The sequence below is a fragment of the Podarcis cretensis genome (genome assembly GCF_951804945.1).
Source record: "Podarcis cretensis genome assembly, chromosome: 8".
Classification (NCBI taxonomy): Eukaryota; Metazoa; Chordata; class Lepidosauria; order Squamata; family Lacertidae; genus Podarcis; species Podarcis cretensis.
This window is the reverse complement of record NC_137177.1, coordinates 39,095,047-39,671,762: the sequence shown is the minus strand read 5'-3', so window position 1 is coordinate 39,671,762 and position 576,716 is coordinate 39,095,047. Positions and strand designations below refer to the sequence as shown.

Genomic DNA, 576,716 nt, shown 5'->3' with positions numbered 1-576,716 from the left:
ACAAGAAACTGAGGTTCATTACAGCTAATGCATGTTGTGGTAAACCAGAAAAAGAATATATTTCACAATTGAACAACACACTATGGCAATGCATTCACCTTCTTAATCAAAAAGATCAAGAATCTGACTGACACCACCAGCCTTTACCTTGTGAGAGCTGTGTTTTTAATGACCTTGCATCAGTTGTAAAAGTGGAACCAACTGCGCTGCTTTGGGACAAGTTAGCATTGGCTGAAGTTTCAGTTCCAAAAGATGTCAGTGAACTTCCTGCATGAAGTCAGAAAATAGATGTCAAGTCCCTGTGGTGCAAGGCTACACTTGCAGAACTGTCAATGAACTTCAATGTACCAAAATGTGCAGCTACCCTGTTTTGCCTCAAGCAGCTCTAACCATTATACAAGGATTCTGAGAGTTCTCCATTAGTGACCCGTAGCCACTACTACCAAGTACTCCTCAGGAAAAGCTGCATGGTTCTAAAAATGTTGAGTCTTTGTAAGGCTAAGGGGGCTAACCATTTAAATTGCCACTCTTAGACTAAAGCCAACTGACCCAAATGTTAACTAACTCATGTGACAAATAAAAGATGAAAAATTTTATTAAAGCAGCTAAGAAATATCAAAACCATTTCTCAAAAGCTACAAACAATTATGTGATCATGTCTGTGCTAATTTTCTGAATAAAGAAAAGTGTTTTATTAACAGCAGAAATCTGTAGAGATGTCAAAGTATATGCAGAGTAAGTGGTTGTGTATAAGTACAAATACACCACACGCAGCTGAACCACATGTGAAACATATGGTAACTATTTCAGCTCAGGTGACAAGAAGGCTGCTGTTGGTGAAAGAGACTTGGAATAGATCTCCAAATTCAGTTGTGGCCAAAATTTGAGAAGCATGAACTGAAATTACAGTTTACTCGTTGCCATATCCAAAACTGCATTTATAATCGGCAAAAAGTTCTCAACGGAAGTACAATATTAAATAAATTACACACAAATTATATTCACAAATTAGCTATGGCAGTCTGTCTCATGATATTTTTACTGTTTTTAAACAATCCATTTATCTTGCTATTAGGCCCTTGTTTTATTCTTCTCCTTTATGTTATTACTGCGATCAGTCAGCAAAGTGAGCCAGTGTACCTATTCACATATTCCCTAAGGATAACATCAAGCTAATAAGATTGTTAAACTTGGGCTGCTCCTCTCCCTCAAAGCTATTTGAAAGTAATCTTTGATCTATTTATTCTAATGTGGTATCTCTTTAAACATATACACTGCACATAAAGTTGTTTCAAGAAAGATTAGAGGAGACCATCATCAGCAATATGCTATGATTAACTATAAAATTGTAACTTCCTGAAGCTATAGCCCAGATATCCTCTCCCATAGTCATGGAGCACACTTTAAACTCTTACTAGGTTCACACCACAGCTTAGCAACTTCTGAACAAAACCACTTTACAAACTGGAACCTGATGCGGAGATGTCCAGTGACATGCCTGGTGAAATTCTTGTTTCCCACCCACAGGACAATGCTTACTAGACAAAACTAGTAGAGAGAAAGCATAATGTTCACAATACTCAGATGTTTACAATTTACTGGATTTGGCCAGAGTCCAATATTTATAAATGTGGAAAAGTGAACCTGACAGTGTAGTTTACGTATACAGGGGTTATGTTCACAGGGACAGTGCATATACCGGTACGTGAAATTGTATACAGTGGGTAACACCATCTAAAAAGCTTGTAAACGCCTCTCTGCTAAAAATGCTCCCTCCAAACCTCCCTCTCAAATGCCAACTCCCCACAAGCCTCAAAGGTCAGTGCAAAGGCTACTGGGATTACTAGCCATTTCCCCGCTCTTCTTGTGGCATTTTTGTCATTCTTTTTGCACTGTTTTTGCTCTTTTCATACTCTTTTGCAGTTTAAATCAATATACCGTATTTAATTATTTCCCAGCACCACACATATATGCCATTGCGCACAAGTCAAACATACATAAGTGGGGAGACACCTATACTACTATTTTCACACTGGGCATCTAGGAAATTTCAGACCATCCAAGAATGAAGCAGATATGCTCTTGCCTCCCACCATCTTTCCACCAAAGATGCTTTAAACACAGTAAACCAAGAATCTCAGCACACAGTCCCCCATCCAATTTGAAACTATACTAGATCCTGCTTAGCTTTTCAAATGTGCTAGCAGTTTAGTATGGTTTAAGGACTGCAGTTTTTGCTCCTGAGCATCAGCTGCCACTGGGTTGAACTACATCAATGTCCCAATGCTGCTCCTACAGGTAACCCCTTTTATCTTCATTGTAAACAAGATTCCAAGTACCCCAAAGAACTGCCATCAATTCTGACAGTCTTATAAAGCAGATCTGCCAAAATGAAAACATTTACCAAAATGGGTTTAACATGGACTACTGTGTGCCTACTTGGCCACAAATGTGTCCTGCATAAGAAGAAAGAAAATAGCAGCAGCCAAAGAACACACTGTCCACATTAGTGAAGCTTGCAAAGAAGAAATTATTGAGGGGTAGGTAGGAGGGTGGTCTGGGGAATTTGGCTTTCTTGGGTGAACATGCTTTCATTAGATCAACTCAGTAAATGTGAATTTTACCCTATGGGGTGGGAACAGTATATACTTGAAAATATTTTAACATTTATATGCTTGCCAAGAAAAGAAGTTTAAAATGCAAACATACCAACACCAACAGCGCCAAATTGCTGGCCCACTAATGGACTTGGACTAAACTGGCTGTAGGCTGGCATTCTGCCAAAAGGACCGTAGGAACCCACAGATTGGAATGAAGAAGTAGAAGACGATCCTAGAGAGGACTAAAGAAAACCACATTCATGGAAGACTATCAAAGCAGAAAAAAACAATTATCATGCTGCATTAAGTTAGCAATAAAATCAGAGTACAAGACCCTTTCTTGAACTGGGTTGCATTAGGAAGTGAGAAATACAACACATTCCAACTGATGTAAGAAAATGAATTTATTTACCAAATGTGTGCTTATTTTCCAGATAACATAGCCATTTAAATACTCAGAATGGCATGGATCATCCAAAATGCAATAACTAGTTCTTCTGGTCCCTTCACTGCGAGAAGTGAAGTTACAGGGAACCAGGCAGAGGGCCTTCTCAGTAGTGGCACCCTCCCTGTGGAATACCCTCCCATCAGATGTCAAGGAAATAAACAATTACCTGACTTTTAGAAGACATCTGAAGGCAACCCTGTTTAGGAAAGTTTTTGATTGATTTTTTTATTATGTTTTTAGTTATGTTGTAAGCCGCCCAGAGTGGCTGGGGAAACCCAGCCAGATAGGTAGGGTATAAATAATAATAATAATAATACCTCTGTAGTGTATGTTTGATGCAATGGCAAAAATCAAAGACAGACTGCTGCTTATTATTAATAAGTAATATTTATACCCCACCCATCTGGCTGGTGTTTTTATTGAAAACATGATTGGAGCCTATCCTATTAGAAATATGGGCTAAAATTTCTAGGTAGTGTAAATGATTGTGCTGTACAACAGTTGGTCATGGAAACAATCAGAAAGGTAGCAAACTCTAGACTTAAGTGGCACCCGGGACATTTTGCAAAATGAAACTGTTATTGAACTGACTGCTATAAAATTCAACAGGTGAACAATTGCCAAGAAATTCAAACACAGTCGCATCTGACTTTAAAAGAGGAAACTTCCCCAAAATGAGGGGGCTGGTAAAAAGGAAGTAGAAAGGGAAAATGAAGAGGCTTAATAGAAGCTGAGATAAAATGTATACTGCAGACCAGGGAAGATACAACCAGGGCCAAAAGGATGGCAGCGTGGTTAACAGAGTCAAGGAACCTATTGGAGACAAGAAAGCTTCCTTCAGAAAATGAAGGGTCTTGTTCAAATTTGGAGAACAACAAAAATAATACAAAGGCTGGCAAAAGAGAAGAGAAAAAAACTTGAGGAGCCAGTCTCTTTAAAAACTTATAGGCAATGACAATGTTTTGTGTGCGTCCAATTGTTGTGTGGCCACTGATGCACAGCTCCTTTAGTACCCAGAAGAGGGCTGAACAGGGATGGGCCAGAATGGGCTTATGCGCACTCCACTGATGCACACGGGGGCTAGGAACAGAACCCCCATGCAAAATGGTTGTCATCTGTACAATCACCAACAACACATCATTTACATACATTAGAAGAGACCAGCTGGGAGGCAGCTGGACATCTGGATAACAAGCAAGTCAAATATGTGCTCGAGCTTGGCAGAGAAGCTCAACAAATTCTTTGCATCTGTATTCATAGCAGAAGATGTAGGCCAATCCCTGTGCCTGAACAAAACTTTCTCAAAAAGGGAGTCTAAGGAACTGAGGAAAACAGTGGTGACAAGAGATAAAATTATAGGGCTTGAAAAATTAAAACTGAGAAACTACCAGATCAGGATAGGATCTTCCCAAGAGCTACAAGTTTCATATTTTGGATAGAAGATCATCAGTTTCAATCTTGAGTTCTTTATTATCTTGAGGACTGGAAAGTGAGCAATGTAACAAATTTTAAAAGGGCATTCAGAAGGGATATATGAAACTATAGACTGGTTAGCATGTCTGTTCTAGGAAAGCATTATAAAAGATAGAATTACCAAGAATATCAAAGAACAGGTCTTGCTCAAGAACCAGCATGGCTTCTGCAAGAGTAGGTTCTGTCTCATTAACCTATTAAAGATTTCATTCAGGGAATCAACAAGCATGTAGAGGTGATCCAGTTAATGTTTTGTATTTAGACTTTCAAAAAGCTTTTGATTAAGTCCTTCACCAAAGTCTCCTGAGTAATCTTAGCAATCATAAAATTGGAGGAGAGGTCCTCTTATGGATGAGTAACTAGCAAGAATAAATGGACAGTTCTGTCAATGGACGGATGTAGAAAGTAGAATCCCCCAAGGACTGGTATTGGGATCTGTGCATTTTAACCTGTCCCTAAATGATCTGGAGTAGGCGTAAGCAGTGGCATATCTAAGTTTGCAGATGGTACCAAATTGGGGCTTAAAACAAAAAGGGACGGGGAATTGCTTCAAAAGGATCTCTCCAAATGGGGTGAATAGGTAGTAAAATGACAAATGCAATTCAATGTAAGCAGTGTAGAGTGATGCATATTGGGGCAAAAAACAAAAAACAACAACCCCAATTTCCCCCTAATTTAACATATATTCTAATGGGGGTTGAACCATCAGCAACTGTCCAGGAATGAGTCCTTGGAGTTATAGTGGATAGTGATGAAGATGTTGACCCAGTGTGCAGCTGTGATAAAGGTGAATATGCTAGGGATCATTAGGAAAGGAATTGAAAATAGAACTGTCAAGATCATAATGATGCTATACAAATCTATTTTGAGATTGCACTTGGAATACTGCAAATGGTTCTAGTTGCCATACCTCAAAAAGGGTAGTATAGAGCTGGAAAAGCTTCAGAAAAGGGCAATCAAAATGATTAAGAGGCCAGAGCAACTTTTCTGAGGAAAGATTGCAACATTTGGGTCTTTTGAGCACAGAAAAAAAGGTAAGAGGGGACATGACAGAAATGTGTAAGATCACGCATAATTTGGACATAGTATGATTGTGCAAGTTATGGAGAAAGTATGAGAAGCTTTTATCCCTCTTTCATAATACTAGAACCTGGAACCAGTCAATGAAACTGAAGGCTGGAAGTTTCAGGAGAGACAAAAGAAAGTACTTGTTCACATAGGGGCTAGTTAAACAATGGAATTCACTCCCACAAGAAATAGTGACAGCCATCAATTTGGATGGCTTTAAGAGAGGATTAGAGAAATTCATAGTGAATAAGGCAATCAATGGCTGCTAGAGATGCCAGCGATGGAGGTAATAAGCTACTAAATGCCAGCTGCTGGGAATGACAATTGGGAGAGTGCTGTTGCGCTCAGGTGCTGTTTGCAGGCCTCTCAGTGGGAAATCTGTTGGCCACTGTGAGAAAAAGATGCTGGACTAGATGGGCCTTTGTTGGATCCAGCACGGCTCTTCTTATGTTAATATACATTTTGTCATTAATAACTTTGTGAAAAATCTCTTAACACATATAAATAACTTTTTTCCCCTAAACAATATAAGATGATCCAGATCATACAGTTTCAGGTATATACACACCAAAACTGATCAGAGTGTATAACTAGACATAGCTAAAGCTACAACTGCTACATGGTGACTATACCTGAACGATAGCTGGATCCTGGGGCAGAGAACACTGTGGTTTGGGTGGTTCACAAACGGTTAAATCCTTGATATCACTGCCACGGAATATGATGTATTCAAATACTTCGTCACGAGGTGGTATAGGCCGATCAGTTGGTCTATCTTCTGTACCAAAAGAACGAACTGCAGGAAAAAACAAACAAATTTTATCATGTATCATCCAATACTTTCTCATAATATTTATACATAGACAAGTAAAAAGTTTGCATCAGTTTGGTCTAATGCATCATGTAACAAAGTGCAGCTGAATATTCATTAGGTTCACTACACTGATACTTTCAAAAGAGCACTTCCCCCCAAGTCAGCTGAATTCATTCAGATCAAGTCTATTTGCATTAAAAGGTCAGCAAGTCATTTTTCTTGATTTACTTCATACAAGCTTACACAAAAGCAGGCAATCTGTAAATTCCCTGGGTGATCGTCTGAAGGCACTGTTTTGCATGGTAGCCTAAATAATGCAGAATGGGCAGCGGCTTGCCCAGAAAAGGAGGGGGCAGAGAAAGGGGCATCTGGCGAAGTTAGTTACTAATGTTACTATGGCAAGGTGTGTTGAGGGGAAACAGAGCCTGAATTAGGGAGGAGTCATAGTTCAGTTGTAGGCACACACACACACAAGCAAAGGTCATCTTGGCCCATAAGAAAAATGGAAAGCTTTGCAGGTTTAATTTCAATGAGTTCTATGCTGAGGTAGGTCTCGATGGAATAATGCATAAAGGACGGAGGCATACATAAGGTTAAGCATAATGAGGTGAAAAGGATCATAATGAACAAGGGACAATCTTAAGAATTTCTAGTTTATGTGCCTTGTAAGCAGTATTGAAGTGCAGAAGCAAGAAAATAGACAAGGAAAATAGAAAGAAAACACTTTGTTCACAAATGAGATGAAAATGTATGAGGCTCAGTTTGATTTGATTGATATGAAGATAAAAAAAGGCACTTCTATGCATTTTTACCTTTTGGCTAAGATTATGTGCAGTGTCTAAGAAAAATGTTAAGGTTTATTGGATACTGTATAACAATCTTAACAAAAGTAGCCCACATTTCTCATTTCTGCCAAATACTTCTTTGAATACACAGGTAACTTACAAGTAATGTGGATGGAACTTGTGCATATTCAGCTTTACATGCTTGGCATTTTTTTTAAATTAAAAAGACAACAGTCTTCTGTGAAAAAAGACTTTGTTAATCCCACCCACCACTGAATCCAGTGTGTTTTGACTCTATGCAATTTTGGCTTTACATCAGGCTCCCTCAACTTCGGCCCTCCAGATATTTTGAGAGTAAAATTCCCAGCATCTCTGACCACTGGTCCTGCTAGCTAGGGATCATGGGAGTTGTAAGCCTTGGTTTCCTTATTTTTGTCAAACTATGTGAAACCTATGGTGTTTGCATTTAAATAGCTGGCACCAAGGGACTGCCCCCCCCCCCCCGCTTCTCTCCTGAAAGATGTCTGCACATTCTTAGTTGAAAACAATATGCATAAAATTATACAGTCTTCTTAGGGCAGGGCGCTAACCTGTGGCCCTCCAGATGTTGCATTCAGATTCTCATCAGCCTCAGCCAGCAGGGTTAGTGGTCAGGAATGATGTGAGTTGTAGAAATATCTGGGTGCACATGTGCATCACCTTGTATTGCAGTAAAAATAGTCAACAAGCATGCTCCAAGCAAGTTTATGGAAAGTAAGCAGAACAAGGTGGAACCAAAGTGGTAAGAGTTTTGAGGTGGCATAATGGGCAGTAAGACTTCAGCATGGCAGTGTAATATAAATGACACTTTTTAAAAATGCTCCCTGATGTACTGTTATTGAGGCAGTTTTAAATATATAAGGGAGAAGCAAAGGGAGTTTTAGCACACATTATTCTTTTCACTGGGATGATTTCACTTGGATGAAAGTATATTCCCTGAGGTGTACTCCTGTAGCAGAACTTAACAAACTCAGTTTACCGCCTCATCCAGCTGTATGTGTAACCGAGGTATGTGCCTCAGCAACTTCTGTGGGACTTACTCCCAAAGTGTGCCTTGCAATGCAGCTGCTTTTGCCTCATTTGTTTTATTTAGGGCAGCCTTCCACAACCTGCTACCCTCTCATTGTTTTGGACTACAGCTCCTGTCAGCCCCAGCCAGTGCAGCTGTGATGAGCCGTACTACCAAAACATCTGGAGATTATACTTGACATCCAGCTTAGAGTGGGTGCTGCAATAACATCCAGCAACCCTAACCCTCCTAGGGGCTCTTCAACTGAACCTCGCACAACATATCTCTTTATTAAGATAATTCTACAGGCATCTTTGCTTGAATCCTGGTTTGCTTGCCCCCCAACTCTACCCCGCCCTTGTAGAAGTGGTGTGCCTTTACATTTCAACTTACATTCTCAAGACAAACCACCCATCTCTTGTGCGGGAAACCAGTAACCCTCCCTCCCCTGGGTAGTCGATTGAAGCTCGAACAACGAATCTCCAAAGGGAATCTTTATTTAATTCCGTGTTTGCTTGCCTCCAGCTCCGCCTCCACCCCCGCCTACCTTGCAGGCTTGGCGTGCCTTTTGTATTTCAACTGGGGTCCCCGAAACCGACCACCAACTTCCACTGGGGAGAAGTGGGGGCTGAGGCCTGTCCGTGCCCCGCCCCCAACCAACCGCCAAGCAGGCCGAGACCCCCCGCCCGGGCCACCTTCTCCTTTCCGGGCCGCCTTACCCTTCGCGAGAGCCACCGTGGAGTTCTCGGTGTCGATGGTGTAGAGGATGCCCTCATATCGGATCTCGGCCTTGGAGATCAGGCTGATCTTGCTGCCGATATACGGCGTCCCCCCGCTCATGGCGGCGGCTGAAGCAGAGGCCCGGCTCGAGGCTTCCTTACGCCCCCCCTCTAGCACCCCAGTCGGGTCCGGCTTCGGACGGAGCCTCCGCCGCCTCGCAGCCGCCGCCGCTCCCTCCTTTTCCCTCACGCCACAGGCCAGGCCGCCTCCCTCTCGCTCTTCCCCTCGCTTGGGCCCGGAAGGCCACTCAGCGCCCTGCCACACAGGCCTCCACTGCTACAGCTGCCCCGACGCTCCCAACATGGCCGCCGCCCGCTCCGTCAAAGCGCCCGACTCGCCTTTCCTCCTCCTCCACCACCAGCTCAGCCGCGAAATGCATGTTGGGAACAAGACGCCAAATCTCGCGATGAAAGCGAAAGCGCGCGAGGCGGTCGGGAGGCTAGAAATGACGCGGGCGGGAGCGAAGGAAGCCTGACTAGGCCGCGCCACAGCAGGACAAGGAGGCTCTGGACAGGGGGCGGGGGCTTCTCCGCGGTTAACTGAATGGAACAGGGACACTCCTTTGCAGAGGCTCCGCGCTATATTGGAACCTTTCATAGCAGGCCTGTAGGCCTCTCTGAGGATTCTGGACTACAACTCCTATAATCCCAGAGTACGGCTGGGGCGGAGGGGGCTGCTGGGAGTTGGAGTCCAACGCTTAACGATCGCCGATTGGCCTCCGCCCGCCGGGCTGTCATCCCATGAATTCCATCATGCTCAAGTTCCTTCAGAGAGGGGTGACTACAATATCGCACATCGCGGGTGGGGGAACATCTGTGACCCTCCACATGTAAACTGACCGAACCCAAAGGGTGCTCATCAGTGGTTCCTCTTCATCCTGGAGAAGAGTGACTAGTGGGGTGCCACATGGTTCTGTCTTGGGTCCCTTCTTATTCAACATCTTTATCAACGACTTGGATGATGGACTCAAGGGCATCCTGATCAAATTTGCAGATGACACCAAACTGGGAGGGCTGGCTAACACCCCAGAGGACAGGATCACACTTCAAAACGACCTTGACAGATTAGAGAACTGGGCCAAAACAAACAAGATGAATTTTAACAGGGAGAAATGTAAAGTATTGCACATGGGCAAAAAAAATGAGGGGCACAAATACAAGATGGGTGACACCTGGCTTGAGAGCAGTACATGTGAAAAGGATCTAGGAGTCTTGGTTGACCACAAACTTGACATGAGCCAACAGTGTGACGCGGCAGCTAAAAAGGCCAATGCAATTCTGGGCTGCATCAATAGGAGTATAGCATCTAGATCAAGGGAAGTAATAGTGCCACTGTATTCTGCTCTGGTCAGACCTCACCTGGAGTACTGTGTCCAGTTCTGGGCACCACAGTTCAAGGAGGACACTGACAAACTGGAACGTGTCCAGAGGAGGGCAACCAAAATGGTCAAAGAAGAAGAAGAAGAAGAGTTTGGATTTGATATCCCGCCTTTCACTCCCCTTCAGGAGTCTCAAAGCGGCTAACATTCTCCTTTCCCTTCCTCCCCCACAACAAACACTCTGTGAGGTAAGTGGGGCTGAGAGACTTCAGAGAAGTGTGACTGGCCCAAGGTCACCCAGCAGCTGCATGTGGAGGAGCGGAGACTCAAACCCGGTTCCCCAGATTACAAGACTACCGCTCTTAACCACTACACCACACTGGCTCTCTCAAAGGCCTGGAAACGATGCCTTATGAGGAACGGCTAAGGGAGCTGGGCATGTTTAGCCTGGAGAAGAGGAGGTTAAGGGGTGATATGATAGCCATGTTGAAATATATAAAAGGATGTCACATAGAAGAGGGAGAAAGGTTGTTTTCTGCTGCTCCAGAGAAGCAGACACGGAGCAATGGTTCCAAACTACAAGAAAGAAGATTCCACCTAAACATTAGGAAGAACTTCCTGACAGTAAGAGCTGTTTGACAGTGGAATTTGCTGCCAAGGAGTGTGGTGGAGTCTCCTTCTTTGGAGGTCTTTAAGCAGAGGCTTGACAGCCATATGTCAGGAGTGCTCTGATGGTGTTTCCTGCTTGGCAGGGGGTTGGACTTGATGGCCCTTGTGGTCTCTTCCAACTCTATGATTCTATGATTCTATGTTTAGCAGCTCCCATCAGCCCCTGCAGCCAGCATAGTGAATGGTCAGGGATGATGGGAGCTCAGTCCAGCAACGCCATTAGTGCCATAGTTTCCCCTGCCTTATAGAAACGGAAGAAGAGGCTGCTGCATTAAGACAATGGTCCAACCAGTCCAGCATCTTGTCACAGTGCCTGAATGAAAAGCCTGGAAGGAAGATCCAAGTGCAGCAACACCCTCCCTTCCAGCAACTGGTTTTCAGAAGCATTGCTGCCTCACAGCCACCAAGGGTAGTAGCTTGAACATAAGAAGAGCCTGCTGTATCAGGCCAAAGAAGGCCTATCTAGTCCAGCATCCTGTTCTCACAGTGGCCAACCAGCTCTCCACAATCAGGACCTGAGTAGAAGAGCAGCACTCTTCCCTCCTGCAGTTTCCAGCAATGGGTGTTCAGAACTTTCACTGCCTCTAACCGTGTAAGCAGAGCAGACCCATCATGCCATATAGACAATACTTGTGAAAGTAAATCTGCCTCTTGTTTGCAACAAATATTTCTTTGTGGGGTGGGGAATGGTTAATATCTCACATTTGATGAAACCCACATGATTCTGCATCTTTAGTGTATTTAGAGCTCACAGCACTGCTGGAGAGTAACAGCTGGGGAAGAAGGTTTTTGCCTTTGAGCTCTGTGGGCTTCCTGTAGCATCTTGTTGTCCAACTGCTATGGGGAATAGAATGTTGAACTAGATGGATGCTCATTCTGGCTCTGCTTATGTGCACTTGTAATTATATTAACTCAGGAGTAAGCCCTAAGGTTGCTTGTACTTGGGGACAAGTAAACATGCTCAGGACAGGGCTCTTAAAAATTCCCCTTCAGCAAATTTTGCACTGAGCTATTGAAATACCGTATATTTCACTCTATAAGACGCACCAGACCACAAGACGCACCAATTTTTGGAGGAGGAAAACAAGAAAAAAATATTCTGAATCCCAGAAGCCAGAAGAGCAAGAGGGATCGCTGCGCAGTGAAAGCAGCAACCCCTCTTGCTGTTCTGGCTTCTGGGATAGCTGCGCAGCCTGCATTCGCTCCATAAGACGCACACACATTTCCCCTTACTTTTTAGGAGGGGAAAAGTGAGTCTTTTAGAGCAAAAAATACGGTAAGTGGAATCAACCTCTATAACTTCTTAAAATTTATCTGGATGGCCCCTGAAACCATGCAAAGACCTGTTAATATTTCTGCAGCAGGGTCACTGACTCTAGTATCCAAGAGCTGCCCAATTAGCATAAAATAAGAGTCTCATTAGTCTTCTCACTGTTTATACTGATTGGAACCAATCAGAGTAAAAGGAGGGGGAAATTGTATTCCCGCAAGTTAAGCATTTAGGAACACTGAAAACAAGATGCTTCATTTTAAAAGGTGTGCAAGTTCTGTTGCATGCAATGGAACTTCAAGGAAAACACAACTTAAATCCCTCTGAAATAAGATATTGCAGCACTCCAAATCATTTGTGTATAGAATTTGTGTATGTGCATAGAAAATATTAGATCTAGTTGAATGGCAACACATGGCGATCTGCATTGATAGTGGCAGTGCATTCCTAACTATTATTATTGTATAATTATAAGATTATTGTAGAAGTGGATGCGGGTGTGGCTTTCATAAAGGGATCCTGCACTTTGTTACCATGCTATTGCCCATAGGTTCTTGCTTTTAGTTCCTACTTAACAGTGAGTGCAGTCCTATCCTTAAGTTATGCTGGTTGAATTTCTGCTAGATGTCAGTGGAACACCATTAAAGAAGAAGAGGAGGAGTTTGGATTTGATATCCCGCTTTATCACTACCCTAAGTAGTGTCTCAAAGCAGCTAACATTCTCTTTTCCCTTCCTCCCCCACAACAAGCACTCTGTGAGGTGAGTGAGGCTGAGAGACTTCAAAGAAGTGTGACTAGCCCAAGGTCACCCAGCAGCTGCATGTGGAGGAGCGGAGTCGCAAACCCGGTTCACCAGATTAGGAGACTACCTCTCTTAACCACTACACCACATTGGCACCAGGGGCAAAACCAGTGGGGGATACAGTGAAGAAAGAGCTGATCTGTATTCACAGATGAGTACTTCCCTTCTCCCACTAATAGTGTATCATAAAGAGGTGGTGTAAAGTGACACAGTTCCAGTTATCAGAGAGCCCCCAAACTACGACCCCACTGCTCTGCTGGCTGTGGCTGATGGAATTTGTAGTTTAAAACATTTGAAGGACACCATGGCAAAGCTGCTTCACGTGTTGTAAATGTTTAAGAATTTTTAAAGTTTTTGTTTGTAAAAAAAACCTAGAAGAAACATCTTAAATTTGGCTTGTATAACAAAACTTTCATTGTCTGATATCTGTCAAGTGTTGCATGTGGCAAAAAATGATTAATAAATTTAATAATAGACATAAAAATGCTACATATGTCTTGCTGTATTTTTTATGAAAGTGCAGTGAATAGAAAATTCAGTCAAGCAACCTATCAATTTTCTTTGCTGAAATTTGCTCCCCCACCCCTAAACCTTTCAGTTGTTTGAGGTCAGATGAAACTGAAAACAGTTCAGTGCCTTTAAAGAAAGGGTTAAAGAAAGGACTTAGCATTAGAACAAGTCTGTGAAAGTTAATGCAAAAAGTGAGCTTTTGAAAGGAAACAATAAAGCAATAAAACGGGAATGAGATGAGTTTATCTCTCCCACAGGCAGGGAGGAGAGGAAGGAGCCGAAAGCCTTTTGTGTGTGTCATAGGATCAAAGAAGGTAAAAGATGTAGGAAAGCCATTGAAAAAGTGTGAAAATGTATGCGTTATAAGTACAAGTAACCGGCACAGCATTTTCCTTGCTTATTCTGTAAGGTCAGTCTGCGTAGCATTGGAATTCGTAATAACCACTCTTTTGTTTGAACACCGAACCTGGATCATTAATTGGCCTCCCAGGTTGCCCGCAGGAAAGGATTTTTCCTTATCACTGTCACCATATACCACAAAACAGCCTCAACTAGGCATATGTATTTCTTTCTATTTTGAAAGAGCAAGCCTATGCTCTGTAGTATGACAGAGGCTACTGCTTTTCAGTACTCAGTAAGGAAAGCATGCAAAATATCTGGAGCTGAGTGATAATACTGTTGTAGAAGATGTTCGATATTTACTGAGGCCCTTTACAGTCTATGTGGGCTGAGTTGCTTGGATGAGTCATGCAGTATATTACATTAACAAAAGAGATGGTACTCACAATCCAAATTTGATGGTGTGCGTGTGTGTGTGATAGAAAGGTAAAGGCAATGTATAACCTTTTGCCTAAAAATAATGAAAAGTTTAGAGTATAACGAAATATAAATTTCAGATCAAGTTAGTCATACTTATTTTTTAATTGTGCGCTTAGGTTTTATTTATTTATTTATTATTATTGACATAACTATAGAAACAAAAACCTTTTCCATCTCCTATTTCCTTAACATGCATTCCATAACTCAAAAAAACCCAATTCCATCTTTTGGCAAAATCAGCACTATCTGGCCTTCCTTACCTTCTTCTGACTAGCTCCATCAACTTGTCTGTTACAGCCAATTCCATACATGTCATCAGCCATTCATTCCCATTCTGTCGGGCCTGTTGGCACTTCTATTTTCTTGCCCATTCAAGAGGGTGAATCCAAAGAAAGACTTCAGATGATGTTCACACGATGGCCATAAGGTCCTGGTACATTTCGGTTGGCAGAGGCAGTGAGTCAGGTATTGCAATCCCGTGTCATATAGGGTTTTATAGCTTAAAAACAACACTTTGAATTGGGCCCAGAAACAGCCAGTGCATGCATATGGGATTATATTGCAAGACATCATAATTAAGTGACTAGCATAAATAAGGAGGACGTTAGATAGCTCAGGAGTTGGTTGAGTTCACCAAGCTCTTCAATCATTAGCAGTTATTAAGATGCCCTCCCATTTGGCATTATTAATGGCCCATTACCTTCCCTTTGTCTTTCTTAATGGCTCTTCTCCCAGGTGATTACCAGGCTGTCATTGCTATTCCAGCAATTGAATCTGCTGGATCCAGGAATTAGAAGGGGCACAGGTATTAGGCATTCAGCTTAACCACTCATAACAGTATTCATGACTTACATCAGGGGTCGGCAACCTAAAGCCCATGGGCCTGTAGCCCACAAGGCTTGTCTAACCGGCCCATGGCGACCCCTGCCCCCCCCTGTTGCCCCTCACTGCCCGCTCTTACCGGCGCGGCATGGGGACCGACTTCCAGGTTGATGGTGCCAGTGCGCATGCGCATGGGCACTCCTCTGACCTGGATGTGTGCCAGAAATAGTGTGTGCGCACGTGTGCGGGGTGAAGTGCCCTTGCGAATGCGCACATGCTATTTCTGCGCACTTCTGGGTCGGAGGAGTGCCGGAAATAGTGTGTGCGCATATGCACGGGCGCCCCTCCGACCCGGAAGAGCGCGCGTACGCACACGCTCCAGCCCATCTGACGGACGGAGCGTCGACTGGCCCATCCTGGGATAAGGTTGCTGACCTCTGACTTGCATCATGTTGAATGAATCAAACCAAGGACTTGAAAACGGGAAGACATTCATACAACTATATAACAAATCATACTAAATCATATGATACACTATCCAGCATTTTAGCACTGCTGGTTTATTGAAATAGCTGCCATTTCTAACACTGCATTTAAAATATAAGAAAGCCCATTTATAGGAAAGCACCCTCAGAGTCATTTGCCTCCTAAGCAAAAATAACTGCCCCCAACAGACTTAAAGTGCAATATTATCATCTTCAAATAGGGTTTTACTACAGGGTAAGTGTACCAGGTAGAATTATAGCCTTATCGTGACTTTTTTATTTTAAAAAAGTTATATCAATTATAAAGTCCAACTGAAATCTACTGGATTTGCCCACATATGTTTGACACCAGGTTGGCATTAAAAATAATTTAAATTATTGCATTAAAAAAAAAAGTTTCACAGGAATTTCTACCACTTTCATTTGGCAATTTTTAGCTTTTTCCATAAGTACTGAAGAATGCAACAGTGGAATTTGCTCAGATTAAATTTTTCATATGCAGGTAGGTGCTGCCATCTAGTTTTTAGTGTGAACTCTGCTTCTTTCATGTGAGATCAGCATCTCCAAGAGAATGTACAGCAGCCTTTATTTCAGAAGACCTTTTCTTTCCTGAATTGTGTGAAACACCTAGATCAGTCCAAAAGTCAGAAGAAGAAGAAGAAGAAGAAGAAGAAGAGGAGTTTGGACTTGATATCCCACCTTTCACTCCCCTTAAGGAGTCTCAAAGCAGCTAACAATCTCCTTTCCCTTCCTCCCCCACAACAAACACTGTGTGAGGTGAGTGAGGCCGAGAGACTTCAAAGAAGTGTGACTAGCCCAAGGTCACCCAGCAGCTGCATGTGGAGTAGCGGGGAAGCAAACCCGGTTCACCAGATTACGAGTCCACTGCTCTTAACCACTACACCATGCTGGCTAACAGCACAACCTTCACCATATATTTCTTATAAGTAGATCCTCTTAAGTTCATATGGGACACAGGTGGCGCTGTGGTCTAAACCACTGAGCCTTGGGCTTGCTGATCAAAAGGTTGGCAGTTTGAATCCCCGTGATGGGGTGAGCTCCCGTTGCTTGGTCCCAGCCAACCTGGCAGGTCGAAAGCACCCCCAAAAAGTTCAAGTAGATTAATAGGTACTGCTCTGGCAGGAAGGTAAATGGCATTTATGTGCGCTGCTCTGGTCTCGGTGTTCCGTTGCGCCAGAAACGGCTTAGTTATGCTGGCCACATGACCTGGAAAAACTGTCTGCGGAGCGGACAAACACCAGCTCCCTCAGCCTGTAAAGCAAGATGAGCGCCACAACCCCAGAGTCATTCGCGACTGGACTTAACTGTCATGGGTCCCTTTACCTTATTAAGTTCAACAGGGCTTACACCCAAGTAAGTTCAGCTATATATTTACTGGGTAGTAAGGCCTACTAAAAAGGTAAAAAAGTAAGGCCTACTGACCTCAGTGGGACTTACTTTCAAGTATGTTTGTATAGGATTGCATTGTTAGCCCTCTTATGGAAAAACTGGGGGGCTGTTGCTGCTATTTATTTATATATATATAGCACCAGGAATCTACATAAACAAAAATGACAGATCCCTGCCTAGAGGGCTGTGCAACCTAAATGTCAAAAACATGAGCGGCATCTGAGGGAGTGGAGAGGCAAATAAATTTCCAGTGCTTGGAAACCTCTTTTTTAAAATGAGCTAGATCCTGATCATTCTTTTACCAAACAAATTAGTTCAGTTGAAGTTCGTCAAAATGAATGTTTTAGTTCAGTTCAAACTCATCAAAATTATCTCTTTTGTTCAAAGAAAATTCAACACCAGCAAAAACCTTTCAGCATGCAAAATGTTACAAGCTGCTTTGGTGATGTATGGGGCCCTAAAGTAAATCAGGGGTCTTACACAAGTAATAAGATATCTGACAGACAGAATGTCAACAGGTAAAGCTTTTCCTATAATTGTATTTCCATACTAGAAAGTGCATACCCTGTTTAATCTGTGCCAGTCACACAGCTGTTAAAGGCACGTGACATCATTTTCTTAGTTCTTGTATCTTACTTCTCACTGTAAGTTGCTCCTGTTGGAACAGAGCAAATCTCTTTGGCAGGGAAGATACAGGAAATACCTCATGTAACTTCTTTCTAATTGCTTAGCAACAATGTTTAAATGTTTTAATAACATAAGGAGAACCTGCTGGATCAGACCAATGGCCCTTCTAATCCAGCATCCTGTTCTCACAGTGCCCAGTGCTCACAGCAAGCAGGATTCAAGCACAATAGCAATCTCCCCTCTTGTGGTTCCCAGCACCTGGTATTCAGGAGCATTGCTGCCTCCAACTGTTGAGGCAGAGCATAGTCATCATGGCTAGTAGCTACTTAGTCACTTAAGTGATCCCAGCCATAGCAGCAGATAGGTCTTAGAACATTGCCTCCACAATTTGCTTTCTAACTTTCTTTGTCAGACTGACGTCATTATTTTAATGAAGGGAATGAATATAAAGAGCTAAGAATCGGACAAAATATACCAAAATGAACTTAATTCACCTTTAGTTCACCTATCAATTATGGGACTACTTTTAGGCATAGTTCAGAGATTTTAGAACTAGTTCAATTGAACTAGTTCCTCCCAAGCACTGGATGAATCTGTGGAAATGTGAGTTTTGTGTCAATTGGGGAAGTAAGTCTTCCCCTATTGTAGCAGCATGCATGAGTACATGTCCCATTAAAACATAGTTTAATGAGGTTCCCTACCCCTGCATTAAACTATAGTTAACATGAACAGTGGTTTAATGTGAAATAGTATGTGTTTTCCTCTTCCTCACTTGTGCCACACTGCTGGGAAACAAGCCAATATCTGGCTTGTTGTGTCATTTGAACTTGAGTTCATAGCTTGTTCCTCCCAAATCATGAGTGGTAAGCCAATCTCAGCAAACACTCATGTTTTGTTTGGAGTAAAACAAATTATAAGCCAAGGTTCAGAGGACGCAAGAAACTAGACTATGGTACGTTTCCTGGCAGTGCAGCAGTAGCACCAAGTGGGGGAACAACAAAGTGTGCATGATTTCAGTTGCATGAACCAGCACACTGTTCATTCACATGAAACCATTCTTCATTTTATCACTCACTCTCAACGGTAGTAGGAAATTATGCAAGTCTATTCTCAGGGGTCCTGTAAGCTTTTACCACTTAGCCCTAAAGTTTCCCATTTTGTTTTGATTCTAATTTACTTGGCCTCTCTCAGGCCTCATGTCAGGACAAGGAGATGGTTGGGGGAGGACTCAGTCTCAGTCTCATGCCTTTGCTTTAGTGTTGATATAGACAGATCCCATTCATTTGTAAGAAATTGATCTTTTAATGTGGCAGCACTGTGTAGAACCAAATGGTGACACCACCCCAGAAGATTTGTGAACACCATCTTGGTAGTTGATATAACCCTGGGACAAATTGGTGCAAGGTGTAAAATGAGATCATATATGCTTATCTACTAGCTTTGAAGCCTTGGCTGCTGGCTTAGCTTGTTGGGAGGGGGAGGCTTCTAGCCATGCATTCTGCCTGCCTATCAGCTACTCCCTTATCTGAGAGATGGATGGGAGTTCGGGATGGGCCCCTAAGCCAGGTGTGATTAATTGGACTATTGCTGCTAGCTCACGTAGCTTGTTTTCTGTATAAAGTAAAGGTAAAGGTACCCCTGCCCGTACGGGTCAGTCGTGTCCGAATCTAGGGTTGTGCGCCCATCTCACTTAAGAGGCCAGGGGGCCAGCGCTGTCCGGAGACACTTCCGGGTCACGTGGCCATCGTGACGAAGCTGCTCTGGTGAGCCAGCACCAGTGCAGCACACGGAAACGCCGTTTACCTTCCCGCTATAAAGCGGTACCTATTTATCTACTTGCACTTAAGGGTGCTTTCGAACTGCTAGGTGGGCAGGAGCTGGGACCGAAAGATGGGAGCTCACCCCGCCGTGGGGATTCGAACTGCCGACCATGCGATCGGCAAGCCCTAGGCACTGAGGTTTTACCCACAGCGCCACCCGCGTCCCCGTTTTCTGTATAAGTAATGCATAAACTGTTAGTCCATCATGGACAAAGTCGTGGTGCTTGCTGCTTCAATGTCTGTCCTGGGTTGCAGCGGCAAGGAATTCTGTATCACACATTGTAAGTCTCTTTGTACAAGGTGTGACCGGAAAGTTTGGTGAATGGTCACAGAAATTGGACAGCGAGAAATATTCGAACATACAATCGGCATCGGAAACCCACGAAATGCTCACCATTGTGTACAGAGATGAAGCTGTATCTCGAAAGACGGTGTATGAGTGGTTCAAGCGTTTCCGTGAAGAGCGGCAAACAATTGAAGATGACTCTCAGTCTGGCAGACCATTGATGAGCAGAATGGTGGCAAATGTTGACAGAATTTGTGAGTTATTGATGTAGGATTGGCGTTTGACCGTCCGAATGATGGCAGAAGAATTGCATATTCTGTGTGAAATCGTTACCGAGGTTACTGAGTTGTCCTACCCTCCATATTCTCCTTATCTGGCCCCACCTGTTTTCTTTCTTTTTCCAAAACTGAAATCTGCACTGAAAGGGCGCAGATTTTCCAACATTTCATACATCCAAGCTGCTGTGACGAGGGAACTGAAAGCAGTCCAAAAAGAGGACTTTTCCAGACGTTTCCAGCAGTTCTACGAACGTTGTCAACAGTGCATTGTCTCAGAGGGGGCGTACTTTGAAGGCCTGTAAGGCATATATGTTCGAATATTACTCGCTGTCCGATTTCTGTGACCCTTTACCAAACTTTCCAGTCACACCTTGTATATCCTTATAATAAAGCACTAGAACTGATCACTCATGCGTTTTGTGCATCTCTTTTTGGAATCCCTGCAACTGGCTCCCATTGAGGCATCAGTCAATCCTTTGCCCAGGTCTGTATTTGGACCCGTAGGGCAGAACAAGCACCCACACTTTGGAACTCCCTCTCTATTGACACGAGGTTGGTACCTTCATTGTATGCCTTTTGGCACCTGCTAAAAACATGATTGTTCAAGCAAGCCTATCCAGACATGTAGAATGCTGACTTGTTTTAATCTTATTGTTTTATTTTATTCTTTAAATGTTTTAAATACAGTGGTACCTCAGGCTAAGTACTTAATTCGTTCCGGAGGTCCGTTCTTAATCTGAAACTGTTCTTAACCTGAAGCACCACTTTAGGTAATGTGGCCTCCTGCTGTTGCCGTGCCGCCAGAGCACGATTTCTGTTCTCATCCTGAAACAAAGTTCTTAACCCGAGGTAATATTTCTGGGTTAGCAGAGTCTGTAACCTGAAGCATATGTAACCTGAAGCGTATGTAACCCAATGTACCACTGTAATTGTTTTAAACTATTTTTACTGATAAGTTCATTGTTTTATTCCTTTTGCAAACCACTCTGAGAGTTTATTTTACAATCAAGAGGTATATAGATTTTAATATATAAACAAAACTGACACTGCAGTTTATCATGCAAAGAACTGCTGCAAAACACCCACAACCCTGTCATTTTTTGGTTATATAAGTCAAAACACATGGAACTAACACACACGTGTGTATTTTTAGTCGTAGGTTTCCTTAATAAAACCTTCATTATTTCACTGAATTTTGAGACTGAATGGAAGGGAAATGTGTAGGAGTGTTTATTTGATCATAAGGCAGGCAAGGCAAGGCTGTGTTTTCTTGATCGTGAAGATGATAGCCTTTAGGCTCCCCCTGTATTGAAGGCATCCTAACCCAGGGGCTTTTAATGTTTTTGGTGTGCCTTTTTTTGAACATGAAAGCCTGCAAAACAGAAAACAGCCAAAAAAAGGAGGGGGAGGGAGAAAGAAAGAGCAAGAACAAGAGAAGGTTTTGTTCAGATGTCAGGTACAAGTTTTTATTCCTCGTTACTATGAAGAAAATATTGATATCTGGCTGAAGGTGCTACTGTAGAGATCGGTGAAGGATCCTGGGGGTGTTGATTGCATCCCTGGGCTCATCTTCTTGAGAGGGCTTTAATACATGGTCAAGTCTTTGAAGAAATATTTTGTGTGGGTTTATACCAGTCAAGGCAGAAGAAACTCCGGGCAAGTCAGTCTGATGAAAATATTGGTGCTTTTTTTTCTTCTTCTGTGAGGTATGGAGCTCATTAAGGAAGCCGTTTGCCTTGCGCTTCGCATTATCCAGCTTGCTTTGACCTCACACAGTGCTGGTATAATTGAACATAAGGCAGGAAATCTCCAGCTTTATATGTGCCTGTTTATTTATTTTGAAGTATTTAGAAATCACTTAATATTTCTAAAATCTTTCAGCAGTGTATGATATAAAAACAAAATATCATTAGAACAAATAATAAACATAGCAGCATAAAAGCAGGCAAGTTCCACTTAGCAAACACAATGCGTTCCCTGGAAACTGTTCATTAGGTGAGCATTCACATAATGAGTCAATGATTTCCATTTATTCCAATAGGGAAATTTCTAGTACGTTCCCAACCGTGGAATTTTGCCCCCCCCCCAAATGCTCTATGACATTGTTGCTACACCCCTACCTTTTCTGCACATGTGTTCTTCTATTCCTCCATGATTTCCCCACAAAAACAGCAGGAAAGAACTGTATGCTGCTATATCACCCCATAATTTGTCAGTTTACTCCCTTGATTTTCCAGGGCAAAGGAGCTATTGATGGACTTTTCTGGAATCAACATGGAAATGAGTGTTAATCAGGCACTATAATGCATTTGTTTCTGGAACCCCAAATATAATGCAGAAATTAATAGGAAAACATCAGAGAAATGGAATAAACTGCAGTGTGAATGGAACCTAAGTGAGTAAACTCAAGTTTCATGATGGAAGTGGGGGGGGGGGGGTATTCTCCCAAAGCTGACAAATGCAGCCCAGGTACATTTAAAGCAACAAGAGCAATGTATTCTGCAGATCAAGTCCATTAGGAATATTGCAGACAGATGTTGGTAACTCAGCTTGAAAGTAGGACTTTGATATGAGCTCGAAAGCAACAGGTTTTGCCACTGCTATTAAAAACATTTTATATCTCAATGCCTTTTAATAAGGCCAATTGTATGAGCATTCTCAATAAGACTGTAAGTCCTGAAAAAGATGTCTGCATTTATACCATCCAGTTATGTATTAAAATGTGCATCCCTGAGGGAGCTGCAGAGATAAAGGTCACTGATTCTTGAGTTCTGAAAGACAGACACGACACATCTCCAAATTAGTATTTGATGGAAGGCTGGCATTGCTGTAAATGAACTGAATAATTCTGAACCTGCTAACCTCCTGCAATATCGCTCCCCACAAGAGCATTATAAACCATACACTTAAAAAAACCTACACAGCTTCATTGTGCGGCCGACATCGGTGGCTGGTCAGAGACAACTGAAATGCAGTTCTGGTAGGACAAGAAACAGAGTCAACTGCAAGTCCACACCTGGAACTGATAAAGCAGTCTGATTAGGATGAGAAGCACTAAAAAGAGCATAAAGCAAGGCCAGGAATTAGGAATTGTGACTGGGCAAACACACAGATACAGCAGGGAGAACCAGGGCCAGAGGCAAGGGTAAGCAGCAGCAGCAGAAGAGTTTGGATTTGATATCCCGCTTTATCCCTATTCGAAGTTGTCTCAAAGCAGCTAACATTCTCCTTTCCCTTCCTCCCCCACATCAAACACTCTGTGAGGTGAGTGGGGCTGAGAGACTTCAGAGAAGTGTGACTAGCCCAAGGTCACCCAGCAGCTGCATGTGGAGGAGCGGAGAAGCGAACCCGGTTCACCAGATTACGAGTCTACCGCTCTTAACCACTACACCAAGGCTAGGAGCTAGGTTGCCTGTCAACGGAGCAGGAATCAGAGAACAAGGAGCACAGTGAGAAGGAACCAGTGGACTTCAGGCGAAGCATAGACCCAGGCCTGACCCGGAAGTATTCATAGCAAGGTCTGGTTGAGGGCTGCCTGGAGGGTGGAGCCATTCTGGAGCCCAGAAGAGCAACACTTAGTCTCCTTCCAGTCTGCAAGCCTTGGGTGGCACAGTGGGTCAGTGCATCTGGCTGTCAACCAGAAAGTTGGGGGTTTGAGCCCACCCAGGGATGGCCCTGGGCAGGATTGGTTGGAACAGATGACCCTTGGAATCCCTTTCAGTGCTACCATTTTAAGATTCTGTTCTAATTGATTCCATCTATGGGGAGCATTAAACAGAACCTAGGATGTTTCTAGCCAATTGAGACGCAGAAGTTGGAACACACTTGACATCGCTGTGCCCCCAGCTTGTTTGGAAAGGAAATGTAGGGACTCAATGGTACCATGGGGGGGGGGGAGCGGTCTCTGTGGATGCTGTCATGATAGACCCTTTTGTGGGGCAGGAGCGCAGGAGAGGCGATAAAAGAAATTGCTGGGTACAATCTTCAGCACATTCCCCAAAACTATTCTACTTGGTTGTTTAAAAGGTGAAGTAGTTGACTGTCTTGCATTGCTGACCAATTTGTTAACTTGAGTGACACAAACCACACCAGCTCACAGGATATCAGGAGAAACTCCACCAATTCCAAGCTTGCATCGAAGGTGTCTTCTTAATCCTGCTCATGTGCTGCAGTAGGGCTGAGGATCTACAACAGGGCTCAGCAACCTTTTTCAGCCGTGGGCTGGTCCACCGTCCCTCAGACCATGTGGTGGTACGGACTACATTTTGAAAATAATAATAATGAACAAATTCCTATGCCCCACAAATAACCCAGAGATGCATTTTAAATAAAACGACACATTCTACTCATGTAAAAACATGCTGATTCCTGGACTGTCTGTGGGCTGGGTTGAGAAAGCGATTGGGCCGCATCCGGCCCCTGGGCCTTAGGTTGCCTACCCCTGATCTACAACATACAATTTCATTGATAAATTGAGCTTATTACAAATCACTGGAGTAACAAATTCCATGACAATGACAATTATTTAATATTAACTTTATATATCCTATTTTTCTTGATCAAGGCTGTGGTCATACACATGCTTACCTGGGTATAAATGCCATTGAACTCTGTGAGGCTTACTTTTGAGTGGTCATACATAGGATTGCACCGTTAGTTCCTTTAAAAATGTGTTACTTTTTCATTATTTTACTAATGAAAAGCCTTAGTCAAAAACACAAGGAGGCATGTGGGTGCAAGTGTGAATAAACCTCCAGGACAGAATTATAATAATCAAAAAGCAAAATGGAATTTTAGGGAATTTCAGTTTACATGGCATTTAAGGGGGAGGGAGGTTCAAAAAGCTATTATGCAAGCTTCTTATTACTTAGCTCCTGTTATTTGGCCAGGAGGTTCTCATGTCCTTGGTTGCAGAAATAAATTATAATCCTTTGCTTAAACCATCTCAAAAAATGGCTGCAAGTACGTCTGTCTCAAAGGGCCGAACAGTAGAAAATCAACCTATGACAACCTCCTCCGGCACTCTAAGCCAAGTGAGGTCAGAATGAGATATTTTGCTCACTGAAAATAGAGGTCAGACACAAATTTCTATCTTCACCTGTCTGCCCGGGTTCATGGTGCCACCTGAAGCAGGTCACTTCATAGGACAACATAGTAAAGCCATCCCTGGACCTGGCCTCCAGAGGAAGCTGTTCCTCTTTGAAGCTGAAATAACTAATTTCCTTTGAAATTGCCAGCCTGTGCCTTTTTAAATTGATAAAACCAGTTTAACCTTGAGAGAGAGGGTGAAGAACACACACAAAGTAGATGTGCTGGAGTGTGTGTGTAGAAGAGTGGTTGCCAAAAGCTGCTGGGCATTAAATTTTGATGTTTTTGAAGAAGTGTCAACATATTTAATGCCCCATTCAGGCCTCTCTGCAACTTGCCCTTTTGAACATGATCAAGCAGCAAATTCTTAATCTAAGGAATATCTTACATGGATTCTGGCTGCAGCAAGAAGTTCTTTGACCTAGAAGTGGAAGACACTATGGGACTTAAACCTCTCATTGCGGTACAAGAATATGTAGACTGTGGCTGCTGCATGGAAAATAACTCACAAATTATGCATGGAAATGCAGAGCCATTTCTATGTCATTTGGTGGGATTCCATTCCTTACGTGTCAAATTCAGATATACAAAACTGTCCTCCCCCACTAAATCATGAGATTTGACTTTCAAGATGTGTTTAGCTGCTTTTATTTTTCAGCATTATCTGCTCTCTGTTTATTTGGAAAATACAAACTCTGGTCTGCTCTTCTGTTTTGTAATCTTGATTTTTTTTTTTTTTAAATGTTGCTTTGTACCTTTGACTTTACATTAATAAGTTTTTTGTTTTAGTTTTTTTTTTAAGTTGATTTTCTGTGACCAGTGTCACAGACTCTTCTCTGGGCTTCAGGCTGACCAAATTTGGAGAAGAGTTATATGATGCTCACAACTTGACCGGCAAAGGAGAATTCCAGCTGGCTTTGCCTCAGGCTGGCCTGTGTTTGGGGGGCAGGGAGACGAGCTGAGTGCCATGTCCTCTTAGCCTGAAGCTCACTGAGCAGAAGGCCAGCTGGCTTTTACAGCCTTTGCTTTTTCAAAGGAGAATTGCTACTGCCACTTTAGACTTTTTAGATATCTATTAGTGATATTTTCATTTAAGAGCGTTTCTGCCATAGTTGTTCTCCATTTTGACAACTTTATTTAAGGGTGACCTTCGGGGATCAGGAAGCACTTGCACCCGTCCTTTCTCTAATTTCAGTATTTCCAGATAACTTTGATTCATAATCTGCCTTGTTCAGGCCAAGGTTTAGATTTGCATTTTCACACATAGAGGCTCTGGCAGCCAGCAACTCACAACCTCTGCTGCTTTTTAGCTTCCCCATATCCTGCCTCTAGGAAAACCCCTATCACAGCTCAGTACTCAGAATGGAATCTGGTGGCAGTAGTAGCAAATCCACTTGCTAGGACAGAGCCACTCATGATAGATAGACACATTTAATTAATTACAGTCACAGACCAATAAAATTTGACACACACAGGAACATTATCCCATATATATTGTTAGGAGAATCTGCATTCACAGACTATATGAAGTATGTGTCAAGAACGTTTGTGCAGGAAAAAACTCAGCCCTATACCCCTTTGATAGAAAGTAGACATCAAATCCTTTCAGCTGAATTGGGTTTCCAGCTCTGATAATGCAGGCATGTTTTCCCTCTGAGAATGTGATTTGATTTCTACATATGAGTAAAGCTAAGGCGAGGGAATGCCTCTCTATAAACCTAGGTAACTTAAAGGCCTATGGGTAACTCTACATTTGTGGGTTCCTCAGTGGCCACTGTTGTTCTGACCAGATAAAAACTGTATTAAAAGATCACAGCTGGAGTGGTTAATTGAAGATAGTCCACTACAGGAGCGTTATGGACACAGCAACGGCTGCTAGGACCTTGGGCAGAGCACTGTGGAAGGTGAAGGCCAGAACACAGAAGGATGAGCTGTTGCTTCAGCAAGATGTAGAGGGCTTCTGATCTGATACCGCTATTATTCTTGCTCCTTTAGAGTAGTGAGCTGTGCCATGGCTGAGTTCTGTGGCTGTTGACCCCTCCAGCATGGGAGTGATTGAGACTGCACTGGAAGTATGCCTTGTAAGGCTCCATTTGCACTATACATTCAAAGCAGTATCGTACCACTTTAAACAGTCATGGCTTCTTCCCCCCAAGAATCCTGGGAGGTGTAGTTTGTTAAGGGTGCTGAGAGTTGTTTGGAGACCACTGTTCCCCTTAGAGAGCTATAATTTACAGAGTGGTTTAATGATCAATCCCCTCCTCCCAGGAACTCTGGAGATTGTTTTGAGTTTTGTTTTGTGCGTACTCATGACATTTGTCAGAATTCATTGGTATCCTGTAGTTTTGTGAGCAATGATCCTGTTTTTATTGAATGAATGAATGAATGAATGAATTTATATGCCGCCCTACACCCGGAGGTCTCAGGGCGGTTCACAGAAAAAAAATCACAATATATAAAATCAAAATAAGAACAATAACCCAATAACACCCCCTCCAAAAGAGCCACATTTTGAAAGGGTATAGGATGTCCATCAGGTCAACCAAAGGCCTGGTTAAAAAGGAACGTTTTTGCCTGGTGCCTAAAGCAACCTTGCTGCATTTCAACCTATTAATGTCATAGTCCACCTCAGATGGAGGCTGAAAAGGAAGTGCAGCTTAGTAGGCAGCTCTGCCTTCTCAGAGGGAAGTCTCTTAATTTAAAAGGGGCAAGCCTGCTTTAGTCATCATCAGCCAAGTGAGGGAGACTGTGGTTGTTTTCGGACTTCTGAGCTGGAATCAGAAGAAGGCAAGTGGTTTTTGTGTGAGAGCTTTTGAGTCACTAGATACACCAGGGGTGAGCCCTGGCATTGATTCCCATTCTTACTCCAGATTCTTGGCCTTGTTTTCACAACAATGACCTCCAGGTCATGACAATGAGACATGGATGTGTTCTCCCCTTTGTTTCAAATTCCTTTGAAGATAAAAGTACAAATGGTTCTGAGCATATTCTGCGTTTTCTTAAACTTTCAGAATGATTTCAACAATGCAGAGGTGCAACACAGGAAATAACAGAGGCCTTCACCGAAGAACTAACTTATGAAGGAACATTAAGGGAATTAAATGCATACACAGATTGGCCAAACAAAGGCTGAACAGGGAACATGAAAAATGGCAAATAGTTTAAGGGGATTCAACATCAAAGAAAGGAGATGAATTATTTAGAGTGGTCCAAGAGAGTATGTGTAGGAATACTAAAATAAAATTAAGCAAAGGAAAATTGAGGCATATGTAGTTATGTGTGGAACGGCCTCCCAAAGGAAGTGGAGAAAGCTGGCACTATTCCTTGAAACAATTAAAGCAAAATGGATGGTTAGAATGGAGTTTTACCTTGCAGTCACAGACGCTTTGGAAAACTACATATCCGTGGTTTTCAACCAGTGTGCCGTGGCACCCTGGGGTGCCTTGAATGATGGTCAGGGGTGCTGCAGGCAGCACTGGCCTCTGTCCCTCTCTCCTTCCCTCCCTCCTCTGATGCCCTCTTGCGTCTCTGCCTCCCCAAGGCTTTCATAGCTGTTTATTGCAGCAGCCCTAGCTATAAGCTCCACAGGCGGATAGTGCCTCTGGGAGGCACCTCTCTTTGGGGTGGGAGGGGGGGCAGCTCAGAGACCAGGGAGCTACCCAGAAGACTCTCAAGGAGAGTGGAGAGGAGAGGAGGCTGAGAAAACACTCCACAAGGGAGGGTGTTCAACAGTGGCGTAGCGTGGGTTGTCAGCACCCGGGGCAAGGCAAGTAATTTGCGCCCCCTAACCCGTGGATTTGCGCCCCCTAACCCTAACCCCCAGATGTTGCGCCCGGTGCGGCCGGCCCCCCCTGCACCCCCCACGCTATGCCACTGGTGTTCAAAAAAGGGTGAGACAACTTTGCAGACAAGGGGTGCATAACAGGGCTGCTGAGCCCCACAGGGGTACTGTAGAAAGAATGTAGTTGGTTAAGGAGGCCATGGACTAAAAAAGGTTGAGAATGCCTTATATAGCACCCACTCAGTGGTTTGCCATATCCCTTCCCTTAAATAGCAATGTTAATTTCCTGTGCAGCATTGGGGAGGCTGCTTCTTTATGCTGGGCACCAGATGACAATGTTAATATTTATTATGAAATCTAAACCTACAAGGGAAAGAACACAGTGAGTTAATGTTGCCAGATTACATGATGACTGAAGTTTGATATGACATTTATCTTCAGGAGTGAGTAGACTGATAAATCACAAGTGGCATAACCACTAGTGAGTTAGCAAGTGTTTACTCATGAGTGAAGATAAATGTCATATCAGACCAGTGCCATCCTGCATCGTAGGCATGCCCAGCATAAGTGGGTTGTTCATTGTTTCCGATATGTTTCCTCCCTTAATTACAAGAGCCTATAAAGATAACAAACAGCAGGCATATTTTCAGAGCCATTTCCATGCTTCCCATTTCATGCACATCCCTCCATTGGCCATACTGTTTTTCTCTGAAACACGTGGCATGCTTTCTTAACTCAGGATGCTTGTGCATGCTTGTGGGAGTAGTGCAATAGGGGTGAGAGAGATTCTCTGATTTACACTCACAGTCAGCCCTGTGATTTAGAGCTCTGATTTATGCCCTGATTTATGCTCACAGTCAGCCCTATCAAAATGTTCTGCTGCTGCAGCAAAGGCAGAAGCCCACTTTAGATGTATCAAATCGTCCTGGTTTTGCATTGCAGAAGTTTAGGGAGGGACAAAGTTATCAATATCCATTCTGTCACATATTCACTTTAAACAGAGCTGTTTCTGTTCTCCTGCAGCTTGGTTTCCATCAAATGCAACATTACTCTTCTCACTGTCCACTATGAGCACAATTTTTACATATGTTTCAACATAATTATTGTTGTGTTTGCTATATGATTTCGCACTGCCTTTGAAGTGTTTTGTGTTCATTCGCAGCTTGTGTGTGTATGTTTTGCCATTTTCTTTTAAATGAAGTACGTAGCTAATGGACCATCTAGGGAATATTTTCAGTGGAAGAAGTGGAAGTAGGCTAACTTTAACACTGATATTCTTCTTTGCAGTGAAAAAAGAGCAGACTATACTTGATGTTTCAGTGATGAATTTTCTCTCTTTCATTTAAAAAAAAATAATATTTATTACCTTTTCCAACAGTTTAAACACTACAAAGAATAAAAACCATACAACACAACACAACACAACACAATACAATACAATACAAAAAAACCTATACATTACACTAACAAAACACTAACATTAAACTAACAAAACGAAACAAACACAATTTAAAACACATCAAGTAGTTTCAATATCTTTCATTCCCTTATTTCCGTGACCTCCTCACACCTCCCTTTTTGTATTCCACTTCTATTAATTCTTTCAGCAATTCCTTTCCATCTTCCTCTATTTTTAATCCTATAATTATCTTAACACATTCTAACCTTATTTTCCCTTTAATACTCTATTAATCTATTTGTCCTTAATTCCTTATAACATTTCTGCTAAAGCCATATAACTTCATTCCAACATTTTTCTAACATTCATTAATTTTACAGTATTTCCGTAAATAGTCTTTAAACTTTTTCCAGTCTTCTTCCACCGACTCTTCTCCCTGGTCTCGGATTCTGCCAGTCATTTCCGCCAATTCCATGTAGTCCATCAACTTCATTTGCCATTCTTCCCGGGTGGGTAGATCTTGTGTCTTCCAATATTTTGCGATGAGTATTCTTGCTGCTGTTGTTGCATACATAAAAAATGTTCTATCCTTCTTTGACACCAGTTGGCCGACCATGCCCAGGAGAAAGGCCTCTGGTTTCTTCAGGAAGGTAGAATTTTCTCTCTTTCATGCACGCACAGACACACACACACACACACACACACACACCAGCAGCATTATTGCCTACAACTATGGATCCATAACCATTGAAAGCCTTGTCCTTCATGAATTTGTTAAACACCCTTTTAAAGCTATCCCTGTTGGTTACCATCACTGCCTCCCGTGAGAGCAAGTACTATAGTTTATGCACTGTGTGAATAACACAACAGGTGGTTAGTGGGAAAGACCTTTCTGAACAAATAAGTACAGTGGTACCTCTGGTTGCAAATGGGATCCGTTCCGGAGGCCCGTTCACAACATGAAAGGAATGCAACCTGCAGCGGTGCATATGCACTCGCGGGTTGGGATTTGCCGCTTTAGCGCATGTGCATGACGTTATTTTGTGCGTCTGCGCATGAGCAAGCTGCGAAACCCAGAAGTAACCTGAAAAAACATAACATGAAGCAAACGTAAAATGAGGTATGACTGTATTTGCTTGCCAGCAAAGGGAAAGCAGAGAGGGGGCCAGCCTGGTCTTGCATGGAAAGGAGTTCCATAATCTGGGAGCAGCCACTGAGAAGGCTCCCTCTCTCAAACATACCTGTGAATGTGTGTGTGTAGGGGGGACTGACAGAAAGGCCTCCACAATCTTTCTTAAAGCCTGGGCAGACTCAAATAGGGAGATACTGTCCTGTTTAGAGCAAGCACTCGCTTTGGAGCTATCCAAGGTTCTGGCAACTCTAGACTGATGTAACCTGACTGAGGCTGTGTACACACTTAACGTTTAAAGCACATTTGAAGCACATCCTTTCCCTCAAAGAATTCTGGGCACTGTAGTTTGTGAAGGGTTGCTGGGAATTGTAACTCAGGGAGGGATAAACTACAGTTCCCAGAATTCTTTGAGGGAAAGAATATGTTTCGAATGTGTTTTGTACACAGCCTGATTGACTAAGCCACCCTCAGGTATCAATTGGCCCCCAAAGGTTGTCTGTTGCGTCCCATTGAAACCTCACTATAATGAAGCTCAAAAAACACTTTCGTACTTAAAAACAATTTCAAATCCAGTACAGATACAGACTGCTTTGTAATGCATGAAGTGTTTTAGGGCAACGCTGGATTGGACAGACCTCATGTTTGTGTGACCTACTTTCGTTTTCTACTAGAACCCTGAGATCTTTCAAATGGAACCTGGTGCAAAAGGCATCTCCTGAGCCCAGGAATTAGGTTTTTATTATCAGAAATGCAAGGAGCTCACACACCGTATTCTTCTGGTTAACACAAGCTTTTTTCATTTCAATTGTATAATTTTGAACCAAGGTCGTAGAGAGACGGTCATTCTGCTGTTGCTATTGCTCAACAATTGGGAGTCAAAAAAAGTTTTGCTACTGCAAATCACAGAGAGATCTTCTGGTAGATCCAGATATACCTTCTGCTCACCCCTGAATTAGTGTGTGAGTTCTGCCTCTGGAAACATTTGCTGGAGCTTGTAACTGTTCTCACCTACATGCTCTGAATGCTTTCAAGCCTCACTTTTCCATTCCTTCCCTTTAGTTCTTGCACATTTATTAAGCCCTTATATGGAACGTTGTGTGTCTGCTAAGGATAAATCCAGACGCGGGGAATATTGGATTAGTTTTCCTGATAATGCTAGCACCTCTGTCTTCTAATGTTCCTTTCACATTGCAATACCAGTAGTGTTATGGAACTGTGTGTTGTTGTTTTTTACTAGCATTTCACACTAAATTTCATGCACACCAGTGGGTGTGGTGAGACAGTACTGTGAACATCATTGGACAATGTTGCTGCTCTCCCACCCTTTCTGCACATTCCTACATCTGCTCCTTCATGATTTCCCCATGAAAATCACAGGAAAGAACTGTATGCCAGTATAACCACCCCAAATTTTGCCACTTTCCTCCTGCAATTTTTTTTGGGGGGGGGCTGCAAACAGATTTTTTTTGGAATCAAGTAACATAGAAAAGAACTCTCAACGTGTGCTATATTCCCTTAGTTTTCTGGAGGTGGCTTTTATGTCATGTGAAAACACAAATACAATGCAGAAATTAACAGTTAGGGAAACATCAGGGAAATGGAATAAACTGCTGTATGAATGCAAGCTTATGCAGGTACAAGTTAGTCCATTTTCTATGCTCACTCAATCCAATCCCATTTTAATTTTCAGTCAGCACTGCCACATCAATACAACAACAATGTTGACAGAAATTGACCTATGCAAACTGCAACACACTGATGACAGAGTTGGTGACACTGCCCTCTACCAACGACAATGTGCCCAGGAAATCTGTCTATCAAAAACCCAGGGAGAAGCCACTTGACATTGTGCTGCACCTTCCTTTCCCCACTTCACTGTTGCCCTCCTTCCTGCCATTATTTGCACACCAGATGTTCCATGTAGGTTGTGCCCTGTGTATTTTTATTTTAGGTTTTCTCCTTTGATGTATTTTTCTTCTTTGTCTCATGCAGCTTCTACTGATTTGATATTTATCTTCAGTGGCATTTTTAGTAGGTAAAAACATTAGTGAGATTTAATAATAACAAAAATATAAAGCAACAAGTGTATAAAAAAGTGGACAAGACCAACAGGTACTTTGCACTGTGATCCTTCTGTATCTATCATGTGTAGAGAGATCCTTCATGTTCTATTTTAAGATTTTCTTTCTTTTTCCTGGTGTGAGATCCTGCTTCTTTCCCTTCCGACAGATCTCTGAGAATGACTCAGTTTATCCCTCCTGTTCTGACTATCATGCTTAAGGCTGCACATTGCGGATGCTCTTTTTTTTCCAGCCAAGAAGCAATAGGTAGTGTTCCTTTCAGATACTTTTCGACTTGCACATCTTTGATGTGCTATCAAGGGTATGTTTATTGTAATTTTAGATGTTGAATGCTGCAGTCAGCCAACAAGACTCTGTGCAGCAACCCACAACAACATATGAAACAGATAAAATGCTTATTTTTGAGTACATTAGCCTATCCAGCATTCTGAGTTCAGACTTGGGCAAACAGACCAGGACAAGGAGAAGTAGGGTGAGGTCTACAAGAGGGACGGAGAACATGTGGCCCTCCATATGTTGTTGGCCTACAACGTCCATCAACCCTTCCCATTGACTGTGTCGCTGGGGCTGGTGGGAGTCGGAGTCTGGCAACATCCAGAGGGCCATAGGCTCCCTTATTCTTGGCCTAGGATGAGGCAAGGCAAATAGCTTAGGATCTGATGGCACCCTGGACAATCTCTGTGCAGGACACCACCTGGAGACTCCATAAGAGAAGAGCTTAAATCCTGTTTCAGCAGCAGTCATGCTTAGAGTGAGGTGAAGCTCTGTCTCACTAGCTTGTTTTTCCTTCATTTAAAGGATCTTAGCCTGCTTTATTCATTGGCTCTGATGGAATAGAGGAGTGTGGTTTCACTGAGCTTTGAGTTGGGACACTCTCGGTCAGGGGAGGACGGATTGCTCTCCTCGTGTCTGAGAGATACTGGTACATACACAATGGGGTGCACTTGAAGATGAACTGTTAAAGTGCTATTGAAGTAAAAGGTGGTTTCAGGTTTGGTACTGGAGGCTGTGATGTGTGGAAATGCCTTAGACATTACTTATAAATCATGGGTTTTGCATATTGACAAAGCAATAACGTCTAAAGGCAAAGGTTCCCCCAGGTTTTCCGTCAAACCCTGTTCATAATGTTCCAGGGTTCATTCATGGCGTTCCTTGTTTTGTAACTAATCTCTTTGAAAGTAAAGATAGTTTTATCAGCCAGCAAGAAGCAGCGCATTTGCAAAACAGATGTTTAAATGAAAATCATTGGCACAGGTACACTGGGAGGGTACTTGCATTTGGGGCAAAAGACTATGCAGTGAAAATTGTGAAAGTCTATACACTTGAAATATAGTATGTAGTAATTAAATTAGATTTAAGAGCATTTTAGTAATGGAGAAGCATGTTCTGCTATAGTATAGGTGACCCTGGGGGAACGTTTAAAAAGCAAGGAGTAATGCACACAGGCACATGCATTTCAGTGAATGTGTGACATTTGTCATTCACATGTTCCAGCATCTATTTTGGGAATGCCTGAAGACTGATACATACTCCCCACACCCATCCCTTTCAGATACACACAACTGAAGGTTGATCACATTTAATGTGACCCATACCTTTAACTGATGCATCTCATCCATTTTTTGTCAATCTTCAAAATTGTCTGGGCTTGTCAGAACAGCATTTTAGATTCTTTTAAAAAAATATTTATTTATTACATACATGTAAAGAAAAATACATTTAAATGAATTATAAAATTAACATTACAAGAATATATATGAAAAAGGTAAAGAAAAAGCTTACAAAAATACAAAAATACAAAGTGGAAAAAGGAATTAAAGAGAACAAAGAAATACCAACAAAAAAGAAAAAGGAAAGAAAAGGAAAGAAAAAAGTAGACTTCCTTCAACCACAATACAGTTTATATGATCTAATACAGTGGTACCTCAGGTTACATACGCTTCAGGTTACAGACTCCGCTAACCCAGAAATAGTGCTTCAGGTTAAGAACTTTGCTTCAGGATGGGAACAGAAATCGTGCTCTGGCGGCGTGGTGGCAGCAGGAGGCCCCATTAGTTAAAGTGGTGCTTCAGGTTAAGAACAGTTTCAGGTTAAGTATGGACCTCTGGAACGAATTAAGTACTTAACCTGAGGTACCACTGTACCTTAAGTTGTCTGTAATCATTTTGAACTTTATGGCAAGACAATTTGATTACCTGTGGAATTTTTAGTCTAGACTAAGCCAGCCTTAAGTTTGGAAACCAGCTTTCTTCATATAGTTTGTAAAGACACTCATTCTCTCCGGATTTTTTCACTTGGTTGGTTTCTTACCATTTCTGTTAATTTTGCCAGTTCAAGGTATTCACTTAATTTTAATAACAATTCTTCTTTTATTGGAATTGTGTTGCTTTTCCAATATTTTTGATTCTTAGGCATTCATAGAACTTTTATAGTAAAAATAATAATTTAAGATGTATTTATTTACACAGGTGACTGTTTTCAGCCATTCATTCCCCTTATGCAAAGACTGTCGCCATTACGATAGTCTACAACCTGCAAAGTCCACCTGTACAAATGCTATGTGTGGAAGCCTTGTGGAAATGGCCTGCATCAAAGCAATGATGCTTCGTGTCCTGTGCCCACAATGCACAATGTTTTCAGTAGCAAATCTCTCCCTCCCTTCCTCCTTCCCTCTCTCTTTTGACACAATACATTAAACACAGGCTTCTTTTTAAGCTTCGACCAGAACTGTTAACAATAATAATCATTTGCTTCTGTTTACTATTTAGAGTCAGTTAAATTTAGTTCCTGTACAGAAGGGTTTTTTCCCCTCCTTTTTTGATGTAAATTGTCTGAGACAGCTCATAATAACCTGGCTTGGTGTTTTTCAAGCACCAACCATCCAAGGCAGCAAAAGCCCAGGGGCCTCTGGTGTGCAGGTCTTTGCAAATCGGAAAAACAAGCCATATGACCCTGGAGGTGGTTCTTTCAGGTAAAAAAGAAAAGCAGGAAAGGAGAAAAAGAAAAACCTCGCTGTTCTTTCATTTTGAGATGCAACACCAGAGGGCAGTGTTTTTACAGGAATTGTGAAGTGCACATTTAAGCTTTAAACTGTTTAATCTCCCCCTTTAAAACCATACATTCAGATTCCCCCCCCTCATAATTTCAGGAAATACGAATGATTTTCTCAGAATTAGTTTTAACACACATGGAATCTAGATCCTGTCCTCCTCCCACCTGTCTTTCCTAGACCAGAATAGGAGATGGAACTTTGCTTGAGAAGAGATTTGACTAGTTGGGGCAGCAGGACAGGTTGTCTCCACAGAGAAAGCTGAAGATGCCAAACTGAAGAAAGTTCTGGAAAGTCTGAAAGTAAATGTGCTGGGGGGGGGGCGACTGCAAGGGTGCCGTAGCCTGTTACTACCATCTATCTGTGTTGTTGTTGTTGTCGTCACCACACCACCTTTCACCCAGGGTGGTGGTAACAATTTAAAAATGCAATACTAAAAACAGTTTAAAGCAAATCACAGTTACTGTCTGTGTGGCTAGAGCTCTTGATGTATGAAAAGTACATAGGTTGTAGATTTGGGTTTGTTACTACAATTTAAAATCCTTGCTCCATAGACATTCAAGATGACATAAGTGTATCCCTCCAAACCCTGGTATTGATCCACTGCTGCTCTGCTGAATGTTGAAGTATTTTAGTTAGCTAAGTTGGCAAGGTGTCCTGCAGTCCTGCTGATCTGACAGTTCTGAAAAAACTGAAGGGATCGGGACATTCTTAGCCTGCTGAAATCCAAGAATTTTTGTTCAGCTTCGGTTGGCGAATGGAGAGTGGAGTTCTTGTATCCTTCCTTTTGAATCCTTTTGGCATGTCAAACCTCAACTTGAGGCATCTAATCATAAGCCTGCATTTTTATTAAAGCTTATATGTTTAATCAGGGCCTGTATCTTAAAAGACCAGTCTTAGAAGACCAGTTGCCTAAAAACCTTGACAAGATATTTTTACTCCTAGACAAGGGGCCCCCCTGATTTATAGCAGAAAACAATTCTCAAAGTCGTAAAAAGGGAATTACAGGCTGACAGCCAAGGTTACACTGACCCTACAAATTAAGGGTGGATAAATAGTAAAATGAGCCATATCTTCTTCCTAAGGTTAAAGAAGGTCAAGAGCAGTGAAAAAGCATCTAGCTGGCAGAAACAGAACATTTTCTGGGAAGACTTTTCAAAAGCTGTTTGTTTCTTAAACTAAGATCCTTTTAAGATTTCTTTTCCTTTTAAAAGGTTGTTTATGTATTAAATATATTAGCTTAAATATAATTATGCAAAGGATTTAAGAAATGCTAGATTCTTATTTCATATAGTTGTAAGAGTTGTAACTATCCTGAAATTAAGTCAGGCACCAGCCCCCCCTTGCCAGACAGAAGACGCCAATCGAGCGCTCTTGATATATGGTTGTCAGGCCTTTTGTTTAGAAACCTTCAAATGAAGGAGATCTCTCAATGTTGATGTGAACTCAATCCTTGACATGCATAAGATAAAAATTCAAGATTAATTATCTGTTTTGGAAGGCAATAGGGCAAGGAGGGCAAGAGGTGAGCTGGTAATTAAGATTCCTTGTTGAGACACATGTAAGATATATTACTACTTATTTGTCATTTATAGATAGAAGAATATATAGCTTTTTGATTTCCATAAAAGGGCAAGAAGGAAATGGGTGTATCTTTTGTGATTGGTTCTAGCAAACAGCCAATAGGAATTTCAACCAGGCTGATTGGACAGAGGCAGCCACAGGAGGAGCAAGGGGGCTGGATTAAGGAAATATAAGTGCTGGCCAGAATGGCAAGAGGCCAGGCCAGAGCTTGGTAACCATATACCACTGTGCCTCATATTTATTTGTCTGACAAATAAATTACTATTTTAATTTCTCTATTGCTGCGTTGAATATTTCATTCCAGCTAAGCGTTAACCACAAGCAGGGTGCTACATTTTATGGTGCCTCTGTGACTCGGATAAGTGGTCTGCTGGAACGCAGCCCCTTCGCCCTACTGGGCAGGGTACAAGAGAGAGGACCTCTAAACTGCTTACCCAGCGCGCACTGGGAAATTTTTCCAGGGGAACGCAGAAGACTCGTCTGTCTGATACCCTGCTCACTGGCGGCGACGGACCGGGGGGAACCAGCCAAGGGTAAGTGCACAAAGGGGTTTTGGCCCTCCAATTAATTGGGAGGAAGAGAAGTCTTGATCAAACTTCTGCGTCTCAGTAAAGGGGAACTGAGTACGCTAGGTGGCTGGGTACATCAGATGGTGATCTGGTGTAGGGAAAGGTTGGGAGGTAGAGTGTGGTGAAGTATCCAGCGCATTGTATGTGTGAGAAAGTACAGAGCAATTTGTAGCTGACCTGAGTGTGGAGTGAGTAGTACTTCGGTTCCCAGTGAGGCGACTCCATCTGGGCAAGGAATCTCACAAAGCGCTTGTGTGTGTGACTGAGTGGATACTTCACAGGGCCATACAATGGGAGTTGGGGGTTCAAAGGGGGGAAATACACCTCTTGAATGTATGTTAAATAATTTTAAGAAAGCCTTCTCAGGGGCATATGGAGTCAAAATGACGCCAGAGCGCTTGAGAACGTTATGTGAATTAGAATGGCCGAAATACAATACTGGATGGCCATCTCAGGGAACCTTTGATATAAATTTAGTAAGCAAACTTTGGTCTGATATCACCAAAGAAACTGGAGGGTGCCCAGAACAATTTTCATATATAGATTCTTGGCTGAGCACATTAAATAAAAATCCTCCATGGATAAGGGAATGCAAAGTCAAACGATGCAAATTATTGGCTGTAAAAGCCGAAGCTAGGAAAGGAATCTTGCCAAATAAACTCAAACCCATTTTTGAGGGACCAGAGGAAGAGGTGCTTCCACCTCCACCCTATGCTCCACATCGAAGGGAGCCTAATCCAAACACTCCACCAGTTGTAACCCCAAGGCAAGAAACTGGAATGAATAATGGGGGTGGAGTCACAGAGCTTGATTCCTTGATAGATTATGATAAATATCTTCAGGAGGCATTGGAGTCCTATAATAAAGCCCAAGCAGAAGTGGTTATTCCACCTGTGACTCCTAATAGACCTCCATCTACAGTCTCCTTTAGTGGAACAACTGATTGCCTACCCCAAACCCCTGTACATCCAAGTCCTAGAGAAATATTACAGAAGTTACAGGGAGACCTTGATCGGTCAGCAAGCAATACAGCCAGGCGTATAAAGCTGCTAAAAGAACGCCTTGGGACAAATACTATCCCCTATGATTTGAGGCCCCTAGAGCAAAGTGAAGAAAAAGGTCACGTAGTAGCCCCTCTTAGAAGAGTATTTGATGCACTTGAGGAGCCTGTGCTGGTCAACGGGCAACCCGGACCACGGCCACCTCGAACTTCGACCCTGCAATATATTCCATTCACGACTACGGATCTGATGAATTGGAAAACACACACCCCATCTTTCGCAGAAAAACCTCAGGCTATGATGGACTTGGTGACTTCAATAGTAAATACTCATAGTCCTACTTGGACAGATTGTCGCCAGCTCCTAAATACTCTTTTCACCACTGAGGAAAGGAGAGACATAATTGAAAAGGCACAGATATATTTGCGTGAGCAGGCCAGAGTAGGAAATATTTTTAATATTGATCGTCATCTTCAGGACAACTTTCCCTTGGAAGATCCTAATTGGGATCCAAACAATGCAATTCACCTGGCCAGACTTACCACCTACCGCCAGACACTTGTGCAAGGTATCCGCAGGGCATGCCAGAAGCCCACTAATATGTCTAAAGTCTCAGAAGTAGAACAGAAACCAAATGAGAGTCCGGGAGACTTTTTAGAGAGGCTGCAGGAAGCCTATCGTATATGGACTCCTTTTGACCCTGAAGCCCCTGAAAACAGCAGAATGATTACTGCTACATTTGTGGCCCAGTGCGCTTCTGACATTCGTAAGAAAATTCAGAAATCAGAAGGATGGGAAGGGATGCTGATGAGCCAAATTATGGCCATTGCACGCCGAGTTTATCGGAATAGGGATGAGGCTGAGAAACAAGAGAAGAAGAAGTGGCAGAAGGAAAAGATGGTAATGCTAGCCACAGCAGTGAAGCAAGATTACCGCCCCTTAAATGGAGGGAGAGGACGGGGAAAGAATCCACCACTGGGAAGGAATCAATGTGCAAATTGCAAGAAGGAGGGTCACTGGAAGCGGGAGTGTCCTGAACCCTTGAGGTTGGAAGAAGTACGCCCAGGTCCAGGCCCAGGCCCAGGCTCCGGCCCAAGAAACCAGGGACGGGGACGGGGAATGATCCGAGATGGAAGATATCAGAGACCTGGACAAGGACGGAGTAGAGACAATTTCATTGGACTGGCAGAAGAGGATTTTACCCAAGACTAGGAACGACCGGACTCCATAAAGTTAGGCTTCCAGGAGCCCACGGTCACGATTCAATTAGGGAGCCATTTAATAGACTTTATGATTGATACTGGGGCTGAATACTCAGTACTCCCAGAACTATTGCAGAAAAAGGCATCCAAGAGTGTAGTCATTAAAAGTGCCACTGGACAGTCAGCTAAGAGATCTTTCCTCCAACCTTTGGAATGCCAGATTGGGGGACATCGTTTAACCCATCAGTTTTTGTATATACCTGAGTGTCCAATACCTCTCTTAGGCAGAGATATGCTGTCCAAATTGCAGGCCCAAATCACCTTCACTCCTCGAGGTCCAGAAATGAAACTGCCATCAAAAGCAGCAGGAATAATTACCCTCTCAGTACCTAAGGAACAATCATGGCGCCTAATGTCAGCCTTGCAAGTCCAACCCACATTAGATACAGAATTAAACAAGCTCCTCCGAACTCTACAGGTGCCACCAGGAGTATGGGCCGAAAATAGCCCACCAGGAATGGCTAAGAATATAGCTCCAATTGTAGTAACCCTAAAACCTATGGCTACCCCTGTATCTGTAAAGCAATATCCCTTACCCCGGCGAGCAGCAGAGGGCATCCAGAAACATTTGGATCGCCTATTAAAATATGGTCTGCTTAAGCCCTGCCAATCAGAATGGAACACACCCCTTTTGCCTGTTCGAAAACCTGGGACAGATGAATACAGGCCAGTACAGGACTTGAGGCTCGTAAACCAGGCTATCGAGACCTTGCACCCAAATGTACCAAACCCATATACCTTGCTGAGTTTGATCCCACCAGAAGCAACATTTTTTACTGTATTGGACTTGAAAGATGCATTCTTCTGTTGCCGGCTGGCACCACAGAGCCAACCTATATTTGCCTTCCAGTGGGAAGACCCTTTGACAGGAACAAAAGGCCAGCTAACCTGGACAAGATTGCCCCAGGGATTCAAAAATTCCCCAACTTTATTTGGCACTGCCTTGGCGAAGGATCTAACAAGTTACCCCTCAATACCGGGAGAAAAGGTGGTTCTGCAATATGTGGATGATCTTATACTAGCGGCAAAGGATTTTGATACCTGTAAAGAAGGGACAGAGGAACTGCTCCACTTGCTCTGGGAAGCTGGCTACCGAGTTTCCCAGAAAAAGGCACAGTTATGTTTAGAAAAGGTCAAATATTTGGGCTTTGACATCTCACACCAACAACGAGCATTGAGACCAGAGAGGAAAGAAGCTATTTGCCTTATCAAGGAACCTACCACAAGAAAACAACTTAGAGGATTCCTGGGAACAGCAGGGTTTTGTAGACTATGGATACCTGATTTCAGCAGTCTGGCCAAGCCCTTACATGAAAGCACTCGAGGTGCAGAAAAGGACCCATTTGTATGGGGACCTGAGCAGAAACAAGCCTTTTTAGTTATCAAACAACGACTTATGGAGGCCCCAGCCCTTGGATTGCCTAATTCGGAAAAACCCTTTCAGCTGTATGTACATGAACAGAATGGGATTGCAGCGGCAGTCCTGACCCAGAGATTAGGAAGTTGGAACCGTCCAGTAGCTTATTTGTCTAAACAATTGGACTCAGTAGCAAAAGGATGGCCTCCATGCCTAAGGGCAGTAGCGGCCACTGCAAGCCTTGTCAAAGAAGCTGATAAATTTACCTTTGGCCAGACGATGTATGTGAATGTACCTCATGCTGTTCTGACACTCATGGAATATAAGGGTAGTTATTGGCTGACGAACCCAAGAATGGCTAGATACCAAGGCCTATTGTGTGAAAATCCCAGAATTCATCTACGAGTAGTGAATATGCTCAATCCAGCGACTTTGCTGCCCCTACCAGAGGTAGATGATGAAGAATCACATGATTGTCTCCAAATAATGGATGAAGTTTATTCCAGTAGACCCGATCTGAAAGATGAGCCATTGAAAAATCCAGATGTTGTATATTATACTGATGGTAGCAGTTACCTGCATGAAGGTGCCAGACGAGCAGGATATGCTGTGGTCACTAATGAGGAAGTTGTGGAAGCTGAAGCTTTGCCTGCTGGCACCTCAGCACAAAAAGCTGAACTTATAGGTTTAACTAGAGCTCTGCAATTGGCAGCTGGATGTAAGGCAAACATCTATACTGATTCTAAATATGCCTTCTTAACCCTGCATGCACATGGAGCTCTATGGAAAGAAAGAGGTCTAATCGGAGCCCACGGGAAGGCCTTGAAATATGGACCTGAAGTAGAAATCCTGTTGGAAGCAGTATGGGCTCCAGAACAGATTGCTGTAATGCACTGCAAAGGTCATGGACGAGGAAGGGATCCAATAACCAGAGGAAATCATGCTGCTGATAAAGCAGCCCGAGAGGCAGCCCAAAAGCCTGTGGGAGGATTTATAGCAGCCCTTATACCAGAGGTAGTTCCAGAAGAAGTTAAACCTCACTATACCCCAGAAGAGAGGAAGTGGGCTGAACAGGAAGGAGCGGTTGTGAAGGACGGTTGGATGATCCTGCCGGATAATAGGATTTATGTACCTCATCATCTAGCAGGCACAATTGTAAGAAATTATCATGAATCTACTCACCTTGGCGGTACTGCAACCAGAGAGAGTCTCAGTCGGAAGTTGTATATTATTAATCTATCACAATTAGCAACTTGCATTTCACAGAAATGTGTTCTTTGTGCTAAAAACAATCCCAGGCAGGGACCGGTACAACCTCCTGGAATTCAGCATGTGGGATACGTCCCCATGGAAAGCCTAATTGTGGACTTCACAGAGTTGGTCCCTTCTAAGGGATTCAAGTATCTCCTTGTGTTTGTAGATACTTTTACCGGATGGGTTGAAGCTTTTCCCACCCGAACTGAAAAGGCACGAGAGGTAACTAAGAGACTCCTCACTGAATTGATCCCGAGGTTTGGATTACCTAGATGCATTGGAAGTGATAATGGGCCAGCATTCATTGATCAAGTAGTACAAGAAGTATGTCGAGTCCTACAAGTGAAATGGAGACTGCATGCAGCATATAGGCCTCAGAGTTCAGGGAAAACTGAAAGAATGAATCGGACTCTGAAAACCCAATTGGCAAAATTAACCCAGGAAACGGGATTGGGATGGGTAGATGTGTTACCCATAACACTGTTTCGTGTTCGGTGTGCACCCACAAAAAGACTTAAGTTGTCACCTTTTGAGCTCCTGTATGGGAGGCCACCCTCCTTTGTTCAGGATATTCCAGCTGACCTTAAACAAATAGGAGACCATGTGACACAGGAACAAGTGCAATCTCTCTCCCGTGTTTTTGTTTCTCTTAACAGGTGGGCCCTCGAGCGCACGCCGTGCAGCATTGCCGAGCCGATTCATCAGTTCCAGGCTGGCGATAGCGTATGGGTGAAAGAGTGGAAACGCGATCCACTTGCACCTAAGTGGCGTGGACCTTACACCGTCTTGCTCTCTACTCCAACAGCGGTGAAGGTAGCTGAGGTGACCCCCTGGATTCATCACTCTCGTTTGAAGAAGTCTGAAGGCAGTTGGACGTGCAAAGGTGACCCCTCTAATCCTTTAAAACTGACTCTCTCCAAAAACCCCTGTATCTAGCCCTACCGGGAACGGGCTAGGTCACGGGCAACATTTAGACGACCGGCCTGCTGCAGTCACAACCTGGAAGCTGGCTGACCTGCGCACGCCTGAAGCTTGAGGAGCGTCTGAACCAGTGACTGTGAATGGAAAGATTCTCTTATACAATTGATTGACTGCCCCCTTGTGGAACAATTATAAGGGATATTACTCATTGGGGATCCTCGGGATATATGTTTTGGTCTTGGTGGTTCCCCATTTTTGTCACTGGGGGAATTATATTGGGGCTAATATTTATTTGCTGTCACAATAAGGTAATTTTTTGTGGAAGGAATGCATATGCTAGACATCAACATGATTTTATTATTAATCCTGATCCCTTGGGAAGGAGAAGGGTCCTTGAATCTGACCAAATTTGCTAAATATGGATTCCGCCATGACCACAATATGTGGGTAGGCTTAGCTGAGATGGTAGCCAATGTTGCAAATAGGACTAATTGCCTTGTTTGCTCTCTTGGGCCAGATGATTCAGAGGGAGGTATGCCCTTATTACCGATACCATTAAATGCCATTGGTATGGTAAGCGAAATGCCACACCAAACAGAAGTACAGAATTTCCCCGGATGGAACTCAACTAAACCAATACGAGTTATACCTGTGCAAGGGGAATTCTGTGTGCATAAATCATCAGATTCAGCTGATCCTACCATGATAGGCTCTTCTCATTGCCACTATACTTGGGATTATATTAAGAATAGTCAAACCTGGGCAAACGGTACTACGTATCGAACTCGGAATACCTTGCCCTGTGCACCTCCTTTTATTCATGCATGGAAAATGGTATGGAACATAACTGTGACAGAAGAAGGCAATCTAACATACTGCACTGTGAACTCTCTACCCCTTTTGATATTTCGCCTTCTGCACTCCACGTACCAAAAACCTCAGACCCGATGGTTGTGGTGGATATGTGGAGAATGGGCATACAAGAAACTCCCTTCCAAATGGAGTGGGACTTGTTTCTTGGGATGGGTATTACCACCAATGTGGATTATGCCCACTAGTTCGGCCAAGCGTACACGAAGAAACGCTGACATTTCTCATATAGCAGGAGGAAGTACCCAAAGTTGGAGCGGTACTGATGATTGGCCACCAGAGCGCATTATAGCCTATTATGATCCTGCCTCCTGGAATCCTGGTGAGCTCATACAAGGGGCACGGGATCCTATTTATAATCTAAACAGAATAATTCGATTGCAAGCAGTAGTGGAACTTGTAACCAATGCAACGGCCCAGAGTTTGAGACTTATTGCACAACAGTTGGATGAAAGTAGAGCCGCCATTTTGCAGCTGAAAATGGGAATGGATTATGTACTTGCCAGGCAGGGAGGCCTATGTGGAGTCTTGAACTTGACAGGGAATGCCTGTTGCTTCAACATTTCTGATAATGGTGAGGCAATCCGTGTGTTGGCCACAAAGATGGAGAATATAGCACATGTCCCAGTACAAACATGGGAAGGATGGGATATGGGATGGCTCACCAATTGGTTACCTAATGTTGCGGGACTCAAAGGGATACTATTGTCTTGCTTGTTTTTCTTGACAGTAGTAATAATGGTTTTATGTATGGTGCCATGTATCATTTCATGTTTTAGAAGTACAATTAGCAAGATGATTTCAAATGAAACTCTACCTCATATCATGGCCCTATACAGAGCTTTACCTCAGGAATATGATGAAGGTCAAGCTATCAAGGACACTTGGGATGAAGGTCCTTGAGCTTGAAAGGGGGGAATGAGGCATCTAATCATAAGCCTGCATTTTTATTAAAGCTTATATGTTTAATCAGGGCCTGTATCTTAAAAGACCAGTCTTAGAAGACCAGTTGCCTAAAAACCTTGACAAGATATTTTTACTCCTAGACAAGGGGCCCCCCTGATTTATAGCAGAAAACAATTCTCAAAGTCGTAAAAAGGGAATTACAGGCTGACAGCCAAGGTTACACTGACCCTACAAATTAAGGGTGGATAAATAGTAAAATGAGCCATATCTTCTTCCTAAGGTTAAAGAAGGTCAAGAGCAGTGAAAAAGCATCTAGCTGGCAGAAACAGAACATTTTCTGGGAAGACTTTTCAAAAGCTGTTTGTTTCTTAAACTAAGATCCTTTTAAGATTTCTTTTCCTTTTAAAAGGTTGTTTATGTATTAAATATATTAGCTTAAATATAATTATGCAAAGGATTTAAGAAATGCTAGATTCTTATTTCATATAGTTGTAAGAGTTGTAACTATCCTGAAATTAAGTCAGGCACCAGCCCCCCCTTGCCAGACAGAAGACGCCAATCGAGCGCTCTTGATATATGGTTGTCAGGCCTTTTGTTTAGAAACCTTCAAATGAAGGAGATCTCTCAATGTTGATGTGAACTCAATCCTTGACATGCATAAGATAAAAATTCAAGATTAATTATCTGTTTTGGAAGGCAATAGGGCAAGGAGGGCAAGAGGTGAGCTGGTAATTAAGATTCCTTGTTGAGACACATGTAAGATATATTACTACTTATTTGTCATTTATAGATAGAAGAATATATAGCTTTTTGATTTCCATAAAAGGGCAAGAAGGAAATGGGTGTATCTTTTGTGATTGGTTCTAGCAAACAGCCAATAGGAATTTCAACCAGGCTGATTGGACAGAGGCAGCCACAGGAGGAGCAAGGGGGCTGGATTAAGGAAATATAAGTGCTGGCCAGAATGGCAAGAGGCCAGGCCAGAGCTTGGTAACCATATACCACTGTGCCTCATATTTATTTGTCTGACAAATAAATTACTATTTTAATTTCTCTATTGCTGCGTTGAATATTTCATTCCAGCTAAGCGTTAACCACAAGCAGGGTGCTACAAACTCACTGCAAATTAATGAACTTGGTAGAGCCTTTTGCATGTTGGATTAGAGCAGAAATGGGGAACCCTCCGTTCTGGGGCCAGAATGTGGCCTTTGAAATGCTCCCTGGTAATGCTCTCTATGCAGGCCACACCCATTTCTCCCAAGCCCTGCTTTTTACTGGCCTGCTCTGTGCTCTCCTGGGGTGTTTTCTCATGGTTGGGATAATGCCTTTGTCTGGCCGGCTGGAGGCTAGAGTGGTGAGTGTGTGTGTGGAAACATCTGACTTCTGCATGGGTGGAGAGTAGCCTGCTTTACAAAGGCTAGAATCACTTTTGTTGCACCTGGCCCCGCCCAGCAGTGGCACAAGGACCCTGGAAAGCTACCTGTGTCATGAATTCCATGGGGATGTCATAGAGGTCAGATTTTGAGGAGCAATGGGAGTTAGAACAGGATGGGGAGATGAAATCAAGACCCCAAGAAGTACCTGAATCCAGTGAGGGGGGCCAGAAGTCTAGGGAGTAGAGAGCTGTATCCAAGGGCTGACATAAAAGCATTCTGGATCCTTTATGCCCCTGGAGACACACAGTTTCTGTGTTGTTTTTTCCACAACAGTCAAAGTTCATTATACAACAGTCAAAGTTCTTATACCAGCACCAGAGCTGGGATAGCTCAGTCGGTAGAGCATGAGAATCTTAATCTCAGGGTTGTGGGTTCGAGCCCCATGTTGGGTCCAGGGGGCTGGACTGCATGACTCTCATGGTCCCTTCCAACTCTACAGTTCTATGAATCTACAACACACTGCCCAATGTATACAGTGGAACCTCTACTTATGGATGTTATCAGTTCTGGAGGTCCGTCTGTAAGTCGATCCGGGTCGCTGGTAGAAATGCCGTTGTGCGCAGGCGCATTCGATGGCAGCCACTTCTGCGCATGCACGAATCACGGCAAACCCAGTATTTACGTCTGGGTTTGCTGCGGTTGCAACCTGGATGAGGCCCAAGTCGAGGCGGTCGTAAGTAGAGGTTCTACTGCATTTTTCAAGGCTTTCTATTGCTGGGCTATTGTAATTCCAGCTGCAGCTAACATCTATGTCCAAAGTTCATTAGAGTGACAAGCTTTCATGTTGTCCATACCCATAGTCAGTAGTGACAGCTGTGGGAGGCCAGAAGTGTCTATATCTCTTCTGTACCTGCTGCATCATATAACCTGTGCCTTGCCTTTATACTGATCTGATTTACGCATTGAAATATTTGGTAGATGCCAAGCCAGGAGTTCCAGTTCTCTGTCTGGAACTGAGGGCCATGACAACCTGTGACAGAATGTGGACTTGGAGATGAGAATGGTTCCCAGCCCTGGATGGAAGAGGATGTGCACCATTGGCTCTGCCTTGGCTCTGAGGCAGGTCCACCTCGCAATAAGAATGGCAGCTTCATTGAGCATTAATCTAAGCCCATTTGGCATCTATTTTCCAAGGCCCTGGCCTCCAACGGAGTCTTTAAAAAGTCTGTCGGGTTCACTTGTACTGCCCTAATAATTTTGTGTTCAGGGAACAACACAGGCATTTCTTCTTCATTAGCTTTCAGTTTTTAATATATTTCTCCACCCCCCAAGAAAGCATTTTGCTTCTCCTAGATGTTTTAAATGTAGCCAAAATTGATTCTTGCATTTGCTTAGCTTATATGTAGGATATATTATGCCAGTAGAAATTATTAATTTTCCTGTGGGGAGAAGCAAACGCTCAAGGCACTGATTGACAAATCAATAAATCTTTAGTGAGTTTGGTAAATAAGCTGTCAAGCGTGTATGTCGTTTCCACCCTCCCACCCCCCTAGAGAACAGATTTGAGCGAGCAAATGTGGTTCCCCTCCTTCCATTGTTTTTACTCCTTCAAAACACTAAGAAGCGATTCTGCAGCATTTGAATAAGTCCATAAAATTGCAGGGAATTATTAAACAGCAATAGAGATCAAGCTTTGCCTTGATAATCCTAACAAAGGATTCAGTGTTTTGCCAATTTGCATTTCAACCCCTAACCCCTCCTGAGGACAAATGGATGTCTGAGGATGGCGCCCCCAGGGCAGAGTGCTGGAAATCTGTATTAAGCCTCTGAATGCTGACTAGTTTCCCTCAACATTCCCAGCGTGTGTGAAGAATGTGTTTGTGCCCAGAAGGCAAACTGGCATCGAAAGCCGAGCAAGGATTTTGAAAAATAGTAGTGTTGTGTATAAATTTATTTTGCCTGTAGTGGTTTTATTATGGCATATTTTCTTCATTACTTCATAGCGTACTTTTTCTTTGAAAGTAGTTCAGGGTTTTTCTTAGCCACTTGGGCAAAGGGGTCTGCTGGTCAGAAAGGGAGGGTGAAGGTTGCTGTGCCCGATGGGTGGCCTGAGCCTGTCCATGCTTACTCGGGAGTAAACTCCATCCAAGAAGACAGACTCTTTGATCAAGAACTCTCGTCATGTTTTTTTGAGTTGCATTTCCCTAACATAAAAGATTTTTTAGTCTCTAACAAGATCTTCTTGAGAAATGATGCAGAAACATCTACTGGTCCAGAACATGACTCAGAAACATCTACTGGTCTGAAATGCAGTGGCCAGATAACTGGCTGAGGTTGTCTTGAGGATCCTTGCTTTAAACCTGCTGCATTGGACGCCAGTTCATTTCCAGGCCCACACTCCCATTTAAAGCCCTAAACAACTTAGATTGCAAATATCTGAGATACTGTCTTCCCTACAGACCAAAGGAACATGTTCATGGTGAGTTCCGGCACCTCTTTTTCTAGAAAAATAACACTAGTTTTAACCGTTTTTAATTCTGAATTTTAAGTTGTAACCTGCCCTAGGACTTGTTGGTGATGGCAGATTTAAAATTTAATATTACTATTGCCTAGGACTTGCCGATCAGAAGGTTGGCAGTTCAAATCCCTGCAATGGGGTGAGCTCCTGTTGCTCGGTCCCTGCTCCTGCCAACCTAGCAGTTCAAAGGCATGTCAAAGTGCAAGTAGATAAATAGGTACTGCTCTGGCGGGAAGGTAAACAGCGTTTCTGTGTGCTGCTCTGGTTCGCGAGAAGCGGTTTAGTCATGCTGGCCACATGACCCGGAAGCTGTACGCCAGCTCCCTCGGCCAGTAAAGCGAGATGAGCGCCGCAAGCCCAGAGTCGATCACGACTGGACCTAATGGCCAGGGGTCCCTTTACCTTTACCTTTACTAATAATAATTGTATGAGCCTCACTGTCCTTCTGGGATCGAAGTCTCAGGGACAGCCATGGGAAGTGACACTGAGAAGCTGACATCTACATGATCATCTAGTCTGAAGGATCTTCTGCATCACCGACTAATAGTCAAGAAGGGAGAGTCCTGTCGTTGGCCAGAGAATGTATTCTCAAGAAGACACAAGTGGGATCCCGGGTGTAAACATACGAAAAAGAGCAGCCACAAGGGACCAAGGATATGCATACCCTCCACCATGTCCAGGCCAAAAACTGGGATGCATGTCTTCCGGGTCATGCTGCTGTGTGATTTACATGACCAGCACAAGAGTCCACGTGTTTTTGTACTCCGTGATTTTGTGCAATCTCTTGCATTTTTGGACACCATGCTGTTGCATGAGGGCATGGCCCCCTAAAACGGCATGTCCTGATTTAATTGGGACACTTGAGGGGTATGGGACTGCTGTAGTCCCTCCTTGACACAGCTGCTAAGGAGAGATCATTATGAGGACGGATTTGGCATCCAGACGGCTAATATGTAGAGAGGTCATTAACTGATTGAGGAATCTGGAATAAGGCAGCGGCTTTATGGAGCTAGCCAGGTCAAAGATTGCTGTGGAATTCAGTAGGCCCAAGAGTTTTTGCCACCCACTTTCCATACGTCCAGGTCCAGAATCCTGCTGGATGGGCAGGTAAACTATGCTTCAACACTGGCGGTGTCCTGTGTCACAGCTAAGCACCACAGGCTTAGTGGTATACAGGCCAGGCCTGGTGTGTAACTGAAACTACCTTCTTTGGTTGTACCTAGGTTAGCAGGTACCCACTCAAATGAATTGCTTTTCACAAATAAATGCAACTACTGAAGTTCTCCTGACCCCTGTTGTGTCCTAGTAACAAGGCAGACACATTGCAAGATGCCCTCACAAAGTGAGTACCCTTCCCAAAGCCACAGGATCCTGCACCTGGGGACCGCAATACCAAATACCTGTGAAGACTACTTCTCTCAACTGAAGCAAATGAGAAAACATTAATGAGGTAGTAAGGAGATGGGTTGCAAGCCATCTCTGTTGATTTTTCATTGGCTGAACTTGACGATGAGCAAACAGCATGGGTTACGCAGTGGCAGCAACAGGGTTTCCGCCAGTCCCAGCAACACGGGGGCGGGGGGGGGCTGATTTTAAGAGCAAATGGAGCATGCAGGAGAGGGGAGCTAAACCCTCATTCTGCAAGCTACCTCCTTGAGGTCTTCTTGTTTTATGAGTTTGGGGGAAGGTGAGTCTAGATGATACCCAGGACCCTTTTCAATCTTTTGACCCTGTGTAATGTGGGGTAGAATCTAAAGGAGGAAACCAGCCAAACCAGTGCTTTTTTTACAGGTAATGCACTTAGCTGACCAGTTAAGTGCTGCCATTAAGATTAGAAAGAGGTTGCCCTGTTGCTGGAGAGAAAAATAGACGGGCCCTTTCTCACCTGGCTGGATGCCATGTCATCCTAGGATGGAGGGGGGGGGCGTAGTTCATGCCATATTGTGTGAGAGTTTGGCTGTTGCTGGAAGCTGGAGATACAGAAGCATGTATTGAGCTTTATTAACTAAACCTTACTCCTGCCTCTGTGCTGGACTTGAGGCTCCCCTGGACACTTAATGGAGAAGCAAGATCTGTTGCGGTATTAAGGCTGTGACCCCTTTCATCCTATAAGTGTAAATGAAACACTATTCCCTAAGGACGCCACCCTCTCCACTGACCTTCATTCCAAGGAAGATGAACCCTGGGAAAGCACAGGCAGCCCTGGAGATTCTTGCTGCTGGCACTTAACAGTATTTTGATGGTCTATATGTTGCATTTTTAGCTGAGATGCTGAATGACCTCCTTAGGTGAATGGAGATACCCAGATTTAGGCAACAGGTTTGCCAGCGTTGTGGCGAGCTTCACCCTAGGTTGAAATGCTGCGATGATGATATATCAGCATGTGGTGAAGCACTGGAATGGCGTCTACCACTGGGTGGCATCTGTGTTCCATCCAATACCTGCTGGAAAGCAACTAGCAGGAGTGGACTCTGATGGGAATCGGTTGAGAGGAAACGTTTTGTGGTGTCTCGTTCAGCTTCTTACCTCAAGCTCAGTGTCGCATTGAGATATTTTGGAGCTGGAAGTGGAGGCCAGATACCCCACCCTTTCAAAAGCCTTGCTGCAGCATTCAGGCATGGACTCTGATGCCTGCCTTCATCTTCCATGATGTTGCCTGAAGGAGGTCATTCCACCCTAACATAGACCGCGACCAACCTCTTTCTTTCACTACCCTGTTTCAAAGAAATGTACCAATTTGGTTCTCTTGCTGCATTCAGACAACACTTGAATTCTGTTTCCCCAATGTTTCCTTACCTGATAATTTCCACTTTTTATGCAATCTTCTGCATGACAAAAAGGGCCCTGGAAATCCAGTGGAATCTAATGCAGTTTAGCACTCATTTCTATATGGATTGCCTCCAAGGGGAAAAAAGTGTTTGCAACCCTCTTAATTTGGGAAATCATGGGAGGTTTGTGCTGTAATTTTCCCGTTGTTTTCATGGATTACACCATGTGATGAAATTCAGGGCAGTCTTCCGGAAGGCAGATCTTCCTGCCATTTTCCTGGGTGAATTATGGGGGAACAGAAGTTCACTTGCACATAAAGGATGGCGACATGTCTGATGAGGTCTGCTGTTGTGTCACACCACGCCCCTTGCTATGAATGAAATTTAGTGCAACATGGCGCCATATTGTTAAAAAAAGCAACAGTTCCATAGCGCAACAGGTACTGAAGTGGGAAAAGAACATTAGGAAATGGGAAATAAGTACTTGCATTATCTTCACGAAAACTAGCGCGATATTCCTCACATCTCTCTACTAAGAAGATTTCTGGAAAGATCTCCTGAAAACTTTGTATTCTGCTTAAGGTTGTATGTCTTTTTATATCACCGAGAGAGTTTCCAGTTTCCTCCCTGATCTCAATGTAGATCAGGGGAGATTTTTTTTTTGCTGGCTGCTGGGGAAGGAAAAAAAAAAAGTATATTTCTATGTAATTGCAACATTATCTTCTATTTTGTACTGAATTTTATTGGCCCATGACTATAATAAACAATTCAATTCACGTTTTAAAAAATGTTTTTATTGTTATTTTGATTTTTTATGAGTCGTCCTTGGAACTTGCAGAAGTGCAAGGTACAAGCTGTGAAGGGGGATGAAGAAATAATTGTATTTTAATATAGTTTACACCCCCCCACCCTGTATTCTTCTACCCTGGCGAATGGAACAGCAGCAGGGGGCAGGATCTGGCCACCCTTAAAATTCCCCACAATGCCCTTGATTGTGCATCAATCTGAACGGGTGCTTAGAGCCAGCTGTTCAGAGCACCTGCTGTCACAGTAAGGTGAAGCCATTCAGACCCCTTGACAGAGGCCCATCCCCCCCCCTCAGTCCTGGGATGTGCTGAGGATTCTGGTGGAGCTGAGATTCTCCTAAGGGCAGAACAAGATCTCCTCCCGGATGAAATGTGGGAGGTATTGGGGCAGTATTGGTTCCATCAGCATTTGGGCCATTTACTTTCTAAATTCTTAAAAGAAAAGAAAAAAAGATTAAGGTCTTCTTTTCAACTATTTATTGTAAATCAGAGACCCGAAGTTTCTAGTCGACACAGTCACTTAAAAAACAATTCTGCTTCATGAACAGAAATGGTTGCGGCATATTTTTCAGGAACTGCAAAGCAACCATCTGATTTCTTCAGAACATTTTCTTAGCCCATATTTGGCATCTGGAGCCTGATTAAGGAAAAAGGCTCAAGTTAACGACCCTCCTCCTCCATAAAATGCACTTCCCCTTACACATCTTGGCAGAAGATGGGAGAAGGCTGCATGTTTTTCTTTCGATGTATCAAATGAATTGAAAACAAAAAGGCTGGGTTATATTCTATCTTTAAAGCTATTCATATTTAATAATTGCTCTAGTTTTAGAGAACCACTTTAATGTTTTAGTCAAAGGTTTGCAATACGTTCAGTATTAGGAAGATGTTATTCGCTCCTCTCTCAGAAGCCGTCCCTTTCAAGTTTTCTATAATATTAGTCCCCCCCCCCCTTTAGAGCTATGTAGAGAAACTCAGTCGTGTTCCCCAAAGGCTCTTTCAGAGATTTTTTGCCTCCTTTCACCAGACCCAGAATATAAACTCCTAAAGTGAGAGCAGATGCTCCTTTCTCCTTGGCAGTCACCACCAGCCAAATGCCTCAAAGTTACCGTGATAGATGCTGCTTCGTAAAATATTGTACATTCTTATCTCTACAGTAAACTTGGCAGAACTACACTCCAAAGCTTGTTTTGGGTGTAAGCAATATGGTTATTGATCTTGCCACATCTGGAAAAAACAGCATTCTCACCCATTTCCAACATAATTTTGCTTCCTGTCCTTTTGACTACTGACAGTTTTATCACCCCCCCACCCCAGTGGGGAGAGTAGGAACTTTACTATTTCAAAATCTATCTCTTGATTGAGACTGAGTCTTTGCTCATATTTTCATTGCAACCTGGGCAGGAGAGTAAAGATCACTTGCTGGACACCACGGCCAATCAGACATTCTTTCCATTTCCATCTTCAAAGGGATCTGGTGCTAGAGCAGATTCTTCCAGTTTTCCTTGTAATTTTGACTTATGGTACTTCATGTGCCCATTCTGCGCTCAGGAACCAACATGTTTGTGTTTTAGGATCTATATTATGCAGCTACATAGAAGAGGACCTTTGCTGTCATGGCTTTCCAAATCTAGAATGACCTCCGCAGACAGGTGTGACTGGTGCCAACATTATAATTTTTTGGACACTGGGTAAAAACATTTTTATTTGTGCATTTTAAATGGTCATGTTTAATCTGCATTATAGGTTTTTTTTTTTAAAGTATTTTTTGCTGCTTCTCATTTTTGCTCATTCATTGCAAATGTTGATGTATTACTGACACATTTCTATCTGGTATGAATAGTTTTCTCCATGCCCACTGACATTCATACAGACATACGATTCATTCTGACATTGGCCACATTCATACAATACATTTAAAACAGTATGATATCACTTTAAATAATCATGGCTTCCCCCAAGGAATTCTGGGAGCTATACTTTATTGAGGGTGTTTTTAGGATACCCCTATTCTCCTTCCAGAGCTACAATTCCCAGAGTTCTCTGGGAAGAAGAATTGCTTGTTAAAGCATTCTAACTGTAGCTCGGGGTAGGGGGGATAAGGGAACCATTTACCTAGGGACCAAAGTTTAGTCACCCTCAAAACATATCCTGACCAGCTTATTTCCTTCCCATCCTTGACTTCCGCTGTTGTCTGCAAGAGTTGATTCTTGCCCATACAAGCACCCTTTTAAAATGTTCTGACTTTGTTTGGGCGTGTGCCAGTTCCAGGCATCCAAACCAACAAAATGTCCTGAGCTCTCTCTCTGATTCTCAAATTGCATTAAATGCATCCCGGGAACCAGAGTGTGTAACGCTACAGTTGAAAAGTTGTGTGTGTCCAAGCAGAATGTTTTCAGTGAGAACGAGGAATGCTTTGGCAGGCTTGTTAGTTCCGACTGGCCCAGTTCCACCAAGTGTTCCAGGAGGGTTTTGGGACCTTCTGTCTAATTTTCTTTGAACAGTTGCTATTAGTTTAATAAATAATAAATTGAAGCATCCTGCCGCCACAGTTTTACTTGCCTGTTTATCAACAGTAGCATATGTGTTTGTGTAAGTTGCCATTTCTTACGCAGTGTTGGCCAAGAAGCGAACACTGAGAATGTAAAAGTGTATATTATTATTATTATTATTATTATTATTATTATTATTATTATTATTAGAATTAGAATTTATATACTGCCCTATACCTGGAGGTCTCCTTTACACGCTGGGCTGATCTTCAGTCCTCCCCTTCTTTGCAGTGCTCCTATCTCATCTCTTTGTCTCCCTGTTCCCTGAGAGAGGGAAATGCAGCAACTGTGAACCAACCCCATTAAGTAAGGGGGTGTGTGTCTCATTCACAGCAGCTATGTCTCCCTCTCCCAAGGGAGACAGATGCAGGGATGAGAGAGGGAGCTGACAGGTTTGAGCACCTTCTCCACCAGCCACCTCTCTCAAGGCTGTGCCTCCCTCTTTCTGAAGGGGAGCGGGCAGCAGCAACGGACAGTGGGCAGTGATGGATGGAGATCTGCCACCCCCCCAACTCTCCAGAGTCTGCTACCCAAGGAGGCATGACCAGATTTAGGTTTGATGAGGCCCTAAACTACTGAAGGCAATGGGGGCCTTTATATGTCCAGCTGTCCTTTGTCAACAACAAATTGTCACTGTTTTTTGTGTTGAATATATGCTATATGGTAATTTATGGACCTAATAGGTATCTAAAGCCATTTGCACATGTTGCCATGCAACCAGTCCATGCAGAATGTAGGCACCCTATATATAGAAATGAGCAAACCAGTGATATTTTAGGGAGCAGCTTAGCAGGCGAGGCCCATTACTTACATCATAGGAGCCTACACAACACAAAACACTGTTGCTGTATGTAGGTTTTATTTTATGTTTTTTTTTATCTTCTATTTTGGAAATGTACATCCAGTTTTTTCCCTTTAATTTTTTGGGGGACCCCCAAGAGAGTGGGGCCCTAAGCTATAGCTTGTTTAGCTTATACGTAAATCCGGCGCTGCAAGGAGGCCTCTTCACCTCGCCTCATGGGCGGGTGATTACTACTATTACTCTTTGATGATACTCTTTGGCAGTACATTTGAGATGCATATTTTTGGGACCCACCCTATTTTTGTGATTGTAAGTTGTTTAAAATTGCTCTTAATGTTGTATTTTAAATTGTGGCAGCCCGCCCTGGGATCTTAAGAGTGAAGGGAAGTTCATAAATTGAATTATTATTAATAAATAATACCTTCTCAACTGCCCTCATGGGCTGATGTGCAATAATCACAAGTTTACTTATAGGGGTTCTGCTTTCTTTTTGCTGAATTTCTCTAGCTGTTACATGCTCCATGTTCAAGCATATTCTGGCTCCTGTCATGGCACTTGATTAGGAAGGGGCTGGGGAGAAATAATGTCTAGTCTCTCTCTCTCTCTCTCTTCTCACTTGTCTGTGGTGTGATGGGTTGCCTGCCCTTCACTTGGCAGGAACTCCAAAGGTTATGTCACCACCTTCCTAAGGATGGGGAAGGAATTCAGCTCAATTTGCATTTTTATGTGAACCTGATCCGTACCGGTAGTTCCCGAAACAAGGCATGAACCAAAATGCAGCTATTCTTCAAAATGCCACACTTCTCTGGATTTTGTGACGCAGTTCTCCTGGCGGAAAAAAATGTGTATATTATAAGTTGCAGAAACATGCATTCAATTAGGCAAAAATAAAAATCATAAGCCTTCTACACACCTTCCCGTTAGGTACTGGTTCCTTTGCAGGCAGCAGCAGACATCTGAGATCAAGTGTGGCATAGTGGCCAGAGTGTTGAACTAGGACCTGGGAGACCAGGGTTCAAATCCATGCTTCGCCACAAAGCTCCCTTTGAGCCAGTCACTTTCTCTCAGCCCAACCAACCTCATTGCTAACAGCAGCAAAACTGTGTATTGCACAAAAGTGGACAAATAAAGATCCCATTACCATAACTGATTGGTTAAGGAAAACCTGGCAAACTGTCTTAATGACATAGCTGTCAACCTTCCTTTTTTTGTGGGAAATTCCCTTATTCCAGCGCCATTTCCCGCTGCTTCGCGCTGCTATCCCGGATTGTTAGATATCCCATATACTGTCCCAGGGACAGGTGAGGCTGCTGATCTCTTATTTTCGAGGCTGCTGATCCCTTATTTTCAAATCTGAAAGTTGACAACTATGCTTAATGATAAAACTTACATATGAGAGTAACACAATACATGTACGGTAAAATAAAAAAAAAAATTATTGAGAGGTGAGCTTTGCTTTTACATTTTTTGAGTGACAACGTACAGTAAATGATGACATTTCCCCTTTTAATCTATAGAGGTTTTGTTTGTTTGTTATGTTGTCCTCCCCCTTTCACATGTCCCTTTCTCTCTCTCTCTCCCTCCCCCACCCCCTGCCATTTTATTTCATTCAATGTAGAATGGTTTGGGCTACAAATTGCAATAATATAACATTAATAAAATTATTTTTAAATAGGAAGTTTGGGCGGTGGTGGCCCGAGAGAAAGCCTTCTCTGTGGCAGCCCCTAAGCACGTCCAGCACCTTCCCTCTTCAGCTTTCAGTGAGTGCTGAAAACACACTTCTTACCTTGCCCTTTGCCCCCTGAGATGTTTGTTTTCAGGACCCACCCTATTCCTGTGACCATAATTTCTTTTTAACTGTTTTGAATTTTTGAACTTTGAATAGTTGTAATCTGCCCTGGGAACTGCTGCTGAAGGATGGCTAATAAATTTAAATAGAATAGTAACAACAACAGCAACAACAGTAATAATCATCTTCTTAAGTAAACCACTGCAGCAGAGAAAACAGGAAAACAGTGATAGCAGGATATAATCTTAAGGGATCATAGCTTAACGTTGCTGTTAAAATAATCTGAAATGCGCAACACACTGAATTTTCTGTGATGATCAGTACAGTGGCTTGGGGAACTGTGAGAGTGATGTGCTATTGTGAAGTAACAGGAGATACATTTAACCAGACAGTGTGGCTCAGAAATCCGAGAAGAGCTGTGGTAAGGAATGGCTCTCAGGAACGTGATCTGTTCCCTGTGCTAAGCTGTAGCATCAGCCTAACAAGGTACCTCTATCATGTAGAGCTCAAAATTGGCATTTTTGGAACACCCCTACTCCCCTTCCAATATCAATAATTTCTGTTCAGGAGAGGAAAAGTTCCTTTGCTAGGGGACGATTGTTGTGAGCCTCACATTGTGCTCAAAATATGCCTTATTTAAAGAAGAATAATAATAATCAAGAGACTTTCCTTTGTGTTCTTGCCTAAAGAAAGAAATCCCTGCAGTGCCCCCTGCTGGTGACTGGCAGCTCACTCTTTCAGCCATGTCAGTGATTGACTGAACCAAACACATTGCTGACATAAAGCCAAGGGTGATACTGAGGTCTGCCAGTTCATTTTAAATCACATCATTAAAATAACAGAAGTATATATCAATTTAAAACTACTGTTCACTGATTCCTCTTTATTTTTTAGACATGTGATGCTTTTGCCGCTGCTGAGCCCAGTTGAGGAAATATAGGCACTCCAGAAAAAAGAAATATTTGTTTTTAAACCTCCCATATATTTATTAGCCTGCCACCTCCAGCTCAGATCAAAATTTGCCGTTTTCATGGCATGTTGAAGGGAATGTGGGGCTTTCTAAAAGCCTCTTAGTGGCTGAAATTGTGTGCCTGTGTGTGGAGTGTGAGCCTATTGTCAGTGGGTAACACAGAAAGAGATACAGCATTTCTTTATCTACACACTTGAATAATGCAGAACAGAGGGTGTTCTGCTGGGTTTAATTCAGATAGGCAGGAACCTATTACAGTAACACATATGCCATATTCGTGTAGGTGCATGTTTTCTGTTAAATGTCCATATTTTAAGAAGCGCCTATCCACCGCATTTGATAAAGGGAGGCAATTACCTAATTGTCACAAACATATTATAATTGCTGACCATTTTTGCCCATGAGACACGGACTGCCTAGGGGGTCTCCCTAGCTCAATTAGGACCACACAGTCATTTGCACCCCAGATAGTTCTACTCAGTCGGAGTAAGCTGGAGAGTTCTGGCACCTCTCAGGGGGTGGCATCACAGACCACTGCTCCCCCAGCCTGCTTCTTGCCTTTACAGTGGTGCCTCGCAAGACGAAAAGAATCCGTTCCGCGATTCTCTTCGTCTAGCAGTTTTTTCGTCTTGCGAAGCACCCCTATTAGCGGATTAGCGCTATTAGTGGCTTAGCGGCTATTAGCAGCTTAGCGGCTAAGCGGCTAAGCAGCTATTAGCGGCTTAGAAAAAGGGAGAAAAAAGCGAAAAAAAAATCACAAGACTCGCAAGATGTTTTCATCTTGCGAAGCAAGCCCATAGGGAAAGTCGTCTTGCGAAGCGCCTCGAAAAACGGAAAACCCTTTCGTCTAGCGGGTTTTTCGTCTTGCGAGGCATTCGTCTTGCGGGGCACCACTGTATGTACTTCTGAGAAGCCCAAAATGAATATTTCAAGTCAAAACAGAAGTTGGCTAGTGTGTGTGAATCTACACTTTTTAAAAGATCTATGTCTCTACCTAGCTTGTAGCTGTTCCTAGTCACGATTGGTCAAGCTATGGGGCCAATTCATATTTCATTTTCTCCAATCCATCTCCTGTGTAGTGGCAGTAGACTTTAAGCTTTCTAGGCCATGCCTCACTGTGTGCGTTTGCAAGTTGCCTTAGCCATCCGTCTGAATCTAAGAGAACAAAGAAGGTGGGACACATTTATTTCACCTGCACCAGAACCAGCGGCAACCCCCAAACTAGTTAGGGAAGCAGCTTGCAGTAGTTTTCAGCAGCTCCTCAGGTGGTGAAAGTGGCTGCTGTCAAACCGGCATCTGTTCAGGGCTGCCCCGAGTCCCCCGGTGGCTTACTATAAATTCATGGTGAGTTCCAGCACCTACTTTTCTCGGAAAAAACACACTGGTTCTACTAATATTGAAAAAATCATTGTCGCTCATTTACATTTTTATTAATTTTCCAACACAATTATACAATTTTCTCCATGTTTTAACAAATTAATCTTTTTTGACTTCCTTCCGCTTCTCTGGTAATCATCCATATTTACTCTTCAATACGCATTCCCTTCATTGTATTGCCATTTGTCTTCCCTCCCCTTTCTATTTCTTTTTAGCAATACATCTCAAACTTTTACAGTGCTTCTTGAAACCCCACTAGCATTGTTTGCACATCACATACATTTTTCAGATAATCTACAAACTTTCCCCAATCTTCGATGAACTTTTGGTTTCGAACGTATCTTATTTTCCCAGTCAATTTGTCCAGTTCCGCATAGTCCGTTAATTTCGATCTCCATTCTTGTATCGTCGGTACTTCCTCTTGTTTCCATTTCTGGGCCAGTAAGATTCTTGCTGCTGTAACTGCATATTGGAAGAGTTTACAGTCCTTTCTTCTTATTTCATTTCCTGTAATTCCTAAGAGAAAAGCTTCTGGTTTCTTAACAAATGTGTTTTTTAACATCTTTTTCAATTCATTATATATCGCTTCCCAGAAACTCCTCACTTTCTTACATTCCCACCACATATGGTAAAACGTTCCCTCTTTTTCTTTACATTTCCAACACTTATTACATGTTTTATACATTTTTGCAAGTTTTACCGGTGTAATGTACCATCTATAAAATGTTTTCATAACGTTTTCCTTCAACGCCGTGCATGCAGTAAATTTTAATTTTTATTTCCACAATTTTCCCCAATCTTCAAATTGTGAAAAAATCATTGTCATGTGGCCTTATCCAGAGAACACAGGAGGATTTCAAGGGAGCAGGCAGAATCAGGAAGGCAGAAGACACTTTAGAGGTGGCCAAGAGATGCAGATACAAGCACAATTGTTGGGAGCCTTTGGCTCTCCAGTTGTTGCTGAACTACAACTTCCATCAGCCCTAGCTAGCATGGCCAGTGGCTAGGAATGATGGGTGTTGAGGTTCAGCAATGTCCGAAGGGCCAAAAGCTCCCAACACCTGATGTAGTAGAACTGAGTTGGGAGGAAAGAGCGTGGTGGGCTGGGGGCAAATGTTCTCCATCCAGTATGTGATTCTCTGGCCTTGCTTTTTGGAGCAATACGTGTCCAGTGGAGGATGAGAGTGTTCTGCAGAGCCTTTCTGAAGCCACCTCAGCTTTCTTCTGGGGTTGGTGGTGAATTCCTTACTCCCCAAGGGTCTCTCCACACCCTAGGGAGCTTGTTCTCTTGGAGCATTCCTGATTTAGAGAAGAAGGTGTGGTATTGGGAAATACCATGCAAGCCCTTTCCACTTTGGGTTATTTAACATCTTATGATGTGACCTCCCACAAAAGTTGGGGCCGGTCCTACCATTAGGCAGAGTGAGATAACCACATCAGGCAGCAACCTGTTGGCTGTTAGTCCTGAGTCCCAAGTTATTCCTCTCTGTTCCCACACAGCCTTCTCAGTCGTGCTGCCTCAGGTACAATGGAGGATGCTTATTTCGTCACCAGTAGCTGAGGCAAGATTCAGCTGCCAGCTCAGTTGCCTTCTGTCCCCAGGACGGGGAGGAGGTATCATCTTCTCTTTCTCCTCAGGCAGCAAAATGGCTTGGGGTGGCCCTGACAAAGTTGGCTTTCATTAACTTCACCTGGATATTTATTCTTCCTCATTGTCCCTATCTGGGCCCTTTTCATAAAAGAGAAGCTTCATGGAAATGCTTAACATTCTGTGTAGCTTCTCCTGGCAGATATTTCTGGAGGAAGCTGTTTATATTTTATGATCTTGCCTGCTTTGTTTTTGGCGAACACCTCAATAACTACAGATGTTCAAACAAAGGTGGTTGTCTTTATTTTCCACTTGACCCAAAGTGGATTAAGAACAGGGGCAGGACATTTGCCGTGATCTATCCATCTGTACCTCAACCATCTGTGTGAGCAGGCTCTTCCAGTGTTTTGCCATGGTGTTTTGTTCAATTTGGATGGCGTTGCTTGTTTTGATAATTGTATTGGTTTTATCTGTTTTCAGATTTTTGTAGCCTGCCTCGGGAACCCATGGTGAAGGACTGAGCAAGAAAACTTATAAACAAATAAATAAATTAGGAAAGGAAAATCAAATGTCAAATGCTATAATGCCATTAAGTAAATCTTGGAGGTGGCCACATTTGAAAGACTGGATAAAGTCTTTATTGCTGCATCTCAAGCTAGGAAATAGGTAGAACAGAACTTGCTAGTTTACTATTTTTCTCTGTACTCATCCGTATCTATCTATCTATCTGTCTATCTGTTGATCCAGTCAGCCAGCCATCTTGTCCATGGTAGATAAATATATTCGCTGCTATATTTGTAGAAAAAGAGGTGCTGGAATCAGTGCTTTTTCTGGGAGTACTCATAGGTACCGTATTTTTCGCTCTATAAGACACACCAGACCATAAGACGCACCTAGTTTTTGGAGGAGGGAAACAAGAAAAAAAAAATCTGAATCTCAGAAGGCAGAACAACAAGAGGGATTGCTGTGCAGCGAAAGCAGTGATCCCTCTTGCTGTTCTGGCTTCTGGGATAGCTGTGCAGCCTGCATTCGCTCCATAAGACGCACACACACTTCCCCTTACTTTTTAGGAGGGAAAAAGTGAGTCTTATAGAACAAAAAATACGGTACTCAGTACTGGCATCTTTTGTTCTAGAAGAAAAGCACTGGTGAAAAATGTGGCACTTACTTCATCGTGAGTATCAACATCTTTTTTCTAGAAGAAAAGCACCAGCTGGAACTCACCGTGAACACCTCCCTTGTTCTCTTATAATGGCAATGGCACCCACCTGAGAGGTGCCAGAACTGAGTTCTGGTGAGTTCTGTCTGCCTCCATTTCAAATGTCAGGTGTGGGTCCCTTTATTTTTTGTATAAAGGCTGGCTAGTTGGTCTGGTTAGCAGGCTGGCAGGTGATGATTCCATTTCTGACCCTCCTATGGGGCTCTCAGTGCTCCCACACAGGGTTTGTCCATAGTGGTCTCTCATGCAGAGGATGGATCAAGGCCCTCCCTACATTGTTGGCAGTTGTACACCAGTTGCTTCCAGGCATTTGCTCTTCTTGGCACATTTCCCTTTGACACCTTACCTTTCAGGAATGAAATGAGCTCTTTAGATGGAAGAGCTCCTACCTCATTTTAAGAGGGGATCCCTCCAGGGCAGGCTTAAGGAAATTTGTGGAGAAGGAGGCTTGCAAAGCAAGTTGCCGCCTGTGCTCTGCTTGTTGTGCAGCTGCTGGGAGGACCTGGGACTTTTTGGAGCACTAATATACCCTCGTATATGAGGGCGGGAAAACATCAGAGCTGACCAAGCTTGTACGCTCGGGGTCCTCTCTGTTGTGTACTGAATTGAGGCCTACTTCAAGTGACCAGTTCCAGACACAGCTGTCAACTTTCAGATTTGAAAATAAGGGATCAGCAGCCTTGAAAATAAGGGATCAGAAGCCTTGAAAATAAGGGATCAGCAGCCTCTCCTGTCCCAGGGACAGTCTACGGGATATCTAACAATCCGGGATAGCAGCGGGAAGCAGTGGGAAATGGCGCTGCAATAAGGGAATTTCCCACAAAAAAGGGAAGGTTGACAGCTATGGTTCCAGAGCCATAGTGGTTGGTCCTGGCAAAAGCAACAAATACTTTTATGGCTTCTTACTATTGAAGATCCTTTCTGGCAAAATCTTTCATGGGCCAAGGTTACTTCATCAGGTGCATAAAGCGATCACCAAAATGGGTAGGTATATCAACTGAAGGGAGAGAGGAGAGTTTTGGTGCTTTGAGAGCTGCAACAATCTGAGACCTAAGCAGTGCAAGATTGATTTGGTGCAGGATAAGGGCTCAGGGTGAAGAGCATCTGCCTTGCATGTAGAAGGTCCCAGCTTCAGTTCCCTGTCATCTCCAGGTAGGACTGGGAATGTCCCTTTTCTGAAACCGGGGAAAGACACTGCCAATCAGTATGTTGACAGTTTAAGGCTAGGTGGATTAATGATCCGACTTCTGGCTCAGTTGCAATATACATTTAAAATACCCTAGCACCAATTTAAGCAATCAAGGCTTCCTCCCAAAAATCCTGGGAAATGTATTTGTTAAGAGTGCTGAGAGTTGTTAGGAGACCTTACATTCCCAGAGTGTCTTAACAGTCAGTCCCAAGGGAACTCTAGGAATTGTAATTCTGGGAGGGGAACAGGGGTCTCCTAACAACTCTCAGCCCCTCCAACATATTACACTTTCCAGATTTCTTGGGAGGGCAGGAAGCCACGACCATTTAAAGCTGAATGATACAGCTTTAAATGCATAGTGTGGGTGGTGCTTTAGTTTAGGGCAGCTTCCTAAGTCCCAGGCAAGTGCAATCAGTACAGAATACAACCAAATGAACCCAAAAAGGACAACAAGTCACCAGGCATGTTACTGCTGATTATGTAATGGCACACCTGAGCTTGGCCACAGTGTCCTTTCCCACAGGTGCCTCAGATTTGGGAACAGTTTGTACCTTCAGATAAACAGTCATGCTTATGAGTATCTGCACAGATCTACAGAATGCTAACACTTATGGTCCCAAGAGATTCTTCTCTGCTAAGACACATTGTTGACATCTTCGTCTTCAGGAGCCATGTAAAATAGCCCCTTGGCAAACCCCAAGGATTTCCACTCCACCATTAAGCAGTAGCTTTAGATTTCAAAGACCAGAATACAACTATGCCAGCATCCTGCTACCCTCCATGTGTACAAAAATATAACCCAGGCAGTACCTGATCACAAATGGAGATTACAAGGAAACAGAAGCCCCCAGCCAGAAAGAAAAGTGCAGGTAAAAAAATAACAATCACCAGACATTCCTGGTGTGCATACAACTCACTCATCAGTAATAGCTTCCACTTCACTCATTGGCTAAAAACAATGAAAGGTGGGAGAAGCCAAGCCAGCTTATCTCACAGAAGCTGCTTAGAAGTTTAAGACTTGCCTGCACATTTTGCTTTATAACTTTTTAAAATAAGAGTCCAATTAACATGTGTATTTTTTTTAGATGAAAGTTAAGAGCCTGGGCCCCTGCTGGCTTGGGACCTACTACATATGTGCTCTCTGTACCCCCCTTGGTAGCCCTGAGTTCTGTGGGGCAGTGCCCTACTTGCTTTAATAGACCAGCCTCTGCTGCCTACAACTCTTAGCTCAAACCTCTCTAGGACCTCATAAAAGATATACAGCCCATCTTTCTTCTTAACAGTTCTTGGGTATAAGTGCAGTCTTTGCTTATTGACAGCCTCTCACCCACAACAACTTCCCCTAATATAATCCATGTCCATATGCTATTTTCACCAATGTATTTATATGCACACATTTCCCTTGTATTTGCATCTTTGTGCTCATTTTTGGCTGGATATTTTTGCACTGCAAAGTTCAGAGACATGTGAATTTTGAAGGATGGCTATGTTTTGGTTCGTCTTTTGTTGCAGACATTGCCTTTAAATGCAAACTGAACTGAATTTCTTCCCCCATTCCCAGCTCTGAAAGCCCACGGAAGCTGTATATTTGTTAGTCTTGGAGGTGGCACAAAATTCTTCCTTGCTTTTGCTGCTGGTGCTGCTGCTGTTCAGCTAGAGACAGATTTCTGTTAAGACTCTATCACCTCCTGTGCTATGTTAACCAGGAGCGATCGCTTCCTACAAAAACACAGGCTCATGTTCCCAATAACACAGTTATGTTAATCATCCTATTAATAGTGTTGCCGTAGTATAGAGGCAACTCTGTCCTGCTGTTGTAGCATTCAGGGTGAGAAACTTTGTGTTTCTAGAATTAAAGCTTGGCTTTTAAGCAGAGGAAGAAAATGCAAAGTTTGGCTATGCTTTATAGCTACAATTCTACAGCAACATTCCTCCTTGAATTTTACATGACTGATCCTCTTACACTAAAACAGAGCATAATGCCATCATTTAGAGCAGGATAGTACAATGAGGGCTGAATTTGGCCATCAAGGCCTTTTGGCAACATTTGATGCCCCCCCTGATAATATCCTGCCCCAGTGGGCAGCCAAGATGCCACATTATGCACTAGCCACGGCTTACATACCAACATCAAGCACAGACCCACAAACAGTCTGGAGGTTACCAGTGCATAGGGTTGCCACATTTCAAATCCGGATGGAAAAGTTGTTGAGGTTTTTTTTGAAAATTTGCAAAAAAGAAGAAATTTTTGAGCTATTTTTAAAAGGAAAATTGCCAAATATAACACTGCCGACATGGGCCATGCCATATTTAGGGCCATGCAGGCAGTTCCCCTGTACAGGGTGCCGAGCCAAGGGGGCACAACATATTTATATTGATACTTACAGAAAAGGTTAATAAAAAGCAATTGCACCAAAAGAGAATATTATGAAAATAAAAATAATATATTTTTTTCTAGGGCGGCGGCAGGGGTGCCGCCAAATTTTGTCCTCGCTGAGGGACCATATTACCAAAGTCCACCCCTGGGAATAAAAATGGATCCAGGAGTAATCGCAGATTATGAGCCTGCTCTTTCAGTGGGAGGGTGATCCTATACGAAGCAGGCAATTCCAGACACTGGCATTACCTACCCACAGTGCCTCCATTTTGCCAGTCAGTTTGTTTGTTCTCATCCAGCCTGCTTCTGAGTTCAAGGCCTGCAGGGACTCTCTTGAATTGTATTTTAAAGACAAATGCAGCTGTGCATCACCAGTGCATTGATGACACCTTGTCCTCAATCTCCTCATAACCCCTCCCAACAGCTTCATATATTTGTGCTCACAAAATAATAGTGCCCTTTCCTAAGGGGAGCCACTCACCTATCTCTTCATCTATTAAATCAATCGAATCTATTGAATGTTCATCTCACTCTTCAGTAAACAAACCGAACAAACAGCAACTTCCAGAGCAGCTTACATATCTGCCCAAGCAAGACAATCCTTGCCTCCAGGTTCACAATCTGAAAAGACATGACACAAAAGGAAAATGGATCTGAAGGGAGAAGGATGAAAATTTCTGTTTCATCTGTGTCTATTTATAACCTGTTGTTCTTTTCCAGATGTTGAATCCGAGTATATTTGACTAGTGTATTCTTGGACATATAAGCAAAGGGAAGTTAGGACTATGAAAGGTCAAAAGTCACACTGGGAGAGGTTAGCGGAACTTGGGAGAAGAACAAAAGGCATCCTTGCTTGCTTGCAGATAAGGAAAGATGAATCTGTCAGCTTCACTTTCTCTTGCTTTCTTATTTTTCCAGTCTTAAATTCGGCTCTCACATTTCTGCAATTTTATTTAAAGTCCTCTTTGAAAAAAAGTCCTCTTTTTCAATATTTTACTGCATGTTTTCCCTAACATTAAAATTCCCCATATATAATGAACTTTGGTATGTTAGAGACTCATAGAATCATTGAATTGTAGTCTTGGAAGGGACACCAAGGGTCATCTAGTCCAACCCCTGCAATGCAGGAATCTCAGCTAAAGCATCCGTGACGGATGACCATCCAACCTCTGCTTTAAAACCTCCAAGAATGGAGAGTCCACAACCTCAGCAATTTATGCATCTTTGTAGGCGTTTTGTCCCAACAGATGCTTTTCTGTGCACATTCTTTGGTTGGAAAACTGCGTCGGAAAATTTGGAAAAGTGCAAGTTCAATATTTTAGGTCAGGGTGGGGTCAGATCTTTATTGCCTGCCTCTCCTGTGGGCAAATGTTAGCAGGTGATCGGGGCCTCCTGCCTTGTTAATCAGCTAATGTGATGATAATGTCAGGTGACCCATAGGTGAGTGGTCCCGCTTCACCAGTGCGCTTCTCACAGGGAAGGTGTTGGCAAGGGAGCACCGGCAAGAGTGAGCTCTCTGTTCACCAGTGCTGCTGTCCAGTGACATTAGCTGGTGGATAATTGAGTGTGGTTTGGGGGGAATGGCTTTGCGGGCAAAGTGGCCCCTGGGACAGAGGTTCCACACCTCTGTTTTAGGTAAATGAAGAAATGCACAGCCGTTCCTGTAGACTGGCTTCCATTTGCTTCTAGAATAAGCGTTTAACCTTCCTGTTGTTGAAGCCTAAATCTACCAAAACTGCTTTTAGAAAGGGGCCAGCCATCAGTGAACACATGATCTTCTAGTCATTTAATTATTTCTCCTCAATCCTAATATTTTAATCTGTGTGTGCGGCCCCTATGCGCTTTCCATTCCTTTTGGCGCACTCCTTGGTCATGTGGCTGTGACTTTGAACCGGGGCTTTGACCTTCAGCTATATTGCTTTCAATTTACACTTTTTATTAACAAAGCCATGCAAAAGCAAAAGTGTTTCATGTTGCCAATTTAACTTATTTAATTAAAAGTGAAGACTGTAAACCGTTTCAGCCGTGGGTGCCGTTCTAATGCCATCAATTGGGGGAAACAGCCTTAAAATTAAAAGTGTAGGGAACCATGGTGACTCTCAAAGGTATGTCACCTACAGTGGCATCTGTACTTCATTTAGTAAGAAAGATGGGTTTCTGAATCACCCGGTATAATACTTTTAAAAAATGAATAGCATGACCATGATTGAAGCAATACTGAAAGCAAGAGCAAAGGGAGGAGGGCTAACCTGGGCAACAGATGCCCCAACCTGGTGCCCTCCAGATGTGTTGGACTACAACTTCCACCAGCCCAATAGTCATTCTGGACTACACATCTGGAGGGCACCAGGTTGGGGAAGGCTGAAATAAACTATAGCTCAGGTGTGCCCCTCCAAGCAGCAATAAGGCTCTAACATTGAGGAGACACTGAAGAACAACTAATAAAGTAGAATAATGTTTGGACAGTCCAGAATAAATCTAGCACTATTATTGCATCAAGAACATGTTGCCCAACACATCAGCAATAAATAAATAAATACCTATCTGGAAAGGCCCAAGGAGGTGAGATTCTGTTTTTCAAATTGCAGGGGGAAATTAATGTTGGAAGATTCTGGAAAGATAAAGTTATTCTTCACGCAGCACATAGTTAACCTAGGAAATTCATTCCCACAGGAGGCAGTGGTGGCCACCAACCTAGATGGCTTTAAAAGAGGATGAGACAAATTCATGGAGGATAAAGCTATCAAGGGGTGCTAGCCATGATGGCTAAGCTCTGCCTCCATGGTTGAATACCAGTTGCTGGAAGCCACAAGAAGGGAGAGTGGTTTTGCATTTGGGTCCTCCTTGTGGGCTTCCCAGAAGAGCTATTTGGTTGGCCACTGTGGGAACAGGATGCTGGACCAGATGGCAGAGGCGGATTTAGGGCAGCGCGACTGGTTCCACCACACTAGGCACAGAACCTAGGGGGCACCGTAGGGCACCCAAACTATGTTGTAGTGAACTGAGCAGAAAAGAAGGTAAGAGGCAGGTGCTGCTGCCGCCGCATTTGGCTTTCCACAGGATGCCACTGAAATTTGAAAGACCATCCTCTGCCCCTGTAGACGGGACAGTAGCCTGATCCAGCAGGCTTTTCCTTAGGTTCACGTTGGTTCTTACATATTTGCAATATCTACCTACTGAGAAAGTCACCCCACCGAAGAAGCAATACAGCAAGCTTTGGTGGTATGTGCCAAATAATTTGTGTTATTATGAGTTACTCACAGCTCCCTGAGGATATGTCTGCTGCAGACTTGGAGCCTGGGCTTCCCCCACCCCCCAGAACACAGCTTTCATTTCTTTCTTTTGTCAGCTTTGAACAAACATTCTTAACAGGAGCGCAGGGGAAGAAAACAGAAAATGAGATCCTGAAAATAAAATAGATTTATTTATTATAAAAAGGGGGACACACACACGCACACACATTTTATTTTGCCTGCCTTTCACAAGCCTTGTTCAAGAACCCCGCATGTTTTCTGCTGACAACCAACGCAACAGAAATATTTGCCTGGTAAACATCTTTTTTTTTTTTTTTTTTTTTTAGGGACGCGTGTGGCGCTGTGGGTAAAACCTCAGTGCCTAGGACCTGCCGATCGTATGGTCAGCGGCTCGAATCCCCGCGGCGGGGGGAGCTCCCATCTTTGGTCCCAGCTCCTGCCCACCTAGCAGTTCGAAAGCACCCCTAAGTGCAAGTAGATAAAAAGGTCCGTTTTATAGCAGGAAGGTAAACGGCGTTTCCATGTGCTGCGCTGGTGCTGGCTCGCCAGAGCAGCTTCATCACGCTGGCCACGTGACCCGGAAGTGTCTCCGGACAGCGCTGGCCCCCGGCCTCTTAAGTGAGATGGGCGCACAACCCTAGAGTCGGACACGACTGGCCCGCATGGGCAGGGGTACCTTTTTTAAACATTTTTTTAAAAAGAAGATCCTGGCGAACCATTGGTTTCTCAGCTCTGCTCAGCGGCAAAAAAGCTGTTTCTCTAACTATGAAAAGGCATGGAACTCTCTTGCATTTTAGCATATGCTACAATAGGAAACAGGAATATGTAAGGCAGAAATAGCCAAGCTGTGGGCTTGCAGTGCATGCTTGTGGGATACAGGTCGTATGCCATGAGAAATGGAGGGCAGGATCTTGTGAGCTGGAACCTCAGTGGGTTTTGTAAGCTCTCACAGGGAATATTAGCAAAATCTGGATGGCAGACCTCCCCTCCCCAGGCCAGAAGAAGGCACAGCTCATTATTTCAGACTGGCTGGCCAACTGTCCTGTTCAACTCCAGAAGCGGAATGATGCTTTACAGACTCCATAAATGAGTGCTATAGGCCACTTTACAGGCTTGAAAAGCAGCACTTGGGTTTATCATCTCTGTGAGAATTTGGCACCGTAACTGGTGTCCTCCAGATATTTTGGACCACAGCTCCTAGCATTCCTAGCAGCCCAAAACGTCTAGAAGGCACCAGCATAATGTTAAAAAACACATATGCTAAAAAACAATTGTCCGGTTACATGATTGCAGTGAATTTGCTTGCTTGCTTCTTTGCAAGACACGCAATATTGGGAGTAGGAGGAAATATGATCATTAAATATCCAGAATGCAATCGGGTCTTGAAACGTTAACGTTAGTAATAACCCAAGTGTTCTCTCTTTAAGTCTCTCATAGATTTTATTTACAGCTGAATATTTAACAGTGTCTTGGGTGAGGCCTGTAGGCTAAAGATTGCACTTCTATGAATTTAACCACCCCATCTTTGACACCCTTTATCCTGTTCACTTCTCGTTGATATTTTTTTTTTAACTTGCTGCAACAGATGAGGGGTTCTTTAACCATCTGTTAAACTTTTTCCCCTTCTCTCTCTCTCTCTCTCTCTCTCTCTCTCTCTCTCTCTCTTAATGCAGAGTTGCTTTAGGCAAGAAGACCCAGAGCAAGCTAGACTGAAACAAAAAGCAAGGAGGTAAGCAGCGCTAGAGATCATTACACTTGACATTTCAAGGCTCGAACATATTAATTTTTTATGCCTTGCTACTTGTATATCGTTAATAAAAATCTGACTAAAAACTTTTTAGGATGTATTTGTTGCTTTGCCTTTGATCTTAATGTTTGCAAACTAATACATTAATACATGTGAAGCCTAAGGAGATTTTATGAGAGCATATTTCCATACATTATGTTTTCATTTCCATTTTAGGTAGCTTTCTTTTTCGCTTTTGTTGGGTTGTTGACGGCAGCAATGCTTAGTTTGGGTAGGAGAGGGGCCCCCTTTGTCTTTGTCTTGTAAAATGCAACATCCAAGTGATATGCTGCCACTTTTAAAAAGCTAAACGTTGTTCAGCAGCGGGTGTCTCTAATTATTAAAGTTATATAGGTTTTTCTTTTAATATTCTAAGTAGGTTTTTTTTTACCAGCTTTGTTGTGCAAAGATAATCAATAAAACAACATCTGAATTGTTACTGATACAGTACGATACCTTATTTCAGTTTGATGGGGAGCACTGTGGGCTCCTGCTATGCTAAGGGCGTTTGTTAGGGTGAAAAAAAGAGTAAAATGTCTGTTGGATCAAACTGTAATCCCTCCTTCTTAGGACTTGCTCAGACAGCAGCTTCCAGCGGCAGATTTAGCACTAAGTGGGGAAGGAAGGATGCCTACTGCAGGGAAAACGGTAAGTTCATTACCTGGTGGTATCAGGTTTGGATGAGGCCATTAGGGAAGGGCAAATCTGTCAATTTTGGTTCATCTCAGTGTGCCCTTTTCCCACTCTTCAATTCATTTCTCTACCTTTCCATACCAGTTTGCGATCCACATTCCAAAAAAAGTGCTCATGAAAATTCAGCAGCATTTTAGTGTGAATCTCTCCTAATATACACACCTCTCCGTGCAATTTTGCCAAATATACACGCTTTTTGCTAAGCAACTTCCTATTTGGTCATGCGTTTTCGTACGCTATTTTCACCGATATATGCAGCTTCATACGTATTTCCCATACCACTTGGCTAGAGAACTCCACGGCAAAATTTGGCGAGCGAATTTCAAAGGACTGCTGCTTTTGGGTTGGCATATTATTTCAGAAAGTGTGACCCGAGTAGAATAGCAGCACTCTCCCCTCCTGTGGTTTGCAGCAGCTGCCACTCAGAAGCACTGCTGCGTCCAGCCATGGAGGCAGAGCATAGCTTAGTTGACAGACCATAGTGAAGGACTGTAGCTCAGTGGTAGAGCATCTGTTTTGCACCCAGAAGGTCCCTGCTTCAATCTCCAGGCATAGGGCTGGGAGAGACCTCCTGCCTGAAACCTTGGAAAGCCACTGCAAGTCACTGCAGACAGAATATTTTCTATGATTTAGAGGTCTTGCATTCCTCTTTTCCAGACTTAGTCTTAATTTGGTCATCTTTGCTTGAAAGACTTGGAAGGACTGCTGCTCCCCCATCACAATAAATAAATCCAGGAAGAGCCTGGAATGTGCAGTGGTTCGTAGAGTGGCAGCACTGAGGGCTCGTGTCATTGAACACCCCGACATCTGGTTCAATAAGGAGGCCCTCTACCGTGAGGATGGCGTGCATCTTTCCAATGAGGGAAACGATGTTTGGCTGAACGACGTATTTGCGGGGATTAGGGATTGGTTGCAGGTTTGAGGGTATTGGCGGTGAGCTTCGCTCGAGTGGCGGTTAGGCATTGGTAGGGGTATTGTTATGTAGATGTGTTGGGGGGGAGGAGCGCCATCACCTCCCCCAAATATTGAAGGGTAGTCCTTTAAAGGATTCCGGGGGGGCGTGGCCTTGTCCGAAGCTTATGGAGGCCAGGGCCTAAAGCGCCCCCCCAAGTGGTGACCCCAGGGGAGTACCTAGTTGAGGTGCATCAGCAGGGCTCCCCCTGCTGGTGTTAACCCTTCCCGGTCTTCAAGCAATCAGGCTGAAGCCGGTTAGCGGGATAGGACCAATGCCTAAGCCAATACCGCTCTTACCTGTAACCAATAAAGTTGTGGCCAATTCTAGCCCATTAACGCTATTCAATGGTGTCATGTGTCTTTATTTACACTGGGGGGAGGCAGGAACTCGCCACGCAACTTGGAAAGCCACTGCAAGTCACTGCAGACAGTACTGATCTAAATGGACTAATGCTTTGACTCTGTATAAGGTAGCTTCTTTAAAGGAGACTAGGCAAATTCATGGAGAATGAGGCTATCAGGAGCTAGTAGTCACAATGGCTGTGTATTATGCATCAAAACTCTGAATACCAGTTGCTGGATATCAGAAGTGGGAGGATGCTATTGTGCTCAGTTTGGTTGGCTATAGGCCTTTGGTTTTATACTGCTCTTGGGCTCTTCTTTTGTTTCCAAACAGCAGAACTTCCGATGACGCAGAGCTCACATGTTAGTGACTCACCAGTGTCATACCAAGTGTTGGAGAGCTGGCCTATCTGCTGAATTATGTTGACACTTCATATGTGAAGTTTACATATAATGGAAAATGATGTTGCCAAATTTTTATTACATGGCATTCAGCTTATAATGCACTGCTATATTATGTATAAAGCACCCCCCCTCTTTCTCCCCTCCCCCCACAATTCTTCTCTGACTTGTTATGTAAAATGAGATTTTATGCATGCATGGTCAGCATTCAGCAGAAAAATGCCCAGAGCCAACTATTTTGCAGGCGTATACACCAAAGTTCTTTTATGTTAAGTGTAACTCTTGAGCCAGAACTGTAGGCCGGTGCAAATGCCTGGGGGATATTTTATTTCTTCTACTCCACTGGAGCTGAAACCTCTACCTAGGTAAACCTGGGACCCCAATTTGGATGCCTGGGTAGCTTTTCTCCTCACCGACCCACCGACCCACCTGAGAAATGGCCAAATAAGAATATTTATTCCAATAAACAAACAAAAATACCAATGCAGTTGAGAAACTCAAAGCATCCCACTTTCTCCCAAAATCTGTAAATGCAGTTGCAAGGCTATATCCATGTTGACTCACAGGTAGGTCAAGGATGCAGCCTTCTTGGCCTGGTGTGCCAAGGCGCAAAAATTGAGCCACAGTTGCAGATCCAGCAAGTGACAGGAAACAGGCTCATGTGAATCATTTGATGTTCACAGCTTTCACCAGCAAAAAAGCATAAAGGAAACCTACCTTCTAAGGTTTCTCAAAAAACCCGAACCTAGAATTGATGCTTTTGAATTATGGTGCTGGAGGAGACTCTTGAGAGTCCCATGGACTGCAAGAAGATCAAACCTCTCCATTCTGAAGGAAATCAGCCCTGAGTGCTCACTGGAAGGACAGATCGTGAAGCTGAGGCTCCAATACTTTGGCCACCTCATGAGAAGAGAAGAGTCCCTGGAAAAGACCCTGATGTTGGGAAAGATGGAGGGCACAAAGAGAAGGGGACGACAGAGGACGAGATGGTTGGACAGTGTTCTCGAAGCTACTAATATGAGTTTAACCATTTACAAAATGATGCCTGGCATGGAGTGTGCGGATAGAGAGGAGTTTTGCTCCCTCTCTCTTAACACTGGAACTTGAGGACATTCAGTGAAGATGAATGCTGGAAGATCCAGGAGAGATAAAAAGGAAGTACTACTTCACAGAGGGCGTAGTTGAACTGTGGAAGTCTCTGGTGCAGGAGGCATGTGAGGGTTGGTGTTTCAGCTATCTAAAGAAAATGATTAAAGGACATCTCATGTGCTTAAGGGTTTCTTCTTATTCACAATATTGCATGGTTCTTCGGATGGATATATTGTTTAGATACATGCTCTGTTTTTGGATTTATCTATATCAGTTATGGTATTAAAGAGTTTTCGTATATGGTATTTAGTTTTTTGGATATACATACTCTTGTCTCTTTCTGTCCTTTTTAACCATAAGGTTCAACTCAATTTTCATGTTTTTTTTTTTAACATCTTCATGATTGTTTTTGTTAACATCTTCATGATTTTGAATTTTTCTTTGGGCTGATTTTTAAGTTCATAAAGTGTTTTGCTCTTGATTTTTTTGTTTGGTTTTATGTTGTTGCCTCATTAGGAATTATTTTTCCTACTTTAGGTTTGTTTCAGAATAATGGCAGACCACCCATCAATAAGTGTTATGGATCCCCGTTTTTTTCATGCCACAAATCAAGCCCTCAAATTTCCTCAGTTTGCTGTTTTCGAGCCAGTTTTGTGATGTTGGTAGATGCCCCAAGATCAAGAAAGAAAAAAACGCTGCTCATTTGGGTTTAATGCTGTTCATACGTTGCTTAAATTTCCAGATGGTAATAATCCATTGGCATTATCCTTTCAACTAGTGTGAGGTAGATGGTCTACCCTGCATGTTCCAGGCTTAATTGACTTCAAATCAAACTTTCCAGCTTGTGGGAAAGATGAAAAGTCATCTACAAAAGAATTAAGGAAATGACTGCTCCTTAAATTGGCTCATTAACTAGGGCATTAGAATCACAAAGTTGAAAGTAAAAGAATGGAGGATGGAAGGAGGGATGAGGGTTGAGGTTGATCTCATGCAGATTTTTTAATTTTTTTTTTAAGCCTCATAGCTTGAGATGGTCCCAGACTTCATAGACTACTTTGCCTTTGGTTAATTAGGGTCATGGCACTGGAGAGGACTCTGCTATGAAGGAACGAGTGGTGGAATTGGACCACTGTGCAGTGGGAGAGTCCCTGGGTCTGACTTGCAGGCTTCTCACAGGACTCTGGTTGGCCAATATGAGAGAAGGATGCTGCATTTGGATGGGGTACTGGCCTGATCCAGCAGGCTCTTGTTATGCTTGTATGTTCTTACCAGTATTGTTGACTGGCCAGTAATAAATTATCCTTTACCCTAAGAAAATGTGACTGTGAGTCTCTTAAGCCAAATGCCATGGAAGCTGCTAAGTTGAGGTGTGTGCCCCATCCCCCTAGTGTTCCATCCTATGTTTATTTTCTCTCTCTACCCTGCTGTGAGTTAGATTACTATTGTTTCTAGCGTTATCCATTTCTATTTCAGGTTTTATTTCCCCCCGAATGTCAGGCTGAGGATTCTGGTTGGATTGAAGGGCCAGATGTTTGAATGAATAAATAAATCAACAGAGCAAAAAGCTTTGAACTTGGCCTTCCAGAAGGCTAACCATTATGATACAGTGCCTCTCTTGACTGGTTGACTACAGGGTCTTGAGTTGGGGAGTTCTCCTGCAGATGCTTTTGCTGCCAGTTGCAGCTTTTCACCTGTTTTTGGAGGGGCGAAGTCAGAGAAGCCTCACCCGATCTTCCTTTGCGGTGGATTGGAAGTTGTGTAGCTGTAGAACTTGGCATGAACCCACAGCTGGCTGGAGACAGCAGCGTGTCATTCTGCATTAAGGATGTTGCATCACTGCAGGAGCGCAGAGCAGACACCAGGAAAGCAATCCAGTTGGGGTGGCTGCCCAAGCCGAGATGCGTTGAGATAAAAGCATATATCGCAACATATTCACAACACTGCACATCTAATTTATGCATGTGCACACTTGCTTTGTAGACACAGGAACCCTGTCATGTTTATTATCCTTAACAGTCCAGGTAAGCTTTGAACAAAAAAATGATTTCTAAAAAAATGCACAAAGACCACAGAACTATCTTTTTGTATGAGGGTTGTTTGGCAGTGTCGGGAAGGGTAGAATCATACAATTGTGGAGTTGGAAGGCACCCAAAGGCTCATCTAGTCCAAATGTAGAATTCACAGCTAAAGAATCCCCGACAAATGGCCATCTAACATCTGTTTAAAAACCTCCAATGAAGGAGAGTCCATTCCACTGTCAAACAGCTCTTATCCTCAGAAAGTTCTTCTTCATGCTTAATTGGACTCTTATTTCTCATCGCTTGAATCCATTGGTTTGGGTCCTCCGTTCTGGAGCAGCAGAAAGCAAGTTTCCATGTGACAGCCCTTTAGATAGTTGCAGTTTTTGAAATTCCTTGGGCACCAGGCACGTTTTGCTACTGGTGTGGGTCCAATTGTGACTACACAGAGATTTCTGGGTGCCAGGCTGTTTTTGTATGTTATTTTCACTAACATCTTCATTTCCCCGCACGCTTTCCCCTAAAATGTGCATTGCCGTAAACAGTGTTTTCTATCACAGAATCAGGAAAAGTGTGAATTTTGAAGGATGGCTGTGTTTCAGTTCACATATTGTTTTGGAAAATGTGCATTTGATAGATGCGGCTTCGGAGGAGACCTGAATTGACTTTCTCCTCCATCCCTACCTGAATTAGTATAGTCCAGGAACAGTTTGCTGGGGGGTGCGAGTTGACTCTGAAGTTAAGTCCTTGTCACTTAATTGCTGCAAGGGCAGAATGCTGTTCCCCCACTCTCCATTGGCTTATGACCATTTTGTAGTTCATTCTATTACAACGGGATCAGAGTTGCATCTTGCTTTGAATGTCACAGTGCAAACCAAGCATCTGTCAGGCTTCAGGGAATGCAATCCCTCCTCATCACGGCAGGCTGCCAGTAATAGATAGACAAGAAGTTCGTACCACTGGCGGAGGAAGAGGAGTGTGGGGGGAGCATACCGCCCCTGGCAGCGCTATCCTGGCAGGGTTCCATTGTGGCTGCCCCCCCTGCGCTGGGTGCCCTGCCCCCAGGATGTGTGCCCCACCCCTCCAGGGGGTGTGCCCCACCCCAGGACACGCCCCAGCCCTGCCTGCTCTCCGATCCCCTGGGGCTGGAGCATGAAGCTCTGCCACTGGTTCTTTCCAAGGTATTTATTCAATGTTCACAGAGAGAGACTTAGGAACATTGCCTCTCGGGTTAATGGCATTGCTCCAAGTAATCTCCCCCTCCCTTTACAGTTGTCAACAGCACTAACCCGGTGGCTGCCTAAGGCCAATTGCCTCTTCGTTTTCTGTTCTCCTACTTTCACTGCTCGCTGGGTTCTGGGAAAAGGGGGGGGGAGGTCTGGAATGTTCTCTAATGATAACGTGTCAGCCAGTTGCTCTGGCTCTGCTCCCCCCTCTCCTATTCTCCCATTATCTCCCAGCTTTGTCCCTCTTCTGTCTTAGAACCGTGACCTTCTGCAAACCACTGTTGTAAATCTATACCATCTCCCTCTTCTCTGGAAGTTTCCTGGCAGGGGAGGGTCTCCACCATTCCTCCTCCGATTTCCAGTCCCTGACAGCATCTCATGAGGAACTGAGATCACCGTGAGAGGCTTCGCCCCATAATTGTCCACTGCTGGAACATCAACAATAGATTTATAGAAATCACAACCAACACCATCAGTTAAGATTGATTTGTTTCAGTTAGCTGTGGCTATTTATTTATTTAAAAAAAACCTGTATAGTGGAGTTAAAATATTTTTGGCAGGAAGATGTATCAAATTTGATTATCCATATTTTTGCTCTGAATAAATTTATTTGTGAATAAATAAGTTGTATCAATTAACAGGATAACATCTGGAACAATAAAAGTGAAAATGAGTATCTGAAGTGCCATTATTGCACTTGTTTTCCTATTACTTAACATTAAAAAATTAATTCTTACTACAAAATATTAAAATTAGCATTTTTCAGTGTCGCAATGTTTGGGTCATATGGAGTGTTCTTTGTTTTAGCTTTACAATTCATGTTATCTGGACAAACAATGGGCAGGAATGGCATGGGGCGGACCTTGCAAATGTAACAAGTGGTGGCTTGCTGTTACGTGGGAGAAACAGGCTGAGAAATTTGTCTACCCTGCGTGTCTCCTCAAATACACATTTCCATAGACTGGCCTTTAAAGCTAAATACATTTACAGGTAGTTGATCAACCAATTGCAACATAACATTACTTAGTTATCCAATTATTTCCTTTAATTGCACTGATGCTGGTAGAGCAAGTTGTTTCTTAATTCTGTCTTGTTCTCTGATGCTTCCCCCCTCAATAAATAAATAAATGCTGTTGAGGGCTGAGACAGACACATATACAGCACAGTTGCATTTTTCACATGGGGTTGCAGGTCTTGCCCACCAAGCAATCCAGAGAACTTCAAGGCTCTTTTATCACTGGTTGTATCTGAGACTGAGGCTCGCTCTGGCTCATCCTTGCAGTGGCTGAGCATCATGGGTGAACTGTGTCACTACTGGAAAGTCATGTCGGTGCCTGTGATTAACGCATCTTACTACCTTGCAAGGTTGTCTATGGGTTTAACCATTTGGTAGATGGGCACACCCGACTTTTTTATTTTTTATTAACAGAATGCCCCCTTTGGGCATCTGATCCGATGCTACAACCTCAAGCATTGCAGCCTGTTCGTCTGGTACTTTGCATTTAGATTAAGGATGAAAACATTTGTATAGACTGTCATTGCAGGTGCCAGTTGTTTCTGTCAAAGTGATGAACAGTCAGTCTCCATCGGTTTAACTTTTTGAAAGCCCAAATACAGGAGCATAAATGGCTCCAATTATCTGGATATCTGATTATCCAGACAGTTTGGATGTCCCCCAAGTCAAATGGCTCAATGAACACACACGGGGCACCCTAAGTACTGTAAATATTTTGAACATTTTTATTTATTTAAGCTTTGCTATTAATTTGTTAATTAGGACTATAGGGCTTCCAAGAAATTCCTATCCCATGGGGTTGGGGGTTGGTGATAAATATGAGACTTGTTGCAAAAGCACTGTGTAGAATAACAGACAAGCAAGTTATACAATTAAAAACAATGCTCACACCTGCTATCATGATTTCTATAAGTTTGGATATCAATAAAAATAGTTCCCCCCAGGATTTTAATAATGGCCTTCTTAACCTACCTGTGACAATGTGCTCTATTTTGGGTTACATCAAAGGCAGCAACTGAGGCAGAAATGTAGGACTTGCCGACCAGAAGGTCGGCGGTTCAAATCCCCGTGACGGGGTGAGCTCCCGTTGCTCCGTCCCTGCTCCTGCCAACATAGCAGTTTGAAAGCACCTCAAAGGGCAAGTAGATAAATAGGTAAGGTAAACGGGAAGGTAAACGGCATTACCATGCGCTGCTCTGGTTCGCCAGAAGCAGCTTAGTCATGCTGGCCACATGACCTGGAAGCTGTACACCGGCTCCCTAGGCCAATAAAGTGAGATGAGCGCTGCAACCCCAGAGTCAGTCACAACTGGACCTAATGGTCAGGGGTCCCTTTACCTTTACCTAAAGCCTTGGGATCTCTGAGCACATTATTATTTTGGTACCAAAATATCACAAACATGTGCTACATTAACTCAGAGCAGGGCTTTCAGTGTGGCTGCCCCTATTCTGTGGAAGGGGTATTGCTTGTGGAGAATCATGAGGGCCTGATAGAGAAGGTTTGAGGGCCACTTTCAACCCCCCCCCCCGGCCTGAGGTCCCTGACTTTTGCTTAAAGGCAAGGACAGGGGTTGTGGCCGGTGGCCCTTTAACACCGTGCCTGTATTTTCCACATCTTTGGGCTAAAATCCAGAACAAACCCTGAATGTGACCCAGGGTGCTGTGTGTTTTCTTGCCTTTTCCTACCCTTGAGAAAAAGGGTCAAGAACTGAGTTGGGGACTGACAGCCCGTGACCCTTCATTCTCTCCCCAGCCCCCTCTGCCGCACAAGAAAGGGAGGAAAACAGCCCCATAGGTTGGCTGGGGAGCAGAGGGGCTTTTATTCTGGCACTGAGCTGGCTTGATGGCAAGCCCTGTCTGCCAGAAATCTCCGCTCCAGGCTGCACACAGCTGCCAGCTTTCATCTGCCCCCAGTTCCTCCAGGCGCTCTGAGTCATGTGACGTCACCCGGGGCGGTTGGGACACACCTCACTCATCTTGTGTTCCTCTGCCCACTCAGTGTGGAGGAGGGGGGGCATGTTCCCCGCTCAGCCCTACTCTCAGAAAAACCTCAAGCCTTTTCTCCATCACAAATAAAAGAGCGAGATCCAGAACTTCAGCCTTCCCTGTTGACATTTGTTTCTCTTGCTCCCTGAGGAGTTCCTCATGCAGACCGTATAAGAGGCTGGCAGCTTATTGTGTGACTAAGGATGGAAGGATCTGTGTATTTCAGTTCTCTCCATTTCTCATTTTTCCAATCTTTAAATTCAGTTCTCTACATTTCTGAAGCAATTTGAATTTATTTTTTTTTAAATCCTCATTTTTTAAAATCCAAGCAAAACGTAATGCATTTCTGCATGTTATTTTCAGTAACATCTTCATTTTTATGCACAGTTACCGCTAAAATGTGCACAGCTGTCAACTTTCAGATTTGAAAAGAAGGGATCAGCAGCCTCACCTATCCTGGGGACAGTATCTATCAATCCGGGATAGCAGCGGGAAGCAGCGGGAAACGGCGCTGGAATAAGGGAATTTCCCACAAAAAAAGGGAAGGTTGACAGCTATGAAAATGTGCATTTCTGTCAACATTGTTTAGTTGGCGAATTGCATCAGAGTTTGGATAAATGTGAATTTAGGAAGGTGCAGGGAAGAGTTGGAGGAGGGGCGTGGCCTGGGGATTCTCTAGTTGTGATTCCTGCATTGCAAAGGCTTGGACTAGATGACCCTTGGTGTTCCTTCCCACTCTACAATTCTATGATTCTGTTATCTGACCAGCTTCTCCATGGGATTTGTGGCACATATACCAAGAGGTGGCTGCCCTGTGTCTTCTTGAAGACCTCCAGTGTGGGAGCCCTCTGGACCTGCTAATTGGTTCTATGGTCAAACCATTCTTACCATCAGGAAACTTCTCCGAATGTTCAGCTGGAATCTACGCACTCAGCCCCATGATTTATGCCCTGTAGTGATGGTGCTGTTCTCTCAGCAACAGTCCCGCCCCCCATCTTTGTGACAGCACCTTTAGGTATTTGAAGAGTCCTGTCATGTCTCTCTCCCATCCCACTGAGCGAGAGGAGCACAAGAACATGAATCTGAGCAGGAGCACTTCCTGGGGGGCTGTTCTCCATCTTTTCTTTCTGACATGCCATCAGAGGCTTTGCATTTTAAGGTTCCCCACCCTCTGCCCCCGGGATGGCTAAAGGCTGTATACGCATGTCAAATCACATGAAAATCTATTGACTCCCCCAAAAGGTAAGATTAAGAAATATTCATCCTGAAAAAAAAAAAAAAGCGCTCATAATATCTGGCAAAATGTGTCAGACAAGTCAAGTAGGCTTTAGGGAGGTGTCAGAGATACAAAATGGGAAATTGCACTGAACATAAATCTGAAATCAGGTGCTAATTGTATTCAGGGAGACAGTCAGGATAGAAAATGTTCTGTTAATAAGAAATATGTATAAAATGAAGGTGAGATTGATAGGGCCATTGCAAATTGTATTACATATCATTTAGCTTTAACATTTATTAAATTTCTAACATATGTCTTACTTTATAGCCTGAATTGAAGCCTGAATAAAAGGAAGCCCAAACCCCAAACCTAACATTTTGAACTATGATTGATGCAGAAATAATTCCTTATGTTTTCGGAGAATTATGGTTTTTTTAAATTAAATAAATGCTATTTTATTGTTTTGAAATAACTTGGATCATTTTGGAAGTTGGATTTAATTTCATATATATGTGTGTGTGTTTCCAGTGAAAATTAATGTCGGGATCACTTTTCAATCAATTGCTCTTCATGGGGAACTCTGAGGAATGGAGCTCTGGGAGGGGAATAGCAGCCTAATGACTTTCAGCACCTTAAACAAACTACAGCTCCCAGAATTCTTTGTGGGAAGCAGTAGCTGAGTACCACAGCATTTTAAATGTATGATGTGAATGTGACCAGTGTTGCAGATGTTGTTACAGTAGGGATGTCTTTGACATCTCAGCACCAACACAAAAATTTAAGATGGGGCTGCTGTAAGATGCAAATATATTTGAAGTCTGCAAAGTTTAGATAAAAACTGCTACAAATATAATATGGGCTGGGCACATGTTTAAAGGTTTTCTTCATGACCATGAGGACTAGAAACTGATGAACATCGTGTGGTTCACAATGCAGACAGCCTGGATCCAGACTTCTTGAACTGCCTGTTCATGCTGACTCAAGTGACATTCTGCTAAAGTGTGATTCTGCCTCTTGTAGAATCAAGAATTTTATCATTTTACTTCCATCTAGTAGAATTTCTTTTGAATAACTGAGGGCATGCTTCTTCAACCTTGAGTGCCATTATATATTTCACATGTTTCAGAAACTAGCTATAGGCAGGAAGATGACTTTTGGATTTCTGTCAGGTACTTTGCTACACAATTGATCTTAAGTGACCATTTAATGACTGCCTGTACCATAAAATGGTTACTTAAACATTTCACTTCAGGTTCTGTCTCATCATCCTTGTCCTTTTTAAAGGTGCAATGCACAATATAGTTGCAAGATGGAACATGACAAAAATAAATAATTTACACCGAAACTGGTGAGTTCTTCCACAAGGGCAGACCTCATGGTATGGGGAAAGAGGAAATCACATTCCCTCTCCTGGTGGTTGTTTTTCTTTCTGGGAGGTGGGGAAATCAGTTTGAAAACTGGGGACACAAAGGAGGTACCTCTGGGTTAGAAACCTGCCAAAATTCAGACAAATAGATCCAGGGGCTTTCATGCTATATGATTTCACCTTCATTAAAAAACAACAACTGGTGAAGTCACATTTTTTTTCTCTCACCCACCCCGTTCTGGAAGGACTCCTCCCAAAAGTGAGAAAGAGCTACGATATGGAAGTGTTTGTTTGGAGAAAGAATGATTGGGAAAGAAGCAGATCCATCTAATAGTCTACACTGTCTGCTCATGGCCAGAAAACTCAGAGGAAAATGATGACCCACATGTTGACTTTAGCATCCCACCCACAAATGACTGTGTTGGGAGTGCTCTGGGGAAATCATTCACTGTGATTACAACTGTCCATCCCTCTATCCTCTCCACCTTCTCCCCTTCTGGGCATTTCCCCAGTCAGCTATGCTTTGTTTCCTTTCTCAGAAAAAATAATAATGAGGGAGATGGTCATGCATTTAACTTCATGGAAAAGCGGAGACTTTTATGAAAGATGGGCACTCCTGGATTGTCTTCAGAATGCCTTGATCTGACTCGGAAATGTGAAACCATGAAAGGTTAACCATATACCTGAACTGCAAAGAGAGCATTGTGAAAAGAAGTAAGTCCCACCATGCTCAAGGAGATTTACTCCCAGGTAGGCATGGACAGGCTTGTTGTGTTAAATGTTTATCCATTGTTGGACATGGTTCTGGAATGCACATTTCAAATCTCACAATAAAGCACTCTTTTCTACAGTGGGATTTAGTTTGAACATTGACGTAGTGTGGGCAGTTTAAATGGGTGTTAATTTGTCATCTGTGTTGGAGGCCTTTTTTGTCAGAGGTGCTGAGACAACAATACAGAGAGAGAGAGAGGAGAGAGAGAGAGAGAGAGAGAGAGAGAGAGAGAGAGAGAGAAGGTCTCTACCCCTTGAAACTGTCAGTCATCTTATCTGATGTTTTTCTCCCCGGACATTTTCCCTGTTACGGCTGCCTGTCATCTGAGAGGGACTCTGTTGCCAGTGTGTCAGCACCATGCTTTGAGAAGCCAAGTCCCTCCTGAGATGGCCGTCGAAATAATAAGAGGTTCTGACAGGTGGTTTGCAGAACGCTGCCTTGGTGCATATGGCAGATCACTGCTCACTTGCTGGCCGATTATCTCCTCTGCTGTGGTGATGTTAACGGAGGCATGGCAAAATGGCGAGGGCTGGGTCTGCCGAAAAGGGTCAGATCTTCATAAAGAGGGATTGGAGGGGAAAGTTATTGAAACCATACCATGAAGGAAGCAAGAAGCTGTATGACAGCTCCCTCGGACAATAAAGCAAGATGAGCGCCGCAACCCCAGAGTTGTCCGCGACTGGACCTAATGGTCAGGGGTCCTTTTACCTTTACCTTTTTAGTGTAGTGATGGGGAACATTATCCAACCTGATTCTCATCTGGGCAAACTTTCAGGATGCCAGAGGCAAAAATGGGCAGAGGAACAAATGTGAATGTTAACTTTTGCAGGCTGGTTGCGTGTCGAGTTCCCGCCTCCCACCAGTAGGAATAGACACATGACACCGTTATTTTAGGTTAATGGGCTACAACTTTATTGGTTACAGGTGATGAGCAGTATTGGCTTAGGCATTGGTCCTATCTGACTATCCGGCTTCAGCCTGTTTGCTTGAAGACCGGGAAGGGTTAACATCAGCAGGGGGAGCCCTGCTGATGCACATCAACTAGGGACTCCCCCAGGGTCACCACTCGGGGCTGTGCTTTAGGCCTTGACCTCCATAGGCTTCGGACAAGGCCACGCCCCCCGGAATCCTTTACTGGACTACCCTTCAATATCTGGGGGAGGTGATGGCGCTCCTCCCCCCATCTACATAACAATACTCATACCAATGCCTAACCACCAAGGTAGGCAAAAAACCTATGAAGTAGGCAAAAAACCAAATGGCTGGTGCCAGTTTGCCAAGTGGAAAAAAATCCTACCAGGCCCCTTAACGGCGACCAACTGAGGTCCATAGCAAGGTCAGAAGGGGAACCTTGAAGGGAGGGTGGGTGGGAAAACCAGAGCAGCTGAGCGGCCAAAGAGGGAGATCCCTGGCCGCGCTTGCCTTAAATGAGGCACACCACACCCCCTGAGCCAGCCGATTGGCTGGCCAGGGGATGACGTGGCCCGAGGATTCCCTAGATTGCACGGGGGCTGGGAGCCAGCCCCCGCACGCATGTTGGGGGCGTGAAGCCCGCAACACCACCTCCTCCCGAGGTCAGAAGTGGCTTTACTGCACTCACAACCAGCGGTGTCATGGCCCAGAGTCATGGGGTGTTGAAGTCCCCTTGCTATTTCTGCCTCAGAGTCTGTGCCTCTAGCATCCTAGAGCTACCCGATCAGCATGAAAGGGGAGCTTCTTAGCCACTGTATGTTCTGAAGTGAAGCATTTAGGGACACTGAAAACAAAAGGGCAAAAAGCAGAGTCTAAATGCAGCCAAGGAACTCAGAGCGCAAGCAAATGAGCAGGCTGCCAACAGCCTCTTCTTGCTTCCTTCCAGAGGATCTTCTGGGAAGTTTGAGCAAACGCAAGAGGAGGCCCCCAAAGTGGCCTTAGGTGAGCCTCATTCCAGATGCAGACACAGCCAGCTTGATTTCCCTGCTTCTGGGCCAGTTGCCAGCTGCAATGTTTCTCTCTCTCCTTCACTCCCATCTTCCACCACATGAGCACATTGCTGGTTTGTTTTCTTTTGCTCATGCGTGTTTTGGATGCAAGTGGATGTTACTGGAGAGGCAGGTCCCTGAAAGAGGTCTCAGCCTAAGCTGAATCAGGCCTATCCTGTTCTCATGGTGGCCGACCAGATGCCTGTAGGAAGCCATTAAGCAGGCAGTGGTGGGCTTTGGGGTCAGGAATTTCAGCAGTGCCCTGTGCGATGCCAAAATTTGGTGCCTCTTGCCTTCTATTGCACACCATAGTTGCAATGGCGCCCCCGAGGTTCCACCCCCAATATGACCAAACTGGTTGTGCTCCCCTAAATCTGCCTCTGAAGCAGGAACCGAGCACAAGGGCACTCTCCCCGCCTGTGCATTGCTGCCTCCCACTGCTAAGCAGAGCTTAGCCATCATGGCTAGTAGCCATTGAAAGCCTCCTCCTCTATGAATCTGTGCAATCCTCTTTTAAAGCCATCTAGGCTGGTGGCCATCACTGCCTCCTGTGGGAGGGAGTTCCACAGGTTAACTATGCGTTGCATGAAGAAGGGCATTCCTTTTATTTGTGCTGAATCTTCCAACATACAGCTTCATTGGATGTCCGCTAGTTCTGGTGTTATGGGGGAGGGATATTTTTCAATAATATGTCAATTATATTTTCCAGTTTTCTAATTATATTTTCTGTGGATTCTGCCTCTTTAAGATTGGGCGTCCCCCCTTTGCTGCTGGGCTGCACCTGCTGCCCTTGTGGGGATTCAACACTCCCTGCCCTACTTTCCATCAACATGCCAGTGCAAAGTGGGCCTGAGTTGAGCATAAAGGCTATGACTTCCCAGTGAAAAACTATTATTGCCCAGTTCCTTCAAGACTGGAAGGGTTTGGTTTATTGTTATTCCCAATTCTGTTCTATTCTTATGGACTGCTTGAGTTTCTAAGCGTCAAACCTCATTTGCATAAATGACAAAAGTGTAGCAATTCACTAAAAATCATTGGCTTTATTAAGTAATTTTAATCAAATAGTTATAGAGAAAGCCACAGAAGCTCATTTCTGAGAGCCTCCTAAACAGATGGGAAATGTGGCAAGCGCCGTTTTTAGTGCCACACGCTCCTTAGCAGTCTGGATGATGGTTTGATCAAGTCACGGTGGCAGGAGAAAAACAATTTTAATTTATTGCATTGAGTACGTTTGCTTTTGGAGGACCCGGCAAGACATGGCAAAAGTGTTCTCCAACAGTAGAGCAGAGACAATGCAAAAATTCACACACACACACACAGAGCCTCCTCTGCCCCTTTGCACCACAAACAAGGAGCTGGGTGAGTGTTGCCTCGGAGTGGGGTCCCATTTTGCAAAATGCCCACTGCTTCCCTGGAATGCAAAGCTAGCCTGAGTTTTAAATAATCTACATAATTTCTAGTTCAGATTCAACTATACGAAACAGGCTATCACTCATTTCTTTTATACATCAAGGGCAGAAAAAGGGGGGGCAGACAAGATACGGTGGTGGTGGGGAAATCACCCTCAGTATCGGGACAAAATATTTCAAGTAATTTTTCATAGACAGACAAGCAGCAAATTAGGGAGGCTTGTTAAGTACAATATAGTAGTCATCCTTCTATTGATCACATATAATTTACATCTTACAAAGATGTGAATTCTTGCATTCTCACTCCACAAGGAAAATCTCAATGATTTATTCATTTCAAATAAAAAATAGAAGGTAGATGAGAAGAATTACTTCACAGGCTGCAGCTTTCTCAGGGCACTGGTGCGAGGCTCTTTTTTCGCACTGCCCGAAGGGGCTTTGTGTGTGCGAGTCCCTCTAATTAACAAGGTGAATCATGCAGCAGCTCTCTAATTAGTGAACATGACAAGCCAGTGGAAACAAGCACCCAGACCTGGCGGACAGACACGGTCAACAAAGGCACAGCCCCCGTGTCACGGACAAAAAAATACAACAGAAAATTGTACATTTCATGTAAATACGCTACAGAAAAGTCAGAGAATCTAGGTAGAATCTAATTTTCTTTTTTCATGTTTTTAGGCTTATGCCTCATTTATTTTCAGACATAAATAATGACACAATAAATCAAGGCTCCCAACTGCCACACACTCACATCTCCCAGTAAAAGGAAAAGAAGCTCTCCTGTTCGAAACAAGCATCTGCTTAAGAGACTGTGTGTTTTCTGGCTCCTTTCTCTGTTTTTAAAGTGCAACAGATCTAGTGTACTGACATCTCAAAGCAACCTTGGTTTGCAAGCTCTTCCTGAAACTAAAGAGCATAGGCGTGCAAGCTGAGAACACTGATTTGGTCGGTGCCTGTTTGCGTCATTTCCAAGAAGGACCGGGCTTTCCTGAGGTGCATGACCCTGTGAAAACTTTTTGAAATTGCTCCTCCTGTAGACAGCTTGACCATCCATATCAGACAATCATAACACCAGAGAATTGTAGAGTTGGAAGGGACCCAAGGGGTCATCTAGTCCAACCCCTGCAATGCAGGAATCACAAACACACCATCACAATCCTCCCAGAAAAGGGTTGCAGGATTAAGGAACCATACCTCAGTCCATGTGGCAGGATGTGGAAATTTGTCTAATCAAATTGTCTAATCCAGTGGGAGTGAGTTCCATAGTTTAACAATGAGCTATGTGAATAAGCACTTTCTTTTAGTCTTTGTTTAGTCACAGTCTTACAATGGAGCATATGAGGAGATTGGAGGTGAAGACTGCAGTGCTAAACCCACTTACCTGAGAATAAGACCCTCTGAGGTCCATAGGGCATACTTCAGAGTTGACACAGAATCACAGAATCATAGAGTTGGAAGGCACCTTGAGAATCTTCTAGCTCCCTGCAATGGAGAGATGAATATGCAGCTGTCCCATATGGGGATCAAACCTGCAACCTTGGTGTTTTCAGCACCATGCTCTAACAAACTGAGCTATCCAGGCCAAGTTCACACTCTTAACAGCACAGGCCTATGTATATCTACTCGGATGTAAGGCCCAGTGAACTCAATGGGGCCTACTCCCAGGTATTTGTGTTGTGTCTCAACATCTAGGTGACACCTTTCATTCTCCTTGAGTGCTTTTGCCTCTCCTTGAATTCTGATCATGGCTTTTACAGTGGTACCTCGGGTTAAGTACTTAATTTGTTCCAGAGGTCCGTTCTTAACCTGAAACTGTTCTTAACCTGAAGCACCACTTTAGCTAATGGGGCCTCCTGCTATCGCCGATTTCTGTTCTCATTCTGAAGCAAAGTTCTTAACCTGAGGTACTATTTCTGGGTTAGCGGAGTCTGTAACCTGAAGCGTATGTAACCTGAAGCGTATGTAACCCGAGGTATCACTGTACTTTTCTGGATGGACGATCAATCCAGTGGTGAGTGACTGTGCAAATGTAATATTGACATTTGTTGTCCTGCCCACTTTTGCTTCTGGCCTCGCCCACAACTGGCACGTGCCCCCCCCCAAGGTCGCCCAGAAGGGAATGCCACCGAAAAAGATGTCCTCCCCCTGGCCTATAGGATTGCTGCCTTAATTGCACCAGGCTCTCCAAGGCTCAGTAGAGATTTCAGGTTGTGCCTACAATCACTGGGACAAAGAAGCAAATTATGGCTGATCTCTTAGTTGTGAAAATGTAAAACTCAGCCATTGCCTGGACCTGTCTCCAGCCCCAAGCAAGACACAGAGGTCCCTTGGGAGCCAGAGAGCAGAAATAAAAAAGAAAGTCCCAGCAGGAAGCAAAGGGGTAGAAGAGAAAGTGTAATATCCCACGCATTTGGGACATCTCAGGTCCTTCATCAGGGAGTTTCAAATACAGACGCTTTGCCTCTTGTTATACACTTCATTTGCCTGGGGCTCCCTGCCTTTTCTGCCGTTTTTATGTCAACATAGCTAATATTTCAGAAGCCAAGTTGTTGGAGCATGTGGGACCCGCCTACACCATTTTAAAACAAAGAAATTTGCTCAGATGCATATGCACATTCCGTAGATTAATTCATTGATTAATCCACTAAAACTACCTTAAAGAGCTGATGAACAAATATTTCTTTAACTGGGTGAACTGTGCTACCTACTCAAAAGTGTGGGAAGCACTTCAGATATGAAATACGTGAGCCCTCTCTTTCGGAAAAGGTGTTTGATGTCAACTTGGAAGCCAAGTGGGCACTGACTCCCCCCTCCATCTCTGAGGTCACAGAGATGGCAGTGCCAGCATGAACAAACTGCTCAGGTTTGATCTAAGCATTAAAGATTTGGGCAGAAACCCAAGATCTTCTGCATGCAAAGTAGTTGCTTTGCTGTTGAGCGTCTGGCTCAGACAAGCAATTTAAAAGGTTATTTGGGATTATCAAGCAATTTGGGAATTATTTAGAGATAGATAGTGAGCTCTCTGAAATTTGCAATGCAACTACTGCCTTGCCGTGCTTCGAAGAAAATGGTTGAGGAGCAGTTCATCTGAAGGACAACATGCACTCATATCTATCTCCCCAAGCCTTGTCATCAGATTCTGAAGCCCTGCTTTCTGGTCCTGCAGGAAGAGTTGTTAAGTGGGTAAGTATCAGGGACAGGGCCCTTTCTGCACTGGCCCCATCACTTTTGAAATCTCCCCCCTTGGAGATATGTCTGGCTCCTGCTCTGTTGGTTTTCAGGAGAACCCTAATTGTGTTTTTATTCTGGCCAGCTTTTGAATGATCCTGGGTCTGTTTTATTCTGTGGATAGGCTGATTTTAGCTGCTGTTGTTAGACTTCGATCCTAACCACCAATCACTTCTCTTGGAAGGGGTTAGGATTAGGCCAGAGGGGTTGCTCTGCTGTGAGATTGTTGGTGATTGTGGTGGTGATTCTGCATCTGTGGAGCCCACCATTTCTCCTGCAGTTGGTAAATAAGCTATTGATGGTGATGGTCCCATCACAGAGCCCCCCCCGCCAGAGCATTATGGGGGTGGGGCAGAACTGTACTACCCATGGATCCACTAGGTCCTCAGCTGATTGTGCTCCTGGAGATCTGTGCTTTCCCATTCCCTTTTAGGTTAAAGATATCTCCAGAGTTGGGAGTTGTAGTTTATTTATTTATTTATAAAATTATTTCTACACTACTAAATCACACAAAGCAAAGTAGTTTACAGCATTAAAAAGATAAAAAACCATACAATCAAAGCATTAAAAAAATTAAAAACAATTTAAATGCAAAAAAGTAAAAAACAAGCATCAATAAACCATTGTGGGAGATGTGCTCTTAATTGTCTGCATAGGCCTGGCAGAATAGTCCTTTGGCTTTGTTGACTTAGGTCATGCAACACAGCTGTAAAATGCTGCTGCTGCCACAACAACAAGAACAACAACCAACAACAGCTCTGAACTCACATCACTACCAATTAAAAGCAGGATTGACAGTGATTCAAACATGCTAACACTGCTGGAAATCAGACAGAACCTCACTTGATAAATTTACCTAACTCAGTCATTGAAACTTTGCAGCCCAGCTATTAATCTTTCTCTTTCAAAATTTGTCAAAGGTAAACGATGACAAAATTGAGACCTTGGGTGTGGCTTTAGGAAAGCAGCCATCAATAAAACATAGGTGAGACAAACTTGTTAAAGTTGCCGAACACAGCCAGTCTGGGGATTCTCAGAACCTAATCTGCTAAACTGCTTCGTTCCCCAAGTCCCAGGTTTTGAAGGGAGAGCCTCCCAAATAGCCTAATAAAGCCTTTGACCTCCTTGTGATGGTGTCATACAGCTGTGCCCTTCCAAGCAAGAGAACAGAAGGTCTGCACCAGGCAAAGCCTTGTTGATCTCACATTTTAAGTACAGAAAAGAGGAGGAGGCAGAGCAGAGCTCTTTGGGAGCAGACGCTTTTGCTGGGAAGCGAGTCTGCCCTAGTGGAGGCTTCCAAACAATATTCAGATGCTCATTACTTTGTGAAACAACCCCCTGGGGGCTGAAATGTTCCCAGCCCAGTCTCTGCCTGAAGGTGGTTTTAAAAATGGGGAAAGCACAAGCGCGCCAAGCAATCATCATGTTTTGAAAGCTAGAGGTGTGTGTGTGTCTGGGGCTGTGTCTTTGGCTGCGGTGCCGGAGGTGCGGGTGGAGGAACGACCTCCATGGGCCTGATATTTCCAGAACTGCCGTCATCATTTTTTAAAGTTTGAAAACTTCCTATTTGTCATAGAAACAACCTTCGCAAGGCGCCATTGTTATAGCCGTGTTTGGGTGAGAGGGCGGCTCTTGCCTTGGCTGAGGGCTGCCTCTGACATTATCGTCTTTATTTACAGGAGTGCTCCCGCGAGGCACTCCCAGGACTCAGAGGAGGTGGTGGGAAAAGCAGCCTGCAGCATCCCAGAAGGAGCCACAGAGGCCCAGGGCTGGCTTGTGGGGCAGAATGGGAAGTCCTTCCCACACAGGAATCTTTGCAGAGGCCAAGACTTTGCAGGAGGGCTGCTGTGAGTGGGAACTGGGACTACGGCCACATTCTTTGCTAACCTGGCACCCTCCAGATGTTTAGGACTACAGCTCCCATCATCCCCAGCCAGCACGCTAAAGCATCTGGAGGGCATGCAGTTAGCATAGGCTGTCTTAGTCCATCAGTTGTAAGGGGAGAAAAGCATTCGATTTTTGATCTCAGCAAACTGAGATTTGGACCCAGTGGCCTCTAATAATTATACACCGAGCATGTTCTTTGCCAAGCTGTCAAACCATTTATGATTAGGATGCCTTATTGTGCAGAAGTGTGAGCAGCCGCTCTGGGAAACAGACCGCTGGCGTGTGGATGGGCAGATTCTGTGTGCATGTCTTTACATGATGCAATCATTTGTTTTGCATGATAATGAGGAGCGAGAGGAAGCGACTGAGAAGAAGCACAATGGGATTGTCTCTGTAATTGCTTGGAGACACAAACTTAAAAGTAAAAGAGAAAGAGAGAAAAGATTCCTCAGCATCATAGCTTCCCCGTCTCAAAGAGATTTTTTGGGGGGGTGACTAATGACAAAAGCGTACGAGAAAAGGTCCATTCACACCCAAATAAAACGAGAACCGTGGCTAAGAAAACCAATTTAAGATTACGAAATGATAGAAATTCCTTCACCCCTTCCTATTTCCTCAGCCACACACCCCACCACCCCAAAAAAAGAAAAGGGGGGGAAATGGTAGACCTTCTTAAAATGGGGGGGGGGGGGGCAGAGACAGATGTTCTAAGCATGTTTTTGTTTCCAGTCAAGAGTTTGGATACAGAAGTGATAGTGAATGTCTATCTTACATTTAGGCATCTTAAACCTTTTCAGACCCATGACCCACTTTTAACTCAAACATGCCTTTAGTGATCCACCAATTGGGAACCACTGCTCTAGATCATGAAAGAAAACACAAGAGAGAGAGAGAGAGAGAGAGAGAGAGAGAGAGAGAGAGAGAGATTGTTAGAGACTGTTCTTGTCAAAGCAGCTTGTGCCATAGCTACGTTGAATGTATGCAGAAGTGCAATTCTATGAGATAAAAATAAAACAAAACAAAAAGTGATATATTGTAATTAGATTGTGTATGTGCGAGAGGGAAGAGATATGTTCTAGAATTACTGCTAAATTGAGAACCTCTGTCATTTCCCATATTAAACCTTCGTAGATCTCAATGCACTTTCGTTCTTTTCTCTCTGGGGATTTGCTTTCCCAATCACTGAAGAGGAAAACCATCCGCATGCCATAGAGATTTCAGCAGCTGTCATGCTTCTGATTGTTGGGGTTGGAGGAAGATTTTATTTGTGTTTCTTATGGAGCCTTCAGATGCACAATGTCACAGAGCATGCAAGTTTTGCCCGGGGACAGAGTCTCACCTGGTATAGCCCAAGATTTAACCTACTAGGGACTGGGAAACATGATTATTCTCTTACAGTCTGCCATGCATTAGTCATGATGCAAAGTTTTAATTGAAATCAATTGAACTCAAGTTCACAGAAAAATCCTGAATTGTACAACGGATTCAACAGGACTTGGGAGTAAAAAAAAGATCTGCACAATCTGATTGATTCCAGTATGACTTCCTTCTGCTGAATTCTGCCATCTGTATGCTACATAAAGTCTGTGCATATTAAATGGGGGAAGTCAAGGCTAAAGCATCGTTGCTTGTGTTTTACTGGGGTTGCAATTTTTAAAGCAACTTGGGGGGGATTAATCAATTTTTTAAATGTGTTATTTATTATTTAGTTATCAAATTCATATCCCACTCTTCCTCCTAAAGGAAGCCCGTCAGCAAATAACAAGTAAACAAATAATAAAAAACTTACTTAAAACAATTGTCGTACAGGTGCAGGCTGTATCTTTAAAAAACTGACCCATTCATTATTTTATTTTTAAAATACAACTACATATAAAAACTGCAGATGGCAGTGACACCATTTTAAAAGGGGCATTTCCCTCTTTTGTAGAGGAGGAAATATCTATTACTGTATTATTCTTATCATCATCATCATCATCATTATTATTACTATTACATATTTCATTCAGGGAATACCAAAGTGGTTCACATCAATCAAAACTGCAATAATACAATAATAATATCATTCCACAATACACGTGTATGTAAAAATGAAGTGTGTTTCTTATTTCACAACGAATATATTAATCCATATTTTTAAAAAATTATATATGCCAAAATTCCCTCTTCAGCACAGCCCTTTAAAAAGAGGCTGGCTCTGCTCTCTGCATAAGAGAGGAAGAGGCAATTGGAGATGTGCTGTCATGTCAGAATATCTGGGAATGATTGTTTTTTGAAGTGGATTCCATGTTGTGGTTTGGGATTAAAGATGAATCCCAAGCATGAAAAGGAAGAAGCCAGCTGCCCTTAACCAATCACTGTTTTCTTCCAGGGAGCTCAAGGAGACGGTTCTCCCTTGCCCTAATTAATCCTCACAACAATCCTGTGAGGTAGGCTGGGCTGGGAGATGGTGAACTGGCCCTAAATCACTCAGTCCAGCTTTTAAACTTTTTAAAAAATAAAATAAAATAAAAGCACAATGTTGCAATAATAAATTTGTATTAAAATTACTACTGCCATGGGGCCGATTTGCATGAGAACGGTTTGTTTATTTATAAATTCTAAAAGTCTATATACCACCTTTCAATAAAATATTATCCAGGCACCTTACAGCATGCACTTAAAAACAGCTTCCCCTGAACAGGTGTGATCCTGATGTTTTTGACTACAACTCCCATCAGCCCCAGCCCTCTTCTCTGGAAAGGCCTCGCTGCTGGCTGGGGAAGTCTATTTTCAGTGTCATCTGTAAGGTGCCTGCATAAATTTGATTGAAAGGTAGGCTATCACCATTTAAAATAAAGAAATTCGGTACCCATTTTTTTTAAGTGATGGGCAGAGCTGTGAAAGTGATGCTGAGTGGAAGGCAGTGCTTAGATAAGTTAAAAACAAACAAACAAGATCTTTTTTATTAAAGATTTCTTGGTTTACAAAAGTATGTGAAATGTCTCTTCTTTCAAATTACATTTTCTACATACACTATCAGTTTCATTTGTTGAGACGTTAGTGTTACATTAGGAAGAAAAGGGGGAAACATTATTTCTGTATGGCTAGAAAACTGGTCAGAGAGCAAACTCAGAGCTGGCCTATCTATGAGGCAAGGTGAGGTGACTGGCACAGCAGATCCCAATGTCAATCTTTCTCTCCCCCCCCCCATTCCTGATGTAGATCTTCCCTGACTCCTTTTTCCCTGGTGGGGAGGAGGGAGCCCCATTTTGGGGGTCTTCCTCAGGTGCCAAAACGTCTTGGGCCAGCCCTGTGCAAACTGTGGTGTGGTAGGGATGGAGGGGTGCTTTGGGATGAGGGTACAGAAATGCACAATCTATTTCCTGATTTTATTGGGAGCGGTGATTCACGTTTTCATATTTAATGTGCAGTTGTTCAAAGACTAGGAACCTAGTGAGAGTTTGCTTCACTTTTTCGCTGACTCTGAAACAGGAGCTCAGGGGAGGGGCAGGATCACATTCCTGTAGCCAAGCTGATAGTCAAGTCAGTCTATCGCTCTGGCTGATATAGTAGCTCTTGTTTTAATAGTTAAAACCTGCTAATTACAGAACATCATTACTCAGATAATTTATTCTATCTGTTGTGTGTTGTTAACAGGTACTACATTTATTTAAGGGGGTTCTTTCAATTAGTTACCTCTTTTGGTTCAGTAAATGACTCCTAATAGGTGTATTCCATTCACAGGTCAACCTATTAATTCTGGCTGTGAAAACATATTCAAAAGTGAATTTAGCTGGTGCTTGCTTTACAAACTTATGTTGCATCTGTGCAAGAAGCGCTGCAAGGAGCAGTCCTCACAGAGGCAAAGAACAATGTCAACAAGGCCACAGTTCAAGGGGATGTGGAATAGGAGTTAAAGGGAGGGGAGGAATGGGGATAAACTAGAGTATATCCAGGCTGGCCCAGGTGCACAAGCAAACTTAAGAATGTAAGAGCCTGCTGGATCAGGCCAATGGCCCTTCTGGGGCTGGGTTGAAGCCATGTTGCAGCTAGAGGCAACCCCTCCAACACTGCCCCACACCTCCTGTCCTCTGCCACCTGCCACCTCCGGGCACACACTGCCACTTGCTGCCTCTCGCTCCTTGATCCTGGTGGCAGTGTGGTCATGGATATCATCGGTACACTCCTCTACTCAACCCTGGGCTGCCCTGAAGAGGATGAGCAGGAGGAAGATGGGGGCCCAGAGGTAAGTAAAGGAGCGTACTGCCACCGCCCTCCATGAGTGCACTGCTGCAGCCGCCAAAGTAGAGAAGCACAAGACGGCAAATACCCAGTGGTGGTGAGTGCCCCACAGTGGCAGGTGCTGGGTGCTGGTTGCTCTTGTGAAATGGGGAGGCACGATGCTATGGGGAGTGGTGCTGTTAGCTGTGAGGCGGCAGGGTGTGCAGCTCCCCAACTCACTGCTTTGGGTGGTGGCTTCTCCAATTCCTCTTCTCAGGGTGCCATGCTGAGGTAACTTGCTTCAGACCGCTTCATGGAATAGCCAGCTGTGCTGTCATCTCATGTGTGTTATCTAGCAATTGGAGGGGCAACCCCAATCTTCTCCTGCTCCTTTCCACCAGTCATTTTTTTCCTCCAGGTGGGGCTGTAAAACTGGAAGTCACCCCGCTGACCATCAGTGGTCTATGTAAAGAAAAGAAGTAGAGGCTGAGGATGTCTCCCCCCACTCCTCTTGCCCACCCATGCTGTGTTTTGTAAGAGCTGGGCATGGCCCAAGTTGGGTGAATCGTGCCAGAACCACTTCCACTGTCAATGTTTTCACTTTTCATACTGTGTTTCTGACCCTCACCTCCCAGGAAATTAAAACTCTTCCTCTATGCACACTGTCTTCCCTACTCTTCTGAGATGGTTCCAAGGCACTTGGCCCTGGCTTAGCTGTTCAGCTGACTTGGGATAATTGTGATAACCTTCTGAGGCTGGTGACTGTGGCAAATTAGCAGAAAAGATGATTCATCTTTTTTATATGCCGTTTTTATCTCCAACCTTTTCTCATCTCTATGTTAGAGGATGGCAATAATTTCTTCTCGCAGGTGTTGGACAGTGCCAGGGATTCACACATCTATTTACAGCTGCCTGGAAGCCTCATAATTACAATACAGCTGAAATGTCCATTTTCCTTCCCTGCCTACAAATAGGGATCAATCGAATTTTAAATGACTGCTTACGGGCTAGCTTCCGATCATGACCTTTGTAAATGATTACAGCTCACCACTGTTGCTATCTTCCTCGAAAGGGTAAGCGGGCAGGTCTGTCTAACTGGCATTTAATCTGGAAAAGAGCCAAAGATATTTGAGCTAAAAATCTAATATGAGTTGGCAAAGGGAAGGGCATGAGCAGACCTTTGCACTGCCTGAGAGCTCAGAGTGGCCAGCCCCCAGGAACCTGCAGAGCCACACGCCACAATTCCCATGTGGCTGAGAGTTGACAAAACAGAAGCAGATGTCATGACCCTGTGGCCAGGCTCCCCTTCTCCAGATGATGGAGCCAGAGATTCCAAGGTGTGGGGAGAGAAGAAATTACTGGCCCCGGCTACACGTACTGAACCTTGGGCTCTGGCACAAGAGGAGTCCGTTGTGTGCCTGCCTCTCCAGTCTGCAGAGGTTGAATTGATCTCCAGTTCAGAAGCTCTAATGGAACCCACAGCCTCCTCCACCCTATTGGAGCCAATGGCTGCTAAAGAAGGTGGGGCCCCTTTAAAGAGGCTCCTCCCACAGAAGGAGGAGCCAGCTCCTATTTAAGGCTCAGTTTGAGGGTGGTTGCTTCTGAAGCAACATCCAAGCTCTGTTCTTATGAACCATTGTAGCTGTCCATGAAAGCTACGTCACACTTCCATGGTGCTGAAGCCAGTGCTCAAAGCAGAACAGCAGCTGCTTTTCTTTTACTGCCCTCCAAAATCTTAAAGGTAAAGGGACCCCTGACCATTAGGTCCAGTCGTGGCCGACTCTGGGGTTGCGGCGCTCATCTCGCTTTATTGGCCAAGGGAGCCGGCGTACAGCTTCCGGGTCATGTGGCCAGCATGACTAAGCTGCTTCTGGCAAACCAGAGCAGCGCACGGAAACGCCGTTTACCTTCCCGCTGGAGCGGTACCTATTTATCTACTTGCACTTTGACATGCCTTTGAACTGCTATGTTGGCAGGAACAGGGACCGAGCAACAGGAGCTCACCCCGTCGCGGGGATTCAAACTGCCAACCTTCTGATCGGCAAGTCCTAGGCTCGGTAGTTTCACCCACAGCGCCACCCACGTCCCCCTCCAAAATCTTGCATAGGGCCTGATACCACAAAACTACCTAATTTTCTTTTCTTCCTCCCCCCACTGCCCCCAGGATAGCTGCAAGTAGGATAGTTGTGAGTGGGGAACCTTGAAACACAATGAGCCGTTTCCCCCCTAATAAGGTGTACTAAACTATATGGCCAGGGCATGGGAATCTTGCTGGAATTTACCTCGTGGGACATCTGTATTTTCTGTCAGTGTTCCTGAGAGAAGTGTTTGGAGGGAAAGAGGAGCAAATTTTAAAACAGTTTTTAAGACGACCGCATTTAGTAATTACTGGTATCCAAAATTTGCCGCAGGACATGGTCTGAAGTTGCATGGGGCTACTATCTCTCTAAAGCTAAGTAGATCTCGGTCTGGTTAGGGTCTGGGAGCCACACCTTAGAAGCAGCAAATACCTGTATAAATAAAAGTAATTAAACAAATTTCCGCTGTAGCCTCTGTGTATACCAGGGACTCGGGCTACTACTCTTTAATTCCTTAAAACATTCCTAGTAGCCAGGTGTGATTTATGGGCTGCAGTTTGGCCATCTTTTCTACAGATGTATTACCCATATTGTGTTTTTGCTATTTTATTCCCTGAGGCTTCTTGGGTTGCTTTTATATATATATTTAGCATAATATAAACATTCTTCATGCTGAAATTAGTAAGAGAAGCCATGTGAAACAGCAGCAGAACTAGCTTACATTTCCCCTACTCCCAAATCTGGTGTTCACCCTGGTTTCAGAACAGGGATGACTTGGGTAGTCTAGGTGGATCAGCTTGACCTGAAGATGGTCGCTCCCTGCCTCCTGCCTGAAATACGATACATGTGGGATGTTGTATTCAGAGTTTACCTTTTTAGGTGTACATATAAACCACCTTTATGCATGCCTAAACCGCCCCCCAACCCAGCATGCGTTTACCCTCCTCTCCATTGTCCCTTTGTTAAACCTACTTGTGGCACATCAGCCGCTCAGACCTGCTAAAAGAGGTGAACAGCCTTTGAAGTCTTTTGCAGGATTTTAAGTGCAAGAAACCCAGGCTTGGTGTTAATGAGATGGGCTGATGCCTCGGTCTTTGCTCTGCAACGCTGGCACTTTAGGCAGATTGAATCGGATGCACTGACTACAAATTCCGAGGACAGGGTGAAGATTTAGCCCGTCCCTTTGCCAAAGTTCATTCTTCATATTTGAAAAGTTAGACTTTTCTTGATCTGTCATAGACATCAGCTGTTGTTTTTTTTGGTTTATTCCCTGTTTTTCCTTCCAGTATTTACTTGTGTACATGTAAGTGTTTTTTAAGATGCTTACATTAGCGGCATGTTTTGCAGATGATGTATAACAGTAGGGTTGAGGTGAGAATCTTTAGTGCAAAGATCTATTGCTTCTGGGAAGGCAGAAAATACTCTGTATTCACGGGGGGTTATGGTAATTGATCCCACCGCCAGCCTACAGTACAGCTTGGGCTTCTTTCTTCACATAATTTGTTTTGCTTTGCTTGGAACTGCGCATTAGGCATTAATATGGAATACAGTCCTTTTCATATTACAATGGGGTATTTTCTAATAATAAAGGCAAAAGGGGCAGTTTATCACACCTTTGTTGAGAGAGAAGGTAACCTGCCCAGGGGTACATTGGATTGTTATCTAGCATGGGGGGGGGGGGAAGCAGAGTGCTACCCCAAACATTTCTTCATCTTCCATGCTAAGCAAATTCACTGTGATATATTTTGGAAAGTTTGCTCTGAAAGTTCTACTTTTCTGGGTGAGACGCTAAGGAGGAGTTTGCTTCCACACCCCTTTTCCAGCTTTTGAGAAATATCAAAGGGAACATTCAGAGGGAATTTGGGGCAGAAAATTGGATTGACTGCATTCATATCCCACCTTTTTCTGCAAGGAACTCACATGATTCTCCCCCCTCCTCATTTAATCTCCACAACAATCCAGTAAGGTAGGTTAGGCTGAGAGGCAGTGATCAGCCGAAGGTCACCCAGTGATCTTCATGGTCAAGTGGATATTTGAACCCTGTTCTTTCCCAGGTCCTAGTCCAACATTCTTAACCACTACGTCATGGTGTGCTTATTCCTCACCCTGCCTGAACACCTTAAAGCCAGGGGTGAATGCAGGGAGAAATTCTATTCAGTTCACATTTATAGACATGTCTGTCTATCACCTTTGCACTTTCTGAAATAATATGGGAACCAAAACATAGCCATCTATCAAAATTCACACTTATCTAAATTTTGCAAGCAGTTCTCCAACCATCCAACGTTCGCAGAAATGCATAGATTAGGGGAAGGTGTGCATAAAAAGCGGTGTATTAATGAAAAAAGCATACAAAAAAAGCATATTAGGATAAATTACAAACGTGTTTATTGGGAGAGATTTGCACTAAACGCTGAACAATTTTCACAAGGATTAAAAAAACCAAGAAAATGCAAATCTCGGCAGAAATGTGGAGGACTTAAGATTGAAAAAAAAGGGGGGAGAAACTGAGAGAACTGAAATGGATAGATCCTTCCATCCCTACCTGCAGCCTTTCACAAGGTTCTTGATTGTGCACCATTTCCTTCATTTCTTGCCTTGCCAACTTTTCCAAGAGCTGAAACCCCTCCAATCGTGGATGACTCTGGGGTTGCGGTGCTCAGCTCGCTTTATTGGATGAGGGAGCCGGCGTTTGTCCACAGACAGTTTTTTCGGGTCATGTGGCCAGCTTCTGGTGAACCAGAGCAGTGCACGGAAAAGCCGTTTGCTTTCCCGCCAGAGCGGTACCTCTGGTACCTCTACTTGCACTTTGACGTGCTTTCGAACTGCTAGGTTGGCAGGAGCAGGGACCGAGCAACGGCAGCTCACCCCGTTGCGGGGATTCGACCCGCCAACCTTCTGATCGGCAAGCCCTAGGCTCTGTGGTTTAACCCACAGCGAAACTAAACACTGGAAGATTTTAGACAGACAAAAGAAGACACCTCTGCACCCAGCTCATAATTAAACTATGGAACCCACTCTCACAGGAGCCAGAGATGGCCACCAACTTGGATTGCTTTAAAACAGGATTGGTCATTTTCATGGAGGACAATATAACCAATGGCTGCTAGGCACAATGCCTATGCCCTGCCTCCCCTGTCAGAGGCAGCATTGCTTCTGAATATCAGCTGCTGGAAAACACAGGAAGGGAGAGTGCTGTTTTGCTGGAGTCCTGCTATTGGGCTTCCCACAGGCATCTGGTTGGCCACTGTGAGAACAAGATGCTGGGCTCGATGGGCCTTGGCCTGATCCAGCAGGCTCTTCTTATGCTCTTATGAATCTGGTGCATATACCAGTCCAGCTCCACAGGCAATGACTCGGTGAGGCTGATGAGAAACCCAGCATATGTAAGACAGTATCTGAGAGGATAACAGTTGGCTTAACTCTCCGGCAGCCCAGAGAAGGCCTTGCTTCTGGTACTTGCCGGCACAGATGGCTTTTGAATGCTGAGCTCCAATCTGCAGCTCCGGGGCTAGTTCATTGAATTGCCATCCGCGGAAGACGAGCGCTGCAGATATAAAGACAATGAACTCCTCACATAAAGGGAGTGCAGCAGCTTTTCAAACCGAATCCCTTAACCCAGACTTCAATCCCCCCTTTTGTGCCTGCAAAATAAAAGCTGCAGCAAGGCATGGCCTTGATATCCTGCCTCTCGTCAGGGCTCAGAGAAGCCGCTTGCATCCTCCTCTTAGGGAGTGGGATTCCTTTAGATGGAACAGGGCAAAAAAATTCATTCTGCCCTCAGAACTGGGAGCCTCTCTGCAAGTCAAGGAGCGATTCAAGCAGTCGGTTCTGCATGCGGAAGGTCCTGCCTGAAACCCTGGAGAGCTGCTGCCCATCAGAATTGGTAGAACTGCAATGCATCTGCTGAAAGGATACCATTTCCCTGCAATCAGCCTGGATAGCTTAGTTAGAGCATGGCCACTGGTCCCATCACCTCCTGGCAAATAGAAGAAATGGAGACAGTGAGAGATTTTACTTTCTTGGGCTCCATGATCACTGCAGATGGTGACAACAGTCACAAAATTAAAAGACGCCTGCTTCTTGGGAGAAAAGCAATGACAAACCTAGACAGCGTCTTAAAAAGCAGAGACATCACCTTGCCAACAAAGGTCCGTATAGCTAAAGTTATGGTTTTCCCAGTAGTGATGTATGGAAGTGAGAGCTGGACCATAAAGAAGGCTGATCGCCGAAGAATTGATGCTTTTGAATTATGATGCTGGAGGAGACTCTTGAGAGTCCCATGGACTGCAAGAAGATCAAACCTATCCATTCTGAAGGAAATCAGCCCTGAATGCTCACTGGAAGGACAGATCGTGAAGCTGAGGCTCCAATACTTTGGCCACCTCATGAGAAGAGAAGACTCCCTGGAAAAGACCCTGATGTTGGGAAAGATGGAGGGCACAAAGAGTAGGGGATGACAGAGGATGAGATGGTTGGACAGTGTTCTTGAAGCTACCAGCATGAGTTTGGCCTAACTGCGGGAGGCAGTGGAAGACAGGAGTGCCTGGCGTGCTCTGGTCCATGGGGTCACGAAGAGTCGGACATGACTAAACCACTAAACAATAACAAGCTTAGTTAGAGCATGGTGCTGATAATGTCAAGGTTGTAGGTTCAGTCCTTGTATGGGACTACTGCATATTCCTGTTTTCTAGGAGGTTGGATTAGATGATCCTCAGGGTCCCTTCCAACTCTCCAATTCTATGATTTGATGAATTTGCTCTCTGATATATTGAAGAGGAAACTTTTAAACTGTGTTGAGGATCTCATCCCCACCTACTGAAATAGTGTCCCTCTGGGTGTCTAATTGCAGAGCAAGATTATGGATGCTTTGTAAAGGTTAAACCGTCCCTCTTGTGACCACTTTTGTATCCAAGGCTGCTTTTAATTAAAGAAAAAGAAAAAGAACAGCAAGCACCAGAGGAAACCACATGTCCCATCTAATTTGGCCCACAGAACATTCAGAGAAGATGCTGACCATCAGTTACCTCTCATCTATCCATCCCCAACATTCCACCATCCTTTGGAATCCCGGCAACAACATGCATGATTGCAGTGACATACTCCTTGCCAGAAATGATCAACGTTGTGGTGTGACTCCCCTCTGAGGAAAGGTTGCAGTGTTTGGGACTTTTTGGTTTAGAGAAAAGTTGACTAAGAAGTGATGTGATAGAAGTTTATGAAATGATGCCTCGTGTGGAAAAAGTGGGTGGAGAAATTTTTTTCTCCCTCTTTCATAACCACAATAACTTGTGGGCCTCCAATGAAGCTGAATGTTTGAAGATTCAGGACAGATGAAAAGAAGTGCTTTGGGGTGAAGGGTGGGTAATAAATAAATAAGTAAATAAACTGGAGTGGGGGCAGCAGAGGGTGTAAAGCTGGTGCAGGATTCTGCTGATAGGACTCATTAGTTGAATCCTGCCTGATGCTTTTGGTTTATTTTGCATTTTATCTCATTACTTTGGTAATCTTGGGTTGTGAAGTGTTTTATAATTTTTGCGAAATACGAGCAAGCCAGGGCTGAACTGATAATACCCTTGCTGGTACCTTTCCAGGGAAAATCAGAGGCTCACTATGTCAGGTTCCTATTGGAAGACCGGACAAATGCTTGAACATTAGCAGTGGTGAAGTTTTTATCGGTGGTTGCAAGAACCAATGATCCCTATCTTTAAATCTGAACAAAATGTTGGTTTAACCTGGAGGTAGGCTGTCTGAATTGTGTATTACTTTGTAATGATCTGTTGGGTCTCTGGACCATAATAAAGATTGATTGATTGATTGATTGAAATTTTGCAAAATAAATCAGCAACTGTTTTGCCTCATAATCTGCATTTTTCCTCTCCTCCGAGGTTGTGCCTTGCTTCATATTTATGCGAGGCTCCATGGGACTTTACGTAGGGTTGCCATATTTCAAAAAGTGAATATCCGGAGGGGTGCAAAGTTGCTAAGCTTTTTAGTTTTGCCCAAAGTTGTTGAACTTTTTCTGCAAAATCTCAAAAAAAGAGAGAAGAGTCCGGATTTTCCCGGATATTTCAGTGATTTCTGCCTGAACACTTTCTGACATCCAATACCTGACTATGTCGGGAAAATTCCAGACGTATGGCAATCCTTTATGGAGTTTACTTCCGAGTAAGTAAGGAGCAGTTTTTGTGTAGTGCTCCTCTGACTAGGAGCAATGGTCAGTTTACTGTGCTGGAAACTGTCCAGGGGGATTCTTTAGTTGTGATTTTTGCATTGCAGAGGTTGGGCTAGCATACCCTTTGTGTCCCCTCCAACTCTACAATCCCATGACTCTAGCCTAATGCCAGCCCCTGCCTCCTTTCCTTCCCCTTTGAAGCAGCAGGTCTGCCTCTTGTCTTTCTGCTTCTGTGCTGCAGAGCGCAAAGCATTCTGACAGGGGTTCAGTGATCTTAATCATTTCCTTTTATTGGCCAAGGCCATGTGGGCTCCTTCTTCTGGTGGAGACGGCGGCAAGAGGAGCTGATCCCATCTGACTGCACAGCAGAGTTGACCTACAACCCAGAAGCAGGGCACGGGTGGAGAGGATTTCTTTCTCTGCTTCTTCCAGCATTTCTTTCTTAAGGCATCGCCATGAATGGATACAGATCAAATGTGCTTGCATGAGGTTAGAAACAGCGTTTTAGAGTCGATCTCCTATGCCAGAAGTTGTTATACTTCGGGAGGGAATAAGATTTCTCCCTGTGATTTCTCTCAATTGGCAAACGTTTTAAAATGCCGTTTCTTCATGGTGGATCCACAGTCTGGTCCATTCCCCCCAGGGTGTGTGTGTGTGTGTGTGTGTGTGTGTGTGTGTGTGTGTGTGTTGGGAAGGTGGTGGACATCTGGGATAAAACTACCTCTTGCCTCCAGGCAGAGGCAAGTTGCTAGGATACCAAAGGAAGGGCTACCCAATCTCTCAGCCTGGCTCTGTCCAGCTACTTGGCATAGGGGTTTTGTTGGAATTTGCAGCTGAAGCTTAGCAAAGAGCAAACACTTTTATTAAACAACAACAACAACAACAACAACAACAACAACAACAACAACAACAACATCCATGTTTTAGTTTCAGGGGACAGGAAGAAGAAAAATTATCCACAGGAAAGAAGTAGCAGGTCCCGCAAATCCCTGAAAGTGCCATTCCTCTTCTATCACCCTGTGACATAAACCAATCCATCTAGTTCAGTATTGCTTACACTGACTGGCAGCCTCTCTTCAGGGTGCCAGGCATTCTTAGCTGAAGATGCCAGGGAAGGAACCTGGGACTTTCTGAAGGCAAAGCTCTGCCCCAGTATAACCAGAGCAAGCTACTGAACACAGAGTCAGACCCTGGTGCCATCTGACACAGTATTGTCTGCACTGACTGGCAGCAGGTGAGGGGGGCTTTCCCAGTCCCTCCTGAAGATGTCAGGGATCAATTCTGGCACCTTCTACATGCATAGGAGATGCTCTATCCCAGAGCTACAATCTTATCCTCAAGGGCGGTAGGTCAGGCCAAGAAGTTATGAGCTTCGCAAGATCAGCCAAGGTCAGCTGATCAAGGGAGCAGAGCAATTCCCCTGTGCAGAAAGGGTACAGCATAAAGGACCTTCCAGTTTAGAGAAAAACCCCAAAAGAGGTGAAATGACAGAAGTTTATGAAATTATGCATGGCTACTACATGGAGAGTTCTTAAGCTTCCTGGAGAAGATCCTCTGTGTGGTCACTTTCCCTTCCTCCTCTGGGCAGGAATTCTGTAACAAAGGAGAATTCTGCAACAAAGCATATAATCTTTTATACTTCTTCCTGCTGCTGAGGAGATTGTCTCTCCACCATGCTTCCAAGCTAATCAGGTGAGTGTCTTGGGGCTCCAGATACACACAACAAATTCAGTACTTTCGTATTTTGTACCTGAGAGGTTTTCTTACCTGTATTGTATTTGCTGCCTGCATTGAAATGCAGATAAACCTTTGTTGTTGTTGTTTATCTTACAAAAACATGTGGTTCATTCTCTGCAATTGAGGTGAAGAGGGGCAGGTCAGGAGAGCACAAATAAATGGGATAAAGAGGTGTAATTGCCTTATTCCTAAGCTTTAGTAAGCTGCAAAACATAGAAGTGTTTTACCCTGCTAAAAAGGCTTCACAGCCCTCTTACTTTTCATATTTCTCTTACACACATGGGATAGGAGGTGTATTTTAATCCACAGATTTAATCCTCACTCCATCTCTTAAACAGGAGGAAGTGATGGCCACAAGCATGGATGACTTAAAAGGGACTGGAGAAATTCATGGATAAAGTTATCAATGCCTATTAGCCACAATGGCTATCCTCTGCCTCCATGCCCAGAGACATTAATGCTTTTGAGCACCCGTTGTTGGAAATTGCAGGAAGGGAGAGAGCTCATGTGCTTGGGTCCTGCTTGTGGGTTTTCCACAGGCATCTAGTTGGCCACTGTGAGATCAGGATGTTGGACTAGATCAGGGGTCAGCAAACTTTTTTCACAGGAGGCCGTTCCACTGTCCCTCAGACCTTGTGGAGGGCTGGACACTCTCTCTCTCTCTCAATTCCTATGCACACTGCACATAGCCACCCCCAGCCCCTGCAGCCTTCTCAGTTTGCCGCCTGCCTCTTTCGCTGGTGGTGGTGGCACAAAATGGGCTTACTCCCCGCCTAGAGAAAGAAGGCACTGCACTTACCTTCCCAGGGGCTGCTGCTGCCACCACCACCGCCACCACTGCTGCTGCTGCTTCTTGTGAAGTGGGTAGGCAGAGTGAGCTCGTCCACTCCACTCTCGGGCCCACAGGAGCACCAGGGTGGCGGCAGCGGTGGCGGCAGAGGGAGGAAGAGGCCAAGTGGTGGCGGCTCTGCCAATCAAATGCCATGCCTGATTTACCTCAGCATGGTGCGGGCATGTCTGCCAATCAAACGTCGCTGAGGTAAACCAGGTGCTACGTTTGATTGGCAGAGCTGCCGTCGCTCGGCCTCTTCCTTCCGTCACCATTGCCGGGAGACTCGGAATCGCGGTGGGTTCCGGCTTCGCGGTGTGGGTCCGATTTAGGACCCAGGTGGGACTGATCTGGTCCGGGGACCGTAGTTTGCCGACCCCTGGACTAGATTGACCATTGGTCTGATCCAGCAGGTTCTTCTTGTGTCCTTGTGTGTAAGGATTTGAAGCTGGTTTTCACTAGCTAAGGTCATAGCTGCCTCAGTCGGGAACAAGTGTTCAAGAAACACTAGATAAAAACAACAACTAGGCATTGTTGGCCAGGGCTCTGTTGTGCAAAGAGAACATCCATGTGGAAAGTGAGCAGAATGAAATAACTTTAACTGATTAATCATCTGCTGTGCAATCAAGTCATTGATCAATCAATCAATCAATCAATCAATCAATCAATCAATCAATCATTTTGAAATGGCTCTGCATCTTACAAAACAAGAAGAAAACCCTAAATAAAGTTGCCTGGTTTGAAATATGGATGTATGCAAAAGGTAACTTGCAATTTAATAAATACAAGTTGGAAATAGCCGTTTATAATTCCTCCTTCTTTATTTCTTGCTACAGTAATTCAGATGGATTAAAATCTCAGAAAATAAACGGGTACTTTTAATTTGTACCCACACACTAATTAAAACATTCCCTCACCATTTAACATCAGCTTCATCAGTTAATCAACTATCACTTTAGTTGATTAACTTATTTAATCTAATTGCAGCTGCTTTCTTGGTCCCATGTAAGGGGGAAAGCTAGACAGTTTAAGAAGTGAAATGTATAGTATTGCTCTTTCTGTGGTGAGGAATTGCAGATTGGGCAAAGTAACTTGGTGTTTATTTACTCATTCATTCAGAGCATACAGTTAGAGAAGCTTACAAATAAATAAAAGATTACATAGTCCTTGCCCTCAGGCTTGCAATCTAAAAAGACCTGACATGAAAGGAAAAGGGGATGGGAAGGGAAGAAGAAAAGAAGCAAACTCAGACATGAAATTTGCCAAGACACGAGGTTCTCTCTACCACTACCCTGGCTCGCTTACATAACAATCTGAGCATCCTGCTAGCATCAGGAAGTGTATCAATATGAGCTTGGAGGATCAGTCTGCATGATACCCTGGGTTCCTTCCAAAGCTGCGATCCTGTGTATATGGGCTAGAATCTATAAGAGGAAATCGGCCAGTCCAGTTCCTTGTTAATGTCTTTGGCTGGCCGGTTAAGCCCTGTGATTCACAAGCCTAAAGAGGTTGCCATAGAGACACATGGGTGAGCCTTTTCTCACCTCAGCTGGCTTGATGCCACATTATCCCAGGAGACAGAACAATAGGTCAAGAGGGACTGTGTATGTGAGCAGTGTGTGTGTGTGTGTGTGTGTGTGTGTGTGTGTGAGAGAGAGAGAGAGAGAGAGAGAGAGTGTTTGGCTGATGCTGGATGCTGGTGAGTCAAAATAAACATTTGCTCTGTGCTGCACTTTGGGCCTCTCCTGGAAATCTAATGGGCAAGCAAGATCTGTTGGAAGGTTAATATAGAGACTCTGCTGGACTCCAAGTCTTGCAGTCAAAGAGGATGCTCCCAGATTGCATGGGACAAAACTGGGCAGTGGTTTAAGGAGAAGACCTGAGAGGCAGGGTGACTGCAGAGGATGCTTATTTAGGAGAACTGGCATTGCAGGGTCAGCCAAGCAATGGAGACCTGTGAGGGGGAGCCCAGCCTGTAAAGGAGACCTCCGGGTATAGGGCGGTATATAAATTCAATTAATAATAATAATAATAATAATAATAATAATAATAATAAGGTGAAAAGGGAAGGGAGCCTGACAGAGTGAGTTGCTTTGGCCAGAGAAGTGAGTCCCCCCCAGGCATCCACCAGCCTCTCTAATCAGTGCCACTAGCTCCGAGGGGAGGAAAACTCCGGCTGGTGCTCTCATGTAGCATTAAAAAGGACAAGCAGTCTGTCAGGGGAAGAGAGGCCTTGGTGGGGGGATTGCCCCCCTCCCCCTGATCAAAAAGACAGCGGCATTGCAGCCTGCTTTATGTGGAGTAGTGATGTCAGCCAAGGAGGATTTCTTCTTAGGCTATGGGGCTAATCCACAGTGTCACTTCCCTATGTAGGAAAGGATGGGCTTTTCTTCTTCCTGACAGCGAGGAAGGGAGATAGGCTTCTTTATTCATTTATGCTCTTTTCCAATGAAAATGAAAAAAATAAATAAGTGCTGCAAATGAGCTGCTTGGAGCCATTAGGAAGCCTCTCTTTGAGGAGTTGGCCTGAATATCTCTGGAAACTCAACTTGCTGGAGCCAGGGTGCCCAAAGAGGCGGCTGCCATTTTCTGGTGATGGCAGCAGAGCTGTGGGAGTTGAAGAATCTCCTTGTCCTCCCTCCGCCCTTCACCCTAAAAAAGAAAAAAATATAATATGCTACTCACTGTTTACACCAGGCTTCCTCAACCTCGGCCCCCCAGATGTCTTTGGCCTACAACTCCCATGATCCCTAGCTAGCAGGACCAGTGGTCAGGGATGATGGGAATTGTAGTCTCAAAACATCTGGAGGGCTGAGGTTGAGGAAGCCTGGTTTACACCATTCTAGAGCAAAAAAAAACCCCATGAAAACAATACAAGAAAATCGTATTTCACTTTGGAACTCCTTGCCTGTTGAAGTCCAGCAGGTACCTTCACTTTACCCTTCCTGGTGCCTGCTGAAACATTCTTGTTAAGACAAGGCTACCCAGATGCATAGAAAGTTGAGGTAATTTTAATTTGTTTTAGTATTAACGTTTCTGCGTTTTTAAAAGTATAGCTGTAAATCTTTCTTGTTTTCTTATTTTATCTTTTGGTATACTGCTTTGAGGTTTTCTTTCTACAATCAGGCATTGTATAAATTTTATGAAATAAATAAATGAAATAAATAAGTGTAAATTCAATTCAGTGTAAAAACAGACAGTGTACTAGCAATATAACCGCATCAACCAAGCCAGGGGCACCATCTTAGTCAAATCCTTGGTGGTTAATTGTCATCAATGGTGGTGCTGCTCACACCTGAAGGAAGAGGGCATTCCAAAGTTGATGTGCTTGTTACTATTGAGAACACCCTCTCACGAGTCACCACATGCTGTACCTGAGAGAACTGCGTCACCATGAGAAGAGCATCCCCCAGTGCCTCCAGGGACTGGGCAGGTCTATAAGGGAGCAAGTGGACTTCCAGATATCTGGCTCCCAAGCTTTATATGTCGAAAAGCATGCTCTAATACTTCACATGTATACGAGACTTGCCTTCCCATGCTGTGACCAAGTTCCAAAGCAGGAACTATTGGGGTGGCCTGGGAGGTACCTGGGAGCTGACTTTCCCAAGATTGCTTCTTAACCCAGAAGCCTGGAGAACGTGACAGCACAGCAGCAACCCCCCTGGCTATCAGCTAAGACGAAATACCAAATGACATACATACCATACATACAGAGAGGTAATTGCCTTCTGGACCCAGAAGTTTTTTTTTTTAAATTATTTTTATTCAATTTCCAATACAAAATTTAAACATACATTTTCAATATTATCACAGATACGTAATTTTGACTTCCTTCAGCTCATTTGCGAATCTTCCGTTTTCTAATCTTCTATCCGCAATTCTAAATTTAACATTGCCTTTTATTTTAAATAAACCTATTCCCTTATTCTCTTTTTTACAGTGTTTCCAATATTCTGGACCTAGAAGATTGACCTGGGAACTGAGATGAGGCTGTGGGCACTTGGGACATCTTCAAGGCAGTGGAGTGAAAACTTTCCCCAGAAGGAAATGGACACACTTGAGCCCTTCTGCTGATCATAGGTGCCTGCGAAAGGATTAATTGTAGTATTGTGGGTCTGAGGGTGGATCTGATTACACAGATGGATGAACTTGTCAATTATTATTTTCCTCAGTTTTTCGTTTTTCTACTCTGAAATTCTCGACCCATTTCTGCATCAGTTTGGGTTTTGCTCCCCTGCACATATTTGCAGACAATGTTTCCTTAACATATTGCATTTTTAGTATGTTAGTTTCACAAACATATGCATTTGTGTTTGTTAATCTCCCCCAACACATGTTTTCTGGCATGCATTTCTTGGTTGGAGAACTGCATTGCAATATTCAGGGAACTGCAAATTTCAAAGGGTATCTTTTGGTTGGCGTACTAGTTTGCCTAAAAATGTGAACTGAAGTTCTTGTCTCACATCCCAAAGGTCTGAATGAGAAGAGGATCTTTTCTAACCCGGTGACTCTTGACTGTAAATTATCTAGATGCAGTAAGAGTGTGGGAACTGCACTGACAATTAAGTGCCCAGGCATGCCCTGTGTTAGCTTGTGGTTATTATTTCAGTTTGTACCCTTGTGATTGGAGGAGAGAGGTGTATGTGTGTTTGTGCAGAGAGGAAGACTCATCCTTTTGTCCCTCGCCTGGCCAGGGGGAGGGGACAAGCTAACCCTGTAATTCTGAGATGAACAAAGAAATACAGTAGGCTTAGTTGATTCCTGGAAGTATCTGACGGTGCTGGTGGCCTCCTAAAATGTAATGGGGAAAGAAGTAACTACAGTGGTACCTTGGGTTACATACGCTTCAGGTTACAGACTCTGCTAACCCAGAAATAGTACCTCGGGTTAAGAACTTTGCTTCAGGATGAGAACAGAAATCGTGCTCCGGTGGCGCGGCAGCAGCAGGAGGCCCCATTAGCTAAAGTGGTGCTTCAGGTTAAGAACAGTTTCAGGTTAAGAACAGACCTCCAGAACGAATTAAGTACTTAACCCGAGGTACCACTGGACTGGAGTGTTAATGCCATGATCTGATCCTTACTATGTATTTATGCATAAATAAAACCTTTTTTTATAGAAGCACCATCAGTTTCCAGTGAGCTCTATTCCAAGGAAACGGCACCACTAAAACTTCTCACTGCCCAGAAGTGGAATGCATGTGTGTAACAGAATACACTTGTGATTTATCTGAAAATGGAGACAATGAATGAGCAAAACCTTTACCCTGTGTTATCATGGCATAGGACAAGGCTGGGGGGGGGGCATCCCAGCATCCTTTGCAATGCTATAAGGCAGCCTCCTGCAATATGGTACCTTCCAGAAGTTTTGGACCACAACTCCCATCAGCCCCACCCTGCACAATTATATGGTGCTGGGACTGATACGAGTTGTGGTTCAGGTTGGGGGAGATTGCTATAATACAGTTTCTCTCAGATTGCATGGAGATTCTTGACCAAGGGTGATCACCTGGAACATTAGATGGGTGGGCTGGGAGACCCCTCAGATGTGCGGGGCTAATGCTGACTTTGGGTGGGGGAGAAAGTATTTGGGGAGGTCTTGTGGGGGATCTGGGTTGAAGTGTGGGAGCCTCTGCTGCACCAGGGAAAGCAAAAACAAAAAACCCAGCAGCTGGAAGATAATTGTTCTTGACATTATTGTATTTATTATGTAATCTTTAGTCTATTGTGTATTATATTTTATATTGCATTCAGTATTTTATATTGCATTTCTGTTTTGTATTGTAAGCCATTTTGTGCCTTATTGTGATATAAAAGCAGGGTATAAACATCTAATCTAACATTCTCGTCCTTCAATCCAGCTAATTAACATGTATGTTACAGTGAACGTCTGAAATTTAGTGCATGCTGGCAGCCCCAGATGAAGTCTGAAAACTCAAGAGTGTGAAAAATCTCTCTTTCTTTTGGATGTGTGTGTGGAATTCATCTGCGAATGGGATTGCTATTCTTCAGGCATGAAAGCTAACATTCATCAAAGCTTGGAAGTTCACTGTAATGTAATTTGGTGGCACTCTTCCTTTGTTTGAAAGTAGGTTGTATATTTAGTAGGAGCCACTCAGATCAGGATTGTAACTTTATATTCCTTGTGATGTTATAATAAAGGCAATCCTTTAGTGTGGCAGGACTTATCCTCTGGAACTCCCTACCCATTGATATTAGGCAAGTGCCTTCATTGTACTGTTTTTGATGCCTGCTTAAACCTTTTTTTTTGTTTAGTCATGCCTACCTTGACATGTAATTTTATTATGTACATTTGCTTTTAAAGTGATTGATTTTTTTGTCTATATTTTGATACTTTTATTACGTCTGCAGTTTTAGAATTTTGTATTTATCACTACTTTTAATGCATATTTTATATTGTTTTATGTAAACCACTTAGAATTCTTATTATTATTAAGTGGTCTATAAATCTTGCTAAAGTACAAGATCTGCCAAGCAACAGTTACTTCTCTATGGGATGGTTCAATTAAGTAAGCCGAGCATGGTTGTGACCATCTTGAGAATTGTAGTGTTTATCATTTTTTAATAATATGCTGTAAATGCTTTTAAGTGGTGTTATGACTGTAGTATTGTGTTTTCTTGTTGTAGCCTCCTTGTTGTTTTTCTATGGAAATACAGTTCATAGATATTTAAATAAATCTATCAACCTACCAATATTATTTTCCTCTTGGGAAAAAAATGCCTTCCAGTGGGCCATTGTTTCCAGGATGAAGGTACCCTTCTTGGAATGAACATCACCTTAAACAGACCAGTCAAACCGCCTCAGATAAATTCTCCTAAACACCTTTGAGTCTACTTGCAAGGAAAGCTTCCATCACATAAAGAACTTGTTCAGAACTGACACTGCGCTAGAGATGGCAGATCAAACAAAATGGTTTTACCTACCCCACTCTTTCAGCGTGAATTGTTCCCCTAAATCTTGATAATGGAACACTTCTGGCTGGCTGTAGCCCATCATCTTGACATTTGGAATACAGATATATGAGAAGCATGTCATGTTAACAGAACACTACAACAGGCATACTTTGTCTCAGTTGATGGGAGAATCGCATCATAGAGAATAATTCATACTGACAGTAAGAACTTGCAGATGGGAAATCTAAAATGGATAAGTCATTATAGAAATTTATCGGACTGGGTGAGTGGTCAGAGCAGAGTAGACTGGCCACCCCACTTAAACAAAACCGTGTGTGTTCGTGTTCTGAAAGGTATTTCTTTCTCAGCATACATCCCAAGTCGTGGTGCAGTTTTGATTTGGCTAAATGTTGAGTTTCTACCAGAACGAAAGAATGGAAGGGAAAAAAAACCTAGTTCAGATTTTTTAATTAAAATGTAAATGTGACATTTCCCAATATGTTCTGATTTCTTCATCTTGTCACTGAAACTACATTTCAGGAACTTCAAACCTTTGTGTCCCCATATTGGGCACATTTTACACTGTGTGAAAGTATATAAACTACAGAAGAAGAGAGTCCCCAGATTTAGCAGTCCACCCGTTTTCATTCAAACCAGCATCATTCAATTACTTCAAAGGGTTCCACATGTTTCTCTTATGGCAATGTGATGTTTCTGGGCTAGCTAACTTTTCTATATCAGCAGTACATGTGAAAAAGGATCTAGGTGTCTTAGTAGACCACAAGCTTAACATCACAGTCAAAAGAGTAATGCATCAGGGGGGGAATGCTATCCTAGGCCACATTAATAGAAGTTTAATGTTCAGATCTAGGGAAGTAATAAATCTGCTCTAATCTGCTTTGGCCAGACCCCACCTGAAGTCCTGTGTCCAGTTCTTGGCACCAAAATTTAAGAAGGATATTGTCAAACTGGATCATGTGCAGAGGAGGGTTACCAAGATGATACTGGGTCTGGAAACCAAACATTATGAGGAACAGTTGAAGGGGTTGAGTATGTTTGGCCTGGAGAAGAGAAGACTGATAGGTGACAGGATAGCTATCTTCAGATATCTGAAAGGCTGTCACATGGAAGATGGAGCAAACTTGTTTTCTCCTGCTCCAGAGGATAGGACTGAACCAATGGAATCAAATTCCAAGAAAGGAGATTCTGACTAAAAAAATTATGAGGACCTTTATGATGGGAAGAGCTGGTTGACAGTGGAATGGACTACCTCAGAAGGTGGTGTACTCTCCTTCATATGAGGTTTTTAAACAGAGGCTGGGCAGCCACCTGTCAGCGATTCTAGTGCAATGCAGGAATCACAGCTAAAGGTGCGATTGAAGGTTATCTAGCTAGACAACCCTGAGTTTATGGTTTGTTGTTGTTTAGTCGTTTAGTCGTGTCCAACTCTTCGTGACCCCATGGACCAGAGCACGCCAGGCACTCCTGTCTTCCACTGCCTCCTGCAGTTTGGTCAGACTCATGTTTGTAGCTTCGAGAACACTGTCCAACCATCTCATCCTCTGTCGTCCCCTTCTCCTTGTGCCCTCCCATCTTTCCCAACATCAGGGTCTTTTCCAGGGAGTCTTCTCTTCTCATGAGGTGGCCAAAGTATTGGAGCCTCAGCTTCAGGATCTGTCCTTCCAGTGAGCACTCAGGGCTGATTTCCTTAAGAATGGAGAGGTTTGATCTTCTTGAGTTTATGGTTAGCCACATTTTTATCCAGTTGGGCAACACCACAATAAATGAATAGTCAGAGCCAAAAGCATTTAGATGGAAATCCCAGACAGCAATACATTTTTGTCACATGCAGGGTGACCTTGATCCCCAAACAATCTCCCTGGCATGGCAAAAATCAGTTGTCACCCATGATGCATTAGTGAAAAGTATCCACTCTGCAAAATTATTCCACCTCAATCTCATCATGTCTTTGCCACTTCAAAAATAAGCATAATAATCTTTAGTTGTCCTAATCAGCTGCAGTTTTGTTCATTTATGCTAAATAATTGAAAAGCCATTTCTAAGAGGATAGATGATGCGTGATTCTTGGGGTTGATTTTCTGGGAAGTGACTGCCCAGGTACTTTAGAAGGTTACCACATCTGATTGAAGTCTCTTCCCCTTTATATAAGCAGCATAATTAATGAGGTTGTAATGAATTCAGGTGCTGCTGGTTTGTTACCTCGAGAGAGAGAGAAAAGTTATAAGAACAGTTTGAAATCTGAATTGGAAGGGGAGAAAAGGTCATGATTAGTATTGATTGTGAAGTACTGTATTTTAAATTAATGTGCCTCATGTAATAGTTGGCTGCCTTTGCTAATTTTTAGACAGAGCTGGCTCCATGCTGTCCAGCTGTGCATTGCACATCCAGGATAAAAGTTTCACAATTAGCTTGAAATCATAATCTTTGAACTGAAAAAATGTCCTAATCATGGCAGTGGGGAGAAAATATGCAGGAAATGTTTTTATTGAGAATTTGGTTTGGACGAAAAGCTGCACAGCATTCTTCATATGGTGGCAAACAGGACCATGAAACAGATACAGACAACATATGTAGTATTTCATTCCCGCCTTTACATTGAAAATATATTTTCAGAGCTTATGCTTATGTTCTATGGATGCTGACTTTTCTTCCAGCAGCTCTTGTGCTTTCGATACCTGAGTTACAGGCAGAATGTCCAAAGGTAAATTGTTTCCCACTATCATGTCTTGATGCCATGAAAAGATTCAACTACTCAGTTTCAATGCACCATGTTTTCAAAGTGCAAGAACCTGAAAGATGCTGGCAAACCAAGACTCTGGACCCTGTTCCTCTCTGTTTGTTGACTAATAAAGTGGCCTGAATTTGCATTCAAAGAATCATAGAGTTGGGAAAGACACCTAGTGATCCAGCCCTCTGCAATGCAGGAATCTCAACTAAAGCATCCATGACAGATGGCCATCCACCCTCTGTTTAAAAACCTCCAAAACAGTGTGAAATCATATGAGGTCTATCTAGCTATACTGTATGTCATGCTCAGAGAAGCCCCCTTGAAATTAATGGAGTTAAGCTAGACTGTGTGGCTCTGATTCACTTCATTATTGGGATTGAAATCTGATATTTTAAGTCCAAAGCACTGTTTTGCCCCTATTGATTATAACAGGGAATCTAAAAATGGCAAACTCCTTTCCCCATATTCATTTACAGTGTGGTTGAAAATTGCTCATGCCCTGCTCTCAGAGCCAAAACTCAGGGGAGAGCGACAACCCGTGGGTTTACTTCAACATTGCCCCCCCCCAATAACTGCAATTGGAATGTACTGGGAAATGAAGTCACTATGATTAAAAACTAGACCAGCTCATCAAAATGAAAGGTCACTCCTTCCATCCCTTCCAAGTGCTATCAAGCACCGGGTTTAATTTCTCAGGGAAAAAAGGGGTGGTGGGAAATTCTAAGAGGTGACATGATAGAGAAGTTTATGAAATAATGCACGGGGTAGAGAAAGTGGATAATAGTATCTCTCTCTCTCTCTCTCTCTCTCTGTCTCTCTCTCTCTCTCTCTCTCATAACATTAAATCTTGAGGACATCCAATGAAGCTGAATGTTGGAAGATTCAAGACAGATAAAAGAAAGTGCACAGTGGAACTCTCTCCCACAGGAGGCATCGAGGGCCACTAACTTGTATGGCTTTAAAAGAGGACTGGACAAATTTATGGAGGATAAGGCTATCAGTAGCTAATAGCCCTCCACAATTGGAGGCAGAAATGCTTCTGAATACCAATTGCTAGAAATTTCAGGAGGGGAGAGTGCCCGTCTTCAGGTCCTGCTTGTGTGTTTCCCACAGACATCTGGTTGGCCACTGTGAGAAGGATGCTGGGCCAGATGGTTCATGGCCTCATCCAGCAGGTTTATCTTATGTTCTTATGGATGTGCCTTTAACTTTATGGTAAAACTGAGGTAACAGAGCTACAAAAGTTGCTCACCCCCGGAGCTGCCTCGACTCACCCTGTAAACAGCACAATCCAGCTTGGTAACATGAAGCACAACTGCAATCACCCTGATTTTCCTCATGATTTAGGATACACACAGAGCAGATGCCCACCCCTAGCAATGGCCTTACCCAACAAGTGATTTTTCTGTCCATTTTCTCATTCATGAAGCCATGCCTGTTGATACGAACAGCACTCAACAAAAATACAAAGGGACCATTGAAGCAAGAGGCCAGCACTTTTATTTTTGCTTTCAAAGCCTTCTCTTCTTTTTTCAACTACAGGGAAATAGGTTTATACACAGCATCTATAGGAATAAGGGGTTACTTTTAGGTTGAACTATGAACCCCTCCAGATGTCCTCTTTAATTTCACATTTGTGGTGATTTGCGCTTGTGATGCTTCTGGTGCTGATCCTGCATCAAATACTGTTTCCGCCTGCAAAAGTCTTGCGGCTTTTACACTGCTTCATTTCCAATCAGTGCAGATCCTACAACTTCCTGCTGAAATGCCACAATTCTTTATACCACAAATGTTCTGCTTTATTTTTGTCCCACCTTTGTTGCACTACAGCCCCTCCAAATAGTAGGACAGTGGTACCTTGGTTCTTGAACGGCTTGGCTCCTGAACAAATCGGCTCCCGAATGCCGCAAACCTCGAAGTAAGTGTTCCGGTTTGTGAACGTTTTTCGGAAGCCGAACATCCAATGTGGCTTCCACTTGACTGCAGAAAGCTCCTGCGGCCAATCAGAATGGTTTTTGAACGGTTTTGGGAGTTGAAAAGACTCCCGGAACAGATTAAGTTCGAGAACCAAGGTACCACTGTAATGAGATAGCACTGGGGAACCTTGCAAAACCAAACTAAAGCATAATAAATCTATCATGAAAGCACTATTACTGTGTCACGCACTTGTTGTTGTTGTTGTTTAGTCGTTTAGTTGTGTCCCACTCTTCGTGACCCCATGGACCAGAGCATGCCAGGCACTCCTGTCACGCACACATTCCCTGAAATAAAAGACCAGTATGGGGTGTCCTGTTTTGTTGTTGTACAAGAGCTGTGGATGTGGAACCCCACAGGGGGCTGGATTAGATGACTTCTGGGGTCCCTTCCAACTCTACATTTCTATGATTCTATGTCCCTCTGCCATTGTGACTATTACTTTCCCCAGGACAGCTTTAATAAAGACCACTGATATAGCTAACCAGACACCATGTGACTTTTCTGAAACTTAGTGATGAACCATGATGTGGATGTGTTTTGGACAAATCGAACTCTCAAAAGTGAGACATTATGGAATGCAAAGCTCACGTGGATGATATCAAGCACTCTTGCACGTTTAGAAACTGTTGTAGATACAACCCAAATCCAGGGAAAGGTAATTTATGATGTAGCTCTCAACCCACACCACCAGCTGCCTCATATAGCGTATTTGACCCTTGTTCAGCTCACGGTTCTCAACTGAGGTTAGTGATCTACCTCATCCTTGTATATTGCTAGTGATTTAGCTTCCGCTAAAACTATACTGTAACCTGGAAGTGGGGAACCTTTTTCAGCCTTAGTTAACATTCCCCTCATAGCTCACCTTCTGGGGCAGTAGGCCACTGGTAAAGGTAAAGGTAAAGGTAAAGGTAAAGGGACCCCTGACCATTAGGTCCAGTCGTGGCCGACTCTGGGGTTGAGGCACTCATCTCGCTTTATTGGCCGAGGGAGCTGGCGTACAACTTCCGGGTCATGTGGCCAGCATGACTAAGCTGCTTCTGGTGAACTAGAGCAGCACACAGAAACGCCGTTTACCTTCCCGCCAGAGTGGTACCTATTTATCTACTTGCACTTTGATGTGCTTTTGAACTGCTAGGTTGGCAGGAGCAGGGACCGAGCAACGGGAGCGCACCCCGTTGCAGGGATTCGAACCTTCTGATTGGCAAGCCCTAGGCTCTGTGGTTTAACCCACAGCACCACCCGTGTCTCTAGGCCACTGGTAGGTGGGGCCAAAGCATAAGAAATAAGAAGAGTCTGCTGGATCAGGCCAGTGGCCCATCTAGTCCAGCATCCTGTTCTCACAATGGGGAAAAAGGAGGAGGACCTGAGCACAAGAGAACTCTCCCTCCTGTGGTTTCCAGCAACTGGTATTCAGAAGCATCACTGCCTCCCGTGGGAGCAAGTTCTGAAATTTAACTATGCATGAAGATGGACTTTCTTTTATCTGTTTTGAATCTTCTAACACTCAGCTTCATTGGATATCCTCAAGTTTTAATGTTACTATAGAGGCTTTGAATAGCTACTAGTCACAGTGGCTATGATCTGCCTCCACAGCTGGAGGCAGGAAAGCTTTTGAATGACACCACAAAGCCCTACCCCCTGTTCCTAGGTCCTTTGTGCTCACATTTTACTCCAGAGCTGTTGAAATATTTGTGAGTATCCCATGGCATCACTGCAGCTCAGCCAACTGCCAGAGGGCCTCATCTAAATAAATTGAAACTGGCAGCAGCTTTGACCTACAGGCTTCTGTGACATCACAGCATCTCAAGCAATGCCAGGGAGGCCTTGGAGATAGGCAGGAAATACCTAGCCTGCCCCATATCCTCTACTTTGTTCTTTGCTGTTGGGGACATAATATTTTGGGGGAAATTGGCAAAAAGTCATTTTCCACCATGGTTTATTTGGTAAAATTTAAAGCCTTGTTCACATTCCTACCCTTGAGGTTTGTGCCATAGAGCTGCCTTTGCCCTGGGAGTGAAGTAAAGATATTGTGGGGTGTGGAGAGGGAGGAGGATGTTGACTTAAAAGTATGGAAACCAAAATTCTGTGAAAAATGCTTGCTTTAGTTTTCTTTTTCCTCACCTTTCTGTAACAGACATCTTTTCTGACTGTGTGGCAGAGATACCATCTCTGGATTGAAACCTATTTACCGGTATTATTTTAATGAAAAGCAAGTTTGCCTGTGGTGAATGCATGCAGGCTTATGATACAATACCCTAAGGTGGAAGGGCAGGAACAATTACATTAATTCGTTTCACGTAGAACTTTAGAAAAACTAAACATTAAGGCACCTCCTGCCATTGCATGGCCCTGTTCCAGTAGCATACCCTCTGGTGAAAATTGGGACACCCTATTCAACAACAACAACAACAACAACAACAACAACAGTTTTATTATTTATACCCTGCCTATCTGACTTGTATATAAAACATAAAAACACATATAAAAACATAATAAAACATTAAACATTAAAATTATTCCCTATACAGGGCTGCCTTCAAATGTCTTCTAAAGATTGTATAGTTACTTATCTCCTTGGCTCAGGGGGTGGGGGGTCTCATAATTCCATACCCCCCAAGATTTCTCCAATAAAAATACAGTGGTACCTCGGGTTACATACGCTTCAGGTTACATACGCTTCAGGTTACATACGCTTCAGGTTACAGACTCTGCTAACCCAGAAATAGTGCTTCAGATTAAGAACTTTGCTTCAGAATGAGAACAGAAATTGTGCTCCGGCGGCGTGGCAGCAGCGGCAGGCCCCATTAGCTAAAGTGGTGCTTCAGGTTAAGAACAGTTTCAGGTTAAGAACAGACCTCCGGAACGAATTAAGTACTTAACCTGAGGTACCACTGTAGGGACATCCAAAGGAAAAGTGGGGCATTCTGGGATCAAAAACCAGGATTGCTTCTGTAAATCCGGGACTGTCCCTGGAAAACAGGGACACTTGGAGGGTCTGTTATATGCACACCTAAAAAGGTAGCCTAGCTTTAAATAAAGACAAATATTCAGACCTGCACCCATTTTCATTTTTACAATGAAATGATTTATAGTATTGTTATTGATGCTTAACTTCCCTTTTGTTCTTGCATGAAAGCACTTCGTGATGAGAGGACCGCATTTGCAAGCTGAACAATATGAACCTTTACTGCTGTTCTGGAAGTGGTCAGGTCCCTTCCTCGTCGAAGGATCCATTTCCTGCCTTCTAACTAACTGGGGAGCTGCAAATTTCAAAAAGTGTCTTTGTTTCCTTTGGGTTTTTAAGATGAACTCTCAGATGCTGGCACTGGGCTGCCTATTGGCTACCTTGCTTTTGGCAGGGTGAGCCGTTTTTTTGCCCCTGAATCGCTACTGCCCCTGCCCCCCCCCCAACGCTAAAAAAGCATTCCTCTCAGATCTCAAGAGCCCAAAAAGCATTCAGTGGCTACCTGTCCTTTTAAACAGGCGTTTATCTTAAGAAGGAGATGCCTTAAGAAGGTCATTACTCCAGTCTAATTTCAAAGTGGTACCAAAATGAAGGGTTGCCTTTGTGTGGGATTAATTTAAAAACCTCAGGATTTGATGTCAGTGGGAAAGAAGCAGCGTGGGATTCATAATGCTGCCTTCTCCCGCTCCTGGCCAGCGCCTGCAGCTAATTTCTTAGGAGATGAAAACTCTGACAAGCCCTTCAGTTAAGCTGAGAGCAGGCAGCCGTCCAGCAACACCCACAGGCCTTACAGGCATCCTGTGACCCCCTTAGAAAAGTCACATTCACTTTGCTCTTGAGAAAGGAAAAATAGCGCTACGGGCATTTTGTTTTAAATCATGTGAAATAAGGAAATGTGAGGATGTGAAAATGAAGTGAAAAAACTTGGAATTCATTTCCTCCCTTTGCCAGAGACTCAAAAGCAAAAAAAAGAAAAGGAAAGGAAAGAAAGCTTCATTTTGAAAGTGTGTGTAAAAACTGGATAGATTCACCAGTAGGCAGTGACTACAAAATGCTTAAGGTAAAATATGTAAATATGTAAAATAATCTCTTGAAAGCCATCTCCTTTTGCGCCTGAAAGAGTTTTTTTGGGTGCTTCTTTTCTTTCTTTCTTTTTGTTTCGTTAAAGCATCCTTATTTCTGAGCAGCTTTAATAGAAAAAGTTACTCTTTAGCAAAACAAAACAACAACAAAAGGCAGGCGACATTCAGAGGAAGAAAGGGAGGTTTGGAAACGAATCTTCACGCAGATAAAGGGGAAGAAAAAGGGGAGATTTGCAACTTCCTTGTTCTTCAGCTGCCCTTTTAGTAATAATATGAATTATAATAATGTAACATGCAAATTACAGAATTCAATTTTTTGAAAGGGTTAGTTTCACCACGAAGCAGTGCAGGAGGACAGTGCCAAGGCAGCCAGTTCTCTTGTTTCATTCTGGAGCCGAGTTTCCTTTTTTTACTACTATTACGCCTTTCAACTCAGACATGCTTTTTATCTCTTTTGGCAAAGCAGATCCAACCCAATTTCCTTTTTCCTATGACAGAGGTCTATACAAAGGCACACTCTGATTTCAGCGTATCAGTTGGCTAAGCACCGCTAATCCTCTTCCAAACGCCTAACCTTTAATATAAGTGTTCTACCTTGGGAACCTATTGGGGATGTTCAAATAAAAAATGTCTGGATATCTCGTCTTTAGAATCTTAAAGCTTCTCCAAATCATCAACACTTAGACTGAATTACCATAATTATAGTTTAAAGAAAACATGTCTCGTTTATGCTTTTCTTTCTTTCTTTCTTTCTTTCTTTCTTTCTTTCTTTCTTTCTTTCTTTCTTTCTTTCTTTCTTTCCATGTGATGTGTCTAATAATAATAATAATAATAATAATAATAATAATAATTCAGTACCAAAATAGCCTAACGTCAGGGACAAAAAGAGTGAGGTGAAGGAAAAGGTAAAATAAAGAAACAAAAGGCAACCAAAAATGTGACTGCCAAACTTTCTGTGTACATTGAGTTTGCAGACTTAATAAATGGTTCACAGGCATCTGAAAAGCACACAGAGTATTGGGCAGGCCTCACTGGGGAGAGCATTGCATGGTGCCACCATCATTGGAAGATACTGCCTGATTTCTAGTTGTCAAGGGCCAACTGAAGCAGGATATCTGATGCTGAATGGAAAGCACAAGGGGTATCTGTGGCATTGGTGTGATGACAACCTTTATCCCCACCCCCGCAACCTACATTTAAAGCAGCATTGTACCACTTTAAGCAGTCATGAGTTCACTCAAAGAACCCTGGGAGCTGTAGTTTGTTGAAGGCGTTGAGAACTGTTAAGAGACCCCCCTCTTTCCCTCAAAGACCTACAATTCACAGAGTTGTCTATCAATCCCTCTTCCCAGAGAATTCTGAGAGGGGTTTCCTAACAATTCCCAGGATCCTTGGGGGCAGCCACAGAGATAAGGAAAGCAGAGTTATTCCATTGTCAGGAGAAGTCACTTCCTGGTTCGCATGGAGAAGCCGTTTTCAGTGGAGCCCAGCAATGGAAGTGTGCAGCTGTATTGAGGCAGCACTGGGTATTGAAATTTTGTGCCCCTAACAATTTCATGCCCGGGGCAACCACCCCTGCTACACCACTGTCTGCTTTGCACCCTAAATATTTTCACCTCAATGAGAGGTGTCCTTGAAATCTAATAAGGCCTCTTTCTTGTTTGGATGGAGGATAGAGAAGGGCAGGGTGTGTGTGTGCAGAATCTACCCTACTGTACAAAGAAAATTTCATATTAATTTGCTCCACCCACTTTTCCCACTGGACCCACCCACCACCAGCATGTGGCTGCCCAGAAGGGTATGTGGCTATCAGGTTGAAAATGTTTCCCACCCAATTTAGATGCTTAAATTAAAGCAGTTTACGAACTGTGGAAGATAAGTGCAACAAGGCACAAGATGGAGAGTGCATGAGATTTGAGAATCCTCAAATAACAAGACAATTCCTTCACTTGCTTTGAAAAAACAAATGGGTAATTTCTGTAGAGACAGGAGGTATACTTGGTGGTGCTTGTTTTTATTTATTTCTTACAGGTGAGTATTGCCTATTCAACCAAGGTCTCTGAGCTGTTTGGTGTTTTTTTTTAAAGTCAAAAGATAATTGCTTTTGTTGGAAAGGTACATGGAGAGCCCTTAACCCTAGCACCAGCTTAAGCAAAATGTGAAATAAAATGGCCACTGGGGCGGGGAAGGAAGTCAATGAGTGTTGTGGGAACAGGGAAGATGAATTGTGCCCCTCCCTCATTGCCAGTGGGATATCACAGGCTCCCTCTAGCTGGGTGTGTGGGGCAGAGTCGCACATGTCCATTCCACAGAATGCTTGCAATAGTGATGTATGGGGCTCCATTCATTGTTGGGATAAGAGCTGCCCTTTCTTAGTATCAACATATATTGATTGGTGTGCCGGGAAAATGTGATTCCTCCAGCGGAAGCATTGCCTTCAGGGAAGATGATTAGGACAAATGAGTAGCAACTGAGCAAAAATGCAATTGGAAACCCAACGCACACACACTCTGCAATCATCTGGAAATGTCTTGGTGCCCAAATCATGAGAGGAAGATACCTGCTTGTTAAAGTAGCTGTAGCCACAGCAATATATAGATTGCTCAATAGTTTCTCTGTTGCTGCCTTTTGGTCTCGTAAAGAATAATAATACTGTATTCAGTGTGAAAGAAACCTCAGTTTTTGGCTTCCTGTTAGCTTCCATCTATTTTTTTTAAGGGAGGAAGGTTTTTAGGCTGCAATCCTACCCACATTTACCTGGGGAGTAAGTCCCACCGAAGGTAACAGGGCTTACTTCTCATGAGACATGTATAGGATTGCAGGGTTGTTCTATTTCCCTGTTTCTTGCTGTTCTGTAAAATGCACTTCGAAATCTTAGCCTGTGTCCAGAGGTGATGAAAAACAGCTGCCCCCCCACATGAGTTTCACTCCCTTTGTTCCTGCTCTAACCTTAAGATTATAGAGGAAAGCCGTAAGTATAGTTAAGAGCCTCACTGCAGCATTTCACCTAATAAAAAAGATACATCAAAATATACGTTGATGATGTAAAAACAAGCTATTTAAACCATATTATTTTCCCCCACTTTGGAGTGCTGGGGAAATGAGATAGCTTGCTGGTGTTTTCCTTTCAGAAGTTAGAAGCAAATCTCTCTCGTTTTTGTGATCATTTCTCTTCTTTTAATACATTTCCCCTAGTTGAGGAGTATGGATCAGAAACTCACAAGGAAAACTGATGCCCTTTCCTGCAGCTAAATTAACCGGAATCACGTGGAAAACAATCTGAGCCTTGTATGAAAAGGGGAGCCATTAAAACTAGCCCAGAGCGATGGACTGCACCCAATATCACTAGAACAGCACACACTGCAGATGTGGAGGGTGGCTCTCAGGCATACTGAGCTGTGTTGTATAGCTACAATTAAAATCAACTCCTCTGCCAAAAAATAAAAGGGAGGAGGGTAGAAGGAGAACATCAAAGACAGATTGAAATGTGTAGTTAGTAATAAGAGTGGTCTCCTCTTGAACCAAGCCCTGCAGCCATCCATGGCCCCCTTGTTAATGAGAAATTTTGACCTCTGGTTTGTAAGTTAAACTTGTAATCCCAGCTAATGAAGTAAATCAATCCCAACTTCAGACTGTTGTTCCCATTTTTCTTTGCTCACTGGTGTCTGGGAGTTTAGCATCCAGGTCTGCAAACATGATATGGAATTTTTAAAAAGAGAAAATAGTTTATAGCCTCAGATTCGGCAGACTTAACGGTGGCTTTTGGCTGAGAAATAAATCAGATTTAACATGCACTTGCAAAACACACACACATCATAACAGGTGGATGTTCTTAACTGCCTGTAAATATAATCTTATTGATTTCTTTATATTTCTGTCTTACCACTTCCTCAGGGATGCCTTGCACAGCCATATATGAACACAGGAATTCCAGTTTTAATTGGGAAACAATTTGGCTGCTCCAAAGTCTGTTTCAGATATTCATTTATACTTTACCCTGAAAATTTAAACTATTTGTTTTTACTCAGAAGAACATCATATTAATTCCACACACCCCAATTCAAGCATGCTTAGGATTGGAGCCTTAGTTAACAATGAGCCTTGTTCAGAAGCAATGGAGGAAACTTCCCATTTTGGCTTCTCTGCTTCTCATTTTTCCAGTCTGAAATCCAGTCCTCCACATTTCTGGCACTTCAAAACTCGTAATGACTGATCCCAATGGCTTCCTGTAGATGTTGAATAGCACATCCGCTCCCCTTCCCTGGGGTGGTGGGGAGGTGTTGCGGACCAGCATCCAGGACCTCCAGTGACCTGACTTGGGGCAGAGGGATGCCACCCACGTCATGGGGATTCCTGACCACGTCACGCCTCCAGCTGTCTGATAGACATGGCCAGGTGCATGGCCACAGGCCGGTTAAACTGCAGCGCGGCCAGGGGCCAACCTCCCAATATTACTTTCTGAACATGAACCTGGAAGTAAGAATGGAATCATTCTGCAGAGCTGACCCAGAAGGACACCATGGTATCAAAAGCCACTAAGAGATTGAACAGTGTTGCACTCCCTCTTTCTGCCTCTCTCTCTAAAGATCATCCATCAGGGCACCCCAGGTGTATTTGGTCCAAATGTAGGCCTGGAGCCAGACTGGAATGGATCTAGATAATCAGTTTCATCCAGGAATATCTGCAACAGCTCCACCACTACCCTCACAAACACTTCCCCAGAAAGGTGAGTCCAGGGCTGCCTTTCCCCCCCAAAAGTGCCCACACCATCACCGCCTTTAAGGTGTCAGGCACCACCTGCTCACAGAAAGGCACATTCCCTCACCCTGAACCCACCTGGTCACCCTGAATCCCCTCTGGCTCAATTTCACCAACCATGATGGGCAGAAATCAAGAAGGCAAGTAGTCAGGCACATCCACACAAGCACCTTGTCCATGTCAACAGGCTAGATAAATGGAAAGTGATCCCACAAAAAATCAGCAGAAAGGTAACACTGGATACCTCATTTGGGACTATAGCCATAATGGTAGCATCAAAATTGCTGTGGAGTTGAGTGACTTTATTTTCAAAATGATGAGCTAGATGGTCACAGCATCCTTCTGTTACCTCCAGGGAGAGAACAGGTTGCAGACAACCCAAAAAGCTCTGCCAGATTATTCCTTGAGGATGCAATAGAAGCAGCAAACTAAGACTTCTTCACTGCCTTTATTGCCACATGGAAGGTGCAGTTATGCAGTACTTGGTCATTCTCAGAGTGAAATCTACACCGCCGGCTCTGTCACCCAGCCTTTGCAAGAGGAAGCCAGTCTTCACCCATGCAGGTATCCCTTGCTCTGAATTGAAATGCCCAAGAGTTTCAATTTTGATTTTTTAAAAATGGATTTGTAACTGTAACCTTCAGCAGATGACTTATTTTTACCCTGAGTCTCATTACGACATGGCTGCCTTCTCAGGCACAAGCTGACATATTTTTTTTGATACATGGGTGGCTGTAAGTAAGCAGTAAGTTTAAATCTTTCCTCTTGTCTCAGGCGGGAATCACCCCACACAAGCAATGACATCTCAAGCTTAAGATAGAAGCATTGTTGTAATGAGATCCAAGGTCAATATAAGTTATCAGTTTGGAAAAACAGCAGTTGCTTGAGACCTAGTGAGCAAGAGCACCTACTGTTCAACACCAATAAGTAAGTTGCTATCAGGAAAATCGTTTCAAGGACCAAATCATGAAGGCATTCCTGAACGTCAGCATCCCTACATATCATGCAGAGATGATATATATTATTGAAAAAGGAATATTATTATTTTATTATTTATTAAATTTGTAAACCACCCTATACCCATAGATCTCAGGGCAGTTCACAACACAGAACTACAATATAAAAAACCCACAAAATACATAATAAATAAAACCAAAACCAACTCAATTATTCCCCCCTTCCACAACACATTTTTAAAGTTCATTAGATATCAATCAGCCAAAGGAATGCTTTCTCAAGGCACCTAAAGGTGTATAATGAAGGCACCAGCCAAACCTCCCTGAGGAGTTGTTGTTGTTTAGTCGTTTAGTCGTGTCCGACTCTTCGTGACCCCATGGACCAGAGAACGCCAGGCACTCCTGTCCTCCACTGCCGCCCGCAGCTTGGTCAGACTCATGCTGGTAACCTCGAAAACACTATCCAACCATCTCGTCCTCTGTCGCCCCCTTCTCCTTGTGCCCTCCATCTTTCCCAACATCAGGGTCTTCTCCAGGGAGTCTTCTCTTCTCATGATGTGGCCAAAGTACTGGAGCCTCAGCTTCACAATCTGTCCTTCCAGTGAGCACTCAGGGCTGATTTCCTTCAGAATGGAGAGGTTTGATCTTCTTGCAGTCCATGGGACTCTCAAGAGTCTCCTCCAGCACCATAATTTAAAAGCATCAATTCTTCGGCAATCAGCCTTCTTTATGGTCCAGCTCTCACTTCCATACATCACTACTGGGAAAACCATAGCTTTAACTATACGGACCTTTGTTGGCAAGGTGATGTCTCTACTTCTCAAGATGCTGTCTAGGCCTGTCATTGCCCTTCTCCCAAGAAGCAGGCGTCTTTTAATTTCGTGGCTGCTGTCACCATCTGCAGTGATCATGGAGCCCAAGAAAGTAAAATCTCTCACTGCCTCCATTTCTTCCCCTTCTATTTGCCAGGAGGTGATGGGACCAGCATTCTACAAATGGGGACCTGCTGCAGAAAAGACCCATTTTTGTTTTGCCACCCTCTGGACCTGTTGTGGAAGAGGCACATGAAGAAGGGCCTCAGAAGGTGATCTCAGAAGGGAGAGCCAGTGTGGTGTAGTGGTTAAGAGCGGTAGTCTCGTAATCTGGGGAACCAGGTTCGCGTCTCCACTCCTCCACATGCAGCTGCTGGGTGACCTTGGGCCAGTCACAATTCTTTGAAGTCTCTCAGCCCCACTCACCTCACAGAGTGTTTGTTGTGGGGGAGGAAGGGAAAGGAGAATGTTAGCCGCTTTGAGACTCCTTAAAGGGAGTGAAAGGCAGGATATCAAATCCAAACTCTTCTTCTTCTTCTTCTTCTTCTCAGGGTCTAGGTAGGTATGGAGAGAGGCGGTGTTTAGCCAGGAGAAGAGGAGACGGAGAGGTGATATGAGAGCTATCTTTACTTATCTGAAGGGCTGTAGCATGGGAGACTACAAGCAGAAAGCTTGTTTTCTGCTGCTCCAAAGGGTAGGACCAGAGCCAATGGATTCAAATGACAAGAAAGAATACTCCAAATAAATTTTAGGAAGAATTTTCTAGTGGTAAGAGCTGTTGAACAGTGGGATGGACTCTTCTTCAGTGGAGGTTTTTAAACAGAAGTTGGATTGCCACCTGTCAGGGATTATTTAGGTGTGATTCTGGCATTGTAGGGGGTTGGACTAGATGACTCATGGGGTACCCTTCCAACTCTACAATTCTATGATTAATGGTTCATTGCAAATGTACCCATGATTTCCTGAATATGATTCAGTGATCAGGAGTGCCTTGCTGACTTATGTGTACCTTCTCTCTTTAGTGTGAGAATTCCTCCTTTCTTTTTTGGAGCTAAGTATAGTTGATGGTGCTTCTGCTAACTACATCTAGCATCAAACCATAGTTTTCAACCATATTTAGAAGCCTCCAGCTTGTCTGGCCTTCCTGATTTTCTAAGCACACATAAGGAGAAAGGGCAGTGTTGCATCCGCTTCAAGCCAATGTCTGTGCAGATGTAACAACTGAGCATGGTTAAGCTGGTAAAGCGAATTTGTATGGCAGAGAGGAGAGGTTGTGGGAGAGGAAGGCCTGATCTGCTAACCATGGCCAAGGAATACTAACCATGGTTATATCTGCCTCAATCCATGATTCAGAATATCTTAATTCCTGGAAATCTGTTTTCCCCCCAAGCGTTAACTGTGTCTTATCTAATCAACATTGTTTGTTTTTCTTCATCAAGCAACGTTTCGTCTTGGACTATAAATGTGATGTTTATACTCACTGACATGTACATGGACCTGGATGCATACATGTATATGTGTGATAGTATATGTTGTAATAGTTTGTGGTCTTTCCCCCCTGCCTCTCTTTTCAGGGGCCTAAAAATATTATGGATGGCTTGGTCCTCTCTTAGAAGCTAATTGCAGCACAATATAAACGAGAGTTTACCATAACCTACTTTTCTGCACTCGATTTGAAAGCAGCTCGGTTAATTTTGACAACAAGTGGAAAAGCACAGCAGTGGCTCTATTCACAAATGATATACCTTGGTATATGGGGGATCCTGTTGAGAAGAACTTCACAAATAATCATGGTTTATTAGCTGCACAGTCTTTCCCCCTTTGTTTCTATTCATTTAATTTAAAGTGAAGCAACTCAGCATGCAAAACTAAAATTAGCTGCAAAGGGGGGGAAAAGGTGGAAGTGAATAAACAGGAAAATCCATTAGAGTCGATGGGTTATTGGATCCCTTGCCATTCCCTCAGATGGCGGCCTATTAAAAGTGGTAATGCTTACCTCAGGCGTAGCCTCGAGGGCTAAAATAAGGCCAAGGCACGCATATTTCACATGCATCAGACAGAAGAATTAAATAGACCAATGTTCCCTAAAAGACTGAAGTACATCTCTTTCTGACGTTCATCTTGGGCAAAAATTCATTGATCTCAGTATGTCCCTTGGCAATTATAAAATATTAAACCCAAGTCACACTTTTCTAGTTGGCTTAATTTCCCCCCCTCTATTCGGAGCTTTCTATTTGATCAATCTTAACAAGTTAAGAATAACATCTAATAATAAAATGAAATAAAAAACCTACATTTTTTTAAAAAAGTTTGTGCATTTGACAATCCTTTTTAGGTTTTATGATTTGCAATGCTGTTTTATTGCATTAAAAGAGATCTATGCCCAGCTTTTTTTTGGGGGGGGGAGTGTGTTGAAATCTGTTTCTGTATCTATTTTAATGATCAGAGCATTTTCATTTTTCTTACACCTTATTACAGGAAGTAGAAATTATATTTTACAGTGAATATTTTCTATTTTACTCACAGATTTTTTAATTACTAGGAAGCCCATCTTGCAACTGCTGCCTTTCCTGATATATTTTTTCCTCTTCATTGGACAAGGCTGTATGACAGGAACACGTTAAATGATTACATTCTAATTCTTTTGAAGGTGATTAAAAAAACCCCTTATTTTTTGGCTTCTATAAAATGATTTGGCTGGTGATAGCTTTATGAAGTATTTAAAAGTGATCCAGTTTGTTTGGGAAAAAACCCTTTGAACCCAGAAAAGGAAATAATTATGTCCAAACCTTAGGTTACCTCAATTTTGAATGCCAACTTATTCTATTATCAGAGAAGAGACCAAAAAGACTGATTTAATGATAGCAGGAACCATGACCGAGTGTATGGAGGGAAGCAGTTCTGAAAAGCACGAGCAGAGGATCAAAACTTAGGGTGGCAGCCATCTTGACATCGGTTGTTGACAGTCAGTGTAGACAGTACTAGATGGACCAATGGTTTGATTTGGTGTAAGGCAGCTTTCTGTGTTTCTATGTTCTTATCATTTTGCAAGGTTTCACAGAGAATGGTATCCAAAGACAGTCTTCATGTATCTAGAAACTCACTCATGAACATATGAAGCCACCTTAATCCATGTTTAAGCATTCAAAGAATGGATGGCTGCTTAAAGGAGTCATGGCCAACTCTGTGCCCTCCATTTGTTTGTTGTTGGGCTACAACTCCCATCGACCTTTGGCCATACTGGCTGGGGCTTGTTATGTAGTGAAGTTTCACCCTGGGCCAGCAGGGGGATACTGTAGATAGTTTTCACTCAGGTCTGTAGATAGTTTTCACTCAGGTCCACGTCAGTTATTTTAGGCGGGAAACTCTGGGTTGTTGTTGCTACAATGTTGACAGCCGGCTGCCTATAAAAGCAGGCCGGCTGAGCTGTTTGCTAGTCAGTTCTATTCCAGCTTACAAAATAAAGAGCTGCTTTGGAGAAATCGCTGTGTCGTCTGCTATGTCAACCCACAACTTAACAGGGCTGGTGGGAGTTGGAGCCCCACAACATCTGGAGGCAGCCATGTTAGCTACCTGGCATAAAATAAATAGGGCCAGAGGGCCCTGTCTCCTGAATTTGCTTAGCAACACCACTGTGATCATTAAGAAGAACTTTCTGGTGATAAGAGCTGTTCAACAGGGGAACAGATAACCTTGGAAGGTGGTGGACTCCCCTTCCTTGGAGATCTTTCAACAGAGATTGGATGGCTCTCTGTCAGGGGTTCTTTCAGCTGTGATTCCTGCATTACAGGGGGTTGGACTAGATTACTGTTGGGATCCCTCCCAACGTTACAATTCTAGGATTCAATGCTTTCTTCCTGATTGTAGGAAGACTTGAAGTGACTTCTGTCAAGCGTGCCTTACAACTACGGGGCCAAATGTCCCGTATCGCAGATCTCTCTTTGAAGCCACCCTCTGTTTGCAGGACTGTCTGGTCCAAGTCTAGTTTAAAGAACCCCAAGGAGGCAGGACCTACAGGGGTGGCCTGAAAGCTGCCTTTCAGCAAGGAGCACAAGGAGAGCAGACTGAACAGGAACACAGCAAGTTACCAGGCCACAACCTCCCGCACTGCAGGGGTGGGGTGGGGCAGGAAAAGATTAAATTATTTATACAGATACATTATTTCTAAGGGTGTGTACACACCATGCATTTAAAGCAGATGTGAACCCCTCCCCCAAGAAAGAACATTGGGAACTGTAGTTTAATAAGGGTGCTGGGAACTATAGCTCCATGTTTGGTGAACTGCAGTTCTTTTTTTGCAGGTGTTTGCTTAAAATGCATGTTGTGTACATCACCTAGACATATAAATCAGGATATGCGTTATGAAAATCTGTGCCCTCTTTGCCCTAATTTTTTTTTTTGCAAGGTGTTTGTGTGTGTGATGCCTAGATGGCTTCACTAGCTTAGAGACCCTTCAGATCTTCCTGCTCAGTAAGGGAAGACCAGAAGGTGGAGCGGCTAAGACTACTGGGATGATTCCGGGGTGGGGCCAGCACATGTACCTCTAGTCCCCTGCCTCACTTGCTGCTCTTGTGCATTCTTTGAGCAGGGTTTCTTTATATGGAGCTCCAACCATTGGTCTGCCTAGACCGTGTGCTCTCTAAAAATCTGGGAGTGACTCTCTAGCTGGTCCCAGGCAGAAGGCCTCTTTCTGTCCACTGTGTAAGGTCCTTTAAGTGAAGGTGCGCCTGCTGTTTAGCGGGCATGTTCCCTGCCACAGAGACCACCTGGGACCACCTGCACAGCAAGCATGTGCTCTCCCACTGAGCAACTGTCCCTCCTGTTGAGTGCAGGAGTACTTTTGACCTTTTGTCTTTGAACAACTGATTGCTCTGCTGCTCTGCAAACTGCCTTTAGGAACCCTTCAGTTTCAAAAGTGGTTTGCAATGCACCTTGGGAGACCACAGAATCCAAAAATGCAAGTCCAAATCTTTCTTGGACATGAAGAATGAATGGTGTGGTCCTCTGCATATTAGCAAACTTTCAGAATAGAAAAATTGAATTATTAAGGGATGCTGATGGCAGTGTACAAATATATTTGTTTTATGTTGTAATGCCATTTTGTTTCTGTTAGTAATTTTTTAAAATATATATATATAGAGAGAGAGAGAGCTGTTCACTGCTATCTAATTAAATGTAAACTAATTTGTAGACTGGAGGTTTTCAAAACAGCGAAGGCTCCAGTTCTTTTATTTTACACTCTTGGCATTCAAGAAGTTGCATTCAATATGATGCAGGTGATGTGTAGGAGTTGGATTAATTTTCAAAGGAAAAATTGAAACAAGCAAATTGAACCAAAGTAAATGATTTTCTCTGTTCAGTTAGCAAAGGTGATGATTAGCTGGTAAAGTTCAGCTTGGAAAAACTGAAGTGCTGATGGAAGAATTTGCCTGTGAGCAGAGCCCCATCCTGTGATATGGCTTTCTAAGCTGTTGACCCTTTAGCCACCCGCTCCATGAGCAGAATGATGGGCAGGAGGTCACTGGGCTTCCATTCACGTGTGCTCATACATACGTCTCTTCTGGATCCACATTAATCCATGAATTTTTAAAAAAGAAATCTGCAAGGAAACCCATATTTAAAACATGCATTTTGACTTATTTCCCTCTCAAATATGAATTCGTACTCTAGACTCCTGTAGTAGATGGACCAATGGTCTTTTTACTTATCATTTTGCAAAGTTTCACAGAGGATGGTGTCACAGTGGGCAGGTCTGGTCTGTGATATTTTGTGCTCAAGCCAGAGGACAAGATGGTGCCCTCCTCCCCACTCCGTATGCAGAAGATGACTGGACTGGTGGTTGAACGTGACCTCAGCACTGGTGGTAGGATAGGGTCCTCCACTGCAGCAGGAGAGTTTAGGGTCCCAGGTCAGGCTGAGTGGTGAGCACAGCTCCATCCTCCCAACAGGAGCTATAATATTATGATTCTATAATATGAATAGCTTCCCAGAAGTGTTTGGTATGCCACCATGGAGTGAGAGTCAGGATACTGGGCTAGATAGGCCTTTGGTTTGATCCAGCAAGGTTGCTCCTATATTCATAACTGATAATTGTCCTGTGACAACAGGCAATCATGATATTCCACCCACCCACCACCACTCCAAGTATCATTAGGTTTGCCAGTTAGGAAAGTGTTCCTGGCCACAAAATATTACGTCTTGAGTTCTGGGAGAAGGCAATGATATTGCAACAGAAGCATCACTTTGAGGAAGGATTCTGCCTTGCTAGCTGCCTGTCCCAACAATCCCAGAACAATCCTGATGTTCTGCACTACAACTCCCATCAGCTCCAGCATTATACAAACCATGTTTCCTGGGGCTGTTGGTAATTGTAGTCCAAAATATCAGCAGGCCGAGGAAGACTGATTTGTGGCAAGCAGCAAATGATTAACAGCTGCATGTCTATTGGACAGAACCTTGCTTTCGTTTGTTTTGGCAAAGCCCTATGGCACATGTGCCCATTGAACCGTCTTTTAAAAAATCTCCACGTCTGGTTTCCTGGGGTGCCATACTTTTAATAGCATCTGGACCTGCAGAAAATAACCGGGTTTCTTAAATGCCATCTTGATTTAAGGAGATTTCACGTTGCTAATAGATATGTTATGGTATTCACATGATAATTGCAGTTATCACATAATAATTTGAAATTGCTCTCATTGGTCCTAATGGCTCACTGCCTCTCATGACCTAAGGCACTTACCTAATCTTGAGAGCCATTCTAGAACTAGAGGAGCGTATTACGGCCTGGGTGTTTTCTATTAGGTGATTGCTATTGAAGGCACGAATTGGCTTTTTGTCATTTCGCCTTCTAAGCCATTCCCAAAACAAGCTATGTATTTACGATTTGTTACATTTCTATCCCATTTTCCTTCCTTGATGAAACTCCAGGCAGTATAGAGTGGGAATGGAGGCAAGGGGCCCCAGGTGATCTCCTGTTTTGGCACTGACCAGACGCAGACCTGCTTAGCTTCAGTAAACCTCTATTGCATGGCCTTCAGACCTGCAGCTTGGGAGGTTGCAGGTATTGTCAAGTAGGGTAAATGATGGTTGGGTGAAATCACAAAAAGAGTGTTGCTGCAGGCTTTCCTTCATTGGAATGAGCCCATGACCTCTTTTCATTACCCTGTCATTCATTATAGGCGACATGATAGAAGTTTATAAAATGATGCATGGCATGGAGAAAGTGGAGAGAGTGTTTCCCCCCCTCCTGATAACATTAAAACTCACGGACATTCAATAAAGCTGAATGTTGGATGATTCAGGACAGTCAAAAAGAAAGTCCTTCTTCATGCAGCGCATCATTAAACTATGAAACTCGCTACCACAGGAGGCAGTGATCAGTGGTGGGCTTTCGGCTCTCAGATTTCAGCGGTGCCCTGCGCAATGCTAAAATTTGGTAGCCTCCCCACCTCTCTCACTCCGTTCTACAGCATTATTGTGGTGCCCCCTGCAGCAAGGCACCCAGTTGCAACAGGTGCACCATCCTAAAACTGCCTTTGCAGTGATGGCCACCAACCTGGATAGTTATAATGGAAGATGAGAGAAATTCATAGAGGAGAAGGAAGGCTATTGATGGCTGATAGCCATGATTGCTGTGCCCTGCCTCCACAGTTGGAGGCAGAAATGTTTCTGAATACCAGTTGCTGGGAACCACAGGAGGGGAGAGGGCTCTTATGCTAGAATCCTGCGTGTGGACTCCTCATTGGGGCATCTGGTTGGCCACTGTGAGAACAGGATGCTGGACTAGATGGGCCATGGGCCTGATCCAGCAGAGCTCATCTTATGTTCTAATATTTCAATCCCAATTCCACCCCCATTCTTTGCCTTAAAGAATTTTGATGGTAGACATACTACTTCTGCTGCAGAACCCATTTGGGTTATACAGACTTGCAGCATACACACAAGTTTGGCTATGTGTTGGCATTGTTTTCTCTTATTTGTCATCTGCCTGCGTACTGGACTATGCATTTGCTTATAAAATAAATGGAATGGAATTATCCTAAAACTCCATCCATCACATTTAGGAATTCTTAGCTGGTTACCAGTGCTCCTTAATGAAATGTACATTTTTTGTTATTAAATCAGAACTTTAAAATTGTTTAAATGTTTTCACAGGTTGAACGTACCATGTATGTGATGTTCTTGTCAAAAACTCACAGCTTTGCAACCTATTTTGCGGTACAGAATGTGTAACTTCATTTGTTAAAATGGCTGAATGCAAAGAGCATCTTAACTACTCACTTAATATATTTTTTTTAAGGTTTTGGGTGGCTGGTTACCATAGTACTGACCCCACAGTCACCTCTCTCTTGTACCTGGGCATTTTTGATCTGTAGTCTTAGCATCCAGAATTGTTCCTTCCTTTGGAGTTTCAGCAGCTAAATAAGTTGCAGGCCCTTCAGCTATTCTCATAAAAATTTGCTTCCAGACAACATGGTCTGTTTATTGTGTAATAATCGAAATGGCACTAAATTGCAATGATTGTTGAACACTTAGGAATTGCATTAACCACTTAGCCGCTAAACTCATTTCTCTGTTTTTTCCTCAGTTCTTCTCATTCAGAAGTGCTGGGTTTTATTTCTGTCTTGCTTTGACACCAAGAAACATTGTGGCCTGTCACACACATCTTTTAGTCTGTTGGCTGTGACCTTGACTTAGAATTTTCCAGAGGTTTTAAAGAACTGTGAAACTGATACAGTATCTGAACACCCACACCCGCACAGCCACACACCTCTGCAGTTGCAGTGGCGTAGTGTGGGGTGTCAGGCAAGTAATTTGCGCCCCCTAACCCGTGGATTTGCGCCCCCTAACCCTAACCCCCAGATGTTGCGCCCGGTGCGGCCGGCCCCCCCTGCACCCCCACGCTACGCCACTGTGCAGTTGGGGAGAGAAAGTGAGGATACTGTATCTGTTCTTAGGGCTGGTTTGGGGACATTTTGCTGCTTCAAGCAACTGAGAGGGTGCCCTTTCATGTTGCAGAATGTGTTTTCAACTGCATGCCCAGCATTCCAACATAGCACTGGATCCTAAAATGGATTGGACACTTCTTCACTGATGAGCCTAGTGCTATGGTCACTGCCAAAGAGACTGCCTGTATTTCTTGTGCACTTTGACCAGCCTTCAGGCTCACCCACAATTTCATTTAATGTGGATAGGGATCTCCCTGTACCGCCATTAATTCTCCATTGCCCATACGACGTTCTCCTCCAAATCCCTGCATTCTCACACTTTCCCCTCCCTCAGTCTGGATTTCCTCGTACCAGGGATATTCTAACAATAAGAGAGTATGAGGCAACCCAGACTGATGAAGGGGAAAATGTGGAATGGCAGTGATTTGGAGGAAGAATGTAATGTGGACAACAGAAAATTAATAGAGGTACAGGAAGCTCCCTATCTACATTAAACAACAGTGTGGATGAGTCCCTAGATAAGCCCTCTTCGCTATCTTCTTTGAAAGGGGAACAATAAAGGAGAAGTAAGCCAATGGCGGACCTCAGGGTCTCAAATTTCAGTGGCGCACTGAGTGACACCAAAATTTGGTGCCCCCTGCCTCTCACCTTCCATTCTACATCATAGTTGCAGCACCCCCTGCGGTGCCCCCGAGACTCCATGCCCATTGCGGCTGAACCAGTTGCACTCCCAAAATCCGTCTCTGAATAAGCTGTTCCCCTTCCTGCATTCTCTACATTTCTAGCATCTCTTGCTGTGGGTTGTCTACTTCTCCCTGCATTTAAGCAATTAGGGGATGTTATTTTGAAACTGGACTATGTGAAAAATTTAATCATAGTTCTATAAAAAGTGCTTTACACATCTCATCTCATTTCATCTCATACATCCTTACAACAACCCTGCAGATGGCGGAGAGGGAGGTAGAGAGGTTTGCCAGTTCATAGCTCAGTCTCCTAAAACCCTATCATTCAATGAAAGAACTAGACAAAATATTTCCCTCTAGAAATCTGTTGCTTTCCCCCTTCCTCATCTGCCTGGTGATAATGCTTCTACAGTGGAACCTTGGGTTGCGAACGTGATCTGTGCGAGAGGCATGTTCGCAACCCGCACCATTCGCAACCCACAGTGCCGCGTCTGCGCACGTGCAGGTCGCAATTCAGTGCTTCTGCATGTGCGCAAAGTGCAACTTAGTGATTCTGCACATGCGCGAGCACCGAAACCCAGAAGTAAGCTGTTCCAGTACTTCCGGATTTGGAGCGGTGCGCAACCCGAAATTGCGTAACCTGCATCTGTAACCCAAGGTACTACTGTACAGTGGTACCTCGGGTTAAGTACTTAATTCGTTCCGGAGGTCCGTTCTTAACCTGAAACTGTTCTTAACCTGAAGCACCACTTTAGCTAATGGGGCCTCCTGCTGCCACTGTGCTGCTGGAGCCCGATTTCTGTTCTTATCCTGAAGCAAAGTTCTTAACCTGAAGCACTATTTCTGGGTTAGCGGAGTGGGTAACCTGAAGCGTATGTAACCCGAGGTACCACTGTACTTAATTACACTCCCCCCAATTTCTACTTAGATTTTTTTAAAAAACCTACAACCTGGTCACTTCCAAGATGTATGGAAACTTTGTTAGTAAAGTCAAAATATTGGAAGGGCATTTCCCTGAGAGGTGCATCCTCTGTGTTGATTTGTATCTCTGAGATAGGAATGGGAAGAGCGAGAGAGAGAATGAGGGAGGGCTGCCTTTCTCTCCATGTTAAACCATGTTGAAATCCTACAAAACCAACAAGGCAGCTGGCATGATGATGATGCGATGCAGGTAAGGAAGAGTTAACCGGGAGCAGAGCGGGGGGGATGGCTGGGGGGCAGGAGTGCTTCAGAACAGAGCAGTGTTCGTGCGAAGGCAAGTCATTTCCCGAAACACTGCAGACACATGGCCTCCGGCTGTCTAAAACCTTTGGAGACCAAAATGGCTCGCAGGAGTTAGAAGTAATAAGGTGTTTTTCCCTGCTTTCCCCTTCACTGAAATTCTGTGAGGTTGCTATAGATTACCAAAGGAACAATGTGGCTGCTTTTTTCCCTTCCTGCGTGTGAGCACGCCTGTGTTTTATATGGGTATTAAGATCTATTACAATCTGACATTTTTAAGATTGGTGATCCTGTAGTTTGGTGTTAAATTGAAGTTGTTTGTTTTTGAATCTAATTCTTTCATTTTTCAAAGGTGGTGGGGAGGCAGCTATGCTGCACTGAGAGCTTACTGAGCTATGCCAGGATTTAGTGATTTGATTCGAATTCTCTCTCTCTCTCTCTCTCTCTCTCTCTCTCTCTCTCTCTCTCTCTCTCACACACACACACACACACACACACACACACTGAGACACAATTATTCTTTTAAAAAATATCCCCAAATCATTCAAATTATCTGTGGCACAATATATCTGTGTTTCTTCCCCCCCCTCTCTCTCTGTGTGTGTGTTTCAGGTAGGTATTGGAGAGATCTTCTGCAGATCCTTGCCTTAATGCATTCCTTACATGATACCGTTTGGACAATGGTCTGCCCAGCATTTCTTATGCCTAATATAGCCTGTTCATGATTATGATAACTCTATATGTCTGCAGCAGCTAAATTAACACCACATCAAGTAAATTACTGCAGCTCTGCTCTTAGGGCCAGGAGGAATTCTTAAGGACATCTGTTAGCTCTTTCTCAAACGCCCGAGCCTCAGTCTTGGGTTCCATACGTTTCTGTTGTTAATTACTACTTGAAGTATATGAAATAGCCGTGGAGATGTCCTCAGGAAGGCAAATCTGGTTTTGTCTAAATCTTCTGCCTGTCCTCGGTTCCCTTTCCAAACCTCTCAGTCTGTTATTCTTAAATGGAAATCATTTTTATATACTTTGGTAAGTTGGTGCAATACAATTGTGCCTGATTTTAAATAGATAGAAGTAGCAGCCTCCATGATTGCCTGTGCAGGCAAATCATTGTAAGGATGTTCTGTTTGTTGTTATTGTTGTTGTTTAATGGGAAAGAATTGTATGTGCATCTTAACATTTTGGGGGATAAGTGGAGAATTGTTGATAACCATATTTCTGCAGCATCTAAATCAGCCTTTGCCAACCTGGTTCCATCCACATGTTTTGAACCAGAAGCTCCATCAGTCCCCGCCAGAACAGCCATACTTGCTTGTTGTCTTGCTGGCAGGTGAAGGCTGCTTTATTCTGACAGGCCTTTGGGAACTGAATGTGTGTTTTTTGTGTTTTTTTTAAGGAAAGAGTTTTTAATAGTACTGTGCTGTTTTTACTATCAGTATTTTCAATAGATTTTTTTTACATTGTTTTACTTCTATTAAAGTTTGTGTTTTAACTATTATCTTTCATATGTTTTTAGCTTTTTGTATTTTATCTATGTCATTTTAATCTGTATAAGCTGCCTTGAGCAGAATAATAATAATAATAATAATAATAATAATAATAATAATAATAATGTCTACCAGTCAGTCACAGCATTAGATGGAGCCAGTCTCCATCACCTGCTCTACCACATGAACCATACAATGGGGTAACCTAGGTCAAACCCGTAGTTATTACAGATCTGGGATTCTAACACCAGCACTTAAAAGGAGAGCGACATTAACAACTTGTCACAGACAACTAATTAACAATTGCCCTTTACATGTGAAGAAGATCTGAGGCAGAGAGAAATGATTAAACCTGCCATTGCTCCTTTTCTCCCCCTTTCAGATTCTGTCTGATTTTTATTTTATTCTATTTTATTGGAAAGACTGAATCACAATCTTTACTGTGCAGCTAATTCCTCTTTATGATTTGAAACATCCGGCCGAGGCCTTCTTGAAACATCCAACACAGAAAGCTGACTTAGCTACCCAATGGACATTGTACAGTCAACGTTTACTAGCAGACATTTACTCTTCAGGGTTACAATCGGGGCATTCCTAGACCTACCAGGAGATGCTGCCAGGGACTTAACCCAGGACCTTCCACACACAAAGCAGATGCTCAGCCACTTCCCCAAACAAACAAGGTTTAGCTTTGCAGACTGTTTGGTGCCTCTGTTGTTGGCAACAGACATTTTTCAGGGCTTGCCACACTTAGCTTTCCTCTGCTCTTTCCAGGCATGGTCCAAGTTTTAAACTTCCATGTTGGAGCATCCTCCCTGCCTCCCCCCTTGCTTTGGAGCTTTTCCTGCAAAAACCTGCTCTTTAAAGCTCAATTGGAACAAGCAGCAATCCGTGGAACACCTGAAACGCCATTCATTGTGCTTTACTTTTAAACAGCGAGTTTTTGCGTGGATAGTGCTGGGGCACAGAAAGAACACTTGGACATGGGGCTTCTAAGCACAGACCTGCGCCTAGAAAGAGTGGGGCAAAGGGTAAGTGTGGATAAGCCTCAGCGATCACTGAGGAAGTCTCGTATTTAGTACTCACCAATAGGGATGGGAGTGTGTGTGTGTGGGGGGGGGGCAGATTCAGTTCAGTTCACATTTTATTGTGAACTTTGCACTTCTGGAACCAATACATGAACTGAAATGCAGGAAGCCTTCAAAACCTGCAATTCTCCAACCTAAAAAATGTGCACAAAATGTATATATTAGGGTGGTCGGTCGGGGGGGAAAGGTGCATACCTTGTTAGTGGTGTGTTTTGTATTGTTAGTGAAAATAACACACACAAATACGCTGTATTAGGGGGAATTGCTTACAAAGATGTGTGCATTAGGTAAAGTACCTAGGAACAGTCTGCTGGATGAGGCCAAAGGGGGCCCATCCAGTTCAGCACCATGTTCTCACAGTGGTGGACTAGATGCCTCAACTGTTAGAATTCCTGATCTTTGATTGTGATCATGGGATTTTTGTCTTTCACATGACAGTATGTATTTTGACTCCACAGAGTGGGAAGTGACAGAGACAGGATGTTTGTGTTACTGTGTAGTGAAGTGGGACTATTGTCCTTTGTTCTTTTCTCTTTGCTGTCTGATGCTAGAGGGAGAGGGAGCCATGTTGCAGTACTCTGAGTGTGTTTATATGTAAATGAAGTAGATTAGCCAAAATGCTGAGTTGCTGAGGTCTGTCACTCACATGATGCGCAAACTCTGCAGATCCCTAAGTGTGCTGATGTCTGTTGGCATCGGTCGCTGTGATGTTCGGGCAGAAGAAAGCTTATGAAGCTCCCGAACAATTGACCAGGAGGGAGGGAACATGCCAGTCGGGCATGTGTCACTGCCAGGGTCCTACTCAAGTGTAGGCTGAACTCCTGACACCAATGAGGAGTCCACAAGCAGGAGTCTAGCATAAGAGCCCTCTCCCCTCCTGTGGTTTCCAGCAACTGGTACTCAGAAGCAGAAGGTTGTCTTATCCCCCAGGAATGTGTGCAGCCCTCTTTTAAAACCTTCCAACTTGGTGGCCCTCACTGCCTCCTGTGGGAGTGAGTTCCACAGGTTAATGATGCTCTGTATAAACAAGGGCTTTCTTTTATCTGTCCTGAATCTTCCAACGTTCAGCTTCATTGGATGTCCATGAGTTCCAGTGTTATGAGAGAGGAAGAAAAACTTTGCACACTAAAATACTGGGGATTTTTTTTTAAAAAAATTGAACCTTTTAAAAAGGAAGACAATAAACTGCTGCAGAATTGTGGTGAACTGAACATAAGTTTGGCAAAATGAAAAATTGGGATGGGCAGATTTCTCCATCCCTGTTTGGCAGTCGGATGGCCTCCATTTAGAGCCGGCTTTGGCAAGCGTCCTTCTGCACAAACGGTCCTGCCAGCCCCCCAGCGCCTTGGCAAGATGACAAACAATGAAGCCACTGCCACAGGAGATGTGGGGAGCTCGAGGAGGGCATTATTCTTAATGATTAACGGTGACATTTTCTCCCTCTGTCTGCAGTGACCATGTCTGGCATGGATTTTTCATACTTGAGAAACTCAGATGCTCTGGGCTGCTGTGTTGTGTGAGAATTGTTGTCGTCTGCTGAAGTGTTGGGCGGGGAGGCAGAGCTGGACAGTGGGAGCATAGTAAGTTGCCTTATAACCAAGTTAGACAATTGGGTCCATCTACCTTAGTCTTGCCTACACTGGCTGGCAGCAGCTTTCTGGGGTTTCAATAAGGGTTCTCTGCTCACCTGACCTGGAGATGCCATTGGGAATTGCACCTGGGATCTTCTGGATGCAATGCAGATGTTCTACCACTCAGCTATGGCCTTTCCCTTGAAGGGCACCAGCAAGCTCATGGTCAGCCATGGCGATTTTTCTGACTGGAGATGTAGAGTCAAGTGACTACCCATGTATGGGCTGGGACACCAAGGGAGAATCAATCTGAGAAACTATTGAGTGGATACTCTCTTCTTATATTAGGGACAGGTGTCTGTTTCCTTTGAGGCAGTCTGGCTGGCCCAGAGCAACCTTCTGTTCTCGGATCAAAGACCCTTCTTCATCATACTACAGCATAGCCTTAGCCAACCTGGTCATGCAGGTTGGGAGCCAAAGGGAGCTGTGGTCCAAAACATCTGGAGGGCACCAGGTTGGTGAAGTCTGCTAGATCAGTGCCCATGTCAGCGGTGATGTGGCTGTCAAGAGCAAAGATAAAGATTTTTCAAAACTAAAGTGATGAAAACCTTATAGATTTGAATTGGACCCAAGAATCCTTGCCCAAGAGACATCAAAACCAGAATGGAAGATACCACCTACACACCACCCACAATACTCCACACAATACTTTTCTATCAAGTGGATAGAAAATTTTACTTCAGGAGAGAAAGCCTTAATGTGTCAATATTTGATTTTGCCAACCATGGCCCAAATAGAAATCCTGGAAATGCTAGACTTATTGAGAAGCTATTTAACAGGACTTAAGGTAAAGGTAAAAGGTAAAGGACCTCTGGACAGTTAAGACCATTCAAAGGTGACTATGGTGTTATGGCGCTCATCTCGCTTTCAGGCCGAGGGAGCTGGCGTTTGTCCACAGACAGTTTTTCGGGTCATGTGGCCAGCAGGACTAAACTGCTACTGGCGCACGGAGGACCATGATGAGTGCTAGAGTGCATGGAAACGCTGTTTACCTTCCTGCCGCAGTGGTACCTATTTATCTACTTGCAGTGGTGTGCTTTTGAACTGCTAGGATGGCAGGAGCTGGGACAGAGAAACGGGAGCTCACCCGTTTGAGAAGCTGTTTAACAGAACTTAATTTGTGCAGTGCTGAAGAAGCAATGGGCTTAAAATTAAAATTAAAGGAATTTAAGTTACAAGTGATAAAGGAGATAAAAAATGGAAAAGGGAAAACAAGTCCCAGGAAAGTCAAACCCAGAGATGAGATGGATGATGGTACAGTGAATGGCCAGATCATTCCCCAAAATGACCCAGCACAGCAAAGGGTTACAGCAGAGATAAATCTGTTATCAAAAAATAATGTATGAAGTAAAAAATAGGAAAACTTACTCCCTCCTGTGACAAAAACAATTCTGAAGATGACAAATCCTGGGATCTGGACAGAAATGAGATACCTAGATGAGGAGGAATTTGGATCAACACAAAAGGAAATTACTCTGATGGCCAATTTAGAAAGGAGAGGCCCAGTGTTTACAAATGTGAATATGATATATCCAATGACTGAAACCATTGGATATCCAGATACTACCTCGAGTAATGAAACAACAAAAAATAATGACATTGAGCTGCAACAAAAATGTGCAAACCTTAAAAATGCATTGCCCTGGGACTGACATGGATTAAATTGTTGCAAAACTAAAGCTAAATTAAAACGCCTGAAAGTTTGTCATGATTACATCCTTCCTGCTGCTAAACAGCTAAGAATTGAAGACTTTTACCCACCACAGACTTCTATTTCCAACCGCTTTGCGATTCCAGCCGAAAGGGCAAAGATGACCCTTCAGAAACTACTAACTGGGGTAAGGTGAGTGCTATAGAATTTGCCCAAAAGGATGATGCTCCCTGGGCAGGTCAACCAGATGACCCAGGCCTGGGTATAAACATGCCATTGGAAAATGAGACCCTGGAAGAAAATCTCCAAGAACCTTCACAGACCCTTTCTGAGCAGGAACAGCAGAGAATTATAGCAAAACATGACCTGTTAAAGGAAAGCCTACCCACGAGTAAAGAAAAATCTCCAAATCCTCTAAAGCCATCTATGATTCGACCAATCTGTGACTCAAATATTAAACGGAACATCTCAGCAGTGCCCTTCAAACTGAGAACAACATCTTTCTCAGATCTAAAGATAATACACTTAACTTAATACCCTCAATAATTGAGGGAAATCAAACTGGTGAAAGCAATGGTGCCAAGTTTTTATTCCTTGAAAACCAAGAATCCCGGCAACTGAACAAGAAATTTCAAACCCCACTGATAGACCTGAATTCAGAGGATATGGAACTTACCCCAGCCCTCCCTGGTGCCCCTCAGATAAAAGACTATGTCCCTTTGGATGGTCATAGACCTTTGGATCAAACTGTAGAACCTGATTGGCAATAAGCAGGTGCCCATACTGGGATTTTTTTGCCTCATCTCCTGGAACATTGCTGGTTGAGGGGCAGAAAGCCAGTGACCCAGACCTCATAGGATATCTTAAAAGCTTTTATTGTATATTACTTCAAGAAACCTGACTGCGTGTTCAGACCCAGAAACCTCCCCCCTAAATAACACATGGCTCAAATTTTTGGTTTTGGTTTTTGGCAGAATTTAGACCACAACTTTATTGATTACAGAAAGTGACTGGTTGCATAGGCTCTGGTTTGACTAGCTCCCTGCCATGCAGATAGCGCTGACCCAGGGTTCCAGTATATGTCAGCCAAGGGTGAACACCTGGATAAGCGGAAAGCTGGGAACGGGCTAACTCCGCCACCCAAATGTCCCTCTGGACTTAGGCATGGGCACAAGCCCCTCTCAGGGGTTGACCAAACCATCGAGTCCCTGGATTCCTTTAACAGAATACTCTTCACATAGGGATGGCGACAGCGTTCTCCCATCCCTATCACCTGAACCAGAGCCTATCCGCAAGCTTACAAGTTGTGACGATTTGCTACGTGGCAGGTGAAACCCAAATGGCAACAGCCAATCAGCCAAGTTGCTGCCGTGCTCCTGTCCCAACGACAGATGACACACGACGGCATAGCAAGGTCAAGCGCAAAGCCCTAAAAGTAGGGAGAGGTGGGCAGGTGTTCCAAATGCATGTGCTGAAAGAGGAAGCTCTGGGCCACGTGCATGGGCATAAATAGGTCCCTCGAACCATTTGGATTGCATCCCATTGGCCAGATTGCACCCAGCTTCAAGGGACCTACCAATCGGGTGTTGTGGCTGCCCAAACATACCCACCCACAACACAGGGTGTCAGTTGTCCAGGTCTCACTGCAATACATGCCCTCTTTAAGGGAGGACCCGAGTTAGTGACTGAGGTAACCATTTTTGGGTTTTCTTCATATAACTTACCTGCTCATAGACAATTCTCCAAAGGCACCACAAAGCTGGCCTATTGATCTTAATCAGATCTGCTCTGCCATTTGAAGCAACTCCTCTTGGCACTTATCCTCTATTAGCCCAGGCTTACCTTTTAACTATGAATAACCAACAAGTAATTTTGGTAAATGTCTACTTCCCTCCCTCAGAAGACAAGTCTGTAATCCAGTATTTGTTGAGGGATGATACTCCCGAAACTACCAAGATTGTTTCGGGGTACTTAGCCGAGATCTTTAAAGCTAAATTTAAAGTTGCCTGATTTATTCAATGGTGGCTATCTAGTCTTTTATATATTGTATGTGTTTGGATTATCAATGTACTAGTATTTGGATGACTTTGTATGATTTTATGATTTTATTGTTTTCACTTATGCCAATAAAGGCTAGCAGTAGTAGTAGTAGAATGATGAAGCTCCAGTAATTAGATGCTTTGTTTTGTTTGTGAATCAGGATTCAGCTCCGGGGTGCCAATCTAGAAGAGCCTGTAGAACTGCACCATGAGTAATTTTAATCGAGGGTGAGGAATGTTTACATGGTGGGGCGAACTTGCAGAAAATGAAAAACTGAAGTTTCCTTTACCTATACAGTGAGGTATGCATCAGATCTGTTATTCATTAAGCTTGTCATCACGTTAAATATTGGAATAAGGATTTTCATGTCTGTTCCCCCCTCCAAATTAATATCTACTTCTTGCCTCTGAACTTTTGGACACCTCCTCTTTCGTAGAAGCCCATTGGAATGAAGAGAACTTGCTGGTGCTCTGAGTGCATGGGTTGTTTATTTTGGTACTTCTGGAAACCAACATCTTCCTCTTCAGCTCATGCATACCTAGAGGATGCAGGTTGGTGCAGCAGAGAACCACCCTCAAGCAACAAGGGGAATAGGTTGGGGGTGAGTTCAAAGAGCAATGCCACTTCTTCCTCCTTTAAGAACATAAGATGAACTTGCTGGATCAGGACCATCTCGTCCAACATCCTTTTCTCACAGTGGCTGACCAGATGCCTGTGACAGTGGAAGTAGAACATAGTCATCTTGACTAGCAGCCATAGATAACCTTGTTCTCCATGGGTTTGTCTAATCCTCTTTTAAAACCATCTAGGTTGGTGGCATCACTGCCTCCTGTGGGAGCGAGTTCCATAGTTTAACTATGCACAGTGTGAAGAAGGACTTTATTTTATCTGTTCTGAATCTTCCAGTGTTCAGCTTCACTGGATCTCCATGGGTTCTGAGTGTGAGGAAAGCTCTTTTCTCTCCACTTTCTCCAAGCCATGCATAATTTTATAAACTTCTATCATTTTGTCTTTAACTTGCCAATTCCCAAATTCCCAAACACTGCAGCCTTTCCATCCTGTTGATCGTTTTGTTTGCCCTTTTCTGAACCTTTTCCAACTACAATATCCTTTAACTCCTCCCCCTCCTCTTCCTCTTCTTCTTCTTCACATGCAGGTAAGTAGACACAAAGCAAGCAATTAATAGTGTGTATGGTTGAAATAAGTCACAGCTTGCTTGTACCAGAGGCTGGGGGAGCCAGAGGCAATGGGATATGCGTGATATTTCCTACGGTTCATTCACCATCCTACTGCTGCAGATTGTCATTCCTGATTGTGCCTTTCAAAGGGTGCAGCATAAATGTTCTTCCAGAACTGGAAAAACAAAAACAGTTCACAATCCAAAGCTGTGTAAACACTGCCCTGATCAAGTGCTTTTCCATAGAACCAAATAATTTATTTGGCGTGTGGAGATGGGGAAGAGTGTGGAGGGGAATTGGTGTGTGTGTGTGTGTGTGTGTGTGTGTGTTGTTTTTTGTTTTAAGTTGGGACATATTAAGCACACACACAATAGATTGTGTCCTCCCCTCCATCATGACCCCAAACAGATGACGAGTGCTAGCACTGAGATTGCAATAGGCACTCCTGGCTCTTTCATCTTAGAGAAATGTGGATATAGCACCTGTTGGATTACCCGGGCTCAAGAGCTGATGAAATGGAAATACTTCCCACAAGCTCAACCTTTGCAACACATTCATTCATTAGTTACATTTATATCCCACCTTTCCTCCCCAAAACGCAACACAGTTCTCCTCCACCACCCCATTTTATCCTCACAACAACCCTGTGAGGTAGGTTAGGCTGAGAAGCAATGGCTGGCCCCCTAGGTCACCAAGCAAGCTTCATGGATGAACAGGGATTTGGACACTGGTTTCTCAGTTCATCTGCCTGGCACTCTAACCACGACACCACACTGGCTCCTGTAGGAGTATAGGAAACTACCTTCTACTAAGTCAGACCACTAGCCCATCTAATTTGGTATTGTCTACACTGACTGCTCTCTTCCAACCATGTTTTTAAGCTGGGACCCTTATCCCACTCTGCATCTGTATTGGAATTGTTTTCAAGATGTTTTTATTGTTTTGTCACTTCTTCCGTGCCACCCTTGCCGCCTGTGGAAGGGTAGGATATACATTTGATCAATGAACAAATAACACTGCTGAGCTTTGACCCATCCTCAGACTTCCTGTCCTCCTGAAGATTCGGATTACGCCTGTCCTGGCTGTGCTGGGTGGGTCTGATGAGAGTTTCAGTCCAAAAGATATGGAGGATTTCAGGTGGGGAAAGGCTTCATCATATAAGCTTGGCAACCTGCACTATAGGCATTTACTTGTACAAGTCACAGACTTCCATATGCCATTTGCATCTTAAACAAAATCACTTGAGAACAGACTCTATTTTGGGCTCCATTTCCGAGTGTTCTTATCTACACACTTTATGTCGGTGCCTCAAGATAACACTGAATAACATATTTAAACAATTCGTGTGTGAAAAACTAGAATTGTAGTTCATGAGCTGATGTCTTCACACACTGGTGAAAATTTAACTCTTCTCCTTCAGACGCCATAAGTGCAGAATTTTTGTGAAAAGGGTATAAAGATAGCCATAGAAAGCAACAGAGTTGTCTGTCTCTTGTCTAGACCAGCCTTGGATTTAACTACTTGCCTGGTTGCCAAAGGTGCCCAGTAATTCCAGGGAGACGAGTGACGGCTGCGAGATGAGGGGGTTCCTCTCATGCAATGCATTTTTAATATTTTGTTTCACCTAATGTGTGTGTGTGTGTGTGTGTGTGTGTGTGTGAATTCCACACATATAATGCAATTTTGGGTTGGAAAACTGCATCACAAAATTTAGAAAAGTGCAGATTTCAAACGATAGCTACCTCTTGGTGCAAATATTGATTCTTCTAATCCAACTTGGGTAGGTTTGTATGAAAACAAGAACAGCACCAATTTATCCCCTTTCCTTGTGTAAGGGAGTGTCTTTGACTGCTGGTCATTCCTGCTGGTGTTTAGTAACTATATTCTGCAGCAGTGTGCAGAAAGAAAGAGTCTGGTAAAACTGCTGGTTGGAGGGATAACGTCAGGTTTATTAGTTATGGCAAACAAAGCCAGTCTAAGCCTAGGTTTTACATGTGGCCAAGATGAGGCTGAGAAGTTAACACTAGCATATACTGCCTGGACTGGGAGAAGAAGCAGGAAGGAAGTAAAGCCTGGAAGGAAGTGATTTATTTTACCAACAAGTTCTTACTAAAAGAGAAGGAATCAGGAGGAAGAACTGGTTGGTTGTCTTTCTGGAACAGGTAGCTTATTGCAAGCATTGCTGTTTTCCCTCCCTTAGGATAGAAATGAGGTGCGCAGTGCATAGGTTGGCTCGCTGGCTGACATTCATCACCTCACTGGTTAAAACCACAGTGGGCTTCTTTCCTGATGTACTGCCCTTTTAACGGAAACTGCCCACCTCTAATTCTGAAGCCAATCTCATAGAAGGTGGCAGACTCTGGAAGATTGAATTTCCTGCTCCATAGGATACATGCTCACTGCTCCAGAGCTTCTCCCTCATGCAGAAGATAGTTTGGTGGCTTCCCTTTGGCTCAGATCTGGGTGCTCTTCTTTCTGGAGCTGGTGGAGCTATCATCCAGAGAAGGCTTAACCCCCACTGAAGGATGAAATCCCTTCAAAGTTTTGCCCATAGCCCCCTAGAACAAGGGTAACCCCACACTCCAGAAGAACCCCACATGCTGGTGTTCCATGGAAGAGGCAGCACTCCTTGCTGAATGTTGCCATGCTTTGGCAGTGATTTTTTTAAAAATAAAAAAAGATGGATGGTTTACCATCCCAATAATTTCAGTTCTTTCCTCCTCTTTGCTTTTTAAGAGCTGGTTTTGCCCATCTGCCACCAGCTGTAAGTTCCTGCCAAGGAAGGCTGGCTGTTAGACCTAGGCTGGATGAGGGAGAGCCTTATGGCTCCAGTGTGTTTCTGAGTGAACCCTTTTAAATCATGAGATGAGCATAGAAATCTGGAAATTTGAAAGCCCAGAGTAGTCCGTCTTCTTTCCTTTTGCCTGCAGGCTTTGGAGCTGTGATGCTCTTCATTTGTCTTGCTTTCAGAGAAACCTCCATGAGCGAGAGAGACAGCGACTAGAAGCAGCCCTTTCATTAGCAGCTCAATGTCTCCTCCGAAGGTTCCTTTCAAAGGCAGTCAAAGGGCTCTGCAAAAGCTGCCCCCAAGAGCCTCCCGGGGCTGCAGATATCAGGATATACAGTATCAGTTGCTGTGGTGGATGAAGTGCCAATGGTACCCTTGGAAATCTGCTCACCAAACTCTTTAATCAAGCATAAAATCAGTTAGTTTGCAGGAGATGGCCTGTGGACCTTTGGACATGAGCTGAGCCTGCTAGATCAGGTCCATCTAGTCCAGCATCCTGTTCACACTGTGGTCAACCAGTTGCTTGTGGAAAACCCTCAGGCAGGACTTGAGTGCAAGAGCAGCCTCTCCCTCCTGCGATTCCCAACAACTGGTCTTCTCTGGCAGTGGAGACACAGCATAGCCATCATGGCTAGTTGATAGCTTACTTCTCCATGCATTTACCCAGTCCTCTTTTTAAAGACATCTGAGTTGGTGGCCATCGCTTTTTCCTGTGGGAGCAAGTTCCATAGGTTAACTAACTAGGACTTTTTTGATCCGCCCTGAATCTTCCAACATTCAGCTTCATTAAAGGTAAAGGTAAAGGGACCCCTGACCATTAGGTCCAGTCGTGACCGACTTTGGGGTTGCGGCGCTCATCTCGCTTTATTGGCCGAGGGAGCCGGCGTACAGCTTCCAGGTCATGTGGCCAGCATGACAAAGCCGCTTCTGGCAAACCAGAGCAGCACACGGAAACGCCGTTTATCTTCCCGCTGGAGCGGTACCTATTTATCTACTTGCACTTTGACGTGCTTTCGAACTGCTAGGTTGGCAAGAGCAGGGACCAAGCAATGGGAGCTCACCCCGTTGCAGGGATTTGAACCGCCAACCTTCTGATCAGCAAGTCCTAGGCTCTGTGGTTTAACCCACAGCGCCCCCCGCGCCCCTTAGCTTCAGCTTCACTGAGTGCCCACAATTCCACAGGGAAATATTCAAGGTGGAACAACCCAATGAGAGTCATAGTGGTGGGGAACACTGGACTCATTCACTGCAATCCAACATAGAGGTAAATGGGCTTTAGCTCACGGAAACCCAGTGGACTTTTTCACACACTTAACTCTGTTGGATTATGCCCATGGGTGGCTGGGGAGATAAGCATCACTGTGCAGCGTGCCTGAACAAGATTGAAGTGGGCAAGAAAATAGCGTTGAAAAAGAGAAAAGTGTAGATTGATTAGCACAATCCAGTAAGATTATATGTAATTTTTTTTGGCATGATCAGCACTCCAAAATGAGTAGAGCCTCATTAATACTTGAAGAGTTTGAAGCTGTCTGCCAGGTGAAATATGAACGCAACAATGTGAGATTTATATTGTGCAGATGTATGAATGGAGGTTTGCAAAGGGCAAATCTTGGAGCACAAGCACACTTGAAATTGAGCCAGTGAATGGAGACATAAAGAAATCAATTTAAATTTAAGCCTACCTTTCTGTTTAGCCTTTTTAACACTGTAAGTTTGGTCTGGGCGGTGGGAAACCAGCAGATTTTCATTTCTTTTGTTAATTGCGTGTTTTATCATGTATTATTTGTTGTAACCTCCCTTGGGGGTCTTGTGACAATGGGTGGGATATAAGTTTTAGAAGCAAGCAAGCAAGCAAGCAAACAGGTGCAGATCTGAAAATAACTCCAATGTCTAGTTTCAAGATCTGATTGAGAATGTTGAAAACTTTCTTCAGGGAACGATCCAGGGAAATTCAGTGTTGTACAGTTTCCAGTGGGCATAACAGCAACTAGGGATGGAAAGATCTGTCTGTTTTGGTTCTTACAGATTCACATTTTTTCCAACCTGAAATTCTGTTCTCCACACTTCTGCGACAATTTTCATCTTTTTTTAAAAAAATCATCATAAAAATTCTTCAGCATTTTATTGGAAATTATTCCTAATAAACATGTTTTTGTCTGCAGTTTTGAATAATCTACACATTTTTGCAAGCAATTTCTCCCAATATAATGCATTTTTGTAAGTTATTTTCACTTACATATTCTTTCTTATGCACACTTTCCACTAAAATATGCCTTTTTGTAAAAAATAATTTGGTTGAAGAACTGCATCACAAAATTTGGAAGTGCAAATTTCGTGGGTTGTTTGTGTTTGAATTTTCATATTGTTCCGGAAAATGGAAATCCATTAGTTTTGGGAGGGTGGGAGTCAAAAATTCCCATTTTGCCTTAGGTGGTGAAACAGGATGCCCCCCACCCGGTGTGGATTTGATAGATTTGATTTTAAATGTGAATTTCCACTTTTTAAAGGAAGCCTTCTTATCTCTCATAGCTTCTTACTGCTCACCAAGCATGCTGGCATACACTTGGCCCAAGTGGTCCCTTTCTCAGTTGAGCTTCATACCTACCTACCAACCTACACCTAAGTATTTTAAAGTGACTTGACCCTCTTAATCCAGAAAAGGGGGCTGTCCCTAGTTAATACAGTTCTGAGAATGATGTTCCTTTCCTGTTAATGGGGTTAGAAGGTCTTTGTGGAAAGGGAGAAGGAACACCTCCAGTTGTCTTCATGTTCGCTCTAGAATAACAACTCATCTGGAAGGATATAGCTCTTTGTCTAGGCAGCACACTTCTGCTAAAACACACACAACAATTAAATGGTATCAAATTAACTGTTGTTCTGAAAGTGAGACCTAAGTATTTCAAAGTTATATTTTCAAGGGCATGATTTCTTGAATCAGATGGGTGGGGTATTATTATTATTATTATTATTATTATTATTATTAGTTTCTGCCCTTGGTAGCCAGAATTGTAGTCATCCAATGGATGCTACACCCTGAGAAAGCAGAGATCAAATGGCTCAGCAGTGATGAGAGAACTGCAGAAATATGGAACAAGAGTGTTGCATTCTTCAGCTAAAGTGCCTTGCATTTTAGTCCCTTACTCCTTATGGAGCAAGTGACAAATAAATCAGAAAAAAATAATACATGTCATTGGAGAGCAATTCAAAATAATTTGATACATCTAAACCTTGATGTTATTTCATCTCTTAAATGATTTAAGTAGTAAAATAAATATTTAACAAATGATTTCCCACAAGGGTGGAGAACCTATGGTGATTCAGATGACACTGGAGCCAGGTTGTCAGTGTCAGTGTTTTGCAGGAGGGATTCAATGGCAAACTGGAATTTAGATTTGCACAATTAAAATGGATTAAAGCACATGTATCCCTTAGTGCAACAAATCTTCATGTTCGGGGGGGAGAAACACATAGTTTTTGTGGTTAGAAAGTGATGACGATGAGTACTGGAAAGTGTGGGATTAATAAATGATTAACATGAAGATGCAGAAACACTGCACAAGCAGATTGGGATGAATGCATATTGCCATATAACTACCCTGCAAATGAATGCTTTGCAAAAATGTGTAATTTAGGCAAAATTGCATACAAAAATGTGCATATTAGTAGAAATTTGCACTAAAATGCTGATGAATTTTCAAGAGCACTTTTTAAAAAATGTGGAAATGTGGAGAACTAAACTTAATAATAGAAAAATGAGAAACAAAAATTGTCAGATTCTCCCATTTTTAGAGAAAATCTGTAATTTTATTTCTTTTTCTTCTTTTGCAAATAATTTTTATTGAGATTTTCCACCAAACTTTAACATATTCTGAAAATTCAGATTACATTTTCAGATTACATTTTCAATTTAGCCCCCCCCCCCCAACTTCCCACAACTTCCCTTTCTGGTTTAGAGTATATAATTTCTGTTCTGCATATAATTTTGCATACCTTCTATGCTAAAGTAAGTTTGTTTCCTAATATAGTCTTAACCTCTTAGTCCCTATTTGTGTTTACTGTTTGTATTTGTTCATTGTAAGTGTATTACTCAAATCCTGCAAGTGAGTTCATTTCAATGCATTGTTTCTGTATATATATCTTAAAAGGTTCTCAATCCTTTAAAAAGTCATTATTGTCTTTATCTTTAAGTCTGTCAGTTAACTTCGCCATTTCTGCGTATTCCATTAACTTTTCTTGCCATTGTTATTTCGTTGGTATTTCGTCGCTTTTCCATCTTTGAGCTAGTAGCATTCTGGCCACTGTTGTTGCGTACATAGATTCTTGTCTTTTGGTAAATTTTGACATACAATACCTAATAAGAAAGCTTCGGGAGTTTTGACAAAGGTTATCTTAGAAAATCTGTATTTATTTATTTTTTAAATTGCATAGCAAGCTGCAAAAATTCCTAAATGCAGCAATTTCACTTTGACAATTTGTTTTTTAATTCCTCCTGCCTTTTAATGTACTTTTCAATATTCTGTAACTATTACATTTTGTTTCTGGTTGGTGGACTGTAAGTGAAATGAGATCTGGATTTGGATTTGGACTTGCCCCTGCCTCAAAGAAATTCAAGATTTTCTTGCTAGTGTTCCTTTAGAGTTCAGCTCATCAGCTGGTTTTCGCTTTTGTTTCTGGGCCCTGCAGGCGATTTTGGCAATGATTTTTTAAGACACAATAGAGCACATCCTTCCAGGTGAAGGTTCATTGGGCTGAAGTTGCTTTGTGAAACACATTGCCTCTGTTGTAGTCAGACTTCGCATCTGTCTTTCACATGCAAGCAACACTCTGGAATACGCTCTCTCGCTGCATCAACTCCAGCGGAGCTGCATCATGTGATACGAACAGAAAAGTGTTCCAGAACAAATTTAATGAGGGATTTCTCTCTTTCTTTGCGTGCATTTGTGGCTCCAGTATGCCCAGCCTTCTCCACATTTCATAACATTAAAAATGACTGCAGCACATCTGTGAAATGTTGCAACGGTGTTGGTATTTAAGGCACTTGTAAATACTCGTGCAAATCAGTTCCCCCCCATGATCATTTGACTGCAGGGCGATGGGTGTGTTCCTATGCCTAGAGGAAGCAAGGTGGATTTGCATCCAAGAGGGTGTAGTAAGAGAGCGTGTGCCAAAATAGAGTCTTTAGGAGCAGTTGCTCACAGTAGAGGAGTCAATGCAACAGGAAAGGACAGGCTTGCACACTGAACCAGTTTTGTACATAAGTACTGCTAATCGAGATTTGCATTTTTTTCCATTCAAAAGAGAATGTTACAAAAATATCACCTGGAATCATCTCCGTTGTCTGTAGAATCTGCTAATTAACATACCATACCCTGCGTTCTTCCGATTGTTATTTCTTTTATGAGCTGAGAGTTTTGCAATCTGGGCACTACCTCTCTGAAGTTACTGGGGTTGCAATCCTAGGCACACTTGTCTGGGAGTTTCCCTAGGAATTACTTCTTGAGTAGACACGCCTCAAACACACTGTCAAAGTGCTTTCAGTCATAATTAACTTCCATTTCTAGTCTGCCTTTTAAAAAAAGGTTGGGAATAAGTAAAAAATGAAATAATAATAATAATAATAATAATAATAATAATAATAATAATAAAATTAAGTTCAAGCAATACCCTAAATCCCATAAACAACGTAGCTTAAAACTGATCTTACACTGCTGCAAATGCATCCCGAAAGAGAAGTGTTTCCATCTTTGGTTTGGACCCATTAAATTTCTTCCCGGTATTTGCTCCCAGGCTTTGGAACTCCCTCCCTAGAGAAGTTAGAGTGGCTCCCTCCTTGCTGTCCTCCTGCTGGCCTTCTTATTCCTACAAGCTTTGGGAACTGACTGCTTTTAATTAAAGGGCTGGTGCCATGCTGTTTATATTGCAATTACCTGCATGTTTTTTAATAGATCTCATATAGATAGATAGATATAGTTTTAATTCTATAAATTCTATAAATTTAATTCTATGTTTTTTTGATGGTTGTTTCCCACCCCACCCCCATGTTTTTAGCCGTTCCTATTTTATCTGCAAGCTGCCTTGAGTCCCTGTCAGAGAAAAAGGTGGGGTATAAATAAATGTGTAGTAATAATCATGCATGCCCCACAACCATCATCCCTGATCTAAGGTGGATTGCCTGGGAGGAGCTCATCCCTTAAGTGAACAGAACCTCAAGCTGCTTATGCTTTTAAAAGCCAAAAACTAGCATCTCAAACTGAGACCGCAAACAGGTGGGCAAGGAGTGCCAGTCCTGCAACATGGGCTCATGGGAGCCATGAGCTCCTGACCACTGGCCTCAGATAATAATTGGGCTTCTGCGTGCTGCCCTCTTTGAAAGTTTGTATCCAATTAAGTCATACTCAGAGCAGACCCACTGAAATCGAAGGAGCTGGCTGTGAGCATGGCTTTGATTCATCCTGAAGTTTCCACACCGTTGTCAAGGATAGCCTCACATGAAGAGCTCCCTGGGCCTACTGCAGTGAGCAGGCAGATTCAGTGAGGCAAGGCAACCCATGGAAGGTGCCTTGCCCCACAACCCTCCCCCAAGCCTGGAGCCAAGATTGCGTCTTATTCTGATTGATAAAAGTCCTAGGCCTTATCTGAATTGTCCTAAAAAGTCACACTAATCTGACAATGTAGAAGACATTCATGGAACTTCTGAATCACAAACTAGAGGCTCATCCATACTTCTGCTTGTCCTCTGCCTAGAAAACATGGGTCCCACTTGTCCCATCCTTTCTAGGCACAGGTCTGAGTGGTTTTCCATTTGCCCCACCACTTTCCCTGGCAACCCCCCCCCCGCTCTTCATTGCTGAATTGGAGCAAACGTCACTCCGCAGAAAACCCTACTGATCTTTGCTCCAATTCAGCAGATTTTTCCTGGAGAAAAGCATCAGGAGAAGCGGAAGTGTGGACGAGCCCTGAATGTGCAAATGAGGTCTTCAGTACGCAGTTGAATCTGCTACTAGCCACAATGGTTATGCTTTGCTTCGTTCCATAAGGTAAAGGTACCCCTGCCCATATGGGCCAGTCGTGTCCGACTCTAGGGTTGGTTGTGCGCCCCTCTCACTTAAGAGGCCGGGGGCCAGCACTGTCCAGAGACACTTCCGGGTCATGTGGCCAGCGTGACGAAGCTGCTCTGGCGTGTCAGCACCAGCGCAGCATACGGAAACGCCGTTTACCTTCCCACTATAAAGCGTTACCTATTTATCTACTTGCACTTAGGGGTGCTTTCGAACTGCTAGGTGGGCAGGAGCTGGGATTGAAAGACGGGAGCTCACCCCGCCACAGGGATTCGAAATGCCGACCATGCGATTGGCAAGTCCTAGGCACTGAGGTTTTACCCACAGCGCCACCCGCGTCCCTGCTTCGTTCCATAGTCAGAGGCAATAAATGGTTCTTTTTTTAAAAAAAAAAATTAAAATTAAACTTTCAATAAAGATTCTACTGAAAAAGACAGTATCTGCTTGTTTCTTTCTGAGCAAAAATAAGGAATGCTTCACGAATTTGCGTGTCATCCTTGTGCATGGGCCATGCTAATCATCTCTGTATCGTTCCAATTTTAGTATATATGCTGCCGAAGCGAGCACACAATAAATGCTTCTGAATCCCAGTTGCTGGACACCACAGTGCCCAGGTCCTGCTTGGCTACTGTGGAAACAGGATGTGGAAACATTGGCCTGACCCAACAGGCTCTTCTTACATTCCCCCACCTGCCGTCCTATTGTCTTTTTCGTCTGTGGATCTGCAGATTGGAGGCCCCTTGAACTTGTGTGAGCTTTCATCTGTCTTCCCTGTACCTTTGCATCTTTGATGGGTCCAGACAAGCAATCCCACTGGCCTGCCCTCCTTCCACCTGGGCGTATGGGAAGATGAAGTGATAATGCTCTCTGTAACTTTCTGCCATCTACCTTTCCCCTCATGGCCTCCATATGTCAGGAATACTTACCTTCTCTCCGTCTCCCTCCCTCCCTCTCTCGCTCACCCCTCCTGCCAATACTACATTCTGTATGCGGCTAGGCAGGGCTGAACTTCAACCGCTACATGACAAGCAAGATCCAGGGAGGTATCTCTGCATCTTGGCTGCACGCTTCTTGCTTTTGGGCTCTTGCTGGAAGTGGTAAATCTGCCATGAGAATGGGCCATGCAGCTTGGAAAGAAACAAGCCAGTCTGTTTTATCATTATTGCCTTGTCTCTCTGGGTCACAGAGAAGCAATAGCCTCAGTTCAAGATTGTGTTCAAAGGATAGATGTCAAGACTGACTTTCTTTCTGGTAAAGGAAGGATGGATAAAATATTAACTGCAGCCTCCTGTTTGCCCTCGCCTTTTGTTTTTCCTGAAAGAAGAATCTTGCAGCATATTTCCACAGTTCTCTAATTTATTATTTTTTAAACCATAGATTTTTCTCCCTTTCTTCTCAGAGGTGGAAAGTGAAAGTAATGCACATTCATTTAACCATATGAAAAGAGCCCAGCCGTTCTGGAATAATCAAAATACTTTGCAACCATGGAACAGTTAGAAGTAATTTGGTTTCCTAAAAGGAGAAAGACACATTTTGACCATTGTTAAGGCTAAATTTCAGGTTAAGTTTTTTTACCTTGCCAGTCAAAATGTGACACTTATTCCATTCATCTAACACATTCTCAGAGCCAAACTCTTGGCTTCAGCAGAGATGCAGGGCACCATACCCATGCCCATGAAATTTTGATCAAGTCTTTATCATTTCTATCAGTCACAGAGCAAGTCTACTTTCACCAAAAATGTTCTGCTCCCCAGCTTGCCGATTTTGAGAGGTTTCCTTTTCCTTTCTTTTCCTTTCCTTGGAGTATGCAGTCAGCTGGGAAGTTTTTTGGTGGAGACCCCACTGAAATGAAGGGGAAATTGTGAGAAAATTGTGTCATAGTGGCCGAGATGGTGGCCACTCAGGATCAAGTCCTGTCTCTCAAGATTCCACTGAGGTTTTAAAGAAAGGGTGGGATATATTCTCCACATCTGATTCCATCAAACACTCAGCACAGCAGCAGGGCATGAAATAATGGAACGTAAACAGTTTACAGTCATTTGCTTTCAAATATATATTTTTGCTCTTATTACTAAGCCTCAGCGCCTAGGGCTTGCCGATCGAAAGGTCGGCGGTTCGAATCCCTGCGGCGGGGTGCGCTCCCGCTGCTCGGTCCCAGCGCCTGCCAACCTAGAAGTTCGAAAGCACCTCCGGGTGCAAGTAGATAAATAGGGACCGCTTACCAGCGGGAAGGTAAACGGCGTTTCCATGTGCGGCTCTGGCTCTGGCCAGAGCAGCGATGTCACGCTGGCCACGTGACCCGGAAGTGTCTCCGGACAGCGCTGGCCCCTGGCCTCTTAAGTGAGATGGGCGCACAACCCCAGATAATAATAATAATAATAATAATAATAATTTATTATTTGTACCCCGCCCATCTGGCTGGGTTTCCCCAGCCACTCTGGGCGGCTTCCAACAAGGATGAAAAATACACTAAAATGTCACATATTAAAAACTTCCCTGAACAGGGCTGCCTTCAGATGTCTTCTGAATGTCAGGTAGTTGTTTATTGCTTTGACATCTGATGGGAGGGCATTCCACAGGGTGGGCGCCACTACCGAGAAGGCCCTCTGCCTGGTTCCCTGTAACTTGACCTCTCGCAGTGAGGGAACCGCCAGAAGGCCCTCGGAGCTGGACCTCAGTGTCCGGGCAGAACGATGGGGGAGGAGACGCTCCTTCAGGTATACTGGACCGAGGCCATTTAGGGCTTTAAAGGTCAGCACCAACACTTTGAATTGTGCTCGGAAACGTACTGGGAGCCAATGTAGGTCTTTCAAGACCGGTGTTATATGGTCTCGGCGGCCGCTCCCAGTCACCAGTCTAGCTGCCGCATTCTGGATTAGTTGTAGTTTCCGGGTCACCTTCAAAGGTAGCCCCACGTAGAGCACATTGCAGTAGTCCAAGCGGGAGATAACCAGAGCATGTACCACTCTGGCGAGACAGTCTGCAGGCAGATAGGGTCTCAGCCTACGTACCAGATGGAGCTGGTAAACAGCTGCCCTGGATACAGATTTGACCTGTGCCTCCATGGACAGCTGTGAGTCCAAAATGACTCCCAGGCTGCGCACCTGGTCCTTCAGGGGCACAGTTACCCCATTCAGGACCAGGGAATCCTCCACACCTGCCCGCCTCCTGTCCCCCAAAAACAGTACTTCTGTCTTGTCAGGATTCAACCTCAATCTGTTAGCCGCCATCCATCCTCCAACCGCTTCCAGACACTCACACAGGACCTTCACCGCCTTCACTGGTTCTGATTTAAAAGAGAGGTAGAGCTGGGTATCATCTGCATACTGATGAACACCCAGCCCAAACCTCCTGATGATCTCTCCCAGTGGCTGCATGTAAATGTTGAAAAGCATGGGGGAGAGGACAGAACCCTGAGGCACCCCACAAGTGAGAGCCCAGGGGTCTGAACACTCATCCCCCACCACCACTTTCTGAACACGGCCCAGGAGGAAGGAGCGGAACCACTGTATAACAGTGCCCCCAGCTCCCAGCCCCTCAAGACGGTCCAGAAGGATGTTATGGTCGATGGTATCAAACGCCGCTGAGAGATCCAGCAGAACTAGGAAACAGCTCTCACCTTTGTCCCTAACCCGCCGGAGATCATCAACCAGTGCGACCAAGGCAGTTTCAGTCCCATGATGAGGCCTGAATCCCGACTGGAAGGGATCCAAATGGTCCGCTTCTTCCAGGCGTGCCTGGAGTTGTTCGGCCACCGCTCGCTCAATCACCTTGCCCAAGAATGGAAGGAACACAAATAAAACAATACAAACAAAAAACAATAAAAATTACAAAAACATAAAATCAAACAAATTCCCAGGCCCAATAAACATCCACCCCACCCCCACCCCCCACATACAAAAAATTCAAAATAAAATTTTTAAAACATTTTAAAAGCACTCTGCACCCCTCCAGCAGTAACAGCAACTGTCCTAGTGAGGCCCGTCAGGCCCCGCCCCAGGCCAGATGGTGAGTGGCAGAAAGGAGCAGGGCCCTCAGACACTCACACACAGGAGAGTCCTCCTGGGCAGCAGAGCGCAGCAGTCCTTATGAGGCTTCAGGCCCCGCCCCAGGCCAGATGGTGAGTGGCAGAAAGGAGCAGGGCCCTCAGACACTCACACACAGGAGAGTCCTCCTGGGCAGCAGAGCGCAGCAGTCCTTATGAGGCTTCAGGCCCCGCCCCAGGCCAGATGGTGAGTGGCAGAAAGGAGCAGGGCCCTCAGACACTCACACACAGGAGAGTCCTCCTGGGCAGCAGAGCGCAGCAGTCCTTATGAGGCTTCAGGCCCCGCCCCAGGCCAGATGGTGAGTGGCAGAAAGGAGCAGGGCCCTCAGACACTCACACACAGGAGAGTCCTCCTGGGCAGCAGAGCGCAGCAGTCCTTATGAGGCTTCAGGCCCCGCCCCAGGCCAGATGGTGAGTGGCAGAAAGGAGCAGGGCCCTCAGACACTCACACACAGGAGAGTCCTCCTGGGCAGCAGAGCGCAGCAGTCCTTATGAGGCTTCAGGCCCCGCCCCAGGCCAGATGGTGAGTGGCAGAAAGGAGCAGGGCCCTCAGACACTCACACACAGGAGAGTCCTCCTGGGCAGCAGAGCGCAGCAGTCCCTGTGAGGCTTCAGGCCCCGCCCCAGGCCAGATGGTGAGTGGCAGAAAGGAGCAGGGCCCTCAGACACTCACACACAGGAGAGTCCTCCTGGGCAGCAGAGCGCAGCAGTCCTTATGAGGCTTCAGGCCCCGCCCCAGGCCAGATGGTGAGTGGCAGAAAGGAGCAGGGCCCTCAGACACTCACACACAGGAGAGTCCTCCTGGGCAGCAGAGCGCAGCAGTCCTTATGAGGCTTCAGGCCCCGCCCCAGGCCAGATGGTGAGTGGCAGAAAGGAGCAGGGCCCTCAGACACTCACACACAGGAGAGTCCTCCTGGGCAGCAGAGCGCAGCAGTCCTTATGAGGCTTCAGGCCCCGCCCCAGGCCAGATGGTGAGTGGCAGAAAGGAGCAGGGCCCTCAGACACTCACACACAGGAGAGTCCTCCTGGGCAGCAGAGCGCAGCAGTCCTTATGAGGCTTCAGGCCCCGCCCCAGGCCAGATGGTGAGTGGCAGAAAGGAGCAGGGCCCTCAGACACTCACACGCAGGAGAGTCCTCCTGGGCAGCAGAGCGCAGCAGTCCCTGTGAGGCTTCAGGCCCCGCCCCAGGCCAGATGGTGAGTGGCAGAAAGGAGCAGGGCCCTCAGACACTCACACACAGGAGAGTCCTCCTGGGCAGCAGAGCGCAGCAGTCCTTATGAGGCTTCAGGCCCCGCCCCAGGCCAGATGGTGAGTGGCAAGAAGGAGCAGGGCCCTCAGACACTCACACGCAGGAGAGTCCTCAAGACTGGCCCGTACGGGTAGGGGTACCTTTACCTTTACCTTATATATTTTTGCTCTTATTACTTGCTATGGTAACAGAAAAAAACAGTGACATGCATATAATAAAAAATGGATACACATGCATGTATGTATTTTCACAAACCATTGCTTTAGCTTGCTTTTCTTGACAGTTTTAAAACTAGGTTTGTTTTTTTCTGGATCGTTAAAATTATATTAGTTCATTTCAATTCATTTATTTCATATATAAACTGCTTCCCATAAAATGTCACAAAGCAATTTAACAATTAAAAAAACCCACTGACGATAAAAACATACATAGGAACAGTACATACAGTGGTACCTCGGGTTACAAACAACTCGGATTACAAACACTTCGGGTTACAGACTCCACTAACCTGGAAGTAGTACCTCAGGTTAAGAACTTTGCCCCAGGATGAGAACTGAAATCACTCACTGGCGGCACAGCGGCAGCGGGAGGCCCCATTAGCTAAAGTGATACCTCAGGTTAAGAACGGGTTCAGGTTAAGAACGGACCTCCGAAACGAATTAAGTTTGTAACCAGAGGTACCACTGTATATGGACTTGGATTCACAATTCTCCACTTAAAAGGCATGCTAGAAACAGAAGATCTTCTCTTCAACAGGCAGAAATATAATCGAAACAGAGCATGTATGATATGTAAGAAGAGGACATTCCAGTGGGCACTCGATGCCTCCATGCTTGTGATGATGCCTGTGATAGCTCTGCTCTACCTCTATGGTCAGAGGCAACAATGCTTCTGAATACTAGCTGCTGGAAACCACAGAGTTCGGTTTGTGGGTTTCCCCAAAGATGCAACTAGTTGTCCACTGTGGGAGTAGGATGCTAGACAAGATGGCCTGATGCAGTAGGTTCTTCTTATGTCCAGGTTCCTGTATTGTACAGAATGGACCTTCTGATGAGATGGTATCTGCAGGAAGCCCTCTCTAGCAGCACACAGTGATCAGTTGGGTATATAAGGGGTGTGTGATGATCGATTAGGTAATCTGGTCCCAAGCTGTGTGGGGCTTTGCATGCCAATACCAGCATCTTGAGCATATCCTGGTATCTAACTGCCAGCCTGTTTGATTCTTTCAGTAGCAGTGCAACATGATCGCAAGATTCTGCCCCAGTGAGCAGTTGAGCTGCCACATTTTGTACTAGCTGCACCTTCCAGGCCAGCCTCAGGCCAGCGCTGCGTAGAGCAATTGCTTACAATATAGAAGATTGCAAGGAATTCATTCCAGGGGCAAATACATTGTTCAAAAGAAGTTGGCTGGTGTTTCCCTTTTCTTTTTTTAATGCTATCATACTCCAGTCCTGGGCTTCCCAGAAGAGGCACCACTGTGAGAGTTGGATGCTGGACTAGATGGGACATTGGCCTGATCCAAAAGGGCTCTTCGTATGTTCTTAAACCTTTGAGAATTAAAAGAAGACTACACAGAGCCTCAAGCACCTGAAAGACTTTAAAAAGTCTATTCGTTTTCATGGACAACAACCTGCTCCATCCAATCTATAAATTAACTCACTATACTTTTAGGCTGTCCTTCATCCTATTGGGTCCCAGATTGGTGTGCAAGTAATACAATGCAAAATATCAATGTAACACTACATTAAAAACCGGATAAAAATATGCAACTATGCATTAAAATAGTTTTGCTCTCTTTCAGGCTGCCTGGCCAGACAGGACCCCGTTCTGTGTGCAGATCCTTGAGCCAATAATTATCCTGATTCATGAAGATCCAAGAATGGAGCAACCTGCTTTCTTCTGGATTTGGAGGCAAAATGAAAAAGAGGGAGCCATTTCCTCACCACCAATAGAGTTGAAAGCAAGTTGCTTATGGGATGTCCACTTCTTGCTCTTGGCCGCTGTGGGAAATAGGTTCTGCAGGTTTTTGTACCATCCCCAGAACCCTGCGAAACCTGTTCAATGAGCTGTGATAAAGGAGAGAAATGGGTGTGATAAAAGGAACTTTATAATGGATTTCATATACATTTATGCATATAGAACTAAAGGGAGCTAATGATATAGGTGGGGTTTTTTGTTTTCAAATATGACAACTGTATTGAATGGATAGATGGAGGAGGAATTCGATTCAGGTCTCATTTGAAGCCATATCTAATAAATTTCCACTTTCCAAAGGAAGATGAGAACTGGAACGCAAACTTCCTTCGAAACTTGACCTATCTAAATTTTGCAATGCAGTTCTCCAGCCGTATAATGCCTACAAAAAGGCATGTAGTAAGGAAAGTGTACATAAAAATGACTATAATGGCACAAATAATGCACAGAAATGCATTGCATTAGGGGAAATTGCTTGCAAAAATGTGTACATAATTCAAAACTGCACACAAAAATGTGTTTATTAGTAGAAATTTGCACTAAGGTGCTGATGAATTTTTATGAGGATCATTTTCTAAAAAACAAATTCAAGATTGCTGCAAAATGTGGAGAACTGAATTTAAGATTGGGAAACTAAGAGAACACAAACTGTATATCCTTCCACCCCTAATTATATATTGAATGCTTGTTCATGTATGTTTTGTTACAAAAAATAAAGTAAAATAAATGAGTGTTCAGACCACACAAAATCTCCTCAAACCACTTCCAATGCTGCCAGTTGCACTGATTTTAATGTAGCTGGGTGTTACCCTGACCCTGAGACAGTCTGAGAGGGTGGTGGGGTAGTGGTTAGAGCGTTGGGACAAGATCCTGGGAGATCAGGGATCAAATCCCCATGTAGCCATGAAGCAAACCGGGTGGCTTTGGGCCAGTCACCATATCTCAGCCTAACCTACCTTGCAGCGTTGTTGGAGAGGTGTTTCCCACCTTGGTCTCTGTGGTGGAAAAGTGGGATATAAATGCAATAATAAAATAATACCAGGATAAAAAGCAAAATTCCTTTCTGTAAAGGGCCAACCCGACGCACAGAAGCATTGTTTAGCTTCAGAGGATAATGTTGGAGCAGTGCTGGGCGATTCCTCCCATGCCTGATTCATATTCTCTCTCTCTCTCTCCCCTCTTTTCTGTCCATCTACCAGCTGTGGATTGTTGTGTGGCCTCCAGCTAGATTGCTTTAATCTGGCACCGCATTAGGCCTTTGTCTCCAAAGCCCTGAGGGTGAAGTCAGGCTTTCTTCTGGACTCATAAACCCATCCAGCCAAGCTATTACGACAACCGCAATCAAAACCTCTTCATTTATGTACAGCACCTTCTCTCCCTCCCCATCCCCCCTGCCCCCACTAGCCTATAAAATCAGGATGTGGATTGTGCTCTAATCCTTTCCGGGGGGCGGGGCAGGGGCTCTCTGCTGCACTAACCCAGCAGCAGCAGTTTTCAGTGCTTCATGCAAACCGTGATTTTTCTCTGCTGTGACAAGCTCGACAGTGAGGCAGTGCTGCTTAGTGGTTATAGCGTTAGGCCAGGGACTCAGGAGAGGCCCACCTGACACATGCTGATGTACTTTTGGGTGCCAGGCAAAGATCTTAGGTTACAGATTCCATCCCTGACATCTCCATGTCTGAAACCCTGGAGAGGCACTGGCCAGTCAGTGTCAAGAGGGACATCAGAAGCTGACTGGTGGTGGATCTCTGGGCTTATGGATGGGGGGGCCATCCCAGCTCTCCTTGGAGATGCCGGAGGCTCAACCTGGGACCATCTGCACGCACAGCAGATGCTCCACAAACTGACCTCTGGCCCTTCCTCAAAGTCTCCAGGCATCACTCAGTTAGGTGGACCAGTGGTCTGATCTGGGAGCTTCATCTGCTCACTTCTGGCTTTCCCCTCACATGAGTCGTTTTAAATGTTTCATTTTATCCAGCTACTGTATTGGCCCAAATATCATCTGCTCCCAAATATAAGCCGCACCTTTAAAATTGGAAGGGGGGGGGGGAAACCTGAATATAAGCCGCTCCCTTCCTCGCTGCTCCTGGCTGCATACCGTAAGGTCGTGAATATAAGCCACACTTTAACTTTTCACGATTGGAATTTGGGGGGAAAGTGTGGCTTATATTCGGGCCAATGCAGTATTTCATTCTTGTGTGGTTTTATTCTGGTATGTATGTATGTATGTATGTATGTATGTATGTATGTATGTATGTATTTCCTGCCTTTCAACCTAAGGTTCTAGGGCACATTACATTAGAATGCATCTTTCAAAACAGTTTAAAAAGTTACAATTGTAAATAAAAAAAAAATGCATTAAAAAACCCCACTGAAATAAATTATATCCAAGAGCTGCATATAAATTAAAGTATCTATTTATCGCTAGCCAATTTGACACTTAGCCGGAATGAAGTCTATTTTCATAGCTGATATGATTTCTGATAAGCATCCTCTCCTTGACTCTTCTTTTTCTTCCAGAGAGTCAAGGGAGGTCCCCCAACAGGGGACTTCCACTGGGGACTTCTGCAGGCGCAGCTTGGTGCTCATATGCCGAATGAAATCCTAAGCGCATGAAATGTGTGCTTCCGCGTCCCAGCTGAATTACCTTGAGTCATGACCAATTGTTCTCCAAAGCTACTCAGCCTTTTGCACATTTGGAGCAGCTGGTTAGTCAAATGAATAGGATTTTTAAAAATAGTATTATTCCCTGGTGCTGTGTCTTCTGAAAGCAGCAACACAATTGGGATCTATGGAGAACAAGGCAACAGAAGGAAGGAGGGGTTTCAGAAGCTCTCTAATGCTCAAACTGAGAAGGAGGAGTGGACATGGGTGCCCCTCTTCATAATGTTCCCGCACATTGGACATGCACAGTCAATGTGTGCACCCCTGACAGTTTGAGCTCTGGTGTTCTTTTTTGAATGCCTGAAGAAGGCTGGAATCTTCCAAGCTGCAGTATTGAGATCTGCTTTTAAAAGCAGAAAGCCAGGGCACACCTGATTAACCTAAAGTGTGCCTGGATGGCTCATGCAGATTAATTTGTGGGAATGCTCCCCATAGCCAGTAATCTAGGGTGGACCCTCCATTAAAATCCAGGGCTAGCAGCTCAGAAAATGCTGGGGCAAACAACCACCGGGAGGGATGGCTATGTTGGTGAGAGATACAACTATGCAGGTAGCCAAAACCTGTCATTAATCACAGATTTCAGTTTCCCAAGAATCTCAACCTTCTTCTTCTTCTTCTTCTTCTTCTTCTTCTTCTTCTTCTTCTTCTTCTTCTTCTTCTTCTTCTTCTTCTTCTTCTTCTGGTCCTGCAGATATAAGCTTGAAAACATGTGTTTTTTATCGGGTGAAATCACAGGAGGCACAGGGATTTCCAGCAACTGGAAGCTACAGAAATCAGCATTTGTTGTGTGCAGAATTTCTATTATTCATTAACTAACTGTTGACAGTGGAGCCCCTCTGAAGGCCAGTAGAGCTCCACTCACCTTTCCTTCCAAACTGCAGCCATCGTTTCTCAACTGGACACAATGCAACTGGTTTTTCACCTCCTCAGGTGAGAAGAAGAGGGGCGAGGCTGTGTTGCCCCAAAACTGGATGAGGCTTGCTGGGATGCGGTCAATGAGGGTTGTACAGCCATACCCTCCAACCATCTCTATTTTCGGGGGACATTCCCAGAATTACAGAAGCCACCCGGACTTCTGATTTGATCCTGCAATGTCCTGGGGATACGCTTGCAGTGGTGCTGTGCTCTCGCACGCGTCAGCTGACTTGTATGACAGTGTGGCATCAAAAGATGTGCATACTGCTTTTCATCAGGGGAATGTTGGAGGGCATGTATGAAGCCAGCCCAGCCCACAAAGCCCCATCTTGTGCAGAGCTTTGGCTGGTAACCTACTGAGGGCACCACCAACCCAGCCCCTTGCTGGCTGGCTAAGAATGACCAGAATCTTGGGGGACTATGACTGAAAGATAAATGATTGGGGGGGGGAGAGAACATTTCAGGGGCCTATGGCACAGGGTTGGTAGTTCTGCAGAACCTCAAATAATTCCTCACTCCCTGCAGACACTCTCATGTGCTGAAATCCGCAGGGGTAGTTCCTCTGCCCTCATAGGCATGGTGGGTGGTCTCCTGGGAAAGGGCCTTCTCTGTGGTGGCTCCTAAGCTGTGGAACTCCCTCCCCGCAGAGCTGCGACCAACACCTTCATGGTACAGCTTCTGAAGGATGCTGAAGCTGCACTTCTTTACCCTGGCTTTTGACACTTGAGGTGTATGTTTTTAGGATGCACCTCTTTTTGATGGTTGTAAATTGCTTTTAACATTGTGTTTTAATGCTGTAGCGTGCTCTGGGACCTTAGGGTTAAGAATAAATAATGAATAAATTAAAAACAATATTGAATAATGAATAAATTAAAAACAATATTAAAGAGCATAGAAAGAGCCCTGCTGGATAATACTAATGGTTCACAGGGCCTTTTTGATTGCGGTTCCCAGGTTGTGGGATGCCCTCCATAGCGAAGTGCACCAGCCCCCATCATTATTAATTTTCAGGAGGGCTGTGGAGAAAGTAGGTTTTTTTTTGTTACAGCTTGAAACAAACAGATGACAAGCAACAAAAAAGGGAAAAATAGAAGAAATGTCTATTTGCCCAAATGACGCTTCCTATGACCAGGAAATACAAAATTCTCCTTTAAATATATTGATTGTTTGTACATACAAACTCCTTCTGTTTATTAGTTTTAAGTTGTTTTGATGTTTTTTTCCTTTACATTACTGGAAATGCCTCCATTTGGACTAAACTTAAAACGCCTTGTCTGTACATGTTTGGCAAAGAAATAAAACAGTTTACTGAAAGAACACACTGGAGTGACAAATAATTCATCGGAAGTGACTCGCTTCACATTGTCGTGTAGTCATAAGCAATGATCAAAAACATTTCGTGTTAAAATATTAACAGAATACCCACAAAGATGTATTAATAACTCGGAGCTCTGAATGTTCTGCCATTGCTCTTGCCAAACATGCCGTAAAGCTGTCAACAAACATGGATGCTGTTTACGCAGCCAATTAACTCCCGCCGTTTCTGGCTTAAAGCAGATTTCCCCACGATGCCCAGCAAAATGTTTCCTTTTCCTTTATCTTAAGAGGAGGGGAATGGGGAAGAGTGATGCTCTTGCCCAAGAGGGCTATGCAGGGGGAACATGGTCAGGCTGGGTGGGGGGTTGGTGGCAGCTGGACCACTGAGAAAAGTCCCACTGCCCACCTGGTTCTTTTCTTCACCACTGCAACCTACTTGCTTGTTCACCGCCTCTTGCTCTGGCTCAGATAAGGCTTGGCGCTGGGAGGGAGGAGTGGAGGCCACACCCTGCCCTGTTCACTAGCTCTCTGCCCAGCCAGCAAGCTGGTAGTAGCAATGAGCAAGAGGAGGGGCAGCAACGGAGAATGATCATGGCAGTGAGGAGACAGACCTTGTTGAGGGAAGGGCATCCGTGGAGGGTGTCTTCCCCAAAGACACCGCCCCCCCCGAGACAGGAGCTGGCTATGATTCTGTGCATATGGAGAAAGCAGTGTCCAACATCCGTCACACCATTGCAAGGGACCGTTCCTCTTCAACAATACAGCACATCACTGGTACGCCACCCAAAGTGCTCATTCGAGGTGCTCATTCTGTTGCAACAGCTTGAAGAACAGGACCTAGGGAAGCGGGGGTGGGGTGGGGGGGGTGGAATACCTGTTTTTTGGACCTCGTGCTCAGCAAAAAAAGGCATCTAATCTGCATGGTTGAAGTCGGATTCAATTACTCTTTGTTTGCCTTCAAACTCAGATGCCTCTGCTCTCTGAGCACCAGTTGGGCTAGAGATGCAAAGTTCTCTTTGTTTTGTAGGGCACAGTCTGCTGCGGTGTAACAATGGAGAGGAAGAAAAGGACGGGGGCAGCTGCCACTGATATTGCTGTTCTAAAATGCACATTATTATTTTTTTTAAAAAAAATCACATGCAACTGAAACAAACTTCAATTCGGCAACCTGAAATCTCTAAGTGAAAAAAGACGTCCCAACGTTAAGTTTTCTTTTCCAGGGAGGGCCTCCGTCTCCCAGCCCAGTGATTGCTTCCACATGGCGTCCCCCCCTTTTAAACTGCTGTTTTGCAAGTAAGTGCCATGATGTCATGGCTCAAACTTTTCCATCGGCTGGAACCATTTATGGTGCCACCTTCCCCAAACTGAACAAGTAACTGAAGCTGATTCATGGAAATACTTTTTTTAAAAAAAACACCCCCCAAAAACCCTGAGGACATCAAAATGAAATAAAGTAGGGCTGCAAATATTTTGAAAGGGCCTTCTGAGAAAAGTATGAAGGCTTGGGGCCACGTCACACATGACATTTTACCTAAATGGTGAGAAAGGGGAGGTATCGCATGACGATGTTGGATGCGCATCTCATGTTGGGAGCTGTAATTGGGAGCAGATTCTCAGCGCTTGTACACCCAGAAAAACAGATCTTCACACATGGTCATACATATCTTCCCTGTTGCATCTATAAGCAAATACAGAGCTAAGATTCTGCAAGATTCTGATTGATTCCAATGGATCCTGTGACTGTTTGGAAGATCATATGGAGCTGGCCTAAGTGACAAAATAAAGTATGGGCTTGTTGGCTAAACTCGGGCAGGTTATTATTTTCCAGCCTTAGTTCTGCTTCTGACTCAGCTGACAGGATCCATCTCACTTTCTCTCTCTCTCCCCCCCCCCCGGTAGTCATACTTCCATGCTTCATCTTTTTTTTTTACTGCTGCCTCAACATTTTCACAGGAGTTTGTGCCCAGGACTTGAACGGAATATAGTGCAACAGTTCTGACTCCCCACCACCACCACCGCTGTACAAATTGCATACTAGTCTTGACAGAAAGTCACCTGTAGATGCAAAGAAAGTTCCTCAACAAAAACCCTCACGTATTCAGTAAGGATTATTCAGACAAATTTCTGTTGGCCTAAAGCTTTTTGTGGACCAGAGTCCGCTTTATTAGATGCATGGGGTATTACCTTGAGTCTGAAGTGGACTCTGATCCACTACGCCACTGTGGTGTAGTGGTTAGAATGCTGGGCTAGCATCTGGGAGTCCAGGGTTCAAATCCTGTCTGGCACAAGACCACTGGGTGACTTGGTCTTACCTCACAGGGCTGTTGTGATAAAAATTGGGAGGGGGAAGTTCCTTATTGGAAAAGTGGGACACAAATGTAATAACTAAAAGCAACAACAGCTCATACCATCTTTAAGATGCCACAAGACTCTCTGTTGTTGTTTTGCTGCAAGGGCAACTTCTCTGGAAGTTTTGAGTACATACCCTTTTGTTAACCCCCCCCCCAGATGTCCCATATTTCTGTGTTGAGGGACATAAATCATGTAGCTTCTACAACTTTTTAGTTTCCCAAACAGGATACATTCTTCAGAAATGTATTTGAAGGAAAAAAACCCTCAAATTGAGGAACCTGCCATTAAAAAATGAACAAATGTAATTTTCTGGGGAAAGGGTTACCGACAGTTGAAGCTTTCCTCAGTTTTGTACGAAGACATGAGGGGATGATCCCCCAGATTCTCTTACTCAAGGATCACTGGAAATGAACAGGGAATGTGCAACAGCAGTTACTCTTCTCGTTTCCAGGGAGGGAAACTTTCAGCAGATGGTACTGAGGTAAAAGAAGCTGAATTCCTGGTTTGCTGACAAATGTGTAAAAGTAAAATAAGATTTCTGCATATTTGATCTTTGACTTTATAGGAATGTCTGTGACATAATAAACAGCAAAGAAATTGTTTATAAACTCACAGAATGATCTTCAGTTTTGCAAAAATCTTGAGGTAAGGGCAGGGGAAGTTATACAATATTAAGTGTATACAGTACTATACAATTCAACAGGCATCTTACATACAAAAATGATGGCCTTAGGACGTAGTCTTTTTTTTATTCAGAGTGCCATAAAAGTAGAAAAGATGTTAATTAAATGCATTTTACAGTGGCAGGTTTCTCTGCAGGTGCAGCAATTGTTCTGCATAGGTAACGTAGACCAATAATAGCTTTTGGGGAGATTTGGGAAAAAGAGATGACTGGATCTGGAGACTCAACTTTAGCTGCATCAATAAGACTTGGTGTTCAGAATACCCACCTACAGTTGTCAACTGACCTACCCCACTCCCACCCCCAGGTTTGTTCTGTTCTTGTGTCTTTTAACAACAACTGGATCCACAGAAGTTAACAGGTGAGACTTTTCACAGGATGGAGATAGAGACATTGATATAACTACTGCTCTTAAAAGTGCAGCTGGCAACCCAATGTTGTACAAAGAACTGGCACCTCCTTGCTGCAGTTCTGTAGAAGCATCCCTGAAATCAACAGAAGGGTGTTATCTAAGAGCTCAACTGAGCTCTGGAGCAATGCCTGTTTATTCCAGTGAGTCCTGAGTAGGTTCCTGGTAGCTTGTTACAACATATCCTTCAACTTCCAAGAACAGAATCATAACAATCAGGGGTGTATCAAATATTAATACTCTTCAGAGTTCAGTGGTACCTCTGGTTACAAACGCTTCTAGTTACGAACGCTTCAGGTTACGATAAGGTTACCAGATTTTTTTCAATTAATCCGGGGACACTTTTCAACTTCAATGGATTTTGTATGGGGACTGATTTGTAAATCCGGGGACTGTCCCTGGGAAAGGGGGACGTCTGGTAACCTTACGTTACGAACTCCACTAACCCGGAAGTAGCTGCTCCTGGTTGTGAACTTTGCCCCAGGACGCGAGCAGAAATTGCGCAGCAGAGGCGCGCGGGCAGCGGAAGGCCCCATTAGCAAAAGCACGCTTCAGAATAAGAATGGTTTCAGCTTAAGAACGGACCTCCGGAACGAATTAAGTTCATAACCAGAGGTACCACTGTAGACTCATTGAAAGTGATTGACATGACTAACTTAGGCTCATCAGTGAGTAGAATTTGGTTGGCTACAGCCCTGTCTACTGCATCAGAACACTTTTTTCTGTGCATATTACAGAAAAGAAGTAATTTGATATTTGTGACTAATCAGTACTTTTGTATTTTCTTCTTAATGGAATCAGCCTATCATAGGCAGGGTACCTTTGTGCTACAAGCTGCGAAAGGTTAAACGGCTGCTTCCTCTCAGCAGGTAATCCTGGGATCTGTAGTTCTGGGAAGGGAAGAGGTTAGGGGGCCTTGAGCAGGCAATTCTCAGTCCCCAATTCACTCTATGGCCACATTCACAGCATAGATTTAAAGCACTGTGATGCCACTTTAAACAATCATGAATTCCGAGAGTTATAATTTGGTAAGGGTGGCTAAGAGTTGTTAGCAAACCCCTATTCCCCTCAGGTTACAGTCCCCAGAGTGGCTTAAACATCCATCCATCCATCTTCACAGGGAACTCCCAGAATTGTAGCTCTGAGACGGGAATAGGGGTCTCCCTGCAACTCTCAGCACCCTTAACAAACCAAAGCTCCCATAATCATTTGGGGGAAGCCGTGATGGTCTAAAGTAGTATCATACTGCTTTGAACATGTGGTTCAAATGTGGCCTATGAGCAATGTCACTTGCTGTTCAATCCTAAGGCGTACGGATGAGATGCCAAGGTGGTTCCACCACCTTATCCAATGCTCTGCCAGGTTCAAGCAGAAAAATGCTTCACATTGCTATCTTCATCTTTCACCCTTCCTCCCATAAGTCAAGAGTGTGACTAAATATCTCTATAACCTTGTGGGACTGGGAGGGCTTTGGACCCAGCCACCCTCCTGTTGTCCTGCTGACACTGGAGCTCCTATAATGTTTCAATGGGTGTTGCAATTCCAATTACTTTTTAAAGTTAATCTGCCAGTGCACCACCAATCCTGCCATTATAGAGCCCTGTGCAATCAGGATATGATCGATCACAGCTGTGGGATCCGCCTGCTGTCTTTTAAACTAAGCCTATGCATGATATACAGTCCTCATGAGCCATAATCAGTGAGTGGAAGTCAGGGGTGGGGCCAATGGGTGTGATTCTGCTATCCTCACCCACATGTTGATTGCACATTCATTTGTCATGCTTCTGTCATCAGATCTGCAATGCTGAAATGCAATTTCTGCTGAGTGATGGAAAGCTAACATCTTCTGAACCTGGAGTCCCAAACGACATTAGTTTTTAAAACATTTATTATAATGCAGGAACAGAAAAGCTGTGCTCCCATGCCAACTGTTTTTGGACTCCAACTGCATGAGCCCCAGCCAGTACCACCAACATCAGGGATGCTGGGAGTTGAAGTCCAACGACATTTGGAGGTTACTAGGTTCCCCATCCTTTGGGTAACAACTCCCATCAACATTGCTGGATGGCTGGCATCTGAAGGGGGCCAGATTGGTGAAGACTGCTGCAATGCATCACACAGAGAAATGAGCTCATGAGACAATGGTCTGATTCAATCAGGCAGAAAAGGTGTTCTGTTTGTGTCTGATATATTCTTAAAGCAACAATAACATTGGGTTTTAAGTGAGGAAAGAAAGGTCGTAGCAGCTGCATGGCCCATTTCCACTTTCTGGATGACCCCCAAACTTAAAATCTGAGATGAATGAAAGAACGCCACAACCTTAACTCAGGTTCCATGGCAGTGCCTGTTTAATGCTGAACAATCTTATTTAGGAACTTGCTTTGAGTCTCCATTTCCGGTTTGTTTTTTGCAAATGTTTTGCTGCAATTCAATCTCATCAGTTGTGGGCAGACAAGGCAGCAAACGTCAAACCACTGCATTTATCTCAAAGGTGGGTTGTGCGGGACTGAAAATAATTTGCAAAGAGTTCATTCAGCACCAGAAGAATACAAATTGGTCCCTGTTTGGGGTGGCTTCTGTACACAGACAACTGGAAGCGTCGTAGAAAAATAAGCCATTTGATACAATGCGCAAAGGCAACCACAGAAGGGTAACGGGGGTGGACAAATGGCAATGCAAAAGCCTGTCAGACAGGATAGGACATGGGATTCATCGGGGGCAGGGGGGCGGGGAAGACACTTGGCACGATACCGTCTCCCTTTGGGCAGCTCCCATGTCCTTGATCCCACCAAGGGAGGAGGAGGAGAAGGTCCCCCAGAAAGTCAGATGGTGCATTCCTTCAATGGGCATATTCAAATTGCGTTAAATTGGTCCTTCTGCCAAAGTCCAATCAAAGGCCAGTTCTTCACTGAAGCTTTGTCTCCATTCCGCACGCTTTCCTGCCGAGAGGACAATCCCACAAAACTTCACGACGCTGGGCATGCCGCCCAGCTGTTGACTAATAAAACAAATGAAATTATTATTATCATTATCATTATTATTATTTTGTATGCTGTCTTTTTGCTTCCAGATAGAGAGTTCATGGCTGGCAATGGTGACAGGTAGTTTCAGAGAGATACCACTCGGGCAACGTCGCCCAGGTTAATACTGTCTTGCAAATCCTTAGTGTTTCCACACAAGACTATTAAAAACACTTCTACGTTCACAAAGGAAGGGGGGAAGGGGGGTGTCTTTAGTCCAGGGGCTCTTGCTTTATCCTGATTGTGGTGTTGGGCTGCAGTCTTCTGTCCTCACGACATAGTACATATTCGCTGAACTGAGAGGAATCCACGCCTCCTCCGCAGGACGCCGCCACGTTGAAGCCCTTCTGGAACAACCGTTCAAGCACCTGAGGGGGAAAGCACCAGTTAATATTGGAGAAGGCTCCGTATCAAATGTGCTCATGATTCTGAAAGGACCAAGAGAATCCCACTGAACTGAACTGAAAGTACGAGTCCTATATCCACCCGTGGGAGCCAGGACACGCAATGAGGTTAATGGGTGACAGTGCAAAGCTAACGCACAGTTATTTCTTTGCTAAAGTCTCTGTGCAGCCCCACATAGAGGACTCAGCATGTGTCAACTAGGGGTGCATTTCAGGCATGGGGAACACTGCATTCGTTTTCCTGATTAATATGCTAGTGCTTCGGTCCTGTGGTCCTTTCACACCGCAGTACTTGGTGTGTTTTGAAATTGTGAATTGTGTTATGATTATTATTTTTTTACCGATACACCAGCAGGTTGAGCTGAATTTCATTCACATCAGTGGGCGTGTGTGTGGGGGCACAACAGCAAACCACATTGGATAATGTTGCTGCTCCCCCAACTCTTTCCACACAGCCGTGCGCTTCTCTTCCCCCATTAAAGCAGCAGGGAGGAAAACTGTATGCCGCTATACGGCCCTAAATTTCATCACTTTACTCCCATGATATTCTGGGTTAAAGGGCCTCCAAGCATATAATTTTTTTAAAGGAATCAAGTAACATGGAAACGAGTGCTAAGCTTGTATTGCTGTGTGAAAGTGCAAATATAATTCAGAAATTAACGGTTAGGGAAACGGTGAGGAAATGGTATAAACTGCCATGTGAATGCAGCCTTAGACTCTGAAAACAGAAAATGGCCAGCCAGCCCAAGGCAAACAGCTGCGATGGCTGAGGCTGATGGGAATTGTAGCCTAAAAGATCCAGGGGGCACCAGGTTGGCAAAGCCTGCTTTAGAGAGCTAGTGACAGTCACAACCAATATTAAATAAGATGGACCAGCAGTCTGACTCAGGGTAAGGATCAAAGCAGAGATGACATAAGGGTGATATAACGAACACTCTTTTTCTTTCCCCAAAAACAGCAGCCTTGGGTGGGGGATTAGATCAGGGGTGCAGCATGTCCAAAAAGGGGGTTTCTTGCTGCACTGTGGCCCTGATCAAAATTGCCCTGGGTGCTCCCTCTAGACGAGATGGGGCAGTTCACACATTGAAGAGAAGAAGCCTGTGGCTAATAGCAGTTTTGGGGAAGGGGTGAGTTAAGTTGGATGCAACACTCTGCGCAGCTGCTTTTTGAAAGCTCCATGTCTGGAGCTTCCACATCACATCTAATTTCACCCTTAGGAAAGCCCCACATTATACAGTAAAGTTGTCACTGGAGTAAAATGTTAGACGAAGGCGATTTGTAGCTCAACTTTCCCCCTGTGGCTAAAGGTTTGTATTATTACCTAACTTTGAAGAAATTACCTGAATTTCTTCCAAATGCTGTCACTGGCTACAGACTCACAATCTAAGAGACTTGACATAAAAGGAAATAGGAATGGGGTGGGAGGAGGAAAGCAGCCTTGGAGCTCCACTGGCTAATGAGTGGGGCCAGGTTGATCTCCCCATGGCCTTCTACGCACGTTTCCTTGTCCAGCCAGACGACAACCCTGTGAAACAGGGCAACTTTAGGAGGAAAGTGATGCTCAGGAATGGAGTCTGACTTATAAATTGCTATCCATTTTGTCCACAGCTGAAGACACACTTGAGTTCATGCCTTCTGTATCCAGCCCTACTCACTGGCTTTCCTTTTTCAAAGCCATCTCAGCTTCCTGCAGATGGACGCTATCTGGATTATTTCATTTGTGCGTGTTGCCCTGCAAAGTATTTTGGTCTCGTGGTCCAGAGGTGGTGAAAAGGGCCCCTGAGAGCCAGCTAGACTCTGCATGATACATTTCTGGTCTTTTCAGGATCTCCCAGCATATTATGCAGCGATAATTCTATAACTTATTCCTAAATGACTGCAGCGTGATTAAAGTCTTGCTTACAGCAAACCTCTGCAGAAAAACCCAAATATTAATCAAACAAACAAGCACTCTGCAGGGCAGTTCAGTACATTATGGAGTAAAATACTGGCTGGTAGTGATATTGATGCTACCTCTTAAGGAAAAGCAACGTTGGGGCTTCAGTCATCATAAAATGAGGCCATAACTTATCATTAATATGCTGTGCTAGATGGGGGGAGAAAAAGCAGCAGGCTGTTATGAGCATCTTCTTTACTGGTGTAACCATTCTGGCCGCTAAGGGATTTTCCTACCAAACAGGTTGGGTTATTCAGGGTGTATGTGTGCTGTTAATGTGCCTGTGTTTATATTCCTGCCTGTGCCCGTCAGCCACCTAAAGTCCTCACCGCTAATCTCAACTGGGCAGCCAGTCAGAATGGCTGCTCAGCACTCCACCTCTGGGATGCCACCTGGTTTGTGATATCAACCTGAGCTTTGAAGGGGTTCAAGGACACCTCCATGGCCCAGCAGAACTGCAAGCTCCTACTTGCCTCCAAACCGGGTGTTTCCCCCCTGCATCCATGAGAAGAGCCTGCTGGATCAGGCCAAAGGCCCATCTAGTTCAGGATCCTGTTCTCACAGTGGCCAACCAGGTGCCCCATTGGGAATCCCACAAACAGAACCCCAGCACAAGAGCCCTCTCCCCTCTTGTGGTCCCCAGTGACTGGTATTCAAAAACATTTCTGCCTCTGACCATGGAGGCAGTAGATATCAATCGTGGCTAGTAGATATCAATAGCCCTCTCCTCCATGGATTCATCTAACCCTCTTTTGGTGGCCATTGCTCCCTCCAGTGGGTCCCATCGTTAAACTATGCACTGAATGAAGAAATATAATACGAAGCGCAAATGTCACTGTTTCAAAGGACAGCCAAGCAAGATGAACATTCTCTGACAGTAAAATGGTACAACAGGCTTATAAACAAATGCTTGGTTCAACAACTTAAGAACAAAGGAGGCAATTCAGTTACTCCAGAATACAAAATTCATAAGCAACGTAGCGACACATGACAAGGGGATTATCAAATAATACAAGCTGTCGTTGTGTCAAAAGCGATACACCTCATTCCATGCCCCCCCAACTAATATACTAAAGCAGTATGTATACTGCTTAGTATATTTAGCCAATATACTAAAGCAGGAAGGCTGGGAACCTTATTGCAGTTGAGGGCTGGGCAATGAAAAGTGACTGCTTGCAAGTTTCCAACAGGCATCTGCTGACCGCTGAGGGAACAGGGTGCTGGATTAGATTGGCCATTGGCCTGATCCAGCAGGACTCTTCTTAAATTCATAGGTTCAGTGCTCTCCCCAGAATCCTAGACCTACCGAATCTCCTTACAGAGCACAGATTATATGGTCTGCTTGAGGTGATTATAAATATTTCGGTGAACTCCTCCATCCTTTCCTTTCTCCCTCCTGCTTTCAATTCCAAAGTCTCCGTTTCACTTTCTTTTGGTAGGCAACAGACAGGCCTCCTTTCCGCCAGCCACCTGGACTTCCCAAGTCATGCAAGGCAAAGCTGAGCTTTGATCTCTTCTCATGGCTTCTCTTGAACCCTGCGAGTATTGACTGGCCCTGGGACAGGCGCACTGTCTTGGTGTTCGAGGAGGCAAACATCAGCCTCGTTCCCCTGACTTCTGCCCTGATCTTGTATCACTTCGCAATGCAAGAACGTGAAAGGACCCGAGGGAGAACGAGCAAAAGGCCTAGAAAGAAAAAATACCCTTTTTTGGGTAAAGATAAAAAAAAAAATGAAAGGAGGGGTGGGGGGAAGAGATAACAGTGCACCTGCTTAAAGCACCTGGAATGACCATCACACAGTTTTGGAGAAAATTAGACGTGGCCCACCTTACTACTTGGCACATGCTGGAAAAACTAATGAATAAGCTGAGAGTCCTTAGATGTGAAAGAAGGAAGAATGATTCCGTAACTGTTTGGTCTGATTTTATTTCATTTGTAAGCAACCCCAACCCCACCGCGGCCTAGGAATGAATCTGGCTGATTCAGCAACTCAGGGCATTCGAATACTTTAATTCATGTTTTGTGACCACAGACAGACGGATATGCTTCTGAATACGAGCTGCTGCAAACCACAGGAGTGGACAGTGCTCTTCTGATTGGGTCCTGCTTGTGGGTTTCCCAGAAGAAGCATCTGGTTGGACAATGTGAGAACAGGATGCTCAACTGCAGGGGCCTCTTCTTATGTGCCCTTCCCTTGCCACACTTTTAGGCTGCAAGCAACCCAGAGCACGCTTCCCCTCGACGCATGTTTCACTGAAATCAATGGGAGCAATTTCCAAGTTCACAGTGTTCAGAACTGAGACGTCTCCCGTTGTTTCTCTGGGGCTAAACATCTCCAATTCTGCCAGTCTTCCCTCCCGGAAACTGCCTTCAAGACAGATCCCTTTAGAATCATTCTCATAGCTCTCTTCTCCCAATTTGTTCAAAGCCTTCTTGAAGTGTGCTGCTACCCAGAAGGAAACACTCTAAAAGAGATCATCTCTGTGGCGAGCCGAGCATGATTTCCCAAGTTTTGGAAACAGAACATCTCTTGTCATAAACTGGGGGAGGCCTTGGCCTTTTCAACCACAGTGTTATATGGCTGAATTTGCTATCTGTTGTAACGATGCTTATGGTCATTATGTTTTTGCAAGGAAAAATGGCATTTCTGGTATCTGTGATTTTAAAAGAAAACCTACAATGGGAGGGATGCATGTTGCACCAAAAAAGAAAAAGGGTCCTTTCCAGCCATTAACATTAGCAATGTTCAGGACAATAAGTTATGAATTAGCAACAAAAATGTGAAGCCCTGACCCCATAATTCTTAAGAGCCAGTGTAGTATAGTGGTTAGAATCTCAGACTAGGACCTGGGGTTCAAATTCCTACTCAGTCACTGGATGATTTTGGACCAGTCACTGCCTCTCAGCATAGCTCACCTCACAGTGTTGTTGTGTAGATTAAATGAGGAGAGCAAGAATTGTGTACGTCACCTTGCGCTCCTTGGAGAAAGAGGTGGAATATAAAACCCTACAGGTTAAGTCTTTTCTAGCATGGAAATACAATTTCTCTGGTTTTGTGTTATGCCATGTCCCCTACGGCAGCCATTTTGTGACTGGCGCCTACAGCACTCTTTCAAAATGTCCCCCTGGTCTAAAACCTGGACCGACCTTTGCTGTGGTAAGTTTACCTCATCAACCTTGTCACAAAACTTGTTGGTTTTATTCATTTACTTAAAAGCACTTCTATTTTCTGTTATAAAAAAGATGTAAAAATAGGAATTCACAAATAACAAGGTTGAATCTCATTGGCCAGGGAAAGTCTGTGCCAAGAGATATGTCTTCACATGATGTGGGACACAACTGATGGACGCTGCCTCCATCAGAAGGAAGGGCATCCTACAGGGAAGGGCAAATGGCAGAAAATGCCTGCTTTCTAGTTCACTGCCCTGCAATGTTCTGTAAGGCGTGCCTGCCACTTTGCCACTGAAAATAGTCTTTGAAATGCATCACGGGATAATGTAACATATATCCTGAATTATTTTTCAGCTAAAATGGACAGCAAGCTCGCAAGCACCCGCTTCTGCGACACCACTATTTGCAACACCTGATGTTTGCAGCAGACAAAATTTGCAGGTGTCGTCGAGAAAGAGTCTATACATAGCAGAGGGTGTTGTGAGTCTTCATTAAACAGAACAGAACGAACTCCATCCTCTGTTCTCGTTCAAGAGCCATGCATTTTAAAAAGGTTGTACAGGGCTTAACGATTCCATTTTCTGAGAAAGCATTTGTGACTAGGATGTGGGGCGAGTCCTCTCTCTCCAGTTAGGAATTCAAGCCTGTCTGGTTACTGCCCGCCCCCCCCCCCCATTAAAAAACGTAAAATGGAGTTCAGAATTAAAGAAGTATCCAGATGCAGAATGTGGACCTTCAGAATTCTAAGCCAGCCTTTGCCAACACCTGGCACCTTCCAGAAGTTTTCGACAGCAACTTCTGTCAGCCAAATTGCAACCCGAAACATCTGGAGGGCACTGTGTGGGCAAAGGCTGTCCTGAACCTCGAGGACAGATTGCTGTCACAGTTTCAAATCCCCTGCCTAACCATCAAAATAGGAGTGAATATCAGCAAGCCAGAGATTAACACTGAAGACTCTGTCGCTGTGGAGGGCTGGGATGTTTGTTAACCTGAAATGAATTTTAAGCCATTTAGATTTAGATGGGGCAGGGAACAACCCCGGGGTATAAAACAACAAGCTCTGCCCTACAACTTGTTGAAGAGAGACCTCACTATCATGGTCTAGCCCAAGAGGTTGCCAACCTTTTGGGGCATGTGGGTACAGCTGTAAGCTGGTGAAGCTGTTGTGGGAACCATCCCCACCCACCTATTATATTGCTGCAATAAAGCACTTCTTTCTGTGGGGGGATGGGGCTCTATGGGTGCCAGTGAAGGCTTCTGTGGGTGCCATCTTGGCATTTTCTGCTCTTGCATAAAGGATAACAGACTGGGGAAATAATTTGCCTTGTTTGGGTTGACAAAACCACAATGTTTTTTATTTTATTTTATTTTATTTTTTAAAGGCCATAAGCCAGCTTTTTGAACTGCATACTGCTCTTCACCTGGGCCAGGTATTTAGAGCAATAAAATTCCAACCACCCAAAGTGCCACAGTGACATGTTTTGCAACTGACTTCTCTTGGTTTCTCGCTGTAGCCTGAAGCCCATTTGCTCTGCCCAAAACATCCTCTGCCAATGGAGGCCTTTCCACGCTCACTCGCCCTTGCCCGTGTGCCCTGCCAAACATCCTGAGACAGGCAGCTGGATGCTCAACGCTCCCAATGAAAATGCCCTTATTGCTCTGGTCCTCGCTAATGAGTGTCAAACCATCAAGGCTGCTCATTGCCAAGGTCCGCTGTAGGGTAGCCCTCCCATGGGCAAGCTCCCTATTTGGGACGGGTGGGCGGGTGGGGGTGGGCGAGAAAGCCACTCAGAGGGGTTTGCCGAATCACAAACTTACATTTCCCGCATCCTACCTATCCGTCTTTCCTTGTTTCATATGTTAATTTTAAAATCTTAAATAAAAAATAAAAAGAAAGGAAAGGGGGGAAAAATAACTAACTCAATCAAACCCCCATAAAAACCTTTGAGTATAAAGTGGAACACATTTTGTTTAAAATACTCTGGGCAATTTTTATAGAACATCCTCTTGGAGGGGAAAAAAAGTGCAGAGATCATTTTTTTAAGTCCATCCCGGAGGCTCTATCATTTAATTATGAGTGGGACATAAATTATGCATTTACACATTGTTGCGTTTTCTATAAAGTGGCATGGAGAAGCGGCTCCCCCTCCTTCCTTTCCCCTCTTCTTCTTCTTTTTTTGTAGTTTTGGTACACTCTTTTTTCTTCCTAGGGGCACTTTGGAGGGAAGAAAGGACTGCGGGGTATGAGCTGATGAAAAAAAATTAGCATTTGTCAGCCTAACGCCATTATGAGATCAGCATGGTGCTAACACACACAAAAATCTAAATCTCTCTTTCTCTCCCCCACCAACAACTTAGACTTAAGGGAAAAGGGAAAGGGAGAGAGAGGAAAAACGCCCATGATCTCACCAGGCAAAAAATGCCTCCTCCTTCCAGTGACACAGAGGCAATTGGGCAGAAGGGACTCATCTGCTTAGTACTGAACGCAAAAAGAAAATGGTAGAACGGATGAGGCCCATTACCTGCACCGAATTCAACCGACAGTATCCGTTCAAAGGAAACCTAATGACGTGGGTGGGGTCTTGGTTCCAGCCTGCGTTGACCGAGTTGCACATGACGTCCCCTGTCTCTGGGAAGATCTCCTCGATCAATGCCTTCTCTCCACTCAGTGCAATCCTTTCCCCGAGATCCGGAGTCACCCTTACAACCAAGCAGTCACAGGGCTGGAAGTGCTTCCTTTGTTCCTTCTCCTGTTTCCATCGCTCCAGCTCCTTGATCATCGGCTGCAGCTGGTAGTACTTGGCCTCTTCGTATAAAAGATTAAAATCCTTTTAAAAAAGGAGAGAAAGAGAGCTTATGTATCTCAGCACTTATGGATTTCATATATCTAAATCCAAATCTATATCTATACAGTCGTACCTTGGAAGTCAAACTGAATCCGTTCCAGAAGTCAGTTCGACTTCCAAAACGTTCGAAAACCAAATTGCGGCTTCTGATTGGCTGCAGGAAGCTCCTGCAGCCAATCAGAAGCTGCGGAAGCCCCGTCAGACGTTCGGCTTCCAAAAGAATGTTCGCAAACTGGAACACTCACTTCTGGGTTTCTCCGTTTGGGAGCCAAAACGTCAGAGTACCAGGGTGTTCAGGATCCAAGGTATGGCTGTATCCATATCTATACACATGAGTAGGCAAACTAAGTCACGGGGGTCAGATCCGGCCCAATCGCCTTCTAAATCCGGCCCACAGATGGTCCAGGAATCAGTGTGTTTTTACATGAGTAGAATGTGTCATTTTATTTAAAATGCATCTCTGGGTTATTTGCGGGGCATAGGAATTTGTTCATTCCCCACCCCTCAAAAAATATAGTCCGGCCTCCCACAAGGTCTGAGGGGCAGTGGACCTGCCCCCTGCTGAAAAAGTTTGCTGACCCCGTCAACACACATAATCTGTCCATGAAGAGGAAATTATGCATGTAATCTCCAATGGGCTTTGGGGAATGTGCATATCTCAACTGAATTTTGTACATTCTCTGGTCAATGTGCATAGTCTCCAAAAAAATGCCTTCCCTCCATCTCTAGTTCAGAACTGTGCAATCTGCATCCTGCAGGCTGCTTCTGTCCACTTCCTGATCTTACGGGGATCACAATACCCTCTTCACAGATCAGCCAAGCAGCGAGAAGAAGGGGCGGTTTTTCCAGAAAACGTTATTTTCTGGCAGTCCAGCCTTTTCCCACCACTCTCAGTTGTTCCTCAGTCAGCTGAGCAGCACAAGGGGGACTGCAGGGAGAAGAAAAATGTGACCCGTCCCATCCTACAAACCTGACAGAAATGGCCCCCCTCCACCATGCTGCTAGTAAACTGAGGTAAAAGCTCAATCACAGCATGGAATCCATCATTGTGGGGATTTTAGTGGAAGGAAAAGTTCACCAGGAAGGGTTACCCACACAGGAAAAAGTGAAGGGAAATGCATCGTTTCCACCAGGGAGGAAATTGCCACTGCCTCCTTCTTGTGCTCCAAGGGAAGTACCTGGGCCTTGAGGTGGAGGAGAGGACTGAGGTAAGCACAGCCCTGCTTGAAACAGCCTGTCTGAGGGCTATCCTTGCCCCATGCCTTTCTGTAACCATTTGAGCTGGATGGTGCCCCTGCCTGAATGCACACCACAGCTCTGAAAACCATGGAAATGGGAGGACCTTAAGGGACTACTGTACCCGTAGCAGAAATAACAGTGCTTAATAAAGACTATTCCAATGAAACACACTGGATGTCTGAAGCCAACGAGCTGGCTGCTCAGTTCACGTCAACATGTGGAATTCAGGATCTAGACTCCAAACCCAGTCACCCTAAGCCCCCTTAGTTCCCCCTTGCCTGCCTGCATCTTTCCTGGCAACAACACACAGCTCCCTAATAGTCTCCTGTTCAATTTGCACCTTGGCTTCTCCTTTCAAAAACTCTAAGTTTCCACAATCTCTTGTGTCCTCAGGCCCCTTCCTAAATTGCCCCACTCTACTGAGCCACCCTTTCTCTTGACCAACTTCCCCAGCACTCCTCTCTCCTCCCCTCAACAACATACAAACCCCTCTCTTGACCATAAGTACTGTACTTCCTTGCCTCTGAGAGCCATCCTTTCGATTCCTTGGGTCCCAGGGGGACCTCTTTTCAGTTCTGTGCATAGTAAAATATTTCAATCCCAACCAAACTGGTAACTCTCCTTTCCTCACAGAAGATGGACAACAATCATTCCCTGAACAACTGATGATTTCACGCCACAGTCTTCATTGCTACAAGCACAATTCAATACAGTTTCTCTCAAGATCTTTTTACAATCCCCCTAAGGGAAGATGTTACTATGACCTTAACGTTGGGGGCTGAGGCTGGGGGAAAGGGAAGCTGCTGAAAGGAGGTTCATCGTAGAGGTGTGATTTGAAACTTCCTGGTTCTTAGCTGTGTGTGTTTTGGTTACTATGCTAAATGAACTCTCATGGAAAAAGAACACTCATCCACCCATGGAAATCTGGCAAGCAAGCTGACTGCAAAAACAAAACAAAACAAAAAAAAAACCTATCCTTTGGAATTCCCCACTACAGGACAGTGTTCAGGCAAAGCATTTCACAATGTTCCTCAAATACTTGGCAGCCAGCCCTACGGCACGACAAGAACTTGAATGGAGCTTGACTTAACCACACCCACAGAGTACAGGAAGTCTCATCTTAATATCTACAATGATAAGAGTCAGTTGCAAAGCCAAAGATCTCACTGGGGCTCACTGGGCCTTCTTTTAACCCCTCCAGAAGTTTTGGACTGCAACTCTTATCATTAGTCCAATGCAGCATCCAAATTCCTTTTGAGTGGGTTGAGAGAAGCCTGCTTTAAGTTAGCAGAAGCCTGTCTTAAAACTTGGCTTTTCCTTCATTCTCTGGGGGGAAGAAAAATATGCAAATTATTTCTGGTGGCTTTTCTTTTTGCATCAGATATATTACATATTCTGGGATCCTGTTAAGACCCTGCCAGTCTTAAGGTCCTGGTAGAAAATGAGAAGGAAGGAAGGTTCTGCACTTAGGCAGGAAGAACCAGCTGCACAAATACAAGATGGGAGACACCTGGCGTACAGGTGAAAGGATCTAGGGGTCTTGGTGGATCACGAGCTTAGCATGAGTCAACAGTGTGATGCAGAAGCAAAAAATGCTAATGCTATTCTAGGCTACATCAACAGAAGTATGGTGTCCAGATCAAGGGAATCCATAGTACCACTCTATTCTGCCTTGGTCAGACCATACATGGAATACTGTGTCCTGTTCTGAGTTATCACAATTTAATAAGGATATTGACAAGCTGGAAAATCAGAGGATGGCAACCAAGATGATCAAGGGTCTGGAAACCAAGCCTAATGAGGACTGGTTGAAGGAGCTGGGTATGTTTTGTCTGGAAAAGAGGAGACTGAGAAGAGATATGACAGCCATGGAAGAGGGAGCAAGCTTGTTTTCTCCTGCTCTGGAGGGCAGGACTCGAACCAATGAAAAGAAAGGGGATGCCAACTAAACATCAGGAAGAACTTTCTGATAGTAAGAGATTTTGACAGTGGAACAGTCTCCCTCAGGAGGCTGTGGACTCTCCTTCACTAGAGGTTTTAAAGCAGAGGTTGACTGGCCATCTGTCATGGAAGCTTTAGCTGAGATTCCGGCATTGCAGGGGGCTGGACCTTGGGGTCCCGGCCCAACTCTACAATTCTATGACTTTCTCATTTTGATCTTTTTCAGCATTCCTTTTGAGAACATATAGATGCTTTCCTTGAAGGTGGTGTTTGTTGGTTGAATAGTCTGCCAATTCATGCCCACCCCCACAAACCCCTTCAGTATACCTTCAAAAGTTTTCACCTGCTGATTGCACAAAAGAGTTGCATCCTCTCCCAGTAATGCAAAGTTTTCAAAGCTGCTCCCAATTTGTTTCTGGCCCCTTTTCAAAGAACTTGCTTTGACCCACAGAGACCTTGGTTCCTGAAGGATTCCCTTTCTCCATATGTACCTAGCTGTAGCTAGGTCCTTTGAGCAGACCCTTCTTCAAATGCCCCATTAGTCTGAGGTTTGAAGGATGGTGAGGTGGGACAGAGGGCCTGGAACTTTACACCCTCCCTTGAGGAGCCCCACATTCCCTAGTGACGGGCCCATTGAGGACCAGTTGCCTAATGTCACACCCACTGTTCAGAAAAGGAGCCGGATGCCTGATTATCACACCAGTGACTTTTAATTTTGTCCTTTCACCCAAGAGAAGGGCCTTTTGTCCATGTTGAAAGGGCAGCTCCCAAAACAGCCTTGAAAGGCAGGTGTGAAATTTTGTTCCCAGCCTTGCTGCACCCGGGAGTTTGCTAACACCCCTGCTAATCTGATGCTGCTCATCTGATACAGGCATGATTTCACTCCCACTTTGTTCTGATGACTTAGGGCAGAAAATGACAGACTCCAGCCTGGAAAAGTGCTGACATGGAAAGAAATGGCAAGGAAACCTGAAGTACCTTCTTTGCAGCTCTCTGCAAGGGGCAAATGGCAACCCACAGACTCCTTCGACTAACAGAGTCCAGCTGGCTGAGATGTGTTCAGTGGCTGCTAACATTAACAATTCTCTGGTTCAGGAGTCTGCATACGAGGCATACATTCACAGAAGCCTCTGCTTGGCTGTAGTAGCTCTATCAGCTGCTACAGGCATCTGGAGCCCCTCCATTCCAGCCTTCTCAGCAGTGCCAATGGTGCTCCCCTGAATATGGCTCTTGGCCGAGAGATGTTCTTGCTTTACACCTTCCTGTGTTTAGCACGAAGGTCTGTGCAGGGTTTCTTAGTTCAACTAAGGAACTCTGCAAAGATATTCCTTCACACTCAACAGGCACAAATATAAAGGCACCTGGAGACCTTGGCTGCCACCTCCCCCTGCCCCAAATTTAAGCCCTCTCATGTACAGATGAAAACTTGAATGGATCTTGTGTAAGAAACAGATGCCCAGGCTTGCTCCATCAGTTACATTAAAAATGACTGAATCTTGAATACAAGAGGGTGGCCAGGCAGATTTGGCCACTGTAATATGCAGACAGTCACCAGCCCTTAGCATGGGCTATGGGACTCCTGTGGCTCTAGGTTGCTCTTGGGATTGGGCTACCTGCCCAGAGACATCCCTATTCAGGAGGCTAAGAAATACAGCTGCTTTGAGCAATAGATAATGGGGGCTACTAAGGGTGGTCCAATTGGGCTGGATGCACCAGTATGTTCTCTGAAATGAATGGAAGCCCCACAAGAGTATGGCAGCCCCATATTCATTTGTCTTGGGACTCCTAGGATGTCCATGTGTGAGGGCAAATGTACCTGAAGGCATCATGCAATCTCTACAGGGAAGCTGTTGTTCTGTGGGCATTTGTAGGTCCGGGACAGACCTTCTTCTTCAGAGTAGACATTATCAATTGGGGTGGGGGATCAGCCTGGATGAAACCCTGGGTCCCTTCCAAACCTGCAATCCTGTATCTCTGAGGCTAGAATGTATAAGAGGGAACCTGTTGGACTGGTCAAACCCGTCTATTTCTTCATGCAGTGAATAGCTAAACTATGGAACACATTTCCCCCAGGAGGCAGCGATGGCCACCAACCTAGATGGCATTAAAAGAGGATTAGACAAATTCATGGAGAAGGCTATCAGTGGCTACACCCCATGATGGCTATGCTCTGCCTCCATGGTTGGAGGCAGCAATGCTTCTGAATACCAGTTGCTGGAAACCACAGGAAAGGAGAGTGCTCTTGTGCTCCGGTCCTAATTGTAGGTTTCCCACAGTCATCTAATTGGTCACTGTGAGAACAGGATGCTAGACTAGATGGGCCGTTGGCCTGATCCAGCAGGCTCTTCTTATGTCAAGCTAAGTACCCAACTTCTGCATCTTAAGTGAGTTCTGTTGTCAGAGAAATAAAGGGTTGGGCCTTCCCCACCCGGCTGGCCTGTAGAAGAACAATAGCTAGATAAGTTGTTGTGTGTGAGAGTAGAAAGCTGGATGCTGGAGGCACAGAGACATGTCCTGCTCTGTGGTAGGCCTAAGCTGAGCTTTGAGGCTTCTCTGGAAATCAAATGGAGAAGCAAGATCTGTTGGGGCTTCAATGATGTCAGCCTCTCCATCCAATGCATAGGTTATATATATATGTGGAAATAAAACCATGCATCCTAAAGAAACCACAGTCTCCACTGACCTTCGTTCCAAGGAAACCAACCCCTGGGGAAAGTGCTTGGAACTCCTGGAGCCTCTTACAACTTGGTGGTTGGGATGGCACTTAACAATACTCTTTCTGCACAGGCAGGCAGGTACTTGTGCCTGGGTCTCAGAACATATAGAGTGACTGACACATGTTAGGTGAATTGCAGGGGGTGGGGGACAGAGGAAGCCTGTAGAGCCAAGCCTGCATCCCATACCTTCTGCTTGCTACATGAAACAACTTTGCACTCCTCTGACTCAATGGAGCGACAGCAGTGAGCGACAGGAAGGACCCCTGAGCCAGTAATTGCTGCTGTATTTACAATTCACAAGCCCATGAAAACTGTATTAGATATTAGGAAAAGGTGCTCTCAAGGGGTGGGGGGAGACTGTCAAAGGTAGAGCACTTTCAAGTCTCATCTTATTAGCAACTGGAACTGTAGTTAATATTCACTGTAAACACACCAGTCAGATGCGATAATAGAGACTCGCTAGCTAGGAACACATATGCAGCTGCCTCCGTAGCTCAGCCTGAAAGCAACACTTAAAAATTGCAATCCTCAGAGGCAGAAATTCTCAAAGTATATATTTGGAAGCGGTCCCGCCGAAATCTGAGGATCGACAGCTTCCTGTGTGGTTTGCACCGTTCTGCCTCCCAGCCAGCACAAAAATACTTCTGCAGCCCTCTGGTCTCAGCGTTTTTTAATTCTTTCCTGAACTTCTAAGTACAGGCAGATTTCTAAAATATAGCCAGTGTGGTGTAGTGGTTAGAGTGCCAGACTAGGATCTTGGAGACCAGGGTTCAAATCCCCATTCGGCTATGAAGGTCACAGGGTGACCTTGGGGGGCAGTCACCACTTCTCAGCCTAAACTACCTGACAGGATCGTGGTGAGGATTAATTGAGGTGTGGGCTTGATGAAGCATGTAAGCCACCTTGGACTCCTTGGAGGAAAAGGTGGGATATGAATGCAACAAGCAAACAAACAAACTCATATGGATCATCGGAGCCATGGGGAACCAGCACATAACTGTGCAGCTTGGCTCCCTGCCTGAGGCAACCCAATTCTGTGTTGGAGACAGGTGACTTCCAAAGCAATGAAAAATAGCCGAGTTTTTTCTTATGGGGAGGGGGGACTTATCTGACTTTGGAAGTCCCACACTCACCTTCCTCTCCCTCCCTTTCAGCAACCTTAGCTCCTCCGATTCCCCACAAAGCCCCTCCTCTGTAAAAGCCCCTTACCCATCTGGGCTGGTGGTGGGAGCAGCAGTAGCAGCTCTCAGGTCACTCTGCAGTTAAGAGGCAAGGAGGAAGGTCTCTCATTCTCCCCCTTCCCCAGTGTTCTTGGGAAAGCTGTCCAGGGTGCTGGAGGGGAAGTATCATTGGCCTGACTAGCTGGATATAAACTTTCCACCACTTCTAAGGTATAACCGCATGTTCTCTTTTTGTATTGTTTCACTCTCTAATGTTTCAGAAACTACTGGCTGCCAATTAGCTACTGGGCTGGATTCAAAGTGCTGGCATAGACTGGTACCTTGATGCCTCAACAATTGCCTCACTCCTTATATATCCAATGCATAACTGCTTTCTGCATGATCCTACTGCAGATACCACTGCAGATACCATCTCTCTAGGACAGTGGTTCTCAAAGGGTGCTGTATGTCACATTGGTGGGGCAGGAAGAATCAAGGACAATCAAGGAAACATTTAAACATTTCAGTGTAGCATAGCGTAACATAAGATAGTATAGTATCAAAAGAAAAAAAAATTATTTGCAGAATATGGATAGGTACGTTTTCAAAATGAGAGCAAGAACATCAAGTAATACTGAGGACAATCCTAGTTGTGATCCAGAATTGCCGTTCAATAGAGTGCTGGAGAAGACTCGTTTAATTCAACACCAGTAGCAGGTCCAAGCAAACCTCCCCCCCCCCAAAAAAAAAGTTGGTCGACAATATGTGGAGAGCTATCTGAGTCTCAGTTTCACATGAAAATGTCCCTCAGCCTATGTGTTTGATCTGTGGTGAGAAGCTTTCCAATTCCAATATGGCTCCAAACAATATGAAAATACACTTGTTGTTAAAACATGGAAATCTAGCAAATATTTCATCAATAGTTTGAAAGGCCTTTGGAACAGCAGAAATGCCAACGACCATATTATTATTATTATTATTTAAAAATGAGTAAAAGTCTCAGATAAGATGTAAATTGTATCTTACCAAGTGGCTGACTTGATTGCTCAACAGACAAAACTACATAACAGTAATAGCTGAAAAACTGATTAAGCCTGCCTGCAGCTTGATTGTGGAAAAAATTGTTTGGTGATGATGCTGAATGACAAGTTATGGAAATTCCTTTTGTCTGACGAGACAATTTGCAGAAGAAAAGTTGATATGTCAGCTAATATTGAGAAGTGTGTTTCCAAAAGTATGAGGAATTCTGAATTTGCCATTCAAGTTTATGAATCTACTGGCACAATTGGAAAAGCACAATTGGAAAAGCACAATTGCTTGCCTCTGTTAGATTCATTCACAATGATGAAATAATTACACAGTTCCTGCTTTGCAATGAGCTAGCAAAACATACAAGAGGACAATATATTTTCCAACCCTTGTCTGAGTATTTGGGGGAAAGAAAAAAAAGATTTCATGGGATTCTTGTACTGGAATTTGTACGGATGGAGCACTGTGTGTGACAGGGAATGTGAGAGGCTTGGTGGCACTTGTCAAACAGAAAAATCCAGATGTAGTATCAATTCACTGGTTTTTTTTTAACACAGAGAGGCATTAATCACCAAGACCTTTCTAGCTGATTTGAAGTTGGTTCTAGATCAGGCTATGCACCTTCTGAATTCCATCAAGGTAAAACCACTAAAAATAGGTAGTATGTGGCCAAATTCTGGTGCTTCTTCTTAATTGTTGTTAGATCCTGATAAATAAGCTAAAAATGAGGAAATAAAATTGGCTTAAAAAAACTGATCCTGCTTGGGGCTTCGACAATCCATTTCCCTTTCTGGTATCTATGACAACTAGTGGGCCTGTTTCTTAAGCTGTTGCATCTGCAGCCTAGCATCCGACAAGCACCTTAAAGAACAGAAAGGGCACCCTCTGCCAGAGCATGCAAGTTCCTGTTGCTCCAACAACATCAGACCCAAGGAAACCGAACATAAGTCTTGGCAAAGCAGTCCCTTTAAGAATAACACCAGCAACATCTGGGTCATGTGCAGACAAACCCCCACAGTTTCCTAACTATTTGGAACTGTATTCCTAACACAGTTTGGAAACCCTGTTCTAATCTGGTTTACAGCTAACTACGGCTAACCTAAACATTGGTGCATACCGAAGTAAACCACAGTTAGTTCCCAAAACTGAAAGGGATGGAAAGGGGAGGAGACCACAGACCCAGGCAGGCAGCGTTTTTCCAGCCTCAGCATAGTGGGGGAAAGTACACCAGAGAATACAAACTCACTCTGAAATAAATGGCTTAATAAGAGAACAAACTGATTACAGGTTTCTGGCCTGTCTTACCTTAAAGTCTTCTGGGAGCAGCAGTTTCGACGTTCTTAAGAAGCTTAAGATGTATCTGAAAATTTCACCATCTCGATCAATGAAATAATGTTGTTTTAAACTGTCCAACACAATAGGTTCCGTGCCATTAAACAGACGGCTTATTCTGGGTGGGGGAGAAAAAGGAAAAGGGGTGGGCACAAAATGGGAGTAGAAGGTCACACGATCTTGCGAGAATCACAGAATCTTAAGACAGTAGTTTAGCAGATCTGTTGCTGAATCTCAGAAGGCTCTTTTATGGTCACCTGGCCCACCCTTTGCCATCAGGGTTCCTTTCAGATATTTTGGATGCTGGACCTGATGAGAAATATAGTCCAAAATGCCTGAGGGGCACTAGGCTGGCCAAGGGTGGCTTAGTCCAACCTCAAACTCCAAGACAGGAGCTGACAGAAATAGAGTTCACAATGCACAGTAAACTGTGTATAGTACATTCCCCCATTTAACCAACACTATCTTTATTATGGTGAGTTCATTATTAGCGTAACCCCAAAGATTAACCCAAATTTCCCACAAGGGGAATGCCGCCCACCACCCACAAAATTATGATTATTATTTTTAGTAATAGTATGCTCTGGCGGGAAGGTAAGCATGCTCTGGTTTCGCCAGAAGTGGCTTAGTCATGCTGGCCACATGACCTGGAAGCTGTCTGTGGACAAATGCCGGCTCCTTCGGCCAGTAAAGCGAGATGAGCGCCACAACCCCAGAGTCGTCCATGACTGGACTTAATGGTCAGGGGTCCCTTAGCTTTACCTAGTAGTGGTAGTAAGATCACAGGGCAATTCACGATATAAAAATACAAATTAAAACCACAAAATATTATATATATAAAAAACCAAGACCCCCCCCTTTCGCAGACACATTTAAAACACTACAGAATATTAATCAGCCAAATGCCTGGTTGAAGAGAAATGTTTTTGCCTGGCACCTAAAGATATGTAATGAAGGTTCCAGGAGAGCCTTTCTGGGGAAAGCATTCCACAAATCGGGAGCCATTGCAGAAAAGGCCTGCCACTCTCCAGACCTCTCGTGAGAGAGGCACCCAAAGAAGAGCCTCAGCTGATGATCACAGTGTGTGGGTCAATTCATATGGAGAGAGGCAGTCCTTGAGGTATTGAGGTCCTGAGCTGTTTAAGGCTTTATAGGTAAAAACCAGCACTTTGAATTAGCTAACTGGCAGCCGGTACAGTTGGGTCAGGATCAGCACAATATGCTCAAACTGTCATGTCCCGGTGAACAACTTGGCTGCCGAATTCTGCACCACAGTCATGACCCAGGCAGCCCCAAAGTATTCACTTTTGCAAAAGCACACCCTCAAAGAATCTGGCATCCTCTCCTGTCAGTCGCGCTGTTGCAAAGCGTGCTTTGAATCCTAAAAAGAGCCCTTTTCTCAGACTACACTGCCTTCCGTGCAGAAGGAATCCCTCTAGCTCCTTCTCTTTCCCCTCCTAATTTGTTTGCATCTCTCAGGAACCACAAAGGTCCCACCAGAATCGCTAGAGTTTGGGTGTGATTTTTCCACTCGGGTAGTTTGGGGACAGGCAGCTGCCTGCCTCCCTGCATGGCCCAGATCGGAAAAGGCTCTTTTTGATGTTGCGCTGGTCTCCCACTTCATGTATAATTTTCTTTCCACTATCGCTCCTAAATCTGGTGTTTCCAGTTCCTTCTAATTTAGTAATCATCTGCAGATTTCATTAGTGTGCCATCTACTCTCTTCTGGATTAATTACAGAGATAGCTGAAGTTGCTGGAGCTCACACAATTCCCTGCTGAACGCCAACGGAAGGTCCCACCCTTCTCTGGAACCCACCCTTTGTGGCTGGTCACTCCCTTGTTTACGGATCCACCACCCCAGAACTGAGGCAGGTGACACATACATGGAATCGTTTGGCATTTGAATTAATTAGGTACTTGTCCAATATGTATTTGTAAATCCCAGTGCACAGTCTGTTTCTCTCCTGCTCCCCTTCCCTCTCCTCACCACTAAGCCACAGCTATTATGAAACGGTATCAAATAAAGCAACTCAGTTTAGGAATACAGGTAGTGAATATTTTGTTCCTAATTGATGTGTGACCGCAAATGCATAGGTACTTTTGGACCTGGAAGAGGGCAGAACGGGGCAGGCTTATGTGCATGGTAGCCAGGGGCGGAGCCCGCACAGAAAATGTTTGCTGCCTGTATAGAATGTCAGGCACATTCACATGCTACACGGAACACAGGTACGAGTTCGCCCAGCTCAGAATTGTGGTTCTCCAGAGTCCCAGATGAGATTCTCTCCAAACCCTACCTGAAGATGTCAGGGATTGAACCTGGAAGGTTCTGCATACAAAGCGGTTGCTCTGCCACTGAGCTACAGCCCTTCCACAGCTCGTGGCAATTTCACTTCTTACACAAGCCGGTGTCAGCAATTGCTATGGCACCCTGGAATGTGCGCAGCTCCACACTTGGCAAGGCGGCCTTCCGTCACAACAGCTTGTGAGGATGGCTTGCCCGTGACTTGCACTCACAACCCCAGGAACGTTGGAGTTCCCAGCATGCGCAAGCACGTTTCAAGACAAGGATTATGTCACCAGTGCTTGATGTGCTGCCTGTGGAGAATGTTTCTGGAGCCATCCTTATTTTCTCAAGATGGTTTGCTTTCTGTCTGATTCTCAGCTCAGGGGAAGCCCTTAGGCCATAGGTCTATTGCTCTGCTGGCTTGGGATGACATTGTCAAAACCAAACCAAACCAAACCAAACCAAACCAAACCAAACAGCATTGTTTTTTAGGTAAAGAACTTAACCAACAAATGATCTTCACATTCAGAAATATCCGAGAAGTACCTATTTTTTGCAATATAAGACTTTTTCCCTCCTAAAAAGTAAGGGGAAATGTGTGTGTGTCTTATGGAGCGAATGCAGGCTGCACAGCTATCCCAGAAGCCAGAACAGCAAGAGGGATTGCTGCTTTCACTGCGCAACAATCCCTCTTGCTGTTCTGGCTTCTGAGATTCAGAATATTTTTTTTCTTGTTTTCCTCCTCCAAAAACTAGGTGCGTCGTGTGGTCTGGTGCGTCTTATAGAGTGAAAAATACGGTACTCTGCATCCCCAAAGACTCTTCTCTGTTGTTTTAGCAACCTGAAGACAGAACTCCAGCCTCCTCTTAGATCAGTGGTTCTCAAAGGGTGTGGGCAAGAGAGGATGGCAAGCGTGGAGGGAAGATTCAAAGACAATCAAAGAAACATTTAAACATTTCAGTGTAGAACCTCATACCTTGCACTGAATTTATATACATACGTAAAGGTATGTATGTCAGAGGCTCGTTTATAATTATATTTTGAGTGTGATTCATGTCCATTGTTTTCTCCTTTCTATGTTATAAATCAAGCAACTACTATGAGTTGTTGCTTTTTGTTTTCCAATGTATTTCTTACCAATAAAAAAAAAGTGTGGTGCAAGTAACTCTTTATTTTGAAAGTGTAGCCCAGAGAAAAAAGTTTGAGAACTACTGCCTTAGATCTTGGGAGTCAGGAAAGGGTTAACTGCATCTGGGCGCTCTGTGCATGACTGGAACTGGAATTCCACGGACTCTTTCTTCCTTTTGGTTAAAACTGGAATCAATTAGTGGGGTATACACTGATAAGACCTGTGCTCAATCTTGTACTGAATTAATTGAGCAATGCTGTAGCTTTCAAGAACATTTACAGTAGTGATGAAAGTAGATTAGATGTTTGCTGGGACTCCCATAAAGTTACGACTTTAATTATGAATGTGGGCGAGCTGTTTTGCTGGTGTTCTGTGCCTGCCTTTTCCTGCCTCCTTTTGCCATGCATCTCCAGATGTTTCCTTCCTCCTGATTTTTCTTCAAGGCAACCTACCGACTGACTGCACACAGCCTGAAATGGGGCAAGGCCAGTGTTGTTGTTTTTTCTGGGAAAAAAGGTGGGGGAAACTCACCATCAAGTTTGCTTGTTTATTGCGGGCCCATATTTATATCTGTTCTAGCTTCCCAGACAAAATAATAATTATAATTATAATTATTTAATTAAAAAGGGTAAAGGAACTCAGTTCTGTCGAACTCCTGCCCCCCAAAAAACCATGGCCAAAGACACTCAGAAAGTGACAATATTTACCTTCTGCAAGGACTAATGGCTGAAAGCTTTCCAGTCAATTCATTATTGGGTGGACAGGAAACTTATTTTTTTACTTAGTTATTTTCTTACGTTTTCTTACACTTTCCTACCTTTCTTCCAGTATGGACCCCAGGGGGTTCTCAGGCAGTCTCCCACCCAGGCACTGACCACATCCAGACCTGCTTAGCTAGAACTGAGTAAAACAAAAGTATTCTGTCTACTTATTTCTAAATTATTATTATTTTTAGTCCTGCCTTTTAGGGCCGAACTCTCACCCAGCGACTTTCAAAATAAATTAGGATTAAGAACATTGCAATCAAAATAATCTCAAAACACAGAAGAACCAGAAGAAAAAAAAATCAAGCCAAAGCTTGGCAGTGGAACAAGAAAGTTAGGGTTGATCGAAACACAACCTAAGTAGAAATGAAGCCCACCGCAAAGATGGAAGGGGAACTCTAACGATACAGCACCACCACTGAGAATGCCCTGCCCCAGATCCCTGCTTACTCAGTATTCAAGCCACGGATGCCCAGAAATTCCATGCAGGTGAGCTCAATCATCCTCACTTCAACCCCCATATCTGTGATCAGTTATTTCCAAAAACCTTTAACGATCCTCAGTTACAAGTTAGTAGGCATAGATAGTCCTTTCCTCCATGAATTTGCTCCATCCTCTTAAGTCCATTCAAGCTGGTGTCTATTAATGCCTCCTGTGGGAGTGAGTTCCATAGTTTAACTGTGCACTGAGTGAAAAAAAAAGAGAACTTTTCCTGTCCTGAATCTTCCAATATTCAGCTTCAGTACATGCCTTCTGCAAGGGGGGGTCTATATCCACTTTCTCCATGCCATGTCTAATTTTACAAACTTCTTACTTGCCTTCTCTCTAAAGCAAAAAGTCCCCAAACAGAAACATTTCCTCATGGGGCAGTTGCCCCCACCCACTTGATCATGTTGGTTGCCCTTTTTTCAACCTTTTCCAGTCCTGCAGTATCTGCTTGGAGGTGAGGTGATCAGAAGCTAAATCCCAAAAACTCACCCACCCTGCGTCCCCCAAGAACATCTATATGAACACCATTACAATAAGAATCTAGGAAAAACCATGGGGAGTGTTAGGCAGTGAGTCACATTGTGTGAGAGTAAAGAGTTACTGCAAACACACAAGGGCACCTGTTTTTGTCACCTGCAACGTACTAGAGCTGATGCACTTCCCACAAACCCTTCCCCATCATCAGCAAACACAGCAGCCTTGTTTGTGCCTGCATTGCACTGTTCCAGGTGAGAGGGAGGATTCCTGCACCAAGAAAAGGAGGTGCCACAGATTCTTCTGGTCTAGCCTTCTCTTTGAAATGCTGTGTGTTCCCTGTGTGGAGATATGGTTCACTCCTTTGCTATGAAAGGGCACTGTGTCCCGTGAGCTCCCACCTGACAGCACAGGGAATGCACGGGGAATGTTTTCCAAATTGACGGATGACACAAACTGCCCAGGGTATCCAATACCATTGAAAGAGAGCTTCTCCAGTTTCCAGTTTCCATGTTGGCGCAAAACTGGAAAACGGAAATTATACCCAGCATAAGTGACTGGAAGGTTAAAATGGTAAATTATGCTGAACTTGCTAGATTAACAGACAGAATACGAGATCAAGATGAACAGAAATTTCAAAAAAACTGGAGTAAATATTGGAAATATATTGGAAACGAACTGTAGAAAGCACTGGCGGTTTTTGGATTAACACTTACAGAGAAAAACTAATATTTAAGATTAAAAAGAAAATACGTGATCGTGGAATTTATTTGATACTTACCAAAAGGGTGGAAGGGAGTCCAGGGCTCTTAAATAGAGCCCAAATATAGAGAAATTTATGTTGGTGTTTTTGTTTTTGTTTGTGTTTTGTATAAACGGGGAAAGAATATAATGTATTATGTAAATTATTTAGAATCAATATGTTTATTAATAAGTGTATTTTGTTTTTGTCTTGATGTGTGTAATTGTATATCTTGAATAAAAATGTATTAAAAAAAGAAAGAAAAAAAGAAAGAGAGCTTCTCCACCCACTTGAGGCCCGCCTATCATAAATGTTGAGGAAGAGGCAGTTTCAAAATGGCAGCGTTGGGCACAATCAGCTGTCACTGACTGACACCATTTTCATTTGGTATCCTATCCACCTTTGGAAATTGTTAAATCATACTTTCCCCTTCCCAGCTCCACATGTCTGTCCAAAGTATTTTTCCCCATTGCCTGTAATTTCTTCTCCCCTTCTCCTTTTCACACTCAACAGACAACCTATTCCCTTATGAAAGAAACTTATTAAGCTTCTTTCATCCCTCCTTCTTTTACATTCACTTCTTTCTCCTACAACAGCATTCTTCTTTTATCCCCTTCCTTCTTCCTCTTCCCAATTTGTTTATTATATATTTAAATATCAGCTTATTATTACTATATAGTATTGTTTTTGTTGGGCGTTTAGTCATGTCCGACTCCTCGTGACCCCATGGACCAGAGCACGCCAGGCACTCCTGTCTTCCCCTGCCTCCCACAGTTTGGTCAAACTCAACTACATAGTATTAGTAATTATTAAATAATATCCTTCTGGCTCACTTTTTATTTTTTCCCAATACATCCTCCAGCCCTTTCTCCTGAGGAAGACCTTCTTTCCCTTCTCACCCCCTCCCTCCCGAAATATTTATGTCTCTCCTGGCCACCTTTGCTCAGCATACAAGGTGATGCCTTTCCTGGAACTGGTCCCATCTGGTGCAGCTAAAGGGCAGGCAAGTGAAGAGCAGGCCTTGGGCAGGCAGGAGCACTGAGGCCCGATTGAAGGTGGCCCAAAGCCCAATTGTGGGTCCTGGCTGCTATAAATTATTATTAATATTATTTATTAATTTATACCCTGCCCATCTGGCTGGGTTTCCCCACCCAGCCACTCCCAACTAAAGGCAGAATTGGACAAATATATGGAGAAGGTTATCAATGGCTTTCAGCAACAATGGTTATGCTCTGCTTCCATGGCTGGAAGCAGCAATGCTTCTGAATACCAGTTACTGGAAATGGCAGGAGGGCCCTTGTGCTTGAAACCTCGAGGTTTCCCCTGGGCATCTAGGCGGACACGGCAAGAACAGGATGCTGGACTAGATAGCCCTTTTGCCTGATCCAGCAGTCTTGTCTTGCTCTGCAGGGCAGGACTGCCAGTAGAAAGAAATTTGAGAGAAGCGAATTTTGGTGAAACGTCAATGCTATGGTAAGAGCTGTTTAGGAGTGGAACAGATTTGCCTTCAGTGGTAGCCAGCATCCTATTGAAGGTATTCTGACAAGCACTGGTGAGAGATGCTGTGGTTGTATCTTGCATTGCAGATTCTGCAGTCACCCCTGGAACCCCTTATTTCTTCCTGTCCTCCTGAATATCTGAAGACAAAAGAGAGCCACGGTTGAACTTTTACCACTAATCATGGGTTTTTATAACGAAATAAATTGGCAGGATCCATCAGGGACTTCTCTTCTTTCTCATATTGCCTCAGTTGCCAATCAGGTTTGTGCTTCTCCATAGACAGGTCATCCAAAAAAAATGTGACCAATAATTACAGCCGAAGTTGAGTTAACGAACATATGGGGAAATGTTGTACATTCCTATTCAGTAGATTGGCTGGGCACGCTCCTTTTGGTGTTTAAATAGACACCTTTGGCCAAATTCCATCCAGGATATAAAATGGCAAACATAATAAGCAACCATTATGAAAAGTGGAAGCAGTTTGCAAATGACTAGAACAGAGGACAAAGTATTCCCTTTCTTAATATGCACTTCTTGAGTGGGATGATTGAAGAGGCAAAGTATTTTGGATACAAAATTGCAAGTTATTTGATGGGTTTAAATTCTGCCACAAACAATGGACTTTATTATTTATGGCAAACATTTTGTCTATGTAAACTAGGTTGCAGATTGTTGGAATATACGATAACGCTTGCAACTGCAAAGTAGCCAGCAGAATATAGATGTAAAATCAAATCCAGACAGCCTCAGCTGCCAAAAAAGCAACTTACTGTAGCTATAGAGTGTAAGATTTAGGAAAACCACATGTGGCCGTGTGGAATTGTATGCCTTCAATACTATGGAGATAGTAGGAAAAGGGAATCTTTACATGACTGTTTGATCTGAAAGGGTTGGATGATACAGCCCCTGTTCTCTAACTAGCGATGGGTAAAACACACACAATAAACCCTATTTCCTGAAGCTCAATTTACCTGATCATGGCTATATAAGGTCAAGAACAGAGTAGAACAGAACAACTGGTGAAGAACAGAGTAGAATCCAATATCGCTTTTGATGTTAAAATCCAAAGTCTTAAGCCCTTACAGTTGTGAAGGTGTTAATTTAAAATGTGGGGTCAATGCCTGCTTGGAACCTCTGGCGCCAGAGATGGGCCTGAAAAAGATTTCTAGTGACTGGGGGCAAGAATTCATGGCCTAGCCCCCAGGTCCCTGCCGGACTAACAAATTTGGGATAAATTAAGTAGACAATAACTGCAGAGCAATTATGCCAAACTGAGAGAGATTGCACACATGTCTTCAGCTTGACTTGCCAGTGTGCAAAGGTTTTAATTTTATGTTGCTTATTTTGGGAATTTATATCCCACTCATTACAATGTGATCTCAGCAGTTATGTGAATGGCCATATTAACAGCACCACGCAACGAAAGTGAGAGAGGTGAAGTTTTATTACTTGATAAGTGTCTCTGGAAGCTGATTTGCATTTGGGGCAGGCCTTACTCAGAAGTAATGCAAACTCTTCTTATGTTCAAGCAGTTAGCTGGTGACTGTTTTAAGGGTGCCGAGCAATGAATCAGTGTGTGCTAAGACAGGTATATCCCCGCCCCCGAATCTGATATAGCCCTGAGGCAGTATCACCTCTAAAGTCATGCTATATAGAGGGTGGAAAAATATTTTGTGCTGGCTGTGCAGCTGCACCACTTCGACATTTATGGCTACCAATGGCTACTAGCCGCCACAGTCGAACGCAGGGGATGCTTCCGAATATCAGCTGCTGGAAATTGCAGGAGGAGACAGTGCTCTTGTGAAACATGGATGCTGGATGAGATCGCCCATTGGCCTGATCCAGCAGGCTTTTCTTAGGTTCTTTTATCTACACCAGAATTATAACAAGAAAATCCCTTAAGGACATCACAATTTTACTTGCCAGAAAAAGCGGAGGACAAATATTATCTTTGCATTCCTAAACTCCAGCAGCACCTCGGGGGGGGGGGTTGGGTGCCTGGAAATGTTTCAGCTGTCTCTGATGTGTCAGGAAAAGGCAACCCTAAACCCCCATTCCTTTCTGGTCCTCCCCTCGTGCCCCCACCCCAATAGCCTGCTCACACTGCTCACTTTTCCTAGCAGCTTCTCAGTTTGTTGGAATGGCAGCAGTGTTTAAGTCGGCATCTGGAGAAGAAAGCACCGAGAACATTAATTTTGACAATTAATATTTAACTGTTCCGTAATATTTGTGCTATTTATAATTTATCTGTTTACACTCATTAAAAATGGATGCTGTAGACAGTTCCCTTGCCCCGTGTCAAATTGTTTCGTAATTGTGCATTTATGGAAAATATGCCCTGAAAGGTGTCCTTTTGGATTCTTATTTGTCTGGGCGCCCCGAGCGCAGGGCTCTCGCATGGCTCTGTCGCTCTACTTTCCCCCTGCTCCGCGGTGCTTTTCTCCACACTCCGGCTGTTTGATCCCAGACACAACAGGAAGGGCAAAGCGAAGTTGACAAGATCTCTGAGGCCTTCTCGGCACTTGATATGGAGTCTGTCAATTGTGCTTTGCTCTTTGGCTCAGACGTGGAGCTCAAGCAGCAGAGGTAGGAAATCAGGACATCGCCAAGCTGGAAAGAAGATTCAGTGGGAGGAAAAGCGCACCCCTCCTTAAGCCAGGGAAAAGAAACACAGGGGTTTTTTTCCATTGTCGTCTGAGAGCCACACAAGGCTGGCCCAACAGCTATATCATGCTTGTTGTTGTTGTTGTTGTTGTTACATTTCTATCCCATCTTTCCTCCAAGAAGCTGAAAATGGAGGCATATGTGGTCCCCCCACCTCCATTTTTCACAACAACTTTGTGAGGTAGCTTAGGATGAGAGATGGTGACTGGTCCAAGGCCACCCAGGGAGGTTCACAGCCAAGTGGAGATTTCAACTCTGGCTTCCAAGGTCCAAGCCTGAGACTCTAACCTTCTATATGCCACACTGCCTCTCACACCAGCAAGGGGTGGACCAAATATTGTAGGACTGTGGAAACAAATGCTCCTCCACTCGACCCGATCATCTCATTCTGTCCTTTGTGGCTGGTCACAAATTTCACAGCCGCAAAAGACTGCTTGAGCGATGTAGCATTATTTCCTCTTATCTTCCAGCGCTGTGCTGAGAGATTCCACAGCAGAGTGTGTGAGGAGAGGGAGAAAAATAGTGTGTTCAAAGCAATGCAGGAATGAGTTTCCTTGTTCCCTTCCCAACAAATAAAGAGCTTCACGGCCTTTGAAAGCTCTCCTCAAAGGCTTGACGGAAGAGGGGAAACACCACAGCCTGTGAATGAACCTGCAAAGTCAGGTCAGCAGCACAGTATTGTTGGAGAGATGTGCCCCGAGAACTAGAATAATAATAATAATAATAATAATAATAATAATAATAATAATAATTTATTATTTATACCCCACCCATCTGGCTGGGTTTCCCCAGCCACTCTGGGTGGCTTCCAACAAAACACTAAAATACAATAACCTATTAAACATTAAAAGCTTCCCTAAACTCTTGAAGGGATTTTGAAGTGGCAAAACAGCCCAGAGTCCTCATCTGGGAAAAAGGCGGGATATAAATAAATAAAGAATAATAATTTGATGCCTAAGATGTGTATTTTTGCAACCCAGTAATTGTAATTGTGTTATAATGGATGCAACCCATTTTGGGACCTTAGTTGGGCAAATGATGATGATGACAATAATAATAATGACAACGACAACAACAACACCAGGCTGTATGAGAAATGGTTTGGGCCTCAGCTCTCTGCCTCCAAAAACGGTTAACCCAACTTTCATAAGGTGGTGGAACTGGAATGACAGAAGCAGCGGTTCTGCCCCTGGCCTTCTTCTCTCAAATCCCCAAGTCTCTCATTCATATCTCTGAAACCTTGAGTTGCTCAGTAAAAAACAAACAAACAAACAAACAACCCAACCCAAACCTGGTGCTGATCAAGGGTAGGCGAATTGCCTCAAGGAAACCAGCAAGGAAGCAGCAGCAGTTTTATCAGTTATCGAGACTTTCCCAACAACGCCTGCTCCCAGCTATGCCGAAGAAATTGCCACAGGGCTTTCCTGGGGCCAAGAAAGGTGCTCCAAACTGCTTGCATGAAACATTCTTTTCTGAATCTTACCGCAGCCTGCAAATCGTTAAGTATGAGGCATGTCTAACCAACAAAATAAATGAAGGGGGTGCACGATTCCATCAGATTTAAGGACCAGTGACTGTGTGAATGATGAGTCTGCTTGCACCCAAAAGCAATCCAGACGCAGCTGCCTGCTCTTAGGAATGTAGGAAGCTGCCTTATAGTGACTCAGACTATATGTCCATCTAGCTCAGTACTGTCTACACCAGGGGTCAGCAACCTTTTTCAGCCGTGGGCCAGTCCACCGTCCCTCAGACCATGTGGTGGGCCAGACTATATTTGGGGGGGGGGATGAACAAATTCCTATGCCCCAGAAATAACCAAGAGATGCATTTTAAATAAAAACACACATTCTACTCAACACCAGGCAGGCCCCACAAATAACCCAGAGATGCATTTTAAATAAAAGGACACATTCTACTCATGTAAGAACACACTGATTCCTGGACCGTCCGCAGGCCGGATTGAGAAGGCAATTGGGCCGCATCCGGCCCACGGGCCTTAGGTTGCCTACTCATGGTCTACACAGACTGGCAGAGGTTCTCCTGGGTTTCAGACAGGGGTCTCTTCCAGCCCTATCAGGAGATGCCATTGGGGATTGAACCTGGGACTTTCTGCATGCAGTGCAGGTGCTCTACCACTGAGCTGCAGCCCTTCCCCAAATAGTTATTCAGATTTGCAGGGCTGTAGCCACCTAAATTATATTCACAGCAGAGCCATTGAAATGAATGGACCTGAGTTAGGTCACACTGGCACCATACGTTGAAAAAGCCTTACAAGTTCCTTGGGAAAAGGACTGATTGTTAAACTGTTCTTGAGAACTGTAGTTCTGTGGGGAGTAGGGGTCTCAAAAGCAACTCTCAGCACCCTTAATGAACTACAGAATGTGGGATGCAATCCACTGGGAGCAGTCAAATACAACATTTCTTGTTTTCCTAGAGTGGACATGCAAGGGGATGTTTGGTCCAGCCAGTCAAAACTTCCTGTTCTTCCTGGCCTGGAGCATCCTTCCTTGCATGTGACTAGTGGGTGGGCGTGACCTTTCCAGACCTGTAAAAGGACAAGGCATGCTGCCACTCTCCCTCTTTTCCATCTTCTTTTTGTCCTGCGAACTTCCTGGAATGAACTGCTGGCTGCCAGCCAAGCAGTCCCTCAGGTCATCTCCCTTATGGGGTAAACCTGTTTTTATACATTTGTAACTTTAAGCCTTAAGCCTGCCCTCAGGGCTTCACACTGTGCTCTGCCTGGTCATGAGTAAACTTTCTTTTTATTGCTTATGAATAAGACTATGGTGTCTTAATTCTTTTAGGAGGGATTCAAGGGGTCTTACCAGGAAAATATTAGAATACATTTCAATCTGGACAAGCCAGACTGAATTACGTATTGTCTTAAGAAACTCACACGGGTTTGCAACTAGTTTTCTGCTGTGCACGGGAAGGGGAATGTAAACTCTGCTAAGTAAAGGAACTTGCTAGCGCAAGTTAGGAAGGATATTAATAAACAGTATATCCTCTCCTGCCACCCTGAACATTCCCACACAGAATTATTGGGGGCTGTGGGGGAGAGGTGAAACTCTGGTATCATAGAACTTTAAGCATATGCTATGGATGTGGCATAGTCCTATCCATCAATTTCTATGAGTCTATTTTGCGCGTAACTATTGCCAGGTGTAACCTAAACATTTTAAAGTGATGTATCTCGCCTTCCTCTTTGGCAAAGGGCTCAGGTATGGATTGTGTACCTGCTACGTGCTCCCCACCTCCCCAGACATCGGAGCCACAAAAAGTGGCCCCTGATCACTTATTCTCTTGAAAGCCAGGAAGCGCAAGTGGAGTTTTCCCCACCCTAGATATCTCTGGCCATATGCAGGGCACTAGAGTTATTTAGACTGATTGCTATATTGTGATTTTATGCTTAGATTTTTGTGTGGGTTTTTTTGTATTCCAAACCCTGCTCATCTGCACTGAGGTCTGCTGAAGAGGAGTGGAATACAAATTGCTTACATAAATAAAAGGACCCCTTGATAAAATTAAGGGCAGATGTCAAACAAACATGAATATGTGAGTGTGCCATGTGTGCTTCGGCTGAAATTATCAGGCAGTAATAGCGTGGGGTTTGCCTACTTTCAAACCATGACCTTATTTCCTGATTTGTGACCTTTAATTGTAGTGATCCAATTAATGGTAGGATATAAAGTGCTCTGGATTCTTTCACTCCTGTGTGTCACCGTGCAAGGTTAAGGCTTCTCTGGTTGCCCCCCGCCCCCCAAGGGCAGGAATGGTTTCAATTTGCATTTCCTTGCTTTAGGAACTTTAAAATTACCCCAACCTTATGCACAAACTCTGCACTTAATGGGGCTTTCTCCCACTGAATAAATTACGCCTCGCTTTCACCCTGACAGTCGAAAACTCCCTTTCCTTGCACATATACCTAAGAGAAAGTCCTCATCCGCCCCACACATTTAAACCAGTATCGTTCCACTTTGAACAGCGATGGCTTCCCCCAACATCTGGTGGGCACCATGTCGGCTGCCCTTGCATAAAGGGGTTGCTTACTTCCTTTTCGCACATATCTAGAGGCAGAAGGGGACTGGGAAGGTGAAAATTCTCTTACCCAAGACCTTGGAACGCGTGGAGTCAGATATGACAGCGTGGGCTGATGCAGAGGAGCAGAGACTGCGTTCTAAGAGCCACTGCAATCCTGACTGGTCCCACAAGATAATAGGCTTTCTCCATCTCTAATTTCTGTAATAACACTGTGTTCCTACCTTTTGACTTTGATGCTGGAGTGCCACAGGAGCATGTTACTTCTTCAGCGCTTTTGATGGATATTACATCCACTAACTATTAAGCACCTGGAGGAATGACTGGATCTATTTCTACTGCCGAGATTTAATACTTTTATATTTTTCAGTGCAGATGAGAATTTTTTATTATTATTTTTTTTTGCCAAAGATGGGAGCTGGCTGTACGCAATCAAGACATATTTCTAAAAGTCAAGGTACCAAAGAGAGGCTGCACTGAGAAATCTCTTTTAAAGTTCCCCATGCATATGTGTGTGTGTGTGTGTCAAACTTCCAGGAACAACGGATGAGGGGATGAAAGAGAATTGAGAAGTATACGCAGTGCGCTCCTGAATTTGAATAATGAATCCAATTAGGGTTTTTTCCATGACTGATACAAATGCTGATCCAACTCAAATCAAGTGGGAAATTTGGACAAAAACGTTTGCCAGCTATCAAACAGGGCAGGCCTCTACTATTAAAGTACTTTTGGATGGCAGAGGTGGGGCTTGGCTTGGGGTGAGCAGGCCCTGCAATGAAAGAACTTACAAGGCAGAGTGCACCAGCCCTGCTGGAAGACACCGCGGCTGCATTCACACAACCGTTTATTCCATTTCCCCAATGTTTCCCTAACTGTTCACTTCCATATCACAGCCGAGCTCTCGCACGATGCAAAAGCCACTTCTGGAAAATTAACGGAATACAGTGCTTGTTTCGTGCTCATTCCCATGATATTTGATTCCAGAAAGAAAGAAAAAATACCTGTTTGCAGCTCCCTTTACCCAGAAAATCGCAGGAGTTAAAGTGACAGAATTTGGGGCAGTATATCAGAGAGGCAGTTCTGTCCTGCTGTTTTCATGGGGGAAATCATGCAGCAGGCCTGTACGGAAGGGGTGGGAGAATAGTGATGCAGTTCAGTGATGCTCATTGTTGTGTCACATCACAGCCACTGGTGTGGATGAAATTTAGCATGACATGCTGGTATAGCATTCAAAAAGCCACAGTTCCATAACACAACAGGTACGGCAGTGTGAAAAGGACATTAGAAAATGGGACAGAAGCACTAGCATTATAACCGGGAAAACTAACACAAGATTCCCCACATCTGTATGCCCCCCTTGTTGCATCCTGGTGAGTCTTCTTCTTACAAGCTCCAGCTGCACAGTACAGGCAGTGGTTGGCTTGTGGGTAGGTGGGTGGAGAATCCCTGCTGTGAAATGCCATTCTGAGGTTGCCACTTTGGGGTCGCCATTAGAGTGAGGCACTACCCTGAGCCCATTTTCACAGCCCTTGCCCTAGCTCCCACCAAGATGACGGAAGCACTGACTTGAGAAAAAGGGAGAGATCTCGATAGACGCAGAGAAGACATCTCGGCTCAGCAATGGGCAATGGGTCACAGCAGCCGCTATGCTCGGCCTCGACAACAGGCAGAGGTGAGGCTAGCTGGACAAGCAGCAGCGATCTAAATTTAAGATCAGGTCAATGAGTTGAGAATGGCACAGAAGCAATGAAGCTGTTCCAATGGGTTGGCACACCCACCTGCCAAGCTTTGAAAGCCAAGCCAAGCTGTGCTTACTCACAAGACTCTTAGGGCTTGTGAGATTGCGCATGCACAGGTGCTCATTGCATCAGGGGGGATGTGCCTGTTCACAGCAATGGGAGTACAGCTGGGTCCTGGGTGACCAGGGTGTGCCCCTCCCTTCTGACTCTCCATCCCTAGTGGTGGACTGATGCCTCCCACTGCCCCTTGGATTCTATTAGTGCTCTCCTCTCTCCAGGACAGAAGAGGGGAGATGGGAGTCCTGCTTCCCCAGCAGGGGTAGCCACATCCTGAGAGGGGACAGTATCCACCTCCTCCAGCCTTTGTACCCCACTCTCAGCCCCTCCCATGTCATCTTCCAGTTACCCCTCCATACCCGTCACTGCGTGGCACTCCACTCCTGAGCCAGGAGACACCTTGAGACTCATGACAACCCCCAGCTTGGTTCGATGTGTGTCGCTTGGTGGGAGAGTGTGGAAGGAAAGTTGCTGGCTGCTGCATAGTAAAAGCCAGGGTGTGTGTGTCTGCACTACCCCAGGTGGAAGATGGGGTGAGGTCCTTGGATACTGAATATGAGGAGTCTCGGAACCAAACCACTTGATACTGGTGCAGCATGTGGAACAGAGTGGAGCATCCTATGCTAGGCTTCCTTTTTCATATTCTATTTAGCTTCAGTTATTTAGTTACATTGGCTTCTTTGTATTTAAGCTATTCAGTTAGCTTAGCTTATCTGTATTGTTTTAAACAACACTATGGATTATTATTTTTGGTACTTATCTATAGTTTTTCCTAATGTGCTTTGAATTGTTATACTGATTGTTCATTTGATAAACTGTGAGATACTCTGGCCACATTTTTGGGTGGGTGGGGAGGTGGCATTCTAATAAACTGAAACACTGATGGCATTGCTGTGCCTCTTAAGAACATATTTATGTTTCCAGGGCCTTCGAGAGTGCTTAATTTTAGTGGGCTGTTGTGACCTTAATTCTGCTATGGGTCAACAGCTACGTTTTTAAAAAACCTTTATTGAATTTTAAATTGCTTATGCTTTTAGAGTTACTGAACACAATCCTTAAAACTTGACATGCAAAGAGGTTGAGAAATGTTTTGATAAATAAATAGCAGAAAAATATCCCACAATTCTAGCAGCACGGAGACAGTGGACAACAGATGGGAACCATCAAACATACTAATCATTTGTAATAGGCCACTTTTGAGAGGCCATTCCTTTGAGGGAAAGGAGACAGATGTATGCATGCGTCATAAAGAGAGCTTGATTTATCTAATAAGAAGGGTCAGGACTCAGGCCCCAAACCTGGGGAAGACACAGCCTTTGGGGCTCTCTCATCAACCCTCAGCATCACACAGCCGTGCAGGCAGGGGCTGATGGGAGATGCAGTCCAAAACATCTGGAGGGCATCAGGATGGGAAGGCTGGCATAGGCTCTGGCTACTCAATGGCAACAGAAACATCACATGTTCATGCTCAGAACACCTTTTATCAATACAGTTTCATGTGGGATTGCCTTTCTCCATATATGCCCGCTTAACCACTTCTATCTGCAAAACGGACACTTAGCAGATTTATTGAAGCATCTAATATGGCAAAGTTCAAGTACTAGAGAATAGGCTTTGCTCTGAGTTCAATCCAGGTAGGGCTACAAAAGAAACCCCCTGGCTGAGAGCTGCAGAAAGCTGTGTTTCCTTAAACAATGCAGGTTTGGATAAGAGTACCTGGGCTAGTGTAACTCAGCAGGGCAGTTTCATATGTTCAAGAAAGAAACCCACATGCCAAAACAGAATGTTTAAGAAATTCCAACGGAAGCTGATCCAATTCATTATTCTTCAGATTTTCACACTCCTCTGAATTTTGCAATACAGTTCTTTGTTCATAAAAGCACTGAACTGTGTAGTTTTAGAATAAAATACATTCAAAAACATATGCATGGAGCTAAAATGTGTATTTTAATATACATCATCATGCGGGTTCCTTTGAAGATTAATGCGGGACTTATGGATGAGCAGGTGCAAAACCGAGCACAGATCACAAACAAACTGATCCACCTATCCCTACTCAAAACACATGTACTGCAGATGGTAACAAAACTACAAGGAGGGGATCTGGAATGTGAGAGACAGAGAGGATGATGATTGGGTAGCAGGTCAGAAGGGGGCAAAACAGGACTGGGGAACCTCAGGCCCTCTAGGCCTCTGTATCTGGATTCTCCCCAGAACACACCGCTCACTGGGCCTGCACCACACGCTTCCTGAATTTAGAGAAAAGGTGAACAAGAGGTGAAATGATAGAAGTTTATAAAATGATGCATGGCAAACTACGGAAATTATTCTCTCTGGAGATAGCCACCAACTTGGAGGACTTGGGAGGAGGATAGGCCAAATTTATGGAGGAGGTTATCAACAGCTACTAGCTATGCTCTGCCTTCACGGTTGGAGATGGCAATGCTTCTGAACACCACTTGATGGAAACCACAGGTGGGGAGAGTTCTCTTGGGCTCTGCTCCTACTTGTGGGTTTCCCACAGGCGTCTGGCCACTGTGATAACAAGATGTTGGACTAGGTGGGCCACTGACCTGATCCAGCAGGCTCTCCTTATGTTCATAAATAAAATGAGTCATCCCTTCTGTGGCCAGGGATTGCCAACTGTTGCCATTTTGGGGGAATGCTCAGTATCCCAGGCTTGTTCCCTCCATCCCAAAAGGTTGATGCCACCTATGCATGTTCCCTTGCCATCACAGCTCCGTCTGGGCCCATTTTTTCACCCCACACAGTGGTACGGAAGCTGCCTTTAGATGAGCTCTGCCCAAGAAGCAGAAACTGCACGTAGACATGGGGGCCCTGTGCACAAGTATGCCTGTTTCCATGAGGATTTACTCAGTCCTATTTGAATATCACATAAGCAGGTAAAAGATTAAAAAATATATAATCACATCTATAAAACATCCTGTTTCATAAGACTATTGTGGCTGCTGCTGCAGCAGAGGGTCCCTGCGCTCTTTTATGTTTCAAGTAACACAAATTTGGGATGTAGAAACTGGTGTCTGAGCGAAAGCTCTTCCCATTAAAACAAATCCCTCAACCAACATCTTCGTGTTCCTTGGCTCCCCTAAGGGCCTAGCTCTGCAGGGGGAAGAGCTCCTCTCTCTTCCCAGTATGAAGAGACTTGAAGGCACTCAGCACCTGGAAGGATCAGCCCACACTATTCATCCGTTTGAAAATCGTAACTCAAACAGTTCCCCTTCTTGCTTCGATCCCATTGCTATTTCATTGCTCTCTCTTCAGATTTCCCCTCTTTTGAAGCAGTAGCACAGAAGTTCCACATTGCACCCCTAAAACATTCTACTTTCCTCTATGTCTCCATGGCACTCTTGTCATTGGACAACGGCTCCCATTATTCCCAGCCAGATGCTCTGTCACCAAGTTATGACTGCCCCTTCCCTCTCAAGCAACCAGGGTTGAAAAGAAAGCGAAGGTTCTTTTTGGCTGGGCGGAGGGAGGAGATTGTATGTGAGCAAGACTGTGTATATAGGTATCATCTGAATGTGTATGTATATGAACTGTATGTCCACACGAACATGGCTTGAGAGTATAGCCATGTTCACTTCTTCTTGCACATGCCCACCTTATATATGTGGCCCCCAGGGTAGAAAAGGCTCTTTCATTCCTGGGCTAAAGCATTTCGGTAGCAATGGCTGTCAAGTTCAATTGTTTTAAAGGGAGATTAGGCAAATTCAAGCTTTCAAGGGCTACTGGGCAGAAAGGCTACCTCAAATAACGGGGGAAGATGGTTGCACTCATACGCTGCCTCTCTGTGCAATTCCCAGCCCCAGTCTGCATCGCACATTGAAAGCAGTATCACACCACGTTAAACAGGCATTTATTTATTAAAATGTACATACCACCTGAAAAACTCAAAGCAGATTCCAAAAAAGATAAAACAATAAAATCATCGCTAATAAATTTACATGGCTTCCTTCAAGGAATCTTGTAGTTTGCGAAGGGTACTGAGACTCATTAGGGGACACCTATTCCCCTCACAGAGTTACAATTGCCTAGGAAGAGATACTTGCTTTTATACAACTTTGGGAAATGCAGCTCTGTATGAAGAATGGGTGAACAGGGATCACCTCACAATTCTCAGCACCCTTAATGAACTACAGCTCCCAGGATTCTTTGGGGGAAGCCATGACTGTTTAAAGCGGTGTCATGCTGCTTTAAATGTATAGTGTAGCTGGGGCCCCCAGAGGCATCTGGCCTGCTCTGCCTGAAAGCAGAGGGCTGGAACAGGCAGACCCATGGTCTGGACCGGCATGGGTTTATTTGCATCATCTCACATCAAGCACCCAGATGCTCATGTCCCACAAACGCTGCAAGAATCTGCACCGCTTTCTGTTTCACAGTCCACACCCACACTTTGCACTCGGAAGGGCTCTGTGCATTATTAAAAACCCAACTTGTGGAGGAGACAGTCTTGCTGCAAAACACATTCAAAGCCCAACTATCAAGAAGTAACGCTGCGTCTCTTGCATTTTTACAGTGACCTCGGGACATGATTTCCAGCAAAGTGCACCTTATCTTTCTCTCTCTTTATACCTCCTCCAGGAGACTGCCAGATGCAAGGATTAAAACAAAAAAATCAATAAGGGAGAAGCCCTTTCCTTTTGAGCAGAAACTGAATGTTGTAAGCGAACACACCGACAAAACACTTTCAGCTGGCTTTGCCTGCTATACAAAACCCCCCGATCTGCTTCCACCAGAAGCATCAGTTCCAGATTGTTTTGGGGGTGGGGAGGGAAGCAGGGCTCTTGGGCAAGCACCACCCTGCATTCCTTGCCACTTCCACCACTGCCCATTTACTGCCCCCTTCACTATGCACCCAATTCCCAGCACTGCACAGGAGGACACGTCCAAGGGCGGGAGCAAGATTATCCTTCCTCTGATTCTCAACATTGCTCACACCCTTGGAGAGGAGAACAGGCAGCAGTGGCAAGAGGGGTGGAAAGGGGCTTTGGTGGAAACCTTTTGAGAAGCGAGACACAACCTATCTGCATAGCCCCACCCCCTCATCTGCATAACAGGACCAAGGTTCCATAGCTTGGTCACCTGGCTTAGAGTGTGACGGACTGTTAGGGATTTGGCTTTTATCACTGAGACAAGGACAGAGCCTGTATAGGTAGGTTGGCTACATCAAACAACATTCTGCCATGTCAAAGCCTGAATACAGTCATACCTTGGAAGTTGAACGGAATCCGTTCCGGAAGTCCGTTCAACTTCCATAACGTTTGATGCTTCTGCAGCCAAGCAGAAGTTGCAGAAGCCCCACTGGACGTTTGGCTTCCAAAAGAACGTTCGAAAATCAGAACACTCACTTTTGGTATATCAAAAATTACTGATATGGTTATACTATCAGAAATACAAAGACAGGTAAATATGAAATTATTGTTTATATTTGGACAATTTTTCAGCTGTTCTTTATTGGAAGGAGAAAAACAATCATTTCCTTAATACCAATTTAAACAATTTATTTAACTAAAACAATAACGTTATAGCATATGTATCCATGTTTGTTAACTGATGTGGTTAAACGACTTTTAAAAAACCAAAAACTTACCAACTGAGTTTTAGCACACATGAAAAAAATTAAACAAATCCTTATTTCCTGATGAATAGCCTTTGGACTATAATGTAACTTAAATAGAAAACTACTATCTTTAGAAAGATTTTTCCTCCAAAAGCATTTTATTTTAAAAATCCGATTTAAATTAAAAAAATCTGATTTATCAGATTTAAATAATAAAAAAATCTGATTTTTAAAATTTATTTTTAAAACATTGATTTTTATCCACCCTGCACAGCGTAGATGTTTTCTGGCGGTTACCTGAAGACACAAATCATCAAGCATGGGGCCATACATGGAAGGACAATCCCCCAACAACTTATACATATATATTTATTTCGGTAACTTGGTGTACATCACCCCATTGACTTTGCCACACATTCACTTGATCACAAGCTAAAGCCCCTTTAGCGCTTCCATGCTCAATAAGGGATGGTGGGAAACTAAGCAAGCAGGGCTAGTGAGTGCCAATTGTGGCTCCTGTTCAGGTGAGATGCTGGAACACAGTGGGGATGTGGAGTGGCATTGAGTAATCGGGACAGATTGGGGATCATACTGGTTCACTACCCAGCAGCCCTGGGTAATCCCACTGCCCATTTTGAGACCCACTGTTCTTAAAGTTGTGCTTGTTGAAAGCTGCCTTGGCTTGGCATGAAGGGCAGGTGAGGAATTTGATGATGGTGGTGAGCATTGACTGGGATGCCTAGATGGACATGGGAGACAACAGGGCAGGCAGAAGCAGATGCACATGCACCACTCAAAGGCCTCAGCCTGGGGGTAGTGGTGTTGGCACAGCAAAAGCTGCCCTCTGAAATCCAGGAGGAGCTGCAGAGGCAAAGAAAAGTTGATCCCATTGACAGTGGCTACCTCCTGCTGCCTACAAGGCTCAGGAGGCCCAGAAGGGCAGCAAACAGGCATGGACATGGCCGTAGTGCAGACTGCTAGAAACTTCCAGCCACAGGCACCAGCCTCCTGGGCCAGGATGACGACGCATCAGGAATGAAGGACCAGTTGACTAAGCAGCATCAGCCCCTCTCTTCCTGCAAGCCCTTGCCCATCTGCCAGAAAAAGGGAGAGGAAAGCGTCCCCCATCCCCAGTGTTCAAGTCCTGCTGAATACAATGGAATTTCCTTCTGAGTTAATTGACTGCAATTGAAGCTAGCCATTTTCGTGGGCTTATGTACAGCAGCTGTCACAACCTGGTGCCCTCTGGCTGTGTGGAGGGCACCAGGTTGGGGAAGTCTGATTTGCAAGGCTGCCTTAGAAATCACAATCCCAGACCTAAAATTAACAGATCTGCAGTCTAGAAAACCAGTTCCACAACGAAACGCACGAGTCTGACAGTGCGACCTTATTGCCAAAATAATATAAATCTGAAACTGAGCCACGTTACCTTTCTCTGACCTTTGAACAGCAGAAACTCAAAATCCAATGCACTGTGATGTGCCTGTGTGTTTGCTCCCCCCCCCCCACCAACTGGGTTTAAACAAATGGTGTGTGTGAAATCACATGTTTGTTATGATGGCTAAGCTGGTCTCTCCTTACTTCTCCAGAGGCCCTCATTCCACTGATTTCCTTGTGTTGCAGCACGGAGCAAGGGCGGCCATCTTTGGCCCTGGGGGCAGGAATTGCTCCATTCAGCACAGCCTGCCTTTGCAGCACTCAAATTGTCCTAATCTCATGCTTTTAACTCTGCACTTAACAGGGTGGGTTTTTTGTCATTTAATTTGTCTTCATATTTCTGGAGTTCTCAGATACTAATTGCACAGGTATATACGTTACCTAAGTATTTCCAGGTGATGCTACTAAGCAACTGAAATGGAATGTGTGTTTGTTTTAATTTAAAAAATTGAGGTTTTCTGTATTTCCCCTTCTACCCTTTTGCCTAACTGCCTGCCCACCCCTTCCATGTTTTGTTCCTATTGTCCTCTAGGAAACTCTTTACATCGCTGACCTTTACATGAGAACTCCCTAAAGGCTTTCTCCCTCAACTTGAATTGGATCGAGTCCTCCGCAGCCCCTTCTCTATTGAAACAGAACATGGCTTCCTCAAGAAAAGCACATTGTAAGAAACGGGAGTTGTGCGTGCATGTGTGAGAGATGCATCACGATTTAAAAATGAAAAATAAAGCCTTTCAACTTAAACTTGTTACACCGCACTGCAATCAAGACTTGGAAAGCTGGCTGCCGTGGCTGCTGAGGTTTCCAAGTCCCTCCCGTCCCATTTGCAGGCTACAGATTGGTTTAAAAAACATTAGGAATATGTGATAATAAAACAGCAACACAAACACAGAGCATGTCTGCAATTATTTAGCAACTGCCACCAGTGAATTTATCCACCTAGATAAATTATCTCATGTGTGAGAGTGTGTTCGTAATATGCGCTGAGTTGTTTGTGGGGTTTGGGTTTTTTATTTTAAAATGTCGCCTTTGATGCTGCTAGAGCCTTCACAGGTTTTTTCTCTCTCAGAGCAATCACAGTCTGTCATGTAAATCTCCACCCAGGTGTCAATGTGTAATATGGCCTCTTTTGTGTTAGGAAGGGTGAAAACATGAATGAGAAACCCAGAGGAGACGGCTCCGAGACACCAACGCTCTGATGTGTTGCCTTGTAAAACACAGCATTAGCCTGGCAACTCTAGAACGACACTCTTGGGAGAGTTGATCTCAGAGAGAGGCCAGAACTAGCTCTTGGAACCTCTTTGTGCACACCACTGAAATGAATGGTGCCTGGATAATGAATGTGAACAAGTTTAGCAAGGGGGGAATGAATGGGCACCCTCTTGCGAACATAGGAAGTTGCCTTAAAAGGAGTCTGATGCTTGGCCCTCCCAGCTCAGCGTTGTTTACACAGGTGGGCAGCAGCTCTCCGGTGGTACAGAAAAAGAAGCCTTCCCAGCCATACCTAGAGATGCTGCCAGAGGCTGGACCTGAGACATTCTGAATGCAAAGCAGGTGCTCTACCACTAAGCCCTTCCCCAAGTAACTCGCCGCTCATTTCCATGGGGTTTGCTTAGATGTGGGCTCCTGGTGGCCTGGATGATGCCTCAAGCGGAATGGAGTTCATTCATTTTAACTAGATCCTTGTGGAAAGCATGGTGAAACCCCCCCCCCCCCGATGTGATACTGCTTTTTAAATCAAAGGTCTTCAAACCATAGTATGGGGTGGCAGGGGGACTCTGGGGTTCCTCAGAAAGCTGGATTCTACAGTTGCAGAAGGTTTGCAGAATGTTGACGCACCTTCAGTTCAGACTGGGGAACATGATACCTTGTGTAAACCAAATGTGTGTTCTAGAATAGAGGTAGCTGGATTTAGAGAAAGACAACATGGCTCCAGGGGTACAGTTGGCCAGGTTGGGGTGTGTGTGTGTTTCTGCAGCAGGCTCCCTGTCTCCAGCATCCTAGGGCCACCAATCAGCATGAAAGGGGAACTTTTTAGCCACGAAGAACTGTTCTCACCCTTTGTGCTGATTGGAGGCACTCAAGGTGAAAGGAGATGCGTCAGCTGCTGAGGATGGTCTACTAGGGTCACACCAAGGAGGAATTGCTCTTTATGCTCCAACACGGAGCATTTAGGAACACTAAAAACACAAGGGCTTCAGATTCAAGAAAATGGTGTGCAAATTCTGTAAAGTACAATGGGACTTCAAGGAAAACACAACTGAAGTCACTCCAAAGTTAGATATTGGAGGACTCCAAATCATTTGCTTATGTACGTGCAAGGAAAATGGTAGATCTAGCTGAGTGACCACACATGGGAGATCTACACTGATCATTGCAATGCACCCCAAATTATTATTATTGTGTAATCTTAGAAGGTTGTCTCATCATGTCTGCAGAGATCTTTGTAACACAGAGTTGGTCTGCCAATGGGTCTGGTGCCTGAAGCCAGTTCCCCATAGAGCACATCCTTGGGGACCCTGCCATCTTCCATTCTGTAGACATGGCCAAGCCAGTGTCTCCATTGTCTCCCAAGACAGATAAGACAACAATGAGAAGGTTGTATAATCTTAGAAGCGGGTGTGGTTAGGAGGGTGTGTGGCTGTGACTATCACAAAGGGACTCTGCATTGCTGAATCTTACACTACACGGCTACATGATGCCTCGTCCACATTCCATCTGCAGAAGCCAAGTGGACTGGGAGTTAACTCTTACTTCAACTGCTGGTGATAGGACAGCTTTTTGCACTACATCTGAGGACATCAGGATAACACAGGGGCAGAACAAAGGCAGTCTGCACATAACAGCACATACAGCTCTGACCCCTTCAAAGGGAAACAGCCATGGGTGGGACCAGCTCAGGAAGAATGCCTGGGCAGGGGGGGCTACCGCTTCTGTCCCCTTCATACCCTGAGGCAGTAACCTCAATCTGCCTAGTGGCAGGACCCATCCTTACCCTAGAAACCTCTGCACCATCCATGGTCCTACAGCAGACCCATTTACCTGGCTGACAGGTAAATGGAGAAATGTTTCCCAAAGGTAGAAACTTTGATAGCCACCACTTTAAATGAGAAAAGCAGAAATGTTGAAATTTCAGCTCTGGTGCTTTATGTTACAATTATTATTATTTCTGTAGCACATAATAATAATAATAATAATTATTATTATTATAAAAGAACACAAAGACACCAAAAAAATGTAACAGAGGAAAAAGTAATACAGAGTTGTAGCATAAAGGAATAACCAATGTTGCAAATTACAATCTTTACATGGCACTTTTGAGAGTTCAAGGTGGTTCATGCCCTTTATCTAGGTAAAACTTTAAAACAGTCTTGTAAGGCAGATCCGTATTATTATCTCCACCTTGGAGATGGGGGTAGATTTAGCTATGGCTCAACTAAGATCACCTTGGGAATTTCACATTAAACCACAGCTGAAAACAAACTATTAGTTGATCGTGAATGAGCAGTGCGCTGGTACAGGCTGCTCAAAAGTTTCCACAGTGCTGCTCCCCTGCTGCCGCTGCCATACCACAGACAAAACAAACCTTATTCTGCTGTCCAAATCCAGGCTTGTGCTTTGCTTGGATGAAACAATGAACGGCAAGCTTAGAACGAACTTTGTGGTTTATTTGGAGTGACACAAACCACAAGCCTGGATGACACAACATGCCAGACTGTGGCTTGTTTCATCCACCGCACAGCAGCAACTGGGGAGACGTGCTGTGGGAGCTTCTGAGCAGCGCATATCAGTATGCTCCCCCTTCACATTAAATCATAGCTTGTTTTAAACCATGGTTTAACGTGATGTGTGAAATAGGCCAGAATGTTGACTGATGGATAAGATCGTAGGGAGGAGCCTGCCAGAATAGGCCAGTGGCCCATCTAGTCCAGCATCCTGTTCTCACAGTGGCCAACCAGATCACTGAGTGAAGCCCACAAGCAGGATGTGAGCACAATAGTACTTCCCCTTCCTGTACTTTCCAGCAACAGGTTTTCAGAAGCATTTACTGCCTCAGGCTATGGAGACAGAGCACAGCTATCGTGGCTAGTAGCTGTTGATAGCCTCCTCCTCCACTAAATTGGTGGCCAGCACTGCCTCCTGTGGGAGGCAGTTCCGTAGTTTTAACTCTTCATTGAATGAAGTAGTACTTTCTTTCATCTGCCCTGAATCTTCCACCATTCTTAGTTTCTGGTGTTCTGACACACACATGTGGCTGAATCGGAAAAGGCGATGGCTTTGACCAGAGATTTAAACTTGTGGGCCCCCAGTTGTCCTTCATGCTGAGCAGTGGCTAGATGGAGTCTAACAACAACTGGATGAGCAGTGGTCCCTTACAATGGTAAGCTTGGCATTCTTGACATGAAAAGTAGCTTCACTTGCTATTAATGCAATGGAACTAGCTTCTTTAAAAATCTGGTCAAACCAGCCAAACTGTGCTTTGATTGTGACACAATTAATTCATTCCTGGCGAAGTATGATAAGCCAACCTGGCAAAGATGGTACGTTATGGGGAACAGACTGAGGGATGGACCTGTTCATTCACATCCAAAATGTGTTTTGAATATTCCAGAGCCATCAATTATGGGTTACCAGGCAGTACACCCTCTTCCTCTAGAGTAGCTCACTCTCAAGTTTGAGGAAACTAGCAAAAACCTGTTTGGGAACATGATTTTATTTAATTAATTTATATACCTCCCTTCATGTGAAGATCTCAGAGCAGTTCATAACTGGAGACTGCTGTTTTTGCTCTTTACTGCCTATTTATTAATTGCTCTGTTTTACTGAATTGTGGTTCTATTTCCATATATTTTCAGAAATTTGACTCCTCCTCCCCTTCACCTCCAAATCCCAGAAGATTTGGATAATTTTCAGGGTATGATGGACTAAATATGTGAGGTTGGTTAGGGGAATTTCATCCTGATATGCCAAGTGGTAGTGCCTTTATGCTGTATGATCTAATAACAGGTAACAACTGGAAGATCTGATTAACAGAAATCAGGTAAAATGGAGAAAGGCCCTCAGCACTCTAAATATTATATTTCCAGCAAACATCTGACAATAACATTGAGATTTGCAACAATAATAACATTGAGATTATGGACTAACTAACATCTCTGAAGGCATTATGAATGGATCAATAAAGTATAAGGGGCCAATTGCCTGTGCTTTATAAATCATTATGAGAGGCAGAAGACACAGAAAACAGAACTAAGCAGATGCAAGAGGGAAGTCCGATTTCTTGCTGCAATCTTGCATGCACACTCCTGGAAATAAGCTGCACTGTGCAGAGTGGGAGTTACTTTTAAGTAAACATGCATAGGGTCACCCTGGGGCTGGGCAACCATTACAAGATAGGTGCCCATCACAGTAAACCATTAGTGCCCATCACAGTAAACTGTGGTCAATGGGATACACCAAACACAGAGATCCTTTCCAAGAGCAACAAACAATTTGCTCAGATAAATCATGACTGGCAAGCCAAGCATAAACCTTGGCTTAATGTTGTGGTTTGGCCGAAGGAAAACAAAGCACAACCCCTGGTTCTGATGTAATGCTAAGCCAGGAGTCATAGTCTGTCGCTCTGATGGTAAACTACTAACCATTGTTTACCGTGACGTAAAAATGCTGTCTTTGTACGAAAGGTAATACATGTAAGATTTAATGTTGTTAACAGTTATTGTTCTTTAAAACTCCTGTTATTTATTATTATTACTACCTTAGCTCACCGTTTGCTTTCAGGCTGATGAATTCTTTAAAAATAGAATTTCATGAGTTTGCCATTTAGAGGGATTAGGGAATGACTGGGTTGTATCTACAGCCAGGCCTACTCAGGGTAGATCCATTGAAAGCAACGGACATGAATAACATCGGTTCTGTAATTCCAGCAGGTCTACCCTGAGTAGAACATAGCTGCATACAGCCCTACATTATAATTTATTATACATTGCCTTTGTTGTGCACAATGCCTGACAGAGTACACAAGTCAGGTCCCAACTCCAAGGGGTCTACAATCTAAAATTTGACACAAGGGAAACCATAGAGAAAGGAGAGAGAGGTGGAGATAGAGGTAATGAAGGGAAAGACGGGCAATTATTTCAGTTACACACCTTTCAAGACCAGGAGCAAGCCATCTCTTTTAAGGGTTTTGATAAATCCAAAACCCCAAGATTTACTTGGGACTTTACTGGAAAGATAATTTCCTGTCCTATGCAAGTTTACTTGTAAGTAAGACCCAAGGAGCTCAGTAAGAGTTATTCCTGGATGAGTATATATAAGGACTGCAGCTACAGGCAATGCATCTGTCCCCAGTGGGGAAAATAAAAATCCCACTCAACTCAGCAGGGCTTAATTACAAGTAGTTCAGGCTGGATATTTTTAACTGTCAAGGCACTCTAACTGAAATTTAGGTTATAATGGAGATGGCGAGCAATGTAGGTGGGGATGCGGGAGGAAAGTTAAGTGCCCTGGACCTGGATCAAGACCTGCATATATTCCAGTTTTACTTCCCAAAGGGGTTTTTCCTTATTGCCCAATTAAGTGCATGTGCGTAAGAACTTAAAAAGTTAGGAGAATCCCTCCCACCTTATTTCTTCAAACAGACGCCTTCACCAACCACATAGGAACCTTAAGCATTGTTACCTTTCTTTCAGTCTGCAAAAGCTGGTGACAGAATCATTGAATCGCAGAGTGAGAAGGGACCTCCTGGGTCATCTAGTCCAACCCCCTGCAACGCAGGAATCACACCTGAAGATTCCCCGACAGACGGCCACCCAACCTCTGCTTAAAAACCTCCGATGAAGGAGAGTCCACTGCCTTCTGAAGGAGTCCGATCCATTGTTGAACAGCTCTGACAGCCAGAAAGTTCTTCCTACACTTTAGTAAAAAAATCTCCTTTCTTGTCATTTAAACCCACTGTAGGTCTCAATAAAAATGAGTTGGCTTCCATCTTGGTCATGAAAGGTGTTGCTAAGAAGCTTAGTATCAGTGACATTGTAAATATCCTCTAACAACTACATATTTATCTAGGAAGGTGAACCAAGCCAAGGTTTAGGGGATGCAGGCAAGACCATTCTTTAGAATGAGTGTGGGGAGCCACTGGTCCTCTTGCTGTTACTGAACTACAATGCCCATCAACCTCAGCAAGAACAGCCAAGGATGATGGGAGTTGTAGTCCAACAACATCTGGAGGTCCAAAGGTTCCCCCACATCTGCTTCTGCGTTATTAACAGGAGTGACTCTCTGGAAAGTTAAACTAATGAAACAGAGAACATTTGAATCGGCGAATAAATGTGGGAAACTGTTAGCATGGCAGTTGAAGAAGAGACAAAAAATGAACACAGTTATAAATTTAGAGATTGAAGGAAGAAACATACAGAACCCTTTGGACATTAGAAAGTGTTTCCAGAGATACTTCAAACAATTGTACACTCAAGGGCCGCAAGATGAGGCTGAGATAGAACAATTTTTGACAAAGAATGGACTACCAAAACTGTCACAAGACAACAGATCAATCCTGAATTGTAAAATAACACGACAAGAGATTGAACAAGCCATTCAGAATATGCAATTGGGCAAATCTCCAGGGCCTGATGGGCTTACCTCCAAGTACTATAAGACATTGAAAGACTATCTGATACAACCGCTGATGGAGGTAGGCAATGAAATTTTGGAAGGGAAGAAGGCGCCGGAATCGTGGAAAGAGGCTTTTATCACATTGATACCTAAGTCAGAAACTGAAAAGACACAACTTAAGAACTACCGTCCCATTTCCCTTCTAAATGTGGATTATAAAATTTTTGCAGACATTTTAGCAAGCAGATTTTAAAAAGTCCTAAATGAAGTAATTCACAAAGATCAGGCAGGCTTTCTCCCAGGCAGACATTTGTTTGCTAATACAAGGAACATTATTGACATTTTGGAACTTCTGCAAACAAATATTAATACAAAAGCTGTGTTAATTTTCATAGATGCGGAGAAGGCCTTTGACAATATCTCCTGGAAATTCATGAAGAAAAATTTGGAAGGGATGGGAGTGAGACGGGGATTTGAAAATGGGATAGATGCAATCTATTCAGAACAGAAGGCTAAACTGATAGTTAACAATGTGGTGACAGAAGAATTTAAGATTGAAAAAGGAACACGTCAAGGCTGCCCTATCTCCCCTTTGTTATTTATTTCTGTCCTGGAGGTGCTCTTGAATATGATTAGAGGAGACCGGTTGGTTGAAGGAATATGGGTCGGAGAGAAACAGTACAAACTTAAAGCTTTTGCAGATGACTTGGTCTTGACATTACAGGAGCCAGAATCTAGTACGAAAAGAGTATTACAATTAATTCAAGAATTTGGCCGGGTGGCGGGATTTAAATTAAATAAGCAAAAAACTAAGGTATTAGAAAAAAATTTGAGAGTTATAGAGTCAGAAAGGTTTCAGAAAGAGACAGAGTTAAATGTGGTTAAAAAAGTAAAATACCTAGGGGTAAATATAACAGCAAAAAATCTGAGTCTATTTAAGGACAATTATGAGAAATGTTGGTCAGAAATTAAGAGAGATCTAGAAAGTTGGACAAGATTGAAACTTTCCTTGTTAGGCCGTATCGCTGCTATAAAGATGAATGTATTGCCAAAAATGCTGTTCTTGTTCCAAACTTTGCAAATTGTGGACAAAACAGAGTGCTTTCAGAAGTGGCAGAGAGATATTTCTAAATTTGTCTGGCAGGGCAAAAAGCCCAGAATTAAGTTTAAGATATTAACTGATGCGAAAGAAAGAGTGGGCTTTGCCCTGCCAGACTTAAGGCTGTACTATGAAGCCGCAGCTTTCTGCTGGCTAAAAGACTGGCTGCTTCTTGAAGACACTGATGTATTAGATTTGGAAGGTTTTAATAATGCTTTTGGTTGGCATGCATATTTATGGTATGACAAGGTTAAGATTAACAAGACTTTTAAGAACCATATTGTCAGAAAAGCAGTGTTTAATGTCTGGACAAAATATAAAGATTTATTGGAAAACAAAACTCCAAGGTGGCTTTCACCATTGGAAGCTAAGGCCCGGAAAAGACTCAATATGGAGGCCAATTGGCCGAAGTATTGGGAAATATTAGAAAAAGACGGAGATAATTGGAAATTGCAGAGTCAGGAGAAAATGAAAGACAAAGTGCGAGATTGGCTACACTACGCTCAGATTAAAGAAGTTTTTAAACTTGACAAAAAGCTAGGATTCCAGGTGGAAAAATCAAAGTTAGAAACGGAACTGTTAGAGCCTAAGACTAAGGTACTTTCAAAAATGTATAACTTGCTGTTGAAGTGGAATACACAAGATGAAACGGTTAAATCGGCTATGATAAAGTGGGCACAAGACATTGGATATAATATTATGTTTGAGGACTGGGAGAGGTTGTGGACTACTGGGCTGAAGTTTACTGCATGTACTGTTTTGAAAGAAAATGTTATGAAAATGATCTATAGATGGTATATGACCCCAGTCAAACTCGCAAAAATATATCACATGTCTGATAACAAATGTTGTAAATGTAAAGAAAATGAAGGAACATTCTTTCACCTCTGGTGGACTTGCCCTAGAGTGAAGGCTTTCTGGGAAATGATATATAATGAGTTGAAAAAGGTATTTAAGTATACCTTCCCTAAGAAACCAGAGGCCTTCCTTTTGGGTATTGTCGGCCAGAACGTGTTAAAGAAGGACCGAACATTTTTTATGTACGCAACAACAGCAGCAAGGATACTTGTCGCGAGGCATTGGAAAACTCAAGATCTACCCACACTGGAAGAATGGCAGATGCAACTGATAGACTATATGGAACAGGCTGAGATGACTGGCAGAATCCGAGACCTGGGAGAAGAGACGGTGGAAGAAAATTGGAAGAAATTCAAGATTTATCTACAAAAATATTGTAAATTGTATGAATGTTAAGAAGGATGCGAGAGTATAAATAACTGGGCACCATTAAGCTAGATGAAGTGAAATATGAAGATAAGCTAAATTTAAGAAAGGACAAAAAAGTTTGGAAGTTCTAGGTTATATTTAAATCTTTCATGATTTGAACAAAGGATAGTTAAAAATCAGAGATATAACTTTGGAAAATTAGATAACAAGAATAGAAATAAGGGGATAAATTTGCTGGAAAAAAATTTATAACAGGAACGCAGGAGCGGGAGATGTGAGGGAGTCCAAAGAAGTGAAGAGAATTATGTTAAGAGATGTTATATTGTATTGTTTATTGGCACTGTAATTTTAAACAAAATTGTTAATAAAAATTATTTAAAAAAAAAAACAAAAAACAGGAGTGACTCTCGTCTGTTGTGCCAAGAGGTATGAGAAAACCTCAGGATAAGCTGAGGTCTCCCTCCCTCCCTGGTTCCTGATACAAAGCCAGCCAAAGTGTGTATCTGCTAACTGGCTGTCATAGAGCTCTGGCGGAGAACAGAAGAAGAGCCTGCTGGGTCAGGTAAATGCCCCATCTATTCCAGCATCCTGTTCTCACAGTGGCCAACCTGTGAGGAATGTGAAAGGATTCAAGCTCAAGAAACCTCTCCCCGTCCTGTGGTTTCCAACAACAGGTATTCAGGAGCATTGTTGCTTCCTAAGAGAAGATGCTTGCCTGAAGACCCTATTTGCATACCACACACCTTTGTGATCACCACCCATAAGAAGCCTGAAGTCCTGCAAGTCCTTTCCCTCTCCACCCCTGTTCTAGGAAAACCCCTTCGCTCGTATTTCCGAACTCTGGAGGACCAAACCCCAAACTTAAAACCATGCTGAACCCTTCTAGACCGCAAGCAGTTTGTTTGTTTGTTTACAGTGGTACCTCAGGTTAAGAACTTAATTTGTTCTGGGGGTCTGTTCTTAACCTGAAACTGTTCTTAACCTGAAGCACCACTTTAGCTAATAGGGCCTTCTGCTGCTGCCACTGCGCGATTTCTGTTCTCATCCTGAAGCAAAGTTCTTAACCAGAGGTACTATTTCTGGGTTAGCGGAGTCTGTAACCTGAAGCGTCTGTAACCCGAGGTACCACTGTACTGCATTTATGTGTCACCTTTCCCCCTCCAAAGTGTGCAGGGTAGTGTATGTTATTCTCCTCCTCCTCATTTAATCCCCACAGCAACCCTGTGAGCTAGTTCAAGCTGAGAGACAGTGACTGGCCCAAGGTCAGCCCAGCGAGCTTCATAGCTGAGTGGGGATTTGAACCTTGGTCTCCCTAGTCCCACACTCTAACCACTACACCATACTGGCTTTGCTCCACGTCCCTGAACCCCTAATTCTCCTTTGCCCCCATCAGTGCTTATCAATTTTATACTTAATCAGTTAAGGCTCAAGGGGACCCAGTAAAGAATAGCTTCCCCTCAGCTCCCTGTCACAGAGGAGATTCCTTTGCCTTAAAGTCCAAGTTGGTTTTCACCTTTAGATGATCAGGGCGAGAAGTCAAGAGAATCCTGGTGTATTTCGGCTACCTAATTCTAAGGGAGACTGCTAAGTGGTTCCTCTTGTTACCCTTGCATCTGGGAAGTATATCAATGCCTCTAAGAGCCACTGAAAGAGGATACAAACATATGCTCCCCTCTGGAATAGGCAAAATCTCTGGCTCTTCCTCTCTCACCAGCTCCTAACCCATTCTTTACCTCTTGGTCTACCTCACTAATGAGATTTCCCACGCTACACTGGTTAGATGGTACTTTGCACCTAGAACGTTTTCACTTCTCCAATTTGCTGGCTTTTATGTCCACTGTACATTTCCCCTCCTCTTCCTTATTTGGCTAAAGAGTCACTGCCCTCTCCTTTTGAATTATCCTCAAATCGCTGCTCCTTCCCCATTTTTTCTCTCTCACCTTTTGCTTATTAACTTCAAGCACCCTTGCTTCTGGAGTTTTAACGACAGAGCTGCCAATTGGGTTCAATGTTCTGTATGCGTTACTATTTTTATTGCATTGGTTGTTATGATCATCATTAAGAATATCTTTTCGTTGCATTACTCCAAAACAACTCTAAGCAACGTACAATCACAACAGAAATATTAAAAGCAATAAATATTAAAAGCCTAAAAAAATCCAAACGAACACATCTATACAAACAAAAGGCAGGTCTAGAAGATCCTGTCCCACCAAAAAAGACCACATTCACATACAGTGGTGCCTCGCAAGACGAAATTAATTCGTTCCGCAGGTTTTTTCGTCTTGCGATTTTTTTGTCTTGCGAAGCACGGACTTTGGAAAAGCTTCAAAAATCACCAAAGTCTTCAAAAACCTCAAAAAAGGCTACCACACCGCGTGCTATGAGTTGCTCCTCGAAGTGAATGCACGGTTTTAAGAAAAAGGAAACAAACTTGCAAGACAAAGGAAACAAACTTGCAAGACGTTTTCGTCTTGCGAAGCAAGCCCATAGGGAAATCCGTCTTGCGAAGCAACTCAAAAAACGAAAAACTCTTTCGTTTTGCAAGTTTTTCGTCTTACGAGGCATTCGTCTTGCGAGGTACCACTGTAAAAGCCCCTTCACTTAAGGGCCAAAACAAATGCCCAGGTAAACAGGGAAGTTTTTGCCTGGTGCCTAAACTAGACAAAGAGGGCACCAGGAGAGCATCCTTGGGGGAAACATTCTACAAGAGGGGAGTCACCACTGAGAAGGTGCTTTATACCAGGGGTGGGGAACCTGTGGCCCTCCCAACGTTGTTGGATTCTAACTCTCATACGTTCCAGCCATCGTGGTCAATGGTCAGGGATGGTGGGGCTTGGAAATCCAGCAAGATCTGGATTGCTGGAGGGATCTCATTTTCTCCTCACAGCAACCCTGCAAGGTAGGCTAGGGTGAGAGAGTGTGGCTTGCTCAAGGATGGATTTGAATGCAGAGCTTGTTGGGACAAGCCCACATCCAACCCGACACAAGCATAAGAAGTCTGACCTGCCTTGAAGGTTTGTTTCCTGAGATAACGTTATCTCACAAATATCCTAAGAAGTTATTATTATTTATTTCATAAAAATTTATACACTGCTTAATGGAGGGGGTGGTGGTTAACCATCAAAGCAGCAGCTTACAAAAAGAAAAGATAAAACAATAAAATAATCAATAGGAAAAAACTAACAGCAGTAATTAAAAACTTTCAAGAAGTTAAGATTACAACAGACTAAAAAAGACTGGCGCTTGCATCAACTTTCTCAACACCTCTGTAGGCTTCTCTAAATGAAAAAGCTTTTAGCAGGTCATGACAAGAGTACATTAAAGCACTTGCTTGATGTTACTAGACAGGGAGTTCCAAAGTTTTTACAAATGCAGAATGGGTATTTTGTGGCACCTATATCAGTTCCAGTACAACTGCTTGAAGAGGTTAATTGGGAACATATGGGGTAAGGGGTAAGGTGCTACAGTTAGTGCAAACATCAAATTACATTGTCAGTAAGTCTGCCAGTTAGCCATCATGTGAAGACAGGAAGGGAGTATCAGTGCCCTGTGATTCCTCCTAAACCTCTCTCCCTCTACTCAAAAACTCGGCCCAGTTCCCACTTTGGAACCAAGAAAAAAAAGGGGGGAGAGCCTCTAGGGAAGAATCAGTGGAAGGGTTAAGCTCCCCCTGACTGCCACCACCAATTTGGCCCTGTAAATGCCCTTCCTGCTGCTACCCATGAATGTTAAGATACAGGGTCCTGCTAGGGCATGTCATTTTAGGGGATGAAATTTTATTTTTGCAAATTTCTTCAGTGAGGAGTCTGGCTATTCAAATCTGCTATTATTTTTGTGATTGGACAACATTTAGCTTGGTAAATCTATGTTTGATTGAAAAGCATATTAACTGCTCTTGGAAAACCAAAGCATTTTCATGATACCTTTTGAAAATTTCAGGTAATGCTAAATTATAATATAATATAATATAATATAATATAAAATATATAATATATAATATAATACTGCAAGTTCTTGGCTATCATTTTTAATGATTTCTATGCAATTTTACACACATTTTACTTATCAAGCAAAGCTAAATTAAAATTAATGTAATCAAAATATCTTTTGAATTCCCAAGTCATATTACAACGTTTTAGAACCCCTCATTTTTGGAATTTGAAAGTTGAAAAATTCAGCATGCCCTAGGTCCCGCTCCCTACTGCCATTTGTCTGACTGTGATATTCAGACAAACAGATCATCCTGTTTGACTGGTCCTCCCCCAGAGGTTTGTACTGTAAACTTTTTAGTTGTGATTCTTTCATTGCAAGGAGTTGGACTAGATGATCCTTGGGATTCCCTTCCAACTCTTCAGTTCTATGATTCACCACACCTAAATTAAACTTAGGAATTAATTTTCCTCAAGTCTCATTTTTCCATGTTTCATACTCGTTTCTCTTCAACAATTCCAGTGTGGATAATACTTTAAATATTTCCAGTTGTTATTTTCCCTCCTTTCTCCCCACTCCCGCTTTTTCCTTTAATCATGAAACAGATGTTTGGGGCTGCAGCACTTTCTATGAACTTCTGCGTACATAATATCAGCGGCTTCCAAACCTTCTGCCTTCAAGCAATTCTTCCAACATTGGCTTTGCAGCTAATGGACATGGACTGCATTCTGCCGGAGATTATGGGAATCCCGGAGGCTGTCTTACACTAAATCAGACCATGGGCCCATTAGGCTCAGGACTGACCACACTGACAAGCAACCACCTTCCAAGAAAATGCCTTCTTCAGCTCTACAGGGAGATGATGGAGGCTGAACCTTGGACCTTCTGTACAACCAAGCATAAGAACACAAGAACATTCCTGCTGATCAGGCCTGGCCCATCTACTCTAGTCCAGCATCCTCTTCCTATAGTGGCCAACCAGATGCCTGAGGGAAACCCACAAAAAGGACCCGAGAACAAGATCCCTTTCTCCACCTGCGGTTTCAGAGCTGCTGGTATTCAGAGGCACTGATGTCTCCAACTGCAGAGGTAGAGCATAACCATCATGGCCAGTAGCCACTGGTGGCTCCGTCTTCCATGCATTTGTCTAATCCTGTTTAAAGCCATCCAAGATGGTGGCCACTGCCACTGCCTCCCGAGGGAGCCAGTTCCATAGTTTGCGCAGTGTGAAGTAGTACTTTCTTTTCTCTGTCCTTTATCTTCCAACATTCACCTTCGTTGGATGTCCACAAGTCCTTGTGTTATGAGGGAGATGAACTTTTCTCTATCCACTTTCTCAGTGCCATACACAATTTCATAACCGTCTACCAGGTCGCCTCTTCCTCACCTTTTCTCTAAACTAAAAAGTCCCAAATGCTGCAACCTATCTTTATAAGGGAGTCATTCCATCACCTTTATTTTATTTTTTTCATTCATTCACCTTCATCATTTGGGTTGCCCTTTGAACCTTTTTCAAGTCTGCAATATCCCTTTTTTAGGTGAGGCATGTGCTTCCATGGAGCTACTGAAGTGTTCCAGAGCACATGTAGAGTTCAGGCAGGACACAGTTGGCCCTTACTAGCACCATGAATTAAAAGCATGTCCTGCAATACACCCCACATCCCCACTACCCTCAGTATGACTTGGTAGGAGACCAACCATAGTCGACATGGGCCAAGCTCCCTTCTATCTTCCTGGTCTCCTCATGGCTGGGAATGATGGGAGTTGTGGTCCAAGGCATCTGGAGGGTGTCAGGTTGACAAAGGCTGCCCTATGAGGCCCCAATGAAATGCACTATACATTTCAAACAGTGTCCTATCACTTTAAAGAGCAATGGCTTCCCCCCAAAGGATCCTGGGAGCCGTAGTTTGTTAAGGTGGCTGAGAGTTGTTGGGAGGCCACCTATTCCTTCTCTCAGAGCTAAAATCCCCAGAGTTCCCTGGGAAGAGGGCCTGATTGTTAAGCCATTTTGGGAACTGTAGCTCTGTGGGGGGTATAGGGGTCTCCTAACAACTCTCAGCACCCTTAACAAACTGTAGCTCCCAGAATTCTCTGGGGGAAGCCGTGACAGTTTAAAGTGATATCACAGCACTTTGAGTGTATTATGTGAATGTGGCCACTTATATCAGGAGTGGCCAACCTTTACTGACCCAAGGACCACAACGAGGACTGGCCAACCGTGAGGGCTGTATGCCTCCTTCGCACAGATGTGCATACACACATTCAGACGAACACACAATATTCAGACCCCAGCACTCTTTTGCTAATTAGCAAAGAAGCAGAATGGAGTTCAGGGATGGAAGGAAGTCCTTGCTTTACCTTTCCTCCCTCTTCTGAGGCTCCACCATCTTGGGAAACAGAAAGGAGCCCTTCTTCCTAAGACCTTCCTACAATAGCAGCACCCCAGAGGGAGAAAAAGGCCCCCTTGAAAGGTAAAAAGAGGCAACTGATTTAGAGACATGAGGTGTTTTGGACACCCAAGAAAGACCAACAACAGCTAGCAAAGGATGAGGAAGAGGAGCAAGCTGAACACAGATCAACAACAAAAATAAAATTCTTTTCTTTGCAAAAAAGGCAAATGTGGGAGGCACGTTTGTAGAGGGCAGATATGACCTGTGGGTCTGCTACCCCCACACAGAAGAGTTTTTGAAGAACCCAGTTTGAAAGCCTCACAACCCAAATCTCTCACTTGCATTGTTATATTAAGCATATTTATGCACTGGGCTGATGCTGTCGCAATAAACTTCAAATCAGCACCTTCAAATAAACAACCCCTTAGAAATCAGACAGCAGGGCAGCGTAATTAATCATCTTCATAGTTTAAATGATAAATATTTCAGGCCATGATTCTTTCCTACAGGTCATTAAAGTATTCCACTCCATCTACCCCGGAACGAAATCACAGCCATAGTGCAGGATATCTCTACTTTGGGTTTAGAGGTTTGCCAGAATCAATGCAAAAAACTCAAATTCAAAAAGAAATTGCACAAAAAAATTGAGCTTTCAGCAAACACTTTATCCTTCTGAGAAGAAATCATATTTCCATATTGTAGAAGTAAAGGTCATGTATCATACATGTATTATCTCACAGCCAAACTTTAGCTGCTTAGGCAGAGACGGGGTACCTGTGCCCCTTCAAATGTTGTTGGGACTCCAGTTCCCATCAGCCCCAGCCAGCATGGCCAATAGCCACAGATGATGGGAGTTGTAGCCCAGCAAGACCTGCACTGAGGGGCTCCAATACATTACGCACCAAAACAAACCCAGGTTTGCTACCAAGTGTACTCTTGACAGTGACAGGGAAGCTGCAGACAATCCTGGCCCTCGGAGCAGTGAACCTATGTGATCTACGTGAGCAATCATGTGCCTGTCTCACCCATACGCTGCATGTTTAGGTGCACACTTATAATGTGTGAAGCAGAATCTCTGACAGCCGAGGCAAACATGGAGTCAGATCAACAGACCCAGGAAGACATTCACTGGAAAGTTCTTGCACAATGAACCTACAAAAAGCAATTAAGGATTTTCTCAACAGCACAGAAAGCATGCACTGGGCTTGTGTAGGAATCTTTCTAACAGATTTATCCCTCTGTCTGCAGACCTGGTACTAATTCTGAGACCTGAAGGGTCTTCTTTTAATGAGAGCTTTGAAAGTTTTGCATATGTAGCTTCCTCTTTTTTCAACTGTGAGTCTCTGAATCATTATAAAGTATGAACCAAGCCTCTGTTAATTGCCATTACATCACACATTTGGACCAGTGAATTGCAACCCACCCCCATCTATCTGATGCCGACATATTCTGATGCAAATAAAAATCAAATCCCATCCATCATTCAGTTTTTTGGGGGGGATCCCTAAAACTTAATCCAAACACCTTCCCAGGACAGCCTCCTCCCCAGAAACTCAGCATCTTGACAACAAGCTTTACAAGATAGGTGGGTCTTTAACATCTAACTGCTAGAATGGTACACTACTCAGATATGTGCAGCAACAAACTTATGCGCAGCTACAAAGATGTTTGCCCTGAAAGGCACCAGCAAACACTACAATTCTGCACGTTTGCTTATTAATTACTTTCGGACTTGTGTGTCTGTAAGAAAGTGCTTACAGGAAAAGATTGCACCTAAATGGGACTTATTTCCAAATAAACTGGAAGAACCAAGAAATGACAATGCAGCGGAGAACCGTCAACAAATTACTGTCTCTCAAGTCAACCTTGAGCACATTAATTCACATATGAATACAATTTCTTTCAGCTGCACTTCCTTTTTCTGTTTCTGAGCTCAGGATTACTGCAGATGAAACAGACTTGCAAATTAAGCTCCATCGAAACAATTTCAAAACAAAAGTGACTGGAGAACAAGTGAGCAAATTCCCACCAGTGACAAATTCACTGAAAAGGCACAACCGGAAAACTCTTTGCGAACTCTCTTTGGGGCTGCCAAGAGTGTGCACACACCTGGGTTAAAATCACCTTTCAACGGGCACATTTATCTAGCTACAAAGCAGCGGTACTGGCGAGGGCGGACAGCAATCGCAACAGGTGCTTCAAACACAACGTTGCAAGACGGAAGGCGGGGAATGTATCCGAGGGTTCAATCTGGAAACAGCACAAGCATTTCACAGTCTCCGATTCTACTCGTCTTACGGCTGAATTCCCGCTATCAAAGAGCGTTAAGTTCCATGCGTTGGACGCTGCCAGGAAAAGTGTTGACCTTACCTGGAATCTGGGTACTTTGTCAAGGTGGCCAGGCTACTGGTGTACATGTGTCCTCCTACATCAATGTGCACGGGGGCGTTGGATTTGGTGAGCTGAGCTGGGAGAGGGATTCCTTGGGCAGCCAATGGAGAAACCGGAGACCGTGTTAAAGACAGCCGGGACATCGCTCTGCCTTCCTCCTAGAAGCCCCCGACAAAAAAGAGAAGAAGAAAAATCCTCTTAAGCACAGCTGTCCTTTACCTTGATTCCAATGAGATCACAGATCTAATAAGATCATTTTTGCATCTGCCTGATCACATATTCAGCTAACAAATTATTGCCACCTTCGTAATTAAGTGTATTTGCATCATACTCTTCAAAGGACCAGCGGGCAAAGAGAAAAGATGCTTATTAGCAATAAGAAATCAAGCGGGGGGGGGGGGGATCTTTTTCAAGGTGTCAGCCTCAAGGGGCATAAAACAAACTGCAAAATTCTAATTAAAGGTCGCGGGCTTATGTGTTAGATGTGAAATATCCCCTGACAAACGAATAACCAATTTGTGAATTGGGATTCAGGGGTTTTTGCAAGTTTGTCTCAGTAACGAGACACCTCTAAATTAGTGACTTCCTCAGTACCTAAGGCATTTCATTTAGACATGTAGTAAAATTCGCATCAAACATAGAACATTTTTTTAAAAAAAACAACTACCTACACAACACAACTACTAATACCTATTTTTTATCTAGAGGAAAAGCCTTCTAGCTGAAGAGAAGGCTAGAACAAAAAACGTCATTTAAAAAGTGACCACTGTTACCTTCTGTATACCATTTCCAAATATCTTGCGTTCTCAGCTGAAGTCATATATTACAGACCTATCTAGGCATACAGACAACAATCCTGTTTATAGTCAGTTCTTTCTTTCTTTCTTTTAAAAAAGAAGTTTAAACTCAAAAGACTTTCTTTCCATAAATGTATTCACTAAAATTCAGATTTCCAAGAAAATGTCAAGAAACTTTGATTGCCCTCAGCCTTCGAGAGAATAACAATCAGATTTTAAACTTTGACAGACAGTAGGTACTTCAGTTTGCTTTAATGCTTAGAAACTATTCCGACACGTAAGTGGTATATAAATTAATAAATAATAATCTGGATAAAACAATACTGTCGCACATACCGGCAACCAACACAAAATCTTGCAAGACATTCCAAGTGGCACAGCCTATAAACTTCATTTCTAAACACACCCACCCACCCACTCATTACAGCAAAATATGCCAAATATTACAGCTATGAAACATTTCAGAGAATAATTTAATTGACTTGGTATTTTTATTTGCAGTCACAACACAGAGCATCTATAGTCTGCTAACATCCGACAGGCACACCCTATGCAATATTTCACAGTGAATTTCCATGTCTTACAGACTCCTTTGACCGTACTTCTCAGAATCCAAAGTCTCCCTTTTTAACATCATCACAACAATACGATTAGCTTGGACAAAATCACCCCAACAGGCAGAAAACATTTGCTTTTCCGAATTGCATAGAAACTGGCTGAAAAGTAATTTTGGGACATCGGTACAAAGAATATAAACTCCACATTTAATTGACTGTTTTGCCACTCTGCCACCAGAAATACATCACCCCATTACGGATCCACATCCTTTTCTGTCTTGACACGCAGAAGTGCAGAACGGACATCTAACTTGAGTGCTACCCCAAAGATTAGTGCTGTCCCAGAAACTTCAGCCAGTTGGCAGGAAATTATCATTAGCATTTTGACAATAGCACCACCTTCAAGGAGAGGGGCTGAATTCCTTAAAAGAGCAAATGACTCTTGGTTCTTGCCCTGAGCCATCTTAAGCAAATATTTCACATCATCAATGGAACTACTTGCTTTCAACAAATAATTTAAGAGTGTCAGCCCCATTGTCTTCTGCCATTTCTTCCTGCTTGTAGATGCCCCATCTCCCCAGATGCCTACAAATTATCCCAACACCAAAGAACACAATAAGCTCTTATACGTACTAGATTCCTGGGTTTAAATTTTTGGGGGTCTCCAGCTAGAAGCTTGATGTCACCGCTGCCTGTCTTTGTTCTGACCCCAGCTAGCCTATTATCCCCTAATAATAGTGTTACAGGAGCTGCCTAGGAAGTCCCTATAACTAAAGGCAGCAATTTCCCTCGTGAATAATCACCGTTCTGCCTTCTTCCTCCTTCAGAATGAAATCTTAGCAACAGAGAAAGCCCTTCAATTCTTACTTTGCAATGGTTTTATCTTGCAATAGAGACTTCTGGCAAGAAATGACAGCCGCTAGATAAAGGCAGAAGGCGCAGGCTGTTCCGATTTGCAGAAGCAGGATTCCCATTGAATTTACAGAAACAAGAGTGTAGTCCAAGTGTTCTAGCTAACCTACAACAGCAACATCTCTGTCTGAGGGTCCCTCATACAAAATATGTCTCTTTGGAATCAAGTTCCACTCTATGAGGAATAACCCTGGTGAGAGTGATTAGGACTGCAGGCTCACAGCTCCATAACAAGCATTTTTACTCAGAAGTAAGTCCATCTGTTTCCAATGGGGCTCACTTTCCAGCAATTTTGCATAGGGCTACAACATTAATTTCTCATCCTGGATGTCAACTGTGCAATCTAGCAATTTATACTATTCCCTTGCATGGCTTTTTGTGCACTGTTGCTGTCTCTCACTTGTTAGATGCAGAAAAAAAATTATTCAAGTCTGCAGTCCACAAAATTGAGCAGATGCTAATCTAAATCTAATGGGGACCCAGATCTGAATTCAGAGTGGACTAGAAAGATGGGTACGCAGATTACAAAAACACCACCCAAGTGTTTGTTTGTTTTTGTCACAGAAGATGGATATTATGAGGTGAACTGTAAACGTGCAACTGACTCTTTTGCTCTCATTCACTTAAGATGACATTTTTCTCAAGCACTGTATCTACACCATCAAAAAGTATTCAGAGAAAAGGTAAATATTTTTGTATTTGTATCTAAAGAATGCACTGAAAGAATCAAACTGTCTTTTGGTTTACTGCTTCTGAAATGAACTTTTGACATATTCTGAGGCAGTCTCAAGTGAAAGTTTTTACAGAGTAATTAAGAATTGTGTGTGTGTGTGTGTGTGTAAACTAAGCACACTGTATTAGTTCAAATTATCCCTGTGTGGTTTGTCTACACAGGAAGAGGATCGCTGGGAGTTTGCTGAAGGCAGAGACACTGATTCACTGGGAAATTCTCCTGTGCCAGCCCTGCTCGAAATAAATGGGCAGTCTTGCAATGCTCTCATTCAAAAGAAATATCATTGGATGATGCCAACAACCAACAGACCTGATACCCAAACTGCCTCCATGTTGGTGTGCAGAGTAGCTTTCTAGCATCTCTCACCAGGATCTTCCAAAAGGCAGCTTATTTCTTCCCGCCTTCCTGTGCTAACTGCCTAAGTGCTGCTTGTAAAAACTATTTGCCCGTGGAAAGTGAAATAACCACCATCCTATGCTCATTTACACACAAAATGATTTTGTGTCCCATTGAGCTCACAGTTGTTCCGCTCTCTAGGGGTGATTAAACTAGCTAGGCTGCTACAGCTTGCAATGATTTCACCGAATAGCTTCCCCATGAAGTTGCTTCTTTGCTAAGCTGTTATTTTAACCATAAAAGGTAAACAGAAGGCAGTTGTAAGAGCTCCATTCAACTCCATGCCCAGGGCTATCACCCTGGGGCAGAGAATGCTGAAAGACTGCAGAAATTTCCAGGGTGTTGCCTCTGTCTTCATTCTCTCTCACACACACACAAGCCTACAGGAATATTATTCATTTAATATACACTCTAGATGCTACAATTTGAAATCCTCCTAAAAAAAAAAAAAAAGACTTCAAAAGTGCAAAATAAGTTTGGGATGGATAAAACTTTCCCTTTTTTGTACATACACACCCTGGGGGGCCATAGTAACCAATACTGCTGATGATGGGGTGGGTTGTGTTTTTTTGGAGGGGAAGGGGAGAAATATATATATCTGTATACCTGAAAGCAACTGCAGAAACTAAAAGGCAAAGCAGGCAAAGGCCAAGGGAGGGAAGGTGAGAGGTTGCAAACAATAGGAAACTACATCAAATGGTATGCAGGGATTAAAAACAAAACAAAAAAGGGGGAAAGCAGGCCAAGAAAGGAGCTCCAAAAGAGGGACAAAGTTTAAATCAAGGCACACAGACACTTAAAAGCCTACAGATGGGAAGCCAGACTAATTAAGGATGTAAAAACGCTTTTGTTTCTAAAGTTTATTGTTGCCAGGATAAAAAAAATTAATTGAAACTAATGCTGTTATTCACTCATGCAGTTTAATTCCTTCATGCCCATTTAAGAGATGAAATGAAAACTGCGGGTTTTTAAGAGATGCCTTGAAACAGTGCAATATACCCCCCCCGCCCTTCTCTAGGATGCAAAAGGGACATCTTCCTTTCAGCCAGCCAGCCGCTTATCAAAAGCTTCAAGTGCATCCAAACTACTCTGTGGCTAAGGACTTGAGTCCAGCAGGGAAGTCTGCAGGAGTCCCCCTGGAATGAATCAAGGGAGCTTGTGCAGGAGACCTTCCTGGGCTGCACCTCCTGCCTTTTATCAGGTCCAACCTAAAACCTGCTCCCTGGAACATCCCTTCATTGGGCTCTCTTGATCAAAGGCAGGTCTAGGGCAGCACCTGGATATAAGCATTTTTAACAGCACCTTTTCTGCCCCCCCAAAGTCCTTGTCCTCAAGAGCCTTTGGAGAATATTAGTGCTCCCCTCCCTTTTGCAAAAGCCTTTTAACCTTTCCATAGAAAATGTGCCCGTGGGTTAAGACATAGAAGGCCTGGACACCTTTGTCTGTGCAAATGATGCTCAGCTCTCCACAGTTGGGAGCCTTTAAAAACCCAGGGATGCAGGGGGTGGAACAACTGCACAACCAGGGAGTTGACAGCTGAGGTGTAATCTGGTCATTAGGAGTGTGGCAGGGTGCAAGTTCATGGCCTCCTGTCAATATCTGCCTAGTTTTTTTTATGGGAGTGGATGGAGAGTTCAGCCAGAGCTATTGCTAGGAAGTGGCTTCCTTTAAAAATTTCCCAGCTCACTTAAGCACAGAACGTGGTCGGAAAGGTGCTTTCTGTCCCTCCATCCTATGTGTGCACACAAACAAACACAACACACAAGGCTGCACTTTCCTCTGCGGGAAGAAGTTGCACGGGTCCCAGCTGAAACTTCCCTCTGTATTGAAAGTGCAGTCTTCTGTAGGCTCATGTGGAGGGCCATCCCATTATGTTGAATGGGCCCCAGGTTAAGTTCTGTATCAGAGAGCAGCCTGGGGGTCTTTAAGACTAAATCTCTGCACAAACTCAAGCAGGCATCCCCATCTACTCGCCAGCGTGCAAGTGGCCCAACACATCCAAACACCCCGCGCCGGTCTCCTTTTTGAGTGCTGGTCATCCTCTAAACAGCATTCAGGGAGGCTCGCTCCAAACTTTTGGCTTTGCCAAAGAAAAGCTCCTAGCAGTAGCGGGAAGCAAACAAACAAAAATCAAAGAATAAAATTAAATTAAAAGAGCAACATGGCGCCTTTTCTTCTTCTTTCACAGAAGCAGCAAAGCAGGCAGATGGAAGAGGGAGAGTAGTGTCCCCCCCTCTAGAAAGGGGAGCTCCAGCCCTAGAGCAGGGCTTGGGGAGCCCCGCGCGCGGCGTGTACCGACAGCGCAAACCGACGATCGCCGGCAGTCCTGGGCCAAGCCGGCTCGCCTCGCCGCCCTCTCCTAATCGCTGGCGCCAGACTTTCATTCGCAGCCCGCCTGCCTGCCTGCCTGGGGCTTTGGCTCCCCCTCTCACCCGTTCCCTCCAAGCGCTTTTCCTTCATCATCCTCACCATTTCTTTGGCCTTTTGTGCAGAACCAGCCCTCGGGGAAGGGGGCTTCCTAAAGAAGGGACGCCCCCCCCCCATTTCCCCCAGCCGAGGAGAAAACGGAAAGCACTAGGAGCGCCAATGTTGCCCCCCGCCCCGCACGGCACTCACCCCCAAAGCAGCCGGCAGCCCTTTCTGGCGCCCCTCATCGTCACCCCAACCACCGATTCCCCCCCCTTCCAAAGCCGCGGCGGCTGTCAAGGCGCGCTCGCTCGTGCATGTACCATTCAAACGCCGCGGGGGCCCCAGCGAGCGCCGCGCGCTTCCCTCCACGCCAGCCGCAGCTCCCTTGGCCCGGATCCTTTCCACCTCCCCCTCCCCCCTTCCACCCCTCTCCCCGCTTCTCCAGCTTGATGCTAGGAGGGCAGCAGCGAGAGGCGAGCAGCCTCGGGCGAGGGGGCTCCAGCCAAGCTGGCCATCATCGCTGCTGCCTCCTGCCTTTTTTGTCTTTTTTTTTTTTTAACGGGCGAAAAAAAATAATAAAAGGCAAAGCTACACACATACGCGCGGCCGCGCGGAACAAGCGCGCGCACGGAGCCATGCGTGCACACGCGTGCACACACACACACGGTGCAAAGGAAGGGTTTGGCTGGAAGTGTCACTGTAGCTTTAAAAAAGGCAGCTGCACACACAAGACCCAAGATCCGAGTTGAGTTGCAAGAACCACTTGGGGAGGGGGGATCCCTTGCTTTGGAAGGCGCGCACGGTGCAAACCAAAGGAGGAAGCAGAAAGAGGGAGAGAGAGAGGCAAGCAGGAGGAGCCCGCTCGCTCGCCCGCCTTCCCCGGCCAGCCCGGGTCGCCCGCCTTACCTTGAGCGCAGGCGGCGAAGAAGAAACGCCGACGAGCTGGGCCAAGCCCCCCGTCCTCCGCGCCGCGCGCCGCTCGCTTGGCGAGGCGGAGGGAGCTCGGGGCGCCTTTGTAGGTTCCTCTGGCTGAGCTGCCTCCGACCCTGCTGCCGCCGCCGCGATGCAATATTATTGTAGATCTATTTGCCCAGGCTTCTGCTTCTTCTCCGCTCTCTCTCTTTTCTTCTTTTCTGTTTGTTTTGCCTCGTTTGCGCGGGGAGGGGAGGAAAGCGGGGTGGCGGAGGAGGAGGGGGGGATCGGGGAGAGATGAGCCTTAAAACAGAGGAGCCGAGGCTGCTCGGGAGAAGAAAGGCAATAATCTCCTCTCTAAATAACGCGGGGAGAGGAGGGGGGAAAGGGAGGGAAAAAAGAAGGGGGAGAGAGCGAGAAAGGAAACCGCGAAAGGGAGACGGCGGCAGCAGCGGCTTCTCGCTCTGGGCTCTGAAAAAACGCCTCCGGCTCCGCCGCCACGTTAGGCTGCAATTAGCTCAGCCCTTTTCGCTCTCCTCTCGCCTGGGCTAGTTTCGCAGGAAAAGCCGATCTTGGCCCTAACCTTCTGCAAAATCTGCCCTCCCCACCGCCGGATTTGTTGTTGTTATTTATTTTTCTAAATTAACTCTTTCTGTGTCTTGCTTTAATTTTTAAAAAGAAAAAAAAATCCTGTTGCAAATCTGCCTCCTCCCCGTCGCACCGACTTCCCCCTGCAAAATCGCTCCCCCCCCCTTTCTCCTCGCGAGCACCAAGCTTTGGGTCCTGTGTCGAAATCTCGCCTCTTTTTTTGCTAACGGTCCTGCCTCTTCGTCTTTCTTGGCTGGGGGTGGGGTGGGGGGGAGGATAACGGTTTGGCGCCGCCGGAGTCCTCAGGGCCACGTCCCTTCCAGAGAGACTTAAGTGCAAAAGAAGGAAAAGGTGGGGGTGGGGGCGCGAAAGGGAGGGAGCGCGCGCGAGGGGGAGCGCAAAGCTGATTTTAATCACTGTCATTTGGTCTGATGTAATATTTCCCGGGGCATTTCCCAACTAGGCATAAATTTGCAGCTCCCAAATAAGTCAGGCAGGGCACGTTTTGCACATCGTTGGAGTCCTCCCTCGTTACAACAAGGGGAGCACCCGGGCCGCTGCTGCACTTGTTGATAAACTGGAGCAAGTTTTGGAGACGGGTTCACCCCCCTTCTTTTAATTACAAGACGAGCTCAGCGATCGAGGGACTCAAACGGAGAGCCAAGCAGAATAAGCCTTCCCTCCCCTTTTCGATGACTCCTCTCTGCTCTTCTTTGGGGACCCGATTTTGTTTTATTCTCTCCTCCCCGCCCCCCCCCACCCCCGCCCGCGCCTCGGCTTGCAAACGCTCCCCCAATGCCCCGCAGGCCACTGGAAGCGAATGACGTCCGCGGCCAGGCATTGTGCGGCGGGAGAAAAGCGCCCTGGCAGGCCGCCTCGGGCCAAATGCGCCATTTCCATTGATGGCGCACGGCGAGAGATGGAGATGTCTGCCGCCACCGCCGCCACCGAGGCTTTGCCCAGGCAGGCGAGCAGCTCCAGGGGCGCTCCTGCTTCCTCCGGCCCGGCCGCAGCAGCCTGGCCGGGCCTCCTCCCTCTGCCCCCCCTCCCCGCCTGCTGGAAGCTTTCTCTCCCCGCCTCCTCCCTGCGCCTCCAGCCTTCGCCATAAACTTTGAACAAAAGCAGGTCGGATTGCGGGCCAAGCATTTGTGCAGCGCGCTCCCTCCGGGGGAAACCGCCTCCAGCCCTCGGCGCCCCAATGAGGAGCGCGCTTGCCTCCCCTTGGCTGGCTGGCTGGCAGGAGCAACTTTCTGCCTGCCTGCCTTGCTTTCTTCCTAACATTCATGGCCTCCCAAACTCCTCAATGTGCTCCCGAGGAAGGAAAGAATGGACTCTCCATCGGCTTCGACGTGCGCGGGATTGCACTCAAGCCAGGCAAAAAGACTAATCTTACCCCGGGCTTCTCCCCCCTTCCAAATTATTGGATAGGCATTTCTTGATAGAGGAGGTTGGCCTGGGAAGTTCCTATTTGACAGTCTGTACGTTGTCAATTTCACAGATATGAGCGCCATCCCTCCAGCCTTTCTTGCCAGTGATCAGTTGCAACTGCAGACGTTTATTTCCTCTCCTGGAAGGAACAAATAGGATCCCTGTCGGCCAATCATCCAAACTAAAACGCACATCATTCCCCACTGCCCCGCCCCCCTCCAGAAGTTCCCATTAACCACTTTTCCATGCGCACACATTCCAATTAGACCAAGCCAAACTGATGGGAGACGTGCGTCCCCACCCTCCGTTGCCCTCTCAAATTACAATGGTTAACTGCAAGTCTCCATTATTAGAACAATTTCTCCAGAATATCCTTCTTTTTAGTTTTACTGTAAAATCTGCACTAAGGACATTAAAATGTGTGTCAGTGTTATAGAATACAGCAGTTCAAGAAATTGACAGACATAACTAGGAGACCTCAATTATTCACTTATAGTAATTAAAATATGGGGGCAGAGAACTTTAAGAAAAATATCCATTTGTTTGTGTGTGTGTGTGTGTGTGTTATTCATTCTGACATTCATTCATTCATCTGACCCTGGCTTCCCCAACCTGATGTTTTCCATACTGAGGCTGATGGGAATTGTGGTCCAAAACATCTGGAGGACAAAGCTTGGAAACAGTTCTGGTCTATTGGAGCACATTGTATCGCCTCCACCTTTAAGTATGTTAAGTCTCCCCTGTGTTCCTCTGCAATTCCAGGGAGTTCTGTAGCAGGTCTTACCTGGGATGCTGATCCAGAGGAAACTATTCTTTCTCTTGAGATTTTGTATTACTGACTGCCACCACCTTCCCCAGTCTTACTTTCCAAATCTTTTTTTGAGTACAGTAGTACCTCTGGTTACGAACGCTTCAGGTTACGAGCTCCGCTAACCCAGAAGTAGCCGCTCCCAGTTGTGAACTTTGCCCCAGGATGCGAATGGAAATCATGCACTGGAGGTGCACGCACAGTGGGAGGCCCCATTAGTGAAAGTGTGCCTCAGGATAAGGTTTCAGCTTAAGAACCGAGTTCCGGAACGAATTAAGTTCGTAACCAGAGGTACCACCGTACAGTAAGCTCTCGACTTACACGGGGTTTATATTCTAGGGATCATGCCTAAAGCCAAACTTGTGTATCGTCAGGTTCAATGGTGCGCGGATTGCCAAAAGTAATTTTTTCTGGAACTCTGCCCCCTTTCCACCCCCTTTTTATTTTTTTGGCAGGCACATAAAGCTGAATATGCACAAGTTAAATGCATGAAATTTCAACCTTACTGCATGTTCAGAGTCTAAGGTTCTTGTATTAATTTACAAAGCCTCAAACAACTTGGGTCCTGGGTACCTCAGAGATCGCCTGATCCCTTTTATCCCTGCTCAGTCACAGAGATCATCTGCTGGAGGGTCTGAGTTGGCAAGGCTGACTTGACAACAATGAGAAACTGAGCCTTTAGTGTCATCAGCCCAGTCCTGTGGAACACCCTGCCACTAGAGATTTGGCAGGCACCTTCTGTGCCAACTTTTAAATGCCTGCTGGGCCTATTCTGCCAGGCCTATGCAGGCAATTAAGAACACATTCTTCTACAATGGTTAATTGATGTCTGCTTTTAATTTTTTATGGTTTTATTGTATGGTTTAATGTTTTTATCGCTGTAAACCTTTAAATTTTTTATTACATGGCGGTATACAAATACTTTTATAAATAAATTTTAAGAAATATGTCTGTTGGATTTAAACTAAGTTTAAACTTTAGCTCCTACTAGCCACAAGGAGGAGCAACTGCAGAAAAATACGCAATTTCTCCCCCCGCCATCATTGCTATTGTTCTGAAATGGCTAACACCTTTCCTGTTTCTAACTTTTCCATCAAAAGTCAAGGCCACATAATTTTGGTCTACCCACTCTTGGTTTTCCTGATGCTTCTCCTCACTACCAAGGGATACAAAGGAAAAGACGCAAAGCCTCTTTAAAACTGAGGGTTCAGGGTTTTTGTGTTTTTTTGGTTTTTTAAAAAAAGTTATCTTCTGTAACAAGGATAAACAGAAAGTTTTTTTTCCTAAGGGGAATTTATTTATTTATTTATTTCCCAAGTACAAACTACAGGAGAAGAGGGAAATTTTCTCATTAAAGTTACATCCCTGCAGTTAGTTCAATTACTTGATATATGCAGAAGATGTTGTAAATTTAAAGATTTAAATAGCTTACAAAGATGCCGGAGGCTCCATCAGTTAATTTCCTTAATTTATGGATTTTTTTTTTAGTTCAGCTTCTGAAATGGGGGGGAAGAAGAAAAGAAAAGAAAAAAAGAACTAGGTCAGTGGAGAGATTTGCATCCAGCTCAAGATTTCCCAGTTTGGTTCTGCTTTGTCCATCCCAGCCAGCTCTGGGAGACAGCCAGTGGTCATCAGCTGCCCACTGACCTTATGAAGAGGACCAGTGGCCTCGCCCTCCAGATGGTTGGACTACAACTCCCATCATCCCTGAACACCGACCATGCTGGCTGGGGCTGATGGGAGTTGAAGTCCAACAACATCTGGCAGGCCAAAGGTTCCCCATTCCTGCCCTAGAGGCATGACTTAAAAAAAAAAACCGCAGCACTCGAAGGCAGGATCCGATCTGAAACATGAACTGCATTCTGAACAGCATCATGCTTGCCAGCAGATTCTTGGTGCAATTAGACAAGGCTGCTGATTTGGCCTTTCCGGGTCTTTTCTAAGTTTCAGATGGCAAAGCTCAGTGGTAGAGGAACACCTGCTTTGGATGGTCCCAGGCTTGATCCCCAGGATGGGGATGGGGATGTTCCTTCTATGAAATCCTGGAAAGCCTCTGCTAATCATTGGAGACCAGCCTTGGCCACCCCTGGCACCCTCCAGATGTTTTGGACTACAACTCCCATCAGCCCCTGCCCCAAACTAGCAATAAAACAGTATTTTAACCCTCTGGGCGAGTTGATCTCACTTAGAATCAAGTGAACATAAACAGCTTTTGGACACAGGAGCAGTTGGTTTTGAAAAATATGTGTTATGCAAAATTGCTTAGGTATTTGCAACAAACCAGATGCACAATAAAGGAGTGGGGGTTTTTTTGAAAAAGAAAAAGAAAGAAAGTTGCTCAGAGAAAATGGTAGTTTGCCAGCTCTGCTTGAATCAAGTCCTAGGTCCATTCTCTGATGGCATCTGCAGGCAGGGCTGGGAATGACCTCTGCCTCAAGCCCTGCAGAGCTGCTGGCGGCCAGTGTGGACAGCACTGGGCTAGATGGACCATGGTCTGGCTCAGTACAAGGCAGCTTCCTATGATCTGATGATGCATATTTTCCTGCAATACAAGCCTATATATTATTCTGTGATTTTCCTTTCTTCTGAGTCTGTCTGGGTCTTTCTGTGGCTGGGTTTCAGTACGTGTGAATACATACATATGAATTAAGACTTAAAAGACGCAATACAAACTAAATGAGACCAGGAAGCAGCGTTGCAATGTGATTCAGTATTGCTGTTTTCTGTCGGTAACATTTTCTTTTCCCACTAGATGAAGTTTCTAAGATTTGCAAGGTACATGTCAAGGACGGGTATATAAATGGATTTATATTTATTCACAACTCGAAGACTAATTGCTTCTCTTTGCCTGAAGGCCAAGAGATTGGTTTTAATATGACACTTCAAAAGTATTCATAGAACTACAGAGATACTAAAGTGTCATTGTTTTAAGAAAGAAATCGCACTGTGGTACTTGTGACCCTGAAAAATAAAATCTTTCTCAAAGTGCTGTAGGTCCCCCCCTCCCCCTCTACCAGAGTTTAATTTAAAGCCCAACTATTTAAAAACTGTACAAAGGAAAAATATTAAATATTATGTCGCAACCATGAAAAAAGAAACCATTTTAAAAGGAAGCGTTACTTCCGAGCAGAACTGTTATGTCCTTTAGAAAATACATGCAAATTCACAATGACTTGAAACTTGTGATCTTAGCAGCAGAATATCACCATGAAAGATGTTATCATAGGAACATCTTTCAGTGTAAATGTTTTTCTCCCCTTCCAAAGTTTTTTGCACTTGTATGAGGCTGTGGAATTGCTGTAAATAAGTTATTTCAGTGTAATGTAAGGTATGACTTTAAGCACAGGATGAGGCCAGTATAGGTATATGTAATAGTTAGTTGCACTCTGATCTTAAATGTTTGCATGGTTTTTATATTGTGTATACATGTTTCTAAACCACTTTGCTTTTTATTTTATTTTATGAATAGCACAGTACAAATATTTTTATAAATAAAGTCTCTTTCCAGGAGCAGCCACTCAGATGCCCATTAAATTATGTAAGGGAAAGCAGTGATGAGAGCTTTCCTCTGCCATTTGTCCCTAGTACCTGGGAGCCAGAGGCCTAAGGCCTCTAACAGTAGAGAATCTCTCTAGAGGGCATGGCTAATGACCTTTGACAGATCTCCCTTTCTGCAAATGTGCCTCACTGCTTCCTCAAAGCCACCTGAACTGCATGTGGGAAACCTGCAGCCTCAGATGTTGTTAGGCTGCATCTCACTTCATCCCTGACCATTGAGCCATGCTGATGGGAGTTGGAGTCCAACAACATACAGAGGGCTGCAGCTTAGGCACCCCTGATCTAAGCTAATGGCCTTCATCACATCTTGTGCCATGAATTCTTGTGTGAAGTACCACTAATCTGTTTTATTGGCCGATCCCAAAACTATAGTGTTATTATCCTGTCTGCTCCATACTATGACCCAAAATTTCACAGACTTCTATTCTGCCCTCGTAGTTCTCATTCTAAAAAAAAAATGAACTAGAAAGCCCCATATCCTTTAGACTTTCCTTGTGCGCAGTAGACCTAATATGCACCTTCTGGACTAATACACTGATCAAAACACAATTATCCTTTGGATTTTGCCCTTCTCTGAATTTTCAGTTTCCTCTGAGTTCTCAGCTCAAAAACGCAGCAAATGGGGAAATAAATAAATAAGCAAGCATACACTAATTCATATGGATATTAATGCATATGAACATCCATATGGCTTTTTAAAAATAAAGCTGAACTTAATATGGACATGGGTTGGAATGGAGTTATGAATGGCCTCATGTAAGTCTGCATGGACCAGAAACAGACTGATCATTCATCCCTTCTAGTAAAAAAAAGGTGCTCTAAACCCTGACCATTTTGATTGCTTTTTTTCTTCCTGCATTTTTTGTCTGCCTCCGTGCCATCTTTTTTTTTTGAGATGGAGTAACCACAACTCTACACGGATGGGGCCCTTGGCAACTCTTGCCATGCTGCACCCCTTTCCAGGCTATGCCCCCTTAAGGGCCCTGCTCCACGCCCTCCTCACATGCTTTTCCTTGGCTGGAAAGTGTCCTTGAACTGTGATGACGATGCCTCTTCTTTGGGTGGATGAAGGTTGGAGGGAGGTGGTTAAATGTAGAAACCTCTGCATAGCTGGAATGTAACCTACTGTACAAAAGGTACTACACCTGTTGCCCTGTCCACTTCTGCATCTGGTCCCCACCAGAGGCTCAGCTTCTGCCTCTCTTTTCATCCTCACATGGATCTGCTCCAGCCCTCCAGTCCCATGGAAGAGGGAGCAAACTTGACTTCTGTTGCTCCAGTGGGTAGGACCTGGACCATGAATTCAAATAACAAAGAAGGAGATTCTGGCTAAATATTAGGAATAACTTTCGGATGGTAAGAGCTGTTTGACAATGGAACGACCCGCCTCAGAAAGTGGTTGAACTCTCATTCCTTGGAGGTTTTTGAACAGAGGTCAGATGACCATCCTTCAGGGATTATTGAGCTGTGATTCCTGCAATGCAGCAGGTTGGACTAGATGACTCTTCCAACTCTGCAATTCTGTTATTCTACTGGGCATTGTACTTTAGTGGCCGTGATCTTGGCTGCTCCTGGCCTTGTACTGACTTGAAACTGCTCCATATTCTTTGATCTGCAATTGTTAATGCAGCCCCAAAGTTTCTATTCCTATGAGTGACTTTTAATGGGAGCCTCGCCTGAGTCCTGTGTTAATCAAATGAAGAGTTGCGATAATTAAAAACATATGTGATTATAGACAAATATACTTGCACAACATACACACATCTTCACAATCAAATAAGTGCAAACATGGAGGGTGTGATCTAGTCATTGCTCTGCTGTAGACACTTGTGTCCTCCAGGGATTCTCACAAATCGACATGGTTTCCTTCGAAGCCTGAGTCTGCAGCTGGATTGCTGACTTAGCCAAATTATGTGTAAAATCCCATGTAGGCAGACGCTGGTTCCCTGCTGGATTCACATCTGAAGTGAGTTGTATGCTTTGCTTCTTCTTGCAAAGATCTGAAAGAAGACATAGCAGAAGGACCAAAAAAAGGAAAACGAATCCCTCTGTGTTACTTGTTAAGAACTTCTGCAAAAGTGGGTTCCCTTTCCACTTTGAATGCTTAGAATTGGCCGTTCCTGCTGAGGATTTGGGACTAGTGTAGCTTTTCCCAGACTTGATCCACCCAGATGTCTTGGACTATAACTCCTATCAATCTGCCCCAGCAGACAAAAGAAATTTGTAGATGGGTTGCTGGCAGAGGATGCTCTGAATATTACAGAACAGGCAGCTAGGAGTGGGGTTTGCTTGTTTTAAACATTTCTCAGCTGCAAAATATTTTATCAGTAGCAAAATAAGATCTACCAGTAGACCTTTTTTAAAAAATGAGTATAGATTAGAAGGAATAAAGCACATTGTAAAAAATGGAGAACAGTACAACCAATTTAAGTAACAAAAAGACTTACAGAACCAAAATGGAGGTGATGAAAATATTAACGTGCCTAATAAGATTCTTCACAAGTTTTCAAAGGATATATTCATGAAAATAGTCGAGATATTGGGGAAACCAGTGAGAAGGGGCTTTTCTTTGGTGGCTCCCTGCTTGTGGAATGCTCTCCTCCAGGGAGGCTCACCTGGTGCCTTTGTTACATATCTTTAGGCGCCAGGCAAAAACGTTGTTCTTCTCCCAGGCCTTTTGCTAATTAAACAATCCATGGCCTTTTAAACTGAAGGGGGCGGGTATCTTTTTTTGTTACTATGTGATATACCGGTATACAGTATTTGTGTTTTATATTGTAAACTGCCCTGTTGTCCTCAAAGGAAAGGCAGTATAGAAATTTACTACTAATAAGAAAATAAAAGTATGTATGTTGCAGGCTACATCAACGCTACAAAATGTGGCATCATGCTTTAGAGAACCAACCCCTGACAACATCTGCCACACTTCAGAACAGCCAAAGGCACCTCTGCGATGGATAGCAAACATCTAAACATCGCAAAGAAGCCAATGCAGCTAGAAGAGGGCATGCAGTGTCCAAACTGAGTGCACACTCATAAACTTCAGGCCAGTGTTTTTGTGTCTGTAGGCATCAGGGTTCAGCTGTGCCCACACGAAAACCAGTTAGTCATGTTTTTATCCTGTATTTTACTCTGTGAACTGCCCTGAGATCTTATGCTGAAGGGTGGTATATATGGTAAATCTAATAAATAAAAATAAATAAACAATACAACAGTTAACAATTAGTTGCCCATTTATTCAAATTTCAACTAAAGCTATTTCGTTTAATTAATTCAGCAGAATGAATGAACTTGATCCAGTGCTGCCAGATTTTCAAAGTCTGATAGTCATTTACACCTTCACTGCCCCCTGCCTCCCACTCACCTCTTAGCACGACCCCTAGGTAATCCCATCCAGTCCCTAGGGGGCAGCATCGCCCACTTTGGGAGCCACCGCTCTAGAGCAAAACAAGGCTTGTAAGCATCAGACTCTGTTCATGCTGTCGTTTAATAAATATTTCCAAAAATGCACACGATTTTTATTTTTTGCACACAAGACATGTAAGTATCTATTGTTTGTTAATATGTATGCATCTGAGAGCAAACTCTTCGTTTTCTCTTGCCTGCATGTATTTGTAAATATGCACATGGATTTCTTACCTGGCTCCATGTACCTGGTTTTATTTAGCGTTCTTTGGGAGCCAAGCACAGGGAGAGAAAAAAACATAAAGGTCATCATGTCTTGCAGACGAGTAGTCTGCCTCCCCCGGCCCCCCCCCCCTTGCCTGCTTTCCTAGCTTTCTTTCCAGCCCTTTATATACATATATATTTACTCTCATGTCACTGTCTGGGCATTCTTGTCAATCAAAGCCATCTACCTGGAAGGTTATTCAAACAAGAAACCATTTTTATATTCTGCATTAACTCGGTAATCAATGCTTGAAATGTGGAGCTCAGTAATAGTCTATAAACAGAGCAGGTAAATTTAGCTTGAAATAAAAATGATTTGGTGCTACTGGGTGCAATACAGCCCGCTTATTAAACAAAGTTTATGGTAACAATTACCCGTTAATGTTTATGTCCATTTTAGCAACATTATACTAGTTCCCTTCTCTGTGGTGGAGGCAAAACTTAATATGCGGTGAACTATTACTCAGTTTAACATTCTGCTCCTTCGACTTCCTGTTGGATACGAATGGAAATTGATTTTCTGACACAAAGAGCTTCCTTTATGTATAAGGCACGTTTAAAATGAGCAAGTATCGCATTAGAATGTTGTCTGTTTTCCATCAATAATGCCTTATTTTCTTTGCAGTTGTGCCAAGACAGTCATCTCGCGGTGTTGTTGTATGTTCCTTGCTGACAGACGCTTGGAGCTGCCCAGGGGTGAACAGGCTGGAGTCAGGGTTCCTTTGTTGATAAGACCCACCCTGTTCCCGTGATTATGATCTGCTTTAATTTTAAATTGTTGCAACGCGCCCTGGGACCTGCTGGTGAAAAGTGGGGCATACCCTCCAACATTTCTCCAATGTAAATAGGGACACCCTATTCCATAATAACCACAATAATAATTTTATTATTTATAGCCCACCCATCCGACTGGGTTGCCCCAGCCACTCTGGGTGGCTTCCAACATATATAAAAACATAATAAAACATTAATCATTAAAAAAAAATCCCTATACAGGGCTGCCTTCAGATGTCTTCTAAAGCTGTTACGGTTACTTATCTCCATGTTTCGGGGGTTGCATAACTCCATACCCTCCAACATTTCTCCGATGAAAATAGGGTTGCCCTAAGGAAAAGCCGGACATTCCGGGGTTAAATCAGAAACTGGGATGGCTTCTGTAAATCTGGGACTGTCCCTGAAAAATAGGGACACTTGGAGGGTCTGGGGTTGTAATTATGAATGAATGAACGAATGAATGAATGAACGAACGATCGAACGAACAAACGAATGAATGAATGAACGAATTGATGAATGGAGGTTCCATTTTCCTTCTTACTGGACACCAGGAAATGGCAATATTAATAAACCAGTAAGAGAACATTTCAGTCTTCCCAGACACTTTACCACTGATCTGAAGGAAGCTTTGCTTAGAATTTAAAATGGAAGCGCCAGTGTGAAACATTAGAATTGCAATTCATCAAGAAATTCAACTCAATTCACTTGAGTCTGAATTGAAACTACATTGTCTATACTCAATGGCAGTTGCTAGGGATGAGAGGATATGCCAATTTTGGTTTCTCTCCGTTTATCATTTTTGAATCATAAGTTTGGTTCTCCACAATTCCACATTGGTTTGCGATTAATTTATTTTTTAAAAAAGTTCACATGAAAATGCAACAGAATTTCAGTGCTAACTTCTCTTAATATATACACATTTGAAAAGCAATTCCTTTAATATAAAAAAATAAAAAAATTCCTTCCAGTAGCACCTTAAAGACCAACTAAGTTAGTTCTAGGTATGAGCTTTCGTGTGCATGCACACTTCTTCAGATACACTCTGGGTGTATCTGAAGAAGTGTGCATGCACACGAAAGCTCATACCTAGAACTAACTTAGTTGGTCTTTAAGGTGCTACTGGAAGGAATTTTTTTATTTTGTTTTGACTATGGCAGACCAACACGGCTACCTATCTATAACCTTTAATATAAGGCATTTTTGTCTGTTAGTCTCACTAATGTAAGCATTCGTATGCACATTCTACCTCAGTGGATACATTTTTGTATATGTTACTTGGCTGAAGAACGGCATTGCAAAATTCAGAAATGTGCCCATTTTTAAGGATGCTTGTGTTTCAGTTTGCATGTTGTTTCAGTATGTGCTATAGGTGAGAATGTGCACTCACTTATAAATGTGAACTGAATAAAATTTCTTCCCCTATCCCTAGCTGTGACTGACCAGGATTTTGGGCAAGGGACATTCGCAGTCCTACCTGGAGTTGCCAAAGATTGAACCTGGGACTGTCTGTATGCAAAGCTGGGGCTCTACCATTGAGTTGTGTCCCTCCCCTCCCCCAACCTTATGGGCCAAATCAGGCCCTTGAAGGTGGAGGCAGAAGCGTAGCGGTCTGGTCTACAGGGGACCAAGGTCCTATAACTATTTCTGTAGCAGGGTCCCCGTCTTCAGTGTCCTAGAGCCAACCAAGGCAGCATTAAAAGTCACCAAGAAGAAGTCTTCCCACCCTTTGCACTGATAAGAGCCAATCAGAGTGAGTGGAGGTGAATCAGTCACGGAGGATTGGCTCTTAGGGTCACCCTTGAAAAGGGACTCAGGAAGAACAACAACGAGGAATGGTTTTGTATGCGCCAAAGCTAAGCATATGGGAACACTCGGGAGACAAGGTGCTTCGGTTTCGAAAGAATGGCATGCAAATTCTGTTATCTGTAATGGAGCTTCTTCTGGAGTGACAATTTAAGTCACTCCAGAAGAAGATATTACAGCACTCTGAATCATCTGCCCAGGTACAGAAAATAGTCGATCTCGCTGGAAGGCAACAGATTGACGTCTGCACTGATCATTGCAGCATGTCCCCAATTATTAATACAGTACAGCATAATCTTGGAAGGAGTGTGTGGTTGTGAGGAGGTGTAGTTGTGACTATCATGAATGGGCCACTTCTGAATGGGCCACTGAACCACTGGATGTGGGTGACTGGGACTGAGACCTCATTTGAGCTGAGAGGACCTCACCCATTGTCTCTCATCCAAAAGAAGCCAGTGCTGAAATGGCCTACTGTCCCAATGAAACAACCATTTATTCCATGTATTTGAGAGAGAACCCTGGTATTTCAAGAATAGCAAAAATGGGTCCATTCCCTTGTGGGCCAGCCTGGACTGAAATCAAGCCCCGAGTCCACCTTTTGAGGCCACAACAAAGCCTTAGTGGGTGGCTCTCCTAACTCAGAATCTTGGCTTTTGCGGACAGGAGCAGTGTGGAGAGTCAGAATCCAGGGGTCGCTTGTAGGTCAAGCTGCTTTGCTTAGATTAAATTACCTGCTCAGGGAGGAATACTTTAGCAGTTATACCTGATGGTGGCAGTAATTGTGCCCGAGATGGCACTACGATGGTTCGGCTCCGGCTGAGAACGAGGGTCTCCTGCTGTTTCGCCCCTTGCCACTATCTTCCTTCTGATCAAGGCACCAGCCTCCGGGGGATAGGAAGGAAGGAATCTTTCTTTTTTGTTATTTTTAATTGATAAGTGCAGTTGTTCCGCAGCAGAATGGGTCATCTGCCTGTGACCTCTCATTAAAATATACAGCAAAAGCTCTATTGTTGGGTTTCATTAATTAGAAATCACTCGAGGAAGGAAAGGAGGGGACAACACAACCCCCCTCCATTATAGCTAGCGATGTCTATACCAGAAAAGCAAGTGTGCTTGACAATTTCATCATTCAGAAACTGTCAGGGTGGCAGCTTACTCATTGCCCCCCAAGAATGCATGGAACATGCATATGCCAATTTATCTACAGAGTTAGTTGCAAATTTGGAAATCATCGCTATAATTTAAATAAAAAGCTGATCTTTGTGGAGAAAACTGAGCCCAGGTGACCTGTTTGCCTGTTCAGTCTGCCACCCAGAACCTCATCTGCTCTATATATTGAAAGCGGTATCACACCTCTCAAAGAATTATGAGAGCTGTGTTTCTGTTAAGGGTGCTGAGAGTTGTTCAGAGGTTCCTAGTCCCTTCACAGATCTACCTTTCCTTGGGATTGGCCATTAAACCGCCTGGGGAGCCATAGCTCTGTGAGTGGGGATTTGAACCATGCTCCAATCCAACACTCTAAGCACGGCACCACATTCACACGACATGTGCTTGGGTTTTGGTGACCCATTCTGGAGGAATCCAATCCCTCCCAAACACAACATCACTGATACAACTGGCCCATCCATCTCAGGCTGGTGACACACACACTGCTTGGACCATACAATAAGTGGTACTTGGCCCCCAGACACCAGGTGAAAGCATATCAACTTCCTGAATCTTCAGGCTGTTCACCTGGCAACCAGAGCCTTCTGAAGAGAGCTTTGGTCAGTCATCGTCTCGCAGCCTAAGCCAGATGTATGCCAAGCTTGAGCTCCTTGCAAGAAAGAGAAATGTGATCATGAAAGCCATAACCCAAGTCCAGCATTCTGCTGTCACATTAGCTACTCAAATGCCTTTGGGTAGCCCACAAACAGGGCATGAATGGAATAGCCCTCTTCCACTTGTGGTCCCCCACAACTGGTGTTCAGAGACCTCTGATATCGGAGACTATATATACTCATCATACAATTGTACAGTTGGAAGGAACCCCAAGGGCCATCTAGTCTAACCTTCTGAAATGCAGAAATTACAGCCTAGTAACCATTGATTGCCTCCTCATCTACAAATTTGTTTAATTCCCTTTTAAAGCAGTCCAATGTGGGAGCCATCACTGTATATCGTGGGAGCGAATTCCATATTTTGACTAAGTGCCATATGAAGAAACATTTTCCCCTTTGTCTGTCCTGAATCTCCCAACATTCAGCTAATCTGGAGTCTTATTATTTTCCTGTATATCAGTTTTGCGCTGCTCTTCAAAAATAGCCCCTTCCTCAACACGCGTTCAAGGGGTTATTTATAAGCGCTCTCCATTGCTTAGAATGAGAGGGGCTTTTACTGAGTGACAATGACTTGCTAGCTATGTAGAATGCGTTGCTCATTAAAACATTTTTTTTTATAAAATTAATTTTAGAAACTCTCCATTTTGTAATTAATAGAAAGCTCTCTTTTCCTTCTCCTCTGATCTCCACGGAAGCAGGGAAACAGTGAAGAGACCTCAGGACCCAAATGAAGCCTGTAAAAAAGGCTGAAAACATCCAGCGACCTCAACGCCACAGCAGCCAGCTCTGGGTTTTCACGCTGCATTGCAAAGTGCACTGAACCTCTTTCAACTGTTGAATTTCTCGGGAGGGCTGCTCGAGCTGTACTGACACTTGGCTTCCCAGAAATAGATGCTCTGTCCTCAGCCACCACAATTGTGAATTGTGAAGTTGTTTGCATTTCTCCCTCCCTCTCCATCTGTTTAAGATGCTTTAACACATGTAACTGATAAAAGAGCAAGCTGGCTATGGCTCCAGAGGACCAGGGCTCATGGAACCATAGAACTGTAGATTTAGAAGGGACCTGAAGATCATCCAGCTCAACCCTCTGGAATGCAGGAATATACAATTATCCCCAGTGCTTTTTTTCTTAAAAAAATGTTTTTTTGGGGGTACTCTCATTTTGACTCAAGAAAATCACCATTTTATAGTTCAAATTGGGAAAAATAAATACAGTAAATGGAGAAAAGTACAAAGATTCACAAAATGTTTTTTGGGGGATATGCGTACCCCTGTGTCCCCAGAAAAAGCACTGGCTAGCCCACACTCTAACCAAAGCTATTCTTGAAAGAAAGAAAGAAAGAAAGAAAGAAAGAAAGAAAGAAAGAAAGAAAGAAAGATTTAATGAAAGACATTTAGTGTTCAAAATGCAACATATGGACTTTTCTCTTTTTCCGCCACTCCTTTTATGCTGTTTCTGCACCCTGGCCACCCACATGGGATTTGGTCAATGGCCACATGCAACAACAACTTCTTCTTCTTCTTCTTCTTCTTCTTCTTCTTCTTCTTCTTCTTCTTCTTCTTCTTCTTCTTCTTCATACCCCAGCCACTCTGGGCGGCTCCCAACAGAATACTAAAAACACAATAAAACATCAGACATTAAAAACTTTCATAAACAGGGATGCCTTCAGATGTCTTCTAAAAGCCAGATAGTTATTTATTTCTTTGACATCTGATGGGAGGGCGTTCCACAGGGTGGGTGCCACTACCGAGAAGGGCCTCTGCCTGGTTCCCTGTAACCTCACTTCTCACACTGAGGGAACTCATCTGCTCACTGCTTGCTCATCCCTTGCTGCCAGAAAACCCGGCTTGGAATGGAACAATTTGGAGCTACCTTTAAGCTCTCAAAGGTTCCTTGAAGAGCCACATCCTGATATGCCCCACACTTTTTTTTGTCACTGAGAACTACTGTGGTGTAGTGCTTAGAGTGATGGACTATGCACTCGGAGACCAGGGTTCAAATCCTCACTTGGCCATGAAGTTGACTGGGAGACCTTGGGCTAGTCACTGCTTCTCAGCCTAACCTACCTCACAGGGTTGTTGTGAAGATGAGGAGAACCATGTATGCCCTTGAGCTCTTTGGAGTAAAATGTGGGGTGTAAATGTGATGAAATAAATGGTTAATTTATCAACATACCTCAATTCCCACAAGTAAAACTGTGCTCAAAGCGATGCACACGAAGTCTGCGAAATTACAATAATGCAGTAGCAATACATAGTAAGTCATATAATATCACGGCAAAATAAACTAAAATAAAAAGATGATCAGCAACGAACAGTATGTTTAACATGCATAAACATTTATGTCATATATATTAAGCAATTCTCATCAGGCTGGAGGGTGGGGCAAGGCAAATAGGGAAAATCTCCTCCTTGGTGGCAAACACATCATATTTAGAGAGATGGAACTTGCAGATATATCAAAGCTTTCAATATTTGTGTGTGAGAGGGGAAGGGGGAGAGTAATGTTTTGAAGCAGACAGTGAGAAAATTGCCTTGTTGAGGTCAGAACCACCAGAGCCTCTGGCAAGCTGGCCTTGGATGGCAAGTGACAAAGTAGAGAGACAGGGAAAACTCTTAATTGTAGCAAACAGCCAGATCTTGCTCTGTACATGATAAAGCAATTTGTCCATTGTAGGACTCACTATTGCTACAGAAGGACACTAATTCTGCAGAAAAAGACAATCTCCATGTAAAATACTAACATATTTAACATATTTTAAAATTGAATCTCTCTCTCTCTTTCTCTCTCTCTCTCCCTCTCTCTGTGTGTGTATCAGTGTGTCTGTTTTAGATGAATCTGATGGCATTTCACACACTTTGGTGACCTGCAGCTTGCAAGGACTGGAGGATGGAGGCAGAGGAAAGCATCAGTATCAAGCCACTTTGAGAAAAAGGTCTGCCTTTCTCCTGCTCCTTGGCTACCTTCCTTAGACTGTCAGTTTGAAAAAAGCTCATCTTTTCTTTTTCTTGTGTTTTTTTTTTTAAATATAATGTTCAGTCTTCACTCAAGAGACATGACAGGGACCAGTCGCTGTTCATTTGAAATGATTTTCATCTCCTGCATCCTGGAACGGACAGGGAAGCAGGTCTCAGAGGCAACTTCCGCGTACCAGTCTGCTGTGCGTGTTTATCTGTGACAGACTTGAATCTTCAGGATGGTATTCTATCAAGTGACATTCCCAGTCATGGTGATGTGTGTCTAAAAATAGGTCATTGTCAGATAACTGGGAAGGGAAGCATGTGAAGTTAGAAACCAGGAAATGAGGAGGGAACCAGCAGAGTCTTATTCATGCTTGCCTTAAGGTCATCCTTAAGGGCCCCAAGCCGATGCAGCTTTACCTGGGAGTTAGGCTGATTGGACCACATCTCCGAGTAAAGATTATTATGATTACTTTATGACTCACCCCCTCACCCTAAAGTCCCGGGGAAGGTTGCAGCATTAAAGCTGCAGACAGTGCAGAATGCTGCAGCACAATTGCTGGCAGAAGTGGGGCCTTGGCAGCATATAATGCCCCTGCTCAGAGATCTGTGCTGGTTGCCAGTTTGCTGCTGGGTCAAGTTCAAGGTGTTACTATTAGTATATAAAGTCTTGGGACCCACGAGATCACCTTACTCCACATGCGCTCACTTGACCACTTTGATTGGCAGATTTGGCACTTTTACAGGGGCCACATAATACCTGCACAGCATTTGTAAGAACTTGATTATTTGGTGTGGCAGCACCAACACTTTGGAACTCCCTGCCTATTGATATCAGGCAGGAGCCTACACTGTATCCTTTTTTGGCTCCTGCTGAAGATGCTCTTGTTCAGACAAGCCTACCCAGATGTTCAGAAAGCTGATCCGAGTTTTAGTTTGTTTGTCTATTGCGGTGCTTTAACTTTTTGTATGTTTTAAATTATTGTTGCAAATTGTTCTTAGTGACAATTCTATTGCTTTACCCATTTTGTAAACTGCTATGAGGTTTCTCATACAATCAAGTGGCTGTGGCAGGAAGGTAAATGGTGTTTCCGTGCGCTCTGGTTTCTGTCATGGTGTTCCATTATGTCAGAAGTGCTGGCCACATGACCTGGAAAGCTGTCTGTGGACAAACGCCAGCTCCCTTGGCTTGAAAGCAAGATGAGCGCCACAACCCCAGTGTCGCCTTTGACTAGGCTTAAGTGTCCAGGGGTCCTTTACCTTTTAAAGGTAAAGGTAAAGGTAAAGGGACCCCTGACCGTTAGGTCCAGTCGCAGACGACTCTTGGGTTGCAGTGCTCATCTTGCTTTACTGGTTGAGGGAGTCAGTGTACAGCTTCTGGGTCATGTGGCCAGCATGCCCAAGCCACTTCTGGCGTACCAGAGCAGCACACGGAAACGCCGTTTACCTTCCCGCCGGAGCGGTACCTATTTATCTACTTGCACTTTTGACGTGCTTTCGAACTGCTAGGTTGGCAGGAGCAGGGACCGAGCAACGGGAGCTCACCCCGTCGCGGAGATTCGAACCGCCGACCTTCTGATTGGCAAGCCCTAGGCTCAGTGGTTTAACCCACCTTACATTTTATTAAATAACCAACAAAATGAAACAACTTTACAAACCATTGAAAACAACTTACAGTGATAAAAAGACACGCCTCTAGTGTTAAAAGCCAGGTGTATAAAGAGTTGCATCTTCAGAATCATCCGGAAGATGTATATTGAAGGTGCCAGATGCACTTCTGTGGGAAGTGAGTTCCACAGCTTAGGGGCCACCACAGAGAATGCTCTGCATAAGATCACATTTTGCCTAGAGCCGGTCCTAAAAAGGACTACAGTCATACCTTGGGTTAAAGTAGCTTCAGGTTGAGCGTAGATGCTCAAAATGACATCATGCGCATGCGCAGAAGTGGTGAATCACAACCCGTGCATGTGCAGATGCGCAGACGTGGGTTGCATTCTGCTCAGGATGTGAACAGGGCTCCAGAACGGATCTCGTTCACATCCAGAGGTACCACTGTACTGGAGATTAAGCCTCATTGAACAAAGGGGGAGGGAATCAGTGCTCATTGATGGACATCCCATTCCATCCAAAGCAATGAGACTTCACATCAGCCTTCACAAAAATACTGATGGGAGGAGATTTCCATGTCATACTGTGCACAGTTCTCTCCTAGTAGGCCTATTGTGGTTTACAGGATGCTGGGCTAAAGAGGCCTTTGGTCCAATCCAGCAAGATTCCTAATATTCTTAAGGAAGCTGTGACTAAGGGTTGTCTTCAAGACAGATAAGGAAAAGTATTTCTACATGCAGCACATAGTTCAAGCCATGGAACTGACTCCCACAGAGAACAGTGATGGCTACCAACTTGGCTGCCTTTAAAAGAGGACTGGACAAGTACACAGAGGATAAAGCTATTGATGGCTGCTACCTGCAGTGTCTATGCCCTGTCTCCAAGGTCAGACGCACTAATGCCGCCCAACGCCAGTTGCTGGAGACCACAGGAGGGCAGAGAACTTTGTGCTCAGGCCTTGTTTGCAGATTTCCCCCTGAGGCATCTGGTTGTCCACTGTCAGCACAGGATGCTAGATGGACCATTTCCCTGATCCAGCAGGTTCTTCTTCTGTTCTTATGCAATTAATCCCTACACAGAGTAAACCCACTGAGATTAATACAAGTCACTGCCATTCACCTCAGTGGGTCTCCTCTGAGTAGGACTAGCGCTGAATGCCACCCTAATTCATCGCACAAATAAACTTTTCTGGATGGGTCGCTATGGTTTTAACTGCATCCCCTCTCATCTCATCCTCGTTTTACTGCCCAGAAACAGGTCAGGAGCAAATAAAATACCCCACATATGGAAAGGGGCTTCAGCTCAAGAAAACAAACTCTTCCCCCTCTCTTGGCTTCATTTGAGGTATCAGAACAAAATATCCTCTTTCATAAAATACCACATTAGTTCCTTTCTTTGTTACCTTGGATGAAGTTACAAAATCCCTCCTGCTTAACATTCTGCATTTGTGATTCTGCTGCCCTGCTGGACAGTTTCTCTGGCAGTAATGAAAACATTGATTGGGCAGATTCCAGGGATGGCCTTTTAAGAAGTTTCACCACTCATTTTCTCTCTCTCCAGATCATTGTTCAGCACAATCCTTTTTTCTTCAGCTGGAAAACCTTCCCCTTCATGAATTGGTGTTTGGGGTGCTATGTGAGGCTGGAACACAATGACGGCTGATTTCAAGTACTTGCCAGCGCAAAGAGATATCAGGTTGAGTCAGAAGGATTGTCCCCTTCCTTCTAAGAATGGGATATGCAGGCAAAAGCAAATGATCGAGGTTGAAAGAAAGACAAAAAAGAAAAGTGTGACATCTGGTGGAGAGAGAGTATCAGTGGAGGACATCTTCAAGACCATTTTCTTGCAAACTTGGATGACTTTTCAAATTGGCACACGATCATCTGGCTCATTTGCATTTGTTTTCATACCTTTGAAAATAAAGAATGCGATTAGGTTGCCCTTTAAACCTTTTGCCTTCCCAGCCTGTAATATGGTTTGTATTCATAGCAGATGTCGTGCTGCTTTTCAGTGCACCTTCGCAATGTTTCCCAAACTTCTGATAAGCTGACTCTTCTTATTTTCTGGGTTAAAACGGGAGGCACGTTTGCGTCTTTCGATTCCAAAAGGTTTGTTAGTTTGAGAGTGCGAAATAAGCACCCCACTTCACCACCTGTGAAGCCCATTTGCTGCCTTACAACAGCAGCAGTTTAAAGTCAGCTCCAACATCAAGTATCCAAGTTGGTGTTTAGAAGCTTGGAGCGCAGTCTTTCCTCATTTACAGAACTGAAGGCAGCCTTCAGATCAAGAAAGGCAGCACAGAAGCACAGAACATTTGACGACAAAATGATGTGAAATAAAGCAATTATTTGTGATGCAGAAGCCCACACCAAATCCAGCTTGTTCTTTTTATTGCTTTCAAGTCTTCTACTCTGTGTAGTAGGAATTCAGCACAATTTGGGATTATGTTACCCTTTGAGTAAAGGGGGAATCATTACAAGGATGGTTTCCATTTCCCGTCTTGTAAATAGGAATGGTGGCACTTCCATCCCCATCCTGTAGAATTAAAAAAGTTAATCCCTGGAATCCACTAAGTGAGGCTGCCTTTCTAAGTGTTAAGCCAGAATTCTGACTTCATTAAGTGCCTTATCACAGCTTCGTGATCTCATTTTGTGAGACAGCTGGCCAGAAATACAAGGCAACCAAATCTGAACTAATTTCCAAAAAGTGGAGTTGAAAAATTGGAGGGTGTTTTCTTTTTAAATGGTGAACTCAAGCTCTGGGCCAGGCATAGGCAAACTCGGGCCTCCAGATGTTTTGAGACTACAATTCCCGCCATCCCTGACCACTGGTCCTGTTAGCTAGAGATCATGGGAGTTGTAGGCCAAAAACATCTCGAGGCCCAAGTTTGCCTATGCCTGTCTGGGCTCTTGATGTGTCTGATACGTAACTGGTTTTGTCTTATTTTATTTACCACTTCCCCTCCCATTTAGAACAGATAGTTTCCATTGCAGTGAGGAGAGCAGTGTTTCACATTGGGTCTCTCTGTTGGCCTTTGGAGAGGAAAATATGCTTCCCAGGAACTGGAGGATTGCAGGATTTGAAAGTTTTTGCGCTGCTATTTATTTGTTCTGTTATTGTATTTCAATATTGTATTCTATTCTTTCATTTCTTGCAAGCCACCAGAGAACATGTTATGTGGCATGTTACAGATGATTGTGATAGTAACAACAACAACCACCACCTGCATGTTCAATTTCACTCCAACTTATTTCTGAATTAATTGTTCCTTAGTCTTCCTTAGCTTCTTGTATTTCTGCTTCCCCTCTATGAGGGTCTTTACTCCATCACCCAAATTAGTAAGATTGAATCCCGTGGCAGTTGTTTCAGAAAGGACTTTTCCATCCTTGGTCCATTTTGGTTCTTTATCAATAATCTTTTATAGATCTATAGTGGATTACAAGGATGAGTTCAGCATTACAGTGGTACCTCAGGTTAAGTACTTAATTCATTCTGGAGGTCCGTTCTTAACCTGAAACTGTTCTTAACCTGAAGCACCACTTTAGCTAATGGGACCTCCTGCTGCCGCCGTGCCGCTGGAGCACGATTTCTGTCCTCATCCTGAAGCAAAGTTCTTAACCCGAGGTACTATTTCTGGGTTAGCAGAGTGTGTAACCTGAAGCATATGTAACCTGAAGCATATGTAACTCGAGATACCACTGTATTTATAATCTGCTGGAATGTGCCAATAAAATTGACTGAAGTTGACATCAGTTGCTTAGATTATAAAGGCCGATTTGAAGAGACAACATATCTTCAGCATCAAATGGAAGTTTAACACTGTTTTTTTGACCTTCTTGACCCAGCTTGCTCAGGGAGAGAGGGGATGTCTTCACCCAGTGCCCATTACCTGATTGGTTTCCCCATGTAAAATTCCAGTTAACTGAAGTGTTATCTGGGCATGTGCGATGACTGCCTGAACTGTACACACCTCAGATTAACTGCACCTTGTATTTTCAAATCGGATAGAAGCTGGTTTGAGGGAAAGCTCATGGAACCGGAGCATTTCTCAAGAAGCTACAGAGTAACAACAATAAGCCTCCATTCTCTACCTAATCTTAATGCCTAAGCCATTCCTACAAGAGCTAGGAGTAGGTATGTTTACTTCTTTATTTCAGTGACTGGATGCCTTTAAGTGACAATCAAGAAATGGACGTAAGTTAACCAGCCTCCATGCCAGCTCCTTAGCAATATCAGGAAGGGAAGCCTTGTTCTCCCTGACTGGAGATATTGAATCTAAAAATGAAAAAGAATTCATCCTCTACATGAAAATTCAGGGAGGTACTTTTAACCTGACCATTTTTCTTCTATTGCTCATCCACTTCTTACAAGCACTGACAATGTATCTGCTGCCATCTTGTGGATATTAGTGGCAAAGAAAAGTCCAACATTTTATTAAGACTGGCTAGACATGGTTTCAACGGAAGTTAATTTTCTGACGTGTTCAGATTTGCAGAGATCTAGTGGATCGGCTGTGGTAGTGGCAGGAATGTAAGCATGCAGTGTAGGGCTGCACTAAATATTCACCCAGAGTTCTTCACTGGCTGCCCATTTGATACTGGGCTTAGTATTTAAAGCCCTTAACAATTTGGGACTAGTTTACCTACAAGATCACTTTACCTCATACACACCAACTTGACTACTTCAATCAATGTAATTAGCACAGCTATCAGTGCCATTGAACACGACATTTTAGTGTATCAGCAGCTACACTTTGCATCTACACTTTGGAACTCCCTACCTATTGATGTCAGGCATGAGTCTTCACTGTACTCTTTTGGTGCTGGCTAAAAACATTCTTGTTTCAACAAGCCAGTCCAGATGTTTAGAATGTTGGTGTAGGTTTTAACCTGTTTTTAGTCTACAGTTATTTTAACATTTCGAAAGTTTTGAACTACTGTTGTTAATTTTTTTGTATTGATAATTTTTTTGTAGATATTTGTAAACTGCTTTGAGGGATTTTCTTTACAACTGAGCAGTGCCTAAATCTTACGAAATAAGGAAATAATTTCTGGAAGCAATTAACACACAAGTTCATGCTGAATGCCCACTCCATTTTGCTAAATTTCCAGAAGCGGCTTTTACGTTGCGTGAAATGTGATACGGAAACTAACAGTTAGGGAAATGTTGGGGAAACAGAATAAACTGCTGTGTGAATGCAGCCTAAGTGTGATCATCATCATTTTCTCACAAGCTCCTCCCAGGCCAAGATCTGGAGCCTCTTGGTCACACTGGCTCCTCATAGGCCTTATAGCAGTGGTTCTCAAACATGGGTCCTTAGCTGTTGTTGGACTACAACTCCCATCATCCCTGACCACTGGTTCCTGCTAGCTGGGGAGAATGGGAGTTGTAGTCCAACAACAGCTGGGTTGGAACACCAGCTGGGCCTGGGGCTTGAAAGCTGAGCACAGCCTACGCCAGCCTTGCCTGACAAACAGCACCCTATTTCTGTCAAGCAAAGAAGGAAGCAAAAGAAAACGTTCACCATAACCAAACACCCAGCGAGGCCTGTGTATGTCTGGTGGGCTGTGGTTATCTTGATTCCTGAACAGCTGTGGCGGCACAAGCAGTGAGCATCACGACCTGTATCTTTATCAGGAGGCCCACATCTCCCCTTCGAGACCCATTAATAGTTAAGTCGTTGAAGCAAAATGTTTCTTCAGGGATTCTGGGGAATAGTACCCAGGCCAGCTCATGAACCAATGGCCTTGTCAGAACAGGTGGCGCAATAAAATGTAACATTTCGAGTGTTTTGTGTAGTGTTTTATGAATGAAACTGTGCCACTGGATGCCACTATTGCTTCATGTTTAACACTAGAATATCTTAATACTCCTTCCTTCCTTAGAAATCTGCTTCCTTTTTTGATCCCTAATATCATAGTAAGGGATTTATTTGGTGTTTGGTAGGAGAGACTGCCTGCCAACCTAGCAGTTCGAAAGCACCTCCGGGTGCAAGTAGATAAATAGGGACCGCTTACCAGCGGGAAGGTAAACGGCATTTCCGTGTGCGGCTCTGGCTCTGGCCAGAGCAGCGATGTCACGCTGGCCACGTGACCCGGAAGTGTCTCCGGACAGCGCTGGCCCCTGGCCTCTTAAGTGAGATGGGCGCACAACCCCAGAGTCTGTCAAGACTGGCCCGTACGGGCAGGGGTACCTTTACCTTTACCTTTAGGAGAGACTATCCAGTCAGTTGTGGTGGAAGTGTGTATCGGATGACCTAAAACAATCTTCAGGTGGTTTATTTGCAAGCAACATTTCCCCAAGAGGGAAAATTCTGGCTTCGGAGCAAATCAAGCGCTTCTCTCTTCCAGGAACTGTGAAAGAGCAGTTGACGGAGAGATTTCTCTGCCTTCCCCTTGGAGCTGAGGTGGCTTGGGGGAAGCTTGGGCAAAGGGAAAAAGGAGGAAGAAAAGATAGGGCTGATATCATTGGTGGGGGTGAAATGAAAAGGAGGAAGAGGAGGGGTGGGGTATGGCAAGTGGAGCGAGCAGGGGGCACCCCATAGCTAGGCAAAATTGCATGCAAGTATGTGTGAGCCCTAAGCTGTTGTTCGATTCCCCTTTGACTTGCTGTTTGAATGTTTTAATTTCTGTTTTATTTGAGTTGTCAGCTTCATGGTCTTCATATTGATGTGTGCATTTGATTAATTGTTGTGTGCCGCCATGGGAACCCCCAGGTTGAAGGGCAGGATGTAAATAAAACGAATGTCTGAATAAATAAATAATACGAGTAGCTGAGATTCCTGCAAAGCAGGGGGTTGAGCTAGATGACCCTTGGGACCCCTTCCAGCTCTACAATCCTATGATTCTGTGATGCTACAAATCGGCATGAAAATTGCATGTGAATTTTTGTGAGGTTTTTTTTTGAAAGTTCACAACTGATGTGACAATGTGGTGAACCAAATATAAAGTGGGAAAATGGAGATAAACCAAAACAGATTCACCCATCCCTAGAGAGGCAGTGCTGCATAGTGGTTAGAGTGTTGGACTAGGACCTGGGAGACCAGGGTTCAAATTGCTGCCCAGCCACGTAGCCCACAAGGTGACTTTGAGTCAGTCACTGCCTCTCAGCCTAACATACCACACAGGGTCGTTGTGCAGATTCACTGAGTAGGGGGAGAACCACCTTGAGATCCTTGGAGAAAAAGATGGGATATAAATGCAAGAAATAACAACAACTTACAGAGTGTCTTCTCCCCTGTCCACAGTCACCAGCATTTTTGATCTCTGAAATGGTCACATCATATTGCATGTTCCTATTACCCAACTCGCCCCCTGTTGTTTTAATCTGGGGGATCTATGGCTGCTGCTGTCAGAAACACAGAGCAATCCAGGTGCTATTTCAGGTGTTGACAGGGAGATGAAGAGACCGAAGGACAATAACAACCACACAGACGCACAAAAAGCTCTGCCTGGGAAGCTGCTGGAGAGCTGCGAGAGGCCCCTCAGACACAGCACGGACTCAGCCAGAAGGCTCTGGCACTGCCATGGAAACAGGGAGAAGACAAGAGCAGCATTTCCCTCAGGCAAGGAAGTCTAGTGGAGGATGTAGGAGGAAAAGCTTCAGCTGCTGCCACAGCCCTCCAACTCCTGGGGAAGGAATGGAGGGTTGGAATCGAGGCTCCCCGCTCTCCAGTCACTTCTCTCACCTGCTTCTCCCAGTTTCTGAGGCAAACCTAGGAAGAAGTCAAACCCAGTCTTGTGAGACCTTAAGGACTAACAGATTTATTGTGGCATAGATTTTGGTCTATTAGTCTTTCCATAAATTATCACAGAGAGCAAGAAGAGATGCACTTTGAAACCCAGGACAAGCAAAAGTCCTTTCTCCACAGAGGAACCATTTTGGATAATAATTCCACAGAACAGGCAGCTTTGCTGTGGTACAATTTACCTGAGTTGGCTTTCTCTGTGGCAGGAGGACCTTTCCTGCTCCTTGCCCTGGGCTCCAAAATTATCCTCAAATGTAGGTACAGGTAGTGAACACCAAATGACCCACCTGCAGAGGTGTTGTGGCAAATTCAGAAGTGCATAGCCCCTTCATGATAGTCACAGCCCTGCCCTCTTCTAAGATTATACAGCGTTCTAAAATTATGCAATCATCTTAGAATTATACAACAGCAACAACGGATACATTTCAATGATCAATACAGATCTCCATGTGTTGCCTTTCAGCTAGCTCTACTGTTTCCTACATAAGCATTTATTATTATTATTATTATTGTTTATTTGTTTATTAATTAATTAAATTTGTATACCACCCTTCGTCCGAAGATCTCAGGGTGGTTCACAGTGTAAAAATACAGAATAATACCACAAAATACATAATAAAAGCAAGAACAAAACATGGGCCGATGATTTGCGGTGCTCCGATATATTCTTTTTGAACGACTTAAGCTGTGTTTTCCACAAAGTTCCATGGCATGTAGCAGAACCTGCTCCCTGTTCTCTTGAAAGCAAAGTACCCAAATGCTTAGCACTCTACCCACTTTCTCCGTGCCATCCAGGGCCGGCCCACCCATGAGGCTTGGGGAGGCAGGTTGGAGACAGCAGGTTGGAGTGCACCTGGCTCCTGGAGGAACACTCCTCTTGGCAACTCTTGCACTTGTTGCCCACCTCCTCCATCTCCCGCTGCCACCTGCTCCTTTCTGGCCTCCTTCATTTCTTCCCTGTTGCCTTCAGCACACTGGGGCTTCCCCCTGCTGCCTTCAGTAGATTCAGGTGTTGGCGAGGACAGAGGAGGAGTAAGCTGGGTGGTGGCAGGGCAGTGAGAGGCAGAGAAGGAGGCAGCAGCAGCAGCAGCATGTGTGTGTGTGTGTGTGTGTGAGAGAGAGAGAGAGAGAGAGAGAGAGAAAGATTTTGTTTTGCCTTAAGCAGCAAAATGTCTTGAGCCAGCTATGACGCCATGCATGGTTTTATACTCTTCTCTCATGTCGCCTCTTCCTCCCTTTTCCCTCTAAATTAAAATGTCACAAACACTGCCACTTTTCCTCACGGGGATTCTCTCTATCCCCTTGATTGTTTGGGTGGCCCTTTTCTGAACCTTTCCCCAATTTTACAATATCCTTTTCGAAGTGACAATAACTGGACACAGTACAGTCACACCTTGTATTTCAAATCCCTTGGCTCCCGAACAAATCGGCTCCTGAATGTTTGAAACCCGAAAGTGAGTGTTCTGATTTTCGAATGATTTTTGGAAGCCGAACGTCCAGTGTGGCTTCCATGGCTTCCGATTGGCTGCAGGAGCTTCTTGCAGCCAATCACAAGCCACGCTTTGATTTCCAAAAGTTTTGGAAGTCGAACGGACTTCTGGAATGGATTCTGTTCGACTTCCAAGGTACAACTGTATTCCAAATCACACTCCTTCTCACTCTCGGTGACTCACACACCAGAGTGAGAGGTGAGTGAACAATAAGCCGGCTGCAAATGGGGAGGCAGCCCAGGGAGCTCTTGTCAGTGAAGCCCCTGCTGGAGGGTCATCTTCTGGCAAAGATCCAACCCTGGTCTGCCTTGCCAACAGCGCCACAAAGTGGAACATTCCTTTGGCTATGTTGTCCCCCCATCCTCTAGGGTGGCCTCATCCATCTTAACCTTACATTAAACACAACATTATTTTGATTGTATACATTGCCATCTAACTTTGGGATGTTTAAAATTTTATTTTTAACATCTAATTTTTTTTTTTAACGTGCTATTTGTACATTGAAAACAGTTAAACGTTCTCCCCCTCCCATTATATTCATTACTTCTATTTTTTCCGCTGTTTCCCTTTAACTTTTTTTCATTCATAACTGGAAAAACTTCTGTTTACACTTTTGCCCCATCTCTGTAAGTGCATATTTAGAACATGTGTATAATTGCTTTGGAGCGGGCTCAACTCCACTTAGAAGTTTTTGTAAACTATTCTTATCTCTAAAAAGGGATTAAAAATGCACCAGTTCAAAACGCTTTAGGAAAGATTTTATTAAAGCTGAGCAAAGTAGGGGGCATTTCGCGAAAATCTTCAGTAGAATAATAATAGAAAAAGGGCTCCCCTGTTGTTACTTTTTCTCAGGGATCTTTGCGAAAGAGCTGGACACAAACAATTCTTCTGGGATCCTTTATTGGCTTGGATCATTTATGTGACCTTTGTGGACAGCATTGTCCTCAATATACCCAAGCTCATTTTGCTTCTTTTGGTATCTGGAAACAGTCAAATATTATTCCGACTGCACAGAAGCATAACATTATGGCATCCCGTATATGATCCCTGATTAGCTGGGATCACTTCTGGAGGAATGAACCAGGTGGGGGAAAATTGGCTATGAACATGGGAGAACAGCCATAAAAAAGGTAGAAATTAGGGGCCTGGGGGAGTTTCACCTCAGCACCATGAAATCACTAATTTCAAGCAGAAACTTGCACTGAATTTCTTTTGGCTACTCCCTAGTTTTCATGCGTTCAATGCAAGAGATCAAACTCAATTACAAATGGCTGCATCTTTGCAGTAGTCTATTAATAAAACCCACACATAAAGATTCCACTTCCTGTGGCATTTTAATCAATCAACACTGACACTCCTGCGTATCAATAATGGAGAAAAAGGCACAAGCTGAAAGCTGCGTCAACCTCTACATGTATCAGTCTTTGCTAACTTGGTGACCTCCAGATGATTTGGACTACAACTCCCATGAGCCTCAGCCCGGCATGTCTGATGGGAGCATGGGCATGCTGGCTGCGGCTGGTGTAAGTTGGAGTCCAAAACATTTGGAGGTAATCAGGTTAGCAAAGGCTGGTCAGAAAGAAGACAGGAAATTGGGAAAGAAAAGAGGGGCTAAGTGCTTACTTGCTGGACGGCTGAATCAATGTGCATTTATCAGCAAGAGGTCATATAGAACCTCAGGCTAGGTGGAAAAATTGAGCTGGGGGGTGGGGATTCTCTGAGCATCACTAGATTTGGGTCAGCAGACCTTAAAAGAATTCCTTGGTAAAAACTTGTCAGTCCCAGTGGGTATGTTGGGATATTGAATGGTGGCAGAAAACAAATTCCATCACCACTGATTTAAGAAGGATATTGACAAGCTGGAATGTGTGCAGTAGAGGATGACCAGGATGATAAAGGTTCTGGAAACAAAGACTTATGCAGAACAGTTGAGGGATTTGGGTATGTTTAGCCTGGAGAAGAGAAGACTGAGAAATGATGTGATGGCCTCGGTCCAGTATATCTGAAGGAGTGTCTCCACCCCCATTGTTCTACCCGGACACTGAGGTCCAGCACCGAGGGCCTTCTGGCGGTTCCCTCACTGCGAGAAGCCAAGTTACAGGGAACCAGGCAGAGGGCCTTCCCAGTAGTGGCGCCCTCCCTGTGGAATGCCCTCCCACCAGATGTCAAAGAGAACAACAGCTACCAGACTTTTAGAAGACATCTGAAGGCAGCCCTGTTTAGGGAAGCTTTTAATGTTTGATGTATTACAGTATTTTAATATTTTTTTGGAAGCTGCCTAGAGTGGCTGGAGAAGCCCAGCCATATGGGCAGGGTATAAGTAAGAAATTAAATTTTTTTAAAAAATTTAAAAAGCTTGTTTTCTGCTGCTCCAGAGAGGAGAACCCAGACCAATTGGTTCAAATGATAAGAAAGGAGATTCTGACTAAACATTAGGAAGAACTGCCTGACAGTAAGAGCTGTTCAACAGTGGAGCAGAAGGTGGTGGACTCTCCTTCCTAGGAGATTTTTGAACAGAGATTGGATGGCCATCTGTCAGTTGGTTTTGAGCTGCGATTCCTGCATTGCAGTGGTTTGGACTAGATTAACCCTTGGGACCTTTTCAAACTCTACAGTTCTATGATTTTAAGAAGCGAGGCATGATCTTCCCATTTTCAATTCATTTCATCTGAAGAGAACTCCTGGCTCATCATTGAAAGGAGTTCCCAAGACACTGCAATTAGGAGAGAGAGAACATCTAATAGGGAGGCTCAGAATGAACGTTATCCTTTCCTTCGCTGCAGTGCAAAATCAGAGATGAAAAGGAACATATAGAAACATGCCGCAGAGCCCTAAATTCATTTTGTGACCTGTTTCTCCCCACCCCAAACGATTCTGCGAGGGACAGTAGTAGCACGATCCCTGCATTCTTGGCATCACACTCAGAACACTATTAAAAAGTCAGGCCCTCCAATCTGAAAGCACTGCCTGTCTCCAGCCACTTCATTATTAGCATTCATATTCTACAGGAATGTGCTGCTGGCAAGAGGTGAAAGGCATCTGGGGTGAAAAGAAATTAGTTTCATTATGCAGTAATTACAGGAAAAATTGTGATCGCTGACTTTAGTCGCCCTCTCCAGTTACTGCAGCGCTGCTGGTTAAAAAGATCTTGATCTATGCCGTTTGGCTAATGATCAACAGTTTTAGGAACGACATCTCCTGGCAGCGAGATCTTTGCATTATTCTCTCCTCCAGTTGCTGGGTCTTTCAAACTGTTGAGGACTAACACACCAAGGGCTTAGCCACACTTACCTGTCCTCCATGCTTTCCAGGCACATTCCATGCCTCAAAGCTCCATGTTAAAGAGTGAGTTTTGTGTGTGGAAAGCTCTGCAGCAAAAAGGGAAAAAAAGAGTGTTTGGATACAAAGCCTTAATGCAGTGGTTGGCAAAGTTTCTGTGGCTTGGGCCGGTTCACGGTCCTGCGGACTCCACAGTGGGCCAGAGTACGTGTGCACGAATGCATGTGCAAATGCTATTTCCAGCACTCCTTCTGGCGCAGAGGAGGCATGCGCAGCTTCTCATTGGCTGCAGGAGCTTCCTGCAGCCAATGGGAAGCCGGCCAGCATCGCCGAAGGCGGTCCCTGCTCTGCTCCACAACGGTTTTGCACAGGAGCTGGCCAAGGGGGCAGCGGGGGTCCCCGAGGAGGTCCATGAGCCGGTTAAACGACCCCCATGGGCTGCTTGTGGCCCATGGGCCTTAGGTTGCCAATCACTGAGGAGCTGTGCCTCAGTAAGTCCTGGGTGTACATTATTCTTCACTGTGGAATATATCATGCCAGAAACAACTTAATGCTCATTTTAGTTTCCCTTGCATTCATGATAAATTGACCATCTCAGAACAAGAACAAGGACAGGAAGCAGGGACCCAAATGTATTTTCACAGAGATAAAAAGGTGCTGTTGGAAAGGTATATTTTGAGATGAAAGGGCTGTTAAGGCAGCTTTCCAGAAAGCAAGGCCAGGCGCCAGTGGCAATAGAAATGATGAAAGCTCAGGGATTTTGATCAGGAAGTTCTCTTGACCATGTCAGTGGAGAATTTCTGTGCTGAACTGACAAGCAGATTTGCTCTGTGCAGCAGCCAGCTCAGTCTTCAGCAACCCTCTGGTACTTGGCAAAGGCTGAGGCAGATCCTTCCTTGCTCACCTTTGGAAACTTTTGCAACCAAGGGGATACACAAAATGGTGGCAGAACCTGGCTGTCCTGGCAACGGCAGCCCCATTTGAAAGATCGGGGGAAGGAATGGTTTGTGTGAAACCCTCTTGTTTTTCTGCATGTACAAAATGGGAGTCAATAGGTTGCACCCTAGATTCCTCCCCCCTCTAGTGCGCTAATATTAAATTTATACAGGGCTAGAGATGGTGGTGAAATTTGATTCAGTTCTCATTTAAAAGTCGATATATCCAATTCTCACTTTCCAAAACAACGTGGGAACCGAGACACAACAATCGATTGAAATTTGCACTTATCGAAATTTTTCGATACGGTGTTTACACAATGTTTTGTGTAATGTTTACACAATCTTTACACAAATGCATATATTAGGGAGAAGCGTGCATAAAATGAATATATTAAGGAAAGTAATAGAATAGATTACTTGCAGAAACAAAACTGCATACAAAAATGCTTTTATTTGGGGAAATTTGCACAAAAATGCTGATGAATTTTCATGAGGGTTTTTTTTTAATGAGCAAATGTGTAGAATGGAATTTAAGTTGGGGAAAATGGGAAACTGAGATATCTGAAATTGCCAGATCCTTCATCCCTATCTACTCCATGGAGGAGTATTCAAACATCCCGGCCTTTCTGCTGCTCCAACCTGGAGCGGGCACAGCAAAAAGAGTAAGAGAAATCTCTTTCCACAAGTGTCAGCAATCAGCATAATATATTTAGTTTAAATTCATGCAATCCTAACTGAATCTCCTAAAGTAGGTAAAAAAAATATGGATAAAAACATATAATCACATGCATAAAACATCCTGTTTTATAAGACTATTGTGGCTACTGCTACAGTAGAGGGTCCCTGGGCTCTTTTATGTTTCAAGTAACACAACTTTGGGATGTAGAAATCAGCGTCTGCATGAAAGCTCTTCCCATTAAAACAAATCCTCCACACTGTATGTCTTCATGTTTCTTTGCTCCCCTGAGGGCCCAGCTCTGCAGGTTGCAGAGCTTCTCTCTCTTCCCAACATGAAGAGACTTGCAGGTACTCAGCACCTGGAAGGATCAGCCCATGACTCAAATCTCTACTCAAACACAACTTCTTTTCTTCAGTCCTGTTGCTGTTTTATTAGAGAACTTCTTTTCATAACAACAACAAACGTCTTCTAAAGGGGTTCATTTCTCTTTCTCTGGGTTGTTTGAGGAGCATTAAGAGAGCTCTGCTGGATTTTCAGCCTCGGTTGGGACTCAAACCGCTCCTGTAAATGGGCTTCAAAAAGAATTTGCTGTATTGACAGTTGCAGCAAACCCTTCTGAATTTTGATCGATGGGCAGCTCTGCCCACCTGTCAAAGTTAGCATGTGTGGGGGGGTGGAAATAAGAAGCCAGGTCCCAGTTCCCAGCTCCTGCTGCAAAGTGATGGTGAGAGATGTGCATTTTTGAGGCCATCACCCAGAAGGGCCCCTCACAACACTCTTCCCCCCAAATGTGAAAACATCAGAAACACCTGAAGGTCCTCTTCTACTGATCTTAATTCTTGGGCTGGTCTATAAGGAAGGAGATGCTCTTTCATATATTTGGAGCCCAGATTTTTTAAGGGCTTTCAATATCAACGTGAGCACTTTGAATTAGGACTGGAAGCTAATAGGCAACCAGTGCAGTTTCTTCAGTCCAGATGTCATATGCATTCTTGCATCCATCCCTGTCAAAATCTTGGCTACTGCATTCCGTAACAACAAAAGCTTCCAAACAGTTTCCAAGGGAAGCCCCACATAGAGGGCACTGCAGTAGTCTAAGATACAGGACAAAGCTCCACATTTTGGAAATCCCCCCCCCCCCAGGTGTCAATTCTGTCTTTGAAATCTCGGTAATGGATGTATAGCAGCTATAACATGGGATACAGGAGTAAAGTCATCTTTGTCCAAGAGGGTCTAGAATTGGTCTGGGACCTGGAAACAGGAACTCCTAAAAATGCATTATATTAGGGAAATGCCTTGCCAAAAATGTGTTTATTAGGCAAATTTGCATTAAACTGGTTTATTGGAAGATAGGCGCACTAAAATGTTTGTTTCTTAACTTGCAAACCGCTGCATAGATGTGGCAAACTGAACAGAAGATTGGAAAAATGAGAAACTGAGAGTAACCAAAATTGACAGATCCAGCCATCTGTAGTCATCTCGTGCTTTTGATTTAACCAGGGTGTTAGGTGGGTGTGCAACCCAGATGTGCTAAGAGGCTTTCGCCAAATCTCTTCCGGCTTTATAAGACAAAAGTGACACCTTGAACTGTGCTCTGAGGCTTGTAAGGGGGCAATAAACTGTTTGCAACCATTAAAAATAAAGGACCCTGATGGGCAGGAAGTGGAATCTAAATTTATTTGCTACTTTAAAGGCAACATTTGATATTCCCTGAGACTACATAGATTAAACTAAAGATTTATGTTAATGCCAAGGATTAAAAGAATTTTAATAGTGTGCATAAAGATGTAAATGTGCTGTGTTTCATTTTCTTGCAGATGAATGTGCCATAAGGGAGCTGTAGATGGAAGAGAATGTATTCATATCCTGCAAATTGTAACATCTGGCTTAATTTTGCACTCATGTGTTCATTAAATATTAGTTGCCTTCCATTCGTGCATCCTTGAAATCACGCTTTAATATGGAAAGATTTCCCTTCACCCTCTGTACTCCCAGAAGGCAACTGAAAACAGCTCCATAAAGCAATTTTTTACTAACCATATTTTTGTAAAATCCTATTTCTCTGTCTTCTCAAGAAGGAGTATCACAAAACCATCCATATTTCCCCCTTCTCATTCTGTATCTGTGTGATGCAAACAAACACCTACACTCTTGTTGGAACCTCCCCCCCCCCCATAATAGATAAAATTATAATGGGATGGAGACAATTAAGGGGTGTATATATAACCAAGTGCAAGCAGGGGTGGGATTATTTGAAAATGTCTGTATCAAGCTTATCCACAGATATTTTTTCTAATTTTGTCTTGCTCCTTCATGTCAAGGAAAAGCAAACAAATTGTTTTACTGGTTCCATTAAAGATATGAACAATGATCACTGGTTTAAAAACTGAGCCTGGATAGCTCATTTGGTTAGGCTGCGGTGCTGATAATACCAAGGTTGCAGGTTTGCTCCCCATATGGGACAGCTGCATATTCCTGCATTGCAGAGGGTTGGACTAGATGATCCTCAGGGTCCCTTCCAACTCTACAATTCTATGATTCTATATGCATTATTATACATATAATATGATATGTATATACACATTTCCTATAGCAACCAGCACATAAACATACTACTATATAAATATACTTATGTATGGATACTTATCAAATTATGCTGCAGATAATATAGCACCACCTGGAATGTGACTCTTCCATATGTATATAATTTTCTGTATAATTTTGCATATAATTAGCCAGAGGTTTTTTTTATATATAAAAAGTGCACTGCACAACCCAACAATGCACTAGTGGCTTGGATATAGGTGAGTGCTTGAGGCAAGAGGTGGTTTGGGGGACAAATCTTGATCGGATCAGAACCTCTAAATTCTGTGTGTAAACCCATTTAAATCTGATTCGTCTTCCTTCCCTAATTGTTAGCTATGTTCTATCGTTCTTTCTTTTTTTATGCTGCGATTGTTCCATAGCTCTGCCTAGCATCTGCCATCAAGCTTTGTAGACTGAAGAATAAGTTGAAGGTGACATTTTTTCTTTATATTTATTAATTCCAAAATCATTTTTTAAAAACCCAACAACATGGATAGGTGTATTACTGCAAGGTTGATGATTCTTGAAAAACATAAGGGCACGTTGTGCTTCCAGAGTGTAGCAACGATTGTCCTGAATGTGGGAGTAAATTTAGGGTGGTTCTACATTAGAAACCTGTCTTGGTGTTATAACAGGTTAACTTCCCTGACTTCTGCCACAAAGAATCCTGGGAATTGTAGTCTGGGGTCCCTGCTGTCAACAGTCCCTATTTCCCACCCTCTCTGAACACATTTCCCAGGTTCCCCTGTGTGACCAGTGTAGGTACCTGTGGTGTAGATATGTCCTTAGCTTATTTGCCAATGGGTACAGTTTATTTGGAACTTATTTTACACAGACTTGCATAAGAGGAACCACAACAGTAGCTCCCAGTGCCTCTGCCACTGTCAATACAGATCTTCAAAAGGCTTTGAGTAGTTAAACATCAGATAATCCATGTAATAGAAATCGTAGCTACGTTGCCTTTGAGAAGGGGAGAGCTGTTTGAAATATTGCTGTGTAATTTGGGTGGTTGTTCTCTCTTCATCAGAATGCCTGTCTTTAAACCTAGGAAAAGTCAAATTTTGTGGCGCATTTATTAAATGCAAAAAGAAGTTAGCATCTTCCTCCATGGTTTCAAATTTACCAATAAAATCATAGTCTATCAAGCATGGGCTACAGAGCCTGTTGACATGGTCCCAGTGAATATCCATGCCCACAGGCCGGTGGACATCAAGAAGATATTGAATGAACTCTTTAAAGGTTACCCCAGAACCTGTCCTCAGTGCCTCCTTCGTGGCATTGACGCGGTACCTAGAAATGATGGGTCTGCCAAAAACCGGGTGGTAGTAATTGTTGGGATGCTCAAACTTGTCTCGAAACGCCGAGACCAATTTTTCAAAAGGTTCACGGACAAAGAGCATCTTCGTGTAAGTGTTCAGCCTGTGGTTGATCCCTTTGCGATCAAACCCATCCAACCTTTTCAGATAATTCCCATAATGCACCGTGTTGTGTTGTATGACCTTGGTCGAGGAGGCCAGCCCATTAAGGACCATGAGTACCCTTTTCCAGTTGGAGCAACCGGCCTTGGGAACCTCGCAGTATAAAATTCGGTACTTATCTTCAACGAAGATCCTGGAAACGTGATAAGGTGTGATGATCCTTTTGTTGTTGCTCTTGTATTTCGAGCAAGTCTCTCTCATGATCTGCTTTCGCTCTCCTTGGGTCTTGTAGAGGCTTTTCCACTTGACGTCGTTCCTGTCCTCTGATTTCAAAATGGGCAGGTTGTGGAAGGAGCTGTTCACGGCTATCAGAATGGGGCTCTTTTTGATCACAAACCTCCTTCTCCGTTTGTGAGTCCGGGCAGAATTAGCTCCTGCGCTTTTTTGGGAATGGTCTTTAATCACCACCAGGATGTTCTGCTTTCTGCTTGTGCCTTCTTCCAGGGCAGCTCCATTGGGCACAGGGTGTAGCGAAGCCTTCTGGTTCGCGATTGGGAATTTGTCAGCAGCATACAGAGGCATTTTCCCATCCTGATTGTTGCTGGATGTGCAGTCCTAATGGAAGAAAAGGCCCAAGAAATTACTAAATGAGAGAGCATTCATCACCACGGACAGCTTGCAGTGTTTAATGGCTCATGCTATTTGTACCGTTTTAGCTCAGCTTAACTATGGAAGGAAATGCATTGTCTTGCACGCAGCTTTGGCGCTGCAGTAATTATTTTTCACCTTTCTGCTTTTGAATGTATTCTTCTTAACTTGAGCATCACTTCTAGGGGCAAACCAGAAAGACCCAGCTAGGAAACAGCTTTGGGTTTTTAAATTTTTTTTGTTTCTTACTATGTTAGATTCTCCTCCTGGTTTTATACTATAAACTGCCCTGTGATCTTCAGATGAAGGCAGTATAGAAATTCAATAAGTAAGTGTATGTGTGACCGCAAAAGGTTTTCCTCTAGAGGTTACCACTTGCTCACAATTGTATCCCAAGGTATGCTTTGACACTGATTCAGTGCTGAAGTGGAAATACCATACTTTTCCATGTATATGATGCCCCCATGTATAAGGGGACTAAATTTAAAGAAAATGAGGGGAGATGGCCCAAAGTTATTGTTGAGCTTTTTTTAGGGGGAATTGCACACGCGCCATCACCCCAGCAGGGCCATTGTTGAGGGTTGGCAAAGTGGGCAGCCGCTCCCCCCACGCCACTGCGGGTGGGAAGCTCCCTAGAGCGTGGGCCTCCCACAGCTTCCTCCCTATAGCACTATCCATGTATAGGACGACCCCAGTTTTTTGACATGATTTTTGTGTAAAAAACCCTCATCTAATACATGGAAAAATACGGTAAATACTAGCAGTGTAGAACCACTTTGTATTGGGGCTGAATGATGAGGCGAATGGGGTAATTTCATTCCTATCTATGTCAAACAGCAATGTCAATGAAGCACTCTGAGTCAGATGAGCACCCCGCCTCCAAGCCTCCAACTCTGTTTTTCTATACTTTCTACTGTTTTGTACACTAGATTTCTATGTTTTTCTGTGTCTCTGTGTTTCTCTACTCTAGGTCCATGGGCTTTGTGAGAAGTGAGGCTGTCTAAATGCTCCTGGTGGACCATCAAGGAGCTCTTGGTAATTTGTAAATTTTTACTTTGTTCCAGCTGAGTAGCCGCAGATTTTTTAAATACAAAAAATCAACTGAAAAGCTTCCTTTAACTTGTAGATAAAAAACAACAACACCCACTGCTCTGCTTGCAAAAAAACCCCCCAAGCTCATTCCTTCAGAGCACTTCAGCACCCCACAGGCAGCATTCAGGACAGCCTCACCTTGAAGATGCAGGCTGGAGGACATCCCCTCCCAAACAGAAGCAAGTACTAGGAAAGCTAAGCTGGATGATATGGTGCTCCTCCTATTTATTTCTAATTATAAGGTGAATTTGGGGTTTCCTGCTTGGATGAAGCAGCTTCAGCAAGACTAGAGAAACCTCACCATGATTTGGTGGCTCTTACCCAGGCATAGGCAAAGTCAGCCCTCCAGATGTTTTGGGACTAGCTAACAGGGATGATGGGAGTTGTAGTCCCAAATCATCTGGAGGGCCAAGTTTGCCTATGCCTGCTCTTACCAGATGTGCCTGCTGCCATCCATTCTGTTCAATAAGGAGGGCTGCACTCAACTCAGTGGAAAGTGACTTTGTGCATGGAGAATATACCTCTCGTGTAACAAAATGGGAAGCCTTTGCATATGCGGAGCTCTAGAGCATGACTCAGATATTCAAAGTTGCCCAGATACCTTCACTGTGGGATGAGGGTGAAAGCGGGACCACTAGGCTGAGCTATTGCCTTCTGAAATCCTAGACATGCCTACTAAGACCAGCCGAATTCTATTGGGCTTACTCTCCTCAGCAATTTTGGAAGGAAGATTGAATAGCATCGCATATGAGAACCGTGCTTGTTCATGTGCACAGTGAAGAGTTAGAAACTGCTACTAATCGTCGAGTTGGAAGGGATCCCAAAGGACACCTAGGGCAACCCCCTGCAACGGAGGAACCACAATTAAATAATCCAAGGCAAATGGTTTACAGTTTTAACAGTTGGTTGAGCAGGGGAGTGTAAATGGATGGAGGACCGCTGCCCTCCTGCCCACCTTGCCAACAAGACCCAGCAGGGCTCTGAAAACAGGCTCAGCTCCTCTTGGTGGTTCTCCTTCCCCTTCAGGGTTGCAATTGCGGTGTGGTTTTCTTGTATTTTTGAAAGACTCTTTCCCCTTCAGTTGTATGGACTCAGTTGTTTTATGGAACTTGAAGGTCTGTGGGTATTTAATAAACGTGGACAACACAGCAGTAATGGGGCTATGTGTGTGTACAGCAGCTGTCAGGTCGATGGCAGTCATAGTCAAAACATCTGGAGGTTGGCAAGGGTTGGGGCATAGGATTGCAGGCTTACATGTGCAGTCTGGTCCCTCTCCTGTGCCTTGTTTCATTTGATTTTTCTTGAATCGCTCACTCTGCCAGGGCTCCCATGCATTTCCAGTTTATTGCTCTAGAAAGATGTGAGCCATCTGTGCAGACGGGCTTTTAACCAAATTGACACCTACTGACACCATAAGCTGGTCATTATGCAGAGTTCAGGAGCATTCAGGTTTGCAATATATCATGACTCTGCTTATAAACCCACCGCTAGCATGTCATGATCAGCAGATATCTGCGACTGAATTTCTCCCTGTGCCGGTAAAATCTGCGCAACGCTCCCATAAATGTCAAAGGGGTTTTTACAGGACAGCTCATGCCGTTGCAAATAACCAAGAGCCACTAGATGGAGCAATTTCACCAAGGTTTTTCATGCCGGCAATTCTAAAAGACTTAAAAGTGGGTTTTTATTAGTTCAGTTTGATACATAATGTGTATATGCAAAATGTTCCCAGGCAAAGTGCATCAGATTTATCCATCCTAACAAGCTACCAACAAAGCTGCATTTCACTGGCCTAACAAATCGAGAGAATTTAATAAGAACATCTGTATTCTGGGGAATTGTGACGCCTCCTGCCTTCTTCAATCTCTCTTCCTCCAATCATTCTGTCGTCTCTAAGGCCATCGCGCACATCTCCCACCACTCTGCAATTCAGATACGATTCAGATTATGCAGCGTCCCTAAAAACCTTTCAAAAGAGGCAACTTACTTTTTTGGGTTGCTGTGATCCCATGTTATATCTCAGACCTAAACAAAGAAAGAAAAGTATTATTACAAGCAGGAACCTGCAACAAAATGCAGCAGTGTTTTCTCGTGCCTAAACAGAGTGTGTCTGGTCAGGATTCCAGCTTGCCATTCCCTTAGAGCAGGCGTATCCCTCTTTTCCTCCTGCAGCCCCACTTTTGATTTTATTTTTCAGCTGACAGTCAACATTCTGTGGTTTCTGAGCATGCTCAGTCTTGTATTAGGCTACCCCCCTTTTAAAAATATAATTTATAAAATATATATTTTGCACTTCCACAAACAGTGTGGGTTCCCTGAACACACTGGTACCTTCCTCTTGTTTCTCAGTCGTCTCATTTTGCCTTCGATGAGAATTCACTATTAGAGGGCATGATACACTCTGGAAGTGCCCACCCCATAACAGACCTATAGGGTGGGTAACTGACAAGTGAAAAAGGAAACCGGAGGTCCCAGCAATAACAAACACATCTAATTACAAAGAGACCCTAAGAAATGCACAACTTCTTTTTGCTGTGTCAATGAGGTGTATCAATCCCCCCTTCAAATTAAATTAAATTTTGAATTGTTGCTATTATTACTTTATAAATTTCACACACACACACACGCACACACATACCCCGCCCATCTGGCTGGGCTTCCCCAGCCACTGGGTGGCTTCCAACAAAAGATTAAAAATATATTAAAAAATTAGTCATTTAAAAACTTCCCTAAATAGGCTGTGTGGACAGCATAACACAGCACTGAATGAAAACTCATTCACAATTATGTCTATTATCTATTCATATATCTATGTTTACAGATTGCTCCCTCATATAAAAGATCAAGGCAGTGTGCAAGAAAGTACGCAAGGGCAATGAAATAATAAAATATCATAAAAACAATACAAATTAATCAAACGACATGCTGAAAAGCACAAAAGAGGTTTCTAAGACACATCTAAAAATGAGCTTCAAGCGTGTCTGCTGAATCTCTGCTGGAAGAGTATTCCACAGCATGGGATCAGTGACCAGTCGTTTAGTGGCCATTTCAGCCCTGCAGAGTCCCTTCAGGACAGTCACTGCCACGCCCCCTCACAGCCACAGCCCCTTTTAAGAGTATGCAATAATAATGATAATTAGGGATGCACTGAAACAATCAGTGCAGATCTCTATGTGCTGCCTTTCAGCTAGATCTACCATTTCCTGTGCATGTACGTGGGGAAAGGTGCTCCAATATTTTCCTTTGGAGTGGCTTAAGTGATGTTTTCCTTGAAGCTGCGTTGTAAGTAATACAACTTGTGTGCGCTATTCTTGAAATGGAAGCCTCTTTTTGTTTCCAGTGTTCCTAAATGCTTAGCTTTTTAAAGTTTTTATCCAAATGCGATTTTGGTTTTAAACACAGTGTAAGGGAGTATATTGTATTTAATTATGGGGTATCAGAGTTTTTAGGGGGTTAACCAGGCTGGGATAGCTGGGATAGCAGGCTTGTTGGTTTTTGAATGTATGATGTAGATTTTTTCAATTTCGTTGTTCTGTATGGGACAATGACAAAAAAGATTATCGTATCGTATACAGAACAATTCCTCAGCGCCTTCTCCAGAGTGACCCTAGGAGCCAATCCTCAGTGGCCAACTCATCTCCTTTCACTCTGATTGGCTCCAATCAGTACAAAGGGTGAAAGACTTCTCAGTGGATTCTGCAGATCCAGGCCCCTCCACCTTCCCCCCCTCTGTTGCATCCATATTGCTGCCAGCCAGTGGCGGAGCTTCATGCTCCAGCATTGGGGTGGGGTGGGGTGGGGGTGGAGTGGGGCTGGTGTGCGTCCTGGGGGCGGGGCATGCCACCTGCAGGGGCATGGTGCCCCGCGTGGGTGAGGGTGCAGCCACAATGGCACCCAACCGGGATCTCGCTGCCAGGGGCGGTGCACTCCCTCCGCACTCCTCTTCTTCCACCAGTGCTGCCAGCCCCCCCCACTACTCTTAGCCCTGGGAGGAAAGCTCTTATTAGCACCAAAGGGAACCCTTTTTGGTGGGGGGACGACGACTAAAGGCACTGGGGGAGCCTCTTTCCTGCCCTGCATGGCGTGCTGCACCAACTCCAGAGGCTTCCAAATGCAAGAAAGCCCCTTGTTTTGCAAGCATATTTCTCACCCAGCCTCTTGTCATTTTGCAGCTCTTTGCAAACAGCATTTCCATCCTACCTGCACCTAATTATCCCAGAGTCTGGATCATCATCCAGGGCCATTCAAAGATGCAAACTCCCCTGTATATAAATGGGATAATATTGTGCCAACAAATGTCTATCACGCAGTGGCAGCATCACACCAGGCAACGCTCCTCTCCTTCTTCGGCTTCGCTGCCTGCTAGTCTATTACAATGCAGGCATTGAGCGTGCTAACAAAGCCAAGATCCCTTATTTGCTGCTTGGAAGTGAATGCAGGAAGAGATAGAGAGAGATGGAGAGAATGTGTGACTTAAATTGCTTGAGGATTATGCAATCTGGCTGGCTTCTTTATGCATCTCTCTGGTAAGGATACGGCCACTTGTCACTGTCAGCGCTGCCTGAGCAAGCTTCAGTTTAATTAATGGGGCTTTGCAATCTCTAGACTTTTGACAAGGAGAACCGCGGGTCAACGCGCTGTTGCACAACAGCATGATAGCCTATTGATGGAAGAGCTAGGCTGCAGCTCAGTCCTATCAGACGTTTTTTAATTGGAGGCACTTTTCTTTGGTCTTGCTGCTGTGGGTGTGAAACCCGACCAGTGGCAGATCACACCCTCCAAAGCCACATGAATCTGGATGACCCTTGGATGTGGCTACAAATCGGGAGCTGCACCCAGTGTTGCATTCCATGGGATAGATACCCTCAGATGGTACCACGCTTTTTATGATCTTATTTCCACTTCTTGCACCCCTCCACAACCACAGAGCCTGGAATTAAGCATCGCAACACATTTGCGGCTCCCACGCAAAGCAGCCGGTCTGCCTTGTGCGCTGGGTGTCAGGTGATGCCGCCATGCTGAGAGCCCCCCTGGGAGGGAGGGACAAATCTGTCAATCTTCGTTTCTCTTGGTTTCTAATTTTTTGACTCTTTAAGTTCAGTCTGCCATGTTTCTGCATGAGTGGGGGGGGGGAGTCCTCACAAAAACCCAGCAGCATTTTAGTGTGCAGAAGTTTCTAGGAGTCAGAAACTCTGGCTATCTACTGAAAAAGCACCCGCAGATATACTGCTACTACTAGTAGTAATAATTTATTAGTTATACCCTGCTCATCTGACTGGGTTTCCCCAGCCACTCTGGGAGGCTCCAAAACGGAATATTAAAAGCACGATAAAACATCAAACATTAAAAACTTCCCTAAACGGGGCTGCCTTCAGATCACTGGCGGAGGAAGACGAGTGTGGGGGGAGTGCACCACCCCTGGTAGCGCAATCCTGGTATGGTACCATCGTGGCTCCCCCCCCACCCATGCTGGGTGCCATGTCCCTGCAGGCGGCGTGCCCCGCCCCCAGGATGAGTGCCCCACCTCTGGGATGTGCACCAGCCCTGCCCCCGCCTGCTCTCCGTCCCCTGGTGCCACAGCATGAAGCTCCACCACTGCTTCAGATGTCTTCTAAAAGTCAGGTAGTTGTTTATTTCCTTGACATCTGGTGAGAGGGCTTTCCACAGGGCAGGCACCACTATAAAGAAGACCATCTGCCTGGTTCCCTGTAACTTCACTTCTCGCAGTGAGGGAGCCGTCAGAAGGCCCTCAGCGCTGGACCTCAGCGTCCGGGCAGAACGATGGGGGTGGAGATGCTCCTTCAGGGATACTGGGCCAAGGCTGTTTAGGGCTTTAAAGGCCAGCACCAACACTTTGCATTGTGCTCGGAAACGTACTGGGAGCCAGTGTAGTAGATGGTGCTCTACTTTTTGGCCACTCAGGTTTCTTGACAGCTTTTTTCAATAACAGCCTTGTTTGCCTGAAGACAGCCACCCATTCTGGAGTGGATGGCATTCTGAGGCATTTGTTTCCTTTACCATGGATGCCTTCAATGTGTTTATTCATTTGTTCCATTTCTAAAGTGCCATCCATAAGTCAGGTTCCTGGGGTACCTTATAATATTCCCATTTCAGCAATAATGATGCATATTAATAAAACAACCATTTAAATAATTGATACAAACATGGAATTTAAACAACCACCTTGTCAGAGCAAATGGGTAAGTTCCTTTGCAGCAGGTCTTTCCAGTTTTCATCAAAGATCTGGGCCAAAAAGTACATATTTCGGGTGGTGATGGAACCCCCCAGCAATGAAGCCATCACCCATACTTCCAAGGGGAAGGAATTCCATTAATGGCATGCTGCTTCAGGAAGGCTAAACCCATTGGTGGGACAATGAGATGGGCTTCCATTAGATGTCTCAGGAGATGCTTCCATCCCCAAGTCCCACAGTGGAGTCAGATTTATTTTCATCTTATTTTTATCTACCACACTCTCAAAGCATATTTTTTCCTCCAAAGAATCCCATTAATTTGTCCCTTACAGAGTACTGTTCCCTGAACCATTAGCAAACTACAGTTCCCATCATTATTGGGGGGGGGGGAGTGATGTGCTCTAAATGTGCTTTAAATTTAGGCTGTGTATGCGGCCACCCTCACAAAAGAAAGGCTTAACAGAATTAAATTAAAACAAGGTGACATCAATAGAAGTTAACTTAAACTCAAATAGATTGCATTTCCCCCCTAGTTCTGAATTTCTCTAGCATATCACAGCATGCCCCTTCGAAAAAAGAAAGGCTGGCTTCTTTTAACAAACAGTCCCGCAGCAGGAAGGAAACTGTACTTTGTTGCTTAAAGGGGGGAAAAAAAGCATTGTGGTTTTGTTTTCTGTTTTTTTAAAATAACAATACCCTGAAGCTTTAAAACGTTGGAGGCCAGCATGATGCCACTGCCCCATTCCAGGTTTGAGGAATGTTTGAAGACTGTGGAAAGGTGAGAATGGTTTGGATAAGGTTGTAGTTATCATGTGCTTCCTGTGCACTGGTTGGAGGAGGGAGCAGAGAACCCCCAACAGAGGCAGCTTTTGGGAAGTGCTACCAGTTCTGCTGTACACTGTACAGTTCTGCTGTACGCCGGCTCCCTTGGCCAATAAAGCGAGATGAGCGCCGTAGCCCCAGAGTCGGTCACAACTGGACCTAATGGTCAGGGGTCCCTTTACCCTTTACCTTTACCAGTTCTGCTGCACTGGGAGCCAACACCAGAGGGGGCTGCAGAGCTCTGCAACAATAACTTAGTGAATTGAGTAAAAAGGAAGGTGAGAGGTGGTGGTGGGACCGAATTTTGTCCACACACAGGTTACTTCAAAGACCAAAGTTTGCCACTGTTCCCAGAATCCCCCTGCGCCAGTGATGATCCTGACCAGCTGCTTCTGAATGCGGGTTGCTGGAAGACACAGGAGTGAAGAGGGCTCTTGTGCTTGAATCCTGCTTGCAGGTTTCTCACAAGCATCTGGTTGGCCACCCAGAGAACAGGATGCTGGACTAGATGGGCCATTGGCCTGATCCAGCAAACTCTTCTTATGCTCTTATCAGTTTCTACTGGAGAGCTAGTTGTGTGTCACTGCCTGGTATATCTCCCCCGGTTCTGCTCATCTTTGGTCTGAGGGAACAGTCATGCCAGAACCTTGTCCTTTCCATGCAACCAGGTACTGACTCAACAGCCTTTGGACCTGAACATGCTGGAAAGCAGGTTTGATTAATGACCAACTCTAACTTGGTTTGTGTTTGACCTGTCAGTTTAGTCCTTGGCAAGCAAGCCCTCCACTCTACTGATAAGAGAAACAGCAGTCACGACCACCAGCATGCTGCCCACTTTTGATGCATCAGAGGAAATTAATGGACTGAAGCAAGGAAGGTTAATAGATCCAGAAGGGCCCTGCACAGAGCTTTCATCAGAGGAAAGGGAAAAAAGTGCTTTCTGCATCTCCTCCACCCTTCAGTGTCATTTCAAGTGGCCAGTGTCAATTCCATGGATAGGCTGTTTCACAATGTGTCTTTAAAATAATGATTAAAATGCCTCAGGAGAAACCGATGGAAGCCAGCTTCCACTGAACACGAGAACACCAGAAGAGCCTTCTGGATCAGGCCAGTGGTCCATCTAGTCCAGATGCCATAAAGTGAAGCCTGCAAACAGAACTGGAGGACAAGGACACTCTCCCCTCCTGTGGCTTCCCGAAAGTGGTTCAGCTGCATTACTGCTTCCAGCCATGGCCCATCAATTTAAAGGGGTCTACTCTGAGTAAGTATTCTCTTTCCAGCAGCCACCAACTTCCTACGGCTTGGTGGGTGTCACAAAACAGGTCTATAGTTTGGGTCCTTTGCATGTCGCAATTGAACCCCTTTATTTTAAGATTCTTTGATGGGATTTTCCCATCGCCCCCTAAGACATTAATGGTCACTGAGCCTGTGCATACATTACATTAACAGTGCAAGATGATCACAGATGAGGAAGCCTTTTATTTCCCTGTGCAGAAGCAGCAGCAGTGTTGAGGAAGTCCTGAAACACGTTTGCTGGCCCCAAAGAACTTCTTGTCCAGCAGATGTAATCTGCGGCTGTTTTCCTTTCAGAGCAAGTTATTAATGTTTGCTGTTTACTCAAGGCTTTTACAGCTTCCTTTTTTTGGTAATTCTCACAGAGGCTTTCCTTTTTATTGCATTCTTCCTGTGAGAAACACTGGGGAGGATCTTTTTTATTTCTTTAATAGAGTTTACTTAACATTTGAATTGAATCTAGGGGCATTTTCTGCTGATGGAAAGTGGAGAGGGCAGGAATAATAATATTTAGGCTACAGTCCAAAGCATCCTTCTTGGGACCAAGCTCAATTGAGTGGATGGGACTAACCTCCCAGGAAATATTTTGTTAAGTTGCAACAGTGAGCACAGTGCAATAAGTCAAACCTTTTCAAACCCAAATCTGGTTTCTTTTTTCTGAAACAGGGTACTCATTTCTTCTTCTTTACTTATTCAGAAGTAACACTGAACCACAATTACTGTATTTTTCCATCTATAAGATGTCCCCATGTATAAGACGCCCCCTATTTTTGAGGACTCAGATTTAAGGAAATGGGGGAGATGTATCCGTGTATAAGACACCCCCTAATTTTTGACATTATTTTTTAGGGGAAAAAACCTATGTCTTATACATGGAAAAATATGGTAAGTGCTTTGTGAATTAGCCTTCAGTTTATTCACCTCCAGCTTCCATTTCATGATTTGATGTCCTTCCAATTTAGTGACAAACCACCATCTGCTACTGCAGCCAAACTGTGCAAGTTATGATTTCTACAAACCATAGTTTACCCACAAAGCAAGATTAGGTGTTGTCTGCAGGCTTGGTTTGCAGACAGATTATGACTTGTGTAAAGCTTAGTTTTGTAGTGATGGAGGAAATGGGAGCATTTGCAGGGATGATGGAGGCAAAGAGCTGGTGGGAGGGTACCAGGGATAGCTAAACTAGGACCATCCAACTTTTGCTTAACTACAATTCACATCAGCCCCATCAACCCGTTTAAAATTGGTTACTGACTTTTCTTCTCAAGGGTATCCCAGAGTGCTCTCACTGAGAAGATATACTTCTGTTGTAGACTGACCAACAATGTCTCTTTGGATCATCTTAAGATCATCTTGGTGTGTGCTGAGAGAAGCAGTGGTCCCAAGTTGCTTAGGGCCTTAGATTTCAACAGCAAAGCTCTGAAGAAGGCTCCATATCTGACAGGCAACCAGTGCAGTTCTTTCAACAGTAATGTGTGAGAAACTGGGCACCCCCTGGGCTTCTAGCGGTTGCATATGAACTAGCTGCAGCTTCTAAACCAGGTGCAAGAAGTAGCCCCTCATATAGTGCATTGCAACCATCTAAATGTAAGGTTACGAATGCATGGTCCACTGTGGTGAGACTAACTGGTTGCAGCTGGTGAACAAACTAAAGCTGGCAATGGGTGCTCCACTGATGTTGTTCTTAGCATTTCTTGGGGGGGGGGGAAATCAGTTAAATTTCCCTTGCACTTAATTACACCCAATCATGCCATTAGGCATTCGACTCTGATTAGTAATCAGCATTATAATACTATTAACATAATTTATTTAATATTGTGTTTAAATGTTGTAACCCACCCTGGGACCCTAGGGTGAAGGGCGAGTAATTAATAATAATAGCAACAACAATCCTATTCATGGTGTGATCCTTGATTGGCTGGGCTCACCAATGTTAACACCAAATTACCAAATTAACAGGGGAAAGAAAAGTTTCAGTCCCATCAAAATTGCTATTTTCTGCCTGAAAACAGAGCGTATTTCATACACGACACAAGTTAAAGATGGACTACTCAAAACATACATGGGCAAGTTTAATTAAAAGACTATGACAAGCTTCCTGGCAGATACCACAGCTTGTTTGTTTTTATTGCTTACATTTTTAGGCATCCTAATGAGAGAGTGACATTTCCTAGACTTAATTGATATTTACTAAGAATTCTGCAATGAGAGCTGAAAAGCCAGTCTGAGGCTCTTCTGTCCCCCAGTCCCACCATGGCCCTATCTCTGGGAATATCACTAATTAGCATCATTAGCGTTCAAGCTCTGTCAGCACTTACCGTACTTGGGGTTTGTACTTAACACATTTCAGTTATTCTCCACTGTCACATTTGATATTTGCAGAAAGACAGCCTTCTGAGAAAGCATGACTCTAACAAGGCACCAGCCTTCCTTCGGGTTATTACTATTTTTATTACACAACCGTCGGTCTTAACTGGAACCTGTGCAGAGCCTAGACTGGCTTGTGGAGACACAGCTTGGAAGGGTGGGGAAGGAAATCCTCCCCTTTGGTCCTTCTTGGTACAGGCAGGCATAATGGGTGGAGTCATGAGCCTGGCTTCTTGCCAGGAAAGGAGGTGCACAGAGAAGCGAGTGTAAAAGCTACGTCTGCCACCACCTTTTGGTTCTGGGCATCCAATACCCCCTACTTTCCGTGGTCCAGCAGATACTCCTCAGCATGGCCTTCTGAGACCAGTTCTCCAAGAAGGATCGGAGCCACCATAACACTATGCTTTCCAGTCCCAAACCAGACAAAAGGATACAAGAAAAAGATCCAAAGGGTTGATGCTGTCAAAGTTGTTGAGAGCCCCAGGAGAACCAACAGGGTCAGACTCCCCACCTGTATCCATTCCCCAGCAAAACGCATCCACCAAACAGACCAAGGCTCTTTTTGTTTCAGACCTGGGTCTGCAGCAAGATTGGAAAGATTTAGTTATGTCTTTATGTTACTTATTAGGGGAGCTCTGCCCCACTGCTTACTGGCCCATTGGCAGTGTCCTGTCCTCATGGAGAGTGCTGAAAACCTCTCACGGGCCTCAGATGCTTGTGGTCTAGTTAGCTTGAAGGCAATGTGCTTTAGGCTTTCCAGCAGGGTTTGGAGATATAGGGAGCAATGATGGCATAAAGTCCTCCCTTTGCCCACCGGCGTACGAGCACACCATCCCAGGCACCATTTGGGGGAAAGGGTGCCATCACGGCCACTCCCCCGGGACGTACACCGCATGCTGCACAATCCAGGACATGTGTCATGCCCCTGTAGGTGATGCACCATGCCCCCGCACCACTTGCCACGCCCCTGCGGGCGACACACCACGCCCCTGCACCACTCACCATTCCCCCCTGGATGATATGCCACGCCCACGCCTGTTCTCTGCTCCGGGGGCTGCAGTATGTTACTCCACCACTGCCTTTGCCCTCCGGCAAGACTTCTTGGCTGCTGCAGGCTTTCCTTCTGTCTGCTGGTTCCTTGTAGTAGCAGACAAGCAGACAAGGAAGGGTTAATACTCTGTTCCTCCACCCCCTCTACAAACCACTCTCTCCTGAAGCTGCTCTGCACCAGTACTTTGGTTTATAGAAATGTGAGGTGCTGTCTTACACCAGGTCAGACAATTTTTTTTTTTTGCACATCTAGTGTAGCATCGCCTACTCTGACTGGCAGCACCTGCTCTCCGGCCCCTAAGCCTTTTGCAGGTGTTTGCTTGCATAGCTGAGTTGGCTGGTATTCTGTCACGGAGAAAGCAGGGCGAGCGAGATGAGCCGGGTGGTGAGAGCCTCCCCTGAACGCCAAAGCTAGCTGGAATGCAAACTAGTCAGATGTCATTATTTTCCCAAACATCTGCTGGGGCCAAGAGGCACATCACCAGGCAGGCCTCCATCACCAAGGTGGCAGCTCCGAGGCCTCTTCCGGGAGGCATCCTCATCCTCCTGGCTGCCTTCCCCCTGCATTGGTGCCTCTGCTCTGCAAATGTCAGTCCCAAGCTCTGGACCGACAAGTACCAAGCAGGTACTTGCCTCCAAGGCCCACTGCCATCTAGTTCACCTGCTGCAAGCAATCCATTTCAGGGGGATGCAACTGCCCATCAAAGTAGAGCCCAGACAGATGCAGAGATAAAAAAGGAGGCTCGGCCAGAGCTGTGAGATGAAGAGAGGCAGAATCCAGCCCTAGCTTCCTCAGCCAAGTGTGAAACATGCATCCTTTTTTGCCATTGCAAAGGAGAATACTGGGGGGAATTCAAAGCTATCAGCCTTTGGTGTGTGATAGATTTTCCCCATTAAGACTCCTTCGGCTATGTAATCACAAGAATATTTTACATGCCTGAGCCCATCTGTTTGTGAATAAGTCCAGCTGAAAGCACCTGCCCCTTGCTTAAGCACCCGTGGGACTGTCACTCGCTAGGAAGAGAGAAATGGACCAGCTTTCCCCAACTTGGTGCCCTCCAGCGGTTTTGGACTATGACTCCTCATCAGCACCAGCCAGCATAGCATTTTCTCTAGAGCGACTGAATTTATACACCATGGTTTAGACCAGGGGTCAGCAAACTTTTCAGCAGGGGGCCGGTCCACTGTCCCTCAGACCTTGTGGGGGGGGGCAGACTATATTTTGGAAAAAAATAATGAATGAATTCCTGTGCCCCACAAATAACTCAGAGATGCATTTTAAATAAAAGGACACATTCTACTCATGTAAAAACACGCTGATTCCCGGACTGTCCGCGGGGCAGATTTAGAAGGCGATTGGGCTGGATACGGCCCCCAGGCCTTAGTTGCCTACCCATGGCTTACACAGTCACTCTCAGATTCTCCTTCTTTGAGGAAGGAGCTGTGAATTTGGAGGTCCTGGCCAGTTCAAAGGTTCCCTCTCTGACATGAAAACACTATGAAGTCCCCACCTCCCACATATGCAATATGGGAAAATGATAGGACCCATTTGAGAGAGAAAGAAAACTGTGTCCCTCTCTCCACTACTTATCACCAAGTGATTATTGATGGGAAAAATCTTGCCTATTCCTGCTCTGAGATACTCTATAAGTGGCAAGCACACACACTTCCCCCAGTTACAACTTCACATCTGATTAAATAGGTTGCTGCGGATGAAAGCCTATGCCCATTTCACAGCCAAAAGCCTGTAAATTTTAGTCTTCAGGTGCCTGTGAAGGCTCCCCGCCCCTCCACATTATAGAAAAGTAACATGGCTTTCACATTTTATTATGTTGGTCGCTGTATGGTAATTATGGTAATGACTGTTTGTACTGCTCCTACCTGCAGAAGCTCTGTTCTTGCATGCTACTCCCAAATGCCATTTGCACTGCTACACTATATTACCAGTCAGACATTCTTCCTAGGCAGAGATATTTCTTTAAAAGATGAAGCACTCCATTAGTTGAGTGTATATTTTACACAAGGCAATTCAATATTGCTACTTTTTAAAAATACCTCCTCATGGTATGCAATGGAATATTGATTAAACCTTAAGGCTGATTGTGGCAATGTGGTGCTCATGAGGCAACCACTTTTCAGTACCTACCTAATAATGTATGATTGCAAACCTGGAGCCCAGCACCGAGGAAGAGAGACGTTGGTGTATCACAGCTCTGCTGCCCAGGTGCCTGTGGCAGGACGTGGCAAGCATTTTTTGTTTTGTTTTAAAATACAAGTTTCCAAACCTCATTATAACCTTGTTTGAAATATGAATTTGCTCAGCTTGTAATGCCCTGGTGTAGTATGAATCAAGCAGTATTTTCTTTCAGAACACTCGTCTACTGCCTGGAATTTAAAACAACATCCTGCGCATACGTACAGAGTGTTTTTAAATGCAACTCTACTTCTTGAGCAAGTTCTGGACACCGACTGCTGCTCAGTCAGAGCTCAGACTCTCTGAAGACTTACAAAATCTTCTGGAGGGAGGAGTTGTGTCTGAGCTATTTCTGAGAGACAATTAGTGCCTGGGATTTATTTAAAAATAGATGGTACAGGTCAGCCAGGATGAGTTAGAACGCAGGGTGGGGCTCTCTCCCCTTCAAGTATTCTCCAACGATCTACCTCCCTTTCAAGGGTTCTCCAGGGATGCCTCACTCCTCCTAATGGTAAGGCCAGCCATGGCTGGAGAGTGAGGTTTGGTGGCTTGGAGGGCAAATTGGGTATTCTTCTAAGGCTCAGATTTTAATCCAAGTCAGAGAAGAATATGGGACTTGTAAAGCTCTCATTCTCCTTTTAGGTACGCATCACAAGCCCCCTAAGCTTGCAGCTGAGAAGTCAATCAACACCTATCTGTATCAGCTTTTCAACAATATCACTTTGCATCTCTGTCAAGCTTTGCAGGAGGGAATCCCTCATGCAGAATGCTTGGCATCAGCAAGGCAGTGCTGGCTGTAGTTGATGGGAGCTGATGGTTGGCAGAGACTGTGCTAAGGTTTCTGGGTTTAATATTGTCAAATAGAGATTTGCTGAGTCTGTTCTCTCTTTGCCAGGAACAAGATGCCTGTATCTTGTGTACCTAAGGAGCTGTGTCTGGTTATCAATCTAAGATGTGTTTTCAGTAGCCACCCAATCCTTGGTGACTGTATTCTGTTCCAACTGTTTTCAATTTTCAGTTGTTGTAACCCAACTTGAGACCTGCTGGTAATAAATTTAATAATATGAATATGAATAATAATAATAGGAAAAAACCTGGATATCCTCCTTCTATCAACCCTCAGCTTTTCCTTGATTAGGGTTACTTGCAATGTTGAGTACAAGCCAATAATCTCTTGCAGGGTGTGCTCACCATTTTCACTGGTTTGCAACGGTTGACTTAGCAGCCAGCTCAGAATTGATTGCTTTCAGGGAGAGTGTGAATGTTCCGGTTTTAAGAAATAAGTAGAACTCTATCTTTGGCCCAAGTTGCAGAGTAAAATGGGTTGCTACCCTACTTTATGCTTTCTGATATACAGTAAAGGATACACACAGGTTAATTTTGATGTTGTTAGAGGGGTCAGAATTAGACAGCGAGTCGAATTGTGATAGACTAACCTTCATGTTCTGTTCCCAACACATTTAATCTATAATGTTCCTTTATTTACAGTGCATCAATTAGGTTTATTGATAAATATTTTCTCTTGCATTTGCCAGTCAATACAGTCCACATCTTTGCGATGTACTTCCCCCGTCATTCTTTTTCTCTTTGACCCAACACAAGTTGTGGTCTTGTTACTTTGTGGTCAATATCACATTGAAATCAAATGTACCATGTTGCCTTGGCTTCAGCTGCTCTGGAATGCCTAACATACAGTGACAAGGAGAACACAAGAACATAAGATGACCCTACTGGATCTGGCCACTGGCCCATCTAGTCCAGCATCCAGTCTGGCCAACCGGATGCCTACAAGGAAGCTTAAGACAGCATTGCTGCCTCTGACCTTGGAGGCTGAGCATAGTCATCATGGCTAGTAGCCACTGATAGCTACCATTCCTTCATGAATTTGTCCAGTTTTCTTTTAATGCCCCCCAAGTTGGTGGAGGCATGGGTTGGTTGCTCTGGAAGCAAATAAACCATATCAAAGCAAGAAAGGCAGAGCCTCAGGTAGCAGGACCCACAGGATCCACAAAGATGTCAATCTTTCTTCTCCTCTTGTTCCTGATGTAGATCTTCACGCACCCCTTCTTCCCTGTTGGGGAGGGGGGACACCATTTTGTGGTTCACCTCAGGTGCCAAAATGTCTACAGAAAGGGGTGAGTGAGGACTGTACAGGATTGGATCTGAGCATGATGCTTGAGCAAGCAATGACAACAGGAATAGGTGGTGCAGGACTAGTCCCACCCCACAGAAGAAAGCATCTAAGTCCAAGCTGACTACACTTACAAGCTTCCCCATGACCAGGAACCAGCTTTGCTATCTGATTCTAAGCATGTTCAGCGGAATGCTTTTAATGGGGCACTTCAGAGCATCCTCTGCAAGGGAGGAAGGAGGGAGCCGAGAGGATCATGCTGGTGCATGTGGGGATAAATGCGATGTTTCGGCAGCTACTGAAGAAGGTTGCTTAAGCAGGATTTCCCTGAAGTGTGACCCAGCCACTTACTGAATATCAATTGTACAACTGTTGATGTGAAAGATAAAAGACAGGACAGATAAAAGAAAGTCATTCTTCACTTAGTGCATAATTAAACTAGGGAACTCGCTCCCACAGGAGGCAGTGATGGATACCAGTATGGATGGCTTTAAAGAGGATTGGGTAGAATCATGGAATATAGGGAGATCAACAGGTACTAGCATCAACAACTATGCTCTGCTTCTATAGTAAGGCAGCAATGCTTCTGAATAACAGTTGCTGGAAGCCACAGGAGGAGAGAGGGCCCTTTAGGCTAGGGTCTGCTTGCAGGTTTCCCATGGAGGCATTTGGTTGGCCACTGTCAGAACAGGATGCTGGACTCGACGGGCCCCCTTTGGGCTGATCCAGTGGGCTCTCCTAATGTTCTTACGTTAGAAGTAGTTTTATAGTTTTTAGCATTTGTAGAGATGGGTGTTGCTATTTTAGAACTTCCAATTTTGATGTTTTTTCCTCATTTGTTTTAAACAATTAATCTTTATTATATTTATGATTATAATATTTTTGTATACTGCTTCCATGGCTTCAGGATGTAAAATAAATAAATGAGTGTTGGGGGCAGGATTTGACTCGGGGCGGAGAAGGTGTGGGGAATGTCTGGCCCTCCAGATGTTGTTGTTATTATTACAGTGGTACCTTGGTTCTCGAACTTAATCTGTTCCAGGAGTCCATTCAACTCCTGAAATGGTTCGAAAACCAAGGTGCAGCTTCTGATTGGCTGCAGGAGCTTCCTGCACTCTAGCGGAAGTTGCGTTGGACGTTCGGCTTCCGAAAAATGTTCGCAAACCAGAACACTTACTTCCAGGTTTGCAGTGTTTGGGAGCCGATTTGTTTGACAACTAAGCCATTCGAGAACCAAGGTACCACTGTATATTTATTCATATCCCACTTTTACCCTAGACAGGGACTCAAGGAAACTTATAGGTAAAGACAAAGAAAACAAACTTAATTAAATGCAATTAAATGCTAATGGTCTATCTATATCTATTTGTCTATCTATCTATCATCTATCTATCTATCTATCTATCTATCTATCTATCTATCTATCTATCTATCATCTATCTATCATCTATCTATCATCTATCTAATCTAATCTATCATCATCTATGATAATCACAATGAAAACATGCTTGCTGCAGGGGCTGATGGGAGTTGTAGTTCAGCAACATCTCTGGAGGGCCAAAGCTTCCCCACTCCTGGAGTAATGCGTAATACCTGGGTAGAACAGTTTCTGTAAAGCACTTCGAGTTTTTTTAAAAAATGTAATCAAGCAGTATATAAAGCTTGTGAAATACATAAATAAATAAAATTTCAGGAAATGCAAGGGAGATGTACACTGCTCACACAATGTATAAAATGGTATTGAAATGGGTATGCAAAAAGTGAATAAGTGTATTGCTCTGAATGTTAAGAGCTGTGAAACTCAGGAATCAGCTATAGAGCTGCAAATAAAATGTTTTAAGTGTGTTATAAGTGCAATATACAATGCGACACTAGATGGTAAGCCTTATGGAAAATTCAATGTATTTTAAAAAACACTTTTAAAAAAGCATTTTCAGAACGTTTTTTGTATGTGTGTACATTTCACCTCATAGTCCTTCAGAAGAATATCTTGAAACCCCTTGTGTAAATCATTTGTATAAATAATGTAAATAATTTAATTGCTGTCTTGTTTTAACGGGATTGTTTCACTACATATTTTAATTATGGATGTTTATATTTTAGCATTCTAAGGGGATTGCTGTAATGTGTATTTTAATTACGGATGTTTGCATATCAATGTTTGTTTCTTTGGTTTTATACCAAAGCCTAGCTACTCTCCCTCTCTCTCTCTCTCTCTCTCTCTCTCTCTCTCTCTCTCTCTCTCTCTCCCAAATTCATAAAAATAACATCAAAGCAGTTTAATCAAAGCAGTTTTCCGATGCAAAAACGGCCAAGAAGGACGTCCCCACGTCCGGCACATCTATTTATAGCTTCTGACTCCTCCTCCAAATTAGTAACAATCAAATTCCCCCAGCAACCCAATTAACCCTTAAAGCCAGGGTTGCTGACAATTTGCCTAGTCATGGGAGGTCGGCCTGTTCTCCAACCGCAACACGTGCTCTCTGCTAGGGAGAACACGCTTTACCATGATGTGATTCTACCTGGAATGCTATTATTTATGGATGGAGAACTTCCTGTTCTACGGGGAACATTGAAACTTTCTCTCTGCCACCTAAAGTTTTTACAGTGGTACCTCCAGTTACGAACTTAATTCGTTCCAGAGGTCCATTCTTAACCTGAAACCGTTCTTACCTGAGATGTGCTTTCACTTCCTGCTGCCACCGCACCACCAGCGCATGACTTCCACTCACATCCTGAGGCAAAGTTCGCTACCAGGAGACCTACTTCCGGGTTGGCAGAGCTTGTTACCGAAGCGTTCGTAAGAAGGATGGTACGTAACCCAAGGTTCCACTGTATTATGAGATGAGTTACTTGTCTACACTGAATGAATCTGAACCTGTCTAGACTAGGCCTAATAAAGTTTTTATATGATTGTGTTGCTACATACAGGGCTATATTGATTGAAGTAGATCTTTCTAAGAACACAAGAAGATCCTGTTAGATCAGGCCAACATTCTGTCCTCACAGTAGCCAACCACAGGCCTGTGAGAAAACCAAGAGCAGGACTCAAGCACAACAGCACTCTCACCTCCTTTGGTTTCCAGCAACTGGTCGCCAGAGACATACTGCCTTCCACAGTGCAGAATGTCATAGCTTTCATCATAGCTAGTAGCCACTGACAGCCTCCATGAATTTGTCCAGTCCCCTTTCAAAGCCATCCAAGTTGGTGGCCATCATTGCCTCCAGTGGAATCCAGTTCCATAGTTTAACTATGCACTGCTTGAAGACAGACTTTCTTTTATCTGTCCTGAATTTTGGGGGAGTTGGGGCACATGTGCAGTCGTGTTCATTGCCAGTGCTATTTAAATTGCTAGAAGAATAACTTGATTGTTGTTGGAAAGTACCATTCTAAACATGTGATACAGAGATAGTAAAACTGTGACCAACCTCTTTGTTAATCCATTTGCTAGTTCTCCTTGCATCTGAGTTATGGCAAATTCAAATACAGAAATTTACTAGCAAAAAGATGTCAAATTTCCCTCATTTCCTCTATAGTAATAAGACGGTAATAACCACCCAGTTGACAGCAATGTGTTGGGCAAATGCCACATGGGTGAGCCTTGTAATGACTGTCAGGAACTTCAGACATGATTGCCAAGCTCTGCGAACTAAAAACCAGAAATCACCTAGGGAAAACCAGCCAGTTGCTTTTTTGAATGCTTGTTTATATATGTCAGTATTCCTAGAAAGCTCCTGGAGAATGCCTTAAATAGGAGGTCCCCACATACATCAAGATGTACAGGATTTGCATACAAGGAATAAATAATTTGTCCCCTCCCCACCTATTTAAATTTAAATTGTTTGATCACAGGAAATGAGAAAGTGATTGTACAAAGCATGAATTTTCTTTGCAATTCTCCTCCTTCTTGCTCCTTCCTGCTCCTTCTTAACTGAAATCAAATGGGCATCTTTGTTTTCCAAAACCAGCTTAGCTGTTAGCTTGGACTGATAGTTTATGACTTCTTCAGCTATATCTATGAAACAGGCATGTTCCTTCTTTCCCCAACTGTGGTCTTGGGGAAAAGACTCCAAATCCAACTGTGGTCTTGGGGAAAAGACTCCAAATCTTCTCTCTGCTTGGTAGAATACTTGGTTTTGGTGCCAGTTTTTAGAACTTTTCTTGTTTAATGTTGCAGAGCAGCTTTCAAATCCAGCATAAAGTAAGTTTTCATAGACATAGAACTAGAATCAAAATGGAAAGAATTCTGCTTTCTGGGTAACATGAGGATGAGTGTTCCAAATGGAATATATTCCCCTCCCCATAAAATTCAGTTATGAGGTATTTGTCATCTTTGCAGATTGATAAACTGCTTCACAGGGAAAGTTACCAAAGTGATGTACAATAAGATAAGAGAAGAAAAAAGATAAAATAGAAAAGATTTCAAATTTAGCAAACTAAAAGCAAGAAGAAGAAGAAGAAGAAGAAGAAGAAGAAGAAGAAGAAGAAGAGTAGTAGTAGTAGTAGTAGTAGTTTGGATTTGATATCCCACTTTGTCACTTCCCTAAGGAGTCTCAAAGCGGCTAAAAATCTCCTTTCCCTTCCTCCCCCACAACAAACACTCTGTGAGGTGAGTGGGGCTGAGAGACTTCAGAGAAGTGTGACTAGCCCAAGGTCACCCAGCAGCTGCATGTGGAGGAGCGGGGATGCGAACCCGGTTCACCAGATTACGAGTCCACCACTCTTAACCACTACACCACACTGGCTCTATAAAACTATTGTTTGCAGCAAAACAAAAATAATAATCTTGTAGCATCATAAAGACTAGCAAATTTATTATGGCATGTTTGCAAAGACCACAGGCAGCTTCACCAAATGAAGGAAGTGTCAACTGGAAAGTGTGGCATGGAGAAACTCTGAATGAGACGTTGCTTTAGCAGTGAAGCAGCTCAGACTGGGAACTGATATAGATGCTGGAGGTCCATCCCTTGCCACCTGCTTCTATTTCTTACTCGTTACTCAGGCAATTCACAACTTAATGCACATTTAACTTGTGCACATTCAGCTTTATGAATTTGGCAAATTAAAAAATAAAATAAAAGTGGGCAAACAGGGGATGGGCATCAAGGAAAAACCCACACATTTGGCAATCTCACCCGCCACTGAACCCAATGTGTTTTGACCATACATGATTTTGGCCTTATGCACTATCCCGAAACCCTAACCCCTGTGTAAATTGAGAGTTGCCTGTAATTTATTTCTATGCTGCCTTTTGCCCACAAAAGGCTCATGAGATAGTTTGAAGTCTGGACAGGGCTGAACCCTGACAGTACTGCTTTTATGAGTTTGGCCAGCTTGAACACTTATATATCTAGCTTGATGTCTCTTATTGACTGAATGGGTAATTCACCTGGAGAGTGAGTCTGAGCACAATGCTCTTGAAAGCCTCCAGAGACACAGAAATGCCTATGAATTTCCACTTGAAAAATGAGGAACTGTCACAAACCAAAATCAAGAGATTTGGCTATCCCTAGTTTCTGGGCTGTCTTCAAAAGCAGCTCCATGTCCAATGCATTGCTGTCATGCATCATTCCAGGCTCTACATATTCCTTAGTTGTCACAAATCTATTTAACCTTGTTATCCTGGATATTCCCAAATATAAAGAAATGTCTGCTTTGTTGATTGATTGATGGTTCAGTTGAGGGGTTACAGGAGGGGGTAAATCCCACTGAGGCAGATCCTCAAAAGTGCCACAACTTAGTATAAGAAGAATTGTTCCCTAGACAACAGGCCCAGCCCTGGAAGCTGACCTAAGAGTTATGCAAAGAGTTCCTAGTTCTGTCTAAGTTGGCGAAGCAGGGGACTATGTTTGGTCAATGATCTCAACAGAGATGTCTCCTCTCTTGTGGTAGGACAAAGAAGGGAGGAGCTAGAAATGAGGTCAGCAGTCCTGAGCAGTCTAACTTCAGAAGGAAGGTCAGCACTGGTTAGGTCTAGGAAGCTTGGAGGTTCCACTTGCTATCCACCTTTCGCCCATGCAAACCCACCAGCCTTAATACAAGCTGAGCTGCATCCCAACACTTCCAACAGAAAAGGCAGCTCAGCAGCAGTGCTGTCCATAGGAAAAAACGACAACTGCCCCTCACCCCCCAGGCGGGATGAATTGCATTGAGTTTTGATCTGCGGTTACAGTCAACTTTTGGTAATGTGCTCAAATTACTTTAACGGCCTGCATCTGAAGGCGCCAAGTGGGTTTATGCTTTCACTTGTAGCCCATTATTTCTTTATTGATTTTTGCAGATCTACAGCTCTTTAAAATGTCATTAGGTGGATATAAAAAGGAAAATGCTGACGACAGCTCAGCTTACCCGTACAGCCAACTATGAGCTTTTAAAATATATAAATAAAATAAAATTTTTGTATCGCAAGTAGAGGGGGCTCGTCATTCTGCTGCTTTCAGCAATCCCCACAAACCATACCAATTCCTCCAAGTTTAGAAGGCCTCCCTGGCCACAGACATACCTAGTGTTTCAGGTACGTTATCTAAGCAATCTTCACAACAGTGCTGTAAGGAAGACCACTATTGTTCTCTCTCTGCCTCAAGAGAGCTCTTACAGGACACAGGCTTGTTGGACTTACAGCAGAGGGGACCTGGGTTCAAATCCCTGCTTAGTCAGTAAGTCGACTGCGTGGCCTTGGCCAGCCATAGTCTTTCTGACTGACTTATATTGTTGTCGTGAGGGTAAAGTAGTGGAGGGAGTCTATGAGCGAAAGGCTGAGCTCCTTGATGGAATTGCAGGGTAAAAATGTAATGATGCTCAATTTAAAAAATAATAGTTCAGATGGCCTAGGCTCAGGCTGAGAGATAGGAGAATAGGAGATTGGCTAAAGCTTCCTCATCAGCACATGGCTCCTAGAGATGAATTTGGTTTGCACTAAAACGCAAGCTTACCTAATTCGCACTTCCCAAAACCATACCTAAACCACAATTCAGTTATCGTTCAAAGTTCTATGGCTTTCACAAACTAGTTTTGCAATGAAAAAAATGTGTACAGAGGTGTGTCTACTAGGGGAAAGTGCCCAGTATTGTGGAATACTCTATTATACCCCACAAGTATCCTGGGGACAAATGGGATATCCTGTTTCCTCACATGAGAGCACCACAGCTATTTTGGGTGCTGTGATCTTGCACAGTTTTGTTCCGAGATCTCACCCTGAAAAAGTGCTCCTCTTCAAAAAAAGTGTATTGTGCAGTGCCATGCCAGTGTGGCCCTGAGAGAAAGCACAACTTTTGGGCTCTGTGATCTTGCGCTGGTCACATGACTCGTGCAGGAGCATGGGCAGGAAGACGTGTGTTCTGATTTTGGGACTCAATATGTTAGAAGGTATGCTCTGTCAATAGAGATTCAGCAGGCACCTTCTATTCCAACATTTAAATTCCTGCTGAAAACATTTATATTCTGTCAGGCTTATGCAGGCAGTTGAGAAGACCTTTCCATGATAGTTAGTCAATCTCTTATTTTAACTATTTAATATGGTTTTTATAGTATGGTTTCATGTACTATTGTTGTAATCCACGGTGATATTTTTAATGGATAGCGGTGTGGAAATATTTTTAAACTAACTAACTAACTAACTAACTAACTAACTAACTAACTAACTACAGTGGTACCTCGGTTTTTGAATGTAATCCATTCTGGAAGACTGTTCGAGTTCTGAAACATTTGAAAACCGAAAACTCAATAGCCGACAGCTAGGCCTCAGGGTCTTGCATTCAGGTGGAGCTGTGTGGCATGTTCAACTTCTGAGGCATGTTTGAAAACTGAAGCATTTACTTCTGCGTTTATGGCGTTCGAAAACCGAAATGTTTGTCAACAGAGATGTTTGAAAACTGAGGTACTATTGTAACTAATTGTAACCAACTAAAATTTTATACCTCATCCTTCCTCCCAAAGGACCCCAGGGTGGCAAACATATCAATAACAACATAATGAAAAACATTCCAAAAACAGAATACTAAGAATATGTTAAGAATACGTTAAAACTTCTCTCTCTTCCAGTAATTTCAGGGTTGCCAAGAACAGTATCATCCAGGCATCAAATGACTAGGTAGGCAGGAATGTTTTTCAGATTCCTCCTGAAAGTCAATAATGAGTGAGACAGATGCATCTCACAGGTAGGTCTGGGGTAGAAATTGGATTCAGTTCACATTTATAGGTGAGCTTGCCTAATTACCACAGTCTGAAACAACATGCAAACAGAAGCACAGCCATCCTTTAAAACGTGCACGTCTCCAAACTTAGAAATAGTTCTCCAGCCAAGTAATGTGGACAAAAATGCACATTACTGTAACACACAAAATGCAGTATATTAGCAGAACTTGCTGGAACATGTATGTACATTTGGCAACATGGCAACTACAGCCATACCTCATGTTACGTCCACTTCATGTTACATTCTTTCAGGTTACGTCCCGTGGTGACCCAGAAGTACCGGAAAGGGTTACATCCGGGTTTTGCCATTCGCGCATGCATAGAAGTGCAAAATAACTTCATGCACATGTGCAGAAGTGGCGAACCACTACCAGCGTGTGCGCAGATGCGCTGTTGGAGGTTGCGTTCTTTTCATGTTGCGAACGGGCCTCTGGAATGGATCCCGTTCGCAGCCAGAGGTACCACTGTATTAGGAAAAAAAGTGCTCTAAAAGACTATCATTATTTATTTATTTATTTATTTATTTATTAGTATTCTATAAAATTTATATTCTGCTCTTTTATATATATATAAAAACAAATCTCAAAACAGTTTACAAATAGAATAAAACAATTAGATATCTCAGTAAAAAAAGTTAAATTAGCTATTTTAAACACTGGACAAATACTTAAAATCAATCATAAACCAAAAAGAGATTAAAACACATATCTGGGTAAGCTTGCCTAAACAGAAACATTTTTAGCAGGCGCAGAAAAGAGTACAGTGAAAGTGCCTGCGTGGTGTCAATAAGCAGGGAGTTCCAAAGTATAGATGTTGCCACAGAAAAAGGTTGATTTCTTACAAGTGTGACATGAGAATTATGTGGCACCTACAACAGTGCCAGTTCTGCAAACCGAACCCTGGGGACATTTTTTGAATAAACAAATTGCAAACTGATGAGAAACTGAAATTGGCAGATCCGTTCATCCCTCCTTGTGTCTGAGATGAGATTTGAATGAGGCTCTTCCTGGCCTCCCATGATGCTCCACAAGCCAAGCGCAGGCCACCCACGGACACCAGATCAGCCCCTCCCCAAGCATTCAACTGTGGGTATGCAGATGGACACTCATAACAAGGACAAGTGGTGATGTAACTGGCTGTAGCAAAAAGCCTGCTCCTTTTCCTCACAGCCGTGAATGTTTATTTCCCCCAAGCGATCTCAATTTGATATCACTTTCCAATGCTGCAGACAAATCCTTAACCTTTTGGAAGTACTCTTTTATAATCCCACATCGCCGGCGAGTCTAGGCAATGACAAATTGCATTGTTAGACACAGTGATTTCCTCTCCCTCTGATCTGGCCACCTCAGGTTGCCAGCTCGCTCTCTGCCTACGTAGGGGCAGGAGGCCTGATATTCACCACAGTTTGCTCTTGACAAATGCCATTATACTGTCCTCTAAAAAAGGGACAGTCATTGGTCTGTGGCAAGGAAAGAGCCATTCGGATCAGCAGCACCAGAAGCTTAGCTGTTGAAAGTGATGGGGCAGAGGGGGTCTTGGGGTAATCTCAGAAGCATTAAAGCCACCTTTGCCAACTTGGTGCCTTTCAGATGCTTTGGACTACAACTCCCATCAGCCCCAGCAAACAGGTGTACAGCAAATCCGGGACTGTCCCTGAAAAATAGGGACACTTTGAGGGTCTGCTGCATCCATTTTGATGGATAAACGTGTTCATTTGGTCTAAAGCTGTGTTCATATTGTTCCTTCTTGACTGAACCCTGAGGGAAATTAGAGGGGATTACAAGAGCAGCCATGAAACTGTCACAAGACTATCACCAGCTTAAGAGCTGATGAGGCAAACTGAGGGAGGAAGAGGGGTCTATGCACAAGCTATTAGCCTGAAAAGCTGCCAACAAGCTTTTTGCTAATTGAGGTGCCCATGTTCAAAGATGGCACAGACCTCAGAACACCGGATGCCTGAGGATGTACAACAGGGAAGGGCCTGTTGCCCTCAGTAAGGTAACTGCCATCATTCCCTACTTGTGAGCTTCCCAGATGCATCAAGCTGGCCATTGTGAAAAGCAGGATGCTGGACTAGATGTTCCTTTGGCCATATCCATGCAGGGCCACACCAAACCATTTCCCCATCTGAGGCAAAGGACAAGATGACACACCCACCCCATATATATTTTTGAAATGGAAAAATAAGGAAGTTTTTTTTTAAATAAAAAATGCTACATTACAATACAGTACTACCTCGGGTTAAGTACTTAAATCGTTCCAGAGGTCCGTTCTTAACCTGAAACTGTTCTTAACCTGAAGCACCACTTTAGCTAATGGGGCCTCCTGCTGCTGCCGCACCGCCGAAGCACGATTTCTGTTCCCATCCTGAAGCAAAGTTCTTAACGTGAAGCACTATTTCTGAGTTAGCGGAGTCTGTAACCTGAAGCGTATGTACCCTGAGGTACCACTGTAAACAAATCCAAAAAAGATGGCTTCCTCCATTCCGTGTACAGAAGCTGATTGAGATGACAATTGAATCTTACTTCAGTACTAGAAAATTGTATCACAAGCAGACTGAGGGAGGGCAGACTGTGCAACACTTCTCTTCCAACAGAGGGGAATGGTCAGGAACTCAGCAGGAGGAGGAGTCAGGGGGCAGCTGTCATTACCCCACCCCAAGCTTCTTCCACCTGAGGCGCTTGTCGCAATATGCCTAAAGCTAAGACTGGCCCTGACTCCAGTAGGGCTCTTGCTCCCACAGGAGGCACTGATGGCCCCCAATCTGGCGCAGGAACCAACCCCCATGGCAGGTTGCCAGGAATGGATAAGACAAGGAAAAGTCCTTACCATCTGCTTTTCCAATATTTACAGAGAGAGGCTTGGGAATGCAGCCCCATGGAATAATGGCGTTGTTCTGAGTAAATCTCCACCCCCTTCTCTTCCACTTCTTCATTTGTCAACAGCACCACCACACCTATGGCTGCTGCTTAGGGCCATCTTTCTCCAAGCCCTTTGCTCTCCTACTTTTAAGGCTCGCTGGGTTCTGGGAGATGGTGGGTCTGGAATGCTTTCTAGTGATAACTTGTCAGCCAGCTGTTCCGGCTCTGTCTCCTCCTCCCTCTCTCCCATTATTTCCCAATGTTTCCTCTCATCTTCCTCTGAGCTGTGACCTCCCTCAACCCCCTGTTTTATTCTGAAGTGTCTTCTTCTTCTCTGGAAGGGTCAGGCTGGGGAGGCAGTTTCCACCATTCCTCTTCTGCCCAGTTCCTGACATCTGGAGGCCATCAGTACGTTTTTGAATACCAGTTGCTGGAAACCACCAGAGGGGAGAGTGCTGTGGTGCTTGGATCCTGCTTGTGAGTTTCCCACAGGCCCCTGGATATCTATGGTGAGAACAGGACGTTAGATCAGGTGAGCTTCCTTTTGTGTTCTGTTTAAGGTCTTCTGAAGTGTGGTGCAGAAGGACAACTTCAGCCGTTTGGGGTGAAACCTTCTGCAAAATGCTCCTTATCTACCGTATTTTTTGCTCTATAAGACTCACTTTTTCCCTCCTAAAAAGTAAGGGGAAATATGTGTGCGTCTTATGGAGCGAATGCAGGCTGTGCAGCTATCCCAGAAGCCAGAACAGCAAGAGGGACCACTGCTTTCACTGTGCAGCGATCCCTCTTGCTGTTCTGGCTTCTGAGATTCAGAATATTTTTTTTCTTGTTTTCCTCCTCCAAAAACTAGGTGCGTCTTGTGGTCTGGTGCATCATATAGAGCGAAAAATACGGTATTTTGATTTAGGGATATCCCTGTGGCTAAAAACAATGCCAAAGCTGTCATCCATGAAGAAAAACAACTCTTTGAGGTCTAAGAAAGAGGTATGTTTACTATTCTTATTTTAATAACTTAGAATCTATCCATTAAAAAAAAAAAGCAAACCCATTTATTCACATATCACAATGACTTGCGGCAGAGACTGTCTGCTATTTGTTAATTTATTTAGATTAGATGCCGGAATGAAAACCAAACAAACTGTCATCTTCAGACACACTCGGGCAATTAGAATGTTGCATGCATGATAGTTTTATAATTCAAATCAGAGAAACTTACTGAAGTCATAAATTAAGAAGCTCATTACATTCTCAATTGCGTTAATAGGAAAATTCAACTTACTGGTTTTTTAGTGAAGAATTTAATAATAAATCACTGAAAATGTGTCTTTGTCCCGTCCCCCCCATCGTCGTTTATTCTTAATGCTAAGATTGTTATGACATATTTGCTACCTCTCTTTGTCATTTAAAAGAAAAGGAAAAAAGAAAGGAAACATTCAAACTACAATTAAAGGCAGAAATTTGAGTGTTGCTAAGGAGGAGCTGAATAATCAGCCTTTTTCACATAGTCTGGAGATTTGCTTCCCACGCAACTGGGATATTGGGGAAAATAAGGACGTAAGAACAGCTTGCTGAACCAGGCCAATGACCCATCTTGTCCAGCATCTCGCAATGGCCACCCAGATGCCACAGGGAAACTCTCAAGCATGATTTGAGTATGAATGCTCTCTCCTAAAGTTGCTGACAGGGCTGGTACTCAGAGATAGACTATCTCTGACAGTGGAGGCAGATCATTTGTTGTTGTTTAGTCATTTAGTCGTTTAGTCGTGTCTGACTCTTCGTGACCCCCTGGACCAGAGCACGCCAGGCACTTCTGTCTTCCACTGCCTCCCGCAGTTTGGTCAAACTCATGCTGGTAGCTTCACGAACACTGTCCAACCATCTCATCCTCTGTCGTCCCCTTCTCCTTGTGCCCTCCATCTTTCCCAACATCAGGGTCTTTTCCAGGAAGTCTTCTCTTCTCATGAGGTGGCCAAAATATTGGAACCTCAGCTTCAGGATCTGTCCTTCCAGTGAGCACTCAGGGCTGATTTCCTTAAGAATGGATAGGTTTGATCTTCTTGCAGTCCATGGGACTCTCAAGAGTCTCCTCCAGCACCATAGTTCAAAACCATCAATTCTTCGGCGATCAGCCTTCTTTATAGTCCAGCTTTCACTTCCAGGTTGATGGTCATTGGTGCCTCCTGGAGGAGCGAGTTCTATAATTTAAGTATGCTCTGCTTGAATAAGTACTTCATTTTGCAAGTCCCACAGAAAACACATTTAACAATCATTTTTGTCCAAAGTTCAAAGTTTGGATTTGGCAGACCTGGAATACAAGAAGATGGAGTGGTTTTCACCAAGTCCCCCACTGAAGCTTCAAAACACCCACAATGCACTGCAACCATTTTATAGTTTGGAGACATGTGCATACCCTTCTGGCATCTTCTGTCTCACTCAGTCCTATTTCTTGCCCAACCCTTTGTGTTTTTTTGATGGATTTCACTTGCTAAAGTATTCTGAAGCCAAAGTCATAGGAATCCTGTCCTGCTGGCCACTGAAATGGTCTCCTGTAGGCTTTATTGACCCCACTTTCTCTTACAGCTGAGCAGATCAATTGTATCCCCCACGTGCTGCTGAACTCAGGCTGTAAATTGCAGACGACTCCCCAAGATGAGGCTCCATTTTTAAAGTAAACTGATGCTTAAATTACGGAACAAATAATTCTTAACCTTCTGCAGGAGGAAGATATTAAACAGAGGAGGTTGCGAGCCTTACAGCAGCAAGAGTTTAGCTTTAATTCAATTTGCCTCATTTCTTTGTGGTCTTTCTTAGACCTGTGAAACATGAATTCTAGTAATTAGGTACAAGTATAGGCCCTTAACACAAAGAAGTGGCTCCAAAAGTCTGTCAATTCACAATTTACCACAGCTCAGTGCTTTTTTCTTCTTCTAAAAAAATGTTTAGGGATACTCTCATTTTGACTCAAGAAAATCACCATTTTATAGTTCAAATCGGGAAAAATAAATACAGTAAATGGACAAAAGTATAAAGATTCACAAAACATTTAGGGGTATGCATACCCTTGCATTCCCTCAGAAAAAAAGCACTGCCACAGCCCCTATTCTCACTTGGTTTTCAGTGCAAAATTTCAAATTCAATATTGATATCTGTTGAAATAATAACAGTGGAAAATTCCTAATTGGCCAAGCCTGCTTTGCAATTCGGAACTCCAAAATCTAGCAAGAGATCTGTATGCGGAGAATTTTGGAATGTTCTCTACAAATTGGTGGCATTTGGTTGCGAAGTGGTTTGGGGGAGTTGCTGTAATATGCAGATACCATGAACCTGGGGCTCACATTTGCATTAAGAACAGCTTTTAATTGGGTGCAGCTAGAAGATGGACAGTTATTGCAGATGGATACTCCAGTCTACAGGCAAGGTGCCATTTTAGAAAATGACAGCTTTAATCCCACAACCCAGGGCTACATCTCATTGCAATACAAAGTGCTCCGGATATCGTTTCCGTGCTGTCGTAAAATAATTGCTTCCAGACAAGCGGCTCCCCATCTACCTCAGTCCCCATTTCCTAAACTTCCTGTTTATTGTTTGGGGTGACTTTACATCTCATTATTATGTGCTGCAGGTGTGCTCGGGATGATTAAAGCCCAGAAGCTGGCTTTTCGCCCAGCCTAGGATTTAAGTGGTACTTGCTTAATAGCACACGCTATTTCTGAGACTATAATAGCATCAACTCTCAAAGCATCTTCCTTCCCAAAGAAAATAAGCTGGATGTTGGTGAAAGTTCTCCAAGGAAAATGAGAGCTGCTTATTGCTGCCTTGCAGGGAAATTAGATCCTAGCTGAGTTCTAGGATTTCCCTTTTGGAAAACAATCACACCTCCTCTTGCCCATAACCCACGCAAATCAGACAACGAGGGGTGATTGTTTTTGCTGTAAAGGATTAATGTAGTTGGATTTCTTTCTTTCTTTTTTTAAAAGTTATATTGAATTCTTCAGTATACAGTGAACACAATCTGTTCTAAAATGTAGCTCCCCCCCCCCCTTTTTAAAAAGCTAATCAAGCACGGCAAATTTAGTTAGGATGCATATGGAGTTGCAGAATGATCAAATTGCAATTATCTTTTCTTAATATGCCAGCAATATTTAGCAATGATCCAAGGGTTAGGGTGGGGGAGTGGGCTGGGGTCTTAAAATAAATACTGTTAGTGTCCCAGTGATGTTCAAAGAATTGTAGAGTTGGAAGGGAACCAAAGGGTCATGTAGTCCAGCTGCTGAAATGCAGGAATCCCAGCTAAAGAATTCTTGACAGATGGCCAGCCAATCTCTGGCCAATCACAGTGCCCAATCAGTTTTCTCTGATAGCCCACAAGCAGGACATGGGGGCAACCACCTCCATCTCCAGGTAATGGTATATTTAGTGGCACCCTGCCCCAAAACTTGGTAATGCAAATAATAATAATAATAATAATAATAATAATAATAATAATAATTTATACCCTGCCCATCTGGCTGGGTTTCCCCAGTCACTCTGGGCGGCTCCCAGCAGAATATTATTAATAATAAAAAAGCGATAAAACGTCAAACATTAAAAACTTCCCTAAACAGGGCTGCCTTCAGATGTCTTCTAAACGTCAGGTAGTTGTTTATTTCTTTAACATCTGATGGGAGGGCGTTCCACAGTGCAGGCGCCACTACCGAGAAGGCTCTCTGCCTGGTTCCCTGTAGCTTCACTTCTCGCAGTGAGGGAACCGCCAAAGGATACAATGGATCAGTCTCTGTTTTGTACTTACAGCTATCTCTCTCCAGAATTTCTCAGTGAATCAGGTCCAGACCAAGTTTGTCCCCAGGTGTCATTGAAATAAATGTGGTTAATCATGACTAAATAAGTTTCACTGATTCTAGTAGGAGCCGTATAGTTAAAGCTATGGTTTTCCCAGTAGTGATGTATGGAAGTGAGAGCTGGACCATAAAGAAGGCTGATTGCCAAAGAATTGATGCTTTTGAATTATGGTGTTGGAGGAGACTCTTGAGAGTCCCATGGACTGCCAGAAGATCAAACCTCTCCATTCTTAAGGAATTCAGCCCTAAGTGCTCACTGGAAGGACAGATCCTGAAGCTGAGACTCCAATACTTTGGCCACCTCATGAGAAGAGAAGACTCCCTGGAAAAGACCCTGATGTTGGGAAAGATGGAGGGCACAAGGAGAAGGGGATGACAGAGGACGAGATGGTTGGACTGTGTTCGTGAAGCTACCAGCATGAGTTTAACCAAACTGCGGGAGGCAGTGGAAGACAGAAGTGCCTGGCGTGCTCTGGTCCATGGGATCACGAAGAGTTGGACACGACTAAACGACTAAACAACAACAACAAAGTAGGAGCCATGTGTAACTCTCCTAGCCTGGATCCAACCTACTGTCTTCATGTGACCATTGGATAAGCTTCAAGTCTGCCTTGATAGAATTGCAGATCTGTCATTATGAACTGACTGATATGAACTGAATTCTTAATGGTGTATGATACCACATATATAACAGCTTTGAGGAATTTTCTCCAGAACTGGTTTCAATAGAATAATGAAACACATCAATACAGATATGCAACCACCATACATTAGAGGTTCATGCCTAGAATTATTCTCCCATTTGATGTCTACAGAAGATCAATACCCTGCAACTCCGTCAATATCCTGTAAATTTTTGATAATAATCCTTTTTGTGAAAGGACAGCCACGAATAATCTTTCAAAGTCAGTTAGTAAGTAAAACTTATTGCTGTGACTTGCTGTTATAAGCAAACAGTGTATTAACCTGGGGGGTGGGCCTTGAAAGAGGATATATATATACTGTGTGTATGTGTGTGAGAGAGAAAGAGAGCTTTTTAGATGTTGTATTTAGGACCAGCCAATGTCCAGATCCTTCTCCCCCAAATATTCACCACACATATTTAAAGAAAAGCAGGATAGAAGCAAAGTTGGTGTGCTAAGTGAGCAGTTGGACATAAATGGAGAAAATGGGCTTCCAACAGCAAAGGTCAAAATGTTTGTCTGAATTTTGTGCTTGTTTCCTGTACATATTCTGGAAATACTCGGCGTGATTGATTTGTTATTTCTGTTCTTGTGGATGTGAAAAGAGAGGGCAAAACAAAACCAAAGAAACAACAAAAAACAACAGTTGAAGCGCACACACAAACACACTTCATTTTCAAGTAATGGATGGCTACAATGGCTATCGCGGATGTCTGAAAGAAAACAAAAAAATCCCAAAGCACCCCAGTCCCCAAATATATAGAGGTGAAAAGCATACAAATCAGGATTCAGGGTGGGCCTCCAAAGGTTTGATAGCCAGGTCGGGTCTGGGATAGTTTGAAGAACGGGCTGGTTCTGCTTAAAAGTCAGGAAATGCATGCATTGATGAAAATAAACCTTTGGCCCGTATTAAAGTGTCCTTTCTCTGTTCAAACAGCTGTAACATTTTAAGATCCTTGAAAAGCCACCTTCTCTGTTCTAAACAATCCCTGGCCCAGAAGGCGATGTCATAACAGTTCTTGGGGGGGGGCAGGAGGCTCTTCCTCACTGTAACCGTTCCATCAGTCTGCGGCAGAGGAGAGAAGGAAATGGATACAGGGCCAATAAATCACTGGAACTGAGAGACCAGCCATTTGGGAAGTCTCCTGTCCTTGAACTTTTCCAGTTTAGATGAGCATAAGAAGAACTTGTAACTAAATAGGAATGGGCAAAACTGTCGATTTTAATTTCTCTTGACTTCTCATTTTTCCAGTATTCGGTTCTCCACATTTGCACACCAGTTTATGATTTTTCATTTTTTAAAGTCCTCATGAAAATTAATCAGCAATTTAGTATGAATGTCTTTATATATCTATCATCTGCGGAGGGCCTTCTGGCGGTTCCCTCGCTGCGAGAAGTGAGGTTACAGGGAATCAGGCAGAGGGCCTTCTCGGTAGTGGCACCCGCCCTGTGGAACGCCCTCCCATCAGATGTCAAAGAGAAAAACAACCACCAGACTTTTAGAAGACATCTGAAGGCAGCCCTGTTTAGGGAAGCTTTTAATGGTTAATAGACTATTGTATTTTAATATTCTGTTGGAAGCCACCCAGAGTGGCTGGGGAAAGCCAGCCAGATGGGCGGGATATAAATAAATTATTATTATTATTATTATTATTATTATTATTATTATTATTATTATTAATCTATCATCCATCTATGCAATTTTTGCCCAACTGATACTTTTTGTAAAGCTTACTTCCCCTAATATAATGCATTTTTGCATGCTATTTTTGCTAACATATGCATTTTAATGCACAGTTTCCTTTGTATGTTCATTCATGTACACGTTAGTTGGCTGGATAACTGCATTGCAAAATGTGGAGATGTGCACATTTTTAAGGGTGGCTGTGTTTCAGTTTGCACATTGCTTTTGAAAGTGAGTGAATGCAAACAGATTTGAATTTCTTTCCCATCCATATTTTTAACTAAGCACTTGAACTTGAGTTTGCTTTCCCCCTCCTCCTTCCAAATATGATTTGCTTTATTACCCTTACGGAAGAAAATGCAGCTTCAACTCACGTGATTCCGCTGCCATTTATCCACACAGAGCTTGCTAACAAATAGCAACATGGACAACTGCCAGGCATTGTGGCTGAGGGATGCTTTGACACTTTCTCTGCAAATTTGTCACTTTTTAAAAAAATGTGACAGAGCCATCCCCGTCAATGAAAGAGTTGGATGTTCACAGCATGGATTCCTCATTACATGATTTCTGCATGGAGGCAGCAACGTAATCACAGGCAAGGAAGCGGCTTTCTATGCATTGCACACTGTGCAAGTCGTCAGAGAGCCCGGAATATATGGATCAATTACTGACGTTTGTGGGTACCATTAGGCTGTCTCAGAGTGTGCCATAAAAGACTTCCACCATGAAAAAAAAAATTAAGGCAATTTCCCCCAGAAGCCCCATACACATTTTGCTTTCTTCCCCCCTAGTGACTCAAGTATCTGACTTTTGAAAGGCCTGTGACAGTTTCATAAATGGCAAAAAGCCCCCTAGAATGTCATGACCTTCTTTTTAATTTCAAACTACGGCACAAGCCTCTGCTGCCTGCAATTAACAGGGAAAGGAAAACGGCACCTCAGAGATGGCACTTCAGTACTTGAATGCTGCTTCCATGCTCCCAATAGCAGGTGGGAAGAGAGAGAGAGAGAGATGGTTTGGTGCACCAAAGAGAGTAAGAATTTTCCCCAGACTCTTTTCCTGAGGAAAGGTGGATGCTTTAAACAACTTGCATGGAAAGTGTTCTTTCATTGAACCCCCTTTTTCCCATTTGATGATTTTGGTGTGGTGCATCTGCCTCATTCTGTCTAATGGTAGGACCAGCACTGTCCATTTCTATGGCAGCACCCTGTTAAAGATTTCACCCCACTGGTCCCGCATAATATCACTGTATTTCTGCACCAGGCTTTGCTCTCTATCCTGTTAAGTCTTAAGCTGTTATATTGGGTTAGTTTATCTGCCTCATTTTATATACAATGATTTAACCTTTCTAATGATGTATTTTGCTTCTTGAAGTTACAATTATTTGCAATTGTTCCAAAGAGATATTTTGAATTACAATGTTTATATTGTTGCTCATTTGACATATTGAGAGTCTCTTTGGGTACAATTCTGTGGAAAAGCAGCAAACGAATGATGAAGTGGAAGCACTCAGAAACTTGGGAGGAAGTAATCATGTTCTCCTGGGTTTCAAGATACAGAGGCAAGGGAAATCAGGTCTACTTTCTGGTGGGGCCGGGTTGCGGTCTGGCACCCTAGCAACTCCCCTCAGCGTTGGGGCGGGACAGTGTCCCGCGTCACGCTGGGAGAGACCCTGTTCACATCAGGATGCCAGGTAGCCAATCAGCTCGCCTGGGGTGTGTGGCCAGGGACAATTTAAGCCTCAGCACGACTCTGAGACTTCCTCTTTTAGCCTCATGCCACGGATCTCCTGCCCTCCCTCCCTTTTTTCCAGGTTGCATCATTGGCCTTGCTATGGACTTTGGTTGGTCGCCATTGAGGGGCCTGGTAGGACTTTTTCCACTTGGCAAATTGGCATCAGCCACTTGGTTTTTGCCTACCTCATAGCAATTGTCACAACTTTGTAAGGTTTGGCAGTTAGGCATTGGAATAGTGATGTGTGGGGGAGGGGAGGGGAGGCCATCACCTGCCCCTCCATACTTAAGGATATTCCGCTAAAGGAATCCAGGGGTATGGATCTTGTCTGAAGCCTGGGGAGGGGCTAGGGCCATGCCACGACCCCATCGGGAACCCAGGGGATGTTCGAGTCAATCCACATCGGTGGGGCTCCCTCTACTGGAGGTTTACCCTTACCAGTCTTCCTGAAAGGTGGGCAGGAGTCAGATATACATTGATGCCAATGCCTAAGCCAATACCGCTGACATTCTGTAACCAATAAAGTTGTGGCCTAAATTCTGCCCATTAACATTTAACCTAAATTTATGTGTCCTTGTGCCTTTCTTCTCCTGGGGGTGGCTTGGGGGCATTGACATGCAAAACTGAGTGTAGTTGGACATGAACTCTGGACTTTAAGAAGGCTAATTTCGAAAAGCTGAAGGAGCTACTGGATGTGATCCCATGGTCAGAAATACTCAGTGAGAAGGGAGTCCAAGAAGGATGGGAGTTTATAAAAGGAGAAATATTGAAGGCCCAAACACAGACAATACCAACAAGAAAGAAAAGTGGGAGGCATCTGAGGAAATGGGCGTAGCATCATAAAGAGGTTACAGATAAACTGAGAGTTAAGGGCATGTATAAGAAATTTAAGAAAGGGGAAATCACAAAGGAAGAATATACACGAGTAGCCAACAGTTGCGGGGGGGGGGGGGGGGAAGGTAGGCTGGCTAAAGCTCAGAAGGAGCTCAGGCTTGCAAGAGAGGTCAAAAATAATAAAAAGGTTTATTCGACTATATCCAAAGTAAGAGAAAGAGCAAGCAAGTGGTAGCTCCCCTGTATGGGGAACAATTAGAAATGCTATTGGGTGACAGGAATAAGGTGGAACTACTCAACACCTACTTTGCTTCTGTCTTCACCCAAAAGGAAAGAAGAAGAGTTTGGATTTGATATCTCGCTTTATCACTACCCAAAGGAGTCTCAAAGCGGCTAACATTCTCCTTTCCCTTCCTCCCCCACAACAAACACTCTGTGAGGTGAGTGGGGCTGAGAGACTTCAGAGACGTGTGACTGGCCCAAGGTCACCCAGCAGCTGCATGTGCAGGAGCGGAGACGCGAACCCGGTTCCCCAGATTACAAGACTACCACTCTTAACTGCTACACCACACTTGCTCTCTAGTGATGCCCAACCTAGTGATAACAGAATAAATGATTTAAGGAGGGAGCTGCAGCCCAAGATAGGAAAAGAGGTAGTAAGGGAACACCTAGCTACTTTAAATGGATTCAAATCTCCAGGGCCTGATGAGCTGCATCCGAGGGTACGAAAGGAGCTTGTGGATGTAATTTCAGAGCCTTTGCCTATTATCTTTGAGAATTCTTGGAGAACAGGTGAGGTCCCTACAGACCGGAGGTGGGCAAATGTTGTCCCCATCTTCCAAAAAGGGGAAAAGGAAGACCCAGGTAATTACCAACCAGTGAGCTTGACATCGATACCAGGGAAGGTCCTAGAACAGATAATTCAACTGTTGGTCTGTGAGCATTTAGCAAATGATGCTGTGATTACTAAAACCCAGTATAGGTTTCTCAAAAATAAGTCATGTCAGACCAATCTGATTTCTTCTTCTTCATGGAATTACAAACTTGGTGGATCAGGGAAATGTGGACATAGCGTATCTTGATTTCAGTAAGGCTTTTGACAAAGTCCCCCATGATATTCTTGCGAGGAAGCTGGTAAAATGTGGGTTGAATGAGGTTACTGTTAGGTGGATTTGGAAAAACTTTCTGACAGTAAGAACTGTTCAACAGTGGAGCTACAAGAGGTGGTGGATTCTCCTTCCTTGGAGGTTTTTAAACAGAGGTTGGATGGCCGTCTGTCATGGATGCTTTAGCTGAGGTTCCTGCACTGCAGGGGGTGGACTGGATGACCCTTGGTGTCCCTTCCAACTCTAAGATTCTGTGATTCTATGAATGGGTCTCTCTGCTCCTCCATTCTGCACAGTGTATAGAATTTGTCCAAAAATACTAGCCTGAAATCCAGTGGTTGCTTACGTGCCTCGTGTCTAAGTCACAGCCCGGTTATTGATCTCCCCTCTTATGAGAAATTCAAGCTGTAGCTTTTGGCTCTTGCTGTCAGCTGCCCTGGAGAATGCAACATGATACTTATTTGAAAATGGAAATAATGAATCCAAAAAGAAACTGAACTGACTTTGTTCTTTTCCCAGCTGTACCCTGTGGAGGTGTCTAGAGAAGGAAGTATTAAAGTTACTAAAAATAATTTCAGCGCCGGGGTTGGTATTATCCTCTGGGACCACTGTAGTTTGCAGAGCTACACTGAGGCTTAACCAGGAAGGCCTGGTTTTTGCCTTCCATTTCCACAGAGCCAGACAAGCTAGCATTGAGGAAATAACCAGAATGAACATGACATACATCCTTTTAGGAAATATATTTGCTCCTGAAAGATGGCAATGATAACCATGACTTCATTTCAGAACTCAGTTTGGAGTGTGGATAAGGATGGACAAATCTGCCAAGTTTAGTTGTTCTCTGCTTGTCATCTTTCCAATGTAACGTTCAGTTTTCCCTATTTCCGCATCAGTTTGTGATTTACTCATTCATTTTTTTAAAAAAGAAATTTGCATGACAATTTGCACCTGCATTTCCCCAGGTAGCCACCCACCTGAGCTGAGCTGGAATAGGTAATCCAGAGAAATGCCTAAACCAGGCATAGGCAAACGCCGGCTCCCCAGACTACAATTCCCATCATCCCTAGCTAACAGAAACAGTGGTCAGGGATTATGGGAATTGTAGTCCCAAACATCTGGAGCGCTGGAGTTTGCCTATGCCTGGCCTAAATCATGGGGGTGGGGGGGCACAGGAATCCTTCTGGCTGAATGGGTGGAGTAAAACACCAAACATTGAGAAGAAAAGTGCCTGTATATTTTGTTTAGACTCAGAGGGTATTTGAGGCCCTTTCTTTCAACGTCTTTATATATATATATATATCTCCAAGCTACAGGAAGTCTCCATGCTTTTTACTTTTGGGAGAGAAAACGTAAGAGGTAACATGATAGAAGTTTATAAAATTATGTGTGGCATGGAGACAGTAGGTAGATAATTTTTTTTTTCTCCTTCCCATAATACGAAAACCTGTAAACATCCAATGAAGACTGAATATTGGAAGATTCAGGACAAATAAAATATTCAGGACAGATAAAATTCAGGACAGTTATTTTTCCATTTGCATTTCTGACAAAATGCCCTCCCCCCACTTTTAAAGGGACAATGTCACTGGTATAACCCACCTAGGTCAGGTTTCCCCATTCCGTTTCTGGGTCATGAGTCAATCTAGTCATGTGTAGCTTTCTGAGCTATGATCATCCTCCATGTCTCCAATCCACTGCAGATTCCTTCCCTAGATGCTTCTTTCTTTCAAAATATCACCCCCTTCTTTTTCCCAGCAATATGCCTGACTGATGCCCTTGATTTAAGGCTCGTGTCACAGAGCAAAGAGGCATGCTTTCATGTGTCATTAATTCCTTATCACCTTTGCATTTATCTCCACTTTGGATATTGCTCCTTCTTTGGTTCTGCTTGAACAAAAGATTCCTGGGACTTCTTTTGATTTGCAATATGGCATCAAGGGGGTTTCAGTTTGGAAATCTTCCTCTTCCAGACTGGGGGCAAATGGTGGTGGGGCTGCCATAATCACTCAACTTTGCTGCATATTCAGATAAAATAACTGGCATTCTTCACCCTGAACACAACACAAGCGATACCTTTGCCTTTAATTAGTGGAGGACATGGTTTATGCAGAGAATGGCAATTTATAATAATAATAATAATAATAATAATAATAATAATAATAATAATAATAATAATTTATTATTTGTAGCCCGCCCATCTGGCTGGGTTTCCCCAGCCACTCTGGGCGGCTTCCAACAAGGATGAAAAATACACTAAAATGTCACATATTAAAAACTTCCCTGAACAGGGCTGCCTTCAGATGTCTTCTGAATGTCAGGTAGTTGTTTATTGCTTTGACATCTGATGGGAGGGCATTCCACAGGGTGGGCGCCACTACCGAGAAGGCCCTCTGCCTGGTTCCCTGTAACTTGACCTCTCGCAGTGAGGGAACCGCCAGAAGGCCCTCGGAGCTGGACCTCAGTGTCCGGGCAGAACGATGGGGGAGGAGACGCTCCTTCAGGTATACTGGACCGAGGCCATTTAGGGCTTTAAAGGTCAGCACCAACACTTTGAATTGTGCTCGGAAACGTACTGGGAGCCAATGTAGGTCTTTCAAGACCGGTGTTATATGGTCTCGGCGGCCGCTCCCAGTCACCAGTCTAGCTGCCGCATTCTGGATTAGTTGTAGTTTCCGGGTCACCTTCAAAGGTAGCCCCACGTAGAGCGCATTGCAGTAGTCCAAGTGGGAGATAACCAGAGCATGTACCACTCTGGCGAGACAGTCTGCAGGCAGATAGGGTCTCAGCCTACGTACCAGATGGAGCTGGTAAACAGCTGCCCTGGATACAGATTTGACCTGTACTTCCATGGACAGCTGTGAGTCCAAAATGACTCCCAGGCTGCGCACCTGGTCCTTCAGGGGCACAGTTACCCCATTCAGGACCAGGGAATCCTCCACACCTGCCCGCCTCCTGTCCCCCAAAAACAGTACTTCTGTCTTGTCAGGATTCAACCTCAATCTGTTAGCCGCCATCCATCCTCCAACCGCTTCCAGACACTCACACAGGACCTTCACCGCCTTCACTGCTTCTGATTTAAAAGAGAGGTAGAGCTGGGTATCATCTGCATACTGATGAACACCCAGCCCAAACCTCCTGATGATCTCTCCCAGTGGCTGCATGTAAATGTTGAAAAGCATGGGGGAGAGGACAGAACCCTGAGGCACCCCACAAGTGAGAGCCCAGGGGTCTGAACACTCATCCCCCACCACCACTTTCTGAACACGGCCCAGGAGGAAGGAGCGGAACCACTGTATAACAGTGCCCCCAGCTCCCAGCCCCTCAAGACGGTCCAGAAGGATGTTATGGTCGATGGTATCAAACGCCGCTGAGAGATCCAGCAGAACTAGGAAACAGCTCTCACCTTTGTCCCTAGCCTGCCGGAGATCATCAACCAGTGCGACCAAGGCAGTTTCAGTCCCATGATGAGGCCTGAATCCCGACTGGAAGGGATCCAAATTTGATCATTTGTTGTTCAGCAACACATTACAAATGAGAGACGAAAGAGTGACATCTGTCTACCCTCAATACCCCCACCATGAAAAGATCAAAGGCACAACAAAAGCTTGTATTCACCCCAAATTATCAAAACGAATCTTTGCGTGTGGCAAAATGACACAATCAAGTGGTTCAAGTGGCGAGCTTTTTTGCAGAGAAGGTCCTGTTGCTCTGCCATGACCTCCCTGCCAATCTGGATACAATAAAGGAACTGGAGGCCCCTCGACTGTCCTTGGGTCCAGTATTGGACCACTTTGACTGGATATCCCCAGCCGATGTGGACAGACTCCTCCAAGCTGGAAAGCCCACCACCCGTCCTCTTGACCCGTCTTGGCTGATTAGAGCATGTCCAGTTCGGCTTCCGCACTGGTCATGGGACTGAGACGGCCCTGGTTGCCCTAACAGATGATCTCCGCAGGCAGCTGGATCGAGGCAGGTCGGGACTGCTGATTCTTCTAGACCTGTCAGCAGCCTTCAACATGGTCGATCATGAACTCCTGGACCACCGCCTTGCCGACGTGGGGATCCAGGGCACAGTCCTTCAATGGCTGAGCTCGTTTCTCTCTGGTCGGGGACAGAGGGTGGCACTTGGGGGGGAATTGTCATTGCGTCATTCCTTGGTGTGTGGAGTGCCACAGGGTGCGATACTCTCCCCGATGCTTTTCAACATCTTTATGCCCACCCTCGCCCAGCTTGTCCGGAGTTTTGGGCTGGGCTGCCATCAGTATTTGATTTTCGTTGTTGTGTATACTGTGTATATACGGACAATGACAATAAATTTATCTATCTATCTATCTATCTATCTATCTATCTATCACACCCAACTCTATCTGTTGATGGATGGCCATCCTGACTCAACCCCAGACACACTGATCAGATGCTTGGAAGCTGTGGCTGGATGGTTATGTGGGAGCCGGTTGAAGTTAAATCCTTCGAAGACAGAGGTCCTTTGGCTGGGTCGGGACAATATGGGATTGGGGGGGCAACTCCCATCTCTTGCGGGGGTGCAGTTAGTGCCAGCGCCGTCCGTTAAGAGTTTGGGTGTAATCTTTGACACCTCCCTTTCCATGGAGGCGCAGATTGCAGCTATAACAAAGGCAGCATTTTTTCATTTCCGCCAAGCTAAGCAGTTGGCTCCTTACCTCTCTCGCCCTGACCTAGCCACTGTGATCCACGCGACGGTCACCTCCAGACTGGATTATTGTAACTCGCTCTATGTGGGGCTGGCCTTGAGACTGACCCAGAAACTCCAGCTGGTGCAGAATGCCGCGGCGAGACTCCTTACAGGATCCTCGCTGCGAAATAACATTCACCCGGTGCTATACCAGTTGCACTGGCTCCCGGTGGGGTACAGGATCAGGTTTAAGGTGCTGGTTTTAATCTTTAAAGCCCTATACGGCCCAGCACCCTCGTACCTAAGGGACCGCCTCTCCTGGTATGCCCCACAGAGAAACTTATGGTCTTCAAACAAAAACATCTTGAAGGTCCCAGGCCACAGAGAGGTTAGGCTCGCCTCAACTAGAGCCAGGGCTTTTTCAGCTGTGGCTCCGATCTGGTGGAACGCTCTGTCACAAGAGACTAGGGCCCTGCGGGACTTGACATCTTTCCGCAGGGCCTGCAAGACAGAGCTGTTCCACCAGGCCTTTTGCCAGGGCACAGCCTGACTCCCTCCTTTGGCAATCTTCACAGAACTCTAGCCCAATGGTTGCCATCAATTTGATTTGAATTAGTTTTATAATGAAATGATTTTAGAATGTTGTATTATTTTATTGTTGTTAGCCGCCCTGAGTTCGGCTTCGGCTGGGGAGGGCGGGATATAAATAATTTATGATTATTATTCTCAAACTTTCTAGTTGCAGAGATCCCTTTCCACATTGATGTATCTGCTACAGAACCCCTGCGGCTTGCAGGGCATGCTGGGAAAAGTTCTATAATGTACATGCTCTGTTCATAGAAGCATCACAGTTATGCCTATTTAGCCTCAGCTGCTTTCTGAGCGGGTTCTGTATGCATTATGAGGAATGATCAGTAATGAAGACCAGCTGTATTTCAACAGTATGTCCACCATTACTGATATTTTCATTGCAGAGCTCTCAAAGAACCCAGTGGTTCCTGGAACAGAATTTAAAGCCCATTGCTCTAATACAGAAAATGCCCCCACCAAATATGTATCCTGGGTTGCCACAATTACACCAGTCACCTACTTGAGGACGTTTAAAGTGGTGGTGCTGATGAAGGGGTAGAGCTGCACCCTACATCCCTATGCAATATCTCAGGTGATTCAGATGCAAACTCATGTCATACACAAGGAGAGGGTGGGGTGTGTGGGTCAGCAGAGCTCCCCCATCTCCTCTCAGAAGGCACTTGCAGAAGAGACCGAAATAAGGTTCTGCAGGAGCTATCGGGTGATAATGGCTGGCAGTTACTGCAGGCTTGCCTTGGATCTGAACCACTGACCTGATAGATTAAAGGCCTCAAATTCCATTACAAGCTCCTGCTCCAGCAGGAGGATGAAGGGATCCTATCACCTTTGGAATTACTGACTGCAAAGAGCCGGTTCCGCTCCTCACACTTCTACTTAGGTTCAGTGATCAAGTTCACGATGGAAATGAACGAGTCAAGCTGAAAGGGGCGACTCGGCTGTTCCTAAATGTTTACTGCAGAGAAATGCCGCAAGAGTGCCGCTCATTCCAATTAAGCTTAAACAGCTTGGCTCAAGGTAAGGAATGGCTAGTGGCACACAGCCTAGGGCTATTTCCCAAACCCAGCTCAGCCGTATAAGAAGAATTTCATCCATATCCAATACAGCAGCGGGGCAGGGGGACGACGATGAGCTTTTTCAGTATTCCCTATTGCACAGCTTCCCAGGGGTGACATGCCAGTGGTGGGAGGGGCCACAGGGGTGGCTACAGGGTGCTACAGTCAAGAAACTTCTACATAGAGACCTTTCAAATACAGGGCCATTTCTTGTAAGTTATTGGCTCTTCAGTCCAGAAGACAATGCTAGATTTGGATTTGGGATGGGCAAACCCATCTTATTTCAGTTTCTCATTTTCCCGGTCTTAAATCCTGTACTCCACATTTCCACTTCAGTTTGACTAAAAAAAAAAAAAAAATCTCTTGGAGATTAATATACACGTTTGCATGCATTTTCCCCTAATATACAGCATTTACAAACCCATTTTCCACAACATAATGCATTTTTATAGCTTTTTTTTTAAAAAACCAACATATGCACATATTCCTCAAATACTTGCATTTTTGTACACACTACTTGGCTGGAGAACCTATGCTGCAAAATTCAGAGAAGTATGGCTCTGTTTCAGTTTGTGTATGCTTTCAGAAAGTGCGAATTAGGTAAGTTCCCATTTAAATGAAAGTTGAATCAAATTTATTCCCCATTCTTAATTTGGACCCAAATATCCATACTGCATGATTTTCCTCCTTCCTTCTCTACACCTCTGCCATGTTCAAACTAGCCAGCAGAATTTCGTTTAAGAATAAATGAACAAATGTTACGCCAAGCAGTGAGAGGTCTTATTGGAGAGAACATTATATCTTCAAAGACAGAGCTCATATGTAGGTGCAGAACAATTGGTCTTTAGGTTGAGTTTAAATAGCTGAAAACTTACATCCTCAAGCAGGGATAAAATGGAAAGCAGCATTTATAGATGCATGGACCTTTTGGGGAGTCTGAATCACTTCTTGAGTACATAGAAAAAAGTCTGATCAAAATAATTTGCACACATACACACCAGCACATTTTAACCTCTATACTGCTTAAGAGCTGCCTTGGGAGTGTAGCCTGACAACATTCATTTTAGGTTGCCTGCTTTTATGTGAAATTGAGATGAGGACAAAGAATACTATTAGAAACTAATTTTTCCTAACTCTCTCATGTGGCCAGGTTTCTGCCTGCACACAAGAAAGTGTATTTCAGTCAATAAAAAATTGGTGTGAAAGTGAAAATCATCATCTGAGGAACTCAGTAGATAGTGGGATGGTGAGCATGGACAGACTAATGCATTTTATTTTTTTAGATGGCTGTGCTTAGCATCAATGTCTGTTTGTCACTGTTTAATGAAATCAGTGCACAAGATCACACACCTGTAGTGGTGTCAGCTGAATGAGCAAAACCTCCTCGAGTTGAACTCGGAGCCAAACATATGCCACACAGCACATACCGGTAGTTAAACAGGAGACAGTGATGGGCACAAATTTGCAGCAGGGCTAGTGAGGGGTGTGATCTTGGTGTATGTGGCAAAAGGAGAGTCCTGTGGGCTGGATAGAGGTGTCTGGAGGGTCACATTTGGGCAAAGGTGAAAGTAGCAAGTGGTAGGGAGGGATTCAGAAGTTCACCTCTAGCTCAGAACAAAAACCGAACCAATTTTGGGGCTTGGATAACTCATTTTGGTGGACTTTAATGACCCCCTGCAGTTATTTTTGCACCTGGCGCTGGCATTTCCAGTGTCAGCTGAACAGGTGAGACCCACACAATCTGCTGCTGTGGTTGCAAGAAATATCCTACAGGGTAGGATCACACCCCAGAAAGCAGGCTGGGTTATGTTAATTTTTATTTTTATTTTTAAAAAGAAATCTAGCCTTTTCCTCATCTTTAACTGCTCTGAATATATTAAGGGGTAAAACATTCACATTACACGCGTGACTCCATCGTACCACGCTAATTGCTGGGGTATTGCCACTGAAATTGATGGAAAATGGCAGGAGCCCCAGTGAGTGATCTGAATATAAAATGAATCTTCCGGAACATTGGCCCTTAAAGTGTAGCTGAGCAATAAACAAATACATCCACCAGAATCCTTTAGATGCAGGAGATAAATATAAACCTTATTTAATAGTTTCACAGGCGTTCCTAATGGCTGCTGCTGCAGCGGTAATGACTCAGAAAAATGGACAACGTTCGCATACTTCCATGCCCTCCCTGCATAACTCTTCTATGGTAACACTGAAAGGCAAACTGGGATAAAAGCTTTTAAAAGTCCATTGAGAGCAAAAAGGAGTCATTGTTAACATGATTAAAAACATGAATATTGTCTGGAAAGTATGATTAGGCAAGAAGGGACCCATCCATTTGAGCTCTCAGACAGGGAAAGGTTTTCATAAGAGCGAAGTGTGGTTTGAGAGAAGTTACACTTCTGACAGAAGACTGACATATTTCTTTTGTCCAACAATTACTTCTGAAATAATGTAAAAACCTACAACACCTGCTTAGTGCCATGGCTCTGGGATGAAGCTCCCCACCTTCAGGGGATAAGGCTGGGGATTCAGAATGAAAGGGGGAATATGTTTCAGATGTACATAACCAGTGAGACAATTGAAAAAGCCAAAGATGATGACCATCTTTGCTGCAAGTCCATCAATACCTACCTACATACTCTTCGTGTGGAATATTGTTTAGCAATTTTTGTTGTGGTCAAGATTTAATTCTGGATATATTAATTTAGCTGTTATTGATATTACTTTTTTGTATCCCTGTTTTTAAACCTCCTTATGACTTATATAAAGGGACGCATGTGGCGCTGTGGGTTAAACCACAGAGCCTAGGGCTTGCCAATCAGAAGGTTGGCAGTTCAAATTCCTGTGACAGGGTGAGCTCCCGTTGCTCGGTCCCTGCTCCTGCCAACCTAGCAGTTCGAAAGCACATCAAAGTGCAAGTAGATAAATAGGTACTGCTCTGGAGGGAAGGTAAACAGCGTTTCCGTGCGCTCCTCTGGTTCACCAGGAGTGGCTTAGTCATGCTGGCCACATGACCTGGAAGCTGTACGCCGGCTCCCTCAGCCAATAAAGTGAGATGAGTGCCGCAACCCCAGAGTCGGCTGGACCTAATGGTCAGGGGTCCATTTACCTTATGACTTATATGGGGATTGTTTAATTTTGTTGTGTACATTCCGATATGTTTTTATTGATTGGCTATGACTACTTTTGTCATATTTTTGTGATTACGTAAATCCATTTATGTAGTAAGCTACCTTGAGAATGGCTTTAACTATGGAAAAGTGGCATGATGAGGAGCATTTGCGAAAGAACCCTAACCCTTGCGTCAGTGCCTCTCCAGATCAAGGATGCAGTTCTGCCCTTCTCTATCTGACAGCATTGCAGCTCAGAAGCCCTAGTGGGACCACAGTCTCTTCTGCTCTGCGGGACTCAATAACTGCTAAAGCAGACTGGACTCCTTTAAATGAAGAGACTCCTGTCACCGAAGGCAGAGCTAGTAACTGAGATAGATCTGCAGCTCCCATTTAAGGCTCATTTGGAGGACGACTGGTGCTGAAGCAACATCAGGGATTTGCTTTCTATGGAGTCTCTCCAGCCTGAGCACTGCATGGAGCTGTCCATGGTACAAATGAAGTCTTGCTTCTGTACTGCTGAGACCATTGCTAAAAAGGGAACAATTTGCATCAGTGAGAGTGGGAGTGTTATTATTATTTAATTATTATTTATCGGATTCATGTGTCACCTCTGCAGGAAACTGTAGGCGACATACAAAAAAGTATAGAATCACAAATACCATAAATTTAAATGCACCACCGGATCTCAAAGCAGCCCAACCCCTCTGTTATAAACACAATACATAGTAGAAGATTGTTCCTGGCACAAAAAGAAAAATAGCAATCCCGATAGTACAGTGTAGGGGTTAGAATGCTGGACAAGGATTCGGGAGACCAAGGTTCAAATCCCTACTCAGCTATTATGCCCACTCAGTGACCTTGTACCTCTCAACCCCTAATCAATGGCACAGGGCCATTGTGAGGATAAAATGGGGGAGAACTATGTATGCCATCCTGGACATGCCTGGAGGTAAAGTGGAATATAAATGCACAAATAAATAAATAAACACAACCAGCTAAGGTAAAGGTAAAGGTACCCCTGCCCGTACGGGCCAGTCGTGTCCGACTCTAGGGTTGTGCGCCCTTCTCACTTAAGAGGCCGGGGGCCAGCGCTGTCCAGAGACACTTCCGGGTCACGTGGCCAGCATGACGAAGCTGCTCTGGCGAGCCAACACCAGCGCAGCACACAGAAACGCCGTTTACCTTCCCGCCAGTAAGCGGTCCCTATTTATCTACTTGCACCTGGGGGTGCTTTCGAACTGCTAGGTTGGCAGGCGCTGGGACCGAGCAATGGGAGCGCACCCCGCCGCGGGGATTCGAACCACCGACCTTTCGATCGGCAAGTCCTAGGCACTGAGGCTTTTACCCACAGCGCCACCCGCATCCCTAACCAGCTAAGAGGATTATGTTAATTCTAAAATCTTAAAAACTGTGATGAATAGTCTAGTCAGATGACTATATACAAACCATGAATTGTAATATTGTGAGGGGGCTGGAGCAGGACTCTCCTCAGAAGTCTCAGCACCCAAAAAGAGCTACAGTTCCCATGATTCTTTGGGGGAAGCTATGACAGTTCAAAGTGGTATGATACTGCTTTGAATGTATAGTGCGGATGAGCTCTGTATACATAGGATGAATTTGGGTGCCATCACTCCAGTTTTCAGTGTTTGTTGCCTTTTGCGGTGGTGGTGAGCACAATTTTACTTTAACAACAATCTCACAACTGCCTGTGGTGACTGTGGTCTTGGAAGAAGTAGGGGCTTCATAAAATCATAGAGCTATAGAGTTGGAAGTGTCTGCAAGGGTAATGTAGTCCAATCCCTGCAATGCAGGAATCCCAGTTAAAGAATTCCTGACAGATGGCCATCCAACCTCTGTTAAAAAAACTTCCAGTGAAGGAAAGTCTGCCCACTTCTGAGGTAGTCCGTTCCACTGTTGAACAGATCTTCCCACCAGAAAGTTCTTCCTAATGTTAGTTGAAATCTCCCTTCTTTTGATTTGAATCCATTGGTCCCACTCTCTGGAACAGGAGAAAAGAAGCTTACTCCTTCCTGCATATGGCAGCCCTTCAGATATTTGAAGATGGCTATCATATCACCTTTCAGTCTTCTTTTATCCAGGCTAAATATCCCAAACTATCTCAACAATTCCTCCTAAGGCTTGGCCTCTAGAAACTTCATGAAAAACTACCTTATTTGCATTTCCCTACACAATACAGAAACTGGAATACAGTAATTCTTTGGAATTTACATTTCTCCTAATTTTGTGACGCAGTTCTCTAACCATTAAAAAGGGTGCAAAATGCATATATGTGGAAATATATAAAATGCCTTATATTAGGAGAAATTGCTTTGCAAAAAAGTGCATATCTGTCAAAACTACATAAAAATTTACATTAGGAGATATGTGAATTGAAATGCTGCTGAATATTCATGAGGAATTAAAAACAGAATGATTTTAAACTGATGTGGACATGTGGAGAACTCAACTTCAGATCTGAAAAATGAGGAACTGAGAAAATTCAAAATGGTCAGATTCATCCATTCATGTCTGGAAGAGACTTCAGAGAAAGGGAAAAGTCAGTTGTTTCGTAGGGGAAAGATCAAGAGAGTGGGGTGTCTGTGGTCTGGATACAGTCCACCTTGTGGAATGGAGAGTTGATGCAACGGCTGCTGGTTCCTTAACAGGGCTGCACAAGATCTGCCCAGGTTTCTGTGAGCACGTTGAGTCAGGCACATGCTTGACACATTGCTGCAGTGTGCGGAAAACAACACTCTTGCCATTAAAAGCCAGATGGGTGGGAGGAAAAACAAAACCCACATGAAAGAAAGCAGCCAAAACAAACAGGTGATGGGGGCTGATTAATGCTGAAAGGGGAATGGTGGGATAATGGCGCTCAGCTAATTTGGAGCCTCTCAAAATAAGTCCATTTTTCTCTATCATGTGTGCATCTTCTTCCATTTGCAATACAATTTGTTATATTTTTTCATGGCTGTCTTGCTTATTATCCATGGTGCTTGCTTTGAAAGCAAAGAAATGTTTGGGTGAAATAATTCAACGCTCAGGATTTGTGCCATGTTGCTTAAATACATTGCGCTGCTGTTTCTGAGAATGTGGGAGGGATGACAGAGGATGGCTATCAAACCATCAAACATGGAGAAAACCAGCCCAACAGAAATAAATATCTAGTCCAGTTTATCTCCCTGCTTGGATGTGAGGAGTTTGGATATCAAAGTGAACAGCTTTTTCATGGGAAGGAGTATTGGGCCAGGACCAGGGAGGTCCAGTCAATATCTCTTAGCCTAGCCTACCTCACAGAGTTGCTGAGAAGAGGGAGGAACTATTTACATAGCTTTAAGCTTTCGGGTGGAAGGGAGGAGCAACAATGGAGCAACAATGGAGTAAATAACTAAGAAACACTTCTAAATTGCCTGCCAAGTTACTGAGGGTTACACCTCATACAGGGAGATAGGAAAAGCAAAAGCACTAACAGGACACCAGCCAAGAAAACCGGGCAAAAGAGAAATACCTTTCCCCACCCAAATGTAACAGCCAATCAGCCTCTTTTCATGTGACCCCTCCCCCCACCCCAAAAATGCATCACAGAATCTACTTACAGTTAAACCCCCTTTTCTGGCTGCTTCAAACCAGAGCGTGGCTTAGACTTAATCTATTAGGAGATATAATAGACAAATCTCCAAACGCTAAAGACATCACTTCCAAACATCATTACAGATAACTTTATTATTATTCATGGCTTTGTAAATATGCCCATTAAAAGGCAGCCGGGGAATTTTGATTTGAAGTAAATACTGTAATTATTTTTTTTGAAATTCTTACAGGTTTGTCCAATGAGCTGTCCACAATCTCCGGTTTTTCTTCCTAAGAATCAGCCTGTGTGGTGGGCTGTGTGGTGGGCTGTGTGGTTTCTGTGATCACGGAAAGGCACAGGAGCAGGACCAGTGCAAAGAGGTGGCAACCCTGGTGACCTCTTTGATGTCTGAAAGATGCAAGCCAGGGTGGGGGGCCTTTTTCAGTTCAATTCTCCAATGGGCAACTTTCTCGGGGCCACAGGACTCTGGTGGGTGATGCAACAGGTGTGACTTTTTTCTAAATAAGTATGTTTTTAAAAATATGCATGTATTCATTTAACAACATTTTTATATTGGTTGGTTGTAAGTAGAGCCTCTAAGGGAGTGATCTTGTGGCCTGATCTACCAGAATGAGCATCTTGGGGGGCAGTGGATCTCCAGCTCAGCTGGCTGATTCCTGGCTCAGCTGAAGACGTGCCAATGTAACTTGCTTGTCCAGAGTAAGCCCCTAAAGAAGGGGAATTCAGGGGATGTGGTGGGACTGGGGGGGGGAGGTTTGAGGGAACTTAGGCTGGATCCTAAGCACATTTAGATCAGTCACGTGACCCAGCAACCCAACACAGGACACTGTTTTAAAGGCTTGTTTCCCCTCTGCCAGTCAGAGCAGCAGCAGCCATCACCTCGCTACCGTATCAGGCTTATTGTAATTTTTATCCAACCTTTTCCTCTAAGGAAAACATGCTGTTTCCCCTCCTCATTTAATTCCCACAACCACTCTGCAAGGTAGGTTAGATTGGGAAGCAGTGACTGGCCCAAGGCCACCCAGTGAGCTTCAAGGCTAAGTGGAGATTTGAGCCCTTGTCTCCCAGGTCTCAGCCCAACACTCTCTAGTCTAAACACTACACCCTGCTGGCTCTGGTTTGCATCTAGGGTAACTTTACACTGGCTTAATTCACAGTGGCGTGCTTTATGCCAGCTTCTTGTGCATTGAATTGCTCCCTAAGTGGTTTACCAAAAATAAAATAAAATAAAATTATATTGCAATGTAATCACGTACTCATATATGTTCTTTCTTTACAAAAAGTCTTTAATGCCTTTGTTTTCTTTATAAGCTGCTTTTACATTTCTACAATATTGTACTTTTAGTTTCCTCAAAGTATAGCCATCTTTCATGCCGCTAGTATAACATGTTTAGCTGTAAGCTGTTAAATTAGCTCATGAGTATTGTTTTCCACAATGTTGTATGAATTGATTTTTTGGGGGTATTTACTTATTGACGTTACGGTTGTTTCTAATGTTCCTAACATGCTTTTCTTTTCCAACTGTTATTGTTCATCTACTATGTTGCAAGTTGTTTTGGGCACAATCTTGTGGGAAAGTGGGCTATGAATAAACAGATGATGATGACGACGAGGATGAATGTAATATGAATCAATTGGTGTGAGCTAGGAATGAATCTTAAAAATAAAAAAGAGCACCCAGCTTTCGAAAAAGAAGCAACACCAGCTTCCTCTCAAAGCCTGGTATTCCCAACAATGCAAAACAAAACTGGCTGGAGGTACAGGTTCAGAACTCCCAGGAACTGTGCTTAGCCAGGCTGCTGCAAGACTGGAACACAACTGGTGGCAAGAGACCAGTAGTATAGTGGCAAATTAAGCAGGATCCCCTCCTGATCATCACAGACGCACCCCTCATAGCCATACCCATTCACCTTATAATTACACAATAAAAATAATCAGGAGTACATTGCAGTGATCAGTGCAAACCTCCACATGTCGCCTTTCAGTTGATCTTATATTTTCTGTGCACAAACACAGGCAAATGGTGTGCTCAAATATCTTCTTTCAGAGTTGGGTTGTGGTTGTGCTTTCCTTGAAATTCAACTGTATGTCAAGAACTTGCACACTGTTCTCTTGAAAGTGAAGCACCTTGAGCTTCCAGTGTTCCCACATGCTTTCTCCAGAGTGACCCTAGGAGCCAATCCTCACTGGCTGACTCACTCTGATTGGCACCAATTAGACCAAAGAGTGAGATGACTTTTTTCTTATTGGCTAAAAAAAGCTCCCATTTCATGTTAATTGGGTGGTTCTAGGACACTGGAGAAATAGCAATGGGTCTTGGATTTCCCCCCCACCGGATGCTGGAACACTACACCTCTGTATAGAACTAATATCACTCTGTGAACAAGATAACAAAGCATGTGAATGAGAAACACATGAGCAAGTCATCCCATGATGGCTAGGGTGTGTGTGGTGGGGGGAGTGTATGAGCCTAGGCAACATCTCTTGGGCAAGATGTGTGTGTGTATGGGGGGCTATGTATCCACTGGAAGCTGCATGACACATTTGATGCCATGGCCTCACTCTTCCTTCTCCTAGGCTGGCAGTCAAAGCACCTCTTTCTGGCAGGGATGGGCAATTTTAGTTTCTCTCAGTTTCTCATTTTCCCCACCTGAAATTCACTTCCTCACATTTCTGCAGCCATTTGTGTGAATCTATTTTAATAAACAGTTATGTATGAAGTGTTGACTACTGTACACATATTTGCAAGCAATTTCCCCTATTATAACACATTTTTTGGTGTTATTTTCACTAATAGATGCATTTTCACTCATACTTCCCCTAATATATGCATTTTTGTACACATCTGGTGATTGGATTATAAAATTCAGAGACAAATTTTGAAGGATGGCTGGGTTCATGTATTTGCTCAAGAAGTGCAAATTAGTTCATTTCTCATTAAAACATAAACAAAATAAAATTTCTTCCCCATCCCTAATCCCTGGTACCCTTGCCTAATCTCTGAAGATAAAGGACACAGCATAGGCCTCCACCTTGGAGAGGACAGACTTTTTGAACACCATTTAAAGCTCTCATTTGTGGAGGTTTTGGTTGCCACCATGGCTTTATGCCGTTAGCTGCTGGGTGATAGGCAGAAACCCAACAGGTTTAACTATCAGCACTCCACCTGCTGATCTCCCTCCCCCCTCAACCCGCTGTTTGCCAATCAACAAATTTTCATTGTAGCCTGCTGTGAAGTTGCAGGCAAGAAATGTTTAAAATAAATGTATATCACACTGACTGAGCTGTTCTGCCCAGAGAGGGAGGGAGTGGAAATCCAAAGCGATGTGCATATTTTGCTTTGCCTTCCACCGTGAAATTTTCAGCTCAAATCCTGAAAATTAGGAATTGCTTAGTAAATATTGTGTCAGCCTGGTTTCATGGAGAGCCATCTTTGCAGAGCTGTGTGTGTCTCTGTTTGTATGTCTGTGCCGCAACAGAGGGACACTGTGATATGAATGACTCCCATTTCCTTTGAAGCACACCCAGTCCCGCAGCTGTCAGAACAATATGAAATGAATCTCGAAAGGAACACAGAGAAGGCGTCACAAACTCTCTTTTCTGTAAAATGTGACACTTTCCCTTCCAGGAGACTCCCTTCCAGCATGTTCAGTTCTCAGTCACTCATCTCACATTAAACAAGGGAAGCTTTTCCTGGAAGGAGAGTCTCACCCACTTAATTGCTGTGTGCCAGGCTGCCATTATAGCCACAGGAGCAGAGACAGAATTTTTTTTTTTTTTTGAGGGGGATTTATTTCAGCCCCCAACATGCAGAATCTGCTTTACTGGATCTGGAGCCAGCTGTGTTGGAGACTTTTTAGTTCAGAGAAAAGGTAACATGATACAAGTTTATAAAATTACGTGTGTCAGGAAGAAAGTGGACATTAAAAGTTTTTCTCCCTCTCTCATGACACTAGAACGCATGGACATCCAATGAAGCTGAATGTTGGAAGATTCAGGACAAATAAAAGAAAGGTCTTATTCATGCAGCGCATAATAATAATAATAGTAATAATAATAATAATAATAATAATAATAATAATAATAATAATAATTTTATTATTTATACCCTGCCCATCTGGCTGGGTTTCCCCAGCCACTCTGGGCGGCTTCCAACAAAGTATTAAAATAAAGTGGTCTGTTAAATATTAAATGCTTCCCTAAACAGGGCTGCCTTCAGATGTCTTCTAAAAGTCTGGTAGTTGTTCTTCTCTTTGATCTAATGGGAGGGTGTTCCACAGGGCGGGTGCCACTACCAAGAAGGCCCTCTGCCTGTTTCCCTGTAACTTGGCTTCTCGCAGTGAGGGAACTGCCAGGAGGCCCTTGGCATTGGACCTCAGTGTCCAGGCAGAACGATGGAGGTGGAGAAGCTCCTTCAGGTATACTGGACTGAGGCTGTTTAGGGCTTTAAAGATCAGCACTAACACTTTGAATTAAACAACAGAACTCACTTCCACAGGAGGAAGTGATGGTCATCAACCTAGATGCTTTAAAAAAAGGTTAAACAAATTTGTGGAGGAGAGAGCTATTGATGGCTATTTTCTACCATCACTGTTGGAGGCAGTAATGCTTCTGAATATCAGCTGCTGGAAACCACAGGAGTGGGGAGTGTGCTTGTTGTGCTCAAATCTTGTTTATGGGTTTCCCACAGGCATTTGGCAGGCCACTATGAGAACAGGATACTAGACTAGATGATCCATTGGCCTGATGCAGCAGACTCTGCTCATGTTCATGGGCCTGGGCCCCTGCTCATGCCTTCATCTGACCACTGAACAGTTGCACGTCAGGAGAGTTGCATTGCTACAGCAGCCATGGCCTGGCTGTGGAGCATTATTGCAGTCAAACCAACAATTCATGTTTTGCTAGATAGGCACATGATGGGACTGAGGCTCACAGACTTTTCCTGTAAAATTTGCTAGAGAGCTGTGTGAGAGCACTTCCTTTGTCTGCCTCAGCATGAAGCTGTAACACTACAAACTTCATTCCTGCCTGGGCACTGCTCTCTCTTTAGCTTCCCTCCAAGCTGACCACATGTGCATGTGTGAGCTCTGCAGCTCAGACACCATTTTGAACTTAGATTTTGTACTTTAGTAACTTAGATAGTTTTAACCTACCTTCATTTTGCCACTGTAAGTAAATACTACTTTTAATTCTTCACAATTCCCTCTCATGGATGGATTATGGGCACATTCTCCATGAGGCCTGCTGAATGTGAATGTGCTAAGGGGCCAGCTGCTCAGTTTACACTGCATAATTCTATAACGTTGTTGTTTAGTCGTTTAGTCATGCCCGACTCTTCGTGACCCCATGGTCACGTCAGGCACTCCTGTCTTCCACTGCCTCCTGCAGTTTGGTCAAACTCATGCTGGTAGCTTTGAGAACACTGTCCAACCATCATGTCCTCTGTCGTCCCCTTCTCCTTGTGCCCTCCATCTTTCCCAACATCAGGGTGTTTTCCAGGAAGTCTTCTCTTCTCATGAGTTGGCCAAAGTATTGGAGCCTCAGCTTCACGATCTGTCCTTCCAGTGAGCACTCAGGGCTGATTTCCTTCAGAATGGATAGGTTTGATCTTCTCGCTATCCATGGGACTCTCAAGAGTCTACTCCAGCACCATAATTCAAAAGCACCAATTCTTCAGCGATCAGCCTTCTTTATGGTCCAGCTCTCACTTTCATACATCACTACTGAGAAAACCATAGCTTTAACTCTATGGACCTTTGTTGGCAAGGTGATGTCTCTATAACATTAATCCCAGCCTATCATTGTTCTGTGGACTGCTTTGTCTTTTGGGTGTGCTGCTCCTGGAGCTCTCTGATTTTACCAGGGTTCAGTCCTGATGGTTGTAATTCCACCTTATTCAACATGCTCTTTGTGCACACAAGAGTAAACTGTGCTCCTAAAGAGCTCTGCTGCATGAATACTTAATGTTCTGTTTTATTTTCTGGAAAAGATACATCTAGCCACTTCTGTAGTTGGACAGTCAGCAGTTTGAAATGCATCTCTGCACACTGAATTTTTAGATAACTGTTTCAAGTGTGCAGCTTGGTTCTACTACGGGGCAAAACAATATTGCATGCACTTTTCTTGTGTCCATTCCACCTGCTTAGACAGTGAACAGAATCTTACTCTGAGTGTGGGAGAAGCTTGAATGAAACAAGGCCTGAGGCAGGGAAGACAGCTAGAAAGAACTTCCAATGCCTTGTCTCTCTTGGTTTGGTGGAAAATTGAAAGAGTCTATGTTGAAAATATTTGGGTTGCAACCAGATAGTCAAATGGCTGTTGCAAACTTGCAGGCACATCCTAGCCTGCAAATCCACTACCAGGCAGAATGTTGCAACACAGCTCCTTCATACACAGCTCGTAAGAGGCTGCAAATTCCTTACTCTACAGCAGGGGTGTCAAATCCAGGGTTAGTGGGTCAGATCCACCCCACCAATTCACTTCAGGTGAGTCACCAGCCCCCATACAAAATTTCAGCCCAATCCTGCAATGGGGATGTGGTGTGTGTACTGCGGATATGCACATGTAGGTTTTTGTGTGGTGTGTATGTGTGAGTGTGATATGGTGTATAAGCTGCTGAGTCTTTATAAGTCATCAGGAGGAGTCTGGAAGCTTGAAGTCTCTCAACAGCCCCACCCTTGCTCACCTGCAGCCCATGCAACCCGGTTACCTTTTGGGTTACTCATGACATGAGCAAGTAGTTAGTCTAGAAGCTGCTTCTCCACGTATATGAATGGAAAGGTAGGGTATGCACTTAGCCGACCAACAGATAAATAATATATTGCAACATGTCAAGCTCTGCATCAAGTCAAAATATCCAGCTGCTTTTGGATTTGACAGAGATGGCCAGCTGTCAGCCTGCAGGCTGGATCTGCCCCCGGGGGGAGTTGTTCTGGCTGCTGGCAATCCAAGCAAATTTTATTCAAGGTGGGAGCACAGAGTTTATGGATGGTTTTGCTTCTACAGAAAAGAATATTATTTTCAAAGCTGTAAGACAGTGAGATGTCCCACACATTTATTTTATTTTATTTTATTTTATTTTATTTTATTTTATTTTATTTTATTTTATTTTATTTTATTTTATTTTATTTTATTTTATTTTATTTTATTTTATTTTATTTTATTTTATTTTATTTTATTTTATTTTTTTAGTGGTCTCTTGAAAAGCCAAAGGGCCCATGTCCCATGACTGTGATGCTGACCAAAGAGCCAGAAAGTGATTAGTTAGTCCTTTTATTTAGGAATGGACAAATCTATCTCTACAGTTCCCCAGTCTTGAATTCAGTTCTGCATATTTCCACAGTCGTTTGCAAAGATTTTTAGTGTAAATTTCTCCTAATGTACCCATTTTTGTATGCATTGGGTACTAAAACACACATCTTTACAAGCAATTTCCCAAAATATAAAGCATTTTAAATGATATTCCCAATGAATGTATTCTAATGTACCTTTAAAGAGATATTTTGACATCAAATTGCATTGAAAAATTCAGATAAATGCACATTTCCATAGATATTTGTGCTTCACTTGGTGTGTTGGGTCTAGAAGTGCAAATTATATTGCTTCTCGTTAAAATGCAAACAGGATTAATTTCTCCTGCAGCCCTACTCCCAGGTTACTGTCCAGTGCAGCTTTTGCCAACCTGGAGAGTTCAAGATGTTTTAGACCACAACTCTCATCATCCCTGATCACTGGTCCAAAATCTGGTGGGGAGCAGCTAGAAGAAGACTGGTCTGGGGAACAGTGTGGGCATTGAGGATGCAGAAGGCGAGTCTTTGGACATGAAACTCGTGCAGACAAACCTATGTGCCTTCAAATGTGGCACACAGAGGAATTAGATGCAGCTGAGCTGTGCCTCTAATGCTGACCTGCTTGTTGCCTTCACTCCATTCTGAATGGTTCATCATCCTCAGCTGTTCTCTCTCAAGTGCCTAATAGACAAAGTAGAAACCATAACAAGGGGGGAGGTCAGAATAGTTGGGTGACAAGTCAATTCAGCGACAACCGAAGGCAGGAAAATCTATAAGGTGCTTCGGGTCATAAATATAGGCTCTGAAGGCAGACTTCTCTTTGAAGTGTGATGCCAAGGAGTATAATCTCCTTAAACATGTTGCCTTTGAAACACAGAATGAGCCTTCACATCCATTTTCCCTTCCTGTAATATGAACTGAGCCATCAATGAAATGGCATTTCCCACCAAATCCTTTCTCTTTCCAGGCTACAAAAGCTATGACTATTGACTTCTTCTCTCAAGGAATTAAAAGCCACAAGTCCATGGCACAAATTTGCATAAAACATACATATGCTAATTTAAATGAATAGAGGTTATCTGGGGTGGAGGAGGTAATTTTTATATAATTGTGCAGTGTTCCCAGTTGCCCTGGAAGGAATGTGATTCTTTTTGTAAAAAAAAGAAAGAACAGCATTAAAAAACAACAACAGAGGGAACAGTGCAAACTGCTCAGGGTCCCATAACAATGCCTGTGACTTTAAGGCAGGGTTTTTTTTTTAGCCTGAGGGCCACAATCACTCCTAGGCAACCTTATGAGGGCCACATGCCAGTGGTAGTAAGAGAGGAAGCCAAAAGTGAGCAGAATGTAGATTTTTACCTTTGTAAAAAGGTAAAGGTAAAGGACCCCTGACAGTTAAATCCAGTCACAGACGACTCTGGGGTTGTGGCATTCATCTCACTTTACGCCAGAGCGGTACCTATTTATCTAGTTGCACTTTTTTTTTGGCGTGCTTTCAAACTGCTAGGTTGGCAGGAGCTGGGACCGAGCAATGGTAGCTCACCCTCCTAGTCAACCTTATGAGGGCCACAAGCCAGTGGTAGGAAGAGAGGAAGCCAAAAGTGAGCAGAATGTAGATTTTTACCTTTGTAAAGGTAAAGGTAAAGGGACCCCTGACCATTAGGTCCAGTTGTAGAGTTGGTCTGGAAGAGGGTAACTCACACTTCTTTGAGTCATATGCAAATTTATGTCATTTGCAAATCAAATCATACTCAACTTGAGGTGGAAGTTAATGTGGTTATTGAACATTGTGGAGATCTTCTCTACTGGAGGGTCATTGTCTTGGAACAAGGCTTGCTGAACTAGTTAAGAAATTCCTGAAATAGTTCCCATAATTTCTGGGTGAATTCAGTTCATTTTGGGGTAGATTTCTAGTTCCCTTTTGTGTTCATAAGCAGTAGGAGGCCTGGACACTTAGCTTTTCTTTTTCAAAAGTAAGTAAATTGAATCTCTGTAAAGAAAGTTAGAAGACAAAATGTGGACTCAACATTATAAAAAGCTTACTAGGCAGGTACAGAGCCGCTGGGTCACTTACCATATTTTTCGCTCTATAACACGCACCAGACCATAACACGCACGTAGTTTTTAGAGGAGGAAAACAAGAAAAAAAATATTCTAAACGAAATAGTGGATATATGATTTTTGTGGTTCATGCTGTGGCCACAGACATGTGATCTGACAGTGAGTTTGGAGTAGCCCAATGCAAAAATCCTGAGGATCCATGTGGATCATGCTTTGTAACCACGGAGGAGGGAAGGAAGGGGAACCATGGATCCTCTGCTCACGACTGCAGCAGATCCCCCCTGCCACCCGCAGGCATTCACTCCATAACACGCACAGACATTTCCCCTTACTTTCTAGGAGGAAAAAAGTGAGTGTTATGGTGCAAAAAATACGGTAATTACTGTTGCTAAACTATCAGAAGGAAGGAATGTGAAGATGCTTACTTTCTTCTAGCAGGAGCAGCTTGCAGTGAGAAGTACAGGCTGCCCATTCAGAAGCAGTATGAAGGGGCCCTGTGCACATACCAATGTGGACACATAGAGGGCCAGATTCAACTCACTAGTCCCATCAACAGAAGCCTGAGCGAGGACTTCTGCCAGGGCATTGGGGCTCCCCCCCCTGCTCCCCCTACCCCTCAAAATTGTCTCTGTCAGGAGTGCCATTGTCAGGAGTTGGGCTAGTAAGCATGACCAAATGGTCCTGTCATGGATGCTTTCACTATGTAAGGGCATCAACCCACCCCTCATATTGCATGTCTTTCCATGATACCCTTTAGTTACAACCCCTTATCCAACACTCATATTGCCTGTTGTTTTATGTAAACCTCTATACATTTACTTCCAGCATGGAAAATAGAAACGGAAAATTTCCTGCCCTCCATGCCCATACTACAAAACCTCAAAAATCAAGATTAGCATGGGGAGACATTTACACAAAGCAAGCACATTTGTGCTGATTTATTTAATTTATTCTGAGAGCAAAAAAGTCACCCTGTTGATGAAATATGTTGGGCTTGGAGAATTTTCTGCACTTTAAAACAAAAAGAGAAATAATTAAGATGTGACTCTTGCATTGGATCCTACTGCAAACAATAAATCTTCACCACACTATAATCTTTGCTATAATGGTCTATTTAAGAGCAATGTTGTACTTCAACAGCAATAAAAAACGAGTTGCAAATTGTTTTAATTTTGCCTGCTTTAAAGAACTAAACAATGTTCACAAATATAGGGAAAGGCACCATGTCCATGTAAATGTGGCTTTGTTTGCATAATATGACATTAACGGAATATTTCCTCGTAGAATATTAAAGTGCTGAAATCCTGCAGCCAGAGAATTGGCTGCTTAATTTATACCAATGCAAATTTTTCAGATGCTCAGCCCCAAGAACAGCTCCTTGATTCTGGTTGCCACCTTATAATTAGCAGCAGGACTGCAGGGTACTTTGAGGGCTCAAGGCATAGGCCCATGACACAAATTTGCATAAAATGGTGCAGGCTGATCTAAATGTGCACCTATATTGGATAGCTTTAAATGTACACCTCTGAGAAATTAAGGTGGGTGATGCCCTGCATTGTGCAGTGAGTGTGCCAGGCAGCTCTATGTGCACAGTAAAAAAGCAACATTTTTTCATGCTCACCAAGGGGACAGGGACAGGAGAACCAGGGTCTCCTGCAGACTCAGCACTCCCCCAGCCCAGCCCAGCCCAGTCCCAACACCTCTGGCTGTCAGATAACAATTCTGCAATGACAGAGGCAACCAGCTCTGGCGGAATAGGCATGTCTGTCTATATCCAGGATAAAAGTCAATCAGGAGTTTGTAGGATTGCATAACATTCACTCTCATACATATCCCCTCACCCCGCCCACAATTGCTATGCTAACTTGCTAGGCTGTAAATCCAAGGTGGCTTACTTCCAAATAGCCATGCTTAAGTTTGCCTTGGAAATAAATAATAATAATTTTATTATTTATACCCCACCCATCTGACTGGGTTTCCCCAGCCGCTCTGGGTGGCTCCCAACAGAACATTCAAAACACAATAAAATATCAGACATAAAAACTTCCCTAAATAGTTGTTTATTTCCTTGACATCTGATGGGAGGGCGTTTCACAGGGTGGGTGCTACCACTGAGAAGGCCCTCTGCCTGGTTCCCTGTAACCTCACTTCTCGCAGTGAGGGAACCACCAGAAGGCCCTCAGAGGTGGACCTCAGTGCAGGGGTGGAGGAAGGGGGTACGGTGGGTGCGGGCCACCCCGGGTGTCACCACTGAGGGGGGTGACAAAATGCCGGGCGGCACTCACCACGGGGCCTGCAGCGCGCCTGAGCCATGCATCTCTCCTGGGAGAGACGCGGTGGCTTGGGAGCGCTGCCCAAACAGTCTGCCTGCTGCCTCCTCCACCAGCTGTAGGGCAGCTGAGTGGGAGGCGGCAGGCAGACTCCAGAGGCCCCTATGGGAAGCTTGCCCCTATGTCTGGGCAGAATGATGGGGGTGGAGATGCTCCTTCAGGTATATTGGGCCGAGGCCATTTAGGGCTTTAAAGGTCAGCACCAACACTTTGAATTGTGCTCGGAAACGTACTGGGAGCCAATGAGGGTATTTCAGGCCCGGGTGTTATATGGTCCCAGCGGCCACTCCCAGTCTAGCTGCTGCATTCTGGATTAGTTGTAGTTTCCAGGTCACCTTCAAAGGTAGCCCCACATAGAGTGTATTGCAGTAATCCAAGTGGGAGATAACTAAAGCATGCACCACTCTGGTGAGACAGTCTGCGGGCAGGTAGGGTCTCAGCCTGCGTACCAGATGGAGCTGGTAGACACCTGCCCTGAACACAGAATTGACCTGCACCTCCATGGACAGCTGTGAATCCAAAATGACTCCCACGCTGCGCACCTGCTCCTTCAGGGGCACAGTTGCCCCATTCAGGACCAGGGAGTCCTCCACACCCACCTGCCGCCTATACCCCCAAAACCATACTTCTGTCTTGTCAGGATTCAACCTCAATTTGTTAGTTGCCACCCATGCACTTTGAGGCTGGCATCCTTGTCTGGGAGTCAGTCCCTAGGAGCACTGTGGGTCTTGCTTACAAGTCAACCTGCCCAAGAAAGCCTGGCTGAAAGTATGCTTGTGTGTGATCCTTGTGACTGGATCATTGTCCTTTTGTGGCCTGCGTGGCCAATTCTAAGGCAGTTGTTTGGCACTAGGAAGTGACCATTATTCACTTTCGGACCCTTTCTTAGCTTCCTCCTCCTCCTCCTCCTCCTCCTCCTTTACCCCTTACATGTCCAAGTCAAGCTGGGTCTAAGGGCCGATGGGAGCAGCTTCAGGTTGCGTGCGTATGAACTCCCTGGCTTCACTAAGCCAGTATCTAGAAGCATTGCTTCCTCCAGCTGTGGAAGCAGAGCGCAGCCATCATGGCTCATAGGGATCAGCAGCCCTCTCCTCCAGGAATTTGTTTAATCCTATTTTAAAGCCACCACTGACACCTGTGAGAGCGAGTACCATACTTTAACAGCCCTGCCACATATCTCTTTTCACTGCCTTCTTCCTTCCTTCACTTCAAGCCTTCTCCTTCATTGCCTAACCTGCACCCTCCTTTCAGCCCCTGGAACTCTGGGCTTACCATTCTTTTCCTTACCACACAGCACCCTTTTTCAGCCTGCCCCACCAACCTCTCCTAGGAGGAACTTGGAGTTTTTGCCAAAACACATCTTTCAGTCTCTGCCAAACACAACTCTTCACACACACACACAAGACTCTTAATCAGCCTCCCTCAACCTGAAGCCCTCCAGATATTGTTTGATCCCAACGCCCAGCCAGCGTGACCAGTGGTCAGGGATGATGGGAGCTGCATACCAACAATATCCAATTCCTACCCTGGCTTTAGAATCTAGTAGAACCCCCTTCATTCCATGTTATCTGGCATAAACATCTCACTTTGGCATCTCTGTGTTGCTTCCCTCTCCTGTACCAGAGTCTTCATTCCAGAGACAAATCTAGTTGACTGGCAGAACAAACTCTATGTTCCAACACGTGGCCAGCTATCACCAGTTGTCTTTATTCTCCGGGCCAAATTCAGAGGCAGGCAGGTGATGGACTGACATCTAGAATAGTTGCATCAGGCACTTGACCTAGCTGGTAATTTTCAATTCCATCCCAGCCTTGTTGAGTCTTCCCTTTTTATGTACGGATTCTGTTAAAATATATCCTTGGCAACTGTCCCCATTTCTCATGGTATGAAAAGGAAGCTGTTACAGTTTCCCAACCTCACTTTGTGCAATTTTGAAATGAAAAGGTATTTTTCCCTGTCAAACTTCAAAAAGTCATCTCCCCCGCCTCTCCAGCTGCACCCCCCAGCCAAAAAAACAAAACAAAATAAATCATCAAGTTGGGATTAAACAAGGCCAAGAAGTGAAGCATTTGTTTGTTTTATGAAGTCTGGGGAATTTTGATAATGAGTGCTTTAAAATATACGGTACGGAAGCCTTTCTAATTCAAGACAGATAAGAAATAATGGTTACATATTTCAACTTCAAAGACAAAAGTAACCTTTTATCACCTAATTTAACAGTCTCCCTTAGTAAAAATGTGTTCCAGGAATGGGGAATGTTTGTTAAATAATAAAACCCACTGCCTATGAATAGCCGCTTTTTTTTAATTGCCATAATCAAAGTCCAAACACATTTCCATGCCAGCTTTAAATAGATCTGCCTAATGACAGCTCTTTCCTTAATGAGTATCAGAACAAAGGGAACGTATACATTTCTTTTTGTTTGACTTCCATCTGACAAAATATCTGGATTTACTTAATAGGAAGATGTGAGAAAATGGTACATCTGAGTGGCAAGGTTTGAAGTGGAGAATACTTTATGGTTAGAAAACAATTTATTTGGGGGTAGAATTAAGATAATAAGACATGGAGAGGAACTTCTTGATGCCAGAATGAGCAACGTTGAGCAGTTCCTGCAGTTAATACAGTGCAATCACATCTTATGCACAGAAGGTAAGGAGGCTCCCACAGTGGCAATTCAAGTATACACACATTTTTGCATATATACACAACCCCCAAAATGTAACCTCTGTGCTGTGACTGTCCCATATTTAAGACAGAAGCCTAAACTCCATGCCTTCACCTCTTAAGGCCGGGGTGGGGGAGCTGGCCAGGCAGAGGTCCCCATTTGGCCCACAAGTCCATTTTCCCCAAAGCATGACCATCCGCCTCATACCTGGCACCAGGTGATGTCAGGTATGGTGTAGATACCAGCGTGGCTACAAAGGAACAATGGGGAGCCTGAAGTGAGCTCCTGTTTGTTCCTTTGTTGGAGAAAAGTGTGCTCCCACTGCCCACTACAAAGAGGTTATTAGCAGTGAAACCATTGCTAAAATGGATGCTTCCCCCTCCACTTTAGTAGTTTAAATTCAAACCACCAGGGCAATACGGGCTCCTCAGCTGATGGGCTGATGTAACTACATAACGTGCCTCTGTTAAAGGAGGTATCTGGAGAAGGGCCTCTATAGAAGATCTTAAGACACCAGCAGGTTAGAATATAATGAGGTTCACTCTCACAGGTTCCAAGCTGCATTTTCATGCAAATGTCTCCTAATATACATTTTTGTATGCCACGTTCCCTAATATAACACATATTTTTGTATGTTACTTTCACTAATGCATGTGTTTTTACGCAAGCTTCCCCCTAGCATATGCATTTTTTTTGTAAACATTACTTGGCTGGAGAATTCCTTTGCAAAACCTGGAGAAATGTGAAGTTCAATGGATGGCTGTGTTTGAAAGTTTCACATTTATTTAGTCATTTAAAAAGTATTTATAGACCACTATTTCATAAAGAATATGAAGGCAGTGTACAATAAAAATACAAAAATATGGTAAAAACCATATTAAAAGGTTAAAAAAATAGACATCAATTAACCACAGTGGAAAGATGTATTCTTAATTGCCTGCCGAGACCTGGCAGAATAGAATAGTTTCCAGCAGGCATTTAAAAGTTAAAACAGAAGGTGCCTGCTGAATCTATGTTGGTAGAATATCCCACGAGACTGGGCTGATGACTAAAAGCTCAATTTCGGGAGATGTGAGGAAGATGTGAGGAAGTCCAGAAGTGATAAGAAAATATGTGATATGCAATGTTATGTTCATTTTTTTTTTACTGTAAATGAAAAATTCTTAATAAATATTTTTTTTTAAAAAATAAAAGCTCAATTTCTTGTTGTATTTTAATATTTTGATGGAAGCCTCCCAGAGTGGCTGGGGAAACCCAGCCAGATGGGCAGGATATAAATAATAAATTATTATTATTGTTGTTCTCAAGTGAGCCTTGCCAGCTCAGGGAACAACCAACGATGCCCTGCAGATGATGACTGAGGTGGGATAAAGGGATTCAGGCAATGCCTGTAATACTCTAGACCTAAGTTATTTCTGGACTTTGTAAATTAATACAAAGACCTTGAACCTGCCTAAGCAGTAAGTGGGCAGCTATTGCAGAAGGTTTAACGATGGTGTCACACGCTCTTGGCCAGATGTCCCCATCACTAACCTGGTTGTCTCATCCTGTACCAACCAGAGCTTCTGAACCAGACCCAAGGGCAGCCCGACATAGAGCGCATTACAGTAACCCAGCCTTTAAATGTGAACTGAATTGAATTTCTCCCTCATCCTTAGCCGCAAGCCTCCCTGTATATCATTTGCGCTACTATTTCCAGGCTGAACACAGTTCCCCTTGTGAGAGAAGATCAAGGCAAAACAGGATAGTTCTGCCTTCTCTCTGCCACCTGTTAATACTTCACCATCTTCCCTGAGGAGTGGCTACAGCCCTTTCTTGCTCTTCCTCTTGCTGAGATCATAGCCAAAGAAGCCCCTTTTGTGGCTTTTAACATCTCACACAGCTCATTCAGGCCTCTATACTGCATTACCTTCCATCATTACAGGTTCAGCCATCTCCATTGTGCTGCTCTTGGTTCTATGCCCTTCCTCCCATTTCAGCTCATCAGAGAACTCCCTGCACAACCACACCAGCTTGTTCAAGTGTGTCCCATTTTCCCTTCTGAATGGGATATTTTCTGTTTGTGCCATGGGTATTTCAAAACCTGCCTTTCCACTCAAACTCTTTTTGGCTTCAAAACTTCCTATCCATGTTTTTCCTCCCTGAGTTTTTGAAATAAATAAGTTTGGTGTGTGTGTCTGACTACACTCGGTTTTCACGTCTCTTGCTACAACAAATTTGCTTCCCCTCAAGGGTTCCCTCCACTTTCAACTTTACCAAAGAGTTCTTCTCTGTTGGTCAGGGTTAAGTTCAGGGTAACAGACCTTTCTGGAAGGACAGATCGTGAAGCTGAGGCTCCAATACTTTGGCCACCTAATGAGAAGAGAAGACTCCCTGGAAAAGACCCTGATGTTGGGAAAGATGGAGGGCACAAGGAGAAGGGGAGGACAAAGGACGAGATGGTTGGACAGTGTTCTCAAAGCTACCAGCATGAGTTTGACCAAACTGCGGGAGGCAGTGGATGTTGCTCATAAACAAAAAAATTACAAAAATAAAATAAAATTCAAGCCTTGGTTTAAATCAGGTGTATCTTTCCATGTGCAGAAACCTCTGACTTTTGCTTGGCTGAAATGTAACCTCCCATACAAAGGTAAGAATCACATTTGTTATTCTGCCCACTTTTGCCTCTGGCCCCGCCCACCACTGGCATGCAACCCAAGAAGGTTTTCCATAAGGCAGCATGGTCCTTAGAGCGAAAAAGATTCCCCACTCCTGGTTTAAATGGGCAGACCAAACTTCAGTGTGTTCTCCAGAGGGAACTCTTTTGCATGCACCAGAACTCCTGCACTTGAGCACAATTTCCTGACTGGGGCAAATGTTTCTGGAATGAACAATAAAGTATTTCAGCTTAATTTGGTACTATGGAATGACACGAAAGCGTACATGTCTATATCCTTTTCAGCTCTCTGCCAACTTCTATTTAAGTTGTTTTAAAATGTGCTAGGAACAATGCGTTTTCAGAATTCCGCACGAGTCCTCTGCCTGGCCTTACAAATCCAGCCGATAACGGTCTCTGAATAATTAACAATTTCATCATATACTTTTAGATATTAAAAATGTGAAACATGATCATAGTTTCAGACTGCAGGATATTAATACCAAGGTTTTATTGAAAAGGTGATGTGTAATAGTTGTTAAATATAGACCTCTTTCATCAGATGAGAATGTCCCTTCCCCCACATATTAAAATGATACCCTTGGCACGAAATTCCTTTCTCCATCATTAAAATCTACTTTAATTACAAAATGAAAGGGATAGTTTTCTATTTTGTCACCCGGCTTAGCCATTGACAAGAAAATAGCAGAGCGATTCCAGTAATTTAAGTCCTGCTGTGTTCAGTGGAACACATTACCAAATCACAGTGTACAGAATTGCAGCCTAAGAGTGGAATTATGTGCTTGATCTGGGAGCTGCAGTTAATGCAGAATGCTGCAGCATGATTGCTGACAGGAGTGAGACCCTGCTAGCATATAACACCTGTGCTCAGAGATCAGCAATGGTTGCTGTTTTGCTACCGGGCCATGCTCAGGAAGTTACTATTAGCAAATAAAACCCTTAACAAGTTGGGACCAGTTCACCTACAATATTGTCTTACCCCAAATATGCCCATGTGGCCACTTCAAACTGTGGGACTGGCCCTGTTACAGGTGCCACACAATACCTGTTCCACATTTGTAAGAACTTGATCTTTTAGTGTGGTGGCATCTACACTTTGGAACTCCCTGCCTATTGATATCAGGCAGGCAGCTTCATTGTAGCCTTTTTGGCACCAGCTAAATATAAAAAAAGTTTACATAAGATGGTCCAGATGTTGAGAAAGTTGGTGTTAATCTGTTTTAGTTTATTGCTATTTTAACTTTTTGAGTCTTAAATTATTGTTGTTAATTCCCCCCCCTTTTTTTTCTTTTTGGTAAACTGCTTTCAGGGTTTGTTTGTTTTAACAGTCAAGTGGTGTATAAATTTTGTGGGGGGGGGGGAAACAAAACAAGTAATTGAATGCATGATATCTTATCAAGTGTATGCGTTACAAATTCATGTTTACTAAGATAAGGTAAATGAGAGGATGGAGTGGGGTGCATGCAGGGGAGAATTAGAGGTGGAAGGGGCCTTGGCATGTGAGAATCAGGCCAACCCTAACACTGGGCATTGTGAGGTAGCCACCTCAGAGGGCTAATCCTAGGAAACAGATGAGCTGTGTGTGCCACATTGTGCCACCTTGGAGGACACAGTTTCAGTGCCATGGTTGAGGAAGCAATATCCCTGGTACCCACGCTAGTTGCAGGAAGAAAGGGATCAAGCTCCCCCTTTGATAATAGCTACTTCCATCCAGTCACACAATTTGATGAGTCTCTATGTAGTTGCTAATTTATTAACACTTTATTTATTAATATTTATTAACACTTGGGCAGTCCCAGCTCTGTATAATTAATTAATTGATCTGATGCTGATTTGAATGAGCTTGATAGACAAACCATCACACTGATGGCAATGTTCAGAATGCACTTCAGTGGAAAGGCAAAAATATTTATTTATGGAAAATCTTAAGTCTCTCTTCTACAATCTGAAGGCGCAGCCCCACCAAAAGCCTACTGCAACCAAAGATTTATAATTTGGCATAAAATTTGGACTGTTTGATTATATTATAATTTGGAAAGTTTTTAATGTGGCTTTTATTGGATTGTTAAAATGGGAAATTTATTAAATATTATTAAAAACAAAACAAAAACAAAAGCCTACTGTAAATGTCAGGGACGCGGGTGGCGCTGTGGGTTAAACCACAGAGCCTAGGACTTGCCCATCAGAAGGTCGTCGGTTTGAATCCCCGCGACGTGGTGAGCTCCCGTTGCTCAGTCCCTGCTCCTGCCAACCTAGCAGTTCGAAAGCATGTCAAAGTGCAAGTAGATAAATAGGTACCACTCCGGCGGGAAGGTAAACCGTGTTTCCGTGCACTGCTCTGGTTCTCCAGAAGCGGCTTAGTCATGCTGGTCACATGACCTGGAAGCTGTACACCAGCTCCCTCGGCCAATAAAGCAAGATGAGCGCCGCAACCCCAGAGTCGTCCACGACTGGACCTAATGGTCAGGGGTCCCTTTACCTTTACCTTTACTGCAAATGTCAGGGATGAAAACCACTCCAGGACATATGAGCACCCCTGCTGGCCAAACAGCGGTCAAGGCTGATCAAAGCATCTCATCTAATCCTCAGTGGTGAATCTTTCCAGCAAGAGAAAGGAACAAAACGTGGAAATCTAAAGCCATTAGCGGGAAATACTTAGAAAGCCTTAGGAGAGGAAATGTAGCTGTAAGAAGCCTCACCACTGAAGGGGCTAAAAGCAGGAAATTTGAAGACAGAGGAGTGTGAGTGGGGTGAACCTGCACGACAGGTTTTTAATGGAACACCAGAGCCCTAACAAATTTTGCTGGTGGTGCCATGAATGTTTAATGGGATTTTTTTTGTTTGTTTAAATGCAAATGCAAATTTCAAATCAACACTCTCCATATAAACCACCCTTCTGTACCTTTATGCCCAAAAGACCCTCTTCCATCATAAGGCTGGAAGGTGATGTGGTTGAGAGAGATTGGCATATAAAAGACCTGCAGGTTGGTACACGGGAGAGATTTGTTTAGGAATACTGCAAGTCAGATTCTGAGTGATTTAAAACAACCCTGCAGTATTCCCCAGGGGGTTGACACTCCTGTTGCACATTGGGAATACGAGAGGTGAGGAGAAGGAAAGTCACAGCAGCCCTGAAATGTGGGCTTCTGTTAATATTGCAAGTCAGATGTCAGGCTACAAGCAGTGGCGAAGTTGATGCTCCAGCACTAGGGGCGGAGAGCAGGCGGGGGTGTGGTGCGTCACCTGTGGGGGCGTGGTGTGTGTCCTGGGGGCATGGTGCTTGGCACGGCGGGGGTGTGGGGGTGTGCACAGCACGTGTCCGGAGGGGGCAGCTGCGATGGTACCCCCCTCCTCGATGGTGCTGGGGGCGGTACACTCCCCTTGTCCCCCCGTTCCTCCGCCAGTGGCTGCAAGTGGTTTGGATGCTTTGTCAAAAATCCTCCATTCCTCTCAGTTTGCAGAAAAGGTCAGTCTTAAATTCCTCCCCATGGGCCAAATCAAGCAATCAATTGCACACAGAAGTCTGACTGCATTGACATGCAGATTGGTTGAACTTTTAAATGTAAACTTTTTAAAAATGTAAACCCTAACCCCCCCCCCCCCAAAAAAAGCAGGCCTCAGACCACCTTGTGATAATAAAAGTAGTCTTTTTCTCTCTGTATGCATTTGTTGGGTTTTAAAATGGCAGATAACTACAGAACTGTAATGGAATGGACCCAGGAATTTGTACATGCTGAAGTGAGACAGACAGGACACAGAGTGACCAATCCATTCTTCCTTCCTACAAGGAGGTGAAGGATTTTTGGAGTGACATTTTCAGTTTTAATGAGCCAAATGCTTGGGAATCCAGGACGCTTCCATTTTCACCTACACAAGACCTGTTGGAAATTATGACCTATTAATTTCAATGAGACTCCTGCAGGAGACCATCTTGAGGGATTCGGCCCGTGAATGTCTCACAATAATACAAAAAGGAAACGTTTTGCACCTCTGTGCACATATATATGCATATGCCACACATCCCTCCCCAATTTCTATTGGGCCCACCTGTTGTGAAGGGGGGAAAACAACAAACAGCCCTGCAATGTGTAACTGGATACATTATTAAAAGCACAAATTGAAATTTCCATGACATTCCTTTTCTCGCTCTCGGTTCCTCCCTCCTTCACCCACACGGCGCTAGATAATAATCTAGTTCCATAATGAAATTCATGCAGTTGGAACAACAAAGGAGCTACTAAAAGAAAAGAGAAGGTTGTCAGATGGCAAAGATTTGCATACTAATGAAGATTATGATGTTGTTAATATTCGTGGTAGGGGAGGAGAGGCAATTCGCAGTGCCAAATGACAGATCCTGATCCAACAAGGGAAAACAAGTTGGGGACGATCTACTTTTACATGGCAGCTGGATTTTCCTGCTCCTGGGGAGATGAGTCAATCCACCGTTTTGCAATCTATACTCTGTTTCAAGATTTGGGTGGGGTTGTATGGAGGTTAATAACTGGATACAACTCAGCATGACACTGGATGTTTATAGGGGAGAACAAGTAGGAAAGCAACAAACACTAGGTCATATTTTTGGCTCAGTGGACTTTCACTGGGTGTGTACAGTGGTACCTTGGGTTACATACGCTTCAGGTTACATACGCTTCAGGTTACAGACTCCGCTAACCCAGAAATAGTACCTCGGGTTAAGAACTTTGCTTCAGAATGAGAACAGAAATTGTGTGGCGGCGGCAGTGCAGCAGCAGCAGCAGCAGTGGGAGGCCCCATTAGCTAAAGTGGTGCTTCAGGTTAAGAACAGTTTCAGGTTAAGAACGGACCTCCAGGACGAATTAAATACGTAACCAGAGGTAACACTGTATGTCAAACTCTGACCCACAAGTGAGCTGTGGAGCTGGGAAAGTTCTGAAAATGGCCATGAAAAATGGTCCAGGGTTCGGAGGAGCTTGCATATGAAGAACAACATCTGGGGCTTTTTAGTTTAGAAGAAAAAAGGGAAGTGAGGATCAGTTAGAACTTGTGGACATTGAATGAAGCTGAATGTTGGAAAATTCAGGACAGATAAAATAAAGTACTTCTTATTGCAATACATAATTAAACTATAGAACTGGCTCCCACAGGAGGCAGTGATGGCCACCAAACTAGATGGCTTTAAAAGAGGATTATGTGAATTCATGGAGGAGAGGGATATCAGTGGCTACTGGCCTCCACAGTTGGCGCTAGCACAGTTGGAGGCAACAATGCTTCTGAATACCTGAGGTGCTAGAAACCTGCTTGCAGGTTCCCCACAGGCATCTGGTTGGCCACTATGAGAACAGGATGCTGGACTAGATGGCCCTCCTTTGGCCTGATCCAGCAGGTCTTATGTTCTTATCTGTTGTTGTTTAGTCGTTTAGTCGTGTCCGACTCTTCGTGACCCCATGGACCAGAGCACGCCAGGCACTCCTGTCTTCCACATGTTCTTATCTAGGTACATACAATTACACTTTCAGACACCTCTTCAGATACAGTCAGCAAATTTGGCATGATGGTTCTTGTCTATGTTTGGATACAATTATATTGGACACCGTTTTGAATTAAGATGATGGACTAAACCATTCCAGACCACACTGCTTTGGATACCTCTGAAGACATCACCACCAAATTTGGCATGACAGTTGTGGAGATTGAGGAGCAGGCTTTGGTCTATGTGTGGATCCAATCAGATGCCATTTTGAATCAAGATGGGAGACTGAAACTTTCCTAAGTGCACTGCTTTCGACAATTTTTAAGTTATCACAACTTTCATGCCCCTTCAGGAGAAATCCTACTGAGAGAAGGACCAGATACTCTTCAAAGCAAATGCTACAGAGGAGCATATTGTCTGTGAGCAGAGAGAAAGAGCAGAGGGAGCTGGGGCCTTCAGGTGTAATGGTACCTCAACCATCTCCACTAGACACAGAGGGCTCTGCCAGCCTTGAAGGTGCGGGCTGAGCCACCATCAAGTTTGGGAGAGTGCGAGCTCTGAAAGGTGAAGACTGGATGCCAGAGTGCCCATTGGGAATAAGGGCTACTCAGGAGTAAGCTGCTCCTCATGAGTGGACCAAACTCCCCAGGCAATCCAGGGGGTCTACAGCAGTGCTCTAGTGGGGTTCTGAAGGCATGGGGTTAAAAGTCTCCAGTTCCTGTCATAGAGATGGTTCCTGAGAACGAGGAGGAAATTCTGGATGCCATTTTGAATCAAGATGGCAGACTGAACCTTTCAAAACTGCAATGATTTTAACCGAATTTGGTATACTTGTGTATTATATGTTACTCAACATTATTAGAATGAAAATACATATGAACAATTCATTAATAAATGAGGGGAAAATCCATTCATGTATCACAGTATATTTTGGTTTCTTGGAACTTCCAGCAGTGCTGGAAGTACTTGCTGCTACTTAAGTTACACAAAAGCTTAGACTGAGATGGTTATCTCCTCGCTTGACATAACACAATAGCATTCCCATAGCAATATGTACAAGAATTGAATCCAGAGGGGCCCCCATGCATTGGATGATTGCAAAAGGTCACTTTAACAAAGAAAAAGCAAAGTTAAGTGCATCACACATCATTGCTATAGTCCTCTAGATGTGGGGGCGATGGGATATCTTTCCCACTGCCCAAGAGGCAAAAAGAGCTATGAACTTTCTTTGACTACATTATTGATGCATTTATTTTGAAGCTCTAAGTACATAAAGAAGTTAATCCATTGCATCAGAAGCCCCAAGAGGGCTGATGCATCCGAGTAGACTCTGAAGAAACCAAATGCCTATTAAGAGCTTGCCTAAAATGCAGAATTTTCATATATATTCTTACACATGTTGTTATGGTAATGCTTTTGTGTTGTTTCTTTTCTTTTCTTTAAAATATTTACCCACCCTTTACCATAAGGTCCTAGGGCAAGTCACAATAATGGATATTCAATAGTAAAACAGTTACAGCCATTAAACTGTGTGAAAATTATGAAAGGTGGTCCCATATATGAAACAATTAACAACAATTCGCTATATAACAACAATTCCACATAGGAAAACACTTCAGGAACAGATGTTGACTGGGTGAAATATCACCACTTAAAAGGCTTGTTGGAAGAGAATGGTCTTCAATAGAGAAATCAGCAAAGTTTGGCTCCAGGAATTAAGGATAATGAAGGTCAGCAGTTAAAGTTTGTAGCAAAGGGGTGTGTGATGCACAAAAATGTTTTAACCTGTGTAACTGCGGACTGCTAATAAAGCAAAACAACTGCTAGACAAGCTGATTGAGTCCTTGCGTCTGTACTCTGAATAGTGACACCAGGGACCTAGAAGGTGCAGGGCTTGTCAGTCCAACCCCTGCACAGTCTCATCAGGGCTGACCTTAAGGCAATTGGAGCAATTTGACCAAATTGGGATTTTATTTATATCTAAAATTTTGCAGACTTTGGCTGTGAACTGGGGCCCTACCAAAAAATAAACTAAAATAAATTCAAGTTGCACCCCACTGCTTCAAATTGGGCCCCACTGGCTAGCCCTGAGTCTCATAGTTGCTGGGCCTGAGTTGCCCTGCCCTCGCATGAAGTATTGGGTTTGCAAATTTGGGAGAGGGGAGACTGCCCGCTGGGCAGTGGGCTGGCTGGTGAGACCCCCTAGATTTAGAGGCCCTGGGCTTCAGCCTATTTAGCCTATACATAAATCCGGCACTGGATCAAGGCGGTGGCCACCCCTCTGCCACCGCCATTGCTGCAGCATCAATGTCCCGAATGTGTACTGTAGTATTTATTTATTTAGCCACGCCCCCCGGCAGACCAGATTGGTCGACCCAAGGAGTGATGCAGCTGGGGACTCCCTAATGTCACGGGGGCTCACCACGCCCCCCCTTGCAGAAGGGAGAGCTTGTGACTAGCCCGCAAAAAGGAAATGGCTTTGGTGGGCAGGTGCTCGGGTGCAGCAGGAGATTGCTTTTTCAAAATTGCCTGGGGGCCCCTAGGCCGGACTTTGAACATGCCTGGCATAGAGGAAGTCGACAGAGAAAAGTTTTGCTCCCTTTCTCATAACACATAACATGTTGGGATATTTCCGTTCCACCATAAGAAAAAGGGAACAGGCTGTTGTGTGTCACATGCCTGTTTGCTTCCTGCTCACTGGGAGTTTCCGTTTTGTATATAGCTTTTGTTCCATTTGTTTTCCTTGACACGGATGCAAGCAGTCATGTTTTTCCTTTGTTCTGATCAATGTTGAATAAAGCTGTAAATATGCTCTCCTGGCTGAATCTTCCGTTGTGGAAACTCTGCAGAAAGGGTGTGCACGAGTATTGGAATGTGTCTGAGGCTCGTGTTGCTATTTGACTGATGCTGTTCTATGGGAGATCATCCGGAGACGACATGGAGGCCTGCCTGATGGCCTCTGTCTCCCTGGCAGTATCCCAACAGAGTCGACAGAGAAAAGTTTTGCTCCCTTTCTCATAACACACAACATGGACATCCATTGAAGCTGAACTTTGGAAGTTTCAGGGCAGATAAAAGAAATAACATCCCCACACAGTGAATGGTTAAACTACGGAACTCACTGCCACAGGAGGCAGGGGTGGCCACCATCCTGGTTAGCTATAATGGAAGATTAGAGAAATTCATGGAGGGGAAGGCTATCATTGGCTACCAGCCATAATGGCTATACTTTATCTCCATGCTCAGGGGCTGTGTGCTTCTGAACACCAGCCGCTTGAAACTACAGGAGAAAGAACCATGTTCAGATCCCTACTCTGCTTTGAAACTCATTGGGTGACCTCAGGCCAGTCACAGCAGCGGTATTAACATACAGGATAGAGATGGACGGATGGAAGAGGAAGTGGAATTGCACCTCTGGACTCCCCTCTGTGCATTCAGAGACTGAGCACCTAAGCTCTCTCTCTCTGCAGTCTGGAAGCCTACAAAAGGGACTGTATCACATTGAGCCTATGTGGGGAAATGTGTAGAAATGGCAGTCAGCCACCCTACTGCCTGCACAATTCTTATACCTCTCAGGGTTGTACTGACTGAATGGGCGGATGCAGGGGGGAGGAAGAGGAACTTTATAAGCCCCCCCTGCACTCTGTGAGGGAAGGGTAGGATAAAAACGCAAAAGCTAGCTAACTAATTGGCACTATGGTATCATTTGCAGAATAATAACAACATTAATGCTAACATTTTTCTAAATTGAGAATGCAGTGGAAATGTATTTGTGGCTTTTGTCATGTTGGGAGAAGACTTTTTCTTGCATATTGTTTTCCTGATGAATTAGAGCCTGGCACATGAAAGCTGCCTTCTTTTTTCTTTTGCCTTTGCAGTAGCACTTACTTCTAATTTATCTCTTTTTCCTGCTTCTCCAGAAAACTGCAATTATTGTATGCCCCAGAAAGGGGAGGTGGACTTAAAAGCTCTCTGCTCAGTGAAGCAACAGAATTGTGTTTTCCTCCTCTGTCACCTTCACCCCATCTTACCAGACCTCCCCACTCCACATTCCAACTTTCAAAAGCAAAGCAATCCAGCTGCATCCTAACTGCTAGTCTCCGTTCAGCTAATGCATCATAGATGTCACCTCTGTCACCTGCCAAAATCACCTGATACCTGGAGTCAAATCCCAGGCCTGGGGTAGATGCACATCTGTCTTCAAGGCAGCCGCACAGGTTTCCATTGGGGCTGACTGGGGCTCTTGACATCAGAATTAATGAAAAGTCGATGGAGCACTTAAGCCCCCCCCCCAACCTGTGAGCAGGAGGGGCAGGAATGCTCTCGAAGTCGACAGGGCAGCAAGCACCACACTACAAAATGAGTACAGAAAACCATTTTTTTCTGTCTTTGAAAGAATCATCTCCTCCTATGGGAAAAAAATAAGATAAACCGTTTGGGACTGGAAGCTCTTGCAGGTTGCTCTCTTCATTGAAGAAAAGTCAACTGCCAGCAGTTTCCAGGCATCTGGAATTGGTCTTGGGCAGCTACCAATTTGCTCAAAGTTCACAGCCTCACCATCACCTTGAGTGATGCTCAAATGATGTGACAAGTGTGCTCTCTTCTGTGGCAGAGCAGCTGTGTGTCTGTGTGTATGGAGAGAGAGGGGCAGATTAAAGGTGTCCTGACTGTGCAAGCCACTCAAACCAGCACTTCAGGTGGGATTATTTTTAGCAGGTATTTTGTTACTGAGCTGCACTTTGCAAATGATGCAAAACAACAACAACAACAACACACAAAAAAACATTGACTTTGATGTGCTTAAAACAAAACGAAACAAAAAGACCCTTGGAGAGAAGGCTGAAACAGCCCTTTCTAGATGTAGCCCCTCCATGTGTAAATGGGAAATGCTCTGATAAAAAGGGGCACCGCAATGAGGTCTGGAAAGGGTGGTTTCCCAGAGTGGTTTAACTGCCTGTTCCTCTTCACAGATAACTCTGGGAATCATCGCCCAATGAGGGGAGTAGGAGTCTCCTAAGATCTCTCAGTGCCCTATAACAATCTACACCTCCCAGGATTCTTTGGGGAAATGTTCATAGTGTCATGATACTGCTTTAAATGCACTATGCAGATCCGGGGGGGGGGGGCACAGTTTCGCACAGAATGGAAAGTGCAGGATTTCCACAGGGCAGGAAAGCATCTGTGTTTAGATATGGGAAATTCAAGACTAGAAAACAGAAGAGAACAAGGCTTGGATTCATGGTTCATAAGGAACAACTGCTAAGCCACTGTGTCTTTGCCCAAAGGGCACAAGGGGCATTTCAGATATTCATAGCTTGGGGGCAAAAAGGTTTCAGCAGGAAGGTGGGTGAGATTTAGGGGGATACTCTGGTATAAATCAAAGAATCATTTTTCAAGAAGCACTGTTCGGCAACTAGATATTTTTAGCAGAAAATGTGACATGTATACTGAGTGCTATGCATGGAATGTGGAATAGATGTAGTGTGTTGTTGTTTTCTTTCTTTTTGACTTTTCATTGCAATATGCTTGTGTCTTCTTCCATGTCAGTTCCCCCCACCCCACCCCTTTGACATTACAGCAAATGCACCATAATGAATACAGAACTTTGAAGCACATTTTGAAAACACCTCTCATCAGTGGAATTTCAACTGTGTTACCTAGGCTGACAGATTAATTGTTTTAGCAAGAGATTACCTGGCAGACTTCATTAACCAGTCTCAGAGAAGAACACCCGCAGTCTCTAAGGCTTGCTCTCTCCAGTTACAAACCTAGAGCAGCCTTCTCTAACCTGGTGCCCTCCAGCTGAGTCAGACTACAATTCCCATCAGCCCAGAGAAGCTCAGCTGTGCTGGCTGGGGCTGGTGGGAGTTGTAGTTCCAAACAACTGAAGGACACCAAGTTAGGGAAGTCTGTTCTTCCAGTGTTTTAAATCGTGCCATATCTGGATTTTTCTGCAGTTCAGAAACAGGGTTCATTTATCCAGTCTGAACTAACAGAAAGACTATTTGTGTTTCTTTATTCTGATTTAGGTTTTCTTAAAAATATATGTTTGGGAAGGTACATTGTCTGGAAACCTGAAGATGTGCTGCCAGTCCTTGCCAACATTACTGAGCTAGGAGAACCAGTGGTCTGACTCAGTATGGCAGGTTCCTAAGTTGTTTTGGAAATTGAAAGCTTTCAGGAAATACTTCCAGACACTCAATATTCTCATACCTAAGTATATGAATAATTTTAATTAAACTAAAGGTTGTTAATTGCATCTGAGTTTACAAGTATATAACCACGTTCAGGTGGGACACAGGTGGCGCTGTGGGTTAAACCACAGAGCCTAGGACTTGCCGATCAGAAGGTCAGCGGTTCGAATCCCCACGCTGGGGTGAGCTCCCATTGCTTGGTCCCTGCTCCTCCCAACCTAGCAGTTCGAAAGCACATCAAAGTGCAAGTAGATAAATAGGTACCGCTCCGGTGGGAAGGTAAACGGCATTTCCGTGCGCTGCTCTGGTTCACCAGAAGCGGCTTAGTCATGCTGGCCACATGACCCAGAAGCTGTTTGTGGACAAACGCTGGCTCCCTCGGCCTATAAAGTGAGATGAGCGCCGCAACCCCAGAGTTGGTCACGACTGGACCTGATGGTCAGGGGTCCCTTTACCTAACCACGTTCAGAGCTAACAAGGAGTGTTGACACGTTAGAGTCAATGGGTGATACTCAGCTAATGCCACACTCACACCATACATTAAAGCACTATGATACCACTTTAAACAGTCATGGCTTCTCCCAAGACTCATGGGAAGTGTAGATTGTTACAGGTGCTAAGAGATGTTCAGAGGCCCTTTCTCCTCACAGAGTTACAATTCCCAGAGCTTCTTGTGAAGAGGGATTGATTGTTAAAGCACTCTGAGAACGGTCACTCTAGGAGGGCAATAGGATGGAGGACAATAGGCAAAGTGTGTGTTCTGGCTGATGCTGGAAGATGAAGATACAGAGGCATGTTTTGCTCTGTGCTGGACCCAAAGCCAAGTCTGGAGCTTCAGTGATCAAGCTGGGATATAAGGCTTCAGGTGGTCTCTGAAATATAATGGATCTAAGTTGTGCGGAGCTTTGTAAATTAACACAAGGACCTCAAACCTGGCTCAGTGGTAGGTGGGCACCCAGTGCAGATATTTTAACAACTGTGTCCGCATTCGCAACCTGGTCGCTACATAGAATCATAGAATCATAGAATCATAGAGTTGGAAGAGACCACAAGGGCCATCGAGTCCAACCCCCTGCCAAGCAGGAAACACCATCAGAGCACTCCTGACATATGGTTGTCAAGCCTCTGCTTAAAGACCTCTAAAGAAGGAGACTCCACCACACTCCTTGGCAGCAAATTCCACTGTCGAACAGCTCTTACTGTCAGGAAGTTCTTCCTAATGTTTAGGTGGAATCTTCTTTCTTGTAGTTTGGAACCATTGCTCCGTGTCCGCTTCTCTGGAGCAGCAGAAAACAACCTTTCTCCCTCCTCTATGTGACATCGTTTTATATATTTGAACATGGCTATCATATCACCCCTTAGCCTCCTCTTCTCCAGGCTAAACATGCCCAGCTCCCTTAGCCGTTCTTCATAAGGCATCGTTTCCAGGCCTTTGACCATTTTGGTTGCCCTCCTCTGGACACGTTCCAGTTTGTCAGTGTCCTTCTTGAACTGTGGTGCCCAGAACTGGACACAGTACTCCAGGTGAGGTCTGACCAGAGCAGAATACAGTGGCACTATTACTTCCCTTGATCTAGATGCTATACTCCTATTGATGCAGCCCAGAATTGCATTGGCTTTTTTAGCTGCCGCGTCACACTGTTGGCTCATGTCAAGTTTGTGGTCAACCAAGACTCCTAGATCCTTTTCACATGTACTGCTCTCAAGCCAGGTGTCACCCATCTTGTATTTGTGCCTCTCATTTTTTTTGCCCAAGTGCAATACTTTACATTTCTCCCTATTAAAATTCATCTTGTTTGTTTTGGCCCAGTTCTCTAATCTGTCAAGGTCGTTTTGAAGTGTGATCCTGTCCTCTGGGGTGTTAACCACCCCTCCCAGTTTGGTGTCATCTGCAAATTTGATCAGGATGCCCTTGAGTCCATCATCCAAGTCGTTGATAAAGATGTTGAATAAGACCGGGCCCAAGACAGAACCCTGTGGCACCCCACTAGTCACTCTTTTCCAGGATGAAGAGGAACCATTGATGCACCAGCTGAAGTTTCCGAACCAGGCCCAATGGCATCCCCACACATAGCATATTGCAGTAATCCAGTCGTGAGGTTACTAATGCATGGGCTACAGCGATCAAGCTGATGAGGTTGGAATAATGGGTGGCACTGGAATATAAAACCCACCACATAAAGCCAGGGATGATGGAGTCCAGCTTCCCAAAAAGAATTCCATTGCATTATCCATCCTAGCAAGGTGTGCAGCAAAAGCACCCCTGGTTCAAGTTAGAGGTGCATGTTATTTTTTATCCTGACATTCATGTCCTGCTTTTCTTTCACCATGGACCCAAGACAGCATGCATGTGGTTCATATGAGATTCTAGCTAAACCTTAGGAAGAACTTTCTGATGGTAAGAGCTGTTCAGCAGTGGAATGGACTACATTGGAAGGTGGTGTGGACTGTCTTTCATCAGAGGTTTTTAAACAGAGGTTAGATGACCATCAGTCAGGGATTCTTTAGCTGCATTGCAGGTGGGGTTGGATTAGATGACTTTTGGAGATCCCTTCCAAGTCTACAATTCTATGACTCAGCTTCAGGAAGGACTCATGGGCACCTTCAGATCATATCATGTTCTAAATGTTTTTAATGACCCCAAAAGTGTGTCAGCCCTCAAGCTATCTAGCCAGCAATATTCCTTATCCACTGCTCAGGCTACTCCAAGCTTGGCCTGGTCCCTCATCCCCTCATAGAGATAAGAGTAACTGAACCACGGCCAAGATACCAGCACAGTCAAACAAACTTAACATCGGTTTGAAACAGAGAGACCATGACACATGCTAATAGCGAGAGCAACGAAAATAAATTGGTATGAGCTTCCAGCAATAACACATTTTAAAAATTCATTAAGCATTACTCAAAAGAACTTTTCTTTTTTTAAAAGAGAAGCAGCTCCAGATACTGTGGAGAAATATTCAGATGCAAAACCCATTTGGCATTAAATACACTATTTTGACCTTTAGCTTTTGAATGGCAAGAAGCGGGAGCATATCCATGGTAATGCTGCTGGAGCCTCTTCAGCTTAACTCTCTCTCGTTCTCTCTCTCTCTCTCTGTGTGTGTGTGAAGACTGAGGACACCATCTCAGGTCATCAGGCCTTGTCTATTACCTTTGTGGTTTGGATCTTCCAAGCAAAGGCTTTGAGCGGCCTCTCTCCAGTGCAACAAAGAAGGCACAGAAGATGAGATGGAGATGCCTTCAACACATCTTTGAGCACTGATCCATGTTCAAAGGCCAGCTCTCTCCTTTTCCCATCCTCCACCTGCAGCTAAAACTGGGACTGCAACAGACATTTTTTACTTTCATTTACTGGTTAGAAGCTAATTACCGAGGGAGAGACGGGGAGGTGTGAAATTCCTGCTTTGCAAATATTCATTTGCTGCTCTTGTTTTCTCTGGATGATGTTTCAGCAACAGTTTCTTTTCTATGTTGCTGCTCTTTCCTGGGTTTGCCCCATTAATGATCCGACTCAAGGAGGGATCACATATTGACTGAGATGATGTCACAACCCTACATAACCAATCAGGCTTGGCTGTGTGATAAGACAAGAAGCCAATTAAGGGTGAGGACATCAGAGGGCAATTTGATGCATCAAGTGAACATTTCTACTAGAAATGCCAAGAAATCACGGGAAGAGTCATTGGGATGGGATGAGCTTTATTAAAAGTGAATAATAATTCTCATCTGTCACATGAATGGAAACTTGTTAAAGTTGATTTTAACTAGAATTGAGCCAAAAACCATATGTTTAGCACCATTTCAACTGAAAATCAATTTCATTTTATGATGTGCCCTCAGAGTCTGGCTTTTAAAGTTCCAGGGAACGCAGCAGAGGAAGAAATTTTGCTCCCTGAAACAAAGGACAAGATGATGCCCTCCCCATTCCATGTGTGGTAGCCAATCAGACTAGCAGCTGAATACTACTTGGTGATATCCTCTGCCATCACTGAGGGTAGCAGGCTAGTTTAGGGAGCACAGGGCAACCCTAATGGCACTGACCACCACTCCCTGCATCTGCTGCATGAGGCAGCCGCCTCACTCTGCCTAATGGCAGAGCCGGCCCTGATGATGCAGTCCCTGTGCTATTGGCAAGGACACAGCTCAGAGAAGCCCCGAGCCTTGGGAGTAGGGGAACGGGGCAACCTCCGAGATTGTGCACCAAAATCCTATGCAGAGTTGCTTTGTAAGTCCTCCATGCTCTCCCTGATGATGCAACAGCAGACAGCATTTACTCCACCCATTTGGAAGTTTCTTGTTCTTATGAGATCAGGGATTGTGTAGTTCCTTCACTCCCCAAACTGTGTATTGTGGACCACCTCCAAAACTGTGCAAAAACCAGGCAGAGGGCCTTTGCACACCTCTTTGTGAGCTCTGGTCAGCATTCAGGACTTGGATAAAAAACAGAGAAACAGTGTTCAGGGAAAAACTCTCCATCACTGGACTTGACTGTTTCAAGACAAAAATCCAAGCTCACAAAAATATGGCTCTCATTTTATGTCCTGAACTGAAGGCTCTCAGAAATACTTTCTGAAAGTGCTCCCTCTTGGTATCCTGCAAAAGAAATGACTTTATATGTTTTCAGGATGTTGCAGCTTGTGTGTTTGCCATCTGGGGGCCTTTCATAGGACATATGGATGGCCACAGCCTTGGATGGCTTTAAAAGAGGATTAGGAGGTTAAGGCAATCAATGGTTATTAGCCAGGATAGTTGTGTTCTGTCTCCACAGTTGGAGACAGGATCACTTATGAATACCAGTTGATGAAACCTGTAGGGCAGGAGAGGGCTCTTGTGCTTGGCTCCTGCTTGAAGGCTTCCCATGGGCATCTGGTTGGTCACTGTGAGAACAAGATGCTGGTTAGATGGGGCCACTGGTCTGATCCAGCAGGCTCTTCTTATGATCTAATGTTCATTTTATACATGCAATGAAGTCACCTTGCAATAAATATTCTTCTACCTCAAAAAGATTAACAGGTGTACATGTCATGCAAGACACACAGAGTGAATTTACATATAACTATGCAAACTATGGCTTAGCATGAATGCATGAGTGTGAGGGTTCTCAGAGACATCACAGCCACTGCACTCCTTCTCCAGTGCTGCTGTGAGCTAAGCCTTGGTTTGACTGAGAGTTGTCCTTCAAACAAACTATGAGTTGTAAACCCAAGAACAAACATTGGTTATAGCTCATGGTTTGTCTGGAGTGAGACAAACCACAAGCCCTGGTTTACAGGACATGCAAAGCCAAACTATGGCTGGATCTAGACACATCAAAAAAGCAATTCACTTAAACATGGTGTAAACTTCATAGAGGGAAATCCCGTTGGCGAAAGACAGAACTCCAGAGCGCCTTCTGGTGTTACAGTGTTATAACTCATATAAAGCACTTTTTCTTTGCTAATGTAGCTGAGTCCTATGTCTTAGCTCTCAGCAGCACAGCAGCAGAGGGACCAGAAGAGGACTGCAGCAAGCTGAACCTCCTCTCTGGCTTAGCACTACATGCAAACCAGCTCACAGTCACCTACAATTCTACCATGGCCCATGCTGCTTGCCCTTCTTTTCCTCATGCTGACAATCCTAAATGGTTATTGCCACCTTGGCATTTGCCCCTCTCAGATAATTGTGACTGTATAATCCCATATACTAGCCTTCCTCAGTTTGTTGCCCTCCATCTGTTGGCTGGGGACTGGTGGTAGTTGTAGTCCAAAATACTTGGAGGGCACCAGGTTAGCGAAGGCTGCCTTGGTCATCTTGCCTTTCAGAGATCATCAGGAACCACATGCTCCCATTAGCCTCAAGCCAGATATTGCACAACCTGCTGCTGAACAGATGGAACAGTGTCTTATACCAGGAGGGTGACCTTTAATTCTTCCAAGAGGATCTAGCTGAACAGTAATTGCACTTGCAGTATAATCAGTGCAGAATTCCCAAGGCAGTTACTTTTAAAAGGCTTGATGTGTAAGCACTATTTTCAGGGTGTGTGCATGTGTTAAAGGTTTAATGCTGTGTAGTATTTGCTGCCTAACAAATAAACAAACAGAAACTCCCCGACTGATCAATCTTATTGGAATTAAGTCTGGGTTGATTATTAAGCCGTCTGATCACATTTACCACCTCCAGAGAAGATGACGTTTGGGACAGAAGAACCATCATTTGTAATAAACAGCTGAACAATACATACTGAATACATGAATATTTTACATCCCCATTTGAGGATGCCTTGGTGCCTTATTAATATGAAAATGGAGTTGATTCTGACCAAAGCACTGACCCAACAGAAGTCTGTACAGTTTGCAAACACGATCCTGACATGGAACTCAGTGACAAAGCACTCTGGAAGTGATTCCGGGGAACAAATATGCATGGCAATGACAACACCAAGGCCACAGATTCTGAGTTTGGGGAAAATGAAACAGAACAGCTGGCCGCATCAGAGACAGCTTTCAGAGCAAAGATGACCTGCAAAATGACCTTTACTCTGAGCTACACAGATGTTCTTGCTAAACCTAAGAAGTTGAGACACCGTGCAGTTGTTTAATGAGCCGCCTAGAAGGGGCCAGCATGAAATCAGAGTTAAATGAGTTTGTTGTTCCTTAGATGTCTGTTGACTTGCTCTGCTACAGAGGTTTCCTGCTAATTTCAAGGGAGAAAAGCTTGAGACCAGATATCCATTTTGCCTGATCAAAGGCACAGAAGCAACTGGGGAAAGATGTCAGAGCCAATGTTCACTCTTCTGCAGAGACAGCTCTCTTGGAGAGAAGGGGAAACAAGCCCCTAGGTGGAAAGGTGTAGGTGGCCTGGGGAATGGTGGGTGGGTAGAGAGATTCACAGGCATGCCTATGGCATGTCTTTTCCAGCACAGGGTCCTTGAGGTGAGTTGCTTGAGCTGGCCATGGAGCAGGCAGAAGCTCCTGCTCTGTCAATCAGCCATAGGCAGAAGGCTAAGCAGGTAGAGATTCCTGAGGGATCAAGCTCCAGAATAAACTGACTTTCTCTAAACTTCCTGTAGTAACATACAAAATCAGGACACTGTTATCCTCCGTGTGTTTCCATTCTCTGGATTTTGTGATGGAGTTTTTAGCTCAAAAAGAAAAATGAGTATGTGGGTTTTATGATAAAATATGTTTAGAAATAAAAACAATACATGCATTTAGATATGATTTTGCATGCTGGTTTTTTTCATTTAGAAAATGTGCATATTAATGCAGCAACAGGGTGCAACAGACTTGTGAATGAAGACTTGTGGCTACAGAGCATCAGAGGATCTCTGCATGTGTTTTCTTGCAAAAATAAACTTCCCATGAACCAAAGAGTGAAATTGGGAAAAGGATATGCTTTTTAAATTTTATTTCCTGCCTTCCTCCAACAAACCTTTTATTCGTACTGCAAGCCCTTATTTTCCCTTCAAAGTGTTTCGATTGGAGATTTGCTAGAGCTCCCATTGAAGACAGATACTGTCCATGGAGCCACTCAGAGGTCAAAGTACCTTCTTCAGTTACTGCCCTTTTTCCTCAGGAGGTTAGAGAATGTGTAACAGATTGTCAGATGAGATGGTTTCCTGGTCAATCTTTAGAGACCCTTCAGAGTACCTTCCTTTTTTTGGGGGGGGAGAGATATCTGAATGTTGTCGCTTTTCTATCATTTCCTGTGATTGTTAGATAGCGGGTTGCCATTTTTTTAGTAATTGTTTTTATTGAGGCTATGGGAAGAATTCAGTGTAGCGCTAAGCAGTTTGCTCCACCGGTGCAAGGATTTCTGCTTGCATGGTAGAACGATTTCCCCTTTCCTCCTCCCCATTCACTTTTTTTTTGGGGGGGGGGGGGGTTTCTCTCCTGTAGAAACCAGGGACACACAGGGGGAGGTGGGGGAATCTAGCACTGAACTCATGTGTTTCATTTTATACTTTGTATTTGATTGGTCGGTTGACTATAATAAACACCTGACTGACATTACGTCTTGCAATAGACTAAAAAATGTAGTTATAAGAATGACCCGTGAATCCATTTCACGGGGGCTTGTTGTGAGATAAAGGTCATGGTTAGCAGATGTATAACATGCCTCTCTCAACCATGCACTTCATTTGGGACACCTCAATACAGGACAGACTGGTAAACATGATTAGTTTTTTTTCCAGTCCTTCATAGACTGAACTTGCCCTTCCTACTAACAACACATAATGGATCTTCCTGCTCTTGACCTGCACATGAATTGCATGTCAGAGTAAAGTTTCTGCAGAGGGAGGGGCTTGCTGAGATATTCAAAAAATGAGATGTCAGTGACTTTTTTTGGGGGGGGGGGTTGGAGGTGGGGTTCAATACGAAGGGAAGTGGATGAGGTACACCCTGGCCATGTGGGTAATTCTGCTGGAGAGCAAATCTGCTAATTTAAAATGACTGATTGCTTTTAGCTCCCATCCATTCACTCAAAGCTGTGAAGTCTTTCTGGTTTGGTTTTGAAGAATGCTCATTCTTTTCACTAGCTACAGCAGGTAAGTATCCTAGAAGAAGCATGATTCAGTTCCTGAGAAGAGGGACTACACCTGAAATTTCTATCAAATTCTACCACCCGCCCATTTTTTAAAAAGTTATATATAATTTCTGAGGGCAGGGGGTAGACGTTGAAGTGTCTAACACAAAAACCCACTGAATCTATTTGTCTGCAGTTTGACGGTTTTCTTATCTTTTGCATTTATGCAATTTTCAGACCAATTCCCTGCAAAACTGTGCAGGCCAGATCCCCACCACAAAAGTCCCTGGTTTGGTTTATCTGTGTTTTGGCAAGCTCTATCCACTTTGGAGGGGCTACTATGCCTGAAAATTCAATCCACTTCTGTCAAAAAGAAAAATCTATATAGCCATTTTTTTTAATTACGCATAATAGTTAATGGGGAGAATTGAAGCTTCATTTTTCCTGAAGCTTATTTGGTTTCAGACTCCAAGCCAAACTGGGCATCCTCCAAAATGCCTGAGGGAAACCTGGAAGCAAGACCTGAACATTTTCCAGCAACCAATTTTCAGTAGCATTACTGCTTCTCACTGTGGAAGCAGAGCATAGCCATCATGGCTAGTAGCCATAGATAGCCCTTTTCCTCCATGAATTTGTCCAGTCCTCTTTTAAAGCCATCCAAGCTGGTGCTCATCACTTCCTCTTGTGGGAGTGAGTTCCATAGTTTCACTATGGGGTGTGAGAAGAAGTCCTTATTTTTATGTAATGCTGGTTGCCATGCTGATGGTAGAGTTGCCAAGACCACATTTGAGGATGAAAGGATTAAATCCCTTCCACCCCACGCTTAGTATTTAATTTCAAATAACTCACAATGTGCTTGATTATGACACCATCAGTGAAATAAGTAGCTGCATCCTTAGAGTAGATAGAAAGACAAACCAAAGTTCAAGTTCTAGGGAAGGTGATTCCAATTGTGACGGCGTGTGACGCCTTGAGGTTATAATGTTGGATTCAGCACAGCTGGGGAGGGTATTGCTTCCCATCGTCTTGAGCAATAAGTGGTTCCAATTTTCATAAACGTAAGTCAAAACAAAAATGCAACACCTCCCTCTCACATGACCCCTGTAGCTGAGAAAATAGATGTGAAGCTTCAGTTCTACCAAGGGAGCAACTTGACATTTAAATCCAATTATCCCCTCTCCCCTCCCTGATGATGAAAATATATCAGCCAGGAGAAAGAGCCACTCGATAAATCTATCATATCCCTCAGATCCTTAAAAACTTTGCAACACAACTTCTGATATTTTACAGTCCTTCCTTTAATCCACATTTTTATGAAAGGAGAAAGCCAGCAGTGTTTAATAAATAATAGGAGATGACAAAAGGGAAGTCCATAAAAATCGAGCAGGACAAGTCTTCTAGGAACCGAGATCTTTCCCCCAGTTAAAATCTTTAAGTGGGATAAATGCCACACTCAGAAAAAGAGCTGTTCTCAGTAATGAATTAAACTGTCAATCACTCGGGGCACCCCTTCATATCATACTTTCCCCCCAAGCTCTCAAATTACCAGCTGAATTTCATTTATCAGCCTGCCCTATGTGGAACAGGATTAATTAAACTCATTCCAGTATTCCAGTAAAGCTTGATTTCGTACTGCACTAAGGAATAATTGACTCCAAATGAATTGGAAAGTGGGTAAGTAATTGTAGTTATTATTCTGATGTAAATATTAGCTCTCGTCTGACATTTCAAAAGATTTAGTGGCGGCACTTTAGTGATAACACAGATCATTACTTTGGCTCCAAAGGAGAGATGGCATGGGGAAAAGGGAAAGCTATTGCAATTAGTTTATGTACCTGAAACATACCTGTGTCATTTATTTCCATGTAGTTATATGGCCTGCAAAAACTTTCATTAACACCAGCTCATGATTTATAGCGATCAGTGGGTTGCATTAGCACCAGAGTAATGGATGGCATACCTCTGGAAATATTTCAGCATTATAATGTACTCTGGGAGAGCATCATAAATTATTCTGCAGCTTTCCTTAATGCTGCCACCTGATGGATACTCCTCTGACTTCTAATTGTAATAGCTGTGTAACCAATAAAAATATTTGTCAAGATGGCAATTGGGGAATCAGCATCACTCGGATAAGGCACTGCTAACAAGATGGTGTCTTGGCAAGCTAAGACTTCGGCGGCTAGATCAGCCTCTTCTCCAATCTGATGCCTTCTAGATGTTTTGGATTACAACTCCTATCAGCCCCGGCCAGCACAGCTGGCTGATGGGAGTTGTAGACAAAACATCTGGAAGACACCAGGATTAGGGGAGGCTGCAGTGAACCATCTACCAATCCCATCATTCTTCAAAACATAACTCTCCCATTCTTAAGAATTTGAAAAAATGTGGATCTGAAATGTCAGTTTTGTGATTTCATATTTAGACAAACATTTTCATTGTTGTTGTTGCTGGGTTGCCACAGATCTGGCATATATTAAATGGAGTGCAGATGCTTTTTCCAAAAAGGACTTATATTGAGCCTTGTATTATTCATCAGCTGAATGCCCTGGTTGAGGTGCCCTTGGTTTTTCTGGGTTAGTTCACAGAATATGTCTAGACACTGCTCTCCAACCTGTTATCTACAGATAGCGATTTGCTGTCATTCTTCTATGTGACGAGTGGAAAAGAGGTCTCACGTGCATGTGAAACATATCCACTGGATTTTAAAGCATTTTCTCTTTTATTACAGACATCCGTCAAGAGAAAATGCCCAATGGCTAGGGAAGGTGAGGCAGCTTTGTGGAAACTCATCAGTACCTCCTCCCAGATTAGCTATTCTATTAATGACACAGCGAAGGTTAATCACATTCTTTTAAATTTTCACTGCATGAAGAAATAGGGGAGGTTCTTCAGACAGCAGTCAAAAGAAAATGTTTAATAATGTCTGGCAGGTGTCTCTCTTCAAAGCTTGCGTTTTGTGATCCCCTCCCTAGTGGCATCTCATTACGCAAATGGGCAAGGCTGCTGTCACCATATCTCATCAGGCTCACACTCCTGATGGTTTCTGAGTTAGGGCAGGAGGAGGGAGGATAGAAGGTGGGCGGTGCAGCATTTGGCTTCTTTTTCTTAATTCTGCTACTGTCTTTGTGCTCCAAATGGCTAGAACGTTCTCATAAGAGCATAAGAAAAGCCCTGCAGGGTCAGGCCAATGTTCCATCTAGTCCACCATCCTGTCCTCACAGTGGCCAACCAGATACCACAGTGGGAAGCCCACAAGCAGGACCTGAGCAGAAGACTACTCTCCCCTCCTGTGGCTTCCAGCAACTGGTATTTAGAAGCTTTATTGCTTCCACCTGTGGCGGCAGAGTATAGATTATGACCAGGAGCCATCAATAGCTCTCTCCTCCCCAGGAGGCAGGAGTGGCCCCCAAGTTGGATGGCTTTAAAAGAGGATTAGATAAATCTGTCAATTTTGGTTTGTGTCAGCTGCTCCTCTGAATCATAGAATGGTAGAGTTGGAATGGAGGTGAGCCAGCAGGCTCTTCTCACATGCTTTTGCACTGCTGCTTTCTTTCTAAAACAACAACAGGTGCAGCTGTACTTCAACATGAGTGTCAGCAGTCCACCCCACTCTCTGCTCATTTTGAATTAATATGACCAACACCACCTCTTTCTGCCCCTCCAAAGCAAAGCAGTGTTAGATATTCCATTTAACCTGGATGCAGTAGAGAGAGCCCCCTTTCCCCTATGTCTCAAGGCTTCATCCAACTTGCTGATTGTGCATATGGGTGACTGCTATAAATAAAGGGTGGAGGAGAATTTTGTTTGGCCCACAGTTTACAAGTTGGTTTTAAAAACTGTTTTTGTGAAGTCTTAATGGCGTTCTATTAGGGATACAAGTGGGCTAGCCTTATTGGCACCTCCTGGATGAATACAACAACTGGAAGGTAGTTAGCTTTCAGATTTTATAGTTCTCTGAATTTTGTGATACAATCCTCACCTTAAATTAATGCTCCAAATGGGTGGGCTCTGCTTAGACACATGGGCTATAAGCTCTCCAGCCTTTAAATAGAAGTTAAAAAGCATGGTGAGGGGACAAGACTGACTCCTGGGGAACTCCACTAATTAGTTCCAAGCAATAACACACCCCATTACTACCCAGTGAAACTGGCATTTGGGGGTAAGAATAGTTGAGTAACATCATGGGAAGGGTGTTCCTAGGGCCATGGCAATATGTCAAGCTCTCTTGTTATCTTTGCTGCTGGATGCCAGACAATGTTTATGTAATCTTGTTATATTATCATTATTATTACTGCTACTATTATTAATTTATACTCTGCTTTATATTTTAAAGAAAAAAAGTCTCAAAACATCAAATAAAACATTACTTAAGAAAGTCAAATATAAAGCATACATTCAAAGCAACATAATTAACAGGAAACTAAAACGTTATCTTAAAGATTTCAAAACAGAACATTACAAAGGAGGTCAACTACAGAATGCACATTTAACACAGCAAAGTTAACTGAAAATTATCTTAAACATTTCAAAAGAAAGTCAAATATAAAATGTACATTTAAAACAACATAATTAGCAAGAAAATAAAATATTACCATAAGCATAGAATATATCTCCTGCTGTTGCTGCTAATCCTTCCAATGGCAGGCATTCATGGCCACAACACTGTTGAGGTTTAGATCCAGAACAATTATCAACCACTGGACAAAAGTCAGATTGAAGTGGCTTCAGGAATGGGGTGAATCTAAGTTAAGAGTGTGATTGGCCGTGATTCCTGTGTTGCAGGCAGTTGGACTAGGTGACTCTTTTGGCCCATTCCAACTCTACCATTCTATGATTCAGAGGAGCAGCTGACACAAACCAAAATTGACAGATTTGTCCACCCTGAGTGAGAGCAAGAGTTGGTATTGCAAATTAGAAATCACTGGCAAAGCCTATGATTTGGGCACTTCTGGGGGGGGAGGGAACTGGGAGCAATTTTGGCTCATTTCTTCTCGCCTCACAACAACAACAACAACAACAACAACAACAACAACAACAACTGTGGAACAGTGCAAGAGAACAATCCCTGATGTATTATGCCCCTTTCCTGATAGATGGTGACCATTTCCAATATCACTATGCTGTGGGAACACAGGGAATAGTGGCTTAAAAATAAACGAATGTTTTGAACCTCAGGGAGTTCACGTCAAAGAAAAAAAAATGATAGGTTTTTATTCAGTGCTAAAGTCTATACTGCCTCAGGCCTTCTGGCTCCAGGCATTGAAATTCAACAGCAAATTAACATAAAGGAGACACAACAGACTTTGAAAGTGAGCGCTGTGTGATCCATTTCTTGCTATCGCGCCAACAAAGGGGAGAGAAGCCTGATGTAAGATATGGGATTCCCCAGATTTTAAAACTGTGAAGAGAAGAAAAGCTACACACAAAAGCATTTGTGGCTTTGACTGTGGCATCAATAGACATAAAAGAAACGATGGTTTGTTTTATCCTCTCTCTTTTTGCCACATTTCAAAATGCTTTAGATCTGGAATGCTTTAGTGTCTTCTTTGTGATGGTCTTAATTAAATCTAAAATACCAAAGAGCTGCAATGGCAAAGTCTGCTAATTTGGAAAAGATAATGCTATAGTTCCTGCGGAGAGTCTGTTTAGCAGTTTACATATTTCACAGTCTGAAAGTTGCCCTAAAGCTATCAGCAACTGGTTATTTCCTTCCCTCCTCACTTCTGAATATAAATTTGATTGTCAGCTGCCTGTAAAACTGTTGGCTGCTCCTGTTTAGGGGGACAGTGCTAGGGCAGGTTGGGCTACAGGATTTGGTCAAGTTATTGTTAAAATATGAACTTACCTAATTTGTACTTCCCAAGACAATACATGAACAGAAACTCCACTATCTTTCAACATCCACATTTCACTAGATTTTGTAGCACAGTTTTTCAACCAAATATTAAAATGCATAGGTTAGGGGAATGTGGGCACTGTTATTGTTGGTTGTTGACATTCGTCTGTCTTGAGAGACAATGGAGTGTGCCTCCAGAGGTGAAGTCAAACCCCTGAATTAGCAGCACCAAATCTGAGCAGTGTGTATGAAGGTCCTGGGCTGCCCCAGAGGCCCCCCTCTCAGCCTCTCTGATGTGGTTCAAAGGAAAGCAGAGCAATATGTTTGGCACTAGCCTGGCTGCAGGAGTTGCTGGAAGGAGGTGTACATGACACCCTCCCACCGTCTTAGGGACTCCATTGTGGATTTGTGTAGGGTTTACCCCTTATCCTTTTCTTCTCCTGAAGATATCCCACAAGGTTTAGGACCAGAGATTTCCTATTCTTAGATGGGCTACCTTCCCAGGATGACAAGCCCCATCTGTCCCTCACTTCTCTCTACAGCAGAGCTTTCCAGACTTTTCATGTTGGTGACACACTTTTTAGACATGCATTATTTCATGACACAGTAATTCAGTTTTACTAGCAAACCAGAGGTTAAACTAACTCCTTTCCAGCCCCAGGAGGAACGTGGGGAGTGTTTGCACAACACACCTACACACTGCAGCCAACACACTAACGTTCTGCAACACACAGTTTGGAAAGCTCTGCTCTACAGCACATGCAGAAATCACCTTCTAGATCCTTGGACCCGCTGTTGGTCTCATCTGCTCAATCCACCAGAGCCTGTATTAACATGCAGGGGAAGTCCCTAACTCACTGTGGGTTTGAGACCCATTAGCAACCCTCACCTGATTTAGCCAGCCAGTCAAAGCCTTTCCTAGGGTGTAATGGCTGTTGCATGCCGACAGCTTCTAGGAGCCTCACGTAAGAGCTGAGTGCAGGATGAAAACCAAAGGTGGACAAACTACCCCAGAAACAGCATGATGTGTCCCCCACCAGAGGCATTGCCTGCCCCTTAATACCCCATACACCCCAAAACATGGGCACAGGTGCATATATTTTGCAGCTCTTCTGTATACTCAATAGATCTCAGTTTACACCACGATTTCCTTCCAAATTAAAAAGAAAGCTCACACAGATGTTGCATTTGGTATAGTCACTCACCCTGAATACATTGTCACCTGTGCACCAGAGGGATAAAGGGGAAATGTGACAAGACAAGAGAAGGACCAGGAGTCTCTTCACCCACAGAGTGGTCCTGACTACATTGTGGTTCCCCAGTTGGCATGACAGATGTGCACCCCAGTGAATCAACAGTTGATTCAGATGGTTTTCTGCTATTTATCCATGTTCTAGGCAACCTGCCAGTCTTATAATTTATACATGCATGGTCTTTATACATACATGTTTATTCATGTGTATGTTTACCTTTATACATACATGTTTATTCATGTGTATGTTTATCCTTTTTTATAGAAAAGACAAAGGGGGGCTCTTTCATGGGAGGTTTTTCAACAGAAGTTTGATGGCCATCTGTCATGGATTCTTTAATTGTGATTCTTGCATTGCAGGGGGTTGGACTAGATGACTCTAGGGGTCCTTTCCAATTCTATATTTCTGTGATTCTATTATCTGCAGTGACTACAAAAATAAATTCAAAATGTCTGAGCCAATGGAAAGACAGCTGCAGGAAAGCACAGCTAGGAAGAGACATGACCACCTATGGCCACATTTTGGGATGCTTTCTCACCAGCTGGTGAATATTGTAACTGTCAGAGCTGCCTCTAGGTCCCAGCTCACAGAGGACCAAGGCTAGGCTGTCGTAATGTACAAAAGTCTTTATTGAAGTTCAATTTCCATTTCAAAGCCGCAGCGCGCAGCCCTACATCTTAAACCCTAGATCGGTGAAGTCCCGTCTGAATCTCCTCCCCTCTTACACCAGTTTAAGATCCTAGCCCTGCTCCACCTTTTCCGCTGCTCTCTTCTCCTCTGGGTCCTCCTGCCCGCTGGGGCATTCCCCTTTCTGGACTCCTCAGACGCTGAGTCACTTAGCTCCTCCCCCTGCCTCCGGCGGGCTTTAGGACCCGGTTCCCAATCCTCATTCTCTGCTGTCCTGTGCTCCTGTACATTTGAACTTGCCTCTCGCGCCAACCCAGTGACCTTCCTCCTGACCGTTACACTACTTCTTTCACTGCTTCCCTCTTCCGGGATACTGGCCGGATCTGACCTCCCCTCCGTTGTCTGACTCTCTGATGGAGGCGTGGTCAGCCCTGACTCCTCTCCTCTCCCTGCTGGGGGAGACGCTACTCCCGATACCTGTGATTCTTCCCCCCCACTATGCTCTGGTGGGGAAGCTGGTCCTGATTTCCAACTGCTGCTCTGGGAGTCCCCGCTGGCCCCTTGCTTCTGGGGTGTCCCCCTTGGGACCCCCCTTGCCCTGGCCACCAGCGCCCCCTTCTGTGAATCCTTCCGATTCGCTGGAGAGGCTCATGGAATCTCTCGGGCCACTGTCATCTTCTCCTACGCTGCCCTCAGATTCTTCCCCTTCGCTCTCCATCTCCCCTCTTCCCTGTGCTTCTGCTCCTGAACCCCTGACATCCATCCTCCCCTCGAAGCCCCCCCTTCCCCCCATCTTGAGTCCAAAATCTCCGTGTCCTCGTTGAGCGGCTCCGCCCTCGGCGACCCCCCTTTCGTGGGTGCGTCTCTGAGCGGGCTAGGAGCTGTCCCTGGCGCCTGAAACCTGTGAGGTGCCTTGTAGGGCATGAGCACCGATCTATGAAAGACCGGGTGCATTCTGGATCCCTCTGGTAGTGTCAACCGGAAAGCCACTGGGTTGATCTGTGCCTCGACTTGGTAAGGGCCTAGCTGCTTGTGTCCGAGCTTCTTCTTAACTAAGGATCTGGCCGGCACTGCCTGGGCTGCTAACCAGACCCAGTCCCCTACCCGTATGCCCTCCCCAACTCTCCTGTGTCTGTCTGCCTGCATCTTGTAAACGTGTTTTGCTAGCTCTAACTGCCTTCGGAGCTGTTCGTGGACCTCCTGTAACTCCGCTGCCAATGCCTCTGCTCCCTGCGGCTCCCCCTCCCCCTCTTTCTCTAAGCCCGGGAAGGTCCTGGGATGTCGCCCATTGTTGGCGAAAAACGGTGTCACCCCCGTGGACACGTGTTTTGTGTTGTTGTAGGCAAACTCGGCCAGCGGTAGGTAGTCCACCCAGGTCGAGGGCTGCTGGTTCACGTAGCATCTCAGGTACTGCTGCATGATGGCGTTGACCCTCTCCGCTTGTCCGTTGGTCTGCGGGTGTCTTGCCGACGCTAGGTTAACCTTGACGTTCAGGATTCCCATCAGCTTCTGCCAGAAACTCGAGATGAACTGGCGCCCCCGGTCGGACAGGATAGACCGTGGTAGGCCGTGCACCTTGAACACGTGGTCTATGAACAGCTTGGCTGTCTGTTCCGCTGTGGCCACCTTCACGCAAGGAATGAAGTGCGCCATCTTGGTGAACATGTCGACTACCACGAGTACTGCTGTTTTGTCCCTCGAGCTGGGCAGATCAGTGACAAAGTCCAAGGCCACCCTCTCCCACGGTTCGAACGGGGTCTGTAGCGGTTCCAACAGTCCCGCCGGCGGTCTGTGTACTGGCTTGGCCCTTTGGCATGTGTCGCACCTAGTGACGTAATCCGCGACTTCTCTCCGCATCTTGGGCCACCAAAAGTCTCTGGCTACTAATTCCACCGTCTTTTCCTTGCCGAAATGTCCGGTGCTGAGTGCGTCGTGTAACTGTTGCAGTACTCTCGCGCGGAGGTCGTCTCCCGGCACGTAGATGGCCCCTTTGCGGAGGAGCAGTCCGTCGCGTATCTGGAACTCGTCGTCCTTCGCTGTGCCGCTGCGCACTTCCTCCATCTTGGATCGTGCGAAGGAATCCATTCGGTGGCCGAAGCGCATGCCCACGCCTTAGGTGCGAAAATGTGTTTGGCTGCTACCGGTGCTGCTTCCTCCAGATACTGCGGCTTCCTGGATAGCGCATCAGCCATGATGTTGTTGTCCCCGGGGATATATTCTATCCTGAAGTCGAAATCCGCAAAGAACTCCGCCCAGCGGATGTGTCTCTGGTTCAGGAACCACGCTGTGCGCCAGTACTCCAGGTTCTTATGGTCCATGCGAACTTGCACTGTGTGTTTGGCTCCAATGAGGAAGTGCCGCCACGCCTTGAAGGCTGCATGAATGGCCAGCAACTCTCTGTCCCAGATGGTGTAGTTCTGCTCCGACTTGCTGAGTTTCCTGGAGTAGAAAGCGCACGGCCTCCAGTCCCCTTGCGGATCTTGCTGCAACAGGACTGCCCCCACGGCTCTGTCGGAGGCATCCGTCTCAACCCTCATGGGTTTGCTGGGGTTCACATGTAGCAGTTGTTCTTCGGAAGCGAAGAGACGCTTGAGTTTCTGAAAGGACTGCTCCGCCTGCTCCGTCCAGATGAACTTCTTCTTCTTGGAGCTGAGGGTGTCCGTGATGGCCGCCGTCTGCATAGCGAAACCCTTGATAAACTTGCGATAAAAGTTGGCAAAGCCGACAAACTTCTGGACCTCCTTCCGATTGCGCGGGCTTTTCCAGTCCAGTACCGAGTGTACCTTGGCGCTGTCCATGGCGAGTCCCTTGTCGGACAGCTTGTAGCCCAGGAAATCCACCTCCGTCATGTCGAACTGGCACTTCTCCAGTTTGGCGTAAAGTCTGTGCTCCCGTAGTCTCTGCAGGACTTCCTTGACATCTCTCTCGTGATCCTCTTGCGATTCCGAGAAGATCAGAATGTCGTCCAGGAAGCAGACGCACTTCTTGTAGAGGAGCCCCGCTAACACGTGATGCATGAAGGCTTGGAAGCAGTGGGAGCCATTTTGTAAACCGAAGGGCATAACCCTATATTCATAGGTGCCCAAGGGCGTAAACATGGCCGTCTTCCACTCGTCGCCCTCCCGCATGCGTATAAGATTGTACACCCCTCGTAGATCCAACTTGGTGAAGATGTGTCCCTTCCTCACCGTCGCGAGCAAGTCGTCGATCTTGGGCATCGGGAAAGCCGTGGGCTTGGTTTTCGAATTTAAAATTCTGAAATCAACTACCAACCTCTTTTGGGGCGTGTCTTTTTTCTTCACGAAGAACACAGGACTGCCCCCCACTGCTTTGGATTCCCGGATGAATCCCCGCTTCAAGTTGTGATCTATGAACTCCCTGAGCTCTTGCAGTTCGTCTTCAGACATGGAATACAGTTTTCCAGTCGGCAGCGTCGCCCCCGGCAGGAGGTCAATTTTACAGTCGTATGGTCTGTGGGGGGGCAGTTTGTCCGCCTCCTTCTCGCAGAAGACCTCCAAAAACCCTCTGTACTTGTCGGGTACCGCTTGCAACACGCCCAAGTGTAACTGCGGTCCATCTTCTTGCTCCTCATCTTCCTGGGTAGGCAGTATGCAGTTTGCTGCGCAGTAGAAGGAGCCGAAGGTCAATTGGCGCTGGTACCATGCTAATGCCGGACTGTGCCTGTCCAACCAACTCATGCCCAACACTATGGGGGTGTCCGACAGTTAGGTAACGTTGAAGCTGATGACTTCGCGGTGATTTCCAATTTGCATCACCATTGGCGGCGTTTGCTGTACCACTTGTCCTCCCAGTAGCTCTCTGCCATCGACCGTGACAACGTGCAGGGGCACCGTGGCCGGCAGGAGTGCTACACTATGTTGCTTGACAAAGTCCACTCCTACAAAGTCCGCATTACTACCAGAATCAATGGTGATAGGAACTTCCATGGTAAGTCCATTGGGTAGCTGGAGTGATGCAGTGAGTTGCACCACCGGTTTGGGCGGGAGGGGGTCTGTGGGCTGTAAGATCTCTGGGGACTTCTTCACTGACTCGTCTGACTGGGCCCCAGTGCCTGTGCCTCCAGCCAGACTCCGTCATTTCCCTGCAGTGGTTCCTCCTGGTGAACTGTTCCCTTTACTGTTGCTGAGGCTGCAGTGTGCTTGTGGAGCCTCTGGGGACACTCTTTCGCCATGTGCTGAGCACTGTCACAGACGTAACACTTCCTGTTCCCTCTAGGAGCCTTCGTTTTGACTGCTCCCGGTGTGAGGGCTCTGGCTGCTGACTGAGCCCTGGCACCACCTATCTCCATCGGCTCCTCTCCCCCTCCCAGTGGAGGCGTGGACTGAGCGCGCGCTGTTTCTTTGGGAAAGAAAGGAGGTGATCTAGCTGGCGTGCGTCCCCAACGCCCTTCGTCCTTGCTCCAAGGACGTTCTTCCAGCCTCACTCCAATCGCCAGCGCTTTCTGGACCACTTCTTTAGTGCTCTGGGGTCTCTCCCCCCTTGCAATTTCGTCTTTCACAGCCCCGTTTAGCCCCTCCCAGAACAGGTCCCGGACGGCAGCTGAGTCTTTTTCCCATCCCAGCGCGTTGACCAATGCAAAAAAGCGGGAGTGATATTGTCTTACAGTGGCTTTGCCTTGTCTCAGTCCATGTATCTCTCTTCTGGCGACATCTACATCTACTGCTGATAAAAAACAAGCATCCATCGCCTTAATAAAGGCATCCGCATTTCTGAGGGCTGGGTCATTATCTCGCCACAGATTGCACAGCCACGCTTTTGCTTCTCCATGGAGATGAGTTAGTATGAAGCCCACTTTTTCCTCCTCATCTCTAAAGTCCTTCTGCAGTAACTTGAGCGCATAAACTACGTCTGTTCTGAAGTTAGGATACTGCTGCAGGCTCCCATCAAAATGAGACACGAGGCTGCCTCCCCTCTTTCCTAGACCAATCCCCTCTGGTCTGGCACCCGGTAGCCCCTGTTTGGTCAACATTTCCAACCTGGTTTGCAGATCCCGGCAGGCAGCGGCTGCTTCGTCTTCTCTCTTTCTGGATGCTAATATCTCCATGTTAAGCCTTGTCACTGCGTCTTGCAGGGCTGCCATTTGTTCTTCGGTCGTCATCCTGTCCTGCTTCCGTGAGCTCGCGAAGCACCAATCTTCGCCCCTCGCTGCGTCCACTCACGTTGCGAGGTATAGAAGAGACGGGACTTACTGTCAGAGCTGCCTCTAGGTCCCAGCTCACAGAGGACCAACGCTAGGCTGTCGTAATGTACAAAAGTCTTTATTGAAGTTCAATTTCCATTTCAAAGCCGCAGCGCGCAGCCCTACATCTTAAACCCTAAATCGGCGAAGTCCCGTCTGAGTCTCCTCCCCTCTGACACCAGTTTAAGATCCTAGCCCTGCTCCACCTTTTCCGCTGCTCTCTCCTCTTCTGGGTCCTCCTGCCCGCTGGGGCACTGCCCTTTCTGGACTCTTCCGACGCTGAGTCGCTTAGCTCCTCCCCCTGCCTCCTGCGGGCTTTAGGACCCGGTTCCCAATCCTCATTCTCTGCTGTCCCGCGCTCCTGTACATTTGAACTTGCCTCTCGCGCCAACCCAGTGACCTTTCTCCTAACCGTTACACTACTTCTGTCACTGCTTCCCTCTTCCGGGATACTGGCCGGTTCTGACCTCCCCTCCGTTGTCCGACTTTCTGATGGAGGCGTGGTCAGCCCTGCCTCATCTTCTCTCCCTGGTGGGGAATGCACTGGCCCTGATCCTTGGGACTCTTCCCCCCCACTCTGCTCTGGTGGGGAAGCTGGTCCTGATTTCCAACTACTGCTCTGGGAGTCCCTGCTGCCCCCTTGCTCCTGGGGCGTTCCCCTTGGGAACCCCCTACCCCTGGCCACTGGCGCCCCCTTCTGTGAATCTTCCGATTTGCTGGAGAGGCTCATGGAATCCCTCGGTCCACTGTCCTCTTCTCCTACGCTCCCCTCGGATTCTTCCCCTTCGCTCTCCATCTCCTCTCTTCCCTGTGCCTCTGCTCCTGAGCCCCTGACAGGTGTGTATCAGCTCTGTATAAATAATGACACACTTTGTTTGAAGAACATCAGTGCTCCCCCTATGGTGCCCCACAGGCCACTACTGGCCATGTCATTTGGTCTCATACGGTACTTCTCATGCTCTATGCACTGCCTTATCTTCTCACATGGGAAAAAGCACCCTGAAAATCTTCACCGAGATCAGCCCCCTAGCAACAGAATTACTCCAGAACATCTACAAAGTGAATGATTAACAGCACCATCTTTTGACTTGGTAAATATGAAACTTCTAAGGGAAATGCAATTTATGGGTGAAAACAAATCACCCGTTCGTCTTGCAGGTTTGTATTCATCGCCACGCTTCAAGCAGCAATGGAGTTATAGGTGCATGTAAATTCTCTCAAGGAAGGGACAAGGTAGGAAGAATTGAGAATGCAACAGTGTAAACTCTGGCCTTGCTAAAATAACCTTCTCCCCGCCACCACCTCCACAGATTCTATAGACAAAAGAGAGTGGCCCTCAAACTTCTTTTTCCTATGGAAAAGATTGCTGAGAGTCTCGGCAGACCACTTAATCCCCCCCCCCCGCCTGCTGTAGTAAATGTAAGCCTGTGTGCTTGATACTGCACACTTTTTAATTGTGCTTTTATTGCTCCCCCTTATATTGAATTTTATTTCATCATCATCATCATCATCAATTATTAAATCTATTAGTCACTTTTTTGCCATAGCAACTCAAAGTGACTTACAATATTTCAAGAACCCCCCCCCCCATACATATACTAAAACCAGGATAACAACAAACATTCCACCCATGCAAAAAAGGCCATTGATTGTTAATAGCCAAAGACCTGATTAAAAAGGGATATGTTCACCTGACATTAAAATTTCCATAGAATGTTATATCCTTTGCTTTACCCTTGTGATCCACCATCTTCCTTAAAGACATTTGCAAAGTTTAGAGGTGAACCACAATTTTATATATAAAGTGTGGCTCTTGTTCAGATGCCTTTGTTCTGTACAGATGAGACCAGCTGTGCCCCAGCACTTACTAGCTTACTCCACAATTGTAGAGCCCCTGAATCTTTTGAGTTTCAAACTCCATGTAACTTACAGCGATCAGAATGCTATTAAATTTTTTTAACAGGTAAATAAAACACCATTAAAGAACACACCCAAAGCAGGATATCATTCCCTATGTGAGATACTTAGCCTGTCCCAAAACAATAAAAGAAAAATAGCTCAATATCAGAAATCGAACCAGCCAAAAGGTTTTATATGCTGTAGAAAACTCCCTGTTGTCTGACTTGGTCATATGTGTAATTAAGCAGTGCCATATTCTGATGTGAATTTGTCTGTGGTTTCCTCCCCCTTTTTGTTCTCTTGCAATTTTTAGCATATTTGTAAGATTTTTATTTAAAGCCATCTGCCCCACCTTTTGGTCCCATGTTCCAAGAGTTGCCCCTTCCAAAATCTGGCAATTGCCAACCTGGGCACTACCAGGAAATATCCAATTAATGATTCAAAGTGAACATTCAATTTTTCACATTGAAATACGTTCAACATTTTGAATGTTGTTCCTAAAATGGATCTCTCAGAATAATTTTTTTTTTTTTAAAAAAAAATGCAACTAAACAGGGAAAAATAGTTAGAATCTGACTGGCACTTTGCCACTGAAGAATTCTTACCAGTTTCCAGTGGCCACTCATTCTAAGAGACCTTATGCAGGAATCTTGCCTACTGCAATATACCCAATATTTTCTGATTTTGAATTCAAGTTATGCAGAAATGTTATTTCCCTCATTTGGTATTCATGTTGAACTGAACTGTTGACAGTGGAATGGTGAAAAGTTATTTGCTTACTCAAAGAGTGTCAGACACTCAAGGTAAAAGAAGTACCTCAGAGAGCGAAGGCAGCATAAATTATGGGTTGCATCAACTTTGCATAAAAGATATTAATGATGTATTTTTAAACACCATCTCTCTGGGCTGATCTTTCCTCCAACACTTCAGTCCCTAACCTAATAGAAGATGTAAGTCCTTGTATTTCTCCTTTTGACAGATGCCAGTGTTAGAAGCAGTATCTGTTTTTAAAGTCACTGTTGTTTGCAACTATTAAGCCACATTCAGAAGGAGAGCACACTGTATCCATTGTCATTTGACTTAAATGAATCCAGACACTGCCCTTGCAGAACATTTGTGGCTCTGCAGTTTGGTTGCTTGCTTGCAGAAACGGAAACAGAAACACACAAACACACACCCTAAAACCAATGAAATGGTCCAAATGTAATGTATGAAGTGGCTCTTGGAGCACATATATATACCATCATAACGGCGGTGTCCCTTGCAACAGCCATGCATAATAAAATGTTTGCAGTCACGTTTTCAAATGAATAGAATTGCTTCTGTGGCCACAAGGGAGCTGTCCATGGTTCTGAGGCTGGATTGCTTCAGACCTGATGCTCTCTATATGTAAGCTGCTGCTGTGGTGCAACCCAATCCTATGCCATTTTCATGAGTCCCATGGAGACATCCTGGAGAGACTGGTCCGTCCAGGATAGTGAGTGGGAAGAGTTTGAGGAATTAGACCAGGGAGGGACCCAGCAGACTGCACCTGGGCCCTGTGAGGAAACTGAGTTGTCTGAGGACTCAGTGGGTAGCAAGTTTGATCCTAGGGACTGCTGCTGGGCCAGTCAACAACATCCTGCCCAAACCCCTACTACACCTCCTGCCTTGGTGGACCATGCTTTTTGTCCACTCCTGCTAATGGGCCTCCCCTTCTTGCTGGTGAGCTCCTACCTATAGAGGAGGTAGTAGGTGGCAAGCCTAAATCTGATCTGGCACTGTCCCCTCCTCCATCACCTAGAGATGTTTGTGCCAGTATGTAAACAGATGACTCACTAGAAGAATTTTCTTTTGCTCGCCTGCTTTAAGGATGTGTCCTGCTTGCTGGGCTAAAGCATGCTTTCCTCCACCCCTTTATAACAACAGTCCAGGGTGTGTGTTGACTGCTGGATCAACATCTTAGGTTGCTTAGCCATGCACCACACCTTTCATGCATATGATGCATGGCTTGCCCATGTACAAGACTAACTCAAGCATTAAAGCTTTGGGTAGAAAATGCAATCTGAGTTCAAGTTCCTTATCTAGTGGGAGCCAGGACAGCCATTCCTGCTTACGTGATGATATCCTGGAGAGTGGAGGAGGGGGTACAAGCTGTTTCAAACTGCAAGGCTAGTGGTGGTGGGAAGTTGCCTCTTTGATAATAACAACAATAACGCAATCACACGGCATAAAGAAAACAAGGAGGACAAGGAGGAGTCTGGTTTAATGGGGAAAGTGCTGCAGTGTGAGGCCACATGACCACAAAAAACCATTCATGTCTCCAAAGCAGCAATCCAAGGCTTGAGTAGGTGACTAACTGCTGATGTCCATGACTGAGTTAGAACACATGTTCCTGCCATCTGTACTTCTATGTTCCATGTGACATACAAAGATCCATTGGGTCTCCCAGCAATCCACACTATCAATAGAGAGACTGAAACCTATTCAAGCAGTATATAAACATAAAAGGCCAGCAACACAAATGTTTTACAAACACATACAAAATCCCCAGTAAAAATGAATGCTATGAATAACACCAGGATTTCTCAGGTTAATGCAACAAATTGCTTGCTTCTGATTCCTTAGTTGAAAATACGATATCAGATACCAGCTTAAATCAATAATGAGGTCTCCTCCCCACAGGGGAGTATGAGTGCACCTCCTCAAACTTGTTTCATTTTTTACAACATGGGTTAGGGAAACTCCTGCCTGCAATCCTCTAGACTTCTCTATCTGTCCCTTGGGACACTCCCCTAGCTGTTTTGGCTGGGAATGGTGGGCGCTGTAGTCCAAAACATCTGGAAGGCACTAGCTTGAAGAAGGCTGGTTTATATTCTGGCCAATTCAAAACAAAATTGTCCATCTGCTCCTGATGGAAACAGAAGCCTCAGTAATGCTGCAGCAAGAGGAGATATCATCTCAGATATTTCAAAAATGATATAGACGATTAGTCTAACTATGACAAATGATACTGGCTTGCTTAGTGCTACTGTTTATGGCTGGTTTCCCACTTGCTTTAACTTTATTGAATTATACATTGTAGATTCTTGTATTACTTATAATAACAAATCTTGACGATAAAATGGAGTGATACTCCTTTGTGGTCCCTTTTCCTGAGCCCTGGATAGTATAGGAGCACAAGAAGCTGCTTTCTACCAAGTGAGATGATTGGTCTATCTAGTCTAATTATGTCTTCACTGGAGATGGTGCAGATTGAACCAGAGACCTTCTGCATGCAAGGTATAAGCTAAAAACCAGACAGAAACACAAGTCGGCGTTTGACATATCTGGAAGGGCTTGCCTAAACAAAAATGTGCTTAGCATTAAATTATATAACCTGATAGGTTTGCTGGACTGAAAAAAACACACCAATGCAATGTGACAATGTAATGAGGGTGCCTGCCAATCCCCAGCTCCAGCTTGCATACAGGGTTCCCCCTGCTCTCCGCACTTTCACTGCCCTCAGATAGGATGGAAATATTCAAGAGGTCATTTGCAACCAACTCTGTTGGGGTCCAGTCATCATCATCTTCTCCATTGCCATCATACTGCTACTCATCCTATCTCACCTGCTGCTGCTTATCAGCATCTAAATGGCAAATTGGCCCCTCTTTACTTGGAGCACCTGGAAGTTATCCCCAGCATCATCACCTCTCCTGTGTCTTTTGAACGCATTACTTTCACTGTTCTGTTGGAGTTAATGTAATGGATGCTATAGCAAAGCTGATAACATCTTCCTCTTTGAATTGTCTACAAAGCTCCCAATGTAGGAGAGGACTAAAATATTCAGGAAATAAAAGTTTTGCAGCTATTCAAACGGCTCTTGAGCTTAAAGCAAAGTGACAGGCTAAAAGCATTCAAGGCGGGGGATGCTCTGTTTCCATCCTTTAGGAGCTTCTTCAATACAAGAGAAAGAAGAGAAAGCAGGAAGACTTTGAAAACAAATGCAAAGAAACCTGTTGGTTCCCCTCATGTATAATTGCAGATATCAAGCATTGTTTATAATGCAGTAATTCCCTTTCCAAACGTTGGTCTATGTCTGAATTTGATTGATCAAGATCCCAAATGACTCTGACAGAGATGAGTGGAATATCTCTGTCTATCTATTTATCTGTCTATCTATCTATCTATCTATCTATCTATCTATCTATCTATCTATCTATCTATCATCTATCTATCTATCTATCTATCTATCTATCATCTATCTATCTATCTATCTATCTATCATCTATCTATCTATCTATCTATCTATCTATCTATCTATCTATCATCTATCTATATCTATCTATCTATCTATCTATCTATCATCTATCTATCATCTATCTATCTATCTATATCTATCATCTATCTATCTATCTATCTATCTATCATCTATCTATCTATCTATCATCTATCTATCTATCTATCTATCTATCTATCTATCTATCTATCATCTATCTATCATCTATCTATCTATCTATCTATCTATCTATATCTATCTATCTATCTATCTATCTATCTATCTATCTATCTATCTATCTATCTATCTATCATCTATCATCTATCTATCTATCATCTATCTATCTATCTATCTATCTATCTATCTATCTATCTATCTATCATCTATCTATCTATCATCTATCTATCTATCTATCTATCTATCTATCTATCTATATCTATCTATCTATCTATCTATCTATCTATCTATCTATCTATCTATCTATATCTATCTATATCAGTCCCAGCCAAATGAGATTGCACCCACTCCCCCCCCCGAACCTTCAGTCATTCAGGGGTCCTCTTTACACAAAACCCAATGGTGTACCCCCAAACATATGTGCAAATGGGATTCTTGAATGCATGGAAGATGGCCATAGGACCACCCCTTTCTAAACATCCTATTTCTCAGTGACTGACTAGATGCCTATGGGAAGTCCACAAGGATTCCCAGCAACTGACATACAGTATATAGAGGCATGCTACCTCTGACAGTGGAGGTAGAACCCAGCATCATGGATAGTAGCCACTGATAACCCTATTCTCTATAAATTTGTCTAATCAACTGCTAAAGCCCTCCAATTTGGTGGCCACCATTACATACAGGAATGGTTTAACTCATGTGCTGTGTAAAATATGTTGCGTGAGCTGGATTTAACTTCTAAGAGCATGTCATCCTGATGTATCTTTTCACATTCAGTAATTGCTCCAATTCTGGCCACATGAAAATTCACCCCTTGTCTTTGTCTATGACTTCCAAGCTTTTGCACTTCAGTTGTGGGGATGTTTAACAAAAACGAGGGCAGAAAACACACCACACTAGTGATTTGAGAGCCCGGTGGGGAAACCTGACAAAAACCAGCCTGATTTTCAGATGCAAGTGAAGCATCTCTCTCTCATGACAATTGCATACTCCTTGTAACTGCGTTTTATGATTGTTGCTGACTGGGAAAGGGAACATTTGAGTTTCCTGGGCTAATCCATGTGAAAAGATGCCCAACACACCTTACAAGTCTGACTGCAAGAGAGGGAGTTGTAACAGTGAATTCTCAAAATACTTCCATGCTCAGGAGATTTCTGAGTCTAGATTAGATGGATGACATTTGTTTTCTGATTTTTTTTAAAAGTGTGCATAGGGGAGGGATGTGATTCATTCCTAGTCACATTTTCTTATATGCATGCCTGTTGCTTAAGAATTGATTGGTTTGGGTTTTTTTAAAAAAAATATACTGAAGCTTGTAACTCATGCAGTTTAGGCTAGATCAAGAGTAGGCAAACTAAGGCCCGGGGGCCGGATCCGGTCCAATCGCCTTCTAAATCCGGCCTGCGGATGGTCCAGGAATCAGCATGTTTTTACATGAGTTGAATGTGTGCTTTTATTTAAAATTCATCTCTGGGTTATTTGTGGGACATAGGGATTCACTCATCCCCCCCAAAAAAATATAGTGTGGCCCCCCACAAGGTCTGAGGGACAGTGGACCGGCCCCCTCCTGAAGAGGTTTGCTGACCCCTGGGCTAGATTATAGCCCTGCCTGCTTCCTCTGTGCCGAATTTCTACTGTGGAGGAGTTTATTTCACAGAAAGGAACGTTCAAAAATATTATTCTCTTTCACCTTTAAGTCCTGCCCATTCTATGATGTTATTCCATTGTAGCGTGGCAGCTAAGATAACTCAGGTGTGAACAAGGAAGCCCCAGAGTCAAATCTTGCCTGAACCATGCAACCAGTAGGGGACCCAGTGGCAGAGTTTCATGCTCCGGCACTGGGGGGGGGGGAGAGAGCTGGTGGGGCAGGGCTGGCACGCGTCCCGGGGGTGTGGCGCACCACCCACAGAGGTGTGATGCATGACCTGGGGGCATGGTGTGCTACCCGCAGGGGCGTGGTGCCCAGTGTGGGTGGGGGGCAGCCGCGATGGCACCCCACCATCCATCTCTACAGTCTGCACCCACACAATACGGAATAAGAAAACTGGCTGGTCCTACAGGATTATTTACAAGGGTTAGATGGAGCATCCATGATCCACTTTCATTACTCTAAAGTGCTAATTATGAGCTGCCTATTTGGCCACAGGGCAAGATATCAATCTAGCAGAATACTATATGCTCATTATGATAGTGATTGTGCAAACTGAAAATTACAGGGCTGCTGAGTTTCCACAAGGAAGTGCATATCAGAGCCGATGCTGCAGCGCACATGTAGGTGTCGTGCCAGCAAGGGCCATAGCTCAGTGGTAGAGCATCTGTCTTGCAAGCAGAAGGCCACAGTTTTAGTCCCCAGCATCTCCAGATTGGGATGGGAGAGACTATTGTCAGAAATCCTGGAGAACTGCTGCTGTAAGGCTTGGGTCTCCCCCCCTCCCACAAGATGGCTCTGGCAGTTAATTATTTCAGATTTACTGGCACTTTAAAAAGCCCTGGTTGGAGCTACACTAATTTCAGTCTTCCTCTGATGACACAGTTGCACAAGAACTAAGCTCCGCCCCCTTTCCCCCAACAGGAAAAATGCCACCTTCTCTTCCGGGTAGTTTCTTGCTTCTCATTTAATCTCATGATTCTACGAGATCTGGGAAATTGTACTCCCACTATATTTGTGTTTGCGTTACTATCTGAGCTCTGCAGCTGTATTCCTGCTCTCTGTGTTTCTCCTTCCTCTGTGTGTAAAGGTAAAGGTAAAGGTACCCCTGACCGTTAGCTCCAGTCGCGGACGACTCTGGGGTTGTGGCGCTCACCTCGCTCTATAGGCCAAGGGAGCTGGCATTTGTCAGCAGACAGCTTCTGGGTCATGTGGCCAGCATGACTAAGTGGCTTCTGGAGCACCAGAGGAGAGCATGGAAATGCCGAATACCTCCCCGCCAAAGCAGTACCTACTTATCTACTTGCACTTTGACGTGCTTTCAAACTGCTAGATGGGCAGGAGCTGGGACTGAACAACAGAAGCTCACCCTGTCATGGGGATTCGAACTGCCGACCTTCTGATCAGCAAGCCCTAGGCTCAGTGGTTTAGACCACAGTGCCACCTGTGTCCCGAGTACAAAGGTCAAATTCCTGTGGCTAATTGCTCCCCCCTTCTCTTAGGAATTCCCTCTGTTCTTCCACTGTCTCTGTCTCTGTCCTGCCTGTCAGAGAGTCCCGTTCTTTGACAGCTGCCATTTCAGTGTAGACAATACTGAGCTAGATAGACCATGGTCTGATGGCACAAGACAGCTTCTTATGTTCCTATCCTACTTCATGAACATCCCTGAATTATTCCTGTCCCATATTTCTGTGAGAAGGTTTGACTGCTTTACTTTTTCCTGCTGAATTGCTTTGTTGGCAAGAACATTAGAAGAACCCCTCTGGATCAGGCCAAAGGTCCATCGAGTCCAGCACCCTGTTCTTGCTGGGGTCAACCAGATGCCCCTATGGGGAACCTGAAAGCTGGTCTGAGTACAGCAATCTCCCCAGCAACTGGTACTGATGCTACAAGTAATATATAGCCATCATGCATAGTAGCCATTTGATAGCCTTCTCCTCCACGATATTGTCTCACCCTCTTTTTAAGCCACCCAAGTAGATGGTTCTCACCATGTCATATGTAGCAACTTCTAGTTTAATTATGTGCTGTGTGAAGAAGTACTTCCTTTTGTCTGCCCTGAATCCTGCAACACTCAGCTTTCTTGGATGGTCCCAATTGTGGTATTACACAAAAGGCAGAAAAACCTTCAGGTGCCATCTGAAAGGTGAGAGAGGGGGAGGTAACTGGCTGCATTGGAGGAGAACTTGCCATCTTTCATCTAGGAGGAAGCCCCTCCAAATCGTCCTTCCACCTGAGGGATGCCTCAGTGGCTTTGTGACACCACCAGCCATTTTCCAACTCCCCCTTTCTTCTCAAGCCTATTTGCATGCTTAGTTATCATCACACTTCCTGTAATGAAATGGGCAAATATTGTTGTGGAACAGGCCTGAAAACAAATGATTGGGAGTCAATATGGACATTCGGGAGGGAGCAATAACCAGCACAGAAATTGTCTGGTTTAGAATGGACTGACAGTGCAGGATAGGAGGAACCAGGGACAGAGGCCAGGGATGGAAAGAGAGAGGATGCAGAGGCCAAGGGTAGAAAAGGCAGGGTAATACCAGTTTTGTGACCACATTGCCACTCAGATTCCCGCACTTTGATGGACCAGGGACAATAATGAAATTTTACCACCTTATCCAGCATGCTCTGCTGCAAAAATACAACAAAACCCCTTTACTTTCTTCTGGACTCAACTTTTTGCACATAGCACCTTCAGCTGGGAGAGTTTCCAGATGCTATGCTGACCACTCCTCCTGAATTTCAAACTGATTTTCATATCCTGCAGCATTCCTGGGTTTGCTTATTACCAAAATGTGCATTATCTGTCAGCGACCTAAAGTTACGGATGTGATTAACCACTCACTTACTTGGAGCAAGTGGAATCTTGATTCATTTAATTTAGAATAGCTAAAGCTGTTGACTGCTTGCCATCTGCTCTTTCTACCTGCTGGGGATGGAGATGCCATCACAGGTACCAAACAGCTTAGAAATTTCAGATAAAAATCTCTCAGGGTTCCTGCTTTGCATGTTGAGAGCCAGTTTGTTGGCTTTCAGTGTTGCTAGGGTCAGAATAATTCTCCATAAAACTATTTTTAGCCAGGCAGAGTCTCTGCAATTCCATATGCAACTATTGACAGACTCTGCAATAAAGAAGAGAAACAGGCAGTAGATATGGCATTAATATTTCAGTGTCTTTTATAGAACCATGGGGTTGGAGGGGCTCAAAGGCCATTTAGTCAAAATCCTGCTGTAAGGTACAGCCATCCATCCACCAGCTTTCTCATTCTCCCTGGCAGAACTAAATTGCACAATTTGGTTCACCACTACAGTGAACCTAGGAAAAGAAAAGAAAAGAAAAGAAAAGAAAAGAAAAGAAAAGAAAAGAAAAGAAGGTCTCTGATATTTCAAACAATAGAAGCAATTCCCCTCACTCCACTCCACCCTTCATTACTAAGTAATGTGTCTTGGGAGAGACACAGAAAACTTCTTATACCAAATCACACCCTTGGTCCATCTGGCTCAGTATTGTTACAAGTTTGAGGGTCAGTCTGGATGATGCCCTGAGTCACTTCCAGTTCTTGGGATCCTGTATCTGTGCGGGTAGAATGTATGAGAGCCAGCTTGCAAAATCTGTCCCTTTGTCTAGGTAATGGTTTGGGCTGATGATTAGCGTAGCAAAAGAAGTTACCGTACACTGTGATGTAAAACAAATGGATGTGTATTTCCTCCCTCACCTAGCTGCTAGGCAGAACAATAGCCAGAGTTGCATAGGTGAGCAGAGATGGAAGCAGGCTGGAGGCTGGGGAACCAGAGACATGCTTGCTCTGTGCTGGATCCAAAGTTGTGCCTGATGGAGAAGTAAGATCTGTTGGGTTGTTAATGCTGCAAGCCCCTCCATATTATGCTTAGGTTCTGTATATGTGCAAATAAAACAATATATCCTAAAGACACCATAGATGCCTCACCCCACAATGACCCCAAACCCCTGCTAAGCTACACATTAAGAAGTTCAAATCTCGCAAAAGAAGATATTGGCTTAACTTTTAGCAGGCACAAACATGGTGGTCTTTACTGCTTGACTGGATCACATTAATTTGGTTCTTCTTGTATCTTCAGCGTACCTATCAGGGGAATTTTTTTGCTTGACACCAGCCTGCTCTGCCAATGGAAGCACTGAAGCAGAACTAACCAATGAAAAGGCGAAACAATGGATGCAGATAGTGCAGAGCATAAGACCATGAACATGCAGCCTTATTTCAGCTTCTCTCTCCCCTCATCCAGATCTGTTTAGTGCACATTCCCAATGATATTCTTTGTGTCCAGTGATGGATATTCAGTTCACGCCAATTCTGCAGTCGGCAAAGCAACAGGTGGACATTTGAGGGTGCCTGTCTCTATTTCAAAATGATTGGGATGAGGGCCAATCAACTGAAGCAAAGCTGACAATCCTGGGCATAAGGTAAAAAGTAAAGGACCCCTGGAGGGTTACGTCCAGTCAAAGGTGACTATGGGGTTGTGGCGCTTATCTCGCTTTCAGGCAAGGGAGCCAGTGTATGTCCACAGACAGCTTTCTGGGACATGTGGCCAGCATGACTAAACCACTTAAGGTGCAATGGAACACCATGATGGAAACCAGAGCGCACAGAAATGGCGTTTACCTTCCCGCCACAGTGGTACCTATTTATCTACTTGCACTGGTGTGGTTTCGAACTGCTAGGTTGGCACGAGCTGGGACAGAGCAATGGGAGCTCACCCCGACACAGGTATTCAAACCACTGACCTTCCAATCGGCAAGCCCAAGAAGCTCAGTGATTCCTGGCCATACTGTTGGTGGATTATTGTTTGCCCAGGGAGGTGTTTTTTCAACTTTTTCTGAATGGGGTTGCACTCTGAGACCCGGCTTTGTCTCTATGAAAGCCCAAGTGACCTTAGAAGAACAGAGGGCCTTCCAGCAGCAGAGGCTATACACCAGCTTGGAGGCTTTCCAGCTGGATCTTATGATATGCATTTATACTATACTGTTTAGTAAGTTCTGTGTTGCAAACAGCCCTGTAGTCTTTTGAAAAATGACCATATATAAATCTTAAATACTGCTATTACTAATACGGTGTTGCTTAAGTGCTCCAATGGTTCAAGGCGATATTCAGCTTCTTCGTTTTTAGAAAGTTTGTTCAATGACAAGAGATACAAACTTTTTTTCTTGTGTTCTTTAAAAAAGTTGCTTCCAGCAGCAGCAGCATGTGGTAAAACATGCACCAACTTTTCCTTCTTTAACAGAGCTCAGCCTGTTGCAAAATATGTCTCTTTCTTGCCAAGTCTTGTCTGTTTGCTTGCAACAAATCCATCATTTTGATAACAGGATATAAAAGCAAGCCTTAAATAGAAACTGTCCTTACTTTAATCGGTAAAAATGCCTGGCAAGGAGATTCAGAGCTATCAACTGATTCATATTGCAGGTAAATTCTTGATAATTTCTAAAGCAAGCAAAAATAACTTTGGAGGGACAGAAGAGGAAGACCATTTGCAAACCTAGCTAAATCAAAACCCAGTATGCAGCACATTCTGATTAGAATGTAGAGGTGGCTGGAATCCTTGGCTGGATGTAGAAAAACATTCTGTTCCAGCACTTACCACCAGAGCTGGTTGCAACAGCCTTTGCAGTCAATCTGTTCATTCGCCTACACTGTATTTATTAGAAACAGCAAGTTAAAGCACTGGTGGCCACCAGCATCTAAATAAGTTCGAAATGAAGGTGAATTAGAAGGCACTGGTTATGGCCAAAGAGGATGTATGTTGTCCTTCCAACATCTCCCAAGAAATGTCAGTAGTTTAACTGAAACTATTTTTGCATCTTAGATCTCTTATATCCCTTCTAACGCTTTGATCAAGCAAGAGTCACCTTGGAATTTTTGTAGGACAAAGTGGATGGGCTGCAATCGGAAGCTCAGTTGAAAGTCAAAAGTTGGAGCTCTTTCTATACACTGGGGGACACCAAGACCAGGCCCTCAAGCAAAAGGGACATGAAAGCACACAATGGTCTGCATGGATTCCTGCAATATATAGACCTTCCTCACACTTGCCATCACGATGGGTCTTTCACTGCAGAGATACTAATATGAGGCTGAAGTTTATTGTGATAATGTTTGTGATTGTGAGGTGCTTTGAGCACTTAGGAAAGGTATGACATAAACACAACCTTATTAAATCAGAATTATGAAGGGTACTAGATACAGTATTGATGGGTTTCCAGTGAATTAAATTGCTGGAGGTGCAACAGATGACTAATTTTTATATGTATCTGCTGTGTGTGGGATGGAAAGGGGTTCTTCCAGATATTTCCCCTAACTTTTCAAAAGCTTTACAACTAGGTGTAAAGGAATGTTATGCAGGATCTCTATACTCAAATTCCAAAACTACGTTGAAACTTAACTGTTCTGACTGGACAAATGAATGAATGAAGTTAATGTGCAGTTTGCCAAATTCTGTTGCAATTAACCCATCATATACTCTCATCAATGGACTATCACTTTGAAATCTTCTGAGGTCAAATGATGAATATCCAGTATTCTCAGAATATCTGCACACCTAGAGAATATTTGAGGAATATTCAGAGAGGAAGATTCAGAGTTTTCATTTCCTTGGGGGCAATCTGCTTCAGCTCTAACCAAAAGCATCTGTAGAAAACTCTTTTGACAGTTAAAGAAGAGAAGCACAATGCAGAGAGACAGCCAATCACGTGACCACTTAATTCAGTTGAACGGGGAAATCCAGAGCATCTTGGGCCTCTTTTCCCCCCAGTCCCTATGTTTCCCCAGCCCCCTTTTCTTCTCTCCCCTTCACTTCCAAACAACACAACAAACCCCACCAAGCAAGTGTTTCTCCTTCTCCAGCTTCCAGTGGAAGCTGTCCATTAGAACAATTGGGGCACTGCACCACCAACCTTATTCTGCTCTCAGTCAGCCCCACCTGCTTACCTTACCTTGCCCTTGAATAACTCAGAAGGGGAGAGAGGATGGGGAACAAAACAAGAATGAGTTGACTTCACTGGTCACTGATTCTGGTTCCACCTGCTGCTTGGGCCTTCTTAGCTTCTTCCCTGCCAGTCTCAATGCGCACAAGCCACCACTGCCAGCCTCTCTGGTCTATTTGCCTCTTTTCCAGCAACTGGTAGTCAGAGGTATAATGCAGTCTGTCTGCCACACATATTTCCAACCAGTGCTCCCCCCCCCCTAAAAAAATATTTAGAGGTACTCTCATTTTGACTCAAGAGAATCACAGTTTTACAGTTCAAATCAGGGAAACCAAATACAGTACATGGACAAAAGTACAAAGATTCACAAAATGTTTAGGGGTATGCGTACCCCTGTGTCCCCTGTTAGAATTCCTGCTCTGTGATTGCAGTCATGGGATTGTTGTCTATCACATGACGGTGTATGTTTTGACTCCACAGTGTGGGAAGTGATGGAGACAGGATGTTTGTGTTACTGTGTTCCGTGAAGTGGGACTATTGTCCTTTGTTCATTCTCTTTGCTGTCTGATGCTAGAGAGAGAGGGAACCATGTTGCAGTGCTCTGGGTGTGTTTATATGTAAATAAAGTAGATTAGCCAAAATGCTGAGTTTCTGAGGTATGTTATGCAAACTGTGAACACTCTGCTGATCCCTAAGTGTGCTGATATCCATTGGCATTGGTCTTTGTGATGTTCGGGCAGAAGAAAGCTTTTGAGGCTCCCAAACGAACGACCAGGAGGGAGAGAACATGCCAGTTGGGCATGTGTCTCTGCCACGGTCCTACTCGAGTGAAGGACGAGCTCCTGACACCCCCCCCCCGAAAAAGCACTGTTTCCAACAGCAAGAAAAGCTCCCATTGACAGTCCCAGCTGGAGGCTCCTCTTAATTAAACCCCTCCCACATTTGCAATTCCAACCACATGTGACATGTTATATCAGCCATTTACTTTCAAGTTTCTTTTCTGCTGTCCCTCCTTGCCCCCATATCACTGTCCTTGTCTGGTCACCTCCCCCCAACATTGTCTTCAATATTTTCTCCAAGTTGGTCCCCTGGTTACATGCAATGGAACTTCACAGTAAACACAAGTCACTCCAAATCATTTACCCATGTAAGTGAACACAGAAAATAGTAGATTTAGCTGAAATGCAACACATGGAGATCGGCATTCATCAACCACAATCCATCCCTAAGTATAATTACTGTATAATTATAAGTTCATTGCATAATCTTAGAAAGTTGTATAAGGGGGTGTGGCTGTGACTATCATGAAGAGACCCTGCACTTTTGAATTTGCCACAAAAGTACTGGGTTTGAGGGAGCCTTGAAAACAACCTGGCTTGTTCACTATTCAATTTGGATCTGCTTGATCTGAGTCTGAAAGCAGTTTCCCGAGGTATTAAAGATTAACAATTTGGGCTGATTTTTTCTTTTAATGGATGGCTTTTGTGGCTGGCGGTGACCCCGTGCGAGGCTGGCCTTTTTGTTTCTATATTTTCCACTCTAGGAACAGTAGGGGAGTCCAGCACCACTAAGTGAAAATTCCCTCTGTTCTTTTTTCTCTCGCCGTCCTTTCTCCTCCTGGCTCCTGCTGTCTGAAATTGCTTCGTGCCTATAACCAGGGCCTTTCAGCGGCTGTTTTCATGTCACTCGGCTTGATTTGCTGAGGATGTCAATTTTTATTTAAAATGACCCATATGGAACATGTGCAAAAGCAGCCACTTGGTGGGTTGCCCATAATGGAAAGTGACACTGTCAGAGTTAGTAAGTCATGTGAATTGACCTGACACCGAAAAAAACAATCGCAAGAAGAAAGGCCTGTGAAAATCCATAGAAAAGAACCCTCAAGTGCTCTTTGGTAAATCAGAGGGTGAGGGAGTGATTCCAGTAATACAGGACGCAGAAAAACACTGGATAATCACAACAATCATAAGCTAAAGCCTATCAAAGATGGAGAACGGACTGCTTCTTGGTAGCTGAACAAAAATAGCAGGCCATTTTATTTACTTTCCATAAAATATCAGCACATTGCAGAGCCAGAAGGCATCCACAGCTAAGCATTCACTTTGCGAAAATGTGAGCATGTGCTTCGCTTACCAGTAACCTTTTTCTCCCAATGCTGGCTTTGAATTAATAGCCCACAGCTGGGCTTTACCTTTACTGTCCACATATACCTGGAAGGGTTTGTTCAGGTAGCAGAACCAGCTCAGGCTTGCCATGGACATTATTGGAAACAAAGCAAAGTTCAGATCAGTGAGGGTTAGGGATTTTGTTTTTATTTGTTTGCCTGACTGTGATGCTCACTGAGCCCATTACCACTGAAAGTTCACCCGAAGCAACATTTAAAGCAAACTTTGGGAGTCTTCTCCAGGTAAAACAACAGGAAGGAACCTCTGGCTCATGAGGCTAATTAGGCCCAGCGTAAACCCACAAGGCTATTTCCCCCTATATAAAGTCACGTGTGGGGAAGATGAAGATGCAACTCCTTGCCAAAAGTGGGGTGTGCAGGTGGCAGCACCTCTAAACCCTTGTGCATTTGCCTGAACAGTTTGATTTGAAATCATGTAGGCCAAGGAAAACACTTCCTCTGATGTCACCATGATGCCATGTGATTGGCAGGTGGAAAGCCCCACCCACTTGTCAAAATGGCCCATGTGGGCCCTTCATCAGGTCTATGAAGCAATGTACAAGCTGACGCAGTGAGAAAATCATATTGACTGTTGACCTCTGAGCTTTAAAGCTGCATTGTGACTCAGGATAGATCCTGTCAGTGAATGACTGTAATCTGTTGAGAACTACACAGGTAAAGGCTTTCTCCACCATACTCAGCAGGGAGATCCCATGGTCATGGTGGTCACCTTTGTTATTGTAGAGGGTCACAATGCTGGAGTTGCACATGTCTTGTGGCATGAACCCTTATTCCCAACAGCAAATTGCTTGATACATCAAGTTGTGTAATTCTCCTTCCTTGCACTGGAGTTTGGGTTGGCAGGATTAACCTCAGTGGATTGCGCACCATCCAGGTGACCATAGTTAGCTTGGTGGGAAGGAAGTGGGTGACCTTCTTGGTAGAGGACGCATTGTGTCTTGTGTGTTGATTTCACTCTATGAATGAGGGTGAGAGACATGGCCCGCTTTTTCTTTGCCTCCTTTTGTGTAGTCCCTTAAATGCTGATTTCTGCTGCTTCTTTCTCTAATATGCAAAATTGCCAGTGCTAGAAGCAGAAGAATGAAGTCATTCAGAACCACAGCAGAGAAGGGAAAGGATCCGAGTTGAAATAAGACTCCTGGGGACTCCTAAAGAAAATAGTGTGATTAATGTAGTCACAGCAACCTGCAAGAAGGAGTGAAAATCCCATGCTATGATAGGCTGATGACAGATTGTCTTCTAAAGTCTCTTGACGACACTGCCTATGAAAATACATTGGCACAAGATTGGCTTCCTGTAAAACATATATTGTTTCTTTGTTCTTTCTTTGTTCAGTTGTTTTAGCTCCTTTGCAATGCAGTGCTTACTCAAGGCCACCCAGAAGGGATCACTCATTTGCATTTTCAAGGTTCATCTTCACCAGGAGTAGGGTTTCCTCTTTGGCAGGAACAAACAAATCTATTGATATCAGTTCCTCTCCTTTTCTTCTTTTTCCAGCCTTAGATTCAGTTTGCTCCATTTGTGAATCAGTTTGCATTTTTTAAAAAAGTCATCACTGAAATTCATCAGCCTTTTAGTGCACATTTAACCTAATATATATGTTTCTGTATATGTTAAGGGGAATGTAAGATGAGTGCTTGATGTGCAAAATGATCGGCAGTGTGCACATTCCCTGGGCCTCATGGAGAATATGCACATCATCTGCCCTTGAAGAGGGAAGTGTGCACATTTCCCAGTCAATGTACATAATCTCAAGCAGGTTTTGGACCATGTGTGAAAATCAACTTAATGTTCTGCATTCTACAGTCATTGTGCATAAGCTGCAACAGGACTTTGACTCACACGTACTGTATCATTGTCAGGATCCGGCTTCAGTTCATTGGCCTTATCCATCCTATCAATACCTCTAGACCCTAGCATGGCATCTGAACAGATGGTATCCTGATTCAAATGGAATGGAGAGATCAAACTGGGTATCGCCTGCATATTGATGCCCCCATGCTCCAAAACTCCAGACGGCTCTTCCCACTGGCTTCATATAGATGTTAAACAGCATGGGAGACAAGAACAAACCCTTAGGGACCCCATGGCATAAATGCTATTCACCCTAAGAGTAGTCCACAAATGCTATTCTCTGTTAAAAGCCCTGCAGGTAGGAGTGGAACCACTGCAAAACATTGCCTTGAGCTCTGTGTGGTCTTCAGTACCTAGAGTCATTCCAGGAAGATGGTACTGAAGACCACATAGAGCTCAAGGAGAAGCAACAAGGTGGTACTTTCCTTACCTCTCACCCAATAAAGATAATCTTTCAGGGTGACAAAGACTGTCTTGGTACCACACCCAGGCCTAAAGTCATACCAAATGGGTCTAGAGAACCTGCTTCATCTAGGTACATCTAAACTTGGATGGCCATTGTGCTCTTGACCACTTTACCACCAAAAAGAATGTTGGCAACTGGGTGATAGCTATCCAACCATTCTAGATTTGGAGTGAGCATCTTTAGGAGGGGTTCCTTCAAAGTGGTGGGCATCACACCCTCCCACAGTGATGCATTAGACTATCTATAGCTACTAGCTCTGGTGACTTTGCCTCCATGGCTGGAGGCAGTAAATGCTTCTGAATACCAGTTGCTGGGAACTGCAGAAGGGGAGAGTGCTCTTGTGCTTTAGTCCAGCTTGCTGGTTTCCCATTGGGGCATCTGGCTGGCCACTGTGATAACAGGATGCTGAACTAGATGGTTCATTGGCCAGCAGGCTCTTCTTATCTTCCAGCCCCACCCACAGCTGCCATCCACCTGACCAGGCTTCTGAGGCTCAGCTGACAATATGCCTGAGTTACATGCTGCCTTTCCAAGTTGTGTTCATCAAGGTCAGCAAGATTCAGTGGGTGGCTGCAATACTTTCTCATGCTTCCAAAAGTTTTATTCCTTGCAATAGCGGGATCGCAGGAACCGTTAATTGCATTTTTAAGCTCCTTTGTTCCTCATAACATAACAGTTCCCCAAAGATAGATGCCTCTGAACAGCATTTTCTTAACAGAATCATTTCCGCTATCTTATTCCCTTTGCAGTTTTTTTCCCTTTGCCCTTCCAGAAGCTCCTAACATTATTTCACTTTCATATCAACTTGTTTCTCAACTGACCCGGCGGAGATAAATGTCATCCAGTACAGAGGATACCCAAGACGGATATGAATTTTCATGACCCCTTTTCCCTTCAAATGGATGAGATTGACAGGAAAGCACTTTAGCAAGAGGGAACAGACTTAATTCCCCAAACAAAGGAAAGAGGCATTTGCATCTCTGACCACTTAAGAACATGTCTGGGTGAAAAGCAGGTCATCTTAAGGGGTGCACAGGCAGGAAATTATTACAATGGGCTTGCTAATGAAAATAAGAGTGGGAGACGGGGTTTGAGCCCACCCCTCCAGCACAAACCTCATAATAATTAATGTAACGAACAAGGATTTCCATGTGGATTAAGCTGTTTGCATCCTCTGCAGTGTCCAGTCATCTCAGAGGTGCTGGGCGGATCATACTCTTTCGTTTTGCTGCCATCTACTTGCCTGGTTCCTATTCATTTCAATTAGTGATGAGTTGGGCAAATGCTCCCCCAGGTGAGGACTTGCAAGTCACAGGATTCCAGGCACCTGGAATGCTAGTCTAGCAAGGCACCAAGTATCAAGAAAGGGAAAGAAGAGAACATAAGAGCATGAGAAGCCTGTAGGATCAGATCAATGGACCATCTAGTCATGTGTCCTCTTCTCACACAGGATTTGAGCACAATAGCGCTCTCCCCTTCTATGGTTCCAGCAACTCGTATTCAGAAGCATTGCTTCCTCCAACTGTGGAGGTAGACCATATCCATCATGGCTAGTAGCCACTGAAAGCCCTCTCCTCCATGAATTTGTCCAATCCTCTTTTAAAGCTTGTGGGAGTGAGTTCCATAGTGTAATGATGTAGTGAGTGAAGAAGTACTTTCTTTTGTCTGTTCTTATTCTCCCAATATTCAGCTTCGTTGGGTGGCCAAAAGTTCTAGGGTTATCCGAGAGAAGTGGAGCGAGGAGGAGGAGGTGAGCTGCTCCCACCCTTGGCACAGCTGCCGCAGAGGAGGAGAAGAGCAGCAGCGAGGTGGCCACTGACACCACTTCTGCCACCAAGTAAGTAGTTGGTTGGGAGATTAAAACCTGAGAAAGGAAGAAGCAAGAGGGCATAAGAAAACAATTCTGAGTTCCAAAGGCTGGTATTCCAATTTAGGGACCTTGCTAATTTCACCACTGATGCTGAAGGAGAAATTTAGGGAAGTTTTAAATGTTTGATGTTTTATTCTGTTTTACTATTTTGTTGGGAGCCACCTAGAGTGGTTGGGGAAACCCAGCCAGATGGGCGGGGAACAAATATGTTGTTGTTGTTGTTGTTGTTGTTGTTGTTGTTGTTGTTATTCACAATTCAAAGTGCTGGTGCTGACCTTTAAAGCCCTAAATGGCCTCGGTCCAGTATACCTGAAGGAGCGTCTCCACCCACATCATTCTGCCCGGATACTGAGGTCCAGTGCCGAGGGCCTTCTGGCAGTTCTCTCGCTGTGAGAAGCCAAGTTACAGGGAACCGGGCAGAGGGCCTTCTTGGTAGTGGCACCCACCCTGTGGAACACCCTCCCACCAGATGTCGAAGAGAACAACAGTTACCAGACTTTTAGAAGACATCTGAAGGCAGTCCTGTTTAGGGAAGCTTTTAATGTTTGATGCATTACTTCATTTTAATATTTTTTTGGAAGCCACCCAGAGTGGCTGAGGAAGCCCAGCCAGATGGGTGGGGTATAAATAATAAATCATCATCATCATCATCATCATCATCATCATCATCATCATCGGTTTACACCATATCTTTCACACCAGACAATCAATGGCCTGGAAAATAAGCCATATGAGGAATGGCTGAGGGCGATGGGTATGCTTAGCCTGGAGAAGACAAGGCTGCCACTTGGAAGATGACACAAGCTTGTTTTCTGTTGCTTCAAGGCATAGGACCCAATCCAATGGATTCCAATGACGAGAAAGGAGATTCCAGCTAAACATTAGGAAGTATAGTTTCAGATGGTCAGAGCTGTTTGACAGTAGAATGGACTGCTTTGGAAGGTGATAGACTCTCCTTTATTGGAGCATTTTCAACATGGATTGGATGCCAGGGCTTCTTTAGCTGTGATTCCTGCATTGCAGGGGGTTGAACTAGATGAGCCTCTGGGTCCTTTCCAACTTCTATGATTCATTTCACTTCATTTCTATGATTCATTTAACTTCATTTCAGAGGTGGGAGGGGAGGAATTTCAGGTGGATGCTGCTCTTTCTATTCTGCTCTTCTTTTCTTTTTAAAGCTGCCAGTCAAGGGTATTTGCGAGACGTGATGGTGTATCTTAAATGGATCGTGCAGTGCCAGCTTGCATTAGGCCTCCTGCTCCACGGCGGAATGTTAAGCATAACAAATTAGGAAGGTAGGAAACTTGCTAATAAACACAAATTGCATCAAGCTGCATCTGGTTTGCTTTATACACCTACAAAACGAGAGAGGGAATCGGGATGCCGTGTTTTGCTGTGTCTGTTGGAAAAGAAAGCAGGCCAAGACCAAATTCTCGAGGGGCAGGTAAGGAGAGGCTCAGCCATTGTCTTTATACAAAAATAGACAGTCATTAATACCATCTGTGACAACATGCATCACCGTCACATTGCCAGCCAGGTAGAAGGAGCAGAGCTTGCTCCTCTGGGAAACCAGTCACATGGTTCGGGGCACAGAAGGCATCCTTTATTCACTTTGAAAGCAGCCTATTTATTCCAAGCACTGGCAGGAACCATGTTTGCTGTATTGCTTATTAATAAACAGGGCTTGCTGCCAGAGCGGCGGAGGGTGATTACAATTGCAAGGGTTACCATTTAACAACCGTATCGGGAGAAAGGTGAGCTGCAGTCTGTGCACAACCTTTCCCATGGGGGGGGGGAGGGTCGTATCTCAGTGCTGAGCATCTGTCTTGCATGCAGACGGCCCCAGGTTCAAACCCTGGCATCCACAGCTAGGGCTGGGAGAGACTGCTGTCTGAAAACTCCAGAGAGCCGCCACCAATCAGTGTACACTATGCTGAGCTCAATGGACCAAAGGATGGATGGATATAGATAGATAGATAGATGATAGATAGCTAGGGCATCATAGACCCACTTTTGCATCTATGAGGAACTGGAACAGGACAGAACTACACTTTTGTCCATCCCTCAGTATAAGACAGTTTCTTATAAGCAATGGTATCCACCTCCCTGCGTTTCCATGGGTATCCATGATCCAGATTCACAGGTGGGAATTTTTCAGGGGCTGGGGGAAGAATTCCAGCTCTCTTTCCATGTGCACGTGGCAAATTAGGCCCCTGCACATCCACATCCCACCCCGATAGCATATTCTTCAAGGCTAATAAGGGGGAGATAGAAACAAGGTCACTGGGACTGTTCAAACTTCAGAGCTGCACCTGATGATGCATCATTCATAATGCAAAGCATGTTACCTTCGTATTATATCCCCTGTAAGCTTCACTTGCATTGTAAGGAAAATAAAGCAGGTGGAACATTGCAGAGGGGCATCGTAATGAGGGGAGCAAATCTCTTTGGCTGTTCCTCATGGGCGGGGCAGGGGGGCCGGATGAGAGGACAATTTTGTCACTGTCCAAACGAAAACATGGGAAGAAGCAAAGTCCTTGCTTATTGCCTCCCTCCTTGCTCATGATCTGCAAATGCAAGCTCTGGATTAAGAGGAGCAGTCTTGTTGCTACAAGGATTTTACAGCTCTAATCCATGACACCCTTTCAGTCTTCCCTTTGCAGATGCTTGTTATCAGCAGCAACGCAGACGTGTCTGGTTTGGACTAATTATCCCTCACACGCATGGAGGCTGTCTTATTATGATGCAAGAAGGAATGAGGAACAAGGCGCGGGTTACCTTTACAAGTCATCCCAAGACACCTGAGGATGGGTTATCCTTGGGGATGAAAGCTTGTGAGATCCTGAGTGGCGCCTTCTACAACTTTCATCAGCAGCCCTTTGCCTTTTAATGGTTTCTGATCACAGCTTCCGCCAGTATAGCCCAGCTTTTCCTAGCCCTTACTGCTGGATGAGGAACTTGAACTATGGACTCAGTTTCCATAGTTTAATGCATCAGGCAAATTGGGTGTGCAGGCAAGGTCAGGTTACATGGAGCGGCAGGTACATAAGAGGTATAACTGCATGGCTAAGTGCAAGCTAAGATGTTGATCCAACAAGTGACACACACCTTGCACCTCCCTTTTGAAGAGTGGGGTGGACATAGCTCTTAGCATGGAGTGTTGGGACTGGGCAAGCAAGTGGGCACTCATATAATAACAGAATTGTAGAGTTTATATATTTTTTATTAGAAATGACTTTGAGCCACTCTTCCTCTAGGCAGATGCCCCTGTTCAGTACAGAAGCATGTACAGAACACTTCATAAATCCAATACACTTAAACAATAAAAGCATCATTCGTAACATTGTAGACATATGGAGGCATATAAAAACATGCCAAGCAGACTGTCAAGCCAAATGCACTTTGGAAAGCATATTGTGAAAGCAAATACATTTAGAAATGTGTGTTTTGAGAGAAAACACATTTAAGATATATACAATTCAAATGTGAGTTTTAATGCAGATTAGTGTGGGAATGAGATGGGAACCCTCCTGGGTAAACCAAGTGAATAGACTGATTGCATAGCTGGCCAAATGCTTAAATCAGCCACCTATATAGCAGAAGGCAGTGTGTTAGAAAACTGTCCTGGATGATGCAGCCCTTTTGTTGAAGCAATGTGTGGCCATGCCTAGTCTGTGTCCAAATAGGAGCCGTCCAGTTTCAAAATTGCACACAGCAGTTTTTTCAACCTTTCAAGGGAGTGTGGGAGCAAAGCAAAGATTGCCTCAGAAAGCCAGGTGAAATTTCTCGATTATAAACATTCCCAGAAGATCTGCCTGGCTAGAAGCTGGTGTCAGAGAGCTCCCTGCCACTGGGAGCGAGCACGGGGCTGCCCCTAAATGCTTTTAGGATTCAAGGAAGACACCTCATCGGCAACCTCTTTAAGCTAGAAAAGGTAAATGTGAATGCACAAACACTTTGCGAGGTCCTTCAAAATTATGTTATGTTGTTTTGCAAAGTTCTCTTGCTCCACAGAAAAGAGGTGGTGGGGTGAAAGGATTCTTATTTTGCCGGGAGTAAACATCTTCCCAAAAACAAAACCTAGCCCTCCCCTCTGTAGGCCGCCTTCAGTTCTTCAACGGAAGAAAGGCAGGATAGAAATGAAGTAAACAAGCCAAAAGAAATGAACAGATATAATTCTTAGTATAACACTCTCCCCCCCACAACTGAATAGCCACAGATATTCCTCTTTCCTTCCTTTCCCTTTCTCATTTCACAAACAATGCCCCCCCCCGATGTACTGCCCTCCCCTCCTTCATGCAATGCATCATCCACTTGGAAGATATGAAATTTACTCCTTACCATTGTATTTGTTTCATGTTTTTAATTACCCACTTTTCAGGGTGGACCCTCACGTTGTTTGCAAAAACAAATAAGGCCCAAAATAACAACAAAACAACACACACACACACAAATAACTAAGAACACCAGCAGCAGTTAAAACAAAACAAACACCACCAAAATTCAACCACAAGATGTGAAGATGGGCATTTTGTTTGTTTTTAAAAGGATGCAGGAAGAAAATGATGCAGGAAGAGGCAGATATCAGCGGTTATTTGGCATGATAGCTAGCTACATAGAACCTCCATGTTCAAGGGAGGTACACCTTTGAGTGTCATGTGTGAAACAATAGGAGGGCCTGTTGCCTTTCTGCCCTGCTATTGCACCTCCCAAATGCATCTGAGTGGCCACTGTTCAACTCAGGATGCTCAATCTAATCCAGAAGTAGGCAACGCAGGGCCCTCCAGACGAATGTTGGACCACAATTCCCATCATCCCTTTCCAATTACATCTGGAGGATGCCACATTGGCTGCCCCTTGATTTTATTCTGCTTTGAGAAACAGATTGTGCCATGCCTCAGTTTCTCAACAATACCCTTTTCCTGCCCTGCACCAATGAGATGGGATGAAAAGGACAAGCCTTGCCTGTCCAGTGGCCCCAACACCCAATATGCACTTTTAAAAGTCTGTCATTTGTACCTGGGCACCCTGCAGGAGGCAGCACCTGGGATTTCTATTCCTCCTGACCAGATGAGACATCCATTTATCCCTCTGCACTAGCGATTGCTACCTGCTTGCGCCAGGTATTGTCATGTGGGGCACAGGAGGGGTCCCACTCTTCCTCCCTGTTTATATAAATGAGTAACCAGTGAGCAAATGACAGGATGAGTTGCGCGATCACGGATTTTGTAAGCAGCAGTGTGGCGGTTGTCTTAGCAACCACCACATCCCATGGGTCCCCAGGCATCCCCTTCTCTAAGTTAACTCATGGATGCAGGGCCTCTCTGACATTCCATCTCCACATGGGCAAAAGACACACACCTGTGCATTAAGGAATAAAGAAGCATGAAACACAGAAGGCAGCCAGGCTGCTGCACATCTTATTATCTTCCATAAGGAGCTGTGTGCAATCCGAGATGAAATTGAAATGCTCTCGGGAGGAGGAGCACTTTTGAAACCATACGAAGCTTGCTCCGTCGAGCTCTGGGCTGCCACTGCAAAAGTAGGCAGGATTTTTGACCAGGTAAGAAGAATGAAAAAAGTTGAGCTCCAAGATTAATTATCTGCATATGGAACATTAATGGCATGACCTGTAGAGAAAGCAGAGGTATCAATAGGCTCAGGGGAACCCCAATATTTATTGTAAAAAAAAGGGAGACCCTCACAAAACAATCTATTACAGGTGGAATGTGGCTCAAGGAATTTCTCCTAATATAACACATTTTTGTACAAATGAATAACTTCATCTTTATGCACACTTTCCCATAAACTATGCATTTTTGTAAACATTGGTTGGAGAATTGAATTGCAAAATTCAGATTAAGTGTGCATTTTGGAGGATGGCTGTGTTTTGGTTTGCATATTGTTTTAGAAACCGCAAATGTGATAAATTCAATTCAGTATACATAAAGCTGAATCTATCTCCTGTCCCTATTCACTCTGACAGGAGCCCAGAGCAGTCTTCCCAACTCCAGCTGAAACCACCATTTTTTTTATTTGTTAAGTCATTTTTCTCACAGGGCGAGCCAAAGCAACTTACATTAAAACCAATTACAAACATTGGGTAAAACTCTAAAAACACAGATGAAACAGATCAGGAGCTACTTAAAGAGGCCACAGAACCACCCTTCAAACTAAGGTTTAATATCCCAAGTAAAGGAAAAAGTCATTGTCTGGTGCCTACAAGTAGATAAAGATGGCACCAGGCATGCCTCCCTGGGGGGAGCATTCTGCAAGTGGGGAACCGCCTCTGAAAATCCAAATCTTGGATTGCTACCTTCCACTTCCCATGTAGGAGGCTCATGAAGAAGGGCATCAGATGATGATGAACACAGGTTCCAGATTGGATCATGTCTGGAGAGGTGGTCCTTGGGGTCCTGGGGGTTCTCAGCTGAATAAGGTCAAAACCAGCACTTTGAATTGAGCCCAGAAACTAATTGGTAGCCAGTGCAGTCATGCCAGAATTGGTGCTATATGTTCAGATCACCCTGCTCCAGTCAACAATCTGGCCACCAAACCTGTATTGAACTCAGGCCATTGGTTCATCACGAGCACACATTTCTCAGGCATCTCAGTTAGTCTTCTTTTTTTAGCTGGAGAGATTCGGGGATTTGGATCCGACACCTTCTGTCTGGAGGCTGTGCACCCTCCCACTGAGCTTTCCCCACCCCCTGCAATAAGGTTAGCCAATATTGTAATGGCTCTTAACTGATCTATTATTAGACACAAAGCTAGGCAGAGTGTGTGTTTATGTGTGTACAAAGGGAGAGCACACCAGTGGTATCAAGCCATTTCTCTGTTTATTTTCCCGTAATTTGTAAATCATGTTGCAGCAACATCCTCCCAAATAACCACCCTCTTTGTGAGGGTGATTTGTATTTTCCAGCAAATCAAATGTTGAACAGCTACATGCAAAGATAATTCAGTTCTAATTTTGATCAAATTAGGCTGCTTTTAAAAGTGTTTTATGGGAAGCTCTCTCTGCTAAGCCAATTGAGCAAATTGCATAATTACTACGTTGTGCTAAAAATGTGGGTTTATACTAATTGTATTATAGATTCAGTTCTTTGGAGCCTTGCCACTGTACATGCTAGATTATGGCTCCCCCAGGAGCTGAATCACTTGGCACCTGATTGCACTCATTACTGCTGAACTTCAAAGCCGTAATGCAGCAAAAATTCAAATATTTAGCCTCAACATTCTATTTTGGGGAGGAAAGATAAAGTTTGCACATGAAATTTGTTCTGTCAACCATAAAGATGCATGTGCTGGGATGGGGGAAAGTGTTCCCACCATGGTTACAGATAGACCATTGTGCCCAATTTTTTTGATGGGGAACAAAGCAACCCTCCCCGAAATAATACAGTTTTGTTTAACTGAATTAGATTTCCCTGTTCATTCCCAATTTAAAGCTTTACCCTACAGAAGCAAGTCTCTGGCTCTTGCTTTTGTAGAGCCTCATTGGGAAGGAGTTCTACAGGTGTTGCCAAAGTTTTTTTGGGTTCCCTTGCTGGATGAACCAGGCAAAGGACAGTGTCATTAAGACGGCATGTTCCTGAGATATTTGGAATTGTAAAGGGACACCAAAATGTACTCTCTAATCTGTGGCAACCTTCAGTTGTTAGGAGATTTGGAGCTTATTCTAACCAGAGTGTTTAATTATATTTGGGGTGGCAGTGGTAATGGCCAACTGAGACAGTGTGGGGCTTGGGAAAGGGGTGGCAGAGAGAGATAAAGAAAGAGATGTCATGCAATGGTGCTGCACGTGGTGCTGCAACTTTTGGCTCTGACTCTTGGACTCCACCTGGCTTGGGGCGGGGCTTGACAGGCTTCACAAGGACTGTGACTGCTGCTCAGCAGAGAGGGCTCCTCTTTTAAATTGTTCTTAATTTTTATCTGTGTTGTTTTAAATGAGACCATCTTGGCTGTGAGCCCTGGAAGACCTCCACCCTGCCTTGCTGGCTTTTTCCCATCAGGCCTGGGAGAGTGGAGTGCTGACTGACTCCAGCTACAAAAGCTGAGGCTGTTAAACAAATTCTTGGGCTGGAGTATTGTTTATGGGGGGTGGAGAGAGCTTGTTGCTGCTATTGATATTATTGTTGTATCTTTAGTTTTAGATCTTATGATTTACATGGAAATTGTTTCCATTTGGTTGTGTACTTTTTGATGTGTTTTATTTATTTATTATGGCTTCTGTTATGTTTGTAATTATGTAAATCTTGTCATGTTGTAAGCCGCTTTGAGCATAGTTTCAGCTATGGAAAGGTGGCATACAAATAAAATGATGATGATGATGGTCAGCTTATCTATGGGTAAAAGACACTTCATCGAAAAAATATTCCCCACCCCTAAAATAAACAAACTTTGGTTGTGTTTGCAACTGATTCTGTTGACCATTGGTCAGGTGGAGGGGTATTTCATCACCCTTCACCCTTCTCTTCTTCAACTAAACTCTCTCCAGACAACTGCTTTGCTCTGTCTTCATTGATTTATTGCATTCCTATCCCCCCTTTCCTCCAAGGGGTTCAAGGTGGGCTTCATGGTTTTCCTCCTCCCCATTTATTTCCCCACAACCACTCTGTGAAGTAGATCAGGGTGAGAGATGCAGTGTCTGTCCCAAGGTCACCCAGTCAGCTTGATGGCTGATTGAGGATTTGAACCCTGGTCTCCTAGGTCTTGGGTCCAACTAATACACTACACTTCCTTTCTGTATGCTCCTGGTCCATTGCTCTGTCCCAGGCTAGTGGGGCAGCCAGAGTCTAGCTCCCATTGTCTCAACAATGGACCCAACACACCTCACCTTGCTGGTTCTGGAAGCTGGGAGAGGAAATGTACGGAGACTTCAATTAGCTCAGGTGGTCATTAATTCTAGTGACCGTGCCCTGTAAAGCATTAAGATGAGTGTGTATCATGTGGAAGAGAGTTTTATTTCCATGCGGACAACTCCCTCCTCCAGAAAACATATTTTCTACCTCTCTTCACTACAGCATTCAAAGCAGACCCCCATAATGCCGAATGTTCCACAGGTGCTGCCATAAACCGCTGCTCTTGAAATGAATCTTCAGCAAAGAACTCAACAGAAAAAAATGGATGCGATATAATGAGCGAACTGTGCCAGATACAGACCATAAAACTTTTTTTGCATCCTGGACATACATAACGTTTCCAACCAATCACTTCCACACAGTAAAATATTCACAGATATGCCCTCTCCAGCTCATAAATTACATGCTGCATTTTTGGAGTGATGGATTTTGAAAAGCAGGAGGAGGAGGAGGAGGAGAATAGTAAGCATCAATCCTTAAAAACAAAACAAAACAGAACAAAAACTTACTGGTGAGCATTTCCAGTTGGCAGTTCCCCAAAATGCAGAAAATGTGCCACATAAATAGACATGAATGTTTAAATCTTAAACCCCTGCACAATTATTGGGTATATGTATATTTGCACAGTAGTGACTACAATGCTTCTGCAGTGGTACATACAACATTCTTAACTCTGGCAGGGATGGTCATGCTATCCTGACCTCAGGGCCACATTCACCCTCAGCCAAGCTTCTCAGGGGTCGCATACAAACAGTTGCAGCAGTGCGGGTTGGGGTGTACATAGACACACTGTTGGCAGGCACTCACATGTGCACACCCCTCCTCATAGAATCTTAGAGTTGGAAGGGACCTCAAGAGTCATCTAGTCTAACCCCCTGCAATGAAGGAATCTCAGCGAAAGCATTCATGACAGATGGCCACCCAACCTCTGTTTAAAAACCTTCAGGAAAGGAGAGTCCACCACCTCTTGTGGGAGTCTGTTCCACTGCCAAACAGCTCTTACTGTCAGAAAGCTTTTCCAAATTTTTAGTCAGAGTCTCCTTTCTTGCAACTTGAAGCCATTGGTTCGAGCCCTACCCTCCACAGCAGGAGAAGACAAGCATGCTCCCTCTTCCATGTGACAGCCTTTAATATATTTGAAGAAGCTATCATATCTCCTCTCACTCTCCTCTTTTCCAGGCTAAACATATGCAGCTCCTTCAAGTACTCCTCATTAGGTTTAGTTTCCAGACCCTTGATCATCTTGGTTGCCCTCCTCTGCACACATTCCAGCTTGTCAACATCCTTCTTATATTGTGGTGCCCAGAATTGGACACAGTATTCCAGGTGTGGTCTGACCAAAGCAGAATAGAGTGGTGCTATTACTTTCCATTGATCTGGACACTATACTTTGGTTGATGCAATCTAGGATAGCGTTAGCTTGTTTTTTTTGCTACTGCATCTCACTGTTGACTCATGTTAAGCTTGTGGTCCACCAAGACCCTTAGATCCTTTTCACATGTACTGCTAGTAAGCCAGGTGTCCCCCATCCTATATTTGTGCACCTGTTTCTTCCTGCCTACGCACAAAACCTTACATTTGTCCCTATTGAAATTCATTTTGTTAGCTTGCGCCCAGTTCTCCAATCTGTTAAGTTCATTTTGAATTCTGATTCTGTCTTCTGTGGCATTAGCAACCCCTCCCAGTTTGGTGTCATCTGCAAATTTGATGAGCATCCCCTAAATTCCTTCACCCAAGTCATTTATAAAGACGTTACTGCCCTCTCTCCACTCATTAAACTATCAATCTGTTCTATTTTATTTTCTGACTTTTTTTTTGCCATTACCACCCAAATTGGCAAAGGTCTTGGGGGAATCAGAAAAAAAGATGTGGGTTTTTTTTTAAGGGGGAGTGGCAAATCAGACTGCCTAGCTGGGGCTTATGCAATTGGAAGATTTTTAAAGCTACCTTTCCCTCTGTATTTAATCACACTAATTTTTGTATTTCTGTTTGTTTCCGTTGAGACTCACCTCTCATACCCAGCTGCTTAAGTCCCCTCCTGGTTATTTTACATGCTAAACCCTTTAAAATGAGTTTTGTTAATGAGATTATATCCTTAATTAGCTGACATCCTCCTTAAATAGATTGCAGTTCACCCACGACCCCAGCAAAGCTACATACAGCTGCATTTGTTGGGTTTTGGATGCAGATTTTGTGCTGTTTCATAGCCACTTGACATGTTTTAAAGAGATCAAGCCGCTTGATACAATATGGGATCATTTCATGGATTTGATTTCTGGGACTGGGTGTGGGCAGAGAACAATTCAGAAAACCAAGCATGCTCTTTCCCAATTCACCCTCACCTCCTTTCTCGGTGTTATGGGTAGGGCTGGATTAATCTGTTTATTTAGGTTTCTCTATTTCTCATTTTTCCACATTTCCACATTTCCGTATTGGATAAAACAATTTTTTAATGTCCTCATTCAAATTCTTCAGAATGTTAGGGTGAATTTCTCCTAATATATCTATTTTTCTCTGCAACTTTTCATAATATACACATTTTTTTGCAAAGCAATTTCCCCTAAAAATAATGCATTTTTTGTTATTTTCACTAGTGCATTTTTATACAGACTGTACATTAATATATGGATTTTTGTACACATTACCTAACTGGAGAACTGCATTGCAAAAATCAGAGTTGTGCAAATTTCAAAGGATGGTTGCATTGGGTCTGCATATTGTTTTGAAAAGTCTGAATTGGGTAAGTTTGCCTTTAAGTGTGACTTGAATTGTATTTCTCCTCCACCCCTAGTTACAGGCAGGCCTTCTGAAAAGCCATTTTCCTAGCAACTCCAATAGCAGTTCTGTCTTACACACACACACTCACCACACGTCTTCTTTCAAACTCTTGCTTTGATGAGCTTTTCCAAATATTGGATAATTTCTGCAACATATAATATTCACAGTTGCAGTCATCACAACCATCCATCAGTTCTACATCAGAACATACCACTTAAAAACAAAACTAATGAGCCTTGCTGAACTAATCCTAAAAGTTCTTCCTCAGCAAAAATCACCTGAGTCAACTTCACAGAACTCAGGAGAAGAGTGAGACATCCAGGATATGGAGCAGACCATTCAGCCCAAGTGTCAAACTAGCCACAATGACAAGAGCGCTGTTGATGCATTTACTTGCTTATCTGAAACACAGATAAAGCAGGGTGAGTGACAGTCTAACTGTAACACCCAAAGGGAAACATGGAGTTACAGGATTTGTTAAGGTGTGGTTGTTTGCCGAGATGATCCTTTTCTAGAGTTCAGTGACTTGGAGCTAACCGTGGTCCTGATTTGGGACCTGCCTTGACAAAGCCTTGACTTATTATATGTCAACCCTGCTGTCTTTGGGCTGACCTCATTGACCAGACCTAACTTGCTATAATAGGACTTGTCTTGACCTACATTACCATAGCCTTACAACACAAAGGGTCTGGAAACCAAGCCTTGTGAGGAATGATTGAGGAGATTGGGTATGTTTAGTGTGGAGAAGAGAGGGATGAGAGGTGATATGATAGCCATTTTCAAATATTTAAAGGGCTTTCACATGGAAGAGAGAGCATGCTTGTTTTCTGCTGCTACAGAGAGTATGACCCAAACTATGAATTTAAGTTACAACAAAGGAGATTCCGAGTAAACATTAGGAAGCACTTCCTAACGGTTAGAGTACTTCGACAGTGGAACAGAATCCTTTGAAAGTGGTGGACTCTTCTTCATTGAATGTTTTTCACAGAGGCTGAATAGGCATCTGCCATAGAATCTTTAGCTGTGCTTTCTGCATTGCATTGGGTTGGACTAGACATATTTGGCTGGATCTGACTTCCATCTATTTCTGCATGACTTGGCCTGCTTCTTCCCTTGCAGGTCCCAAGCCCTGATAAAAACAACATAATATCTAGTTTGGCCTCAATAGCAGTCTCTCCTCCTGTAGTTTCCAGCAATTGGTATTCAGAAGCATTACTGACTCCAGCTCTGGAGGTAGAGCACAACCATCAGGGCTAGTGGCCTTCAGTAGCCATCTCCTCCATGAATTTGTCTAATCTTCTTTTTAAAGCCATCTATGTTGGAAGCCAATCCAATCCCCTGTCCTCACAGATGCCTGTGTGAAATCCTGAAGCAGGGCATGAGCACAAAAACACACTTGTGATGGTGGTTTAACAATCAATCCTTCTTCACAGGAACTCTGGGAATTGTGGCTCGGTGAGGGGAATGGGAAGCCTCCTCCTCTCAGCACTCTTAACAAACTCCAGCTCCCAGAATGCTTTGGGGGAGGCCATGTCTGTTTATAAAGCAGCATTGTAGCACTTTAAATGTGTGGTGTGACTGTGGCCTTCCTCTCCTCAGGCTCCCCTCAGTCTCCCAAGCCCAGTGTGTTATGTGCCAAAGTCTGCTGCCTCTTCTTCTGACAATGACACGCTGCCAGCATCTCAATGGGCTCATTCCAGCAATTCTGGCCCCGGATCCGGTCATGTCTGCCAAAAAACAGTGGTGCAGAAGTGCCCCTTATTCCCTCCTTGCCCTTTTGCTTCTGCCCAAAGATGGAGTGTTCCTGTCGAGCGAGTCAGGATCCAGAAAGATGTGGCTAAGTAGAGCCCCATAACTCCTGCTCTTGGCTTTAATGAGCAGCCCAAGAGCCAAAGGGAAATCTCCTGAGGATGTTCTCATGGAAAATGTATCCCCCTCCTAAAAATTTATTGCTATGGTAACTGCGCTATGCTTGGGTAGCATTTTCTTTAAAAAAAAATAATAATCCTAAATGGGAGTGAATAATTTAAGATTATGTATAACCTATAGCAATGTGACTGGTACAGAATCGTATTTCCTTGTTTATAGCCTGATGGCAAATAAAACAGACTCTCTTTCTCTCTTTTAACTGCTGCAACAGAAATGGTAGGAGCCAGATTTTTTCCCAAGCACTATATTTGCTACAAAGTGGATCGACCCTTTTTCTTACTGATGCCAATATAAAGGGCTTATTTTGAGAGACGACTGATAGAGATTTGGCCAGATTCTTCTTTGAGTCTCTGGTCTCAGTTAGGGGATATGTCATGCCACAGTAGGGAAGGCAGTTCATGCACAGAGGGCCACTCTTATGTGGGGCCCTTCTGTGCATGTTCATGCAAATGTATCCTAATACAGTGGTACCTCGGGTTACATACGCTTCAGGTTACAGACTCTGCTAACCCAGAAATATTACCTTGGGTTAAGAACTTTGCTTCAGGATGAGAACAGAAATTGTGCTCCGGTGGTGCGGCAGCAGCAGGAGGCCCCCATTAGCTAAAGTGGTGCTTCAGGTTAAGAACAGTTTCAGGTTAAGAATGGACCTCCAGAACGAATTAAGTACTTAACCCGAGGTACCACTGTAAACATGTTTGTATACAATTTTTTCCTAATATAAAACATTTTTGTTTGCTACTTTCACTAATATGTTGTGTGTGTGTATGTGTAATAAAACTGGAAAAGGGAGAACCATTGGGGGAAAAATCTGTATTTTATGAAAAGTGTGTGCAAAAAGAATGCAAAATTCATACAATTGACATGCTGATTTTTTGGGGAATTCCATTGGAGATTGGAACCGCCAGGGGCACAATGGGTCAATGCATTGGGAATATTAATCAAAAGGTTTGTGGTTTGAGCCTACTCACAGACAGCTGTTGGCAGGATTCCTGCATTTCAGGGGATTGGACTAGATGACCCTCAAGGTCTTTTTCAACTTTGCAATTCTATGATTCTTTGAACAAAAAATGGGACAGTAAGAAACTAGGATTGAGTGCCTGTGGAACAGACACAGAATAGACTTGGCCTGTTCTGTCCACTCCTACCTGAGAGTTGGGTTACCATGTGACACATTTAAAATCACCTAAAAAGAAACACAGATGCTACACAATTGCTCTGATAAGCGACCCCACCCAAGCTAGACCAATCATACCACTCTCAATTTCTCAGCTCCCAAAATGTCTAACTCTTCTTTTTTTGGGGGGAGGGGGGAGAATGAAAGCTGTGCCCTGTTTCATAGGCCAATCCTGAAGCTGGGAGCAAAAATTATAACCCTGCTAGAAAATAAATGTAATTGTTTGCCAGCTATTAAATATGTCAATACTAAACAAGAAGGACACTGACAAACTGGAACGTGTCCAGAGGAGGGCAATAAAAATGGTCAAAGGCCTGGAAACGATGCCTTATGAGGAACGGCTAAGGGACCTGCGCATGTTTAGCCTGGAGAAGAGAAGGTTAAGGGGTGATATGATAGCCATGTTCAAATATATAAAAGGATGTCACATAGAGGAGGGAGAAAGGTTGTTTTCTGCTGCTCCAGAGAAGCGGACACAGAGCAATGGATCCAAACTACAAGAAAGAAGATTCCACCTAAACATTAGGAAGAACTTCCTGACAGTAAGAGCTGTTCGACAGTGGAATTTGCTGCCAAGGAGTGTGGTGGAGTCTCCTTCTTTGGAGGTCTTTAAGCAGAGGCTTGACAACCATATGTCAGGAGTGCTCTGATGGTGTTTCCTGCTTGGCAGGGGGTTGGACTCGATGGCCCTTGTGGTCTCTTTCAACTCTATGATTCTATGATTCTAAACAGAATTATATGTCTACTCCATATGTTATCAAACACAGAAAATATCTGGTAAATATTGCATAATTATTTGATTCCTGAGATAATAGATAGTATTCAGTGCTGGTCCTACTTAGAGTAGAGCCATTAAAATTAATGGACATGAACCGCTTTAGGTTCATTACTTCTAATGGGCCTTGTTGTGGTACAATAATATGTTGACTCTGGCTACTACAGGAAAAATAACTCACAAATTACATATTTCTAAGGGTACGGGACACCCAGATCATTTCTATGCCATTTGTGGGATTTCATTTCCTATGTGTCAAATTCAGATATACAAAACTCTCTCTCCCCCACCCCCCGAATTGCAAAATTTGGCTTTTGTGACATGTTACGCTGGTCTTACTTTTCTGCATTATCTGCCTTCCATTTATATACAACTCTGTACTGCTCCTGTTTTGTAACTTTTATTATACTTTTGTTTGTAATTTTGATTTAACATTAATTTTTTAAGAAAACTTTATTTAAAACATTTCAGTGGGTCTGCTCTGTGCAGGACATAGTTGAATACAACCCAAGATCTGGAGCTACACTCACAAATGATAATTGGGGGATGGGGGAGGTAGAAGAGAAATGGGGTGGGTGCAATTTGTTTCAGCTCCATCTATCCAAATATTAGTTGATGAATGAGGCCAGGCTGAAGAGGAGGATTTCTGATGCAACATCTCTCTTCTGCTTAGGATTAGCTGGAAAACAAGATGAGCTTATCTGTGGAATTCTGAGCACTGCATGCGCAATGATTAGCTGTCCATCATATGACTCAATTAATGCTGGAACACCCTTTCCTCTGTTCCTCTTGAACCAAAGCCTCAGATCTTATCGATCTGCTTAGCATTTTGAGATCCACAAATATTGAAGCTTAGAGGAGGGTTTCCAAATGGCAGGTGCCAAATTCAAAGAGCTGTTATATCAATGCAAGAGAGTGAAACTTTCTCCAGTAACAGATGATGCATGTAGAGCTGGGCTGGTAATTAGGCCCTGTGGTGCAGGGGGAAGAGGCCAAAAGGTCTGGTAGGGAGAGGGTGGGGGTCCTATTTTTAGCACATCCCAGCTATCGCATTCAGTGTGGCTTTGATTCTGGAAACAAAAAAACCTGACTAGCTTAACTTCTAGCATTTTAAAGAGGAACAGAAATTAAAACACCAACAGACTTTTTCCAAAGAGGGCCAGATTTGATGAAGTGAAGGGCCGTGAGGGCCGACCAAAGTTGTTAACCTTTTCTTAGGATTGAAGTTGTTGAGCTTTTTTATTATTATTATTTTACCCCAGGATATAAACTGCCACAGGGGCCAGATTAAACTGACCAGTGGGCCAGATTAGGCCCCTGAAACAGACTTTGGACATGCCTGGTTTAAATAGAAGTGTGGTATGCCTCACAGTAGTGGGGCAGACGGTGAGCAGGGGAACCCGAGTGCCCGCTCAATCTGCTGTCTAGGTGCTGGTTGTTGGTAGACATCTTTAGGCCCTCTCCTGCTCTCCCTTCTTGGGGCACCTAACCTTTACAAGGGCCTTGGGTGAGTCAACACTTCACCAAGAGGTTGGTCCTATCACTGCCCTTTCAATAGAGAGCCACATGGCCACCACTTTCCTGCTTCTGCCCAATGACCTAATATCTTTAGAATTCTGCATTGAAAATGCACCCCTCCTCTCCTGAATAAGGAAACAATAAGGCTACCAGCTCAACAGCAGAAATATTGGGAATGGGGGGGGGGGGAGAGATGCACAAAGCCTTGCAAACAGACACACACACACACACACACACACACACACACACAGTCTCTTCCTTTGAATATGAAGAAATGAGAGGAAGATGCATTTGATATATGGATTCGAGGCAGGAGCTCATTTATAATGTTCTCTCTTTTCATGCAAAGTTTTTCACAAGCCACACATCAAAGGGGGGGAAAACCAGGGAGGCAGGGACAGAACTGTTCTAAAGCCTCCTTGTTATCTTCCATGCAGAATGACTTCTCTTCACCCTTCTTTGCGCAACTGATGTTCATAATCTTCTTTAATAACTCACACTAATGTTCAAATTATTAAAACACTGGCCAAAGAGTGTGCTTGTGCTTGTGCTTCTGTTCTTTTTAAACATCTCTAACAGCAGCTCGAGAGACAATAAACGCATTACTTAGAGAAAGCAGCATCTTTGAGAGCACCGAGCTAATGAGTCAGATAAACATGTATTCCCGTATGCTGCTGAATAACATCATGAACCAGGTTGCAGGCAAGAATGCCAACCAATCTCTACATATTTTCACTTTCCAAAGGGGCAGCCATTTCACATCACATACAGAAAAGAGCCTTTGGGCTAAGGCAGAGCTAAACATTCTCCAATAAGACCTTTTTGGCCCAAATAGGGTGTGTGTTTGTCAAACTACCTGAAACTGAGGGATGATTTTGGTACGTGGAATATTTAAAAAGCTTCATGGGCACAGGAGTGGCTTTTATGGCAGCTGTGAGCATTTGACAACTTTAATATATGTAACATGAACTGTAGAACTTTTTATCCCTTGAGGAAATCATGATGCACCTTGCAAATTGCGCATGCCCTTTTCTTGTATTCCCCCCCTTTTCAGTTTTCACATATTGTATTGTATTGTTGTTGTTTTTAATAAATAGATTTTTAAAGACATCCTTCTGCTCATCACAAGTTTTCTCACTAGGCTCCAAACAATAAAGCGATCCTGTGCTTCTCTGGACCTGGATAGCAATCACATCCAACTTGTTGACCTTGGGTTTTTTTATGAGCAAGGTTCTCTGCAGCTGGCTGGAAAACTTGGCAGGTTATGAATTGAGGAATCTACAGGTGAGTGAGTTAATTAGCCTCATGGCAACTGCTGATATTGGGAAGCTGCCAAACGAGTTTTGTCTCTGTCTGGTTTAGCTGATGCTTCGAAATGAACAATCACCTACGCAACGTAATACTGTATGTCTGAGGATCCCCAACTGCTTGGTCTTTTGCCTGAATATGCAGCATCTTCACCAATGGATGTTGTATTTCATCCATGTGAAAACAAGCAAAAGGAGCTTCTCTATGGGTGTTCAAGATGGGTAACAAGGGGGATCTATGGGAGTTTGGGAGTGAAGCAGGCAATTCTGGTCAATTTTTTGGTGAAACACCCTTAGGCAGCCTGGATCACCTGAAAGGCACACCCACAATTCTGACACACTTCCATCATATTTGGTGGGAATGTAAAGTTACTGAGGATTCAAGGATCCAAGTGAGAGAAAGAGAAAGATTCAGGTGCTGATGGGAGAGTTATGGAGATTATTGCTTCTAAAAGTTTTACTGAATACTTTGGGAAGGTGAGTTAAGAAAACAGTTAACAACATCAGTTCTGAGTTTGAGCACATTTCTTTCTTTCTTTCTTTCTTTCTTTCTTTCTACATACATACATACATACATACATACATACATAGTCCATCTGACTGGGTTGCCCCAGCTATTTAGATCTTAATAACTAAATAGTGGAAGAGCCATAGAAACCTTTCAAGAGAGAAATGTTGTAAGATGTTTGGTCTTTCCGTATAAAGGGAAAGACACTCATCATGCTTAACAGACAGCGGGAGAAGTTTGGGACATATTGGATATTAGATACCCAAGGGAAAATGTTAGACGGTAGTGCTGATTTGATAGACATTAATTCAAACATAGGATAACTTGCTGTCTTCTGCAGACTTAAATTACAAAGCAATATTTTGTATTCCAATACTAGAAGCACTGTATATATATATATATATATATATATATATATATATAGTGTGTGTGTGTTATTCTTTTGGTTTTTGGTGTTATTCTTTTGGTTTGCATGCATATGGAAGCAAGTAGCAATTTGAGGAGGGAGAGTAATTATCACTTGAGAACTTCTGGGTTGAATTAATCTGGGAGGGAATTAAAGGGGGAAAGGGGGTGGGGGTTCAGAAGGAACTTTTTTTTCTTTTTAGTAAGTTTGTGGGAGCCATACAACAGCTGTCCACCTTTTTATTTTACCTTGTTTCCACTGCTGCTACCATTTCCACACACACACCAAAGCGTCATTCCAATGAGGCTTTGCAGATGGTAGAATGAGAGATGTCAGTGTTGGAGTTTGGTAAATATATTGCTGTGGTCTGCAAAAAGAAATGGTTTGGAAAGGCTGCTGGCTGAAGAGATAAAGATAACTTAAGGTTTGCAAGTCATTAACTTAAGGTTAAGTGATAATGATAGTTTAAGGTTTACAAAATCATTCTAAGTCTAGGTTTCACATGTGGCCAAGATGGAGCCAAGAAGTTAACAGTAGCACATGCTAGCTCATCCTACCTGGACTTGGAAAAGAAGCAGTAAGGAAGTAAAGTCTTAAAGGAAATTATCTCCTTTACCAACAAGTAACGTATTTTTCGCTCTATAGGACGCACCCGACCATAGGACGCACCTTGTTTTAGAGAGGGAGAACAAGAAAAAAAAATCTCCCCCTCTCTGCTCAGCGCCCCTTCAACGAAGCAGCAGGAGAAACGGAGCCCCTTCCATTTCTCCTCCCGCTTCGCTGAAGGGGTGCTGCGCAGCTCTCCCTCTCTGCTGAAGCCAGGAGAGTCTTGCTCTCCCGGCTTCAGCAAAAGGAACCCGAAGCCTGCAGAGCTCAGCGGGAACTCGAGCTGCACTCCAAAGGCTTCAGGGGGCTATCCCTGAAGCCTGGAGAGTGAGAGGCAACGTGAAGCCTCTGGAGCGCGGAGGGAGTGCTCCCTCTGCGCTTCGGAGGCTTTGCATTGCTATCGCTGAAGCCAAGGAGCCTGCATTCGCTCCATAGGATGCACATACATTTCCCCTTAATTTTTTGAGGCGAAAAGGTGCGTCCTATAGAGCAAAAAATACGATACTTAATAAAAGAGAAGGAATCAGTGAGGAGCAAGAACAGATTGCCTCTCCATCTATTACCCACCCCCTCCCTGCTTGCGCAGGCAGCTTATCGCAAGCATTGTTGCTTTACTCCCAACATTTACTTAAGCATAGGGAAAATATATTTTTTCTGTTTTCAAACGCAAATTAAGTTCAAATTAAAATTTGTTAATGCAGACCTACCTAATTCACACTTCCTGAACCAATACACAAACTGAAACACAGCTATCCATTGAAATTCACACTTGCCAAGTGTTAAAGACTCAAGAAACCATAACTGTGGTGGGAAAAGTTATATTTATTCAAATATAACAGCACAGAGGATCTGCAAACAACCAAACAAAAGTAATTAGATGAATTGAAACATAGTCCAGGTAGGAAAGTTCCCTAAGGTGGAAGAGATTGGATCCCTTCCCACTCCGGGGCATGTTTACAGGTTCCACCTGTGGCCCCACAAAAAAGGATTAGAAGGAATTATTCCTCCTTGCTATGAGGACCTTGGATTTGTGAACCTGAAAAGTGGGTTGGTGTTCACTCCAGTGAGCCTGCCAAGCCTAAAGGTGGACCCCAAAGGACCCAATACCAAGCAATGTAGGGTGACAAAGCTGGCCCTTAATGCAATAATGTCTCAGCCTCTGAACCCAACAGATATTAACTTGTCTTTCTTGCCCAGATTGAAAGCCAGTTTGAACCAATAAAAAATGCCACTCCAAGAACAGGACTCCCAGCAGGGTAGATTGGGCAGAAAGGAGGAGTCTCAAGACCAATCAGAGGCTCCCCACAAACTTCCTGCTCAGCCCCCAGACTAGCAACTAGAAAAGCCCACACTGCATAATGAGGAAAGGTGCTTCAAAGAGAAGGCTGGAGAGTTGGAGGCTTTCTTACATGGGTTCTTGAAAGTCAGTGATGCTGGAGAGCAGTTTAAAGTGTGGACGCACACTCTGGATTGCAGTGTTTCAGTCACACACTGCCTCACCCTGGTGCACCTCTTACCAAAGCCCCTTCTTGACACCAGCTTGAGCCTGTGAAAGTCTTTAAATGTTGCTGACAGAGAAAACAAACGCCACTGTCACATTTGGAAAGTCGAAGCCGAAAAGTGTCTCATTTGTTGAGCGATTCATTTCGATTTTCATCTTGCTGCTGTCAGGCAGGATACATGGAGAACAGCAGTTGGGGATTATCTAGGGACCAAAGCAAGCTTCTGCTGCTGCTGCCTGACTTGACAGTTCTTCTGTGAACAAGATTCATGCTCACAAAATAAGTGGGGAAGGATGAGGAGGGACAAGCTTCTTTTTAACCCTTCCTTGGACTCCCTAGACCTTGAGAGCACAGCGCTACACGTCATCTTGCAAAGAGGGGAAAAATACGACGGAACATGCAGTGGCATTTCAATAACAGGATCTGCATCTTCACAGGCTGGAGAAAAATCTAATGTGTAATTCACCACAAATCATAGAACCTGCTACTAAATGTTGAGGATGTTTTTATTCTAGTTGCTGAATTGTTTCATTAGTTTGGTGCTGAACATAAGAACCTAAGAACAGCTCTGCTGGATCAGCCAAAGGGGACCTATCTAGTTCAGCATCCTGTTTTCACAGTGGCCAAACAGCTTCCTTTGGTAAACATGAAAAAAGGAACAGAGCACAAGGGCATCCTCTGTGTTGTTGGAATTTTGGTGAAAAGAAAAACGTGTATACATAAAGGAGAATTCCTGTATGCCTAAGATCCAAGTCTGTGGCAAAGATTTTAAAATATGCAGCAAAGCAAAGGGTGGAAATATAGGTTGTTAGACCTTTAAAATACCCCCTTCTAAGTTGCTTCCAAAGTTCCCCACTTCCCTTAGCACAGAAAGAGACCACACACTTTGTAAGTTAAAAATGGTTTTCTTAGAAACTCTTCAAAGGTGAGATTCATGGGCATTTCCATACAGCAGTCAGAAAAACACAGGCAGTAAAACTTAGGTTCCAAAATGAGAAATGTTTCTAAATTATTTGTCTAGAAACACAGAGATGGCTTAAGCCATACAGTCTGGATATGTAATTGTTTTTAAATGTTTCGGGGCGTTCTTAAACATTTCATTAATTTTCTTGCTTTGTTGTTTGTCCCCTTGAGCCCCTCTTGGAGGAAGGTAGGGTGGGATTGACATTTAATTAAGTAATGAAGTAACAATACAAAGACAATGGGAATGAGACGAGAAGGCAGCGGTCAGAAAGCTTCCAAGAGGCAGGAAGGAGGCCAAGCCATAATAGCTATCACCAATCCCTTCCAGAAAATATATTCCTTTGTAATAAATGGATTCTCACACCTTAATGAAACCCGACAACGGATATCGTCTCTATGGATTAATCCCCAACAGAGAGCAAGCGCAGTAGGCAATGATGATGTAAATGTGTTGTTGTTGTTTAAAGCAAGTTCCCATTCCAGCTTGTGGGAGAAATGAGGGGCTAAATAGAGAGCAGGTTGAGAAGCACATTTTCCCCAGCCTGATGATGGCCGGTTTCACAGAAGCAGTTCTTATGTAACTTTAATCACAAAGGAGGGTGAAACCTGCTGAGTGGATTGGGGTGGGAAGGGCTTGACTGGCCATGTAACTAGAGGGGCTGCAAGCATCACCCACAGAAAAACACAAAACACATGAAGAATATAAGCTGCTGAAAAAAATGTGAGAATCTAGAGGAGAAGGGGGCAGGCGGAAGAATAGATTCCAAGCTGGCATTGCACCAAACTACAAGTCAATATTCAGAGGGGTTTTCCAGTTTGTCTACTGCTTTGGAGAAGCCACAAAAGAAACGGACATTAAAAAATAAGCATCAAATGAAATTTAATAAAAAAGTAAAGATAAACTACAGAGGATTTTTTCTAAATAAAAAAAATACCCATCTTTCCACTCATTTGGGCAACATAGTTCTTGAGTAGAACATGTGGTGGGCAACATGTAATGCCGCAGACCAATGGACTTCCTTGTCTACAAGGGCTGTGCAGGCAGATCCCCCTTGATCCACCCTGCAGCCTTGACCTGTGGCCCCCAGATGAGGGCATTTTGCGCTGTGTCCACCCCAGGGGCCAGCTCCCTCACCCTGATCCATTGTTGAAACAATTTGGGGGCAGGGCTAAAGGTATTTAAAATGGTTTTTAAACCCTTATGAAAGATTGAGGCACACAGTACCACACAGGATTTGATCCTCTCGCTTAAGAGATGTTAAGCAGGGGGCCCTGATCCTGCAAATCATAATTGGGATTACGCGTAAGCATAGCTAGAGAGCCTTCTTGAGCACAGGAGGCTCTCCCACTGCAAAGGTTTATGCCGCAACTGATGGAAATCTACAAAGAAGGTGACACACGTAGCCAGCCCATCCCTGCTCTCCTTTACCTGAGATTAATCATGTGGGCTGAAAGACTACTTCAAGGGGGCCAAAGAATGAACTGTTTTCACAAACTTCTGGAGCTGAAATGGTAGCTTGATCAGCGGGCAGACATACTTCTCACAGCCTTGAAAGCTTTGTTGAATCAATTAGAAGTTTGGGGAGCTTGGGGAGAGGTGGGAGGAGGAGGAAATCCCTCCAGTTTTAGAGCAGAATGCCTTTTTTCCTTTAGTTACACCAAATGATTCCATTCATTGAGTAATCGCTCACTAAGGGAATGACTGACATGTTTTATCTCCACTGTTACGTTTCACGTGCAGCAGACCTGTCAGTGATGAGAGCTAAAAAGATACAAGAAGAAAAATAACTGTGTTGCTTTCAGATGCGATAAGAGATGTGCAAAATGGCCTAGAAGTAATTGTGCAAGACCGAGCAACGAGATACTTGTCAGTTTCAAGTGTTGGGTGGCATATATTTCCTGGCCCCCTTGTATGAGTATTAGGGCAAAAGAGAGCTTTTGCCTACTTCTAAAACAATGACATCTAAGGTAAGAGTAGCAAACATAGTGGCCCACTAGATGTTGTTGGACCCCAACTCCCATCAGCCCCAGCCAACAAGGTCAATGCTCAGGAATGATGGGAGGTGTAGTCCAGCCAGCATCTGTAGTGTACCAGATGCTGGTGTGTTTTAAGAACATGAGTCAGACCCAAAGACATTGTTAAAGCAAGAATAAAGGAAGTATTTACATTCTGTTTCCAATTTCTGGGCATTTTGGCACATTGAAGTCACACTTTCAAAGGTGGTTATTTATTTTAATAAAATCAACTTGGAGAAGTAACATCATGTGAGGTAAGTGTCAAACTGTCTCTGTAGTATCCTACTTTGACTCCCTTAAGGATGACCGAGGAAGTCAGTATCTGTGAATGATGGCTACCAGCAAGAGGATATATTAATTATATTTGATCCTCTACGGACTCATGTGAGGGGTTTAGCTTGTGCCTGTTTTTGAAAGACAGGGCTCGCACATAAAGAGCCTCAGTAGCAGAGTTTAAATCTGACAGTTAGGCAGATTTGGTAAAGTATAGGAATAGGGTTTTAAACCATCTTTTTATTATGTTCCAGCCTCTTAAGGCAGCTGGCTCCCTCACCCCTTTTTCAATAAAACAGACAACAGACTGCAAGGTACATAAGTTTAAATTTCTTTACTTATAGCTACTAGGTCTCAGGCTTGCATATTCCTTAGAGGCAATGATAAAAAGGTAAAGGTAAAGGTACCCCTGCCCGTACGGGCCAGTCGTGTCCGACTCTGGGGTTGCGCGCCCATCTCGCTTAAGAGGCCGGGGGCCAGCGATGTCCGAAGACACTTCCGGGTCACGTGGCCAGCGTGACAAGCTGCATCTGGCGAGCCAGCGCAGCACACAGAAACGCCGTTTACCTTCCCGCTAGTAAGTGGTCCCTATTTATCTACTTGCCCCCGGGGGTGCTTTCGAACTGCTAGGTTGGCAGGCGCTGGGACCGAGCAACGGGAGCGCACCCTGTCGCGGGGATTCGAACCGCCGACCTGATGATCGGCAAGTCCTAGGCGCTGAGGTTTTACCCACAGCGTCACCCGCATCCCTTTTACCCACAGCGCCACCCGCGTCCCTAGAGGCAATGATAAAACAGAAGTAAATGCTCTGGAAAGGTATACAGTAATGCAGCCTCTGATACATATCTGAGGCACAAAGCTAAGTTAAGGCATGCCTAACTCCATCCCAAGGGGGGGGGGGGCAAGGAACAGGAAACAAGTCCCACTTCCTCCCTCCTTGGAGAAGAGGGGTTGTAACATCACAGAGTCTACTCCAGTAATTTAGAACTCTGCGGTCCTTACCTCCTTCACATACTAACTTGCATTGTTAGGTTTGACTGCAAATCTTCTACAATGAAGTTCAACATAGAATGACCATATCCTGCCACCTTTGGATTGACAGAACTAAGTTATGGGTAACTCTCACATTTCCAAATATTCCAGTACAATTCTCAACTATCAAAATGTAAATTTGGCTATGGCGTATGGAGCTCTTCTCCCTGACCTCCATCTCCTAAGAATGAAAGGGAATGAAGAGTTATGCACAAAATTGAAAACAACACAGTGGATCACCCCTGAGACATTTGCTAAAACTTCTTCTCCATTCTAGGATTAATGCAACATAACCTTTTGCATAGGTTGCATTAGACTCCTGCCCTCTTTCAGTGTCTAGGAATCTGCCCAGATGAGAGGCTCTGGAGGTGTAGATAATTCAGCCCCATCTGCACTATACATTTAAAGCTCTGTGGTACCACTTTGCACAGTCATGACTCCCCCGTGCAAAGAATCCTAGGAATGCTGAGAGTTGTTAGGAGACCCCTATTCCCCTCACAGAGCTACAATTCCCAGAGTTCTCTGTGAAGAACTCTGTTAAACCACTCTGGGAATTGTAGCTCTGCGCGGGGAAGACAAAATATACATTTAAAGAAAAAATATGCATTTAAAGATATCTCTAAATGCAAATTTCCATGGATCAGGCCAGCGGCCCATCTAGTCCAGCAGCCTGTTCTCGCAGTGGCTAAACAGATGCCTTTGGGAAGCCCACAAGCAGGGCATGAGGGCAATAGGAACTCTCCCCTCTTGTAGCTTCCAGCAGTTAATATTCAGACACATTATTGCCTCCAGACCAATGCTGGAGGCAGAGCATAGCCATTATGGCTAAGAGCCATCAATAGCCCTCTCCTCCATAAATTTCTTGTTTTAAAGCCATCTAATTGGTGGCCCTAGTAGTGATGTATGGAAGTGAGAGCTGGACCATAAAGAAGGCTGATCGCCGAAGAATTGATGCTTTTGAATTATGGTGCTGGAGGGGACTCTTGAGAGTCCCATGGACTGCAAGAAGATCAAACCTATGCATTCTGAAGGAAATCAGCCCTGAATGCTCACTTGAAGAACAGATCATGAAGCTGAGGCTCCAATACTTTGGCCACCTCATGAGAAGAGAAGACTCCCCGGAAAAGACCCTGATGTTGGGAAAGATGGAGGGTACAAGGAGAAAGGGATGACAGAGATGGTTGGACATTGTTCTTGAAGCTACCAGCATGAGTTTGACCAAACTGCGGGAGGCAGTGGAAGACAGCAGTGCCTGGCGTTCTGTGGTCCATGGGGTCACGAAGAGTCGGACATGACTAAACAACTAAACAACAACAACAATTGGTGGCCATTACTTCCTCCTGTGGAAGTGAGTTCCATAGTTTAACTAGGCTCTGTGTGATTGATTATAAAGCATTAAACGGTCAATTTTGCAATGGTCACTTAGAGATTCTGCCTTTGTTTCATCATCATAATCTTCCTCAGGTTTGCATATGAAAGGCTCAAGTCCCTTTGCTGTAGATGGAAGGGTTTAAAATATGTTGACAAGTAGCACTATTATTATTTGCTGTTAAGAAGAAAAGTAGCCCCTGAAAACCCTTTTAAAATACCACACTCCATGCCATCCAAGACCTAATCTTCAGTTGTGGCCATTTCGTAAATGCATCAGATGAAGAAAGAATATTGTGAATGTAACAGAAACTCACCTCATTTGTGGAGAAGGAAACACTATTACCTCTGCATCTAGATTTCACAAATATTCATGAATCAACACTTTGCAAATCTGGGATCTGAGAGATGAATGAAAGATGGGCCACAGCTGCGTCAATCATAGAGTTCCATAAACTCCAGAGAGGTGGCAATGATATTAAAAAATCAATTTCAATTAAAATCAAAAGGCGACTTTCCAGCAGTCCACTTTGTGTACACGCAGAAAATCCAAAATTGGATTTACTAATATATTTTATTTCTTTTAGGGGGGGAAAACACACCACTTTCTACCAATGCATAAGTCAGTCCAAATAATGTATTCGGACAGGTAAGTAAATTGCATACCCAGAAAGAAAACAACACAAAGACCTTTTCTGGCATTGCGGCAGGTTTGCCTGGCATATACCTGAGTGGGGAAGGCAGACAATGCTACATGATAATGGGCCTGTTTCTGACATTGTGGGATGTGTGTGCCCTTCCGATAGGGCTGTCCGTTGTCCCAGTGGTCATTGATTGATTGATTGATTGATTCTTGCAATTTATTCTACAAAATAGCTGAATGAGCCCAGTTCATTTTCTTGCCTAAGAAAAACCCAGTACTTTCTCATTTTTCAAACAAAACAACACCCCCACCCAAAATCCCTCGCCTCTCAGCCAATTCCCCCAGCAAACATACTGTGCTTGAAAAAGAAGCCTTGCAGGTCTCAATGCCCTGAAGCCTAATTCTCTGCTATCTCCAGGTAGGGCAGGAAATGCTCCCTGCTTGGAACCCTGGAAAGCCATGGCTGGCAGTCAGCTTAGACAGTGCTGAGCCAGTCACAACAACTATCTGAAACTGTATAGAGCAGCAATCTGGGTTCCTAAGATGCTCCTCCAAGATACCTGCAGTTATTATCATAAGTAGCTGCATTAATATTAATATGTTTTTAAATCACTGTACAATTACTTGGGGCAAATTTATGCTTGATTGATTAAACCCAGCAAATGCTAATTATTTGTGAATTTCACTTTATTTTCTAGTGTTATTGTGATGGTTTTGCATAGGTTTCAGCTGCTGAGGATTGTTGTTGTTGTTGTCGTCATCATCATCATCATTAACAGCCCTTGAATAGCTTATTTGGTCACTGGGGTGGGAGGAGAAATTTTAAATAATAAAACAAGAGCACAGACACAACTCAACTCAACATGGAACACAATCTGCCAATAAGTTCTTTACTGGTGGAAAGTAGTTCATTTGGGCAAATGGGGCACTGCCACACCAAGCACAGCCTTGGCTCCTCCAAACCCACTAGCTGGAAAATCAATAAAATAAAACACAAAAACTCAACTGGAGGTGTGTCCCTGAATTTGAAGTGAGGTTGATGTCCTTTGAAGTTCTAAGCAGCTTGGGAGCAGGTTATCTAACTGCCTGCTCCCATAGCAACTGTGCTTTTATTTTTATTTATTTATCACATTATATTCCACCTTCTTCTTCAAGAAGCTCAAAGTGGTTGTATGTTTCTCCCCCTCATTTAATACCCATATTTAATCCCCTGTGAGGTAGGTAAGGCTGAAAGACAATGGCTTGCCCAAGCTGAGCTTTGTGGCTGAGTAGGGATTTGAACCCTGGTCTCTCCCTGGTCCTATTCAGAAATTTTAACCGCTTACACCATCAGGCCAACCCTGTCTCCTACTCTGCTACTTTTATCTCCAGGCAAAGCCCACCACCCGAGGCAGCCTTTTCTCATTGTGCCTCCACCGCAACTGCAGTCCTCCCACCTCCACCCCCCACAAGCTCATAAAGTAGTGAGTGCATAACACACCATGGCCTGCAGCTTGTCAGACCAGTGTTTTCATGTTAGCATTCATTAGAAGGCTCGGTCAAGCAGTCCACGGCTTTATTAATTGATTATCCCATAGCGGCAGTTCATTTTCCGGAATTGCTGCCAGCCAGAGATGGAGCGGGGCAGCCAGGACAATGACAAAGGGAAGAGACAGACAAACCCTGAGCTTATTGAGTAACTGCTATAATGACAGACCAGCACGTCCAGGGCTTAATCAATGCCTCCAAGACTCAGCAGAGCTGCTAAAGCCTTTTATTTCTCCTTGGTGCATTTATGAATTGTTAATACTGTCAATGCATGTGAGAGCCTGTTGTTTGGTTAAGGGGCAACTGGAGGGATGTCGCCATTTTTTTCTGACAAGTTCTGTGCCATCAGCACTGATGTAGAGAGGTTCAGCATAAAGCATGGAGAGGCAGCACAAGGGAAAGCTGCACCTGTTGAACCTTTACCTTCCCTCTGTCCTGCACGCAAAGCCAGAAAACGTGGCAACCGTACATCCAGTTTATTAGATTCTAACATAATTTCAGACTATACAGTTCTGGGAAATTAATGTTGCTCTGTAATCATTTTGCCAAGATCTTTTATCCTGATTCTCAGGTGTGCTTCGTGGTTCTGCCATGTTACACGATTCCTGCTCCTAAGTCTTCCTATGCACTTGAGAGCCAGTCTGGTGTGGTGGTTAAGAGCGGTAGACTCGTAATCTGGTGAACCAGGTTCGCGTCTCCGCTCCTCCACATGCAGCTGCTGGGTGACCTTGGGCCAGTCACACTTCTCTGAAGTCTCTCAGCCTCACTCACTTCACAGAGTGTTTGTTGTGGGGGAGGAAGGGAAAGGAGAATGTTAGCCGCTTTGAGACTCCTTCGGGTAGTGATAAAGTGGGATATCAAATCCAAACTCTTCTCTTCTTCAAGACCCAGTATTTAAAAGTTAGAAGGTTTTGATCAGAAAAAATCCAGACAAAGTGAATTACAGAATCCATCCTGTAATAATTAAATCTGTACTGGGGACGCTGTGAACACCTCATAGGCTTGAGCCTCCTATTGCTTCAAACCCTTTGTAGAACTCTCTCATTCATCAAACAGCTGAGCCTGGGCATCTGTCTCCAACAGGGGGTGCCAAAGCGAGCCAGGTGGCTGGCATCTCCTCTGAAGAACAGCCTGGCCGGGCTATCATTTTGCTTCTCTGGGGGAGGAAGAGGCTGGGATGCAGTTGATAAGCAGTTCCAAGGCATCTTCCCCACCAGATTGTGGTCAGCTTGGAGATGACTGGGGAACACCACCTGCCGTCTCCTAGCAACCACAACACCATCCTCTTCCAGATCAGCCAAAGGATGCTCGGCTGGGGCTCAACAGGAAGCATCAAGTGAGTTGCAGAGAGACAGAAGGGGGAGGCAACCTGGTGTGAGTTGCTTTGGGGCCGGGGAAGAACCAGTAAGCCACCAAGCAGTAGATGCTGCCAGATATCAAGCATCAAATATAACCGAAAGAATAAATGCCACCCTAGGCCTGATCTAGATATAAAATATGCAGCAACTGTTCAGAAAAATATACAACAAAATCCATTGGTGGTGGGATGGTAATGAACTTTGATGGTGCATGACCTCTAATTTGGGTAGCAATGAATTATGGGGATGGGCACATACTGTTAGCCATGGACCAGGCAAGGTGCTGATGAGCAATCAAATATGCATAGAAAGAGGAGAGGGTCCCCAAACAGCACAAAAACCACACCCCATGTAAGTGGAAAGCAGTGAGTGTTACAGAAGAAAACAATACATTACAACTACAATGCATTAAAAACACATATGAAATAGACTCATATTGTAGTAAAAAACCAACCACCCCACTATTCTAAAATGTTCTAGCAGAAGGCTCCTCACAATCGTACATAGGTACACACTACATGTGGGTAGCTGTACTTTCAATCTGCACTCCACATTTTTGAGGAGTTTCATCCACTTGCTTATGTTTATGCTGCCCCTGCTCTTACTGCTTGTCAGCCCTGCCAATCCCACATGCCCAGGCCTCCACATCTCATCACAGTTCCTTCCAGATCCTCACAGCTCCTCTGCATCCCTCTATCCTTGCTTTATTCAAACCTCTGTTGTTGTTTAAAACCACCCTTTTAAAACCACCCTTCTCCTTTACTCCTGCCCCCCGCCCCCCCGACTTCAAACAAATCCAGGATTGTGATGAGATGCTTCAGATCCTCCAATGGGGGCTGTGCGATGACAGTCTTTCATTTAGCTATATATAGGAAGAAATTCACTACATATACAATCATTCACACAAACTTCTGTACATGTGTACAGACGCCTTGTGTCTGAATGCAGCGCAGCATGTGAACAGCCCTGATCTGATTCTAGTTAAGATGTGTTTAAAGGTATCATCACTGTAATATATTATCCTGCACAGTAAGGGCATGGAGGCGATAGCTTAGATTACCAGCACTGCACCACAATGATGCGCTCACTTATTTATAAAAGCAATTTCTATCCCTCCCTTCATCAAAATATGATCACAGCACGACTTACAATAAAATACATTTTAAACAATAAAACCGCTAAAATAAGTAAAATGCAGCAATTAGAATACTTAATAGAGCAGGCCGAGTGCCATCTATTCACAGATACACTCTTAAATCCCCAAATGCTTGGGTGGATGGGAACATTTTCAGCCAGTAAGAAAAGATGGACAATGTCAGCACCACCTGTCCCTCTGTAGGGAGGGAGTTCCACAGCCAAGGTGCAACTTTAATTCTGGCTTTAAACAGGTTTTGCAGGTGTTTGAAGCATTACAAAAACCAAGAAAAAACCTTTTAACAGAGAGGATGCTGAGATGAGTGGACACAGCCCAGACAATACAGCTTTTATTGTATGACATGTAATATTAGAGGCAGGGAAAGTTACCTGCCTCCTCCCTCAGGACCAACAGTTTAGAAGAACTTATAATCACAGAAATAAGGTGGGTCCTAAAAACATACCTCTCAAGTGTCAAAAGCTAGGGGAAAGAGGTGCTTCTGTAGCATTCCCTGGAAGCTGTATAATGAAGGTGCAAGATACACATCTGTATGCAGATGGTGACAGCAGTCACGAAATTAAAAGACGCTTGCTCCTTGGGAGAAAGGCGATGGCAAACCTAGACAGCGTCTTAAAAAGCAGAGACATCACCTTACCAACAAAGGTCCGTATAGTTAAAGCCATGGTTTTCCCAGTAGTGATGTATGGAAGTGAGAGCTGGACCATCAAGAAGGCTGATCGCCGAAGAATTGATGCTTTTGAATTATGGTGCTGGAGGAGACTCTTGAGAGTCCCATGGACTGCAAGAAGATCAAACCTCTCCATTCTTAAGGAAATCAGCCCTGAGTGCTCACTGGAAGGACAGATCGTGAAGCTGAGGCTCCAATACTTTGGCCACCTCATGAGAAGAGAAGACTCCCTGGAAAAGACCCTGATGTTGGGAAAGATGGAGGGCACAAGGAGAAGGGGACGACAGAGGACGAGGTGGTTGGAGAGTGTTCTCGAAGCTACAAACATGAGTCTGACCAAACTGCGGGAGGCAGTGGAAGACAGGAGTGCCTGGTGTGCTCTGGTCCATGGGGTCACGAAGAGTCGGACACGACTAAATGACTAAACAACAACATGGAGGGAGTTCTGGGCCACCACTGATAAGACCATCTCCTGGGTCACCACCCCTTGAGCTTCTGAGGGTAGTGAAACAACCCCAAGGGCCCCCTTGCTAAGCTTACAATATGTGGGTTGGAGTTTAACCATTTCCATTCTGCCACCATCCTGATATAATAATATAATCAGAGAATCGTGAAGTTGGAAGGGATCCCAAGGGTCATCCGGTCTAACCCCCTGCAATGCAGGAATCCCAGCTAAAGAGTTGCTGACAGATGGCCATCCACCCTCTGTTTAGAAACCTCCAGGGAAAGAGACTCCATCACCTTATGAGGTGGTCCATTCCAACGTCAAACAGCTCTTACTGTCAGAAAGTTCTTCCTGGTGTTTTGTCGGAATCTCCCTTCTAGTTGTTTGAATCCATTGCTGGAGCAATGCAGAAGATCTCTCCTTCCCTGCTGACATTTGCGTTGATTTTCATATATAGGAATGGTGTTTAATTGCTTTTTCACATGTGATAAACATACTTTTTGTACCCTTTTTGGTTATAGAACTGCATTGCAAAATTTGGAGAAGTGTGAATTTCAAGGGAGCACTGTGTTTCAGTTAGCACATTGTTTTGGAATGCATGAATTAGGTGGATTTGCCTCTTAATGCAAACTGAATTAAATTCCACCCCACCCCCATCCCCCGTCCACACTTTGGATTAAAGTTCCAGAACGGTTTCTTTCTTTATGTGGTCATCATTTGTAACCTGCCATGTCCAGGGAGCTCACAGATATAAAAAAATGCTGAAGTCACTACTGTTTTGCTATCATTATTATGTCAATTTTCTCATGATGCTTCTAAAGATAGTATAAATAGGGCAAAGAAGGGGATCCCCTGCCCCCCATATATCTGCACTTTGCAAAAAATATCACTCTTAAGAGGCATCTCAGTCAATATGTTTTCAAAATGACGATGTTGTTAAAATAAATCTTCCATTAAAAAGCCCACAAACCCTCACATATTATTGCTGCTGCAGTAACTATCTTCTTATGCTTGAATTGCTCTTATATCACCCCAGGGGTGACTAGTAAATTTTGGACCAATTTTGTTCATTGGATTCTGACTGCTATACAATAGCCTTGTTAATATGGACCTTTCGATCTAAAGCTAGCTCTCTCTCGCTCTCTCTCCTGCACCCCTATACACGGTGCCTTCCCTGCTGGCTCTCCCCTCAAGGTTTTTTAACCCATTCCAGGGCTGGATAGCACTTAAGACAGAGGACTGTCTCTATCAGCGTCACATTAGAGCCATCTTCTGCTCACCACACCAGGCAGCACAGCAGTTTGCTGGGAAGTTTCCACTTCTCTAGAAAAATGGAAAGGAGTCAGGCCATCGGTGGGATGGGTGGTTCTGTTTGCTTCTTGCCTCTGGCGAGCTCATGCATGAAGAACCCAGCCTGCTCTTAGACTGAGGTGCCAACTTGCACAGAAGATTGGGGGCCATGACATACGTGTGATGTCAGGATGTTGGGAGGAGCCAGAGGCGGAGCCAAACACAGTGGCAGTGGGGCTTCAATGGCTGGCAGCTCCTCCTCTCTCACTCTTGGCCTCCTCCTCCCACTGCCAGTGACTGGGGACTGCTTCCCCCATCTTTCCCTTATGCAGCAGGAGGAGCCAGTCACTGAAGCCACATCATGCTGTGCCCCACTCGGCTCCAGGATGAGTCTCCTCTTCCTTCTCCTGCTACTGCCACTGGCTGGGGGCTGTTTCCTCCTCTTCTCCTCCATGGCAGCAGGAGGAGCCGGCCACTGAAGCCATGCCACACTTGGATCCATGCCTGGCCTCCTCCACCCCTGATCATTCTGAACATTGGGGGGAGCAGCCCCTAAAGAAATTACTGGAGGGGGCCAAAAGAGTTGGGCCCCTAGGAGTTGGTACCTATGGGTGCAGAGTCTTACCCTCTGCTCTCTCTCTTAGGCCACATTCACACCATGCATTTAATGTGCTACAATAACACCTTAAACTATCATGGCTTCCCACCCCCATCATTCCTTGTACATCTCATTCACTCAGACAATGGCTCTGTTGAGTGGGGAAGGTCTGCAGGGGGCTTATATTAAAGTTCATTAAAACATGAGTAGATCTATCCCTGAAATGAGTGAGCCTTATAAATCACTGTGGATCCAGGCTTCCACATGGTCCTTGAGCCAGCGCTGGCCCAGGACTTTTTGAGACTTGAGGCAAAAAAAAAATAAAAATGCAAGCCCCGCCTTCTCTTCCACAGCCCCCTTTCACTGCCTCCTCTTCTGCAGCACCCCCTGCCCCTGCCCCTGCCACATATCCCACCCCCGTGGCAGGGGAGTAAAAAGGAGGCCAGAGAGGAGCAGGGTCATGCTCCTTGGAGGCTGGATCTGCTGCCTGAGGCAACTTGCCCTGTCTTACCCCACCCCCACTTTGATTGTTCACATGCTGAGACAAACACAGCTGTGGTGGCCTGCCAGTTCAGACCTCACACCAAACTTTAATTGAGCTTCCTTAACCGTGGTTTGTTGTGATGTCTGAACCTGATGGCGTTTGTGGGTGGGAATGTTATTGCTGACCATCTCACTTTCACCTCCAGTTAGTAGGCTTTTGTCTTGTTTTAAAATCCTGTCCAGCCTGTTTGACCAGAGGCAACAGTTGGAGACAAGAAATATGGACGCTGGGAAGTGATCCTTCTCTTCAGCCACTCCTCAACAAGGCAGAGGGCCTTCTCGGTGGTGGTGCCCACCCTGTGAAATGCTCTCCCATCACATGTCAAGGAAATAAACAACTATCTGACTTTTAGAAGACATCTGAAGGCAGCCCTGTTTAGGGAAGTTTTTAAAGTCTGATGTTTTATTGTGCTTTTAATATTCTGTTGGGAGCTGCCCAGAGTGGCAGGGGAAACCCAGCCACCTGGGTGAGATATAAAAATTAATGATAATAATATTCTCATCTTTCTTAAAAACCTATGTCCAGCCTGGGAGGGAAACAAACCACATTTACAAATTTCCTTCCCAAGGTTGGATTACCATTGTTTCCAGAAGTGAGCAGGACTGCATGCTCCTGAGAACCAGACCACTCCATTCATTTCAAGTGGGCTTGTATGTAAACCTCATTAACAAGTTACACTGCAGTGGCATCTGATGCATGTGTGAGGGAAAGGGTTGATTATGTACATGTAGGACTTATTGAACAGTTCTTCCCTTTGAATTTTCTTCTGAAATGCAGTGAAGGCAACTTATGCTTCAGATCGTGTTTAGGGATGCCTGCAGTTATACCAGATAGCTGGGGAGAGAAGCTTTGCAGGATCGCCACAAGGCTTGTCCTGGGCTGCTGCAGAGCTAGGAAAGCTTGCTGTTGAACAACACCATCATGAAATGAACAGGTACCCTGCTATCTACAAAATGGCATTCTTGAAAACACTGAGCAATGCTTTGCTGCAGCCAGTTGGTGGCCAGTTGGTTTCAGATGTGGGCAGCCCCTGCCCTCTGCAACTGTTGAGAATTCTGCAGAGCCACTGAAAGGGCCACGGGCACATGTCTCTTGCGGGAATCCACTGGCATCTGTTCACTCTGTTCTCCATGCAATCTCTCAGCAATATCAGGGTTCAAGACACACTCTAGGGAAGCTGGATAAATTCATTCAGTCTGCATTCTTGAGTGAACCAACTTAATTTGCCAGGCCCGGGCTTAAATATAAATTGGAATGCAACTACCCATCAGATCATGCATGTCTCTGAATTTTGCAAAACAGTTGGGGTTCCAAAAATGCATCAAAGTGCACATTTTGTGGGGAGGATGTATACAATGTGTATTTTATGGGAAGAATGGGTATAAAACGTATACAATATAAACGCTTGTTTTCTTGCCTTAAAAAATAAATAAATCTACAAAACCCAGAACAGAGCTGTGATTGAGTGCAGATGAAATGGACACGGAATAGAAATGAGCAAATCCATCCATCCCCTAAACACCTCTGCAAGCACCATGCACTATATTCCTCAGTCTTTGCTACTCTATAATGAATGTTTTTGTGAATATTTGTTTTTCACGAAGAAAAATGTTTTTTTTTAAATAAAACACACACATCCATAGAGATTAGATTTGCCAGACACATTAAAATATGTTTAAAAGAAAACTAAATCAATGACTAAAACCGGGAGAGGAAAAAAACCCCACCTAATTAAATTAGGCTACAGAAGCCTAATAGTTGCAATCCCCAAATTAATGTTAACAGACCGTGGGCCCAGAAAACTGTATTGTTAAAAGTTTCCACGGGTGATGAAATGATGACAGTAGGAGAAGAAGTGTAACCAATGCAAATTTCAACACAGCCAACCTCAATCTTAGCAGGCAATAAATGTCCCCAGCAATATAATGATCCAATTACTTTCTATAGCGTGTGAATCTTGGAGACACAAAACAGTTTTAATGCCTGCGACATTCTTCCTCCTCTAGTTTGGAATCCACAGATCCTATTATATATTCAGTATATTTCAATTGTGCTCCTGTCGCTTGCACTCCGAAGGCGCTCGGCTTCACTTCTTAATTGAGGCCCAGTGGAAATAAAGGGCATCATCACCATTATTATTAATATTTATCATTTTCTGTAAGAATGCTAATGTGCAAAGGGAGTTTATAATCTGTATCGTATTCATGCCTGCGATGTCGCTGGGAGCGAGGGCTAGGGGAAAGAACCTGACTCCCATTTAACATGTGGAAAACATGTGGTAAGGGGTGATGATGCGGCAATGCCTTGGGTCATTCCTTGTGGTTGGAGTCACTATGTCTCTGGATCCCAGTTGCTGGAAACCAAAGGAGGGGAGAGTGCTCTTGTGCTTGGGTCCCACTTGTATGATGCCCATCTATTTGGCCACTGTGAGAACAGAATGTGAAGCTGGATGGGCCCCCTTTGGCCTGATGCAGCAAGTTCTTATGTTCTTATGGAGGCATAATCAAGTTGCTGGAGCCCACAGGCAGGGACAGTGCTCTCATGCTGAGGTCCTGCTTGTGGGTTTCTTACTGTCTTCTGGTTGGCCACTGTGAGAATAGGATGCTGGACTAGATGGGCCACCAGCCTGACCCAGAAGGGCTCTTCTGGTGTTCCTCCTGCATGCAGGTTATTTGCAGGGTCCACCATGTGTCATTGCCTCTTCTAATGGTGTAAGGACTTCAATTGCGGCCACGATTTGTTAGGGCACTGGAGCAATTATTGTAAGGATAGGATAATTCAAGTTATAGGTAAAAATGGGGAATGGGATGTGAACCAGCCAAGATTCTCTGAATGCAGATGTGCAGACTATCCTAAAGATCCATCTGTCCATGTGCTTAGAGTGGATTGAATAAATAGGGGCCACACTAGTGATCCCTGTCATATTAAGGGCAAGATGCTGGGAGTCAATGAGCCATAATAAGAGGGCTTTTAGAACACACAAAAAAACCACAGAAGCCCACAAACCAACTAGGCCTGGGACAAAATTCCTTCTTGAGTTAAAATATGTATACTGATCAAGCAGCTTATTCCATTTGTGTTTTGCAAACATCTGGCAAGCTGAAGCATCCCCCCCAGCAATTAAAAATGGAAAGACATATTCAGTCTTACACATTAAAAGACTTGTTTTTAGAGGGTCATAGAAAGAGTCCTTGCCCTCCAAGGAGGCAGCCACCTGCATTTTTGCCTGATTTGGGTATGCATTCAGTGCACTGACCTATGCAGAGATGCGACTGTCTCTTCTAGGTAACTGTTGTATCTGTACATTTAGAAATGGTATAATCCAATGGCAAGTGAAGCAGAGATAGGCAGAAGTACCTATCCCAGTACAGGATGCTTAGAAGGAGTCAAGACCAGAGCACTGAGTTAGGCAGAGAAGCAAGGCACAGGCTCTTCCTCCATATTTGATTCATAAGAAGCGAAGTATCTCTCACAAGATAATGACAATTCTCTTGCAGCTCACAAGTGTGCCCTGGTACATAGCCTGAAAATGACAGCAGTTGTCAGTATACCATTTATGAGTGTGGGATTGCATAATCAAGTGCCACTATTTGCACATATGTGTGCATGTGCATGCATGTGTGTGTGTGCACGTGTGTGCACGCACACACACACACAGAGCGTGCAAGGAAGAAGAATTCCAACCTTGCTCTCTCTTTCAAGTCCAGGAATTTCCACCCCTTTGAGAACCATTTAACTGTTCCAAGTGGTAAAAACTAAGTAATATTTTTATTGCTTTATTTCCACATGTGCAAACCAGGCACAGCTTCGTACCCTGATATGTGGTACTTTCACATGCACTGGAGAAGGAGGAGAGGAGAAGGAACAACCGCGTGCTGAGAACAAGATGTTTCCTGTCCCCAAAAGCCACAACTTAGGCATTAAGAGGGGAAATAGATTATCCCAATCTATGGAAATATTCCCCTCCACTGTGAAGTGAGCTTTTCATTGTTTATTCGGGAAGGATAACAGCATCTGAAGCTCTTGTGCATCTGAAGCACGCTTATCTTCTGAAGGGAAATCAGTCACACGGTTTCCTTCTTCCATGAAATTATAGAATTTATGCTGGAGAAAACCAAGCCGAATTTTCCTCTTTCTCCCATCTCTGACTTCAAAGCTTGAATCACACTTGATTTACTCCTCACATTAGTCATGGCACTGCCAATATCCCACCACATTTGAAGTACAAAGAATAGAGGAGAAACAGCGATGGGCTCAAAATTTAATTATACCGGCCTGATCCCGATCTATACAACATACACTTTTGTCTCAGCTGTAATCTAAGATCCAGCCAATACCTTCTTTAGGACTCCTGCTTCCAAGAGCTCCTAGAGGGTCTAAAAGCTGGGAATGCAATTAAAACACAAGCTGGGAATGCTCAAGACACTGTTTGCTCTTCCTGGTTGGTTTCTGTCTGTACTGAATTAGCCACTCATACTTTGAACATGTACCCAATATTTCATTGAATGCCAGGAGTTGGATGCTCCCATGGAAATAACTCTCTGTGAGTGAGGGCAGTGGTGGCTGATGTAGGTGCCCTTTTCACATGGATGGGGTGGCCAATGGGACCAAAATGGCACGTCCCACTTTGTCCTATCTCTTTTTGAGAAGTATATGGTGCGTGCCCCCCCAGTAAGGGCCTTTTCAGTGGTGGCTCCTCAAATGTAGGACTCTGTCCCTAGTGAGGTGCATCTGGCCAGACCTCTGAGGTGCATTTGGTGTGTTTTGGGTAGCTTTATCGGCAGGTATTTGAAGGAGAGACCTGATTGTTGTTGTTCTTGCTGCTGCTGCTGCTAGTAGTTGTTTTTAGTGGCGAGTTATGTGTTTTTGTGTGACTTTATGGATTTTTATCTACTTGTCTGTAGTAAACAGCCCTGTGGCTTGTGCAAAGGTGGGTATCAAATCTATTATCTGAATTAATTCAGGGTGCAGAATGTAGACAGATGAATTGCATATACTCTCTCACTCAGGTTTCCTGTGACAGGGGCCCAAGGTCCACACTTATATTCTGTCATGCTGCCCTGAAGTGTTAAAACACTTGCAGGAACTATCCTTAGAGCCACTTCACACAGAGTGGTTTAGTAGGTGAGAAAATGGAGTGAAATATCCATTTCATAAAGTGTATAGTAGGAATGGATCTGTCGATTTCTAGACTATGACTTTTCCACATTTTATCTGTAAGTCTGCTCATACATTCATGCATCAATCTGCATTTAAAAATATATAGAACTGCCCACAATTTAACTTTTTTTAAAAAGTTATTTCACAAAATATACATTTCCCCATGCGTTTTATCCTAAAATACACATTTTTTTAAAGCTGAGAACTATTGCGAAGCCAGGGAAATGTGAAAAATGAAATATAACTGTGCTCCTTTTTCTGAATCAGGTTTGTCCTCAGTAGATGTAGCCATCCTTCAAAATTTGCCCTTATCTGAATTTTACAATTCCGTTTCTCTAATGCAAATTGGTGCAGATTTGAGAACTGAATTTAAGATTGGAGAAATGAGGCACTAGGAGATCCTGCCACCCCTAGTTTCCATCAAGAAAAGAAATCCAGCTCCAACTTACATATGCGCAAAGGTCTCTCTCCCAGTGTTAATTATGTAACTCCTAGAGATTGCCTCCTGTTTACAAGGTAATAACCATATCCCGAACAAAATAAATTGGAGCCATCAAACAAGCTTAACTAGCTAATTAGATTTTTTAAAAAGCTGTTGATTAAGAACCTGAGCATGAACATACATAAAGGTTACCTCGGTGGATATGGGTACTTTACTTATTTGGGGCTGTCCCCTGACAAATTGTTGTGCTGAAGCAACAGCTCCATTAAACTGTACATTTTCATGTACATAGAATCACAGAACCACAGAATTGTAGAGTTGGAAAGAACCCTGAGGATCATCTAGTCCAACCGCATCAGCCCCAACTAGCACAGCCATAAAACAAGATATATTGGAAATCATTTACTGGTAACAAGGGCCAAGGGTAAGCCAATGCCCCCTGATCCATTCCTTATTGTTCCTCTGGTGGTCTTGGCTCTGAATTCAATTCTTACTCCATTTCAGTTTAACTCAAATTAATTCTGGAACCAGAGCATGCACAACTTTGCTGTAGCTCTTCCTTCACTCTGTTCACTTGCATCTTTCTCCACCCACCCCAACCAGCCCCCAGCAGCTCTTTACCCATCTGTGTATGTACATGGCCTCAGGTTAAAAGAAGTCTCTTCTTGAATTTAACTGATGCAGCAATGTTGAATAAATGCAAAGTTTCTCCTCAAGCAGAGGTGGGGAAGCTATCTGTGGGGGATCTCCTGCACTGAGCATTAGATGGCCTTGTTGTTGTTTAGTCATTTAGTTGTGTCCGACTCTTTGTGACCCCATGGACCAGAGCACGCCAGGCACTTCTGTCTTCCACTGCCTCCCACAGTTTGGTCAAACTCATGCTGGTAGCTTCGAGAACACTATCCAACCATCTCGTCCTCTGTCGTCCCCTTCTCCTTGTGCCCTCCATCTTTCCCAACATCAGGGTCTTTTCCAGGGAGTCTTCTCTTCTCATGAGGTGACCAAAGTATTGGAGCCTCAGCTTCATGATCTGTCCTTCCAGTGAGCACTCAGGGCTGATTTCCTTCAGAATGGAGAAGTTTGATCTTTTTGCAGTCCATGGGACTCTCAAGAGTCTCCTCCAGCACCATAATTCAAAAACATCAATTCTTAGATGGCCTACAACCCTATAATTGGGGAAGGGCTCAGTGGTAGAGCATCTGCTTTGCATGCAGAAAGTCACAGGTTCAATCCATGGCATCTCCAGGTAGGGCTGGGAGTGACTCCTGCCTGAAACCCTGGAGAGATGCTGCCAATCAGCATAGACAATAGTGCACTAGATGGGCTAATGGGCCTGACTAAGGCCATATTCACATCATAACCAGGTGTTCACAAGCTTTTTCAATGGTGTTTCAAACACACATGATTTCACTTAAATGCGTGGGGCCTTGGAATGTAACCCCCCATGGCAATTGGGAATTGCCTATACAGTAGTACCTCGGGTTACAAACACCTCAGGTTATAAACACTTTGGGTTACAGACTCCACTAACCCAGAAGTAGTACCTCGGGTTAATAACTTTACCTCAGGATGAGAACAGAAATCGTGGGGTGGCGGCGTGGCGGCAGCGGGAGGCCCGATTAGCTAAAGTGGTACCTCAGGTTACGAACGGTTTCAGATTAAGAACGGACCTCCGGAACAAATTATGTTCGTAACCTGAGGTAACACTGTATTAGTTTCATCACATTTCCTGCCTCCTACATCCATACTATCTCCTCATCCAGTGAAGGGGTCTTGTCCAGCATTTTAGACGGAAAAGGAGAAATGCCCCACAGGTCTCTTGACTACCAGTATGAAAGGGTGAGGAAGGCAGGTGCTTTTTTTGAGGCGGATGTTTCCTTTAAGCCTCTAAGTCAAGATGGTTGATCTTTCTTGACACATCACAGCACTCTTGTTTCTCTTCTCTGTGATATCTTGCCTAGTGCCCAATCAGAAATAGAGCTGCCTGACAGCATGCTGCTTTTGATTTTGCCAGGAACAACAAAGAGGTGTCAGCCTCTGAAGCTTTTAAAAATAGAATTGTCTGAAGAAAACAAACACCTCTTTAACAAATCTCTGTCGAAAAGACAAAGGGCACTGTCAGGGAAAGGAGAAAAATGTGCGGGGAAGCCTCAAATGAAACTTACGCCAGGCCTTTCAACAACAGCGCTTCAGCTGACGACTGGCAATAAAATGCTGCAGAAAGGAGGACCGTTAGACCAGGGCCTCATTCACACCATACATTTAAAGTGCTACAATGCTACTTTAAGCCATGGCTTCCCACAATGAATTCTGGGAGCTGTGGTTTCTTACAGGTGCTGAGAGCTGTCTGGTGACTCCTATCTCCCCCTCAGAGAGTTGCAATTTCCACAGTGGTTTAACAATCAATCCCTTTTCACCTGGAACTCTGGGAATTGTAGCTCTGTGAGGGGAAACAGGGCCCTCCAATATATATTAATGTGTACAAATGCTGCCACTTTCAGCTTTCATAAGCAGTGAAACTACAAGGATGCCCCTCAAGTTGTTTTTTTTTAAGGTAGGTGGACAAACTCTCCAAAAAGACAAATTCCCAGTCACTATAAGTTCAATACAGTATTGTATGCGTTCCAGTATCATGACCCCAGTACAGAGCAGCAGCTAGGATGCTGGCACACAAAGGGGTAAACAACAGCTGAATGCCGAACACAGATGCTGAGCTGATCAGCAAGGATCACTTTGAGCCAGAGACCTCCAAACTGGGAAACCAGGAGACAGTACTACATTAAACCGGATTTCTCTGAGGAAGCAGACCTCTTTGCACTGGGGATCTCTTGCTCCCCCTGGGGTGCTCACCAGCACATGCAACTTGCAAGCAACTGAGATGTGATGGAATGCTAAGCTCCATGCAACAGGACTATGACTTTAAGACTTCCCTCTCTTCAGGAAGGAGGCAGAGCCTTGGAAGGGTAATCCCTCCCCCCAAAGGCCCAAGTTTGATCTCCATTCAAGCAAACCATGTGATAGGAGCTGTTCAAGGTCCTGTAAGCCAGCACGACGCTGCCTGACATCCATCTTCTAAGCCACTCTCAGACATCTGTTGTGTTCGCCAGTCAACTCTCTACTGTGGTCAGGGCAGAACATCTAAGGCACACTCTTATGTTTTCTCCAGGCAACAGTGAGACCCAGAAGGTCTGGTCAGTGCTTCAAATGAACTTAATGTGCAGCAGACTCTTCAACAGAGTCTTCAACAATGTGGAGTTAGTCCAACTGATGAGGCCAGGGTTCCCTAAATAAGTTTTTAAAACCCTGGACTAAGTGTTCGCTGTTAAGCTGCCGTCTGAATGCCCAGAACTATTTGCATTGTATCTGCTTGTGATGGGTCTGTATGCTCACTTCTGGGACACTGTTAATCCTGCAGATTTTCATTTGTGCTTGAAGAATAATCACGTGACCTACCCAAAACTTGCCTTATATTGCTGTTTCACAAACATAAGATTTGTGTATAAAAAAGTGATTGCTTTCTTATTGTATTTTAGAACATTCTGGATAGTGTCACTTGCATTGTTGGCATTAGCGCCGGCACATGATATTACCTTTATTTTTGATAGCTTAAAAGGGTACAAGCTTTCTTCTAAACTGCATATAGCTTTCCCATTTATCCTCAATTGCTTTGTCAATGTTATTTTTTTCTTTTTTTAAGTTCCTTGTAAAGATAACAAGCTGTGCATTGTAGAGTGGGAGAGCATTATGGAGATGAGCAGTTATCGCCGAGTTGTGTACACCACTCTGTAATTTGTACCTAACATGATGTGTGCATGTGTTTGGAATAAGTAATTGCAAGGAATCGCAGAGTGGCGCTGATGCAGATCTCGATGCTCAAGCAGCTCTGATAAGCTGAGAGGAGCAAAATGCAAGGGAGCGATCTCTGGTCACCTGGCTCAGTACAATCTCCCTGCCCTGTTTCTCCCTCTCTCTCATAGGCAGACCAAACTAGGCTGATTGAACAGACATAGGATGAAGGACATTACATTTTAAAAGCGGTCCCCACAGATTGTGTACCCACAGAGGGAATACAGATTTACAGCTCACATTCAGGATGGACTCTACTGTTAGACAGACTGAGTCCTCTGCCTCAGGTGGCAGAAGCTGGGGGTGGCAGCAGCAGCCCCTCACCATTCCCACTAAGTCGCTCAGTTAGCCTGCTGTATACCTCCTTTGGCAGCCTTCTGCCCTCAGGTACAGTGGAGAATGTTGTCCACTCATGAGTGTTGAAGGAAGATTCAACTGACAGTTCTGGTGGATGCTGTGCACATAATGGGAAGGGGCACCATCTGGTCCTTGACTTTAGGCAGCATAATACCTGGGCCAGGTCTGCTTGCAGTGTGGGCACAGGCACACGGTTCACCTGAATGCAGTGAGCTTCTGTCACAGGAAGGAGGCCTCTCAGCTCTATACCAGTTGCCAGCAATTGCATCTGGGCAGAGTACTCTTGTGCTCATGTCTAGTTTGAGGGTTTCCCAACAGGGCATCTGGTTGACCATTGTGAGAACAGGATGCTGGACTAGGTGGTCCATTGGGCTGATCCAGCAGACTCATGTTATGTTCTTATGCTTCATTGTTTGTTTCATAAAAATGTATATGGCTACACACTTTGAGGATAAAGTCATCAGACTTCTGGATGACCTGTTACTGCAGTTGCAGATGATGTAACCAAAGTCAGAGTCGGTGATGTATTGTGGGATCGGTTTCAGCAGATGCAGTCAGCTGATGTGGACACAGAGCTGGAGGCTACATGCCCAGCCACATGCCCCCTTGCTCCCTGTCCCTCCTGGTAGCAGTGGGAGGTTGGCTGGTTGGTTCCAGAGCATGATTAATGCTTCATTGCATGAGAGTGGTCCCTGCTTGCATAATGTGGTGGCACTGCCAGTTCTAAAGCAACTGGCCCTGGACACCTTGGACTGCAATAACTATTGACTAGTCACAAATACTCCCTTTAAGGTGATGGTAGTGGAGAAAGTTGTAGTGGGGCTACTGCAGGCATTCTTAATTTACATGGATTATTTAGTTCCACTCCAATGTGGGTTCAGGCCTGGCCATGAGTTGCCACTGAATGGAAGAATGTTTTTAACTGCAACTGTTTTTTAGAATGTTTTAACTGGTTTAGAATGTTTTCTTTTTCAACTCTGTGTCTGCCACGCTGGGCTCCTTGTGGGCAGAAGGGAGAGTGGGATATAAAGTCAACCAAAAGTCCTCTCTAATCAACTTTTTAAATGGTAATTCAGATCCCCCCCCAGGTGTTCCTCTCATAATCTCTTACAGTACAGTATTCTGTACAAAGCCAGTGAGTTGGGGGTGAGAAGAGGCAGGACAGAGCACGGTTGCTGATAACAAAATTCAACCTCCATGGACTTTAAAACACCTCTAAGGTTATTGATTCATAAACAGGCAACCAAAAAGAAAAATAAACACACACAAATCTAAGACTGGGCAGAGATAGGCACCTGAACCTAGATTTATATTCTTTAGACATGTATCAAGATTATACTTGACATTTAAAGGTTTTTTTAACCTTCTGACCTGAGGCTGACCTAAAGCCAGAAGTTTTCGTCTGGCTTGCTTTGAAAGGCTTACACAGGATGCTGGAGATTTCTGATGGGCAAACAAAGTGTGGCATCCATTCCAATCCAAGGTTTTTTTATGTTGTGTAGAAGTTGCATCAAGTGGGCACACTCTTACTGTCTGTTGAAGATATATTGTTCTGTTTTGCAAAAGCTGCTATGCTAGCTAGAGATAAGCCCTATTTGTGCACTAGTCATGTGCAGAGCACTCCAAATTTTAAACCAGAGTGGGCCCACACTCCTCATCCCACCCCTGGCATCATCAGATCACCGTGCTAGCACCACACACTGAGCATGGCTGCTTGCAAGGGACTCATATGTGCAAACAACTGCTCATGAATAGGGGTTCTGAATTATGGTTCAGTCAACATAGGATGTGTACATTTCCTGTTCAAAGTATTTGCTAATCATTGTTATTTGAGTTTATTGTTTGCTTCCTGCAAGCTCACAGATATATAATCTTAATATGTATCTTGAAAGCTGACTCAGTACTTCAAAAAACCAAAATGCAGGCTGATGCCGGGAACATGGAAAGCTGTGCATTTTTCCTGCATTGTAACTTTATGGATAAAGCTGACAAAGCCTTGGCTGCAATATCTGACCAAGAGAAGGGCCTCCCACAAAGATCTCAAAACGTGGGCAGGTTTGTATGAGGGAATACAGTCTTCCAGATAGCTTGGACTTCAGCTACATATGGCTTTACAGTGGTACCTCGGGTTAAGTACTTAATTTGTTCCAGAGGTCCGTTCTTAACCTGAAACTGTTCTTAACCTGAAGCACCACTTTAGCTAATGGAGCCTCCTGCTGCTGCCATGCCACCAGAGCATGATTTCTGTTCTCATCCTGAAGCAAAGTTCTTAACCTGAGGTACTATTTCTGGGTTAGCGGAGTCTGTAAGCTGAAGCGTATGTAACCTGAAGCGTATGTAACCCGAGGTACCACTGTATAGGTGATAACCAGCATTTTGAATCATGCCCGGAAACAGACTGCTAACCGGTGGGGCTGTTATAGCAAGGGAGTTGCATGATCCCTATAACCAGCCAACAATCAGTATATTATTTTCAACATGATAAGCATTTTTCTGCATACTTTGCCTAATGTGCACATTCTCCTGCACAGCTTCTTGGCCAAGAAATGCATCATAAGATTTAGAAATTGAGTTTCAACAGAGAGCTGAATTTCAGTTTGCATGTTGTTTTAGGAAGCACCAGGTAGGCTCACATCAAAATGCAAACCCAGCTGAGTTTGGAACTTGATCCCTGCTGAGACCCGAGACAGACGAGAGTCTCAAAGAACCTTTAAAAAGTGAGACAACGTTTCTGGTTGAACACATCTTCATTATTGGCATCAACTCTTCACTTTCCTTTAGTGGGGCTTTGACTTGTTCAGATTGCTCTAAGCACAGCAGTCATGTCAGGTCTGTGTGCTAAAGGGGTCAGTCCTGGCTGGCAAAGGAGAGGTGTTGATTGATTCATTATAAATTCCCCCTGTTTATAATGGGATAGTCATTATTCTGAGAGATGTCACTGCTGAGTGCAATAATCATGACCAGTCCAGAGTGCTAGCTGGTTTCGTGACACCTGGATGAGAACAGTGCAGGCAATTACCAAGCATTATGCTATAAATGTAAAATCTTTGGGCACCAAAACTCCCATGGTGCAGAAGATGTCCTTATATAAATACCTTGTTAGGAGATGTGCTAACTGCAACATTTAATACCCCTAATGGAACAAGTTTTCCACCTTACTTGAAAAATATTTTGCATAAGTTGCTATCCATGTCCTTACCATTATTTTTGAATCAAAATGAGCAACACAGAAGGAAAAAGCTCTCTAATGCATGAACGAATAAACAGCCCATTCTACCAAATGTTTACAAAGGAGAATATGGGTTTAACCCTAAGGATTTGCAGCGTGCATTCAATGGGATTAACTATAGAACAATTTCTGTGATGGATTTTCACATGATTTGTTCCAGAAAACACTGGAAGAAAAATATGCACTCTGAAGCTAAAGCTTCCATGTTGTCCTGGCAGGGATGGGTGAATGTGTCTGTTTCCAGGTTCTCCCACTTTACCAACACACCTGGGAGAAAATTCACACACCAGCAATTTGGGGAAAGGGTGTATCTATTGAAATATAATAAAACCAATAAGCAAATTAACCAAATCAAAATAACGGAGGGTTAAATTCCCTTATGAGTCATAGGCAGATTGACTGGCTTTACCTGTGATGTTAGAAGAAAGGATCGGCAAGAACCCTTCCTCCTTGCTCCAAACACCCTGGGAATCTGGTCTTGGCATGCACTGTGGCATCACTGTTTTAGCATTCACCGCAGAACGCATGTCAAGCATAAGGGCAACCCCGATGACAAAAGGTGACAAGAAGACCCTTAACCCAACACTGCCTCATTTGATTACTCCCTAACTCTTACCCTGACTTCCCATACTAACCACCAACTGAACCAGTTGAACAATGCCACTCCACACAAGACTCCCAGCAGTAGGAAGTAGGTGAAAAAGAAGAGACCAAGGCCAGTTGAAGGGACTCCTGCCAAGATTCCTGCTTCGCCCTTGAACAGCCGATGAACAGAGCATCTACTGCATAGGGGAGGGTGAAGCAAAGAGAAAACTGAAATGTTTAGGGTGTGGAGTTAGCTTAGAAGGCAAGCTCCTCCCCACTCTCTGATTGGCAGCAGACGGCACCTGATGAAAAGGCCCCAAGCCCATATCAAATCAAGTAAGTCTTTTTCTTGGAGGAACACAGATGTGGAAAATCCCACTCCCACACTAATGGGATGCAAAAGGCATTCTCATTCCACTCCACAATGTATGTTTAAAGGTAAAGGTAAAGGGACCCCTGACAGTTAAGTCTAGTCGCGAATGACTCTGGGGTTGTGGTGTGCATCTCACTTTACAGGCTGAGGGAGCCAGAGTTTGTCCACTTCTGCAGACAGTTTTTCTGGGTCATGTGGCCAGCATGACTAAGTCCCCTTCTGGCGAAACCAGAGCAGGGCACAGAAACACAGTTTACCTTCCCGCCGAAGCAGTACCTATTTATCTACTTGTACTGCGTGCTTTCAAACTGCTAGGTTGGTAGGAGCTGGGACCGAACAACGGGAGCTCACCCCATCGCAGGGCTTTGCCACAATTCCTCATCAGTTCACAATTTTTGTTTTAAAAAAAGAAGTTGTTACAAAAACCTGCCAGCATTTTACCCCACATTTCTGCTAATATGCAGATTATTGTATTGTAGAAAATGTTACCCAATATGCCCATTTTTTGCAAGGATTTTCTTCTGATGATATGATGCATTTTTGAACATTACTCCCAGTAATATATAACATTCCCAGAATTGTGTGTGAGTGGGTGTGCGTGTGTGGGTGTACATGTACACAAACACATTTCTCTACACATTGTTTGGAACTGAATCACAACATTTGGAGAAGGGCAAATTTTGAAGATTCACTGTGTTTCAATTTGTGAAACATTACAGGAAGGGCAAATGTGTTTGGTAAATTTCTCCCCCCAACCTTAGACTATTTGCCTTAGAAAACAGGTATTAACCTGAATGCAGCATTCCTTAGCTCTGCAAGTAGGTTGCATGGACAAATGTTTGCTCCTGACTCCTCTTATTCTCCTGCCTCTCTCCCTCAACCTTAGATGGAAATCTGCCTGCACATTCACCTATTGATCTCTCTCTCCCCCCAGAGACCTCTTTGTCACTTCATTGCCTCCCCACCCTGACTTTGCTTAATTGCCCTTTCATTGCTCCTTAGAAAAGAGGGTTTTTTTTAACTGTCCAGCCTTAGACAACTTTTTAGGCATTTCCCACCACTTAGCCAATGTCTAATTTGCTGCATGCAAATTTGGCATACGTATACATATAGGCATAGACACTGAGCATGATCCCCAAATGCATGGAATACCTGAGTAGTAACGAAAGTGGAGGTGCATTATACTGAAGGCAGTCAATAATGAATGAAGTCCATGAAGCATTTTCTTTTTATTACTTTGTACATTGATATCCCACCTTTCTTCCAAGAAGCTTGAGTTGCTATATATATATTCCCCCTTTCCCTTGTTTTAAACCTTCACAACAATATTGTGAGGTAGGTTAGGCTGAGAGTTAGCAATAGTGGCTTAAGGCCACCCAGTGAGTGATGGATGAATGTCAATCTGAATGTCAGGAACTGCACTGAGGAGGAATGGTGGGAGCCTCCCCCTCTCCCTGCTCCTGATCAGGATCCTGAATCTTCCCAGGAACAGGAGAACAGTATAGATTTAGAACAGTGGTTTGCAGAGGCACATAGTTCAGAAGGCAGAAGCTGGGAGGTACTAGATGGGAAACAGCTAGGAGGAGAAGAACTGGGAGAGAGAGAGTTAGCAGACTCACTGTCGCTTGAAAGTGTCCATCCACTCAGCCCAAGATCACGAAGAGCAGATAAGGTGGCAGCACAGAAAGCACAGTAGTTGTGAGATCAGGTTACAAGACGCGGGAGTGATGTGGGTGACTAGGGAGAAAGAGGGTGGGACCTTTAATTGGGAGCAGCTTCATTCCTAAAAATGAATTCTTCGTTCTCTTGCTGTGATCATTCAAGTTTCTAACTGGTAAGAGGCTCCTTTCCTTTTGTTCTGCTTATCTACTGCCAAAGCAGGGAAGGAAGCCAATTCCCTGAAGCTTGACACTGAGCTAGAGTCTCCAACACACTAACCACTGCATGACACTGTCCCTACAGGTCTTCTGAAGCCATATGAGTCCACCATGCTGTTAAAGCTAAGCAGGTCAGGGTCTGCTCAGTAATGTAGATGGAGGACTGCCTGGGAACCACCAGCATACCACCTTGGGTTCCATGATGGAAGAAAGTGGGATTGAAACCTAAAGAAATATAATAAATAAAGTATGGGGGAAATAAGGAACAGGGAAGGAAAGTTTCCTCTTTTTTTAAGGAAAGGCACCACTGAAGATACAGACTTTAACCCCCAGTTTTAAATTTAAGAACAGACACTTAATATAGTTATGCATTGGACTGAAGAACTCCCAATGCAGGTAGGAGAATTTACAGAAATCTGGCTGCATTCACATAACAATTTAATCCATTTCCCTAAGGTTTACCAAACGGCTAATTTCAAGACTGTATTTGAGCTTTCACAAGATGTAAAAGACAATTCCAGAAAACTAATGGAATCTAGCTTACATTGAGCATTCATTTCTGTGTAATTTGATTCCAGAAAAAATACATTTGCACCCCCCTTAATCTGGAAAATTGTGGGGTGGTAAAGCCACATACTAGGGACGCAGGTGGCGCTGTGGGTTAAAGCCTCAGCGCCTAGGGCTTGCCGATCGAAAGGTCGGCGGTTCGAATCCCTGCGGCGGGGTGCGCTCCCGCTGCTCGGTCCCAGCGCCTGCCAACCTAGCAGTTCGAAAGCACCTCCGGGTGCAAGTAGATAAATAGGGACCGCTTACCAGCGGGAAGGTAAATGGCGTTTCCGTGTGCGGCTCTGGCTCTGGCTCTGGCTCCGGCCAGAGCAGCGATGTCACGCTGGCCACGTGACCCGGAAGTGTCTCCGGACAGCGCTGGCCCCTGGCCTCTTAAGTGAGATGGGCGCACAACCCCAGAGTCTGTCAAGACTGGCCCGTACGGGCAGGGGTACCTTTACCTTACCTTTAAAGCCACATACAGTTCTTTCCTACTGTTTTCATGAGAGAATCAATGGAGGACCAGAAGCAGACCTGTGTGGGAAGGGTGAGGGAGCAGCAATGTTCTACAGTGACATTTGGTGTTGTTTTGAATTACACCCATGCAACATGTCAGTATATCGGTCAAAAAACCCCACCATTCCATAATGCAACAGGTGTTGCAGTGTGAAAGGAAGATCAGCAAAGTGCTTGCATTATCACCAGGAAAACTGACACAATATTCCCCACGTCTGAATGCACCCTCCGTCACAATGATGCTACTTTCTCACTCCCTTCACTTCCATTACCATCTCATATATACCAGTGCCACAACTAATTTCTAGGCAAGGCTGTCTTACCTCGTTTCATGTTGAAAAGCACCTCCTACCCCCCACCGCTCCCCTCTCATGTCCTCAACTACAAAGACATGTACATAGGTTTGGTACAGCATTTCTCCTTGAAGCCATTTTCCTCCTTCCTCACCTCATAGTCCTTCACCTCATTTGCCAACGCAACCACTTAATCCTGTTGGCGTTCCCCAAGATTTTGCTGATAACGTCACAGCACTAGATCTAAACTAAGAACATTGTGGGCACCCATGTGAACAAGCCCACAGCCCCTTTAATTCAGCAGCGGGGTGGAGAAAGAAGTCAAGAGCTTTCATGGCCAAGAAAGAACAGCAGCCACTGGCAGGAAAGGACAGCTGGGTTCTCAAACATTCCACTCAATGGGTGCACAGTCTGTGCATGCAATAGCTGAGCTGTACAAATCAAAAAGTACAGACCCTTTCACACAAACACCTGCATGTGCGTAGAAACAGCTCGTACCTCTGTAAGTGTAACATGTGAACAAGCCCAGAAAAGCAGGACAGAAGGATACAAATATTCAGAAGGAAAGGTGGGAGTGGGATGTGGGATGTGGCAGCCTTTTTAGCTGCCTCCAATATATTGCTTCTGAAGCAAATACTGGAAATGCAGAGCATTCAGAGCAGCCCTATAAATTTTCATTCCGCCATTCCTTTGTAATAACATCCCTACAAGTATCTGCTCTCGATGAAGCTACTACGCTTGTCATAGCCAACAAAATACGTTCCACAGTTAATGCAGACATCCACAAAATCTGTTTTGTTCTTTGCAAAGTGCTGTCCATCAAAAACTGTTCCTGTTTAAAAGTGAATATCAGGTACCAGCATCTAAGTATCAGGATGTTTGTCAACTACCAGAAAAGGGGGCGGGCTGAGGCTCTAAGTACAACCACTACCATTCTGGGGAATATCTATCTATCTATATAGTAAGCCTTCGTTTCCAACAGATAAATGTAATCAAGGTTTATATGCTCAGAGAAGCCAACAGGATGGGATTGTTTCACTTGAAAGATCAGAAGAAAATTGTAACTAATGTTGTGGAAAATTACTTTGATATTGCTTTCTCAGTACAGGATTACAATTAGGTTGCAGTGTGAAGCACGGGGAAAGGATAAATGAATGGTAACAAATCAACACAAACAGCTACTGTCAGGAGCACTTTGCTGATGGAAAGTAATGTAAGCATTACTTAAAGTTTTATGACTCTCGTTTTATTCTGGCTTAAGTAGTACATCAAGGGTTTTGTATCGTGGTTGCTCGGGCTAAAAACAATAAAGAACACTTTCTAGAGCAGACAGAGAATGTGAAGGAAGCAGACCATCTTTTATTAACCTTGTTTTATAAGCTACACTATCCCAAATTAAACTGGACTGAATGCATTAACAATGAGCAATGACTCTCTCCTCCAGCGTATAATTCTGCTCTACTTTTGAGGATGTGGGATGCATGGAGAACGTGGACGCATCTAGTTTTGAGGCAGCTGTTCAGGTGCAATCCGGAAGTGGTGCAAATCTGTTCCGCTACGAAGGAGGGATACAAGGGGATAGCTGGGTCTCTTCATACACATCAGCCTCCATCAAACCGGTATCACTTGATGGAGAACAATTGTGTGCTTTGGTAGTGCATAAGTGGCAGATCACACTGTTTGTAGTGAGAAGCAGGCTGTGTTGAATTTTTCTGTTTTCATTTTTATACTGAGCAAGGGGCTGTGGACCCTGCTCGTTCCATTCACCAACCCTGCCTACCTATCAACCCCACGGCCAACCACCTTTCCCCCATGCCCTTGACATCTCACCCACCTTCTTGCAAATCCCCTCACCACTTGCCCGCCCCTTCCTTCACAGCTCACTCCAATTCCCAATCCCTTTTAAAGAGAGCGGAAGCACTTTAGACAGTGCTTTTCTGAAGCGCCTTCTCCCTCCATGAAAGCTCACTGCAGGCATATTTAACTGGGGGAGGGGGGAGAGAAACCTTCCTTCACTTGACAATATGAACATTTCCAAGAGACAAATATAGACCTCTTGGTCACCAAGAACATTTCTCACCAATGTGAATGATTTTGTCCAAACAAACAATTCAGGTGTGTGTGTGTGTGGGGGGGGGGGGAAACATGAGAAGATAATATGTTAAAACCAAAGTCTAACCTGGTGTTTGCTGATGAACAATTTCTTCTGGATCCTGCAGGTGGATGAAGACAACCAGCCCAGCTGCTCCAAACAGCAGGATGAAGGAGAACATGCAGGTCAGCTTCATCATTGACGTCCTCAAATCAATCCAGTTTGGGACCAGGGAAAGAAGAAAATGTGCTCCGTCTCCAAAGCAGAGATTAGGGTCATTATCTCAGCTGCCTTTCCATTCCAAGGCCACCTGTGGGTTGGGAGGGCAGGAGAAGAGAAGTATACACTCACTAAGACTCTGAATCTCTCCTAGCGCCATACCCAAAACCTGTCCTCCAATTTCCCCAATTATTCCTTTCCCTGTTAGAAAGGTTTCCATTCTCATGCTGCTTTATTTTTTCTTTATAATTCTGGTGGCTGTAGGGTTGAGTTTGCTTATTTATTTAAACAGTTTACAGCCTGTCCTTCATTGATACAAATACCGTTTTGTTGCAAGGTTGTGCTTTTCTTTTAGTTAAACATTTTTCAAACGTGATGTTGTAGCCCTTGGGCTGAATAAGATTCCCCAGCCCCAGTTTAGACAAAACTAATAAATATTGCATATGCATCTCTAGGCATAGGAAGTTTATATCTGTTCATTGCTGTCCTAGCAGAGGAACAGGATCAGGACTCTCACCTTGCTGAGAATTGCCATATTGGGATTGGAAGCTGATTGCACCCTTTTAGGAACAGGCAACCATAGTCCGCTCCAGAACTCCATGAACTCTTGGGCCCTCGCCATCCTGGTTCCATTGTGTCCCTGCCTATGGGTGGGTGGATGGATGGCTAAAATACAACAAAGTGCTTTCACTTAGCACAGCCAGCCTCTAAACATGAGGAGGTCAGAGGGAAGAGCACCTGGGCAAAACCTGCTACTCATAGGCAACACATCTCAGTTATAATATATAAGAGGACAGGGAGGGAGGGGGATCGGAAGTGGGTCTGCTCAAAAGTCTTCCAGACCTAGCAGTTAATAGAATCATAGAATTGTAAAATTCTATGACTCCCAAGGATAATTTAGCCCTACTCCCTGCAATGCAAGAATCACAGCTATTGCCTAACCCCACTCACCTCTAATGCTGGCCATGGAAGCAACCAGTGACATTTTGGAGTTCGGGAGTGGGAATCCCAAGGCATGTTTTAAACAGCAATAAAAAGGGACAACCCAGCTGCAGGAGGAATTTACAGCTTTCTTGTACTCAATATTATACTCATAAGAAAATAAAGTATCTACATTTATTGCTCTTGTTTGTCCACATTAAACAAGAATGCACTATTCATTTGGGGTCATAGTTCAGGATAGATGTTATCAGAATGTTATTTCATTGTCTGTTGTCTGTGTTTAATGGAAATTAAACTTGCAGTAGTAGCTTCCAGGGTTTGAGGGTTGAGTTTGCATTTATTATAGGGAAATAAGAATGGTACATATTGGGACATTTCCATGCTTGAAAAACCTTTTGGGCATAAACAAATACTAGAACCATTCTAGGGCATATCTGAATTGCAAATGTTTCCAAAACTGTTCTTGGAATTATGAGAGTTTGTTTCCAGAGTCCACAAATTATGGTTAAGGTGGGGCACTGAGGCCTGCAGTTGTGGCGTTCAAACTGTGTTCTGGGGAGCCCTGAGTTAGTCTGGACTCTCAGCAACATTCTTCAGTTGAGAAGAGAAGTGAAATGGCAAATTCAGAAGTGCAGGATCCCTTTATGATGGTCACAGCCATGCCTGCTCACAGCCACACTCCTCCCAACATTATACAACTTTTTGCAATAATCTTTTAATTATATAATAATTAGAGATGCATTGCAATGGTCAGTACAGCTCTCTAGGTGTTGCATTTCAGCTAGATCTACTATTTTCTTTGCACTTACATGGGCAAAGGATTTAGAGTGGTACACTACCTTTTTTCTGTGTAACTTGTGTTTTCTGTGAAATTCTATTGTACATAACAGAACGTGCATGCCATTCTCTTGAAACTAAAGTGCCTTGTGTTTTCAGTGTTCCTAAGGATTTAGCAGCGGTGTGAAGCTGAGCCCAAATAAGCCTGCCCAGTGACCTAGGTGAACAGATGGTGTACTACAAAAAAATGCCTCTGACTATTCCATGCAGTATTTGTGTTAAGCAGTTGTAGTAGGTAAGAGGGTCATGCACACCTTTTGCCCCCAAGTTTACATAATCCGTAGATGTCACAACTAAAAGTAATAAAGATTATTGTGGCACCAAAACCTTCAATCTATGATGTGAAAAAATAATTGTTCATGTTGCACCCTTTCATGGTCTCCCCAAAAAACACATTGATATGCTTAGCAGAGAAGTCAGGAGCCAGCATCCCTGCCCCTAATCACCATAAGAGCATAAAAAGAATGTCCTGCTGGATCAGGCCAGTGGCTCATCTAATCCAACATCCTGTTCTCTCAGTGGTCAGCCAGATTCCTGTGGAAAGAACACAAGCAGGACCGGAGCTCAACAGTTCTCTTCACAAGGGCATTCAAAGGCACATTGCCTCCAAAGGCAGAGGATGAGCAATGTGGTTAAGAGATACTGATAGCCTTATTGTTCGTGAATGTGCCTAATCTTCTTTTAATGCCATCCAAGTTTGTCACCGGCACTCCAACTTCCTGAAGCAACTTTGCCCCACCCAGAGCAAATAATTACACTGATTCGTGGACCGCAATCTTAGTCCCGGGACTTTGTTGTGCAACTCTTTCCTAAATTTAAACATGTGCACAACATGTATAGAAGAGGGTTGAGACAGCTAAAGTGTAGCCCTGTAAATATAAAGCATAGTTCAAAGCATTCTCAATCCCATCCTTTGGAAAGGAAAAGCAGATTGTTTGTTCGAGGAGATTCACTGCTGGCTCATCCTCTTCCAAGTGTACCTGCAATACTGCAACAGCATCTTCAAAGTACCGTGACCAACTACAAAGGAAGGCAGGTCTCAAATCGTGGCAACCTCAGGGATGGAGGAAGGGGGTGCGGTGGGGGCCATCAGCCCCAGGTGTCACCACTGAGGGGGGTGACAAAATGCCAGGCGGCACTCACCGTACATCTCTCCTGGGAGTGACACGGTGGCTTGGGCACCTACAGGCTCCACGCTGCCCCAAATGGTCTGCCAGCCACCTCACTCTCAGTTGTAGGGTGGCTGAGTGGGTGGAGCAGGCAGACTCCTTCAAGGCCCTGCAGAGCATCCTGCCTCAGTTTGCCCCACTCTGCGGGTGGCTGGCCCTGCCCTTGGGCACAGGACACACGCGCCTGTAAGCATTAAATGCCCGTTTGCAGATAGTAAACTCAGTCCTTTACAGCAGACTGCAGCAGAAGCAACTGTGGTTGGAATAGTAACATCAAAGGTTTTATTTATAAAGCAACTAACTAAACAACAAGACGACTCTTACATCCATCTTCTTCAGCAGAGGAGTAGAGAGAGAGAGAGAGAGGAGACATTTAAATAGTTCCCATACTCATACATCAATTAAGTAATTAAAGGCAACCCCAACAGTGTGCAATGTGAGAATGAGACATTACAATACTAGCAGTGCCGCCCCAGGTGCCCGATTGGCTTGCTCCACCGCTGGACACCTCTCCACAAACCCCTGCCCCTTGCACTATCCTGAAGAAAATACAGATGAGGAGGAAACACAGGCTGCTCCAAGCAGATATAACCCTATATCCTATTGGATATATTCCTATATTCCTTTGCACTATGTTATCCTACTTCAGGAGAGGAAGTGGGATGTGCACAGAGGGAGCGCAACAGCTTTCCTAAGCTTCAAGAAAGCAACACGATAGGCACCAGTAGGAAAAGTACAATTCCTTGCATTATTTTAGCAACTTTCATACCCAAATGCATCAAGGCTGCTTTTACCCAATACTAGTCCTCTTAATCTTTAAAGTCATGGTGAGTAATTTGCCTGTCACTGAAACAGCACAAACACTCTCTCCCTAATGACTGAGAGCTCCATCTGTTTTGTCAAGGTGATTTTCAATTCGCATGCATTATTCTGAGATGAGCTATCCCCCGCTAATCTTCATTTGAGCTGTTAACGTGAAACCTCCAATTAAAAAGAGCTCTGGAAAACACACTCTGCCTTTCACACATCAGCCACCCACGAGTTAATAAGGAACAGAGACAGTGACTGGCAGTCTGAAGCACGAGTACTTGTACACGTTTAGCACTCACCTCCTCCTGCTTGAGTAACATTCAGTAGAATAACTGTGCATATGTTACAGGCAGACCGTCAGATATATAGCCAGTGTAGCATAGTGGTTAGAGTGCTGAACTAGGTCTTGGGAGACCAGGGTTCAAATCCCCACTCAGCCCTGAAGTTCACTGGGTGACCTTGCAAGTCAATCACTGCTTCTTAACCTAACCTCCCTCACAGGGTTGTTGTGGGGATTAAATGAGGAGAGGAAGAACCACTCATGCCACACTGAGCTCCTTGGAGAAAAAAGTGGGCTAATACAGTGGTACCTAAGGTTGCAAACACCTCAGGTTATAAACACTTTGGGTTACAGACTCCGCTAACCCGGAAGTAGTACCTCGGGTTAAGAACTTTACCTCAGGATGAGAACAGAAATTGTGCACTGGTGGTACAGCGGCAGTGGGAGGCCCCATTAGCGAAAACGCACCTCAGGTTAAGAACGGTTTCAGGTTAAGAACGGACCTCTGGAACAAATTAAGTTTGTAACCAGAGGTACCACTGTAAAGGCAATAAAGAAATAATAAAAGAAATAGATATGGCAATGCCCCTAACAAACCATGGTACTAAGGTCTCTAAAGCATGAAGCAAATGTTAAATGTATACAGGTACCCAGTATATTATATCATATATGAAGCCGCATCAAATTCTCTTCTTGGGGGCTGGGCTATTGGCTGCAATTGGCTTTGTGAAAAGAGCTGCATTTTGGAATCCTCCTTATGGACCAACCCACCTAATTTTGCATATATATTTTTGTCATCAGTAGTTGTACACCACTCCCCACGAAATAAGATTAAATCTAACAAGGCCTAGAAAGGATTACAATCTTTGGAGGCCATTTTCACACCACACGGCCACTGAAACGGAAAACAAGACCAAGCCCTAGCCATTACACATCCTAATTATGGATTTCAACAGGGTATAACTGTGACTAACTGTCTTCCGATTGGGTCCACCTTTGTCTTTGCCCTTTCACAAGCCAACCAGCAACATCCCTTGAAAGCGGAGCAGGGGCATCATCATGGGGGGGGGGGAAGGAACTTGCCCCCCCCAGCACATCGTGCAGTGCCAGTCCCCTCAGTCACGGGGGTAAGCTGGCATGCCTGAAACGGAGGGTGGGGAAATAGCCCCAGATATAAAACTTCTGAAGTTTGAAGCACTAGCAAAAGTTGCTGAATCTTAACCTTTGAAGTACCCATTCTCCTCATGCATTTTCAAGCAAAGGCTCATCTCTGTAAAGAATTTTTCCATAATTGCAAATTGAAAAATCCCCATCTGAAAACTCTAATGCAATTTCTGTTGTCAGGGACGTGAAAGGTCTCACTCCCCTTGGTACTCCAGAGTTAACCTTTGCTAATGTGTGCATAACCTTCTGCCTTCATAAGCAGCTGAAGGTTTGGCAGACCCTCACAGGCTGGCGCTGCAGAAATATTATTTGTATGAAGCTCTTGAGTTCCACTTTGCAGATCTTAATAAAATAGTTACTGACCTTTTTAGCTCATGTATAATTAAAGCAGGGCCTAACATTTTGCAAATAAATAAAAGATAACAATTTTCTTCTACAGATCAATGGCATCTTCTGTAATATTTTTTATAGAAACATTTGAAAGTTAAATTATGGTGCCTTTAAGTATAATAAGAGGATTTATTGTGCTGGCAACCGCTGGCTGGTCTTTGCACATTTTTCAGTTGTATACTGCACTCTAAAAATGCAAAACAATTATTAATATTGATCGAGACTAAAACAATATTGGATCTCAATACATCCCCACTTCTTTTATGAATTACTTTGCATTGCCAAGGTGATTATGATGAAAGACTTGTTGCACACTCAATTTCTTTTCAGCAAAAAACCTGGTGGGGAGCTGCTGCTTATGGCAGTACTGATAATAATAGGTAAAGGTAAAGGTACCCCTGCCCGAACGGGCCAATTGTGACCGACTCTGGGGTTGCACGCCCATCTCACTTAAGAGGCCGGGAGCCAGCGCTGTCCGGAGACACTTCCGGGTCACGTGGCCAGCGTGACGAAGCTGCTCTGGCGAGCCAGCACCAGCGCAGCACACGGAAACGCCGTTTACCTTCCTGCTATAAAGCAGTACCTATTTATCTACTTGCACTTAAGAGTGCTTTCGAACTGCTAGGTGGGCAGGAGCTGGGACCGAACGACGGGAGCTCACCCCGCCGTGGGGATTCGAACCGCCGACCATACGATCGGCAAGTCCTAGGCGCTGAGGTTTTACCCACAGCGCCACCCGCGTCCCACTGATAATAATAAGCCAATAGAATTATTATTCTTTAAACACACACACATTTTTAAAGCTCTGAGATGAGACATTTATCTCAGAAACTCCAGCTGGTGCAAAATGTAGCAACCAGATTATTAACTGTGGTTCCACTTATATCTCATAACCCTTGTTTTCAAACAGTTGCACTGATTTGAAAGCCTCATACAACTCAGACCCCAAATACCTGAGATCTTTCAGGGACCGGGCATGTACACTGGGGTAAATGCCAAACCAGTGGGGCCGAGGTGAGCTTGTCCAGTGTTGATGTAGCAAGGAGGAATAACTCCTTCCAATCTTTACTGCAGGGCACTTGCATCACCTCATGAGTTGGGAAGGAGATGATTCCCCTCTAAGTGGGGAACTTTCCTGCTTGGACTTTGTTTGGTTTGGTTGCATTGGAACAAATTGGGTTGGTGGGTTTTATCTGCAGATCCTCAATTTCCCCTTAATGTTATATATAGTAAATATAACCCTTTCTTCCCAACTTAAAGCACTGTCTCAAGTCTTCCTTGGGGTGGGTGTGATCACAAAAGGTCATGGCATTTTGGTTTGGGTATAGTTTCAGTAAGTGCATATTAGGTAGGCTCACATTAAAATGTGAATTGAACTGAATTTTCCCCACTATCACTATGCACAATGCGTTACTGCTCTTCCAAGCACACAGCAACTCTGCAAGTTCCCTCCACCCAGCACACACTACATCTGGTTTTCAGTTGTTTCCTAGGCTGCCTGAGGCGCTGGTCCTGTTCCTCATGGGAGTTGTCTGTGCTGCTCAGTCCTAATGGCAAGTTGCATGAGAGTTTCAGCTACTAGTGCATGTCTCCACCAAGAGTGCACACAGATATGGGAAATATTGCACTAGTTTTCCTGATTATTATGCAAACACTTCTGACCTATTTTCTAACATCATTTTCACACTGCAGTACCGGTTGCGTTATGAAACCATGACTTTTTGAATGATAAGTAAATAAATTTAGTAAGTAAATAAATTTGCTGTCACAGAACATAGGAAGCTGGCTTATACAGACTCAGACCTTTGGTTCATCTAGCTCAGTATTGTCTACAGGGACTGGAAGTGGCTCTCCAAGGTTTCATGCAACATTATTGTGCTGTGAGGGGCTTCTGATTCGACTGCTCACTTGGCACCAACCAAAATCTGAACGTAAGCTGAGCTTGCGTGACTTTATCGTGCTTACATCACATACACTGGAAAGTTCCCAGGAGAGGCTAAATTTAAGCCTTTCAGTGCATTATTCTATAATTAACAAGTGATCTACAGCCATAGGTTATTTTTAAAATCAGTGCAGCAGTCTCAGTTCTTCCCACCACTCAGATCAAGCTTCTGCTTCCCATGAATCATAGGACGGTGACTGCTGCTGGCTTCAGTAATAGGGAATTCAAAATTATTTCAGCTGCACTCTGTTGCTGATTGTGCTCAGTCAAAAGGAGTGAGAGACATACACCGCTAAAAAAAAGAAAAGACTGACCCTACCATTAGGGAGAGTGAGACAGATGCTGATTTGGGGTGCCATGAACAGTTAGCTATTTCGTTTATTGCTATTGCATTTTCTCAGCTCAGGAGAGGCACTTGTGGGATTTTCTGTCTCAGATGCCAAAGCAACTTGGCTGGCCTTGGAAACCTTGATGCGTTTAGGGGGAGAGGTTGCAAGTGTCATTTTCTGCTCAGAAAAATGCCTGAGGTCAGCCCTGGACAAAAAATTATGTTAGAATTAACTGCCATCCCATCCTTCCTGGCAATTGTTCAAGGACCGAAGTAAAAGTTTCAGGAAGCTGACTTGGAAACTCCATAAAGTCCAAGTTAGCCTGAGGAAAGTCTGGGGCAGAGCACTGTGTGTGTCATTTGGAGGGGAAATGTTTGAACCCTAACTATGACCCCTGAGGCTTAGAGCAGAATATGCTGCCTTGAGACCCCTGGGTATAGGGCGGCATATAAAATTAATAAATAATAATAATAAAAAGAAGAAACCTGCTGGATCAGACCAAGAGATGTGGTTTTACCACATTGCGCACCCAAGATTTTTGTACCATTGTATTACCTACTGCAGCATGGATAAAAAACAAGAATATGACATTTCATAGAATCACAAAGTGGAAGGGACTGCGAGGGTTATCTAGTCCAACGCCCTGTAATGCAGGAATCTTTGAAGAGGTTTTGTAAATAAAAGCCATTTAAACTTACTAAATTATGTGGTCTGTTCACTGCTAGGGAAGGAGAGTGGGGAAAAGCACTGGAAGTGTTTTTAAATGGGGTATTTTAAAAGGGTATAACAACCTGTATTTCCCATGTTTCACCGTGCCACTGGTTCTTGTGCCTTTTAAAATTTCTGCTGGCACTCTCTTACTGGGAAGAGCATTATTTAGCCCCATGTTTCTGGATATAGGTATCCAACACATTCTTTTCAAACTACCAAATGGGTGTTAATTGGAACTAATATCTATAGTATCTAATTCCCCCTGCAGAAGCAGCCTAGAATAGCATTAGCTTTTTTTTAGCTGCTGCATCACAGTGTTGACTCATGTTAAGGTTTTGGTCTACTAAGACACCTGGATACTTTTCACATGTACTATCGGCAAGCCAGGTGTCCCTCATCTTATAATTGTGCACCTGATTATTCCCACCCAAGGATAGACTCTTACATGTGCCCCTACTGAAATTCATTTTGTTAGTTTTGACCCAGTTCTCCCCCCAAAGAAGGGGACCTAAAAAAGGATGTTGCAGAGCTGGGGAAAGGTTCCAAAAAGGGCAACCAAGATATTCAAGGGGAAGGAGAGACAAGGCCATGTTCAACCACCACAGTCAGGGGCAGGGAATCACAGGTGGAGAGTGTGCTGTTGTGCTTCTGTCCAGCTTGCAGGCTTCCCACAAGTATCTGGTCGGTCACTGCAAGAACAGGCTGCTGGATTAGATAGGCCATTTGCCTGATCCAGTAGGTTTAAGTTCTTATGACCTGACTTAGAGTTTTCAGCATTTCTCTGCTCCCCGGGGCTCTGCAGCTGCAGAAGAATCCAGTCACACCCTCAGTGCCTGCTCCTGTAGGAAGCTTGTCTACTCCACTCATCTGTCAGTTTTCTCTGTTTATCAGCCTTTGGTAATGCATTGTGAAGTGGACCAACCTGGATATCCAGCAGCTGGGCATTGTGAGTTGCTGCACATTGTTTAATACCACAAATCAGAGATGCTATTATAGGAACTCCTGTGGCTGCAGATAGCAGTGTGCTAGCTGAGTACCCTTTTTCAGAGGGTAACAATGACTGGAGTCAGGCATGCACCCTGGGGTGGAAATTACAGCTTTATCCTGAAGATAGCTTCCTGCATACATCAGGGAGTGGCTGGAGAATCGTGCTGAGATTCCACCACATAACTAGGTATAATATTCCTACTGAGCACAGCAGGTAGGTAGGGGTGTGTGTGTGTTTTGCTTTTGAATCTGACCCTCTATTTATCCATCTTTGCAACTGTGCTTGAAAACCTTTCCCTGAGTGTGATCTTCAAAAGGCATTTATATGTAGCTGATATATAGAGAACCCTTGCACACCCACCACGCAGCATAGACAAGGGTTGAAACGATTCCTTCAAGAATAAACTGCAGTGACCCCTCTTGCATAGGAAGCATTGTCACATAGAGTGGGAAGAGAGAAAGAGAGCGAGGTGGAAGGCATCATACCCCCAGTTTCCAAACAGGAGGCTTTCTCAATGGTGAGCTCAGTGCAAACCAGGATGTTATGCATTCAGAAGATCAACACATTAGATTGCATCCACAAAACCACAGTAAACTAATGCACCTAAGAAGGTGGTGGACTCTCCTCCATGGGAGGTTTTAAACAGAGGTTGGATGGCCATCTATCAGGAATTCTTTAGCCATGATTCCAGTATTGCAGGGGATTGAACTGGATGACCGTTGGGACCCTTTCCAACTCTACAATTCTATGACCTTATAGCCCCAGGGCCAATATTATTATTATTATTATTATTATTATTATTATTATTAATAATAATAATAATACGTTATTTATTTATACCCCATCCATCTGGCTGGGCTTCCCCAGCCACTCTGGGCAGCTTCCAGCAAAATATTAAAATAAAGTAATACATTAAACATTAAAAGCTTCCCTAAACAGGGCTGTCTTCAGACGCCTTCTAAAAGTCTGGTTGCTGTTCTCTTTGACATCTGGTGGGGGGGTGTTCCACAGGACGGGTGCCACTATCGAGAAGGCCCTCTGCCTGGTTCCCTGTAACTTGGCTTTTCACAGTGATGGAACTGCGCTGGACCTCAGTGTCCAGGTAGAACGATGGGGGTGGAGACGCTCCTTCAGATATACTGGACCAAAGATGAAGGTCCACCAGGCTTGTGTGTTGAGCACTCTGCTTTATGGAAGTCAGCCATAGGCAACTTACACCCACCATGAGCTTCCATATACACTGTGTCAGAAAGATTTTGGGCATCACATGGCAGGACAGAGTCTCAAACCAAGATATGCTCTCCCAAGCCCACATTCCCAGCATGTCTGCACTTCTGTCTCAGTGATTTCTACATTAGTTTGGCCGTGCACACAGAATGGAAGATGGCAGGATCCCCAAAGATATGCTCTACAGGGAGCTGGCTTCAGGCACTAGGCATGTTGGCAGACCAGCTCTGCATTACAAAGATGTCTGCAAATGTGACATAAAGGCTGACAATATTAACCCCATAGTGTGGGAACGCCTTACAGATGATCACAGTGCCTGAAGACAGATAGTAAGGGCATGTATGCACAGCAGCGACCACAGGAATAATGACTCCTGAGAGGAGTGCAGAGAGAAGAAATGCCACGATACGCCTGTAGCAGCAAAACCAGACACCTTCATCTGCCCCAACTCCAATAAAACTTGTCTCTCCTGTATCAGTCTCTGCACCTGCTGCACACACCTGAATTCTCCAATGGTTTGACTTTACCCCCAAAGGCACACTCTTCCATTGCCTCCTGAGATAGACAGGAACCACCCTTGCTCATAATTTTGTATATCAACGATGGCTAAGCCTCAGCCTCGGGCAAGGGGGTGGCGGGTCAGGCCCTTCCCCATCACCATTTTCCCCCTACTTCCTCAAGACCTTGCCAGTAGAAGAAGAAGAGTTTGGATTTGATATCCCGCTTTATCACTACCCGAAAGAGTCTCAAAGCGGCTAACATTCTCCTTTCCCTTCCTCCCCCACAACAAACACTCTGTGAGGTGTGTGGGGCTGAGAGACTTCAGAGAAGTGTGACTAGCCCAAGGTCACCCAGCAGCTGCATGTGGAGGAGCGGAGACGCAAACCCGGTTCACCAGATTACGAGTCTACCGCTCTTAACCACTACACCACACTGGCTCTCAACACCACACTGGCTCTCAATAGTAGCAGAAAGGAAGAGTAGGCATGGCACTGGGGTGTGTGGAGAGGTTTAAACTTCCCTTCATCATCAGTGAGCAGGAAGGGTGAGCAGGAAGGGGTAGCATTAAACAGAACGTAGAATAAAAAGAAAATCCTGAAAGAAACACAAAATGCAATACCTTGATTGGAACCAAACAAAAATGACAGCATGGTGGAAAAAAAGTGAACAGCCCCTTGTTCCTCCCAATCCAGTCAGGATCCTGATGTGGATTGAAGGGTCCTATGCTGGCCATTTACTCTTAAAGAGTATTTCTAATTGTGTGAATGGGGTGATGTCAGGGTTGGCCCTTAGTTAAGTTAGAAAGGACCCTGCTGTCAACAAACAAAATATCAGATTGTCAGAACTCATGTTTCTTCTGAGTACAAGATAAGAAGAAAAACACTGCCATTTTTTATATCAACAATGCTGGAGATTGATTACATATGGTGCTTTTCTGAGCATCACTTATTGGTCAGTTCGTCATCAGTATTCCCTTCGGAGCAGCCTCATAGAGTTCCCTGATACTTATATTAAATGGAAAACTTAGCCGTCTCTTGGATGACAACGCCCAAAGGCCTTCGTGAGATTTGGTGTCTTGATTTCCCACCCCCACTCCTTTCCCTTCTCTTTGTCCTTTTGATATCCTTGGTGCTTCTTTCATGAGTCCTTGGGGATTTGAAACTAATTTCCCTACCGTCATTAGTGAGAAACTTTATCCTTCATTAAAACCAAGCAGAGGGGTAGAAAAAGAGTGTGGCATTTTCACACCCTTTTTAACTTGATGAAGTGATATGCAAATAATCCTGCATGCAGAAGCAGCAATAGCTAGGCATTTGGGTTTGTTTTTTTAAAAAAACCCACCTTCCTCATTAAAAAGCAAGCAATTATGCTAAGAACAGAAAGAGGCAAAGAGTTCTCCTTCCCTGCCCGGTGCTAAAATTCCCCACATCCTGCAGATGTTTAATTGTCACCCAGGAGGAAAGAGCAGATTTAATTAATGGTGGAGGACAAAGAAAAGAAGGTGAGCTGAACACTCACTTTACAGCCAGGCGCTCAAGGAGCCGTGTGACTCTGCATCCCATTGCTAAGCCCACTATATGCAGAGTCACAACCACATGCAAATCCCAGGAAACTGAGCAAACAGCAACTCAACTTCACAGACTTCTAGCTATGCAGTTAGAGCAGCAGTCAGAGGAGAACTAGAGGAGGACAAACAGGTCATGTTCCACCATGCCCTTTCTTCCAAGGAAGACCTGCAGTTGAAAGATTGCCACACATGGAGCCACTGGTGGGTGCAGATGTGCACTGCAATATTCATCTGCCCACCCAATCCCCCTTGAACTGGATGGCTGCATCTTCTGATGTGCCAGGTGGGCAGGCACATGCAATGCACAATTAAGGATGGACCAATCTGTCCATTTGGTTTCTCTCCCTCTCTCTTCTTCATTTCCCCAGCCTTTAGTCCACCCCATTTTTGCATCTGTTTAGAGGGTGTTGCTTAAAAAAAGAAAGAAAACAAAACCCTCAGCACAAAACAATCCAATCCATTTTTATGCACATTTTTAAAGGGGGGAATATTTGCCATTTTGTTTGATATTTTTGAAATAATTTCCCCCACAATGCCATTATTAGATTCACCAAGATACACACTTTTTGTGCACATTTTTTTTGGTTGGAGACCTGAATTACAAAAGTCAGAGAAAGCATAGTTGAATTTTGGTTTATCTTTTTTATGGGGGGGGGGGAGGCATGAATTTGTTAGGTTCACATTAAAATACAAACATAACAAGTCCCACCCTCCAGTTCCTACTACATTGCCTGCAATAAAGCTGCAATAAAGCATGCACAGTTCTATTGGGCTTAGAATAGCTTTCTTTTTTCATTTTAAAAAGGCTGTGAATATTAGAACACAGAGCCAGGCCAATGGATCAGGCCAATTGCCCATCTAGCTTAGCATCCTGTTCTCAGTCACCAACCAGATGTCTATGTGAAATACACAAGCAGTATTTGTTCACAAAAACATTCTACCCTCCTGTGACTTCCAGCAACTGGTATTCAGAAGCATTATTGTCAGCCAACTGTGGAAGCAGCGAAAAGCCATTGTGGCTAGTAGCCATCCACACCCCTCTCCTCCGTGAATTTGCAAATCTTCTCTTAAAGCCATCTAAGTTGGTGGCCATCACTGTCTCTTGTGGTGCTGAGTTCCACAGTGTAACAATGTTCCATGTGAAGCAGCATTTCCTTTTATCTGTCCTGAATTTTCCAACATCCAGTTTCATTGGATGTTCATGAGTTCTGTTGTTATAAGAAAAAAAAACCCTTTCCCCTATCCACTTGCTCCATGCCATGCTGAACAAATGCAGCATGTTATCTGTATCATGGCTATTGGAGGCCAATTTTTTCCCTGATTTACTCTATGCCACATCCCTTAGCCACTTCTGTTTTGATTGTTTTCTGGGGCTGTGAGCCAGCTTTACCGGAGACAGGCAGATGGAGCCTTACCTGACACAAGGGTCAAGTAAGTCACCTGGCCACTGATGAGCTGGTCACTGCAATACCATGCTGAAGGGCAGGGCCAGGAGCTTTCTTCTCTGGCAAATTCACAATGGAACAGAGGGGAAGACTTGGGTCACACAGCCAGAATCCCTTGGGTGACCTACATCATGGACTGCGCAGGCCTCTGAAAGACTTCTACGGGCATAAAGGGAAACAGTGATATACAGATCCAGCCCTGTAATTGTCAGAAAGTATGAAGAAGAAGAAGAGGAGGAGGAGGAGGAGGAGGAGTTTGGATTTGATATCCCACTTTATCACTACCCTAGGGAGTCTCAAAGCGGCTAACATTCTCCTTTCCCTTCCTCCCCCACAACAAACACTCTGTGAGGTGAGTGAGGCTGAGAGACTTCAGAGAAGTGTGACTAGCCCAAGGTCACCCAGCAGCTGCATGTGGAGGAGCGGAGACGTGAACCCAGTTCCCCAGATTGCGAGTCTGTTGCTCTTAACCACTACACCACACTGGATTGGCCAGGCCTGGAATTAAGTGCTGGAGCCTATCTGTTTGTTTGTTTGTTTGTTTACCTCACCTGGTCAAAGCAGAGTTGCATACTCTGCCTGCTTCAACTTCTGACCTCAAAGCTCCTGAGCTGGAGAACTTGTGCTTTGCTTCCTCACAGCTGGATACTGTTCCGATCTTAGATTGCAAACTTGCCCTTCAGAATTTGCTAGCTGTTGATGCTCTGCTGTGATAAGCTCCAGCAAATGGGAGACCCTTCCAAGAAGGGTCACCTAGTCCTATAACAACAGGAAAATGTTGGGTGTCTTGGGCAGAAGGCTACTGTGAGGAGTGAGGATTGCATCCTTGGCCCTCCCTTCCTTGGGTCACATTCACACCATACATTTAAAGGACTCTTGAACCCCTTTAACAGTCATGGAGAATCCTGGGAACTGTAGCTTCTTAAGGGTGCTGACCTCGCAGAGTCAGTCTTCCCAGCACCCTAAACAAACCAATGCTCTCAGAAGTTTCCATGACTGTTCAAGGGGCATCACCGCTTTAAATGCTTGGTGCAGATGTGATCTTAGTTATTTCTCAAACTGGCTCTGCAAGAGAGCAAAGTGTGAGAAAAATATCATGTAGGCTTTCTGGTCCCTGCCTAGCAGAAGCTGTCAAGCCCCTCCTGTTGCCTGACAGTTGCAGAGGATGGGGAGGAAGCCCTGAAGGAAAATTCAGCCACAGCTTGCCAAAGAAACGATCTGGAAACTGTCATCACTATAAATGCGCAATGAGGACGGCAGCACCTATCCTGGAGCATACAGTATAGACAAAACTAGCAAATAGAATTATCGGCTTTTGAAGAGTGTGAATTTTTGTCCACATTCCAAAATAAACCAACCATGAGCCCCCAGATACCAGTTTTTATATTTCATTAATGAGTCTCCCAAAAGAGCAAGAATAGTGGAGGAAAGATTTCATGCAAGGGGAAAAAATGGAGCTTTTAGTTTTGAACACTTGTATTTTACTGATTAATCAATTAGCTTTTTTAAAAGAATGCAAACACACATATATATTAATACCTCAATACTGGTGCCTTTCTGAGACATAAAAAGTAAGGTGTAAGATAACTTGCCATTTACAGAGCCCTTGGACTCATCATACATCGTGACAAACCACAATTAGAGAAGCTTAACCATGGTTTGTATGGTATCTGGACTGGCAAACCACAGCTGTGATCCTTACCTAAAGTCCAGAGGCTATGGTGCTACAGGGGAAGGAGTGAACTGAGAAGATGGGAAACAAAAGCAGAAAAGCAGCTGGTTCACTATTGTTCAGTTGTGAAAACCATCATTCAATGTGCTTTCTGAACAGAACCATGGACAAGAAGGGAAAGCCATATTGAATATTGCTCCCTATTATTGTAATGCACCAGAACTTCAGGTATAAAAGGTGAAGCTCAAAACTCATGGGCCCACCCAGCTGAATTTAGCTCATAATTATTTAAATTGGTATCCACTAATTAAGCAACTGAAGGGCACAATCTTGCAGGGTGTGGGTGGTAGGGAGGCATCTGTAGCTCTCCAGATGTTGCTGGACAACACCCATAATCCTTGACTATTTTCCACGCTTACGGGGCTAATGAAAGTTGGAGTCTAACAACATCTGGAGGGGTACAGCTGTCCCTCAGCATCTGAGATGACAGATGCTCCCTCCCTCTAAATTCTCCTGCACAAGCCCCATTCTCCTGCACAGCTCTCATTCAAGTTTTAGTTAATTAAAATACTAATTAATTAGCACCTTTAGTTCTATGGAGAAAAAACCCCGACTTCCTCTTCATCTCACCTTATTGCAACACATAGATTTGTTTTGCTGTTGGAAGGGCCAAAGTTCATTGGTATATTTTCATATACCTTTCATACATAGCGACCCTTAAAAACAGGCAAACCTTTATAAAAGAGCTGCCTGACGAAGATATAATGATGCTGCCCTCCAGGGCAGAGAGACCTTGTCATTAGGAAAGAGCCTGCCAATCTCTGTGCTCTGAGCAAATACCACCGGCTGAACAAGATGGAAAGGATGACCTCTCCGTCGGGGAAATAGCATCCCATTCCAATTGAGGGCCACCAAATTATTCTTCCTTGAATGTGACAGCAGTGAGAGCTCACCGCAACAGTGGCATCTGCAACGGCAGAGCTGAAGGAAGTGCCTCCCCACCCCCTGGACTAAAAACAAAAACAAAACACCCTTAAAATTATCTCCTGTGAATTTTGGCATCATTTATTCTCCATATATGAATTAAATGGTTGGCTCAAATCAATATGTAAAATTTGCCAAGGGGACCCTTGGGAACTGTCCAGGGTCCTGACCAGTTTAGTGATTTGAAAGAAGCTTTGTTTAATGATTCCACTTTGTTTAATGCTTTCATGGAACCTTCCAGGGAACCAGCAGAACAGAATACCAGGTCAAAACTGCAATGGCAGAAGCTACAACTGGCAGAATCCACTTGTTGGTTCTAAACCTCGCAACTACTTCCTCAAATCAGCTTGCTGCAACGGGAGGTTTTCATACGCTATCCCTCACCCTCCATGGCAAACAGCCCTTCCTGCTTTATCACTATGCCAAATCCTGCCCTCAAAAGTTCAGGTAAGCTTCATATTATATGCCCAATTGCAATAATGCTAAACTGTGGTCCCCCAGATCATGCTGAACTGCAACTCCCATCATCGCTGACCATTGGTCACATCAGCAGGTGCTGATGGGAGCTGGAGTTCAGCAATATCTATAGGGCGTAAAGATGTAGGTAATGTCAGACATTAGTCTGTTGACTCCTGGCTTGCTCTCACTTGCCTCCAGTCCCCCTCCCCACTTCTTGGTATCTTTATTAGGAAAAGACTCCAGAGTCAGTCCACTGGAAATCTTTACAAAATAGGCAGAGGTAAGGTAAAGGGCAGCATCTAAAATGCAGATGGTTTGCAGAGCAACAAAGCTTCGATTTCTGAGCCCTTCTGTTCCAGCCACTTCATCTCTGCTCGGCTTTCTACAAAGCACCTCTGATTCATTTCAGATCCGAAACAATTCCACAGCCATGCCAAGTTCCTTAACTCACATCTCTCTGGGCAGAAGAGGTAAGAAAATAGTTACGATGTTAGCATACAGTGCACTAGATAGCTTTCCTGCACAATTGCCATTGAAATAAATGGGATCTGCACACCTCTTGCAGAACTTCATTCATATCAGTGGGGACTGTCCTGGAAAACCTTCTGATGGATGGCGTCCTTGGTGTGAACTGACAGGAGAGGGGGCAGAGAGAAGCATGTTACATCTTTATGACACTGTTCTTAAGGGGTTCATAATAATAGGATCAAGCAGAGCCCATAATATATTCTTAAGAAGAGACCTAATAAAAATTTATACCCTGAGCTGACCTACAAAAGTATGTGTAGATATGTGTGTGTGTGTGTGTGTGTGTGTGAGAGAGAGAGAGAGAGAGAGAGAGAGATACAATCAGCCCAAGCCGCAAATCCTTGCATGCTTGCATCCCCAATGTATTTACAATACAACTGGCGGCATCACACAGAAAAGGGCTTTATGTGGTTGTAAAGATGCACACAGATTGTTTTGGGCACTGGGGCTAGAGGGAAAGTGCACAATTCATTTCCAGGATCATCATCTCCTCTACAGGAAATGAGCAGTACATACGGATGTTTCTTTAATTCATCTTGCCCTTCTCCTGTCTCAGGGAACTGGGTGTCGTTTCAAGAGTCAGTCAGTATTCATTACACTGGAAACAAATTGAGAAATTTCTATAAACTTTGAGGAAAGAGACACTTGGAGCTTCCATGCCTGACAGAATATGTTGGAAATATCCCGAGAGTCCAAGGAAATGGAATTGCATTTAAAAAAAATCTCTCTAGGTGAACCACATTTGTATTCAAGCACATTTTTTGTGTGTTCTGAAAAAAAATTATCTTGATCCTAAGAGGTATGAGGAAAACACACGGCCATTATTTCCCAAACATCTGAAGGATGATGTATTCTCTCTCTCTCTCTCTCTCTCTCTCTCTCTCTCTCCCTCCCTCCCTCCCTCCCTCCCCCCTCCCCCCCATGCACTCACATTACACAAACATTCAATGAAGCTGAATGTTGGAAGAATCAGGACGATACAAGAAAGGACTTATTCGCACAGTGCAGACTTAAATTATAGAATTTGCTCCTACAGGAGGCACTGATGGCCACCAATGTGGATGGCTTTAGAAGAGGATGAGACAAATTCATTTGGGGGGTGGGGCGCTATTGATGGCTACTAGCCAGGATGGCTGTGCTCTACTTCCACACTTGGAGGCAGCGATGTTTCTGAATGCCAGGGTAGAATGCTCTGGGGGTCAAATCCTGCTTGCAACTTTCCCACAGGCATCTGGTTGGCCACTGTGAGAGCAGGATGCTGGACTACATGGGCCATTGGCCTGATCCAGCTGACTCTTCTTATGTTCTTAAACACTAAGAGAGACTGGAGAAACACTTTGTTCTTATACCTGAAAGGTTTACAAAGAACAGCCCTTCAAGGACTTAGCCCCATGAGTTTCATCATGAGTCACGTAACTCATGAATGTAAGTAGCCTTGCTGAATCAGACCAAAGGCCCATTGATGATAATGATGATGATTTAAATTTATACAAAACTTCATCTGAGGATCACAAGGTGGTTTACAGTATAAAAATACGTAACAACAAAATAATACCACCACCCCCAGTTTTAAAGGCATAGGCCTGGTTATTGAGAACAGTAGCTTATAAGTAGCTCCCAAGCAGTAGCTTATAAATGTCAATGAGAAAACAGCTAACAATCTGAAGTGAATGGCACAAAAGCTAAAAAGGAAGGGGAGGGAAGAGGAAAGAAGAAAACCTGGGCACTATTTCTTAGTTACAATCAAATTGTTAAATGAAGCTCTTTAACTCCCAAACCAGGCTAAAATAGTTATTAAAAGATTATATCAGAATTAATTCCATTTTCAACTTACACTTCTTAAAAGGGAGAGTTCTGTTATTTTTTTTCTTACAGCTTCCTCCTTTTTTCACAATGCGAATACTCTCTCCTCCCAGGTGTTTGTCTGTCTGTCTGTCTCCCCCTGTCATGATAGCTCATAGACACCCTCCTCCTGCGTACACTAAATGTTTGGAATAATTTCTCACCCTCTGCCAGCCCATTTCTGCCTTCGTCTCCTGGGCATGACCAGAATATGCCAAGGCAATTTGGCATTTTTCATTCTGCCTCTTGGGAAGGCTGAACGTGAGGCCAGCTGGAGATTTTTTTATTAAGTTGAGAGATGTGAAGCGTATGTCAAAAAGCTTTCAAATAAATCCTGTATGTTCTGAAGCGGATCAAAAGGCTTCAGTGTCTGATATGACATGGGGTAGGATTAAATTTGGACTGTACATTTTTCAGGTGTGGGGATTAGGGAAACCAATAATGGCAAACTGTGGAGGCTGGCCGGCCTTGTGTGATCGTTGTATTTACACTGTTACCCCTGCATCTGGAAAAGACCCAACCCCAAATCACAGGCAGACATGTAAAAATTTAGGTTAATGGATTTCTACATGGTGCTAGCTTCCTGGTTTTTTTTGGGGGGGGGGGCTTGGAAAAAGTATTCAGTTTTATTTGACACTTATTTCTATTCATAAAAGTATTTCTGTGCTGCCATATCATAATATATCAGGGCAATGTGCAACCTTAAAACACGATCCTGATGCAGATATGGTCTGGCTGGTGTACCAGATGCCCATAAAAGGCACTCCTAGAAACAGAGGTCATTTCAGCCTCTAATGACAAAGATGTATAAAGGAGTTACCTTAAGCTATCTACCTGAACCTTGAGAAGGAGTGCAACCTCAACCAGAACAGCCAGCCAGCCTATCTTCCAGACACAGGAACCAGCTACCTAGAGAGCCTCTGTCTTCCCAGGGTTCAAACTCAGTTTATTGATCCTTGCCCAGAGCACCCCTACCATAGCTGTCAATTTTCCCTTTTCTTGTGAGGAATCCTATTCGAAATAAGGGAATTTCCCTTTAAAAAAGGGAAACGTTGACAGCTATGACCCCTACATCAAGGTACCTATCCAAAGTTTGCACAGCCTCTCCTGATTCAGATGAAACAGCTGTATGCGATGGCAGTGTTCTTCCACTGTGATCACTTCAAATGGCTTCATATAGATGTTATATAATATGGGGGGGCAAATTAGTGCTCTGCAAAACCCCATAGTGCCAAGGGGTCAAACAGTACTCCCCCAAAGATACTCTCTGGACTTAACCATGCCATTGGAACCACTCTAGAATAGTGCTACTGGAACCACTCAATGGAACAACTGGAGTAGTGCTTCCAATACCCATTCCATTCAGGAGAGGATATAATGGTCAATGGTATCAAAGGCTGCTGAGAGATTGGCAGGGTCACACTCCCAGTGTTCCCTATCCCAATGTAGGAGGAGAGAGGTCACCAAGGATGGTCAAAGCCACTTTGAGACTCCTTCAGGTAGTGATAAAGCGGGATATCAAATCCAAACTCTTCTTCAAACTCTTCTTCATCCATCAGTGCGAACAAGGGGGATTCAGTCCAGAAACTAGGCCCAAACCCAGATTGAACTGGATCCAGATATCATTTGTCATCCAGAAACACAGGCAGTTGCTCTGCCATTACCCTCTCCTCCACCTTCACCCCAAAAGGTTATTTTAATGTAAGTCTAACTAATGTGTACTTCCCAAAACCGAAATCCAGCTTTCCTCCCATAGCCTCTCTACTCTGAATGTTGCAAAGCAGTTCTCCGACCAGAAAATGTGTATACTGGGGCAAGTGTACATATGATTCTTATATTAGCAAAAGTAACATACAAAAACTTTCGCTGTTAGGGAACATAGGCCAAGTTGCACAGAAAGCTTATTTATTTCACAAAATTTGTATGTTGCATGATTGTAGGAAAGTGGTAAATGTGTCTTGCTTAAAGAAAGGCACACTTAAAAAATGCTGGTGAATTTCTGTGAGGACTTTTTTTTTTTTTTTTTAAAAAAAAAAGCAAACTGAAGATGGAATATGAACTGAATAGAAGCTTGGAAAAACGAGAAAGCAAGGAAAAGCAAAATTGGCAGTTTTCTCCATCCCTGTCTCAGACAAAGTAGATTCCATAGTTCCCCTTTAACCTGGAACAAGCAAGACATGAAAATCGTGAATTGGTTCACACTGCCTGTGGCCTTCTTAGGTGCCCTGCAAACTAAAACTGAGAAGGGTTGTGCTATTGGGGAGGAGGGCCCTTTGCTTGAAGTGTGTGTATGTGTGTGTGAATCTGACCTTGCCACCCTATAGAAACTGATTCCTTTTTTAAGCAACTCTGAAGTAAAAAAAAAAAACAACTGAAAGAAAAAAAGCCAATATACTGCAAGGATCCAAGTAAGTCCAGCTTTCTAAGAGCAAAGGCCCACCATCTAGTTCAGCATTTTGCTTTGACTGTGGCCAGTCACATACTCATATGGCACAGAAGGGGAACCATTAATAATAATAATAATAATAATAATAATAATAATAATAATAATAATAATTTATATCCCACCCATCTGGATGGGTTTCCCCAGTCACTCTGGGTGGCTTCCAACAAAATATTAAAATACAATAATTAATCAAATATTAAAAGCTTCCCTAAACAGGGCTGCCTTCAGATGTCTTCTAAAAGTCTGATAGTTGTTTATTTCTTTGACATCTGATGGGAGGGCATTCTACAGGGCGGCCCTCTGCCTGGTTTCCTGTAACTTCACTTCTCACAATGAGGGAACCGCCGGAAGGCCCTTGATGCTGGACCTCAGTATCTGGGCAGAACGATGGGGGTAGAGATGCTCCTTCAGGTATACTGGGCCGAGGCCATTTTCAGTCCAATGGTTCTTTGTGAGCATCCTTCCAAGAATCACACAGCAGTGGTGTGTGGCTCCAGAGGCAAAAGTGGACATAAGTTTGATTCCGTTCACATACAAAGCTCAAATCCATCAGATTTGCACTTTGTGAAATAATATATACACCCAGCCTTCGAAATCTGCACTTATCTGAATGTTGTGGTGCTCTTCTCCAGCCATATACTATTTATAAAAAATGCTTATATTAGGAGAAAGTGTACCTAAGAATGCATTTATTGGTGAAAACAACATGCAAAAAATTGTCCTGTGAGGGAAAATCATTTGCAAAACCGTATATATCAGTTAAGCTGAATTAAAAATGTGCTCCCTGGGAGAAATTCATACTGAAATTCTGAAGAATTTTCATGAGGATTTTTTTTTTAAAAAAAGATACCTACAGATTGTTGCAGAAATGCGGAGAACTGCATTTAAGATTGGAAGAACGAGAAATAAAGAGGACCAAAATGGACAGCTCCTTCCATCCCCAGGGCTAAGCAAGGGATGTGCCTTTGTACAACGTGCTTCATTTCAGCCACACAAAAGGATAAGGTTTCTGCATATAAAGACACACAGAAGTAGCTGCCCACATTCTCCCTCAGTCCTGAATTAGCACAGTTCCAGCACTAAAGATGGGCACAGAGAGGGGCTGATGTGGGGTGTGGCCTGGGGGAAAGCCTGTGGGCCACACAGAAAAGCCTGGAGGACCTCATATTTGACCTGTGGTCCTGGCTTTCCTCACCCTGTCCCAAAAGAAACCCACAAGCAAAACATGAAGGGCAATAGCAGAACCCCCAGCAACAAGCATTCACAGCATACCAACTCTGAAACTGGGATTGGGTTATACCCATTATGACTAGTAGCCACAAATTTGTCTCATCCCCATTTAAAGCCATCCAAATGGATGGCCATTGCCACCTCTTGTGGTAGCAAATGTCACAGTTTAAACTATGCAATGTGTGAATAGGTATTCCTTTTGCCTAACCAGAATCACTGAATGACTCTGGGATTCTAGGACTGGGGTGAGGGGATATCTCCCTATTCACTTTCTCTACACCATGTATAATTTCAGAGTCTTCACTCACCAATTTCTAAAATGTCTGCACTCCCCCCCCCATAGGTATGATGTCCCTATAACAAATAGCCGGTTGTGGGGAGTGAGTTTTCATTGGGAAAATGGAAGACAGAAAGGTTTAAACTCCATTGCTCTGTTCTGTGAGCCAGATCCATTTATAAGTGGGACAAAAACTTACAGCTAGGCATGGATGAACCTATCCATTTCAGGAAGGATGAATCTGTCAATTTCAGTTTCTCATTTTCCCACTCTTAAGTCTGTCCCATTTCTAAATCAATTGGAAAGTTTTTTGAAAACAGAGTTTGCTTTAAAACGTGTATGTATTTTGTGGGTGTTTGCCTAATAAATGCTTTTTTGCAAGCATAAAATGCATTTTTCTGCTTTTTTCTTTTTTACTAATATAGCCACTCTTACATGCACCTTTCACTACACAGTTTTGCAACCTTACAGAATTCAGAGAAGTGGGGATGTGAAAGGAAAGCTGTGTTTCAGTTTGTATATTGGTTCAGGAAATGCAAATTCTCTAAGTTTGTATTAAAATGGCAACTGGATGAGTTTTCCTCCTCCTCTGCTCAGGAGTTCTAGTCACAGAACTCCCCAGTCACATCCAGTTTGGCCCCAAGAGCACCGAGTCATTCAGAAAAGAATGGCACAGCAGAAATGGTCTGTTCTCCAGCAACTGTAATCAAAAACTGCTCTTTAAATTTATTTCCCTGTGAATACATTGTAAAAATGTCTCATCTCAGGATGCAGGAACAGCTGCCAACCACATTTTCTAACTAACCCTGCCACAAAATTAGAGTGTTCTCTTTCTCTACCCCCTCTCCCCACCAGTGATATCACATCTCATCTCAGATATATTTGAATAGTTGCATAAACACATCACAACTTAAGCCTGAATCCCAACTTGGGAGAAAGGTGGGATATAAATACATTAAATACATGAATGAATAAATAATATGCAAGATAAGAACATAGTAAGACCCTGCTGAATCAGGCCAGTGGCCCATCTGGTCTAGCATCCTGTTCTAAGAGTGGCCAACCAGAGGCCTGTGGGACATTCACAAGCAGGACCTGAGCACAGGACCACTCTTCCCTCCTGTGGTATCTCCATCCACTTTCTCCATGCCATGCTCACCTTTTCCCTAAACTGAAAACCCTAACCCTTGATCATTTTGGTTTCCCTCTTCTGAACCTTTTCCATGCTACAGTATCATTTTCAAAGTGGGGTGAACAGAGCTATTGTATTGCAAATGTCGTCACACCATAGATTTGTAAGTGCCAAGCTCTTGTCAGACAGCCTCCTTTCCCACCTCTGCCGATGCCTTGGCATGACCTACAAGGCAAGAAAGAGGGGAACCAGCCTCACACAAAGGCATATGGGCTGCAACAGAGGAGATATGGGAAGCCAGTGTGGCTGCATTGGTCCAGGCTGAAAGAATAGCACTTTTTGACCCCTTTTCTACTTGAACCCCAGCTGGTCATTAGATGAATTTGTACCTAAAGAAACCTAACCTGAGACAACATACACAAGACATGATATTTTGCATTCAATGCATGTTGAGATCTTGGTTTTCCTACCTAGTCCACACATAACCTGGGTCTCTTGCATATTTTATGCCCTTGATAAGCTATTTTTCATGAGCTAATTTCATTCCATAAATAAAAGCCGAATGGAAATTGATTCTGCATTATGCCCCCATGTGAAAATGGATGGAAGTGGCCAGAGCAATAGGGGTTGTGTCCACATTGTGAGGGGGTAAATATCAAGATTGCAATTGCCACTTCCTTCTTCATTCTTCTGTGACATGTCTTCCTGAACTCCTGCCTACCTGGAAGCAAGTCAGTATGCCAAGTTCAAAGTCTGAGGGTTGATCCACACAAGCAAAGTCCAAAAGTCAGGAAACTATGTTCAGGGTCAATTTAAGTAGCAAAGTCCAGCAGTCAGGATATAGTCCAGAGTCAAACCCAAAGCACATTCCCATGGAGGTCCAGATCAAGATCCATCAACATGGCTAACTGAGCAGACACAGTCCCTCAGCTCCACTGTGCTTTTATACTTTGCATGCTGATTGCAGCATCTGGGCTTGATGAGGCAGATGACCCTCACCTGTCCTGAGCCTACTCCAGCTGAGGAATCACACACCTCCTCCCAGAGGCTTTCAGATGTGTATCAAGTAACCACACCTACCTTTGTGGACCTAGAATCCATCCATAGTGAGAGCAGCATGTTAAGGATGAGTCTGCATGATTCTGCACTGAGAAAAACTACTTCCTTGTTTTGCAAATGGGTAAGCATCAGGGCTGGCCCAGGTTGTTTTGCCACTTGAGTGGGGGGAGGGGAGAAATGCCACCCTCCTCCTCTTTCTCTTCTGCAGCCCCCTGACACTACCTCTTCCTCCACTGCTCCACCCAGCTTGTGCCATCATCTCCTCCACAGTCCTCCTGCTGCCACAGCCTCCTCCTCCACAGACCCTGCCTGCCCTGACGGCAGCAGGAGAGTTAAAAGAGCCAGAGAGGAACGGCTGGTGGTCACAACTGCTGCTTAAGGTGACCGCCTCACCTCACCTTATTGGTGGCCTGGTCCTAGTAAGCTTCTACACACATTCATTATTTGCTTATCTCCTCCACATTCACTTTCCTTTTGTGTCATGTCTTTTCAGATTGTAAACCTGAGGGAAGGACCCCACCCCACTCTAAATATTTGTTAGCCACTCTCAGAGACTTTTAGGGCTGAAGAAAGAGAGTGTCAAGCTCAGCCCCTCCAGAAGCTGTAATACATGGGTTGGCAAACTGAGGTCCGTGGGCCAGATCAGGCCCAATTGCCCTCTGGATCCGGCCCACAGACAGTCCTGGAATCACCGCTTGAATCAATGTGATCGCTATTATTTTTTTGGGTTTTTTCCGGGCGCAATTCCCCCCCCCCACACACACACCGCAGCAGTGCCTCCTCCCTCCTCCCTCCTGGCTTTTTCCCGCCCTGCGGAAGGGAGCTGGGCTTTGATTGGTCCCAGCCAATCTGAAGACTTGACGCCCACGCACTGAGGCACAGCCCAGACTTACCACCTGCCCGCCGGCCTCTCTGTCCATGGCCGCACTGTGGGCATCATGATGGGCATGCCACGGGGCTTTGGTTGGAGCCTGGAGCACCTGCTGGCCCTGTGCCTGGCGCCCGGGAAAGCTGGCCTGGAAAGGAGAGGCGCCACCACCACTGCCAGCTCCCAGCTGCAGGTAGAGGGGTGGAGGAGGTAGGAAAGCAGGGGGAGGGGAGGGTCTGGGAGAGAGGGGGAAGAGAAGCCCCCCTCTGCTGCATGCGTGCAGTCCGGCCCACCAAAAGGTCTGAGGGGTGGTGAACCAGCCCCCTCCTTAAAAAGTTTGCTGACCCCTGCTGTAAGAGACCGCACAGTTACTGTTGCACCCACCCACACCCTGTCCCTGTGAGCGTAGTTGCAGGGACAGTCCCAAGACATTATGCTGTCCAAATGGCTGTGCCACATGATCTGAGAGGAGTACCCAAAAATCCTCTGCAACGTTGTTGGAGCTCCTGGGGCACACCACTTGGGATGTCACATGGCATCACTGGTGCCTTTGAAAATATTTCCTTCCCCCAAATGACTGCATGGGCAAAGAGGCCATCCCTCGGTGGAGGAGACTCTCAAACTGCAAATGTTCCTCTCCCTGGATACAAGGGCATAAATCATTGGTAATTCCGAGCGTCCTGTCTCTTATTGATTTCTTTCTTGAACCGAGCCAGATGGGTTCAGATATGAGCATGATCTAATATTCCTCTTAGCTTGATTTATAGATTTCTTTGTGAATTATCTGACCACAAATGAGTCGCGTTACTTCTCGTGTGCCTGTCAAATTATAGAAAAATATTCTTGTTGACCTTTAAACTTGGGGGGGGGGGTGGGAAGAGGAGAAGACAGAGCCAGAAACATTTTGCTGCATGCCTTGCTGCAATCTGAGCTTCTTACCCTGTCAATTATGTGTGTGTGTGTGATTATGGAACAGGTTTAGTAATTTGCGCTGTGTATTTAATGATTTCATTTTGCTGGGAAACACGGAGGAAATGTAAAGAGTGCGGAACAAGCTGGAGGAACAATTTGGCACAACTCAACCCTTAATTTGCACGCAGGCACGGAGTACAGAATTGTTGGGGGGGGGGTTGCATCCCTGTGTGCTAAGGAAGAAAAACACAGTCCAGAAAAGGGGCTGGAATGCAGGGAACAGACAGATTAAAACATCTAAACGACTTCAGTTTCAGAAGGCATGGATCCTGCCAAGGCCACGGGATGGATCATGAAGCAGTGGCTGACCTCATTCCCCTCTTGTGCAAAGAACGTAGAATTAAAGATTGGAATGCAAAGTAGCAATGGAACTATAGAACTCACTCCCACAAGAGGCAATGATAGCCACCACCTAAATGGCTTTAAAAGAGGATTAGACAAATTCATGGAGGAGGAGAGGGCTATTGGTGGCTGTTAGCCATGATGGATATGCTCTGCTTCCACTTTTGGAGGCAGTAATGTTTCTGAATAACAGTTGCTAGAAACCTGATTGGGCGAGGAATGCTGTTGCACTCGGGTTCTGCTTCCCATTGGGGCATCTGGTCAGCCACTCTAAGAACAGGGTGTCTTCTGCTGTGGGGAGATGAGACATGCTCCCCACTGAAGACATTTAGGGATGGATTTTTTATTTATATATATTTTTTGCTACGTCACCTCCTCATGTCTTCACACTCATAAGCCCTTGCCATTCCATTTCTGTATGAATCTGCAATGTATTTATTTGTTTATATATATATATATAAGCCACACACCCAACTTGCATTTCAATATTACATTAATATGTATCTTTTAAAAAAATACTTTCGCTCAAAATATAAATTTCTAACCATATTTTCTCTCAGTATAAGAGTGTTTTCAGCCAAGAATGGTGTTGGAACATTTGGAAAGAGTGAAATCTGATAAATGAGTTCTGATCCACACAAAAACTTAGGATGTCACTTTGTATTAGAATCCACAGAAATCAATTTCCTCCGTCATCCCTAGTGACATTAGGCCTCATCCAAATTGCTATTTTCCAGGCAGATCAGTTACCTGTGGCTGTTACTTACTCAAATAACCTTCTACACCCACTGGTCAAGGGAGTGTGGGGAAGTCCAATGCCATACTTTATTTCTCCATTCTTTCAGATCTGTGACAAACTTAAATACTACCCATAGAATTTTTTTGGTGGTGGTGAGGTGGTGGTGGGAGTAAAACAATGAAAGCTGGGAGCAGACTAATTTCTCACAAAAAATAATAATGAAAATAATAGTGCCTGTATGTGTTTCATCATATCTCAGGTTCTACAAATGCTAGAAACTTACTCTTTATTACAAAATGAAAACTGAAGGTCTATAGATTATAGTTCACCCAAGGTACTCTCATCTGGATCTAAAGAAGCACAAACTATTACTATGTGTACAAACAAACACAAAAACTTCAAATGCTTGTATATTTAAGGCCAGCTCTCCACAGACCATGGTGCCAGATGTAAGCACTGTTTAGTTATGGGAGGGTAAGGCTATTGATAGCTACTAGACGCAGTGGCTATGCTCTGTCCCCACAGTCAGGGGAAGTAATGTTTATTAATATCAGTTGTTTGAAACTGCATGTGAGTTCCCCACAGACATCTGGCTAGCCACTGTGAGAACAGGATACTGGACTAGATGGACCTTTGGCCTGACCAGTATCCAGCCTCTTCTTCTGTTCTTATGAAATTTCAAAGGAGGGGCGTGAAAAGCAGTTTGCCATTTGGCTCGGAGGTCTGCTGTTTAAAAAGGAAAAGTCAAACATTCCACTGGGCACAGCCAAGCTGTTCAATGTAATATTAATAAAATCAACACAATATTAACAAATTGCTCTATGCGTGAGTGCATTTGATACTCAGGAATTTTTTTCCCTTCCAGGTGTAAAATATGAAGCAGCTTGTTGATATTAGAGAACTGGGAGAGAAAGAGGGAAATATGTAAAAGAGATGTTTGGAAATGGAAGACCCACCAACTGGATTAAAGGAATACACTTCCATGACCTTCTAATCAATAATCAATACATCATTAGCACAAACATCGAAGAGGGATTATGAGGCAGGTCCGCTTTGCCATCCTAGACTGGATCCTTTCTCCTTCCACCAGTCTCTTTTCAATAGCCACAATTTATCCTCTGCCTCCGAATATGAATCAAGTACCAGGAAGACAGGCAAGACTTGCCTTGAAATGATTCCTAGAGTCGGGTAGGTTAGCAGAGTTATTATGGGATGAATAAAAACACTGAATGCTCAGTGGGAAGGTCTTTCATATCACAGTCTTTAGTATGTGTCTAGTACTCCAGTGACTATCTATTACTACTATTATTACCATTATTATTATTTCATCTCTACAAGAAGATGTCTCCAAGTGACTTAAAGGTAAAGGTAAAGGTACCCCTGCCCGTACGGGCCAGTCTTGACAGACTCTGGGGTTGTGCGCCCATCTCACTTAAGAGGCCAGGGGCCAGCGCTGTCCGGAGACACTTCCGGGTCACGTGGCCAGCGTGACATCGCTGCTCTGGCGAGCCAGAGCCGCACACGGAAACGCCGTTTACCTTCCCGCTGGTAAGCGGTCCCTATTTATCTACTTGCACCCGGAGGTGCTTTCGAACTGCTAGGTTGGCAGGCGCTGGGACCGAGCAGCGGGAGCGCACCCCGCCGCAGGGATTCGAACCGCCGACCTTTCGATCGGCAAGCCCTAGGCGCTGAGGCTTTAACCCACAGCGCCACCTGCGTCCCCTCTCCAAGTGACTTACGAATCCATAAAATACAAAAGGGCTTGGCAATCATTTAAAAATTAAATACGAGCAAGAAGTATAAAAAGGACAAATCCTATCCCACTCTACTAAAAAAAAAATGAATGCTATGAATCAGGCCAGAAACTGTACAGAAGCATGATCCATGTTTGCAACCAAAAGCATGGGGAATGAATACGGTTTTAGCCTGTCGTATGAAATCTGATACTGATGGCACCATGTATGTTTCCCCGGGTGCAGCATTCCACAAATGGAATCCAGCTAAAGAATCCCTGACAGAGGGCCATCCAACCTCTGTTTAAAAACCTCCACTGAAGGAGAGTCCACAACCTTCTGAGGGAGCCCATTCCATTGTCGAACAGCTCTTACGCTCAGTAAGTTCTTCCTCGTGTTTAAATGCAATATCCTTTCTTGCTACGTGAATCCATTGGTCTGAGTCCTACCCTCTGGAGCAGCAGAAAACAAGCTTGCTCCATCTTTCATGTGACAACCCTTCAGATATTTAAAGATGGCTATCATGTCACTTCTCTGTCTCCTCTGCTCCAGGCTAAACATCCCTAACTCCCTCAACCCTTCCTCTTGGGGCCTAGTTTCCAGACCCTTGATCATCTTGGTTGCCTTCCACCGCACATGCACCAGTTTGTCTGTATGCTTCTTGTGTGTGTTGTATGTGAGGGACATTTATGTATGGGTGTGGGTGAATGAATACCAGGGAGAATGAGTGTGCATGTGTTGGCCTTGTGCATCACCAGCTGCATGAACTTCAAATGGCCAGCAAACTGTAAACATGTTCCTTAGTCTCAAAAAGATTTGTCAACATGCCTGGTAGGTTCTTCATGAAGCTGAGAATAAGACAACCATAACCACGTCCTAGGAGATGCCTCCTTCTCCCATGAACATTGACTGGAACAAATGGGTACCAGTTTGGATAAACTATCAGGGTTCCCAGTTGCATGAAGGACCGAAACACATTGAGGCAAAAGTACTTAGAATCAGTCCAGGATCTTACACTAGATAGGTGGAACCACTCATTAAGAATCACTAGGCTCTTTTAAAAAACAAAAAAAACATTAAAAATAACAATAAATAACAATTAAAAAAAAGAATTGTCAGGATCTTTGGTGCAGCACCCTTCTTTTATCCAGCAAAACACTCATTCTCAAGACGACCATCATCACAAGTCCAGCAAATCTGGACTTACACTTGATGGTTAAATGATAACTTCACACTCTGCTTCACACAGGAAAGACTTTCATGCTTTTTTTCTTAATCTGGAAGCTGACGTTCAACCCACAGATAACTGCACTTGTTATTCATGCCTAGGACTCTCCCCCCCTCCCCATTCTCTTTTTAAGCTGTTCTTTTAGGCTGTTCTTGTTTTGTATCTACTGGAAACTTAAAATATAAATATCCCCCCCCCAAAAAAAAAACCTACTTAGAATCCGCCTTCAGATTTTCCCAGTCCAAGAGATCAGGGATGGGGGCAGACAGGGAAAGCTGTTTCAGTCATGGGGATGCCAAATTGTGATGCACATCACTTGGTAAGGAATCTGTACGATATTCCAGAAAATGTCAAATACCAGGATAACTTTTACATATTCAAATGAATGATTCACTTTTCTGTGAGCAGCTCAGGAAAATTGAAACAGATCTTCGTGTGCCTATGTTTCCATACCGAATGTCAGGCTTCTGGCAAGTCAGTATCTTATTTGAATACTACCAAATATTAAGGACCCCTAGCCTAAATTCACAGTACGTTGCAGACCATGTGACAGTAATGCGAAATCAGAATGCTTAAGCCATCGACTGCAGAAACCCAAAATGGAACAGGGGCAGGGGAGGTGAAAAGCTGGGGATACTTTCCCAGCTGGGTAAAAGACAGGGTGCACAGATCTTGGATCCTGTCCAGCTCTGTAAACACATGGCCCCCTACCCCTGGTTGCTAGGCAACCACTTAATTCTCCATCCTCCATCCTCTAACAAAAACCTCCACTTTGCACCTCAAGCAAAGACGAGTGGCAGCCAGAGAGGAGCATCAGGTGGGGCAGGAAGAGGAAGGTGGAACGTGCTTGCATATAAAAAGTGTGACGAGACCGGTGAAACACTGAATACCTTTATTTTAAAGAGTGGAAGGGGAGCAGGATGCTTTCATAAGAATATGTTAAGAATACCTTTTTTCTCCTCCTCTGCTGCAAGGTTTTTGTTTTTAAGTGTGAATATGGTTAATGCAGCTTTCCCAACGAGCAGGGATAGCTTACATGATGCCCTCCCAATGTGGTGGACTACAACTCCCATAAGCCACAGCCTTATGAGACTACAGTGAAGGTGGCTGCCTGATATCAATAGGCACAGAGTTCCAAAGTGTAGGTGATGCCACACTTTTGTGATATTTGGGTTGTCCCACTGAGTTTATGAGCTCTTTTGGGGGCATGAATAACTCTCTCCCCCCCCCCTCTCTCTCTCTCTCACACACACACACACAGTCAACTAAATGGTGGGACTGGTTTGCCTAGAAAAGCTTAATATCTGGGCTCACCCAATGGCAGAGTTTGGGGGGAGGCCCTCAAGCAGCATTCCACAGATGTATGACACACAAAAGCCCATTGAACTGTATCTTCCGAAAACATCCAGGCTTTTCAAGGGTGAAAAAGCAGCAGATGGAGCCCTCTTTCCTGTTGAGGACATGTGCTATCTCTGTAGGACAACTGACTAATGTTTTGGGAACTTGGATTCCAGAACCTGTTTGGATGCAACATCCCTCCCCCTCCGCCCCTCCGCCCCAGCAAAACATCCCTTGCTATCCTTAGAAATGGAGTGGAATCCAGCCAACTCTGCGGCAGAATCCCATTGCCTCCTGGACAGCTGCACAGGAAGCCCAGAGCACACTGCCTGGCATATCAACGGTAAATAACAATTCGCTCATATTCCTCAGGGTCCCCGAGAGCAACAATCCAGTTGGCTTGAACACATGTGGGTATAACTTGGGGGATCCTGTTGCTACCTTTGGGAGCCTGCAGGTCCCCACCACACAGCTGATGTGACAAAATCAGCCAATCTCAGCCACTCTGCTGCTGGCGTCTTCCCAAAATCCTTCTCTATCTGAAGTGAGGTGGAGCAGGATTATGCAGATGGTGCCAAGTACAAGTGCTTTGCCACACTGAATAAAACCACAGTTTTCCTAAACAACAGTCGGATGGCCTCTATTCCTAGAACAGGTCCAGCAAATCACCTTCCTTCCTCTGACCCCCTTATTCCAAGACTGGATCAATGTTTAATAATATAATACCAAGATATCTAGGGAGGATATTCAGATCACATTTCTAATGAGCAGTGCTTTTCTTCCCAGCCAGAGCATGCTGCAGCGCAGTTCCGGCACCTCTCAGGCAGCGGTGGAGCATATGCCTGTGCTGCCCAGGGGGGGGGGGGCGTGCTCCCAAGGGGTGTGTGTGGAGCAGAGGGTGCCCTCCCAGGTGTGGGATAGCCGCTCTGGTGCCAGAGCACCGTGCGTGCCCTGCAGCCAGGGGCAGAGCAAGCTGCTCACAGGGGCAGAACAAGCTGACCATGGCGGACATTTGGTGCGCTACTTACCTGCAACTCCCAAGCCTCCCCCAAGCTGTCAAAATGAAGGGGGGAGTGCCGCTGGCAAAGTGGCACAGCTCCCCCCTTACCCCGACGGCTCAGGGTAAGCTTGGGAGTTGCAGGTGGGAGGCGCACCAAATGTCACCCCCCTCAGTGAGCGTACCTGGGGCCGTCCGCCCCACCCCTTCCTATGTCCCTGCTCTCTCGTGGATGCCATTGTGGGCCGGTACACCTCCCACCCACTTCTTGCCTTGAGGTATTTCTGAGAAGCCCAAAACAAACAAGTCCAAACAGATGCTGGCCAGTGTGTGCCAGTCTACACTTTCCTTTTGATCTAACTCCACCTAGCTCCTAGCCACTCCTAGCCATGATTGGTCAAGCTATGGGGTGGGGCCAATTCGTATTTCCATTTCTTCAATGCATTAGCCAGGCCGCTACTGTTGTACTTGTATGCATTTGCATGAGGGCCCTTCTGAGCTGCAATAAATAAAAGCAGGAGACATCTGGTTTGATGCATGAAGACTGGGAAGAACTCAAATACCAGTTCATGCCCTCTGTCTCTCTTGTGGTTCTGTGCCAGTCACTTTGCTTCACCTCACTGTATGGCAGGTGGTAGTGGAGTGGCAGCACTCGCCTGACCTCTGACCACCAACATCTCTACTGCATGCAGAGAACGAGAAGTCATGACGGGGTGGGTGTGGTGCAAACACACCAGTGGCTACAGCAGATGGTGGGTTTGTACCCACACTGACCTTTGCTGCTGGCTTTTCCCCTCTCTGTCCTGGTATGCAGCAATGACAGGAGCGGCCAGAGGTCAGGGGAGAACAACTGCCCTGCCCCATTGCCTGCTATGGGAGCTTTGTTTGCCATAACGAGCAGAAAAATAGACAAACAGAGGAGTAGGGAGAAAAATACAGGGTTGGACTACTGGCTGCTGAAGTCACAACTGCGCTTTACTGTGCAGGGAGCTAGCTTTTCAATGCTGCTGTTCCCGGGGGATGGAGCGACCCCCAAAGAATTACTTTCCTTGCCCTCTTTGCTTTCTGACAACTGTCCTACCTGCGATGGCTGCTGTGCAGTCTAGGAGAAAGAGCTGAACAGGTGTGATCATCACTCACACACTCTTGCCCCACCGGGACATAGTTTTTGAACCATTTTCACCAGCCTGGTGTCCTCTAGATCTTTTGGATTACAGCCTCCAACAGCCCCTGCCAGTTCATTTAATTTTACAGTCTAGTCTGGAGTTTCAAAGAGGTCATGTTAACCTCAGTTCTCCAGCAGACCCACAGCCTAGAGTGCCAGGTAAATAAACAAGACAAATAATACAGTGTGATTTATCAATCCCCCCCCCCCCGAAACCTCTTCATTCATTTCTGGCAAATTTAGTCACAGCAGTTGATGGGAGGTCAAAATTATAGCTCCATTGTAGCATTTTCAATAGGAAAATGCTGCAGCCGGGTATAATTTAAATGCTCTTTTACAGAAGCGTTTCATAATTCAGAGATAGGTTGTAATTTTTTGTCACTTAACCACCACGCTTCATTATTTCATTACCTGACATAAGACTTGTCGGACTGTGAGAGAAAAAAAAATGAATAATTCTCCAGTCTTGTTCTCGGTTCTTGTAGCCTGAGGAGTTTGCTGTTTATTTAACAGGGGATGTCATCATATTAGTTGCAGGCTGCCTAATCAAGAGGGGATTCTCTGCTGAAATTTTCATCAAAGAATGCGAACAAGAACCGTGTGGGAGCTCACAGAAAAGCCTAGACGGTGCTGTGGTGCCAAGGTCGCTGCCAGAACCAGCGAGGAGAGCTATAAATTGCCAAGGACTGGATGGCAGCCAAGCCCTGGGGAAGGCACACTTAGCATATTCAGGGAATGGCAGGATGAAACCTTAACTCACTTTTGGATGGAATTTGAATGGAATCTGTTACAGGTGCATCTGGATTGAAATATCGTTCAGTTTCCTTTTGACAGGCTTCGGAATTGCACCAGGGTAGAGAGGAGGAGGGTGACACTTTTAGGGGCTTGGCCCATCATCTTGGGGAAGGGGAAACAGGACCTTCAAAGAGGGAGGCCTGTCCTCTTTAAAGTCGGGCACAAAGACTCCTTACTCTATCCTTCATCACCATCATCATTTATTTGACTGACACATTTCCATATTTAAAATCAAGCCCAAGGCAGCTTACAACATGAAAGAATTTACATAATTACAAGCAGTGTTTTTTTCCCGGGGGTGCGCAGGGGTGCGCATATCTTGTGAATCTTTGTATCTTTGTCCATTTACTGTATTTATTTTTCCTTATTTGAACTATAAAATGGTGATTTTCTTGAGTCAAAATGAAAGTACCCCTAAACATTATTTTTATATAAAAAAGCACTGATTTCAAGAATATAACAAAAGTAAGGTAAAGGTAAAGGGACCCCTGACCATTAGGTCCAGTTGTGACCAACTCTGGGGTTGCGGTGTTCATCTCGCTTTATTGGGCGAGGGTCATGTGGCCAGCATGACTAAGCTGCTTCTGGCGAACCAGAGCAGCGCACGGAAACGCCATTTACCTTCCTGCCGGAGTGATACCTATTTATCTACCGGTACTTGCACTTTGATGTGCTTTTGAACTGCTAGGTTGGCAGGAGCAGGGACCAAGCAACGGGAGCTCACCCCGTGGTGGGGATTCAAACCGCCGACCTTCTGATCGGCAAGCCCTAGGCTCAGTGGTTTAGACCACAGCGCCACCTGTGTCCCATAACAAAAGTAGTCCTAAACAACAAAGAAAAATGTATCAAAACTATGCAGCAAAATAAAATGACCCCCACACAAAACATAGGATCTAGAAAGAAAGGTGCAAAAAAATAATATTGAAAACAGCAAACTTAACACCTTCAAAATTAAACACTGACTACCCCACAAAAATCGCAGGTATTCTTCATTGCTGCTTGCATCCTTTACTCTCTCTCTGCCTTGTCAGACTCATGCCAAATCCATCCCTTGTCCAGGATTGCAATCTATCCACAGTCTGTGCCTCCCCTCTTGCTCTTCCCCTTATTCTGGGGATCCTCTCTTGCGACAAACCCCCAGACTTAGCTCTAAAGGAATCTTCCATCTTGAGCAACCAAGTCAATATTGCTTTGCTCCCTGGAATCCAGGCAGCTGTGTTATGAAAAAGTCTTTTGTTTTCTTTCCCAGCACCTGGCTAAATGAAAAGGAAAAAAAATATAATTACACTTCTAAATCCCAGCACAAAGAAGGGACTCACGGCAACATCTTGGCTCTGGTGGGGCCTCGAGGCGCAAATGCTTTTATTGGCCTGGATTCCACCTTCCCATTTCTCCCTTTTTGTTGTGTCAAATTATTGTCCTTTCCTAAATTAATTATTTTATCACTCGTGGGAAATGGCAGATCCTCAGAACATCAGCCTGCTGCTTCTTGCCAAAGGAAAGCAAGACAGGAGTGTACCTGCTTCCAAGCAATGTTCCAGCCACCAAGTCCCTCTTACACCACTTGTGGGGTCCTGCCAGTGGGGTGTATCAGCTTGGACTTAAGGGATCTGAGTTCGAATTCCTGTGCAGCGATGAAGCTAAGTGGGTGAACTTGGGCTAATAAGAATCTTTTTGCTTAGCCACTCTATCCCCAACATTAACATAAGAACAGGGCCAGATCTAGGTTTGATGAGGCCCTAAGCTACTGAAGGTAATGGGGCCCTTTATATGTCCAGCTGTCCTTTGTCATCAACAAATTGCCGCTGTTTTTTGGGTTGAATATATGCCATGCAATCAGTCCATGCAGAATGTAGGCACCCTAAATATATAGAAATGAGCAAACCAGTGATATTTTAGGGAGCAGGTTAGCAGGCAGGACCCATTACTTACATCATAGGAGCCTACACAACACAAAACACTGCTGCTCTATGTAGGTTTTATTTTCTATCTTATATTTTGGAAATATACATCCAGGTGCTTTTTTCTTTAAATTTTTTTGGGGCCCCCAAGAGAGTGGAGCCCTAAGCTATAGCTTGTTTAGCTTATATGTAAATCCAGCACTGCATAAGAACATAAGAAGAGTTGGTGGCTGGATCAAGTCCATCTAGTCCAGCATCCTATTCTCACAGTGGCCTACTAGATGCTCATGGGAAACCTGTGAGCAGGATTCAAGCACAAGAGCCCTCTCCCCTCTTATGGCTTCCAGAAAGTGGTGTTCAAAACTAACCCATTCCTCTTGGATGATGTCAGGTGTCTGGGGAAACCCAAGCCACCTTCACCTAAGGCATCTTATTTCGGATACATTTTGAAATCTCTCTTATGAAGCCACACAGTACTTTACAACATTATCGTTCAACATAGAAACTGATGGCTGTCAGGTTAGCAACTATCATGTATCATCTATTTGACCGTAGAAGGCATTTTCTTCTCCTCAGTATATGTGTCCTTTGCAAAAGTCTGTTCTGTTGGCAAATGTTTATTTATCTGTTTGGGGGATTAATAGCCTGCCAACATGGTTCACAAGAGCCCTCAGGGCGTCTCATAGCAAATAATCTCTTCTTTTTCCAAGTCTGTGTCATGCTGGGGTGTTAGGGGTTACATTGAAGGAAAATGGCTACATAGATTTGTAAATTTGATCTTTTGTTCATCTTAGACCCCACCGTTCCTCCCTGCCTGAGGGGGCAGCATGTGGCAGTCAAGAGGTGATCTTTGTTTCAGCCTTCTAAAATAATCTCCAGTTAGCTTCACATGCACATTTCTGCAAGAAGAGAACGGCGCCTGTTTGGGAGGTTAAGAAGGTTCTTCAGTCTTTCAGCTAGCTAGCTAGATTTCATGAAGTCCACGATCACAGAATCATAGAATTGTAGAATTGGAAGGGACCCCAAGGGTCATCAAGTCCAATCCCCCACAACGATGTTCCTCAGTTTAAAAAAAAAAAGGGGGGGGGGTTTATTTAACTCAGTTTATTCCATTTTCCTAACTTAATTTCCACATTGTAATTAAACTTTCACACGATTTAAAAGCAAATTCCAGAAATGTAGTGGAAGTTTAGTGCTATATCTGTGTTATTCGCTTAGAGGAAAACATCTGCTTGACCCCATGAAAAATACTGCATGTCTTGCCGGACCACTTATTGATTTTTCTGCCTGTTGTAGCAATCGTATAGTATTTTTAAAAATTCTGTTGTATTGCATTAAAGTACAAGATAAAAAATAAATGAAGCAATACAAATACAATTAAAAATCAATATGGATTTCATATACACAACAAATACAGATACTCAGGAACCCCCTCTCCGTGGCACAATGTGATCTTTGCATTCCCTAATGGTCTTTAACTACTCTACCTACCTGATTTATGTCTTTTCCAAGTATTACTGCACTGCTCTTTTTGGTATTTGTATTTCTATTATTTTTGTTGCACAGGTTAACTTGCAACTTATGTGCATTTAATATGTGTGATTTCAGCTTTATGCAGTTGAAGGCTGGCTGCTTAAATTCACACAAATTAAATGCAAGGAAAGCAGAGAGCTTAAAATCAGGGTTCTCCCAGCACAGAAAGGGCCTTTAAACTCTCATAAGAGCCTCCCAGAACCCAATAAGCAAGACAGAGAGTTTGGGCAGGTGGGTTAGACCCGTTTGGCGCGCTGACTTCAGAAGGTAAGATTGCTCGTGTGGAGGCTATTCCAAGGGGCTGGTTTGAGTACAGTCATACCTTAGATCCCGAACGCCTTGCAAGTCAAACGTTTGGGCTCCCGAACGCCGCAAAGCCGGAAGTGAGTGTTCCGGTTTGCAAACATTCTTTGGAACCTGAATGTCCAACGGGGTTTCTGATTGGCTGCAGGAGTTTCCTGCAGCCAATCAGAAGCTGCGCTTGAGTTTCCAAATGTTTTGGAAGTCAAACGGACTTCTGGAACGAATTCTGTTCGACTTCCAAGGTATGACTGTATATGCATTTTTGCATAAATGCACCATCCCTGCAATGTCACCTATATTGCTTTGCTTGACCTCCCTCAAGAAAAATTATACTGGGGGCGGGGACTATATGAATACCGAATGCAATTGATGTGCCACCTCCCATCTTTAACTGCAATCTGCAGACCCTCTAAATGAAGATAATAGTCCACAAACCACAGTTTGATAACACCTGCCCCCTGCCTCTATATATTTGTAAGTAGACTAACCCAGCAGGCCCAAGAATTGGCTGGGATGCAGCAGACCCTCTTCTCATTAGGCTCTTCCCTTGATTTCTGTGGCACCGAGTGCTGGCATAAAGCCAGGAATTAATTTGTCCAGAGGCAGAAGCAGAAGAAGTGATGGTGGAGGGTGAATGGGGTCCTATGACAAGAAGGGATGCAGCAGTTATCTGATGCTCCCTTCTCTCACGTTTGCGTTTCGGGAGGACTCCTACGCCAAGGCAGCCTCCGCCAATCTGCTGCCCTTTTGAAAATGAGCTGGAAGGCAACAGGATGGTGAAGGATGCTATAATGAATATATGTTTTCCCATGGGTGTAGGGAAGAAGGAAAAACAGGCCCTGTTGGTGATTGTAATCTTTGTGCCTTCTTTGTAGTAAAGGAAATTAAATAATTCTAATTTGACAGACCTTTGTAATTCTGCTTCTTCATATTATTCCTCCAGCATCTCTTAGCTTAGTCAGTGAATGCAGTTTTATATCAACAGCATCCTGTAGATATGACTCCTTTTTCCTGCTTCCTTCTAATGCAGCTGTGTGTCAGAATTGCAGTTTGTTTGACCTGCTCCGTATTATCATATACACTTTATTCCACCATCCCATTCCTACATTAATCTGCCATTTAAAGCAACAACTGAACAGAAAATTACATTTAAATATTTATCTCCAACTGCATATTCTATCCAAGTAAAAGGTAAAGGTAAAGGTACCCCTGCCCATACGGGCCAGTCTTGACAGACTCTGGGGTTGTGCGCCCATCTCACTTAAGAGGCCAAGGGCCAGCGCTGTCCGGAGACACTTCCGGGTCATGTGGCCAGCGTGACATCGCTGCTCTGGCGAGCCAGAGCCGCACACGGAAACGCCGTTTACCTTCCCGCTGGTAAGCGGTCCCTATTTATCCACTTGCACCCGGAGGTGCTTTCGAACTGCTAGGTTGGCAGGCGCTGGGACCGAGCAGCGGGAGCGCACCCCGCCGCAGGGATTCGAACCGCCGACCTTTCGATCGGCAAGTCCTAGGCGCTGAGGCTTTAACCCACAGCGCCACCTGCGTCCCTTTCTATCCAAGTACACATTTCTAAATGTATCCTTTTCTCAACAACGTTTACTTTAAAATGCATTTTGATGCATTTGAACTGTGTCACAATGTTTGCACAACTGCAAAATTTGGTGGGACGGCCGAGTGCTGGTTTGCACACAAGTCCAAAATGTTGTTTCCAATGTTAGTGCTACACAGAGTAGGCCCATTGAAATCAACAGGTTCCTGGAAAATGCTGGAATCCTGCTTGTCGGTTTCCCACAGGCATCTGGTTGGCCAATGTGAGAATAGTAGTAATAATAATAATAATAATAATAATAATAATAATAATAATAATAATTTATTATTTATACCCCGCCCATCTGGCTGGGCTTCCCCAGCCACTCTGGGCAGCTTTCAAAAAAATATTAAAATACTGTAATACATCATTCATTAAACAGAACAGAATGCCGGACTAGATGGGCCATTACCCTGATCCAGTAGGTTCTTCTTAAATTCTTGATGGCCATGGCTAACTTAGGTCTATTCATATTCCATGGGTCTACTCTGAGTAAAATGACCCAAAGGGGCGGATGAGGTCCATTTGCATCAGAACGGGCAAAGATCAAAATTCTTAAGTATCGTTATGGCAAGTTTTATAGCCTCTATGAGAACTAGGCCTGAGATAACAATTTCAAATGAAGTGTTGTGAAAGGTGTAGTGCAGTTATCAATTTGGCATATTTAATGGCCCTTTTGGCTATAAACTTTGTCAGAAAACTGGCTGGTTCATATCATTTTGACACAAGCTTGGCTTGAGGTACCCATCCAGGGCATCAAATTATCACTGATCTGAAAAATGGCGCTGAAAGGTTTGTTAAATCTGCCAAGTTCTCAGATCAATCCAGGGCTTTTCTTTTTATATACATGTAGACAAGCCTCCCAGACAGTTTTTCCTTGGGACTTGCCAGAAATCCAATCAGATGTGTTAATTTCTCGAAAAGTGGTGGGAAGGAGGAGCCGGGCAGAGGGAGAGTGAAGTGCAGCCCATCCCAGCAGGAATAATAATAATAATAATAATAATAATAATAATAATAATAATAATAATGTATGTATACCCCGCCTGTCTGGCTTGGTTTCCCCAGCCACTCTGGGTGGCTTCCAACAAAATATTAAAATACAGTAGTGATGGTCCATCATTTCTGGAGCTTAAAGCTCTTGCTCAGATTCCAATACTTGTACAGAAAGCTGGGACACATCTCCAAGAAATTGCTCTAGTCTAATGGAAAATCCTTATTTTCCTTTTTGTACAACCTTCAAAAATACTCCCCCCTCCCCTGAGTAGCTTTCAATATCAATAAAATGGAATTTGTAATAAATGTGTGTAATAATATGTGTACCATAATATGATACCAACTTCCTGAAGAATAGCATGGAGGCAGAGGACCCAATTCCTACTGGGGAACATAGGAAGCTGCCTCCTACTGAGTCAGACTCTTGGTCCATCTAGCTCAGAACTGTCTCTACACTAAACCGGCAGCAGCTCTCCAGGGTTTCAGACAGGAGTTTTCCAGCTCTACCTGGAGACACCAGGGATTGAACCTGGGACCTTCTGCATGCAAAACATGCTCTACCACTGAGCTATGGTCTTTCCCAACACGGAATGATGGCAGGAAGCCTTCTCACCCTGATGCTTCTCTTCCTCCCTTCCACTGACTTCCACCATCAACTGATGGGGGTGCGGTTTATATGTGCCTTTAACCCCAACTACTATTTGGGCTTTCACATCTTCAGCACGGCTGTGCTGCCCGGCGGCTAGTGGGAACTGTAGCCCAAAACAACTGGAGGGAGCAGGTTGGGAATTGCTGCCCTAAAGTGCATAGCCAGAGTTATCTTTGCCCCAGGAGGCAAATCCTGCAGCAGACCCACAGTACAAACTTACACATTCCCTCTCAATGGGCTCCCCTTGCCCAAAGCTTTGCTGATGCTGGAAAAATCAGCTTGACTGGAATATACTTCTCTGTGTATGTGTCTCTGCTCATCCGAAGGCAGACAGAAATGCCAGTTCCTCCCGGTGACTAATGCTTGCACATTTATTATTCCACTCAATTAGAACAGCACTAATCACTTGGTGGTGTTTCATCCCTTAACGCCTGTTCGGCAGGAGGTGTGAAATCCTCTGTTTGGGCCATGACTAATCCACAGAATCTGCCATCTTGAGCCTTGGTTTGCCTGATGCCCGCTTTGAACAGTGTCGTGTCACTAGCTGAACAGGACAGAAAAGGGGAACGCGCCCTTTGTTCCTTGCAGGATGGAGGAGGCGCAGGGCCGTCCTATCCGTGAAGCAGGAGACACGCGAGGTTGCTGAGAAGCCTGTAGACAATCCTGCAGGGCTCTCGTGATCTTATGGGGCTCTTGCAAGAACTCACTGTAATCAAGAAGCTTCAGCTGTGTGACTCCAGTAAGCAAGGCTTTGGTGGGGACACAAGAGGGGCTGTTGACGTACAGCATGCGATATGTGGTGGCAGATTAATAACAATAATAAAAATAAATTTTATTTATACCTCGCCCTCCCCGGCCAAGGGGCTAACACCAAATATATAATACATTAAAAACACAAAATCAAACAATTGATTAAAACACAGCTCAAAATCACAGTAAAATCAAAATAAAATTAAGTGGCCAACCCACAAATCACAGCTGTGAAGGTAGGAATATTAAATATTTGCAGACCCGGTCACCTGTGCTGGTCCCATATGGGCCGATAGAAAGGGCCACTTACATACAGGGTCTCATGGAAAGAAGGGGGTCAGACTGGGCCTGGACCAAAGGCCTGGTGGAACAGCTCCATCTTGCAGGTCCTGCGGACAGATGTCAAATCCTGCAGGGCCCTGGTCTCTTGTGACAGAGCATGCCACCAGGCCGGTGCCAGGTTCCCATTTCACCTCAGGTGGTGAAACAGGACAAGGCACCCCTTTGTATGTTTTGGAGAAGGGGCGTAGCTCTGTGGTATAGCATCTGATATTGTAGGGTTGGAAAAGGCTCAGAGAAGAGCAATGAAAATGATTGATGGATGGGGAGCGGGGAGCAACTCGCCCATGAAGAAATGCTGCAGCATTTGGGACCTTTCGGTTTAGAGAAAAGGTAAAAGGTGGTGTAAGTTTCTAAGATTGTGCATAGCATGGAGAAAACAGATAGAGAGAAGTTTTTCTCCTTCTCTCATAATGCTAGAATTTGGGAACTATCCAATGAGGCTGAATGCTGAAAGATTCAGGTCAGAGAAAAGGAAGTCCAGGGGTTTGCCCTGCCGGACTTAAGATTGTATTATGAATCGGCAGCTTTCTGCTGGTTAAAAGACTGGCTACTTCTTGAAAGTGCAGACATTCTAGACTTGGAAGGATTTGATAATAATTTCGGTTGGCATGCATATATTTGGTATGACAAGGTTAAAGTGTATAAGGGTTTTAAAAATCATATCGTTAGGAAAGCACTATACAATGTTTGGATTCGGTACAAAGACTTACTGGAAAATAAAACTCCCAGGTGGCTTTCACCAATGGAGGCTAAGGAGGTAAAGAAACTTAATATGAGAACTAACTGGCCAAAATATTCTGAAATTTTAGAACAAGAAGGTGGTGAATTTAAATTACAAAGTTTTGAGAAAATAAAGTCCAAGGTAAGGGATTGGCTCCATTACTTTCAAATAAGGGAGGCCTACAAACAAGACAGGAAAATCGGTTTCCAGGTGGAGAAATCGAAATTAGAAACAGAATTGTTAGAACCCAATACTAAGAATTTATCAAGAATGTATAACTTGCTGTTGAAGTGGAATACAATAGATGAGACAGTGAAGCCAGCTATGATTAGATGGGCACAGGACATAGGTCATGACATTATGTTTGCTGACTGGGAGCAGTTATGGACCACAGGTATTAAATTTACGGCATGCAATGCCTTAAGAGAAAACATTATGAAAATGATTTATAGGTGGTACATGACCCCAGTCAAGCTTGCGAAGATTTATCATTTGCCCAATAACAAATGTTGGAAATGTAAAGTGACTGAAGGTACCTTCTTCCACCTTTGGTGGACCTGCCCAAAGATTAAGGCCTTCTGGGAAATGATTTATAATGAGATTAAGAAAGTACTTAAATGCACCTTTCATAAGAAACCAGAGGCATTTCTCTTGGGTATGGTTGGCCAGCTGGTGCCGAGGAAGGATAAAAATTTCTTTTTGTACGCTACTACGGCAGCAAGGATTCTTCTAGCAAAGTATTGGAAGACACAAGAGCTACCCACGCTGGAGGAATGGCAGGCGAAAGTGATCGACTTTATGGGACTGGCAGAAATGACCGGCAGAATCCGCGACCAAGAGAAAGAGACTGTGGAAGAAGATTGGAAGAAGTTTAAAATATATCTTAAGAGCTACTATAAAATTGAGGAGTGCTAAAATGCTAAGGGAGAGGAAGACGTAGAATTACAGCGGTAAATTTTGTTTGATTCAGGGTGAAATTGAAAAGGAGAATGAATTTATATTTAATTGGCTAAAATGGGTTGTTGAATAATTGCTAAGAATAAAAGGATGCAAAAAGGGGAAGGTATGGGGAAGTCCGAGAAAAGAGGCTTATGGAAATAAGGTTAAGAAATTATGATTTTTTTTGTGTGTGTGTTTATTTTAATGTTGTTTTTGTTGTGTTTGTTAAAAATTGGAAAATTAATAAAAAAAATTATTAAAAAGAAAGAAAGAAAGAAAAGGAAGTCCTTCTTCATGCAGTGCTGAGTTAGACTTCTTGTGCTGGGCTTTGCTCTTGTACATTCATTAGAACCAGAGATAGACAAATAATCATAAATCTGTTCCATCCCATTTCCACATTAATCTTTGGTTTTTGGTGGTTGTTGTTTTTTTTAAAAAAAAAAAAAATCCTGGAGGACAACATACTGAATGGCAATGTTGGCCATCCCTGAGATGATGACATGTACGGCGATCCTGCAATGAGTGTTTCGTTGGGTGAAACAACACGCGGGATCCCTCCCAGCTTTACGATGGTTTAAAAATGAGGCGCAGACCCAAGTGCCTTGTGCTGCGTTTCTCTTTGTAGATCCTCTTCCTAGCTTCCCTCTTTGGCGTCTCCCCCTCTTTCCTGCCCTGGTTTTTCTTCACGTTTCATTCTCCTCCACAGCTAATTTAATCTTGACATTTCTGGAGCTCAAGGAAATAAATAAGATGCAGCTCACATTTCGAATTGACTGAGGATAGTTGGGTGAATCCCGCGCTGTAATTACACCCAGTGACACTCCTAAAAGAAAATGTTTTGGGGGAAGTGGGGAAGTGGCTCTTGAGATCTTCCCATCACACTCTCAGAAGGTTTGAAGGCAGGGAAGATGTTTTTTTAACATTTTGGGGGCTGCCAAAACCACCCCCTCTCTTTTAAAATGATTTTTCCACCGCCTTGTAAAAATGTTTATCCGTTCCTTTGCTTTTCTCTCACTTGCTCTGTTGCTCACTCTCAGTTGCCTTCACTTGTCCTCAATGACATCATCACACAGCCAAATCTGATTGGATATATAGCATTGTGATGCCACCCCATTTACTGTGTGGTCTCTGACTGGTTAGGATCACACCTATGATCACCAAAGGCAAGCCTACACAAGGTGAATCAGAGGGTCATCCCACTGAGCTTAATGGGGCTTCCTCCCAGGCAAATGTGCAAAGGAAACCAGAAAAAAGGATAGAGGAGCAGCCAGGGGTGAAATCACACCAAAGTATCATCAGCAGCAAGGACAAACAATGGAGCTTAATGGGATTAAAGGAAAGTCAATATTCACATAGTGTTCACTGGAGGAAATGTCTTTTGATGTCTTATATTCCATGTTAAGAGCAAATGGGTTGTAGTTCAATGGAAGAGCACCCACTTTGCATGCAAAAGGTTCCAAGTTCAATCCCCAGTAGGGCTGGAACAGTCTCCCTGCTTGAAATTCTGGAGAGATGCCTCCAGCCAGGATAGACAAGACCAAACTAGAGGGACCCCAATGCTCTGACGCAGTATAAAACTGTCAGGAGTTCAGCCTACACTCGAGTAGGACCCTGGCAGAGACACATGCCCAACTGGCATGTTCCCTCCCTCCTGGTTGATCGTTCGGGAGCTTCAAAAGCTTTCTTCAGCCCAAACATCACAGCGACCGAGGCCAACCAACACCGGCACACTTAGGGATCCACAGAGTTTGCACAGTTGCGTAACAAACCTCAGCAACTCAGCATTTTGGCTAATCTACTTTTATTTACATATAAACACACACGGAGCACTGCAACATGGCTCCCTCTTTCTCTAGCATCAGACAGCAAAGAGAAAAGAAAAAAGGACAATAGTCCCCACTTCACGGAACACAGTAACACAAACATCCTGTCTTCATCACTTCCCACTCTGGAGTCAAAACATATCACGTCGTGTGAAAGACAAAAATCCCATGACTGCAATAATAGATCAGGAATTCTAACAAAAGCACCTTCCCATGTTCTTTATTCAGACCCATGAGGCCTAGAATCTTACATATTTTTAGTTTGAAAGACTGCAGCCCAGGAACAGAGCACCAGCTTTGTGTGTAGAATAAGGTTATCAGACGTCCGTCCCCAGATTTACAAATCAGTCCCCTGACAAAATCCATCTGTTTAGTAGGAAGTTGAAAAGTTTCCCTGGATTCGTTGAAATAAATCCGGTAACCTTAGTGTAGAAGGTCTCAGGTTCCATTTACAGCACCTCCATGTAGGGCTGGGCATATCTCCATCAGCAATCCTGGGCAGCCTTTTCCAGTCAGTGTGTTAACACTAGAACTCGTGGACATCCAGTGAAGCTGAACGTTGGAAGATTCGGGACAGACAGAAGAAAGGACTTCTTTATGTAGCACATAGGTAGACTGTAGAACTCAGTGATGGCCAACCACTTGGGTGGCTTCAAAAGCAGATTGGACAAATTCATGGAGGAGAATAAGGCTACCGATGGCTACTAGCCGTGATGGTCATGCTCTGCCTCCACAGTAGAATGCAGTAGGGCTTCTGAATAACTGTTGCTGGAGACCAGAAGAGGAGAGAATGCTTGCAGGCTTCCCACAGGCATCTGGCTGGCCACTGGGAGAGCAGGATGTTGGAATAGATGCACCATTGGCCTAGCCCTTCAGGGCTTTCCTTATCTTCTTACGCTATGTAAGACCAATGTTCTGCCTGGATACCAGGCAGTTTTCTATGTCAACCTCATTCAAACGACTGATTACGACCTTAAAGCAAAAACTAAAGACTGTCTCATGGGGGTACCCTTGCACCCAGGTAATCAACAAATTGTGGTGGGATTCAGCAGCTTCAGGCCTGGCCAGATTAGCCTTCCCTGCACAAAAGACAGTTCTAAGGCCGAGCCAGCTTATTACATGCTGTTTTCTCACCAGATAGCTATGAAGGTGTTTTTTTTTACAGAGCCTTCCTGCTTACGACCAAGGCAAGCATAAAAAGCAGGCTAGCCATTGATTTGTGGGTGTTAATTGTGAGATGGAAAAGGCTGGCTGTGTCTTCACCTCTTGACAAAGAAAACCCCAGGTCAGTCTTTCGAAGCTGATTTCCAGCAATGCTCTGATGTTCTTTACGGAGCAGCTTCTCGGGATTCTTAAAGGAGTTGCATAAGGCTTTAGACACTGTGCCGCTCCTGTTTAGGTATATTCTGATGATATGGGTTGAACAGTGACGCATTCTGGCAAATGTGGGGCTACAACAACAGAGCACCCCTGGATCTCCTCTTCCTCCCTCTATGGACTCTAGCCTTCCACAACTTGGGTCACATCTGCACCATGCACTTAAAGCACTATAATTCCACTTGAACAGTCATCACTTTCTCAAAAACTGTAGCTTGTTCAAGATGCTGGGAGTTATTAGGGGACCCTCTATTCTCTTCACAGAGTTGCAATTCCCAGATTTCTCTTGGAAGAGGGAATGATTATTAAACCACTCTGGAAATTGTTTGTTAAACCACCCTGAGACCAAGATGATCAAGAGTCTGGAAACTAAGCTTAATGAGGAACAGTTGAGGGAGGTGGGTATGTTTAGCTCACAGAAGAGAAGACTGAGAAGTGATATGCCAGCCATCTTCACATTTCTAAAGGGCTGTCACATGGAAGAAGGAGCAAGCTTGTTTTCTGCTTCTGCGAAAGAATAGGACCCGGACAAAGGGATTCAAAATACAAGAAAGGAGATTCTGACTGAATATTAGGCAGAGCTTTTAGAGGGTAAGAACTGTTCAACAGTGGAATGGACTACTTCGGAAGGTGGTGGACTCTCCTTTGCTGGAGATTTTTTAATCAAAAGTTGTCAGGGATTCTTTAGCTGTGATTCCTGAATCGCACAGGGTTGAACTTGATGGCCCCTGGAGTCCCTTTGAACTCTTTAATCCTATTATTATTTCTTGGATAAACAGCTGGCCACCTTGTAAGTTGTTTTCAATATTTGCTTTGAGGACAGCAGAGGCAGGATTCAACCCTCATGACCTCATAGTAAAGGTAAAGGGACCCCTGACCATTAGGTCCAGTCGTGACCGATTCTGGGGTTGTGGCGGTCATCTCACTTTACTGGCCGAAGGAGCCGGCATACAACTTCCAGGTCATGTGGCCAGCATGACTAAGCCGCTTCTGGTGAACCAGAGCAGCACACAGAAACGCCATTTACCTTCCCGCCGGAGTGGTACCTATTTATCTACTTCGAACTGCTAGGTTGGCAGGAGCAGGGACCGAGCAACGGGAGCTCACCCCGCCGCGGAGATTCGAACCACTGACCTTCTGATCAGCAAGTCCTAGGCTCTGTGGTTTAACCCACAGCGCCACCCGCGTCCCTATCATGCCCTCATATTGGGATCCTAATGTGTGACGATTATTGGTTTGTATTTGTTTCCATTTTTTATTATGTGTTTTTATTATTATCATCTTGTAATTTTATGTCATGAACTGCCCTGAGATCTATGGGTATATGGTGGTATACATATAACAACAACAACAACAACAACTTCCACCACTTTCCAAAGGCCAAGGAACTCGCCCCTCCTTGCTCCCACAAGAAGACAAAATCAGAATTCACCATTTCACTTTATGGCCCTGGCAATGTATAAATAAATCATCCATACGAGCTGATTGATGCCCACCCGTAAATAATTAAGCTTCGACCTTATGTTATGGTGCTGTCTAAATTCTTTCAGAGCTTGTGGGAACTAAGGCGTACTAAATTTTCACATGTCGGAGAGACAAGACAAAGGACGGGCTGCCAATATTCATTTATACATACATTGTAATAAGTTTGATTTTACTTAGCTTATTGGATTACTATTGATTAGGCATCTCTGCATAAGGCACCCAGGAAGGTTAATTGTTCCAAGCATTCCTCAGCTCGCTTTCTTTCTTGAAACAGCTGTTAAATCTTGTGTTTGGTTTCTAGGCCTCAAACGTTTACTGTATGTATTCTGCTTTGAATAATTACCTAATTTTCTTTTTTTTAAAGCACTTTGCTAGGAAAGAGAGACCCAGTCTGTCTCACGCTCACAGTGACATTCTCCTCTCCTGGGTGAGGTAGCAGGTGTCAGCCAAAGTTTAATTTGGAAACCCATGAATTCCAAAGAGCTTATTCTCCAGCACAGAGAGCTTTTCAAGGCCTTCTCCTGGAATAAAGAGCAAATCCCACAGACATGAAGGGAATTGATGAGAAGGTGGTTGTCGAACAAAATGAGATCCTTTCATCAAATGGCAGCGCCACCAATAAATAACAAGGATTTGGCCAGGACTGTTCTAATTTAGGAGAGCTTTGCTTAGGTCAGTGATTCCCCCGGCTGCGTGCTAGCGAGTGCATACTCTAGCGTGGCATGAGAGAATGGCCGGTGTGCCATGAGAAATCAAGAGATTAAATAATTAAATGGTCCCGCGAGCCCAGAGCACCACACGCACACCCGAACTGGCACACTGCCTCTTTGAACAAAGACCCAATTCTGGCCTGGATTCCTTCCAGCCAGCCTTCTCCCAGGGCAGGCAGCCCTGCTAAAATCTTTGTGGATGTATCATTCAGTTGGCCCTGTTGCAAAGACCCGGCTGATTGAGTACCTGCCCTTAGCATACCTTCCAACATTTCTCCTATGAAAATAGGAATGTCCTATCCATTAATAATAATAATAATAATAATAATAATACCCCACCCATTTGACTTGGTTGCCCCAGTCAGATGGGTGGGGTATTCCAGCATATATAGAAACATATTAACAAATTAAACATTAAAAAACCTCCCTATACAGGGCTGCCTTCAGAAGGCTTGGGGGTCAGAGAACTCCATTTCCACTAACATATCTCTAATAAAAATAGAGATGTATTACCATACCATCCAATATTTCCCTGATGAAAATAGGGACATCCTAAGGAAAAGTGGGTCATTCCGGGATCAAATCAGAAACTGGATTCTGTAAATCCGGGACTGTCCCTGGAAAATAGGGACACTTGTAGGGTCTGCCTTAGAGGAGGCTGCCCACTGTGTCTGACTGAATCACAGCTAACAATTAAAGCAAAGCCTTGGCCCTGCAACAATGGGCTCCTCCCCACCCCCATTTTTTTTATTATTCAAAGCAGGTAGGAAAGCTTTGCCTTGGCTCTCAGAAGTTCGGTAAACTGTTAAACAAAAATTTACTGTGCATCTAGTCAATAGCCTGTTTCACCCCGAAACAGGAAGTCAGTACGACTCTATTGTTTCAGAGCAAACTAAAAAGAGAAAGTGTATCCAAAAGCCCCTGAAATCCCACCCACCCCATAATGCAGGGTTCCATACTGAGGCACCACCTTCTTAATAGAATTGGGGGTGGGGGAGTGTGCAATGCCATGTGATGTCATTATGTCATGCGTATGACATCATGCGATGCCCTCACGTGTGTACAATGCTGCGAGGAGGCAGGGGCAGACCCTGAATATTGAGGGGGCTCAGCCCCCTCAAAAAACACATTGCCTCACATTGCCCCTGGGAACTGCCTCACCATTTTCCATATTTATAATTGTTCAAAAGTAATTAAACTCCAGATTAAAACAATATAAAAGCATATTTATTAAGATACAAATAATAAAAAGAGCACAGCACTATTAAAAGTCCTTTGCTAGACCTGTGTTACTTATACCTGCCGTTTAAATAAGGTATCCTATTGGGGCATGCCTTTAAGGTGGCATTAAAGGAAAGCAGAGAGAAGCCTCTGTATGGCAACCCTCTGACCCCATCTGGCTCTTTCAGTAGTACACTTTAAAAGTAGCCATGTAGCGGATGGGAGGAACAGAGTGTGGAATGCCATGGGATGTAGAATGGCAGTTGGGAAAGGAAAATAGAATTTGGGGCAAGGGAAAGAGTGGCTGGATGCAAGTGCCTTGTAGGAGGGGGGTTGCACTGCAACATCCCATTGCAGATCCCACTCATGACTTCCCTGATAATCCAAATGCCACACATTTCAAACTAATCCATCGCCACCATCTATCACAATACAAAGAAGAGGAGTTCTATCCAAAGATGCAACAGAACAGGAAAAGCCAACCAGGGCTAGCCCAGGACGTTTTGCCACTTGAGGTGAAACAGAAAATAACACCCACCCCTCCCCACCGCATACATCTCCTCTGGCTGAGGTGGCTGGAAGTGGCCTGAGGAAGGCCTGGTTTGCTGAAAGTGGTGAGGGAGAAAAAAAGGAAGCCAGAGAAGAACAGGTGATAGTGGCCAGAAGAGGAAGAGGCGGCAACAGCAGCAAAGGCAAGAGGCGGCAAGCGGCACAGTCTTCTGCTGTTCCTCTCAGCTGTCCCCAGCCTGAGGTAGCTACCTCACCAAGCCTCATGGGTGTAGCCAAAGAGCCTCCTCCATCTAGTGGCATAGGAGGGGGGGGGTGCAGTGGATGCAGGCTGCCCCAGGTGTCATTACTGAGGGAGGTGACAAAATGGCAAAAATATGTGTGTGTGTTTTATTTGAAAATGGACTCAGGACACTTTTTTTGAAAAAATAACTCCTGCAACCCCCGCACCCCCCTTCCTATGCCACTGGTAGCTAGGTGACGCGGGGGGCATTAGGCACCACACCACAGGGCCTGCAGCATGCCTGAGCCCTGCATCTCTCCTGAGGGGGAGGCGGTGGGCGGACTACCTGCAAGCTCCACGCTGCTTTTTCCAGCAGTGCGGGGCTTGAGTCTGACCACCACCTCAGCTGCCCTACAGCTGAGGGGGAGGCTGTGGAGAGGCTCCATGCAGCCTTGGCTCGCCCCGACCCCATGGGCAGCTTGCCCCGTGATGCACACGCCACACCATGCACCCGAGCGGCTAGCTACGCTGCTGGCTCCACCTCCTGACACTACTGAACTACAGCTCCCATCATCCTCCCTGACAATGGGCTGTGCTGGTTGTACTCTGACAACATATGCAGAGGGCTACATTGGTTGTCCCTGCTAGAGAAAAAGAGTACAGTGGTACCTCAGGTTACAAGATGCTTCAGGTTACAGACTCTGCTTACCCAGAAATATTACCTCAGGTTAAGAACTTTGCTTCAGGATGAGAACAGAAATTGCGTGGAGGCGGTGCGGCGGCAGCGGGAGGCCCCATTAGCTAAAGTGGTGTATCAGGTTAAGAACAATTTCAGGTTAAGAAAGGACCTCCAGAACGAATTAAGTTCTTAACCCAAGGTACCATTGTTGTATTTTTTTTTACATATAGAACTTGACAGTGTTTGAGTGAAGATGTTTTTAGGATGAAAGAAAGGAAATGTCTGAGACAGAGCCACATTATTTGAACCACACTGGGCTTTCTAACAAATAAATACCGTATTTTTTGCACCATAACACTCACTGTTTTCCTCCTAAAAAGTAAGGGGAAATGTCTGTGCGTATTATGAAGGGAATGCCTAGGGGTGGCATGCCTACGGATTTTATATTTTGCACCATCCTTTGGACACAACTGCTCTTGTTTTTGATGCTGGATCAGTGCAGCGCTCTCATCTCAGGTTGCAACAAAGCTATGCATCTGCTCTATTATCTGTGTCATGCACAAGCACTGTTCACGCTGGATAAAAGACAGGAGAGATGTCAAATGTACATAGTAGAATTAATTGGCATGACAAAATGAACAAACGAGACATAAATGCGAGAGGCCCATGTAAACATGCAACTAGGGAGATTAGATGAGACAGAATCCACATGACTCAGGCTAGGAAGCTCTTAGGAGATGTTCAACTAACCCTAAGTATCAATTACAGAATCTCTCCACCAAGACACTTGAGGAACAAGCGCCATCCTAGTTTTTTGATTATCTGCTCAGTTTGCCCACTATCCATCTGCATCCCTGGATATCTCTAGGGAGAAAAACATCATGTTGATGAAATCAGAACACCCTGATAGTAAACGATTGGATTTTTTTCTTTAATGAAATACAACAATATTTTTTATTCAGAACTGTGTGTGTGTACCTTGACTCATGGAAATGAGTCAAAGCAAGTTACAGATACAATAGAAATGCTAAAACCAATTACAATAAGCACGATCAATAAAAGCCTCTAAAAACCCCACAGATCTAAAAAACAAAACTGATGTAACTTCATGCATCAGATGCAAGCGGGCTCTGGTGTGCAAAGGGTAACACTGCAGTAATGCTCCCTTTTATGAGGCGAGCCTTTTCCATACACTTGAGCTGCCCCTCTGCATATTGAACATAGAGCTGAGGCAGGCTTCCCTGAGGGGTAGACAGACATGTCCATTAGGGCATCTCATTTTCTGTCTTCAGTTCAGTTTGCCCTATTTCTGCATCTATTTGTTATATTCGTTTTAAGCCTTCATAAAAATTCACCAGCATTTTAGGATTTGTCCGTTTTGATTCTTTCCATTTTTCATTCTTTCCCCCAATCTTAAATTCAGTTCTCCACATTTTGCAGCAGTTTGCAATTAAATCATCATCATCTCATGAAGATTCGTCAGGATTTAAGTGTGGGTTTTTCCTAATATAAACAGACAGGTGTATGTAATTTTGTCTAATGCACACATTTTTGCAGTGATTTCTTCCCGTAATCCATTGCCCATTATACGTTATTTTTTCACTAATTCATGCATTTTTGTGCATACTTTTCACTACAATACACATTTTGGGGGGCTGAAGAACTGCATTGTGAAGTTCAGAGGAGTGTGAGTTTCAAAGGATGGCTGCATCTTGCATTTATTATTTCTGGAAGAATGAATGAAGTAGGACTCTAACTGTTTGCCCATCCTTGCCTTACATGTGGTCACCAAACAAACAGAAGAGCACCCCAAATAAAAGCGCTCAGGTTCCACTCACAAGAAATGCTGTGGTTAGGGCCAGCCTAGCCATCTTTTAGGGTGAAGGCTGCAATGGGTGAGGGCATGGTGAGATAGCTGAAGGCAAGGACAGGAGTCTGAATGATGCAGCAAGACTGTTTAAGTATGGGCTTTATGGGATGCGGGGGGGGGGGGGGGGATATTTCAGCTATACTCCAAGCTGCTAAATTTATTGGACCAACAATGCTTGTTGCACCAACACCATGCCCTAACTTGTCAGTCTATCACAGCCTTCCTCAACCTGGTGTCTTCCAGCTGTTTTGGACTGAACGCCAGTGTGGCATAATGGTTAGAGTGTCAGATTAGGACCCAGGAGACTAGGGGTTGAACCCCCACTCAGCCATGAAGCTCACTGGGTGACTTTGGGCTAGTCACTCACTCTCAGCCTAACCTACCTCACAAGGGTTGTTGTGGGGATTAAGTGGGGAGGGCAAGAATTGTGTGTGCCGCCTTGAGTTCCTGGGAGGAAAAGGAGGGATATAGAAATAAATAAATACATTGCAACTCTCATCCACTTCAGCAGCACACCCGGGCTGGACGCCCTGTACCTTTCATAAATGTACCCAGATCATATAAAAAGAATCTTACACTACTTTGTTCTCAAAAGAGACGATTTATGTGCTTTGAGCTTCCAGTGGTGAGATACATTCCTGAAATCAACCTGCTAAACTCTCCTCTAGTTAGCCAGTGGAAATCCAGCTCCTTATGAAATGCACACAAAAAAATTTTTGGAATGCGGAGGCATCAAAAGGAGGGAACACCATAACCCTTTCCCCACCTCATCTCTTTTCCAAGTCTATATGCAGACCAAGCACATTGTTTGCACCCAAAGCAGAGAGGTGGGGAAAGGGTTTGAGCAACCCTTTCCCCAACACTTTGCTCTAAATTGCCCCATCCTAAAGCAACTTCTCTTGGAGGGAAAAAGGGAAGAAAGGTCAGCTGGGATTCAGGGACACGTATTTGCAAATAATGTGTATTGATTTAGGCCCATATTTTTTATGGGGGGAAATCTACCTATAGGATAGGAGAGGATGCAGTGTGCAGATACACATTCAAAGAAGAAACTTTAAAAGGAAGGATAAAGTCAGGTGAGTCTACCCCCCCCCCCAAGTTCTCCCATGCCAGCCCTATGGAAATGAGTGAAAGCTATGCAAGAGCACTGTGCCCATCTCTCATTCATTTCACTGGGTTTGGTGGAGAAACAGCACCCATCCAGTTGTGCCCTGACCCCTTAAAAGTTCTGACATACCCCTTTTGCAAAAAGCATCTTACAGGAACCCATATATTTTGAATCCTTGCATTGATGCACGCTGTGAATTTCAAAAGGCTGACAGTTGCAATGGAATGTCTTATTCGGAATGGTTACAGGCTAGGAATGAAAAGCTCAGCCATGTGCAGGGATACAGCTGCCTTTACTTCTAAGTAAATGCAGCTAGGATCCAGCTGTTAGCTAGCAGGTCCTATATATGCAAAGTAGCCAAGAGGCTGAGGGATGAATCGGGAAGAGCGCATGCTTCAAATCTTTGCTCTCCATCAAGAATTCACTAGTTCAATTTTCCTCAACTTCCAGATGCCTGGAACTGCAACTTCCAGTGAACAGGACAATGCTGCCTGGGGGCTGATGGGAGTTGTGGTTTCAAACATCTGGAGAGCACCAACTTGGGAAGAGACTACAATGGGACAAGCCATCCTCATCTGCAGCATGGGGCTAATGACACTGACCTACCTAACAGGATTGTTGTAAGGATGACAAGATCACAGTCACTGTACATTCTAAAGTGCAATACATAAATGCCATTACTTTGTCACATTTTTATTGTTCCTAAAAAACTTTTGCCCCCATCTTTTCAACCCTTTCCACCACGAAGCAAAATAGTTACCTGTAATTATTATACAGGTGCCAAGTATCCTGATGATTGGACATAAGCACTTTTGAAGAAACCCTCCAAAATCTGTGTACTGGGGAGCATCAGAGTGCATTGCGTCCTCCGTTTGGGCGGTGGCCTATGAGAAAACACTCCGGAATGGGAGACTTCCCCTCAGATCCTGGATAGGGATATTCATCCAAGGCCTGGATAATAATATTTCCTGGAGACATCAAGGAACATCCCCATTTTACAGATTTTCGGGTTGCCGAACACCAGCTCCTCCACAACCACAGACTTGGGCACACGGCAGGCATGGATCGGACCCTTCTGAGCTAGAGGCTCGATACATCTCGAGATAAAGTGATCACCAACATTTATGGTCGCAAAGTCCCTGAGCATGCGTAGATGGCACTCTGACCTTCCCAGCTCCCGTTGCAAACTTTCTTTTCAAACAAATTCCTTGCCCCGTCTAGCTCCTTTCAACGCTTGGTGCAACCTGCCCTCACCCCGCACAGAACTTACGACAGAAATGCATGTGGGAAACACACACCTCCCGGCCCGGAGACACCCCCCGCCCCGGGCACACACACAAACAAGCAAGGCGCCCAAGCGCAAAAAAACGCCTTGCGCGCACTTCGCGCGGTTCTGCCTTCCAGCAAAAAAAAGTTGCGCGAGGGAGCCGCGGGGCAGCCCTGGAAGCACAAGCGTTAGCTGCAGAAACTTATCCCCGCCCGCCCCGCCCCGAGCCAAGAAGCCCCTGAGGGCAGGGAAGAAATGAGAAGAGGGAGAGGGTAAAGAAGAATCAAGCCGTTGGACTCGTACAGAGTTGCTCCCCCCACACCAAATCCCGGCGTCAGGTGGCGCGACTCGCTCCTAAGCATGAGTCCCGTTACCTCTTCTTTCCCGGCTGGATCTTACGTGTGGTTTACGCGGGAGTAAAACCCACGGGGCTCTTAACGCAACCTGCTGAATTCAAAAGGGCTTGCTCCCAAGTAAGTGGGTACCGGCTCGCAGCCTTATCATGAGAGAGAGAGAGAGAGAGAGAGAGAAGTATACCTCTTATAGGCAGAGGATCAGGCTTGCGCGTCTGCCTGCCCGCCCGACTGCGCGCTTCCCGGAACCAAGCTGCACGACACTCCGCGGTACTTGCCCCGAAGTCCGCGTGCGCCTCCATGCACCCAAAGCCCCGCGACCCGGACCTGCCACTGACCTGAGCTGTGCGCCTCCGCTGTTCGCGCAAGCCCCGCGCTCAACCGCGCATCTCCGGCGAGCGCCCGGACGTCTTCGCGGAGCGGCAGCAACAACCTGGTCTGGCTCCGTCGGGCAGCGCGTTGCTTTCCCTCCTCCTCCTCCTCCTTGCCCGGCCTCCGGGTGCTCGGCGAGTGGGGAAACTCCGCGGGAGACCCGGGCGCGCATGGAACGGAGCGGAGCCCAAGCTGGGTTGGGCTGCCCGCCGACCCTCCCTTCCTCGGCGCCGCCGCCGCCTCCTTTGCGCCCGCCCCGTCTCCTCCTCCTCCTGCTGCTCTTGCTCCTTCTCCGCGGCTCCCGGCGAAGTGATGCTCCCCCCCCCCCCGCCTGCAGGGCAGAACCGAGGCGAGGCTTCCTCCTCCCCTCTCTCCTCTCCTCTTCGTCTCCGCCATAGCAACATGGTAGGAAAGCTGCCAAACCCGCCCCCCCCCGCACCCAGAGGGAGGGAGGGGAAAGATAGGGCTGACGCTGAGACCCACCTCCCCGCAAAAAATTGCAAGCCCCTGCTTTTGGGATGCGGCTCGGTGTCCTCCGGGGCCCAGGATGGTTAAGATGGTGCAGCACCGCGCCTGGAAAGCGACTTCCTTGCCTGCCTTCTTCATGCAAATCTGACGAAGGCAAGTCTGCACTCCCCACCCCGCTGCCCGACCGCCACCGCGCCCCTCCGAGGAGCAGGTGCGGAGAAATCCGCCGCGCAACGCGCCCCTCCGACGAACAGGGCACGCGGGGCAGCAGGCTTGTTCCCTGCGGGGAGAACCTCGGACAGCGCCCTGCTTGGGGGCGGGGAGCGGCGGGGAGAGATAGACGCAACATTTCCCCTCCTCTTCTAAAGTTTTGCACACACAAGAAGACGCTTGCACACACACTAGGTCTTGCTCAACCCAAAGTTGCCAAGAACTTAACTAGATGTTAGAAAGGGGCGTTAATTCCGGTGAGGGGGGCTGGGAGAAGTTAATATGCAGGCAAAGTTTGTCCTCTGAGTCCGTGTGACTCTATAAAGAGGCTTCATCTAGGCAGGTGCAAAGGAAACATCTGCCTGTATCCAGAAAGAGAGAGGGATTAACATACGGAGTGATGTGCAGATTCTATCTGTACATCTACATTTCAGTGTTTAGAGTGAAGCATCACACTCTCCAACGCACTGGCTACAGCAGGATCTAATGAATTTTGATCAAAAGAGGGAGGCTTGCTTATTACAAAAAAGATATTAACAGGGCTTGAACTGTTTTTATGTATTATGTGCCAGGGAGATTAACTTTGATCAAAGCAGGGTGGTTGTTTATTAAGAAAAAATACATTTAAAATGTGTGTGTGTGTGTGTGTGTGTGTGTACTGTAGTGTAGTGTAGTCCCCACCCCCATCTCCCCTGGGACACAGTATATAAGAAACTACTGAATTATTAATTCCCCATAGAGGAAATTAATTTTGATGGGAGGTGGTATCATTTGTATGTTGCTGGTTTTGTTTGTGTTCTGTTCTTTAAAAAATAAAAATCTGTAGCCTTGCTTGCCTGGCTCACCACTCAGTTTCCGAATAAAATAACCCAGAATGCATTGATGGAAGAAACATTTTAAAATCCCAAGGAAGGCAATCCCAGGTGGATTTGCAGTTTGTTTCTGGTTACCTGGGCAGAAAAATATGTCTTTGCTGGGAGCAGAAAAACCTCAGCAAATGGGCTGTGCTTTATTCCAGACATAACTCTCCTCGCAGTACCACCTCCCAGTTTAACGGTTAACTAAATTTTGATTTATTGTTATGAAACCAAATAAGGCCGGATCTGTCCCTCGAGGGGGGGGGGCCTGTTGGTGAGTAAGAGCCCAAAGGGCGGAGGCAAGACTAGCTGCCTTGAAAAGAAACGGCAAAGGCAGCAGAAACAAAAGGAAGAGGCCAGATTTGTGGGGCTGAGAGAGAGATGGAAGGAGGCAAGTTGGAGGAAGCAAATTGAGAACGGGCAGCTCCTGTTGACAGACTTTCTTCTCCCTTTTACAGAAAAGCAACTTCGTTTTCCAGGCAGTCAACTCACCAGCAGTGTAACTACACTGGATGCAGCCTTATACAGAGTCAGCCAGTATTGTCTGTATGGACTGGCAGCAGCTTTCCAAGCTTTCAGACAAGGGGTACTCCCAGTTGGAGATGCCAGGGACAGGACTTGGGCTCTTCTTCATGCACAGCAGATGCTCTACCACCGAGCTACAGCCTTTCCCATAATAGGAACACAGCAGGCAAACCCACAGACCTACAGACAAACAGGGAAGGGCTGGCTGTGCACTGCCCTGGTCCTGGTCCTGGCTTGGTCTGCTCTCCCTGGGAACAAGTGCGTGTGTGTTTGCACTACAACAGTTGCTTGACCTGTGTGATATCTGCCTGCAGGTGTTTGTGCTGCTTGCAGTGTGTCTTGTTGTTTCTTGTTGGCTGAGTGAATGCAGCTGGGTTGGGGTGTGTGGACCACGGCCTGTCTTACTATAACAGCCCCCAAGGGGACACCCCCCAAAGGCTTTTTCATTGGGGTAGTAGGATGCAGCTGAGCCCTGGGGGTTGTGAAATAATAATGACAGCAGCTACTTCTGACCATGAACAGAGCAACTTTCTCTCACCACCATCGAGTGGCCCCTGCCAGCCCCAAAAGTGTGGGGGCTAAGGGCAGGGTCCAAGGTCAGCTCGGATGCCCCTCGCTGCAAATGAATAACCATGGACCCAGGCAGCAATGAAGGTGGAAGCAGCTGCTTTAGGTGCCAGCTTTAGGGTGGCATTTAGTGGGTAAGAATGGGCAGCATACAGAGCTTACCCATCAGTGAGCTCCCAAATTCCATTGGATCGTGACCCCTGCTAGCATGTGCAGGGAGAGGGATGGAGAAGCTGATCACGAACCCTGTCTGACAAATTTTCATCTGGCAGTCTATTAAGTTCTGTAATGATTTCTCTTCCCACCTCCCTGCCCCGCCCCACCATCCTGCACTCAGTGAAGCTGATTGTTAGAAGATCCAGGACAGATGAACCAAAGTACTTTTCCACACAGTCCTGTTCCAAAATTCACTCCCACAATATTGCGTCAATGGCCACCAACTTGGATGATTTTAAAAGGGGCTTAGACACATTCACGTAGGAGGTGGAGGCGGAGACTCAATTGCTACTAGCCACTACAGCTGTGTTGTACTTCCACTCTTAGAGGCAATATGCCTCTGAATAATGCCAGTTAGTGGAGAACATGTCGCTGTGCTCTGGTCCTGCTTGTGGGCTTCCCTGAAGGGGCATCTGGTTGGCCACTGTGAGAACAGGATGCTGGACTAGATGAGCCTTTAGCCTGACCTAACAGGGCTCTCCTTACGTTCTTATATAATGTCACTGGCAGATCATGTAAAGAAGAAGAAGAAAAAGCAGCCTCCTTGCCTTAACTGCAGTGTTTCATAGTCCTGATATTTCCATATCCTTTGCAGGTTGCACTGGGCAGGGACAGGTAGCAATGGAGAATTATAACCCAGTAGATAAGATGCACAAGCAAGTCTGTTCACACCAGAAGCATCATTTTGCAGTCCCCAATGCTACAGCATTACAGTGGTACCTCAGGTTACAGATGCTTCAGGTTACAGATTCCACTAACCCAGAAAGAGTACCTCGGGTTAAGAACTTTGCTTCAGGATGAGAACAGAAATCACATGGCAGCAGTGTGGTGGCAGTGGGAGCCCCATTAGCTAAAGTGGTACTTTAGGTTAAGAACGGACCTCCGGAACGAATTAAGTTCTTAACCCGAGGTACCACTGTATAGGAATCTCACTGAGACAGACCTTTGGAGCACCTGCCTCCATATTGTCCACTGACTGGTAGCAGCTCTCCAGGGTTTCAAACTGGGGATGTTCCCACCCGACCTGGAGATGCTGAGGGTTGAACCTGGACCTTCTGCGTGCAAAGCAGATGCTCTACCAAGGAGCTACAGCCCATCTCCTTTGTGTTCAACATGGCCTTGATGAAACAACAGACCTGTCACTTAACTGGTCTGTGGATTATGGTGGCTCCTATCAGTTTTTTCTGCAGGAGCTGCTTTAGGAAAACATGTCATAAAGTAAATAAGTTTGTTTAAAGGAGACTTTGATTCATGTCTCATCTTTAATACAAGGCCTCACACAGTGAAATATGCCTTGTAGGATCAGTTCAGCTAGGAGCACATGGGCTGATTGCTCTCGGGATGCCAAATAAATGGATTATCTCTATCCTGCAGTGCATGTTACCGACAAAACCTGAGGTCACTCTATGCAACTGAACAGGTGCATCAAATACGTGTGGGCTGGGTGTTTTGGTACCTCTGCTCAACCTGTGTGGCAGAAAGTGAACATGGGGTTCCATATGTGCCCACCCACATTTAACTTTGCCACTGCAAATCTGCTGAGAGCAGCATGGTCTGTGTGGCAGGGCATGCATGCTGAAGCAATCATATGACCTCTTTCTGTCACACGCCCATTGGATGCCCCAACCAGCCAACACTGTGCAACATGGCTACAGGAAGTGCCCATCAGCTTCTCCCACTTGAGCTGGGTCCCTGGCCTGTCATCCTTGCAGAAGCTGGCTCTGGTGCCACATTCTGCAGCTTCTGCAAGTCAGGGGTCCCAGCAAAGGGATTTAACAGGAGCTGGCTGGTACCCAGGGTGCAGTTGCAATGAACTTGCTCTCCTGCACCATCCTTAGAATCTTGCTTGCCACTATAGATTGCAGGCACCTGCTAGGAACATATAGAACAGTAAAATATCTTCATTAGATTGCAGCATGCAACATATTAATAATCTGCAATATATTTTCAAGCAGAAGGTCCCAGTTTCAATCCCCAAGGGTATTTCCAGGAAGGGTTGGAACAGACTCCCTGCCTAAAATTCTGGAGAGCCACTGTCAGTCACTGTAGACCATGGGTAGGCAAACTAAGGCCCGGGGGCCGGAACCGGCCCAATCACTTTCTAAATCCAGCCCACAGACGATCCGGGAATCAGTCTGTTTTTACTTGAGTAGAGTGTGTCCTTTTATTTAAAATGCATCTCTGGGTTATTTGTGGGGGCTGCCTGGTGTTTTGACATGAGTAGAATGTGTGCTTTTATTTAAAATGCACCCCTAGGTTATTTGTGGAGCATAGGGATTCGTTCATTTTTATTTTTATTTTTTAAAATATAGTCTGGCCCCCCACAAGGTCTGAGGGACAGTAGACTGGCCCCCTGCTGAAAAAGTTTGCTGACCCCTGCTGTAGACAGTAGTCAGCCAGGTGAATAAATGGTCTGACTCGGTATAAGGCAGCTTCCTATATCCACATCCTATTAATAATCCACATTGATTTGATAGGAAATGGCATTTATGTGGCATGTGTGTATGCACTGATCATATTTTTCATTTATCACTCTGCTCAAATGTACTTCAGTGTAGTCTCCAAATTTTAAAAATATTATCAATCCATGCAAAATCCAGTTAAAAACATTTCTAAAGCCACTACCACCCTGACATTTGTTTGTTAGCCTTGTATCATGCCCTTTTGTCAAGGAGCTTAGAGTGGCATTTTTAGCCTAACCACCAGCCAACCAGCCAGGGTAGGCCACAACATAGGAGTGATGGCCATAGGAAGCTCCTTTATGAATATTCAGACCATTGGTCCATCCTGTAGCAGCTTTCAGAGTTGCATCAGTCTCCTGGTTTCCCTGCCACACATGGTGCTGCCTGTTACTAAGAGAGATTGACTCCACTGCTGGTCCACACTCTGCCAAGTTCCCTGCTGCCTTGCCCCTCTCCCTGTTAGGAAGTGACAGTGCCTCATAGCATTGGGAAGCCAAGTGAGCATTGCTACCCTGCCTGTATTGCCCCACCAGCCGCTACTGCATCCCTCTAGCTCAATATTGTCAAAAATGACGGGCAGTGCCTCTCTGGGGCTTCAGAGAGGGATCTTTCCCAGGCCTACCTGGAGATACTCAGCTGTTGTTCCCCTTATTTATCCTCCCCCAAGCTTGATTCCGCCCCCCTCCTTCCTCTTTGCCATTTTTAGTCTTGCTTCCCCTGTTGCCAGACCCAGCGGTAATTGTAGATCGATCACTACTTTGCTTCCTGATGACTTTCCCATCGTTCCACCACTGCTGTGTTTGCATTTGCTTCCATAAGGGATGCAGAAGAGAGTCTCCTTTAGGAGGAACTGAGAGCAGAGTGAGGTTGGATACAGGGGACAGACAAACCAAAGGAGAACAGAATTATTATCAGATCACGTAATAAAACTGGCTGCTGTCCATAATCCTTTTAGTCTCGTCTAGCCCTATCAAAACCAATGGGACTTGCTTGGATTTAAGTGGACATTTTAATGCACGCACACCCAGTGCAAATCTTTTGTGGAGACAGGCGGAAGAATTATGCCATCATAACTTTGCAAAAGGACCACCGGGGAAATAAAAGAATGGTACGTTTGTCTGTCTCCCCTTGCAGAATTGGGGTGGAGAGGGATTTACATTGGGGGCCTCCTGGATCACTTCATCCTCATTTTCAAAGCAATCCTTTGGGGTTGCACATCAGCAAAGCAAAAACTATGCAAGATTCTAATCGTGGATTTCTGGTTTTGGCTTGAAATAGGGAGGATGTGCTGAAGCAGTCCCCTCCTGCCACCACTGGATTCCCCAGGAGCAGCATTGCCTCCAAGGCAGCCCTCACCAGTGATTCAGCTTCAGCCAGGGCTGGTGGTAGTCTGAAATATCTAGAGGGTACCAGGCTGGTGGAGGCTGATCCACAGAGAGGGCCTGGAAGCCTCAACATGTGCATAGGTGATCCACAAATGTGGTGCATCATTGAAACTGTGCTCAGAAGTTTTCTACGAGTTTCTGAGTACATCAAGTCCTCCTTTCTGCCCTTGATCTATAGCAACAGCTTTCATCTGAATGGGTGGACCTTTTTTTGTTTTTTTTAAGAAATCCATTTCTGGCATGGTGAGCTGTTCTCCTGTTTCTCAGCGGGAGCTCTGCGTTGCTTTAGCAAAAAGTAAAAATGCATCTGAACTTCACACAGGGCAACTTTCAGGGCTGGCTAGAAATATTTTGATGCCTGAGGCAAAGGGCAAGATGGTGCCCCTTCCCATTCCACATACAGAAGCCAACTGAGCTATGGCAGTTGAATCTGATTGTAGGCATGGTGGAAGGATTGCAACCTACAGGACAAGCCGTCTAAGCATATATAGCACTGCCCTCCTGCAGAGGCAATGTGCTTCTGAATACCAGTTGCTGGTAATAATAGAATCATAGACTTGGCAGGTACCCCACATGGTCCAACCCCTTGCAATGCAGGAACTCCAGCTAAAGAATCCTTGTCAGATGGCCATCCAAACTCTGTTTAAAAACGCCTCCAAATCTCCTACTTAGTCGACACTACCTGAGGGTGGATAGGGGGGGCAGACAATGTGTTGAAGATGGGTGCTACCACCCCCAGTTGCCTGCTGATTGATCCAGTGGATTGAAGGAAGCCTTTCTCATCCCCTCTCTTTTGGTGGAGGCCCTTCAAGACTTCTTCTTCTAAAGGGGGGGGGGAGAGATTTCTCCCATCATAGGGACAGGAATGGCACTGACCCAAGTGGTTACCTACATATTGCAGTCAACATAAAAGGATCTGCCAGCACAAGAATGGGGAGCCTGTGGCCCTCCAGATGTTGTTGGACTACAGTCCCCATCCTATCTGAGACTATTGGGCATGATGACAGGGGCTGATGCAAGTTGGAATTCATCAGCATCTGAACAGCCACAGGTGTCCCATGCGTATGCAAGGATTAGGAAATACTGAGAGACAAAATCATTAAAATGATTTTTTCCTCTGTAAGGGCCAGGAAGATGCTATTTGGTGGTGACATCTGTATTCTTGGGGCAGTTTTTTTCTTCATGCATGGTACAAGTAAAACTAACCATAACCTCTTTTTTATGAATGGTGGGGACGTTCGTCTTATCTTGCGTCTATATTCACCTTTGGAAAAGAGTGGAGAGAGAAAAAAAGAGGCACATAGTGCCTCTCTTCATCACCTTCACCCACCACATCCGAAACCCACCAATAGCAGATAAGTGTGGCTCTTTATTTTAATTGGGGGAAAGACAAAAACGTGGTTGGTTCTTCATTAAATTAATAAATATTAAAATACCCATCCATCTGACATAACACTTAATAAAACATTAGGCACTCAGAAATGCACAGAAAAGGGATAATATGTCAAAACAAAATCTGAAACCCAAGAACGCAGTGCTGGAACAGAAAAGGCTTGGATTCCTCTGGATCTGATAACTAAGCTTGAAATATTGATAGGACGCAACCTCCTGCCCACTCCTATTTAATGCAGGGAAAATGCTCAGACAGAAACTGAGGAGTGGAATGTAATCATTAGTCTCAAGGGCTTCTGTGGCATCCTGCATCTCCTTTTAAGCAGACAGAATTTCATTTAATTCCCTCCTGCTCTTCTGATCCTGCTCATGTTAAAAGTTGCCATTTGGAGCCTCATCCGTGTAATGCTCCCACAAAGAAAGATATGAAGAAGGGGGTGGGAAACCCTGCAAGGACTTCATCCATCAAGACCAAAACTTAAGAACATATATCCCAGTTTTTGAAGAGTTAGGCCCAAATGAGAGGTGCTTAAAGTGGTAGCCACCCTTAGGCAGGCAACGAAGTTCTGTAACAACTGGTTCAGCTGCACTAGGCACTGCAGCCACAACAATGCTGTAGAACAGAGCGCAAGAGGTAGAGGCACGCTGAATTTTAGCGTCACATAGGACGCCACTGAATTTGGAGTGCCCAAAGTTCACCACCGATGGTGTCCAACTTGGAACAGCTGTGGCCAAGCAGCTGAGAGAACCAGTGGTCCATGGGAAGGTGCCACAGGTCCATCTAGCTCAGCATCAACATCTACACCAGCCTCCACTGACCTGCTACTCTCCAGCTTTCTGGACTCCCATCACCCATCAAGCCCAGTCAGTGCAGGAGTCCCAGATGACCTTCTCTGGTGCAGCCATACAGTGCTGACTTCGCTGTCACCTAGTGTAAAGATGGTGTCTCCCCTTCGCATTAACACCCCGGCACAGTCAGCTTGATATTTACCGTCTTTATCACATATGTACAAGAAACAGCTACAGTTGAGGATTATGCGTCCAAACCCATTGAATCAGATTCAGGGAGTGGCTTCCTTCGATTCCCACGCCAACAATGTAGGCGTGGGAATTGCGCGAGACGTCTTTGATCCTTATGTTTCATTTCCCTCCTTGTCTGTGCTGAGTCTGAGCTCCCTTCCTGAGCCTCTGGGCAGTTGAAGGGCTCTGCAGCATCCCTGAGCCCTTCCTCCTCCTGTCTAATCTCCGCCCTCTCTTCTGCTTCCTCTGTCTCTGGGGGGTTGAAGGGCTCCACAGCACCCCCAAGCCCCTGCTCTGCCTCTTCTGTCGCTTGTTCCTCCAAATTCTCCTTGACGCCTAGTCCACAAGAAGAGCTCTGCTGGATCAGGCCAACAGCCCATCTAGTCCAACATTGTGTTCTCACAGTGGCCGGCCAACCAGATGCCCCAAAAGGAGGCCCACAAGCTACAGCAGAAGCAGACAATAATCTGAAGGGAGCTGAAGGTGTAAGGGTAAAGGGACCCCTGACCATTAGGTCCAGTTGTGGCCGATTCTGGGGTTGCGGCGGTCATCTCGCTTTATTGGCCTAAGGAGCCAATGTACAGCTTCCGGGTCATGTGGCCAGCATGACTAAGCCGCTTCTGGTGAACCAGAGCAGCGCACGTAAATGCCGTTTACCTTCCAGCTGGTAAAGGTAAAGGTAAAGGTACCCCTGCCCATACGGGCCAGTCTTGACAGACTCTGGGGTTGTGCGCCCATCTCACTCAAGAGGCCGGGGGCCAGCGCTGTCCGGAGACACTTCCGGGTCACGTGGCCAGCGTGACATCGCTGCTCTGGCGAGCCAGAGCCGCACACGGAAATGCTGTTTACCTTCCCGCTGGTAAGCGGTCCCTATTTATCTACTTGCACCCGGAGGTGCTTTCGAACTGCTAGGTTGGCAGGCGCTGGGACCGAGCAGCGGGAGCGCACCCCGCCGCAGGGATTCGAACCGCCGACCTTTCGATCGGCAAGTCCTAGGCGCTGAGGCTTTAACCCACAGCGCCACCTGCGTCCCTTCCTTCCAGCTGGAGCGGTACCTATTTATCTACTTTGACGTGCTTTTGAACTGCTAGGTTGGCAGGAGCTGGGACCAAGCAAAGGGAGCTCACCCCGTCGCAGGGATTCGAACCACCAACCTTCTGATTGGCAAGTCCTAGGCTCTGTGGTTTAACCCACAGCACCACCTGCTTCCCCAAGCTGAAGGTGTAGTATATGGAATAATCTTTTTGTCAATGGGGCATTGACCCATTCGGGCAATGACCCATGACCCTTGGATTCCCTCCAACCCTACAATTCTTTGATTCTAGGGCCGCTGCCCTAAATTGCATTTTCCACTTTCAGAACATAAAATGCAATACATCTAACTTTGTTAGCAGCTAGCACATACAATCATACTTCTGATGAAGTTAGCAAGTAAACTTTTCAAACAATAATTTCCAAATATACCCAGCATTAGAGATGGAGCTGCAAGCTTTGCACCCTGAGGAACCTAAACATATTTTTGCCAGTTGGCTGGTGGGGGGAAATAAAATAAAATTTGAAAATAGAAACAAAGGGAAACAAAGGGAAAGGTTAATGGGCTTAGAAATAACAGGTTCTTACAAAGCCAGATAGAGAATAAACTCCACATGCCAGGAGGTGGTGGGGAGGGGAGCTTGGAAGTAAATAGACGTTGCCCACCTGCAGTCCTGTGCCCATTTCTGCACACCACACCATAGGAAGGATATTGTCTGGACTGTGTCCAAAGGAGTGCAACAAAGATTGAGGAAAGATTGTTAGAGCTGGGTGTGCTCAGCCTGGACACAGCTGTTTTTGCATCTGTCTTTGACTAGCAAGATACAAGGCACATCTCTGTGCATGGGCTAACTTTCTCAGGGGAAACTGAGGCAAATCCTGGTGATGAGAAATGAAGTTCTAGAAACAAAATAATAACCAACAAATTGCAGGGTTCAGGTGGCATCCACCTCAGAGTTCTTAAAGATCTCAAATGTGAAATTGCTGGTCTAGTACCAAAAAGGTGCAACTTTATCCTTAGATCAGCCTATGTACCTAAGGACTGTAAAGAGGATAATGTAACACCAGTTATTAAAAGAGGGATCCAGAGGGGCACTTGGGAACTACATCAATTAGTTTAATGTCTGGATAGCTTTAAAAGAGGATTAGACAATTTTACAGAAAATAAGGCTCTCCCACTAGCCAGAGCTGGGCCAACCATGAGCCTCGGTGAGGCAACACGGGGGCATCATATCCCAGTGTAAGTTTTTATCCCCCTCTCCTTGCTGATGTAGATCTTTACTTACCCATTTTTCCTGGTGAAAAGGTGCTATTTTGCTGTTCACCTCTGGTGCCAAACTGCCTTGAGCTGGCCCTCCTACTCTCCATGATGGCTATGTTTCACCTCCGCTATTGGAACAAGTATGCCTCTGAATGCCGGTCAATGAAAAACAGGCTTCCTATAGACGTTAGGATGGTCACTATTAGAACAGGATGGTGGACCACATAAATAGGTCACTGGCCTGATTCAGCCGCTTCTTCTTATGTTCTCTAATGCTATGGTTCTATTACAAATGGGAAAATAGACTATATTTCACAACACACTCACACATACACACACCCGATGTGTGACACATGTAGAAAGAAATGAATCATGTTGGCGCTGCTATTCATCTTCCCTGGATTGTCAAACTGTTTCACTCAGCCACAAAATAAATGCCAGTTTGGTTTGCTTATTCCCCTGAGTCTGACTAAAAGAAGGCAGGAAAGAAAGATGTTATCTCTCTGTGCTGTGGGAGTTCAGACTATGAATTCCCATAGTTTGGAAAGCCTTGCCCCATTACAAGATGAACCTTGGAGACACACATGCATCCTGATGTAAAGGATGCTGCAGTTGCAGATCCTGCATGGAACACAAGGCTGGAATGGTTGACTTCCATGGTCCTTCCCACGTCTGTGATTCTGCAGTGATGGAGGAGCAGATTGCCTAGTCCTATGGCAATCCATGTCACTTCGTGTTCATCTCCAGGAACCCTTTATAATATGTGAAAGAAGTCTGATGACACAAATAGCCTCTGTTACAGGCATTTGGTATGTCACTTCCACCTTCCTCTTTCCTTGGAATATTCAGGTTACAAGGACAGTTGGAAGGTAAAGGAGTTGGTGTTTTTCTCCCCCACATCTCTATGTTATTACATCAGCAGTTCTGTGTCACTCATAATAATCTGACAGGAAGAAATGTAATGAAATGCGAAGGGTGTGCAAGGTAAAAATAAAAAAGTGCCTTTCAGCAGCATCTCAGACACAGGCCGTTAATGGCCATTTGTAGCAGAAACCTTTCCAATAAGGGGAGAAGAGCTGTTGTTTTGGCCTGAACTGGCCGTGTTTCTGTCCTAAGCACTAGAGCAGCTTTCCCTAACATGGTGCCCGTTCTGCTGTTCTGGCACTTGGAGCTCACAGGGGAAGTGGAAGCAAGAAACAGGTCAAGCAGGTCAAGTCTGGTGAGACGAGAAGGTCGAGGCAAGTTTCTCTAAGCAGGTCAGGACCCTGGACAGCTCCCCATGGCCCTGTTGGCTGAGCTTTGAAAAGAGTTGTCTGAGCAAAGAGCTAAGGCTGAGGTCACCAGTGGGGTGACCTTGGATGCAATGGCACCCTTGAGAATCCTGAAGCATCCGACACATACACACCCACACATACTCCCCATCATCATGAGATGCCCCCCCACTTCAAAATAACAGAGCAAAAGGAGGAAGTTCGAAGAGTGACACTCTTTAGAATCATAGAATTTTAGAGTTTTAGACTATGAGGGTCATCTAGTCCAGGGGTGGCCAACTCCCAAGAGACTGCGATCTACTGTAGGCCTGAGCAGGCCGGGTCGTCCTCTTATATACCTGCTGGGATTGACAAGGCCTCTGACCCTCACCTGAATCTCATAGTTCTCCTGTAGCTGCCTGTGATTAGTTATCATTAACTCTTGCGGGGAAATAATTAGCATCAAACATCATGTGTATGGAAGTTGCTGAACCAATTAAGCAACTAGAAGAATCACTGTTAATAGTACCAGTTTTCCTATAATTAGATATTGCTGGATAGTTTTGATGAACTGCTAAAGCATTTGTAGTTTTCTTTCTGTTGCCACCCTGGAAGTTTTCTTTACTAGTGCCACTTTGTTTTGTATGATTCCTTGCAAATGAAGGTGTTAAATGTTTGGAAAAAGTCAGAAGCCCAAGTCAGTATACGTTCCTCAACTAAGTTTATTCAACATTTGTCAGTGACAACAGCTCACTCATAGGAACACGACAACCAAACTGCTGCTGCTGTGCGGTCTGGGCCTCTGGCAGCCAGTGGAAGCTCATCAATCCCACCTTCGTCGCCAATGTTAAATGTTCAGAAAAAGTCAGAAGTCCAAGGCAGTATAAGTTCCTGAACTACTGGTATGCAGTCAAACCAGGACCCTAAACTAGAACCAAATTGTCATGTCACATTGTACTTTCATTACAAACTATAGTTTGCACAAAGCAGCACTCAGCATTCAGACAACAAGGCAGCTATCCTTTGCTTCAAATTTGATCTGGAAGCTTGGCGCATATGAACCAGAGACTCACCATAAGAACATCCTCATAACGCCATTCATTATTACATCTGAATTCAGCCACTGTGCTTCAGTTTAGCAATCTTCTAAATTCACCAAATAATGTTGCTTTTGCTATTTCCCTCCATACTGCTCAGGTGCCTAGTAAAGTGTCCTTTCCCTCCAAAGAGCAGCTGTATTCAGCTCAGCCACCCTATCCTCATGTCAGTACCAACTTTGCTCAATGGCACACTTTGAAGGAGCACAGGAGCAGGAAGAACCAAAGGGTCGCTCTGTCCAGTTTCCTCTACCAAAGGTGAGCAAGACTCTTTGATTAAGTGAGATACAGTGCTAAATAGATGCTCCTGGTTTTGGAACAATGACATTTATCTTTTAGTATAACAAAACAAAACAAACAAACAAAAAACCCTTATGGAACTGAACTGAATGTCTCACCCATTTTGCAGTTTAGTGCGCGCACACTGAAATAAAGGCTGGATTGAGATCTTCCCTGCTACCCAGGTTTCCTGAAAATATTCTCCCTTTAAAAAAAGTGGGGGTCACTTCTCTGATACTTTGGGAAGTGGGAGAGGATTTATCTGAAATGTTCAGAAGAGGGTTGCCACTTACTTTACTGTGTCTGGAGAGAGCTTTGCACAGCTGTGGACAGCAGGGGGCCTTGTTTAAAAGTTAAAAAGCAAGAAGCAAATGGAAAACCCCAGCAATCCACTTCCAAAAGTTCAAGAGGGGATATTCCTGCCTCTGTGTGATCTGCCACTGCCACTCACCCAACCAATGCTTGAAAAGGAAGTTTGAAATGTTCAGTGCAGCTGAAGATTGTCTTTCCAGTCTGAATAATTATTTCTGCTGTGGAACTGCGTTGAATCCCCATGAACAAGATGCCAGGTCATGTCACCTCTTCCTTTCTTTTTCTCTAAGCTAAAAAGTCCTAAATAATGTAACCTTTCCTCATGTTGGCTGTCTTTTTGTGAACATTTCCCAACTCTACAAAATTTTCTTTGAAGTTAAGCAATCACCCAGACTCTGAGGTTGAGAGACCAATGGTGCCAGTGAAGGAGGCACTGGGGCTGAGCACCACCACTGAACCAGAAACAAGATGCCAGAGACCTCCAAGAATGAGAAGCTAGACTTTGGTAATATGGTGCCCTGAGCGAGGGCATAGTTTGCACCCTCTTGCCATATTTCCTATTTTCACAATAATTTCTTTTGGAATAGTTGTTTTTATGGATCTTCTTATTAGATACCCATTTAAACATAGGTTGTTTTGTTGTTGTTGTTTTGCACTGGAATGCCTATATTAGTGAAAATGACATACACAATTGCACAATATTGCTTTGCAAAAAATATTCATATTAGACAAAATTGCATACAGATGTGTATATTAGGAGAAATTTGCACTAAAATCCTGATGAATCTGAATGACACACTAGATACATGGATAGACAGACAGATATATAGACAAACTAACCTGGAAATGTGGAGAATTGAAATGAAGATGGGAGGAAATGGGAAACAGAGAAACCAAAAACTGACAGGTTCACCCAGGAAAGGAGTGGGTCAGGACCTCTTACAAGATTTCAGGATGCCTCTTTATGTCAGCCTGGATAGCTCAGTTGGTTAGAGCATGGTGCTGATAATGCCAAGGCTGCAAGTTCGATCCCTGTATGGGACAGCTGCATATTCATGCATTGCAAGGAGTTGGACTAGATGATCCTCAGGGTCCCTTCCAACCCTACGATTCTATGAGTCTATGGTTCTTGGCTTTGCTTCCCATGTGAGGCTCCAAAAACAGCATATGCTAAGCATTGGACAGGTCACAGTATAGGGCTGTGAGATGCATTCAGCTTGGTGTGTCACAAATTGTGGGGGCCTGATCTGTAGCACCCACTGCTAGTGAACACGAAGTGACAAAAGGGTGGTCTGCCATGCTTGAGGTCACTGAACCTCAAGCTCTGGAACAAGCAGAGATGTGTTGCTGCCCATGTCATCTCTCTCAATGCAGCCATCCACTCTCAGAGTGCAGGCCTTTTGCACTAATAACACCATTACATCAAATATTGATAGGAACCGCATTTCAATAAGAACAGAAGTCTGTGATTCATAGAGAAATGCCTGCACAGTCACCTTTCACAGACTTGCCAGAACAAAATGAACTGATTTATTTTTTTTAATGTCATAGAAGTCTGTTCTCTCTGGGAAAACTGTATTTCATTAGAGAATATCATTCTTCTGAATGGAAATCAGCACACCAAGAAGAGGCAGGCAACAGATTGTAGGGATTGCAAGGGGGTGGGGGGGATCATTTTAATTAATCTCAGCCAAGCAAGTCAATGGGAGATGTGTTTCTCTCCCTCTCCACCCACCCCCCACACCATATTCTTCGATGATTCTTCACATTTCCCATGGTTCCCGTGCTTTGTGTGCGCAAGATGGCAAAGACTTGCACTCTCAGTTGCTCCATCCCCACCAGAAGCTTCCATATTTCCTTTCATAGGAACAGGAAAGATGCAAGAAGGAAAGTAACGTCAGAGTGTTTTTTAAAAACACCAAAAATCAATAAGTATTAGATATCTGGAAATGCCTTTCCCTGGAAATAATATTGCACAGAGGGAGTACAGTTTTAAAGATTCTCTTACATCTGTGGAAGCATTCCATTTCATCTCTGCATGCTGGTTTCACAAGTAGTGGGGAAATGTCAGGCTCTGGGCATGAAAACAAAATTCTTTGGCAGGGGGCAGAATACTGGCTGCCTCGTGAGAGAGTGGATCTTACTTACTTACTTACTTTTACTTACTTGTTTTCTATACCACTCTTCATATGAGGATCACAGGGAAGTTTACAATACAACCCCACCACCACCACCATATTAAAAGACCGTAGATAGTTTCATTAGCCAAAGGATCAATATGGAGAACAGGCTCTCACATCTGTCTACAGGACATTTGGCTCTTCAGCTAGTGATTTAATGTTCTGCTCACATGTCCTGCCTAGAAGAACAAGGGTGCTTCCAATCGGTTGCTGTCCATGGTACAGGAAAGTTTCTCTGTTTGGTGAAGCGTATGCACCTGCACAAGGCTTGACAGACGTTGCCTTCTAGTAATCCTTGCAACAAGCCTGTGATGTAAGTAGGTTAGCATTATGATTGCCATACTACAGGTGAGAGGCAGAGAGAGTGGTTGTCTCTGGCTACCTAGTGAATACATTAGCGTAGACTCTTTTGAACAAGTGACTGCAGTCTTTTAGTCTCTTTCCCAGCTGTTGCCACTGTGGTGCCTTCCAGATGTTGCTGGACTTGCAGTTTCTACCCATCCCAGCCACCATGGCCAGTGGTCAGGGATAAGGGGGGTTGTAGTCCTTGAGCTCACTGGAGAATAGATTAGATGTTTCTAATTAAAAAAACCAAACCTGTGATGAATAAATTGAGTCCTCCTGACTTTGCCTGAATAGCAGCTGGACCACCTGCCTGTTTGGTGCCAGGTTGATGTGTGAAGCATCCTGAAAATTAACAACACCCCAATATTTCACAAACGAAGAGACCTTAACCTTCCCATTTTTATTCATTTCTTTGATGCCAGGATTCAAAAGACCCATTTTTTAAAAAATGTAACAATAACAATAACAATAATGTATTATTATTATTATTATTATTATTATTATTATTATTATTATTTCTACTCCACACTTTTATTCACTGAGCATTCAGAGCTACTTAGGAGGGAGAAAAACAAACAAAAATTAGAATGGAACACACAATATCACAAAAAACACAGATTAAAGCCATCAAAAACAACAGCGGAATAGTAAATTAGCATGTGCAAATTTGATGCAAATAGGTCCCCCCTTTTTGGAGGAAGGTACATTCCCCCCCTTCTCAGCTGCCATAGGTTTATAATGTTGTTTTTTTAATATATATATAAAATATCTTTCTTTTTTCCTTGCAATAGTTCTATAACTTAATAAATGTTTCTCTGTCATCTTTTGCTGCTGCTCTGGATGTGTTTCTGGTATGTCTAATTTAAACAGATACTGCATTGTTGACTGCTGGCGGGGGGGGGGGGTCCTCATGGTGCCCCATTTGAGAGAATGCACAAATCTCAGCACAAACCAACAAGCACATCTGCACTTCCTGCTCCTGAGGTCCAGAGTTCAGCTTCCTTGAGAAGATGCCAGAGAGAGGGAGAGAGAGAGTCAAGTGGATCTCCCCCTCCCCATGTCCTCTTTAGCAACTTATATTTCTAACAGTCATCAAAAAATCACAGTGAAATATAAATCTGGCCACATGAGGTCACCTTCCAGGAAAAGAAAAACTACAACAGGAGCAGGATGAGTACATCGCACCACACAATCTTGCAAAATGTGATTGTGCATTTAATCGGAAACAATTTAAATGTGGCATCTAGAGGTGTGTCTGTGTGGATTTTTTTTGTTTCAATTATTGCCTTCCCGTGCAAAGCTTTGACTGGTGCACAAAGGCAATCTAGCCCTACTCTGCTGCTCTCCTCGCATTTGCAAGTGCCTGATACATGACAGATCCTGCAAAGGGGGATTCTGGAGACTAGATTTGCTCTTTTGCTGCACCCCACCCCTCTTACACCTGTACTTCCCTCTCCTGCTATCTGTTTAGAGACAGAGCCTAGATGCAAGTACAGATTACTATTATTATTATTTTTTAAAAAATCTTTTTATTTATTTAATAAAGACCATATACTTCGTTGACATATAAGAAGAAAAGAAAAAAATACAATTGAATGAAAATTAAACACACATACAAATTAGGACCGTTTCATTCACCACCCTTAGGAAGAAGAAGAAGAAGAAGAAGAAGAAGAAGAAGAAGAAGAAGAAGAAGAAGAAGAAGAAGAAGTAGTGCTGGGGTAGTAACATTTTCAAATAATATTTGTTTTATTTATAAGTATCAGGGTATTGTTCTCAAGGTCTTATGATATTGTTGCACAGCACACCAATCTCCCAGCAGTGTAAGATTCCAGGGGTTCAATGCACTTACCCAGGGTCCATGTTTCCTTTTGGAAATGAGGCACAGTGGAGACTGTGGTGTCTTCATGATATATGGTTTACAGTGGTACCTCGGATTACAAACACCTTGGGTTACAAACACCTTGGATTACAGACTCTGCTAACCCAGAAGTAGTACCTCAGGTTAAGAACTTTACCTCAGGATGAGAACAGGAATCGTGTGGTGGCGGTGCGGCAGCAGCGGGAGGCCCCATTAGCTAAAGTAGTACCTCAGGTTAAGAATGGTTTCAGGTTAAGAACGGACCTCCAGAACAAATTAATTTCGTAACCAGAGGTACCACTGTATTTACACATATATACAACCTGAGCCTACAATGGAGGTGCTCACAGCATTAACACCCCAAGAGGGTTTTGTTTCTTCCATAGTTCTGGATTCAAACAGAAATCAACCACTATGCTCTGACTCTCTCTCCAGATTGCTGCCTTTACTAGCCTGCAACCTTTCCCCCTCTAGGTCACATCACAGTCCCCCAAAACTCTACTTCAGACTCTGGCTTTGTCTTCTAACTAACTCTGAGTTGAGGGTGGTCCCACCCAACTGCTGTCTGACACATAACCCATTCTCCTTGGTTTTCTTAATGGCCCATCACCTTTCCTTGGTTTTCTTAATGGCTCATCTCCCAGGCAATCTCCTGAACATGAGAAGCTGAGTCCAGAGGTTAGGAGTCTGGCATCCTGGTTAACTCTTGATTAACTTCTCACATCTACTGAACCCAAGAATTTAGGGGAAGCTGGCTCCCAAAAACTCATAATATTATTCTCACACAGACTTGAAGTTACTAAGAATTCCCAATAATAGCATATTTCACTGGAAGCATTTAAACATTTTTATTACCATTAACGTATAAAATAATGTTTTGCCTCTTATTTGAAGACAAATCTTTTTTTGTCCTCTAATATACCTTTTTTTTTTACTTAATTTTTTGGTGATAGCTATGGACCAGATTTGACTACACCATAAATCCTTCCTGAATCTCTTTAAATATTTCCATGTTGTTGTGATAAAGACTCTCCTCCCTGAAAAAGAGGGGAGTGGTTGTGGGCGGGAGCCTGAACACCGCCCCTAGCAGAGGGCGTTGCCCCCTGCCTCCAGCTCACCTGGCTGGCGCTCACGCCCCCCCCCGGTGGCCGTCCAACCAGGTGCCATGGGGGGGGGGTGTCCAGCAGCCTTTATGCTGCAGCGCCAGCCTCTCTCTGGCCTCATTTCTCTTCGTCGTCCTGTGCGAGTCAACTCATCAGGATCTCCTCTTCCGCGTGCCCAGCTGAGCAACCACGTGGAGCCTGTACTTTGAAGAGGACTTTTAAAAGGGAGGTTTCGCCGTGTTGTTGCTGTTGTCCAAGCTAACCCCCTTGCCTGTACCTTGTTTTTCCCTACTGATTTCCCCTCATTCTTCCTTATTTTCTCATTTAGATTTCCAAAGCCTTTTCTCATTGTTTCCGTCTGCTGAGCTTATTTAGTTCCGGAAATTCTACGGTTACCCTTTAAGACTTTACTTCTAGTGTTCTCTGCCTCCCGTCTATACTGCCTAAAGTCCTCCTTTTGTTTTGGCCACAGTGCAGTTTTCTTCACTGCCTGGTTACTTTCCTTTTACTTGCATTATTTCCCTGTCTTGCCTCGGCACACGTGCGCTTGCAGCTTCATCCGCATACCTACTATCCTCTTTGCCTCAACACTTAGCATCGAGGCTAGCTCTGCTCCTTACTTTGCCATTGCTGCACCATTTATAGTTGTTAAAGTGGTTTGTCCGTGGTTGTGAGGAACGTTGCTTAACCTCTCCCAGTTTCTCCAGCTGCATTTCTGCCGCTCCTCCCCTTTTGCCTGCCGACTCTGTGCGTTTAAACCCAGCCTCTCTTTGCCTTTTAAATAGTATTTTGTTGACAGGCTTTGCCAGGCAAAGCTGCTTCTGCCCCATGTGGTTTATTTAACTAAAAAATCATGTTGTTGCCCCATTTTGCTTCTTTATTGCTTTAACTGTAATCCTTCCCTTTTGTTTGTCCTTAACACGGTCGCTGTGTGTATTCTGCTGGTGTCTGTGTGTTTGCTTTGAGTGTCTGCTGGCAGGAGGGTCGATCCTAACTCATCCTCCTCCACTGGTCTATTGGTGTTTTGGAACACGTGGTCAGGGCGTTTTTTGGGGGCAACGTTTCACCTTTCTGCCTTAACAGACTTTATGCTGTGCTCCCCCCCTCTCCCACGTGTCCACAATTTCAGGGGGCACCAAGATGCACCAAGAAGAATGCACCAAGATGCACCAAGAAGAAGCACGTGTGTAAGAAGAGCAAGTAAAAAATGGGCGACATGGATGAGGAGTCAGAACAGCCTGTGCACTTTCTGGGGTGGCCGCCACCACTAGCTATAATAAAAGTCCGAAGGAAGGCTTCCAGGATCCCTCTAGCATGCTGGGATCAAATTGAAAATGGCACCTGGTCTGTGGCGGTCGTCCCGTATGTTGAGAAGAAGCCATTAGATTTTTATCGCACGGGTGAGCCGGACCTGAGAGGGGAGCCAAAGCGCAAGGTATGTGGCGAATTCAATAAGGGGTCATGCCAAAGGCAGTCTTGTAAGTATCTGCACAAGTGCGAGAGGTGTGCAGGGGTACTCCCAGCCGCAGCGTGTTACAAAGGGAAGCAGCCCTTTCGGGAAGGCGGGGTTCCAGTGCCAGAGAAGCCCCCGCGGCAGGGGACAGACGATAGGGACCCTCTGGGTCTAGCATTTTCCCTGATCCAGCTCCCTCCTCTCCGCATTCTTCGATCGAATTCTTTGATCGGGCACTAAGACTTATCCGGAATTTTGGTTATGAGGCACTCTTGGCAAAATGTGACATAGAGTCAGCCTTCTGTCTATTGCCAGTTCATCCCAATGACTCTCATTTGCTGGGATTCAAATTTCAAGGGAAATATTACATTGTCAAGGCTATGCCGATGGGTCGTTCTGCAGCTGGCTCGGCCTTTGAGACATTTAGCACTTTTTGGGACTGGGCCTTGCGCTACAGAACCAATTCACCTGGGGTAACACATTACCTCGGTGACTTTCTACTCTTTGGGAAGCCCAGTACTGGCGAATGTGCCTCCCTTCTGGAGGCCTTTTCAGCTTTGGCCCAGGAGCTGGGAGTTCCCCTCACAGCAGATAAGGCGGACCCTCAATGCATCTTACTTGCCTGGGTATAGAGCTTGACACAGCAGCTCAATCCGCCCGCCTGCCAGTGGGGAAAATAGTTGCCCTTAAGGAAACAATTCGTCAAACCCTTCCCAAAATAATAATAATAATAATAATAATAAAGTCGCTCTTAGACAGGTCCAGTCCTTGCTAGATAATTTCAACTTCGCATGTAGAGTAGTTTCACCAGGCTGCCCATTTCGCTCCCGCTTAGCCAGGTTGTCAGCGGGCCTCAAGCATCCGCACCGTAGAGGAAGACTTCCCAAGTCGGTCAAGGCGGATTTTGAGATGGGGATCAGATCTCTGGAACACTACAACGGAGTCTCCCTATGGCTGGAAATCCTTAATTTGGCCTCTGATTTCCAGGTCCACTCCAATGCGCTTTCTGTGCCCGCCTAGCCAGGCTGTCAGTTGGTCTTAGACACCCGCACCACAGGGTCAGCTTCCCCAGGTCAGTCAAGGCAGACCTGGAGGTGTGGATGACTTTTCTGGAGAACTACAATGGGGTATCTCTATGGCAGGATGTCTTGAATCTGTCATCAGACTTCCAGGTCCAATCGGACGCGGCTGGGTCCTTAGGCTTTGGCTTGTACTTCAAGGGGCGCCGGTGTGCACAACGCTGGCCGACGGCATGGTAAGGTCAGGCCATCACGCAGGATCTCACCTTTCTTGAGTTCTTTCCAATAGTGGTGGCCGTTCACATCTGGACGGAAGATTTTCGAGATCACCTGTGTGTGCTTCAGGACCGACAACCTGGCAGTCGTGAACATTCTAGCCAGGCAGTCATCTCGGTTTGAGAGGGTCTCCTCCCTTCTGCGGGCGTTTGTCCTCCGGTGCCTTGAGTACAACATAATATTTTCAGCCAAATTCATACCCGGAGCCAATAATGACATAGCCGATGCCTTGTCTCGATTTCAGATACCTCACTTTCGGTCGCTTGCACCTAGAGCACAACTGTTGCCCGAACCCTTTCCGGAGCACCTGTGGAACGTTGGTGACGCAAAGTGATACAGGGAGTATTGGTGTCCGTGGCACCCTCCACTCTCAGGTCCTACAAGTAGGCCTGGTGTTATTTCCTTGGTTTCAGGTCTGGGTTACCTGGGCTCTCACATGACGTACCTCCTACCACTGACGTTGTCTTGCAGTACCTTTCCCATCTCGATGATCTGGGACGTGCTCCTAAAACCTTAAATATTCACGTAGCCGCCATCAGAGGGTTGGGGCAGGTTACAACCTCACAGGGCCGAGGGCCGTAAGCCAATATTTTATGGGTCGTTATCACAGATACGCATAAAACTCAGGTCAATTTGCTGGTCCAGGTTCGAGGCACGTCTCTTTTTCCACAGCATACGCTATCGCCTTTTTGGCGTGCTTAGAGTTGGTGAGGTGGTGTTTGAAGTTAGTGCATGAGGCTCAACACGCGGCCTCCTGTGCGAGGATGTGCAGTTGTCCGATACTAACGTGACAGTGCGTATACGTCAGTCCAAGACTGATCAGGCTGGTAAGGGTGTCCTAGTTAAGCTCACGGCGTCGGCACAGCAGGGCCCATGCCCGGTAAAGGACACTAGGCGGTACCTCTACCTCAGATTGCCTGGCCCGGGTCCGTTTCTGGTCCATGAAGATGGGTCACCCTTGTTGAGGCACCAATTCACCAGAGTACTTCGCAAGGCTATTGGGGCTTGTGGTCTATCCTCCCAGGAGTACGCTTGTGGTCTATCCTCCCAGGAGTACGCTGCGCACTCATTTAGGATTGGCGCCGCAACCACAGCCGCGCACCTGGGGCTACCGGCGGACAAGATCAAAGAAATGGGCCAGTGGAAATCCAGTGCTTATAAGTCTAATATGCGACCTGCAGCTTTACCCTACTTATCTGCCTTTTCTATCTTTTACCCCCAGCTATGCTCAGGAGAAGCGTGTGGATTTGCGGCCACAGTATAGTTCATTGGTCCCGCGTATGAGCGGTGAGCTGCGGCCTTGCACACAATCTTGGCCTTCCGCATGGTGTTCGAGTTTCCTGGTTTTCGAGAAGAGGCATGCGTTGGGAAAAGCTTATGCCATTGCTGTGGGAGAAAGTAGCCAAGTTCGGCCCTCCCGACATCCTTGTGACTCATTTGGGGGAGAATGACCTCTCTAACAGAAGGAGTGTGGACTTGTTGTGGAGCATAAAAAGAGACTTGAATGCATTTGCAGCCTTGTGTCCCAGAACAACGGTGTTCTGGTCCTCCTTCTTGAAAAGAACTGTTTGGCGCAGTGTGCAAAGCTGTATGGCCATTGAAAGAATCAGGAAACTCGTAAATCGGGCGGTAGCCCGTTGGGTGCGCTTTATGTATGGCCGAGTCATTTATCATGACCGTATCCGGATCGGCGACCAAGCTTTGTACCGGAATGACGGTGTTCACCTATCGGATCTGGGGAACGACATTTGGTTAGCTAGTGTCAGCAGAAGCGTCTGGGATTGGTTGCAGCTTTGAAGGTATTGGTGGCGAGCCTTTAGCTCGGGTGGCGGTTAGGCATTGGAATTATGTGTTGTGGTGTGTCGAAGTGCTAGGTGTGGCCATCGCCTATGCCTTCAATTTCTAGGGGTCAGATGGACGGGGTACAAATAATTGAATTATTGTTATTTTTATTAGCAAGAAAAACACTTACACACACACATGCTTCTAGCCTCTAGACAGCTGTCCACAGGTCTGGGCCCTATGGAGCAGTTGCAGTAACTGGGGGAGGGGCTCCCCCTCCTCTGGCTTATATACCCTCTAGGAGGGTATATAGAAGCCCCTTCTGGTTCTAGGATACAGTGGGATAGGAGAAGGTGCGGGATCTACTAACCCGTAGATAGCTTGTGGGACTGTCTCTCCTTCCGTGGCCACATCCTGTGTGACTTCCTTGGCCTTGGACTTCCCTGACTCTCCCTCCCCCCTTGCAGGTTGCGTGACAGCCCACAAATCAATGCCCCCTCTCCTGGGTCTCTCCTCTGGTCCCCTGGCTCTGCCACACACTCTTCAGAGCCCTGCTAGTCCCTAACAGCCTTGCTCCTCCACCACAGAAAGCTCCTCAAAGGAGGCCTAAAGTAGCTTGTTGGATCCTGTCCAGCATCTTCTATATTTAGAGGCCTGTGTTTTCTGGTTCCTCCTAATTCCCAAGGTTCTTAGCAGCCTGGATGGAGCTCTGCTATGTGTTAATTTATGCCTCCCACACTGGGTGACACTTCACTTTTAAATATTAATTACAATTTATTAGCTGCTATCTCTTCATTACTCTTATTAGCCTCTCTGAAACTGAAGCTTTTGGGGAAGCCCAGGGCCTGAATAAACAGGTCTTCTGGAGGGGGACACTTTCTCTCTCTCTCCTTTTGAATGAGTAATAAGCATCCAAATCAGGGCAGGACTCTGAGGCAAGAGTCCAGGTCTCCATTCAGCAACCTGAGGGCCCCCAAAAGCAGCAAGGTTGGAGGACCACATTTTGAAGCATCATCATAGAGTTGGAAGATGCCTCAGGGGTTATCTGGCCCAACCCCTTTCTAAGGCATTGTGGGTAATACACATGATCATCTGTGGAGATTACATCTGTACTTTGGTTGATGAAGACCTTGTGAGTCGAACTTTTTGGCTCCCAAATGCTGCAAACCCGGAAGGGAATGGTCCAGTTTGTGGATGTTCTTTAGAGCCTGGACGTCTGATGCAGCTTCTGATTGGCTACAGGAGCTTCCTGCAGCCAATTGGAAGCTGTGCCTTGGTTTCTGAACATTTTGGAAGTCAAACAGACTTCCAGAACAGATTCCTTTTGACTTCCTAGGTACGATTGTACTCAGTCCCAGAGTGGTTTTACACTCAATCCCTATTCACAGGCAACTCTGGGAATTGCAGTTCTCTGTGGAGAATACAGGCCTTCCAACAATTCTCAGTATCCTTAGCAAACTACAGCTTCCAGAATTCTTTGTGGGAAGCCATAAGTGCTATCATAGCACTGGTGTGGATATGACCACAGAGTCAGAGGCTGCAGCTAAGGGCCTGGGCTACATTCATGGTGGTTCTGAGAGTGCTGCTGGAGATGGGGAGACCACAGAGCCTGAAGTTGATAGTCTACAAAACAGCCTCCATTAGGACCTGGGCCTCTGGAACCACAACAAGACGCTCCTGGGCATCTTCTCATGAGCCAGAGGAACCCCATGCCTCCCACAGCAGCTCATTGGCCCAGAAGCACTGCTTCACTGGCCCAGCAAACTCTCACCCTGTCAGAGTAGTCATGGCTTGCCCTAAGGGCCTTGGGAGGCCAGTGATCCTGAGGCATCCATTTCTAGCTGCTCTGCCTAGCATTTTGGGGTGTGTGTTTTTCCCCCTTCATTTTAGAGCAAAAACAGGAAGACAGTATATCTGGAGGCATGAAGCATGACAAACTCAATCTCCCGGTTGTGTTACCTGCCTGCCCGTGTTTCGCTTTGCAACTTAACTGCTCAGACTCTTCGAGAATGCAAGCTGAGTAATTGCAGGCTGGCTTGCCATGATCAAGCCAACTTCAAAGGACCATTTGGGAGACAGATGAGAATGAGGTCTCAGCACCAGAACTCTAAAATGTGTTGGGCTCAATTATCTCCCCCCACAAGAAGGCGACCATTGTCTGATTCCTGGGCACGGAGACAAAGACTCAGATAAAATGATTTCACCCATTGCAGGATTTCTGTCTCTCTTGCTCCACATTTCATTTGCTTGCCATTGTCTTCTTTCAGATGTGGCTCAGCCCTGATTTATTTATGTTTTTAATGTTTGAATGCCTTTAAAGGCTGCTCTTAACATTCAGGCCTTTGTCCTCTTTCCTGGCAGCTGATTAGAAGCCAATAGATTCATGGCTGTTCAGCTGAGCTTCCATCCAGCTGGTGTCTCTGAACATCTTTCTAATCCACCACCCTGATATTTGAGTAGACTCTATTGAAGGTCTGCTTTATTCTGTTCACTTTTTAATCTCCCACCCACCCATACCAATGAAGAATAGGTAACTGGATGTGCCAGGAGCCCTTGTTAGGAACTGGATTATCTCTAATGAATGTGTTTCAGAGAGATGGGACAGTGGTGGTGGTGGCAGACAGCTCATTAGAAAGTCTGCAGAGGGCAAAAATGCTAGTTGGGTGCTTGTTTCAAGATCACAGGAGTCAGGAGCAGATCCCTGACCAGCAGTGCTCATACAACTTTGTTCTCAAAACGTCTCCTTTTGGAAACTTTCATGCCATGTTTTCTCCAGGTTAGTCTTTTGAAACATTGGCACATATGCCAGCTGTGGTTGATTTCATGATGTAACCATTTATCAGCATGTGACAGGGAGCAAGCTGCTTTGGGTGAATCAGGCCACTTGCCCTGTTTCCTAAGCATTGCTTGCAACCAGCCTTCCCCAAATTGGTGCTTTTCAGGTGTTTTGGACTACAAATCTCCATAAGCTCCAACCAGGATGGCCACTCTATTCATTTACATCATTTTTTTTTAAAAAAAATATAAACCACTTTAAACTTTTTGAAAAATCTCTAAACAAGCAACATCATTAAAACAAAATATAGGTTGAAACCAGCAAAGCATAAAAACATATGAAAATAAATACAGTCGTACCCTGGTTCTTGAACGTAATCCATTCTGGAAGTCTATTCAACTTCTGAAATGTTCAAAAACCAAGGAGCTGCTTCTGATTGGCTGCAGGAGCTTCCTGCACTCAAGCGTAAGCTGCGTCAGATGTCCTGCTTCCAAAAAACGTTCAAAAACTGGAACAATGACTTCCAGGTTTTCGGCGCTCGGGACCCAAAACGTACGAGTACCAAGGGGTTTGAGAACCAAGGTACAACTGTAAAGCAGGAATACAGGGAAATCAAGCACAAGCAACCCTCTGGGATTTCAGAGAGGAGTCTTTTCTGACTGTACCTATGGAGAGTAGTTCTTCACATGGCACATAGTAAAACTATGAAACTCACTCTCACAGGAGACAGTGATGTCTATCAACTTGGGTGGCTTTAAAAGATGATGAGACAAATTCATGGAGGAGGAGAGCGCTACTGATGGCTACTAACCACAATGGCTATGCTGTGCTTCCATGGTTGGAGGCAGCAATGCCTCAGAATACCAGTTGCTGGAAACCAGAGGATAGGGAAGGTCTCTTGAGCTCAAATCCTGCTTGCGGGATTCCCATTGAGGCATTTGGTTGGCCACTGTGAGAACAGGATGCTGGACTAAATGAGCTCCTTGGGCATGATCCAGCAGTTTCTGCTTATGTTTATATTGAAATTTGGATCTTTGGAATGCAAAGCAGGTCCTGTATCCCTGAGGCACACCAACTATTTGTGGGTTTGTTGTCCATCTCTCTCATGCATCATATGATCACATATGATCACATAAAAAGCCAGTATGGTGTAGTGGTTAAGAGCGGTAGTCTCGTAATCTGGGGAACCGGGTTCGCGTCTCCGCTCCTCCACATGCAGCTGCTGGGTGACCTTGGGCCAGTCACACTTCTCTGAAGTCTCTCAGCCTCACTCACCTCACAGAGTGTTTGTTGTGGGGGAGGAAGGGAAAGGAGAATGTTAGCCGCTTTGAGACTCCTGAAGGGGAGTGAAAGGCAGGATATCAAATCCAAACTCTTCTTCTTCTTCTTTTCATGAATGCTGCCTTTCAGTTGACCAGCCCCTTTCCTCCATGGCTCTGAACCAGTGGAGTCTAACAACTGGCCTGGGGCCACACCCAAAGAGACATTTGGATGCCATTATATGAGCCACACACCGTGAGGCTCTTTGTAGAAGATCCTGCTAGCTGCCTCTCTTCCCAGAACTGCTTTCCACCCATTAGCCATTATGCAGTAAGCTGTTGAGACGAGCAAAAAAAGAGAAATTCTCTGCAGAAAATGCAGCATGCCAAACCTTTGCCTTTTGTCAAGCTGCCAAAGACAGCGTCTTAATGTGCCTACAAACCTGTAAGCATTTCACTGCTTATTGGAAAGTTCTGTGCACATATATTCTCCGCTCCATCTCTTGCCATACATTCTTGTTCTCCTTGTTGTTGGTATTGTTAGCAAAATGTCTGGCACCACAAAATGTGTTGTGAATGTGTGTTTTATTGCAAACTTTTATTTCCCATTTCCCCCTTGAGAATCAATACAGCTAACAGTCTGTTCTGGCCATTAACACCAGCATAGGGGTTCATTTTGACTTTGGCTCCATCTGCATGATACATTTAAAGCAGCATCATATTTGTTTAGACAGGCCTTTACAATATAACATTTTCTTTAATCAGTATCTCTTGATATTTCTTAATTTGGGGGGTGATTTTTAAATTATTATTTTGTATGGATATTTTGTTGATTTTATCTTGTGTACTCTGCCTTGCTGTATGTTAATGGAAGTGCAGATTATAAATTCACAAACAAACAAACAGTCGTGGTTTCCACCATAGAATCCTGGGAGATATAGTTTACTAAGGGTACTGAGAGGTGTTAGGAGACCTAAACTCCCCTCACAGTGCTACAGTTAGCATGGAACTCTGGAAATGGTAGTTCTAGGGGGGAATAGGATATCTCCTAACAACTCTCAACACTCTTAACAGACTACAGTTCCCAGCATTCCTTGGGGGAAATGATGACTGTTTAAAGTGCTCTAAATGTATAGTGCTGATAGGGCCTTTGTTGCTGCTGTATTCTTTTTATTATATTTTTCTTGTTTTATTGTGAACTGCCTTGAGATTTTTTTATGAAAGATGGTATAAAATTATACACACACACACACACACACACACTTAATAGGACACAAGATCAAAAGTAGAGTTCAAGGCAGGTAATCAGAACCTGGTGCCATCCAGATGTTGCCAGATGCTTCCAGCTCCCATCAGCCTCTAGTAAGCATGGTAGCCGATGTTAGTATTTCATGCATCTGATGCTGCAGATGTGATTGGTGTGATTCACATGCCTGTCTGGGAGACCATGGGAACGGAAGACGGCCTTATCTCTCTTCCATTGTGGGTACTGTTGGACTGTACTTTTGCTTTTCTCTCCCGGAACTGATGAGAGATAACGCCATAATTCTTTGTCTGTACATAGTGTGTAAATAAATACGTAGATTAGCTCTACGATGTCTCATGCTTCTTGCTGTGTAATGCTTGAAGATTAGTGTGCATATACCATCTGGTATATGACGCTGAGTGCACTGGAGAAGAAGGGAAATGCCTTTTCCAGAGCTGCGCATATTTATACCCTGCTCATCTCGCTTATTTATACCCTGCTCATCTCGCTGGGTTCCCCCAGCCACTCTGGGTGGCTTCCAACAAAATATTAAAATACAATTGTCTGTTAAACATTAAAAGCTTCCCTAAACAGGGCTGCCTTCAGATGTCTTCTAAAAGTCTGGTAGTTGTTGTTCTCTTTGACATCTGGTGGGAGGGTGTTCCACAGGGCGGGTGCCACTACTGAGAAGGCCCTCTGCCTGGTTCCCTGTAATTTGGCTTCTTGCAGCGAGGGAACCGCCAGAAGGCCCTCGGCACTGGACCTCTGTGTCCGGGCAGAACGATGGGGGTGGAGACGCTCCTGCAGGATGGGTTAGGATGAGAAGCAGCAACTGGCCCCTAAGGTCACCCAGTGAGCTTCATGGCTGAGTGGGGCTTTGACCCCTGGTCTCCCAGGTCCTAATCTGTCTCCCAAACCATGATGCAACACCGGCTCCAAGAGACTAGAACTCTCAAGCAGGTTCCCTTAGTGATTTGGAAACTCACTTTGAGGACCCCACAAAGACTGGAGGTTCCCTGCTGCCAACAGCTACCTTCTAATTTGTGGAGATCGATGGGATGGAGTCAGCATACTCAACCCATGCCCTCCCCACTCCCATGTGCTGTTTCCTGATTGCTCTAATACCTGAATGGAGCTAATTCGTCTTTATGTATGTGCTGCATTGCAGGTTCTTCAACCATGGCCTGATCTGCCCTTGCTGAAAATGATTTCATGCACGACCCTTTCCAAAATGATTATTTTTAACATTATGGGGGGGGTTGTTGCTATGGTTCCCCCCTCCCCAAACTCTGCATATTAGAACCCTCTGCTGCTTATTGCAGCAGTTGACAGGAGACCCGCAGCAGAATCCACTTTTATTGAATCTGGAAAGGTCAGCTGTGTTGTGCGTCTCCATGGAGAAAATAATAAATTAAACATACATAGGATCTGCTTTGGGGATAGTTGGCCAGTAAGTGGAGAAGAACAGAAAGGAAGATCGGGGTGGGGGGGTGGGGAGGTAGGATTCTCAAACCAAGTTCCGTACGTGTAAAAATTCAAAGTTGTTTGCTTATTTATTTCAAATATTTTTATATCGCTTTGCCCAGACTCAAGGGTTTGCATAAATATGTAATGAAAAAATAAAACTATAAAGCAGTAAGTGACAATAAACAGCAAAAAAATATTACAAACCCCCAGAATGTAACAAATTAAGCAGCTCCTCCTAATTGTCAATTTCCAAACTCCATCCCAGATATAAATGGTCTTGCAGCCATTTTCATTCTGTAAATCATTTTTTTTCATATTTTGAATTATGAATGCTGTTGAAAGGGTGGGATGTTTAGAAAAAGAGCAAGGTCTGCATTTGATAAATGGCTATGTAACATAGTATATTTAAATATTCACTATCTGGATCTGAGATGAGGAGCGATTGAGAGAGTTGAGTATGTTTAGCCTGGAGAAGAGAAGACTGAGAGGTGATATGATAACCACCTTCAAATATCACATGATAAATGGAGCAGGCTTGTTTTCTGCTGCTCCAGGGCGGAGGACCCAAACCAGTCGATTCAGATGACAGGAATGGAGATTCCAGCTAAACAGCAGAAATAACTTTCTGACTATAAGAGCTGTTGGACAGTCGAATAGACTCCATCAGAAGGTGGATGAGTCTCCTTCACTGGATGTTTTTCAACAGAAGCTGGATGGCCATCTGCCAGAGTTTCTTGAGCTGTGATTCCTCTATTACAGGAGGGTTGGACTAGATGATTCTTGGGATCCCTTCCACACTCTACAATTGTATGATTCTATGAAAAATGCAGCCCAATCCTATGTAAGCCCCACTGAGTTCAACATGCTCCCAGGTAAGTATATGTGATTGCAGCCAGGCCAAAGCAATCCTATAGCCTGGAACCTGCTGGCCCTGAGGTCCACCACTGGTGTGACTGTGGCAGCTCCACCAAATTCAAGTCTCCATTGTTTTGCATTGAGCATGGGGTTTGCAGTGCGAGAGGAAATGCCCTGCCTAGTTCTTGCTCTCCTCTTGTGTACAGCAGATGGGAAGTAACTTGTGCTTGCCCCAATCCTGGTGTAATTGTGTGCCTGCAGTGTGGGGCTGGCAGTGGGTTTAAGATCTGGCATGGGTGGAGACATCCATTTGCTGTAGATCAATGATAGGGCATCTGCTTTGCATACGGAAGGTCCCTGATCCAGTCTTCAACATTTCCTATTTGACCTGGGAGAGATTCCCTGTCTGAAACTCTGGAGAGCTGCTGCCAGTCAATGTTGACTGAGCCAGATAAACTCCTGGTCTGACTCAGTATAGAAAATAGTTTCCTGTGACACACCCTTTTGGGGGACTACTTCACAAATATAACAAAATGTGTCTCAAAATAATAAAGCTGAATCAGACCTAAATGGCATAGTCTGATGGTCTGACTCATGCAATCGCACCTGACATTCCTGTGGGAAGCAGATTGCAAGATTTGGGTAGAATAGGGTTTTATTATTATGTTGACTCACTTTGCTATATGTTTGTATGTTGTTTTATTTTAATCCGGCCCACTGTCAAGGAGCTGTCAACAAGCCAGGTCAACCACAGGGCAGGCACGCACATGGAAGGCACGGAATGCAATTAGCTCTTTCTTAACAGAAAATAACACAGTGGAGTCCTCTGGTTCGCCTTAATCCAGCTGAGATGTTGCTGAAACTGACCACTGGCTCCACCATTCCCTCTCTAGCCTTTCACTCTAGATTTCTCCCAAGCAAGTGAAGGCTGCAACAAGAGGGCAAGCTCCACTTCTGGGTCTGTCTGGCCCGTTGCTCAGCAACATGCACAACTCTCCTCAAGCGGGGTGTCAGAAGAAGAGGAGGTGAGCCAGCAGGACTGGGACTGTCCTGTTGCTGTGTTAGCATTAGTGTTGGTTAGCAGGGCCAACCTCTGACTCCTTTCTACTTGAGTCTGTGCTCACACTGTGACTCTCAGCCTCCAACCCTGTCCTGGAAGGCCCTCCTTCTCCTGACTCCCCTTAATCACACAAATCCCCTTCTCCTAGCACCTCCCAGCTCATCCCTTCTGCAGACTGCTCTTCAGTATCCCACCACCAGGATCTGGTATCTAAGTCGTAGTCATCTGTGCCATCTGTGGGGGGGTGGAGCTCTTGGGTGGGCAGCTCCCACCGCTCTTCCTCATCCAGCCAGTCCCTGACACCTGTCCTGAGATTGGTTGCTATGTGGGGAAGGATATACATTTTAATAAATAGAGAAATTTCAATTTGTGAAGCAAAGAAATTAATCATTTTCATGCTTCGGAAAGCCAGTTCTGAAGGCTGCCATTTTGCCACACTCTGGCACCAATGAAGGATGGGAACATGTGGACACAGAGACAGGCTTCCATCAACACGTGCCTATCTGGATGGGGAATCGGGCATGCAAAGTGGTGCTGCGCATGCTGTTCCTCAGCCTGATCTGGCACTGGAGGTTTTGTAGACACAGCACTTTGTGTTGGGTGGCTCAAAATAGAGGTAAAGCGTGATTTGCCTAAATATGAAAAGGGACTTCCTGAAAATTAGAGCTGCGGCAGCAGGACAGACTTCCTTATGAACAGGAAAGCAGAGAGACTTCCCCAAATTCACTGCATCCTGTTTACATTTCAATTTCTGATTTCTTAATATATTTTGCAATGTTACTATTGGAAAATGATCTATCCTATGCACAAGAACACTCTCTCTGCCTATTGGGTTCCAGCATACTACCTTCAATTCTACCTCCAATTAAGAGGCATATTGCATCCAATTCTGGAAATAGATTGTAGACATCATGACTTGTGTGTAGGCTTCTTGAGTAGGCTTAGGGGAGTCTTTGGAAGAAAATATTGGTGGTCCATGATCTAGCTTTTGCAATGATCACTCAACTAGTATAAATGAAACCCAATATAAAGTTCTCAGTAGGTATCACATTGCCTCACATGTCTTCTTCATCTTTCCAAACTAAAAGTCAGTTTTATTGGAAAGGGTGCAGTTGGATTTCTTTGTACTTTAATATTTGCTAACAACCAGCAGTGGAACCTGGCTGCTGATTTTTACAGCCAGGTATTTCTGCACATTAGACTACAGCTAATTTCTACACCTTTTTCATAATTTTGAACCTAATGGCCCGGGATCCCTAAATAAAGGCCTGCTTAAGCATAGTGTATAAAGGGATAAAGCTGTGTAAAGCTTGTAATTGGAAGTCTCCATGGCAACCATCTAAACAATATCCAATGCAACCAGCTAACAGCAGCTATCTATGATTATGTGCAAACCAGGGCCCATTCATGCCTTGGCTTAATGTGGATTTTCTGCCGCTTGTGTTCCCACTGATTCATCTGTGTCTGGGAGCTTTTCACTATGTTCTGCTGCTGTGGGGAATTTTTCCTTGTGAAAATCCAAAATTGCCTGATGCACAGAAAATCCAAAGACGGATTTGCTCCACTTCATGAACCAGTTTTCAAACTGTTTATGGACGGGTTTTTTGAGATTTCCCATGGATCTGTGGGATCTCCTCCCGCATCTTCCTTGTCTTTCCATGCCCTCCTGCTAAAGGCCATTAGAGATTCTGGTGGTGGAACAAGCCATTTCTGGCTGGCTGCAGGAATTCCCACCATTTTCAAAAAAAGGCCCTATTTTAGAAATACGTTCTGAAAACCATGACTTTCAAGAAAGCACAACACCATTATACTATTGCACTGTTATACCACCACTGGATATTTTACTTCTGGCAGGGGTTTTTCCATTGATTTCCCAGATATATATTTTTTATTTCCTTCTTTTTGCTTTGAGCTCATTCAACTGTTTTATTGATGTTGAAATTTGGCCCATGAGGCCATTTCCCCCAAATCACACCCACCTACTACACATTTGACATTTCATGTGACATCAGGTAGAGTCTTGGCTGTCAATGCACAAGTGGGAGCCAGTGTGCTCCTGTTTGTGCATTGGGCAGAGAAAACAGGCTTTGACTCTACTGTTGATGGGCTACAGAGCCAAAGTCCTGAATCCTGAGCTTTTTAACTTGCTCATATCTAGAGTTAGGTGTGAGCAATGAGGTGGTCAAGTTTGCTGAGGATACTAACAGACCCTCCAAGTGTCCCCATTTTCCAAGAACATCCTTGATTTAGAGAAGCTATCCCAGTATCTGATTTGATCCTGGAATGTCCCCTTTTTCCTTGGGGGGGTCTATTGGGTTGTTTTTGTTTTTATTAGGTATTTTGTGGTCTTATATCTTGATTTTATTTTGTGAACTGCCCTGTGACCTCCAGGTATAGGGCGGTATATAAATTCAATAAATAATAATAATATTTTCACTGGAGAAATGTTGGAGGGCACGGAGTTATCCAACCCCCAAGCCATCCTGTATAGAGAAGTTTTTAAATGTTTAATGTTTTATTATGTTTTTAAATATATGTTTGAAGCTGCCCAGAGTGGCTGGGGCAACCCAGTCAGATTGGTGGGGTATAAATAGTAAAATTATCATTATGGAATAGGACATCCCTATTTCCATCAGAGAAATGTTGGAGGGTATGTACCAAAATGTTCCCGGTTGTTAAAATGAAAAGAGGTTGCAGAGAGCTTCAAAAGGATGTCTGAAAATGATAAATGCAATTCAGTGTAAACAAATTTAAAGTGATGCATGTCAGGGGTGGGTGGGAATCTAAATTCCACATATACACTTGTTGGGTCTGAAATAGCAGTGTCTGACCGGGAACGAGACTTTACAGTCACAGCAGCTAACTCAATGGAGATGTCGACCCAGTGTGCAGTGATTGTGAAAAAGGCAAATTGCATGCTAGGGAACATTAGGAAAGGAATTAAAAATAAAACTGCAGATATCATAATGCCATTATACAAATCAATGATGCGACCGCATTGGAATGCTGTGTGCAGTTTTGGTCCCCTCCCCTCCAAAAGGTTACTGTAGAGTTGGAAAAGGTACTAATAAGGGCAAGCAAAGTGATCAGGGGATGGAGGGACTCCTTTGAGGAAAGGTTGCAGCATTTGGGACTTCCTACTTTAGAGAAAGCACAAGTAAGAGGCGTCTCCACCCCCATCATTCTGTGCCGACACTGAGGTCCAGCGCCGAGGGCCTTCTGGAAGTTCCCTTACTGCGAGAAGCCAAGTTACAGGGAACCAGGCAGAGGGCCTTCTCGGTAGTGGCACCCACCCTGTGGAACACCCTCCCACCAGATGTCAAAGAAATAAACAACTATCTGACTTTTAGAAGCCATCTGAAGTTTTTAATGACTGATGTTTTAATGTATTTTTAATCTCTTGTTGGAAGCTGCCCAGAGTGGCTGGGGAAACCCAGCCAGATGGGTGGGGTATAAGTATTATTATTATTATTATTATTATTATTATTATTATTATTTAGAAGTTTATATAATTATGCAGAGCACAGACAAAGCAGATAGACAAAAGTTCTTTTCCCTCTCTCATAACACTGTGGAACTCCCTCTCACAGAAGGCAGTGGTGGCCTCCAGCTTGAATGACTTCAAAAGAATATTGGACGAATTCATGAAAGATAAGGCTGTCAATGGCTATGTGCCAGGATGTCTATGTGCTGCCTCTATGGTTGCTGCCTCTACATACCAATAGCTGGAAGCTACAGGAGGGGACACTTCTGGCACTCTGGTCCTGTTTGCACAGGCAACTAGTTGGCCACCATGATGCTGGCCTAGATGTGCCGTTGGCCTGATTCAGCAGGGTTTTCTTATGTTCTTATGAATCAAACGGGTGTTGGAATTCCCCATGGAGAACCAATGCCTGGGCTGTGTGGGGTGCTTTGAAGTCCTGATATTGGGACTCCAAAGCACCAAATCACCTGACATCATTGTGATGGCAGCTGAATGACACATAGGTAGTCCTGCCCTCTTTACAAATTGGTCCATGGCATGTAAAGGGTTCCCCGCCCTTGGTCTATACTGATTTTCAGCAACTTTCCAGGGTTTCAGGAAGAGGTCTCCCCCAAGCTCTACATGGAGATGTTGGGGAACGAACCGGGACCTTCTTTGTGCAAAGCAGCTGTTCTGCCCCTGAGGTAGGGCTCTTCCTTAACAGGTCACGCATTCAGCTGCTCACTGCCCCATGCTGAGCAATTGAGTCAAACTGATCAATTTAGTGGTGCCCTCCAGATGTTTGGGAACTGCAGTCCAAAATACCTGGAGGGAGGACACTAGCTTTGGTGGAGGCTGCCACACATAATGATAAGTAAGGAGGGAAAGCCTGTCGTGTTTTATGGCCAGAGTGGGCACTGCAAACTCCCACATTTGATTACAGTGAATTGCCTTTTTAAAAAAACAAAACAGCTTTTGAATTGATAAGATTGACATTTGCAAATGAATCGAGAAACCACGTGAACAATTGGTTGCTATGTCTGCCTCATCATAATCTCCAAGGACATTCAGTCTTCTTGTCACAGTCTTGATCTCTGAGGTTTGGCTTCCTATAAAAATTCATGGCCATCTGTGAACTAACAAGAATGGGGACCCAAAGGAAAGGGGTAGAGGCAACATCAGACCTTAAACCTTTCTCTGCACAAATGCCAACTATTTGTTCCCTTGCCCCCACTTGGTGCATGATCATTATTTGAACATGAAGTTGTGTGTGTGTGTGTGTGTGTGTGTGTGTGTGTGTGTGTGTGCAGTGTGACTCCTGGCTCAAAATGGGGTGGAGCAAGAAGCAACAATAGATTGCAGTGGCAGAATCAAACCACCTTTTTTCTCAGGGGTCACATTCACACCTGACATTTAAAACGCTGCGAGAGTTGTTAGGAGACTCTTATTCCCCTCACAGAGTTACATTTCGCAGAGTTCCCTGTGAACAGTGAATAATCGCTAAACCACACTTGAAATTGAGCTCTCTGAGGGGAATAGGGGTGTCTCCTAACAAATCTCAGCCCCCTTAACAAACCACAGCTCCCAGAATTCTTTGGGGGAATCTATGACAAGTTTAAAGTGATATGATACTGTTTTTAATGTATGGTGTGCATTTGGTCTGCATGTGTATGGTAGTGGGCTTCTATGTGTGTGGACCCTTGTGGAATGAGAGAGAGAGAGAGAGAGAGAGAGAGAGAGAGAGAAATCTCCACCCAGCAACCAAGAGTGCATGTGCTCATCCTCAGCTGGTGTAATAAATTGCAGAATGAAGACTCAGAGATAACTGATTAAGGCCACCCACCCACCATCCATTTAAAGCACCGTGATACCACTTTAAACAGTTGCAGTGGTGCTATAGTGCTTTAAATGTATGGTGTGGATGTGGTCTTGATGTCCCACCATTTGGTGGTGTGTGCCTTTGCATCCCTTAACTATGCCCCCCTCCCCTCTTGCCATCTTCATCGTGGGTGAAGGAGATTCCAGCCATTTTGCTCTAGTTGATGCTTTTGAGGTTTCACCTATTCAGAGCTCTGCAGATTACAACAACCATCCAGAGCAAATATAAGGCGCAGATTCATGTAACAATTAAGCAGTCACTGAGTCCTACCAGATGAAGTGCTCATAATACCCCAGTTTCTGAAAATCGCAGCTTCAATTTTTTAGGGCAGCCCATCTTTGCCCTTCTAATACCACCTTTGGTATAACGCAAACCATTATGGTTCCATCTTCAAATTATTATTTGCTCACCGCCTTGAGAAACAAAGACAAGTCTCCAAGGTGAGTGTGGTTAATAAAGCAATTTTAAAGTAGCTCAGCATATATCTGCTTGCACAGGGTCACAGTGTCCTGTTGATATTTAAACAGCAGACTCCAATTTCCTGGCCTATCCCACAGTCTCTCCTGCTATTGTTTTTCTTTTCCAATTTTTGCAAATGTTTACTAGCAAGTCGTTTCCAAGGCTGCAATCCCATGCAGTTACTCGGAAGCAGGGCTGGTAGGATCTGTCAGTTTAGGTTCCCTCGGTTTCTCATTTTTTCAGTTGCAAATGCAGTTCCCTAAATCTCCACAGTAATTTGCAAATTCTCTCTCTTTTTTGAAATCCTCATGAAAATTATTCATTATCATGGAAATGTAGAGTTGGAAGGGGCTACGAGGGTAAAACCTTTGTGTCCAGCATGGGGCTCACACCCACGACCCTGAGATTAATAGTCTCATGCTCTACCAGCTGAACTATCCCAAGCATTTCAGCCCAAATTTCTCATAATAAACACATTTTTGTATGTAGTGTTGACTAGCATTTTTGCAAAGCATTTTCCACAGTGGATTATTGTATGCTATTTTTCACTGTGTTGGTTTATGCACTCTTTCCGCTAATACATGCTTTTCTGTAAACATCGTTGGGCTGAACAAGAGCATTGCAAAATTCAGATAAGTGTGAATTTCAATGGATGGCTGTGTTTTGGTTCTTATACTGTTTCAGAAAGTGCCAATTCAATACATATGAACTGAAATGAATTTCTCCCCCTATCCCTAGTCAGAACCCAGGCTGGTCACAGTGGGAGCCGCTGGTTGGAAACTCACCCAGAATAACTGTTGTCTCAGTTGCTTGCTGAAACCTTATGAAAAATGATTAGATGCTCCTCAGGGTCACCTCCAACTCTACAGTTCTATGATTCTGTGGCAGATCTGGACCTCCTGTTAACCCCACCCCATCTGAGGGGGCACCTGCTTCTTAAAGGCCCACAGCCTGATTCTGCAGCTGCTGGCTCCTATGGGTTTGATGTGGTGAGAACTGCATGGGAATCAGGTAAAGGCCTGAAGAGAGTGCTGGGTTGGGGGGGATCAGGTCCCCTCAGGAGATGTCTCCTCCCCTCCAGACACTTTCTCCAAGCCAGACTGAGAACATGACCGACATCATGCTCCAGACCTCTACAGGACACACCAGTCCTTGTTGATATATTCAACAAAATAAGGGGGGAGTGTAATCAGAAGGCATTATGCAAATCAAGTCAATGCATGTGTGTTTGCATAATATGTTTGGAGCATAGACATCTGATTTTTGGCACAAAGCACAACCAGCCTTGCCAACATGCATTTCCCTTTGAAACTAAATGAAAACACTATTCTTTTTTTAAAGGGCATTAATATGCATATGATAGAGCATGATGAGAATGTATCTGGGTCGTCAAGTGAGAGGCTCAGCAGATCAGCATCTTCCTCTTTTCCCAGCTTGTACACTGTTGTTGGAGGTGTTAATTTCTTTAACAAGTGTCTTCCGCATGCACACACTCAGTTTTGCTTCCCAAAGGGATATTTGCATATTCATAGCTAAGGGAATATCCCCCCTCCCAAAAAGCAACAACAACAACAGCGTGTTTCCAAAAAGTTATTGCAAAACTTTTAGTGGAAGAGGAAACAGTGACCTGTTACATAAGAACTTACATAATTAAGATGGATTCAAAATTAATCTCTTGAGCAATGTAAACTGGCACCTTACAGTAGTAAGGCAGTGACACCAGAGGTTACTAGGTGCGTGCGCCACTCCCAATATTTTCCTTGTATCTGTAAATACGGATTTAAAAAAACCCCAAATCCATGCTGTTTATGATTCACTCTGTGTTCTCTCTGCTTTGACCTCTGCTTCAGGTTCAGAAGAACATCAGAAGAACTTGCGGAGCCACACCAGTTCTTGTCCTCTTCTGACAGTGGCCAACCAGCATACCCTCCAAGTGTCCCAATCTTCTAAGGATAGTCCCAGAATTACAAAAGCTATCTCAGCTTCTGATTTGATCCCAGAATGCCCCTATTTCTCCTGCCAATGCCGCCACTGCCAAGCTCAGGGAGGAGGAGAAGGCGGTGCTTGTCCCGAGCAACGTTGGCAGCAAGGGAGCATCCCTTTGCCTCTCCATGGTCACTGTTGTTGGCCTCCTCCCTTGGGAAGCTTGTAGTGGCTGTTGGAGAACGGGCGAGGAGGACAAGAGGCTGCCACTGCAGAGGCCCAGCCATGTGTGACGCACTGGCTCTGAGAGGCAGGCAGAGGGCAGGGCTGCTCTGGGCGAGGGAAAAGGGGGAGCAGAGCAGAGTGCAAGGAGTCTTGATTTAAAAATATATGTATACTTTGTGCATCCATGTCTAATCTTGACCTTTTCTATGGCAGGATTTTAACCACACTTGTAATGTAACGGAAAGTATGGACAATTTAGAAGGATACAATTTTAGATAAGTATTGATTTGTTGCTGTTGTTTAGTTGATTAGTCGTGTGCGACTCTTCATGACCCCATGGACCAGAGCATGTCAGGCACTCCTGTCTTCCACTGGCTCCCGGAGTTTCGTCAAATTCATGTTGGTAGCTTCAAGAACACTGTCCAGCCATCTCGTCCTCTGTCATCTCCTTGTGCCCTCAATATGCAGTTGTAAATGTTACTATTCGGGCCCATGGAAGGGCTGGGGGGAAGTCAGGAGATTCAGATTGTCTTTCTGTGTGAGTGTCTGGAGGCGGTTGGAGGATGGATGGCGGCTAACAGATTGAGATTGAATCCTGACAAGACAGAAGTACTGTTTCTGGGGGACAGGAGGCGGGCAGGTGTGGAGGACTCCCTGGTCCTGAATGGGGTAACTGTGCCTCTGAAGGACCAGGTGCGCAGCCTGGGAGTCATTTTGGACTCACAGCTGTCCATGGAGGCACAGGTTAAATCCGTGTCCAGGGCAGCTGTGTACCAGCTCCATCTGGTACGCAGGCTGAGACCCTATCTGCCTGTGGACTGCCTCGCCAGAGTGGTGCATGCTCTGGTTATCTCCCGCTTGGACTACTACAATGCACTCTACGTGGGGCTACCTTTGAAGGTGACCCGGAAACTACAACTAATCCAGAACGCAGCAGCCAGACTGGTGACAGGGAGTGGCCGCCGAGACCATATAACACCGGTCTTGAAAGACCTACATTGGCTCCCAGTACGTTTCGGAGCACAATTCAAAGTGATGGTGCTGACCGTTAAAGCCCTAAACGGCCTCGGTCCAGTATACCTGAAGGAGCGTCTCCACCCCCATCGTTCTACCCGGACACTGAGGTCCAGCACCGAGGGCCTTCTGGCGGTTCCCTCACTGCGAGAAGCCAAGTTACAGGGAACCAGGCAGAGGGCCTTCTCGGTAGTGGCGCCCTCCCTGTGGAATGCCCTCCCATCAGATGTCAAAGAGAACAACAACTACCAGACTTTTAGAAGACATCTGAAGGCAGCCCTGTTTAGGGATGCTTTTAATGTTTGATGTATCATAGTATTTTAATATTCTTTTGGAAGCCGCCCAGAGTGGCTGGGGAGGCCCAGCCAGATGGGCAGGGTATAAATAATAAATTATTATTATATTATTATTATTATTCTGTTGTTGTATGTTTATATTTTTAAAAATCTAATTAAAATAATTAAAATAATAATTATAATCTTGCCCTTTTCTAAAATTTATTGGTGTGTTTTTCTTTTTGTAAAAGTATCAAAGAACAAAATAAAATAGGGATTGAGTGGTTTTCTCAGGACAGCGGAGGACATGTGTGCCCGGTCCCAAGGGAAAAGTGGTTGTGGCACTTCCCTTCTTCTGAGAGGAAATGTTATGCATTGGGGGCGGACACAAAAATGGAGTTTCTGCCCTCCAGTATCATGCTGCTGCCCCCTGTGGCGAAATCAGCATCTGCTGCCCTTGGCAGCAGCTTCACTCTGCCTAATGACAGGGCCGGTCCTGCTGGGATGAGAGTAAGCCAGGCTGGTTCCTGGCAGAGAGCCCTTTTCAAATGCTCACAGTTTGGCTGATTCTAAAGTTTGATTGGGGAGTAATGAAATTCTATTGCCGGGCAATGAGAGACTTCTCAGAGATCAGTTAAGCCTTGCCTAAAGCGTTCGGTGCATATTCAATGTGATGGTCTCTGAGATTGTGTGATTGCTACTCTTCCAGCCCCCTCCCACACTCAACAGGGCCAGGAATTATGGGCTGGCAGATGCATTAACTCTTTCATAGGCACGAAGAGCTAAAACAAATTTTCTCCCAAAGGATCTGCCTAAATACCAGCCTTTAGGAAACATTCGGACCTATCTATCTGCCAAGATCACCCCTGCCACATCTGTCATGTCACCTCCATGCAGAGGACTCTGGAACACATTTAAGGGTGCACACTCTGGTCACCCAAGGCTCTGTGGCACCTCACCATTACCTGCTGTGAATGAAGGATACTCTCTCAAACACAGCCCAAGCAATCTCCTGCAAGATGCACACTGTGGAGGGGAAATTAGCAGTAGAGGTGGAGTTGCCTTTTACAGAGATTCGTCCACCATATCTCATCTTGCCATTAAAGGAACAGTGATAAACTTATGAAGAGCCATGATACAATGTCTCTGGGGCAATTTGTATAATCTCTTCCCCTCCTCTTACTCTGGCAACCTAGGAGAACCCTAAAAAGGTAAAGGTAAAGGACCCCTGACAGTTAAGTCCAGTCGCGAACGACTCTGGGGTTGCAGCGCTCATCTCACTTTACTGGCCGAGGGAGCCGACATTTGTCTGCAGACAGTTTTTCTGGGTTATGTGGCCAGCATGACTAAGCCACTTTTGGCAAAACCAGAGCAGCTCACAGAAATGCTGTTTACCTTCCCGCCAGAGCAGTACCTATTTATCTACTTGCACTTTGACGTGTTTTCGAACTGCTAGGTTGGCAGGAGCTGGGACCGAGCAATGGGAGCTCACCCCGTCGCGGGGATTTGAACCTCAGACCTTCCAATCAGCAAGCCCTAGGCTCAGTGGTTTAGACCACAGCGCCACCCGCATCCCAGGAGGATACTAAGGTAAGCCAAATTTGATGAGTGGACAATTTGCTACAGCTGCATCACTGCAGCTTCATCAGCTCTAAAACACCCAGGAAACCAATAGGTACCATCATGGTCTGACTTAGAGAATGGCTGGACTCTTCTGGGGAAGACATCTCATTGGGGTAATGAGTTACCGCTCTGCCAGCTTCCAACCTGCGTGCGCCCAATGTTTGAGGACAGTTAGCATTCTGCTTCTGTAACTTGGCTGAGAGGACCAAGGTATTGACATGAGAGTGACATAAAATTGATTACAATCTACTCCAACTTAATTAGCCAATAAGTCAGATTTAGTTAAAATACTGCACAGAACCTAGAAGTGTGGCCAAATAAACATATAAAATGTTGGTTTTCTAACTTCTAACCCTATCCCTAGCTGTTAAAACTGGCAAGTGGATTGTATCTTACATAAGACCCATAGTGTCAGATAGTAGGTTAGAAATAAATCATTCTTTCTGCCTCCCTTGTAGAAGATGCACTGAAATTCCCCTATGAAGAATATTTACAGTGTTTGGGACTTTTTAGTTTAGAGAAAAGTTCAGAAACTATTTTTTACGACCAACCAAGACTTCACAAAATGGTGAGCAAGCTGTTGCATCCACTAGAACTCTTAATCAGGCTAGACTGATGATGTTGAGAAGTCTCTAGCTTGGTATTAAAGCTACTGTATAATGTATTTTCTGGTCAAAAATTCATTTTGTTTGTAGACTCTTAGAAGGGGTGTGGCTATGGGAGTCCTCTTGAAGAGCACTCACTTTTCCAAATTCATGCCTAGCACCACTGCCTTTGCAAGGCTAATTTCTTGAAATATGCAGCATGTCACCCTGAGTGCCTCCTTGTCCTACATTTATCGCTGCAGCTGGGATAGGGTGGGAACCTATCGTGCTTTTCATAATGTCATGCATTTGTCACTAGAGGTTGAAGTGTCATCTGCAGCTAGGAGTGCCTTTTACCAGCTTGGTCTGGTTTGCCAACTATGGCTGTTCCTGGCTAGGGATAGCCTGACCACTGTAGTCCATGCATCGCTAACCTTGATTACTGAAATGCGCTCTGTGTGCGGCTGCCCTTGGGTTTGGTTTGGAAGCTCAAGCTGGTGCAAAATGCAGTAACTGGATGGTTGATGGCCTGGGGAGAAATGTTACAGGCAGAGCTGGACTCAGAGTCTACTGCTTCAAGTCTACCCACTAACTCACACCTGTCCCCTCTGGGTTCTTACTCTTGGTGTTTAATGTTTTCATATTCCCACACTATAGGCACTTTAGTGTTAGCTACCGACATTATCTCCTACATCTTTCAAAGATTTACACATTGCTGCTAATATGTGTCAGACACTCGCAGCCCCTATCTCAATCTTCCCGATTCCCATTTACTGTAGCTAATCCATGTAATAGTTGGAATAATTCCCCCCACCGTGTCACTTTCCATTGTGTCTTAACACCTGCCTTCCTAGACAGCTACACACATTATTCTTCTGTGCAGCATCCCAGTGCAACTTCTGCTTCATTGCAGTTGCACTATTGACTGTCAAATGCTACTTTTAACTGGTTGCAAAGTGTTGGCAAAGTAGGCAGTGTTGTTCTAGGGCACATCCACCCAGGTCTCAGTGATACAGACCAGATTGAACTCCTCATCCACACGCAGATCATGGCTGAGGGAGGTCTTATTCAGAGCTGACCTAGCGTCAGCCAGAGACCCAAGGGGTGGCTGATAGAACAATCACAATTCCCCAGGTAGAAGGAGGGGCTGGCATACAGCACAGTCACTAACTGCCTGCCCACACATTCTAAGAAACATCTCCTACCATTTCTACTGGACCTGCACGTTAAGATCAGTGCTGAGACCCCACTGAGGATACACCCAATTGATATGGCTCACAGGGTAGTGACTTGAAGCTAGGCTTTGTTGTGACAGTGCTCCAGCTGTGGGATGCCCTCTCCAAGGAAGTGAGTTCACTCCCTGCGCTGATGACATTTAGATGCAAACTGAACATGCTATTGTAAGGAAATGCATTTGTGATGCTGTATTAAAGCCTACAGGAGGGAGGGCAGGAAAGAAATAATGAATGGTAATAATAATAATTCAAAATGTGAAGTGTGAATGCTTTAGTCTCGTTGGCATCCCTTGATTGTCCCTGACACCTGCCAAAATGGAAACAAGACCCCATAAGCTGTCAGCTACCAAATGCTAATTATAGTCATCGAATGCTGACAGGAGGAAACACCACTGGCTTTCAAAGTGTTTCCTGGGGAATCAGCATGTCATGGAATGTAAGGATTGCAACATGCTAAATTTGAGATAATTTCTAAGTCTGTAGTTGAGATCCTTCATTTTGCGTAGGGTCCTGCCATGTTGAAACCAGGGCTTGACCTTGGTTTTAAAGCAGTTCATGTCACTGTATCTATTTCACCAGCCAAGTCATACGACTAGTAGCCATTGATGGCCTTCTCCTCTATGAATTTGTCTAATACTCTTTTAAAGCCATCCAAGTGGATGGCCGTCGCTGCCTCCTGCGGGAATGACTTCTATTGTTTAACTACCTTTCTTTTATCTGCCTTGAATCTTCCAGGGTTCAGTTTCACTGAATGTCCGCAAGTTCTAGTGTTATGAGGGAGAAACACGTTTATCAGCTTTCTCCATGCCATGCCATGCCATGCATAATTACACTTCTATCATGTCTTGACTTTTCTCTAAAGTCCCAAATACGGCAACCTTTCCTTATATATTTTTTCCTCCATTCCCTTCCTTTCTGCACATTGTGTTGGAGTAACTCAACACAAGAAGGGATTAATTTCCTTCATGAGCATAAATCGCAGGTATGAAGTCAACCAAGCCAATTGCTATAGCCAGCATAGGCAAACTCGACCCTCCAGATGCTTTGGGACTACAACTCCCATCTTCCCTGACCACTGGTACTGTTAGCTAGGGATGATGGGAGTTATAGTCCCAAAACATCTGGAGGGCCAAGTTTGCCTATGCCTGTGCTATAGTAATGGCCCAGTGCCCCTACTATATCTGTGATTAATGTATGTCAGTTCTGTGTGTCAGTCTGTGAGTCTGCTGTTTGTCTGTTGGTTAGTTGGTTAAGCAGTCGGTGTTATTTATTCGGTGTTACGTCTTGAATTGATGGACTTTTTTAAAGCAACAGAGATACTTTGTACCTGTATGCATCTGTATATATCTATAAAACACACAATTGGCATGTGTCAGGAGTCCAGGTTCCCAGCTTGATAACATAGTAAGCGTAGGTAATCATTACTTGAGATGACCCTTCTGAAGACTGCTTCCGATGTCGACAGAAGATATTGACCTTTCACCCCTTACGTCTCTTGTTTTGCTTCCTATCAAGCAACCCTCCCATTCGTCAACTTCTCGGGCTGATTGGATTAGCTCCCACCTCTTCTTGCTCTGACGAACTGTCTCCTTTCCTATTCGCACCTGTCTGAACTTCCTGAAAGCTTTGGCTGGGTTCTAGCCTGCTCTCAGTCATTTCCTCTGCAACTGGCATTCCAAGGGGCAGGGGAATTGCACTGTGCACTGAGCGCTGTTCAGCCTGTGTCAGATCTAACTCTCTCTGTTATGCAGCAGGCTGTGAACTTACACTAGGAGCTGGCTCATTCCTGACAGCATGCAGAAGCTCCTGGTTTCAATCCCCAATGACATCTCCAGATAGGGCTGGGAGAGCCCTCTGCCTGAAACCTAGGGAGATGTTGCCATTCATTGCAGATGATACTGAGCAAGATGGACCAGTGGTCTGACTTGGCTATAAGGCAGCTTCCTATGCTGCCCTGTAGTGTGTGAAGGGCAGTGGGGAAGGGCAGAGTGATGCAATAGAGGAGGTGCAGATATTGCACTCTTTCGCCACCGCCACCACTCACCATGTGACGGGCATAGAACCCGAAGAAAGCTACAGTCACTAAGCAAGCAAGAACAGTGGAGTCTCATTAATGTGACTCATGGAAAACTTGCACGCTTCATAGAAAAACTTAGTAAATTGTATAATAAACTGTCAAAATGTGCAGAGGTGTTTCTCCTGCTATTTGACAGTGGTGCAGAGGTGCAGAATAATTTCACAAAGACATGCAGACCACGGTTATCTCCACTGGCTTCCTCCACCAACTCACTTGGGCTCATTCTGATGTGCAGCACGCAAAAAGAAAATTTTTGATCACTTACATTTTCAGCCTGGATGCCATAAATTGTTTAGATATGTTTGCATTAAAATGTCTCTATTTTATCTACTGTTTTGCCAGCCTTCAACGAGACACATGTCATTTGTATTGCATTTTATTCCCAAAAGTGTCTGGTTTAATTTATGCCCTTGGCAGATCTTTCGAAAGCAGACAGTTTGCTTAAAATATAAAAAACCCACATTCTCTCTCACACGCATTCACATATTATATATATATATATATATATATATATATATATAACCTTTATCTGCATTGAAATTTGTTGTAACTGGCTTCTTCTAGCCATGCCTATTTCTTCCTCATTCTTTTGTTTTTTTGCTTAATTCTTAGTGGAGAACTGTAAAAGCTTGTCCTGATGAACTGATGGCTCATTATTAAGGAAAATAGCTTTTCAGAATTCATTTGTATGTTTTGCTGCTGCATTTCAGGCAGTTCTAGAGAATGCTTGTCTTCCTCTCTAATTTAAAGCCAGACTGTGACTCTTACTTGTCCTGGCTGAATGCAGCGATGGTGACTGACAGCCTCGCCTCACTTTCCCTTCCATTTCAACATTCATGCTGAATACATATGATCAATCATCACAATGGGCAGATCTGAGGGGGGGTGCATATTGAACAGACCCCCACAGCACATGGAGACATCTTCCATCCTCCTGTAAGATCTTTGCCACTGTGGGCCATGCCAAGTTAATTCCAATAATACACTGGCAGCCAAATTTTGCATGCAACCTCCTGACCTCACATTACTGATTGATGTGAGCAGCATCATGACCAATCTGCAAACTCACAGGAGACCCTCTTCTATGAAGCAACAAAATTCCAACAGACTGACCTTCCATCCTTTGAGCAACTTTGGCTTGCATTCTGCTGGAATGCTGGATTGGGCTTCACCTCCTCCAGTTTTTACTGTCATGTCCCGAAATATCTGGTTTTCAGACTCTCCTTTTAATCAATGCATCCTGAGCTATGTTCATTCCAAAACCTTAACATTATGGAAGTGCCAAAACCATTTGGAAGGGGTATTTCTAGCCACCTGGAGAGAGATTTGCAAACATCTCCAGCTCTTTCCTCGTATGTTTACTTGCTATGCGAGAGATGGGGGCGAGGTCTGTGCCTGCTGCACTCAGCCCCTTGACCTCTGCATATTTGGAAGAAGGTCTTAACAGTGAGCTTAGTCACTCATTTTCATTTTGTATGCTGCTTTTACATACACACACACACAGACAGACAGACACACACAATGCTCTGAGCAGCTACTGCAAAGAAACAGGGACACACTTCAAACAAACACTACAAAAGCAATTTCACAATAACATAGCAGAGGGAAAATTTAATAAGATACAAAGAACCACAATTTCAGCACTATAAATATAACAAGATTACTTAAGGAACATGCAGCATCCAATAGCAAAAAATAACAGGAAGCTTCACAGCTTCACCTTAGTCCTAGAAACACCTGCAGCTTCTTACAAGGCTTCCAAGGGCAACGTCAACACATGTAGAGCCCTCCAGAGGTTGACTCCACCATGTGATGACTAACCCCACATCCAAATTCCCCCCTTCACTCCTTCCATCAAACATGCAGAGGATGGAAGTGGATCAAGGCAATATATTGACACACATCCCTATTCCCTTTTCTGTGGATCCATCAAGTGTCTGCAGGGACACTCATGGAAAGGGCTTCTAATTTGGACTCCTTTTGTAAATCAGGACTGGGGAACCGGCAGCCCTCTGGATATTGTTGGACTCCAAACCCTCTCAACCCCAGCCAGCATTGGGCAATGGGGTGGTGATGGGCATGGTAATCCCACAACACCTGGAGGGCCACAGGTTTCCCACCCTGTAATCAACAACGAGCCTCCAACTATATGTGTGCTAAATTTCAGTTTTAGGGGTTTACAGTACCAGGAAATAGCTTAAGCATTTGGAGCTCCAATTTTAACCCTATATTTTGAAGATGAGATGTATGAACATCACATTTTCATATTTATTCCAGTGACTAGGATGGTTTGGGCCAACCTTAACCAACCCAGCACCCTCCAGATGCCTTGAACTACAACTCCCATCAGCATGATGCTGGGGCTGATGGGAATTGTAGCCCAAAACATTTGGAGGGCACCAGGTTGGCTAAGGGTTCCTTTTCCAGGTTAAATAAATAATAGTCGTCCCCCCCCCCCAAAAAAAGAATCCTATTAAGAAACAGTGTCTGCAGCCCTACAAGGGAGTAAGCTTTATTCATCAAAGCAGGAGTTGTTTTCAGAGTAAATACACATACGATTGTGTTACTGGTCATTATTGTGTCATCAGGGGCTTCTGGGCTTTATGGGGTATAGATTGTAAACTGTTGCATCATTGTTTAGCCACTCTGTGAATAATATTCTTGAAATGATATATAGTTTCAGAACTACATCCTTTACCATAAAAACCCTGTTCTCCAATGCTTGAATAAAGGACAGCTGTTGTGAAATCTCCAACAGCTCACATTGTATTTCTGTGTGTTAATTATAAATGTTTGCTGTGTGTGCTCATGCTGTGAGCTTCTTTTGTGAAATATGAGTGAAATACGGAATGTGGAAGTCATGAGCTGAAAGGGACCTCACACCCATCCAGTTGCAAGGGGAACATATTGGCTTCAATTATCCTCACCGCCATCAGATGCCCAAGTCCATCACCCAGTCTCCTCTTCAAATCTTCAGGAAAAGTGATTCCGTAACTTTGATGGCTCCCCTGCTGATGCCCTACCTCAGGCCTGTCTGACTTGTGAGCTTTCAGGTGAAATTCATCCCAGGGTGGGATGGCTCTCTAAGGTGTGTGATAAACCTCCCCCATTTGCTCTCTTTCACTCAGCAAGGCAAAAGTATGAATCTCTCAAGAGCCCCACAGGCTGCAGTCAGGGCCAGCCCAAGACAGCCTGAGGCAGAGGAGCAAAGTGTGCCTAATCTCCACTCCACCAAGTGTTGTGAACTGAACACAGAATCCAGAGCTAGGGCAGAGGGGTTCGAGATCTGCCAGGTGCCTTGAAGCGGTATACTGTACATCACATGGCCTAACTGGATGGGAACACAAGAGGCCAGTACTCAAAACATTACCAATGTTTCCCCTGTCTGGGCTCAGAGTCCAGTATCTCAGACCCACAGATAAGAGTGCCATCAAAACTGGCCAATTAGTGTATCAAAGTAGGCATATTATATATGAGCTCATAGCCATAGCAATTAATTATAGGAAAATTCCTTCCAGTAGCACCTTAAAGACCAACTAAGTTAGTTCTTGGTATGAGCTTTCGTGTGCATGCACACTTCTTCAGATACACGTGTATCTGAAGAAGTGTGCATGCACACGAAAGCTCATACCAAGAACTAACTTAGTTGGTCTTTAAGGTGCTACTGGAAGGAATTTTTTTATTTTGTTTTGACTATGGCAGACCAACACGGCTACATATCTGTAACTGGAATTAATTATAGGGTTATCTTGAGTGCCAAGGTGACATACGTACAACTTCCAGAGCAGTTCACCTTTGGCACAATGCACCAAGCTGCAGAATCCCAAAGCTGGACCCATTATTTTGGCAAGTATCTCTTCCTGAAAGCAAAAATGCACTGGGTGGAATTCAATGTAGCACCAAGGAGGTATGTCTGGTAGGGTGCTCATTTCTGCTGGCCTGACAGAACCATCTTCCCTCTCCTCTCCTCCCCCACCCCCTTATCTTCTGGGGGATCTCTCAGCCCTCCAGAGCAGATTTGGGAGAGGTGCAGGGGGGTATGTCGGGGGGGAGACGGGGGAAGCACCTGTGTACTAGTGGGAGTCATTGTGCTGACTTCCACTAGTGGAATTAAGGGAGGAGATGTTTGGTGAACCAGCAGACAGAGCAGTTGGATATCCTGCAAACAAGTCTGCTCTGGTTGCTACACATAATCTGGAAGAGAAAGGCAGGCAGATAGAGAGAGAGAGGAATCCCGTGGCAGTGATGAAGAAACCATTCTTCTCCACTAACTTTTCATCTGCAAAGTATAACACGGCGAAGTTATTCTAGGCAGTAGATGGCTGAGTCATCCCAGGAACACTGGTTAATTTCCTGCCTATTTTGCAGAGATATTTGACTTCCTTCAAAGGTTCTGGTTTTGCTACAAAGCCTGAGGCATGGAAAGCTCCATCTTTTTGTGTGACACACACATGGAAACAAGGGATGTATCTAGACTATCAAGAGTGAACTAGGGGGAAATGGGTCCTTCTGCTGGCTGAGATTCATAAGAACAGGTGTAGGAAAGCCTCCGATCTGTGGTGGTTTGAACCCTGGTTAAAGAAGACACACCACAGACATATCTGCCAAGTGCCTCGGGGAAAAAAGAGGCACCCCATTTTTCTCCACAAGATCACGGCGGCCATTTTGGCTGCCATGATCTCATGTTCTCTTGTGCTGCACTCTTGCCCTGGAAAAGCGCTTTTGGGGGCTGGGAACATGTCTTGGAATATGTGCATCTTGGTTTGAGGTATTAAAAAGTTGGGCAGTATGCACAGTGTTATTTCTCCAGACCCTCAGCCACAGACACTCAAACTATTACACTGGGGCTGTTCAAGGGGCTTTGCAGGCACTGCCAGTTAGATGATTGGTGATGTCTGCAAAGCTCCCTTTTACCCCAAAGCCCCACCTTTACCAGACTCACATCACATATGGTGCCAGGTGAAGGGCAGGTAGTGTGGCTTGAACAAAATGGCCTCATGCATGCCAAAGTGGAAGCCTAGTTATGCTTGCAAGCTGGAATTTCACCACCCCCACTTTTGAATTTTCCTCTCTATACTGTATTTACACTAAATTGTCTTCACACAGTCTGCACTGGAGTGCTTGTTGTGCTGCATCACAATCTTGGATTTGCATGAAGTCAGGGCACACTAGGGGAGCAAAGGAGAAGGCAGGTTTAAAACAATTGGAGGTGTTTGAGTGGGTTGGGAAGGGGAGACACTGAGGGTTTTATTTAAGGTTTCAGCAAGGTGAAATAGCAGAGAGGGTACATCATGTTGTTGTTTTTGTTGTTAAGTCGTGTCCGACTCTTCGTGACCCTATGGACCAGAGCACGCCAGGCACTCCTGTCTTCCACTGCCTCCCACAGTTTGGTCAAAGTAATGTTAGTCACTTCGAGAACACTGCCCAACCATCTCGTCCTCTGCTGTCCCCTTCTCCTTGTGCCCTCCATCTTTCCCAACATCAGGGTCTTTTCCAGGGAGTCTTCTCTTCTCATGAGGTAGCCAAAGTATTGGAGCCTCAGCTTCATGAACTGTCCTTCCAGTGAGCGTACAACATGTTAGTTAACATCAAAAAGCTAACACAGGTACAACTGAGCCTTTCCCAAATCCCCTTGCATCTTTGCAGCTGTCATCCTGGCTTGGATACCTGATGTCATTCTTGAACTCTTAGTCATGCCTTTGGCAATGTGTACTGAAGATAGATCTGAATCATTGTAAGCCTCAAAGAAAGCTGTTTTTCTTACACATAAGAACCTCTGTTGTGTTTTGGGATAGCAGCCAGGACAGTCTCTCTCTGTCTCAGAACTGCATCCTGAGAAGCTGGGGGCAGAGCATGTGAATTTAGCTTCTCATGATTCCCCCAAAGCACCACCGTGTCCCCCAGGCCCAGTGTTGGGGAACAGCACTGGAGTTGTATGACACAACTCTGCTCTGTGTGGGTGCTAGAAGCCTTGTGCCCCATCAACATGCCCTCCTCCTGCTGCTAGACAACAATTGCACAGGTAGGATTGGATTGCTAGATCTGTAGCTCTATGGGCTTCCACAACAACTCACACTTTTGCCCTTTCCTTGCTATGAGGACCAGGCACCTTCTTTGTCTCATTGGATGAGTCTTGTGAGCTGCAATGATTTATTTATAGGACAAATGGAAAGTCACTTTAGCAGATGGGACTGACTATGCAGAGTGATATGGCAAGGTTATCCTTTGTGCTGAAGACCCAGATGCTTTGTCATCCAGCATTTGAAATATCTTTCCATTGTGTGGATATTCTATGCTGCTACTCTCCCCATGCCGCTTACATAAAGAACAACTCCATCCAAATCTCTGTGTAGTTTGTTGTCATGGGCACTTAAACGTATTCAAGAGCACAATTATGGAGGAGCAAACACTTAAAAATCTGAGCTATGCAGATGGGCAAAACCCACTCAAGGGCTGTGTTCTACAGCACAATTCTTTACAGTGGCACGAATGAGAAACTGTCTTATTCTACCATCACTTGAACCAGATTTGTCTCCTTTGATTGAGAGCAGCTTCCCAGGATCTCTTGCAACTCTGGTATCTGAGATCTTTGACAGGAGACTGAATCTTCATCCTTCCGCATTAAAAGCAATGCTGTTTTTCTAGAAAAAGAGGTGACGGAACTCACCATGAATACTCACCTTGTTCTTTTATAATGGCAATGGCGCCCACCTGAGAGGTGCAGAAACTGAGTTTTGGCAAGTTCCAGCTGAATAAAAGCCCCATTTACTGCTCAAATAAGGGCAGAATGACACACTAGGAGGCAAACATAAGCTCCCCAAGCTCACATGAAGGTGGGAACATGGGGGGACACAAGTGGGGCATTTCCCTCTGTTCCACAGATTCCTAACTTCCTTTTTAAATAGTGAGTAAGGGCTCATCCACACTTTCATTTGTCCTGTGCCTAGAAAGCACAGGTCCAAGCAGTCTTCTCCTTTCCCAGGGAAAACCCACAAGCTTTAAGTCAAAACAAATGGTAATCTGCAGAAAACCCAGTTGCTGTTTGCTCCGACTGAGTGCTAAAGAGCAGTTTCCCCAGGGGGAAAGCAACAGGTCAAGAGGATGCACTGCTAAGTCCTAGGTTTCTAGCATTTACAGAACTTGAGACATGAGGCAAAATGCACAGGCACTTTTCTTCACATTTTTATAGGACCTGACTATCTCAGTAACCACCTCCCCCTATAGGAACCCACTTGGGCATGTTGCTCCATTTCAGAGGCCCTGCTGTCAGAGGTGTGGTAGCTGAGCACTAGCAACGGGGCCTTGATAGCTGTGGCACCCACAACCTCCCCAAGGGATTTGGCCAGACCCCATTGCCACTCATTTCCCTGCAAATAGCAAAGTCAATTCCATGGATTTTGCATGCAACAAGGGATTGTTTGCTGCTGCTTTTACAACTTCCACTGAAGTGCTTCCTTAGGTCACCAGCTATGATTATACCATTGTCTTATTGAGTTCACACCACAGTGATTATTTTTAGAGAAAGGTGTGTTATACGTGCAGGAATGTTCACATTGTCTCAGCCAATGCAGACCTGGGAACATAAGCATATCAAGAGAGAACTTACTTTCTTGCTAAATAAATGCTGCTAATATGTTCTCTTCCCTGCTTGCAGGAACCCAAAGGGAGATTAGGAGCACCAGAACTGCCTGCGTATAAAACAAATTGAGGGATATTTTCTGTCACATCGCCAGTCCCTGCAGTGTGCGGAGAGGGATTGCATGCTGCTTGCAATGCAAAGAAATCTAAGGGTCAGGATGAAGCTGAATTCCTAAACTCTGGAATTTGGAAACAAGCTCTCAGAAAAGTTGATCAATCACAAGCTGAGCCAACCTTCTCTTTCAAGAAACTTTCAACTTTAAGTGGCTCATGTTGGCCCCAGCCACCCCCAGTCTTCTCTGTTGCCAAGCCTGTTGCTCTCCTTCTTCCTCAAGCTTAAATTTCAAGGAGGGAGGAAAGTATGTTGATTTACAAGCTCCTTGTGTGATGCAATGGTTAGAGCGTTGGACTAGGACCTGAGACACCAGGATTCGAATCCCCACTTGGC

At 44.3% G+C, this 576,716-nt stretch overlaps 3 protein-coding genes and 3 long non-coding RNA genes across 13 annotated transcripts in view; 2 read left to right on the top strand and 4 right to left on the bottom strand.

Annotated features, from left to right (window-relative positions):
* The window catches only part of LSM14A (LSM14A mRNA processing body assembly factor), a 20,655-nt gene extending 11,264 nt beyond the window's left edge, over window positions 1-9,391 (bottom strand). For 2 of the 4 annotated variants that reach the window (XM_079988439.1, XM_079988440.1), the window contains exons 1-4: window positions 8,956-9,389; window positions 6,222-6,385; window positions 2,710-2,842; window positions 148-267 (exon numbers count right to left, since the gene is read on the bottom strand). In XM_079988439.1, the coding sequence (XP_079844565.1) occupies window positions 148-267; window positions 2,710-2,842; window positions 6,222-6,385; window positions 8,956-9,076 (538 nt within the window). In that variant the 5' untranslated portion in view covers window positions 9,077-9,389. Of the gene's footprint in view, window positions 1-147; window positions 268-2,709; window positions 2,843-6,221; window positions 6,386-8,955 lie in introns of all 4 variants that reach the window. The other 2 variants (XM_079988441.1, XM_079988442.1) reach the window with 1 other exon arrangement.
* A 12,427-nt stretch (window positions 9,392-21,818) lies between these two features.
* On the bottom strand, window positions 21,819-23,130 carry LOC307221843. The gene is made up of 3 exons (XR_013841562.1): window positions 23,053-23,130; window positions 22,253-22,395; window positions 21,819-21,910 (listed from the first exon to the last, which is right to left on the bottom strand). It is a non-coding gene; the product is annotated as an uncharacterized lncRNA (long non-coding RNA).
* Window positions 23,131-108,387: 85,257 nt separating this feature from the next.
* LOC307222927 lies at window positions 108,388-114,884 on the top strand. The gene is made up of 3 exons (XR_013841912.1): window positions 108,388-108,468; window positions 113,283-113,422; window positions 114,459-114,884. It is a non-coding gene; the product is annotated as an uncharacterized lncRNA (long non-coding RNA).
* A 64,375-nt stretch (window positions 114,885-179,259) lies between these two features.
* Window positions 179,260-247,329, bottom strand: KCTD15 (potassium channel tetramerization domain containing 15). Of its 5 annotated transcripts, none has more exons than XM_079988480.1 (5): window positions 245,995-247,329; window positions 239,264-239,442; window positions 197,704-197,848; window positions 187,989-188,294; window positions 179,260-180,322 (listed from the first exon to the last, which is right to left on the bottom strand). In XM_079988480.1, exons 2-5 carry the CDS (start codon window positions 239,425-239,427, stop codon window positions 180,167-180,169), a joined length of 771 nt encoding a protein of 256 aa, XP_079844606.1. In that variant the 5' UTR covers window positions 239,428-239,442; window positions 245,995-247,329; the 3' UTR covers window positions 179,260-180,166. The 5 variants fall into 5 exon arrangements, with proteins under 5 accessions (XP_079844606.1, XP_079844605.1, XP_079844607.1 ...); XM_079988479.1 differs by lacking the exon at window positions 245,995-247,329 and adding an exon at window positions 245,409-245,469; XM_079988481.1 differs by lacking the exon at window positions 245,995-247,329 and adding an exon at window positions 245,296-245,320.
* A 34,001-nt stretch (window positions 247,330-281,330) lies between these two features.
* On the bottom strand, window positions 281,331-521,635 carry CHST8 (carbohydrate sulfotransferase 8). The gene is made up of 4 exons (XM_079988450.1): window positions 520,825-521,635; window positions 461,902-462,124; window positions 286,882-286,919; window positions 281,331-283,769 (listed from the first exon to the last, which is right to left on the bottom strand). Exons 2-4 carry the CDS (start codon window positions 462,011-462,013, stop codon window positions 282,621-282,623), a joined length of 1,299 nt encoding a protein of 432 aa, XP_079844576.1. The 5' UTR covers window positions 462,014-462,124; window positions 520,825-521,635; the 3' UTR covers window positions 281,331-282,620.
* Window positions 312,508-319,662, top strand: LOC307222926. The gene is made up of 4 exons (XR_013841911.1): window positions 312,508-312,531; window positions 312,907-312,983; window positions 314,580-314,667; window positions 319,607-319,662. It is a non-coding gene; the product is annotated as an uncharacterized lncRNA (long non-coding RNA).
* Window positions 521,636-576,716: the final 55,081 nt, after the last annotated feature.

Coding starts and splice junctions, on each gene's coding strand:
- KCTD15 (XM_079988477.1), bottom strand. CDS start 245,223: ATGGGGGGGGGGCGTCCCTTCTTTAGGAAGCCCCCTTCCCCGAGGGCT. Junction 197,849..239,263: donor ACAAAGTACCCAGATTCCAG/GTAAGGTCAACA, acceptor TCCCCCACCCAG/AATAAGCCGTCTGTTTAATG. Junction 188,295..197,703: donor TGCTCCCAGAAGACTTTAAG/GTAAGACAGGCC, acceptor CTTTTTTAAAAG/GATTTTAATCTTTTATACGA.
- CHST8 (XM_079988450.1), bottom strand. CDS start 462,013: ATGATGAAGCTGACCTGCATGTTCTCCTTCATCCTGCTGTTTGGAGCA. Junction 286,920..461,901: donor TGTTCATCAGCAAACACCAG/GTTAGACTTTGG, acceptor TTCTTTGTTTAG/GTCTGAGATATAACATGGGA. Junction 283,770..286,881: donor GATCACAGCAACCCAAAAAA/GTAAGTTGCCTC, acceptor TTCTTCCATTAG/GACTGCACATCCAGCAACAA.